The 451,436-nt window shown below is 35.2% G+C and overlaps 13 protein-coding genes and 1 pseudogene across 18 annotated transcripts; 4 read left to right on the forward strand and 10 right to left on the reverse strand.

Moving 5' to 3' along the window:
- Positions 1–20,330: 20,330 nt before the first annotated feature.
- LOC138318104 (forkhead box protein fkh-2-like) lies at positions 20,331–57,446 on the reverse strand. Of its 3 annotated transcripts, XM_069260212.1 has the most exons (9): positions 57,309–57,446; positions 55,531–55,590; positions 47,175–47,280; positions 45,961–46,012; positions 43,324–43,387; positions 37,253–37,323; positions 24,804–24,905; positions 23,141–23,307; positions 20,331–21,993 (listed from the first exon to the last, which is right to left on the reverse strand). In XM_069260212.1, exon 9 carries the CDS (start codon positions 21,931–21,933, stop codon positions 20,653–20,655), a length of 1,281 nt encoding a protein of 426 aa, XP_069116313.1. In that variant the 5' UTR covers positions 21,934–21,993; positions 23,141–23,307; positions 24,804–24,905; positions 37,253–37,323; positions 43,324–43,387; positions 45,961–46,012; positions 47,175–47,280; positions 55,531–55,590; positions 57,309–57,446; the 3' UTR covers positions 20,331–20,652. The 3 variants fall into 3 exon arrangements, 2 of the variants coding, with proteins under 2 accessions (XP_069116313.1, XP_069116312.1); XM_069260211.1 differs by lacking the exons at positions 37,253–37,323; positions 43,324–43,387; positions 45,961–46,012; ... (1 more) ...; positions 55,531–55,590; positions 57,309–57,446 and having other exon boundaries at positions 24,804–29,849; XR_011207838.1 differs by lacking the exons at positions 20,331–21,993; positions 23,141–23,307; positions 24,804–24,905; ... (2 more) ...; positions 45,961–46,012; positions 47,175–47,280 and adding an exon at positions 54,897–54,936.
- On the forward strand, positions 57,436–93,214 carry LOC138318101 (extended synaptotagmin-1-like). Its single transcript, XM_069260206.1, has 29 exons — positions 57,436–57,722; positions 58,951–59,036; positions 59,679–59,919; positions 62,453–62,581; positions 63,151–63,257; positions 63,668–63,757; positions 64,028–64,093; positions 64,636–64,763; positions 65,100–65,197; positions 65,404–65,528; positions 65,821–65,927; positions 66,269–66,352; positions 68,122–68,211; positions 68,542–68,677; positions 69,799–69,875; positions 71,513–71,566; positions 75,492–75,555; positions 76,254–76,316; positions 76,691–76,830; positions 77,208–77,294; positions 78,118–78,201; positions 78,347–78,454; positions 79,196–79,470; positions 79,746–79,792; positions 81,632–81,682; positions 84,658–84,772; positions 85,212–85,308; positions 85,710–85,821; positions 86,237–93,214. Exons 1-29 carry the CDS (start codon positions 57,436–57,438, stop codon positions 86,392–86,394), a joined length of 3,306 nt encoding a protein of 1,101 aa, XP_069116307.1. The 3' UTR covers positions 86,395–93,214.
- Positions 93,215–100,782: 7,568 nt separating this feature from the next.
- On the forward strand, positions 100,783–122,320 carry LOC138318110 (transcription factor IIIB 90 kDa subunit-like). The gene is made up of 19 exons (XM_069260220.1): positions 100,783–100,897; positions 102,924–103,115; positions 103,467–103,544; positions 104,003–104,176; positions 104,379–104,410; positions 104,727–104,799; positions 112,540–112,689; positions 113,040–113,133; positions 115,113–115,251; positions 115,899–116,013; positions 116,258–116,551; positions 117,338–117,399; positions 117,650–117,731; positions 118,054–118,115; positions 118,316–118,536; positions 118,977–119,019; positions 119,243–119,345; positions 119,831–119,923; positions 120,409–122,320. Exons 2-19 carry the CDS (start codon positions 102,929–102,931, stop codon positions 120,447–120,449), a joined length of 2,043 nt encoding a protein of 680 aa, XP_069116321.1. The 5' UTR covers positions 100,783–100,897; positions 102,924–102,928; the 3' UTR covers positions 120,450–122,320.
- On the reverse strand, positions 106,241–112,190 carry LOC138318109 (BTB/POZ domain-containing protein 6-B-like). The gene is made up of 3 exons (XM_069260219.1): positions 112,095–112,190; positions 110,079–110,536; positions 106,241–109,769 (listed from the first exon to the last, which is right to left on the reverse strand). The coding sequence occupies exons 1-3, from the start codon at positions 112,110–112,112 to the stop codon at positions 108,737–108,739; spliced, it is 1,509 nt and encodes a 502-aa protein (XP_069116320.1). The 5' UTR covers positions 112,113–112,190; the 3' UTR covers positions 106,241–108,736.
- Positions 122,321–134,207: 11,887 nt separating the features above from the next.
- Positions 134,208–155,243, reverse strand: LOC138318111 (integral membrane protein GPR180-like). The gene is made up of 5 exons (XM_069260221.1): positions 154,674–155,243; positions 152,892–153,426; positions 143,060–143,315; positions 140,141–140,266; positions 134,208–138,616 (listed from the first exon to the last, which is right to left on the reverse strand). Exons 1-5 carry the CDS (start codon positions 155,162–155,164, stop codon positions 138,351–138,353), a joined length of 1,674 nt encoding a protein of 557 aa, XP_069116322.1. The 5' UTR covers positions 155,165–155,243; the 3' UTR covers positions 134,208–138,350.
- A 2,965-nt stretch (positions 155,244–158,208) lies between these two features.
- LOC138318113 (trans-L-3-hydroxyproline dehydratase-like) lies at positions 158,209–169,454 on the forward strand. The gene is made up of 4 exons (XM_069260222.1): positions 158,209–158,810; positions 159,156–159,308; positions 167,521–167,669; positions 168,080–169,454. Exons 1-4 carry the CDS (start codon positions 158,342–158,344, stop codon positions 168,338–168,340), a joined length of 1,032 nt encoding a protein of 343 aa, XP_069116323.1. The 5' UTR covers positions 158,209–158,341; the 3' UTR covers positions 168,341–169,454.
- A 2,781-nt stretch (positions 169,455–172,235) lies between these two features.
- On the reverse strand, positions 172,236–175,675 carry LOC138319608 (trans-L-3-hydroxyproline dehydratase-like; annotated as a pseudogene).
- A 7,519-nt stretch (positions 175,676–183,194) lies between these two features.
- Positions 183,195–188,152, forward strand: LOC138318114 (trans-L-3-hydroxyproline dehydratase-like). The gene is made up of 4 exons (XM_069260223.1): positions 183,195–183,702; positions 185,925–186,077; positions 186,344–186,483; positions 186,656–188,152. The coding sequence occupies exons 1-4, from the start codon at positions 183,231–183,233 to the stop codon at positions 186,914–186,916; spliced, it is 1,026 nt and encodes a 341-aa protein (XP_069116324.1). The 5' UTR covers positions 183,195–183,230; the 3' UTR covers positions 186,917–188,152.
- Positions 188,153–193,084: 4,932 nt separating this feature from the next.
- LOC138318115 (sodium/calcium exchanger 2-like) lies at positions 193,085–262,973 on the reverse strand. 4 transcript variants are annotated; one of them, XM_069260226.1, is made up of 9 exons: positions 262,699–262,973; positions 254,362–256,177; positions 216,177–216,277; positions 211,231–211,242; positions 209,395–209,507; positions 201,634–201,733; positions 199,260–199,370; positions 198,471–198,629; positions 193,085–198,026 (listed from the first exon to the last, which is right to left on the reverse strand). In XM_069260226.1, exons 2-9 carry the CDS (start codon positions 256,125–256,127, stop codon positions 197,656–197,658), a joined length of 2,733 nt encoding a protein of 910 aa, XP_069116327.1. In that variant the 5' UTR covers positions 256,128–256,177; positions 262,699–262,973; the 3' UTR covers positions 193,085–197,655. The 4 variants fall into 4 exon arrangements, with proteins under 4 accessions (XP_069116327.1, XP_069116325.1, XP_069116326.1 ...); XM_069260224.1 differs by lacking the exon at positions 211,231–211,242 and adding an exon at positions 211,426–211,446 and having other exon boundaries at positions 209,395–209,510; positions 262,699–262,972; XM_069260225.1 differs by lacking the exons at positions 211,231–211,242; positions 262,699–262,973 and adding exons at positions 211,426–211,446; positions 262,369–262,661 and having other exon boundaries at positions 209,395–209,510.
- A 118,636-nt stretch (positions 262,974–381,609) lies between these two features.
- LOC138318116 (cdc42 homolog) lies at positions 381,610–388,418 on the reverse strand. The gene is made up of 3 exons (XM_069260228.1): positions 388,069–388,418; positions 387,021–387,079; positions 381,610–383,137 (listed from the first exon to the last, which is right to left on the reverse strand). Exons 1-3 carry the CDS (start codon positions 388,208–388,210, stop codon positions 382,742–382,744), a joined length of 597 nt encoding a protein of 198 aa, XP_069116329.1. The 5' UTR covers positions 388,211–388,418; the 3' UTR covers positions 381,610–382,741.
- Positions 388,419–412,546: 24,128 nt separating this feature from the next.
- On the reverse strand, positions 412,547–417,569 carry LOC138318117 (orexin receptor type 2-like). Its single transcript, XM_069260229.1, has one exon. It carries the CDS (start codon positions 414,916–414,918, stop codon positions 413,773–413,775), a length of 1,146 nt encoding a protein of 381 aa, XP_069116330.1. The 5' UTR covers positions 414,919–417,569; the 3' UTR covers positions 412,547–413,772.
- Positions 417,570–426,190: 8,621 nt separating this feature from the next.
- On the reverse strand, positions 426,191–428,342 carry LOC138318119 (QRFP-like peptide receptor). Its single transcript, XM_069260230.1, has one exon. It carries the CDS (start codon positions 427,780–427,782, stop codon positions 426,538–426,540), a length of 1,245 nt encoding a protein of 414 aa, XP_069116331.1. The 5' UTR covers positions 427,783–428,342; the 3' UTR covers positions 426,191–426,537.
- A 3,954-nt stretch (positions 428,343–432,296) lies between these two features.
- On the reverse strand, positions 432,297–434,964 carry LOC138318120 (putative neuropeptide Y receptor 11). The gene has a single exon (XM_069260231.1). It carries the CDS (start codon positions 434,715–434,717, stop codon positions 433,467–433,469), a length of 1,251 nt encoding a protein of 416 aa, XP_069116332.1. The 5' UTR covers positions 434,718–434,964; the 3' UTR covers positions 432,297–433,466.
- A 3,744-nt stretch (positions 434,965–438,708) lies between these two features.
- LOC138318121 (orexin/Hypocretin receptor type 1-like) lies at positions 438,709–440,279 on the reverse strand. The gene has a single exon (XM_069260232.1). The coding sequence runs from the start codon at positions 440,176–440,178 to the stop codon at positions 438,928–438,930; it is 1,251 nt and encodes a 416-aa protein (XP_069116333.1). The 5' UTR covers positions 440,179–440,279; the 3' UTR covers positions 438,709–438,927.
- Between the last annotated feature and the right edge of the window lie 11,157 nt (positions 440,280–451,436).

The following is a 451,436-nucleotide window of genomic DNA, read 5'->3' on the forward strand; positions in this document are numbered from 1 at the left end:
GATTGTAAAGTGGTTAAATAACAGTGAATTTCTATCAGCTTTATCGAGGAAAAGAACAAAGGAAATAATAAAACAGACCGAACCTCGAACAATTACCACGATTTCTAGATTACTATGTTCACAAAGAAGTTCTCTGTGTTCTTTTGGTAATTTTCTTGTAATTGTATATATCAGTGTTGCGGAAATATACCAGGCGCCATACACAGTAGGGTATAACATTGTTGAGTCGACAAATAAAATAATTATCATAACGAATAAACCATAATACTATTATATACTTTGGTTAAAAATGTGTGGTAATAGTCTAAATGTGTTTCAAATTTGTTAAAAAACAAATAAAAGAAAACAGATATAAACAAAAAACAAAACAAACAAAAAAGCAGCAAAAAAAGAGAGAAATGAGTGGAATTTCTAGTTTGTGTGACGGTTGATCATGAGATATATAACTGTTCAGTGAATAGTGTCTTTGCTATCGGCTAGGCTGGGGAAACACGAGTTTTAATTATACTAAGAATAAGATTTTGACATTTCCGTAGAAATGTGAGATGGGTAGCACCCGCACATAGTGATCAGGGACACGTAGGGTTAGCGTAGAGAGCTCATTTAGTTGTTATCAGATTCATGGCGAAGATTTCTATTAAAAAGACATGAAATCTATTGTAGGGCCATGAATCCAATACTGACTGCTATCAGGCATACGCAGCCTTCTACAAACACAGTTTAATGATTTCCAAACAACCAATCATTTGCAGTGAAGATCAACTTAAAGAAAACGCGTGGATGATATCTTCTGTTTGTTTTCTTTGGATTGCGTTGTTTTATTACAAAAGGGTAAAATGAAATAATTTGAAAATTGAAATCGTTGCAAATGTTGTTGTAAATATTTTGTTAGAAAACATAAAGTAGGGAGTCTGAGATGATAATGTTGAGGTGTCAGTGAGTGTCACACTCAGAGGATGGATGTACCACCCAAGTAAGCAGGCAAAGGTCCTTGTCACCAGGGCGGATATCAATAGCTGTATATTGTAGTGTATGTAAATCAAGGTTACCTCCCAAAATACCAATACTCTACGTACCTCTCTGGTATCAACATCACAATTTTAGGAATTTTAAAATTGAAAATGGAAATTGGATTAATTCAGAAGATGAACTAAATAGCATTAACTGTAAAGCATAGTTTTGATTGTTTCAAGACTCCCGAACGGAAGTTCATAGTAAAATATAATTTGTAATTACCAGTTGCTCTTTTATTAAATCAGTAAGTAACACATATACCGTATAACCGGCGTTATTTTCACGGGGATAATATTTTCACGATTTCGGGGCCATCACATTGGTCGCGAATTAAAAAAAAAAATATATGAAAAAAGTATTTAATTAATTAATTGAAAATATATACTTTAAGCCAAATTGTTAAAATTAAACTTCTAATTTTAAGTCCGAATCGCGAAAAATTTGGCCCGGAAAAACAGCCATCTTTACGGTACAAATGTAAATTCGTCTCTTCTCTTCACTATTTATTTAAAGAATTACCTTAATCATAAACACCCCTTAATTAACCTAAATTAATGTGTTTGGTTGTAAATTGCAATTAGGTGAATATTTTATGCAAGTAATTGTTTCATGGTCGGAGCTCTTCTCCCTTCAATTATGACCTCTGCTGTATTTGCTTTTATTCTGAAATATTTATACTCAAAACGAAACCTTCTACTTTTATTTTTCTCACATCCAATATATTATACTGTTTGCATTTAAGTAATCCCCTTTCTTGGCACCTATGTCGAGTACCAGGACAAACAATTGTAAGGTAAAAATATTTTTCAAATGCATCGTATTTTTATCACCCATCATCGAATAAAGAGTATCAATATGGAAGTTCTCAATCTTACTTGCGCCCTCATAACCATCTTAGCTACAATGATATATGCTTCAGGTGATACTTTACATGTGATATTATATCATATGCATTCTATAACAATTTAATTCTTCGATCTATTGTCTTTTGCTGTCCAGATAAGGATTTTGGGGATTTTAAAAACGAAATCAATTTTCAATCGTCGAAAAGCTTCCATTTGTATTTCAATCGATCAAAATGTGATAAAAATGCATTAGACATTGTTAGTTTCGGATGTATGGTTAGTTTTATAATTATAATTAGATACATACAATCAGCTGTGTTCTCAATTTGTCTATTTTACACCCGTTTGTATTTGTCATATTTGATCACTTAACCTGAATATATTTCTATACGCAGTGACATACATTATCATATCATAGTATATATATTCACTGTCAATGCAAATCAATTAACTGGATATAGTCATACTTCAATAATTAACTCAACCCTATATCGGGATTAAAGTGAATGAATAAGAGAAAAGTACCACGTTGAATTGTTGGCTTAAAACTAGAAGTTGTACATATAACACATTCTGCAATAGATAACTCAAATTGAAAACGACTTATATCAATGCATTCACTAATAAAGGTTGATAGCAATACTTGACGTTTGTACAGTATTCAGGGCTACTTTGATGCGCATTTCTTGCACCAGTTTAGCTTCGCAATTGAGCGGAACATCCATGTGAGCAATTGAAGTGAATGTTCTTGAGTTTAGCTTATTTCTATTTAGAGCCAAATCAAGAACATATACATGTAATACTGTACAGTTGTTTTTATTCGCGAGGGATTCAATTTCGTTGTATCTGGGGTAAGTTACTTTCCGTGAAATAATATCTGCGAAGAAAATGGAAAGAGCAATAAGTAATATAATGTCTTTTTTATTTCTGTTAAAATTGACAAATGTGCGAACATTTCTCCCACGAATTAACATCAAAAAGAAGATAGTAAATTTTTTCAGATAATGATAATTATCTAAAATGTTTTTATAGACGACAACCATGATTCCATTGCTATGTACTTTGTATTCAGTTCTATATTTATGTGATCCTCCAAAGGGTTATCTAGTACATTATTATATCATCGCGAATGTTGTCAGACTTTTCTGCTGGATCTCTAACCTGACATTTAGGTATGTAAATGGTTAATGGGAAACTATCAACCATACCAAAATATAGGACGGATTATTTCTGGACGATTTCTACATTACTGCAGCTGAAAGATAATTTTCGGATTATTCCGGACATGCGGAGAAAAGCTGATAGTTCTATTAGAATGCTCGCTATTTAAATATTTTACCAATTATAATTAATAAGCGAGGAAATTAGTTTTTATTGTTGTACAGTAGGAGTAGTCATTAGTGGGGTTTAGCCATATGTATGGAGACCAATTTATCCAACACTGCCAAATCTGGGAAACAAATGACACAAATATTAAGCCACGACCAATCACAAATAACTCTAATATAGCGGTTCCTCATCAGGACCACGTGAAATCGGATCCTGTTGTCTCTTAGAGTTCATTTCACTGTCTGTAGCCATGCTGGACAGCCGCTGTCATCTGATGCTCGGGACCGTTTGAATAACAAAATGTGCTGATTGCTAATGATACATTGTTAGAGCGACTGATAGGGTGCATTCGATGGCACCCATGTGTGGCAAATTATCTTTTCTAACAATAATGACGTGTAATTTTCTGTGTTTCTAATTTCTCAAAAGCATTGATGACATAGTATAATTGCAAATATGACTACGGAAATATCATATTGATAGAAAGTACGGTAAATACGTAATTACTTGTCATGTTGACAGCTATATCAAAGTGGACGGATATAATGCATGTCCGGATGTAGGATCTCGTGCTCCACGTGCTGAGTTCACGTGCCTACAGCACTATATTGTCTGATTTATTACTAAAATTATATCAAGAAGAGCTTATAAGATAACATCTTTTTTGACAACGTAATGTGTAGATCATATCTAAATACAATTGACTATTCTCTTCTTTTTCAGTTGCAACATTAAAGTTGTTGAACAATTTTCGTTGTCGTACACAAAGACGCACAAAATAGATTGAAAAAGTTTCAAATACTCCGTAGAATTGTTTAGAAATGCCCGTAGTCAAAGTGGAAAGCAACTGCAAAACAAGAACAAAAAATTACGGTATTTAACAAAATGATCTAATTAGTCACCAAATCAACACACGAGAAATGAACAAAGTATTGTAAAACAATCAGAAAAAACTTAACATGTTAAAACCTCATCCGAGATCAAATGAAATATAATAAAACCTCACCTAGACTAAACTACGTTAGAACGCTTATTTGCTTTAAGAAATGAAAAAAAAACCAACATGTTTGTAAAGACAATAATGTTTGCCTTTTCTCTTATCATTTATGAGGTTTTGAAATCGACCAATAATATATAAACAAAATTGATAAGATCTTTTTAGATTCCATACATATATCCTTTCTGGAATAATCTGGGTAAAGATACTGAGAGAGGCAGTACTTCTGGTGCCGAAAGTGTCGTGAATATATTATATACGGTTCGATTAGAATGTGCCTATCTGTGGTGAGGTGTTATGAATGGCGACATTTTGTTCCGACAGTTTCGTTGTAATTGTCTACACTGTCATTAAGTAATATAGCAGGCGCCAGACCTATGCATACATCAATATCATAGCCGTGATTTATATTCAGGCTTTCTTGCTACATCAACACACAACACCTATTATAATTAAAAGTTTTGCCATTCCAATCAAATGTTGAACACTTTCCGAAGACATTTTTTATTTCATGAATTGTGGGGATTTGACATGATGGCGTTATTAATAATGATAGAATGTTTGCTAAAGCAGTAGTCTGTCTATATCATTATGAAATTAAAACTTACACGTAAAAAGATTTGAGAAGTTTTTGTGTGTTGATATCATAGCTGTCATTAGTGATAAAGGGATTTAAGGCAAAGACTACACCTCGTTATGTCGGCGTTCATCAAACTAGATTGACTCTGTCAGTACAGCGACAATGAAGACCTCCCATGTATTCATACACTCGCATTACTTGTTATATTCTAAAATATTTATATCGATAAGTGTTGACAATTATTTATTTTACTTTATTTTTTATTAATTTTAAGTCGAGGTCATCATCTGACTCTGCGGTCCGGTATCTGAAGTGATTTAAATTGAATTAGCCTATGCGAGGAGTGAGCGATCGGTACCTGGGCGGGTGTTCAGGAAGATGACAGATAACAATATAAATAAATAGATGACACACGGGTACAATTTTGTGTTTTGACAATGATAATATATCATCATTTTCACGAGGCGACAGTCGCGAGCTTCAAAAGGCCACATTCGCTGCTGTCTAAATGGTTCATAACGTGATGTTGTCACCACACTCTTGTGTAGAAACAAAATATTGTATTTTTCAATCCATTCAAAATTCTAATGATGTTTTGATGATATCTATCCGCAGGGATAGTTATTATAGATAGTATAAAGAGACACGGGGACTCACACGTTGTGAAGAGGGCTCTCCTGTAACCCGAACTTCCATATAGACACGTAATTACCCAGTAAATGGAACCCTCAGTCTAAAATGTCGGCAAAATTTCACACCTGGATAGAGGTAGCAAGAAACAGTTTATTGTATGGATGTAAATATTGTGTTTATCTTTGCAGACTGACTCCCTCGCTGGACTCAACCGTTTATACCAACCGTCAAGTCAGCGGTGCGTTATGTACCCTGACGACTTGTGCTTAATTCGCTTTTTCAATTTGGTGTGAATCGTATTATACTGTGATAAGCTACACTATGACAGCATGTCATGGACCACCGACGTGCTATTGGAAAGTGTTGAATCACAAAATTAATTTCATGAAAAAGAAATTTGACTAACATGTAATTTGTTTGCTGGAAGTTTACCTTTGGTAGAAGTGTCTGTTTATGTTAGTCTAACAGACGTTGTCTCCTGTCACGTCACCGTGGGGACACGGATATCATTACATGTGAATCGTGATCAATGCCTCATTTAGATACTCGACTCGCCGAATGATGGTGTAATAGTCCTTCTAGATTGTAATTGTAAAGGAGAGTGGTTTTCAGTTGTCAAGAGTTTTATTTTCCATTCAGGTTCACAAAAAACCCATCTTGAATCTCGGAAAAGTAAATGATAAGATTTCCTTAAAGCTATGTTAGAAGTAATTATATTTTGTAATGTATCATTATATAGTATTAAAAAGGCAAGACATTGTCATGACTGAATATGTGTATAGATGTTTAAAGTTGCTATTTCAAAGGAAATAAATTCATTAACGAGGATATGATATCTCTCTCAACCTTACCATTTCAATGCTGAAACAATTGTCTTCGATTTCTTTATTTTCCGAGGTCATTTTTACACATATAAATTTTAAGTCAGCCTATAAACCTATCGCATGAATTCTGTTTTCTAATTTCATTATCATATCATTAAGAAAGAATATTCAAATATATGTGATAGTTTTAAAGACTCTTGTTTGCTTGAATGTGTAAATTATTACCTATGATAACAGCAAAGACATAAAGGGAAATAGGGTAAAAATGCGCATTAATATCCGACAACAATAACAAATTTGAGTTCTATTCAATACCATTATAATAATGTTTTGGATAATAAAGGCGAAGAAACAAAACATTAACATTGCCTCATTCATCGCTAATATATATATAAATGCTAAACAGTCACGTTTTTATAGAGAAATTACTAGCAATTAGAAATTTTCAGACCAACTTAAACTATCTATAGTAAGATGAAGGTGTTACATATATCGTCAGGAATCCCATTAATTCAAAAAAATGTAACATTAAGCTGGCATCGTGTACCAAATTGAATTTTATTATGTCCAATATGAATAAATATTAGAAGTAAAAAAAATAGATCATTTATGGAATTAAATTAAAATTTCAATTAATTTATCCATTAGGTTATTAATTTTTGAACTTAACCAACGAAAAAGTAATATTATGAGAGGATACTCAATTAGATATGCGGTCATTCTGCAAAAAAGTCTAACAATAGTCCCATTCGATCTTATCACCGCATTTAAGATCGAAATAATATATCAATAATTTTTAGCATATATAATCAGCAGCATGAGTCCGTAGGGAAACAGTTTGGGTACATTTAAGCAATGGTCATGTAGGCCTAGTTCATTTCATAGTATATATAATTTTACCAAATACCCAGATGTAAGGACATGAGCGAGGCGTTGATAAAAGGAAGTATAGCCTTCAGGTTGATGAAGATAGACGGAAACCGGTTGTAATAAAAATATCCGTTATAATCCAAATGTCACAAATAATATTTGTCGATTGTAGAAAACTGTGATAACATTAATGTTCGTCATGTGGCACATTTCGTTGTTGTCGTTATTGACCAACGAATATAGAACTAACGAGTTTGGTCTATATGTTATTAAAGTCACTTCCACAGGCCAACTATAAATATATGTATCAACAAAATACTTTGAAAGCTCCAATCTACAAAACTCTGTATCATTTTATTTTCTATAATTTTCAAATATAGTTAGCAGTTCAAGTCCGTAACCATTGCTTTTTCCTCTTGTACATTAAACTACATGTACAATGACAAAATATAGGACTTCAAATATTCCCCGACTCTAAACAAAATGAATCACATAGATTTCGTTATCTGCTTTTTATGAATCGTCAGAGATGAAAATTTTAAGAGTAAAGCGTGATCAGAAACATCGGAAACAACATTTGGAATTGATCATGCAAAATGCCAAACTCTTTACGAAAGACACAAAAGATAGAAAAAAAAGAATTGCAATGGATTCGATTTTAGCAATAATACAGAACAATTATCGATTAATAACATTCTTAAGTCCAGTTGTCTAATGACAGTTCAAAATGAAAAACAGAAAGTGAGAGAATAGTTTTTGTTCTCGTGCTGTAGACATTCCGATCAATTTATCTACTCTATAATTTTTTCTACGTATAATATACAGCCGAACAACACTACCAGTATTGAATCGTATGGAAAAAGAAGCACGTGCTAATTAAGAGAATTTACTATGAGTGAGGCTGGTATACATTAGAATTGACCTGTGGTCATTTATTTAATCCTATTCAATTGGCATGGTCAGTACATCCGTCAAATTGTCCAATTGCCTGCTGTGACAGAAATGTTCTCATGCTTTCCCCATTCATTAGATAGGATAAAACCCCTGTCTACCACGGTGAAATGTTGGTTTTGTCACCGGTACTGCTTATACGAATTCAATGTTCGCCAATCTTGAACTTTTCGTGACCACGATGTGTTTTTTCGGCCCCGTAGTCCTGGTGCTCCGATGAGAATCGCCCATTGAAGACCTGTCACATTGGGTAGGCTACCAACTTCACTGAGGCAGCACCTACCCCGGCAAACGTCAACAAAGGCCAACTCATGCCAACAATACATGCGGGTAGATAATACATTCCTGGTCCAAACATCAACAAATAGACAAGGACCGTGGCATTTCTGGCACTTGACCACACCGATAAGTACAATAGTTTTCGTATTTATAATTGGCCCGTTCTGTGTGTTTATATTGTACCTCGGGGCTTGTTATCCGCCCGTTGTCGAACATCGTGGACTAATGTTTTCCTACAATGTATAAACAACACACACCTGCCCGTACATTAGGTGCAGGGATCTGGAATAGGATACATGTATTTCCAAACAAATATACGTATGTAGGAAAACATCGGTGGCTATTGATACAAATGGTGTCAGATCGTATACTGAAGCAAATACATCTTTCGGCATTACTTTCCCTCTTATTTACATTAGTGTCTAGACGGCCATGACCTCCCATTTGTTTTTACATGATCCTTCATTAATTAACTATGTTACATTTAAATCTATTGTCTGCTTTCCAATACCAGGTCTGTCTTGACAAGTTATCTTCACCCGAGTGATTTCAATGGATATATCTTCTACTTAGGGTACTCTGTATACTTCTTAAAAGATTTTATGTCACCAGACGAATTCTTAATTGCCCTTTATCTTGTTCTGATGTAGGCTATAGCACATGGCTACTTTTGTATATTGAAATGATCAAAATGACCACAAATGTAACCAGCGTGCATCACGCTTGAATCATAGACGCCAATGGTATTCATACCAGCAAATTGTACATAGTTGGCACAGGGTCCTTCATAAGCATCTCATGGCCAGTTTGATTTTATAGAAAATCGGCAACATAATAATAGTGGAATAAACAAATAAATGTTATAGTTTTATTAGTTATGTTCCGAATTTCATTGAATAAGATTATCTAACAAAAACCTGATACATTCAAGGATAACGCCAGTGTATTAGAAATTGTCGATTCTATTGACAAGAAAATCTTGCTCGGGAGACCTTTACGGAGGAAATATATCTTTTGCATTATCGTATTCCTGGGAATTACCATCGGGAAAAGCTCGTGTCTACTCCTACCATAGGATTTGTTACAGTTCCAAAGATAATTATTTACCCACATTGATAACAAGAAGCCACCGTTATTTATTTTTGATCGGACCCGTGTTTATCCTAAGCCCAGGGTCAGTCTGATGGTTGTTGTAGGACATACAAACACCAGGTACGTATCATGAATTCGGACTGTTGACCACAAACCCACAACACTAATTATATAACAGGACATCCCTTCCCCTCCCCTTCTAGTACAACAGCGTATTATCCGCGAGGAGTTGTGGTTTCCTTTATTAGACACTCTTTCATTAAGGTGTGCTCAGATATGATAAATAAATGAAGTCGTTAAATACGTTTACTAAATAGTTATCAACAAACTCGCTCATGGCAGTGAGTTGTTATTTCAATAAACATTCGCTATTGGGCAGAAAGGTGAGATGAACAGCCTAGCGTATACAAACAAAGTCAGGAAAGGGATAGCCTTACTTCGGTGGCGAAAAGACCGCGTGATAATGGCTCCATCTGTTTGGGATGGCCTCGTCTTCGCCAACGTGAGGTATGAGTATCACACGCAATTACAAGTGGCCTGCGGGTATTTATAGTTAGGTTTGTATCAAGGTTCAAACCTCGTTCATTCTCTTTCATTTTTATAATCCGTAAATAATTTCAGAAAAGCAATTTGATTGGGACTACCTAAAAATTGACATGCGGATAATTAATTTGTTTTGGTAAGATTTATCAAGTTAAGAATCCGACTGTTTCCGAAGTGAGCATTTTGATGTGACTAAATATAATAAAATTTACGAAGTATATAAATTGATAAAAGTAAAATTTTTCAAGTAAAGTTCAACGATAAGTAAATAACTGTATAATCTGTTTGACAGGATAAGGTGTAATTTAGAATTTGCTACATGATCGAGAAACAACTGATTATAGAGATAGACATAAATGTGAGAATTCAAACAAGAAACAATAAGCAGAGAAGCAGACAATACAAACAAAATAACAAAGCATAAAGACTAATGAAATGGTGATAATATAAAGTTTCGTATAGCGATTCATAAAAATATATGAAATAGGACTATGTCTGTGTACTCTAGAAGAGTAAGAGTCTACGCTAAACAATTCAAATGACAGTCAGTATTGCGATGATTCGGAATCAGTATCTAGTTCAGGAAAGATGTTAAGTCACTGGAATATGACTTATATTGAAAAATACTAGAGTGACGAAAATTGACGAAGACTTTTTGGAAATTTTACGATCGATGTTAGATTTCATGAATGTTTTAAACATGGGTTCGTTTGTGCCGCAGAAGACTCTCATTTGAGGTTGTAATTTGATCTTGATTTTACATAGATTTATATAGGGTCGTTGTGATTGAAACAAAGAACTTTTTAGCTTCTGGAATATATGGTTATCTCTCTTGGAAATTTTCATTAGTCTTAATTCAATAAAAAATATATCTTTTACTGTAGACTTTAGTTTATACCGTAAATATAGCTGTTCGTTAAAATTCCACAGAGGCAAAACAGCCTGAAAAGGAACACTTTCAGGTTTGTAGCTGGTCTTTACGTCATAAATGTCATTAATATTGGAAGATTATTGCATTTATGTTGCCCTACCCACATTGCTTTGAATGCCTCCATGTGTGTGGTATGTTTGTAACAACCTGATGTCAGCTCGACTAATATCGTTGACACCTTATTGTTTACTCAATGCTACGGTGTGTCGTTCAATGTCACATCGGTTACACATCGACACCTATTTTGATTTCCTTGCACGTATCAATAACTAGGATCGATGATTTTAGAAGCATACCTAATCAGCATTTGATGACGGTAGTGCGGTGTATATCGATCGTAAACCCGTTACGTAATAAATCAAGGTGATCAGGCAGACACAGCACAGGTGTGGTATGTATGATTTTAAGTCTAAAGACATAATTTAAAAGACATAAAAATCATTACCAAAATTAAAATAGGAATATATGAAATACCCAAAATACCCACCAGCTTGTATTTGTTTGCTAACTGTGTAGTCTATATAATATATAAAAAAAATCTATAATAATCCACGGACATGTACACGTTATAGAACTTAATCACTGCTTGCATGGAATTACAATATGTGTTAATTTGGTAAAATAAAATGATCTTCTAAGGAGTCACTTGCATAAAAAAACAGCTTTTCGATAAAAGCGTCGAACATTTTACGAAAATCAATAAAGTCAAAACATGAATTCAAATATGAAAACTTTTCAACATTAATAGCAAAATTTAGGATTTAGGAGGTATACATCATGGCAATTTATGAACACCTGTATACTAATGCTATATTACATTACACCTGTGTGTTTTATTTGTTACCTGTATGGTACCCGCTACCTTAACTCACTATACGTACCGGTTGTGCACACAACGATTAAGTTGTCTCATTTATTTTGTCTTCAATGCACCGCCACTCGTCAGCGGGATTGTCTTCAAAAGGCTAGGAGATTACCACAATGGGAAACATGTGATAATGCAAATGTTAGAACAACTCAGACTCGGAGAAAGTCATGGCCTTGTATAGATTTTCATTTCAACTCGATTGGTTATTGAATATGCCTCTGTTTGGTGTGTAGACATTTCCCTCTGATGTTTCTCCTGTTTTAAAGCCACTGTCATAACGGAACGATAGCACCCGTCAAGTTTGGCCACATTTGGATTAACGACAAATTCCTGTTTGTCAACATCGGATTTGATCTTCCACAATCATAACCCGACGCACATCAGTGTTGTCTGAGGTGGAGTTACTGCTGTACAGGCCCTAAGGTTCCGTGGCCTTGAACAAAGTTACATTCCGACAATCGCTTTGAGAAAAATCATATCTGGAGGAGATATTATATTTTATTAACTATAATATTTAGATTTTATATTATGCAGTTTACTGTACTGGGTATTGTGTATATGTATGCATGCATTTATGCACCCATCTTTAATTTTAAATTGAATAAATCAAATACCGTAATATGTTTGTTGCGTTACAACAACAACTATAATACAGAAAAAAATAATTCTGTTAAATTACGATTATTCATATTTTATATACATGTGATGTACTGCAATGGTTTTGAATCGTTCTTTTAAATATCTAATATCAATTAACTTTATTTATCTTTGGTTAAACAACTCTTAATATTTTGGTGGAAATATTTAGTAAAACACTAAAATATACGACATGTACTCGGTAAAACACTAAAATATACGACATGTACTCGGAAAAAAACTTATAACAAGCTCCTCTCATAATTGATTTACAAATACGATGGACAGGCTTTTCATGACAGAAATAAATGATAAAACCTAGGAACTTATTAATACAATTAAAGTAATGATCAATTCAAGTAAAATAAGAATATAAAGAATTACAATATGTTGTTGTAAGGAACTATCTTAATATATCTATAATTATAATGCATAAAGGTTAAATGAAAAAATAGAACAAAATATTACACGAGTGAAAATAATTTTCAAAAATATGACACTAATATGAGAGTAGATGTACTGTGCAGAATATGTGTTGGTTCTTCCACAATAAATAAATAATAAGAGTTCATATTTTGTACCAAAATAAAAAGTAGAATGATTCATATCTCTGAGTGTATACATAAATACCATACTTATTTCTGACACATAGCGAAATTAATACAATAGTGTTTTAAAGGGTATCTCTATCAGAATTTGTAGTTCCCTAATCTTTATTTACAATGGAGGCGGTCGAATTAATGATAATCACACTAAAATGTATGTAAACACGGGTTATATCATCATCATTTATGTCAATATTTGCAGTAGATGGACATTACATAAATTATGGTGGTAAATATGAAGCTTTATGTTTGTATATGGTAAAACAATTATGATTAAAGCCAAATATTATTAACAGGATATTGTTCAATAGAAATTATTATACTTAAATATCAATTTTGTGAGAGAATGACATTATTCTAAACATGACAACTTTGTCTCTTATCCAGTCCTATAATATGAACTTCAAAACTATACGAAGAGCAAGATAATATATAAGACTAACAAATCTTAAAAAATGGACACAAAAAAAACCTGCGGTAAACCAAATTATTTTCGCGGCTACTAAAGTCCGCGTTTTTGGTACCAGTCACAAATTTGCAGCGATTTAAGTTCGCAAATTCTAACTACTTGTCTTTATTAATGTTCAGTTTATTTTAGCGATTTCACTTTGATAGGAAAATTCTTATTGGCTTACGGTAATACCAACATATAACAAAAATATACAACTTTGTTACTCAAGTTTGGATTTTGTTACTCAAGGTTGAATTTGTTTTTCCAGGACTGGCGTTCTTAATGTCTGTAAATCTTTTAGTAAGCCATATATCCGTATTATAGGTGGAATCCATGGCGCAGATATTGCTTACTCTTCAGAAACACATGGTTCTTTTCTTCTTGACATTTTTAGAATGAGGAAAATCGATTTGTTTGATCATTGTATTTAATTTTGGATTACGATTTTGTCACATATTGTTGATGTTTTACCTCCTGATAATTATTATATAACCCTATAGTATTACCATAAAATTTATATTATATATTATCGCATCTAGATTAATTAAGGTAAAACATGCAAAACGGTTCAATTGTCATCAAGCGGCTCTATTTGTATCACCGACTTTTAGCAGTCTAATTAGTGGTAATTAATAATCATATAGTGTTAAATAATCATAATAATCGTAACAACTAATTAGAGCGTTTATATTCTTCATAGTATATGATTTTCGTGTGTAATATGTAAGAAATTAAGACTAATACAGTCTACTAGTTCCTATTCTAACGGTTGAGGGTTTCGTCAGAGCGAGTCTAATATTTCCAACTCAAGCAAGTTCTACCTGTGGTCTCATGATAAGTTAGTTTCCCCCATTGCAAACGACATTAACGTTTTCACTTGATAACAACAATCAGTTTCTGCACGGAAGGCGTTTATCACGCGTAATTACCTCAATATGTTTATTAAATATTGGTGTGCTCTGTTACAACATACAACAATTGTTACTCTGCGTCTGGGGATCACTTTGTGACCGCGCGCCCCGTGCTGCCCCTACACATCATGACAAGCAAAGTAATATAATCCCATCCCCGAGGAATTAATATACTGCCCACTTGGTTCCCCTTTGCACTGTACTACCTGACTTAGATCAAATATATGCAGGTTCCCTGACAATGCAAATGCGTTGAGTCGTTTGTCCGTTTCTGCTCAGGCTTACACGTTGCATCTGCCACCATGATCCGTGTGTACAAGCTTTGCTTACAAATTGAAAAGATTCACCAACTTCCCCGCTTTACATTTAAATAAACTTGAAAATACTTTCATTCTCACACGATCGTCTAATTCAGTGGCCCATATGTTCTAAATCAATTAAACACACTATGAGATACAAACGGACATATAACCTGGAAATTCTGAGGGCGAAGAATTTCATATTATTGGATTTTGCGGAAAATGTGCGTTTGATGCATTCTGATTTGTTGTAGTTTTTATTGAACTGTTGAACAAATCTCATTGTTGAGCGTGTAATCCAAGTTTTATTGGTTTTCTTCTTTTTTAACAATAAACACAATCAACCAATAAGAAAGACTTATACAAAATTATGCAGCTATTGGATGGCCAGGCCGGTAGAGTAGATACATTGGTGATGAGTGGAAGGTATTGTGTATACTCAATCAGGCGCGCCCTTATTAACTATCAGACTAACACTCATTGTTATCGCACGCCATAATAGGAAATCCATCCAATGTAGTGTTTATTGTAGGGAAATCAAGCCTGAAATATCACGCTAAACACGTCCCCAAACTGAAGAGTTCTTTCATCAGGGGACTGAACACACACGAGGTATATGGGGAGGGGGAGCACGGGAGGTCTTTTATTACTGTGTACCCGAGGATAATATTCATGACGCAATAGGTGACAAATACCACTTTTACCTCAATATGGAATCATTGGTTTTAAGGTTCCTCTGATTAGATTATTGCGTTGATGTTTTAATATTTTGACATAAAGGTGTATATCTAGTAACAGGAATAAACATATGTTAACACATCGAATAATCCCCTTTACACTGAATCTGTTGAGGTAAAGTGATTTGTGATCTATTTATTGGAAAAGGTTATTGAATGGAATGTTATGACAGTTAGGGTAATGTGGCATTGAATGGAATCAACATCTGTGTAATATAGAAAAATAATTACACTTCAGGTATTGGCAATAAAAATTGGATATAAAAATATCAAAATGCTTTGAATTTCGCGAAGGTTAATTTTCCATAAGGTGTTTTCAAACAGAACAGACCACCATGTAAGCTTTAGTTGATACTTCAAGTTATATTGCATATCTGAAGAGTTATTTTCTAATCGAAATCCCCCAGATTGATTTACTACATATGTTCCATGTGTGAGATCATCACGACTACTTATAATGATACACTACATGACTACCCAATCACTGAAAAGATATTTGTAATTGTTACATGTGATTTTACTTTCCCTTAAGTCTAACGATATATTTGTGTAGAATTCTTTCAGTACAAACCAAAATCACAAACTATCATGCACCAAGCTTATATTTATACTGAAAACATTCAACAACCCCTTCACTTTTGCTCCAAAGCAGAATTTGTGTTAATTCATTAAAAAAAAAAGTTTTTCGCCCAATGAATTAACATTTTCCGAGTTAAAGTGGCAATCAGTAAATACAAGGATGTCGAAACGACTATATGGTATATTTATTATATCTCCTTTCCTATTTTTGATGCGGCAGATCAAAGATAGTATCGTTATAATAAAATTTTGAAATAATTTTATCAACGAGATGCACAACACTATAGAAAGATAAGCTGGAGAGATGGTTGTTGTGACAAGATAGCATGAAACAGAATTGAAATATAGCAGTACAAGGATAAATCAAGGAGAATAATAGACGTCAAGGAGAATAGAGCAGCCATCGAAAAACCTTTGGAAAAGATGGTCGTCACTTGTCGGACAGAAACGATGAATATAAAACCTTATATAACTAGACAATGAAAAAAATTACAACAGAATATTGCAAATAAAAAAAATAAAAAAAAAATCAGAAATTATCTCAGGTAATCCAAAGTTAACCTAAAATGCTAGCTAGTTTTCTTACAAAGACAAATTCTTCTAAATAACTGAAAAAAATACTTTGATATGCATAACAAAGATGGTTAAAACAGCAGTAAAGGAATACTTCTTTTTCTTGCAAGTATAAATGTCAAAGAGAAAAGAAATCACCTAAAATCTTACTTGTTGGACCGAAATGATGAACTTATAACTAGACAATGAAACGATCACAAAAGAATACTGTAACTGATGAAAAAAAATCACGTATTCAAAGTTAACCTAAAATCAATCTATGTCAATTCTCTTACAAACACAAATATCTTTTAAATATCTAGAAAAAAGGTTGAATGACGGAAAACAAACATGTCAATCATCGGGACGTCGATTCTATAGTAGAACTTGTGTTGTCTAAGTCATTTGAAAATATTATGATTATCTAACTTTTGTACGGAACTCATATATCGGAGTCCATCTCCATTGTTTGTCACTTTCAATTTCCATGATTCCTATTCAAGTGTTCTGTGCCATGTCTTTCCCATGGCTGATTTTCATTGATATTTGTTAAAAGTAAAGTTATATAAATTGATGTTCATCATTCGCTTCATGTGATTCATCCATTACTTTAATTATTTTTATTAAAAAGTGAAAATAATTCAAATGTTATTTAAACTTAATAGCCATTTTAATCTTGTATATACAACTGTGTTTATTAAAGCTAGGTCGATGCTGTTATCCTGTAGTATTTATCTTTCTATTTTTGTTATTTTGGTTAAAACTATCTTATATAAAACAACAGAATCGATGTTAGGTTTGAATCATGCTTTAAACTCTCGCAATACTACAAAAATATTTGAGAGTAATTTGCTGCGATAGATACCATGTAATTTGCTATAAGATCATCCCTAATAAAATACAGATTTCTATACCAGTAATTAGATATAGTCAATCTAGGACTGATTTGTCACAACCCGTTCTATGTCTGACTGCGTTCACTGGGTGACAGAAAACATCTCGATGACTGCCTCTTTGAACTTAATGATCACGTAAACTATCGGATCAATTCGATTGATTATACAGAAGTGTTGATGAAACCGCTATATCTCCATTGCATTTCATCTTGATTACACTAAAGTGTTTCTAACAGAAAGTATAACATAGTGACATATTTAAAGGGGATATTATATACTCGTACTTGAACATGTATTTTCCGGTTTCATATAGATAATTATAAATGAGTCGGATGGTTAAACAAATAAAGATTTTAAGGTCTGAACATTGTAGCAGCTGCAGTAAACACGTGAATGTCGCTGATTAAGTTGATAAACTAATTGCATTCCACGCCAAATGTATTTTATATTCGCAAAGCAATTCTTGTTTAGTAAATAAATGTTGGTGGTGTCGTTTTTTTATGAAATAATTAATAATAAATCTAGATGTATAATAAATGATCTATTATTGAAGTTTTTTTCTTTTTGAAAAAATTCGCAAAATATTTTGTAAAAGAAAGAGAACACCAAAATACATGATAACACCACATTATACGAATTAAGAAGATGGAATACGATATTTTAGCATTCTAAACGGATTTAATGGAAAGCAACGGCTTCAGGGTGTCAAGAATACCAATTTGATTTACTGTTGAAAACTAGAACGTTCGAAGGATTGAGGAATGTTCTCGTGACAACAGGCTAATCTAAATGTACAGCAATGTTTTCTTTAGATCTTACAAGTCGGTGATTGTCTAAAGGGTTGTTGTCTGTTAATGATACGTCACTTTAGGCACCTGGGTTATCTGATGTTGATACATCCCGGGGCACTCCGGTCTATAACCCGCTGTCAACTCCTCTATCTCTCGTGGTTGTCAAACCCCTATCATCAGGTTAGAGACTGGTATCGCTCCATTGTCTTAATTTACATAAAATGCACTTCAAATTGAAGTATTCGAATATCAATATTTGCAACAAACTTAATTCATTCTGTTTGTGATATTCCAGAAAAGACTGCTGAAAGTATCTGGTATAATGCTTTCAGCTTGTCAACATTCACATAACATTGATGTACTGATAAGAGAATTTAGTGTTGACACGTTCGGATGTTTTTATCAAACTGATCTGGACTAGTAGTAACGTATGTAATGCATCCCATCTTTGTCAGTAGCATGTAGATACAGTTTATTAGTGGAATAATTTTGAATGTAAGTATATATATTTAAAGCGAAAATGTTACTTTAGATAATACAGATACACAAACAGTCAAATTATTATCATTTCAGTTAAAATCTGCACGTTGCTTATTATAAAAATCAAAGAAAAACGAAAATACATTTTTGTGTCTTTAGGCTATCCAATTTGAACCTAAAGATTGGATTGAAGAAAATGCATTTTTAAATTTTGATACATTTTATACTTTGTCTTATAGAACAACAAATATTGAATATGTTATAAAATTTAGTTGTCACAATGACAATGAGAACATATTTAGAAACCAATCTTGTTTAACTTATTTAACCATTGTCAATTACATTATGTACTTGTTTCGTAGACATTGTTTTAAGACGTACATACACCGAGACAATTAAAATTTTCTTACTATGTACTTCATTAATGCATTTAGATATTTACGTCTTTCAAAGAATAAACTCTATATCTAGTAACCGTACGATTCGCATCATCGTCATCTGAAGTTTACATAATAATCATTATATTGTCTAAACCTTTTCTCTGTTATCCATATGTAATTATATTAAAGTAATGATGCATTTTGTTGATTAAAATAAATTTTGTATATTTAAAATTAAAGTTTTATTTTAGCCCCGTTTATCAGCATTTTAGTACATGTATATAAATTCAAACACTAGCGCAATAAGATACGAGTTTTGTTTCTTGAAGACTTAATAAAAACTTCCCATTAAAGAAAACATTCTGCCTCAATTAATGTATTAAGAATGTTATGTCAAAATGTTTTATTATTTTATCAATATTTAATCAACAGCATATTTGCATCATATGAGTAATCAATGCTATATGTAGAGTAATTCTAAAGAAAGCTTAATTGGAAACACGATACTGTTAATGTATATCATAGTTTGTAAATAAGAGAATATCAAATATTATCATATTTTAATAAAAGCTACATTAATTGTATTTGATAATAATAATATTCAAATATTTGACTTTATATATCGGTTTAGATGTTTACGGTAATGTACAAATATATACATTAATAGATTTATGAATGAAGAAATTATCATTAAATAGTCATGTTAAGAATGCACAACATTCAAACGTTAAATAAAATTATGCAGATTCAGATTTGCAAATATTTTTGACGGGTATAAATTTAAAATCGTTTTGTTTATAACTATATTAGCGTTTTTGTGTTTGATACACTTGAATGTTTATAGATAATAAGGAAAATCATCAATCAAATAAAAGTGTGATAGCTCGCACAGTATTTTAAGAGATGGCTTAAAAATAAACACATCAATATATAAATGTTGAATTCATCATCTTTTTAAAATGTTTGGCACTTGTGCTTTTTTCATCTTACTTTTAAAGACGTTTATCGATTTTAAAAAAGGATAGAATAATAAAATGTATTGTTATTTTTGTTTTTTAACAATAAAAAACAGTAGAATATTTGATTTACATTAAAATTTTCGACAGAAATTACAACCTACAAACTAACCAACAATATTGTATTTTCATTTCTAAAAAATCTTAAATTAAATCATTTAACTATCTCTTAAAAATGTACACGAACATTTTCTTTGAAGAAACTAATATTATGATAATACCACAAATTAACAAACGTAAGTGTATCAAATAAAAATGATTTATTTCGATTTCTTTACTCTCTTCCTCTCTCGCAAAAGATCATACATGATATAAAATATGACTAACTACCCAGACCTGTTGAAGGTATGAATGATAACCCTGGCCATACCTGTCAGGTGTCGGTTCGTCGCGAGCCACAACTCACAGCACTACACATACCAAATTATCAGGTAATATCAACAATTTGCCCGTGTCCATTGCCACCTCCCAAAAGGGGAGAGTCGTCTGATGATGATGGCACATGATTTGAATATTCTGTCAAATGATATTGCACATGTCAATAATGTAAATTTAAGCAAGCACTATGATGTCCTTCCGACGTCGTAAGGTGTTCTTTGAGAATGAACCGACGTATTTGAGAACATATTTCGTACAAGTCCGTTTGACGTTTGGTGCAGTGCTCCGGGTGGCGATGAAAATGCTGATCCCGGAGAAACAGGTAGTCCATGCACACCTTTGAACAGACTTAGGTCCAGTCCTCTTGTATTGGAGTGTTCCTGGTCTGTATGAGGGATAGATAACGGGGAGTGAGTAGGATACCACTGGAACCCATGACTTCCAGTCTTCAGGGGAGAAGAATTGGTGGATAAATTTGATGAAACACCCATGTCAAGTCCTAAGAGTCTATCTACGGAAAAGTTTGTTGTCCTTCCTGCTGCTGTTGCACCGGGAACAGACGACGAACTGGGCAACAGTCCTGTATAAGGGTAGAATTGGAAGCCACCATATCGTAAGGCTGGGGACCCAGCGGTGCTCCCTCCAAACGGATACAAAGAAGAGAAGGGCCACATGTAAGAACCGGGCTTACCTGCCGAACAGGCAAATGGATAAACATGCGGCTGGATTCCTGGGAAGCCGGCCCTCTTTAATGCTGCAAGCCGTGTCCGAGAAGCGGATGTTGATCGCCGACGGAGTTTTCCTGTGGTTCCTCCAATGAAAACGTCATCACAAGAAGGGTCCAGCATCCAGTAATTGCCCTTTCCGGGGTCGTCATAGTGACGTGGTACTTTGACAAAACACTTGTTCAGACTAAGATTGTGTCTGATAGAATTCTGCCACCCTTGCTTATTGTCTTTGTAATATGGAAAGTTCTTCATGATAAATTCATATATCCCATTCAGGGTAAGTCTTTTCTCTGGACTGCTTCGGATAGCCATCATAATTAAAGCGTTATAACTAAATGGCGGTTTTTCGGACTTCTTGGCATCGTTGTTGAGTGTCTTGTTGTTATTTCCGTCAGGTTTTGAGTCCGAGCTTTTTGTGTCAGGTACACGATTCTCTATATTGTCATCACCAGCATCTTGTTTGCTATCAATATTAGGTGTCAGTCTAGCACTTGGTTCTTTTTCACAAAAGTCAGAATTTTCTAAATCCGAATCGTACGCCTCTACATCGACATTTGTATGTTCTTCCTCTGTCGACAAACACGAAGTCACGGATTCCGGACTCTCAGCGCTGTCCGGATATCTACTGGTATATTCTGGAGAGGAGCTCGGAAAATCTTCTCCGAGTACCCTACTTATGCTGAATGACGGTCGACTTCTATGGAGTTGGAAGTCGGGAGATGTTCCCAGCTGAACCATAGTTGGTGACGGTATCGTTCCAATGCTTGCTGTGTACGTGTGTCTCCGATACCGGGTGAGCTGGTAATATGAACAAGTTGTCAAACTTTCGCCACTTTTATCAAATGACAACAAGCATCACCTTCGACCATAACACTATCCCTAATGATGTACAATCGAGTGCCAATACCGGCGTGTAAACACGCCCACTGTGATCGGACGAACCAATGATAATTCAACAACAATAAGAACGTCCCGCCCTCTACTGGTCACGCCCCCTGTAAATCGTAAGGATGTTTTGTCCTGCCCGCAGCTGTTTGCTCGCTGCCTTTGCTAGCCATTGTGATTTAGCATCAATTAATTTGTCCGTCACAAAGCTTAATAATGTTTCGGCTTTAAGCGTTAACCCAGCCTTTACTATTGCTAGTCCTGGGGTATCGGTAAAATAGAAGATGATATACCGCTTATCTGCTGAGGTATTTCATAGTATTAAAGTGAACGATACACCAAATTGGTCGCGTTTTTACCATTAAAAATTAAATAATGTTTTTTACCATTAAAAACAATATTACATGCATTAAAAAAAGTATTAATTCTGTTATTGACTTTCTCAAAAATTATTATTTAACATTTGTCCACTCCATTAATAGATGTCGGATATTTATCAATAAATTTGTTTATAAATGGAATTTTAATCTTTACGACAATTATTATCTGTATCTACACCGTTTATTTTAAAAACAAAACATTTAAACATATTGAAGTGACAAAATACTTATCTTTGTATGTACATGTGCTCATTTACAAATAAATACACTTGCGCTTGAGCCTAGATTTCGTATTATCTACCCTATCGAACTAAAAATAAAAATCCCCATTCATGAAATTGTTAATGGTGTCATTAACAGACAAATCCTCACCGCCCGATAAGTAATTTAGTTTATACTTTAAAATGTTGTTGAGATTTCGATCAACATCTTAGCAAACAATTTAGACATTTTGCATTTTTCTCAACAAGTATTACCGTGAACATGTGGTTACATTTTTACGTGCTTTTCACGTGAGAGCGCGCGATTTGTGGGAGGGAACGAAGCAAAATGGAAGAGTCACAGTCTGCGTTGTATCAAACAAACACACGATGAGAATATGTATCGAACTCCTTGATACACAAAATCCGGATATTCCAGAGTAAATATTTAGGTTTTTTATTTAGAAAGTATAAACTTACCACCCAAGCCGGGCGGTGGGTCCCTTCTGGTCAGGTGGCAGTGTGGGGACCATATGTGTATACTCAGCACTTGGGGTTCCGTACCTCCACAGGGGCAAACTCTACCTTTATAGAGATCCATGGCTCCCTGGGGGCCATTACCGAAGTACGGATGGCATGTATACGACCTTAAACGATATTTTAAATATTTCATGCGCTCATTAAAATAAGAGGTGTCCCAATCTGGTGGCTATATCTTGTATACTTTATAAATAAATATTATTCATGTGTTTTGAGACAAGGTAGAAGGCAACCAGCGATGAGAAGCATTTGTGAATATATACATAGCGGAAGGAGGATTAACTAAGTAAATAGAGTGTCGTTTTCGTACCCATTTGCTGGTAAATTATGAATATAATATTTACATAAATATATTGTTTGGTGGGCTCACGTGGCAACAATAAAGGCATACAAATAATGACTTAACTACTATAATTAACATTTCACAAGGTTACATATATCGTTTTAATTTAATAATATTATCTAATGTATTATTTTAAAAATCTATACACGTTATGATATTATTTGATGCTAACAGACGGACAAAGAAAAATTACCTCTGAAATTAACATCTTACATTATTATCATTATCTTATATAATACATAATATAATTATCATTATCTAATATAAACATGATATCTTTCTTTTATAAGCAAAAACAAGTTATACACATCAATTACTTGCGAAATCGCATGGATAACTCACCCAATTGTAGTTTCTTTATTTTTTATTGATGAAATATACATGTGAAAAAATATACAAAATATCAAAAATTACTATAACTTATTTAACAGTCAATGTAACGATATGCATTATTTTATTTAACTTAATTATGAAGCAACAATGCGATTTAGAAATGAAACAATACAAATTGTTATATACTTCATGAATATATTTTATAAGGCTTATCATATGATAATACGATAATAGAATATACGAATGGACAAGGTATACCTAATGTTACAAGTAGAAAGATGTAAACTTTTAAAAAATGCAACTTCCATTTTACATTACATCACGACAAAATAGCTCATCTCAAGGAGAGATAAAATATACTTCATTTGTTTTCAACTAGAACAATAATAATTTAATAAAAAAAAGACGAGTAATATCCACTTATTGAACGAAAAGACAAATATTACTCGTTATTCTTAAAAATGCATTTTTACAATTTTACATAAGATATCTATGGTAAAACTATTATTCATTCTGTTAATAATCAAGTCACTTTTCATTCAACGTAGAGACAAGGTTCATTTTTTTTCAAAATCTATGGAAAAGACAAGTTATACAATAGATCAAATTAGGAAAAATTCATCTTTACTGTCTGAATTATCTTTATGAAACAATTTTTATTTTGCGAAAAGATGCTATTACGTTATTGTATTTATATATGTATACTCTGTTTTGTTTATAAAACGGTACGTTTTGATAGGATATTTTCTTGATCTGCGTTGTCCGATATTCAAAAGCATAAGTGGGATTTTATAAGCTTAAAATATAACATTGTAAAGATATATTCTCAGTGACAATTTTATGAATTCAATTAAAATTTCCCAAGTGTTACATTTCTATCGCTTAATCATTGAAGCTGTGGTCAACAGTCTTACCTTGTATACGTACCATTCAAAAATGTTTATACATGCATGTAATGGAAATTAATGGCTTCAATAAACACTTTATCAGCAGCAAACATCCGAATAGCATTCAAAGCTCCCGATCAGCCTGTAAGTATATACAAACATGTAAACAGATAAGATTTTAACGACTTGCCAATCGGAAGCGTTAACCTCAGTGTGGTAACGCCGCACTGGGCTGACTCCCAGTGTTATCGGCAGTCGTAATTAAAAGTATTTGACCTAACGCGGATGTAGAAAGAGAGAAATGAGGATGGAAGTCTTGCTGAAATATATAGTCGAGTTTACCAAAACTTATGATGCATAGATTATAAACAAACCGCCACAAAAATTCGGCGACCTTTGAAGTAGGACTGAAATGACCAAAATGAAACGCCGTCCACGCTTATCGCGAGCCAATCGTTTAGGGATCAAGTTTGGCGTAACCTACAGATGAAGGGATATCAGTAGAAATTTTCAATAAACAAACTTTCACTACAAAAACACACTGGATGATATATGTAGGGTTAAGCTCGTGTGCTGGACTCTCTCACACAACAACTCTCAATCTCTCCCCATCAACATTATTTCTCGCTTCATCCTGGGAAAATAAAGACTGGTCCCCAAGAATTTGCATCACAGTTAAAACATTAAGTAATAGTAATGAACAAATACAAATCCTGTCCTTTTACAAAGTCCGTTAATGAACTTTATAAACGTGTATGAGAAAATTTTGTTCGTTTACCAATAAAAACGAAATATGAAGGACTGGTATTATTTTAATTTCATCATTATGCTCCCGAACGTTAATCGTAATAATACCACCTTCTTGTACAAATCTCTCGTCTAACAATGCATGCAGCAAAACAGCACATTCGATTTTTTCGTACAGTATATCTATATTCTTCTTCCACAAAAACATCATACCAACATGTGCATCATATATGACGGCTAACCGAGTGTATTTTGCTATTTTTATCAGCAGCAGTTTTCGATCTCGTGCAAACACTTTTCGAGCGATTTCTAATGAATGTTATTTTGATATTCTTCTTTCATACAAACCTATGTGTATTAGGCTAACTTGCTGTAATTTTCTTATTTATAAGCACCAGTTTTTGATCTGGTGGAAGCACTTTTTAAAAAGTTATATGTGACGTATTTTTCATATTCACGAATAAAGAAGAGCTTTTTGTATGTTAATCACCACCAAAAGTTACCAACATTTTGAAAATTAGATACGTTCAATGCATTGGTTTTAATTTTATGTGTACAAATAAGAGCTGAAAATGATTAAAATAAATCATGATACATACATCTACAGTTCAGTGAAATGAGTACATACAATCAGACCATGAACCCAAACTGGTGTATAATTTCCACATTTGTACAGTGTTAAATGATTGTTGCAGGTATATTTCCATCTAAACATGTATAAGGCATAAAAACCAAGAATTTTACAGTGCAAAATGTCAGTATTGTAACTAGCATTTACAAGGCTTCATATATCTTTGTCTGACCATTTTAATAATTTTCACAGCTTAATTCATTTTAATAGATTGCTGAAGAAAAATGACATGTCAAAATTTTCGCTCAGTTGTGGCACATATAACTTTAAAGCGATTTCTTACATAGGGTACTTTAACATTCTTCTTTCATAAAAATATATACTATGTGTGTCAGGCTAACCAACTGTAACTTGCTATCGGAAACAGTTTTTGATCTGGTGGAAACGCTCTTCATTGTAACAGGATTCCGTGAAGGTGATAGGATGGATGACCATGCAGGCGTGTAGTAATGCTTACCAGTATCATGTGTTTTCTATTGACCATGTTTAACACGTGCGTGTTTACCATGTATTGTTTGTATGTGTGTACTGCGATCAGGTCTTATTTACCGACTAACGACTGAAGACGGGTTCCCGTGGTTCTACACATGCAATGCATTCCCAAACGGCAGCAAAAGAAAACACTCGGAGGAGCTTAAGGAGAGCGTTAGCGTCACCCATCGCCAAAACAAATACAATTATGGAATGCTTTACTAAGCTCCATAGGGACAAGACATGATGATATGGACAGGAAAACCCCGTTAATGGCTGATTAGGATAATTAGACAGCTAAATGGTATTTGATTTCCTCGACTGACGTGCCTACACATTTGTGACAAAACATTCTTTTCCTCCGTACTTATTGCACAAGCAAACAACAGTTATATCTTCTAGAAGAAAAGCCCAAAGTGCTCAGGCACATTTTGCTCTCCACGTGCGCTCGTGCAGCATACCACGGTATTTCCTGCCTGGACTCCATTAGTCGAAGCGCCCCCTTTCGGAGACTCGAACTCGTGTGGCGAGGACGTGACCATGCACGAGAAAAGCGCATCAGGTACGCATGTCCAGGGACGCTGCATCATTCGCGTGCACAGTCAGTGTATCATACACATCAGTTTTAACGAGTTAGAAAAAGCAGTCAAGCATGCTTCAGGACCGAGTCACATAACAACCTACAATCATAGTCACCACCACATAATATTCTTAATGAAGAACATAGACACACACAACTGGCTGGATTAGACATGCCGCCGATAACATTTACTCGTATATAGATTAGAAATAGAAACGAAATCAATGTTGGATGCGTCGCACAACATTTCAGCCAGAACACGTTTCAAAATACTTTTCCCCACTGAATTGTGACTTGCTTGTGATATTACTTATGTCATTTGGAAATGAATGGCACACATTTCATTTTTAGACAAACCACCAGTTTTCAAAAAACTTTTGATTGTTTGTTTTAGTTTTACGTCTTATCGACAGTTAATGAAATTTAGAGCCGAACCATTATTTTCAAAATACAGGAACAAAACAAAAGAAGAAAAATAAGCAAAACATCTTTTGTCAAATAACCTACAAAATACTCATCACTTTTAATGATCCTCTAATAATAAATCTTCCGACTAAACTGTAACTCTCAATATTAAGGAAGTCAAATAGTAAATTTAGCTTTCATCGGATTTCATTGATGGAACACAATGCGCTTTCTCTTCCAACACGCCTGGTCAAGCGTGTATGTTTGCCTTCGTGTTGTGCCTTGTTATATTTCAATCATAGTTATATGCTTTTTATTGTTTCTGTATATGTATTGTAAAGTGAAAACTGTAGAAAACAACTTCACAAGCACCCAGTGACATGACGATTAACATGCGAGATTCTATCACCAAACACACAGAGTACCCTGTCGTGAAACATTGCCGTCAACGTTTAGTATTAGACAACAAGTGCGGAAGTTGGCAGAGATTCCCACAGCTCTGCTGCCCCAATCAAGCTATTATGGGAGTATAATTCGCCCAGGGTTACGTATTACAGTGAATCTATTTACATCATTGTATATAAATTGACCGATCGCGCGGAAGGATAAACAATTCACACAGAAACTCCACCGATTATCATGGTAGCTCGTCGCCTAGTACATCTGCTATTTCATGTAGCTTCATATAAAGATAAGATGAGAATTAAAGGTTTAGGAATACTATTCGATAGACATATAGACTAATTAGTTACACTGGCTTTATAATTCCGTATACAGGCACCAATAAGATTGCAATATATTCACATTATAAACGTATACTGCAGTATAAACGTGATGGCGATGGATATGGAAACCTTCGGTAAAATGTCGATGAAAATGCAATCCAAATTCAAAATAATATAAATATCATGATATACAAATTAACTTTTCGAGTCAATTAATATATAGTAAAAAAAACAATCCTTTAAAATAGCATACAAAGCATAATACATACAAATTATCCTCTAGTGTCAACAACATATGGTAAATTAGCAATTCAAATTAAAAATAATATAATTGAGTTTTGGGACACATAGAAAGCCAACGCAAAAAAAAAAAAAAAAAAATAGAATAAAATAAAAACATACAAAATGCTTTCACTTTATTGAGCTTTTATTTACGCTTTAAAGTAGTGATGATGTCCACCGTGACTATTTAGAGAATACAACATGGAAACTTAGCATTTATAGGCTGTTCACTTCACAAACAAAGGCCTATAACCGTCACAAATCTGAAAAATAACTCCAAAACGCGTGGACGCGATGTAGAAAGTGTTGGGGATCATCACCATACTGTCGTGTTACCGACACCTTGATCAGGCCAATAGCGAGTCTATCGGGTAGAGTAATATTACTCAGAATCGTGACCCAACACCACCTCTCTAACTGTAAAGTCATCATTTAATTGTGTTTATTGTTTGCCAGGTGATGTATGTACGCCATCTTGTGTCATCAATGTGGCCTTACGCCGAGAGTAAACCACGAACAACTAGAATGTTGTCTCTTTTGAAGTCTCTTATGAGAATAATAGCGTAAAGGCATTTCTGCGTTCAATTAAATCGAAAACACAAACATGAGATGTCAAAGATGAGAGCGGTAGAATGCCAACGGGTACTAATTAGCAGTCAATGCAAGACCGTTACCAGCTGCGCCTCAACAAATTACCACCAACTATCCCAAACAAGGTGGCGGCTTTCCATTCATGTCAGTGTATTTTCCAGAGAAAGTATTCTTTAACGTCAGCTATTTCCGGCGGTAAAGATACTAGTTCCTGTAGAGAGCTTGTATTCTCTCATTAGTTCACGAGAAAACATTGTGATTGGTTGTCAGCAGTATCGCCGAGGTGTTTCGGGGCAGTTTACAAACACTATTTGTCCTCTGAGAGCAATGTTTCATGTTCATTTATTCCCGTCTTTGCCCTATTCGTATCGATTCGATCCAATATCACGCCGAGAGTGCTTCATGACTCCTAAATACAGACGTGTAACCTTCAATCTCCCGCTGGGTTCATGTCTTCAGGTTTTAGTTTTTTAAAACAAAAATCTTTTCTTTTAATAAGATAACATTTCTGTCTATTTCCCTAACCTACAACCCCGGATGTAATCAGATATGCCCGGATGTGCTCAGACGCGTGCCATATTTGCCCCATCTTATCAAACCCGACATCAAAACATTATTCTCTTCAAAATAATGAGATATCAATGTCGGAACATACGAAAACCATTTTTTAAAAAAGAAACAAACAACATTTAAATGTAAAAAAAAACAAATTATTGAAATATAAGATATTGAAATGTTATTTTGTGAACCTATTGAATTTGAAAATAAAGTGCAACGAATGGTAAGGAATGAAATAAAAAAAAAATGATGGAATAACTTGCCAATGCATGTACCGTAAGAAAAAAACTTCTTTTGTGAAAGTAAAAGCTATCAACTAACTTTTCAAAGGAGATACCGGTACCTTTTTCACTCTCAGCAATTAAAAAACAACACTTTATTATCGGAAGTAGCAGCGACAAGGGAAATTCAAGATCAATTATACGAATTCTTTTTCTCTATATTAATATTAAAAAGGAATAAAACGTATCAGCTTTAGCATATACATTGAGAAATTAAAATGATTAACCTCTTATCAAATGTCACAAAAACTGTCGCTGGTGTGTTCGAAGAAATGCTTAGTTGCAATGTCACTGGAATCGACTCACGTACATTTGATAAAAATGTACACATCTTAGTGCACTATTTGCATTTCTTATTCTAAATGCGCTTAATCATCGTTGCGCTTAAAACAGATTTTGTGGTAAAATTTGATTTCAATGAGTTTTTCTTTCTCTTGTGGTACTAGATAATATCCAAATTTACATTTATTCTGACAAATTCCGCCGATTATTTACCAATCAGTTTTGAACTATAGGAATAAAGGCATTGCTAATATTGAATACGTTTATCTGCGTTAGCGTGTTATTCCACGTGGTCGTGAGAGACGACAAATTTGAGATTAATCCCCTCCATTGAGATGTATGTTTGTCCACTTAAGGACACAATAGTGAAAAAATGTTTTTCCTTAACCGAATCCATCATTACTTATTTTCTCTTAAACACAACTTCATTTTTCTCTTCGGGTGTCGAGTGCCTACAGCTAACCCCTTCATGATGCGTTGAACACATTTTCGAGGTTTGTATAATATTCTTCAAAGGCCCAAGTTTCAATAGACACTCTGACTTTATGTGTCAGTATTACAATAGCAATCTTATGAGTAAGACTTCTGCTTTAGACGTGAAGTAACTATAAGAACAGTTTTCTATTATGATGTTATTATTTCATAACTATAATTTCATAATTACAATGAGCTGGAAAAAATCCTTCAGCTCTTCTAAAAGTATTAATTGAAGTGTCAAATTACTTTGTACATTTTGTGCATCCCGGTAATGATATATGCGCTACCTATTTATATATTCGTGTAGAAACTGCGCAAAATCAAATTGATCTGGATAATGTAAGATATAGAGAAAAACCTTTCAATGCCCACGGATGAATAAGATATTGACTGGTCACTTGAGTTGTTTTAATTAACGCTTTTCTGTATGCTTATGCATGAACTAGCTAAATTATGGCCGCACGAGCGCGCGCGCTACCGGTGAAGACAAGTGTGGAGTGATGAAGTAATTGGTGTGATACCTCCGGTCAATATTTATCTAGAGTCTATAAATGTTTGGTTTTTACACGTCAAGAGATACAAACACAGCTAACGATGGCCTGCCATGAGAACTCAAAGTCACCGAACGGTCAGCTGATTGCCAAAGGCAACAAAAGACTTGATCCAATTGGCACGGTCCTTTGATTCAATGACGATGTACCCGAGAAAAAGCCACCGCTGCCCATTTAAATCTGGGAATGGATGCAGTGTGGCGCAACATTGGATGTTCGCTTACCTGAAGAAGTTGGCTCGGACGGCGAACAATTCAGTGTGTCATTGTAACGTTTGCTGGCCCAGAACCTGTAATTAGGTTGTAATTAACAGTACAGAATGTGTGAATGCCCATACATAACGTGTAATTTTGTCCCGCGTCTGAGACGGGCAATTTGTCCGTTCTCAGATTATGCTGTCTCGTCGGTAGTTACTAAGATTCCATAACACCGAATTTCAGGAGGACCATCATCTTCATATACACCGAATCTCAGGAGGACCATCATCTTCATATAAAATGGTAGACTAACCACGAGTCTGGAGAACAACGCCATTACATTAATATTGTTATTAACCTAGTATTTTCGTCATTTTGATGTATCTGAGTGGAGCCGATAGATTCTTTTATACGAAAGTATTAGGACTAGTAGCCATTCAACGAAAATTGCTCCACGATGTTTTTTCTCACTGAAATTGAGTTATATATGAAAATCGGTAAGCTTTGCTGCTGAAGTTACCGTGCAGACAATAAGAAAAATGAAATACTTAGTCTCAACTAATTACAATAAAATTTAGTAGGCTTTAATGCTTTGACGGGAGATTTAAAAATCAACGAGAGTAGAATACATTCTCTCTAGATAAGAATCTTACTTGTAAATGTGTAGCTCGCTTTTCCTTTCATTTCGGCATTTTCTGTATGCTTTTGAACTATGATATGGACAGCGAGGTTGGGAATATGTATAAGGGTTGCCAGTAATATGTTTAATTTATCTGAATTTCTTTCCAAAACAATTAGTTTTTGCTTCCTGAATTTCACAGATTTGCATTTTGACTAGATATTTTTCTTCTTTTATAACAATGAATATTTCGCTTGTTTCGGATTTGCGCACAATTCTTTGCCAAGCTACATGGAATATTTATATCTTTTAATATCACAGATACCATTAAAAATCTTCAACAAATCTGATTTAGATATGAATGTTCCATATCCTTAACGAGTCTGATTTGAGAATGAAACATTGATGTAATAGATGTAATTATACAAAAGGTGTGTCGTCGAAACAAATAGAAAATGACAAACAATCACATTGTCTTATTAAATGTAATAAACTTCAGTCATAGCAAATGAAGGTCAAACGTGAAAAATATGCACCTTTAGGTTATAAAAACCTGCCGCTTCCAATCTATAATTGCAATTTCAAATCCAGACATTCATTTAATTGGAGATATTGATGAAATTGTAGAGGTTAGGGATGTTATTGTATATGTCTATGTTTGTGATTTCCGTTGCAGATTTACTCATTATTCTCGTGTAACGACTGACGAGATATCTTTATACATTTATGCTTACGCAAACAATGTTGACCGATAGCATCAGTGCACTTATACCGTTACAGATTGAATAATGCAGAAAATGTTTGATATGTAACAAAACAATAACAGAGAGAATTATTTCGGTATTAATTTCAAAAGAACTGTTCAGTCTGTTGGACTCTTTTTTTCCTTAGCTTGCCAGTCGAAAATACTGAAATTCTTCATCGTCATTTGTTACTAAATGGTGGGAGAATTTGTGGTCTATGCTATTGAATTTCTATGCATTTTTTTAGTAACGAATTTAATATGCAGCTGATGGACTATGCTAGGAATGTGACGTTCCTTTATTTTTTGGCATTTGATTACCTTTGTTTTAATAGAACTTCCTCAACATTTGTGTTCTATTGTATACAAAACGATAAACAAATCAAATTCCATGGCTTACGTCACAATAATGAATGCCAGTAGTTCTCGGGGTGTGACCTTGCGCACCTGGGTATTCATGCTCTTGAGTTATCGTCCCAACAGGTGTCGCCACATGCTGTATATACTGGCCGATGACAGACACATTACACAACCCCTATTAGTAATTATCCACACTTATATCATACAACGGTACCGATTCGGAAACAGATTTTCGTGAATGTTCTGAGATGCATTAAAAAGTGTATTAAAGGGATTTCACAAAGTGATGATGAATCTGATACACATCGACTTCAACTAAACAGCTGTCCACCATATTGGTCCAAGTTCCAACAGAACACGAATCATCTGTTACACAAGATGGCATGCCTATTTCTGAGTCTATGCTGCATAATACTAGTTATACTGGTCTTACTTGATGAACCCTTTCATTCATGCATTTGGTTTATTTTATTTCATTTTCATTATATTTTTTACTTTTTATATTTTTATTTTTTTCTGTACGTTTCGTCATGGGTACTGATTTTTCTTATATCATTGCAGGTTTTCATTTGTACATAGCATCTATCGACTATTTAATGTCAACTGAACATCCAAGTAAAGAGCATATGTTGTCTTTTCACACCTGTCTAAAGCAGAAATCGTAACATTTTTCTTGACATATAATTTTTTTTCTTTTTCATTTCCATGAAAATCGTAATTGATATCGAGTTTATTGATGCAGTATTAAATTTTAGGAAAATAACATTAAATTGTTTCAATCACATTGAGCTTTCTGGAATAGTTGTAAAACTATAACATTTTGTTTTATTGCTATCCTTTTCTTTAATCTTAGTTTGGAGGATGGTTACCATGCATATAGGAATGCATCTTACGTATCACTGTTTCATTTACAATGTCTTCTTCCATCAATAATGTTGACATGACATATGTATCCGTCTCCCTCGAAAAAGTCACATAGTACATATAAAGTCTATTTGTTCAGCACCTTTATCCATCTTTGCTCGTTTTTGTCTCCAATTTCCCTTCTCCTTTTATTGTCCCATTTTCGCTGTCAAATGCTACTGAAATATATTGAAGTACATTAAATATCTGTGCTGGTATCTCGACCTTTGCATTTCAAGTTTAAAACAAAAACAATTCCGGACTCATCATTAGGTATCTTCCCACGATTGTCCTTTGCTCTAAACATGTAAACCTTGCCTTCCCCATATAACACCCTAGTCCCACGCTGTCTATCTATGCACTTTTTACCTTACCATCTCAGTTGTTTTGACTGCAAAACTGTAATGACAGGCAAGAACATCAAAATTAGTTGACATAGCTCCCTCGAAAGGGGAAAAGGGAAATATTATTTCCATGTAATTGTACTATTTAAGACTGATTCTAACATGTATAATCAAACAATTGTCGGTCTGGGGTCCAATCTCTCTGGTTTGTTTCTATTTAGCTGCAATTTGCAAGCAGTAGATGCCAAACTCTCCGGAACCTGTTGACAAATACATCATTTGACATTTCACATCAAACAGTTTTTGTATTCATCCGCGAACTGATTGTCCGCCATTTCCCACAGCTACCATGTGACCGAGTCCACCGAACGCCATTTTCCATACATATAAACGCTGGTAATTATTGAAATTTACAACCATATTGATTGTTTGGAAATGTCAAAGGAAATACCGGGGGCAAATGTATCATACCAAATTTCAACAAAATTATTTCAAACTTCGTCACGAAACTCCATCCCATTGTGTTGGTAATGGTCGAGACAAATTTCGTATGATTAAGAACAATAATTGCATGCTCCGACCGTGGGCAAAGGCGTATTACTAATGCCCCACCATTAGTTGTAGCGATATCAGAGAGCCTCTGGATCTCTGGGAATAGTAGTGTGTATACACAGGTTCACTAAAATAGTGGCCAACCCATGCTTCCGATGGACCCCTTTTACCATTGCGCCTATAATAAATAATGAGGTATCCGGAGGCGTCTTGTAGCGCCAATACGAGATTATTGGTGCCATTGATTAGGAAGCTTTCCTTTCTGTTGTAGGAGTATTGCATCTAGAGTTCAGTAGGGAATGTCCAGAAGGCAAAACCCAAGAAACGTTTAATTGATTGACAAGCTGAAAATGTTAAGACATATTTAACCTTAATTGACTTAATTGCAGACGTTGGAATGGACAAAGATTGGCATGGAGCCATTATTTGCTGAATCAAGAATACTTCAGAAAAACCATTGCGTTCATTAGGGTGTACAAAACGACACACGAAACATTACCATAAAATGTTATGTTATAAAAGGGCACAGATACAGCTATTTAATCGTACCCCTATGCATAATACATATCTTACAGAGCTATGCGATTTTTACTGAATATTTTTCTTACATGGTCAGTTTTGGACGGTGTACTTTTCTCTGATATAATCCATTAAAGTCATAAAATGTCGGAAAATTAACACAATTAAATTCACATGTCTTAATTATAATAAACAATAGATAAAATAACAATCAAAAATTAAAACCATTATGGCAAAAATTAGGTCAATCTGAAAGTCGTCTGAACAAGGGCAAACTAAAAACGAAATGACATTGTTGGCAGATTGTTTTAAAGGTAGACCATGTGATTCGGAAAAAACAAACTTTCGCTTCTTCATGATGACACCCGGCATGCAAATCTAGGTAATAAACGATTAAAGATAAGTTAGTTTCATGTCAAAAACCAGGTTTGGATAACAACATGAGGTATCTGAAAATCATTAAACAAGTCTGTTATTATGAACATAAAACTATCAATTGATGTAGCTAAATCAAGTTATGGTGTAAGACCATGTATAGCTTATTAATGTAAGCAAAACATCCCACAGTAACAGTAAACGTTTGAGAATATTGAACCATAATGTTCTTTACAGTGTGTCTGCAATAATCAATATTACATAACGATAGTTAATCCTTCTAGTCTTAGTATTACCTACTAGTATTCAAGTTAGAAGAAAATTTCAAACAAACCCGCATAAACGGGTAATCAAAAAATTGAAATAACAATAAAAAAAAGTAAATAAATGCACCTGAGAAGAAATATTGTAAAAACATCAAACTGTATTTTAGATATATCATGAAGTTATCTTATTAGTATCCGCTTAACATAACAGATTCTTAAAATGAAGGATGAATTTTAAAGTTTCGAGCAATACTAATACGTATTAGTCAATAGTAAGACCAGCCGATTTACAGTCTAAACGAATGGAAAATATATTCATATTCGAAATAACGTCTATGCGATTGACAAAGTCTTTAACAATGTAAAGAGAGAGGCATATTTAGAAAATCTATTAAAACTGTAGAAAACGTCTTTTCATGTTGGTCTAATTATTTGTTTTAATAGTGCCATTGTCACCACGCGTGTGTGACTGGTCCGGTCTTTCTCCGTATCGTATTTAATATTAGAATATCATTATAACCATCACACACGCGGGTCTTTTGCCTGTGCCGTGCAATAACAATCTTGTAATTGATGAAATATAATTGGGCAATATGGCTAAATATGAGTCGTATGAGGACGGACGATTAGCATATTGATAAAGACAAGCAAACTTTATTTCAAAGTCTTTAACGGTTCGCTATAAGCCTGTGTATTCCTTGATCCATTTTCTATTTAATAACCATCAATCCGGATTCGCAGTCCGCTCTCCGGTTTCATTGTTTATTTATGGTTAATAAAATCAATCTTCAATTATCCTTGGCAGATTTAGCGCCCGGTTATAAAACAGCGGAGGAAATGATACGTTGTTTTTATCATCTATAATTTCCTTACTGAAACAACCTGCGTATGAATATTGTCAGGAATTTATCGGTACAGAATAATGAGTCCGGATATGGCCCTAAATATTCCCAAGCACGAAAGCATTTTCCAGTCATTAAATGACACAGACGTTCACTAGCTATGGACCGTGTCTCTGTCTTCATACTCACAGATTTCCATTTTCCAATTAAGGACAGAAAACACATGGTTCAGTCTCATCCTACAGCTTGTGGTACCAGACCTGTCCGACAACAGAGAATGCTTACAGTTCTAACATATGGAGGTTGTCATTCATAGAAAAGTATTATCCCCTTTCTGTCTCTAGGCTTTGTACTTATGAAAATACCTTCGGACGTATATTTTGTTTCAATAAACAAATAAAACACTACTTATTTCAAGTTGGTGTTCAGCATATAACAATATTGCTTTTAGAATATAATAATCTGACTAGTCTTTACTTTTTTCATTTATTGGATATATTATAACGCAATATCAAAACAAGAGCACGTACATTTCATATTAAAGATATTGATATCTAAAACACTACTTTTTTGTATCAAAAATGTATGATTATACCCTGAATTTGACATTGGGTGTACATTGTTTATGTTGCCTTTAGAATAAGTCATTTTCGCTAGTCTTCCAGGATATAGAGCACGTAAATTTCATATCTAACACATCAAAAAAAAATAATAATAAATAAATAAATAAATAAAAAAAAAATAACGATGTCTTCTAAATTCAGGTAATATACATATTTCATATTAATATATTTATGAATATCAGCTTAAACATCTTAATCATCATTTGTGGATATAGAATCAATCCAATCCAGCGCATGTCTATGACATAATCATTAGGAAGTAATTAGGCGCTCATTTCCAGCCACCCGGATAAAGTTATCTATCGGCTATATCCGCGATTACCGATCTGTTTGTTTTGTTCTACTCTTGTGTTGGGCAGTTTTTGGATTTGATACGGAACGAAAACACTGATGTGTATAATTAATAGCGGCCATTAGGGACACCGGCAAGGCACAGCGCGCACCTGCTCTGCACACGAATCCATGGATCGACTAATGTTGTGCACGTGCGCTTACCTTGTAGTAAGCGGGTGCCATATTAAGGGAATTGAAGATAAATGTCAGGATGAATGTTCTCCACAAAGAACCTTGTCAGATAGACGAGAGAAGAAATTTTATTGGGGTTCATTGAGATACGGGTGACGGTCTCTAGTAATCTGTCCAACAGCGTACCTATACCACTAATGGCGGGTCGGGCATACCGCTTTGTCACCGGGTGTAAACTGGGGGGATGATGTATTGTCCATCGTCTTTAACGACCATTGACATGGTGATCACGTCACACTGTCCGCGTATGACCATTGCTTTCATTGTCAAAATACGTCATTACGACTCTATCCTTATCACTTAACACCTGTCCTCCCGCTGACCACAGAAACACCGCAAGACACAAGCTTCTTTGTGACTTCGATCGGCACCGCTCTGTAATCAGGAGGAAATTAACTGCTGAGTATATACGAGACCTGTGTTTGTTATATGTTTCCATCAACACTGTAACAGGTAATAAATACATCATTATCACGCGTCATTGTTACATCCTACCAAGTCAAAACTCAGACACACTCAATCAAAACTACCATGGCAACACACACTAGCGAAAGATTTCAATATATACAGGATGACGGATGGGTGTAAAAGAAAATATATTGATTTCGATGATAGTTATTGCGAACAGAGACACATACTTGGTATTACTGCTTGTTATTGACATTTGCATAATACTTACCATGAGTTTAATATTTTTCGTCAATATCCAATAATTTGAAACCAAAGATATATTTATCAATAATATAGTATAATGCGTTTATAAGTCCTAATAAAATTTGAACATCCCAATATCTTTCTGTACTATTGGATTATGAAGGTACTAAACAACCGACTTTACCAATACAATAAGGCAATTGTATTTAGCAATGATTTCAAGTTATGTGAAAAATACTGTATATCATGAAGAGATTTTATTCTATTTTTACTCTAGACAATATAGTTACTCTAAATCACCAACAAACAACTTTAATTCCAAAGATACTATCAATATATTTTTTTGATAAAATTGCAGACAAAATACAAGACACCATGACAATAATAAAACATGTACAATGATTAATTTCAAATAAGCATTGCTTCTACCAAATTTGTTGACTACCTGTGAAGTGTTTGTTTGGATGCAGCAATAAAACACACTATCCATATTGATCTTATAATAATGTTAATTTCAAATTATCCCCGTTATCTTTCTCTCGTAATCTATTTATTGTCGCGGAGGACAAAGGATGGCGACATTATATGACCAAGGCTGCCCCTATGGTTGTGACGCTCAAGTGGTAGCTGTCGTGAACCTTGTCCGGGCGATTGTGGCAGATTAATAGTTTATTGGAAGAATTTGAATACCATATTCAGACTAAAATAAAACTTATCGTGTGGTTTACGTGCCGCACGTGCACCGTACGGAGTGAATAAACTCGCCCGTATACACCTGTAAACTATCTCCGAAACAACCTTTTCATCTTATTGGTGCCTTAAAGCGTAAAATTCAAAAACTAATAATGACATTTATTTACAATTAAAATCTGGAAACTATTCATATTCAGATTTGAAATTATTTATTTTTCATTTATTAATTCATAATATCATATTGTCATTACATTATTTTCATTATTCAATGTTAATTCTAGTGTAAATAATAAATTATGGCTATTGGTATTTATAGTTACTAGTAATTCATCTGTAAAATTATGGATATTGGATTTATATTTTTACTAATATTTCCATTTTCCAGGCAGCCAATGAAGGATGTAAATAACCAATTTTCATAATATGATGTGGTAGGAAGGCTATTCACTTTATCTTGCTTTAAATACTATGACACATCGTGACATCATTATACTTTAAAATGATAACTATTCGTGAAAATTATATTCTTTAGCACGAAGAACAGCCGTTTTCAGACGAAAGATGTCCTGGTATTTTCGACGAAGAAGATTTTTAAATATTTATATAAGTGACTTACAAATAACATTATTATAATTAAATAGCATGATGTTCGCATAATGCGCATACAATCATCTTTTCATAACATTTCGATTGAAGTTTCAACGTCATTTTAAGGTTTTCTTTATGCTAACCTAGCTATGTGTGCCTTGTATAATCCTTAGAAGTATCAAACGTTTCTCTGAAAAAAATGAATGGACAACAAGTAATTGAATAGGGAAATAATAAACAGAAAGTGTGGTTTGAATATTTATATTTACGGGTTTGTTTTCTTCCTATACGGGTTTATTATCATATCATAACCTTTAGCTAATAATAAAGTACACAATTTCGTATCTATGGAGACACAGAACATGTAAAAAGTTTGTTTGGTAAACTAGAGGAAACTACATGTAATAGAATAGACGTAGCCATATAATTTTAAAACAGTCATTATCCTAATCTGAGGGAAAAGTACATATTCATTCCCCTAAAAAACACAAACAAATAAACAAAAAAACAGGCTTTCCAGTTAATTTCTTTTATTTTATTAATATAAATAGTCGTGTGCGTGTGTCTTTATAACTATTATCTAAAATGTAAAAATGATAATTCGGTAAAATTTTAATCCCAAAATAAGAACTTTAGTAATTTACAGTTCTCCAATCAAAAGTCGTATCAAATGACATAAAGTAAATACTCTATGTACAGTTCTCGTTGTAACCATTCATCGTTAAAATCGATACTGCATGCGCTTATAGATTGCATCAAAATATCAGTTGGATTATTACAGCTTCCTGTAAGGTTACACGTACATGTTGGTTATTTACTGCTCGAAAGCTTTCATTGAAGATGTTTTACAGATCTAACCTCTTCGTTAGTTTACACGCATACTGTTATGACTGTATAGATGGTGACATTAAAGGAAAAAGTAGGTGTACGTTGTACGCTTTGATGTGGTGACAGAGATTAAAAGCTGTCGATGAGAGATCATTTGAGGATAATCGTGAAAGTGAAAATTGTCATTAATAGTATACACACATCCCGTATTGTAAGGCCTAAGGAATACGGAATTATACATCAAAGTTATACTTGTTAGGTGACCGCTATAGGCAATCAAAACGGAATTAACTAGCCAAAAATGCAGTGTGTATAATGTAGTGTCGTAAGTTCGTCCCACCCTTCGTCTGACAAAGGAGTTATGGGCCTTTAAAGGAGTCATACAAAAGAGAGGCACGCCTACCAGATGGAGCGCCTGTGTCATATTTAGCATTAGCCTTATTGGGAATTCTTAACAAGTTTTATTTTGAAGTATATGTATAGTTATGAAGGTTTCATTCTCTCAGTATGTTGTGTTGCCGGTTTATACTTAAAAAAAACAATCATCGTACATTTCCAACATTCTGAACTAGCAGAGTTACTTCCCATTGTTTCACTCCGTCAGTACTGGCGGAGATAATAGAAAGGAAATAACTCTGGTTGATCTAAATGCTAATTTAGGAATCTTGTTATGCAATTAAAATAATGTTTTAAAAGCTACAAACTCGAAAATATTAATTATATACATGTAAGTTATTTCTGCTAGTAATAATACGGTTATATGTTCTTATAACAAATGTATTATTTCAAAGTGGGAAAAATGAGCGAAACACCGAAAAAAAAATAACAAAAGATAGAAATTAGTGCAAAGCATTCTAGTCTTCATTAGGAAATCATTAGGAAAAATAACATTTATCGTAGTAATAGAGAACCTGGTGTCCGTGTCAGGTTGATATAGCTAGGAGACGCTGCCCGGGTCATGGGTCAAACACACAACATATGGCATTAACTCCCCTCCTCATATAAAACATTTATCTACATGAGTGAGTTTATTTAATTTTAAATATTTCTTTAACAACGTTTTTGATGGCGTGCTGATTGAGAACAAATTCTGTTTATGACACGTTGGTATTAAGTCCCAGGTTACTGGACACGGTAACCCACACCAGTTGACCCTCGCTATTTTCTGTGCTGGATACCATGTTATTGATACAGATGTTCTTTAGCCAGTGAAATCCAGCAGAAGTTACAGCCCCCAATTTTTGTAAATTGATTCAAGTTAATTGATGTTAAGTATAGCCGCTAGATACGGACTGCACTTCCCTTGCCCTACCATATAACACGTCCCGGCGATGGGGGGCAAGCGACCCTACTCTAAACTGTCGACTAACCAGGGCTAGTTTAACCTGCGGCTAAGATTTGCACATTACAGGTTTCAAGCTGCATGCTAAGTGGTATTTCTGAGTACATGCTTTAGTGCACATTTCTTTTATTAATAAAGGCGTTTTTTCTTGATGAATAACATACAATATCGACGAAACGAAATAATAGCAATGTGAACAAGGAATTTCAGTAATCAGGTGTCTTTATTTTTCATCAATGCAATTGTATTTGTTTTTAGATATTTTATTTTTTCATTCACATCTGATAAAATTTTAGACTTGTTTTTAAATAGTTTTTTCATGGGCAGATTTCTATTAATCGCTTCTAAATAAAGCAGAATAGAAGCTCAAATTAAGACAAATCCACACGAAACAAAGTTAACCTAGATACAATATAAGATTCTGTACGTCGGGCGTTGTTACACCATAGGCATGTCTGTCTGACCATAATAAGCTTTATCCCTACTCGTTTTAAAGTCTACGCTGAAATCGCCTGTTTGTTGTTCACGCGAGATGTTGCGCTTGTTATCCGCATAACATTTTGTATTTATATATAATATGGCAAATGCTACTTGTTGGATTCTTTTGTCGATATATAAAGATCCCATTTACATTTTTCAGCAAATAAGCACCAGACAAGTGTCTCAAAACTGTTGCCATATTTAGAGAGAGAACTTGCAGCGAAACAGTACATTCAGTATGCCATACGGGTGCATTTTACTTAAATTTAATGTTTGTTGTACACTGTACTTAGCTGTCCGTTTATATATAATGGGAAATGCACCGAGTCGGAAAAAATATCAAAATGATAACAGTTCTAAAAGTCACGTGACATTTAATCAGTCCTCGTTTACATGCATAAGAGCGTTAGAGCGACATGTGGCGTGTTGACTAACAAATATCGGATTAGATATAAACTTACTCGTGACTTCCGCCTATTTTTTAACAATTGTATTGTTTCTCTGAAATATTTATGTTATAAACGTACCTTTAATAACAGCTGTCCACTTCTTTCGACATATGGCCTGTTGTCTTCAGGTATCACCTGAACCCTAGATTGATTATAAAAATGAAAGTTATATGTGGACAACAATACTATAAATATACAGAATTGTGTTCGGAATATTTAAACACGTTTGACACAAGTTCAATCCATTATACTTATAAAAATCCTGTTATCAATATTGTGGTATAGGGTGGCGATATAGAAAAATAAGATAAAGCATTATTTATATGCAAAATATATTGATGATATAAGAATGGAATAGAATACCGACAAACCAATTACGTATAAATAGTTGTTCTGAAATACTGTAAACCATTTAATTTTCGAGGGATACCAATTCTCGCGTTATTTCGCGAGAGCTCGAACGCCAATTTATTGTTTAAGTTGTCAGCCCTTGACTGCGAGCATTACTTAAATGATCAATTTGATTAGTAAAAAATAATAGCTGCTGTGTAATGCATTCTATTAAATAGTTCGTTTTTTTACTGCTACGATTAATGCAGTCCTATTCCTTGGACTGATAAACGTAAAGTGCTTATATGTGATATCAGATTGGAATCATAAAAATAAAGCATGATGACTGGGTACTTCATACCTCGCAAAAAAAAGACACTTAAAATGTCCATAAAATCGATAGGAATTTGCAGAAAAATGTAGAGGAATTGTTACTTTTTCGTAAATCTTTTTTTATCAATAGTATTGTCCTAGTTAAACATTTGGGTTTCTAATGCTTAAATTCTTCTTACATATTTCTATCCATATTATGTTTTTGTAGCGAAACAGAGATCACCTGATATTGTTTAATTTTGTTTTTCCTGTATAAAAATATGTACATGTACTGTATTTATTTATTTTTTATTTGATATTTTTAACAAAATCGTCCTTTTTACTTCATCGGATGTAATAGTACATTGTTTTGTTGAGTACCAGCACTTATATTGTTTTTCACTGTATGGTATTTACAATGCATTTTGGGGCTTTATTGGTTAATTTCAGCATCGCTACATGTAAAAACATTTGTTGAAGTCAATAGATGTATGAATGTACTGACTGACCGGTCTGTTGTGAGCATTTCTCATGAGCCCCGTAATGTGCGTGAAAATAGCATGTGACTAACTGGAAATATATCCTATAATGAAACCGTAAGGACACGAGTGGGGTGAAAGGTCAACTTTGTTGTACCAGTATTTTGACAGTGAATTGGTTTGTAAAGGATAAATAATTTACAAAATAACATAATAACAATTTATAAACATATACCAAAACACCGGCGCCATAACCATAAACACTCTAGCCAAGCATAATTCGGTAATTTTCGAGAACTCTCAACATTGAGGCCAATTTATGTAGTTAATTTTTTGTAAAGTTGCCAAAACCAAAATTGTGGCTCGCAAGCTACAGTATACACATGTAAATGGTCTAATATATATCGTTATTCAATAGAAATATGACTGGCTAACATTGTCAAACCTTATCGTCTAATAATGGCTCGATCTCGAGACAAACTTCAGTACGTTCGTTTCTGGAAACGTAAAACGGAAAAGCATGCTGTTAAAAATAAGAACTTGTAATAAACGGATATAGAAGGAGTTTTGTTGACACAATTGATATCCTAATATACAGCATAGTGGATACGAATTATGCAATTGTAAGTCTTAGGTAAAACCGTTTTTTTTCTAATTTGTTTAATAAGGTACGTTGAGTACAATCAATATCATTTTAGACCGAGATGTTATTATTTTCCGTGAATTTTGGATGTAATATGGTATAGTTGTTTCTGATATCACTTATATTCTTTTACATGGAGCGTTTGTTAAATTCCTTAAATACACAAATTAAAAAATAAAAACGGATTTAATTTTGGTTTAACACGAAAAAGAATATACAAGTAATACGAAAAGTGTTTGCTGCATATGTGTCATTCCTTCCACTCTGATAAATAAATTTCCAAAAGAAACGAAGATATGTTTACATGACAAATCAGTCTATGCGTTTTGTCTCAACATATATCATGTGTAGAATAACATAAGTTAATCTAATACTGTTTACATGTATACCTCGTTTTTATCTTTGAAGTTCCTACTTAAAATTTTCTTGAATTCCGTTTATTTTGTCATCTGAATTCTGTCCCACGAGGTCAGTCGTGAAATACAATATTGACTCGACCTGCGTTGAGTACAGTCATATTTACCCACGTCCTTCACTTTGGCAGCACCATGTCCTCCTCCCCCTCCTCTATAAACACGCCTATCAGATCCCCAGTGTAGATCTCGCGCTGATTACGTCACAATAACGGTTAAAAATGGACGCGTCCGTCGTATACTTGGTATATAAAAACAGATCCGGACGGCGATAAAACTCCGGTACCGAGTGATATATCCCAACCAATGCCAGAGATAAGATATTGTTGACAAAACACTCAACAAAAATTCTACAACTTTTGTTTTCTTTTCAACATCTCCGGATCTTTTACGAGGGAAGAATTCTCTTCGGAATAAATGTACAGATGATACAAAACTATTGAAAAAAATATACAATATACAATAACTACAATGCTATCAAACTTCAAACGTGAGTTCTATGACACGACAAGACGAATTACTTATGTCATCATCTTACCTCGCCAGAGATCCACAAAAATGAAGCATTGTATTATACACTTTACATCAACCTGAAATGAATGAAAAAATAAATACTCGATGAGATATGCATTTACATTGTATTCCGTTTAGTGAAAAGAGAAAATATATAGTTAAAACAGTCTCGGTTTTATGCGTTATGTAACGTAATAAAAAAACCAAAAGGTTCTTCCATCATAAAAATGATTCAACAATGGGAACGTCAAATAGTGAAAAAAGTATATCTAGGTCACAGTTTCATCAACGTTCCTTAATTTGTCCCTTGACATAATTTTTTCTATGCGAAAATATTATGTACAGAAGCAGAGGAAATCTTCAGTTGACTTCAGTTGCCCTTAACTGCTGTGAAGATATATTATGGAGAATTTTCATGTTATACGCTATCTAATGTGAATATAATATTGGTGAAACTGGGGCATGAAGAGATACGTTCTCGTAAAGACAATAGCAATTCAGCGTAGATCAACTACATGTACTATGTTACCGTAAAAAGATGGTTGGGTGTTACAAGAAACCATTAAGTAAGTCATTTAATGAATAGCACGTTTTATTGATTTTTTATTCAAAACTAGACTTTTTGTAACAATATGCAACGTGATTGAAAAGAAAAAGTTGAAGTACGACTGTGCATCACAACAATATTTGTGTATATTTAATCGACCTCCTCCTCCCGACATAATCTTTGTCCACATTACGCGTTTTAGAATTTCTGAGTTAATTTAATTTAACGTAATTTGATGTTTCATTTAGTAACATGTTCATGAATGTACTGGGGCGTTGTGTAATTGTTTCCTCCATCTTTTGGTGTTCTTATTAAACTTTAGGAATATACTAAATGGTATATATAATGCTGTGAAACAAAATTTCTTATTTAGTATTGACATTGAGTTAATAAATGTTCTTTTAAACAAAACAAATACAACGTTCTTGAGGTTTTTTTTATGTTAATTATGCCGACCAAAACAGAGCAGAGAGAAATTGTGTATGAAATGATGTTTTCAACTAGCTATGGTAAACTACGATCGAACTTTCCAAAGTGTAGGATGTAAGAAGTATTAATGCACACTATATTTTCATTGTTTCTTAAAATATTTTTTTCGAACTTTGACAGACATATCTTGATGTTTCCTTACTTAATGTGTGGAACAGAGGTATTAAAGAACATGTAATTGTAGTCTTTTGAACTTAACGTACGTGCATGCTTTATTTCAGACTTATTTTCATTGTTTCCTTTCAATCGATCGCCAACAAAATGTCTTCGCCATTTCCTCTGCCTCGCTTTTTTCTTTTCACTTTCTCTCTAAAATAAACCAAATAAAAGAAGCCAGAAAAGTAAATGTTGATGGAATAAAAGTTCGAAGCTAGGCCAACATGTTTACATTTAACGTATCCAGATTGCCCATCTATATCTACACACACGCTCGTTTACAGGGCCGAGTAACTGTCATGGCGGCCATGTTTACTGAGAATGGTTACTACCGTACCGCTACTGTGGCAATTACTTAGGACATAACGTGGTCATAAAACCGTTAAACAATCCTGTGCCACCATGGTCTTTACCTTTCTGTGGCACATTACGTCCACCGACACACACAGATTGGTATGACCTCGTTGTAAAAGACGCCGACCGAGTTTACTTTAGGCCTAAACATCGACAGCCACTGGTAGTGCTGTAGCCAAGTCTGGTCTTCTGTGCTTTGAAACAAACTTAGCAATATGGCACATGTCTCGCTGGAATGTTTACTTAGTTTGTTTTATACATATGTTTTATGAAATGCAATTGAAATGGTTTCGCTCTTGACAGCTTTTGTCATTCCTCGGTTATTTGCGCAGCATAAAAAAACTCCACCATCAAACTTTCTTGTTTCCTGGTGCGTTCCCACTCCAGTTCAAACAATGTTACAATTGTGTTTTCATTTTGTTTGAAATCGCAACTTTGGGAAAAAGTCGTTTTAAAAGTCAAAATTTGGAATTTTAGAAGTCAGAACTTAGAATTTAACTTTTGCGCATGTGATATTTAATTGCAAAGGTCCGTTCGATACTTGAATGATCTACAAATATCATTAAAAGTGACAAGTGGGCTACCGTTGTTCAGATGGTAATGCAAATTTTATTTGCCATTTACTGCAAAACCTGCGACTGCGACTTTTTTTAAAGTGGAAAATAAAGAAAACGGAAGAGCGGTTTAGAATTTGATAATATTTTTTTTTCAAGTTGGACAACAAAAAGGGTTTTAATCGCGATTTGAGACATGCCGTTAAACTGTGAATGGTAGCTTCGGATAGACGTATTCACCGTCTACAGGTATGGACTCTTGAATTTGGTTTAGTCGCTTTATAGGCCTAATATTGATATTATCCATAGTCTTTTATCGGGGATGGACACCATCCATGCATATGTCGTTAATTTGCATGGCGAAATAAGGAATAAAGGCAGACTTCATTATTAAATTCATCCGTTGATTAATTCAACCGCCCCCATACATTTACATTAACTCTAATTACTAAATTATATTCTGATTATAACACCGATGTGCTTTCATTAAGTTATTGTATTCAACTATCTCTCTTCGCTATTTCTTAGATATGAGAATTCGACGGTATATTGAACATGAAGATAGTCTAAAACACGTTTGTTCTTTTTATTGTTCTTATATGAAAGTATCGGCTGCGAAATGTTTCATACATGCATGCAACAATACCGTTTAATGGTTCTGTTTTTCTCTTATTTATGGCATAGATATGACATATCTTTTACAATTCATGGTGTAGAGCTGTTTGACCCGAATTTTTCCTTTCTACAAGCAATAATTCATAAGAAGGGACAAAATAAATCGCATAGGCTGAGCCAAACAAAAGAAATAATAACAAAGGAAAGAAATAATTAGCCTTTTGTAAGAATCGATCGAATTACAAAATGCAGCACTCTCACATTCAATATGGGTTACCAATAGCGCATGAAGTCTATGAAATATTCGGTCAAGGAACCAAGTGTGAGAAATAAGTTGAAATGTTGTTATAGCCAATCTCTTTCTAAAGTTAAAATGGCGCGTCTAACTAATCGAATCGTACTGTACCTACACCCCAGAGACTTGCTTTTCCTGTTATCGGGATAATAGACAAGACGACATTCACGCCGTATGGCGTCACAGTGGGGGTTCTGTTCCAGCGTGATCGGTGTCATCAAATTCCTCATACCAGGCAGGTGATACAGATTTCGCTCAATGTCGGGAAACAAACCAACTTTCTTTCATTATGTTTAGGACTTTTTATAGGTTTTAGATTATACACGTTGGCACTCATTTCGCTACATTACACGTTCTCGTCATGGGGTTGTTTACGTCATATATACATACCGATTTAAAAAGCACATGCGCAAGATGTTTTGAAAATCGGATGTTCGTTGACATTTTTATGGTCACCTCCAAACGAAAATTGCCGGAATGTGCCGATTACAAACGGACGCACACGACCTGGAAACGTCTTTGTTCCCCCTCATATTGTTTACGTTGTTCGGTGAGAAATGGCCGCCCTCCAAAGGTGTCATGTTACTGGTATTAAAGTGGTCTCAACAAAAGATGTTTAAACCGAAAATTCGTCAGATGGCCTTTGTTATACTCAAAATACAGTTCATTAGTGGGTAAATTACATTTCAGTTTAATTTCAAACTAACAATGTATGCAGAAAATATTCGAGTGTTTTGTAGGCATAAATACTTTGCGTGCACCGACACTAAGGATTACCCGCCATAATGTTGTTCGGGGTACAGTGAGAGTTGCTTTTGTTGTCGATTTGTAGCTGTCATCCATTTTTAACATGCACATTTGACCTTGAGACATGCTTGGTTGAATAAATGTCTTGTTGTTGCAGCCATTATTGTTTTAGTATTACTTAAGAAGCTAGCTCGCTATCAACCACCTGTTTCATGCTTTTAAGGAAATAATAAAACACGACGTTTTGGAGTACATTATGTATTTTACTTCGGTTTATTGTTCATTTGTTTCGAATATTTAAAATAAGATGTAAATTTCCGTATACAGTTGATAGCGTTATATGCAAATAGAAAAAAATCAGTATAAATACTAATTAATAGTTCATTAACTACTAGTAATTGATTTGATTTAGAGAGGTCACTCTCTGTAATTTTTTTTTATGATTTTACACCAACTCATGCGAATTTCATTGAAAGTAGAGCTAAACTATATAATTCTATGAGTGATTTGTTATTTTCCCTAGACATTGTTGAAGTTGAATGTTATGAATGTATTAGTTCGGTTTTTTCATTGTTTATGGTTCATGAACGTGATTTTCTTCAATATTTTGCGGAGACAAAAAATAATCATTTTGTAACGCAGAAAAAATATAAATAAATAACTATAGGTGACAATTTATTCGTCTAATACATGTGCTTCGTTGATCATTTTTTTTCTTTTTTTTTCCCCAGATGTATATGGTGAAGTGAGAAAAAATGACTGGCTATTGCAACACTGTCGTTATTGCTTGGTAATAAAGTATGTTGGTTGTTGACACCGGAAATAAACCGGGGATTGGAACCGTTCCTCTGACTCGGAAATTAGAACGAAAGAAAATACGACCCAAAAGGGTGTGACCTTTCGGGATGTCATTCCACGTCGTCAAGGTCGTAAAAAACTCGCGGTCTCCACGAACTTCGGTCGTACGTCATATAATGGCGATTACTTCCATGACCCCTCCCTCCGTCTTTACTTTCTGTGTCTACCCCAATATCCTGTGAAACGTGTCATGTACTGCTCTAGCCAAATAAACATTAGACGGTTTGGTCAGAACTGGATAAATTGAGTACCAAAAATGTTTCAAAATTGGTAGCATATACATGTAACTTTAAAATCACCCGTATGTAATCTGTTCCATCAAACTTATAGTTACCTTTACTGTAGTAATATAATCAATTTAAAGATACCCAGAAAACAAAATGTTCCTGTCTCAATCCTACATCACATATTATTGACAAAAAGTACACGTGATGACCAACGTTCTGTGCGATTTTTATCAAGGCACTCCGAATTTCTTCCACCTTCTAATAATGCCATTTAAAGACGCTCCACCACCGAAAGAGCATAAACGATACCCATTTTCTAAACAATAACTGATATTTAATCGTGTATGTATGTGTCTAATTAACACAAAAATACATATAAAATAATTTCTTCTACTTTTGTGAATGTGCAATCAGTACCGTATAGGGCAAAGTGTCATGATTGTTTTCGGGACGCAATTAATTATTTTTAATATTTTTACCTTGAAGTAAAATAAGATGTTCAAACTTTTTAATGGTGGTAATGGTGTAAAGCAAGTAACTTTTGTTACTGAAGAAAAATACTAATGTGTTTACACCGGTTTTTGATAGAGAAAAAATAACATTTATCAGTGGTGGAGCATTTAATTACTCTGACTGTTAATTAGACGCTTAGCATTATAAAATTATAAACGCTAATCCCCGGCAAAAATATTTATTTTCTGATATTTTTGTTTTATTGTTTCAACAATCTCTTATTTTTCCCTTTTTGATCTCTGTCTTCAATTCTTTGTCGTAGAAACAAATGAAATCACAATGTCGGTTGTAGGTTTATAGTATCCCCCACAAGTCTGATCCCTTGGGACCGACCCCGGAACAGTTAAATCCTCAACATCGGACCTGTTGACAGATCATAATTATAAATCTATATCTCCGGAAATATCAATAATTAGACGACCTTTGAAGGATATGTTAAATTAAATAGAATTAGTTTGCTTAATGAGTCCAGACAAACGCAAATGACCATTTGACGGACAGTGGCCGGAGACCGTTCGCGTGATGACCATATCAACTTTCTAATAAAAGTCACATTACAGAGCCATTTCTGTTGTCGGTACAGCAACGTAAACAGGCGTGGGGCCGTTGGTCATTTGAGCTGGACTGTCCAGACAGTGGTCAAACAATGACCATTCGCTTCCAGACTCGTGGCATACATTAACGGGTGTCTAGAAGAAGTGGTTATAAAAGGAAATCTGGCTTTATGGAAACAACACTCGACGCAATTTTCAATTATTTGTTATCGCTTTTGTGATGAAAACAACTCTTAAAATCAAAGAGTTTTGGGTTAGATACGCAGCTTTTTATTGTACAATTCAGAGTACAGTACAGAGATATATTGTAATTGTAATGAGTGTTTTACAACTGATATGAATCATGATAAAGTATATAATCATTATAGATGGAAATATAAACTCTGAGCTTACAATGCAAATCAAAGTCGCCAGAACTATAACCAAAATGCAAACAAATGATCCCTCAATTCCAAGTCTCACCCCTCAAGTTTTTATTATAACCAAATGCTATACAGCATTTAGGTAGCAATATACATAATTAGATATAAACAAAACCACATATAATATACAAGATTGCGGAGGACAATCCCATACACAAACATATATAAATAACCCATTAACGTGTAGGTTCGTTACAAACTTCTCAATAAAGAAAGAACAATACAAAAAAAATGAATATGTTTCTGACATCACAACATATGTGACGTCATGAAATAATAAGATCTTTAACTAATAAGTAAAAAGTCATGTAGGTAGCTAAATCGAAGGTACAGGTGTGGAATTCGTAGTGAGATGGGGGTCTTCGAACCATGGCATAAAAACTTGCAAGATGCTCGGCATTTGTCTGTCAGAATGTCGAAGCCTGGTGCCATTGCCATCTTGGATAATCATGTAAGGAAGCAACGTTGGTGACTAGAAAAACCTAAAAAGCTATACCATTTGTTTACTAAAGACAATGTTCAAGCTGCTGACGTTCCAGGGGTATAACATGAAAGCAATTCTATAAAAATATTGCATTATGAAAAATCCATATTGTCGGAGGTTAATTTGGTTTTCCCGTGACCCTGACGCCATGTGTTGACATTTTGACAAACACCTATCTTTCAAAGTGACAAGAATAAACTGATGCTAAGCGGAATCCTTGTTGATCTTATCCATGTAAAATGTACTTTGTTTCATGTCTCGTCGTCGTATTATCAATCTCTAATAAAATGTGAATTCACGAATGTTGAAAGACGAAGTGCCACCACGAGTCCATGACCCTATGATAGTTTCTGGTTATCGATTGAATATCATATCTTGAAATTAGACTGATTGTTCAAGAGTGTCTTTGAAGCAATGTCCGCCAAACCAAGAAAAAATGCAACACACATTCCAAAGCAAAGGGAATTTAAAAGCAGACTAATCTACGGAACAATTTACCTATACATGTATATGGTTATTGCGTAACGTTACCTTTCTGTTCAACACGATTACCTCCCGATATTGTTTTTGGAAGATGTTGTCACAATTGCTATGTGAGTTTCTATGACAGTGTTAGTGGATGGTGAAGCCGTACACAGATGATGCTGTAATTCTAATAAAATAAACTCTCCTCGTCCCCTCTCATAAGATAGTAATGTAGATAGAGATTTTTTAAAGATAGTGAAAAAGATTAAATTAGACCTCTATCGCTCCGTGTTATAGAAGGTCTAATTCTAATAAGATTAGAAAAGTATTGATTTTTTTAGTTGTGATTACACAACAAGTAAACATGATAATAATATTTTCACCTGTCTTGTAGTGTCCTTAGATCATTTTACATTCCTGTTTCCAAATCTGTATAAAGGGAAGTAACTCTTACAGCGAACTCTTTCCGTAATGTGCTTACACTATCTAGGAGGACTTGAATTTTCGAGGAAATAAAGAAATGTGCAAGCCTTCATTAACAGACACATAAACTTGTATTTGTGTTGTAACTAAGAATAGCCGTGTCTGAGACTGGTCTGTGGTGGGCCCGAGCAGCTGTGCCCCGTGTGGGGAAACACCACAAGTACCAGTGGGGGAGAAGTTTGGAAACCAACCCCCACGTCCCGACGTCTATAATAAACAATGAAATCACACGGACGGACAAACCATGATTAAAACAAAAAATGTTTACACCAAATTGTCGAATGTTTGTAACAAAAATTAAGGGGAGCTTTTGACACTTAATTACGTTGTCAAACTATCAATTTCGGATGAAGAAAGAAATTTGTCAGATGTGGAGGAAGCTTGTTCAGCCGTGTAAATATACTTAGACGGGAAACAGTGGGGAACCGTGGTAGATTGTGTACATAATACGACGGAAAGGCTTAGAATCTTCATCAGCATATAGGTGATTAATCGGTCCGGCCGACCCCTTAACGAGCCTTAATGACTTACGGCTTTTGTACGTACATGTATAGTGTTGTCCCACTCTGGTACCGTAAGGCGGGTTTCAGTATCACCATCAGACATGTATTTCCTGTCTTACTTACATATGTTGGTGTGAATTAAACAAAATCACGAGTAAATTGTTCATTTCCGTCGTCAATACTATAAAGAGCAAAAAAGGGTAACTTGAAAGAAAATGGAGAATGATACATGTATAATCTAGATTCGTTGTACATGAAGAACAAAAAGAGGATACCAAAAAGGTGGAGAATTGAATAAGCTAGATTCGTTGAGGGTTTTAATTTGAGAGAGTTTGCTGATAATTATTATTTTAGCTAAAAAGCATTTTACCATGCATGTCTTCTGGAATACTACATGGGCCACCGTTTTTTTTAAGCAACATGTTTTGCCACCATAGTATTTTATTCTATGACATTGGCAAGATGATTTAAATATAGCTTATAAGAATTCGATAGTGACAAATATTTCCATCAATTGAAGTACATTATCTTTAAAGAAATTAATATTTTAGATGTATCGAAGAAGGATTAATAGCTGTCCATGCCACGGTATATTACAAGAATAGTGAATATCAATCAGCAGGGACCGATACAAGATTGTTTTTAAAAAGCCGTTTAAACTTCAGAAACCTTCGAATTAAGTGAATATTACACTGAAAGTTTCACAGTCTCCGAGTCCTCCAATTATGGTCGATACTTTAAAGTAATTAGCAATAACAATTAGAACATACACAATCATAATTTCTTTTCCATTAGACAAAAATTTGTCTTATCTTTATTATAAATCTGCCTCCTCAACACTGAGTGAGGGGAAATAACTCTTTCATTGTATCAATTTCGAAATTCTTGTATCGTAATATCTTCAATAAGTAAAGCATTTTTTCCTTGCTTTATTCTTAACTTATCGGATTACTACGGTGGCTGATTTGTGCCATTTTGTCATTTCTCCCCGAAAAGACGAAATTAACCATTTCTGTGTCTCTTGTTTTCGAAAAGACGAAAAGTAAAGCACGAAAAGACGAAATTGATGTACGCTAATTTACGTCTTTAATTTTCGTCTTTTTGGTATCAAAAAATATCGTCTTTTCGGGGCAAAAAGACGATATTAAATATTTGTTAATTTTCGTATATTTCGGGACGAAAAACGAAAAGACGAGAATTTTAAAGATATTTAATTTGGCGTAAATCAGCCGACATCCCACTGACATTCGTACCTCTAGTTATTATTTCAGTCGAATTCTAATTAAGACCATTTATTTATGAAATGGGATAAAATTAAAAACAACGTACCACTAAATACATGTACTCTTTATCCCCAGGCCCCTTGTGGAATTCATTGAAAATCGCCACCTAGACAAAAATAAAGTGTAAAAAGTAGAGCGAATAGCATTTATATCAAACATGTCAGGGAGATATCGTACATATGTATTAACATATTTTTTGGATCTATGCGCGTCTTCTTTACATACACATTACATACTACATGGTTCAAAGCAACGGTTGTATTCCAGAGAACACCGGATCCTTATAAACGTGTAGTAAATAGGGGCAAAGAAGTAATTCTAACAGTGTGGACAAAATAGTGTCGATTTTTAGGCGATCTGCCTCTTTATCAAGACACACACACACACACACACAAATTACATGTAAATAAAGGTCACAAAATATTAACATGATGTAAACAAATACACAATGAACCACGAGCAATGCATGATATCTTATGTCGATACTGTATTGCAGTTTTTTTATGGTTATCTGGATCTTATGTGGATTCTGTGTATACTATACCTTTCTGAAACTGCTTTTAATTTTTACAATGGGAATGCAAAACGAGATCGATAATTTGTAGAGTCGCAAAAGTTACTAACTTACCGTTAATAATACAGGTATAATCACCCTATGAACAGTTTGTTTAAAATAAATAGAACGTAAATTTTCATAACGCGGGTCACCTTATGTTTCCCGCCGTCGTCCCAAATACCGCTAAGTATTTGACTATCACTGTGCCGGACGGCAAAACAGCGAAATGACTCTCCACGGTTGTCATATATTACGAAGGAATAAAGGGCATGGAGTTCATGGATTGAATATGATTTTCATGCGATAATCCTGTCGAGTAAATACAATTGTGTAAACAAGGTTGTGTGACTGAGCACGAACCTCTACTATACCGTTAATCCATGATCAAACATATAATGGTCATAAGTACTAGAGCTTATCGTGCTGTGTCAGACGTCTTGGTACACATTGCATAAAGGCCGAGGGCAGATATGACGGAATTATTAAAGATCGCCATCATTACATTCCTATGTGGCACGATTCTTGACGCTAAAAGATTTGCATAAGACATGTATGCATTCATACATGCTCGATAGTCCAGAGGTTACTATCATTGTCGTTATACCAACTTCTGGTATACGTACATGATGGTACACAACGCAAAATATTGGAAATTATTACATAGGTGTATACGCATCTGATCGACGGGTTCATTAAAAGTTTGTTTATATGGACAAAAAAGGGGCATTTTAAAAAAATGAGTTACTACGGACTAAAAATCGCAAACTTTGCATAATCATTGAAACTTTGAGCAAGGATTTATAAGTCATATAGATTCTACGTCCTTGCTTTGAGTGAGGCTCGGGTTGAATATTTGATCAACTGCCCCGATTTTTTCATTCATAAATTATATAAATCTCATCAGATCTGGGTTCTCTATTTCAGATTTCACAGACCCGGCTAGCTCAGAAACATATATAACACTAAAATATGTACGATCGATGTCTGTGCCCATTAAAGCAACGTAATTTAACCTTTTACTTGACCATACCAATAACCTACGTGGACTGGTCAAGTGAATATGACCACTGTGTCTATTCAATCAATTAGACCTCCTTACTGTTGATCAAAATGGGTTTTGTCCTGTTACTAGTAAAAACATGATACATGTACCTGCAAGTTTAAAAACCGCGGGAAAATTACAGTATGAACCGGAAATACATTCGGAGCTTTCAGGTATTTTTCTTTTAGCTAGGATAAGGTCAGAGAGAGTCGAATCATTTATTTACCTGAGCTGTCAGGGACGTTTGTGCTGTGGCATGCCATGTAGGTTTGTCAAGGAACTTGGTGATGCATTTCACTGGAATGGATTGACAGAATCTTCTCTGTTTTTCCAAATTTCCCTTTCAATAGAAAATGGCGTCGAAGAAAGTAGACGAACACGGTGAAAGGACTGTAAACCAGCTGCTATGGGTGTACCTGCTTGTGTCTGCTTCTCTGTCCCTCGCCTGGGGGCTTGGAGTTTGGGGATGCTCGTTCCTTTGGGTATTTATCGTCATAGCAGCCCTGTTTGTGGTGTGGAGAACGAAACTCACAAACATCGTGAGGAGACACTTAGCAAAGGAGGAACAACTGATTCACAGGAAAAAAGCCCTTAGACAGAGCGAATCGCTTGAGTGGTTAAACTTCGTTTTTAACCGATGGTAAATTTAAAAGAGTGAGAACAAAAGCACTCATGCGTGTTATGTAATATATGTGTCGCCTTTGATTCAGTTATATATATACTGCACTGTGCAATCTAAACCGGGTATCAAATTTATTTACACACTTGTATACATATATGTACACAAGTCTATTTTGAAATATATAGTACATATAGCCTAAGCCTATATATAAATATGTAGGACCTATACTTTCTATACTACCATTTTGTACATGATTACATATTGTACAAGCACAATATCATCAATCATCAATCTCATGTTTACATTCATATCAATATATATATTGAATTAACATGCATGTATGTGTTTATTTAATTTATGTGTCATGAAATCATGTGATAATACTACGATAATGCTGATTGATCTGACAATGGTATGATATAAGCAGAAACATACCATATTGATACATATTTATGTTTCTGATATGAGGTAAGATAATGCAGTACGTATATTTATAAGGTTTATATTTAAAAATAGAAGTATGATACAAACAGCTACCGTGCCCACTGACTGAAATTTAATAATATTCATGATAAAATACAACTACGATAAAAAAGGAAAACAAAGTGATGTAAATGAAAGCAAAGTGATGTAAATGAAAGCTAAAGCTATATACTATAGCTATATGATAATAAAAATTGATGATTACTATTGCTAATTAGTAAATATGTTTTTAAAAACCATATTTTATAAGAGGAATATAAAACACTGCACATGCAAACATTACTTTACATAGCCACTCTGCATGCATGGTACAAGCTAAATAAGTAACAGCATTGGCAGTTGAATACAGTACATGTATTACCAATGGTACTGGCCATGGTTTATACATACATTGTGTTTGAATCATATTGATTATATATATCAATGATGACTTTTTCCCCTGCTATTTCAAAGAGAAGTTGAAATAAAATTAGAAAAAAAATCAGGAAAATAGATCTGATCTTTTTATAGTATAAAAAGTAAGTAGATTAATTTGCAGGCATGCAATATGAAAAAGGGATGATTTTTTTAAGTGTATGATGTTGCTGTTGTATTGGCAGCTGTGTAAATGGAAGAACAAAGTACTACAGTAAATAGAAATTTACAAAGTACTACAGTAAATAGAAATTTATCAATGCAGTAAAATCAATATGTTAGCTAATGAAATCAGTGTAATGCACATGTGTAGTCAGAATCAATACTTACTAATGTTGTTTTCCTGTAGGTGGGTATTTAGCTCCAGTAATCTTGAGGAACTGATCAAGAAAAGGATTGACGAGAGATTACAGACAGTGAAACCAGGATGTCTAGGTAGACTATTATATTAAAAATTTCATAGTTAGCAATTATAGTGATTAAAACAGAGGGAAGTTATTAAGCAATACAAGTATCTATTTGAATATTTCATCACTTTAAGCTTATAGTCATCAGCTATAGTTTACCCCAGAATCCCTTACACATAGCTGCACTACCCCAGTAATTAAAGTCAAAGATTATACGTTAAAGTTATGCACTGACTAGTTGCTGGCCTAGCTAGCTTCCTTAGGGATGTATACACCATAAAATGTATATGCATATTGTCATTGCTAATTTGCTAATAAATGGTAAAAAGATATTGTATAGATTCATGACCATTTCCATGAAGATGATAATTACTCCAAGCATTCAATTAATTTTCAATTCTTGGGTTGGACAAAATTATATAGCAGACTGGTTAAAACAGACTTAGCATACTTTGCTTTTATAATAAGTTATGTGAGAAAATGTTTTATAGATACCTTGGTATGTTGTTTTGTGAAAGTATTGCATTGATATAATTTGTCAATACAATAATAATTATATAAGCTATGGGGTTAATTAAGTTTATGAAACCATGTCTTTTGGAAAGTTATGGCTTGGGTATTGCAACTCAGAAGGAAATAGCCTTACACAGATTTCTATATGTAATTGCAGATCAAATGAAATTAGTCTCATTCCAATTTGGTGACCAGACTCCAGCATTTAAGTATATAAGGGCGTTTGAGTACTCTGAAGGAGTGCCTGGGGGTCACAAACCCGTGGGATGGGTGAGTGTACACTCCCCGCCCTATGGTCTGGGGAAGATGTCCAATTATCAGGTGGTGCTGCAGGCTGAGGTGGACACGGCTTGTGAGGACTTCAAGATGGTGTTCAGGTCAACCATCGGCAAAGCAAGGTGGGCTATTATTAATTACCTTTTCATTTATAAGACGTTGACTATGGTGTCAAATTAATACTTTGACCTGTAAATGTCAGATAGGGTGAATAAACTATAAAAAAAATAAATCAAAACTAAATAAATTATCTCATTTTCAAGGTTGAATAGGGTAACTGGTAAACAAATTCAGGTTGTGTATCTAAACTGGAACCGATTGGCTTTTTTTGCCCAGTTTGCACGATGCATTTATTACTTTGCATGGCCATGCTATGAGCTGAACCCTGCATAAGAATGGCTTATGTCATGTGAACCAATTGATGTGTCAAGTTTTATAATGCCCGATATATTGGATGAACTTTATAGTGCATCATAATTGTTGATTTGACCAATGTCAAGGTCAACTTTTGGGTGCAATTAAATATGCAGTTAATGTCAAGCTTTTGGGGTTTGTAGAATTAACAAATCGGTGTAACTTTCAATGTCAAGGACAAATATTAATCAATTCCATCAAAATCATGGCCTAGATCACTCAGTGTTATTCTTTTTCTGTTTAAAAGTATGGTTTTGCTGTTTATTTCATAGCTGGTTTTAATATCTAGAATTGAGATTTCAATATGTCAAAATCGTTTTCTTTGAATGCTTATATGAGCATATTTTCAGTCCTACTGAAATTTGTGCTACGTGATGTTGAATGTTTTATAAGTTATTCATACATCATATACTTATAAAAAGTGCAATGGAATTGGATAGCTTCAGTCATGCATTCTTGATTATATATAAAAAGTGAGATAAATGGTATCTCATAACACATAACTTGAAGGTATATAAGGCATCAGTGATTAATTTCCTTACATGTGACTATGAAATAGGTCCCTGTAGTAGATAGTGAAAATGTGGGCGTAAGTGCCTCCTGCTGTCTTATCTTAGGATGTAAACATGTGAAATGGAATATAATCTTAAAATTCATGTGACCTCTATATTCTTTCCTGTTACATTTAATACGATATACATCAACATCACCCTGTTCCTGTTATTACATACGCTGTAGGAACTATAACCACAATAACTGATGCTCAGTCCAGCGTGTTAGCTTCACCTGTACATTACCTGTATTGTAATGTATCTCCCTTAAAGCATAGTCAACTTAACATGTATTCATGTACACTATGGAAACTAAAGACTCTGATGTTCAGTCCAGCATGTTAGCTTTAACTGAATCATCTTGTGTCACCCTCAAAGCTTAGTCAACTTAACTTGTGTACCATGTACACTGTACATTTGAGTAGTCAACTTACTTGTGTACCATATATGTACACTGTACATGTGAGAACTATGTATACAAGACTTGGTTTTCAGTCCAGCTTAAGCTTGTTAGCTTTTACCTCATGTCACCCTCAAAGTCTAGTGGACTTTATCCATTGTAAATGTATATAGTGTATAATTAATTTGCTATTTATAGACCAAAAGTGGATTTAAGATGTCAATAGTTATAAAGGGAGATTATTTATAGGAATGAATTTATCATCTGAAAGATGAAAATAATTATCTGAAGACATTGTATTTAATACTTGTTAAACGGTTCAGAAAACATTTTAGGGAAGCGTAACATTATGGCTTCACTTACTTGTGCATGTGATTATAATTATAAAGCATTCAGGTCAAATTGGAAGTATGATGTTGTGCATGAAGTGTCTTTTTATGACCGTACAGCACTCTCAGTATGATTAGGTGTCATGAAAGTCCTGGTATGTTAATGATAATACATAATCTTTTAAGCAGATGTTGGTCAAAAGTAAAATAGATATTGAGGCTTCTCACATTTCTGTTTAAAACTTATAAAACTTGTTATAATATACTGGTATAGAATTTCTATTCCAAAGAAAATGTCCTACCCACACCCACCTATCATTCAGTCACAAATATTTCTACTTACCCTCCTATTATAATAGTTTTGAGAAGGAGAGAATATATATGGCTACAGTGGTGAAGGTGTCCTGACACATTTACCTTTCATTTACCTTGTTACACTATTACCCTTCATTTCTGGGTATAGGGCTCAAAACTCATGTGATGTTTGGTTTGATTTTATTAGTTTAACCTCCTATTAAAAGCTAGGGTCATTTAAGGATATGCTAGATTTGTTGGTGGAGGAAAGCTGGAGTACCCGGGGGGAAAACCACCGACCAGTGGTCAGTATCTGGCAACTTCCCCACATGGGATTCAAACTCTGAACCCAGAGGTTAAGGGGTTGTGGTTATATGTCTGGACATCTTAACCACTTGACCACAGTGGCCCCCTCATGTGGTACAAATGTCAGGTACTGATGGCAGTTTTGAAGGTGCATAGACTTTTCTCTACCTCCTATACCTGGTAGATCTTCTAATTAAATGACCTTAGCTGTTAAAAGAATGTAAAAAAAAAACATACAAAAAGAGATGAGGTTTGATGTTACAAAAAACATACCGGTCAGACATAAAATTTTATATTCTCTACATGATGATTGATACTTTTTAAGTTTCAATTTTCAAATTGTTACTTATAATGTTTTCAGAATGGGCCTTAGTTTTGACATGTCTGTTGAGAACCTGTTTGTGAAGGGCAATCTCCAGATTATACTTCATATGTCAATGGATGTCCCATTCCCTCATGTTACCAAGGCAACCATCATGTTCACAGAATTGTAAGTTGTTATGAAAGTTTATGCGTTTACAAAATCAAAAAAATTACTGTACCCCTCCCTGATTTTTGTCTATTAAGCCTTTTGTTTCTATATATTGTCTCTATACAGACTGCTTAAATTTCTCATGATAGTAATTAACTTTTAAATTGAGTAATTAAAAGAGGCTACTTGTGAAGGTTAATTGTTACAAGGATTAAACTGGTTATAGTAAAAGTAGTTTCTGTATTATTAGGAGAGAAGGCATTCAATATTTTCTGAAATTTTTAATGATGATTGCTATGTGTTTTAGATACATAGTTTAAACTTTCTGATGATCATATACTAGGATAATTACTGTAGAATGTCAGATTAGCTATTCAATATCACTGTACATGTATTAGGTTATATAAAAATAAGAAATTGTAATCCAGTGATCTATATCTGGTGACCTCAAACTGATTGTGTATTCTTAGAGAGTTGCTTGGTCTAGGATAGATCACTTGCTCATCCCAGTCTCTGATGATGTGATTAGGAATAGTTTTATTATGTTGCCTGTAGCATTTAAAATTCAAGTTATGTTTGTTTTGCAGACCAGAGGTTTCATTTAGTGTAAATGTTTTAAAACAGTTAGATATCATGCAAGTTCCCCTCATCAAGTCCTGGTTACAGGCTAATGTGATGGAGGGTCTGACAAAAGGTTAGTAAAATTCTGTTTTAATTATTGTAATATCTGGAGATAAACTGTTTGGATAATGTAATTTGGGTGCTTGCAAATCATGTCTATCCATTATTGGATATCCTTGCTTTTGCTTCAATAGGTAGTATCCCCTCAGAATATGGGGTCATTCGATGAAAGTGTTTTACAAATGTAAAAATATAATGATATCATGATCAGAATGTTCATGACATTCACTTCGATAAAAAAGGACTGCTTCAAATTAAGATTTGCTTATCATCCACAAATTGAAATTGATATTGCTTTCTTAGGATGTGGTTTCATTTTGGGTAGTTGAAGTACTTGATTATCAGCAAACATGTAATGCATTGTATACTGTTTCCATGAACAATAGGCTATTAAATGAAACTAACGTCTATTGAAATTTGCAGCCCTTGTTGACCCTGGAGTAATAGACATTCCTATTGCAAAAGCTGGTCCCATACAGATCATGAAGCAATCTGACGCTCCAGATAAAATGGGTAAATAATATATAAGTTTTCTTTCTGATGATATTTTGTTATGTTGTCTTATGAAAGTCACTTTTGAGATGACTTAAAAGACACTGCACATGATATAAACCTTTTGAATTTCATTTCACATTTTCTGAAGCCTACCAAATTGAATATAAATTATCTTCAATAATAACTTGATATAGTTTTATTTTATGAAGAAAACAAACCATGACAATTTTCAGTTATAACAGATATTGGATAAGACAAGTTTTGTAGAGATTTTTTTTTTATTAACAGCCCAAGGAGTCATAACAGTTTTAATCAGAGGGATTCCTAAACCTACATCGAAAAAAGCTGTAGCAGGTAAGTTTGGACAGAGATATGGATTGGTTGGCAGCAAAAAAACCACCATAGTTATAGATATCGTAATTGCTCTCTTTCAGTGTCACTGATTTTATAACCAGTTTGATTGAAAAACTGAAATGCATGATTTATTAAAGATGCTTCACCGCTGACAAATGGTAATTTTCCACTATCAAAAACAGGAGTAGGCGATTTAGTATTTTTCTTCAGTTACAAAAGTTACTTACTTTACGCCATTACCACCATTGAAAAGTTTGAGCTTCTAATTTTACTTCAAGTTAAAAATATAAAAATAATTTATTGCATCCCGAAAAAATTCCGTGGCACTATATCTTATATGGAATGAAGTAATGATTGGGCATGCACTAAAGGCGAAATAAATTATTTTATGTTATTTTTTGTGTTAATTAGGCATATTTATACACGATCAAACACCAATTATTGTTCAATGATGAATATCATATGTGCTCTGTCGGCGGTGGAGCATCTTTAAAGAGGGAATTTTGCTACTCTAATAATACATCTATTTATAACTCAAACAGATACCGAAGAGGTGCGCTACACGATGGTTAAAGTCGGGGAAAAGAAACGTCAGACTTACGATGTCATGGCAACAGAGGAGTGGGAGGATATCTGTTCTATGTTGGTCTACTCTCTAACCAAAGACAAGGTATGAGAATGGCTAAGAAAGTATACTTTCAAATTGAAAATGAAGTATAAGAAGAATCTGGTAAAATGTATAATAGTACTCAAAGTTATGGTTCAGTTCATTCTTCCATCCCAGAGCCCGACTTAGATATTGAGGTTTACTCTCAAAGAAGCAAGAAGGTACTGTAAGCCAAATTACTTTCAAAAATATACCTTTACAGATCTAAATAGTGCATAGCAATAACTTTCAATGTTAGAATGATGTTGATATTTAAAAAAAAAATGCTGAGATAAACTTTCACAAATATCTCAAAGAACATTTCTGTCTTTTTATATTAATTTTCTTGATTGCTTTCAGATTGTCGTTAAGAACAAGTGCCGACGTCTACTGACCAATATTACACTGGACTACCATGAAATTTTCCTAAACTCATTGCCTTTAGAAATGGAGAAAAAGTAAGAATATTTCTCAAAAAATATACCAATATACTGTATCAGGTAGATTAGTCATAGATATGATGTCATTGCCAAATAAGGTGCCAATTTGACCTACTACCAAGAAGGGGAGATAAGTAACAGGCAAAAACAATTTAAGATTTAGGTCTTCAGAAAAATTCAAAGAAGAGTTATTGGTAGAGTTAATATTATTCTTTCTTATGTAGTGTTTCCACATCACTTACCAACAAGGATGGCAGCAGACATGAGTTGAAGTTACAGTATACGCCCCTCACCTACATAGATATGGCCGTCACCAACGCTGATCCTCCACCTCTGGGTTCTCCAGAAAGTAAGTATATTCCTTCTACCTCTCCCATATTATTGAAATGTATTTCAAAAATCATAGAGGAAAGAACAGACCTTTAAAATCACAATATGGTTGTAGTTGGGATATTTTAAGACTGTTTATTCATCAACTTGACCTTCACCTTTCACCAAGGTCAAAGTCACATTTATGAATACCTGATTTCTGTCTGTAAGTATCTTTAAGACAACTTTTCTGTTACTATAAATAATAGACCTAAATTATCTATTAGTACAGTTTAAATAGATTATTTTATTGATAAATGTTTTGTTACCAGTGGCTGGGGTGATGTTTGTGTGCGTCCATAGTGCATCTGGTGTGATCGCTGCTGACAAAAGTGGAACATCCGATCCATATTGTGTTGTGTTTTGTGACAGACGTCGGGTTTGTTAACATTAAGTTTATTTTGTGTGTTATTTTTTTGAATTTAATTATTAGGACCTAATTTTTTAATATATCTTATGTGAAAATTGAATTTATAAAAGTGATGGCTAATTATAAGGATATTCCGTTTTCATTTAACTATGAACATGTTAAGAATTTGATACACACACTGTGTAGCCAAACTGCTTTAAAGATGTTTCGATCAGGGTAAAACATTTCTGAGTAAGAAAGTTTTGTCAGTAGAGAAAAATACTTTTATCAGATTTTAAATAAACTCCAATTGACTATCAGTAGGTTAAACTATATATGTGATGTAATTTTTATATATTTACTTTCTTTAGGTCATGACAACACCTTACATTCCTCGTACGAGAAATCCTCACTGGGAGAAATCTGTAGAATTCTTCACAGGAGATTACACTAAGGTATGGTCACCATATTTCTTTATTTACCATAATCAGTCTTATTTTTTGTCATCAACTTTTTAAAAACATGTCTTCATGAGTATTTAAAAATTTCAGACTTGGGCTGTATTTCATGGCCAAAGAAATGTTAGTTTAGGCCTCTTTTGAAGGATAAAATGCCTGCTTTGTAGCCCTCCACATCTAGGTCATGAGTTTGATTGCAATGTGCTTGTGCATTATGAATTCATTGTCTCCAAAACCCTAGCATCTGTTAGTATATAGACCATCTCAAAGAAAACACAATTTATTAAAGGATGACAATTTATAGACTCGTGCCCTATCTGGGCCTCAAACTCACAATCTACGACAAACAATCACCTAGCCAAACATACCTGCACCTTCTACCACTGCGCCACATCCATGTCCCCGAAAAAAGGATGTTTCTATGATGAAGTCATAGTCGGTTCGATATGCTGACATGATCACTATGTAAATTGTCAAATTATACCTTTGTATCAACAACACAAAAGTGCATATGATATATTGTGTTTAATAATTGTGACATATCAAAGAAACACATTTCAACAAAGGATGACAATTTATTGACTCGTGCCCTATCCAGGCTTCAAACTCACGATATATAGACCATAGATTTCTTTAAAAGATACGCCTATTTTTCCATTGTGGGGGTATCTACACATTTACTTAACAAAGTTGTTGAGGTTAGACCATGAAAACAATTTATCAACGATGACTATATATGTGATGTAATTTTTATATATTTACCTTTCTTTAGGTCATGACAACACCTTACATTCCTCGTACGAGAAATCCTCACTGGGAGAAATCTGTAGAATTCTTCACAGGAGATTACACTAAGGTATGGTTACCATATTTCTTTATTTACCATCAATCAGTCTTATTTTTTGTCATCAACTTTTAAAAACATGTCTTCATGAGTATCTAAAAATTTCAGACTTGGGCTGTATTTCATGGCCAAAGAAATGTTAGTTTAGGCCTCTTTTAAAGGATAAAATGCCTGCTTTGTAGCCCTCCTCCTCTAGGTCATGAGTTTGATTGCAATGTGCTTGTGCATTATGAATTCATTGTCTCCAAAACCCTAGCATCTGTTAGTATATAGACCATCTCAAAGAAACACAATTTATTAAAGGATGACAATTTATAGACTCGTGCCCTATCTGGGCCTCAAACTCACAATCTACGACAAACAATCACCTAGCCAAACATACCTGCACCTTCTACCACTGCGCCACATCCATGTCCCCGAAAAAAGGATGTTTCTATGATGAAGTCATAGTCGGTTCGATATGATGACATGATCACTATGTAAATTGTCAAATTATACCTTTGTATCAACAACATAAAGTGCATATGATATATTGTGTTTAATAATTGTGACATATCAAAGAAACACATTTCAACAAAGGATGACAATTTATTGACTCGTGCCCTATCCAGGCTTCAAACTCACGATATATAGACCATAGATTTCTTTAAAAGATACGCCTATTTTTCCATTGTGGGGGTATCTACACATTTACTTAACAAAGTTGTTGAGGTTAGACCATGAAAACAATTTATCAACGATGATTTAATCCAGAAGATTGATCAGCCATTTTAACGTTGATCAATTGACATGTCCCTGTCAACATAAGTGATGTCATAATGGTCACATTTTGGATGTCAATCTTCATTTCTACTTGGTTAATTTATAATATAGTAAGTATGAAAAACAAATGTAAATATAATGCTATGTACATATCTTACAGATGAATCTATCCTTTTATGTGTTTGACTGGGATGGCACCAGCACAATCGATGACGACTTTTTAGGATCCGCCCACCTGTCACTCAAAGAGGTAAAATCCAATATTACGAATAGCAAAATTGTCTTCAAAATCAAATAGTCAGTGTTATCGACCACCTCTTTATAAAGACCATCTGCTTATAAAGACCACTTTGTCAGGATTAAAAATCATGAATTTTAATACAATTTGACCTGTGTATAATGACCACTTGACTGTAAAGATATTTTTATTATTGTCCCTTAGTTGGTCTTTATAGACAGGTTTGACTGTGCTACGAATAGCAAAATTTACAAAATCGTAAACTTTTCCCACATTTTTAAATGCGTAATCATTCTCTGTTAAAATATAATACAGCTGAAGCTGAAGTCGTATCCATTGTAGGGTGAGAGCGGATTCCTGAAAAAGGGCATCACCCTTGGTTACAACAAGCGATCAGAGGGCTATGTAACTGATAGTGCCTTTGGACAGATCACTGTGTCTGTGGTATTCCGACCGATATCCTCAGTCGCCAAATCTGGTAAGTAATGATACCTTTATCTAGATTGAAGCTAAAACTGCTAATGGTAATCCTGACTTTGCTATTATTTTAAAGAATACATGATGTCCGTTTGCTTCTCTTTAGTTTCATGCCTAAAATATTATTTACATGATGTGAAGTTATTAAAAAATTTTCAACCGGCTTCATCAAGTCTTTTAGAACTTATAATTTTAAAACTGTTATGCAATATTTGATAGCTGTATCCTGAAATTTTCAATATTAACTATTAATTAGAGTACTATTCATAAATGCTATGGCTTTTTGTTTCACAGTTGTGTAAGGTTGGTAATATATTCATTACAAAAAATATGTAAAAACTAAAAACTTAGAAAAAAATACAATGGTAATGATTTATAGATATTAATAAATGTGTACATTCATATTTAATGACAAATTAGTCCTTTTTAATAACAAGTTATTTTATACAAATGTATCTTAACTTGATTATAATTGTCGACTGAAATAAAATTGCATGACACAGAGTTTTGAAATCAGAAATATTGTAATTGATATGTTCCCTAGATCATTTTACATTGATTAATCTAAATGGAGTACGTTGTACATGTAATTGCATGAAGTGGTTGTAATTGTCATAGAGACCAGTCCTGTACCATTGGTATAGAGGTTGTTATATCACCTTGGTATAAAACTATAACAATTAAGACACACTGTAGTATGTCGTGTATTGGAGGTATCTTAATCTTAATGTTATTTCAACTAGTGTACAAAATTTCTACATGTGATATGTTAAGTACCAGGTACATGTATGCCTAGATCAGTAAGTGAAATTACTATAACTTGTATATATATTGAATAGATAACTTCAATATTCATATTCTAAATAGATATGTTAACTGAACTCCTTATTGCTTTACTGATCACCTATTTTGATTTGAATAATATTCATATTCCATGAATTTAAAAATCCTAAACTGATGCTAAAGTTAAACATCAAGTCAAAAAAAGTTCTGTATGGTCTTTTATAAGGGAAAATACTAATAAGGTATTTTGGAGTATACTCTGTTTAAGATAGACCAATGTAGTTGTTGCCTGCCTTGATTAGATGTTGTGTGTGAGGCTGTGTGGTGTTGTTGTTGTAGAGCGGTACCGCCTGGTCAGTAGCGGGGCTCCACAGGACTACCTGTACACAGAAGATCTAGTATCGCCCTCGTCAAGAGTAAGTACAACTATTGTTGTCACCCTTGTCCCCCGAACCTGTTCTGTTACTTAAGGCAGCACATAGCCCCAGTCTCTCGTTGGTTTAGCCTTTTTCTTTCTGAATTTTTTTTAGAACTAACAAATTTCATGTTTCAATTCTATTTTATGTACACTACATTACAAAAATAATTTTCTTTTCAAATCTCAAAATTGTATAAATAAAAAAAGAAAGCCTGGGTTAAGATTTTATGCAAAAAGGTGTTTTCAATAACATTATTTTGTGTAGTGTGTAATGAGTGAGTGACATATGTGTAGTGTGGTGAGTGATTGTATGTGTGCCTTGTATGTGTAACATTATGACCTTTTGTAAATTCCACTGACCTCACCAGCTGTATGAATGTTTTATATAGTAACACTTCCAGATAGAATAGTTTGATTTACAGATCTAAATAGGAAAAATAATCATAAGGAAAAAGATCATGAACCCTTTGATGCGTTTGTTAAACAGAAAGCAAAAGAAAAAGGAAATTAAGAAAATAAACCTTTTTCTTTTTTTTGTATGATCCAGTTGAAGATATCTAACCTTTGAACACTCTTGGTTTTATGATTTTTTTGGCCCTTTCACAATTTTTTTTTTTTTTTTTTTTTCCAATTCTAATTCCTACGGATTACTGTTATTCTGGGATTTCAAATGTTTCTTAAGTCTTCTATAAAAACTTGCACTCACTGGTAGAAGCAAATCATTTACTTTTAGTATCATCTGATGTGCACTGCTCTTAGTTCATACATCACTTCATTAGATCTTATCTCCAAATAATGATGTGTTTATTTTTTATTTAAATATGTGTTTACAGCTTTGTTGGAAGATAGGTGTACCGGTAAGACTTTGTATTTCGTTAGGATATTTTGATATCATAAAGTTTTACTATTTATTAATGTTTGAGAAAACTATTACCGGTACTGGTAGCTAGAATTATCATGCCATATTCATATTTGAGAAAGCTAGTCATACAATCTATACATTTATAAATGTACCATTAAAATCATTTCCCTTTAGCAGTATATTTCTGGAACTACAAGTGAATTTATTTCAATTTATTTTAAGAATCAATTGAAATTATCAGTTCAATTTAAACACAATAACTTGTGTATTATAATTTAATTTATCCTGTTATTGTGATGCTTATTGCTTCAGTAGAGAGTACATTACATAGCCAGACATCATTGCAATGTAAAGTGATCACCTAGAACTATTTTCAGTGGGGATTGTCAATGTCAGTAGTGTCTTTGATGGCATCTGCAGACATTTTCATGTGATAACTTTAATACCCTTCACCTGGTTAAGCTCAAATCACACACAACTTTCTTACTAAAAGTTCTTTTCCAGATTTAAAGTCAAATTGTGATTTATAAAACGTTTAAAAATTTTAAATTCTATTTTAGAAATTAATTTATGGGTCCACGTATATCATAATATATTAAGTATAATAATGGATTGTTACTGTGTGAGTTGTCTGTATCCTTTGTGTGAGAGCACACTCATCATTTCATCAGAATCCCCGTCAATGTACATGTATAAGAATAACATTGTTCCTTCTCTGTGTCTATAATTATGTATATGAGAGTGACATCTAACCGGTATTTTGTTGTGAACAGCCTGTTACCCTGAGACCTTCCCATCATTCCATCTCCACTGAGGACTCTGCTCGGGTAAATTCATCCTTCATCAATGCATCATCCGCTATAGTACTGTGGTAGTAGATCCAGCGCCTCAGAAAAGACCCCTCGTCTAATAGTTGATCTATGACCTCAGAGAAGACACCTCTTCTAATGATCCACTTAATTCCTGAAAGTATATTCAGAAAAGTCCCCCTCTACTAACTGTCTCAAAAGATTCCCAGTATATATTAGTCACTGAATTGTTAAATATCTAGCACAAAGGAGCGATATAGTTGTTTATGTTTCCCCAATATACCACTAACTGTTATAAGATTTCTGTCATAATATAAGCCTAGAGCCTGTAATATATAGCACAGCGTCTGTTGAAATGTATGTACCCCTACTTAACATAACAATCTGACAATCTCAGGCCGTCTTCACTTTTTGTTGTAAATTTAACTAAGAGAACTATTTGATCAGCTATATATGACCAACATGTATTGCCATCAGTCCATTCCTGTTATCCTGGTATTAGATATGAGTGTTATGTTTTAAATTTTCATCAAAATACTCTTATTCTAGCTGTCACAAAACCCTCTCATCCCTCACGAATGCTTAATTTCTTATATTTCATGAACAACAATCTATTCCTGACCTATATTACTTTCTGCTCCCACTTTGTGCCTGGATCTGCCGCCCAACAATATATTATGTAATTAGCATGTGGGAATTGGTGTACACATGTATCAATGTAAACCTATTGACTACCACTGTGTACTCTGACCATTATTTGTCAATAAAAGGCATGTATGAATTGGTTTTACAAATTTTTGTAATTGATCAGTTGTGTAAGTGCACGAAATAAAGAAAATGGTAATTCAGAAATAAACATTATCTACATACTGTAGCTGCAGATTACATTATGTGAATAACAAGATCTGCTTTCAGGTGGAGAGTTAAAAAAGGTCAGAGTACAGTATGTGATTATTATTACCGTATGTATATTAAACTTTCAAGTGTATATCCACATGAAAATGTAAACATGTAATGTAATGATCAATGCAAATATGACATATTGTCAACTGGTTTATTGTGTATAGAATGTTTGGATATTTTCAGTTTTTCATTCCATTTCATTTATTAAACAACAAATCAACACAAGCCTAATTGTTTTATATCTTGATTCTACATTTTTAGTAGACAGGCCACTAAACCCTAACTATGCTTTTGATTAGATATCTTAGATCTCTTCAGCTGAATTCTGATACATGTATTAAATGATATTCCCCCTAGTTTGAAACTTGGGAATCAGACATGACGCAGAAATACAAATTACTAAACCTAATTCTAGGGATTTTAATTTTCTAGTGAATGATGGCAATCTATATATATCTATATCTATATGATATTATATAGTTACACACTTGTATTTATCCTGGAAATAGACCCTAAATTTGGGGTAATGTATATGGTGCCCAATAATGAGATATTGAGTTTGAAAGAATATTCCTGACACTCATAACTGATTTACTTGATGTATTCACTTAATAATTCCCAAGGAGTTCACTGTTCTAGTTATCAGAACTCTTCAGCAGGTGGCTGCACTCTCAGTTGCATGTTTACCCTGCAACTTCATCAAATTATCATTAATTAATGTTTAATGATATTAATTTAGCATATCAGTGATTTTATATTTCTTTAAACAGAGACTTAAATCAGACAATGTCCTGCTATAATAAACATACAGATGGCTATTTGCTTTATATTATATATGTTTGATAAGAAAATAATACTTGGTATCATGATTTAGATTCCCTATACCTTAGCATATCACGTTATTATTATTCACTTATAGGAAACCTACCTGTTAGCTTTTTAGAAAGCATTTAAAAGAAAGTCTGTTCCAAGCAATGGTGTTTATAGTACCCTTTGCATACTATATATATATTTTGTAAAAAGTAGGTGGTCATTTTTATGGCGTTATATCTTACCTGGGTAATCATCATTTAGAACTTTCTTCCTTTTTTTTATTGCATGTCACTTCAGAAGATTGTGTTCTTCGCTTTTGAAAATTTTGTTAAGTGATATGAATTTTATGCATTTTTGCTGTCCCTTTAGATGATATTTTGCATGTCAGTCTTTCTGTTGTAACCTTAATCTCTGAACACTTTTGACCTACTTCTTAAACAGGAGGATGAGGAAATTACAGATCTTATGGTACCTGAGTTATATTTAATGACATGGTTAAAGTGGATCAAGGAGAGAGACAATTCAATTTTGCATGAAAAGTGAAAATAGCATTACCAAAATTATTAAAAAGTGTCCATGAACATTACGTCAAATTCCGAAAAATAATTCCACTGAAAAAATGATTTATTTTGAACCAAATCTCGATAAATAATTTCACTGGAAGTTAAATGACTCTTGTCCTATTGGTGTTATAAAATATTGAAAAGAAATTATCATAATTTATTTGTACTGGTGGCACTTTACATAGTTTTGGTGACTTTACCTTACCGGTAGTTTTGGTGTAAAGGGAGATCACTATGGTGCATTGTGAGGAGTATATGAAGCATTTAATGGGTGCATGATATATTCTCCTATCTGCATGTTACAATGATTGTCTTTAGTCATTTGTTTGTCCTCTTTCAATTTCTTTATATAGATAATAAATTTTTATTATTAGAATTTGGTCAGGCACATTATTTATTTTCAGGAAAATAATGATACATAGTAACGTACCTTAAGGTTAATTTCCTTTTATAGCACACAAGATTGGTTCATGGATTTATTTTTGGTCAGGCCAAGGACAAGTGAGCACTAGAGAGAAAACCTTATATATTTGAATCTCAAATCAAAGACGTTTGATTTAAAGTACCATTATTCTATTGGCCCTGACCAATCTATATGCTAAGTCTCTTTAATTACTAAGAATACTGTATTCAGATCACTTGATAATTCTTAATAATACCCTGCCAAGGAGATGATGTACTTTTTGAATTGTTTGTTATAAACAGGTCTCTTACGTACTGTATCTCATTGTATTTGCTAGCTGTGATACCTGCTATATAAATGGCTATACTAAGGGATGAGGGTACAGTAAAGCTGTACAACCTAGCAGTATTATACTGGGATATTGGATAAAGCAGAGCCAGGTTAATTGGTCTGTATTGATGTTACACAGGGCTAGTTATTATGTCTATCTGGTGGTTATATAGAGATGTAAGGTGAAGGTTTAGCAAACATAATTACCAGGGATGCCTGGAGGTCAATATGTAGAAAGTGGAACTGGAGTAGTCAGTGTGTATTCTCCCTGTGTCAGGTATTTACAATGATTAAAACCTAGACAGGCCACACTTTGACCACTGGCAATGTAACAACATTATAGTAATACATGTATATTGCAAGAGGATATCACTGCTTTGCACTTTAACATTAAGGACATATGAACTGTTCGGGACATTGAAGATTCAAATTAAAAACAGATGATTTTACTCAATCATGACATACAAAGGGAAAAGTAGATGAAAAAAAAAGAATCTAAAAAAAAGAATAGAATTTTGATTTGTAAATTAAAGGCTACAGAAGAAAGATCACTTTCAGATAAATTTTGGTATTTGTATTTGTATTCTTGATCATAGTGACATTTCATTTAAATTATGGTTGTGACTGATTAACTTACTGGTAACGTATTTGAAAATAAATGGAATAATGAATTTAAGATAATTATATATATAGATACAGTCAACTGGTCAATATATCTGATCATTTCAATATTTATAAAATATATTTAATTATCACATGTACATGATTATTTATTTCTATGCTAGGTTACATGCACTGTTACCTGGTTACTAATAGTATTACTGTATTGATGCAAAACTGATCTGGTGCCTATATCTACACAGTATATAAATGTGCTCTCCAAAATTCAATAACGAAGATGATATAATTGAAAGTGATGCTGATTTTGCAGGGAGGTGGCCCGGGGGATCCACTGAGGTCTAAGTCAGCAAGTGGTTTACAAGACTTTCCAGAAGGTTAGTTCAATTTATATTCTTATTTGGTGCTAACAAAAATGCAAATGATTTTAAAAAGATGTTTAGATTTGTAAGTCTTTGAGTATTAGAATAGACTTGGTTTTATATATAAGTTTGTTCAATTATTCTTTTTTGATATCGTCAAGCACTAGATTCTTCAGTAAAAATTTCTTAATTGGTTGATTTTATGTCAAATACTAACTAATCCTAATCAAAAATACAATATTTGAAGTTCAAGTAATTAAGAAAGATATAAGTCAACGATAATTCAAATATTTTATTTTAAAGATGCTCCACCGCCGACAAAGCATAAATGATACATGTATTCATCATTCGAACAATAATTTGTGTTTAATCATGTATATTTATGCCTAATTAACACAAAAAATAATATGCAATAATTTATTTCGCCTTTGGTGCATGCGCAATCAGGTATCATTTCATATAGAATATAGTGCCACGGAATTTTTTCGGGATGCAATTAATTATTTTTCATATTTTTAACTTGAAGTAAAATTAGAAGCTCAAACTTTTCAATGGTGATAATGGTGTAAAGTAAGTAACTTTTGTAACAGAAGAAAAATACTAAATCATCTAGTTCTGTTTTTGATAGTGAAAAAATACCATTTGTCAGCGGTGGAGCATCTTTAAATAGAGAAAAATTATATGGTGTTGACTGATATTTATTTGTTTATTAGATAAGATCCTGGTTGATATGACGATCCTACAGGCGGAGAATCTCATGGCTATGGACAGGAATGGTAAAAGGGGGCATTATCTTAAATGTTCTAAGATATTATAAAGATAATAGAAATGTTTTTTTATAATACCTGGTACCTGAGTTTGAAATATCATGTGTTCTGTTTGGTGTCTTTGTGGCATACTTCAGTGAAATAGCACTTTAAAAAGGGGAGGAATTTCTCTATTACAAGGTGATACAACCCAAATATACCACAGCCTCCCAAAATCTACAAATATTCTTACACATCATCCATTGCATACAAGGGAGGTTGTCCATAAATGATCAGAGATAGGATGTAAGGTATGACAATAACAAGCTAAAGGACAATTTATAAAAAAAATTCCCCATTCTGTAATGATGAATTACTGAAATAAAAACCCCTCCACCTTTCAGGCTCAAGTGATCCTTTCTGTGAAGTGTTGCTAGGCAACAAAAAGATCTTCAGGACCACAGTAAAAAAGAATATTTTGTTCCCCAAGTGGAATGAGAGCACCACCTTCGAAGTGGATGATGATACACAGAATGTGGAAATTGTAAGTATTGGAAAAGAACATCTATTACTACAGTGGAAAATGCCAGGAAGAATCCCTTAATTATTCACTAATTGGAAACCTACCTGTTAGCTTTTTAGAAAGCATTGAAAAGAAAATCTGTTCTAAGCAATGGTGTTATAAGTAATAGTACCGTTTGCATACTATATATATTTAGTAAAAAGTAGGTGGTCATTTTTTTCTGAACTCAATCTTCAAAATTTAACTTTCAATAGTAAAAAAAAATCTTAATAAATGAAATGAAATAAACATGAAAATACATGTATATTAATTATTGTGTTCTGGTTAATGTTGATTTACCTCCTTCATCTTAATGGTAGTGTTATGTTAATTGATTCATTCTGGTTTAACCATTGTAGAATGTGTATGACAAGGATGTGTTCACCAGAGATTTTCTGGGCAAAGTCATGTTGACAATGGATAAACTGAAGGAAATCTCCTATAAGGTACATAATATACACTCACTGTGTATCATGTAACATTCATACCGAAGATATGGAAAAGTTTGTTTTTACTTTCTACCTAATGGGAAGATATCATTAGTCTAATATGCTATGATGTACAACTTGTAAATATAGCTAATCTCCTTCAAATCTTTTCACTTGGATTTTGTACTTGAGTCACAGTTTTGTCAAGGCAAGGCTGTCTGTATTGGACTAAAATTAGAATTGACAAACATCACAGTAAAATCTAAGTTGATCTTTTTGACACTGAATCTTCTTATTATGGTATTACATAGTCACCTAGCTAGGGCTTTATTTATGTCCATTATTAAACAAATTCCACGAGAGTGAATATATGTGGATTGTTCTCTTGGTATAAAAACTACTCTGACAACTGTAAACAGCTGTTAGTTTTATTATACGTAAAATGAGACAGATAACCCTGATATAAAAAGAACAATACCTGACAATACATAGGGACACATAAATGTACCGGCTATAATGATATATTTATACTGTAAAGTAATAAATATAATATACAGGTATTTATTTATTATATATCTATAGTAAATTCTATTATAATTTCATGGTTATTACATTTAGTTTACAATCACTTTACCCAACACATTACCCGAACCTAACGGACCACATGCGGTCCTTTGTCATACATATACATATTATAAAGGTTTATGGACAAGTTATTTAAAGAAGTAACTACAAAGAGAGGATTTGATTCCCAGCTGTAATGTATATCTTATAATTACTTATTGGTTGTTTGAGTTTCCATTGAAATATTTGTACCAGTATCTATTATTTTATGTTTTAGCGTAAACCAGAATGGCTGACTTTAGGGAGAGCCAAGCATGGCCGAATTCAAATCAAGTGCACTGTTACTTGTAAGGAAACAATAGTAAGTTGTCGCATGTTGTATATCACTTAAAATACATCAAGTGTTGTGAATGATTTGAAAATTGTTTAATTAGAATTGATTTAAATATATTCAAATGAAAGTTTGAATTTTGAATGCTAAAAAATGCAAATTTCTGTGTTTTAAGGAAGCTCAGAAAAAGAGTGAGAAGGGAGAGAAGTCCAAGAAACCCAGTGTGCCTACAACGCCTCCAACTGATGATGAGGTCTTTAAAAAAGAAAAATTCCCAGCTATGGTTTGTGAAAATTTACTTAACAAGTGATATATTCGAGGCGATCTGCCCCTTTATCAAGACACAGAAAAGTAACAAGAGTATATAATATGATAAGAACAGTAATAATGGACAATGAAAGTAGACAAATATTAAGCAGCACAATGGAGCACAATTAACCCTACAGCAAGTGGCAGCCGAAGGCCAGATCTACCAACATGTAGCCATGATGTTTGGCAGAACACTACAATTTTTTTTGTCTACATGGTTGGAATTACTTTGTCCCATATTCACCATTTGAAGTAATTCGTATCCTACAGACTTATGTTGATAGGATCCTGTGTCATTTGGAAAATCCTGTTGTTATTACTTCGTTGACCCTTAATGAGTGTGAGAAACATTTACATAAAATCACTATTAGAATATACTGCTATAAACCTTGATGAGCTGAAGTTGTAGGGAACACATCTAAGTTTGACTCATTAGGACTTTGACTCGTAAATTGTAGACAATAAACAGTAGTTCATTTATTGAGTATTCCTCAAAAATGTAGTTCGAATGTCAAAATAAAATACAGTAAAAACTTTTGATTTTGAAATTTGGACTACATTTGTTGAGAATACAGTTGTTGACTTTTGGCAATTGTCACATTTTCAATTCTGCTCTAATTATTCTGTGTTATTTCAGTATTTTTGGACTGATTCATATGTAAATCCAAAGACAAGCTTTAGTAACAACACAATTGCTATTTCTTTGTCTATTTAGACTAGCCCTCCAGCTACTGTGACAGTATCTCCACCTAATGGCACCCCGGTAGAAACAAAAGCTATTTCTCCAGAAAAGGTACAGAAAACTCAGGCAACCAGACCATCTCAATCTAATCCAAACTCTGTTAGTGCTACGCTTCCCCGGCCAGTTCGGAAAGATCCAGAGATGTCTCGACAGAACTCCGGAAATGGTGGACTACACAGATCTGTATCTGATGTTAACATTGGTAAACGACGGTCATCCCACGGCCCGGGAATGAAGCATTCAGACTCGTATGTATTACATTATATTTGTCCCAATAATTCAATTACAGATACAAATCTCTGTGTTTATAATTATTTTACAGGGGTCTTAGACCATTCAGATTTGTAGATTTCAGAAATTCTGTGAAGACTTCTTGAATTTAGAAATGAAATGTTTGTTGAACCATTAGATTTCTAACATCAAGGTTATTGATTACACATAGATAAACTTGAATACATGTAGAACGATGTACTGTTTCTGGTTGACTTTATACATATCTAATCATTCTATATTTGTATTACAGGACAAACTCATTTACTGCCCTACATCATGGTGATGATATATCTATGGGTAAGTACAATATATGTCAACAGAGTACCAATTCAACAGTAGATGTATCACTGTACTGTGTTAACCTTGTGTGGCCTTTCTCTGTAGTGTGGTTTCACTTAAAAATTTTATCTCTGACTATCGGTGTTCATATACAATAGCTATCATGGTATTAGAGAAGTAGTCTTGATTCCTATAGGAATTCAGTGTATTGACTGATCAGTTTTCCAAGTAAAAGGATATTTCCATTTACATCATTACATTGGCTTTGCTTCATCTATATCTTCAAATCAGCGTTAAATTGAACTTATGACTAGGTCATTTTTAGGTCATCATGCTTTCTGAATACGAGGGTTAGGATGACTCTATTATCATCATGCTTCATTCGTTTACCATCGCCGTGCAACCATTGCAAACCTTTCATTCAAACAACTTCTTCTCAATAACCGAAAGGCCAACGGTACTGATATTTGGCCTGTGACATGCTGGGATGAAGGGCTAACAAATTTGTGCAAATGAATGATCTTGACCTTCATACAAGGTCACAGGGATCAAATAGGCTGTTAACGACTTCTTGTAAATAACTAAGAGGCCTCGAGAATGGATATTGGACTTATAGCATGGTAGGGATGAAGGGACCTTCATTCATGGTCTTATTCATGAAATATATCAGATCCTGAACTTCTTTTAATAAAAGAGCTCTTTTGTATTGCTTTAATTGTTGGCCACTACTATTTTCTTTGTGGTGTGTATTGCGCCAATAGTCAGATGACTTATGCCCATAGGCCTCTTGTTAACATTGAGATGTTCACATTATTTTCGGATAGTTGTCTCCCCTTTGACCATCTTAATACAATGTACCATGTTTGTTGCTTTTATCATTATTTATAAAATACCATAATCAGTGAGCTAGTAATAGGTACATAGCTTTTGATCAGTGCCTTATGGTAACTATTAATTTTGAAGAAAAATGAAGTATGAAACATTTTTTATGATGTTTTTGTATAATAAATAGACACAAATTGCTATTTAAATGTAATGTTGAAGGAACTGAAATAAGTACTTTATTTTAATACTAAATAAAATATGTATACTAAACACAGCTACTACAGAAGCTGAAACAGAGGAATCCTTGATTCTTGGCAAGTACCTTCACTACACACCCCCTGTCTATATATAAATATACAGCCCTAGATATTGTTATTGTGTACCATAAATGTATCACATTACTACAGCTTGCCTCATGATGGTGGTGGTGGAGATATCAACAATTTGTATCTCATCAAATAATATGTATAATAATGCAATGTATAATGTGATTATTTAATCATGTGCAGCTATCAAAGGTGTGATTTATATGATCACATGATTTTTACCTGCTTCTTTGAACTACCCTTTGATACTGTAATTCTAATTCTAAATGTAATTTCTAAAGAAAAAAAATTAGGGGAAAACAACATCTAAAATTATGCATCAGGCATATTTGATCAATTTTAGATCATAGTTTTACGCTAATCACCCTTAGTTTTAAGTAAACTTCATATATCATTGTTTTTGCCATACATGTACTGGGTCATATGTATTCATTCCTGCTCATCTGTACGTGTCCATCGAATCCATCCTGCTATGCTTGCTTTTTGTCATTACATGTATAATCTTAAAATTGGAAGCATCTTGTCATACTTCATTACAAAGATCTTTGATCATCAATCGTCATAAGCTATTGTTGTTCAGACTATAAAACAAATTATCGGGTAGTGTGAAAAAAAAAAAAAAAAAAGGTTTAATTTTTGTATCAAACTATGTTGCCAATTCATGTTAATTTGCATAATTTGACTACTATAAACAATTACTTGATAGGGAAGAGCAGCAATGCCACAAACCATGGCAAAAAGGAGAAATGTACTTCAGGTAAATCTCTCTAAAGCTCGGCATTAATTGTAGTTACATAAAGTGTCATAATCTTGGCTAGATTTCACGTGAAGCATGAAGTATCTTCTGTTGTTGCACAAATTCTGGTTGGAACAGGTCTTTATGGTGTATATCAAAACATCTGGCCCAGCTTTATCAATATTCATTAGCTTTAAAGAAATTCCTGTACTTTAAATTCTGCATAGCTAGCTTTAACAGAAATTCAGAAAAAAACTTTAAGCTAAGGAACTTGTCATTACAAAGTACATCTATTATGTTTTCTGTGGAAAATTTTAAGTTAATAAGGAGTTTCCTTAGGGCCTATTGATGGAACTGGGTCTGGATGAGCTCTTGGTATCATGTTAAATATATCATAATATTGTGATTTCTTTTATTTGTAGGTGCATGGAGAATTTTGTGTTTATAGGTCACTTGGTTACAAAATGTCTTTAATCACTTTAATATTAATTATACATCTTTCAAAAATACATATATTGTTTGGGAAATTATTAGGATATCTAGACATTTTGCCTGGAATTTAGAAAGTAAGCCAGGGTATGAATTATACAGATGTAGAACACGCCAATAGTAAATCAGATGTCAAGATCAATACACAACATATTGTAATTATGCTTTTTTTGACAACATTATACAATTCAATTATAATAAATATGTCAAAGGAATCTAATAGAATAGTTCCTTTCAGTATGCTGATTATTTACTCAGAGCGTTGTTGACATGTTTCGGTTCAAAGGGAGCCATCCTCAGAACACTCCGAGTCAACCTTGATGTATTTGCTTGGATCCCTAGTGAGGCCTCTGTATTCTTTTGGATACCATGGCTGGTACTATCAGGATTTGATTTTCATCAATATCCACATTCTAACTAGGACGCTGTGAGGCCACACCAGCCCCCATCCCCTCTACCTCCTCCCCCATAGTGTTTACATGTACATTTATATTACAATATGTTTAAAGCATGTTTATATGTATACCATAACATGTATCGGGTATATGTAATATGGTAGAATTTTCAACAACACCCTAAAAAAAATGTTTCAGAGGTAGCTAGCATATGTTGTCAATTTGTTAAGTTCGATCATGAATGCAATTATTTCAATTTTTCAGGATTTCACAAGAATTAGTAAAATCTGCAGCAAAAAATGGTAATAAATATGCTAGCATGGACATATTTGGTCATGTTGTTTTGTTTGGAAAATGGAAACTTTATAGAGTTATTCTTTGTTTGGAAAGTGATTCTGCCTCTTGTTTCATTTTAATGGAGCATTTATATATCCCATCTTCAGCCATATTATAATGTTTGGACAAGAATTAATATGATTTTTTTTCCTTAGCATCTTATCAAAAATCTTTTAATATCAATGAAACTTACATTTTAACTTGAAAATTATGTATATGTTTAGTAAAAATCCTAGGATATAATTGAGGTTTTGTAAAGCAAGCTATCACTAAAAGTTAATTTCACTTTATGGAATTGGTTAAACAATCACAATTTTATATTTCCTCTAGGTATAAGGGGAGAGCTAGCACATAATGTTACCCATAATCGTCACATCCAATCCTGTCCCTTTGTCCAGGTTTCAAATGGAGATTGGGGCATTTATCTCTTATAGTCATTTCTAGTTGTAGTAATCTGTTCTCACATGTATATCAAATGATTCAGTTTTATTGCATGCTAGTTGACAACATGTTGCAGTGTTCATGAATGTGATCTTGAGGCATGAATGTTTGGAAAATCAGAAACAGCCATAGATTTCACACATCACTCACAAACTCAACACATTTTCCAGTTACAAATCATTCTTTTTTTTTTGTATTAGAAAATCTGGTTATTTGATGATTTTTTTTTTTTTTTAAATCTTTGGGTAATTTGTAATATGTTAGTGGAAAGACAAAGGGATTGTACTGATGATCTGATTTTTTGTGACTTGTACATGACTATCTGAATACAGTATCACAATTCCTTGATCATTTTAGAAAGACAAATTAAGCAATGAAAGTTATAACATCCAACAATTTTTAATAAAAAACAGATAAAAACACCATCCTCACGGTAACTTACTTTAGTGACAGAACAAGTTGATGTTTTCATTTATGTGCTTACACGCATATGTTGTACAGAAATATAGAAGGGCATATATTGCATGTACTTTGTTCTGAGATTGAACCTCTCGCTCTCACTGAGTTAGCCCAAATACTTTAGACCATATCATGATCATGTATATATTTAATTGTGAAAAGATGTATGCAGCACATGAAGCAATCACTCATACCAAACTGAAAAGGAGTTATCTTTTAAAAAAAAAAGATGTCAAACGGTACAAACTATAACTAATATGTACATATTGTCACCCTTATGGTGTATTTTTGTGCCTGCCAAAGAGAAGTGAGAGAATGATGTAAGGATGATTTTAAACTACAGTTTTCTCTCATAAATTAAGAAACAAATAAGGCTGAAATTTCCTGGGTAGCTTTACATCTTGTCATTGACTGCACACATCAGGAAAGATTAAGTTTTCTTCATTGTGAAAAAGTTAATGTTTTTTTGATAAGTTGTAAGCTTTAGTTGACAAATAAAATTCAAATTACAGTTAATATTTCTCTGTTTCTAAATTCAAATCATTTTGTGTATATCACAGTACGTAATTACCAGTACCCTCATAAACAATTTACTTTTATGGAGTGACCTTGACAGAGCTGAACTGTTAATAAACATCATGTGTTAACTGTATAATATTTCAGAAACAAAATGTACATCATTGTGACGAGGAAGCGAGAAATCTGTTCCCATGATTTAATATGGATCTGCATATGTGTTGTTTAATTGTGCAGAATATATGAACAGATTTATTTTGTACTGCAGTCAACATTTGTCTCAGTATAGTCCTTGATATATGTCAATATATTGTACTTATTAACAGTGTACTTAATTAAGATTTTTCCTGTTTTTAACAGACAGCAGTGTAGCTGGAGTAGAGCGTATTTACAGCGTTTCAGGACGACTCCTCCGAGTCAGGGGACTCTCCCTCCCTGATACTGCCAGTATCTACTGTAAAGTGCGTGTCAACAAGTAAGTATATTGTACCAGTACCTACCATGTGTCGAGGGAGGGATTCCCCCCGATACTGCCTGTATCTACTGTAAAGCATTGGATCAGTACATCTACCATATGAGAAGAAGGGGGTGAGAGGGTTGTCTTTCCCCAAATACTGCCAGTATCTACTATACAGTGCATGTAAACAAGCATGTATATATTTGTATTGGTATCTAACTTGTAAGGGGACCTTCTCTGGGTGAGAGAAATTACTTAAAAGTGTGCAGTATTTACCCTAGATACTCCTCCCTGGGTACTTCGTCGGCTTTCCTCCACCTTCTAAACCTGGCAAGTCCTTCGATAATAAGACATTAAACCAAACCGAACCAAATCCAAAATACAATACAGATGATGCTATCATGTACTATTACTTTGGGGTCTCTTTACCTAATCCTTATATGTCTTTCTTTTTCAGTCCTAGTCAACGCCTTCGCCTGCTGTCCGGTAACAGGGTCATTGCTAAATCATCCATGGTCAAAGTTACTGATCCTCTGCTCAACACACCTTTTGAGGTATGTTTACATAACAATATCATGAAAGATAATTAATGACTAAATTTGTATTATTTTAATTGCTTCTGAAATAAGTTTTCAAAAAAATCATACTATATTCTTAAATTCAAATCCGGGTAAATAAGAATACTTCAGAAAGTGCTTTTGATAATTATATTCAACTATGAACAAAATTTCTGTTTATGTACTAACATGTGTTAAAGAATTTACTGAGTTAAAAATGGCCAAACAATGATATCCTGATGATCACAACTGGAGACTGAAAGATTTTTTCAAATATTTCATATAGTAGCTAGTTTTTAGCCAACTAATGGTAGTAAATATGCAGAAGTAAGCATTCATGTACATGTATATATATATCGTTTGAGTAAGTTGAATGTGTATTTGATGTTGTGTATCAGATTGATCGTGGCGCTGGTGTAAATGTGGACACTATTCTCACGTTGGATATCAAACTGGATCACAAGGAACATGTAGCACTGCAATCATTTACACTGGAGAATCTCTTCAGAGGTAATACAGACAGTTCATTCATTTTCTTTATAATTATCAGAATGAAAGAAACAGTGATTTAGTTTATAATCTGTCTACTGTATATATGATTTTAGTAGTTTTCCTTTAAAATGTGGTATACATGTATCCGTTTGATAATGCTTCATATAAACGCATCAAGGGGAGATAATTCATTCAACCCATGCATACACTTGAGGTTGCACATATACCAAATAATTGGTGTAACATTTACACATCAATTTGTGACCATAAAATGATTATTTAATATCATTATAAAAATCAATAATTCCTAGAAAATATTGTTTTGCAAATTGTAATGCTACAAAGTAGTCTGAAGGTAGGGGAGATAATTTTATTAATTACAAATTCATGTCATTAAAAATGTAACCATAATTAAAAATGATGACTGTTACAGATTACGAGGAGGGAGGGGTACAGAAATGGTTACCCATGTCCAAGGGAGTGTCCGTGGAAATCTTCCTGACAAAAGGCAAACCTAACCCTCGTCTAGTCAACAGGAAGTCTGGCCGCTTCAACAAATCATGGTCATTTAGGAAAGAGAAGATTCATTAATGTAGATTTCCATTTGTGAAATGTTTCATTTGAAAAACAAAATCCTTTCAAATCTGTGGTGAAACTGTCAAACCTGTCTAAAAAGGCCATCCAAGGAACTAGGGAAAAGTGGTCTCTATTGCCAAGTGCTCTTTATGTAAACACAGGTCAAATTGTGTTATAAATAATCATTTGAGCACAAATAAGCAGGTGGTCTTAATACAGATGTGATTGCTAAGTTAGGTTTCAATGTAGTTTGTGTTTGATTTGGAAGCCATGGTATGTTAGTAAACATGTTTTGTATTAGTGAAAAAGATATTAAAGTTTACATGACTGCCACTAAAAATATGCTGATTTAATAGTTCACTTGTAGACTGCTTAAATTTTAAAGAAACAGATTATTTTCAATATACAGTATGACTTGTCTTAACTGAATGCCCTCGAGCCCAGCATAATACCTGGTATAGACAGGTTTTCATATTATACAGGTTTTACAACTATGTCATCAAACAACAAAATATCATATGTACACATCTGTAATTAAGCCGGAATAGACAGGTATCTGGTTTAGACAAGGCCTGTTTTGACAAGTTATGTTGTTTATAACTGTTATATAATTAGGTGCTGGTTAAGTAAACCACGTCCATGTGATATATTCTCTGGCTTCTATATACCAATATACATTGTAGGTAATAGATAACTTATTATACTTTAATGCTTTTCTATGCATTTGTTATATTTTCAAGTTTGATATTTCATACTTCAAAAGTACTAGACTTCAAGGTACATATTTCGTACCATGTATTTATTGTTGAGTAGGCTAAGTAACACCTAAATGCAAATACATTTTAGATTCCAATAACAAAAACTATATAGCAGCTATATAAAATTGTTTTCTTTGGAAAGCTATATAGCAGCTTTGTAAAAATGTTTTCTTTGGAAAGCTATATAGCAGCTTTGTAAAAACGTTTTCTTTTGAAAGCTATATAGCAGCTGCGTAAAAGAGTGTTCTTTTGAAAGCTATAGCAGCTTTGTAAAAATGTTTTCTTTTGAAAGCTATATAGCAGCTAAGTAAAAGTGTTTTCTATATAGTAGCTTTGTAAAAGTATTTTCTGTGGAAAGCTATATAGCAGCTATGTAAAAGTGTTTTATATGGAAAGCTATATATAGCAGCTATGTAAAAGTGTTTTTTATGGAAAGCTATATATAGCAGCTATGTAAAAGTGTTTTTTATGGAAAGCTATATATAGCAGCTATGTAAAAGTGTTTTTTATGGAAAGCTATATATAGCAGCTATGTAAAAGTGTTTTCTATGGAAAGCTATATATAGCAGCTATGTAAAAGTGTTTTATATGGAAAGCTATATATAGCAGCTATGTAAAAGTGTTTTTTATGGAAAGCTATATATAGCAGCTATGTAAAAGTGTTTTTTATGGAAAGCTATATATAGCAGCTATGTAAAAGTGTTTTCTATGGAAAGCTATATATAGCAGCTATGTAAAAGTGTTTTATATGGAAAGCTATATATAGCAGCTATGTAAAAGTATTTTCTGTGGAAAGCTATATAGCAGTTATGTAAAAGTATTTTCTTTGGAAAGCTATATATAGCAGCTATTTAAAATTGTTTTCTTTGGGGTTAATTTTCTTTTCAAGAAATATCAGTTGTACAGTATTGGTGAATATTTCTTAATTGTTGAATTTTATTTTATTTCTACAAGTAAACTGTATGTATGTCTTTTTCTTATTTTTCCCCTTAATTTCTTCATATTTGATTTGTTCATGAATATGTTTCTTGTTTTACATCTTAATTTAGTCATTAGATTCAACATTCCATGTATTTTAACATTGTATACAACCTGTTCTTTTTATTTAGTTTCTCTAGTAAGCTTCAGAGAATTAGTTTATTTAAAGAGGTTGCCCGATGTTGTCGAGTCACTTCAGTTAAACATTATGTTTGTTGAGGAGGCTCCTATTACGACCATAAGTACAACATGTGATGTTAAAGTAACAGGTTAATTAGTTTATCTCTTGTCTAGGAACAAACCTTCAGTGGTGATGGCCCAATTGTTGTAAAAAATATTCATCTAGAGTTTTTAGTCTATTATACTTTAGGTAAACACGTTCAGGTATGTGTTCTTAAAATGTCTGGAAAAATTAAGTGGTCGGTGCAGCTGAGGGTTTGTTCCTAGGCAAGAGATACACTGTTTAACCTGTGACTTTAACATGATTTCACATGTTGTTATGGTCCCAAAACTTTGATCTGTAAATATTAAGAAATTAAGCCTAAATATATATATATATACTTGAATGTAAATCATGTAAAATATGAAAATAATTGGGTTTACAGTAATCTTTATGCTGGATAAGGTAGTAACTAGCTAGTAACCTAGCTGTTCTAAAGACTGCTAAAAATCTATACATTGTATATGAGATCTATAGTTCCGCAATTATATAATTTAAGGCTTTCTTTATTTCTGGGCCAGGGATTGAAAATTCCCTTCAATGACTAAGATATTTCTACTTTTAAATATTTAATTCTGTGATGGCATTAACATAGCTTGATCTACATTGTTTGATAGAGCCTGTATTGCTTAAGATGTGCAAGGGTGGTTTGAACAGAGTAAATATTTATGTACATGTGTAACAGGTATTTACAATTTAAAGAAAGACAGGCTTCATGGGACTCTTGATATTTGTTTCCATTTTTATTTCAATTTTTGTTTTTTTTGTTAAATATTATTTTGTTTTGTGTGTGATACTAGGTAGGCCATTTTGTTTACCAGCCCTACAATGTGATTATGATAATTTGCTTAGTTTTATAATTATGTTACTAATGATACTCAACAGGACTATATTATTTATTTACTCTGTGGGCAAATGTTCAGTATGAACATCACTATTGTTGTGATAAGATCATGGAGAAATTAAATTGATGTATGGTCATCACTGAAATAATCTTTGATATCAAAACTATATCGATTTTTTTCGTAAAATCAATCAAAGATGATATTTTCAATTTTAATTAACTTTTTCTAATTGAACCATTTTTTAAAAGCCATTTTGTACACTTTATCGTGCATATAAAAAAGTCTGTGTTTAACCATTTGTGTTTATTTTAATTAAAGAAAGCTTTTAGTTTTTATCAATACAAGAAATGGGGTAAAAATTGCCAGAAATCATTTTTCTTTGGAAACAACATCCATGTTATATTCCATACCATCTATCATTCATCCACTAGTGTCTTAATCTCAGGTAGTATCTTAAATGAACGATGATATTTGCTGGACCATAAACAATACTTTAAGTTTGATAAATTTGTTCTGACATGAGGATGAACTGTAATGTGTAACCTTTTAGATATTTTTGTCAACACTGGTACGCCCCATTGGCCCCAAATTACAATGTTAAAATGTACATTGTATTCTTACATTTTTTGTGTAGTTTTTTCAATGTAATGAGGAATAATTGGGCTTCGTTATGGAAATATCAGAAATTGATTTGAGGTATTTGTTTTAGATTAATGAAATTATTTATATACATTTACATCATATTCCTGTGTGTAACTTGTCTCTTATTGTATGTGTACTTTTGCTTTACTTACTAGTAGCAACTTCATGTACTGTATTCGACCAAATAAGCACCCCTCTGACATTTTTGGGGCCTTTTTTTTACTTGCCTCATATTAATTGCGGACTGAAAATATGGAAAAATGCCCTGGGGGCTTATTAGGTTGAATACGGTTTGTAGCTATAATTTATTATGCCATTTCTCTTTTCTTTATTAGGTAGTTTTCTTGTTAATAAAAAGTTCTTATTTAAAGAAAGATTAGTAATATCTTTAAATTGTCTTCATGCTATCAATAATGCTATAGCTTTTACCACATTGGGTTCTTTTAAATGGCAAACTTTTGTATTACATGTACTAGTGAGTAGTGACTGTAGTTATTTTAGCTTAACTACTTATTGTGCATGCTTTTCTAAATGTTTAGTAACAAAATATCTAGGTAATGCTTTGTTTTTATGAAATATTTTGATTATTTATCATATTGTCTAGCTGTTTATCTGAAGGGCTGTGTAATTTTATTAAATAATTATTTTAAATCATTTTCATACAATTACATATGTTGTATAGCTGTCAGTATTATTGGACATTTGCTTTAAGTGGTAATGAATTTATATCTATCAACATTTCTGAAAGACATTAGTTTTAAAAGAAGATATTTAAGTATAGAAATCTGTCATATAACATTTATAACCACAGGCTATTGACTCTATAGGTATTAATGTATATACATAAACCTCTCTTAGATATATTTGTGTTAAACTGGATACCCAGTATTTCATATACATATAGAGGTGTCTGTATATCAATAGAGTCAACAGCCTGTGGTGTAACCACAAAAGATGATTGTAGCCAGAAAAAAAATGTTATGGAATAAAACATTTGAAAAAGACATGTATAAAAAACAACTTCCAAACATTTATTTTACTTCTATATTTTGTTTAAAACCAATTTCTCATTGGTGTTGTTTAAGCATGCATGCATATCCAGATTGATAAATAATACTTAATTTTATGTCATACCGGTAATTAATTAATTAAAATCTTTTAAAAGTTTTGGAGACAAATAGCTTAGTATGTTTGTCCCTCTTTTGAATTAACCTGCCCTTATAATCATACATATTATAATATCTCAATAAGCAAATTATTTTGTACAAACTTAGATTCATATTAGATTTAAATCTGTCTAGATGGCATTCTTTTGATCTGTTGATTTTATTTTGATGTAGTTGTGATATCGAATCTCTAATTAAATTTCTTGAGATTACTTTTAGAAGTTTATTAGATTCATTTTAGCTTTCAAAATTTCATTTGACATAGAATCAAATGTCAAATTGTTTACTAATTTCATGCTCTGTAGAAAAAGTCTAAGATAAGGACAATACCAGGGTAAGATATTTGTTCAATAGTTCTACAATGTGTAGACATATGAGGAATACATATCAAAGCATACAGTTTCGGATATATATTTTGGTACTTTTATTTCTGTATGACCTATTGTACCCTAACTAATCTCTAATTAACCTTTCAATCCCTAACTTACCCTTCAACCACTAAATGACCTCTCAACCCTGTCTTGATCTCTCAATCCTTCTTGACCCCTCATCCCGTACTTGACATCACAAATCCTACTATCTGACCTCTCAACCCCTATAGCTACATGACTTCCCAAGTCCTGACATGACCTCTCAACCATTTCATTACCCTCAAAACCCCTTCTTGACCTACATGTATCAACTTCTACTTGACATCTCAATCCCTACTTGATCCCTTAACCCCCACTATACCTCTCAACCCTTACCTGACCCCTGCATGACCTTTAACTCTAACATGACCTATTAACACCTTCTGGACCTCTGGTTCACCTTAGAATTTATATACTTTTTATTGTTACAATTTTTACTCAACCACTAAATGCTGATTTATACCTGTGATATATTCCATGCCATTATTGCTCCAATATCATCAACATATTTTTATTGACATATATTTTATTTATTGTGTGTGTATATGATAGATGTATATTTATGCTTTTTCTCTTCATATGATGAAGTCTTTTAGATGGACTTGTTCAGTACTTGCACAAGTGAAGAAAATTATATATATCAGGTTAATGATGTAAGCATGATTAATTTGCTGAGAAATTGTTACAGATGCAGAACAATGCTGATACTGTGATTCCTGATATTTTGTGAAGGGTTTTAATTGGCATGCATCTACATATTTGAAGAAATTAATACAGGTTATATACTACTACAAAATTCAGATTTGTTGAGAGTTACATTTAATCAAGATTTGACAAGTATCTTTATAACCTATAAATAGTTTGATAATTCAGTACTGGGTTTTTTTCCCCAATATGGGGCTTTTGAGATCACAAAATTACGTGGGTAAAGTACAATTTACCATCGGTTAGTCCCACCTTCCGGTAATTGTGATGTCATCTTTTGACATGAATTTTGTGACGTCACAATCACCAGCAGGTTAAATACAAAGCTATCATTATTACTTAGGAAAACAGCTTCTAAAATGGCTAATGTTGAATGTAATCCAGATTTAAGGACATTAAATTTCTTCAAGATATGTAGTCATGAAATGTCAGGATTCACAGTACTGTATTTAAACCAGAGAGGGATTTCAATTTGGGTAAAGTGACGAATCATCCAGGCCCAACTCTTGTACAAATGTACCAGGTGAACTTCCGAACTTCCTGGTTTTAATTCTATCATATTGGACCTAGTGAGCACCCACTCTCTCTTAGTTAATGCTGGTTTCACTGAGTTTTGTAAAAGTTGAGTAAAAACAGTGGCATTTACATGTACAGCTTCCAGTACTGCAATCAATTGTAAAATTTGAATCAGTATGAATACCCTAATAAAAGCTTATGCATCATTCATTAACTTTAAGCACCCTAAATTTGTGCCTTTTGGGTTAAATATGGTAGATTTCTTGCGAAAAAATCAACTTTTGTCATTAAAAATATTGAAATTTTATGATCATTATAAAAAGTCTGTGCGTTTGAGTTTTCTTGGCAACTACAATGCATTATAATAGAACATTATGATATAATAGATAGATTTAGAACTTCTGTAAGGTATGAATGACCCTAGAAAATCTGTTTATAAAGGGTAGTTATTTCTATTCAACTGACGCTTGTATTATATGCTTGGTGAATTATAATTGTTAGCAATCTTGTTTCATATCAATCCCTATTTTTCCATTTACTCAGTTCTCATTCATCAAATCACTATTTTGTTATGGTAAATAAATGGTGAAAACAATGAAGACTTTGTGTTATACTTATACCAGTAGTCTACCCTTTAAATACCGGTATATTGCTCATTAGGCAAGGGTTGACTTAGAAATTTTGGTTGCTGTATGTCAAAGTTTCAAGGTCACATATTTGAAAGGTCATATTTTATTTTTTAAAGAAAAATACTTCCTACAAAGTTTATTTTTAGTAATTGAAGTGTGATGGAAATTAAGGCATGTGTGTAACTTGGTGTATTTGTTATTACACTGTACTACTGGTAGTGTTCTTGATACTCAAGTGGTTATTATCACAGGGACCTGGCACGAAAATTTTAGTATTCATATATATATGTTATAGTATCCTTGATACTATAATATGTATATGTATACTGTTAGTTTGAAAAAATCGTGCCAGGTCCCTGTGGTTATTATCACTGTCATTATATTCATCCATGGAATATGTCATAGTAAAACATGTGTGTAACTTGGTGTATTTGTTATTACACTGTACTACTGGTAGTGTTCTTGATACTCCAGTGGTTATTATCACTGTCATTATATTCATCCATGGACTATGTCATAGTAAAACTGAAAGCAATTAAAAGAGAAACAATAGGCCCATTGGGGCCTGTATCACTCACCTGTTTCAGGCTAAGAACACAAGCTACCAACTTGAAGGCTTTAGAATTGAACTTAATGTATATATTTGTACAGACAGATTTTAAAGAATTTGCTATATTTCCCCTATAGGGCCCTGCCGCTGTAGCCCCTGGGCGAACAGCTCCGTTTATACAAAACTGGTTCCTCTTCACCCAAGGAAGCGTCTGACTGAATTAGAACTAAATCCCTTCATTCCTACAGAATAAGGATTTTAAAGAATTTTGCTTTATTTCCGCTATTGGGCCCCGCCCTCCAGGCCCCTGGGAGACCAGACCCACAGTTTATACAAAATTGGTTTCCCTTCACCCAAGGAAGTTTCAGACGAAATTAGAACTAAATCCCTTTTTTCCTATAGAAGAAGGATTTTAAAGAATTTGCTATATAGGCCCTGCTCCTCAGGCCCCTGGGGAACCAGACCTACCGTTTATACAAAATTGGTTCTCCTGCACCAAAGGAAGCTTTAGACTAATTAAGAACTAAATTCCTTAATTCCTACTAAAGAAGAATTTTAAAGAATTTGCTATATTTCCTCTGTAGGGCTCGACCCCTCAGGCCCCTGGGGGGCCAGGGTCACCGTTCGGTATACAAGATTCACCTAAGGAAGCTTCAGACCAAATCAGAACTAAATCCTTTCATTCCTATAGAAGAAGGATTTTATAGAATTTGCTATATTTCCCATAGTGGGCCACGCCCTTCAGTCCCCTGGGGGACCAGACCCATCGTTTATACAAAATTGGTTCTCCTTCACCCAAGGAAGTTTCAGACGAAATTAGAACTAAATCCCTTTTTTCCTATAGAAGAAGGATTTTAAAGAATTTGCTATATAGGCCCTGCTCCTCAGGCCCCTGGGGAACCAGACCTACCGTTTATACAAAATTGGTTCTCCTGCACCAAAGGAAGCTTTAGACTAATTAAGAACTAAATCCCTACTCCTACACAAGAATAATTTTAAAGAATTTACTATATTTCCCCTGTAGGGCCAGGCCCCTGGGGGTGGGGTCAAGGTCACTGTTTGGTATACAAGATTCACCTAAGGAAGCTTCAGACCAAATTAGAACTAAATCCTTTCATTCCTACAGAAGAAGAGGGTTTTTTAAGAATTTGCTTTATTTCCCTATTGGGCACTACCCCGAAGCCCCTGGGAGGACCAGACCCACCGTTTATATAAGATTGCGTAAGTTAAGTGACTACAAAGTTTGTTCAAATATATGACTTTGACCATCATTCAAGGTCACAGGAGTCGGATATCATAGGCTATAGAGGTCTAAAGACTTGATATTAGGCCTGTAACATGCTGAGATGCAAGACTAACAAGTTTGACCTTCGTCTATAGAAAAAATTCAAATAATATCTTTGGCCCATGATATTCCTCCTAAACTTCTTCAATACCTTTCTTCTGCTGAAATTTTAGTTGACATTGTAAGCACTAAGCAGGTCTCTTTTGAAAAATGGCCAATAATTCTTTAGCTTTTGAATAAATTTTACTCAAACTTGGTCAACTGTAACTGTTGTAACATGGATACTGTATACCTCATATAATTTCACACCTCATATGTTTACATCATAATGGTTACAATGAAAACATATGACGGGGAAACATTTGGTTGTCATGGTTTCAAAAAAGGGGAGGTGTATTACTTAGCCATATAATTGGCTTGCAATTCTAATTAGTAAACATTTGACAAAAGGCACATTTTGCAATATTCATTTCTATAATAAAAGTGTATAAATGAAAATAAAACATACTCATTGATTTGTCTTATGTATTAATTTATCAATTCTGTTACAAGCATGTAAAGGTTTAAAGTAAAAACATATATGCATGTCCATCATAATTTATATACCGTTAAATAAGTTAATTGTTTGAACAAAGGCTGCAGATAAAAAAAAGGACACTTCAATCTATGACTGGTTTACTTTTAATGATTCAACCTCTTCATTGAATCTCGTCACAAATTCTGCATCAAGGCAGTGTAGTTTTAGCATAAAGTCATTGCGTTGTTTGTCCGTCCAGCTATCAAACCATTGCGAGAAGAGTTTCATCTGGCACTGAAATATACTCGGAGGCTTGTCGTTACTCACATTTAATGAATGCATAGCATCAAATAGGGAGTCCACATTAGTTGGCACAGCACGTTCCACAAGCTCGCACATGAAATCTCCTTTCTGCATCATACTCCAATTTGTGAACCAACTAAGGACACATTCTGTTTCTTTATCATAATTGGAAAGAGACATATTGTCATAAATATGCCTCAAATATTAATCATCAGTAGTTGATAGATTTTACTTTGTCACCTGTGAGATTCAATAACATTGTTCATATTTTGGTACAACAGCGTCTATAATGTAAATTTCTATCAACAATTGGAGATCTTTTTGTAATCACTGACTTAGTCCCTCGATTTCAGAAGCATTGAAGATGTTTCCTGTGTGTTTCTGTGGTTCAGTCCAAGCTTTCTGGAGTTGTCATTGCTGGAACTGAGAAAAAATTCAAATGATATCTTTGGTCCCATGATATTCCTCCTTTTGTCAGCTTCTTCAATAACTTTCTTCTGCTGAAATTTTAGTTGACATTGTAAGCACTAAGCAGGTCTCTATACACAAGCTTGGAAAAATGGCCAATAATTCTTTTAGCTTTTGAATTAATGGTCCCAGCCCTCAAACTTGGTCAAGGGGTGTGTAACATGGATACTGTATACCTCATATAATTTTCACACCTCATATGTTTAAATTCATCATAATGGTTACAATGAAAACATATGACGGGGAAACATTTGGTTGTCATGGTTTCAAAAAAGGGGAGGTGTATTACTTAGCCATATAATTGGCTTGCAATTCTAATTAGTAAACATTTTTGACAAAAGGCACATTTTGCAATATTCATTTCTATAATAAAAGTGTATAAATGAAAATAAAAAATCATTCTCAATGATTTGTCTTATGTATTAATTTATCAATTCTGTTAAGTCTAAAGGCCATAGTTGATGTAAAGGTTTAAAGTAAAAACATCATATACTCTGTCCATCATTAATTTATTCCGTTAAAATAAGTTAATTGTTTGAACAAAGGCTGGGGTCAGATCAAAGAATGGGAAAACACACATCAATCTATGACTGGTTTACTTTTAATGATTCAAATCTTCATTGAAAGGCCATTGTCCTATTAAATTCTGCATCAACCCCCAGGGGCCTGTAGGGGTGAGCAAAAAGGGGTCAAATTGACAAAATCTTCAAAAATCTTCTTCTGAATCAAACCATTGCGAGAATCAGTTTCATCTGGCACTGAAATATAAAAGGTATTGAGGTCGTTACTCAATTTGAATTAATTACCCTGCATAGCATCCTGGGGAGGGAGTCCACATTAGTTTACAGCACGTTCCACATAGCTCGCAATGAAATCTCATTTTTGAGCATCATACTCCAATTTGTGAACCAACTAAGGACACATTCTGTTTCTTTATCATAATTGGAAAGAGACATATTGTCATAAATATGCCTCAAATATTAATCATCAGTAGTTGATAGATTTTACTTTGTCACCTGTGAGATTCAATAACATTGTTCATATTTTGGTACAGCGTCTATAATGTTAATATTCTATCAACAATTGAAGATCTTTTTGTAATCACTGACTTAGTCCCTCGTTTCAGAATTGAAAATGTTTCTTCATGTTTCTGTGGTTCAGGTCCAAGCTTTCTGGAAATTGCTGGAAAAAGAAGAACCCTGAGGGTCAATTGTGATAATTTACACACAAATTACAATGGGATAGGGATCAGCAACTTTCTATTTTTATCAATCAGTGGCAAAAACAGTTTAACATTATTTGGTCTATCATTGTAATAGGAAATGGTTTGAAAATATCAAAGTGATGGTTGATATGAATTTATCAGTATGAAATCTATCTTAAAGGCTCAGCATTGATATGAGGTCTTTTTAGGTGATACAAAAGGTTATAATTTAAAATTTTTTCCTGAAAGTAATCTAGGGCATCATATCCATATTGTCGGCAACCTCCAGGGTGCGTCGTCCGTCGTAAAAGGCTAAAAATTTCAAAGACTTCTTCTCTGAACCAAATTTGATGGAAAGAAACATTTAGAAAAGGTGAAATTTGATGGCTCTAAAAAGTTATAAAAATTCCCAGACCCAGTAGGGGTGGGGCCTACTAATTATTATATATTAAAAGTGTCTTTGTTTCAGGTCCTTTACGAACTCAGGTGATTATAATTATATTGTCCTGTCTCACGTTTCCAAACTGGGCCAAAATAATTTACTTTTTAGAAATTTTTTATAGGGAAAAACATTTTTTGAACCAAATTTGTTGAAATTATGCAGAAACCTTCCATATCCAAAAGTCACCAAAATTGTGAATTATATGGTCCCAGCCCCCCAGGGGCCCTGAGGGGTGGGGGCCAAAGGGGTCAAATAGACACAAAATCTTCATAATCTTCTCTCTGAAATCTTCCAGAAATTGGCAGGAATCAAATACTCTTCATAGGGATTGAAAGGTCTTGAGGTCCTTCACAAAAATTGTGAATTATCTGACCCTGGGTGCTCATGTTTTTTATTTCCCCCTGGGTGGGGGGGTCATGTTTAATATAGTTTCATATAGGGAAAACACATTTTTGAGCATTATTTTGGTCATTGTGTAATAGGGAAATGAGTTCAATCCTTTGTTAGAATTATTAGCCTGAGATAGTATTTTAACATCATATCATATGGTCCTGGTCGACCCACAGGGGCCAGAGTGTGGGGCCAAAAGTTAAACCGACTTATCTCATTTCCATTAGAACTGGATTTTTCCCGATATATGTACAAATTTTAATGTTCTGTTAGACTGAATTGTCCCTTTAAATACTCTGGAGAGTAAATTGAAAACTGAGCCTTGGATTTGCTCGTTGAATGATTGCGTTTACATGAATCATGGAGAGTACTAGTGATTACTCTGTGAGTACTCGGTAATATGTAATGGTTGTGTGTGAATTATTGCTGGAGTGATTGCTCTGAGAGTACTCGGTAAACGCGAGTGCTCGGTAGCAGAGAGTACACAGCGATTTTGAGTACTCGGTAGCTCCGTAGTGTTAGGCCTTACCGAAAGGTTCTTATTGATAATATTACATTGATTTTATCGTAGTCTTGTTATATATGTGCGGGTAGGGATTATCGAATCACCCCAGGTAGGGGAGACTACTCGTATAGGCTTAATGGTCACTCAGTATTTGTTGCTATATATAATCATAATAATTATTAAAGTTGTATGGTCTATCACTTTCGCTCTTTTTGTCATAGTGAAAACTGTTTAAGTGTTATACATATTTTTCTCCGTATGTCTGAGTTTTAAACTTTCTAATTTTACCACCTTTTATAAAGTTGCAGTACTGGAAGTATGTTAAATTATAAAAATAAAAAATCTTTTTAACGTGTACACGTGAAAAAAAGGCTCGAAAGAGGCCGAATCATTCCGAACTCTTCCGAACATTGTCGCGACAATATCGAAGTAACGTGAGAGTTGTGAAACCAAGAGAAATGTCAACAATTTTTCGTAAACAAACCATGTGGTCGACCTCTGCAGCAGACTGGATCTACAAAGAAATTAACGCTCGCACATTACAATATTTGATACACACAATATTGAATTACGGCAATGTGTGAATTAGATGTTTCAAATGCTCGCTCTGTGGACAGTACACCAGCACGATTTGCTCATATTAGCCAGAAGGAAAACGTAAACAAACACATATATATATGTCCGCTTACGCTAGTTACCTGGATCACCACGTGCAGGACGTGTGGTAGTCAGTCATGTGATACGATTCGGAATCCGACAAAACCGGTGATTGAAGGCGTTTTCTACCACAATAGTCAGTGTTATTCAACTCTCAAGGTATCAAATAAACGATGCAGCTGTTGATTAACAATTTGTTTACACCACACGTGGTATAAACTCTGTACGCGTTCTGATTGGCTGACACGGTGAACTTTGACCGAACAACGTCTTTCTGAGTGTCGTGCCATCATTTGTCAACGTCATCAATAATCGAGTGACGTCATGCTATGCTGTGATCGCCGCTTGACGCCAAAACTGCTGTTGGATAGCGTACTTATCCTCGTCGTATTTCTATCGGCTAAAAGCGGATATAATTGTGGTAGAAACAGGTCACACGACTCGTGGTTGTTGGATATGGAATTTATTCCACACTCATAAGTTATTTTTTAAAAGTTACAAAAGACACTCGCTAAAGCTTGTGTCTTTTGTAACTTTTAAAAAATAACTCACTCGTGTGGAATAAATTCCATATCCAACAGCCACTCGTTGTGTAACCTCTATTTATTAAAAAACCAGGAATATATAAAATTTTCTAACATGTCCTTGAATCCAGATTTTCTTTTAATATTCCACTAATAGATGCCTTCAGTTTTAATTCCCTGATTTGTTTACTTATAAGCAGTGCAGATAAAATCAGTATAGGCCTATATGTTTCTGATAAAATCAACTTATTTTAATATTACTATTAGCTAGAAAAGTATTCACTGTTATTTCACCAGTATGAAAATATTATTGTAATAAGTCTAAAATATAAATTAAATATAATGTCTTATCATAGATTTATATGTAGGCCTTGACAATGTTATCGATTCGTATTTTCTACTTTATTTACAGGCCTACTAATAGAACGAGTGCATGTAACAGTTACAGGCCCTAAAGACCTCTTGTTCTATCGACCCGAGGTAAAATGATGAAATCAACTGGAAGTAAAGTGCAACTCACAATAACTTTTAACATCATTTGTGCTGTGTGTCTTCAATGTGGAATATTAAAATAGCTACTCGGTTATGGTCAACTTACGATAGCTGTAATTGTTTCGTCGCACGATAAGGTTTGGATAGGATTTCTAGTGAAAAAACAAGAATCACCGGAAGTCACATATTGTTGGAACTCTTCAACTCTTATGCCACCTGGTAGCGGAGCGAGGCTGTGCGTTTGTGGCAGTTGGTTGAATGTTTCTGTATAATTCTGTTCTAGCGTACTCATTGCACATTTTCAAGTAACAGGTAATAAGATAATGATGTTGTGGAATATATTGAATAACGTGAAAAATGTCCATATATATCGCTAACAAATCGCACAGTGGCACTTCCGTTGACGATGGTGTTGTAGGTTAAATGCTCGAATCGTAAATGTGGTATTAAATCAGGGAAGGAGTTCGAATCCTACTTTTCTATTGGGATTTTTCTTTCAAGAAAGCAATTTAGTCTTCAAATCAAAACTTTCTGTAAAAAAATCAACTCAAATTCTTAAAATGATTTCACTTATTGTTTTTCTGTCAATAACAGAGCCATATTATAGCATATGTGTATTTCAGGACAAAAGAGACCAAAGATTGTGTCCATTTCCTACAGAATTCTTATTTAATATGAAATTTGAAATATGCATGTTTGGTTTAGTTTCTTGAATATTCAAGCTAGCTGCCAACACATTTTTGAGATATCTAAACATTTGAAAGCGAAATATGTTATATGTTTTTTTTCCATTTGACTCTGAATGATATGTAAGACATTCAGTATAAAAATGGTTACTCAAGAACCCACTGATCTTGATATATATAATTGATTAAAATCTGGTATCATATACCCATATAAAAAAATCCTTATAGAATCTACCTGTATTAACTTATTTTCGAATTGGTCCATAAAAAAAGAAAAAGATGAAGGATGGCCTTACCTGTAAATGATTATTATCAGTTCATCAGGCCGAGAGAGCTTTAGAGGTTATGCTATGATTGGTGTCTGTCATCTGCCCATCAACATTCATTTTAATTGCTATACTAGGCATAGAGTTCTACATTTATTTTTGCAAAAGTATACAGTTAACCCAATTTGGCCAGAAACATTAGCGAACTGGGAAGGGGCATCTGGGAATTAGTTGCAGTTAATATAATTATGGACCCACCAAAGTGTCCATAGACTATTTTTAGATATTTTCGGGGTCTTAACAAAAATGGGTTGAAATCATACTCTATATTGTATTACCATATTCGACCCAATAAGCGCAGAGGGTGTTTCAAAAATTGAAAAAAATGAAAAGGTGTTACCTAATAAGACGAAATTACTGCTAATCTATAAAGTTTTGTGTAGTTTTCGTCTTTATTAAACCGAGGCATCAAAAAGGGGGAGGGGCGCTAATTTGGTCGAATACGGTATGTGTGTAGTATATATAAGGTAGGGACTATGAACACTCTGGGAGGTCCATAATTACATAAACTGTAACTAATTATCAGATCCCTGGCTGTGATTTAATCATATTTGCGGGGGATCAAATCATGAGGAGTAAATCTTGATTCTGACCTTTTGGGACCAGTGGGGTTTACCAACAGGTATCGGGTAAATTTCTAAGTCATTACTAGAGTTTGCATAAATTATAATAAAATCAAGCCAGAAATATTCTTTGGAGAAGGGTAACTGTGTTTATATATAAATCTTGGCTCTGACATCCTGGGGCAGGAGTTATGGGACTCCCATAGGGAAATTTGAGATATATTTCAGCATTGAACGTCTTTCATCAGTTGGCATTCATAGCCAATATGAATGCCAACTGAAAGACGTTCAATGCTTATATTTACATTTGGTTACAATTTTATGATGATGAAATCCCAAGGGATTTTGCATCTATAATGAATAATAATCATTTGTTATCGTCAAGGATGGGACAACCATTTGAACAGCCGTTTTCCATGATTGTTGGTATGACAATTGTGACATCACAATGATAATGATGTCATAATAAGCGGTTAAAGTTCATAGACTATATGAATGCCAACTGTGCTTGGTAAGGTTACATAGTGAAAATGTATATTAATCTTGACCTTGTATTCAGAACACTAGGTGAGCGATACAGGCCTTTTGTTGTAAAGTTTCACAATTTATAAATTGAACATACATTCATCTCTGAATGCAATATATTATTTGAAACAGTAAAGGACTTAAGACTGGCTTAAATAAAACAGGTTCGCCTTAATTCTGCTAACTAATATGTATTTTGGAGACAACCCATTGTAAAACGACTTTGTATTGCCTTCAGAGAGGATGTCAAGCACCGCTGTGTGCAGCCATTGTGGCTGTACAGACATAGACAAGGATCCGGCCCGAGGAGATGCTGTCTGTACCAACTGTGGGTCTGTATTGGAGGACCAGATCATCGTGTCAGAGGTCCAGTTTGAGGAACATGCTAGTGGAGGGTCATCTGTCATAGGACAGTTTGTGTCCAGTGATGGTAATATAAGGGCATATTTTCCTTGTTATATGAATAAAATTATGTGGCCTAAAAAGGAATACAGTTTCAATGAGTTAATTGTAGTCTCAATTTTGCTCAAATTATGAACATCAATTTATTAAATACAGTACATAATATTTCCAGAAACTGGCTAATAACTTTCAGGAATAATGACAAAAGCAAGTGTGTCAACTTTATTAACACATCTTAAATTATCTAGATGGCTTATATAATTATTTTACTTTTTGATAAAAAATAACAAATGAAATATCTATGATCTTTTTGTTTGTTAATAGGTTGTATGCATTCATCATATAGTGTAAAATCTATTCTATAGTGTTATCTTTACAGGGATGAAAGCTCCTTCATTAGGTATCAGCTTTCCAAGAGGAATGAAGAGAGAATCCCGCACAGTCACCTTTGAAAATGGTATGTCATCTAAGAAAACAGTTATACAGTATTTTGTCAAAAAAGTAGTGTTTAACTAATATCACATGTGTATGATAATTAACGATACATACCGAGTACCTCTATATCTCCCTTTGTTAATTCTGCCTAACCTGTGGTCTGAGTGAAGCTTTATTCTGTCTCTTAGCATTCCATGGCCAGCAGGTAATTCTATATAAGTTATTAAAGGGACACCTTCAGGGACATTAGTTAGTTTATATTAGGTCCCCATGGATTTACCAAAAGATCATGGTGTTCAATCAAGAAGTCTGGCTTTCCACTTGAATAGCAATGGCTGAAGTAGGTGGAAAATTAAAGAATCCTATCATATCAAAGAATCCTATCATATTAAAGTACAATTTAGGAAAATTGATTTCATTGTTTGTGACATCATCAAATTGTTAAAATCCATTAAAATTTATTTTCTAATGATCTTCCAGGAAGACGACGAATCCAGCAGCTTGGTGCTCAGTTAAAGCTGAACCAACATTGTATAGACACTGCTTTTAACTTCTATAAGATGGCTGTGGTGAAGCAGTTGACTCGTGGCCGAAAGACAGCCCACGTGACTGCGGCTTGTCTGTACCTGGTCTGTCGTACTGAAGGCACACCTCATATCCTTTCTTCATAAAACTGGGGTATTATATGAAAATTTGAATGCAACATGTATACCCATTTTCTGTAACATTTATATATAACACTAATTTGAATTAAACTCATCTGTTTAAAAACATAAAAGATAAAAGGGTTGATCTTTAGTATTTTACATTAAAGTTCATGGAGTTTCTCCCTAGACCTCCTTAACCATTTTTCCACATATGCTGCTTGACTTCAGTGACCAGCTACAGGTAATAAGATTTCATGTGTACCTTGTTTATTTGTCTCAGTCTTAAATCTGTTAACAAATATAAAACTACAAATGTTCTCAGCAATTTTATATGTCAACAAAGATATCTTTACAGATTAACTGGGGAATTATAATTACATCTTTTAATATTTATAAACAGATCTTAAAACTAGCTGTGATTACATGGATATCAAACTATGATATCTGAAAATCACCACGATAGTAAAATGCATATAGAGTAATAAAGTGAGTTATAAGTGACAAAATGAAACCAAGGGACGTTATTCTGATATAATTTGTAAATTTTCTCTTTGCAGATCAATGTTTACAGCCTTGGTAAAACCTATCTGCAGCTGTCACGTGAACTTTGCCTCAACATCCCAGCTATAGGTATGATCCCTGAAGTAGTCTATATTCGCTTATAATACAGTAATGCGTTAAATCACATTAAATTGCATGAACATTAGTTTTGGTGATCTGATCTCAGTTCAGACAATATATGGTGGTAGCAAAGTCTGGTATTTTTTTCATCAATATATTATTCCAGTAGTTCTCCTTTGGAGTGCCAGAATTTGGCATTTGTATCCACCTATGCTAATACATGGGTTTCGAGGTCCCAAAAAGACATGGGTAAAGTACACAATTTGACGCAAATTTTGTCATGTCATCACCGGAAGGTAGTACTAATCAATGGTAAATCTCGAAACCCTTGTTTTGGGATCTCGAAACCCCTGTATCGCAATGCACAATTCTTTTTCACAATATCAATTAATTTGTTCAACTTGACAAATGATGTAAATATGCACCAAGATTTGTACACAAACACACAGAATTTATAATTAGAATTCATCAACTCAAAACCAGTGCCTTTGTGTTGGGAATGTTTATACTGCAGATGCCATATTTCTGTGAGGTAACTCAAGAAGACTGTTAAACACAACATAATCCAAAAAATAACCACCAGCATGTTAATTAACCCAATCTATTTAGCAGTTAGTTATATATTGTCAGCATAATCACCTAGCAGTTAGCTATATATTGTCAGCATAATTACCTATCTTGAAAGACTAATCTATATGTGCACACATTACTAGTATTACAATGAAGGAAATAGTCATCAGCCTTTCAACACTAAGATTGATTTGTGGTATATACCGTACCTAGGTCCAAAGTCCTTAACCTAAAACTTTCATCAGGAAAGCATTACTGATTTTAATGACGGCTCCTTTTTAATTAAGATTTTTCTTGAACTTCTGTAATGCTTTTCCTATGAGGAATTTTAAGTTAAGGAATTCCTTAAAGTTAAGGAAGGTTCGTGAAACTGGGCCCTTAGTGTGTTCCGATGTGGTTAATGTTGAGCCAGAAAAACTTATTTGACAGTTACCGTATTAAAGTATTTACCCATTCCTATATACATACACATCGCAGCTGTATGTACATCTCTTATTATCAATCTGGTATATGTTAATATAATCTCCCTCTGTATATTTAAATTATTTTAAAAATTTAATCATATGTGCAATGTATACTATAGTGCCAACAAACCATAACATTGTCATGTGAATGACTGGTATTAACCTATGATATAGGATAAATCAGAGATTGATATCCTACCGTTATTTTACCTAAAAATTGTATTGGTAACTAATTATTGAGGTGCATAATTTAGCGGTTGGTTTTAGAATCCAATATACAAAATGTTTCGAGAGATCTATGTACATACTGTAGTATACAGTGTGAAAAGTAATTCTATATATAGGTTCTGGGTCTGTGCAATGTGCATCATTATTACACCACCATTGCTTCCCCATATAAAACCAAACAACAAAAATATTTCACTTTGTCAACAATTTTATTCGGTAATCAACATTAACTGTTAGATTCATATATCTTCATAATTTTATACTGATATATATGTGCATTATGTTATCAATTTTTTCAAATATTTTTGAGATCCGTCATCCAGGCTTATTACCGCCTTTAATTTTACATTTCTTTGTAAAAGAAAAACAGTACTAATACACCTGTGTTTACATAGTACCCCTATATGATTACCATTTCATTCAACTAGAAATATAAATGTTTGTTCATCAGAGGAGTTAGAATGAAGAATGGGTGTACATAATTATATTACATTCATAGGTCTTGATAAATTAAAGATGAGGAGTTTTGGATGGGCCATTTCTCCGTGTGGATTTAGGGTGGGGATCTGAGCTCAAGCGAGAGATAGCTAGCTTTAGTATTATAGGGGCACACAAATCATATTAAAATCTGTATACACATATTTGTTTTTGTATTAATATATTGAATACACTAGCCTCATGATCATAATAGTACCAATAATCATATACTGTCACACTTTCATTGTAAATATCATTTTTATCAGAAATGGTTCTTGCAAGCAATGCTTTTCTTACTCACAAACTTTGCTGTGATGCCAGGTAATTATAAACTGCAGGTCAAAATAAAATTTCAAACTAAAATCTGTTGAGAATTAAAATAATCTTTAAAGATGCTCCACCGCCGACAGAGCATAAATGATATTCATTATTTGAACAATAATTGGTGTTTAATAATAATTGGTGTTTAATCGTGTATATACAGTAAAACTCCGTTATATTGCCACCCGTTATATCGCCAAACCTGTCTACCGCCATCCGCCATCACATTTGCGGAACAAATGATTAAAATAACACTATTAATGACCTCGTTAATATCGCCAAATTCTGTTGATAGGGACACATGTTTTCGTATGGTGCTCAACTGCCGACTGACAGGTAATCAGCTACACACACTATGGCCGCGTGTATGACTGTGTGTACACAGTGAAATCAATTAACAATATGGGTACACCTTTGTTATTGTTTTACAGGTAGGTATATATCGCAAGTTGTGGTGAATAAAACTCACTTCTGTACATGTGTTTTACGTACTATCGTAACGTTAGTTATTTATTGACAAAAAGGAACCCACAAGTCTATTTCTCTATATCACAGTTCGTTTATAGACCATAAAATGCAACTAGCAATTTCAAGAGCGATAAAAATATAACGTACGTGCAGAAGAATCCGCCGTTTATTAGTAAGATCAAATCGTCGTCTGAGTGCCGTTTATGCAGATATACTAGACATGTGCGCGGAAGTGAGGTCACGACCGCACTGCGCTTGTTCAGAACTTGTATTCTTTGTTTCCGGGCGGGATTTCCCGTAATAAAAATATCATGTAACCGAGAAAATCCCAACTAGCAGGCAACTACGGCACGATACGTGGTAGCACAAACGTGTTCGGTTTTCGTATTTTACACACAAAGCTGACATATTTATTGAAAGACTACTATCGAAATTACTTTAATTTTGGAACTGTTCATATTACAAAATACGAAGTGGCCGTACACTACACAGACTGACTAGAATGTCTGTTTCAGTACGGTACAGGGGACTACCTATATTTAGGCCTAATTAAGATTTCAACGACAAATCCGATATACCGCCAAACTCGATATATCGCCAAAATCTAGGAAAACAGAAGGTGGCGATATAAAGGGGTTTTACTGTATATGCCTAATTAACACAAAAAATAACATAATATAATTTATTTCGCCTTTGGTGCATGCGCAATCATTACTTCATTCCATATAAGATATAGTGCCACAGAACTTTTTCGGGATGCAATTATTTATTTTTCATAGTTTTAACTTGAAGTAAAATTAGAAACTCAAACTTTTTAATGGTGGTAATGATGTAAAGTAAGTAACTTTCGTACCCAAAGAAAAATCAGTGGTGGAGCATCTTTAACAATAATAAATGAAAATATATATCAAATTGTTAATGTAAATGGTTTAGAAAACTTTGAATTTAAATGGCAGTGTTAATGCTAATTATTCTCAAAAGCTAAGACGCTCAGAAACATATCAACCAATTATCTAACCATAGAGATATTGAGAATGCCAATTGACTCATAATATAAATGTAAATATGCAAGATTGGGGGGGGGGGGGAAGAAGAAAAAAATCATAATATTAACTTCTAAATACCTGAATCAGGCTGAAATGTTTTGTATTGTTCAAATGTGATATTAGTAATAATTAGCATGTCTATGAAAATGAAGAATACATCAAATTAAATCCAATGCAACTTTAAATCCAATGCAACTTATTATTTTTAATGAGATATATATTTAATAAATTCAACAGAAGTATGGACTAGCATATTGGGATGATGTGGGTCCAGTCAATAAGTCATCCCTGATCTAGAACAATAATTAGTTTTAACACAGTTTGGCAGCAGTATAGTTTGGCAACAGATTTACAGTTACAGTTACAACACTATCAGCAGTAGAAGATGATCTCTGGTATTTGTCCGCCCTGTACTCCTGTACCATTAGTGCTGTCTGAGGAACACTGAAATTGGAAGGTCACTTTGTCACACTGTACCTCAGCAAGACCTTCTTGGCCGAAGTAGCTCAGCTCACCACCGTCTAACACTGCACTCGCATTATAGAACTGATCGGGCTCAATTTGAATAGGGTTATCAAACATCACTGAAAATGTGTTACTAGATCCGTCTGAAAAGAACTTTGTGAAACACTGTCCAAGAGTGTTGCCGTTTTTCTTCAGTTCCATTCTGACTGTGTACTCAGCTGCACCACTGCTGGAGCCGTAAAGACCAAACCCAGCGATGAAAATTCTTTGATCTACTGCAAATTGTATGCTGTCACATCTGCCTCTGTAACGCCACTGATTGCTTCGATAGGCAGAAGACTGAAATCTGTGACATCTGTATGGTTTCAACCCTTTACGAGGTTTCAGAGGATAATTCAGTTCAGGTCGCTTTCTTGCTGAATAGTAGATGAAAATATCGTTGCTTTCTTGTAATGTCAAAATTCCAGACTGGGCTGGACCATTTGCATATTCGTTTAGCTTCATTGTAGGGATACGGATTAAGAACAAGGCATCCCCTAATACTTTACGTTTGTTTTCTGATGTGGGCTCTATTTCACAACGTCTACATTCTGAATCTGCCCAGCGACAAGCAGCATTGAACACAGAAATTTCTTTGGCATTAAGAGTTTCTCTGCCAAGGACAGTTTTGAGAGTGTTGATGTCTATGTCACAAAATCCTTCAGACTTTAATGCTTCTTCTGCCTGTGCATCAATCACTTCCCAACACCTATGCATTAATTCTTGCTCCTCAAACAAACGTCCTTGACTTAGCAAAACACAAGCGTTATGTGCACTTAGGCTGGTTTCCAGGTATCTAACACAAGCCCTGGCTAAATGAGGCACTAGATATTTCTTAGCTACATACAATGTAGCAAGTACGTTGTCTGGTTCAACTTTTGTTTCATCGCAGTACAAGTACCTGCAAGTAAAAGGACAATTTATGATTTAGGCAATTATGCAAGATGTGTCATTATGCTACGGATGTCTATTTTAGATATATATCTGACAAAGCATATACAGTGTACAATACACAGCTTCTAAAACTTTTTAAGAGGCCAATATGTAAATAAATAATTTTAAACAGAAACTTGATTTGTACCTGATAAGTAACTGGTTAACTTAGTTATAAGACAAATTTATTTCCTTAGTTCATTCAGTTTCTTTAAAGATCACCAACCAGAACATAAAAATCAAGTTTAATAATATAACATCACTCATTATGAATTACCTTAGGAGATTAAGAAATGCTGCTGGTTCTACGTCCGGTATGTCAATTTCCAGCTGCTGGTTGGAAAGGCCACCATAGAACATTGCAAAGAACACTGAGCTTCCAATACCCAGAATATACTTGTGAGCAGGGATTTTTTGGCAACTGTGTGGTGGACTACCTACATTGAAAAATACATCTGCCATCAAAGGGTTATTGAACATGACTGCATTTCTCTCCCGGACATTTGTCATATTAGCCTGCCAATTGAACTCCTCGCTTGCCTTGGCATTGGGAAGGGATGGAGGGGGGCTGCGAGGAAGCTGCCATGGAGGTTCAATCTGTCTTATCTGGCGTTGAACTGGCAGCTTGCCGCCAAAGTTCTGTGGGACCTCTTGATTGACTTCTTCGTCCGAGTACTCCCTAGAAGGCTTGGCAAAGAGACAGCTCTTTGGCTCTGTTTTCATTGGCTTATCCATCTATTAATCAGAATAATATATTAGATTAGGAACTTTTGTTGTTTATACACTAAATGACTGATAGCAGCAAGCTGTACATGTATGTTACATTGATTCGGGTAGATTTGGGTATGCAGATTTGGTTAAATTTGTCACATTTAGCATGCTGGTAGCTGTATAGGTCAAAGACAATTCTTGATTTCCAGTGTTCCAGATCAGTAACTTTTCTTACGATCTCTATTCGCCTGAAATATGTCATAGCAAAACTGATGGCTGTGTTTGTGACATCAGATGAGGAGCTCCTCAAGGTTGTTTGGTATACATCAAAATAATCTTAGTTAATGACAGTACATGTAAACATGGTTTTGAAGTTAAGAGTCGCTGTAAATCTTCAAAAGGAAATCTCTGCGGGCAATCTTAATTTAGACTTGTATTTCTGCTGCACTACAAAAGCTCTACGATACGTATACACTCCAATACAAGATCCAAGTTATACAACACTCTGTTCGGGGTAACCTCAACAAAACCCTTATGGTGATTGGTGAGTGAATCAGCTTGTCACCTGTAAAATCTTTTGTGGGGTTGAATCTCTCAAATCATCAGATGTTCCGATTCAAGGCCAGGGGTCATGCTGAAGTGACCAAGAACGGGAAAATGATAGTTAGATCTTGTATTGGAGCGTATCCTAGAACACCATATAGTGGAGCAGAAACCGGTCTAATTTTGATCAGATTGATATGTAATTGGTCATATATTTTTTTACTGGATTGCCTTCAGTTTTGCTTTGACATGTTCCAGAGGTATATAAATATTGTAGCCTTAGGAAATATTGAGGATGGTCAAAGACCCACTTTGACCCACTGTACGCTAATAAATATAAAATAAAAAATACAAGCATAAAACACACACGAACCAGGGTTTGTTAAAAGCCGGTTGCCGTAAAAAAGCTGTGTATTTCCTTGTTACAACCGCTATTTTTGTCAGAAAAACATTGGCCCAATACTTGTGGCCCTCAACCACCTATTATCAATTTATCTATTTTGTGACCCTGCGAAATTTAATTTGTGACCTAATTATCATAGCAGAAGACAATTGATTGTTATAATTATGAGTAATTGACTTTAATTGATTTCATCAAAGTATTCGATAACACATGGGCACCAAAGAAATGGTCTCAACTCTGACTCGTCAGGCCTATTTTCATTTTTATTCATAAACCGCGTACCCCTATGGTTGGATCCGAGGATGGTCAACAGGTCAAACCATACATAAAGATATTTAGGTACGTTTATACGATATCGCTTGTTTGGATAAGCCATACTTAGTCCAAAAACACGCTTTTACTTTTCTTTATTTCACAAGTGAATTTTAATTTATGCTAATGTACACAGCAGTGCCCGTTAGCTTATGCCTAGCACCGAAAATGGAACTGAAACATTGCCAAATATGCGAATTGCAGCGACCGCGATGAAGCCCTACGTATACGCAGTCATTTTTTGCCAAGTTGCCGACTCTCTGTCCTACTTCGAGGTTTCAAAACATGGGATAGTTCTATAACAAGCACAAATATCAACCTTACCGTAATTTGCCTGTTCATTAAAAGATAGTTATGTGTCTAGACGGTAAACATCATTATTGTGTGTACAAAGTGACATATCCCAGAATGCACCAAATTCAAGGGCGATAACAAAGGGAAATTGTTGAGGTTAAAGAACACCAAAAATAGATTATGAGTTTTAAAAAAATACAAAAACTATGGAAAAGGCGATGAAAATAAATTTTAGTAATATTATATTTTGTATTTGATTGTTTATAATTTAAATAAATTTATTCTAACATGAGAATTTCATTTTTTGACAGAAATACAATATAGCCATTGATTATATATATATAGATAACAATATATCATTATTATGTTTTACTTTTTTTTCTACAACATTTTGCTGAATTTAGATAATATATATATATAAGCTGTTACTTCAGTCTATCATCTTTACTATTTCTTAATACTTATAAATTTTCAGACCCCTGTCTCTACATACAAAGGTTTGCCCATAAACTGGAATTTGAGGATAAAACCCATGATGTTTCCATGATAGCACTTCGACTTGTCCAAAGGATGAAGAGAGACTGGATGCATACTGGTCGCCGACCTTCAGGACTTTGCGGTGCAGGTAATTTCATTACCTGTAATCATTTAGCTAAACAAATGGCATCAATATCTTAAATTTTCTTGTAAAGTATTGATGCAGATAGCAGAATATCTTCTGTTTTGGAACAAGTAAAAGTTATCAACACATTTTCCCTGCCTCTATCTTTTTACTTTTAATACAACTACGCAGAGTTTTATGATTAAACATAAATCTAAAATATGGTTTTGACAATGCAGGGTCTATTTGAGACCAGATTTCAAAAATAAAAAATAGTTTGATGTGTTTAATTCCCTGTCATACATATAAATTCCTGTTAAAAATAAATTTCAGATCCTATTTGCTAATTATGTTGATTGGTAATTGATTCACAGCTTTGTTAGTTGCTGCAAGAATGTCAAACTTTAACAGAAGTGTTAAAGATATAATCAAAGTGGTGAAAGTCTGTGATACTACCATAAGGAAAAGGTAAGTTACCTCCCAATTACCATAGTGTACTAGGACTTGTTATTTTCATTAAACAATTATTGTCTCACATAAATTGTGGAGATATCTTATAGTTATTTTGATCATAGATATGTTTAAAAATTATCTTTTCCAGTATATATAAGTATCAATGAAAATATTGTTTATGTTGTTTATACCTAAAAAAGTCCAAATAGCAATGTATATGACATCTGATACATTCATGCATAAATTGTTTAAAAATCTTTATGGCTAATCTGCATTTACATAAAGTACATTTTTTTAACAAGGCTTGCCAGTTACAGGATACAAGTCTATTTAACTATTGAAGTATTTTATACGGAACATGATATCGCTTTTTTGAAGGCAAGAAAAGCTCTGCAGCTAACTAGTCATTATAATATGTAACACGCTTTTACTTTTCTTTATTTCACAAGTGAATTTTAATTTATGCTAATGTACACAGCAGTGCCCGTTAGCTTATGCCTAGCACCGAAAATGGAACTGAAACATTGCCAAATATGCGAATTGCAGCGACCGCGATGAAGCCCTACGTATACGCAGTCATTTTTTGCCAAGTTGCCGACTCTCTGTCCTACTTCGAGGTTTCAAAACATGGGATAGTTCTATAACAAGCACAAATATCAACCTTACCGTAATTTGCCTGTTCATTAAAAGATAGTTATGTGTCTAGACGGTAAACATCATTATTGTGTGTACAAAGTGACATATCCCAGAATGCACCAAATTCAAGGGCGATAACAAAGGGAAATTGTTGAGGTTAAAGAACACCAAAAATAGATTGTGAGTTTAAAAAAATATACAAAAACTATGGAAAAGGCGATGAAAATAAATTTTAGTAATATTATATTTTGTATTTGATTGTTTATAATTTAAATAAATTTATTCTAACATGAGAATTTCATTTTTTGACAGAAATACAATATAGCCATTGATTATATATATATAGATAACAATATATCATTATTATGTTTTACTTTTTTTTCTACAACATTTTGCTGAATTTAGATAATATATATATATAAGCTGTTACTTTAGTCTATCATCTTTACTATTTCTTAATACTTATAAATTTTCAGACCCCTGTCTCTACATACAAAGGTTTGCCCATAAACTGGAATTTGAGGATAAAACCCATGATGTTTCCATGATAGCACTTCGACTTGTCCAAAGGATGAAGAGAGACTGGATGCATACTGGTCGCCGACCTTCAGGACTTTGCGGTGCAGGTAATTTCATTACCTGTAATCATTTAGCTAAACAAATGGCATCAATATCTTAAATTTTCTTGTAAAGTATTGATGCAGATAGCAGAATATCTTCTGTTTTGGAACAAGTAAAAGTTATCAACACATTTTCCCTGCCTCTATCTTTTTACTTTTAATACAACTACGCAGAGTTTTATGATTAAACATAAATCTAAAATATGGTTTTGACTATGCAGGGTCTTTTAGACACCAGATTTCAAAAATAAAAAATAGTTTGATGTGTGTAATTCCCTGTCATACATATAAATTCCTGTTAAAAATAAATTTCAGATCCTATTTGCTAATTATGTTGATTGGTAATTGATTCACAGCTTTGTTAGTTGCTGCAAGAATGTCAAACTTTAACAGAAGTGTTAAAGATATAATCAAAGTGGTGAAAGTCTGTGATACTACCATAAGGAAAAGGTAAGTTACCGAGCCCAATTACCATAGTGTACTAGGACTTGTTATTTTCATTAAACAATTATTGTCTCACATAAATTGTGGAGATATCTTATAGTTATTTTGATCATAGATATGTTTAAAAATTATCTTTTCCAGTATATATAAGTATCAATGAAAATATTGTTTATGTTGTTTATACCTAAAAAAGTCCAAATAGCAATGTATATGACATCTGATACATTCATGCATAAATTGTTTAAAAATCTTTATGGCTAATCTGCATTTACATAAAGTACATTTTTTTAACAGGCTTGCCGAGTTCCAGGATACACCCTCTAGTCTGTTAACTATTGAAGAATTCCAGAACATTGACCTGGAAGCGGAACATGACCCTCCTTCTTTTACTGAAGGCAAGAAACGAGCTCTGCAAGCTAAGCTCAATGCGCAGGTACAAAATTATATTAATATATAACCTTATAAATTATATTAATCTATCAGTATACATATATCTGACATATGAAATAAATCTTTAAAGCAATGTTTTTCACACATAGATTATTTCAAGGAAAGGATAAATTTTCAAAATGTTATTCGGTAACACCAAGCTGGAGGGTAGGACTTTTTATTCAAATGAATAACCTTGCATGACCCCAGTCAAAATTCTAGGGGACAAACTGGTTCAAGTCATGAAGAACAACCAATGTGTCCCCTAGAACATTGACTCCTTTCTTCTTCGGTGATTCCTCTCTTAGAACTGACAGAAAAGGAAGACTTCTCAATAACCAGAGGTCATAATAATAAAACTGTAACATGCAAGTGTAAAGGACAACACAGTTAGTCCAAATGAATGATTAAATAATGATTTAAGATCAAGAAATTACCTTCGCCTTTATATACAAGGTCATTAGATCTTAAAAAGGATCTTTTCTCAGGAGGTTGAGATCCATCCCCATTGGACTAGTAGCGCGGATTACTAGACAGCAAGTGGAGATAATTATGCATCCATTACCTATAGATATTAAGATAGATCATACTTAAAAAAGGCAACTGTACATGGATAATATGCTTATGCATAACACATTATGTATTTTTAAGCTTGAAGAAAAGAACAAGTTGAATGAACTGACATGTGAAGTATCCGATATTCAAGAAGAGATTGAAAAGTCATTGCAGCCTCCAAAACCAAGAGGAATCTGGGCAGCATATGCAAGTTTGTATATTAAGATACATATATTTAGACAGCTCTCATTAATGTCTGGAACTTGCTGAATTAAGTGTCTGTTTGAGTGTTTGACTGGTTTATATACTTTGTTAGTGTATATATAATGTAATGTGTCTCAACACATCTAATTAAGGATATTTTAATATTCAAGATATGTTCGAATTTGTTTAATATAAAATTCTCATTAATTACCGAAATATAGTTTAAATTTAATATTATGATATCTCTTTAGAAACATCAACAGCAGCACCATCAACCTCATCACCATCATCATCAACAGCGTCACCAGCTGCAGTTGATGAAAGAACAAAAGTGGAGAAGTTTTTAGAGAAGGAGACATTAGCAGATTGTGTAGATGACCAGCCTATGTCCTTCTTTGGTGGACCTGGTTCCATGAAGTCTGAGTCCAAGGCCACTGCCATAGCTCCATCGGAGGTATCCTGCACCGCTGGTCCCACTGGCAATGATTTGGGTATAACTGATGCAGTGAAGGAATGTTTGACTGATGATGATGTGCCAATGAATGGTTAGTAAAACATACTGGTCAGGTTTAAGAGTTCATTGAATGGCTTGGACATATTAGATAACAGGGTTTTTTTTGCCAGTGTCTAATTTTCGCTATTTTCGCCATAACATTGCTTGGTGAAAATTAAATTGGCAAATATTAGTTGATTACGAATATGCCTATATAAGCTGATATCCAATAATATATGCAGGTTTACATAGTCAATACACCCGTGGACAGTCTGACAACAACAAAGACTTGTGTTAAAGTTTGCATTACTGTATAAACTAAGCATGCCGGTTCACTTGTGGCTAATCTGAACATTGGTCATATCAATAAAAGAAATATATAATTACCCATATTGTTACATTCTATGCTGTAATTATACTGTTGACACAGTAATCAGTGTCAATCAAATCACTAATACGATATATCAACACACATGCTACGAAACGAAATACATGTAACACCTACAGATACCAGAAAGAAAGAGAACCTAATATTTGACATAGTTCAGGGTTTTAATTTAAACCCTAGTTCTTCAATGGCGAAATTATGAAGTAGCCAAAATTTAACATCCTGTTTTCGGGCATAAATGGCGAATTTTGCGAGTGGCGAAAATAACCCTTTCTACAATATATGATGCATTGATATTGTTTTGCTGCAACATTTTTTGTTAACTACATGTACATAATTATAATCAAAACTTATTTATATGTCATCAAATAAGGAGAAGTGTATTGCTTTGAAAGGAAAGTTTTTTTTTATATTCAAAACAAGAATTTTTGATCGATTGTCTCATTGTAGATCCTGATCATGCAAGTGGAGAATTGGATCTGGCAGGAATAGACGATGAAGAATTAGATTTGGTAAGCGTAGCCAGAACATTAATATGGTATCATTTATCATGGGAATCATTTGATCATCAAATTCTCTTCTGTGTACTCTTGAAAAGATTTGTGAGTTTGTGTTATTTTAATCCTCAATTTAAAATATGTTTAAAAGAATTTAAATTAGTTGAATGAAAATTAAGAAAACTTCCATTTAATCAAGGGTATATACACCTTTTACTTATACTGTTATAAAATAAATGTTATGTTATTATTCTTTTATTCTTAGATGTTACTTAATGAAGATGAAGTGAAGATTAAAACTGACATTTGGATGAAAGAAAATGGTGAATTTCTTCAAGCTCAAAAAGGTACATATCTTGGTACATGTACGAATAGTTTGACACTCAGCATATCATTGAACATTGAAGAAAAATAGTATACTACATTTTTGTTATATCAATTAAATAGTGAATTGATATGGATACCAAATTAAACAGGTTATTTTTAGATAATATTTGATATCTGTAACATTTTGACTTTTGTGAATATACCTGGTAAAAGAAAATGTCTTCAAGCAAGATTAAAACTTATTCAACAATACCCTGTAAATTGGTATAACATCTTTCTCTATAATAGTGCAATACTATACATTATAAATAAAAAGGCAAAAACTTATCTTGTATTTTACAGAAAAACAAGAAAGACTTGCAAGAGAAAAAGAACTTGAGGAACAAAATCCTGATAAGAAAAAGGTATGGAATGATTCTATTAATTTAAAAGTTGTTTTAGTAAAAGAAATTATTTGATTGATGAAAAATGATAAAGAAATCATTTGTATCCTTTCGAAATCATCCAAAAGTTATTTTACCATTGAAGATGATTTTTGTAAAACTCTTTATCTGATGCCTACTTGGTGGCCATTAAACTTGCTTTATATTTTTTACTTTTACAGAGAAGGAAACATCAGAAAAGAAAACCAACTCACACAACACCAGCTGCCTCTGGGGAAGAGGCTATAGTCCGACTAATACAGGAGAAAAAAATCTCAACCAAAATAAATTACGATGTCTTAAATGATCTCAAAGTGCAAGGTTCTCGTGCTCCCAAGATGACCTCACTCCTGAAATTTAACAAATTAGAAAGCAACAACAGTGTACCGCCAGCCTTAAATAGGTCAGTATTGGACTTGTGTTATGTGTTCGTATTCTGTATTGCTATGATATAAATATTTAATACACTGTATAGGCTATAATTTTACAATGGGTTGGCGACTAGTTGAGGGTTTTCTCTAGGTACAATGTAATTTTATGTACCAAGTATACTATAGTCGAATCAGATACCAAGTGGCTATGGATGTCAATTGAATTTTATTGATTCAAATCTTTTTGATTTGACATATGTCTCTAAAAAAAAAAACTTAAATAAAACTTGAAATATTGTCTGAATAGATATAACAATGTAAAGTTAGATTTTCAAATTTTTTGGCAAAATATATATAATTGATAATATGCTTTATGATATAGGATAAGGATTTACCATGCACTTTTAACAGTACATGTATCTATTTTGTTAGATCACAGTGTTCTGAATGTTTAACTTTTGCTTCTTTTCAGATTAAGAAAACCAAGTATATCACCAGGCTTTATAGAAGGAAAGGTAATACCTGTTGCATTACATATAAATGAATTATGTGTATACACATTTGAAAGAATGAAAAAAAACCTACAAACAATTTGTATATTTTTTTTTCTTTTCAAAAACTTTCAAAATGTAGTATTAGAAGGTATTATGAGAATACGTAATCACTTCGAACAATAGCATAAAATGTGTAAGGGTAAACGTTTCCTTTGTAATGTACCTGTTGGTATGTTTTTATCAGGAACCTTCAGCTAAGAAGGTGAAGTTAGAGATTGAGCCAGCAACAGAGGCCTCAGATGTAGTAATTGAGAGTGGGCCTGTGCAGTATACAGACCTAAAAGAGGGTATGTAATAACTGAAATATAAGAAATATCATTTATATCCTTTAATTTGAGATTGCAGCATTAAGAAATCTAATGCAAAATTGAACACAATACTTGTACATAGTATAAGTACATGTTGTACAATGGTCTGGAACATTTCAATATTAATGAACCTTTTTGACCAGGAGTCATATTTATGTGTTAAAATGTGTAAAAAAATATTTATATGTTAAAATGTGTAACAAAATGCAATCAGTAATGATACAAATTTACATCCCCATTTTGAATACCTAAATGTTGTAATAATAAAAAACACTAACAATATCATGTAGTATATCTTACTTTGAAAAGGAAGTTGGACAAAAATTTGTTTTATGATACAAATTCATTAAAAAAAATCGACTGACCAGCTGCAGACTCTCATTTTATGGGAGTAAGCTATACTTTTAGTACAGAGTTTTGAGAAATTTCATATAAGTGTTTAAATTTGTCATCTTGTGTAACAGAGGAGCTTGGAGAAGATGAAGAGGATTATGAGGAAGAAGAAGATGATCATCTGGTTAGTGCTGGGCAGTTACTGGGCCGTGGGATAGATACAGGTCAGTAGATATAATGTCTGCAGGATATCCTTTATCTCATACTGTAACCTTGAGAATGAGGATTATAGGACTGGGTAAAGTCAGTTTAAAGGTCATGCTCTGACCTCATGTGATACCCTAGAGTATTTTTTCATTATTTCATAACAGTGTATGATTTTTGTGAAACAGAGAAACAAACCAATCTGTGTTGCTGGTTTAATCTGTTGGAGATACTTTATAGCCTGTTCATTTTCTGGGTCAAAATTTTTCTCATTTTTGATATAGAACATGGAAATGATATTTTACCAAATTAAAGTTTTGCTATAGCTTTTTACAAAGGTTTGTATAAATCTCTCATGAGAGCATAAAACCAAACAAATCAACAGTCATTATGATATCAAATATATTGTAGTTCAAAAGAGAACAAAAATTCAAATATGACAGGTGTGTTGTAGCATATTTGTTTTTTCCTTTTGGTAAATAGTATTTATTACTTATATTCACAGGTTACGACCACGATGATCATGACATGTACGATGCTGACTGATATAAGTCCACAGAAACACATCACCAAATTCATGGAGTGCAATATTATTTCATTTTAAATACACATTCTGAAAGCATTTTAATTGAACATATTGACTGCCTATATGTATAAACTTGTTACTTCCTTTGAGCTTCAATACCTGTACAGATACAATTACAGAAAATATTTTGCTTTAAATTGTTCCCTTTTAGGTCATTAGTCATCAAAAATATTGTTAGGTGTCCAAAGACCAGAGATTTCTTCTCGCTTCTGTCTTTTATCTATATGTAATGAAAGTAGATTTCCAGATTAGAGATCATCAACAGCAAATGTTGATTATTAAGGAAATTGTGTTACTGTAATATATCTGCATGGATGCAAAGACATAGGGTTTGAAATGTAAGAATCAGATTATTAGCTTTGATAACCACATTTTCTACATGTATGTCAATGTTATGCATGCAATGTCAGTACATGTATATGTACATGTATATTGAACACTATCAACTATGGACATTCATAGCAATGATAGATTATTTTGATATGTTGATCTCACTGACGAATATGTGTGTGTGTTGAAGGAATGTGTTATTTGAAATGTTCAAGAGATTGAAGTGTCTGCTATTTGATTTTGAGCCAATGTATAAAATCCTCTGTATATGTCAATTGAGTACAATCATAATTGCAGATGTTTCATTCATAGTTTTATCTGTGTCATTATTAAATTAAGAATGAAGAATCATAAAGAATAGACATTTTTCTCAGGGCATTACAATTTTTAGATGGGACCAGTAGTCTCAATGTTTACATGAAAGGAAAATCATGTACATATAATTAATTTTTCTTTGTTTTCATACCAAATCTGGCTTTCTGTTTGGCTAATATATTTTTTGCATTAACTATGAAAAAAATTCCGAGAATGGCGCGAAACCCTGATGTTATCGTGACGTCACAATAGAGACAATGAGGTTGCGTATTGATTCGGAAAAAAGAATCCCTTGAAAAACCACTATAATGTTACATTTAAACATACTTCATGTTATCAAATAGAGTATAAAATTAATTATAATTATTGATGTCACTATTTTTTAGCTCACCTGGCCCGAAGGGCCGGTGAGCTTATGCCATGGCGCGGCGTCCGTCGTCCGTCGTCCGTCCGTCCGTCCGTCCGTCTGTCTGTCCGTCAACATTTCCTTTAAATCGCTACTAGTCATAGAGTTCTGCATGGATTGTGACCAAATTTGGCCACAAACATCCTTGGGGGAAGGGGAACAGAACTTGTATAAATTTTGGCTCTGAGCCCCTGGGGGCAGGAGGGGCGGGGCCCAATAGGGGAAATAAAGGTAAATCCTATAAATCGCTACTTGTCATAGAGTTCTGCATGGATTGTAACCAAATTTGGCCACAAGCATCCTTGGGGGAAGGGGAACAGAACTTGTATAAATTTTGGCTCTGAGCCCCCGGGGGCAGGAGGGGCGGGGCCCAATAGGGGAAATAAAGGTAAATCCTATAAATCGCTACTTGTCCTAGAGTTCTGCATGGATTGTGACCAAATTTGGCCACAAACATCCTTAGGAGAAGGGGAACAGAACTTGTATAAATTTTGGCTCTGACCCCCTGGGGGCAGGAGGGGCGGGGCCCAATATAGGAAATAAAGGTAAATCCTATAAATCGCTACTAGTCATAGAGTTCTTCATGGATTGTAACCAAATTTGGCCACAAACATCCTTTGGGGAAGGGGAACAGAACTTGTATAAAATTTGGCTCTGACCCCCAGGGGGCAGGAGGGGCGGGGCCCAATAGGGGAAATAAAGGTAAATCCTTTAAATCGCTACTAGTCATAGAGTTCTGCATGGATTGTAACCAAATTTGGCCACAAGCATCCTTGGGGAAGAGGAACAGAACTTGTATATAAATTTTGGCTCTGACCCCCCGGGGGCAGGAGGGGCGGGGCCCAATAGGGGAAATAAAAGTAAATCCTATAAATCGCTACTAGTCATAGAGTTCTGCATGGATTGTAACCAAATTTGGCCACAAACATCCTTGGGGGAAGGGGAACAGAGCTTGTATAAATTTTGGCTCTGACCCCCAGGGGGCAGGAATGGTGGGGCCCAATAGGGAATTAGAGGTAAATATTCAAATTTCTTCAGAAAATAAACAATGAACCTGTATCCAGAATATTACTTGGCATTACAAACCAGGTGAGCGATACAGGCCCTCTGGGCCTCTTGTTTTAATTTTATCGGGGTATGAAGAAAAAATAGTTTGCAAACTTTTGTGAGAATCCGCTACGCGGATTCACACAGTTTGCAACCAATTATTTTTTTCATACCCGATAAAATTAAAAATTAGTGACATCAATAAACATATAGATATTAATATTGTTGCTAATTAACATTTGTGCATTTTGATATATAATAATGTATAATATATTTTGTTTTATTATATTTTGATATATAAAAAATTGTTTGCAAACTTTTATGAGAATCCACAGTTTGCAAACAAATTTTTTTTTCATACCCCGATAAAATTAAAAATTAGTGACATCAATAAACATATAGATATTATTGTTGCTAATTAACATATGTGCATTTTGATATATAATAATGTAAAAAATATGACATTGAGAATTGTTGTATGACACATTTGTCTGTAATACTCAACTATAGTTAAACAACTGTTACACATCAAATGTAGGATATCTCATCTGTACATATTGTCCGACCTAAATGATGTCAACTTTATCTTTATTCGAAGGGTAGGTAACTCTACCTGGAGAATATTCAAGTAAACTTTATTTATCTCATTTTGACCTGTGACTCAATTTGCTAACGTATGTTTTGGAATACCATTAAAACATTGAAGTATTAAACTATTATGTATTATGACATACAAAAACACCCATGATTAAAGAGGTTTTATTTTGACCTGAGGAAAGTTTTACGGGAAAAATTAAATCACACCATATATTTTCTTCCTAGAAGCAACATACTATAGAGCTGTTGTGTTTAACTATAAAACATATTTTACATGATTTTACTATCATGTTTTACTTGACATTTTAGCAACAACATGCTTTATTTAATATGTATGGCACCTTATACAAGATTTTATTTAATCAATTTTCCTATTAAGTTTGCTAGATCTGTCACAGTGCTAAGCCCCAAGGGCTATTTGGAGTTTACCTCACCTTACATATAGAACAAACCATACTGCTTGGGTGAGACAGGGAACATCTTGTATAACAATATCATCATTAACCTATTGAGTCGGCTTAGAGTATCTTATGCTGATATAATATTATCAGTATTTTTATGTCATAGATAAGTCTATCAAAGTACATTGTAAAATGAAAAAGATGATCCAGGTACTTCCTTTTTTGGCCTAGACGGAATAAGAGTCTCCGGTGTTATCAACTTAGCGTGGGAGGGTGTTATGAGTGATATGAATATGATATAAAATGAATCATTTGCATTATTAATAGATAATTTATTTTACATTTATTTATATTAAATTATAAAAAAAAGTATTCAATCATCATGTTCATCTGTAAATGATGTTGTTTTATATACTCAACAAATAGAGGTGATGAATACCAATTAATGCTTTAAATAAAAATTCCTGTATCTTTGTAAAATTAAGGATACATTTTATTGGCATAATAAAGCTAAATAAACTATGAATTTGTTCTTGTTATTTTTCTATACCTGGGTATAACTAATTGAAGGTTATACATATATGAACCTATTGTAACTGACCTGTCATAGTATGATCACAATTACGGTATGCACATGATTATGTAATTGTTTGTCATTGATGGGTAAGAACCATAGTGGAACCATAAAATAAAAAAAAAAAAAGATGAAAAAAAATAAAAAACTAAATTTGTCTGAACATTAGTGGAAGTTCCTTTTATCAATGCCTTAATTATTAGTTGAGCATTTTCAGTCTGTTACATTCTTTTGTATTGATCCACATCTTCACATGTCAAGGTAAGTGTTTTGGTGTTGATTAGTTTAACGTCCTATTAACATCCAGGGTCATTTAAGGACGTGCCCAGGTTTGTTGGTGGAGGGGAAAGCCGGAGTATTACCGGAGAAAAACCAATCGACACAGCGGCCAGTACCTGGCAACTGCTCCCACATGGGATTCGAACTCGCGACCCAGAGGTGGAGGGCATGTGGTAATATGTCGGTACATCTTAACCACTCAGCCACCGCTGTCAAGGTAAGATAATCCATAACACTCCTACCGGTATATGTCAGTATCGCTTGGTTAAGGCGACCTATATGTCAGTATCGCTTGGTAGGTGACCTATATGTCAGTATCGCTTGGTAGGCGACCTATATGTCGGTATCGCTTGGTAGGCGACCTATATGTCGGTATCGCTTGGTAGGCGACCTATATGTCAGTATCGCTTGGTAGGCGACCTATATGTCGGTATCGCTTAGTAGGCGACCTATATGTTGGTATCGCTTGGTAGGCGACCTTTATGTCAATATCGCTTGGTAGGCGACCTATATGTCGGTATCGCTTGGTAGGCGACCTTTATGTCAATATCGCTTGGTAGGCGACCTATATGTCGGTATCACTAGGTATGGGACCTATATGTCGGTATCGCTTGGTAGGGGACCTATATGTCAGTATCGCTTGGTAGGCGACCTTCATGTCAATATCGCTTGGTAGGAGACCTATATGTCCGTATCGCTTGGTAGGTGACCTATATGTCAGTATCGCTTGGTAGGCAGGCGACCTATATGTCCGTATCGCTTGGTAGGCGACCTATATGTCAGTATCGCTTGGTAGGCGACCTATATGTCGGTATCGCTTGGTAGGCGACCTATATGTCAGTATCGCTTGGTAGGCGACCTATATGTCGTATCGCTTGGTATGCAACCTATATGTCAGTATCGCTTGGTAGGCGACCTATATGTCGGTATCGCTTGGTAGGCGACCTATATGTAGTATCGCTTGGTAGGCGACCTATATGTCGGTATCGCTTGGTAGGCGACCTATATGTCGGTATCGTTTGGTAGGCGACCTATATGTCGGTATCGCTTGGTAGGCGACCTATATGTCGGTATCGCTTGGTAGGCGACCTATATGTCGGTATCGCTTGGTAGGCGACCTATATGTCGGTATCGCTTGGTAGGCGACCTATATGTCTTGGAGGCGACCTATATGTCGGTATTTGGTAGGCGACCTATATGTCGGTATCGCTTGGTAGGCGACCTATATGTCGGTATCGCTTGGTAGGCGACCTGTATGTCGGTATCGCTTGGTAGGCGACCTATATGTCGGTATCGCTTGGTAGGCGACCTATATGTCGGTATCACTTGGTAGGCGACCTATATGTCGGTATCGCTTGGTAGGCGACCTATATGTCAGTATCGTTTGGTAGGCGACCTATATGTCGGTATCACTTGGTAGGCGACCTATATGTCGGTATCGTTTGGTAGGCGACCTATATGTCGGTATCGCTTGGTAGGCGACCTATATGTCGGTATCACTTGGTAGGCGACCTATATGTCGGTATCGCTTGGTAGGCGACCTATATGTCGGTATCTCTTGGTAGGCGACCATATGTCGGTATCGCTTGGTAGGCGACCTATATGTCGGTATCGCTTGGTAGGCGACCTTTATGTCAGTATCGCTTGGTAGGCGACCTATATGTCGGTATCACTAGGTATGGCGACCTATATGTCGGTATCGTTTGGTAGGGACCTATATGTCAGTATCGCTTGGTAGGCGACCTTCATGTCAATATCGCTTGGTAGGCGACCTATATGTCCGTATCGCTTGGTAGGTGACCTATATGTCAGTATCGCTTGGTAGGCGACCTATATGTCCGTATCGTTTGGTAGGCGACCTATATGTCAGTATCGCTTGGTAGGGCGACCTATATGTCTGTATCGCTTGGTAGGGCGACCTTATGTCAATATCGCTTGGTAGGCGACCTATATGTCGGTATCGCTTGGTAGGGACCTATATGTCAGTATCGCTTGGTAGGCGACCTATATGTCAGTATCGCTTGGTAGGTGACCTATATGTCAGTATCGCTTGGTAGGCGACCTATATTGTTGGTACGCTTGGAGGCGACCTATATGTCAGTATCGTTTGGTAGGCGACCTATATGTCGGTTTCCACTGGTATCGCTTGGTAGGTGTAGGCGACCTATATGTCAGTATCGCTTGGTAGGCGACCTATATGTCGTATCGTTTGGTAGGCGACCTATATGTCGTTTGGTAGGCGACCTATATGTCGGTATCGCTTGGTAGGCGACCTATATGTCGGTATCGCTTGGTAGGCGACCTATATGTCGGTATCGCTTGGTAGGCGACCTATATGTCGGTATCGCTTGGTAGGCGACCTATATGTCGGTATCGCTTGGTAGGCGACCTATATGTCGGTATCGCTTGGTAGGCGACCTATATGTCGGTATCGCTTGGTAGGCGACCTATATGTCGGTATCCGCTTGGTAGGCGACCTATATGTCGGTATCGCTTGGTAGGCGACCTATATGTCGGTATCGCTTGGTAGGCGACCTATATGTCAGTATCGCTTGGTAGGCGACCTATATGTCGGTATCGCTTGGTAGGCGACCTATATGTCAGTATCGCTTTGGTAGGCGACCTATATATGTCGGTATCCGCTTGGTAGGCGACCTATATGTCGGTATCGCTTGGTAGGCGACCTATATGTCGCGTATGTGTATCGCTTGGTAGGCGACCTATATGTCGGTATCATCGCTTGGTAGGCGACCTATATGTCGGTATCGCTTGGTAGGCGACCTATATGTCAGTATCGCTTGGTAGGCGACCTATATGTCGGTATCGCTTGGTAGGCGACCTATATGTCGGTATCGCTTGGTAGGCGACCTATATGTCGGTATCGCTTGGTAGGCGACCTATATGTCGGTATCGCTTGGTAGGCGACCTATATGTCGGTATCGCTTGGTAGGCGACCTATATGTCGGTATCGCTTGGTAGGCGACCTATATGTCTTTATCGCTTGGTAGGCGACCTATATGTCGGTTTCGCTTGGTAGGCGACCTATATGTCGGTATCGCTTGGTAGGCGACCTATATGTCGGTATCGCTTGGTATGGTAGGCGACCTATATGTCGGTATCGCTTTGGTTAGGCGACCTATATGTCGTAATATGTCAGTATCGCTTGGTAGGCGACCTATATGTCGGGTATCGCTTGGTAGGCGACCTAATATGTCAGTATCGCTTGGTAGGCGACCTATATGTCAGTATCGCTTGGTAGGCGACCTATATGTCGGTATCGCTTGGTAGGCGACCTATATGTCGGTATCGCTTGGTAGGCGACCTATATGTCTGGTATCGCTTGGTAGGCGACCTATTATGTCAGGTATCGCTTGGTAGGCGACCTATATGTCGGTATCGCTTGGTGGCGAAGTATCGCGACCTATATGTCGGTATCGCTTGGTAGGCGACCTATATATGTCGGTATCGCTTGGTAGGCGACCTATATGTCGGTATCGCTTGGTAGGCGACCTATATGTCGGTATCTGCTTGGTAGGCGACCCTATATGTCGGTATCGCTGGTAGGGCGACCTATATGTCGGTATCGCTTGGTAGGCGACCTATATGTCGTATCACTTGGTAGGCGAACCTTATGGGTATCGTTTAGGCACCTATAGTTGGTATCGCTTTGTAGGCGACCTATATGTCGGTATCGCTTGGTAGGCGACCTATATGTCCGGTATCGCTTTGGTAGGCGACCTATATGTCGGTATCGCTTGGTAGGCGACCTATATGTGTCGGTATCGCTTGGTAGGCGAACCTATATGTCAGGTATCGCTTGGTAGGCGACCTATATGTCGGTATCATGCTTGGTAGGCGACCTATATGTCGGTATCGCTTGGTAGGCGCTACCTATATAGTCGGTATCGCTTGGTAGCGACCTATATGTCGCGTATCGCTTGGTAGGCGACCTATATGTCGGTATCGCTTGGTAGGCGACCTATATGTCGGTATCGCTTGGTAGGCGACCTATATGTCGGTATCGCTTGGTAGGCGACCTATATGTCGGTATCGCTTGGTAGGCGACCTTTCATGTCAATATCAGCTTGGTATCCTATATGTCGGTATCGCTTGGTAGGCGACCTATATGTCGGTATCGCTTGGTAGGCGACCTATATGTCTGGTATCACTAGTACTTGGAAGGCGACCTATATGTCGGTATCGCTTGGTAGGCGACCTATAATGTCGGTATCGCTTGGTAGGCGACCTATATGTCGGTATCGCTTGGTAGCGACCTATATGTCGGTATCGCTTGGTAGGCGACCTATATGTCGGTATCGCTTGGTAGGCGACCTAAATATGTCGGTATCACTTGGTAGGGTAAGTCCTATATGGTCGGTATCGCTTGGTAGGCGACCTATATGTCGGTATCGCTTGGTAGGCGACCTATATGTCGGTATCGCTTGGTAGGCGACCTATATGTCGGTATCGCTTGGTAGGCGACCTATATGTCAGTATCGCTTGGTAGGCGACCTATATGTCAGGTATCGCTTGGTAGGCGACCTATATGTCGGTATCGCTTGGTAGGCGACCTATATGTCGGTATCGCTTGGTAGGCGACCTATATGTCAGTATCGCTTTGGTAGGCGACCTATATGTATCGCTTGGTAGGGACCTATATGTCAGTATCGCTTGGTAGGCGACCTATATGTCGGTATCGCTTGGTAGGCGACCTATATGTCGGTATCGCTTGGTAGGCGACCTATATGTCGGTATCGCTTGGTAGGCGACCTATATGTCGGTATCGTTTGGTAGGCGACCTATATGTCGGTATCGCTTGGTAGGCGACCTATATGTCGGTATCGCTTGGTAGGCGACCTATATGTCGGTATCGGCTTGGTAGGCGACCTATATGTCGGTATCGCTTGGTAGGCGACCTATTTGTCGGTATCGCTTGGGACCTATATGTCGCGTATCGCTTGGTAGGCGACCTATATGTCGGTATCGCTTGGTAGGCGACCTATATGTCGGTATCAGCTTGGTTGGGGACTATATGTCGGTATCGCTTGGTAGGGACAATGGGTGGACCGGGGGTGGACCTATATGTCGGTATCGCTTGGTAGGCGACCTATATGTCGGTATCGTTTGGTAGGCGACCTATATATGTCGGTATCGCTTGGTAGGCGACCTATATGTCGGTATCACTTGGTAGGCGACCTATATGTGGGTATCGCTTGGTAGGCGACCTATATGTTGGTATCACTTGGTAGGCGACCTATATGTCGGTATCGCTTGGTAGGCGACCTATATGTCGGTATCGCTTGGTAGGCGACCTATATGTCGGTATCACTTGGTAGGCGACCTATATGTCGGTATCGCTTGGTAGGCGACCTATATGTCGGTATCGTTTGGTAGGCGACCTATATGTCGGTATCGTCTTGGTAGGCGACCTATATGTCGGTATCGTTTGGTAGGCGACCTATATGTCGGTATCGCTTGGTAGGCGACCTATATGTCGGTATCGCTTGGTAGGCGACCTATATGTCGGTATCGTTTGGTAGGCGACCTATATGTCGGTATCGCTTGGTAGGCGACCTATATGTCGGTATCGTTTGGTAGGCGACCTATATGTCGGTATCACGCTTGGTAGGCGACCTATATGTCGGTATCGCTTGGTAGGCGGACCTATATGTCGGTATCGCTTGGTAGGCGACCTATATGTTGGTATCGCTTGGTAGGCGACCTATATGTCGATATCACTTGGTAGGCGACCTATATGTCGATATCACTTGGTAGGCGACCTATATGTCGGTATCACTTGGTAGGCGACCTATATGTCGGTATCGCTTGGTAGGCGACCTATATGTCGGTATCGCTTGGTAGGCGACCTATATGTCGGTATCGCTTGGTAGGCGACCTATATGTCGGTATCGCTTGGTAGGCGACCTATATGTCGGTATCGCTTGGTAGGCGACCTATATGTCGGTATCGCTTGGTAGGCGACCTATATGTCGGTATCGCTTGGTAGGCGACCTATATGTCCGGTATCGCTTGGTAGGCGACCTATATGTCGTATCGCTTGGTAGGCGACCTATATGTCGGTATCACTTGGTAGGCGACCTATATGTCGGTATCGCTTGGTAGGCGACCTATATGTCCGTATCGCTTGGTAGGCGACCTATATGTCCGTATCGCTTGGTAGGCGACCTATATGTCCGTATCGCTTGGTAGGCGACCTATATGTCCGTATCGCTTGGTAGGCGACCTATATGTCCGTATCGCTTGGTAGGCGACCTATATGTCCGTATCGCTTGGTAGGCGACCTATATGTCCGTATCGCTTGGTAGGCGACCTATGTGTCCGTATCGCTTGGTAGGCAACCTATATGTCCGTATCGCTTGGTAGGCGACCTATATGTCCGTATCACTTGGTAGGCGACCTATATGTCCGTATCGCTTGGTAGGCGACCTATATGTCGGTATCGCTTGGTAGAACGACCTATATGTCGGTATCGCTTGGTAGGCGACCTATATGTTGGTATCGCTTTGGTAGGCGACCTATATGTGGTATCGCTTGGTAGGCGACCTATATGTCAGTATCGCTTGGTAGGCGACCTATATGTCAGTATCGTTTGGTAGGCGACCTATATGTCAGTATCGCTTGGTAGGCGACCTATATGTCAGTATCGCTTGGTGGCAGGCGACCTATATGTCGGTATTGCTTGGTAGGTGACCTATATGTCGGTATCGCTTGGTAGGCGACCTATATGTCGGCATCGCTTGGTAGGCGACCTATATGTCGGTATCGCTTGGTAGGCGACCTATATGACGTATGTAACGCTTGGTAGGCGACCTATATGTCGGTATCGCTTGGTAGGCGACCTATATGTCGGTATCGCTTGGTAGGCGACCTATATGTCGGTATCGCTTGGTAGGCGACCTATATGTCGGTATCGCTTGGTAGGCGACCTATATGTCGGTATCACTTGGTAGGCGACCTATATGTCAGTATCGTTTGGTAGGCGACCTATATGACAATTACGCTTGGTAGGCGAAGGCTTTTTGCTTTGATTCCTTTTACTGTTCTGTGCTTTGATTCCTTTTACTGTTCTGTGCTGTGTCAATAGTCAGGGGATCGTTCAGGCCCATGGATCTCTTGTTATCATGCACATGTACATAAACAAATAGACACGTTTATTTTTGTCACATTGCTGTAGGTTTATTCATTCTGTTTAAAACAGTAATTTGCAGTTCATGATATTGCAAAATATATCATTACATTTCAATTGAGGTTTAAGAAATATTAAGAATTATAGGCTACCATAAATTGGAAAAGGGATGACTAGCAAGATTTTTAATATAATATTCATAAGATCATTCAGTAAGATTAATAAATTACCCTAGTATATGTTCCATTCTTGAGTAAATGAGTGATACATATGTATTGGGACTTCAATATGAATTATCTCTTAAACTGTAAGTTTTTAACTCATTCACCCCTAAAGACACACATAAACTCTTCTGATTCAAAGACTGGAAGTGTTCATTGTGAATTTCAGGGGTGGAAGTTAATTCCATCAAGATTTGAACACAACATTTTCCATTAATGGGAAATCACAGTTAAAGTGTGAAGTGTTATGTACATGACAATTTAAGTGGAATTAGTGATGAAAACAAAAGTTTTCACTTTCAGTAACATTCACAACAATAAACCATAACCTTGAAATAGATAAGTGATTAGTGTAAACAGAGTTTCCTCTGACCCTAGCACCACACATAAACATTCTGACGGATGAACATAATTCTATGTCTTAGTGTGGTGTCAGGGTCAGAGGAAACTTTGATAATGGATAAGATAGTGAATCATTGATATCATTCAATATATAGAACAATAAATAAGACTTTGATGGAGGTCTGATCATTACAAATCACCACAACCTTAAAGTTCATCCTAATCAGACACCCTTCTTTAATTTGTATCATATGATCATGAGATTCAAATATTCATTTTCTGTTCATTTCTTTACAGCCTGTAATGATAAAGATATTATATACTGTATATGTACATGGCATATCCATTATAATGGACTTTATTGGACAAATGAATAATTGTTGAGAATTATTAACTTCATCAAAATGTGTAATTACTATTGGTAATCAATGTACCAGTTTAATACCAGATTATACCAGGTTAGCATTACAGATGTTATACCACTGACAAATTATATTTACCTAAAATATCTAATTCTATATATTTGTCAATACCTCTATGAGTTAGATAATATAGATAATAAATTTGGTTTAATCTGATTATGGTATTGTAAATAATAAATAACATACCAATAACTTACGATCTATCATATAAACAATTACATTAATCATCAATGGATATTATCAACTTCAATAATGAAGTTAAACCAATTATCAATATCAGCTTCATCAACTTGTAATCACCGAGATCCCACTATCTTTTATAATTAAGATCTTTACCATCTGTTTATATCAAAATTACAAAATAAGCTATATTTAAGAGAAAAATAGAAGAAATGTAAATATTGTAAAGAGATTACAGTGTATATTATAGTTTAACAATAAGTTATACTTCACTATATACTTGTCATACTCCATTGTGTTTATAAAACAATGCAGTAGTTATGTACATCTAGGTCTCCGATCAACACATACATGTATAAAACATCTTATTACAACTTATCAGTCATTGTAACTTGGGTACTTGAATATCAATAAATTATCTTATGTGTACATACAAATATAATGGAATGCTGAGCACACTTAACCAGGAGACTTGCTTACTGAAGGAATTAGTATTATTGATGCTCATGATATGTTCATTTCTTCAATTCTTATCAGCAATATTTAATAATGACAAATATCAGACATATCACACACAAATATCTTGGTAAGCAATTTCTAAATAATGGCATTTAGTATATTTATACACATTTGATAATCATCATGTACACAATTTCAAAGGGAACATTTCATTTTAAAATTTCATGCTTCAAACAAGTCTGGCTTTTAAAATAATAATTAAAATCTATGTCATCCTTATTACCATGCAGAACTAGACCCCATGACAAAACAGATAAATGAACTGTGTGGTTGAATCAATATAGATGTTCTGACATTGTTTTTGTGATAAACAAGTTTAAAGCATTGTTTCTGAAATGTAGTAGGCCTTTATACATTACTTTAGTTTTTTACTGTTCCTGAAGCACTAATTATACTCTTTTTTTCTCACCCTTTTGTCTCAGATTCTCCACAATGATAAAATTTAATTAGGGAATAGAAATGTATAATAACATTTGGGACTAGAATTTGAAGACAGCAAGTCCATTTCATATATTTAAATTGAGAAAATTAGTCGTAAGCATGATTAAAATAATGCAATTGGAGATTAACCTTTCCATAATACACCAAATCAAAATACAACCATACAACGAAACGTTTTAACAGACTTCAGATCAAAATGTTACATAAGTCTAGCTTTGGGTATATTCTTACAATTCCACATTGTTCCATATACGACTGCCAGTTCCGAGACATTCATTTTCAAATATAAAATTGAAATTATGTCCGGATCCCCTTATTTACTTACTGTATTTTTCTGTAAGAAATGATAGTTGTACATGTAAATCATCCTGAAGATAATTACATGCACTTGATGCATTCAATGATATAGTTTCCAACAAAACATTGAACTACATGAAGGTATCAAACAAAAAACAAACAAAAAAATTGAAAAGAAAAACTGAAAAAATGAGCAGAAAATACTAAAAGCAAGGAATCGATTCCAGACCCTGTCTTCAACCCATTTTCCTAATATGGTAAAAAAATTACCAGTAATTTGCCTCATATTGATGGGTATTTCATTGCACTTCATAGTCTCGCATTTGTGTAAAGAAATCAAATAAAATTTTAACATAGAAAACAGACAATGAGTTATAGAATATACGCCATTGAAAAAAATCAAACAAGGCCATGATAAAAACAAACAGTTTTATGGAGAGCTATTTATCACACTTTTTACATATACCAAGTAATGAATTTTCTCGGTAATGATTCAATTGGTCATGGGTTTTATCACATCACTTGTATTCATGAGAAAATTAGTGGAATTCATAATTCATTTTCTCTAAGATAACAAATAAAACATACAAATTTTGAAATGTGGAGTTTAAATGTAGCACCAGCCAACAGACCTTTTGGAAGTACTCAATAAACATCATGAGAGATCCACAGCTGATCTCTACACTTATCAAGTATCTGTAATAAATGTAGCCCCAGCCAACAGACCTTTGGAAGTACTCAATAAACATCATCAGAGATAATACACTTATCAATTATCTGTAATAAGTGTAGCAGTGCATATTGCAGTCAGCCGTGGGTCTCCAACGCTGTCAATAACAAAACCATGTGACATGTAACAAAATAATGGCATGTAATTGTTCTAGATTTTTAATTCTATGGCTTTACTTTATAAATTATGCATTGTTACACAAAAATCCAACAGAAGATGTGTTTGTTTTGTTTGATGAACAAATCAATGTGTAATAACCTGTATATCACTACTACCAGGGTAATAACACACAAGAACTAAATCTAGGCATACATGTATTTCATGACAGTGTGTAAAAAATTCCAGATAATGGTAGATTGCCTGCAGTATATACCTCAATGTTAAACCTGAAACTACAAGACTTGTACTTTTAAATATGTACCAGTATTATGAACAGAATGCATACCTAGCATCAATTTAAAGATAGATGCAAAGGTACAATTATTCTATATATAGATCTGTATTGTTTACATTAATTCTAAAATTACAAATAATATGTTTGCAATTATTGTTTAGGAAAAAGTTACCCAATTGTTACTTGGTACAATTTCTAGATAAAGATGGCACAACAATAGCTCAGAAAAAAGTTAATGTATTTTGCTGAAGTATCTCAATAATGGAATAGCAACTGATATTAAAGCAAACATTTAAAAGTGATAATTGTAAAGGAAGTTTACTAGTACATGTTTAATAAAATGACAGTATGGTGTAGATCTCTAATAGAGGAGTATTGTGAAATACAATCATATCAGGCAATGCAGTTATTCTAGGACGGATATTTTGTTCTTTGAGATGGATAATTTTGATCTCTATGGCATTTGATAAGTAAGTTTCTAATTTTAGAAATAATTACATACATTATTAAGCCTATTAAACTAAATCATTTGTTTATCACATGTTTATGAGTATATATCAACTTACTTTACTGTCTGGAAATAACACATAATATATATTGCCTTATCGTGAATGAATTTCAGTAACAAACATTGGTAAAAAAAAGAAAATTTAAAGAACTATGCTTGAGATGTCTCCAGCACGGACCAATCAATAACTGATAGATGATTTTTTTTTCAAAGATAATTCACATACTTCTTCACTTAAATTTCTATTTCAACTACATGTATAAATATCTATTTTAATATATTTATTTCCTATCAAATTATGTATCTTTTACCCTTAAAGCATACAGATCTGGAAATGTGAACATACCCAAAAGGGATGTTTTCAACTTTATATACAAAGCAGGTTTTTAATGCTATAATTTCTTGTTCAGACACTTGCTTTTATATAAAAAAATAGCAGCAATTTTGCTCTAGGTAATGTAAAAAATTAAAGTAACATTGAGCAAAGGGCTATAATTCTTTCAAATCAGGAGAAACCTGAAATCTAAGCCGTATATATTACAGACTACGTGGTACATAGCACAATTTCAAAAGAACGTCATTTTATTCATATATTATGAAGTAAGGGACGGGGACTCATTATGCCAGGTAAATACTAATTACCAATTACACACCAAAAACACAAGAATACGTTTAAAATTAAATGTACATTTCACTGAAATAAAATTTAAAGCAAAAATGCTGTAAAAAACACTTACTAAAGAGCTAAAATCGAAACTTTCAAACAAAACAAATATTCCAGAATACAGTTTTGTTCAATTCTTGTAGACACTGATATGTATCATATTCAACATACTTAATTAAAACTTGATCTAAAGCTATTTCAAAGCAACATGTAATGTAATACAAAAAGACCTTGTGGCTAAATCAAAATAACCAATCTGGCACCACATTTCTCAAAACAAACTCAATAAATGAAATTTTTGACATAGGTTATACACCCGGTAAGCGGAAAACTTAAAGGGTTTGTGACACAATAAGTGATAAGTTGTCTATAGATTGGGCCCCTTTTAAGTCCATCGAAATAGCCCACTCCATGGGGATGGCAAATACACACACTGAGATACCAGGCTATACATAGGGCCATCTGGGCAACTGACCGATATGCAAAAAATTATTGCGATAACGAGGCTGTCAGCCAGCACACGTTACTGGTTCACCAACTGGCTCACCCTGCTGATGAGACAGACACCAATAGAGCTAAACACCTACAGGCTGTCATTATGAATTTAGTGCTATAATAATCACACAAATAAAATAAGTTAAAATAAAGTAAGTTTTTTTAAAACAAGTTCTTTCGCTTTCTAAAGAAGATACATGGTTGCATTACATAAGTGCCAAGTTCGAGCTGACAGAAGAGCTGATCATTTGTTTGAATGGGGTTTTATATGGAGGCATTAAATTACTTCTTGGTCAATTTAATTCATGGTTGAAAAGATGACCTATTATCTATGACATGATAATGGTATTTATTGTACATTTGATTACCTTCTGGGTTTTCTTGATCAGCATCTGAAACATCTGGCGATGTTATCCCCTTTCTCTGTAGAAAGAGAATTATCAGTGTTCATCAAAGGGTCAAAGTGGTATGGGATAATGTCCGGAACAAATCCCAAAGCAGGGATATCACTGTCATTGTTTTACACTGCAGATATTTAAAAAAATACTAGAAGACTGTGTAGTTTTTCTCTGTAAATATATAGTATCTATAGCAGACAGCAGAGCATGGTGAAACAAATGACGCGTTGGTACCACGTGACTGGCTAGCTCATTAAAGTTTTCTCAGCGGCAGCAATTTACCCTTACTGCCCTTAAAGTAGATAAACAGATTTGCAGAGTGCTGTGAAACGTGTGTCAGCCAACATTGATTGGGTCAAACTATCAGAAAATTTATAAAAAGGTTTTTGTGTCACAAACCCTTTAAGTTTCCACCAAAGTCTGTGTGTGATTGTTTCGAGAAACCGGGCCCAGGTATTTTATATCCATATAATATTGTCTTTAATTTTTTACAAGTCTCAGATACTCTGGAATGTGATCTTCCCTTTGAACATTTTTTATCACAACTTCAAAGCAAGGGATTAATCAAATCCTACTGATTACCTGTACCTAATTTCAGACTAATAATTCTAAAATAGCATAAATCTTATGACTTATGCCATTGAAGTTACTTTTGCCAAAATGAACATTAATTTCAATCTGACACAATTATAAGATAAATATGCCATGTTCAACCTAAATTTATACCTACATCTGAAAAAAGTAGTGAGATTATGCCTCTTAATACTTTATTATAGTAAAAAGAATTGGTATTTCTATATCATGTTCTATACATATCTGGACAACCTTTTATATACACTTATTTTGATTCAGATGGAAAAAAATAGTTACAGATTTTATATATCAGCCTGAAGTCAGATTTTTGATTCAACAATAGTATTTCAATACTTAAACATAAACCATAATAGGGAATGATAAATAATAAAATATTGAAGGGAAAAGTAAAGCAAACAATTGTATGCTAAAAATATTATAAAGAAAACTTTGAAGAATCACAGGCTTCTGACAAATTGAAATAAGTGAGAGCATGAGAGTGGAAATAAATCCTAGGATTTGACTTGTTCTCATTGTGTTTACAACAGTAAACAATAACAGGTAGATCATTAGACAATAATCTATAATAACTCCGAGTCCTGAGTGTTGATATCTATAGTCTCCATCTCGATCAGGTCCTCGCTCTCCTCTATCACAGGGTGCATACCATTCGGAACATTCCGTGTTTCCTTGGGGTGGTGCTTGCCGTTGTGAGGATGGTACTTGCCGTTGTGAGGATGGTACTTGCCGTTGTGAATGGTGTTGTGGTTAGGCTCCATTGATTTACCAAACTGGGTCTCTCTGGTGAATATACTTGTCTCTTCCTGGTCATCAACATCTAGTAAACCTACAGGATAGATACAGTGTATACTGTTATAATAGTGTTAGACTATATATAGATAAGGTTAGTGTTCGTAGACATAAACATTAGGCCATCAACAAAGTTGTTATCTCATTTGTGGCATCTATGAAAATACATACATAGATATTCTAGAAATTATAATAAATAACATGTATATTGTATCAATTATGACACAAAGTGCTACAAACACTGAACTATAAATGTTTTTAACTTGGTGTTCAAAACATAGCTGTGATGTCATCAATTGTAGCAGTTGTTTCTGTACTAGAACTCACAGATTATGGGACCATTACCTTTAACTATACATGTCCTATATGTTTCCTTTTACTGTGTTATTATTTCACTCACATGTGTGATAATAAATTGCAAAATATATGACAGTAATTACAAAGAGTCCTACTGCTAGAAATATAAAATCATTATTAATAATAAACAATTTTTCTAACTTGATGTATATACTACAGAACCTTTACACCACAAATACAAGTAGTTTATCCATGAAGTTTGATATTTTATACCATATAAATCATATCTACAAAGGATAAAACAAACATTTTCCTGAAATTCTACAGATATATCATGTTATCAAATCCCCAAAACCTACACATGTATATGTGTACAGTCAATGTGTTAATTTATTTCATCTAAACGTACATTACACTATAAGCTTAAACCTACACCATGAGAATCTATCAAAAGGGTATGTCATGAAAACCATCAAAAATTATGTGTCTAGACTACAAAGTACATTTACCATATGATAAAAGAATGTCTCTATATTATATAGCCTAGCTACTTCATAAATGTAAGTTATATACTGTAAATAATTTCATAGTTAAAACAAACATTACCATATTAGTAAACAACAAACCTATACTAGCAAATATGGCAACCTTGTTACTACAGTATGTAGAATTTGATTTTGAATATTGTACTACTCTACATCACAAAAAAAATCTATCATAAATATTACAAATCTGCCAACTAAATCACATCACCTGTACCATACAGTATAGTAATTACCTCTAACAAACAACTACTTAATTGTACACCCAATTTTCTTACCAGAAATTCTTAATCTCCAGCATGTAAATGTATGATCTGTAAAATTTATCGACTTCTGCCCTGGCATATAAAATTAGAAACTGTCTCTGAATAAGAGTTGTTTATACTTTTGCTCCAAACAAAACTCTTACAGGTATTGGTAACAGGATCCTTCATAGCGTAAGAACTGGTCTTAATCAGATTGAATGTACATCTATACTGTTTCACTATCATCTATAAGTCTGCCAAAATCCAAGATGACTACCTGTCAACCATCTTGTTTTCCGAGAAGTCCCAAAATGCACAATGCATAATATGAGATAAAGAGGAACCTAAATTTGAGCAAGATCACTTTAGTACCTTCAGAAAAATTGTAATTTTCAAAATCCAAAATGGTAACTTGGCTATGAAGACTGTGTGTCTCCCATGTGTGGTCTTTGTAGACAGGTTTGACAGGTGACCTACCTGTGATCTCCAGATCATACGTAGATATAGTGCTCTCAGCTTTGATGAGATACAGGATGGATCTACTAGGCCATAGCAGATGGATCATCACCAGGACACACAGTAAATCTGACCCCAGGGTGATAGCTGGAGAGTAAAATCATAACATCATCAATTACAGTATACATTGTATATCAGGACACACAGTAAATCTGACCCCAGGGTGATAGCTGGAGAGTAAAATCATAACATCATCAATTACAGTATATACATTGTATATCAGGACACACAGTAAATCTGATCCCAGGGTGATAGCTGGAGTGTAAAATCATAACATCATCAATTACAGTATATACATTGTATATCAGGACACACAGTAAATCTGACCCCAGGGTGATAGCTGGAGAGTAAAATCATAACATCATCAATTACAGTATATACATTGTATATCAGGACACACAGTAAATCTGACCCCAGGGTGATAGCTGGAGAGTAAAATCATAACATCATCAATTACAGTATATACATTGTATATCAGGACACACAGTAAATCTGACCCCAGGGTGATAGCTGGAGAGTAAAATCATAACATCATCAATTACAGTATATACATTGTATATCAGGACACACAGTAAATCTGACCCCAGGGTGATAGCTGGAGAGTAAAATCATAACATCATCAATTACAGTATATACATTGTATATCAGGACACACAGTAAATCTGATCCCAGGGTGATAGCTGGAGAGTAAAATCATAACATCATCAATTACAGTATATACATTGTATATCAGGACACACAGTAAATCTGATCCCAGGGTGATAGCTGGAGAGTAAAATCATAACATCATCAATTACAGTATATACATTGTATATCAGGACACACAGTAAATCTGACCCCAGGGTGATAGCTGGAGAGTAAAATCATAACATCATCAATTACAGTATATACATTGTATATCAGGACACACAGTAAATCTGATCCCAGGGTGATAGCTGGAGAGTAAAATCATAACATCATCAATTACAGTATATACATTGTATATCAGGACACACAGTAAATCTGACCCCAGGGTGATAGCTGGAGAGTAAAATCATAACATCATCAATTACAGTATATACATTGTATATCAGGACACACAGTAAATCTGATGACCCCAGGGTGATAGCTGGAGAGTAAAATCATAACATCATCAATTACAGTATATACATTGTATATCAGGACACACAGTAAATCTGACCCCAGGGTGATAGCTGGAGAGTAAAATCATAACATCATCAATTACAGTATATACATTGTATATCAGGACACACAGTAAATCTGACCCCAGGGTGATAGCTGGAGAGTAAAATCATAACATCATCAATTACAGTATATACATTGTATATCAGGACACACAGTAAATCTGATCCCAGGGTGATAGCTGGAGAGTAAAATCATAACATCATCAATTACAGTATATACATTGTATATCAGGACACACAGTAAATCTGATCCCAGGGTGATAGCTGGAGAGTAAAATCATAACATCATCAATTACAGTATATACATTGTATATCAGGACACACAGTAAATCTGATCCCAGGGTGATAGCTGGAGAGTAAAATCATAACATCATCAATTACAGTATATACATTGTATATCAGGACACACAGTAAATCTGACCCCAGGGTGATAGCTGGAGAGTAAAATCATAACATCATCAATTACAGTATATACATTGTATATCAGGACACATAGTAAATCTGATCCCAGGGTGATAGCTGGAGAGTAAAATCATAACATCATCAATTACAGTATATACATTGTATATCAGGACACACAGTAAATCTGATCCCAGGGTGATAGCTGGAGAGTAAAATTGTAACATCATCAATTACAGTATATACATTGTATATCAGGACACACAGTAAATCTGACCCCAGGGTGATAGCTGGAGAGTAAAATCATAACATCATCAATTACAGTATATACATTGTATATCAGGACACACAGTAAATCTGACCCCAGGGTGATAGCTGGAGAGTAAAATCATAACATCATCAATTACAGTATACACATTGTATATCAGGACACACAGTAAATCTAACCACAGGGTGATAGCTGGAGAGTAAAATCGAAACATCATCAATTAAAGTTATAATTTTAAGAATGGTATTATATTTCACACCTAATAATACTTCCTAACAAGAGGACCATGGGCCTTCACGGTCATCTGACTAATCAGCACAATACAACATAGTCGTTTAAAGGTTTTAGCCTATTTGACACCTGTGACCTTGTTTGAAGATAAAGATTATTCATATGAACAAACTTAGTAGCTCTTCATTCCAGCATATCACAGGTCCAATATCAGGTCTCTAAGCCTCTTAGTTATTCACAAAAACTCATTTAAAGATTTCAGCCATTTTGACTCCTGTGATCTTGAATGAAGGTCAAGGTCATTCATTCGAACAAACTTGGTAGCCCTTCATCCCAGCATGTCACAGGCCCAATATCAGGTCCTAGGCCTCCTAGATATTCACAAGGCGTTGTTTAAAGGATTTTAGACTATTTGACCCCTGTGACCTTAAATGAAGGTCAAGATCATTCATTTGAACAAATTTGGTAGCCCTTCAACCCAGTATGCTACAGGCTCAATATCAGTATCCTGGGGCTTCTGGGTCTTTAGAAGAAATCGTTCAAAGATTTTAGCCTTTTTGACCCCTGTGACCTTGAATGAAGGTCAAGGTCATTCATTTTAACAAACTATGTAGCCCTTCATCCCAGCAACCTACAGGCCAAATATGAGTACCCTGGGCCATCTGGTTATGAGAAGAAGATGTTTGAATGAAAAGATTACGCACGGCACAAGGCTGACGGCACATGACGACGGACGGTCATCCTGACCCTTCAGGTCACCTAAAAATGGTACTATATTTCACACCTTGAAATACTTACTAAGAATGGTTTTATGTTTCCACAATGCTGAGATCTGTGTACCTATGATGGCTAAGACAGGCAGGTATATAAACCAAACGAGGAAGAAAGCCCCAAACTGCTGAAGGAAGTTGAGTCGGTCTGGATGTTTACTATGGAATACTGTACGTCTAAGCTCTATGACAAACCAAATCATAATCACTACACGTAAACCTAGCGTTATGTACCCTGGCCAGGTCTGCCACTCATCAATGTTAAAGATTTCATCCACTTCAGTCTGAAACAAGAGCAACAATTAATTTTTAGATTAGGACAAAAAAGATATGTCTGTTTAGGAATACATAGTTAGCAAAAGTTTTTTTTTTAGTGTCTTTCACTTTAAAGTAATGGCCGGAACCAGAGTCTGAGACCAAACTGTGGACTTTTTTTTTCTTTCTTAGAAAAGTGGGGAAAAAAATTTAGTGTCGGGGGTAAAACAATAAGGTCAGTCGTGTAACCTTAAACAGACATATTTCTTTGCAGACATAGAATGCCAACAGAACACGGGCTTTAGTAGACATAGAATGCCAACAGAACACGGGCTTTAGTAGACATAGAATGCCAACAGAACACTGGCTTTAGTAGACATAGAATGCCAACAGAACACTGGCTTTAGTAGACATAGAATGCCAACAGAACACTGGCTTTAGTAGACATAGAATGCCAACAGAACACTAGCTTTAGTAGACATAGAATGCCAACAGAACACTGGCTTTAGTAGACATAGAATGCCAACAGAACACTGGCTTTAGTAGACATAGAATGCCAACAGAACACTGGCTTTAGTAGACATAGAATGCCAACAGAACACTGGCTTTAGTAGACATAGAATGCCAACAGAACACTGGCTTTAGTAGACATAGAATGCCAACAGAACACTGGCTTTAGTAGACATAGAATGCCAACAGAACACTGGCTTTAGTAGACATAGAATGCCAACAGAACACTGGCTTTAGTAGACATAGAATGCCAACAGAACACTGGCTTTAGTAGACATAGAATGCCAACAGAACACTGGCTTTAGTAGACAGAATGCCAACAGAACACTGGCTTTTGTAGACATAGAATGCCAACAGAACACTGGCTTTAGTAGACATAGAATGCCAACAGAACACTGGCTTTTGTAGACATAGAATGCCAACAGAACACTGGCTTTAGTAGACATAGAATGCCAACAGAACACTGGCTTTAGTAGACAGAATGCCAACAGAACACTGGCTTTAGTAGACATAGAATGCCAACAGAACACTGGCTTTAGTAGACATAGAATGCCAACAGAACACTGGCTTTAGTAGACATAGAATGCCAACAGAACACTGGCTTTAGCAGACAGAATGCCAACAGAACACTTGCTTTGGCAGACAGAAGAATGCCAACAGAACACAGGCTTTAGCAGACATAGAATGCCAACAGAACACTGGCTTTTGTAGACATAGAACACTGGCTTTAGTATACATAGAAATGCCCAGAAAACAGCCAACAGAACACTGGCTTTAGTATACATAGAATGCCAACAGAACACTGGCTTTTAGTAGACATAGAATGCCAACAGAACACTGGCTTTAATAGACATAGAATGCCAACAGAAGTCTGGCTTTAGTATACATAGAATGCCAACAGAAGTCTGGCTTTAGTAGACATAGAATGCCAACAGAACACTGCTTTAGTAGACATAGAATGCCAACACAAGTCTGCGAACTGCGTTGTAGACATAGAATGCCAACAGAACACTGGCTTTAGTAAACACAGAATGCCAACAGAAGTCTGGCTTTAGTAGACATAGAATGCCAACAGAACACTGGCTTTAGTAGACATAGAATGCCAACAGAACACTGGCTTTAGTAGACATAGAATGCCAACAGAACTCTGGCTTTAGTAGACATAGAATGCAACAGAACACTATGCTGGCTTTAGTAGACATAGAATGCCAACAGAACACTGGCTTTTGTAGACATAGAATGCCAACAGAACACTGGCTTTTAGTAGACACAAAAATGCCAACAGAACACTGTCATTTAACAGACAGAATGCCACAGAACACTGGGCTTAATAGTTAGACATAGAATGCCAACAGAACACTGGCTTTAACAGACAGAATGCCCACAGAACACTGGCTTCAGTTGACATAGAATGCCAACAGAAACACTGGCTTTAGTAGACATAGAATGCCAACAGAACATTGGCTTTTATCAGGCTTTAGACACAAAATGCCAACAGAACACTGGCTTTTGTAGACATAGAATGCCAACAGAACACTAGCTGGCTTTAGTAGACACAGAATGCCAACAGAACACTGGCTTTAACAGACAGAATGCCCAACAGAACACTGGCTTTAGTTGACATAGAATGCCAACAGAACACTGTCTTTAACAGACAGAATGCCCACAGAACACTGGCTTTAGTAGACATAGAATGCCAACAGAACACTGTCTTTAACAGACAGAATGCGACAGAACACTGGCTTTAGTAGACATAGAAATGCCAACAAGAACACTAGGCTTGGCTTTTCTAGACATAGAATGCCAACAGAACACTGGCTTTAGCAGACATAAAATGCCAACAGAACACTGTCTTCAACAGAGAGAATGCCCACAGAACACTGGTTTAGTTCACATAGAATTGCCAACAGAACACTGGCTTTAGCAGACATGTAGAATACCAACAGAAGCACATGGCTTTTAGTATACATAGAATGCCAACAGAACACTGGCTTTAGCAAGACACTAGAAATGCCAACAGAACACTGGCTTAAGCAGACAGAATGCCAACAGAACACTGGCTTTTAGCAGACAGAATGCCAACAGAACACTGGCTTTAGTCAGACACGAAATGCCAACAGAACACTGGCTTTAACAGACAGAATGCCCACAGAACACTGGCTTTTAGTAGACATAGAATGCCAACAGAACACTGTCTTTAGTAGACAGAATGCCAACAGAACACTGGCTTTAGTAGACATAGAATGCCAACAGAACACTGGCTTTAGTAGACATAGAAAATGCCAACAGAACACTGGCTTTAGTAGACATAGAATGCCAACAGAACACTGGCTTTAGTAGACATAGAATGCCAACAGAACACTGGCATTTAGCAGACAGAATGCCCACAGAACACTGGCTTTTGTAGACATAGAATGTCAACAGAACACTGCTTTAACAGACATAGAATGCCAACAGAACACTGGCTTTTGTAGACATAGAATGCCAACAGAACACTGGCTTTATGTAGACACAGAATGCCAACAGAACACTGTCTTTAGCAGACAGAATGCACACAGAACACTGGCTTTAGTAGACATAGAATGCCAACAGAACACTGGCTTTAAGTAGACAGAATGCCCACAAGAACACTGCTTCAGTTGACATAGAATGCCAACAAACACAGGAATGGCTTAGTAAGACATAGAATGCCAACAGAACACAGGCTTTAGCAGACAGAATGCCAACAGAACACTGGCTTTAGTAGACATAGAATGCCAACAGAACACTGGCTTTAGCAGACAGAATGCCAACAGAACACTGGCTTTTGTAGATATAGAAATGCCAACAGAACACTGTCTTTAACAGACAGAATGCCACAGAACACTGGCTTTAGCAGACAGAATGCCAACAGAACACTGGCTTTAGTAGACATAGAATGCCAAAGAACACTGGCTTTAGTTGACATAGAATGCCACCAGAACATTGGCTTTAGTAGACATAGAATGCCAACAGAACACTGGCTTTAGCAGACACAGAATACCAACAGAACACTTGCTTTAGTAGACATAGAATGCCAACAGAACACTGGCTTTAGTAGACAGAATGCCAACAGAACACTGGCTTTAGTAGACATAGAATGCCAACAGAACACTGGCTTTAGTAGACATAGAATGCCAACAGAACACTGGCTTTAACAGACAGAATGCCCACAGAACACTGGCTTTAGCAGACAGAATGCCAACAGAACACTGGCTTTAGCAGACAGAATGCCCACAGAACACTGGCTTTAGCAGACAGAATGCCAACAGAACACTGGCTTTTGTAGACATAGAATGCCAACAGAACACTGGCTTTAGCAGATAGAATGCCAACAGAACACTGGCTTTTGTAGACACAGAATGCCAACAGAACACTGGCTTTAGCAGACAGAATGCCAACAGAACACTGGCTTTAGTAGACATAGAATGCCAACAGAACACTGGCTTTAGTAGACATAGAATGCCAACAGAACACTGGCTTTTGTAGACATAGAATGCCAACAGAACACTGGCTTTTAGCAGACACAAAAATGCCCAACAGAACACTGTCTTTAACAGACAGAATGCCCACAGAACACTGGCTTTAGTTGACATAGAATGCCAACAGAACACTGTCTTTAACAGACAGAATTGCCCACAGAAAACTGGCTTTATTTTGACATAGAAATGCCAACAGAACACTGTCCTTTAACAGACAGAATGCCGCACAGAACACTGGCTTTAACTAGACATAGAATGCCAACAGAACACTAGCGTTGCATTGTAGACATATGAATGCCAACAGAACACTGGCATTTAGCAGACATAAAATGCCAACAGAACACTGGTCTTCAACAGACCATAAATGCCACAAAACACTGGATTTAGTTGACATAAGAATGCCAACAGAACACTGGTTTTTAGCAGACATGTAGAATACCAACATAGCACTGGCTTTAGTATACATAGAATGCCAACAGAACACTGCTTTAGCAGACACCGAAAATCCAATATAGAACACTGGCTTAAATAGACATAGACTGCCACACAGAACACTGGCTTTAGCAGACAGAATGCCAACAGAACACTGGCTTTAGCAGACACGAAATGTCAACAGAACACTGGCTTAAGCAGACAGAATGCCAACAGAACACTGGCTTTAACAGACAGAATGCCACAGAACACTGGGCTTTAGTGCAGACACAAAATGCCAACAGAACACTGGCTTTAACAGACAGAATGCCCACAGAACACTGGCTTTTGTAGACATAGAATGCCAACAGAACAAGTCTTTTAGTAGACATAGAATGCCAACAGAACACTGGCTTTGAGTAGACGTAGAATGCCAACAGAACACTGGCTTTTGTAGACATAGAAATGCCAACAGAACACTGGCTTTAGTAGACATAGAATGCCAACAAACACTGGAATTAGTAAGACATATAATGCCAACATAACACTGGCTTTAAAGCAGACAGAATGCCAACAGAACATTGGGGGGCTGGCTTTTGTAGACATAGAATCAATGCCAAAACAGAACACGTGGCTTTAGTAGACATAGAATGCCAACAGGAACACTGGCTTTAGTAGACATAGAATGCCGAACAGAACACTGGCTTTTGTAGACATAGAATGCCAACAGAACACATGGCTATTAACAGACAGAAATGCCAACAGAACACATGGCTTTTGTAGACAGTAGAATGCCAAACAGAGCAACACAGGCTTTAGTAGACAGCATGCCAACAGAAACACATGGCTTTTGTAGACATAGAATGCCAACAGAATTCTGGCTGTTTGTAGACACAGAGATGCCCAACAGAACACTGGCTTTTGTAGACACAGACATACCCACAGAACACTGGCTTTAGCAGACAGTAATGCCCACAGAACACGTGGCTTTAGTATACAGAATGCCAACAGACACACTGGCTATTTGGTAGACATAGAATGCACAGAACACTTTGGCTAAAGAAGACAGAAAGCCCACAGTAACACTGGTGGCCTTTAGTAGACAATAGAATTGCCAACAGAACACGGGCTTCTAGTAGACAATAGAAATTCCAACAGAACACTGGCTTTATAGACATAGAATGCCAACAGAACACCGGGCTTTAGTTTTTAGACATAGAATGCCCACAGAACACGGGCTTTAGTAGCAACAGATATGCACAGAACACTTGCTTTAGTAGACATAGAAAGCCAAACAGAACACTGGCTTTAAGCAGACATAGAATGCCCACATAACACTTGTGCTTTAGTAGACAGAATTGCCACGAGAACACTGGCTTTACTAGACATTAGAATGCCAACAGAACACAATCTGGCTTTTGTAGACATATAATGCCAACAGAACACTGGCTTTAGCAGACATAATATGCCAAACAGAAAAACACTGGCTTTAGTAGACATAAGAATGCCCAAAAGAAACACAGGCTTTATTAGACATAGAATGCCAACAGAACATTGGCTTTAGTAGACATAGAATGCAACAGAACACTGGCTTTAGTAGACACAGAATACCAACAGAACACTTTTGCTTTTGTAGACCTAGAATGCCAACAGAACACTGGCTTTAGCATGACACAAATTATGCCAACAGAACACTGTCTTTAACAGACAGAATGCCCACAGAACACTGGCTTTAGTTGACATAGAATGCCAGACAGAACACTTGTCTTTAACAGACTAGAATGCCCACAGAACACTGGCTTTAGTTGACATTGAATTTCCAACAGAAACACTGTATCCTTTAACAGACAGAATGCCCACAGAACACTGGCTTTACTAGACATAGAATGCCAACAGAACACTAGCTTGCTTTTGTAGACATAGACTGCCAACAGAACACTGGCTTTAGCAGACATAAAATGCCAACAGAACACTGTTCTACAACAGACCAGAATGCCCACAAAACACTGGCTTTAGTTGACATAGAATGCACAGAACACACTGTCTTTAACTAGACAGAATGCCCACAGAACACTGGGCTTTAGTTGACATAGAATGCCAACAGAACAGCTGTACTTTAACAGACAGAATTGCCCACGGAGAACACTGGCTTTACTAGACCATAGAATGCCAACAGAACACTAGCTTGCTTTTGTAGACATAGAATGTCCAACAGAACACTGGCTTTAGCAGACATAAAATGCCCAACAGAACATTGTCTTACAACAGACAGAATGCCCACAAAACACGGGATTTAGTTAGACATAGAATGCCATACAGAAAACACTGGCTTTATGCAGACATGTAGAATACCAACAGAGCACTGGCTTTAGTATACATAGAATGCCAACAGAACACTCGGCTTTAGCAGACACTAAATGCCAATAGAAACACTGCTTAAATAGACATAGAATGCCAACAGAACACTGGCTTTAGCAGACAGAAATGCCAACAGAACACTTGGCTTTCAGCAGACACGAAATGTCAACAGAACACTGGCTTAAGCCAGACAGAATGCCCACAGAACACTGGCTTTAACAGACAGAATGCCCACAGAACACTGGCTTTAGCAACAGACACAAAATGCCAACAGAACACTGGCTTTTAGCAGACAGAATGCCCACAGAACACTGGCTTTAGCAGACAGAATGCCAACAGAACACTGGCTTTACTAGACATAGAATGCCAAACAGAACACTAGCTGGCTTTTGTAGACATAGAATGCCAACAGAACACTGGCTTTAGCAGACATAAAATGCCAACAGAACACTGGCTTTAGTAGACATAGAATGCCAAAAGAACACTGGCTTTAGTTTGACATAGAATGCCAACAGAACATTGGCTTTAGTAGACATAGAATGCCAACAGAACACTGGCTTTAGTAGACACAGAATACCAACAGAACACTGTCTTTAACAGACAGAATGCCCACAGAACACTGGCTTTAGTTTGACAAAGAATGCCCAACAGAACACATTGTCTTTAACAGACAGAAATGCCCACCTAGAACACTGGCTTTAGTTTGACATAGAATGCCAACAAGAACACTGTCCTTTACAGACAGAATGCCCACAGAACACTGGCTTTACTAGACATAGAATGCCAACAGAACACTAGCTTTTTGTAGACATAGAATGCCAACGAGAACACTGGCTTTAGCAAGAATAAAAAACAGACATAAAATGCCAACAGAACACTGTCTTCAACAGACAGAATGCCCACAAAACACTGGGATTTAGTTGACATAGAATGCCAACAGAAACACTGGCTTTAGCAGACATGTAGAATACCAACAGAGCACTGGCTTTAGTAACATAGAATGCCAACAGAACACTTGGCTTTAGCAGACACGAAATGCCAATAGAACACTGGCTTAAGTAGACATAGAATGCCAACAGAACACTGGCTTTAGCAGACATGAATGCCAACAGAACACTGGCTTTAGCAGACACGAAATGTCAACAGAACACTGGCTTAAGCAGACAGAATGCCAACAGAACATGGCTTTAGCAGACAGAATGCCCACAGAACACTGGCTTTAGTCAGACACAAAATGCCACAGAACACTGGCTTTAACAGACAGAATGCCCACAGAACACTGGCTTTTTGTAGACATAGAATGCCAACAGAACACTGTCTTTAGTAGACATAGAATGCCAACAGAACACTGGCTTTAGTAGACATAGAATGCCAACAGAACACTGGCTTTTGTAGACATAGAATGCCAACAGAACACTGGCTTTAGTAGACAGAATGCCAACAGAACACTGGCTTTAGTAGACATAGAATGCCAACAGAACACTGGCTTTTAGCAGACAGAATGCCAACAGAACACTGGCTTTAGTAGACATAGAATGCCAACAGAACACTGGCTTTTAGTAGACATAGAATGCCAACAGAACACTGGCTTTAGTAGACATAGAATGCCAACAGAACACTGGCTTTTAGACATAGAATGCCAACAGAACACAGGCTTTAACAGACATAGAATGCCAACAGAACACTGGCTTTAGTAGACATAGAATGCAAACAGAACACTGCTTTAGTAGACAGTAATGCCAACAGAACATAGACATAGAATGCCAACAGAACACTGGCTTTAGTAGACATAGAATGCCAACAGAACACTGGCTTTTGTAGACACAGAATGCCCACAGAACACTGGCTTTAGCAGACAGAATGCCAACAGAACACTGGCTTTAGTAGACAGAATGCCAACAGAACACTGGCTTTAGTAGACATAGAATGCCAACAGAACACTGGCTTTAGTAGACATAGAATGCCAACAGAACACTGGCTTTAGTAGACATAGAATGCCAACAGAACACTGGCTTTAGTAGACATAGAATGCCAACAGAACACTGGCTTTAGCAGACAGAATGCCAACAGAACACTGGCTTTAGCAGACAGAATGCCAACAGAACACTGGCTTTAGTAGACAGAATGCCAACAGAACACTGGCTTTAGCAGACAGAATGCCAACAGAACACTGGCTTTAGCAGACAGAATGCCAACAGAACACTGGCTTTAGTAGACATAGAATGCCAAACAGAACACTGGCTTTAGTAGACATAGAATGCCAACAGAACACTGGCTTTAGTAGACATAGAATTGCCAACAGAACACTGGCTTTAGTAGACATAGAATGCCAACAGAACAACTGGCTTTAGGAGAGATAAAGCTTTAAAATTAGTAAAAGGCAGAGTGATGTAGGTGGTAACCAGTAAGTAAGACAGGCAGAGCAATCATTTTGTGGCATTTAGTTAGAAAGACTTAAGTTCATCACTGTATCAATTTAGTTAAAAGTTTATATATAAATGATATAAAATGTATAATGTAAAAAGTGACTGAAGCCTGCGTGAAAAAGAAATAGCCTCTCTCAGGTCTCAAGGATAAAACAGTTGAACTATGCAATAATACTAATTTTAAATTGTCAGGATCATGGCAAACTTAGAATAAATTCATTATAGTGAAAACCAGGTATAAATCGAAATTTTTCTCAAGACCAGCAAAACAAAAATAATTGTATAAACAACATCAAACTGTCCCTGTATATACAAAATGTATTGTGTGAATTATAATGTTATTTTTCAGTATTGCATTGCAGTATGTTAGAGTTCAAAGTAATAATTTAAAACCTCTTACCAGATTCCAAAAATAAAGAACGAAATTTGAGAGTGTATACACTCCCCAGATGGAGAAGACAACAGCTCGCCCCTTTATCTCCATGTGTGATATTGTCCAGCCTCGGGCAACCAGCAGTAGGAATAACATGAACAGGCACTGTGATATTGTGTCTACTGCATTTCCAACTATTTCCAATGGGAAGAATCCAACTCCATTGAATGAAAATATTAACAAATGTAGAAAGTTCATGGCTATTCCTATCACTTCTAATGCTATCACAGATGTAAACAGTTGTGTGATGGGATGCTTCTGTTTCAGAAAAGCATAAATCCAAATTGGAGCTATTAAACCATAGAATATTAAGAAAACCAAATAAATTTCAAAAATATCATGGTCATCAAATGAAAACTGGTGCTCAAATGGATTCAAATGTTTAGAGGCTGGGTTTCCATTGACCAGCCATATGTCATAGTCCAGATCAAAAGGCTTGTCATCATTCCTCTCCCACATACAATGGTTACGCTGGCAGGCAACAAGACTTACATACCAGAACCTAAAACAAAATGGAATAATCAAGTTTAATACTTTAATTCAAAAGCTGCTACAATATACAAATTAAATTAATATTTCCAATTGTTTACATTTAATCTAAAGATGCTCCACGGAAGACAGAGCATAAATGATATTCATCATTTGAACTTCGCCTTTGGTGCATGCAAAATCATTACTTCATTATTCCATACAAGATGTAGTGGCACAAAATTTTTTTGGGATGCAATTAACTATTTTCATATTTTTAACTTGAAGTAAAATTAGAAGCTCAAACTTTCAATGGTGGTAATGCTGTAAAGTAAGTAACTTTTGCAACTGAAGAAAAATATTTAATTGTCTGCTCCTGTTTTTGATAGTGAAAAAATACCATTTGTCAGCCGTGGAGCATCTTTAAACAATTTTTTTTTAAAGTAAAAGGATTAGAAATTTGGCATCAGGTCAAGAATAATTATGTCACAGTAATTAGGCTAGAACTTACCAAAGCCCATTTTCACATGAAATAACTATATTGTTAAAATCAGATGTCAAAAGACCGACACATAGTAAGCATTATTTGCTTTCATAATATACATAGTTTATTTCTAATATTTTTCTAGACATTCCTCAAAAACTTCTTCATAAATTACGCATTTAAATTAAAGATTTTGAGTGTTCAACTTCTTAGGTTACTGATGATCATAACCTGTTGATGGGACTAGTTCTCCCACAATGCTTTCTTTGGCAAATATCTGATCTTTTTCTTTAGTATATGGGAGAAAAAGATTATTTCCCTACCTAGAGAGTGTGACAACGAAATCACAACCTTCAGGGAAATTCCTGAATCTTCAAACCTCGGCAAGCCTAGGGTTTGACGTTCATGAATTACCTGTCTACTGAACACTTGCCTCAGCCATAATCAATATCTTTCAGTGGTATTAAGCTTGCTTGATTGAATATCAATAACGGAATATAATATTTATACTCTGTATATAAGCTTATAATTATGTAATCCCTATTGAGATTCCTCCTCTAGACTCTTTTATCAGACGTCCGAATATAAAAGAGTCTAGAGGAAGAATCTCAATAGGGATTAATAATTATGTTACTCCAACAATGTTATAGGTATAGCACGACAAGACACTTTTGAAAAATTACATCGTATCTCAGCAAAATAACGTCCGATAAAAACCCGCTGACCAGTTGATTCTCAATAGTCATGTTATGAGAGTAAGCTTATGTATGTCATTATTCATTTGTTTATATCGTTACCTTGGAGACATAAAATCTTCGACTTTGTATGTGAACTGGTACCCCGGTAAGACGTTGGCTGGGTTGTCTTCGTCTGAGCAAAGTTTCCCTTTAACACAGGGTATTTTTCTAAGGAAATCCTCCAATCCATGTTTCTTACATTCAAAGTCAAATGCTATGGTATCAATCTTTCTAAACATACGCTCACAGGTGTTTTTGTGAAGTTTACGTGTACTGTTACCGTGAAACTCCGTGAAATACTCACTATCTACAACAACTAATGTTACAATGGAAGAAGAATTACTACTTGAAGTAATATTTCCATAGATAAATCCTTCTGTGTCCAATAAATCTTTCGTGTTTGTTTTTTGAATGGCAAATTTGGCAAGATATTTGTAGAAGTTCCCTGTGTTCCATGTCCCTTTAAGATGCAGTGCCGATATCTTGTTGTTGTGAATTAACAGTATCAAAATACAAACAAATGAGCGTATATGAAGTGGAATAAATTTCATAGTGATCGAGTTATGCGTTGATTTATATTGTAACTATCACTGCATTACTTCGATCTCCTCCATCTTGGATTATTATAACTTCCTGTTTCGAACAACTTCCGGTGAGATTATCTATACAGAGTTATTGTTCGTTGACTAAGGACGTTTTCGTTTATTCGGAACAACCGGTTCGACCGTTGGTTTAAGTAATTATTTCAATTATAAATCCTGACGGACCTGCAGTATTTAATACATGCCTGTGAGGGCTTTGCCAAGGCTCGTCTGATCACCAGGTCCGTCTTTAATTAATAAACGAACTACTAGGTCCAACCCAGGTCCTCGATACTCCAGGGGTTCCGATCACTTACGATCTCTACAACCCCTGGACTATCTCATAGTAAAACTGGAGGCAACAAACAGAACAGGTAATTTAGTCGTTTGATGTACATCAAAAGAGCCTTATAAAACGGTACATTGTGGTTGACTGTGTGGCTTTGAAGTTGGGCGTCGCTCTCTCTGTAGCTTCAAAGGAAATCTTTGCAGGTCTGTGATTGGTCAAATGTTTTCCGCTGAGCTGCCTTCAATATCACATATGAGATAGTCCAGGGGGTGTAGAGATCGTAAGTCATCGGAACCCCTGGAGTATCGAGGGATGGGTCCAACCATCAAACCGTAATAATCGAAAACGGCCTAGGCAAAGGACCTGTTACACCCACAGGGACCTGGCACGAAAGTTTTTAACCAACAGTATACATATATATATATATATTATATGGACCTGGCACGAAAATTTTTAACCAACAGTATACATATATATATAGTATAGTATATATATGTAAACTGTTAAAAATGTTCGTGACAGGTCCCTGTGGTTACACCTACCATTGAATTTTGCCCACGAATCAATTTAACAAAACACAGGTGCATTTTGTAGTACTAAGACAGTGAACCTGTAAGATTCCTTAAAACATTCAAAAGGTCACAGGGACCAGTGCTAGGGATAATTTAAAATTTTGCCATTCCGAGGTGTACACCAGGGTTCCCTTTTCGGTCCAAAACTATATCAAATTAAAGTTCAATTTCGAAAAACGAAATCATGTTCTCAAAAGTATATATTTCCGCAAATTTTGACTGACTCGAACATATGTTACTTGAAAATTTGAAATATTTTTTACAGGTTCTTGAAACAAACAAAAAATAGCCAAATTTGGAGGTCAGTTTTTAGCAATATCAAATTTTCACCAAAATGGAACACCCACTTCCAGTTCTTGTACATTAAAAACATTTAGTAACTTTGTAGCACATAATGTTATGAAACTATATTCAAAATTAAAAAAAAAATCCATGACCGGTTAAGTTGTCATCTGACAGACAAATCACTGTGGGGTAGTTTTTTTTCAAGAAAAATCAGATATCCTTATTATATGGCTCATATAGTGATAAATTAAAGGTCGCACACTGTTATATTTCTATTAAAATGATATATCTTCATTAATGGAATAATTTTATGATAATATTAGGCACTGAAATGTTATTATTTAGCGCATTAAGAAAAAAATGTTTAATCTTAAACCCCAAAAGATAGGGTACTGCTATAGAAAAATTTTGTTGCTGATGAACAGAGTTTAACGGAAGTAGTTCACGCTACTTCCGGTTCTTGTACAACAAGAATATTTAAGTAATCGTCAGTTAGAACATTATGTAATAAAACATATTCTCAAAAATTTCAAAAATATCTATGACGCATTCGGTAAAGTTGGCAACTGAATGGTTACATTAATTATCGTGGGATAGTTTTTTTTTTTTTTTTTTCAAGAAAAACCATATATCCTTATATTGCTTATACAATGGACAAATCAATAGCATGCATATCTAAAGGATATGTTTTTCATTAATAGTTAAATGAATTCATGAATAATTTTGGGAAGTGAAATGTTATTATTTAGTGCAATTTCAGAAAAATTGTCTCTAGTTCCCAAATGACATTCATCATATCTCTCAGGGACAGAATAAAGACAACAGTAAACTTAATAGGGCTGTCTCCTCATATTTTACAGGTAAAGCATTTTTTTCAATATTATTGTATCAATCCTAAAATTATAAAACTAAACTCCAATTTTTGGTATTAGGAATATTTTATAGAGCTTTAAAAATTTTTGTTAATTCAGATGTAAGCACATTCCAGGTTTAAAGTCATTTACTTCCAAATTAGAACAAGGCTTAATTGTCGTTTCGTATACAATCTATCCTGTTAATGGGTCAAAAAAACTAGACAATGAGTTTTGTGTAATTCAAGATAATTCAAGAAAAACCATTCTCATTTTGTTATTTGGCTGAAGACTGGGGCATTAACAATATACCTCTCACTGCAAGTGAACTCTACTTTGCCACATACTAATTTCCCCCATACTTTATATATTGATTATTCCCCGTCGTTCAAAAGGTAAAGCTTTGACATTTGAATTATTGTTTAAGTCTCAAATTAACAATACCTTAACTTACGTTGGATAAATTTCACTGTGCATACAGTTAATTCATTGATTTTAATTCTACAATCGTAAATGCGCAAGTAATTGTTACCATGTCCTTGTCCATTATTTGTAACTGACAATTAATCTTTATTAATAAAGTCAATTGTCCATGTCCATCTTAACCTATAACGATTGTATAATGACTTCTCTCTGGGACAGAATAAAGACAACAGTAAACTTAATCGGCCTTCTCATCATATTTTACAGAAATTACGTAATAGTCACCGAACACAACCCGGTTTAACAATGAGGGAGCTTCTATTCTCACGATCTTTTAATCATAGGTTTCTGTTACAATGACAATATAACAATGATTTTATTCTCGTAAACAAACAAACAGTAGTGTAGAGAATATATAAACATGACATATACCGGATCCATATATACATATTTCTGCATACATATTAATGGTGAACTAGTGCACCTACATAGGGTATACTGGTTATATTACCGCACTGAATTAAGTCTGTCTTGTATAATGATTAAAATTTTGTAAGTGAAATGAGTTCATCGTATACGTCCTTGATCGTTGACTTCATAATTGAAATGAGTATCAAATAATGACACGCATGTGGCAGATCAACTTCGCTCGCCAAGGTCATTCACTAGCCAAGGGGAAGTAGGTCCCATATTTTAAATAGCCACGATAATCCTGTAGACGATAAATATGTCTGAGGTACACCACGGTGTTGAAATTCGAACAAGAGAGATGCATACGGGCGGGGAACCATTGCGAGTGATAGAATCTGGTTTCCCCTCTCCTCGGGGCGACACAATACTCGACAAAATTCGGTACACAAGGGAAAAGCTGGACTCTTATAGAAAATTTCTGATGTATGAGCCACGAGGTCACTTTGACATGTATGGAGCACTGTTAGTGCCAGCGGACAATACGAAGGCCGATTTGGCCACAATATTCATGCACAATGAGGGTTATAGCACGATGTGTGGACATGCGGTTATCGCCCTTGGACGGTACGCCGTGGATTCGGGGCTAGTCCAGAGCCCTTCCAGTCCAGAGACACGCGTGGCGATCCAGTGTCCCTGCGGATTGGTGGAGGCGTTCGTGGAATATAAAGACGGGAAAACCGGAAACGTCCGATTTAACAGTGTTCCAGCTTTTGTCTTCGCTACAGGTATGTAATTGTCAAGAGAAATTTCACATTTTTCAACCGCAACACAGTTAAATAAACTATCTTATTTCCATTACTAGAATTGGTTTGTTTCTGATAAAGAATATAAGTGCAAATCTTAATGCACTAAGACTGAATTGTCCCTTTAACGTTCAGTATGGTGGCCGGTTAACATCGTGTCGCGATCTCGTTGTGTCGAGATTGAGACAATTCGACCCGTCGCAGTCGGCCACCTAAATCGATACAGCGATATTACGATATGGCAATAACAACTACATGTATACAGTAGAGCCTAGTCGTGATTTTAAAAATGTCATGACTTCTTATATCATCTTTATGCTTTCATAGATGTTGCTATAGATGTCCCAGGCTATGGTCATGTGACTGTAGACATTGTGTACGGGGGAGCGTTCTACGCCTTCGTGGACGACACGCAGTACAACTTCCGGTTGGGAGAGGTTTCTATACAGGAAGTGAGGAATGCGGCCGGGGCTACTACAGGTACAATCTCTCACAGAGTTTATCGCAGTTCCCACGTTCACAAAAGGAAACTTACAATTAAAAATTTAATATGCGTCCGAAATACGTTTTTAAAGAATCTTGAAATGTCCGTGGGCCGTTTACAGAGGAGAAATGTGGGGACCGTAATGTACTCTGGGAGAGATAGTTACAGGTATGGCGATTATAAGCTGTTGTAAAACTATTTCCAGTGATGGTCGAATAATCTTGATTCTGTGTGGAATGCACTTGGTGTGATGCTTTAAAGGGACATGAACTTAAATAAACTATGTAAATTTGAGTAAAGTACATATTTAAATATCATTCCTTATGAAACATATGACAAGAAATAGTGACACATTTTAAAACATTGTTAAGTATTTTGATTAATACCATTGAAATTCCAAATCGCTGATCAACACGATTTAAGCAGGTATAAACGTACGCTGTACCCTTCCCCCGAGTCAAAGTCGCGCACGTTAAACAAATGCAATGCATAACCACTGAGGAGTTGATGAAATTATTTTTAGACAAGAACATGTATGTAATAATATTAACACAACTGTAAGAGCGATTTGAGTAGTTCTTGACAAAAATTCTTTACTACACAGGCAAGGGTCAGGGTTCGGCATACAAGGCTATGTGTAATGGCGATTGAACATCTCGCATACATTTGACCACAGTGGGCTTTTCTGACATATCACAGTAAAACCAACTAATCTAATTCCCATTAGAACTGGTTAGCTTCCGAAATATGTGCAAGTTTTAATGTACTCTTAGACTGAATTGTCCCTTTAATATCAGCTTATATTGTGCAAATGAGTTCAAATATAAATAATTGATGATGGACAATTTTCATCTTTCTGTATTTTGAACCGGCCGCGGTCGGAATTTTGTTAACGATAGTACGTCGTGATGAACTTTAGTGTGACCTTCCCCAATGCACTGCACAATGAAAAACAAAATGGTGGATCAAAAACGTGGGTGAAGGTCGTACCCAAACGAATTCCGATAGAACAACAGTGCACGTCAAGATTCAGTAACGAGCTCCGCGATTTTGGAAAGTAGGTAATTATAAATGGTTCACTGAAAAGCACAAGACGGGAGCAACTCCCCACATTATACTTGTGTGATGTACATATATGTGCAATAGGTTCAGGAACCTCCCTTAGCGGTGCCCTGTCGAGTGAAAGTTCTCGTTTGACTTATTGCACTATATCATTCCTTACGCTATATACAAATTATTTTATAACGATATGGCTTAAACTTCAAGAGGCCCAAAGGGCCTTAACGGTCATCTGACTACCTTGGCAATAGTAAAATTAATTATATATGCTGTCACTTTGTCAGGACCATGTCAGGATCATTTTCAATTTCTTTCAACAAATTTTATTTCAAACAAGAGGCCCAAGGGCATTAACATATAGGAAATTAATTAGATATAATGTCATGGTAGCCATCTTCGATTTGGGATCAACCAGAGATGTAACAATACTTTGTTGGGACCATGTCAGGATCATTTCATGCAAGTTTCAGCCAAATCGCACCGGTAGAACTTGAGAAGAAGTTCAAAATGTGTTTTCAAGATGGCGGCTGTGGCGGCCATCTTGGATTTCGGATCGACCCGAAAAATAACACTTTGTCGGGACCATGTCAGGATCATTTCATGCAAGTTTCAGCCAAATCGCACCGGTAGAACTTGAGAAGAAGTTCAAAATGTGTTTTCAAGATGGCGGCTGTGGCGGCCATCTTGGATTTCGGATCGACCCGAAAAATAACAACACTTTGTCGGGACCATGTCAGGATCATTTCATGCAAGTTTCAGCCAAATCGCACCGGTAGAACTTGAGAAGAAGTTCAAAATGTGTTTTCAAGATGGCGGCTGTGGCGGCCATCTTGGATTTCGGATCGACCCGAAAAATAACAACACTTTGTCGGGACCATGTCAGGATCATTTCATGCAAGTTTCAGCCAAATCGCACCGGTAGAACTTGAGGAGAAGTTCAAAATGTGTTTTCAAGATGGCGGCTGTGGCGGCCATCTTGGATTTCGGATCGACCCGAAAAATAACAACACTTTGTCGGGACCATGTCAGGATCATTTCATGCAAGTTTCAGTCAAATCGCACTGGTAGAACTTGAGAAGAAGTTCAAAATGTGTTTTCAAGATGGCGGCTGTGGCGGCCATCTTGGATTTCGGATCAACCCGAAAAATAACAACACTTTGTCGGGACCATGTCAGGATCATTTCATGCAAGTTTCAGCCAAATCGCACTGGTAGAACTTGAGAAGAAGTTCAAAATGTGTTTTCAAGATGGCGGCTGTGGCGGCCATCTTGGATTTCGGATCGACCCGAAAAATAACAACACTTTGTCGGGACCATGTCAGGATCATTTCATGCAAGTTTCAGCCAAATCGCACCGGTAGAACTTGAGAAGAAGTTCAAAATGTGTTTTCAAGATGGCGGCTGTGGCGGCCATCTTTGATATCGGATCGACCCGAAAAATAACAACACTTTGTCGGGACCATGTCAGGATCATTTCATGCAAGTTTCAGTCAAATCGCACCGGTAGAACTTGAGAAGAAGTTCAAAATGTGTTTTCAAGATGGCGGCTGTGGCGGCCATCTTGGATTTCGGATCGACCCGAAAAATAACAACACTTTGTCGGGACCATGTCAGGATCATTCCATGCAATTTTTAGCCAAATCGCACAGGTAGAACTTGAGAAGAAGTTCAAAATGTGTTTTCAAGATGGCGGCTGTGGCGGCCATCTTGGATTTCGGATCGACCCGAAAAATAACAACACTTTGTCGGGACCATGTCAGGATCATTTCATGCAAGTTTCAGCCAAATCGCACTGGTAGAACTTGAGAAGAAGTTCAAAATGTGTTTTCAAGATGGCGGCTGTGGCGGCCATCTTGGATTTCGGAACGACCCGAAAAATAACAACACTTTGTCGGGACCATGTCAGGATCATTTCATGCAAGTTTCAGTCAAATCGCACCGGTAGAACTTGAGAAGAAGTTCAAAATGTGTTTTCAAGATGGCGGCTGTGGCGGCCATCTTGGATTTCGGATCGACCCGAAAAATAACAACACTTTGTCGGGACATGTCAGGATCCCATGAAAAAGAACTTAAGTTCACACGATTTGTGGCGGCCATCTTTGATTTCCATCGACCCAAAATAACAACATGTCGGGACCATGTCAATCATTTTGCAGTTTTCAGTCAAATCGCACCGGGTGAGAAGAAGTTCTTGAGAATGGTTGGCGGCTGTGGGAGGCCATCTTGGATTTTCGACCCGAAAAAATAACAAACACTTTGTCGGGGACCATACAAAAGTCAGGATCATTTCCATGACCAAGTTTTTAGCTCCAAATCGCACAGGTAGAAAACTTGAGAAGAAGTTCAAAAAATGTTTTCAAGATGGCGGCTGTGGCGGCCATCTTGGATTTCGGATCGACCCGAAAAAAAATAACAACACTTTGTCGGGACCCCAAAAAGACCATGTCAGGATCATTTCAAGCAAGTTTCAGCCAAATCGCACTGGTAGAACTTGAGAAGAAGTTCAAATGTGTTTTCAAGATGGCGGCTGTGGCGGCCATCTTGGATTTCGGAGACAACCCGACAAAATAACAACACTGGTTGTCGGGACCATTTCAGGATCATTTCATTTTGCAAGTTTCAGGTCCAAATCGCACTGGTAGAACTTGAGAAGAAGTTCAAAATGTGTTTTCAAGATGGCGGGCTGTGGCGGCCATCCTGGATTTTCGCGGATAATCGACTCTCCGAAAGGCATAACAACAACTTTTGTCGCGGACCCGAGGACTTTTTTCGGCGGTCTCTTTAGATTTCTGTTTTTTTATGTCAAGTGATTCATCTCATCGCAAGATTTCAGCCAAAACGCACCCGGTGATGAACTTGGGATAGCGAAGTTCAAGAATCGTCAAAGTTCTTCAAGTATCCGGCGGCTAGTGAGTCTGAGCAATTCATTTGATATTCTGGTCTCGAGACGAGCCCGAAAAAATATACCACACTTTGTTCAGTATATACCCGAGGGTGTGATGGAGCGGGTCAGAGCGGATTCGAGAGTTCAATGACGCCAGCGAGTTTACAAGTATGCGAAGTACGCAACCGAACCGGGTATAACTTGAGACACAAGTTTCAAAATACGTGTTTTCAAGATGGCGGCTGTGGCGCCATACTTGGCATTCACACGGATCAAGAACCCGGAGGCGAAAAGCGCGCGCGACACTATCTTGACACAGGGAACACTGACAGGATGTCAGCATCTTCCAATGCAAATATATTAAGTCCAAAAATCGGCTACAGGTTAAGAGATCCTTGAGAAGAATTCTAAGAATGGTGTTTTTCACAAAGATGGAACGACTGGGTGGCGGCTAGCCATCTTAGGATTTCCTGGGATCACGACCCGAAAATATAACAAACAACCTTGAGTCGGGAACGATCTAAATGGATGGCAGGATCATTGTCCAAGTGCAAGTCTTCAGCCAAATCGCAACTGGTAGAAACTTGAGATAGAAGTTTCAAAAATGAGTTTTCAAGATTGGCGGCTGTGGCGGCCATCTTGGATTATTCGAGGATCGACCCGAAAAATAATACAACTACTAACCTTGTCAGGACACCCACCAGCCGACTGTCAGGACATCACTTTCATGGCAAGTTTCAGTCAAATCGCTAGGAACCGTTGAAGAAACTTGAGACAGAAGTTTTGTGACAAAATCGTATTTTTTCAACTAGATGGCGCGACCTGGATGGCTGCCATCTTGCGATTTCGTAGTTAAAGTCGTTAACGCTATTTCTCAAAAAGTAACTGAGGGATCACTATTGGTCCCGGGCACCAACCACATTGTTACAGGAGCATTCATGCAAGTTACTCACAAGTGTTGTGCATATCGCATTTTGGGAGAACTTAGATGCAGTTCAAAAAAGTGAGTTTCACTATAGATCGCTAGTGGCGGCCCCAACTTTGATCATTCGGATCGTGCCAAAACATTCTAACAACAACACTGGATTTGTGTCACACGACATGTTAAATTCAAGTTCATATTCATGCAAAGTATCCACAGGTCTAAATTCTGCACGCCGGTAGTAACTGAGATGGGAACTCAAGAGACTTGGTGATCTTTTTTTCATCCAAATTGTCAAACACTTTGTCGTACCGGCATGCTCAGCAATGTGGAAAACTAATATTCCTTGTCATTTCAGCAAGTCAAGATGTTGTTCATTATATAACCTCGCTATCGGCCAGCTTTCGTTTTGTGTTCCAAAAATAGAATATGACGGTCTATTTTTATCATTTTTGAGGTAGGTATTCCCCACGTTTTCCTGCCGTTTTAGATAACCAATCATTGTAATAACATTAAATAAACATCTGAAAACCATATCTAAGCATACAGAACAACTTATTTAAGGTTCATGTCCCTTTAACCTACATGTATGTTACTTGTTTTTGTTCCATTTGCTGCAGCTGTCTAACGTGTAGCATGAGGTACTCTTTACTCTTTTACAATGAAAAAACAAGAGGCCCATGGGCCTTAACGGTCATCTGACTCATGGCACAAAATAACAAAGTCACAGTATAAAGTATTGGTTAACGATTAATATAAACAATACAAGGAACTCCTTAGTTGAATATGTAAGTTTCTGAAATAGGTAAATGTCATTTGTTGAACAAACTTGGTAGCCCTTCATCCATATATCGTTGTAACCCATTCAAGGATTAATATAAGGAGGAGTCAGATTTTAAAGTGGGTCTTAGCTCGGTCCTTTATAAACTATGATTGTCCTCACCTAAAGTTCCACCTTCTGAATCAATTAAAACCCCTATAGACCAATTTCCATTGAGACCGGAGACTGAACCCGAAAACAGGAAGTAGGCAAGCGGCCATCTTGGAATACCAAAATCTTTACGAAAATGTTTGTATGTTGTTCGGCATCAATTAAAACCCCTATAGACCAATTTTCATTGAGATCGGAGACTGAAACCTTAAAACAGGAAGTGGGCCAGCGGCCATCTTGGAATACCAAAATCTTTACGAAAATGTTTATATGTTTTTCGGCATCAATTAAAACCCCTATAGACCAATTTTCATTGATAGGAGACTGAAACCTTAAAACAGGAAGTGGGCCAGCGGCCATCTTGGAATACCAAAATCTTTAAGAAAATGTTTGCATGTTGTTCGGCATCAATTAAAACCCCGATAGACCAATTTTCATTGAGATCGGAGACTGAAACCTGAAAACAGGACGTGGGCCAGCTAAAATTAAGAAAATTAGCCCTTTTGGGGCCCCAGTCCTCAGCCCCTAGGGTTCGGACAGACTCATTTATATAAAAATATGATTGACCTTCCCCAATGATGTTTCACACCAATATGGATGAAATTCATCCAAGGATGAAGGAGGAGTATGATTTTAAAGCTAAATTTAAGAAAATTTCCCTATTTGGGGCCCCACCCCTCAGCCCCTAAGGGTCTGACCAGACTCATTTATAAAATATGATTGTCCTTCCCCAATGATGTTTAACACCAAATATAGATGAAATCCATCCAAGGATGAAGGAGGAGTAGGATTTTAAAGCTAAAATTAAGAAAATTTGCCCTTTTGGGGCCCAAACCCCTCAGCCCCTAGAGGTCGGACCAGGGTCATTTATATAAAAACATGATTGCCCTTCCGCAATGATGTTTCACACCAAATATGGATGAAATCCATCCAAGGATGAAGGAGGAGTAGGATTTTAAAGCTAAAATTAAGAAAAATTGTCCTTTTCGAGCCCCACCCGTCAGCCCCTAGGGGTCAGACCAGGCTCATTTATATAAAATATGATAGTCCTTCCCCAATGATACTTCACACCAAATATGGATGAAATCAACTCAAGGATGAAGGAGGAGTAGGATTTTAAAGCTTAAATTAAGAAAATTTGCCCTTTTGGGGCCCCACTCGTCAGCCCCTAGGGGTCAGACCAGGCTCATTTATATTAAAATATGATTGTCCTTCCCCAATGATGTTTCAAACCAAATATCGATGAAATCCATCCAAGGATGAAGGAGGAGTAGGCTTTTGTATAAATAGTCTTACGCACGACGCACGGCGGACGGCGGACGGCGCACGACGACGGACAAAACACGATGACAATAGGTCATCCTGACCTTCGGTCAATTGACCTAAAAAATCAGGAAAGGAGTAGATATGATAGGACCAGTATTTGGCCTTAATTTTTCAGGCCGGAAAAAATTAACTCTGATCCCCATCAATTTCATATCAATAAATACTCTCATACTTGCCATTCCTCAAAACATAATTTTTTATAACCATGTACACGATGTGTCCCACCTATGACGTCATCAAATTGATGATTTTCCTCTTCTCGCCAAATTTTGCTAGAAATTCATCATCTTTAGGTTAGAAAAGGCTTGAAATGGATTTGGTCGCCACCTTGGAGCAATTTTACATTTTGCATCGATATGCGTAAATACACGATACACAACGTGTGAAAATCTCTTTCTGCTCCACGAAGGCGGCCACATTCATTTTTAGAGAAAACCACTCAAAAAGTATGATTTTTCAAGGATTTTTGTGAAAAATGGCGGGAAACTGCATGTTGATGACGTCATAGTGAACATAATTGGCACATGCGGGATATTTTCGAGATGTAATGTGTTAGCAAATGTATTCAGCTGTTATATGGCAAAATATGTTGTTCTTTACTGGAGAATTAATTTTGAGGCCATATTCGAGTCTTAACGTACCTTCTCCTTTTCGAGCCCGTGGAACATTTTACGTTAGACGTCATCAACGGCCTTGGACTTGCATTATAGCTCTATGCATGCCTGTTATTGCTCTTTTCTCTCTCTCCTTTTGCTGTGACATTTCAGAGGTAAATATTAGTGACTCGGAGCAGACTCCAGTGGAACCCATCCGGTACTTAGCCCAATCGGTATAATTGCGCTGACGTAGCTTTGGACAACGGACGAAAGATTTTCTGACAGATGGTCGTCGTCAAAACGGAATGAAGGCAGGTTGTGAACCCTGCTGGAGTTCGGAGAGCCCAGACTCAAACCCAGGTCTGGCCAACACACTGTCTCCTCTCTAATACCAAATTTGGGCACCAATACAAACCCTCATAGGGCCTCATTATTGCATGCAGAGTATATATAGTTATTTAAATGTTGTTTGAATTATTTTTGTTATCTAGACGCCCTGAAGAAGAAGCTGAAGCTAAGCCACCCTGACAGCGACGATCTTGCTTTCCTGTATGGTACCATTGTTACTGACGGACAAGATGGAAAGGACGGGTCCAGGGATACACAGTCATCCAATGTGTGCGTCTTTGCAGAAAGACAGGCAAGTTTTAAAACATTTTTTTTATTGTTAGCATTTAACACATTTCATACTGAATGTTGCCTCCGCGCCTGTGTGATCATCTTCTAGTCTAGACCCTGTCGTTTTTGGCCCTGTTACAAAACTAAGAATACTCTCTAATGATAATGAACCAGGTTGCTATTAATATATGTCTAGTTATGTAAATCAGAAGGCCAACTTAATTTACTCTCTTCTCAGAAGGGAAGCCTTCCAAAAAGATCTGCTGGTTAATTAGTACATGGACGATCTTTATAGAAGCAGAAGTTCGGCCTACAAATTATGTGGTCGGGGGTTACATCATACAAGTAGTAGAGGGCAAACCAATTTGCTTTCTGGCCAGAGTAATTTTATAATAGCCATTTTCATGTCCGGTCTCTCCTTTTATAACACAGATTGACCGATCCCCATGCGGTTCCGGAGTAACGGCCAGAATCGCCAGACAGTATCATAAAGGTTATGTCAAACTGGGACAAGCCAAAACATTTCTGGGGCCATCTCAAGCTAAATTCACCGCCAAAGCTGTTAAGGAAATGACGTATGGCGGATTCAAGGCAGTCGTGGTGGAAGTTTCCGGTAAAGGTCACTACTGTGGGTCATCTACATTTTCTTTAGAGGAGGATGACGTCATAGGTCGAGGCTTTCTTCTGCAATGAAACATGATGGTCACTACTCTGGGAATTCAAAGTCGAGACCAAAATATGCAGAGATGAAACATTTTAGATCAGTATATAGATAGTAGGTGGTGAAATAATCAGTTGATTTAAGAGGCAAACACATTGTATATCTGATAGTTTTTATAAGTATAATGCATACAAGATGGTATTTCTCTAAAAGTGTCTAGCAAATCAGAAATAGTGTACTGACAAAGCTGCAGTTTTTGCAACAAATATGTTGATTTTTGTGCTGCCTGTACAAAACAAACGCTATGAATGTTATTAGGTATCACAAGTGATATATGTATGTGACCTTGGATCGTAGCAGTTCTTTTCGGATTGTTTTTCAGGTCTACAGGTAAATGGTCAAAGTCACTCGAACTGAAAATAAGAAATTAGTTTGAAATGTTATTCAATGGTCACCAATACTGAAAAATGCATCTACTCAGTTATAGTTGACGCATATATCATTACATTAAATTTCTAGCTTAATGGAGAAACTTGAATTGGAAAATATTTTAATTTTTAATTCAAAAAGTTTAACAATAAGAGTGTAGAACATCAAACTTTATATAATAAAATATGAATGCTTTGAGTATACTGTAAAAATACAGCTGGTCTGTTGAGGAATAACATTTTACTGAAACATGTGTTGACCATATACCATTTACTTCTGCTGAAACCCAAACAGGCGAATTATTTAAACCCACCTATTCATCCCATCGGGAACTAAAGCTATATAGCAAGTTTGAATGCTCCTCGTTAATTTTGTCGTTGTCCATTTGGCATCCATCTTCCCATAATTGCCATCTGTAAGCAGTTTCAAAATGTTTATAATTATCTTCCGCGAAACACGTTTGCGGGGATATCGTTTTTTGGGTCCGTAAGAGATGCTTTTCCGAACTATGACTCCAAAACCAACGTATATGTCCACGCAACTTTCTGTAGACTAGTGTCCTATGTGTTGATTCAGAAGTATCTAGATAGGTATAACCACCAAACACAAATAGGTTTTACATCTTAATATATATTACAGTGAAGCGCGGGGGATATTACCATGCATTGCGGCACCTTACTTACATTTCTTAACGACATTAAAGTTTTCACCAAACAACTTTTGTTGTTGCTGTAACTGTGGAGATTTTCGCGAGAGCTTATTTTCACGATTTGTAAGAGCAAACATTTCGCGTCGGTGCTTTTTTCGTGATATATATAACTTCGGCCTTTTGACATCATAGTTTATATATTCACAAAACTTTACGCGACATAACGACCCAGTGGCGTAGGAAGATGAAACGTAATGGGGGGGGGGGGGGGGGGGGGGGCAAAGGTCCTCAATATTTCGTAACACATCCCCCCTCGCGCGCCCCGCACCCACAGGAAATACTTGATATACTTTTTTTCATATATCATTACATATAATCCTTGTAAACATCTATAGGCAGTGGCGTCGCTAACAGGATATTAATGAATACGCAAATTAGCGTGCGAGTTTTGGGGTCCGGGGTATTCCCAGGAAAAATATTACGATTTAGAATGACCGCAATGAGTTTTACGATGCATTTTGTTGAATTTAGGAGCACCGAAGGCGTGAGATTTTGGTGTTTGGGGGGTCCGGGGATCTCCCCGGGGAAAAAATTATGATTTAGAATGGCTGAGATGAGTTTTACGTTGTATTTTGATGAATTTGCGAGCACCGAAGGCGTGAGATTTTCGTGTTTGGGAGTCCTGGGTTCTCCCTAGGGAAAAAAAAAAATTACGATGTTGAATGTAGGCGCGAGAATTTGGTTTTTGTGGGGTCCGAGGGTCTCCAACCCCCCCCCCCCCCCCCCCCGAAAAAAAATATTACGATTTTGTATCTTGATGATTTTTAAGTGTTTCTTAACACGGTAATGTTACCTGCATTTAGAAATGATAATTGTGAGTGTCGTCTTATCATTATGCAACCCAGCGCGATCTGAACATACCGGATTCACACCATCGGCACATCGTTGTGTAACTCAAAATAATAACGAATTGATTGTCTTGCTAAGACATATAAACAAATTAATCTTTTGAGAAACTTTTTTTGAAATAGTATAATCCCTTGATGGACATTTTTAGTCTAGTTCGTGTGTATTGCATTTTCATTATCAAAGGTTTGAACATTACATGCTTGAACGTTTTAGGAAACGCGCCGCGCAGCGGAAAATTTTCTAAAATGAAGTACAAAAATGTGCAGAAGGACCCTTTTTAGGTCATCTGACCGAAGGTCAGGATGACCTATTGTCATCGTGTTTCGTCCGTCGTCGTGCGCCGTCCGCCGTGCGCCGTGCGCTGTCCGCTGTGCGTCGTGCGTAAGACTATTTATACAAAAGGTTACTCCTCCTTAACCCTTGAGCGGATTACATCCATATTTGGTGTGAAACATCATTGGGGAAGGACAATCATATTTTATATAAATGAGCCTGGTCCGACCCCTTGGGGCTGAGGGATGGGGCCCAAAAAAGGGCAAATTTTCTTAACTTTAGTTTTAAAAATCCTACTCCTCTTTCATCCTTGGATGGATTTCATCCATAGTTGGTGTGAAACATCATTTGCGGAAGGGCAATCATGTTTTTATTAAATGACCCTGGTCCGACCTCTAGGGGCTGAGGGATGTTTGGGCCCCCCAAAGGGCAAATTTTCTTAATTTAAGCTTTAAAATCCTACTCCTCTTTCATCCTTGGATGGATTTCATCTATATTTGGTGTAAAATATCATTGGGGAAGGACAATCATATTTTATATAAATGAGCCTGGTCCGAACCCTAGGGCTGAGGGTGGGTCCCCGAAAGGGCAAATTTTCTTAATTTTTAGCTTTAAAAGCCTACTTCTCCTTCATCCTTGAATGGATTTCATCCATATTTGGTGTGAAACATCGTTGGGGAAGGACAATCATATTTTATGTAAAATGAGCCTGGTCCGACCCCTAGGGGCAGAGGGGCGGGGCTCCAAAAGGGGAAATTTTCTTAATTTAAGCTTTAAAATCCTACTCCTCCTTCATCCTTGAATGGATTTCATCCATATTTGGTGTGAAACATCATTGGGGAAGGACAATCATATTTTATATAAATGAAATAGATCCGACCACTATGGGCAGAGGGGCGGGGCTCCAAAAGGTCAAATTTTCTTAATTTAAGCTAGATCCTACTCCTCCTTCATCCTTGGATGGATTTCATCCATATTTGGTGTGAAACATCATTGGGGAAGGACAATCGTATTTTATATATATGAGTCTGGTCCGACCCCTAGGGGCTGAGGTGTGGGGCCCCAAAAGGGCAAATTTTCTTAATGTTAGCTGGCCCACTTCCTGTTTTCAGATTTCGGTCTCCAATCTCAATGAAAATTGGTCTATAGGGGTTTAAATTAATGCCGAACAACATGCAAACATTTTCATTAAGACTTTGGTTTTCCAAGATGGCCGCTGGCCCACTTCCTGTTTTCAGGTTTCAGTCTCCGATCTCAAGGAAAATTGGTCTATAGGGGTTTTAATTGATTCTGAAGGGGAACTTTAGGTGAGGACAATCATATTTTATAAAGGACCGAGCTAAGACCCATGGGGATAGTATGGCGGATGTCCAAAATGGAAGCTTTGCTGAAATTTGGCTTTAAAATCCGTAAATGGGTTACAACCATATATGGATGAAGGGCTACCAAGTTTGTTCAACGAATGACATTTACCTATTTCAGAAACTTACATATTCAACTAAGGAGTTCCTTGTATTGTTTATATTAATCGTTAACCAATACTTTATACTGTGACTTTGTTGTTTTGTGCAATGAGTCAGATGACCGTTAAGGCCCATGGGCCTCTTGTTTCTTTAAAATGTTCATTTTTAGAACATTTCCCCCCCCCCCCCCCCGCTTCCTACGCCCCTGCGACCTTCGCTTAATTAGAGGAAATATCCTCCTCGCGTAAACTCCCACTTTTACAGTACTTCCCTTCGTTTCAGACTGATAGATCCGAATGCTAATAGTGAAATACATAAAATAATGTACAACAAACACATAAGCTTATCACATAAAATGATCGATTATTAATTAAAGTCTTTACGAGATAGTGACGTGTAACAAATAACTAATATAACTGCATATCATTATCAGTATTACTTAACATTCTTAGTGCAGATATGTGATGATATAAGGGTTGATTTAAATATCAAATGTTATTCTCGCTTTTATCATCTTTCCAGTTTACATAATGTTGTATCATTAACATCGCCCGCCGTCTGACAGCTGTACATCCGAGAATTATAACAAAAATCCCCGTCCTATCGTGTCTTCCTCTTCCAAGGAAAACTCGGAAGAACCGCTGTAGTATCCTTTTCCAGAAACTTCTATCACCACCGCTTTGTGTGGCCCACACGTCAGTTCCTGTACAGCCTTGGCCCGGAATTCGGACTGGATGTGACTCCTGGAGGCCCTAGACTGACCAAGTTTGATGTGCCTTTCGTGATACAGAAGCGCCGCTCTGGCTGTCGTGCCAGAACCACAAGGGGATCTGTCAAACTGAAAAAAAATGTGCTCCTTTAATTTTATTACTCATAACGGTACTCAAAATTGATCAAACAAAACACCGGCAACCACATAAAACGCTTTCAAGGCTCTGTGAGTGAAAATGCCTTGATCGATTGATTGATATAATCTTTAAACATTTGCCTAACAAATAGCATCAAAAAGATAACCATTGTATAAAACTTTACCTGCCAGTTTCTCTGCAAATATACAGACGTGTGTGGACGGGATATTATCTCGTTCGTCCTGTCCGTCTGTTATTATGGTCCCGTACAGGAAGGCCAAATCGTCACTGTCGGGATGGCTCAATTTTAACTGCAGTTTAAGTGCGTCTAAAACAAACACAAAATAAAGGAGTGTAGTTACACAAGGATATCATTTGTCTTTTGTCATTTTATAGAGTGCTATCTCACTAAATCATGTCACCGACGACACAGAACAACACGCTGTGCTCGATCACATTATACTGACAAGGAGTAAACCAATCGTCCCAACCCTTTATGTTATTTAATGTAAGCGCGAGCAGTAGTGAAACTACCGCTTTTAAAGACTTAAAGATAGTGTGTTACAGTATTACATTCATTTACCTTTGGTGGCTGATGCAGCACTTCTGATGACGTCAGGGGCTGTTTCTCCTAACCGGAAGTTTTACTGACTGTCTTGTACAAAGGCGAAAAATGCGCCACCATATACAATGCCTGTTACGATTGGTCCATACCCAGGGACATCCACTGAAATACCTGAAATACAATACTCAGTACCATAATACAATGTCAAGTGACAGTTGGAACATCTCTTCACGATTGTCTTTTCAGTGAGGGCATACTACTTTGATCAATCAGAAGACAATTAATATACCCACTTGTGGGTCTTTGGATTATATACCTGTAGTGAAGACAAACGACGGAACACTGTTAAATCGGACGACAGACAATCATAATAACACAATGCGGAAATTACTCCGAGATATCAGGCGTGATTAGTTTACCTGCAAGAGCAGATAACTCTGTTATATGAAAAATAGAAACACGATAGATTTATAATGCTAATTCACGCGCAGGACATAATGGACTTAACGGATTAACGTTTGTGTATTACTAAAGCACAGGTGAAATTATCCGCTGTGAAATTGTCGATGTACATTTTGAACATTTACTCAATTAGAAATGTTATTTGACAGCTCTCGTTAGCAATTAGTAACGGCACTTAATTGCTTAATTACAGTGTACTACGTCTGTGACATACAATGTACATGGTCCCACCTTAGTGCACCATATGTAGTTACAGGATACTTAATATACATCAACATAACTCAACTAATTTTTTAAATTCTTACACTTATCTATTATTGTATTATACTCGTAGTACACTGTAATTAAGCAATCAAGTGCCGTTGCTAATTGTCAACGAGAGCTGTCACATAGAACAAATAACATTTCAATTTGAGTAAAGGTTCAAAATATACATCGACAATTTAACAGCGTCATAGCGTTTATTTACATCATTTCCTTACAGCGATCTCAGGGGCGTTAGGAAGCGGGGGGGGTGGGGGGGTGGCAGGGGAGGCAATTGCCCCCCCCCCCGTTCCCCAGGACGGGGGGCAAACTTGTCTTTTTGCCCCCCCCCCCCCATTTTCGCCCAGTGAAATGTTCTAAAAATGCACATTTGAATGTAAAAAGGGTCCTCCTGTTCATTTTTGTACTTCATTGTAGAAAATTTTCCGCTGCGCGGCGCGTTTCCTTAAACGTTTCAAGCACGTAATATTCATACTTTGATAATGAAAAATTAATACACACGAACTAGACTAAAAATGTCCATCCAGGGATTATACTATTTCAAAAAATGTTTCTTAAAAGATTAATTTGTTTATATGTCTTAGCAAGACAATCAATTCGTTATTATTTTGAGTTTACACAACGATGTGCCGATGGTGTGAATCCGGGTATGTTCAGTTGCATAATGGTATGAGAACACTCAAAATTATCATTTTCTAAAATGCAGGTAACTTTAAATCGAAAATTTACTGTGTTAAGAACGCTTTAAAATCATCAAAATACATTATAAAACTAATCTCGGCCATTCAAAATCGTAATATATTTTTCTCGGGGGAGATCCACGGACCACCATACAACAAAAAATTTGCGCCTTAAACGCTCGCAAATTCATCAAAATACATCGTCAAATTCTAAATCGTAATTTTTTTTCCAGGGGAGACCCCCGGACCCCCCACCCCCCCCCCCCCCCCAAACACCAAAATCACGTGCCTGCGGCCCTCGTTAAATACAACAAAATGCATTGTAAAACACATCTCTCCCATTCAAAAACCGTACATTTTATTCCCGGGGGTAGACCCCCGCAACCCCCCCCCCAACACCAAAATCTCGCGCCTTCGGCGCATTTAAAATCATCAAAATTCTAAATCGTAATATTTTTCCAGGGGATACCGCGGACCCCCCAAAATCCCAGGCTAATTTGCGTATTCATTAATTTCCTGTTAGCGATGCCACTTTCTATATATACAACTGATGTGTACAAGGATTATATGTAATGATATATGAAAAAATCAAGTATCTCCTGTGGCGCGCGAAGGGGGGGGGGATTACGAAATATTGGGGACCTTTGCCCCCCCTCCCCCCCCCCCCCCCCCCCCCCCCCCCCGTTACGTTTCATCTTCCTACGCCACTGGATCTTGTTAACATTAATCAATAGAGACATCATATCAGAACAGATTCCAGCAAGTACTCGGGACTAGTCCGGAACCCTTCCGGTCCGGAGATCCGCATGGCGATCCATTGTCCATGCGGATTGGTCGAGGCGTTCGTGGAATTTAAAGACGAAAAAAATAACCGGACACGTCCATTTTTTCCGCTACAGGTAAAAGTCACAATATTGCAGAAACGTTATATGGTGTAATATTACAACAAGATTTGTGCAGTCAAAAATGATAATTTCAGTTCATGCTGGACATGGCTTTATTAGCACGTGTCAGGGGCGTAGGAAGCGGGGGGGCAGGGGGGGGGCAACTGCCCCCCCGTTCCCCAGGACGGGGAGGCAAACATGTCTTTTTGCCCCCCCATTTTCGCCGACTGAAATTTTCTAAAAAATGCTTATTTGAAAGAAAAAAGGGTCCTCCTGCACATTTTTCGTACTTCATTCCAGAAAATTTTCCGCTGCGCGGCGCATTTCCTAAAACGTTCAAGCACATGATGCCAAACCTTAAAGATGTTCCACCGCCGACAGAGTATAAATGATATTCATAATTTGAATAATAACTGGTGTTTAATCGTGTATATATATGCCTAATTAACACACACAAAAAATAAAATGATTTGTTTCGCCATTGATGCATGCGCAATCAGTACTTCATTTCATATAGAATATAGTGACATGGAATTTTTTCGGGATGCAATTAATTATTTTTCATATTTTTAACTTGAAGTAAAATAAGAAGCTCAAACTTTTCAATTGTGATAAATGTGTAAAGTAAGTAACTTTTGTTACTGATGAAAAATACTAAATCGTCTACTCCTGTTTTTTGATAATGAAAAAATACCATTTGTCAGCGGTGGGGCATCTTTAAATAGTAAAAATTCAATGCACACAAACTAGACTAAAGATGTCCATCAAGGGATTCTATGTACTATTTTTAAAAAAAATGTCTCTTAAAGATCAATTTATTTATATGTCTTAGCGAGACAATAAATTCATTGTTTATGTTACACAACAATGTGCCCGATGGTGTGAAGCCGGTATATTCAGATCGAGTAGGGTTGCATAAATTTTTATAACGACAAAATTAATCATTTCTAAATGCAGTAGCTTTAAATCGAAAAATTACCATGTTAAGAACGCTTTATAATCATTAAAATTACATCGTAAAACTCATCTCAGCCATTCTAAATCGTAATCTTTTTTCCCGGGGGAGACCCCCGGACCCCTCTAACACCAAATTCTCGCGCCTTTGGGCGCTCACAAAAATTCATCAAAATGCATTGTAAATAAAACCTCATCTAAGCCATTCTCAATCGTAATCTTTTTCCGGGGGAGACCCCCGAACCCCCCCCCCCCCCAAAAAAAAAATAAATAAAAAAAATCCACCAAAATCTCGCGCTTTCGGGCGCTCGCAAAATCATCAAAATACATTGTAAAACTCATCTCAGCCATTCTAAATTACAATATTTTTCCCGGGGGTCACCCTCAGACCCCTAAAACACCAAAATCTTTGTTAATTATTCGTTAATTTACTTTTAGCGACCCCACTGTCTATAAATGTGTACAAGGATTAAATTTAATGATATATGAAAAATGTACATAAAGCATATATGGTTGGGAGTTAATCTCCTCCTGAAGGTGCGACGGGGCCCCCCCCCCCCCCCCCCCCCCCCCCCCCCCCCCCCCCCCCCCCCCCCCCCCCCCCCCCCCCCCCCAAAATACCCCCCCCCCCCCCCCCCCCCCCCCCCCCCCCCCCCCCCCCACCCCCCCCCCCCCCCCCCCCCCCCCCCCCCCCCCCCCCCCATTATCGTTTCATCTTCCTACGCCACTGCGTGTAGAAACCGCGCGGCCGCAATAACCTACAAGCCCCCGATATCGAGGTCAAATTTTCTGACCACCCGATTATGCATATTTTCTAGCTCTAAACCGTGTGACGTCGTAATAGTCCGTGGCTTATAGCTGTGCTATAACTGATGTGCAATCACTTACATCGACGGTCACAGGAAAAGCCGATCAACGATTTTTTATGATTACTTTTGAGTTGAGTTAATCGCACAATAACTTAAGCGCGAATGTAAATAACTAAAAGAGTGAAATTCGATGTTTCAAATACTCTAATTCATGCTCTGATAGCAGGTATCTTGGTGTAATTATGAAAGAAAATCCACACAGAAATAAAAGTGTCGGATTTTTTGTCGAGGAGGTCAGCAACGAATAAGCTTTAATTAAATAATATTTTCCAGTAGTCTGAATCTTTGATACATTGTGAATTGTAAAGTTTGTAAATGTAAAATGAAATTTTACGTAAAAATTTAAGAAATCCTTGATTAAAGCATCAAGGATATGATGCTTGAGTACGTACACACCGATGATTGATTATTACAAACATTGTGTTGTGTGTTGCTAACCGAATAAATCAAGATACATTTATTACAATACCGTAAAACGTTTCAATATGTGGTGGAAAGAATTTATTTTTGATATTATCAAAAGATAAAAATATAAAAGATCAAAATATTGAGATATTAAGCAAAACAAACTATTATTTCATGATTTCAAGATTTTCAGACCCGTTTCGTTTTCAATTTTTAATCGATATACGAGTAGATACACCGATATAGATATATAATTAGCCATGCCTTTGGTTTGATGGTTCTGTAATACCTGGACCAGGATGTTGTTTACCTGTACACAACGCCATTCATCGAACTCACCTGTAATTACCTGGCCGCGGGCAATTTGCTATTCGGTGGACTATATCGAGAATTTGCTATTGTCTTACTGTCAATCAGGTTAGGACATCCGTTAATTGGATTGTGATTTGAATTATGGAAACCCCGTACATCTATGCTCTAGGTTTTTTATTGTCACCTCCATTTTTAAAATGAAGATGTAAAAGCAAATGGAAATAAAATATACCTGATCATACTTAGGAATATATATTACATACACACATATATATGTCGTACACAGGTAAAACAAAAATGGAAGGCGACTTATTCAGAAACAAAAACGGTTCTTAGAACTATTTCAACTCAAGATTTAACCTTAAAAATTATTTCAGTCTAGTACTGTAATTACGGAATCGTGGCATATAGAAATCTTCCGTAATTTCTAAGGTATTAGTAAAAAAATTCTAAGCATGTATTTTCACTGTTTCGATTCTAAATGTACATGTATAGTCATACAAGAAGGGTTACAACATTATCACACTAAATATACTTATTTAAATATCACTTAGTATATTTTTGAAAAGGTACAAGATATTATATCTATTTATAATGCCTGTATACAAGTAATTTCAATTTTCATTTGAACACTTTATGTGGTTACTTTTTGGATTATACGATAAATGTTCATATATCATACTATTAATTATCGGTATGATATACAAAACGGTCGACAATGAATATACTATTTTAAAGGTAGGTTTCGCCCAATGAAATATAGAGACTACGAAATTGAAATTCATCCTGTACATAGATATAATCTTCAGATCATTTTCAATGCATACAGCGAACAATATGGGTGGTCAGTTGCCTAGCTTGACCAGGAAAATACTCCTCTAAAAATAGAGCGAAGTCAAGCTTTACATAGAACATGACGTATTTTTTCCAAAACGAGGCCGCAGCAACAAACGGAAGCGTGCAACAAAATGTCCGATAGAAGTGAGTCTTGCCACGGCATGTTTAGTTAAAAAACAACAACAAAAAATCGAAGTGCGAGGGACTGTTTATACATATCATATAATCTAAAACAACTCATGTTACTTACATACGCTCGCTAACTTTGTACACCAAATATACATGTAGTTAGTCTGCGGCTGTTTGTGCGCTGGCATATGTGTTGAAATTTAACTCACCACGTGCAATGCCGTTACACGAGTCCCAACAGATCCCGACAAGTTCCGCTTGAGATGTGGCTTCTGTTTCTTCTATTGCTACATGCCATCTCTGAATTTAATTCCCTATAGATATCCTAGGGTGCTACCGAATCCATTATAATTTCCTCCACTTTGTTGCCGATTCAGATATATTTTTTTCATCTCACTCACTTTCGTTCAGCCATTTTGTTTACTTTTAGTGCGTGACAATGCGCAAGCGCCAAACTTCGACAACACAATCCATCGCAACTTCATTTGCATATTATTTTGTCTGACGGACACCGTAATAAATCAAGGATTTCCTTCAATTTTGTATTCAAGACACGTTGGTTCAATCTCAAACACATAAAGAAATTAAATTGAGATATTTTAATATGTTTTTTCATCTTTTCTTCCGCTTATCGCATTTCACAAAAAAAATATTTATTTGGTTGGGCGAAACCTACCTTTAAAGGTAGGTTTCACCCAATGAAATATAGAGACTACGAAATTGAAATTCATCCTGTACATAGATGTAATCTTCAGATCATTTTCAATGCATACAGCGAACAATATGAGTGGTCAGTTGCCTAGCTTGACCTAGACTGGCCACCAGACCCTAAGTTGCTGATAAGACTTTCTCAGCAAAGTTCTTTACTAGATTATCTCCCCCTAGTTTAAAACTTAGGGTTAGGGTTAGTGTCTAGAATCAGGCATATAGTAGCGACAAAAATAATCAAGCCAAATTTTTGTGATTTGTTTAATATTCTAGAGACTGTAGGCCAGTCTAAGCTTGACCAGGAAAACACTCCTCTAAAAAAAAAAAAAGCGAAGTCAAGCTTTACATCGATGGTAGGTAATTACGCACTACCAAATGTTCGACGATTAAGGTAAAAAAAAAATGGATGCCCAGTTTACATCCTTAACATTATTTTAGGGGTATTAGCCATGAATTTCTAAAAAAAAAAGATATTTTATATAGTAGCTGACACGTTTACACGCATGTGCTCTATGTTAAACCGAGATCGTCATGGTCTGATAATTCTTAATAGCTATATGTTGTAAAGATATACTGAAAGACATTAGCGAAAAAAGGCAGTAACCAATTATTTACGTCAAAATGTACGAGTGATGTATGCATATATTGTGATTTTCCACAGACTTGGTAGGGAACTGACCCAAAAACATCAGTACAGGTAAAAACACTAATATGAGTGGCATCACAAACAGCAACGCCACACTATTTACTATAAAGTCTCTGAAACGCTATGGCCTAAAATATCATCTTGGTTTTATTAGTTTAACGTCCTATTAACAGCCAGGGTCATGTAAGGACGTGCCAGGTTTATTGGTGGAGGAAAGCCGGAGAACCCGGAAAAAAACCACCGACCGGCGGTCAGTACCTGGCAACTGCCCCACATGGGATTCGAACCCGCATCCCAGAGGTGGAGGGTTTGTGGTTATATGTCAGGACATCTTAACCACTCGGATCTGGTATATCAAGAAGTCTAGGTAACTTAATAAACAATGAAGTATATAAAGAGAAAAAATACATAGAAAGCTAGACGTCTGTGGTGTAACCTTGACTAAAAATAGGGAGAGAAGATTAATACGAATCAACAAGAGAAAAAATGGTAGAAACATAAATGAACAGACCTTTACAAAGCAAACATTGTAAATAACTGTTATTTAACCATACAATGATTTGCGATTGGTAGGCTATGTATTCGTAAACTGTGATACTCATTCCATCCAATCGCAGCATCGCGTAGAAATTTCCGACAATCTTCGGATATATCGTGTTAATTTCGGAAGATTGACGGAAATTTCTTCGACATGTTGCGTTTGGTTCGGATCTCTCTTCGTTCTCTGGTAGATGGAAGTGACCGACACTGTTGTAAGTAATGACACATACATATACGTATTCACTGTAGTTTATCAAGAGTTAGCATATAATACAAATCACAACAGAAATATCGAGAAAACAAGTACATCCATGTACAGTATACATTTTATCCTTTATGAAAGAAGACGTTATAACATACGAGAACACGAACTTTTATAATATAATAGAAATGAAAAGTATCAACTAAACCTCATAAGTACATGTATAATAACATACCAGTTTACAGAGTTTACACATATATATCATGTGTACTTTTTTAACACGCCATTTTTTACTCTGGAGACATTAATGAGCCAAATTCAGTAAATGAAGTGTCTTTAAGTAAAGACATTACTATTTCTTACGTATTTTACTTGTAAGACATTGTTCAAGACATTACTAAACAAGAATTGATGTTGATTAGATATATTGTGTACATATGTTTTGGAAATCGACATATTTATGAAGTAGAAAAAACCAAGTACCATTATTTATTCCATAACTATGAAATAATAAAATAATAAATCTTGTTTCGGATATCGAGCACTGACCATACCAGACACTGATACCAGACACTGACCACACCAGACACTGATACCAGACACTGACATTACATACTGACCACACTAGACAGTGACCATATCGGGCACTGACCATACCAGACACTGATACCAGACACTGACATTACATACTGACCACACTAGACAGTGACCATATCGGGCACTGACCATACCGTACACTCACCATACCGAACACCATTTAAGTATGCACCCGTGTATATAACTATATACAGACTAGACAGAATGGACTGTACATACTGTAGAACTACAGGAAACAAATCATGATATAATACTGGAAATACATATTACAGTTTTATGATAATCTTACTCAGAATGATATGCACAAGTGTAGGGACGGACGAACGGACGGACGGATAATACATCAAATAAATGCTGAAATGCCGTCACAGCATCCGTTATTTGTCGGTAATTATTATACATGTGGTAGTACACGTATATCGGCATATCAGAGTGATTGTATCTTACCTGATTTATGTTTATTAACAATGTATATAAAAGTTAATATATATTGATGATATCCGACTAGATACCGAGTGATAAGTATGGAAATATCTATTAAGAATCACATTTTAATTTAAACTGTATAAATTACCATGAACGTATCCCTCTTTGAATATTTTATTCTCGGGAAGTTGGAATATAATTTAATTCTTAAAAAAATCTAAATGTAATTTTGAAATGAACATTTGGTAGAACAGTAACTGTATCTATCTACATTCCAACTGGAAATACGGTAAGTGTAGAAGTACGGTAAGTGTAGAAGTACAAATCCCAAACTTGAACCGTCCTCCCTATGATATGTTATCTATGATGTTTGAATGTCAATGGACAACATATTCCACCTGGCATAGTGATATTTTAGTTTCTGGCTATAAACAAAATAGTTTTAGACACACGCATTTCATTATCGCTTTGTAAAGCAAGTGCCCGTGATTGTTGAATTCTAATGCGAATGGCATAATAATCATTCTTTATGAAATTGGTGATTTAAAAAATAGGTAATCTTGTGCACGAAGTACAATAAGTATTAGATACAACTCTCAATGGTAAATATCAAAGACATGTGGATTATTATGTACATATTATATAACTTAACTACAACACATATATATGTATTAACAATGTGTGCGAATTAAAAAAATGCGTGCAGTTGTTCATTTTATGTAGTGTATCCTTCGAATACATCTATTACGCAAGGAAATGTACTTTGGATTTTAAATAGATGATTCAGACGAACATTTTAAAGGAAACAGACCGTGGCGACTAGTGACATCATTTCATTAAAGCGAGCTTGCTAGCAAAGAACAGAGACATCATGTCGGAACAGATTCCAACAAGTACTGTAATAAAGACGACGGAGATGCATACGGCCGGAGAACCTTTACGGGTAGTGAAGTCTGGATTCCCCACCCCCCGAGGCGACACCATATTGGAAAAAGTTCGTTATTCCCGCGAGAATCTTGAACGTTACAGGAAATTGCTGATGAGCGAACCTCGTGGCCATCTTGATATGTTTGGCGCCGTTTTGGTAGAACCAGACGATAAGGACGCCGACATGGCTACCATGTTTATACACAATGCTGGTTACAGTACAATGTGTGGACATGCGGTTATCTCCCTTGGACGGTACGCTGTAGATTCGGGGCTAGTCCAGAGCCCTTCCAGTCCAGAGACCCGCGTGGCCATCCAGTGTCCATGCGGATTGGTGGAGGCATTCGTGGAATATAAAGACGGAAAAACCGGAAACGTCCGATTTAACAGTGTTCCGTCGTTTGTCTTCGCAACAGGTAAAATAGCAAAAACCCACAGGGATCTGATAATTAGTTATAGTTGTATATAATTATAGATTCACCATCTAGTGCTCATAGATCATTTAAGACGAATCGGTAAAAATCATCTAGTGCTCATAGATCATTTAAGACGAATCGGTAAAAATCATGCTCTTCATATTGTACTATACACGTGAAGGTTAAAACACCGATTTAACGGCTAAAATCACATTTCTAGCAAGTCTTCACAAAAACGATTACAACCGTCGAAGATTATCCTTCATATCTATACTTAGTGCCATCCCGTTTCAACAAAAATAACACGCAAGTGTTCTCGATCAGGCAGTTGAAATCATCATGCCATTTTCTCTTCGGATGGCCCTGCAGGTAGGGCGTTAGATTTGTACCTGCTGCCCCTATTGCATGATCATAAAAGGCGACTTAATTTGGGATCTTATCTTTTCTCTTCCTACTAACTGACTTTATGTTTGCTAATGCCTCCCTTGGCACCGCCTCATTTTTGGCCTTGAATTGAGCGTTCACCCCTGTGAGGAAGCTCTGGGTTCTGTCCCTTGGCCGAGACAAACAGGGAGTGGGACGACTGGTTCGCTCGTTGTCAGTATAATGTGACCGGGTAGGGTGTATTGCTTGGTGTCTTCGGCGGTATGCTTCAGTGATAAAGCACTATAAAAAGGACAACAGTTCCACTATAGAAAAAGTCACAACACGAACATACCACAGTCTCCCAAAACACGTACCTCGCACTCCCCACATGCTACACACTACATACATGGGAGGCCGTCCTTACATGACCCTCGCTGTTAATAGGACGTTAAAATAATAAAACAAACAAACAAAAATTCTCTTCGGAGGTCTCTGGTGTAAATATCATATTGAAAACTCTTCTTTCTTATTCATCAGTACATTGTATGACAATCATGATATACGGTGATAAATAAAGAGCAACGAGATTTTGACGTCAACACAGTATTTCACGTATGTGTATGCATATCATATTTCTTGAGTTTTACTAGTAAAAGTCGGAGTAAATGCATTGCTACTGCAGGAGAACCGGGTAGTAAGTCAACGTATCAACCCGATGGTAGGTTCGACATTAGTCGAGACATTAGTCGATTAAGGCAAAAATGCATGACCAGTTTATATTTTTAACAATATAATATAATTTTAGACATGCATAACGAAATAGATTTATTTAAACTTAAAGATGCTCCACCGCCGACAGAGCATAAATGATATTCATCATTTGAACAATAATTGGTGTTTAATCGTGTATATATACATGTATGCCTAATTAACACAAAAAATAACATAAGATTATTTATTTCGCCTTTGGTGCAGGCGCAATCATTACTTCATTCCATATAGGATATAGTGCCACGGAATTTTTTCGGGATGCAATTAATTATTTTTCATATTTTTAACTTGGAGTAAAATTAGAAGCTCAAACTTTTCAATGGTGGTAATGATGTAAAGTTAGTAACTTTTATAACTGAAGAAAAATACTAAATCGTCTGCTCCTGTTTTTGATAGTGAAATAATACCATTTGTCAGCGGTGGAGCATCTTTAAAATCTGAAGCGGAACGCATACCTACATTCTAAAAGCATCGCTGTATAGCCTAGTAGGGAAAAACATTCGTGAACAAATCTTCATAATAGCTGGCACGCCTGTAAATGATCTCAGGCTTATCTTTTCAGATAAGCAAAAACCGTCAAAATACGTGTTATTTATGCGTACTCTTGTAAATGACAAAATGTATTGTGACATTCCACAGCCTATGACACAGAAGTATTATTAGAACTAGTACATCAACACAAATTACTGTCGACGTGGGATTTTATGCGAGGTGGGATTTTTTACGTCGAAAGCAAAACCATGTATCTGGTTTAAGATGAACGCAAATATGTTTAGATATCTTGATCAACGATTAGGTCAAGATGTTTTCTCCAGAAAAAACCCGCACGTGTATGTCATAACGCTCAAAATATGATGTCGAGCGCTCGAGATGATTTTGATAGAAAATACACTGTAACATTTTACAATTGATCACCGTTATAAAAAAAATAAAATCAAAGATCGAATGTTTCACAATCTTATCGAATGTTTCACAATCTTTGGCATTCAATCGCGTCTTTCCGTCCATCTCATCCAAATAGGTCTGCCTAGAACATTGTACGCATTTTGTAATTCCTGATGTACGCCAATATATCTTTTTTCCAGGTGTTGATGTTGATGTTCCGGGGTACGGCCACCTGACAGTAGATATTGCCTACGGTGGAGCATTCTACGCCTTTGTCACTGATAGTCAGTACAACTTCCGGTTACAAGATGTTGCTCCGGAAGTCGTCAAATACGCTGCAGCTGCCACAACAGGTTTTGGTTTAACCATTTGTCTTTCATATCATAAGTAGATCTAACATAAACCTGAAAACATGACCAAAGGAACTTTTTAAACTAAAAGATTTTTTACGAGTCGTTTCACTCTGAATGGCCAAAACAATAACTAATTTTAAATCAACAAACACCGTAATGAAATACAGTTATATGTCACTGAAATATTAAAAGAAATTTTGTTGTTTGAATTCATATATGCATCGATCCCTGTTTACCATCTTATTCAGTAATTTATCTGTTTTTAGACGTCCTAAGGAAGCAGCTGAAATTAAGCCATCCCTATAGTAACGATCTTGCCTTTCTATTCGGAACCATTGTAACGGACGGACAGGACGAACAGACAGACGTTCCGTCAACACACATCTGTATATTTGCGGAAAAGCAGGTATGCTATGATCATGGTTTTCTACTTCTGTGGGGACACAAGGGCGCAATACTTTACTACAATCAAATTGTCTACCTATATTTTCAAATCACAGCATTGAATTTTGTTTCCAACAACCCATGTTTTCCTGAATTCCTAAGAACTCGCCATTGATCCTTGGTATGCTTTACAGTTGGACAGATCCCCTTGTGGGTCCGGTACGACAGCCAGGATGGCGCTTCTTTACCACAAAGGTCACGTCCAACTTGGTCAGTCTAGGACCTTCAGGAGTCACATCAAGTCCGAATTCCGGGCCAAGGCTGTACAGGAAGTGACGTGTGGGCGATACAAAGCAATTCAGGTAGAGATTTCCGGAAGAGGCCACTACTGTGGAAATTCAGAATTTTCGTTAGAGGAGGAGGATGTCATAGGACGCGGATTTCTAATTGAATAGCTTTGTTTTCTTAGTCGGCGACTTTTGACGTAAGGCAACAAGTTTATTGCGATCAAACGATGATAAAATGTAAATCATTAAAGGGACATTTCACTCACGCTAATTCTTTTACATAACCAAGAAGCAAAATATGGCATAAATGTATTGTTCTATATTTCTTATGAAACATATAACATTAGATATTGACAAATTCCACGTCATTGTTTAGTATTTTAATTGATACCGTTGTAATTACAAATCGTTGATCAATACGATAAGCAGGTACAATGTGTGCGCTGTACCAATATCCGAGCCAAAGTCACGCACGTTAAACAAATGAACTACATAACCGCTGTGGAGGTGATATAATAATTTTTTAGGCAAGACAATTCACCTAATAAGGTAAACACACTTCTATCGGAACGATTTGAGCTGTTCTAGACAAAAGTAGCATTACTCTACGAGCAAGGGACTGGGTTCAGCATACAAGATATTCGACCACAATGTGTAATGGCGGACAGCGAGTGAGTTTGAACATTTCACACGCATTTCACCACCATGGGATTTTCTGACATATCACAGTAAAACCGACTGATCTAATTTCCATTAGAACTGGGGGTTTTCCGATATATATACAAATTTTAATGTTCTCGTAGAATTAATTGTCCCTTTAAGGAAACAAGAATGTTGATCCAAGGGTGAAACCTTCCGAATCTACCTGCCGCAAAAATAAGCATGAAGATTTTGGATAATCATTATTTAGCCTACTAATTTAGATAAACTACTCTTGGAAAATATTAGTTAAATGTTAATAGACTCCTTGAAGGGGTTATGATATAAATGATAAAACAGCTAAAGACCTGTTTCAGGTGGACAGCGATAATTTGAAGTTTCGGATTCGGTTTATATCGCTTCCTGGGGTTGATAACTCATAGTCCATTAAAAATACGAAAAATAGAGGCCTAACCTCCAAATAATTGCAACACGATTTGTTTTCTGCTTTTTGGGTTGGAGGATCTTAGTATTTTACCATGAAAAATGTCGCCAAAAATCATATGTTCGGAAAGTCGTTTTAATATATAGAAATTACACTTTTGACCACTTTTAAACTACAATATCTGCTATTTTTGCAATACTTGAAATATGAAATCAGGTATATAGTAAGATAAACTTTAGGTTAATAAAAATAAGTTGAAATGATACAATAATTTCAGTCAATCCAAGAAATAAAGAAGGATGAAAACGGCTCAAAACCTTTTGAATTTCTTACCCTGAACTATATCAGTTAATGTTTTATGCCTAAAAGAATTACATTTTCTTTGATATTAATGCATGATCGTTAATACATTAGCTAAGAAAAAACCTAAATATTAACATGTCAAATTGACTGATCGCGCCAATTTGAAGTGTTTTTATACTTAGTTTTTTGGCAAAACACCCATTTTGGTAGTTAATATTTCGTCAAAATATGTTATATCCTTTTTGTATATTTTGTACTTGTTATTTTTATCATTTGTTGTAAAAACGGTATAAATATGCACGTTCTTATTTAGTAGTAAAAACTTCCTATCACGTTAATTTGGCTGAATACCAAAATATGTCTAAGTCCATAAATCTGCAATACAAAAATCTTAATTTTTCGAATATGCTGTATTCGTTTGTCATAAAATTTTGCCAGTAAATAAATCAGAACTGTGATGATTTTCAGCTATAAAATTGAACTTGAACTTTTATTTTATTCCTTAATCTCATTGAAAATTATATGACACCCATCCAGTTCCATAATGGAAAAATGAAAAACTGACCTATGAAAATATTTGATCAAAAAGAAACTTCAATCTCACTTTATAAAGAGCACTCCATTATGGTGGTAATATCTGCGAAAGGATTTTGCAATCTGATTAGTCACAAAATAGATATTCACATTTTTGACATTTCAACTTAAGGACTTAGCCAATTAGAGACGCTTAGTCAAATTGGCACTAAATGATAATTTAATCGACCTCACGTCTTTTATATTTGGAGATATCTTGATATAGTAGTCTCTTTAAGGTGAGTATAGCCTTCATAGAATCTTAATTAATAACTATCTAAACATTTGAGACGGTACTTATTGAATAATTCTTGAATGAAAAAGACATATTATTCAATTTGGACTTCAAAATGTCTTGGAAAAGGCCAAAAGACCAATTTTGAGCAACCATGTTATCTCAGGTAGTGAATGTAAAATGATTTACTTTTGAAGCCTTTAATCAACAAGTTTTATTTAAAAAAAAATCCCACCAAAATGAGTTTCAATGGTATTGTTGATAATAACAATTTTTTTATCTTAACAATCCAACAAAAGCATATTTGGCTGTTGCAAGGACATAATTATGCAATTTTCATGCTGTCATACTTTTTCCCTGTGTTGATTTCAACTTATGTTTTTGGCAATATGTGCTGTCCTTTATTCTTGCCATACATTAATTTTCTAGTATCTCATGATAACCACGTAAGTTTATATTTGGCTTCAAAGTTGGCAAATTATGCAAATATCCCTATTTTTCTAATTTTTTGGGGGGTAACCCTGCTGGTCCAATACATAGCCGCAATAAATATCGCTCACTAGAGAGAACCTTCTCTTAACATCGACTTTTAAAACTACAATATCTGCTATTTTTGCAATACTTGAAATATGAAATCAGGTATATAGTAAGATAAACTTTAGGTTAATAAAAATAAGTTGAAATGATACAATAATTTCAGTCAATCCAAGAAATAAAGAAGGATGAAAACGGCTCAAAACCTTTTGAATTTCTTACCCTGAACTATATCAGTTAATGTTTTATGCCTAAAAGAATTACATTTTCTTTGATATTAATGCATGATCGTTAATACATTAGCTAGAAAAAACCTAAATATTAACATGTCAAATTGACTGATCGCGCCAATTTGAAGTGTTTTTATACTTAGTTTTTTGGCAAAACACCCATTTTGGTAGTTAATATTTCGTCAAAATATGTTATATCCTTTTTGTATATTTTGTACTTGTTATTTTTATCATTTGTTGTAAAAACGGTATAAATATGCACGTTCTTATTTAGTAGTAAAAACTTCCTATCACGTTAATTTGGCTGAATACCAAAATATGTCTAAGTCCATAAATCTGCAATACAAAAATCTTAATTTTTCGAATATGCTGTATTCGTTTGTCATAAAATTTTGCCAGTAAATAAATCAGAACTGTGATGATTTTCAGCTATAAAATTGAACTTGAACTTTTATTTTATTCCTTAATCTCATTGAAAATTATATGACACCCATCAAGTTCCATAATGGAAAAATGAAAAACTGACCTATGAAAATATTTGATCAAAAAGAAACTTCAATCTCACTTTATAAAGAGCACTCCATTATGGTGGTAATATCTGCGAAAGGATTTTGCAATCTGATTAGTCACAAAATAGATATTCACATTTTTGACATTTCAACTTAAGGACTTAGCCAATTAGAGACGCTTAGTCAAATTGGCACTAAATGATAATTTAATCGACCTCACGTCTTTTATATTTGGAGATATCTTGATATAGTAGTCTCTTTAAGGTGAGTATAGCCTTCATAGAATCTTAATTAATAACTATCTAAACATTTGAGACGGTACTTATTGAATAATTCTTGAATGAAAAAGACATATTATTCAATTTGGACTTCAAAATGTTCTTGGAAAAGGCCAAAAGACCAATTTTGAGCAACCATGTTATCTCAGGTAGTGAATGTAAAATGATTTACTTTTGAAGCCTTTAATCAACAAGTTTTATTTAAAAAAAAATCCCACCAAAATGAGTTTCAATGGTATTGTTGATAATAACAATTTTTTTATCTTAACAATCCAACAAAAGCATATTTGGCTGTTGCAAGGACATAATTATGCAATTTTCATGCTGTCATACTTTTTCCCTGTGTTGATTTCAACTTATGTTTTTGGCAATATGTGCTGTCCTTATTCTTGCCATACATTAATTTTCTAGTATCTCATGATAACCACGTAAGTTTATATTTGGCTTCAAAGTTGGCAAATTATGCAAATATCCCTATTTTTCTAATTTTTTGGGGTCAAGAAAAACACTTTCCCAAATTCTTATTTGTTGCGACTTTTTTTCTTGTATAAAACAAAGTCAGATCTGTATGAAAGAAAAAAATTATATTGCAATTATTTTGGGGTAACACCCTGTCTTTACTGGACTATCACCGTATCCACCTGGATATAGGTCGATAATTGTACAATATTTACCAATTACATGTATATGCTCGTATTACCTTTCATCAAAGTCTATGCTGATGTGAAATATTACCACACTACACTTGTTGATTAGCTATCATCTTGAAATCTATTACAAAGCGCTGGCATTCTACAACCAGGTTCAAATGGCGCTAAGTCTGCCATTGACCAATGTTGCGGTTGTTGTTTGATGTCGGAGTTATCTCTCTTTGAACATTTCATGTATGGCTTTTCAAATATTTTGATTTGTATGCATGTTTGTTGTGTTATTGTTGCTATTTTACCTTTGAATAATTGCACGTTTTCATCAAATCCCATGAAAGAGTTTGATCTTTGTACACGTTTCAAAAAATATAGCAATAAGGCATAACAATGCTTAGTCCGCTAAACCTGCCTATATTATTAGGCTTTTAAAAAAATTGTTTGCCTAATATCATGATATACGGACTCGCTGGTTGGCCCGAAAGCCCCAACCTATCTATAAAGGCAACCTGTCTATAGTGACCGTTTTTCTGTCTCCCCTTCAGTGGTCGTTATAGACAGGTTTGACTGGTTTTAGCTCGGTTCCCGACCGGGCACCAGACATGGCCGGGGCTCCCAAGCAGCATACATTTTAGGGAAGCTTAGAGTTTTCACCTCCTGTGTCCCGTAGATTTCCATAACCGTCCACATATCCTTCACGCATCGTTTAAGTATAGTCCGATATCCGGTCGGGAATCGAGTGGCAATCACACCGCCCGAGATTCGGTCGGGCCTGGTACAACTATCGTTCATTATCCGTAAGATGTTCGTACGATGTCCGGTGAATAGGCCGGTTATCGCCTGGACATCTTATGATGATCGGCCGATTAGTATGAGATGCTCGGTCGGTATTCACTGCTTCGTTGCCTGTCCCCCCAACAAATATCTTTGGAAACAGGCGCCGTACGATTACCCGCACGGCCTCCTTTATCTGTAAATGATGTGCGACACATTTTACCGGTATTGTCCGGATGTAGGGAAAATGGCCAAAACCAGCGGTGTACTCAAGGTTACCTCCTATGCCCGGATATCGACCGATCACTGTGACCCAAGCATAATGCTTTGGTCACAACCCCTTCCGATGAGGCTTAGGATGTACTCCTGGCATGATTTTTATCTATTTTCATCTGGTCCCCGGCCGGACACCCGACATGACCACCGGTGGCCGGGGCTCTCAGGCAGCATCGGGGAGGTACCCGAAGAGTTTTTAACTCGAAGTTAAAATCTCTCCAGTGTCCCTTTGATTTAACCTCGCACATCGTTTGAGTATCGTCCGATATTCGGCCGGGAATCGATCTGTAATCACACCACCCGACATTTGACCGATTATCGCCCAGACATATGATAATCGGCCGGTTAGCATTTGATGTTCGGTCGGTATTCACTGCCTCGCCAGCCCCGAAAAAAATCTTTTTGGAAACAGACACGGCTTTTTATGTACCAAAGGCACTATAGATGTAAACATGTAGACAAACACGTTGTGTTAGTGTTATTTTGGACTGAAGAAGGCCCTATAGTGGCTAAATATATATTCCATAGAAATGATTTTGATTTTTTTTCTTTTATTTCCGATTATTAATTTTACTAGCTTTATACCGGTTTTTCCTCATTATTCTTTTTATGTAAATGATGTGTGACAAATATTTTGACCGGTGTCGGACAAATGTCCAAAACCAGCGGTGTACTCCTGATCACCCCCTATCCTAGAATATCGGCCGATCATCGCGATCAAAGTATTAATAAATGTCTTGGTTACAAAATTAGAGAGCTTTGAGAGGGCCTAGTCCAGCCCTGTTTTCAGTAGGTCGGAGACTATCCAGTCATAATAAAAATGACTAGAATGAAAGCATTTTCCCAATATACCAATACAACGTTCCCATTCCCAAATCAATAGAAAACAACGTGTATAAGTTTCTTCAACCCTTTATTGAAATGACAACCAAATTCAAATCAATTTCCACAATCAAGTCATAAGAAACACCACAATATCTAACGTGGAAAATAAACAGTTGTGGAATGGGAATACCAAAAGGTTTCATGTTACTCTCTAGAGTGTAGTCGTGTTCAAAATAGTCCAAACCATGCTAAACATAAAAGTGAGAAGAAAGCATCAATGAGGTAACATCTGGAACTTATGTATAAATATCATAGCAATGGCACCAGCGAAAGCCGAAAATTAGCAGTATAGAAAATATTCAGTAGCAGATTGATTTAGGTTTACATTGGCCATGTCTGTAAATCCCTAATACTTTAATTTGCTCATATACCATGAGTTATCTTTTGTATTCATCATAATGAGCTTTTATTTGCTCATGAAAAGATGGACTTACCAAGTTAAGGGTATGGTCCCATTTTGACACATTTACAAGTCAATATTTGTCTCTTGTATAACACCACTTTCATACCTAATTGAATGGGCAATATCATTTATATTTCATTTCTAAAATATTAGAAGTAATAAAATCCCATCATCAGTAAAAGATTCTTTCCATGAGCAAATAACTTTTTCATAAAAAAAAATGGTTAGAACACTGACCAACTAGTCATCATTGTAATTTCAGTTAATAGTTAAAATAACAAACAAACTGTGTAAAAGAAAACTGGCAAGACACACAATGAAATCTAAATGATACTGCCCAAAACAATTAGGTGATTGAACCTTGTTCAATAAAGTGATCAAAGTAATATTACATGGGATTGTCTGTTTTATTCTGGGTGCTGCCCTGACAAGTGGATTTCTGAGACGGTGCTATGTTACTATAGCACTAAAGTATATAATGTCAGGACATCAGGCACCCTGTATATAGATCATGTTCAGTATAGTTTTAATGTGGTCATGATTAACTTCTGGTCGAAGTTATGGACCTGAATACACTATAATATAGACTTGTTATTGAACATGAAAAAATCTGCAGAGAATATTGAACATTTACTGGTGAATCAGTACTAATAAATTTAGCACAATAAAATAGTACGTGGTAAAATAAAGTATGCTGAAAATATGTCAAATTATTATTATAAACCATTGTTTGAATTGTGTAAAATATAAAATTGAAGACTTCACCAATCCTTGCAAAGTATGATAATAGATTTGAATATTCACTGGATGTCAAATCATAAAACTGCTTGTATGTGAATAGAGCAGTAAAATTCAGCATACATTAGAATACCAGTTCTGGTAGAAGCCCCGACAGAAAGTCACCTTAAAAACAGAACGCTGGGAATGCAACTATGGGGCTTTGAAAAACGTGCCTAAACTTATCTAGAAACATGTCGTACCAACACAAATAGAATTCTAAATAGAGTATTTACAGTTATAAGTAATCTCTTTTAAACAAGTATTACAATCTGCATAGCTAAAGGACTGCTAAGAGGCCTACCTTAACCTTCAAACATTCTCAATATGTACTGTGTAAATGATTAAAATTATGGACAATTTGTTTAATTAAAATCATTAACGGGGGAATAGGGGGACAATAATCATAATTCATCACAATTGATACAAAGGAGAAAATCATATGGACTTTATATACACAGATGTTTGATGGATTAAGGAAGACTATATACAAAGATGTTTGATGGAAAAGGAATGTAACAACCATTGGTTAGTAAGGTTGGGTAATACACAGTCGCATGATTCAGGATAAAAAGTCAAGATAGGTCCCCTACTGACCAACATGTTTATGCCTAAAAGATCCTTCACTGTGACATATATATTCATAAGGTGACATATACTCAGAAAATGTCATTAACTTGCATGTTGTATTTGGTTTAGTTTTTACAGAGTCCATATAAAACAGACTTCAGTAAAATTCCAAACATAATATTGGACAAAAAATTTGATTCAATTTATCTCGAATACAATGCGTAATTGAAGTTTACCTAAATGTATATTACATTAAATGCTAAGCAATAGCTGTAATAAATAATCACATTATGAGTACATGATTAACATTTTAATTAGTTATCCTAGTTCAGAATTACACTACAAAAAGTTCTATAATTAAATAGTTTAGAGCAAGATGATCTATGCGTATATATAGAATTTGCTAATTATTAGAAAGCTTATTTCTTAATCTAGGTTTTAATAAAAAGTTTCACAAAGAAGAAGTTAAAATCGAAGAAATTTTGTAAATATTAGCTAAATTTTGTGCTCATTTTGTTGATGATAATATCAACAAAAATTAACAGCAGACCCCGAACATTCAACGGAGATTGCTCCAACAAATTACTGACAAATTTTTAACAAGATTATGATAATATATATACATTTTAAAGCTCTCAATAACAATTTCATGTTGCAATTTCTGCAAAGTAAACATTAAATGTTGTACAACAATACTTAAAATCACCCGCCTTGGATGAGATTGCTGTATTATTGAAGGTAACGTCCCGTCCTGATAACAAACTACAGTGTGCTATAACTGATAACTACGGTAATCACACACTCATTAATTAAATAAGACACTAACACAGATTTATCAACAAACAATGTATAAATAAATTTTTCACTTATTTGCAATTTTCATGTCGTGAACAATAACATATTTCTTCACCAGAATATATAAAAAAAGAAAAGAAAAAACATGTTAAAATACACTCTAGGTCGTTAAGAAGCACGGAACAGTATAGTTCTCAGTGCTGCTCTAACAAATTCTTTTGCAAAACATCACGGACATTCTTTGTATACATGGACAGTAAGTCATATTTTTAATGAGTTTTCCTGTTTTTACTACAAATAAATTATTTCATCACCAACTCTAAAAACATTCCTTGTACACTATAAGCTATGACAGGATTTAGGAGCAATGAGTTATCACAAATCACCGTGTGTAACAGTTTAATCTGTTCACACAAGTGCAAAATGGAGCAGGGAGATCAAACTATATACAAAAAACAGTTTGTTTATATACATTAACACTAGAGATTCTATTGGCTCCTGAGACACAAATAAACCTTTGTTGACTTTTGTTTCCTCAATAGAATCAACAATGACCTCTTATCACCTCAACAAAAACACACACTGAAAACCTAAGTCATGTAAAATGGCGAAACATAAAATGCTTGTGAAATATGGGGTAACCTATGACCTCAATGCTAGAGACAGATGTGTTAAGATGAGGACTTTGATTATACACTGATATATAAATGAATATTTGATTTCTTACTCCTTGAAATGCATTAATAGTAAATACATTGTTGTAATTCAGATTTTCATCTCAATCTTTTTGAAGTATCTAATATTATTCTGATGTTTTGTGTTGTAATCACCTACTTTCTCATTTTTATTTCTAGCAAATGCTTGCTGTACAGATGGTTAGAATCATTTTAATGAACTGATATGGAAAACGTCAGTAAAATTGCTAATGAATAATGTAAGTAATTTGGTAAGTGGGTCAAATCAATGGGATATGATACCCAATCATTATACCTTACATATAGAATTATCTTTACATCTGCCCCTTTTTATATTCCTATTTTATCCACAAAGATCTTTTCAATGATATCATGGATAATTTTTTTATCAACATATTTTAAATATCGGTATTTGTAAAGGTAACCTGGCCATATGAAGCTTTGCTTCAGTTGATATATAAAATACTTGATTTAAAATTAAATAAATAAACAAAATCTTGCATTCATCTCTCAACAAACACTGGATGGAAATATTGAATTAGGATTCTGAGCAATTTGATCAATATCAACATCAATTGAGATGAAGCAATCTTCAAGTTATTTTTGAGACAAATCACTCAGCGTCAATTTATTGACACACAAGATGGACATTTGTTCAAATTTCATATCAAATTCCAACACAGAACCTAAATCCCCTGATTAATTTTTCATATAAATTTGTTGCTTCTTAGACAAGCAAATTAAATATAAATTAACTAAATCAAGATCTTTTATTGCTAGATATTTGTACAGCCAATTCTATTAGCAGCTAATTATAATTGTCTCTCAAAAAAGCATATTGGAATTCCATTCTATTTTCAGTAATTTATCAATTTCCTATAAATTACCAATGAAGACAAAAATTTGGAATTACATGAATCCTAAAAATTGAACACCAGTTGAATGTATGATATTTAAAATGAGTTAATACTGTTACATACCACCATTCTAATTACATCAACATATAGACACACTTGTTCTAAACCACTCATTCAAAAAGACGCTACACCTGCGTCATATCACACAAGTCACCACTGGCATGCTGTAGTACTGCCATCATCACCGTCTGCGATTCTCGTGCTGTTGTCCTTTTAGTGGTGTCCATACCTCATCACCGACACTACTTTCCATGTCCCTGGCATGACGTTCGTTCTCTTCAGCAATCTGAACTGAAAATCTGCATAACTTTGATGCATCACAGGCCCCAGTCCTCCACCAAGCCTTGGCCCTGTGGACTGGCACCTACCCAAGCTTAAAGACATTCAGCTGGTTGGTGTGTATTGTCATGTTTAGAAATACGTATTTAAAATCCAGGAATATAACAATAACTGACTAAGGAAGAAATAACAATGTAAATTAGCCACAATCCAAACAAGAACAGGGAGGTTAAGTATTTCTCACGGACAGGTCCTCCGAGTTCTCCACCAAACTTACGGCGAATCAAGATGATAATAACAGTGATGACAGCCTCAATACAGAACACTGTGACTGACATAGCCAGTGTACCCGGCACTACGTTGAAGGTGTTGCCATTTGATGTGTGGTAGATGGCTGCCATGGACCAGGCAAGACCAATACCGAGGAACACATTGACAGCATTACTTCCTGTCACGTTACCGATGGATGAGTCGGCATATTCATCGTTAATAGCTGCGACCTTACTAGCAAAGGTATCTGGAATAGAGACAAAGCACTGGTCACTATCATCACTGAAGAATTACACAACTATATATTGTAAAGCTCACCAAAAAGTAAGTTTAGGCGGCTGCATGAACTTGGTAAAAAATGGTAAATCTTGTATATAGAAAACAGCTGACAATTTGTATCTACTACATTGTATACATGCTAATGTTCTCTTGATATAGTGATGCTCAACCATATTCAAACATTTATCTTGGGCCTTTTAACTTTGATGATCAGTACATATATTTAATCTGACATTATAATTGTATTTTGTGATGCAATTAGGCACGGCAGTTCCATTTAGGTTGGACAATTGATAAGAGTTACCTCCCCTTGACCATATGTCCGTCTCCCCAATGTGCTTTCCCACAAAATAAACTATATACATGTATTAACTAGGCTACTGAAAGTGGACATATGTCTCAGTAATATTACCTGGAATACTGGTTCCAAGAGCAACAAAGGAGATAGCGGTGACAGCATCTTTAAGTCCAATAGTACAGCCGAAGCTGGAAGCCAGATCTCCAATAAGTCCAGTCAGTAAACCAATCATGATAATAGACACAGTGAAACAGGCCCAGCCACCAAAGTAATCTAAAATTCACAAATAAACCAAAGTTAGTCCTAAAGAATCTCACCTCTTAACCACTTCTATAATTATTTATATTATCAGTGAAAACTGTAATTTCATAATGAACTGTTCCAGCCTCTGAATCAGAATTGTCAAGATGCATGGGTCTTTAGGGGTGATTGAGTTTATTTCAACAAATTTTATTATACATGTATAAAAACACATATAAATGAATGAAATTACAGGCTAGGCATGTATCGAACCTCTTCATGGTGAATAAGTTAAGTAAAAGCAACATGACCAAACTTCATTGTATATCAATTTCAACCACCAACCATAAAGCAATTACATTTTGTCTGATGAAGTACAATGTACATCATGTTACAAAAATATGTGTATAGCAGTTGATATCAATATGATCTAGACCTTGAAGCAGTCATTTTTTTCTGTAAGCTGATTCACTACCAGTACATATTTATGTATATATATGAAATATGAGTCTGATCCCTGTTATGTAATATTATATCTAATACATGGGTCTTCATCTAGCAGAATTGCAGGAACATAACTTTCAGGTCTGAATTTGAGCCATTGTTCCATTCAATATGAAATAAGACTTTGACAATAGAAGAACATCTCCCATTGTTTCTCACCTGTTGGTGGTACAAAAGCAAAGAGAAGTTTCCAGAACAGAGTGAGGAAGTGCATAACATAATCCATACATGACGGCAATTTCTCCTCGGCTTCTTCATCATCATCCTCACCTGTACACAGACAAAGTCAGAATATCATACACCTCACCTGTACACAGACAAAGTCAGAATATCATACAGACTTCTAAGTCTCCAAGGTTAAAGAATGTAGCAACCAATTTAGTGCCAACATCCTTGTTTGTTAAAATGTATAACCTTGACCTATAGTCAAATATAAATCCAGTGCCTTTTTTATAGTCAAATATAAATCCAGTGCCTTTTTATAGTCAAATATAAATCCAGTGCCTTTTTTTATAGTCAAATATAAATCCAGTGCCTTTTTTAAAGTCAAATATAAATCCAGTGCCTTTTTTATGGTAAAATATAAATCCAGTGCCTTTTTTATAGTCAAATATAAATCCAGTGCCTTTTTTATAGTCAAATATAAATCCAGTGCCTTTTTTTATAGTCAAATATAAATCCAGTGCCTTTTTTAAAGTCAACTATAAATCCAGTGCCTTTTTTATGGTAAAATATAAATCCAGTGCCTTTTTTATAGTCAAATATAAATCCAGTGCCTTTTTTATGGTAAAATATAAATCCAGTGCCTTTTTTATAGTCAAATATAAATCCAGTGCCTTTTTTATAGTCAAATATAAATCCAGTGCCTTTTTAAAGTAATTAATTGAGAGACTTAATCAAAGTGCCAATTAAGGCCACTCATAGATGCTGTGAATGAAAGACTTTAACAAAGCAATAAAAGAATTGGTTTATCATTTATATTAAATTTAGTTAACATGTTGTAGAGCATTGTATTTATATAATGTACAATGTTGAATTTTGGAGTTACACAAAAGATATTTATTATTTTATTATAATTAAACTTGATTCAACCACCATAAGCTAAATAGGGTTTTTTTTCCTGAAATGATTGAAATATATTTTATATATTAAAATTTCTTATTTCTGAAATAAGCAGATTTATTAAACCAATAAATCTGGTAAAAATCTGAGTGCCATTTTCGTTTAATACATGTAAGTAATTAATCAATTCTATATACACATATTAATTACTGAAATTATCAATTTCATCAATGTCTCTATAAAAGAAAAGAAAATAAGTTAATTAATATCCATTTAGTATCAACAGAAATATTGTGATTTCCAGATTATGTAGTGATTTCCTTGTTAGAAAGACTAACATGGGTGCTTGCATGTGACTTATAAATCATGGCTAGATTCTTTTGTCAAATAAACAGTCATCATTTGGTTACCTATTACAACAATCCTTTGATGTTATGAAACATTGTTGCAAATATGTTGTGTATGTTGGTATAAACACAGCTTGAACAATTCTAACACCAAGTGCTATACAATGCACTTTCACTACGGTAATATATATATATGTAGATATGAATGTTAGGCCTAAAAGTAGTGACGTTTAAAAGGAGGCACCTCGAGCTTTCACATCTCTAGATGGAAGAGAGAATAGTAATTTCATTCATCAGATATAGCAGTGTTACGGCCGTACATGTTTTCAGAAAAAAAGAAAGATGGAATTAATGTTGACTAGAGATTGACACCTCATATATAATTTCTATATGTATTTGTTTGATTTGATCTTAGATTATAATTAAAAGGTAGCTATAAATAATAAATTCCTGCAATGAAAGGCCTAATAGCAATATGACGTTTAAAGGGAGGCAACTCAAGCTTTCACATCTCTAGATGGAAGAGAGCATAGTAATTTCATCAGATATAGTTCGCAATGTCAACCAAATAAAAGACTTTTGCAAACACATCTAAATCTTTTTTTTTTGTATAAATAATTAAAACAAATATAATTAATCATCATTTATAGCATCAATTTTGTACCATTCAACTAGATAGATAAACTAAGAAAATCTACTGAAGAGGAATAAATTAAGAAGGCGTTGTATGTGATTTTCGGGAATACACAACATCTGAACCAAGATCAAAAGTAAACATTGGAAAACATCACTGATTGCATAATTGTAAACATTGATTATCGTTGTGACAATTATTGTACATATGTGTTTTATTATATTATACCTTCAATTAGGGTGTGAAAGTAACAAAACAGCATTTAATTTTCATCATGGATTGTAATTATTGTTTTTTTTTATGTGCTCAGGCTTGCTTAGCGTACCTATGATTGCTGTTTCACAGCATCAAAAAGCATCATTATAATTGGTCAAATAATTGAATAGGATGAAGAGTTTAATTTGGTTCTTTATCAAATCAGATATAGTGGGTATCTATTTGAGGCTATGTGTCACACATGACTCTTTTAACACTAGAGATATATACTTACCAGCACTGACTGTGATAGCCTCAACAAACTGCTCCCTCCAGGAGGAAGTTCCGACAACCAGGGAAACATTAGCCTTCTTCAACAGCTTATCGACCACATTCTGTAAAGGAAAACAACAAAAGTGAAAGGAATCCTGGTGTTGCAAGACAATAAATCCTTCTTTTTTTCATAAATAAAGAAACAAGAAAAATGTGTTTTGTTTGGTGTTTGTATTGGCTTTTGTTTTGCTTAATATGTATTAACATCATTCATGACCATAACAGTTTTTGACAATAAAAGATATACTCCCCTGTATGAACTGATGTTCGATGTGTGTTATGGAATACTGTATTATAAATATAATGTGTCTTCTTGTGATAGCTGTAACTCTCTCTCCTTGTTTTATAGTGTAATATCACTGGAACCTACTACTGAAGATACAAGTACATGTGGTACATTCAGTCTGATGCTATCACACTTATAATGGAACTATAACGTAGTTATATGCAATGTGTCTTCTTGTGATAGCTGTAACTCTCTCTCTCCTTGTTTTATAGTGTAATCTCTCTGAAGACACAGAATACCGACATTCTGCCTGATGATATCACACTAACAATGGAACAACATCCCATTCCTCAAAATAAAGAAAGCTTATCATAAACTATAAACAAAATGTCTTGGCCGGGGAAATAGATGCTAAAGCCTAGCTTCTTCAGAAGAGCAGTTAATTTTTGTACAACCCACACTAGTACAATTGTAAATTAGCTACAAAATAAGAAATCCATCTTGATCAAGGAACGATACTACTATAGATTGGGGAGCACAACGTCTTAACAAACTGACATCACATTAAGATGTCTCAAATTATTAATGTACAAAAGGCAATTTCCTTTGTCCATTTCCTTCTCTCCTTTCATTTTTTTTTTGTTATATGGGCATTGTAGATAAATCAATATCATGGAAAATTTTTGTATACTGAATGTATAGATTGAAGGTTTTTTAATTTCAACATTTTATATTTGCAATTTAATCAAGGGACTATTGATTTACTGCCACTCTCAATGTGTCAGATATATTCTTACAAGCTCAAATGTATGATGTGAAAAAATTTAATTGTTCTGTTGTGTTATTTTTCTGTAACAACATTTGTGTTGTCGTCAGTTTGTTCTAAAGCCATACAACTTCACCATAAACACAGATAAAGTTGCTCTAGGGTGTATTGGTTCTTTTACTTGCAGGAATTTATTCTGTAATGCATCAACTGGTATTTCATTAGGATTGGTGTAACTGACATTTAAGGGAAATTTTAGCAGAAGAGGTTGGCTGTGATGTGTCGTGTTTCCAACAGAAATCAGGGTTACTTCATGATATCTGCACATACTTGGTAGTCCTACCCGGCCACAGATTTTCCAAGGATTTCTAGGGTTTTCCAAGGTTTTACACCTTGGAAAACCATGAAAAAAAACCTTGGAATTAGAAGCTCGGAGTATTGAGACAATCTTTTCCGTGTTTTTCCCCACTGAAACCTTGGAAAAAGCTCAGAATTTTTGTTCAACAATATCCTTGTAGAAGCCCAGCAGACTGATCCGAGGATTTACAAGGTTAAAATTCTCGGAAATCCTCGGCAAAGCATGGATATCCTCGTAGAAATTTTGGTAGTTAAAACATTGTAGAAAGCACGGAGAACCGTGGAGAAGCCTGGAACACCTTAGAAAAGCACGGAAATACTTGGTAGTAATAAGATGCCTGATTCCATTGGAGCTATAGTAAAAAAGGTTCAGTTTAAGATCAATACAACCTTGCAAACTGCTCTTGTTTTGTAAACATATATAATCAATCCTCTATTTGATCAGTTATTGGCTGTCCATCTCAGTTTGTAATGGTAAAATTGATTACATTGGTGCTATGTATATGACAGGTTTTTCATTATGTATTTACTTCTGTCACTACTCCCTGTACTACTATACCCATGGTATTTTGATTATACAAAATGCTAGGGGGAAGGGGAGAAATAGAAGTCTAAAACCCAGTCTGCTGAAGCTTTTTAACACAGAAATCATCAGATGGCTGCAGTAAAACTCCTTACTCCTGAGTCAATATTTCACCAGGGTCTTAGGACAATAGACCATAACTATAATAGATTACTGTTGACATTAAAAACTCTACACAGATTTCATATTTGTAGAATTTAGATAAACATATTGACTCTTCATTTGTTGAGATAAATGTCCACCTGACATACATCTCTAAATACGTGTATGCAATCATCATACGGTAAACACTATGTATGCCTAACACAGGGAATTATTTACTAAATGTCAAGCTCCTCAAACAATGCCCAAACTATGTCACTCAATGGCGGATCTATCAGAGCCACTATGACCAATCCATACAGCTTCATTCTCATCTGTCTTTGATGTTTTATAGACATTAACACATACTCATGACCATAAACTCACCAAACAACAGAATATTGAACCAGGTATATTGTATTGGAGATTTCCATGGAAGCTTCATTCAATATTTTAGGCGCCTGCAATGTAGCTCAGCTGGGTTGGCCTACATATTTACACTGGACACAAGTCTCAAGGTCGATTTCTAAATTATCAATGGAATTGAGCTTTGTAATAGCTTCTTTGAGAAGTTTAAATCTATGGGGAGAGATAATCCATTATTAAAGTTAAGCTGATTCAGATGAGGTCTGTATGGTGGCCAGTCTACTCATAACCTTAGATGAAGATTTCATGTATCCATTTGTCATTTGAAATGTTTCTTTTTCTTTAAGAATTTTTTATCTTTAAAATTATGTGCCGATGCTTAATTAATTTCATGATAAAGCCCAATTTAATATTGCATGCATATCAAAGAGTCATTCACATCTGAATTGTCAGCTGAAGCTCAAGGCATCTAATTGCAGACGACAGGTACAAGGTATGGTGTTGGAATCAGAGTTAGTGTTTGAAATAGAATTATCTGTTGGTGACATTTACTGAGATACATTGGACCCAGTGTAACAGAGGTGACAAAGCATTTATAGGAATCAGGTGGTCTGTCCCCTTACCTTCACAGCCCATCATTGTCTGGCATTTGCTATTTTCTTAATTATGGTTTTTCTAAAGGTTCCACAAAGATAAAACACCAATAAAATGAAAATCATGAAAAAGTTTGACAAATTGTTTTTTAATATACAATAGTTGTTCTATACGTTTTGACCTCTTGCCCTTGGTTTTAAGGTGCATATGCCACTGGCTGCTGAGATTCCATCTATCACTCTACACTAAACAATATAGACTTGACTATAATTTTCTTTTCAACAAATTTTATTGCAAATAATATGCAAATGGATTTGGCAACAGGCAAAGCCTATATTAGCCATCTCCAAACAAATCCGGTATAGTACAATTATCAACAAAATATTAAAACATTTAACATTACATAATGAATAATATGATTATTACTGTATCTCCCCAACCTATCATAGTAGAAAAATCTAAAAAAAAAATCTTTTAGTTTCAGATACATAATTTTTCTTATATGCATTGCAATAAATATGTATTTTTTTCTTCATCACAATTGTCACATCCACTCAGTAAAGTTTTTGTGTTGAAATGCGAGTGGGGAATATTAGAATTATGTATTTTGGTTCTGAGTGATGATCTTTGTTCATTAAATAAAGGACATATGAAAAGATAGTGTTCGGCTGTTTCATCACCAAGGCCAAAAGAACAAATTGGAGAATCTCTCAAATGATCGCGAAATAGGTCAGAATTAAGATTGCTAGAGGAATTTCTGAGCTGGCACAGAGTAATATTCATAATTCGAGAACCTTATGTTATATCATGTTCCATTTTTTTACTATAATTCATGATCTTTGCATATTTTATTGGCAACACAAAAAAAAAATAATGAGACAAATGACCTATATCTTTGTATAAAACCCCTGAAGTAAGATGAATGGCTTGCAATCTTGTGCAGTTTAACAGTCATCAAAAGAAAAACGTACATGGTATTGTGCAAAATGTATATGGCCAGAGTAGAATTAATGTGTTTTCTTCAACACACATTAAAAAAAAAGAAAACTTATTAAAATTCATTAACTTCATCCATTTTTTTTAAATTTCTCTTTCTAATATTCAATAATATTTTACAACATATTACATTAGATGCAGTTTAAAACACATTTATACTGACCACACTTACAATAAATTTGTGGTTATTCAAAGTACTATTGATTCCCCAACAAGATTCAGATATGGTGTTTGTAAAATGAATAAAGAACTATGATTACAATCAAGTAATTTTGATGGTACCCAGAATTCAATATAACCCTGTTTTACTGTTTACTTTTTATTTTTACATAAACTTACTTACACAACTCGGAAACTTAATTGATTCACATTAACATTATCATCTATAGAAGAATGTGATTGACATGAATCATAGTCTTTCATTATATAGTAGGACAAAAATACAACAATTTTCTGTGTTTTGGTACACACTAATTATATTTCTAATTTTTCAACGCTTATGAACTTAATGCTATGCTATGAATACATAAACATGTAGTACAGGTATATGATTCACAGGCCTGTAGTAAGGCAGACTACCGGTGTTACCTTACACTAGAATTAGACTGTAATGAGCCATCAATCTACTCCTACACCGTCTATATATATATATCCACTGGTGAATATTTAATGTCAGACAAGGTTATAAGCCAGAGTTGACAGTAAAACTCCCCCAACTCACAGCACACATACCTTTCTCCTGCATATTTAAAAGAATTACCTGTTGTTGTCTAGGCCAGACTAGTTGAGCGATTGTTATTGTTAAAATCTACCGTAATCCTATGCCAGAAGATTTTACCATAGCTTCTACAGAACCATCTCTTGGGACTTCTGAGGTTAATTACATTGAAATGCTATGGACTAAAGTTTTTATTTGTTTTTGTCAATTAGGTCATGTTAACAGCCATGGTCATTTAGTGAAAAGCTAGCTTTAAAGAGGCGGAGGAAAACCAGAGTACCATGAGACAAACCATTGTCTACAATTACTACCTGGCAACTGCCTGCTCAAAATCAAAATCAAATCGAGGTTGATGGCTTGTGGTAATATGTCGGAACACTTTTAACTGACCTCTTGTTTACTGTTGACCCTGGACTTCAGTTGATATAACAGTTAATGCAGACTATTGGAATCATGCATCATATGACCACAGTGAACTGGAGTTGTCATTGACCAAATCAGGAGGATTACTTTATAGGAATATAGAATTAAGATTGGAGCAGATTCCAGCTGTAAGCCTTCTGAAGCTTAATCTGGTGCAGAAGAGAGCTAGATAGAAACATTTAACATGATGCAGCACCAGTTCAACATCGAGTCAGATATGGGATATATATTACCTATAAATATTACATCATCTCAAGTTCTGATGCGTTTTCCCCATCATATTCATTACCAGTCACTCCATGCATGTTGCTATACCACTCTCCATGTCTCTTGTATTGCATCATAAAAATAGCTTCCCTACAATCTGTGTACATCAAAATCCAAACAAATAAAACCCATTCCACACGGTCCTATACTGGAGCACATTACTGCTCTCAACTTGAGCTGAGATGGTATCAGAAAGATGTTTAAGCTCGGCAGGAGACAGTCCAAAATGTCACACTTTAACAGAGTACCTGTCTGGCACATTAGTAACTACCCTATGGCTTACTTGGCAGAGTGCTTCAGCCACTTTACCTCACTATCAGCATCAAGAAAATGATCTGTTTCTTCATTACAGAGATCAAAAGATGCGAAGTCTGTTAAAACACAGGTGATGATGATCTGAAAGTCATATTAATGTCTCGGGTGCAGGCTTCAATCCTTAAAAGCAATCTGACAGTGATATCATTTTTTAGGGTGCAGATAAAAAACAGCTATATCAGTATCACATGAAACAAAGGCATAATGAATACAAAACAGATGATTATTCTCTCTCCTAATTACAAGGTTGCTTTAAAAACCTGCATAATTATGTATACTTATTATCTTATCTTGTTGTAGTTTCAATTAACTCTGGGAATACAATAACCTTTGACCTCCAACATGATATCTATCATTATCATATCTAACAATACTAAAATAGAAAATGCCTGTGAACCTTTGATAAAATTTTCCATTTTGAAATGGAATCGTGATTCCCGTCTATTAAAAATTTTTACAGACCAAAATAACTTTTGATTATTTCCTGAACTTTTGTGTAGTCCTCCCTTTGCCAATACTTAACTGACATTGTTGGGGTCAGTCCAATAACTTCAACAAACCAAATCTCTGAGTGAACTTTTAAACAATCATAACTCCCTGATAGACAGGCAAGATAAATTGACCAATCATGAATCTCCTGACAGACAGACAGGATAAATTGACCAATCATGAATCCCCTGACAGACACTTTGTTTCTAGTTATACTGTATATAAAAAAAACAGAGACACCTTGGAATGTTCGACAGATCTGGCAAAGTTACGGTTTCCTCCAAGCAATAAAACTGCTGTGGGAAGTAGCCAAAATATCATCCTGTGCATTGGGTACACTCTCGTAGCCATATTACATTATCACTAGAACACAAGAAACAATTTCCTTCACCAGGTGTGGTGCTTCCACAACTTTTGTAAAATATTGATTTTTTTTACCATTTTTTATGCCAAAAAAATTATGTGAAATATTTATACAGAACTACTTTCTACAAGATATGCGGTGATTGTCATGTAGAGATTGGTGTAATGTTTGGAATACGATAACAAAGCAGTTTGATAAATTAATACTGTATACCCAATGTCGGACTTCAGGAACAGAATATTGAATAAGCCCCTAGAGTCTATAAACAAGGGTTAGAGTAAGAAATGATTATCCTAAAGCCAGACATTAGATAATGAAAGTGTCCCAACCCATACCCACAAGGACAGCCAAGGTCTGACGATGAAGGTCAACAGGTGGCGCAGTAATGAAACTTGGTGGAAAGCGATGGGCGAAAACAGGAATCTCTTAAGTAAAAGATGCCCAAGTGGTTGGATGGAAATGCTAAATACAGACAGATGGTATTAAGCGTTGTTTACTTTACTTCATGGTGGTTTTGTTTCTAATCAATCTTAACCATGGGCTTTTGTTTCCTGCATTGTCTAGTTGATTTATCAATCACAATTTCCAGGAATTAATCTTATCAGAATCGCAGTATTGTGTTAGTTTATCAAGGTCTCGTGAGACCTACAATGGCACATTTTAGTGTCATTTGATGTACACTGTACCTGGTATATGGAAGGTCACCAATCCTACCAGTGGTTCTAATGGAGTGAATAAGTATTTCAGGATAATTGACACATGACCAAGTACTCCTAGCTTCTATATTAAATGTACATAACTGAAGTAATAAGCAGAAACTGGTGTAAACACTTTCATTATTGCTATGTATTTTCTTTGTGATGTTAATTTTTTATAGTGCTAGCCCGCTGAAATTGACTGTTAACATCAAATGAATCCATAGAGTCAAAATCACTGAAATAAACAAGGATATGGCAGAGGAATTTATACTAAATGTGTGAATGTAAACATAGCAAAACAAACTGTGCTGTGTGTTATTTTTTTGTACTGAATGCTGTACATGTGTATAAGAAAACTGTCATTGATTGCAGAAATAAACCTTCATACATGTTGCTACAAAGAGAAACCAGGAAACTGTAGACTTCAGTTCAACATTATATAACATAAATATATAGTTTATTCATTTCTGTGATACTGACCTTGAACTCAACAGTTTCACGGATGTTGACACAGATACGTGTAGTTTCACCGAGTCTTGGTTTTCCTTCCTCTTCTACCTCAGTATCCTCCTCATCCATGTCTTCACATTTACCTAGTAAGATAGCACAGGCAAATAAATACTACATTCAAATCTCCAAAAAGGTATGTCATCATTTACTTCTGTGTTATAAAAGCTAGGGGTTGAGAGCTTGCAAATGCATGGGAATAAAGGTGCAAATGTATGCTTTACACCTGGTAGGCATTAAATGTTAAATAACTTCTCCATGAGGGTGATTTCGATTGGCAACATACAACTGATTTTTTACTTACCATAAGGAATCAGAAATGTATTGTTTCTTTTTTTTTCAATTCTCCCTTCAAATTATATACCATGTATAAACTTAATTTTTATCTTTATTTAACTTTCTAAAAAAAAATATTTACTTTGCAACAAAAATAAGTTTATTAAATTGATAAATATGTGTCTTACAGTCTTAACATTTCTTCTTTATTTGAATTCATGACATCCCATCAAAATGTAAGAATTCAAACTGATTCTAGTACGGTAATCACCTTACCCAATCATTCAATTACTTTGAAGGGAAAGTGACATGCTACAAAGGTTGTCAGCTACTACCTTACCAATCTATAAATCAGAGCTTCCAACAGTCTTGGCAGTCCATCTGAACTTCTTTTTTTGATTTTCATTATAACATTGCTCATGCATTTTCAGTTTCATAGAAAAAAAGAATCTAAATGGCCAACAGTTTACAATTTGTGATGTTGACCACAAGGAAACAATACAATTTCACTGTAATTTTGTTTTAATTACATCAAAGAACATCCACAGAATTTTTTCTGCGGAAGCTCTAATTCTGATTTCGGGGGACCTAACCATGCCATAAACATTATTGCAATGCTGGTCATTCAAGATAACATACAGTCTAACAACTACAAAGGTCTAGAATATCTTGTATGATTTGTTTACTCCTGCAAAAATAACACATCAAAAACCAATACAATTGGCTTATCTACCTAAAACAATTATTATTTTTCATTTTCATTCTAGATATGTATTATTGTATGAATAAATTTCCAGGATTTCTACAGTAAGACATACATAACTTATCAATGTAAAATTTCCCATCTACAGTACTGTTTTCAGTTATTTACGAGGAGCAGTGGAAATATTTAAACATAAATGATGCTATTGATGAACAACATATATAATGAACTTATATGATAGTGTGTAAAACTGTAGAAGAACCATGCTTTAAAATGAGAGAATTAGTGTATATGTTATATCTTGAATGTAACCAGATAGTCTACTAGGTTTTTAGTCTTCATGCGTTTATCTGAAAAAAGGAAGGGCCACATGACAAGTCATACTGTATACGAAAATGCTAACTTATACATAGATGGTTAGAAACATCACGGTTACCATAATACATATATCACATAAAGAGATGTAAGAGTACTCGAGACATTTCTGAGGATGTATATGCTACTATACCAAGACAAGGACACCAATAATAATGTTTTGTGGCCGTCAGATTTTGGGTAAACAAAGACATTACATTGGTTAACATTTATTGGCCAAAATAAGGATTTCTAGTTCATCATGGTCAACAAACACTTATCAATCACAATATTAGTTTGAAATAATAATGGAAAACATTCTTTTTTCAAAGACAAAAATAATTAACTGAAATAGAATATTATGATTATAAAAGTAATGATAATTATTTTGGAGGCTCATATCATAAGGAAAACATGCTGGCAAGGGCATTTGCGTAAAAAATTAAAGCTCATCTAAGCAGTGAAGAATATTTTACCTCCATTTTGAACTGTCAAAACACAAAATATACAAGGTCTAAAAACTGAGCTGCAGGAAAACTCAACCAACGCAGCCTGGGATAGTAGATATATATATTATGTGTGAATGCACCAACGCAGTCAACTCCCATCCGGGATAGTATTAAGACAATATAATATCAATCAAAATCCAAAACCATGGATTTGATACTTATCTTCAAGAACTAGATCCTCCACTACAAAAAGGAATATTTTGAACACCAAAATTAGTCAAGAGATTTGTTATTCTCAGTGTCATTCTAATTCACAAATCTTGTAAACTGCATAAAATAATTTGCATGCTAAGTAGATAAAGTGATCTCTGAACTTAATTTTGTGTAAAAACTGAAAATCGTGAATTCCTAAACAAGATCCATTATATTCATTGGAAAAATCTTTTCACAGCATATTTAAAAGAATTACACCTGTTTTAACCATTGATTATCTATTCTTTTCAAATAATTTTCAGGAATTATATTAAGCCTAACCTGTTTATATCATTGGCGTCAAAAACTTAAAAACTTCACAAATGCAAACATTTTCATGATGCAAATGTCTTAAAGTGAAGACACAAATTGGCCTTGGCAGTAATAAAATTTAATTAATTCTCTCATTCTACTTCAGTACTAAATTTTGTTATACGTTTCCTCAAAGTGTTGATATGTGTTGCATTAGTATTTATGATATTTCATTGCTCCCATAGGCTTTTCATTGATGGATGAATTTCAAAAAGTATCAAGTAGTTTATTGAATAATTTGAACTTGTGATATGACATCTGACACTAAGCAATCAGTTGTATTTCAGAAGCCTGTCATTATTAAGCAAACACAGGTTTTTATGTTATCGTGAAATTTATAGTTAATCAGTTTCATTTAATTCAATATTTCTAGAGGAGAAGTATATTTGTATTTTTATTCATGAGAATTCTGTATTCATTAACCTGCTGTTGAGTTTGTATTCTCAAAACAATTATGTGTAGTTATATTTCATCTAAAAAGTCAAATAAATCTTGCTCTCCATTAATTTCCCAGTGGGGAAACAACAGCTTCAACTCCATTTTATGACCAACTTGCCGTTTTTGGCAATAAATCAAATTGAACCGCCTAAACTAGTGGTTTATTGTTAAACATTTGGATTCACCATTGAATTTCTTAAAAGTTAATAATGATATTAAGCACTCAAGATTAGATAATTATCATATTTGTATAGAAATCTTAATGTCTTATATGAAATAATGAGAGGTAAAAAATACATAGCAACCTTATAGTTTCTATGTTAATCGTCAGTTGACAAAATGTTTAATTTTGTTTTATGAAGTACGATTGGATTCAATTTAGAATACAATTATATCTATTACATCAATACAGATAGAAATGAAGCATCTTATTTACAGCTGTGGTAATAGAGGATATATGAAAGTGGAAAATTCCATGACTGTAAAGAGTAAATGTATGGAACAAAGGGACATAACTCGCATTTTCGTATACAAAAAATTCTGTAGACAATTCTATCCAATTACGGTGTAAATGACAGTACAATGTATTTAATGTTTTATTGAAGTGCTGCCAACAATTGGGATGTTCCAATGGCACTATCAGACAGCGCCTACAAAGTTCTTGTCACAGTACTATTGGTGAATTGAACTTCCTGGATGTCCAACAATATTTTTGGAACGTTCAAGAAAAGGACATTTACAAATGACAAACAGCGAGTACAATTGACATTAACTGTTGGAAGGCACAACTCTCAAACTGTGGAATCTAGTTAATAGGTATTCTATTGTACTTATAAATGCCCGAGTTTTAGCGAAACAAAAATGAGGTGATCAAACGACCAGCACTATTGTTATGGCACTGTGTAAAAAAGTCAGAATGTTTGGAAATACAATATATCTTTGATTAAACTTGTTTAGACAGACATTAACAGCCGAGCTGTGTATCAGTGTGTTTAGCGAGACAATGAATAATTTAGGATTACCAGTTCACAGCAAAGTGTCTATTCTGAGAAGTATGAATGAACAATAATCAATTATTCATGGTTGGGGATTTGTTTTGTAAAACTATGAAAAATTAGAAAAATAGAAAATTCTGAACTAGGTGTCAGGCTGTGACAACTACAATTTGTAAGCAATTAATGATATTGCATTTCTGTAATAAAAAGTCATGTCGAAATAGCAATTAGTTCTTTGTAATAAAAAGCTTCTGCTTGATATGGGTTTGGTAACAAAAATATCCTCAATGATAGACTTCCTCCGAATTGCACAGAGTATGTAAATTTACACGAGGCCAGCCAAAGGAAAATCAATGGTATTCTGGGCTAGGGTGATCCAACACTATAAAACAATAACATGACACTATAAAATCTTGTTTCCAGATTCCTACACCATACAGGCTATCAATGTAGTGTTTTTGGTGTTTGCTTCTGAAGACAGTTGCCTTCCAGAGATACTGATACACAGAAATGGTCATATCTGCCAAAGCTATCAATTCTATCATTCAATACAATGAAATCACAGGAAAAAATTGATTTGATTTGAAAAATTGATTCAAGGTTTAAGTACCATTGAAAGTTTAAAATAATGGTCCGAAACTATAATCTCATTCAATGTTAGATAATTGGATGAGCTTATTTATACTTTTCAAAATATTCTTCAAACTTTTCTTGACTGGATGGGGGTATTAAGAACTTAAAAGTACCTCTAACTGATATGCAAATGCAAATATGGAATGTAACAGTTATGGATAGAGACTTGAATTATGCAAGTCATGCAGAGAATCTAATTATCCAATGATAACTTTAACTCTTTCAAAAGGTAAAATATTAATCTAGCACATGTCAGAATTTACAGATTACCTTGGTAAATGTTCAAGAATGTTAAGTTAATTAAATCCTCTGGGAGGTCTTGGCTGCACTTTGAAAAGCAAGCAAAGATCAAATTTATCTTTGGTCTGAAACTTTGATTATTTTCATTAATGCAATACATTTGTCAGTAAACTTGTCCCATTTTGCTTGGCCTCATTTCTGTAAGATTAATTTTTCTGTTAGTCAAGTAAACCAAGAATAGACAGGATGTTACACAAATTCCTGAAGAAAAGGGCCACTTGCTCAAGTCTAAGACTATCTAGTATTGATGGCATAATGCTCATTGGCTTATCTTAAAGGCTGCATACAGTTAAAAATTATTAGCCCATATAATACATCTGACCTAAAGTTACATTTTGTTGATAAAAATAAACATTTTATTGTTGTTTAAAAATGTATAAAAACACTTCAAAGATATGAGAATCATTGAAAAAAAATGCACAAAAACAAAATCTGTCGCAATTATATAAAAAAAAAATATATATATATATATTTAAAGTGAATAGTCGGGCAAAGAAAACCAGTCTAAATGCGTTCATTGGCCTTCCAAAAGTTCTCACATATTAATATGACGGTCAAGTTCTGCTTAGTTTCCTAGTTCTGACCATTAAAGTAAAGAAAAGTTGAAAGCATTGAAAGCAAGGCTGCGTGGAAGTGTAACCACGGACATAGTGAGCCGGGAGGACGTTTTAGAATTTCCATACTTTAAATTAATTTCTTCGTACGCAGACAGATTTTGACAAGAGATTTTATTTTTCCATTTCATACGAAATTATACTGGATACATTAACACCATTTTTGCCGACTTTAGCCAACCTTGCCCGACTGTTCACTTTAAAGACTTTATGATCAAAGGTGTGAAATAGAAAATATGTTAAGAACAATTGAAAAATGAAGTTGTGTTCCATGTCTTGATTCAAGTCAAGTGTACCTACTTTTGTATATGTCTTTATCAAAGATGCACCAATGCTATTCTGCCTTATACATGCTCAGGTAAACATGTCATCAATCAAATAAGGCAATTCAACAAATTCTGTAGGAATTGTAATTGGAATAACATACACATCTTACAAAACAGTGCCTGGTCATGTTAATATCATAATCTTTTTATAATATGAAGTTTTTACTTTTCAAACTATTTAACTTTAATGCACAAAGCCCATAACCTCAGTAACTTGTGTTTGATCACTTTTCATACATGAAGTTGTGCTATCAGAATTCTAGTTTAAATTGCCAATGTAAGCAATATACTGTAAGTTTTGGTGTGATTGTAAAGAATCGGTCGATGATAGAAACCTTGCAGAATTCTGCTGTTTTGATCATATGCTTTTTATAGACATACTCTGCAGTAGAATTTCTAGAAAGCAATGAAGTATGCATCATTTAATTAATTTAGACTTTGATGCCCTTTCCAACTTATGTGCTATTATAATTTGAATACTTTCCTAGTATCATTCCTTCATTATAACTATTTAGATTGAAATTTCATTGATATTAAGCATAATATCGCCATTAATTGTTACTAAATAAAGAACCAAGTGTATATAAGAGCAATGGTCATGAAGATATTGTTAATGTTTTGATGTGACAGAGAACTTTGATCTATTTGAGGTATACTGCTCATATACTCCAATGATGGTTGAAATAAATATAGTCCAATATGTTATAACAGTAATCCCTAATTGAAAGATTAATTCATTGACTTTAAGGATCCTGCAAAGTAAAGCTATCTAATTGTAAATAAAACAACTTTCAAGAAACAATAGCATAATCCACTATATTTGTAATGATTATAGAAAACAAAATAAAAATTGGGGGTAAGCTAGCGATTGTGTCGAAGCTAAATTCTGTGCAATAAAAGATGTTGCTGTTTCTGTATATACGTATTTGATAGGTGAAAAAATATGTAATCTATATATATATAATCATTATGCAATTTATAATATCTTGCATTAATTTTCTTTGGTGAACTTTAATGCAGGACATATGACTAAATGCTAACGATGCCATGATTCTAAATATATAGAATGTTGGAAGGGGAGTAACAAGGACGCATTCCATTACCTGATCCTCTCTTTAGCAACACAGGAGTTTCCAATTCAATGTAGAAAGTTTCGTTCTTCTCGTATTCTTCATGATCGTAAATCTTCACATTGATGAATTGTCTGAAATGACACAAAAGATGGGAATTATTGTAGTATTAAAAACAGATTTAATCCAAAAACTGAAGATCTTGTCAAAGAAGATAAAGAGCTGCAACACACCACAAACCAACAAAAAACCCAATGAAAACAAAGAAATAAAAACAAAGAAAGACCACAAATTAGACCAGGGTTCCCAAAACAGAAATTGAATGTTGAATTGTCTTGATGCATCAGCTGCCTAGATGACATATATAAAGTGTGATGAATGAAGCATAGCCAAGTTATATGAGTTTCCTGGATTTGTTGGGAAGCAAACAGAATCAATTGCATAATCCCCCTAGCTTCACATTAATGATGGCTCTGTCATAACGTAAAATGTGCCAGCTCATCACGAGATATTGACCACACAATGTACCTCAGAGGCCATCAGTAATTGTGGTTGATGCTATAGTGCATGATATTGTGTGCTAAAACTTCTCAATGAAGTTGTTGAGGAAATAAAGAGTCTGTGAATTGTACTATTGCGAAAAGGCAGAATTAAGAGTTCTGTTAAAATTAATAGGGCCTCATACTGAAATCAATTGACGCATTAATCTGTATATAGTACTTTTAGAACATCAAGACATTTTTGAAAACATTTTGCATTTTCAATCTGATGTCTTTAATTAGACAAAAGAATTATTAGAAAATTTTATAATTTGTTTTAATTCAGAAAGAAAACAGAACTAATTGTATAGCTCTTCCTAAAGTCATTTTAATGTGACATTCAGAATACGGTAGTCAGAATCAAAACAATCCATTTTCCTCCCGTTAATTCTATTACTGTAAAACACTACATACATAGACACTGACCAGTACTGATTAAACTTGGGCACTGGTAAACTCTAGATCATTTATAAATTATTGTAGGTATGTTTTCCTTCACAAATCTACAGAACCATGTTGTTGATAAAGGATTGCTTGAGATTTCATCAGTGGTTAACAAGTAAGAGCAATAGACTAACCTAGTGGAAGGAGAGAAAGCAATTTGAACTGGCCTGGTAATGGCTAGGTAGAGTAATGCTGAGGGAAGCGCTGTATCAATCACAGCTGTGACAGGTCTTATACCACTGATCCCAATTCAACTGGAACTTGTTTGGACCAGGCCTACAGCACAATTGTATATTTGCATAGCCAGAAAAAAAACCCAGTAACAAACCAGAACTTAAGCCAATCATGATTTCAGAAATCCATTTATGATTACATTCTACTCTTTGTTTACATTTTTTTCATTACAGAAATCATCAACGAGAAACATAACATGTGTAATGCATCTTTCAATGAAGATTTCATTCCACAAGTGTAGATTGTGGAAACACAACAGTTTAATGAATTGGTTAAAAAAATTGGTAGACTAAGATTTCAAAAGATTAGCTCTGAAAATGATTTGCACCAATGGAAATATCTCAATTATCATGTATAGCAATACATTGACCAGTCTATTAGATTGTTTCATTTTCAAGTCACAAGTAATGTCAAGGTCACCGTATCTGACCTTGTCACAAGTGTTATTGACTTATAGCTCCCAACAACAAACAAATGCTGACGCATACAGTAACAGGTCCTCTGATGCTGTCTTAGCAACACAAAGAGCAATGTAGTTTAAGGTCAATACATAACAATGATTTAGTAATTATATGTACATTTGTTAACTGGTCAATAAACCAAAGGAATATTGGAGTTCTTTGATTCCTACAATACTTTCACAGAAGAGATGTTTACAAATCATATCTTTTATCACCCATTGTTCCTTTTTAACAATGCTGCATAAAAAGAACATGGAATGTTGGGTTGCCATGTCAGAGAAATATTGGCTTTTTCAGGAGGTTGCTACACCATCACCATAATTGGTGTTTGGAGAATCTCTGACTTCCTGTCATCAGTTGGTCCTATTTTATGTCACATTTCTTAGCACAGTCAACTTGTCTTGCAAGCTGAAGACAAATTAAAGCTAAGACATGAATGCTCTGTGGTGATTTGATTTAATGTCCTAGTGAATGTTTATGGCAAGTTGAATGGTAATACTGGAGACTCCAAAGAATACACACGTATGACTAGCATCTAAAAAGTAGAAAATAAAATGAATTACATCAGAATCTGGTCACTGACATTTACCGGGTACTGTTGGTTTCATGTTAATCTGTTGCTTCTAAACCTCATATTTATTTCAGTTCTGCATCATTTTAGGGGTGAAAAGTCTGCAATAGTAACACACTTTTTCATGAATTCCTATTCATCCTGTGAAGGAAGGTCTTATACTTACATATTCCATACCACTTCAGTGAAAACAAAATCAAATTTCTGTTTTTGTGCTGTTGATGAAGCTGACACTTGGAGGAATCTAACTCACTTTGCTTTGACACATGCATGCATCAATTCTTTTTAATCAAGTTATGCATGTATTATTTCCTCTGAATTAAAGTTCTGGTTATTAACTTCTCATAACCTTTCTATACTTACAGATTGAACATCACGGCATGCACGTACTTGTGGATCAGAAAATATTGAAAACAATTCCAGTAATCGTTAGGAATAAAGACAACAAGTAAGGATTGAGAACCACTCCATGGAATACTCCTTAAATTCAATTTCATCTACTCTGGTACCCTTTATCATTTATTTAGAAACTTAATACTAGAAACTTTGATCTTTGTTCCTGAATCTAGGGTTCATTAAAAAACAAATTGCATTGTTATTGCAGGCTTAATTTACATACCAGAATCTGATAATCATCCCCATATTTATACAGCAATGTACGTAACTCAGCTGAACAGAAATAGGTATATCACTAAAGAAATCATTTCTAATGGATGCCTTCCAGTTTAAAATGGAATAGTTTTGAAGAATATTATTCCAGAGAAGTGAAATTGTCTTCAATTTAACTGTCAACATAAGAAAAGTTTCAATCAATGAAGAATGCATTCCATTGAATCATTGTGTTAGGCTTGTACTTTTCAAAATCTAATTATATTTCCACATTGTATGCCCTGAATACAATCAAGCCAATTTTATTTAACACAACCAAATGTTTATTTTGTTACGACTAGAGACAATTTGATTGATACATCCACATGAGAAATTTACCACTAAATTGTTTATTCAATTCCAACCCATTTAACTCAAGCAAATAAAACAAAAAAAAATATCTTTGCAAATCAAAACCAGTAACTAAAATAAATGACAATTACTGCATTGTATGAACAGAATAGCACTCAATTACTGATGAATTTAAACTCAATTTTTGATAGTAAGCAAACTTTTAAGACATCATATGCAAATCTTGTAGACTCCTTACAATACTTTGCATGACTCATAATACAGTTAAATTGATTTTTTCTGCCAGACCATATTCATACATGAACATATAAAATACTGACAAGATAAAGACTAAGTATACAGTTCAAGTACTCAATTTGGGTTAACAGTTCTCCGACATTCCTGTAAAGAACAAGAGGCCCAGAGGGCCTGTATCGCTCACCTGGTTTTTTGTTAGTAATTATCACAATACTCTGACAATTAGAAAAATAAGCAAAATTGACTCCCAAAGTTTAATTTTGAATCACAACCATACAATGATGCTATTGATACCATACAAATATGCTATCCAATACATAGGTTCAGAGACAAAGTAATTTATATGAAAATAGTAGCCTAGTTGACCTTTTTGACCTCGCATCTATTGCCGTTTAAGGCCCCTGGGGTCAGCCCTATCATTTGTACAATTTCAAATCCCAACCCTATTAGGATGCTACCATTGCATTATAAGTGCTCTTCCATTCTTAGTTGCAGAGAAGAAGTCGTTTATATGGAAATAGCCAAATTGACCCCTTTTGACCCCACCCTTCAGGCCCCCGGGGGGTCAGCCCCATCATTTGCAAAATTTTGAATCCAAACCCTATAAGGATGTAACCATTGCATTATGAGCGTAATCCCATGTTAAGTTGCAGAGAAAAAGTCATTTATATGGAAATTGACCACTTTTGACCCCGCCCCTCAGGCCCCCGGGGGTCAGCCCTATCATTTGCTCAATTTGGAATCCCGTGGCTACAAGGATGCTACCATTGCATTATGGGTGCTATACCATGCTTAGTTGCAGAGAAGAAGTCATTTATATGGAAATAGCCAAAATGACCCCTTTTGACTCCGCCCCTCAGGCCCCCGGGGGGTCAGCCCTATCATTTGCAAAATTTTGAATCCCCACCCTATAAGGATGCTACCATTGCATTATGGGTGCTATACCATTCTTAGTTTCAGAGAAGAAGTCGTTTATATGGAAATAGCCAAATTGGCCCCTTTTGACCCCGCCCCTCAGGCCCCCGGGGGGTCAGCCCCATTATTTGTACAATTTTGAATCCCCACCCTATAAGGATGCTACCATTGCATTATGGGTGCTATACCATGCTTAGTTTCAGAGAAGAAGTCGTTTATATGGAAATAGCCAAATTGACCCCTTTTGACCCCGCCCCTCAGGCCCCCCGGGGGTCAGCCCCATCATTTGTACAATTTTGAATCCCCACCCTATAACAATACTACAATTGCATTATGAGTGCTATCTCATGCTTAGTTTCAGAGAAGAAGTCGTTTATATGGAAATAGCCAAATTGACCCCATTTGACCCCGCCCCTCAGGCCCCCCGGGGGTCAGCCCCATCATTTGTACAATTTTGAATCCCCACCCTATAAGGATGCTACCATTGCATTATGGGTGCTATCCCATGCTTGGTTTCAGAGAAGAAGTCGTGTATATGGAAATAGCCAAATTGACCCCTTTTGGCCCCGCCCCTCAGGCCCCCGGGGGGTCAGCCCCATCATTTGTACAATTTCAGTTAGTAGCCCATAAGGATGCTACCAGTCAAATTTTGTTGAAATCCGACCAGCGGTTATGGAGAAGAAGTCGATTGTTGCCGGACGCCGGACGCCGGACGCCGGACGCCAGACGCCGGACGCTGCGGTATCCCATAAGCTCACCTCGGTCCTTTGGACCAGGTGAGCTAAAAATGGCATTCAATGATGCCATATTGAAATTGCTCGTTTGAAATTGTTTTCAAAGATATTGGAAAAGCAACTTGAATCAATCTTGATATTGTGCATAGTTGAATCAAACTTGTATGCACTGTTCAGTGAGAGGCCAGCCGCTTTTAAATCATGCTTCACTATTGATCTCTATACTCCAATTTCAATATTCTCATAGAGGCTTTCAATGGGATTTAACACATAGGTACATCAGACAAGCATTAATGTAATAAATCTTATTTCCAAAATGTACTTGGACTAAATATAATCCTTCAGACATATTAAGCTTGCAAGGAATTAGTGTCAATCATATTACTTTTCAAGGCAACAGATTGAAATATTATAGCGAAAAAAAAAAAAAAAAAATGTGCAACAGTAAACATTTTGTATTTATATAAATACATGTTACAGAAATCTAAGACAGTGAAGGGATATTGGTAGTAAGTACTTTTCCTGGGAGTAGCTAGGCTATAGAAGACATACCACAGATATTGAGGAACCATTACACTTTTCAGATTCTTTGTGTGCGGGTATACAATGATAGCACCTCTTGTTATTTGGCTGGTGCTGTATATCTGTATCTCGATGCCATTGTATATATGTGCATGCACCTTGGGCTGAGATTAGTACATACTGATGTGCTCGCTCACCATGGCAACTGTCCTATATATTGCATCTTATCTCCAATTGTGTATGCAGCAAAGGTATAAACAACATAGCTGGAAGTAACTTCTTCCCATGTAGATCCAATTTATTTTACCTTATCTGACCTAATACAAGCAATTTACAGCTTTGATAAAGATGCCTTAAGGAATTTAAAAAGCCTTTGTGGAAACCTACCAATTTCAACTTGCAAAATCCAAAATTCTTTCTATTTTTCCATTCCACTCTTCATATGCCTGAATAATCTACTCATTTCTCTCTTAAATTTACCTGCAATAGCTATAAGCTTTATTTGATATTTTCAATTACTAAAGATGAAAGAATAAAGGCTCTTTGTGAGTCTCAAAATGAAGAAAAATATTTAAACCCATTACCATCAGGGCAGTATATTACATCAGGAAAAAGGAGAATGTTTCCCTTCATGTTCCAAGATTTTTTTGATGATCTATAGTGTAGTTTGAGAAAATTCAAATATTTTGACATGGTGTGGTTAAATAGGACTGATGTTTTCTTGAACAAAACTCAATAAATATTACAAACACACAATTTATGTTGTCAGGCATAAAAAAAAATTACACAGAAATATCGATGTGATCATATGGAGATTATATGGTAAGTCTCTACATTGACAATAGCAACATGTCAGAGTATGAAAATCAAGAAACATCTTGAAACGATACAGGCTCTGTGAAGACAAGTTCGATTATATATCTCAACAGTCTTCAATCAGCTGCAGCAGTGGATGGGGAAGGACAGTGTTGTGCAGACCGACCCACCAGGTACCACCGCAGATTACATATAGGTACACAAGTTGTTGTGCCAAGGGCAATCACGGCCAGGCTATTTCTGTAGGTAAAATCAACCACAGCTGTTGTGGAGTACCTGTCAGCCTTTCCTTTCTCTCTCTCTCTGTAATGTCCTACACCCCCTCCCAACCAGACCTCTCCAGTGGGTCTCTCTAACAAACACTAATGCAATGGCCCTTTGTGAACTCAATCCACAATGACTTTTTATAGCCAATGTCAAGTTTACATCATATTACCATAGTCTTGATCAACTGAAGTGTCTCATCATTGTATGAACAATAAAGCCTTACTAGTCCATGGCTATATTTTACCATAGAGTTCTCTGATCAGATGTTACGGCTGGACTTTGATGCCAGATTCGGTGACTTTAAGGGCCAAGAATATCCCAGAATTGGCCCCCTGGATCCTCCCACAATGTAATTAACATCACAAAAACCTACTGCTTCACTAATGCATTATTGAGATGAATTTGTAGCAACAGACCTGTTAATGAATTACTATACAATTAATAATATTAAATTACCAAAAATAGAAAGTTGTCACTTTGTGCACGCAATTCTCACTTAAGACACAAATGGCTCCAGTTGATTCTCTATCTATCTACATTAGGAATGGTCAACACATGTCTATATTTACACAGGTAACTTTATTTCCCATCTTTTAACTTGATTTTGAAACCAATGAAAGCAAAATTTGTCTTTCACCTTTATATTGGAACATGGTTGTCTCTGGTAATATAATAAATTATTCAACAAGATTTATTAACATACTGTTTTGCTTCATTTACATAACTCTGTGCACAGATCGGGTCTAGAACATCTTTGTAGTAGCTGGTTGCAGGTACAGATGACATAGTTGTATGTGGTATCCATCTATCCTGATATATATATCATTAACCTATCTCATCAGTGTACAATCAAAGTATTCATCATCGGTACTATTTTCATTCCCTAACTGATTGGGCAGGTCGGATCTGCCAGTGTAATGACAGATCGGCACCTTTCCTCACTCAACTCTTACCGCCAATCTTATCTCAATCAATCTATCCCCCAAATAAAACCTCACTTCTGACACCAATCTACAGTGTGTGTTTTTAATTATTAAGAATTAAGGCCACATCATCAGCAATTAACTTTCTGATTAAGACTGCTGACGTAATGCTAATACATAAAACAGGGTTAGCTACCATTCAACCTAATATTATTCCCTTTCTAAAAGCACATCTGTGCTAAAAATAAACCTGATCCATATCACATGATACCTGCACACAACAAGGTCAGCCACTGGGAATGGCAGCCGGGTAAGCTATCACCTTCAATCCAGACTGTGATCCATCTGTCCTGAGCCCAGCAGGACCAGACCCATCATTATCTGTATGGTGACCACCAGCTAATGTTGATGGATATAAGAATGGAATGAAAGTAACAAAACAAAGGATTAAATCCTGGGAGAACTCTATTACTCCCCAAGCTTCAATAGTCATTAGGCCAACAAGTCCCAGAAACAGCTATCAATGAACAAAATTTACATGGTTTTCTCTTAGACCAACACTAATCTCTGAATAAACTGTATCAAACAATATTTGAAAGGAATTATCTTTTGTTGTTTTCAAAATGTTGTTAATGGAAGTCTGTTACACTTGACAGATATGAATTACAATCATAAAGTCTGTTGAAATAGAGATTCCAATAGAAGATGGAAGACCACCGAGTTTCAGTCTGTACATTTTCAACAACGTCTTATTTTTTTATTCTATCTCTCTAAAAGAAAACACATTCATCATAAGTTTCATATACACACTGATAGAAACATAAATTTTGCTAGTACAGGGGAATATAAATGTCAGAACTGTTATATTTCTTATTTCTATGCATGTTTTGGTAGTGGTTGTTTATGTAACATTACTGAATCATCCACAGCATGTGTACTGGACATTTCAATATCAACACAGGGAGATCTGGTATTTCTCAATACATCCAAAAACACAAATGTGTACAAAATACTGATTCTACCTTGGGAATTGTATACCATACATTTATTCACAAAATTGTTTTGAAACTGGATCCTTAATCCACAGTATATCACAGAAATAAATCAAATAATAGAAATCAATTTAGAGGTTTTGAACAGCCACTGCCACTATCAAGTGTTGCTTGTTGGAATGAAGATAAACACATAACATTTTTAAAGTTCCTTGGATCCCAACCTTTGTTCTTCAAATGAATTACGTCTGGGCCATTACTTTCAAAACCACTGAAATTGTCTAGGTGAAACTAGCAATACATTTACATCACCTAGGCTGATGTGGATATTACCATAAGGTAACTTTGGCTTGACCTCAAGGTCAAAGGTCAAATAAGAGCAAATTCTCCAATACTTCTTTTCAAGTAAACTATTTGATATTAAAGGGAGTTTATCATTATGAATCTTTGTGCATTTCTGAATGACTTGTTTATGATTCTGTTAAGTTGACAATCATCTGAAGAGCTGCATACTCCCACATACTATAGTGATCAGTACATGCTTACACATAGAGATAGGTCTTCTTTTGATAGCAAGGAAGCAAATATTTTTGTTACTGATTTGGTTATAACCATGTGGGCAAAAGGAAGAAAACAAACACCAAGTAATTGTAGCCAATCATGTAAGATATGTACTTGTTGGTCACTGTGTTTACCAGCTTAATTACTGTGATCTATATAAAGTTGAGCTGCTAGCTCGTGCCAGGCTAACATGCAGACAATGTACATCATTCACAGATGATCAGCTTCATGTTTAATAATCACACATTTCTCTTGTTACCTGTTATATTTATATAGATTGGAGATATGTCATCCAGTACAGCCAGGGCAATCTCAATTACTAGTATATTGTGTAATAGGGCAATATCCCTTGCCAACACCACAATACTCCTAAAATCCCACAACAGATAGCAATAATTCCTAGCCCAGATCACAATACACTTCCTAAAATCCTACAACCCAAGGCAATAATCCCTAGTCCACACCACAACACTCCTAAAATCCAACAACATTGAGCAATAATCCCTAGCCCAGACCACAATCCTACTCCTGAACTCCTACAGCCCATAGCAATAATCCCTAGTCCAGACCACAATCCTCCTCCTGAACTCCTACAACACATAGCAATAATCCCTAGCCCAGACCACAATGCTACTCCTGAACTTCTACAGCCCATAGCAATAATACCTATCCAAAACCACAATACTCCTAAACTCCTACAACACATAACAATAATCCCTAGCGAACACCACAATACTACTAAAATCCCACAACCCAAGACAATAATCCCTATCCCACACCTCAATACTCCTCCTAAACTCCCACAACACATAGCAATAATCCCTAGCCCAGATCACAATCCTCCTCCCACAATCTAAGACAATAGCACAATCCTCCTCCCACAATCTAAGACAATAGCTCTTGCCTTCACCAAATCATCCTCCATAACTCCCACAACCCAGGGCTAACTTTTCCCTCACCAAATCATCCTCCAAAACACTCACAACCCAGGGCTAACTTTTCTCTCAACAAATCATCCTCCAAAACTCTCACAACCCAGGGCTAACTTTTCCCTCACCAAATCATCTCACAAATATCCTCCAAAACTCCCACAACCCAGGGCTAACTCTTTCCCTCACCAAATACATCCTCCATAACTCCCACAACCCAGGGCTAACTTTTCCCTCACCAAATCATCCTCCATAACTCTCACAACCCAGGCTAACTTTTCCCTCACCAAATCATCCTCCATAACTCCCACAACCCAGGGCTAACTTTTCCCTCACCAAATCATCCTCCATAACTCCCACAACCCAGGGCTAACTTTTCCCTCACCAAATCATCCTCCTAAACTCTCACAACCCAGGGCTAACTTTTCCCTCACCAAATCATCCTCCATAACTCCCACAACCCAGGGCTAACTTTTCCCTCACCAAATGGCTAACTTTTCCCTCACCAAATCATCCTCCATAACTCCCACAACCCAGGGCTAACTTTTCCCTCACCAAATCATCCTCCATAACTCCCACAACCCAGGGCTAACTTTTCCCTCACCAAATCATCCTCCATAACTCCCACAACCCAGGGCTAACTTTTCCCTCACCAAATCATCCTCCATAACTCCCACAACCCAGGGCTAACTTTTCCCTCACCAAATCATCCTCCATAACTCCCACAACCCAGGGCTAACTTTTCCCTCACCAAATCATCCTCCAAAACTCTCACGACCCATAGCAATAATCCCTAACCCATCCTGCAATCCAAGGAAATATATCTAGCCCACACCACAAACCCCATCCTTAACTCCCAACTGTCCTTAAAACTCCCATCTGAAACTACATCCCAGCAACATCTTTTGCACATATTAAATCAACTAGAACAAGAGGCCCATGGGCCTTAACGGTCACCTGAGTTAGAATATATAATGAAACAAATAATGAAATAAATTAAAGACATACAAACACTATATACTGGGCCTTGAAGTTGGTCAGTGATTTATAAATTTGACTTGTTAGACTATGAAGAGTATTTGCTTCCATCAAGCTGTGAACTTAGAGGTATTTTTTGAAATTTTAATCATTTTGACCCTGTTTGGTCCTGCCCCTCTGGTCCCCCAAGGCGTCATTGAGGACGGATATGGATGTTAAAATGCTATATCTTAGGCTAATAATTCTAATCAAATTTGACTATTTTCCTACGAAAATTGGGCAAATAATGTTCACAAATATGTTAAATGTGTTTTCCCTATATAAACTATAGTAAACTTGACCCCTTCCCCAGGGGGAAACGCGAGACCCCAGGGTCATATAATTCACAATTTTTGTAAAGGACCTTAAGACCTTTCTATTTATGAAAAGTATTTGATTCTACCATTTCCAGAATTTCAGAAGAAGATTTGTGAAGTTTTAGCCTATTTGACCCTTTTTTAGCCCCGCCCCTCTGCCCCCAGGGGGTCGGCCAGGACCAATGTGGATATGATATTAAAATGCTATCTTAGGCTAATAATTCTAACCAAGTTTGACTCGTTTCCAATGAAAATTGAGCGAAACATGCCCATAAATGTGTTTTCCCTATATAAACTATAGTAAACTTGACCCCCTCCCCAGGGGGAAACGTGAGACCCCAGGGTCATATATTTCACAATTTTTGTAAAGGACCTTAAGACCTTTCTATTTATGAAAAGTATTTGATTCTACCATTTCCAGAATTTCAGAAGAAGATTTTTGAAGTTTTAGCCTATTTGACCCTTTTTTAGCCCCACCCCTCTGCCCCCAGGGGGTTCGGCCAGGACCAATGTGTATATGATATTAAAATGCTATCTCAGACTAATAATTCTAACCAAGTTTGACTTGTTTCCAATGAAAATTGAGCAATACATGCTCATAAATGTGTTTTCCCTATATTAACTATAGTAAACTTGACCCCCTCCCCAGGGGGGAAACATGAGACCCCAGGGTCATATGATTCACAATTTTTGTAAAGGACCTTAAGACCTTTCTATTTATGAAAAGTATTTGATTCTACCATTTCCAGAATTTCAGAAGAAGATTTTTGAAGTTTTAGCCTATTTGACCCCTTTTGACCCCGCCCCTAAGACCCCTGGGGGTCAGTCATAGAAAATTTGTTAATAGGATTAAATGGCCTTCTCATACTGATAATTCTGACAACATTTGACTCATTTCCTATTACAAATGACCAAATAATGCACAAAAATGTGTTTTCCCAATATAAACTATAGTAAACTTAACCCCCTCCCCAGGGGGAAACTAAAGACCCCAGGGTCATATAATTCACAATTTTTGTAAAGGACCTTAAGACCTTTCTATCTATGAAGAGTATTTGATTCTACCACATCTGTGAGTAGAGAAGAAGATTTTTGAAATTTTACTCAATTTTACCCCTTTTGGCACCTCCCATAGCCCCCTGGGGGGTGGGGACCATATAATTCACAATTTTGATTGGCCTTATGCCTTAGAAGGTTTGTGCAAAATTTCATTGAAATTGCTTCAGCAGTTTTGGAGAAGAAGTCGAAAATGTAAATTGTTTACGGACATACGACGGACGACGCACGACGCACGACGGACGACGGACGACGACGGACAAAAGGCGATTAGAATAGGTCACTTGAGACTTGTCTCAGGTGACCTAAAAACCTTGCCCAAAACAATCAGGTCCTAAACACTCCCACATTTGACTAAGGAATATCCCTGGTTCCAACAAAAATATCTTTAAAAACATCTCAAAAAGCAATAAGGCAATATTTTTTGCCTTGGTACTAAACCATAATACTTTCCCAAAACACCACACCCTGCCTAACCACAATAACTCCCCTAAATGTAAAACATGTAAAATTACAAGAAATTATTGCTTTTTTTGTTGGTCACCACTTTGCTTTCTCTGAGGTTAGAAAGACCTTTTTCCAGAAAAAAACCCTAATACAACTCTACACAAGACTGATGTTCTTTCAATGATTTTATCTTGGTTTTTGCTTTATGTGTCAACATTAAGTATATACCAAATACATGTATTTCATATATTTCATTTCAGAACTGAGATCTTCTTTGGAATCTATGGAGTTTATCATAATTGACATTAAAGATTGCTTTTGAAATTGATGATGTCAGTAAAAACAGCCTATAAATATCTTGATAATATGTTTCAGTAGAGAAACAAAGTAAAGATTATACCTTTGTTGTAAATTCAAAAAACAAAACCCAATTTTTTCCTGGATCTTAAAATGATTTTATTTTGCTTTTTTTGGCAGTTTGGAAACAGTTATGGATTGCATATGTATGTATAATGGGATGTTTTTCGTCTCTGTGGAACAGTTTGTGCCAGTACTAGGTAATAATTCCAGAGAATCAATCTAAACATAGACTGTACTATTGATTTGTTCCCTCTTTTATATACTCAGGGAAACATTGGTTGTAGCCAAACTCATAGAAATATGTACCATCCCATGCAAGTTTATTACATGTATGACACATAATAAAAATACTGCTTTCTGTGTAAAGCTAAGCAGTGTAGATTATTGAGTGTTCCACCAAAACAACAAACCACAGAATACATCTGGTGACAAAATGAATCTTGCTACCGCTACATCTCTCAAAGGATGAGGGTACCACTTTATCCATTGATAAATATACACACAAACAAGTCAAATCGATCAAACTGCCAATAATTCTTTATCAAACAGTACAAGATCTTATTGCATTTAATGTGAGCACATAAGAGAAAACCAATCACACAAACAAATTTCCTTGCTGTAATCTCACACGAAATTACCTATGTGCTCAACTGTATTTGATTAGGAGTGGGAAGTTCTATTCTGGCTTGAGTCCCTTTCTAGAGTTCATTGTTTACCGAGTGCTTAGAAATAACTAGTTTTATATGAATGAGCAAAATTGAGATTAATCAATACAACATTGATCAAACTCGGTGAAATACAATGGGCATGACTTGTATGTTAGGCTAGGCTGACAATACTTCTTTAATCTGTCAATGTCTAGTCAGCATACCAACATGTATTTATGCTAACTTATATGACCGCATTGTGAAATGTTTAGTTAGTTTTACTTAAAGCAATCTCAAATTATCATAATCTGTTAAAAGGCAATAGTAACCTGTCTTATTAAATTAGTTTTCTAAACTAAATGATGGTTAAAGGACATCATTGCTACAGCTTCTTATAGCTGTCACAGCCTACCAAAAAACCTACAAGTATGCTGACAATTCTACCACTACGTTTCTATAAACTGCAAGCCGGATGCAACAATTGAATGCTGCTTTCCACTTCCTCCATGTATTGTTAGCATATCTCAATATGTAAAGTTACAATTATGATTCAGTTTAACAACATTATTTTTAGCAAAACAATTAATCAATTAAATGCTTACAATATCATTTGACTTATGATACAAAAATTCATTATAATGATGGAATGAATTTTCAGATATGTCTTAAATATTGCAATTTCTAGCCTTCTAAGTTATGCCAAGTTCTAATACCATGCAATATATATATATATAAACCCAAAATAAATTTTATACATTTTAAACTGTAAGATTAATTGTAATCATAATTGCAGTAACATAATTCTGAAATTTCTGGGAAAAAAATCTGGAGAAGTGCTAGAGTTTAATTTTTCACCTGCTGAAGACTAATGGTTATATAAAGTTAACTGTTATACACGTAACCTTGACTGTTTCAATAACAATGGCCTGAATCAATAAGTTGACTGGTTTACAAAACACTGGTGTGCAGATAATCAATTCTATCACATGAAATCAAACAGCTCAAGTTAATTTGACATGAGGTACAGCAACACTGCAGCAATGGCATAACCAAGTCAGAATGCAACAATCTGCAACATGTCAACTAAAATTAACAGAATTGAGAATTTGGATATTTCCCATCGTAATGAAAATTGCCATAGTTTCCACTGGCACCGAATCCGACACATGGGATCTGGATGCAGGATCACATGAAACTGTTGACCATCAAATGGAAATCAATCAAGAATCAAGTGCTATCTTAATGAGCATTGGTTACTGAGCAAATCAATCGAGAGACTAAACAGCTGTTCTATTGACTTCACCAACAGAGTTCTGCATCAAGAAAACAAGCATGCTTGCCATGCAATCGTTTTCAGATCATTGGCGCATTTCCTATCGATACTCTAAACGCTTCACTACATAAACACATTTTCCAGACAATTTTCCCCATCAGGTATACATTTACTTGACTTTAGGATTTAAGTAAGTAATAAACAATGAAATTACCCTTCCATAATGATGATTAAGAAAAAAAATCTAAATGAAAACAATTGAAGTGTGATTCCATTTTATGTTTAGATGTTGGCATTAATCATGTCTTCAACAGTCCTACAGGGAATGGGTTGAAACAGAAAACCTTGAGTTTGGCTTGTTTACCTTCTGACACCTATCGGTATACCTCCCACATATATGCATAAATTTAAAACAGGTTTCACATTTTTTACCTTAAATCTTTTGTGTATTTTTTGGAATTATCCTTTAGGGATTAGATCGTGATAATTGAATCCTCCTCCTAATACAGTTAAACTGAATTTACTTTACAATTAATAACCTAATAAATACTGTCAAGTTAACAGTATTACGTCAAGTCAGATGATAGCACTGCAAGAATCTATTAAATTCAATACCTGAAAACAGTAGTCAAATCATAAGTTGGTGTCTATGAATCTAGAGTTTCCAATTGTTTGGGCAAGTGACCAGGAAAATAAAGACATATATATTTCACTGTAATAAATAATAAGGACTTAAACTACTATATGCTATATCAGCACTATTTATAACTTTTAAAATAGTACTTTAGTTAACATTTAAAATGTAAAATATATTAACATTTGTATCCCCATTTCAATAATTTGATTTTGCCTCCAACATTCTGTAAAAAGAAATACTGTAATATACAAATACATTCCATCAGGAACAACTGGCATTTACTGTACCTTCTACCCAAATCTCCCACAAGTCATAGAGGCCTCATACAGGAATATTATATCAAAGTAGAAACTTTTTTGTTTGTTTAGTTTTTGTATTTTTGTGTTGGCTTAACCTAAGCACCATGGTGTGCAATTAATTTAAGTGGTTTAAAAGATGTCTTGACATATTACCACAGGCCCTCCAACCTCTGGGTCGTGAGTTTGAATCCAATGTTGGGTAGTTGCCAGGTACTGATCATGAGTACCCATAGCTATATAGGTCAATGGTATTTCTCCAGGTACTCTGACTTTCCTTCACCTTGGTTCCTAAACCTGGCATGTCCTTACATGACCCCGGTGACATCCCAGTTGTTAATATGGTTGTAAACCAATAAAACCCAAACCTAGCTTGTTTTGGCTATAACAATTGACAGACTTAATTGTTATCTGTCAAACTGTTTTAGTCTGGAATCAAGCTTAGAAAAATAATAAGATCTTTTTCATTTCCAATATTTCAATATAATGTTGCATTGAGACTTGGAAGTCAATTAATGCCAACATGAAATGTAGTGATACTGAGGATGTGAGGATAAGCCTTGGTAAATCAACCATTAAATTATCATTTCCTTTTCATCCTTTTCTTTTACATTTGTTTTATTTTCTCGTTCTCACCGCAGAAACACTTGTCAAAAGCATCTGTGTGACCTCGTAATGTAAAATTCACAAAAGAACTATCTATAGTGATGAGCTTTTGAAGGTATACAATATGTAATCTTGAGCAAATCAGTCGGGGTCCAACAGATAAATCAATGATCCATCAGTTAAGCCTCCCCAAGAAGAAATAAAGCTTTTAACTAAATGCCAGAATACACATAAATTATAAATGTCTTATTTGTGCTTCAGTCATGCTATCTTTGTTTTTACATAAACCGGTGGCAATGCCCCATGTACTCATCAGTAATGTATTTTTATCTAGAGGTGGTATAGAGAGAGTGTGGGGCTCATACTACAGTATACTACAGTACATCTTGATGCACAGCTTTCCCAGCTCTGGCACGAAAGAAAGCGCTCTATGGCTGTCTTCTAGAACTGGCTGGAATGTGTAAACTGATCCTTTCTATATAATCCACTCCATCTGGCATTGAACACTACTGCCTTTTCTGTAAGACAGTGTAATAGTGCCACATGCACCATCTCTGATGCACAGATTGGGTCAAAGTAATATATCTATCCGTGGCTTCCAAGGCAGCATCCATTTACATAGTCGACATGGAAAAACCATTATGTGGCTATATTACCAGAACTTTGTTAACAGTAGGATTCGTGTTAAAACAGATACACCTATTTGTTCACTGACTAAAAAGCCATACACTTAGGTTGTATCACAGCTTTAACTCTCATTTGGAAACTGACATAATGTCTTAACATATGCTCTCTATGTATTATTCATCGTTACTTGTGTTTTACTACTAGTACTTAATAATGCTACATAACTACGAAGAAAAGCCATAATATCAATTCAATGACTCTACATTTGGTTCCAAAACTAATTCTGAACTAACTGTTCTAAAACTTGGCTCATCCAAACACACAAAAACTTAACATTGTTATACATCATCATAATTTGACTAGATATATTAACAACAATATCATAATATAAAATGATATCATTACAAATTTAACTTAACCATTTACAAAACATTGTTGATGAAAACTATGATATTGCAAGAATGTTTTGAAACAGAATATACGTAATGAATGTTGACGATTAAGTCAACTAAATCAATTTGGTAGCAGCAATTTCCTGCAACACTTTGCCTTCTATTTGGCACATCACTTTTCTTTTGTCACAACACAGTCTACCATTCCAGCCCGACAGAGAACAACATTTATTAAACATCAGAGCCATTGTTGGATTCCTTTATACAAACAAGGCACTCTGTGATCAAGGAAGACTGACATATTAATTTTGTGCTGTTGATTCCATGCGAGAAAAATCCCTTTAACAGCTCTTGCATGAGTTTCCAACTAAATGAGTTTGACTTCCAAAAAGATGCAGTAACAAACTTGGCAAATCAATTACTGAATAGCAATAAATCCTCAACATTAAACCACACTATAGAGAATTGAATTCATGCTGCAAAACTAATTCTTCAGAGTAACAAGCCTAGCACTCAACCAAAATAATACAGGTCTATTAGCCTAGCTTTCTGATCTCTTTCCTATTACTGCCCTCCTGAATTCCTTTGAACACTTCCAAACCAATAATTCCGAACAATAATCCAAACATTTATTCATATTCTGCACCAAAAATCAATACAATGACATCCAGTCGTCAGCAATTAATGAGAAGTGCGACCAACCAGGAGATCAATGATTCGATGAAGAAAAATGGTATATGGCTATTACAGACATCAGGCCAAATTCCATCACTGATAACACAGCACAATGCAGCGCCAACCTAAACCAGCCATGATAAGGCCCATCACACCAGTTGCAGCATGCTTTATTCCATTAATATAGCAATAATATTTACAATAACAGATTAAATTTTCATTAGGTTTGTAACACAAATGAAAGCATGCTTAAACAAGTACAGGATATATCTCTCCTGGTGACCTTGTTTATAAGCATTTTTCCAGGATTAAACTGTAGATCAGAGTATTAATTCCTCTGGCTTCAGTCAATTTCAAATATCTTGTGTACATCCATGATTGGTAATTGATAGTAAGATCCAATATATGTATTACATATAAATGTCCTCACTTCCATATACATCAGGAAAAAGGCACAGTACACTGGAGATTTCATTGGAGGGGCATAAAACCTGGGCTGCTACCATAGTAACTTAATTTCACAAATAGGATTTTTGTTTATCTAGAGATGTTTGCTTTCATTTCAATGCTTATCTAATAGGAATGTATATCATGAAGATCTTCATTGCAGGACAAAAGGTCACTCATGTTGCTCTTGTATTTTCATATCCATTTCCTTTAAGGCGGATGGTAAAATGTCTTGTAGAACAGTTTCCTTATACATAACAGTTCAACATGGCTTGGATTTAGCTAAATTTTGTCTGTATACACATAAATTCAGCAAGCTACTGCTGCCATGTAAGGTACTGTAAAAATTCAATTTATAACCAACATCAATTGAAATAGTCTGGATTAGAAGCGTTATACAGCAGACAGTGAAACCATTAATGGCAATTTTCTGAAAATTATAGGAAATAAAACAATACAAAGGCTTCTCTATAAAAGTTAAAGCAATAAAATCCAAGGAAACAATTGAACTTTATTTAAACTTTCTATTCTATTATTGAATATTCAATGTGTATAAATGGGCATTAAATCTAGAGTACATTGCATGTAGATGTTCTATAAGGACACCTGCATCCACATGTAGGAATGTAAAATAGAGTGATTATACTGAATACAATTATACATCATGTATATTAGTGAAGACATTATGTCAGCTTTATATCTATCATGGTGTAATCAAGTATATATATCAAAATCCATTAATTTCTTTCCTTTTTCATGTCTATCAGGCATTTTGATGGCAGCACTTTTTAGACATTCTGAAATGTAAGCCCAGCTACAGTGCTTGTGTCTATGAAGATATATATATAGAAGAAGAGCTGGAAAACCACACAGACAGGTAAATGTATTTATAGTTAACAGATGGCTGTCAGATCGCCACAGTGAAATGGAGCGTGATCTGATCATGATCAACATCCTCCACCCACTACTGTCCTTGTAAATAAGCCTATCAAGATATACCTACATAAAATCAATATCAATACATATCAATTCAATCTGATATCATTTAATCAATCATAATGAATTATTCACTGTTTTAAATTTACAACACAGAGTGAAAGAGTAGAGCAAATAGGGTAAGGATTCTCAGCATCACTTACCAGGTATTTGTTTAGAAATTAAAACCACTTTGTCGTAACTGTAATTTTAGATCAAATGTGCATTAGTCGTCAGTAATTTGTCAGTCATCCTATATCTAGAAGTACAAGTTGTATACATGGTATTTTGTTCATGTATTTATCCATCAGTTAATTATCTTTATGACAATAACCTGTAATTATGACAGGTCAAATTAACATATCTAAATGGATGTTAATAGACAAATGTTAATGAGGGGAACAAATTTTAGTATTGGCCTAGTGTTTGTAATAATTTATTACAGAACTGCTCATGCTCGCATTCAATAATAAGCCCTATACACATATGTGTAGAGATATATCTGGTTAGCATCCCTATAACACTATTGACAGCCCAGCTTACAAGTCATAATCCCTTACATATGTATAGCTCATATACCTATATATATTTTATACCAGGCTGTATTACAGGGTTTACCAAGTCTATCTATGTAATTTAGGGATAGCATTCAGGAGATTCTGTAGCCCTGGATAATACATTTCAGATGGAAACTTTGGAGGAACATGTATTTACCTAGATACTGATGACTTAATCAAAGCTGTGTGTTTAATTGACAACTTTTTGTCCAGAACAAACCACAAATCAGATGAAGATTTTGTAAGATAACTTAGCTACTATATAGTAAGGAAAGTCAAACTTTGAAGGTGAAAAAGTTAGAGAAACTGACCTGCAGTAGAGGAAATGATTAATTAATTCCGCATTCATATGTTGAGAAAAAGAATAAAATATACATATGAATATGCATCAGTAAAGAAAGAGTAATTAGCAGGGTGTAAACTAGATACCTGGGATGTTGCAACAACTTCATAACAACATAATAGTTATACAGGTCATATTTTTAGTATTTTAGCAACAATTTAACACATTAAATCCAATTTCCTGAGTATGTAGTTTTAACAGTTCTAACGGAATACGCACTTTAGTAAATATCTGAAGGTGAGATACTCCTGATACGGTGCAGCACCAATATCAGTTAAGCTATAGGGGATGACACCTTTTTTAGAAGAACTAAATTTGAGTAGCACATTACACTCATAGCCCTCTGTCCTTAGGCAAGCTAACACATAAAAGTGACACAAAATATGAATTAATTGTGGTTTCTTGCCCACATTTAATGAATATATAATAAGAACAGAGACAATGCTGGATTAAAACTGTGGCTGAGATGCTTATAGTCATATGTAACACATACATATTACATGATTATGAATTTGTATCATCGATCATATTCTAAATTGATATTGAATAGACAAGTATCATCTCATGTTTTATATCTAAATCTAATGGGCCATTCTAGATCGAAAGTCAATTGAAACCTAGCCATACAGTAATGTCACCCTAACTAAAATGATTTGTGATATATCAAAGAAAGCTATAAGTGGGACAATGAACATTTACATGAAAAATACCTTTTGTCAGCACTGGAGCATCTTTAAGTTTCAAGTATTTTTAAAATTGAACTGGGATATCATTGAATTTGATTGTGTAAAAATGGTCTAAGATATTATTTTGCTTGGAGATAACATTAGCGAATTTACCTTGTTTGCAGAATTCACGAATATAAATTGCACGGGAAAGAAAGTCGGTTTATAACATATTAAGAATAAACCAATCAACTATACAAATTATGAATATAAATATTTTTGAAGATTTCATTTCAATTTTAAACTTTTTTCTCCTTATTAAGATTCGGTCACTAGAAGTAAAAGGTTACCGGTAAGTGCTAAAAAATCAACAATGTGTGATTTAGTTAGTTACAGGTTTATTGCCTACATGACTCTGCCTATTGACTATGTTTTATCTCATCAACTTCAGTCAGTGTACTGTTGGTGTAACATTGTGAGATTGTTTATAGATAATCAAGTCAGCCATACTTTGTTACTGTACATATTGTACCACACCAGGAATACAAGCCAAACTGTTGATGAGAACCCTGCACACCTATGCTGATCTCATACGTGACCTTCATCGTCAAGGTTAGCTTTCTCATATATTAACCTCGACAGTTCTCCGTCATAACAATGAACGTAACTATAAAATTACCATTCATTAGAGTCTAGGTTAGGTTCATATGGCATTTCAGTTCCCCAGACCTTTAACATATAATGATTGCAAGCTGTGTATTGTTCCGATCCTAGCTACGGTATTCTATTAGATAAAGAACTGAATGAAGACTTCAAGTCCAGATTACCAAGTGGGAAAGTTATAAAGCAGAGGAAGCCATAACCTGTTCAGTTTCCGGTGAGGTTTCTCTTTGGGGTCTAGATTGATTTGGAACTTTTTTACTTCTCTTTATGATCCTGAAATAGATCAGTGTTCAGAGACAAAATACCATCCATTCTTACATCTGGGATCAAAATAAGTTGGCATAGAATCGTCAGTAATTTCAGAATTGTCTGATAATTGCTCCGAAATTCTTATAAAGATTCATTGCTGCATTTCATCATTCACAGATCATCAAAATTTCCCAAAAAGTTCAAACACATTTAAAGGTCAATGCCCTGTATTTCTAACAAAGAACAAAGGTGTTCGAAGGGCTTCATATTATATTTGTAAGAATTTCTTTATAGATAAAACATTTTCGATTGAATTATAGATGATACGTATACGTGTACCTATAAAACTTGCTATAATTTGATAATGTTGTAGTAGATATACATCTATTCTGAGAATAAACAGAACTACAGCCAATTAGAAACTAGTGGTATATTGTTCTGCTAATCCAGCAGATGCTGAAAAAAGTCAAGATACATACAAGTTCCTGCATGCTTCCTGTCAAAAACTAATAATCTTAATGAAGTGGTTCTACTCATTCAAAATTTACATCATATAATACCTATATTTTCTATAGCTAGCACTGTTTTAGGTTCGTATATATTGATATCCAATATTCCCTGTGTTGTTTCAAATTCGACATCAGTTACAGCACAACTACTTCCACACAAAGACAATGGCATCTTTATTTTATTTAACACTTCTCACTGATGAAATATTAAGGTCAAATTATGCTTAGTCTCTTGTGATTTCACTAGGATGATGAGTTTGTCAAATGTCACCAGAAAAATCAATAAAACTCTCCAGGAATTTACCAAGCATAATGAGCATAACCTAATGAAGCTAACAGGTACATATGAATACATTCATAATGAATGTTGTTAAAATGTGACAACTTTTGCCTCACATTGGTTATCAGTTAGTTAAAGTGTCAGACATTCTACCACTATCTCTCCACTTCTGAGTTTAAGTAATTCTGGATTTTGGTCAACGAGAAACTATATTTGCATTTCCTAAATAATCCTAGAAAGATGTTCAGTAGGAGATAAATACAGACCAACATGAAACAAAGTATCATTTCACATAACTGAAGTTCAAACGGTGCATATTCCGACCAACATGACGTTGTTACACATATATTAGGCAAAAACAATTAATTCACTAAGACCATTATAAATGCTCTCATGTGTAAAACCAGCTAATTAGTAAGAACACCTTAATGAAATAAGTACAACATTTAATTAGCTTAATGTATACACATGCATATATATATAAAATTACCAAACTTTCAAATTTCTCAGGTGACAAATCACATATGGTAAGCTCTTGATCCATGTTTTGAAAAAGGGACAGCTTAATTAATGCCACCATTTAGATTGGACAGTGCAATTAATTATCAGCATTTAAGCAAAAATAAAAATGTCAGAAACTTTGATTTAAGGATCACTAGAAATGTAGAGAAATATACAGACAAAACCAGGTATTTTATACCAGAGGTTAGTGAATGAAGATAGCAGGGACACACTTATCTTAAAATGGCAAAACAACCTCTAAAGAGCAACTGGAAGCGAGCATACATTATCATTTCGTAGCATATGGTACATTCAGGTTTATGACAAACTTAATATTTTGAGTATCTGTAATAAACAAGAAGCAGTGTCCCTTTTCTCTCTTCAAGTTTATTCACTAAATATTTACTAGTGTAGGTATCACGTTTTTTATTGCATTTGCTTCTCTGTTTAATTGCCAAGCTTTGCTCTTGCTAGGAAATGGTTTTGTTTGTCAATGCTAACCTCTATGGTTAGGGTTAGGGTTTTCATTTGTTCTCTCTGACTTGATGACTTGGAACTTTGGAAGGCTTTTAATTGACATTTTTGTTTTGTTTCCTATAATGCTTCTTATTTAATTTAATTGATCAGTCACTTTAATATTCCATTAAATTTAAAATGTAATCAGAAGTTCTTCCCTCAGTAATAAATGCATTGGCTATTAACCGTACCACTAGATGAAAATGGACCTCTGCAGCAATTTCCATGCAAGATGCAGAAAGAATAGTGGAAGCAATTCCTATATTTCCAAAACAGATTTAAGACAATCAAATGCAAATGATGCAGTGTTTGGTAGTGATACCTTATTGATGGCCTGAGACCTGTTGCCTGCACAATGTTTTGCCAAGAACTCTTTGATATCCGTATCAAATTTGGAGGTTGATGTCCTTCGTGTTTGCTGTTAATATTGATTTTGTCTAGTTCTGAAGATGTACAATTTTGTTAAAAACTAAATCAATTAAACCGATATCATAAACGAGAATTTAATTTGAGGTTTGTGCCTAAGTGACCCAAACTTTAATTAAACCTCATTGAAACACAGCATTTAAGTCTTCCAACCAGCAGTGTAATTTAACATGTTAATTTTACAAGAAATGTTTTTACCCATTTTTTTTCTTATTTAAGGTGTAAAAGCTTAATCGGTTTCATTAATGTCTGGTTTGTGTGATCTTAGGGATTGTACCCATCTCAATGTGCCCAGTGCTTGAGTACTTGCTTCCTGTGCAATAAAATACAATACTGGATGTCTTGCAAACATGCATAAAACAGTTTTAGATAGATCCAATTATTGAAACTATAGAACTTAGAGGTTTTTTTGCCCAGAATGGTTTTGGAAAGGCTATTTAATTATCCTTTCAGGCTTACAAACCACTTACCCCAAACACAAGATAAAATGTACCTTATTTTTATCCATAAATAGACAATTGGCTACAGATGAAAACAACTTCTATGAAATGACTTGAATCAGGAACAAAGAAGAAATGGACATATACAAAGGTGACAACTGACCTTCCTACAACCACACTGAAAGTCAAGATATTTGGTCTGAGATTTCAAAAGAGATAGCTCCAATATAATAAAAGCAAGCAAGATTAAAATTTGCAGATATTTCCTTTCACTTTGGCAAGTCTTCAACTTCAACAGAAAAACATGAAATAGCTCTCAACAATTTGCTTATTTCTTCCTTGTGCCAACAAAAGATAGCCCCTTCATTACCCATAATCAATTGTTTTGGAAGATATGTAGTGACAGAGTCAATGATATTGATCTTTATTTTTTGTGTTCAAATGAAAAACAGTGACAGTACATGGATTTCTAAGTTGGCTTAGGACATGCATACAGTACACAATATCTTATCCATAAAATCTGGTCTAGCTGTCAATCATTCTCTTTACCAATGATAAAATCTTAATCATTTCTTTCAAGATAACTGATACCAAAACCTTTGATACTTCAAGAAATAAACCATCACTACATATTTGATTTATTTGAAAACATGTATGTGCTGTATTTGCTTTTTGGTGCATATCATTCAATATCAAGCAAAGATTAATGATTTTTGTTGAAATAGGAAACATCTTTATTGTGATATATAATTGTCAGTAATATTCTTGACAATCATAAATCTTCAATTCCAATGGTCTTTTTCTGAGAAAGTTAATTGTGCCTGTTTGCCTTCAGCCATAAAAATCAACATTAACTTATTAAAGTTCTAATATTGGTGATTGATATATATTAATTATTCATACAGTATAGCAATATAATACTTTTCAACTGTCTATCAACTTGTAACTAAATCAGCAGTTGTTACCCTGATGTCATTCAAAATGTAAAACAGGAATGTACAAGTACATTCACTTAAGTGTTTTTCAGAGTCAGAGTAACAATTTAGTCTTGATGTGTATTTGAATATCCTATTTATGAAAATATCCTGAAAAGAATCCTTGACAAAACCAGAAATGGTTGGGACAAATTCATAACTGAATTCAAATTTTAGAACCATGACTAGCCATGGAGGCTAATTGGTAATTACAAAGTGAATTGTGAGTCGGGGACTTATGGAAACATTTTAGTTCTTCAGGGGTTCAAACATTTTAGTTCTGGGAAAAAAACATTATTCGGGGTAGATAGTTAGTTAATGTCAAACAGGGTTATTGACTTAGTTGTAGAAACACCAGTAATATAAGCACCTAGATCATGTCACTGAACCCTGCACAAAAGAAACAATACAGCAGAACAATTAAGAAACCTCAACGTAAAACAAAATCAACCACCAAAAGCAAATGCCAGAAGTATGTCCATGCAACGTGAGAAAGAAAGCTTTAAAAATATATCATTAATTTACAGAATAATTAAATCAGTTCCAGAAAGTTATCATTAGTAACAGTAATTAAAATTTTGATTATAACTGTGGTGCTTGTGATCTCAATAAAATTGTGCAAAAAATACACAGCATCCGACAATCCTAGAATTATATTGATTTCAGGCTTTGAAATAAAAGTTAATATGAAAACATTTTTGACAATATAATTAGATATTGAAGAGGATGTGAAATAATGATATTCCAAATGATATCTTTTTCAATAATCAAAGAGCAGATAACTCTTGATTGTAGTCAATGTATGTTTTTCATCAAGCCATTTCATTCCGAAATTAGAGCCAGATGTTTAAATGTCCAAACACAATAACCAGATGGCTATATGTACAGAAGTTCTATTTTCAGATCTACAACAACATGACATCTATAGAGCTGCTATAACCCTATACCTAATTGTTATGTAGGATCGGGTTACCATTGATGAAAAAACAGCCAGAACATCATATTTAGTGTGTGCAAATGTATGCTGGATGAGGCAGCATAAAGGGGTCTATAGTACTAATGATATCATTATACAACCAGCATCAATCACGAAAGACAATTAAGTGTGACAATGATCATTCAGACACCACATGGTACTCGGGTCAAAGTTGAAGGACACACAGTTCAGATCAGGGTTATATTGCTGCATGGTCCTGTTTTAGGGATGGCATTAACAGCTGCAATCAAATGGATCTAATTTATATACAACAAGATAAATATTTCACGGGGGATGAGCTTTATGTCAGCAATTATTTTCAGAATTATCACAACTTTCTACTGAGGTTTTAAAGTTGAAAGGTCATTTCAGATAACCAGTCATTGATATATTATCAAAGGTGTTTGAAAGTTGAATTTTCTGCCAAATTAGATTTACACATATATTTATACATTGTCTGTTGAAATTTAGACTTGAGGAGTATTCAATTGATATCTTTGCCTGATGGCTACAGTGTAAATGTATAAACTTTGAGCTTTCTGGTAGGATTAATTTTCAACATAGAGTCAGAGAGAGCTAAACTGAACCCAAATAATGCAACTTAATTACTTAATTATTGAAATTGTAATGAATGAAATAAGCAGTGGAAAGCTTTTTTAATGCTATCAAATAATCAGTATATTTATTTCATGGCAAAAATTATGAATGTCCTATTGCAAAATGACAAATAATTAAAGGCATTCTATATACAACTATTCAACTATATTCAACATAATTGCAAATGTAGACCATGGTGCACACTGCAGGGGAGATAATGCAGGCCCCAAAAGCAGAGGCCATCCTATAATCACAACCTTGTGTTTGCTGTCACCCCTGGGTAAAATTCCTGAGGGTGATGTAGGGAAATTATGCCATTATGTCATATATGTTACTACCTCAGCAGATATCTGGAAACATCATCCCCACTGTTGTCAAGGGAAACAATTATGCAACCCCCAGTGTGTGGGCACACATGATGGTGGAAGGAATCTGCAGCCATAACTGTTCTACCAAGAGCTTTCCCCATTTGTATGCAATGAGCATAGTGTACACAATAACGTCTCAGGGATCTGCTTCAAAATCAGCATCAGCAGCTTCACAATAGCACCGATGCCTGGGTAACTAACGCAAGCCTGTTATTAACACTCACTAAACCAATCAGACCAATGTGTAGGCATGGGACAAAAACATTAAAGTAAAAGATTATACACTACAAACAATTTCCATGCAGTTGATTGAAAACTTCCATTACATCACCTTTCAATAATTGGAAATAGCTCCCATAAAATTAAAAAAAAAATTTCTATTAATGAAACAAGTTGAGAAAAAAAAGTCATTTTTCAACCACAGTTAATTTTTTTACAATTCAGTTCTTTAACCCTAATCCACCTGTATAAAGTTTAATGTTAAGCAACTAAAATCAATATTTTTAAGGGAGGATAAATCAGTTTCATTATCTCCATTTTTCTGTTGAGAAATTTCAACTTTACATATCATTAAATCTGCTATCTATTATAGAAACCCTCTTGTGTGTTACATAGCCTTTAATGACACAGTTTTTAAGAGGGGGATAAAGATCCTATTAAAACCTTTAGAATTTCTATTACTTCAGATTAACTATACTGAATGGCACAATTTTTTGTCTTTTGAATGCAGCATAAATATATACACAAAAGCTTATAAGTACAAAGAAAGAAAAGAAAGTGACTATATAGCATACATGTGTATCCATAATAGATGAAGTCAACTTATTTACTTAGGCTATTTATAGATCAATATGAAAATATTGATATGTGCATACATGTGTGACCAACATAACATAACACAGTTTTACTACATAGTTTGTGAACACTACAGACTAGAAACCAGGATGTGACAATACCGAGTTAACATGATGGTACTGGAGATACATAAAACACTTATAACATGGTTAATGAACCATTAGCAAATCCAGATGAAATTCGATTTGTAGTAATATAAAAAGAAATAATTTATAATTGTACAGGAAAGATTGATGTCAGTAACTTAACACTTCATTTTATTCATCATTATATCTATGAACATATTATATCTCTTAATGTAATTTATCTGTTCTTCTGGCTTAAAGTGAGATTCTATCATTTACTATATATGCATCCAGTCAGGAAAACATCTTTTTTTTGCTCAATCAATTTTCAATGCAAAATTGATTTTGAACTTTACTATATTTGTTCTATCAAAGACATGTTGGAATGAAATTATGTATCTCAATTAAATTTCAGTGGTAAGTTTCATATGCAAAATTTGTATATAAACCAGCTTGCCAGGTCCTGATCATTTTGATGATCATTAAGGTTGTGTATACCGGCAGGTTTGGTTTGGTTAGTTGATAAATGATCTATTACCAGCCAAGCTCACTTCAGGGCGTGCCAAGTTTATGGGTGGAGGAAAGCCGGAGTACCCACAGAAAAACCACCAACAAGCACTCATTACCTGGTCCTGATCATTTTGATGATCATTAAGGTTGTGTATACCGGCAGGTTTGGTTTGGTTAGTTGATAAATGATCTATTACCAGCCAAGCTCACTTCAGGGTGTGCCAAGTTTATGGGTGGAGGAAAGCCGGAGTACCCACAGAAAAACCACCAACAAGCACTCATTACCTGGCAACTTCCCCACATGGGATTCAAACTCATGACCAAGAGATGGAGGGCTTGTGAAAAATATTGGGATATCTTAACATCTTGGTCACCGCTGGCCACACATGCAACTAATGTATATCAACTTAGACTTATCAAGGATAAAAAATGATAGTTTATTATATATTTAGTTTAAAAACATTTGTGAAAAGCACTAGCCATTTTACTATACAATCCAATATCTATTATTTACAAGTGATAATCTCCAAGGACATTTACCTGATCAGAAACTAGTTAAATAATTCATTGGTCTGTATAACACTAGGGACATTTTACTTATAAATCATGTAGTTGAATATTTTATTGGTTGAACACGTGACTAGGGATATTTGTATCTCATATCAGTGAATGTGTTTATATCATATTGATATTGCTACAAGTTTAACACCTGTGTTCTTTTCATGTTATATTTATAAAAATGTTTTAAATGAATATCTATTTCATGCAGTCAGGTTTAAAATGGTTAAAAGTCTGTAATCCAACAATGTTCACATGTGACTACATTTCTCCTATTTATAGACAATCAGAATTCTCTTACATTAATTGCTGTGGAAGATTGTACTAGTGTCATACAGAAGTTTTAGTGTCAACTGCAAAAGTTAACTGTTCCGGAAATTTTGTTAGACAATTAGAACGCTAACATAAGTCACCATGAAAATAAATGGGTTTACAGTTATTATGTAAGTGCCGTTTTCTGCCCACACAGTTATCAAACAAAATCATGGCCTAGCTATTATGCCACATTTAACAAATTAACTGTAGGTATCAAAATTGATAATCCTGATACAACTTGATGTCTTCTGAAGTTTTTATGATGATAACCTATTTAGTTTATGAGGACTATATTCCTTTATATATATAAAGTGTGATTTATAGAAGTAGTAATTGACAAGGCTGACCTAATTATCTACACTTAGTATAGTACGTCCTGTCAAAAGCCTTAAAATGTCTGTATTTTAAATAGGCTAGCCTTTAGCCAAAAGGCATGCAACCTAAATATAGAACATATATATATATGTAGGGGGTAAAGAAATCTTCAAAAATATTTGTATTTATATTATACACATAGCATTGTCTCAGTCATTAGGGTAGCTTTCATGTTACCTACTCATGTACTTTCTACATCCACAAAAGTAAAGTTGATTGGTCAACAGTATTGTCAACTTAATTTATTGTATAATAGTCACACATGTGTACTGTGTTTCTTCTATAGTTGAAATGTATCAGGATTCAGAAGCTTTTATTTAATTATCAGAGAGACCTGTGAATGATGGAGTCTAACTGACAATACTGAACGTATCCCCAGTAACACAGAAATAAGGGTACATGTTATAGAGAAGGACAGTCTCTGTAGTATGGCCATCTGGTTCATCAAGCCTAGAAATATATCATAGCCCAGCCCACATATCTATACTCTACTGCTACAGTTTACAGAGAAAATCAATCTCCTATCAATCATTATAAGCTCTATACATCCTGGCTTAGCACCAGTGTCCTACCGAGCAGTGACATCAACAAAAACAAGTCCTCCTATTCCATCTACACCCCACAAACATACCATTATATAGATTCTAATAGGAATCAACTTCAAACTCATCTATATACCCTCCAGTGTAAATTAGGAGCCCAGTAACAAGTCAGCTTTAATGGTTAGTCAGGCTTCTCTGGCTGCTAACAACAACAGGTCCAGGAATGGAAGATTTTAATCAATTTTCACTTTAATGCAAAATTGTAGACTGCTGTTACAAACATCAGTACAATTGTGATACGATTGTGACTTGATTTTCGTAAAACTTTATGATAATGTTTCAAAGGGTAGCTTGCCTAAGATGTTGCAATGTGACAATAATGATTTAAATGCATTTTATGATTTTATGTTAAATGATTTTAACATAGGTCTGTACACATGACTATAGTTACAGTACATGTAAGTATATTTAGGCTATTATTATAAGTATTGTTCTACAGAATTTGTTTTTCCCTGTTCGTTTATATGTTCAAACAATATGTTTGCTGCACAATGAGCTGAACTTTTAAAGTTTTCAAAAGACTGAATGATTAGCCTCAATACAATATAAAAATACCCACGAACATATCTAGTATCTACAATCTTAATGTACAAAGACTTATAGTATAGACACAGAAAGTTTATTTTCTGATGTGTGTGTTTGTATAGTATATTTGTACTACATAATAACATCTCTGTGATAGTGGGTGTGTAACTAGCCTTGACTAAATGTTCAACAAACTATGTATAGGGTAGCTTACCATTAAGTTTTAATTTAACCCAAACTGTGCTGTAAATTTGAGAAGGCAGTTCTTAAACTTAGCTTGAAATGCAAATGTTATTTCCTGGTAACACACTAAGATTTCATTACCAGTAGCTAATTGTAATGTTTTCATCATTTTTAAAGACTAAGTAATGGGTAATTGTCTGATATTAAAGTATCATCAAGCAATTAACTCCATGCATAGTTTTCAGATGAAGTAAAGCATACATAACATTTATTAACTCTGAAACCAATTGAAATTTTTACACACACAATTCAATTTACAGCATTGCTTTCACAAAGTTGATAAACACAAAGGGCAGTAACTCTGTATATATACTCTGACATATAACAAAGTAGGACAAATCTCACAAAATTCAATGATGGGATGGACAATATGAGAGATGGCTGCATGCTTACTGTATCAGTTAATTTCCAGTAGTTCTCAGGTTAGGATTAATAACATCCTGACAAAGTTGGGACACTATTAAACTATCATTCAATACACTTTACTTTATGCATACATAGTTTTCATCATAATCTTTTAATAATCTTTTAAAGGTTTAAGAGTTATTTTAGTACCTCTATCTTCCAATCAGCTATCTCAAAAGGCATAAATTCAACACTGAGCTAAGTGTATCTTCACGCATGATCACTTCCTTGTGAAACTAGAACATTTCAAAGTCATAAAGCTCATTAGAGTACCATCTTGGTACAGTGTTCAGCTCTCTGTTTGCATATAGATGGTTCACATGTATGGGTATCAATGAAATCTTTGAAGCTATTTGCATTGTTAAAAAGATAAGGAGGCTGGTAATAATCTTACATGGTGCTAACACATCCCCTGATTAACACAATAACTTACGTCAATACTTTCACCCTTTCAACCCCTATCTGATAAGAATCTTGATAACAGTCTCCCTATCTTTCTCAAGCATCACTCAGGGTTATTTGCAACCATATGCCCCCTATTTTCTTTGGGTTTTTTTATTTCTCATTCAGGATACCACACTCTAGATTTAGCGCAAGAAACACTCTCAATGAAAACAACCATACAAAGACTTTTCTAGCATGTCCCAATCTAAATTGATTTTACAAGAATAGAACAAGTGAATATTAGCAAAAATCACTCAAAAAGTATATAACCGCCTGTATTCAAAAGTACTGAAGATGAATATCGACTAAACTAAAGTAATCACCCTACATTTTGGTGAAGGAAAATGAGTTTAATTGAGTTAAATTAAGAACATAAAATTGTTTAAAAAAACTATTAAAAAACATATAACGAGAACAGATAATAGGACAATAACGCATAGCTAATCTGAGAATCTTTCAATACAATCATGAGGTAAAACTAAAGGTAAAGAACCTGAAAACAAAAAGAAAGACAGAGTAAAATCTAATATTGCAAACCAAAAGGAAGCCCCATCTGTAGGAGAAAATTGCAATAACCTGATTATAAGAGCTGTCTTACAGTACCCTGAAAACACAGATGATATCATGATTAAAACAAGAGTGAAAACTATATGTACTGGCACATCACAAGAAAGTTAATATACTGTAATCATCAATTTCCTCTAGGGAGTCCAAGAGCTAGACAGTGGGGTGAGACAACAACTGCAAGTCAACCTCTCAGAATCAATTAAAGAGGCCATTTATCATGTGCCATTATGTACTTTAACAAATTCTATAAGACAAAGCCTGCATTACTGTGCGTGTGTACCCTTCCAAGCAGAAAATGTTTGATTATATAAAATTACTACTTCTTTTGTTCAGATTCTTTTTGTAAAATGTTCATGGGGTCTGAAAAAGTTTTCAGCAGTTGTATTCATCAGCGTTACTGGCCAACTATTTCCTTTCTTCATTGATTTTTATTGATGAAAATGTCAAGTTGTGACAATCACCATTACAATTTAAAAATCTCAAAATATATTATATTTAAAACTATGAGCAAAGATGGACTTTTGTTAAACTTTTTTTTCCCAATGAACATATGGACCAATGTCTGTCAGAAACCTTACATTATTACGTTAAAAGTACATGAATAGGTATTTGAAAGAGATTTTTCCCAGCACCCTCCTTATTCCAGATACATTTTGCGGGGATTTTCCTACACCCTGAGTCCCTGACACTGCATTAATCTATTTAAATATAATTTTCTTACTCACTTTCCTGTAATTGATGGTGTACTGTACATAGAGGGCAGACTTTACAGACGATAAACAGACATGAGTAGTACACTATATAATAAAGTGAGTTCTTGGTTTCCAATACAACCCTAGGTATCTTATATTTATAGCTCGATCCCTATGTATCTCCTGTGAAAAGAGACCACCAGCTGTTGAACAATGTAGAAGGAATGAATCAGTATAGAGAGAGTTTGTTTGTTTGGTATTAAGGTTGTGTAACAGATGGAAATCTACGCCAGACTATACCAGATGTTGGCTGGATCCAACACTATTGATTAAAGACCATGTGATGATTACACAAATTTAAGTTATCCCTCGCGAAATGGATTAAACATATTTGAAATGAGTAACAGTTTACATCTAGGTCACCTATTCAGTTAATGCAAACCTTTAGAAAGTTGTTGATACCTGTAAACTTGATTTAGCTTTTTGTCATTATTTTTTTTCTTCCTATGATTGTTATAGATGTTCTGTATGGTAATTGAACTTATCAATAGGCTTCTGATTGGAGTTAGATCATAACTCATTGACACTGCAGTGTTATATTTATTCCATGAAATATGATTAAATATATACATATATATATTTCTCTATATATTTGATGTTACTGATACAAGTATCATTTAAAGTAAACCAATACAAATCAATACTAATCAGGTTTTTCATTTATTTTTAATTTCAGTGTGGGTGAAACGGAGGGCAGATCCTGTACAATAAAAGCTATTCTAAAGACTTTGTCAACCAATAGCTACATTGCCTGTTCCTTATAAACATTTTTTTTCATTTTCTACTAGAAATTATAGGGAAAATATCAACCACACAATCTCAATGGCACCACAGTGGAATATCATTTTGGCTCCACTATAGAAGTGTCAGGAATCAAACTTGTGTCTCCAGCGTTAAAATCGATACTCGTCAATTAGTCGATAGGCAAGTCGAAGCCCTATTCATCATCATTATAATTTCTACCAAATTGAGAAAAAAATAAGTTTATTGAAAGACATTATATTTACCTTAATAATTTTACAAGCTATATTGATCAACTTATTTATTTTAAAGTAAAATTAACTTTGAAGTTTAATCATAATTTCTATTTATACAATGTAGTTATAAATATCTGTCTTAAGTGTCTAGCTATAGTACATCTTTCAGTCTCATTTGTACAAAATAAACATATCTTTACAGCTATTTTAGTAGATTTTAACCTTGATTTACAGTAGAGGAATTTTCCAAGGCAATGAGTGTAATATTATACATAATAAATAATTATTCTTATGATTAAATCTGTAGTTGTTGACATCTACCAAAGGGATTATCATGCTGATAGTAATTAAATCCCCTGTCAAGAAATTACTCAACCAGCCAGTTAGCAGTTATCCAACTGTGAGGAAGTGGATCTCTTCTGTCTGAAAATAACATCATATTATGCCACAGGATATGGGCAACGAGTGCTGCTTCTTATACAGTCATATGTCCTATAGCTTCTTATACAGTCATATGTCCGTATACATCACCTTTCTAGCAAATATAAGGGAAGTAAATTAAAGTCACTGATGGCATTTAACCCTTACATCATTACTCATGGCAATGATTAAAAACATATATTGCTCAGGGTTTGTCTTCATATTCTTTAAAGCACAGAAAATGAAAAGAACAAATGATTCGAAGAAATATATCAGGTTATATGTTGTGAAGCTAGAGAAATTACCATGTACCAGGAATCAAATCTAATTAAATTTTAATCTAATCAACAATCCAAGATATGTAATTTTATTCATTTAGTATTTTACATTGTAGTTTTCATTATTTGTAAACTTGTGATTCCGGCAAGCACACCAAGATCTTGTGACAATATTTCAATTTTCATGAAGATCATAACTACATAACATGCATTCAATATATCTAAAATTTTCATAGTGAAATTGTGATTGAAAATATTGTTAAGTTATTCTTGATAACCATACATGTAGCAGCACCATGCAAACTGATCTTTGTTTAAATTAAAGTTAAAGACTTAAGCTTGAAATAAGAGATATTGATTGTGGTTATGGGCACTAAATATTACAGATATTAAAGATGCTCCACTACTGACAAATAGTACTTTTTCTCAATAAAACAGGAGCAGACAATTTATTATTTTTCTTCAGCTATTTCCTTTACACTTTTTTACCACAATTAAAAAGTTTCAGCTTCTAAGTTTTCTTCCAGATAAAAATACTAAAAACAATTAATTGCATCCAGAAAAAATCCTGTGGCACTATTTCCTATATATATATGGAATGAAGTACTGACTGAGCATGTACCAAAAACTGGCAAAAGCATAATAAATCAATTTATATTATTTTTTGTGTTAACTAGACATATATATGTAGATGATTAAACACTTATATAATGTTCAAATGATGAATACTGTTTATGCTCTATGGCAGGTGGAGCATCTTTAATGGTCGTGAAACAAATAAAGCACAAATTAAGTATGAAAATTCATATACACAATGAACATGTACTCTTAGGGGCTCATTAAAACTGACTGTATCATATGGAACAGTATAGCCCTAAAGCTAAGCTGATCATGCATGATTGTCAAGGTAGAACAAAGTGAATTTAAGCTTAAAATCAATGGCTCATATAAAGCCTTTCCCCACTAGTGGGCCGTCATTTGTCTTTTCAAACACCCAAATGTCACAAACCCTTGGCCCATCATTCAGCTGGGACTGCTGTAAATTGGATTGGTATGTCAGATAGCGTTTTTATTGTAACAAATGCTTCGGATAATCGGTTTTAGTGAAGCTTTATGACAGACACTTTGCAAATAAATTCTGCAAATCTTCACATCTTTTGTTATATCCTATATATGTATCTCAAAAGAATCTTTGAAATATTGAAAATCAAATATACTTCACATTTTTATTTCCATTTTGTATAAGAAACCTAAATAAAAATGTGTATCTTTAATGATCAAGAAGACAAATATGCATTTATTCTGATAAACCTTAGATAAATTGATGCAATAAAGAATGCTAAATCTTTGTATACTACAGTGCAATTACTGCTCTGAGTTTTGTTTTGAAGAAAGCATCTGGCAAGGAATCTTGGAACTTGTTTTCTGAATCAAGTTGCCAATTAGAACATTTTCTGTCATAGAGGCCTGAATATATTTAATATTTTGCCCTCAGTTCTAGAAAACAAACTGCCCACCATAAATTGCCTTTTTCAACAATTAAGCAATAAAGGTACCACCCAAAGACATACAGAAAGAATCAATTTTGTGAAACTTGATATATCTGCAAACATATGGGACTGGGAACATAGTGGAAAATCAATTTAATCTTAGTCAGAGTATAGAATGAATCAATTTCTTCCTGAAACCAGATCTTATACATCTACAACGTATATTCCATTGCACTGTAATGTCTATTATACCCAATACAATTGTATGCCTTCTGCAAATCATAAAAAAAAGTTGTTACATACTCCTTACATCATATTTAGCTGCAATGTATTTACAAATGTGTCTCAATTCATAATTTAGAAAATTAGTTCTAATCACACTGAAAAGGGAGATTTCCTCATGCACGCTCATTGAACTTTACTCTTCATTTCCAATTTTACAATTTGTAAAATCTGTATGCAGTAGTTTATATTTTGTTCTTGGTTTCTAAATGTATCTGCATGCATGTATTAAGCTTCACTTGAGATATTCCGTCTTTGCATATTACAGAGTTAGCTCCCTTGCGGGTAGGTATCGATTGTTACGTCATTATTTTGTGAGCGCAATTCACATTGTTTTCTCCGAAATGAATGACGTTACGCTCTCAAGCACATGACGTCACAATCAATACCTACCCGCAAGTTCAGATAACTCTGTAATATGCAAATTTGGAATAATCTTAGCTAATTTTGATTTTTTTTTTTTTATATATATTTTGTAGAGCCATGCAAATATCTTTCGAAAGATTTTTGAAAAGTCATTATATGACTCAATCCAACAAAGGAGAATTTTTTCTCAATTGTTAACAAAATGAGAGAAAGAAAAAAAGTAAATAAAACATGCATAATGTACTCACTCAGTCTGATCGTTGACAAAGATAATAAATCCGGTGACTGGTTCGTAATCCTTTCCTGCCTTAGCTGATCCATCAACAGTTTTGAAGGGAATCTTCACAGTACCTCTGGCACCAGATGAGCGAGTAACCTTGATGTCGGTCTGTCCAATGGCTTCAGGAACAACAACCATTTTCTCATCAAAGAGGAAAATTCCTGGGTGATCATCGTCCAAAATCATGACAGTAGCTACAAACGGTGTGCCAAGCTTGACCTTCATTTGGGATGCACTGCTGTCAAACATGCCCTGAGCATCACCAAGGCGAACATTGCTCAGGCGCACATAGAAGTGCTCATCTTCCTCAAAGATTTCGTCATCAATGATGCTTACTGGAATCTGTTTGTGGATTTCATGAGGATAAAAGACAAGGGTTCCTTCAGCATAATCATAATCTGCACCTCCACTGGCAGAGCCATCCTCAGTTTTGTAGTCCACGTACATGGTCTTGCTGAGGTCGCCACCCTCCCTGGTCACAGTCAAGAAGAAAGTGCCTATGTTCTCCATTACAGTGTAGTGACCTGGATCAAAGAAGACCTTTGTGGTGAACTGGTCACGGACTTCCACCTTCACTTCTTCTACACTAGCCCTCCTATCAATCTTGGCCTTCTTGATCACCTTTCCACCACCAGTCAGCTTCCTTGTAGCCTGAATTCGGTAAAACGCCCTGCTTTTTGGTCCTCTGTTAATTGCTTCAAGCTCGGCCATCTCTTCCAAGGTCTTCATGTCGGTGTTTGGATTCTTTTTACGGAGATTACGCATGATGTCCATGTACTCCTTCCTGTGCTGTTCATAAACCATGAGTTCCTTCACATCAGCAACGTTCCTGATATCCCTGAAGACTACATCATCCACATGATTCATTTCCGTGTCTCCCTCAGACTGAATCACAACTCCTTTTTGCCGACTTTCCCTGTACTTTTTGGACAAAAATTTGTGTGGCATAAATTTGATATCTGCAATGTATGCAGTAAGGACAGTTATGGGGAAGAAGATAAAGGTAATAACAGCTTCCCATACTTCTACTACTCCATATGATGAAACAGACAAAATGAAATACATCCATAAGTAAGCAAATATACTCCAACTTGCCGTAATGAAGAATACTCGTAAATGTTTGATGGTACGTTTGTCCCCTGCAGGAATAGAAGATACACAAATGGCTGTAATGACAAATAAGTTAAAAGCAGCACTACCTACAATGGTACTTGGACCTAAGTCTCCAGCTTCAAAATTTTTACCACAAATTTCTATAACAGAAAGAAGAATTTCAGGTGCTGATGAACCAAGAGCCATAAGGGTCAAGTTTGATACAGTTTCGTTCCAAACTCGGACATTGACCACATGAGTGCTCCCGTCTGGCCTTCGAATGACAACGTCCCTCTCCTTTGAAGTGATGACTTCAATAGCGGACATGAATCTGTCAGCAATAATGGAGACTCCTAAAAACATGTAAATCATAGCTACAAAATAAACAATGGCTCTTGCAGCCTTGTCACCAACACTGAGGTTCTTTGTTGGTGTCCACAATGGAAAAAACACACCAGGTTTACATGCTTCTGCTTCCATAGTACATCCTTGTGGTGCATCTGTAACATTGTCAGTAGCTGATGTTGTGACAGTCTGAGCCTCGGAAAGAGTTAACATGTCCAGTAAGGCCATGGACATAATGCCGAGGGCAAGGGGCTTCATTCCAACCGACATGGTGAACCGTTTGTACAAATTATCCATTTTGAATTTTTCTAAATTCTGCTATCACAATTTCAGTGTTTCCCTCAGACCTGCAACAGATAAACAGAAGCCATTAGATGATATACACAAAGAAATCTCGCATTTCCAAAATTCTGATATGTTTGAGATACACTTTGCTTTACTGTTTCATTACAATAAGTCAAACCTGGCGATATTGAAGTCTTTGATTCAAAATAGCTATTAATCCATCTCCTGGACCTACTAACTGAGCATCAATAGTTTCCTAAAGGTATTAGAACTATTAAGACAATATCAATATTGTCTAGGCCCAGTTTCACAAACATTCCTTATAGTCACTTTAATGAATTTCCCTAGAAAACCATTGCAGAAGTTAAGGAAAAATTCTAAAAAAGAACCTTCCTTAACTTCTGTTTTTACAGTGTTTTAATTCCTACACCGAGAAAGTTTAAGATACGAAATAATTGTAGAACTGGGCCTAGAATATATTGAAGGTCCTTCAGATTTCTTTTTTAACTCCATGTCAGGGCAGTGGTGGCTGAGTGGTTTAGATGTCTCAATATATGACCACAAGACCTCCACCTCTTGGCCGCGAGTTTGAATCCCAAGAGGGGCAATTGCCAAGTACTGACCACTGGTCGGTGGTTTATCTCCGGGTACTCTTGCTTTCCTCCACCAACAAATCTGACACGTCCTTACATGACCCTGGCTGTTAATAGGACGTTAAACTAACTTGCTTTAGTACATCACACAAAAATATCTATATTGAGTTATCTCCCCTTCAATTATCAATTACTACCCTTTGCAATCTAGTCTTTGGTATGACATTAAATAATTGATTATTAACTAATATGGAAAACAATATACGCAAAACATAATGTGTACAGTTGTCAAACATAAATATTGTTTGATACAACAATGATGACAAGCAGAATGAATTTAGTTCAGTCATCAATACTTGCACAAGCCAAAGCTAAAACCTATCAACATCACCAGTTCTCTCTGGGGACACCTGAATGGGTGTAATGTGTGAGATACAGTCCTAAATAGGATCTTAGGTTATGTGCTTCTAATTAAAAAAAAAACACTTTTATTTCTAAAAGTGAAATATGAAGTATAATGGGAGTGTATTGACATTCATAATTAATGAGAAAATAATTACTGCACAGATGATTCGCTTTATATGTTTTCAACACATAAATGATGGTTAATCTGGCAGAGTAATATGGACCGTATATACCATAGTCTAACGAAAATTACAAAATGGTTTCTCCACTAGAGACATGTATCTAAATAAATACACGGATAGCTAGGATGTGGCAAATCAAATGTTTTACATGTGAACAGCTGGTGGGCTATATAGCTATTACACATCTTGTCATCTGACATCCAAATAGTGATTAAAATCATACAGCATTGTATTTGTATACATATGTAGTGGATATTCATATTGCTGACACATGTACATCCCTAACTGTCATAATCTTTGTAATCCTCCTATGAATTTCTGTACATAAGTTGATAAAAATCCATTAGAAATAACGGTAGATCTAATACAATATATTTGAAAAATAAAATCTGGATTATACAATATAACTTGTCAATATTGTTCTCGTCTAATCTGGATCTGTGGATTTCTGTGTAAGTGTATGGTATTTTGCTTCTTGTAATTCAAACCTGTATAATCCGGAAACCTAGTTATATCAGACAAATAACCTAACCCTGTGACATCCAGCTACTCTGTAGTTGACCAGCTTTTTTTCAATGTTCCTGATGATGTAATAGCTAAAGCTCTTTCATTTTCTTGATCTTTGATTCTCTTAAAATTAAGAATTTCCTTGGAAAGTCCTTCTTCAACACTGCACTCTCTTAAGAAATCTTTGAAGTCTAAGAATTGGATCCTTGTTTCAATGAATTAAACTGCACAAGAAAGAGAATACCTCATATTTGGAAAATATGCTATAACACTAGTATGTAACTTAACCTTGACCTGGCAAAAACTAAAAACAAGTAAACAACATGAAAATAATACACTCCTGCTTATTAATGTCTATATCTACTGAATCAACTAAATCATTCATTTACAAGCAATGACTTTATACATGTATTTCAAATGTAGATTAATCAATACATCAGGATCAGTGTTCTTCCTTTGAAAATGTTGGTATTATAACAAGGTCATGTATAATGCAGGTCATGAATCAGCACAACCTGAATGTAGCACGCATTATATTGTAGCACACATAGATATATCAATATGTATCATCAATCAAATTAATATGGACTCAAAAGTTAGCATGAGTGACCTTGGTTGCAAAATTACAGAAAAAAAGCATTCTCCAAAATAATATTTAATTATCATCTCATATCAAAAGTGCAGTTTGGGTGATTTTAACTACTTTTAAATAAGATGGCGGCTGCAATGTAACTAAAAATAGTTTTAAACTCTCATTCATTAAAACTTTCATTCAACAAAGTATTTCTTCTCATTACCAAAACCCTCCTTTATTTTGCTTTCAGAATAGCAAAGGATATAGGTCTCTACTAACTGATCTAGATCACTGCAACTGATCGAGTGCAAGCTTAAAACTGGTGGTTTTTCTTTGGGTACTCAGGTGCTTCCAGCCTTCCCTTTTTCTCCAAACTTTAATCTGTCCTTAAATGACCCTGGCTGTTAAAAGGATGTAAAATGAAATCAAACCAAAAGCAATCAATACACTTGATATATTGATATGAGTTTCTGTAGAAGTAGCAGGCAAAAACAGCTAATTCAATATGCTTGCATTACAAGACAATACACGTAAAGCTATTTTATGTCTGTTTGTTCTAATCTTGTATTCATATTGATCTGCCAAAACCTGAAGTTCCCTTTGTAGAATCTTTGCAACTGACTTCTGGGAGAGCGTCTTTTCAAAAAGATTATGACCGATTATAACAAGATTTATTTGTTCGTAGAGTGTGTTTTTGTCCCAGAGGATAGCAAAAAGTCCAATATATGCGTTCTAGTAATCAATGCTGATAATACAAAGAGAATTCAAAGGAACAAAAAACCTTTTCTCTGACGTCGTAGCTGCTTTTCACTTTTAAAGACTTTCTCAAACATCTGCAAAACACTAGAACATCTTTGCTAAATGATAAATGGCAAGATGAGTAGAATCAACGTATTATGTTTAGCCTAAAAACTGGTTGTTCTATCAATTAATGTATTGTTCAATGTAGAATTAGTAATTTTGGAATATTTTAGCCAAATCAACCATTCCTAATAATATTAATTTCAATAAGCAATATGGTGATGCTAAATTAATCAGTATCAATAGGTGAATTTTAGGATTCACAAAGTTCAAATCAAAATTTTGGTTTGAAGCTATGGTCATCTATATAGATGTATACATACCAAAACAATGTACCAGGTTTCAGCATTGGAAAAAATTATATATATTATTTTGATCCTGAATTTAGAATCCTGGCTGAGGTTGATGGCTAGTGCTAGAATTTATATGCGAGACAATACATTTCCTGTATAACCACTTTGTAAGTTAAACAATAAAAATTCAATATTGATACAAAACATTAGGTATAATCATGAACAAAATGTCAAAACAATACATAGAATAAAGTTACTATTCATTCTTTCTCAATCCTTACATCATCTCTTTGCATTCGATCATCCCAATATCCATACGGTATCGTACATGTACATACACACAACTGAAACTTCTACATAACTGTATGTAAAATATAACAGTTTTTATGAGTTACAGTTGCACAGGAATAGTCTGGCCACTCAACATGTGCAAAATATTCATAGACATAACACATAGAGGAAAGTTAATTACAGTGGCTGCATGTATCAATAGCACCTAGTGACACCTTTGTTACCATGCCTGCTACCTTTGGTAATTCTTTTACCATGTATCATAACATAACCTTATCCATAATGAATCAATATACAGACATTAGTCACAACCTGCAGCAAGAGTTTACTAAAATACATTTTACAGAGGGTAAGTCATCATACAAAATTTATATTAAAAAAAAAAGAAGAAGAAAAACAACGGACTGCAGGAAATTAGATTGTAAAGACATCCTATGATGTCAATACAATGAAAATGCATGATTATGATATCATAAGCAATAAAAACAATGATGTTACCAGCTTTTACGGAACAAGTATGTATACCGGTATGTACTATAGGTGAAAACCTGATCCATTATTCACAGGGTCAAGAAAGACTTGTAATTATATCTTGTATATGAAATGTAGACAAGTGCCAATCTTTTACGACCAAATTATCCCATACCTTACAGTTATATATAGATCAGAACAGATCTGCTTTTTCCCCTGTCCTAATTACTAAATTAGCTATTACAGCAGATTGTGATGAAGATAAATATAATGGTAATTATATAGACACAAAATATAGAGAGATTCAACCTACCGGTATATCAAATTTCTAATATCATAGTATACCCTAGCCTTTGTTTTCTCTGGCCCTTGCACCAAATTTAGTCATTTAGACACTCTAAAAGATAAATGTCTTGTCATGATCAGCTAACACAGAAAATTTATCTTTAGAAATGTCCCAGTCTGCAGGGTTTCAGAACCAGAGGATACTAGAATCTGGTAATACTAAATATACCCATAATTCAACATGAAAACAAATGTTTCAATTTGTAATAAAAGAGTACAAAAATCTGACAGAAAAATGTATAATACTATCAAATATAAAACATACCATGATGCATGAAACCGAATCTGTACCTTCTGCTACTGGCATTGTAGCATAGCTAGCTATAGTCAGACAGTACTGTACAAGGTTTATCGACACAGCCTGTCATGTCCCTCCAGAGGGCTTTGCTGTATCCAAGTGGCATTATACATGGAGTTGAGCACTCGAGGTTTATGATGGACAGTATGTAATTTATATAGAATAGATTTAATCAAACTGAAGATTATGTTGTGTATTTGATACAAAAATACTACTAGAATAACAGTACAAAAGAGCTTTTTTTTTTTAATTGATTTGACCAAAGATAAAATTTTATCAATTTTTTTTCGGATACATATATACTGTATACTTTGTACACAATGTATTATAATTTACATGAACATATTAGTCCAGGGAATAATAACATGTATAGAATTATGAAATTAAATACTTTAAGAATTTGTTTTTCTTACGGTTACAATACAGAAATCAAACTTGTGTTGATATTTACCAGGCTTGGTTTTAATTCAATTTTCATTGAAAACTTATTGAAAACCTAGCGTTATCTAATAAAATGCAGAAGAGAAAACTTTTCCATAAAATTCTCTGCATAACATGCATATGCATTAACCTAATGAGAAAAGAGTATCCAGTATAATGCAAAAGCAAACAAGAGATATCCCTGAGAAATCTTGACATTTACTGTACCATTCAAAATATATATACAATTCTATATCCAGCCAAATGGCATTTTCTCTGCTTTTCTCTTCTTTTGTTTCTTTCTTCAGCATTAGATAACACAAAATCAAATCCTGTCAGTCATTTTGACATTGAATTTGATGCTATTTATGTCATAAAGGGACCATAATTGCAAGAAACAATGCTTATGGTATACTTTCAGTTCAGCACCCATTATAACATCAACCCTAAACAGGCAGGACATACAGTATGGATATCATTTAGACTAGCTGACATGGGTGTAATAGTCTAGTGCACTTTTTCATACTATGAAGTCTACGTTAGTTTTGAAAGGAAAGAAATAGCCTACACTATATGCATTAAATTGAAGGTCTATTTATGAAAAGACCAACAACATCACTAAGTATAAACATTTGTATATCCTTTGTAAATAATCTAGATATATTCTAACGTCACACTTACTTGAACAGTTCTATTGTGTGTGTATAAATAGCCAGACCTGGTGTTGATCAACGTCAATTATTAAAATATTTACTTGTAGAACATACTTGTACTGTAGCTCCTTTAGTATATAAAAGAAATTCACCTTTAAGCTTATAATACTACCACAATCAAGGTAGTATTGTATCTGACCATGTGTACAAGCTCTATAGGCCTACAGGCCTATCATTATAGTAAAATACAGCACTGCTTGACTTAAAGCCTTACTAAAAATGTACACAATATTGTAATTATGAATCATTATAAGATTTACATTTTACACTAAATTTGCAACCAAAACATCACATTGAGAACAAATTTTCTACACACATTGCTAAATAATAATTAACAATCGTTGATTACACATTCCTTACCTGAAAGACCCTAAAGGTCTTTACACAGAATCATCTAACAAGGTTAAAAATCCACAATAAACAGAACGATGGAGTACCAGAAATCGATGAGCATCATATTGATAACATAAAGATGGTTCCTATACTTCAATTATCACCCTGTGATATGTGTATATATACTTATACATATTCAGGAGAGATGTTGCCTGGTGAAATCCTATACTCCCTCACTTTCACTGGCAACCATAGCCATTTTTTAGCAGACGAATTTTACACACTGTCCATCGAAAACACACTTTATCGTGGACTAAAAACAGTCCATGTACATGCAGAAGAATTATAAATGCATACCCTTTGTAGAACTGTCATTATTTCACTCAATATCACGGCTCACTGTAACTGTTACGTATTCCATACATTATCCATGAACGGTAGCCCTCTGCCTACTACTGTGCCAGATCGTTTCACACCAAGTCGTCAATTACGCTAAATATGGCATTGTGGGTACATCAGCAGACAGCGCTTTTCACCAGAATCAGGGGGAGACAATCTGTTGCAGCAGCCGCAACCTGTCTATGGACTAGGCGAATGTGTACGGTACGATAGTATACGCGGGACTACTGAATGTAACTACTAGTGTGTGTCGCTGACGAGGTTAATCGCTCCTACACACGTATATTGAAATGAACGAATGACTTGACAGAGTTATTTTCACTTTTTCCGGAACAATACATGTATGTCATTGTACATGTACGTCAATGTAATATTGTTAAAATGAATGTGCGATGCACTAACAGGTAAACTTACACGTAGCTTAATCAGACGATTAACATGGGTTAAATTTCATTATCTTATAATGTAATCATGGTCATTCACAATGATTTTACTTGATAGTATTGAAATAACGATAATATATAATAATTAATGTTTATTTTTTTATTGAGAGGGGGTTGTTTTACACCTGCACACAATTTTCACAGAATGGTGAAAGTGACTGATGTTGCTTTTACTTTTAGATATCTTTATACAAATGTACTAAGCTAATTATGGCCAATGACGTCGACGTAAATTGTATTTTTAAAACTAAAAATAAAATGTTCTAAAGACTGAAAAAAAATCCTGACTCATGACCAAGATTACAGAGGGGTCATTGGCTAACTTGAATGTTTCTGCTTTGTGATTTAAATAATTCACTTCGTATGCTTAAACAATAAACTATAAAACTAACCCTAAAAGATAAGTATCTAGGATACCTGATTTGATGACGCATGAACATAAACTTGGCCGCGATGAGGCTATTGTTATTTCACGAGAATACCTAGTTTCATATTTCTGGATTTAAATAAAAGCGTTAATTTACGTCGACGAAATAAAATCACACTAAATTTGGCCATTTGACTTTGCATTTTATTGGATTTTCGACTTTGAAGGTCTACGATTAAAACGAAGGTAAAGCAAGTCTGTATTTTTATATACAATTTTACCATATATGTATAGAGGCGTTTTAGTAGTGAAATTTTATGGCCAGGAAGAAAGTCAAAACACAACAGTGTATTGAGTTACATAAAACTGCCGAGGGCCACATATTAATTAACCCAGTTGACTTCGTAGATACTTTATAAATTGGTCGTTTAAATAATTGATAATCGCAGTAGACAGAGTCGTTTCATGTATAAATCATAACTTTCTGGAATCTCAGACTCCTGACAACAAAGATAACTATATCCTATGGTTTAGGGTGTTAAAATAGCTTCTTGTTACTTATGACAGAGTTTGACGTCAGGAAACAAAATACGATAATCAGAGGGCAAAGGTCAAAGCAGACTCCAGGCTATGGCTAACGAAAAGTACATTTCAACCATATCAACATACAAAAAGTTAAGCTCAGCAGAATGACGTAATTTAGCATTATTTTTTTGTCAGAAGAAAAAAACATCGATAATTTGAATAAATTTGATTTGTGTTGATTTGGTATGGAGTGTCACATCTTAATATAATCTCCAGTTTGAAAAGGATCAGCCCATGACGGATGTGTTATAATTTCTTGGAAAGCCCGATTAATTAACTCAAAATGTCCTGTGAGTATACAAAGTTAATAGTCACTTAAAGGTAAATAATGACACCGAGAAAGAATTGCATCACAAATTCTTTGTGGAAATATTTATTGTCATGTTTATTTCAACAAAACACATGACAATTGAACGCCTCAACAAGTCTAGAGGTGTTTTTTTTTAACTCATTTATTGTTTATAGTGTCAACAGCACCCAAGGAAAAAAGTAGAGTCGCATTTCCATGTCAATCGTAACTACAAAATAGTGCAATAAAAACTAGCATAAAAAATCGAAAAGTTTAATGATGATGTTTTAGTAAATTATCCGATGTTTGGAAGTATCTTGACGTATGTGTTCTAATTTAAAAAGGGATTTTTTTTAATTAAAGATCACACGGTCAAATTGATATTAATTAGGAATTCAGCCAATTTTGCTACATGTGTATGTATATGTGTAACTAAGGCATGCAAAGGATACCTTGAAATGTACCCCCATTGATGATTGCAAGGTATAAGAAGATCTGTCTACTCATACCAAAGACATACGAGATCTATAAACCTCGACTGTGTAGGCAAAATGATCTGTCAATATAAAAGAGGCAAAAGGCAAAAGAGGACATGTCAACATGGAACCAAGGTAAAAAAGGCCCTATCGTCACGGAACCACGGCAAAAGAGAAAATGTCTACAAGGAACCAAGGCAAAAAAAGGTCCTGTCGTCACCGAACAACGACAAAAGAGAAAATGTCTACAAGGAACCAATGCAAAAGAGGCACTGTCGTCACGGAAACACGGCAAAAGAGGACATGTCAGCATCTACCCATGGCACACGAGGATCTACCAAAATGTATGTAAACACACCGTCTAATTTGTCAACATATATCGAAGACAGGCTTGGACCTGATAATATGTACCATTGAAGAACAGGATTTGTCAACAGCTGTACCTGAGAACTTGTCAACACCTACACGTGTTACTTGAGGATGTATCACCATGTATCATTAGTGTCTATGGATCTGTGAAACATGTTACCAAGGTTCGGACTAAAGGTCATATGACCAATACTCATTACGACAAAAAGGACCTGTAAGTTTGGTAATGTACTGATATCATAATCATATACGATATAGATTGACGGTTGTGTCTATTTTCAAGGTTAAAGTTACATTTTAACTTGATTCAAATGGATCCATGGTAGAAATATCTTACAAACGAGAGTAATCTAATTCTATGTTAGTGACGGTATGTAACGACGATTTTCGGGGGCATTCAAACACATTAACCTTCGGATCATCGGTTTTAATAATAAATGTGATTTACAAACGTTATGTCCATAAAAAGGTGGCAGACCGTGCTATCATAGATACATTCACAAATATATGGATATGCAGCAGCGGTTTTAAAGAGTTACCTGGTGTATATCTATCTAGTATATCTGATGCGAAGATGATGGATGGGTGAATGGAAGGGTGGATGGAAGGATGTTTCCACCAGAAGGATGGATGGGGTAATGGATGGGTGGGCAGCTGGTCATGGGTGGATGGATGATGCATGAATGCATGGATGGACGAATATAAATAAATATGAATGAATGGATAAACGGATGCAATCATTGAACGACTGGGTGGATAGGTGAATACGGAAGGTGGATGCAGGTGGATTGATAAATTGATACAGATGCAATTAGGGGGATAAGCGGATATGTTGAAATGAAATGGATGGAATAAATATGGATGGAAATTGGAAGGGTGTGGGCGGACGGATTAAATGTACTACACTATTTATTTCAATTGATTTTTCTATTGACTTTTGACTGTATATAATAAATAATCGTTTATATACGTATAAGACATATTAAGAGTTGAACCCAAAGATCAATACAGCATATCAGCGCCACTGAGAGCGAAACATGGAGTACTGAGATTTGACCTCGAACGGATGGAAAATCGATTAGACAGACAGATAAATAGGAAGCTGTATGTGTCCAAGAGCCTATCGTCTTCTATCATTAATCCAAAAATTAAGTGAGGCGAAGAAAAGCACCGTCTTGATTGTATCCGAGAAAGATGATCTGTATGATCCCGTACCGCCGCGATCTTGGGATCTTGGATGATCTTGAGATATATATCAATTGTCTTCTTCCACAGGAAAACATACATAAAAGCTTGAAGGAAGGAAGGTAAGCGGCATGTGTTCTCGTCAACATTTCGTAACGCAATAATGAACAAAATGTGCTTTTTTTTGTCCGAACTTATTATTTAAAGTCACAAACCGTATTAAGTGTGCAAATACAATGCATGGTTTCGACTTTGAATAATAAAACTGGGATCTTACGTGTCTTTGTTACTTATGGGATTTACATCTCATCATATAGTCCTGCATACGGACATCGTAGAGACTGGGTCTTCGTTGACAGTTTTTATAAATTCCATCATACTGCAAACAAAATCACGTCGTTAACCAACGACGTTGCATATTGTGCATATTGCTTAACTAACATTTATTTAACACTTACTGAATGAAAAAAGCTAACTTCATGCTTATAATACTGATATATATTCTTTAGTTTAAATATGATAGTTAAACAAGATGTTATTTTACACGAGTTCTTATATATCGTTTTAAGGCTATAACGTATGTATTGTGCCATTGAAGTGTAACTCGAGTCGATACTTAGCAAACAAATAGTACTCGGAAACTGGCACTCCACTACCGTCAAGTATTCATCAGAAAAATTACTTCCTAAAAACTTAACAAATCAGATTGTCTGGAGTCGCAACCTCGAAGTAAGAAATTGTCCCCACAAGAAACGGGTACTGTCAAATTTCGTGTTTTATTGTGTTTAACAAATGGTTCGGTGTTGACATCTCGTTTCCCGTACGTGATAAACTGGTATTTGTAAAGTTACTTAGATACGGGCTTTCACACCTAACGTATGATGGTGGAATTTAACGTGTCTGAAACTGTCACCATATCACTCCGGATATTATTGGTTTGCCAGAACTCTTTTGTCTATCTATGCTCTCGCTTATCATTGTGTTTGATGCATTCCGCTTTGTTTTATTTGTGTTGCTGTACATGAAAGACATTAATGACATGATTTTTATCAGCATTCTTCCAATGACAAACATTTGAGACTGTAATGAAATTTATCTCTATAACTGCATACAATGTATCGTTTAAATAAACATTAATAATCTAAGGATGTATCATTTCTACTTTCTGTCAGTGTAATTTCAAACAAAGCATAATACCATTTGCCTTACACGTGACTGTTTAAGGTCAGATAAATGTTTATTTTTTTTTATTTATTTTTTTATTCAATATGTATTCTCAAATACGATACATTGAACTGATACCAAAACACAATTATTAACTGAGAAGAATTCGACCGGTAGAAACAATTGACAACGAATATCGCCAAAACAAAGAAACAACAAAACAATCAGACAACACTATGAAAGTCGTTTGTTATAGGCGATGAGAGCATTTGTGGTTTCCTGGCTACGACATTTGGATTTACACTTTTGAAAATGCTCAAAGAGCAAATGTACTCGACTTATTTGGGGGAAATTTTAATTGTCGTATTCGTGGTATAATTTGAGCTGACACACAACATATGTTTATCACAATACTTTTGCAGTTCCAAATACAGCAAATAAATAAAAAGACAAATAAATATATATATAAATAAATACTGGTAACCGACACAAAGAAAATAGATAAATGATGTCGGAAACAGGTGTTTTTCTAGGTGACTAGTGCAGGTGGTTTCGTTCCACGTATATGTTAGCCACTTACACCTGGCTGAAGTCGTTTCACGTGCCAAATTATACGCGTGTAAGAATGCAATTCAAACAAATTGACATGAATGAGTTGGCATCTTAAGAGCAAAAGCTCGACCTCACACCCACAGAAGTATGACCTGTGACCTCATTTTAATTTGATCACTTTTCCAAAGCTGATGGCAAGGTAGCAATGAAATGATAAGTATTCTATGAAATAATATGAAAATGAAAATGATAATTTGTCCTTTCTACTAATACATGTACATGTGATATTGAAGTGTACTCTGAGTAGGAATATAATGCACTTCGGTTTTCGGCATACGCATTGATATACCAACAATCATGACATTTGCCCAATAATCCTTATTATATAATTTGAAACATAAACGTAGAGATTAGACAATACTTTTTTTCCATACTTGACATGGTTATCTCGCGGTTGCTAGGTAGAATAGTGCAGCCCTTTTAGGTGAAACATGTGAATATCAACCCGAATATGAACCCGAAGGTTAAATTCTTTCAAAGTTGTCGGAAAAGAGGATAGGAATCTTATTCCGAGGGTTGGGATCTCTTGTATCACCCTAAAGAGGATGATTGTAAGCAACGATGACGTGACCTAGTTGAATATTGTTGTTGTCGACGTCTTTGTTACGTCATGTTACTTTTATCATGACGTCATTATACTATTGCGATGGCGTGATACAATTTACATTAAAAAAGTAAAAAAAGTTCTCGTGTAGCTTGTCGTAACCTAAGGTGAGATAAAAATATCACACAAGTTAAAAATTGTGACCTCACTGTCAAGGTTAATAGAAAACGTTTTTTCTAGGTTGGAAATAGATAGCTCACACGCACTAGACGATGACGTAACCTCACCAATGATGACAGTGTTCTAAACATGTTTTTTTTAAACAAATGAAATATCACTTTTTTCGTTACTACATGAGAGAAAAATAATCAAACAATGGTCTGTCAGGCGGACAAGGATATCTCAACCCCCCACCCCCAGGGAAAGCCCCCCCATGGAAAGGCTTGCTGATTGCTGACAGTCAAACGAGGGTTGATATATCAAATATCTGTTTGTTATAGTATATCTTATAGCATGTATAAACGATCAATAGCTCAGTTTAGTTATTTGACTCTGCGACATGTAATGCCACATAATGAACTCTCGATTGTTTGATCTCTCTCAGAAACAGCAAGGGAGCAGCTCTGAGCCGAATCTGAGAAAGTAAAAATAATCTCTCATCAATAATTGATTAAAACAAAGACCAGACGATTCCCACCCTTTTACTTTGATGATCATTATTTACAAAGCCCCTACCGACATTGTGCACCGCTGTGTCGCTTTCTCTTTGTAATCTTAAGTCCTCTGTGCATGTATGCATCAAATTGATAAATCTATCCTAAATTATTCACTATAAACCATCCTATGATACCGTTGTAACACTATTAACCTTCCAACAGCGTGCTTTAGAATAAATGACGCTCCTTAAAAACTAATTTTAATGATTTATTAGCTTCCATGATATTTTCGTCACACATTGATCCTAGTTTTGGGTTGCCAGCTTCAGTCCCATGTGAATATCGGCTGCGAAGATTACGATCAGATTTAGGTATAATATGTACAACATACCAGTCAATAAACTTCATTCTACTATACTACAGTGTTCTGTACCCAATAATTACATTAAAATCAATAAACATTGTGTAAAATATCCCCTTTTCTGGCATAGATATATTATCTTTTTGAGTTTTTGACTTCTATTGCAGCCTTGCAAAAGATTATGAATAACAACAAATACATTTAAGTGGTAATGATGCAATACGAGAAATGAACACCATAAATATCACCAACCACAGGGTCTGTAACAGAAACGAAAAAAAACGACAATCAAGCTAATAAAAAAAAACCCAACTAAACCACAAGCATCGAGGCTAGAAAACAAGCCATGGAAACCACAAAGCGAACAGTAACAGTTAAATATTTGTTAAACGTCATCTGACAACGTCAGCAACAGTAACAACAGATAGGATAACAACGCTGCACACCTATACCGGCACACATTGGGAAGAACCAAATAAAATTCCAAAACGTTGGCCAACAATGGAAACAAGTTAAGAGTGGACAGAAAATGTCAACATTTACAATAGATACGATAACAACGCTGCACACCTATACCAGCACACATTGGGAAGAACCAGATAAAATTCCAAAACGTTGGCCAACAATGGAAACAAGTTAAGAGTGGACAGAAAATGTCAACAGTTACTGAATCGAGGATGTAAAGAATAACTAATTTAGATATATAAGAAACGAACCCAACACAGATGACACCAAACGAAAGGAACTGACAACCATGATTTTATAATAGAAAGAATCATTTAAAGTTTTTAATATACTTATTACAATGCATAATGTATCAAATATTGCAGTGAGCAGCACCCTGTTAACGTCAGTATAATGACATATAAATTACACAAACGTCTACTTTCGTTTCAGAATTGTCTACAATGGAAAATTAGTAATGAAACATTTGGGGGGAAACGCTTCGTGATGGTACAAAGAATCACGAGAAATAAATTTTAACGGATGTTTTTGGAACGAAGTATAAGAAAATAAAATAACGTTATCATAAAAAGCCAAAACTTTTTTAACTGTTATATACCAAAATTTCTACTAAGGTCAAGGCTATTTTGACAGTTGTATACTAAACTTTTGAGGTCAAGGCAATTTTGACGGCTATACATACTATACTTGTACCAAGATCAAGGCAATTTTGATGACCACATAATAAAAGTTGAACAAGGTCAAGGTTATTTTGGCAGTTGTATACTAAACTTTTAACGAGGTCAAGGCGATTTTGAAGGCTACATAATAAACTTGTACCAAGGCCAAGGCAATTTTGATGACCACATACTAAAAGTTTAACAAGGTCAAGGCTTTTTTGACGTTTATACTAGTATATAACAAACACCTTGATTACACAAAAGAGCAATTGTTTTTGACAGAGTACTAACAGTATACGATATGACATCCAATCGTAAAGCTGTTTTTGACGGGAATATACGGTAAATTGTCTGTTAACAAAGTGCATTCTGAGGTCAACAGATGTTTGCAATAAAACAGTTGATCGGTCAGTCAGACCATGTGGAGACAATGACCAGGTCAAAACTGACCATCTTCTCTCTGGGTGCTTGTTTATGTACCACGCATATTTTATAGCAATGTTTATAGAAAACTAAACGGCTCCATATACACATTGCAGGTGTAATACGCTTACATTGTTTTTGTCGGATGAAGCATTTGTCCATTAACGAAATTGTGAAATAAGAAAACTTCGCGCATCTTTTTTTGCTGATATTCGCAACTAGTGGTTATAATTTACGAGCAGAGTCGCCAATGTTAACTACAGACGGTATTTGATGTCTGTGTTTGTGAATCTTTTACACGAACCATCTTTTTATATGTTTTCTACAACATCCTATAATTTGTAGCAGGCTAATGTCGTTTTACATGTCAGTACATTTTTTACATAATTATAATGTAAAATGTTCCACAAGGGGTTGAATTTAGGGTCAAAAGGTCAATTATAAATTCATTGTACTAACCATAGATTCGTTGGCAAATGTTGGTTTTAAGACAATAACTGAGAACGGGTTGCTGGGTTTTGTTAACAATGATATTTCATGAAGTGACACAGTTTAGGTTTAAATTGGTGGTCAAAAGGTCAAAAGGTCAGTTACAATAGTCACTGTTACTAAAAGTAGTTGATTTCCAGACGGCTAATTTTAGAACGGACTGAGAGTATTTAGTTAAAACCCCATATATTGGTAAATATAGCTTGGGATTGACTTTTGGGTCAAAAGGTCAAATACAAATGTTACTGTTATTAGTAATAGGTTAAGGTCACTGTCATATACAATGTACATAGGTTACGTGGATCGGTAGAGTAAATGTATTGGTTTTCAGAAATGCTCAAAATGTTTGTTGTTTTAGTTAGAAAACATTGCTATTTTGTGTACGTGGAGTCAGAATAGGAGAGTGATGAGTCGGATGATCATTGCGAAACTTCGGCGGATTAACAGATAGCATGAGGTGGCATGTTGTTGTCGAGGACAATAAGCAGATTAACACTCGCCACGTGTTGTCATAGAGACGGCATCATTAGCGAACTCAAAATAACAGAAATAAATATGGCGGCTCATATCTTATCATTCTAAAACACCACCATCTGCTTTTATACATGGCACGTGGTGCTAATTATAGCAATAAAGTGGGATCTGAATCATTTTTTAAAAAAAACCTGAGAAACGTTTCAGAATGAGAATAACAACGATTTTTTAATATTCACTTCCGCATCACTTGAAAAATGACATTTACATATGAATGGAAAGTTCATTACATGCATTAAAAGTAATTTATTTCAAATAATATCATATATCTACATTTCATGAATAAGAAGGGGATTCGTTGTTTAGATTAAGGTCTTATTGTCAATTTAAAATGGCCTCTTGTGTATGCGGTGTGCTGCGTGTGTGAGATGCATACTTATTTTGGTAAGACTGCAGTAAGTTCGTGCTGTGCCTCTTTATAATGGTGAAATTCTGTGTCCTGTGCTATCTCACTAAATCATGCCACCAGAGAAACTAAAGAAGGCCACCCCACCCAGTCACATTTATACTGACAACGGGCAAACCAGTCGTCCCATTCACTTTATGCTGAGAACAGATAGGAAGAATAGAAAAGATAGTATCTAAAATTTAGTCGCCTTCTAAGATAATGCAATTGAGATAACACGTACATTTCTATCACACTACATGGCGGACAGAGATTTGTTTGGTTGTTTGATTAATTAACGTTCGATTAATAAGCAGGGTCATGTAAGGACGGCCTACCATGTATGCGGTGTGTAGTATGTATGAAGAGCGTAGTGTGTGTTTTGGGAGACTGCGGTATATTCATGCTAAGTCTTCTTGTATTGTAGAACTCTTGCTCTTTTTAAAGTGTTATATTACTGAAGCACGCCGCCGAAGACACCAAGCAACGCATCCCTTAATGCTGAGCGTTAGCAAGAGCAGAAACGCAGAAACTACCACTTTTATGGACATTGGCGTGTCTCATCAAGGGGACAGAAGCTAGAACCTACCTCACAGGTGCGAGCGCTCAACAGAAGGCCAAAAGTGAGGCGATGTAAAGGGAGACGTTAGGAGTTACTGTAAACCAACTTTCTTTCGCGGCTATTAAATTTCGCGATTTCCATTTCATAACAAGTTCGCGAAGATCATTATTCACTGATTAAAGATTGGAACGATAATTTCTATCAATATAGATGATGTAGATATTAATTTGCGGAGATAAACTTTCGCTAATTACCTTGGGTAGCGAGATTCGTGAAAGTAAATCGCACGCGAATGAAAGTTGGTTTATTTAAGCATTGATGTAACTATTTTTTAACTTCATAAGGTTATATTTACACTTGCTATGCTTGGTCACTATACGCTAATACTAGCCGATTTTGTTTACCATAACTGCATGGTAACATTGAACTTTGAACTTGCGTAAGAAAATGTTCTATGCAACGTAAAAGGACTACTTTTTTAAACAAACACATGGCTTTGTTTACATTTTGATGCAACATTACGTGTATATTGTTGTTTTTCATAGAATTTTGGAAAAATGTAAACAATAAATACATGTTTTATATTTATATATGATTCAAACAATTTTTAAATTAACAATTGTATAAAGAAACGGAAAAATATCCCGACCGGGGCGACGTGCTTTCATTTTTGTTAAAAATGATGGGTGTCAAATGTAAACATTACCTCTGTGTCTGTGTTCGTCATACCATATTACGATCTAGTCTTTTGGGTGGACGGGCGTGAGACCTCCTGATAGAGGTCAGTTATAAACATATCCTCTTGTCTTTGTTCTTTGAGAATTTAATCATGTGTATTATAAAACATGCACCGCTAGTAATCCACGTGTTGACAGTTACGCGTCACCACAAATACATTGTATCCATCGAACACAAGTGAAGTTGTTCCATCTATAGCCTAGATGGCGATGGATATAAGCGTAGATTATATAATCACATGGCTCCGAAGGATGTAATATCGTCAAGTCAGACGACAATCTCAAACAAATTTAGCTACTTGAACACTGGTGTTTTGACAACTTCGGAAAACTCCACTGTGTAAGCGTGCGTCAGCCTCGCCTCGCAGCACAATAACGGTCACCGAGTTCACACATGTGGCCGAGAACAAATACTTTATGTTATTACGCTATATATGAACTTTTTGCAAAATTTAATACCTACTTAAAGTTCTGATCTGATTAATTAAAATTATCTCTGAAATTTACTTTGTTTGTCATGTTTATTTCACACTAAAATATTGAACTTTTTTGTCGTCGCGGATGAATAATTCTACCTTACGTGCAGCGTCATCATTCGCTGTTCAATTGAGTAAGCTCCTCCCACTTTTTACCGACTTTTATTGAATAATTACGTCACTTTCAAATGACGATTTTATTGCATAAAATATAAAAAAAGTCGCGTGAGTGTAAATATAGGGATTGGATTTCGTTTTTATGTTAACCATGCTTGTATGGAGCAATTCCTCTAAGAATATATTCAATATGGGGCGCTAACGCGCATTACTAGGAATGAAGTTAAAAAATGGATACATCAATGCTTATAATTAATTTTTCAGACTACTTGGTACCATAAAGTACTTTTAAACGTACGATTCTTTTGATTTTTCAATGGATTATTTTTTCTAAATCAATCCGCAAAGTCGACGTCTCTATTGTGACGTCATGATTACGTCGAATTTTCGCGCCATTCTCGGATTTAAAGAATCTGCCAATCAGAGAATTGGATTTAGTATGAAAACAAATAAAAAATAATTATAGTAGTTTGAAAGAAAAGAAAAGATTAGATCCTAACTTTAGTCGCCTTTTACGATCATGGAAAAGGGGCAGCAGGTACAATTCTAACGCCCTACCTGTAGGATAGAGGAAATGGCTATTCCGTAAAGTCCTATGTTCATAGTTACATAGTACCAAACAGTGACTGTATACCATAGGGCTGTTACACGTGTGCGTTAATAGCTAAAAGGAATATAGTCAGTCTATTTCATTTGTTTATCAGCAGGTTTGGGTGTTATAGAAATGATTCTATTGTGTATTTGTCTGGGATCATTTGTTGTCTGCACTTCAACTGAATATATGCATGAATTGTAGGTAAAATACAATGACACAGAATGGCAAGTTTAAAAGAGACTAATTTGAAATGATTCCCGAACTTAATTCTTCACCAGAAATACCGGTAGAAAATTCAAATCAATACAAATAAGTTTGAAAGGAAACTACATTGTTTTACAGTTAGAAAATAATAATATTGAACTTCCGGAACGCTTGTATACATCACAACGGGACTTTAACAATACAATATGTATTCTGTTTGTCTAGAATATGCCATCGCTGTGATTGCAGTATGACATATTCTAGTCAAACTCAAACAGCCACTAAACGTACATACACCACGGCTAGTAATTTTATCCTTTGATATTAATATAGATTATCAGGTTTTACACATTGGTACATTTTAAAAGACAAAACAGTGTCTGAGAACGGAACTGAAGGTAATATACTGTTTGCCTTGCGTGAAAACGCAAAATGTTAATACGTAGGAATACTAGGGCTTTAGAATTATACCTACTGTCCCAGCGCATGATCGTAAAATGGGACTAAATTTAGGATCTTATATTTTCTCTTCTTCCAAACTAACTTTCTTCTTCTTAACGCATCCTTCGACACCGCCTGTCTTTTGACCTTCTGTTGACCCCCTGTGACGTAGGCTCTGGGTTCTTTTCCCTAGCCTAGACACACCAACGTTTATAAAAAATGGCAGTTTCCGCTCCTGCTTAGCGTTCAGCATACAGGGAGTGGGGCGACTGGTTCTCCCGTTTTCAGTATAAATGACCGTTTGTGATGTGATCCGCTTGTAGTGTGCAATATATAAAAGGGTGTTTGCTATGAAGACATAAGATGAATATCAGTCTCGTCATACACACTAAACACTGCAAATGGGAGGCAGGACCCAGGCTGTGTAATTATGACGTTAATTCAATGATCTTGTTTTGTCTTACTGTATTTCTGTCACCTAATGTTCTTTTTTCTCAATCATATTAACCTTTAAAAGATAAACTTTAAAATGTGTCTGATAACGGCTAGTTTAAATCATTACGAAACTGACTATTATTAAATTCTGCTTGAATGTTCTACCTAAGAACGCGTGTTCTGACCTCCATACATGTTATATTTTTATTGAATTGCATACACTACATTACAACTGTAGCTTTATCTGGACACCTGCATTCTTAGGCACAACAAACATGGTGTTCGTTTTCATTAAGCAGTGCTAATTACACGACAAGACGTGTCTGAATTGTTAATTCAGAGAAGATAAACTTCCTTGTTGAAGAGCAGCATCCTATTTCTAGGTACTGAAAATAAGATTTGATAACCCGTCTCCCTGTGTGGCTATATCCCCAATCGCCTCCCTAAACGTAGGTTATTTATCGGTAAGATATAGCTTGTAGATAAACTCTCAGTGATAAACGACCCCCTTGCCGAGTGTTATCCCTATTGGCACAGTACCCATTGCAGATCATATAGCTATCCGAACTACAATTAAATCCTGGGAGGCGAAAAACGGTCAATATATATACTTTTTACATCTAGCTTTTCCGAAACAGAGGCTTGATAGTGTTTCATATTAAGGGTTACCTTTTTGTAACCCGGTTATCCTTTGAAATTGCGACGTAACCCGATTTATCCACGATTTCAGTTCGTTAAAACCTTATTTGTTTGATTTGATGATGACGACGATGCTGCTGCTTTTGTTGCTGCTGATGTTATTGACATTGTTAAAGTGACGGAAGACAATGGAGAAGGTTGAGAAATTGGAGAAGAAGCAAAAAGAAGGATAAGGGTAATTGAGGATCATAAAAAGAGACTTCTGTGAAGAAAATTATTGAATATGATCACAGACGCGATTAGACAAACATTGTAATGCAATAAATGCGTTTTGCCCCAAGCTAATCTCGGTCGGTGGTACTAGACAGGCTCGGTCCTAATCAGTTGTGTCATTGGAGTTGTCACACTGACCAATGTGTCTTTAGAATGGTTTGACCCAGTTTGAACGTCTGTATTGTCGGTCCCCTTGTTAGACTGACGTTTAGATTGCCCTTGATGGCATTCGCAATACTAGTACTATTTAATCTGTCTAATATTTAATCCGTGTCTGATATACAATTTTCGTTTTCAAAATTTTATTAACGTACCATTTGCATATAATTAGTGAAACAATCGGACAATAACGGTTGAGTGCACTAAGCTACGATGCACTATCAAGTGTGTGCAATCGAACGCGACCTCCAACGATGTGTTAAGCATATTCTAGCTCTATTGTATTTTAGTAATTCAATTCAAGATAGAGTGTTCAGAATTGAAAAACATCATAACCGCTCAAAAATTCAGCAAATGTCACGACGCCGTTTTAAAAACCAACCTCCGTGAAGTTGATTCCTAGTTCCCAGTTCCTTATTCCATTACTTATTCGATCCCTGATTACTTATTCGATTCCCTGATTACTTATTCAATTTCTAGCTTACTAACTACCATCAGAAATGGTTCAAAATTGCATTATTATGCATCACAATGATCTAGTTGACCTTTAAATTGCTCGTTAAGGGCCCATTACTTATTCGATACCCTGATTTACTTATTCGATTCCCCTGATTACTTATTTTCAATTTCTAGCTTCTAATTACCATCAGAAATGGTTCAAAATGCATTATTATGCATCACAATAATCTAGTTGACCTTTTAATTGCTCATTAAGGGCCCATTACTTATTCGATTCCCTGATTACTTATTCGATTACCCTGATTACTTATTCGATTCCCTGATTACTTATTCAATTTCTAGCTACTAATTACCATCAGAAATGGTTCAAAATGCATTATTATGCATCACAGTAATCTAGTTGACCTTTTAATTGCTCGTTAAGGGCCCATTACTTATTCGATTCCCTGATTACTTATTCGATTCCCTGATTACTTATTCAATTTCTAGCTACTAATTACCATCAGAAATGGTTCAAAAATGCATTATTATGCATCACAATAATCTAGTTGACCTTTTAAATTGCTCATTAAGGGCCCATTACTTATTCGATTCCCTGATTACTTATTCGATTCCCTGATTACTTATTCAATTTCTAGCTACTTATTACCATCAGAAATGGTTCAAAATGCATTATTATGCATCACAATAATTTAGTTGACCTTTTAATTGCTCATTAAGGCCCATTACTTATTCGATTCCCTGAATTCTGATTTCTGATGGTAATTAGTAGCTAGAAATTGAATAAAGTAATCAGGGAATCGAATAAGTAATCAGGGAATCGAATAACTAATGGGCCCTTAATGAGCAATTAAAAGGTCAACTAGATTTATTATGCTGCATAATAATGCATTTTGAACCATTTCTGATGGTAATTAGAAGCTAGAAATTGAATAAGTAATCAGGGAATCGAATAAGTAATCAGGGAATCGAATAAGTAATGGACCCTTAATGAGCAATTAAATGGTCAACTAGATTATTGTGATGCATAATAATGCATTTTGAACCATTTCTGATGGTAATTAGTAGCTAGAAATTGAATAAGTAATCAGGGAATCGAATAAGTAATCAGGGAATCGAATAAGTAATGGACCCTTAATGAGCAATATTAAATGGTCAACTAGATTATTGTGATGCATAATAATGCATTTTGAACCATTTCTGATGGTAATTAGTAGCTCATATTAACCTTTAAAAGATAAACTTTAAAATGTGTCTGATAACGGCTAGTTTAAATCATTACGAAACTGACTATTATTAAATTCTGCTTGAATGTTCTACCTAAGAACGCGTGTTCTGACCTCCACTACATGTTATATTTTTATTGAATTGCATACACTACATTACAACTGTAGCTTTATCTGGACACCTGCATTCTTAGGCACAACAAACATGGTGTTCGTTTTCATTAAGCAGTGCTAATTACACGACAAGACGTGTCTGAATTGTTAATTCAGAGAAGATAAACTTCCTTGTTGAAGAGCAGCATCCTATTTCTAGGTACTGAAAATAAGATTTGATACCCCGTCTCCCTGTGTGGCTATATCCCCAATCGCCTCCCTAAACGTAGGTTATTTATCGGTAAGATATAGCTTGTAGATAAACTCTCAGTGATAAACGACCCCCTTGCCGAGTGTTATCCCTATTGGCACAGTACCCATTGCAGATCATATAGCTATCCGAACTACAATTAAATCCTGAGAGGCGAAAAACGGTCAATATATATACTTTTTACATCTAGCTTTTCCGAAACAGATGCTTGATAGGGTTTCTTACTCATATTAAGGCTTACCTTTTGGTAACCCGGTTGTCCTTTGAAATTGCGACGTAACCCGATTTATCCACGATTTCAGTTCGTTAAAACCTTATTTGTTTGATTTGATGATGACGACGATGCTGCTGCTTTTGTTGCTGCTGATGTTATTGGACATTGTTAAAGTGACGGAAGACAATGGAGAAGGTTGAGAAATTGGAGAAGAAGCAAAAAGAAGGATAAGGGTAATTGAGGATCATAAAAAGAGACTTCTGTGAAGAAAATTATTGAATATGATCACAGACGCGATTAGACAAACATTGTAATGCAATAAATGCGTTTTGCCCCAGGCTAATCTCGGTCGGTGGTACTAGACAGGCTCGGTCCTAATCAGTTGTGTCATTGGAGTTGTCACACTGACCAATGTGTCTTTAGAATGGTTTGACCCAGTTTGAACGTCTGTATTGTCGGTCCGCTTGTTAGACTGACGTTTAGATTGCCCTTGATGGCATTCGCAATACTAGTACTATTTAATCTGTCTAATATTTAAACCGTGTCTGATATACAATTTTCGTTTTCAAAATTTTATTAACGTACCATTTGCATATAATTAGTGAAACAATCGGACAATAACGGTTGAGTGCACTAAGCTACGATGCACTATCAAGTGTGTGAAATCGAACGCGACCTCCAACGATGTGTTAAGCATATTCTAGCTCTATTGTATTTTAGTAATTCAATTACAAGATAGAGTGTTCAGAATTGAAAAACATCATAACCGCTCAAAAATTCAGCAAATGTCACGACGCCGTTTTAAAAACCAGACGATTTTTTTGTGGCCTGGGATAGACGTGTTCATTTTTCTCTGTGTGACATTTGATACTGTCTCAAATCATATTTTTCGATCTTTCACTTCATATGAATTATTACCTATCCTTAATGTTTTGCGTAATCCTGACGTCATAATTTGCTTATCAACCATCTCAATGTAGCCCCTTTAAAAGAAACACACCTATTCTTCAATTTTGATTTGATATCTTTGCTCTGCTGAATTAATTGCACATGGAATCATTAGTTTTCAGATATTAAAGACATGACGTGCTTAAATTAAAATCTGAAGACATAAATCTCCGTACAAATCCTTACTAAATTAAATCAACGAACAGCTAGAATATTAATGAAGAAAGCAAAACCGTACTTAAAGGTCCAGGCAAAATCAATAAAAATATGAATTTTTAAGGACAATGGAACAATGCATGAACATTTTCTCTCTATAGTGGTTCAGTTCGGTGATATGTTCAGTGAAATTGGGTAATATTCAATTAATTCCAGTCCAAACTAGGTTAATAACTTTGTCATATATAACAGTTTGAACGATAATATAATACGAACAACGGTTTACATAAATAATACCCTCATATTGCAATTTTCCTGTTTTTTATGAAGCTGACCGTATTGTCTCGGTAAATCTTCCTGTTCAATACATGATATGCCTATCATCCTGTATATTCGTTCCTACCATTGCCGTTGATGATGATGATATGTTTCTTGTTTCTTTCTGTAACTGCAATGGCATTAGTTGTAAAAACACAGACGGTAGCTGGACGTAGAGAGGTCTAAATATGGTGGCACCATTGGGTACAGAAATAGGAAAACATCTTTGTGCTACTGATCTTCTGCATCTGTCAGACGACAGGTTGGTCGGAAGTTCGACCGACCAATACTAGGTAAAAGCCAGTTTCCTGTATCAAAATAACCTTTTTGCTATGCTAACTTTCGACCAGACAACGGTCGTTGAACTTGCATTAATCCTCAATGTCTACAGGCTAAAATAACCCAATATGTTTGGCCTGGTCAATTACATGTAAAAAGAGATGGCTAGACATTCCATATTCCATTCCAAAATCTTCATGTCTTCCTGCCCAAAAGCAGACTCGTTTTACTAAGGCACATTCCCATTTAAAAGTGTTGATAGACCTTTCAAATAGCCTCCATAAATCAATGTGCCCGCATCAAGCCATCTTGTAACTTTTTGGATATCGTTACTGCTAAAGATTTATAAAACTACAGCCAATTTTTAGTGTGCGCTTTATTTACTGGGAATGAGACGACTGGTTCATTGTTTGAAAGTATAATGTGATTATGTAGATGTTGGTTGATGAGTTGATTGAGTTTGTAGGTTAGTATGGTATATGAAACACAGAACAAGCACACCCCACCCGGTCACATTATACTGACAACGGGCAAACCAGTCGTACTAAGCAGGAGCTGAAACTACCGTTTTTATAGACCATGTGTGTCTCGGCCTTGGAAAAGAAGGAGTCTTCTTCACAGGAGTGAGCGCTCAACTCAATGCCAAAAGTTTAGGCGGTGTTAAGGGAGACGTTTGGAAGAAAATCAGCTAGGAAGAATAGAAAATATAATACCCCAAATTTAGTCGCCTATTACGATATCGTGCAATGGGACGGCAGGTATAATTCTAACGCCCTACCTTCAGGACAGTTGTTTAGATGTGCTGCTTGGTTTCGTCAGCAAATGAGGTAGGGGAGGTATCGCTTTCACAAGAGAATACCACCCCAACACACTACAGGATCATATAATTATGAAGCAGGCACGTATACATACACCTATAAAAGATGCTGTCCTTAATGACATTAGCGGTCAACGTAGCCTCTCTATTTTCAATCGTAAGAATATAGTATCAAATATAATACACATACGAAGACATAAAGCTCAATAATACTCCAAGGATGGACGTCCATTTAAACCTTTTGGTAAATGACGCAATTTGGTACGCAATGCCATCGCTGCATTTGTAATTGCTTCGAAATTCAAGACTTTCTATAAATAAGACTTTTTAATTCAAGAACTGTATATAAATAAATAATGACTTTGTTCTACATATCTACAATGTAAGTATTGGATAGGTATGAAGACGTAAATATCCCACCATTATCGCTGTGATAGTAGAAAACGTTAGGCTTTAAAAGGTCTCAAAGTGTCATTATTGTAGCACTGAGCATTCTGATACATTGTATGATAGCTATGACGTCAGTACTGTAGGTAATTGGCATCGCGTTGTGAAGCTTGGCGACTAAATACTGCAATTATCGAATACGTCATACGTGTCATGACTCAATGCAAGTTTAGATGACATTGACAAAACTATTGATTTACTTTCATATTATAAGTTTAGAAAATGGAATGTTTGAATTCTATTTAATTCCCTGTTTCCACGAGGTTGACAGTGAGTAGCTGTCCTGTTGTTCATTTGCAGTGCCTGACTGAATCCTTGTCTTCACGGTTCCCGTACCAGTTTAGAACTCTTCCGTTCATTGCTTATCTGGGCCCTTGTTGGCCTTTCTTTCACCATTTGCTTTGGCTTTTCGTTTGTCCTTTGCATTACTTGTCTTTCCAGCTTGGCACCCGTATCGTAACCTATGACATTTTCTCCAACTATCAGTCAAATGTCAAGGTCACTATGTCCTTATAACGTTGCCATTGACCTTTAACGTAGCCATACTATATTGCCTTTACGCCCCGCGTATATCCTAATGACTCCAAGCTCAATCTATCATTTGTTGTCATACTGAAAGTACCGCCAGACATGCACTATTCATAAATATGTCAGCACGCTGCAGTGATTCCATCATCTACTTAAAGCATCTAACCTTTATATACCATTTGACCAAAAAACCAAGCATGTCTCCTATGTAATGGTATTTTTGTACTGCGTCTTCCAGGAACAGTCGGTGAAGCCAGTGTAATCATGTCATTATGTTGCAAACTTATCAAGTGAGCAGCACTCGATCTAATCCTAGAGACCACTAATAGCCCTAGATAATACATTTATTACAATTCCCATTGTGGTACCATTCAAGGCCGATAGTATATCCATATACGGTTATGGGTCTAAGAGAATCAAAGCACCATACTGTCTGGGTATATCAGAAGAGTTTCAGTGCAGTGCTCCCTAGAGGGAAGAGAAAGGCTCCGTAGTGCAATACAAACGGTTGGAGAGCCGAAAGCCTACTGTCACTCAGCGTAACCGAACAAGTGTTTAGCAGTTCTAGAATGAAATTGTTCGCTATCCATAATGCACGAAGAAACCACGGAACCACCACATTGCTTTTACTGATTCAAGCTTCGTCACGACGTAGTATCGATCGGGATCAGCTAGGACCTTAATGACTTCCCTTTTCCGCAGCGTTGGTGCGTAACGTTTCATTGATCCAGAGTGAATGATCTGTCGATCTAGAGGACGTAGACGTTTCGCGACTGTCAGTCGATGCTGGACGAGGACAGTAATAGGTTAGTGATAAATAGACAGAAATTGACAGCTACCATCAAAGGGCAGGAGGAGGCAAACTAGTCATCAATATTATGACGGCATTACAAGCTGAAAATTAACATTTAAGAATAGCCGTGAAATGGTAATTGGTAAGACGAATTAATTCCATGGAAATGTCCGTAAGATGACATAATCCGACCGTATCTTTATTAATTTTAGATAACTTTGTATGCTGCTACTATACGATGGATAGGTTAGTCGAATAATATCAGCTTCAGGTTGGATCAATGCATGGAGAAGGTTTTCCTTATGTATGTTATTCTACACTACTCATTACAACAAGCAATAATTTGGCATTACATCGTAGAGAAATATTTTCAGCTGTTTATATTTTTATATATTGGTATCTAATGATTTAGAAATATATCGATACCACTGTTCTAGACTGTGACTCATTGCTAGTGTAAAAGTCAATATGTTTTTGCGGTAAGATATACATATTTGTATTTACTATATCCAGAACTTCCTTCACCAGGACGGATGTCGATCAACCTATTGTTGCAGTAAGGAATACAGAAACCCTATGAACCGTAATGACACTTTATTGGAGCAATTGTTTGATTCTACATTAAGCCTAGACCGATGGAATTGCTCACCGTAGCTTGCTTCCGGTGTCTGTTCCCGCTACAGGAGGCCAGACCTGTCAGCTTGTGTTAGATCTGTAATGGTGATTTTGGGACGAGTTGACCAGGTCGATAGCAAACGAAATGCCTTGTTTAGCAGCAGATCAGGAGTCATTCTGATAGTAGTGACGGAATGTAAAGCGTATTCCGGATATTCTCCGGAAAAGGCTGACTGTACTTACTGAAGAAGACACTGAGACAGTTCAATTGACTCAAAGGAGATTGGTATGGATTGTATAGATTTTCGTGTCAATGGATAAGAAAGATTTGTAAAATAACTGCTTTTGACTTGTATTTGTTTGAAAGGCGCGTGTACATTGTTAATAATTTGTGTTGATCTTGTTTTCTTTTTTTCGTTTAGATTTTATACCCCGTGTTTATCGAAATCATGTTTAAATGTTTACGAAATATTTCCCCCAACCAAAGAACTTGTACATCCGCATCGTATATGTTTTGTATGTTATAATGACATATATTGCCATACTGTAGTCGACGTTACCACCGAACAAGTTTATCAACTATTCAAAGTACTCTTAACACAGCTTTGCATACATGGGAGGTCTTAGATGACCCTGGCTGTTAATAGAACAATAGTACAATAAACCTAATGAAACCAAAATAAAAAAGTATTTGTTTCACTATCTTATTTTTTTGTTAAGAAAACGGTTGTTAACGGTATGACACAATGATGGCGTACATAACGCTGGCCCACCATGTTCTGGATTTGTTAGTTTAATGTATGCTACACATGTACATTTTCATTTGGCATTCTGGTTTGTTTAGGTCATAAGTGTTACGGCCGACACCACTGGGCAATACCTTTTTTTTCCATTTCCCGACATATGGCCGGACCTGGTCTGTGTAACTGGGTCTGTGTTTGTTGTTCCGTTTTGTAGTTCCATTGCCGTCATCTAAAATTGGGAATTGACCCAATTTGACCTTAATTTATTTGAAAACTATTGAGGATAATGCTAAGGATGATAATTCTTCAGAGATACCTGGTTCTAATTATCCTTGCGTTTTTCAGGAATCTGTTTGCTTCTTTATCTTTCTCGATTTGTACAGTGATTTCACTTTAATCGATCACGTGATCACCTAGGTCACGTTGCTTTCCCAATATGATGACGTACTTCCGTTTATTTTGTTTTCTTCTGTATTGTCTAAATCAATTTCTTTTAATGTTTGGGAAATATTCTTTGAAGTGAAGTGTGGACATGATTACTGTTGGTGTGATATCGTTTGTTAAAGGTACATACATTTTTTTTATTATGTACCACACTTTTCCTACCCACAATTTAAATTTTGATATGTTACTCCGTGTCAAAAGTTACCAATTTTTTGAGAATTACAATGATTGTAATTTAATAGGCTTTAATCATATAAAGACAAATATAAGTTGCAACCTCATTTCATATTGCAACGGATATATATTCATTAAAACATACGAAGAACATAAAAATAAGGACTTATACACTATGAAAAGTCCATATTGTAACCAATGTTTATAAGGAATTATACATGTTTATCTGATGTGTTTAATTATTTCTGCAGTTAATCTTATCAAGTCTTATGGATTTCAATTTTGCAAAGGAAAAACAACAGGCCAAAATTTTCTACCAAGTCATGACACATCATTATTTGAAAACATCACAAGTGATTTTTTTGTGAAAATCTGCACATGCTTTAACAAAAAATATAAAAAAATTTCAATACACTTAATCTGGTGTATTTGATACCATGGGATGAATCATGACTATAATGATACACAGACCTAAAACATATCACCATTAATACCAAGGTATGAACATGTGTTAAACTGGCTAGGCCTAGTAACAGGCTTTATGACTAAATCAAACTTTTTTTTCCAATAATAATCACCAGATCTTCTATAAGTGAATGAATCATAAAATCAGGATAACTGGCGATGATACAGTCCATACGAATTGATATATGTGACGATATATGTCAGGGACAGTCGTATCAGGAGGCATTTTCGTGATGACGTATATAACCTTGGCAAAGTCGGCGTCCCTTCATTAATGATTACAGATCATTCCTATCGTCACCAGCACCTGTCGGTCTAAACTATCATTACGATGGTCATAGACAATTTTCTACTTCGTCATCAGCAGTCAAGTCGTGATACAGGAGAGGCACGCTGATAATAGGTCCTCCTTGTATATATTAGAGATGCTTTGGGCCTACCGAACCCCTTTCATGAGCCTATACTAATTCGCTATCCTAACGCTCTACTGTGGTAGATTTTATGTGCCGTTAAGGTCTACAGCTTGCTGATAATGTACAGCTTCTAGAAAATCATATTTGACGTCGGTCACGCCAGTTGATTATACAATTATTTATCCTGTAACAAATAACCATTAAGCTAACAATACAGAGAATTGTTGATTGAGCTCAGTAAGATGTACCTCCTCATGCACGTGCCTTGGTTCTGTCGATGAGTAGGGCAGCTGTTCCGTATTTTCTCGAGGAGGAGGTACACACTCGATGCACGCGACAGAGGAGCTTATTACTGCAGTGTCAACCCACCGATACACCTGGTTCCCATTTACATGCTGATGGAAACTTATGTAATACTTATGTTACTTTTGTCATGGAAGTCTCAGGATTGTAAGTTGTGACGTCAATATAAGGATGAGATATGTTTATAATTTGTTGCTAATGTCGAGTGACCCGGTTCACAACTTGCACGCGTTACATTTATATTATATTTAGAGCACCATAGAGTATAGATTAGATCATTTTGTTGTTGAGGAAACATTAATTAACGTATAATTTGTTTTTTAACAGCACGCCAAGGTCCATTGATTTCCTATTAACAGCCAAGGCCATTTAAGGACCGCCTCCCTTGAAAGCGTGCAAATGTATTTTTTGAGAGGCTGCTGTATGTCCATGTTGTGTCTAATTGTGATAGTGAAAACGCGTGTCCTTTTTATAGTACTATATCAATAAAACATACCACCAGGGACACCGGGTAACACACAACATCCAATGACATTATATTGACAACGGGTAAACGAAGTCGTCCAAATCCATGTATGCTGACCACTAAATTGGACAAAAACTACGACTTTAAGATACGATGGTGTCTTGGTCAGTGGGTAGAACTCAATGTCTAACAAAGACGAACATTTTACCCAATGTCAAAGAGGAGACGTTAGGAAAGTCGGTTAAGAGGAGGAGAAAATAATATTCCTTTAACGAACATGCAATTCGAATTCGGGCAGCATGGTACAAAATTATAACGCCCTACCTGTTGGACTGACATTGAAATATGCATACTGTACCTACATGATGATATTTACCTGGCAGGTAATGTTGATATAGTTATAAGAAAAAATGAGAACATTAAATGATTAATATCCCATTTCTTAAAAGTAGTTGTATATTCTTTCTCTATTATTCTGTCTATGGCATTCACATGTCGTTGTTTTCTTGTAATATTTATCCATCATTATTTTGTTTGTTAATTGACCAATTTGCTGTTTAATTGACAAATTTATCTTTTTTTTTCTAAAGCACAATATGTAATTTGTACGCCACAGTTTATTCACCCTAGGTTTTCCTGTTTATAACTAGATTACGCACTACGTTGATGTTGTTTCGTTGGAACAAAAAAGTTAAAACATGACTCATTTTTTCTTGATTATTCAATGCACATAACGAGCAGTTCTCCAACTATTACGTAACATCAGTTATGACAGCTGTGTAATGTATACATATTTACCAAGACGAAATATTGATTGTTCACGATGCAACGAACATATAAATATACCTATTTTACATTTCAGTTGTTTCTATCGGAAATGTTGCGGCCGTTTGAAATTCCATGCAATTTTCAGAGTGTAACGTCAGCCAAAAGATAGGCAAATTCAAATACTAGAAATAGACTGAGAATTGGGCATTCAGAGTCGGCCAATAGAAATAGCACATCGCGTGGGAGTTGGCCAGTGAAGAACGCTTTGGAAGTAATGACTGCCAATTCAAATAAACAGAGCAGACGACATCAAAACAGTCTGTCTTACATTCTATCTATTTGCAGACCATCGGCTAATTATGTTCATGGAACCACACGTAGTAAGTAATTTCAATCTAACACTATGTAAGAAATGGGTCAACCAAAGATGTTACGGTATTTTGGCTGTAATACGAATTCTACGAAAATAATCAAATAAATTAACGGTGTTCATGTTAAAATATCTTATTTCAAAAATCTTAAAATATATAGGTCTTTCCATTTCAGTCTTAGACAACTTTATCAAAATCCTCCCGGTAGTTTGAAAGATGGACGAATGTCGCTTTTGTTGTATATAATGTTGTTGGTTTGAATGATGAATCTACGTTGCGTTCGTTAATGTCAGCAGTGAGTGTTTACATTGCGTGTCAATCTCGAATTTTTACGTTAAAATTGGCATAAGGCTTCAATGACGTATAGAATGATTTTATTAGGTATATAGTTCACATAAGCCATGTAAGGACATGAAACTGCTTACTTGATGTGGACGTTTTAACATGGCTTCTTCCAATACACTTCGACATGTTTTATGACGTATTTTGAAGAAAACCCCCGGTAATATACGACCATGCTTTGTAAACAGTCCCATTATAAGACAAGCAAATTTGTTTATAGTTTTCAGAGACGGTCGTCCTTATGTCGTTTATGCTTGTAAGCGTAAGGGTGTTCAGTTTGAGTGTGTCTGCCTCGCGATGGAAGAGGACTTACCTTCCTTGTGGGTAAGTATCAATATTGTGACGTCATTTTTTGCGACCGGAATTCCCATCTTTTTCTGAAAAGCATGACGATACGCTCGCAAACACATGACATCACAATCAACACAGAATTTAGTACATTCATAACTGTATTTATGTAAATCATGATATGTCAGGCAAAGACTTGTGCCTTTTCCTCGTTGTTAAATTTGAACAATTAAAGTGTTTAAACTACACAATGATCGGGATTACCTTATGGGTGCTTTTTTTAATTAGCAATGGACAAACTGATATGAACACATACACACGAGACTAGTATGGTATGTTTTGACAGTTTCATATGCCAATACACCAATATATAGCATCAGTGATGGAATCAACACAAAATGGTAACAATCAATGTAAATTATTTATTATATATGAAAAAAAGTGTTTTAGTTGTAAATCTCTATATCTTGTAGATATTTTTGCACGCGGTCATTCAGTACACAAATACTACACAGGTATCAAAACATGTGTCTCATTTAGGATCAAAGGAGAACGTTACTTATTTATTTTTTAGCTTTTCTCAAGCATGAAATTTCAAATTTTTAAATAGTTGTAGAAATACCTGCACAAAGGTCTTTATGTTAAAAAGACACATAAATTGAAACGTTGTATTTTTGACGTGTATTTTGAGAAACTATGCAAACTGGAATAAAATCGAGATTTTATTTCTTCTGAAATGACGAGTGCATTTTTACAATAAAACATGGATTTTTCAGTAGAATGATATCTAACCATGGACCTCGATTTCCATCTGACGTAGGAAGCTGTGTTCAGTCACAGAAAGGTAACCACATGTTTTTGCTGTGGACGAGTGCGACAACAAACTGTGCGTTAACTAACTTTGGCCTGGTGTATTTTCTCGTCTGTTTCTATTTATCTTTATCATCTTACATTGTGCGTTAGGGGTTCAGCACTATTCGAGGAATCTTGCTGTCATTTTCCCCAATTTTCACATAATATTACAGCAGGACTGGCTTTACTGATTACCTTGCCACCGCAGACATGTGTCACGCCCTGCGACACATCCACCTCATCAGATCGGAGTATAGTCCCGCACTTACTGGCGCATATGCGCACTCCTAACTTAATTGACATGACGAGAGCGAATCATATAAAGCAATTTCTGAAAATTTACAAAATTCATAAATGTCCTACATTTTTATTTGACCCCGTAATACACTTGGTATGAAAAAATGTTCCTATGCTAAATCAATCTGAAAAATTCCATTTCACATAAGTGGATATTAAATTTGATGATCATTTTGCGTTCATATACCTGATAAAAATCCTATCAATTTGTTGCCAAAACTGGTAAGATCCCCGGAATATCATGCCGGAAAATAAATAAATAAATTCGATTTGCCCTATTGGTATATGTGTATGATGAATCCAATTTTCATTAATCCGTTAGAGGTAATGCTAGTCTGTATCGTTATAACGAAGGATTTATGTCCCCCGATACCGATTTAAATGTACACCTGATTCATTTCAGTAAGAGTAGAATTGTTCTCTGCCTGTGTGATATAGAATCTACGTACGTTAAAAGTATCACTGATATCAAACTAACTGAACTACTTTTCCCGTGATTAACAGAATATTTCCTTGCCTTGGGGATGTGACCACTAAATCACAACCCGACGGGTAAATCTAGTCCCAGCCTCAGGTTGAACCTTTATGTTTTCCCATCATTTTTTGTGTGTGTGTGTGTGTGTGTGTGTGTGTGTGTTTGTGTGTATGAGAGTGACATCAACAACATAATATAATTGTTCATTGTTTGAACCAAAGAAAACAAACATTTTGTGTAGGACTCTTAGTATCCAAATATGAAGTGCCTCCTGGAGCTCAACGTCACACAATGACTCCCATGTTACCGTTTATGGTTCGGTACCACTATATTGTGTTATTGGAATGTGTGACAGGAGCGACTCTACATGTGACAAAAGGATGTTTGTTCTGACTTACTCTTACCATCACCACAAGGAAAACCGAAATAGAGAATGTTGTTTATAGTCAATCCCCACTCTAATTGATATATAACATAGATCTTAAAACAATCCTTATAATGGAGCATCGATTCTTTAAACAAAAGGAACGTCGATATCCTCGTCTTAATTTGATTAACAAAATCAATCTTGTCTATCTTTTGGAAAGTTTTTTTTCTTCTGTGGATCTTTTTGGTGATTAGATTGCTTCAAGCAGTGTCTACGCCGAATACCATCATAATTGGAAGTTCACGGACAAAAAGCCTCAGCTATAAATAGCTCCGGCGGAAGTTGACATGAGTAATGGAATTCCCGTTCTTTCCGGTTTGTCTGTACGCATTCTTTGGGAGAAATCACTGAATAGGGAGGTAGAGAAATGGCCGGAAATGCATTAGAATATATATGTATAATCACGTTTAGCTAGAATCAGAGTGTCTCTGTAGCTGATCACGTGATCTTGTAAGGTGAGACGAAAGAAAATGGTAACTAGGCTGGTCCAAATGAAATTATATCAAAACCGTGTCTGAAGCCGCGGGTGAACGCTCAATTTTCCAGACTTTAAAATGAATCCTCATTTTTTCTGTCAAAATAATTATACATATCTTAGATTCCCGGGGAAGACATTTATTTGATTATTGAAAAAAATGGACGATGAACATACCCCTAGAGCAAATAACCCACTGAGACTAATAGTATTTAAGACGCCATGTATGAGCCTTAAAAGCTTTCTTTATAATGGCAGTGCATGTTATATCTTATGATCGAATTTCTGGAATAATTTTGACCAGACTTGTGAATGGAACATATGGCAGAGGTTTAACGTTTCAAATACAACATAGAAAGACATACGCCGTAAAAGTGCTAGTTAAACAATGCTATTCAAATAAAGTTCATACTGCCAGAGCTTCTACTGATCTTTTATGAAGCTTCAAATTCAACAAACGCCCCATGCAACTGAATGATTATGGTACACAATATTCGCGTCCAGATCTTGTCTGGAAAAATGACAATAGCACCAAATAGGGAAGCAATGTGTTTTGGCATTTTTCCGGGACTGAGGAGTTGACTCATATTCAATTGTTTTCATCAAACATTAGCTAATATGGCTATTATTACAATAAAAGAAAAGTGTCAGATTAAAACTGCATCAAACATGCATTATAAAAGTACAAACATCTTTTAATACAAAATAAAATTGTTCCGATGTGAAGATCAAATGATATAAGTTCTATGTAGGATATTGACAATGCTGTGGAAATCACTTACTTTGTTTTTTATCCCGAAGTGTATAATTTATAATGTCTGAGAGGAAAATGACACCCTGCCATGTTAAGTCCGAATATCCACTGGGATCAATTGTGTCTGTCTGTGCTTCATAAACATTGTTATAGTTGAAGCTGAGTTACGTAAAGATCAAACCGGTCAAGCTGATGGCGGCCAATATCAAACAAAAGGTCGTTATTGTAAGCGTAACAATGGGGAGTAAATCGTCACTGTACAGAACTAAATGACATCTATAGGGACGAGGTCATTACATAAAACGTCTTCTCCCAAACTACTAAAGATTTGTTAGTTTTATTTACAGCAAGCGTACATAGTTTGGCCCAATACAACACTAACGTTAAAGCGATTATACACAGGATAGTGCAATGGTGAATTACTGCAATGACCATAATGGCTATACATTGTATATAAAACGATATACAGAAACTACCATTGGCTCAATCATGTTTTAGTTCAGTACAGCAACCGCGAAAAGCGCTAAAATAAGACGACCGTTACAATATATACTTTTACAGTACGTTCTTAGAAATGAAACTTCTTTTTATATTGGCCATGTTTTCAGAAAATCAGGAAAAAAAGAATAAAATAAACACAGACAAAATCTCACAAGATGGAAGATCACAGATTGTCGCTCTGATTTTGTCCTTACTCTAAGATATTTATGTTGATTTGATCGACTCATCAATAAAAAAGTAGGATAGAAATTATCGATTGTTTACAATTTTCAATGAATTGTAGCTGATTGTAAACATGTTCCAGTCTCTACGAAGCCAAAGGGGAGGGATAAAATTTATTTTCTGAGAATTAAAATGAAAACTTTTGACAAGTTTAATCTTTACAAAGTAAATAAATAATAAATGCACATTTCGATATTTAGTCAGTATGGTGTATTATTTTTCTCGTCGCTCCAGTTACTATTGTACCAACTGGTCTTTTAACATAAATTGTCTCGCTTTATAATACATATATATGAAATAGTATGTGTTTTCCTCCTTTAAAAGATGTAGATATATATCAAAAGTCATTAAGTCTTATATTGAACTTAAGTAATACAGTTACGAGCTACAGTAGTTTATAGAAAGACGTATAGGTCGAAAGTTGGGTCTTTGTAGCATTATGTTATTAAAAACGATTGCTGTATCGGGCAACGATAACGTAATAATGAGATAATGTGTTGGTTGACAAATGTTACGTGCCCGGGTGAATTCTTGACACCAAGGCAGACACCCTTCCCACGAGGCAATGGTGAAAGATCAACCGAAACACCGCTCCCACACACCAACAAATCGCGCCTCTCCCCAATCCAGCAACGTCTCGTGACCTCGTGACCTTTAGACGAGACGTTACGCCATCATAACTTGGCCCCCATGGTGCGATATATTCGGTGAATTTCGTAACTGAGCGAAGTGAGACGATAATCTGCCAGGATTCTGGTAGGCATTCGGAACAATTGAGACAGTTTCTTGTCACGGCCCAACGTTCGTACAATGGAAGGACGCACCACTGAGAACGGCAGAACAATGCTATACTTAAAGGCTGTCATCCAAGTGTCTGTGGCATAACACGCCAATCTCCATTACCTTGCATTTCTCAAGCATTCAAATAGAAATGACAACATCTTGGGTCACATCGTACGCGTCAACAAGGTCAAAAGGTCATTGATCTATGCAAGATGATTATATATAAGAATACTTGTCTGTGAATAGGTATTATCATCAGGACCGCAAAAGCTCATCTATTACGCATCATCAGGAAATTATGCTGAATATACAACACTCGTAATTTTGCTAATACGCCTTATTTCGTGCAGATTGATCACGTGACTACATGGCGTTAAGCCGTTAACATTAGCACTGTGCCATGCTCTAGCAATTGACAATGGTCTCCAAGGGATACCAATATCCTATGTGTTGAAATGATGACGTATTAAAGAATATGACTGACAAGAAAGGAAAAAGTAATTAAATGCTTGTTATGATGAAATGTACATAAATGAAATATGATTATATTGTTGTTTACCCTGCATTGCCTTTCTTTCAGCAATTTGAGTAAACTAACTACATTTGTAGTTTCATATTTTAAAGTTGTACGGTCTGTGACTTGTTGTATTTTTGGCATAGAAAAAGTATTTAAAGTGTTCTACATATTTTTCTCCGCCTCTCTAAGTTTTAAACTTTCGATATTTACCGATTTTTGTAAAGTTCGTATTCGCAAAGTTATTAAACAATTAAATTAAAATATTGATTTTTATGTGTACACGTTTAAAATATAGCTCGGAAGTATCCGAACTGGTCCGATCTATTCCGATCTGTACGGGTATTGCCGATATTGACCACGTGACACGGCTCGGGAAGTTCCGATCTATACGGGTATCGCCGATGTCGGTCACGTGATGCAACTCGGTTTTCCGATATTACCCGAAAGTTTGAAACATGGCGTTGACTGTGGCGGTTCTTTCAAAACGTGTGATATTTCATGCGTTCATAGAACAAAATAAGAGATAAAGCTTGTTAACATCATAAAAAATAAGAGATAAAGCTTGTTAACATTAAAGTGTGCTGGTTTTACTCATGAATTCACCAAAACGAATACATATTACATTGAGGAGACAGGTGAAGTTGTTGATAGGATTTGTCTTCAAGTTCTGAAAGAAATGTTATTGATTCTTCAAAATTTGGGGATACGTTAGTCCCATAACACAGGAGATGCATTCAACATACCACATATTCAGTACAAATTACTTCTAAGTCTTTTTAATGGATATTCATGTACAAAAGTGCTTCTCAACTACAGGAGTAATCCAGATCTTTGCTTCGTCTCACATGCTTTATCCTCCTGCAGGGGAGTTATTATGTGATAAAAATACAAAGGTACATTAATTCAGACATGTTGATCTTAGGTGTTAATAAGATATTGGATGTCTTTTAATGGCCTTAGTCGATAGAACATTGAGCATCATAACATCAAAATCATCTATTTATTTCAACATTGCGTTTATTCAATTGAACTATAGTCTCAAAGCATATCCCCATTGTCTAATGGTGTGACACGTGTTCACTATTAAACTGGAATGTGGGATGTAAAATTTGGATCAGTGTGAAGAGAGTATTTTATTGTGATGAGTTGATGTAATCATTTTGATGTGTCTATTTTGGGAATGCGTACGAAACGTTAGTTTTACAAGCCCGAGCACCGGCAGCCGACACGGAAACGCAAATCATCTGTAAATAAACAGTTCCCATCAAAACCAAGTTCCTTTTTATGTTTTTCTTGACCTACTCCTTCCTATATATTTGTTTATTTTCCTCTATTCTCTTTTCTGTTTATCTCTTCGCTAATCGTATTGACTATGTCGTACACTACCCTAGCTATTCCTTGCGTAAAACTCCAAAGCACGTTGTTCTGGATTATCTTTTGAATATAATGGCAAACTTTGGAGTTGTATAATGATTCATGACATCTTATTATTCCTCTACATCGGTGTGAATTATCTATGATTAAATTTGAAAGTAGCAATGTTTTACCTCTGTCTTGTTATCTCAGCCCAGATTTCTTAAGCTTCACTCAACATATTCTTTCATATCGTTCTAGTTGTTTGACCCAGTTCTATATAGCATCACTCAACACAATCTTTAGCACTAACACCCTTATTGTTATCTTACGGTAGACCTATGGAAAGTGCAAGTATTTTCGTAGTTTTCAGTAACGGCTTTTATTGCACATAACGCGCCAGGAAACCTACATAGAACATAGTAGGTGTGTTGGACTCTGACGAATAGTGTTCCAAATTCTTCACTGTGTTAAAACCATTTGTTCCTTCCACTCTGTGTGCGGTGTAAAGTCACCCGGACATCTGTTTAGATTTTTGGTGTGATAGGTATATGTTGCATGGGTGGGTGTATAGTGACATGGCATGTTTGTGGTGCAATGCCAGACCGAGATAAATGCAATTGCTTGTTGTTGAACACTCCAGTTGAATGCATGGCTCGATCTAGTAGTACGTTGGGCTCGCAAGATTGGGTTGTTTTCTTAGATATAAGTTGAAATTAAGCAACACATAACGGGTGTTTGGGATGATGTTTAGCTAGTAGGAACTTCTTTAAGCCCTAACCACTTCCCCTTTTACCAACAACTACCATAACTGTCTACGTGTGTGTTTATACAACCTTTAAAAATAAAATCAAGTTTCCTAAATACTAAATACTAGGACACAGTATCTTGTGTAAATCAATGATACTTATTAGACTGATTGTCATTGAATTAGTAACCCATTTACTTCACTTGACAAATAATTGATGTGTGGGAATTTGTTTTACAACAAAAGTATTCTATGACAAGAGCAGACATTTTGTTTAAGTGATAATAATTTGAGATCAGAATTATTGCTTACATGCGATGATTTTGATATGAACATGTATTGTGACATTTCGAATTGAAAGTTTTAACATAGTAAAAAAAAGTTTCGATGACGTTGCCATGATAAGGCGAGTGTCGGGGATAAATTCGTCTACAGCCCTTATCAGCTCCGGTTCCATAGTTCTATAGACACCAATGATAAACCACTGACTATTGGGTATAAATCCGGTTCTCTGTGATAGCGTAACCGATAAATAATAACTTGGTTTACGGAATCTTGTATATGTTTGATTAAAATGTCATGTCTAGTTTTGAATAAAACTCAGTCAGTAATTCCGATACCATCTGATTGGCTATGATTCGCCGCTATCTATCCTACTTATGATCGAGTTGCGGGGTGTTATTTTGGTTCGCCAGCCCGTCCCCCGAGGCCTCAGCCAGCGATATACTCCCATATCGACCACCTAGTCCCGATAATGGGAATACAATACCTAAGTAGGAATCGGAAAGTATTGCTGGCAACCACTGGTATATGGTACTTGATTTGACCAATTCAATTCTTCACAGCTCTAGTATAGCCGACAGACATTGATGGTACTATTAGGGTGTATGAAGTATAACGTTAAATTGTTTGTCCATGCTATCCTATCACGTCCTTATCATCGCTGCCACCCTCCACAAACAAAGAAGCTAACAAACGACCCCAACACAATAAATGGATAAATAAATAAATAAATATTTATTAAATATATATATATATACATATAGATCATATTTATTAAATAAATAAATATTAAATAACCAGGAGCAACCCAAACGCCGTGTCATGCAATTTACGTTTTGTCCCTTTCTGATGGAAATGGACTCTTTTTCCTTTTCAATGACCAGTTTTCTTCAACTTATAAGTTTGACTTTTCCTCCTGAGCAGTGTGTTAAACTTGCTCTCAAATTGTCGAACCATTTGCCTTATTTTGCATGCGTTTGGGACCATGGAGTTGATATTGAGATTAACGGTCGCTGAAACAAAAACATAACTAAAATCTTTCATTTACTACATGATTGGTGATGACATCAAAATGGTAATAGAGGTGCAATTAGCTTTAAAATGATATTTTTAAGTTTGTTAAATTGACACCTGTTCAAATTTACTCCTTCTGTGCCATCATTAAGTGACGACTTTGTCTTCTCGTCCTGCAAGTCGTGATGCTAGGTGCTGACAGTTGTTCACAGAACGACGAAGGCAATGGCAAGATGTTGTCACCGCTCCTAGACCAGACTTTCACTAAAGTACTTGTCATAGCCGTATAAACTAGACTTAAAGACATACAAGAAAGAAAGCACTGACAGCAATACTCCCATTCCGGTTTATTAATCACAAATTTAAGGAAGATTTTAAAGATTTACTTCATCCGCTCCACCTCAAAACACACCGAAACTACTTCGGCGATCGAAAAAGCTGTAGATGGGACATAATTTGTATTAAAGTGACACCCGGCAAAGTATATTATTTTTCAATTGATAATCTTTAAAAGGGCATTTAGACTTCGAAGTGGTTTGCCAAGACTTTATTAGACAAACCCTGTTCAAAGGTCATTAACCTGGCGCTATAATCACGAAACACTCTCGAACCTGAGTTTTAGTTCTAACTTTGTAACTGGTTTGCTAAATAAATAAATAAATAAAAAATAAAAAATAAAATCTTATATTGTTTTAATATCCTTGAACCTGAACTCAAAGACATTCCTATGCCCTATCCGGTTCCCTTGCCACTACTTCTCCGATTGGGAAGAGGAATTGATGCGGTTCAGCGGCCTACAATATTAACCGATTCTTGAACTGGTTATTTCCCAATAGTGCTGAGCACTTAGCAGGACAGACACTTAAATTGGACACGAGTTTCCTTTGAATGTCATAGGGGCTTAACACTAAGTCCCAAACCACGGTCCATTGGGGATTCGTGTCAAGGACCCGCGGCTGATAGCGTTATAAGGTCGCTGTTGATCTTAGCCAATATGTTAACATGTACAAATCAATAGGTTTTCCCTGGTTATACTACTTGCTCCAAGACATCTCCAATTAAGAATGGTTAATAACAATATTACCGACAGACCTGGAGCACTGACCATATGAAATGCTAGTAGCCTATTTAATATTGTATCATGAATGAATGAAGTCAAATAGCCATTAAACAATCCATAGTTATCAGTAATTTGGACTGATTAAACAAGTGCCTAGCGCACCGTGAACGTAAGCAATTTGTCACCATATCAGTATTCAGTGTAGTGGCAAGATTAATATCGCATTATGTAATACATAAAGTCAAGTTGTATATTGTACTCCTAATATCACGGTCGATACTCTTCGCGGAGATATTTTCGCGATCACAATAATATAAACAATGAAAACTAGATCTGCAAAATAAAAAACCGCTGCAATTTATTTTTCTCGATTTTTAAGGTGAAATTCACGAACATTTTGACCCTCATTGATAACTGGCTATGGGGTCATGACTGGGGCTATCTACTGAGTGATAAACATAGGAAACAATAATGTTTATTAACTGAAACAATTACTATATTTAAGATTAAAGTGTACATTCAAACGTGATATATTAAGACATATATCCTGAAAACATACCGTATAGCCGGGTATTCTCGCGGCGATGATATTTTTGCGATTTCGCGGAATATGGTCGCGACAAATTGATCCGTGAAATATTAAGAAAAGGTTGAATAATATGTAAAGCCATATCGCGAAAAGTTAACACCGCTAGATGTTAATGTTCCCGTTTTTAGATCAAATCGCCAAAATTTTGACACGCAGAAAGAACCGGCTAAACGTTAAATAGTAGATAAAAAAGACAGACGAGTTCGATTTGAAGTTCAAGGACGATGAGTCAATGAACGATAACTAAAAGAAGGTGTAATTAATGTTATTGAAAATAATCGTCAATATTGCAATATATTTCCACGGCATATGGATGAAGTGGCAGCCATCACAATATTGATAAAAGGAATATTGGCCAAGCCTTGATCACGAAGTGCTGATCAGCGATACACTATAACACGGGAGTTGTGAGATACGGTGAACCCGACCACCTCATGACATATATAAAATATAAATATACTGTCTCTTTGATAATCAACCGGATATTGGTTAGATTGAGAAGACAGGGGGATAGGTAATAAATTATTGTTTGCAGAGAACGATAGCGCGAGAGGACATAAAGGCGGAAAACAACCGATGTATAATATCATAGTGAGATGTCGTCGATGTATTAAGAGATAGAGTTCAATCATACACTTCTGGTAATAGGCGATATTCTATTATAAGTTGATGGCAGCTTTGTATAGGAAGCTCGGCCTTGTGTAAATGGAGATCGAAGTCATAGTGTTCATTTATGAATGTGTTCAGGTGAGTAGAAATAAAAAGGGGCATTTTTAATTAGCACAGTGCATTTGCAGCAAGATTACATAATTTGAAAAAAAATATCCTCATGTATAGACTGTTGATTGGATTTCTATAGTGCAACAGCTTTGCCAATTATACATATGTACATGTATGTTATAGTATTGATAAATGTGATGTCTTGTGGGTGTATAATTATATGTGATTACGCTTCTGACGTAGCAAAGAGCTGATTTTATTGTGGTGAAAATAAAGAAATAACTAGAATTCGTTCAGGGTAGACGACCATCTGTCTATACGGCTATTGTATGGATTATATAACTAGATCTACGCACTTCCAATATAATCTCATATATATTAATGATGGATTTGTAGTTGGGTTTTCGTACACCAATGTTAATTTCTTTCTTTTTTGTTTGTTTTGCTTTTAATTTAAGCGAAATCAACTCATTAACATGCTTATTTTGTCGACCTTTTGACAGGTTATAAATAAATGTGTAATGTTTACTTAGTAGTGTCCTTTTTATATATATGATGATTAGTCATTGGGTACACAATGGGTACTACAGATTTGTACACATATTATGTAATCAAAGGAATATTTTTATTAGTCAATGAAAAGAGAATAATAGCAACGAACTGGTTCTTATATTAGAAATGACAGGCATACCAAGGTAATCCAAACCCATGTAAACTTGTATAAATATTTTCTACCATTCCGTTCTTGAATAATGTGTCTGCCAGTACATGGGATAATAGTCGATATATGGTAAATATCTATAGAATGTAACATCACTTTTGCTATGTAATAAAAACAACATGATGGACCGAGCCATGTCTGGCGTTTCTACGTCATGAAACTTAAACACAGATGTTTCTCGGGATGTCATACGCAACCTTATACAGTAACACCGTAGGGAAATGTCGGAAGGATTTGTTACTATTAACTAAAAAGATATAATCTTTTAGGACAGGGACGGCCATTTACCAATAAATCATTTAAAGTTAGCACAAATGTTGAATTCTTTATACTCAACGTCTAGACAAAATATAGAAATTCTGGTTAGAGAAAATGGAACATACACAAGATAGTATGTCTATCGATAAAGACAATTCTTTAAAAATGTGTCATAGTTAGAAAGAGGAATTTAAAGAGGAATTTATATTTCATTTTATTTTATCTTTGTTAAAAGAGAATTAAAGTCAACAAATTCAATAACAACACGTTCTCTTGAGAAAGATTCATTTTAAGCTTCAAATCTACTTCTCTCTCCAAGTTATGTTCTGTTTCTGATAAATGTTTCATTAGTAATTTTGATGTAAATTATTGAAAACAATTCTTGTAATTGGTTGAACAAAATACAATTTTTTTTATTAAAAAATACATCAAACATTTGGTTTATAGTGGAGAGGGATTTGGATAGGTAATAATTTTATTGTTCTCTTTCGGATTTGGAATGACTTTATTGGTAAAATTTTCCCATATTGTACTAACATACCGGGAATATGTTGTTATTAACTGCCTTTTACAACAACTCGCACCAGTTACCTTTCCAAAGCAAACGGAGACTCGTAGGCAAAGAAAAATAGTTAATAGGTACAACGCCGGTCAAGGGCAGAGATATGCTGGCGGGAGAAAGAAATGGATTTCGAAGGAGCATAGCCCGTATGCAAGTTGAATATACCCGACAACGAAATGCAAGATACACTGTCGATATACTGCATTTGGTCAATGATAATCGCTTTAATAGTATAACATATTTGTATATTATATTTATAATGACTGAGTACAGTGTATATACCAAGCGTTTGACAGACACAGAACATTAAAACAAAATTATCAAGTACCAATAAAGAAGGCTGTAAAATTCAACTTCGTACCAGACTCGGATCATAAAGTATAGCATCAAACATTCTTATGGCTAGCTAAGATAAACGTTTATTTAACAATCCCGTAATAGACTGAATAAAAGAAAGTTTTCGAATATTGTTTATTGGTAGGGTATGGTTAAAGATGACACTGTCCTCCATTAAAACCATTGCCAATCGTTAGGTAATGAGAACATCCGTATATCACAAACGCTGAACAGACCCAGACATAAACTGACATCAAACACTGATGTTACTAGGTTAAGTGAACATTTGAGAAAACAACATGTTCCGGAATCGGATATAAAACAGTATCAGACGTTCGTGATGGAAATATTTGTTTAAGACACTACAATACATACATCAAAGAATCCAATCAGATTTTATATACGTTAAAGAATTGCCAATCTAATCCAATGGAAATGTCACGGCGATAAAAGATAATACTGAACCCATGGTAAGGTGAACAGACCTCAACTCAAATCCAATAAATTCCATGGAAACATAATAACAAAAATGGCAGTGAAAGAAACGACAACAGTAGGATTGAAATGATACAAAACGGAATTAAAACGAAAGCTTAGTTGATTGAAATGATGATCTGATTTTTTTTATTCGACAACAAATAAACATCCAGCATAGGTCTAGAACAGTGTGTTGACTAGCTATCCCTGTAGAGAAGAGATGATAACCAAGGTTTATGTGTGAGTAACGGGCCAGCACAGCTTCAGTGTAAACTCTAGTGCTATTTTCATCGGTTGACAATTGATTTTCCGCTATTTACTGGTGTCCTGACAACATGACAAGTCTTTCTGACCAGATTGGTAAACTGGTTCAATTACCATATATCCCAACAGTACTCCACCACAAAAAAAGCCACAGGCCTATCATAATGCGAGAATAGCTTTCTCCTTCAATTTGTTTACAACCAATACTTTGGCCCACAAGGTAAAACAATATTCCCCTCACACGTACGGCTCGACCTAAGCTAGTTTTCCTAGGGCAACATTTTTACTTTAGAGAGACAGTTTTGAACCAAAGTGGAATTTTATGGTCGAAACACTTAAAACCAGGAAGTTTCATAAAGTGCTTCATGTAGTGAATATTTTCCTACATTTAATCCTTTGTGAATGGTTTCACATTCTTGTCCTTTTTATTTTTGAAAATGCGTAGCTTAGAAAATCACATAGACTCAATCAAAAATTTCGTTTACATTTTGGGAATTGATACGTGTTAACATTTTGACGTCGTATGATAGCCTGCATTGTATGTTGATATCACATAATTGTGTTGCTGGTTTAATGTCGTGCACCTTTGTCTGCATGAATGAGTGTACCGCGTATTTGAACAAGCAAAACATAAGACACCGTCTAATTACTGTTAACAATAAGCTATGTTTTAATATGTCACGGGTGAATTTGTTTAATCGTTCATATTACTCAATATGATTTCACTAAATGTTACCAAAATTAAGTATTTAGCTGAAAAAGATATTACATTACAAGTGTTTTCATATGAACATTTGTGAATAGCAATAACACACAGTCCACGATTCTGATATTTCTGTCATGTCTGTAACCAAGGGAACCGCACAGACAGTTCCTGTAAGTTGCATAGGTTTTTTCCTATTCTAAAACAAAAATAAACGAAACCGTTTAATCAATATGCGAAAACGTGACAAATGATTTATAGTTTAACATGATTTGTGGGATTGAAAAAACAAAAAACGAAAATACACACATGCAGTTAAATAGTGACATTTGTTGGCCGCGTTAACATTTACCATTATATTTAGAACGAACCCATTCAATACTTTAATATTATGCTTATATCCACTGAGACATCATTGTAAAACTGGAGTAAATGATGTTTTGCTGGGCCAGGTATATATCATGTGTCAGTGTAGAAATCGCTATATATTACCGAGTGAGATTGCCGGTAATTGTCACACATAATGCCTCAACTCTCCTTATTTTCCTAACCCGACACGGTGTTTTATATACAGGGATTGGTAGTTAGACCCATTACATCTCCACCACGAGTTTCGATAACTGATTCTGTACTCCAAATAACACAGTAATTATCAATTTGTTGTATTCTGTAAGCGCACCATTCTAACACGTTATTGAATAGCCGAGAACACAATAGTTTATGATATCACATAACGAGAAACGCTTCCGCAGTAGTACGTATGCTTTGGTAATGATATTCCAACACAATGGCTAATTTACACAGAAATATTCAAATGACGCCAGAGTAAAAAATGGTTTGTGAATCAACACACTACTCGATTATTGATAAGAACACCACCAAAACACAATCCGATTAAATGACATTGCAAATTTATAATAATAGAAACGTCATATCGAAAACGATAACAACGAAAATATTATCCATTCGGAAAACATCTTTTTTTTTGTAAGTTGACGAGAGACTCCGAATGAAATAAGATTAAGATATTAATACGACCCAACTAAAGAGTAAAACCTGGACAAAAAAAAGGCGAAAAAGTAACAAATAAAAACAAGGTAAAACAGACCAAAATTTAAACTGGGATCCTAACTATGATATATTTTAGTCCTTTCAAAAAATCAAAAAGACGGAAATTGCTAGTTCTTCAAATGTCGTCTTTCAGTTATCTCCTTTATTCAATCAATGATGTGGGATGCGGGTCGTCCTGCTTTAACACTTAATACCATGGACAAAAGCCAGAAGAAAAAAAAATGAAACAACTCCAGCCCTGTATGTGAAGATGTGATGTGGCATCCTCTAACTCTTCGATGGGGTTGAACCACCCAGTTAACGTTAAACAAAGATAGCGAAAACAGTAGATTTATGAAGAAAGTAGAAATTATTATTCTAATAACATGTAATCTTTGGAAGTGAAAAAAGGAGGAAACAATTTCGACACAAAGGGGGAATGGAACCGTTGGTGTCCAATGATTTACTTTAAAAACACAATCATAGTAAATTGAAGAAATCAACCTTATGACACAAAAATCACCAAGAACGATGTCAAAACTTTCAGCAGATGAACTTATTGAAACCCTCGTATAGGGTTTCATAGAAAGAATCAGCGACTAAAGTGAGATCATCACTGGTAAAATCAGTAATATCTAGAATGAGAAATCCCCACGAGGGACAAAAGTGATGTCAAAATCGCGGGGAACAAGAATGATGGTGTGGTGGCCAAGTCAATAGCTCCTGTCAACTCGTATTCAAATTGTCCAGCATCTTCACAGACCCGGTAGTGATGAGGTGTCCTTGGTTACTGGTATGAATATTTCAGAAAACTGTTGATGTTCTTTGGCTACCAGCCTTGAGGGACCGTTTTGTTCGTCCACAGTAGTTCCAATGACAGTCACTTAGCACCCTGTGACGTTTGATGTTATATGTAGGCCCTATTTGCGTATTCTTTGAAATGGCAGTAGTATGAGGGCCTAGTGAAGTTGATATTACATAATTACATTAACAATAAACATTTATGTAACACATTATCTGACTTATCAATGATTTTTTTTATAAGTTACATCACTTTTAAAGTACTTGCGACTTTGTCTTCCGAACAAATCCGGGAGATTTTTTTTCTTCAAAATATAACCTATCTGTCAGATGGTATATCTCAAATGACTAAACAGTATTATGTAATAGTGTTTCATTTAACTCAGGATACTAAATCACACCGAACGTATCAAAAATAAAAAAAAAAAAATAAAAAAAAATTAAACTCAGCGTTTTTTTCCATATGTAGGTCGTCGCTAACTGACTAACTGCTGATGAACGAACACAACAGTCAGTATACATTACTGTGAGGCAGTTCAATGTCTCGTCAGGGGACATTGTTAGCTTAGGGTGTCTGCTTAATTGGTTTCACTTCAAAACCAACAAATTGAATTGTCAAACGTGCTCATAAGCATTGCGCACCACGTTGTATTGTAAGCTTGTAAGAACACTCGGTCAAAACGACAATCAGCAGTATATGCCCCGCGGATCAGTGATAGATCGTGAGGCAATGTAATTGAAGGAGAGTTAGACATTCCTTTGATGCACACTAGAGGTCTATGCAGTGTGTTCTGGATCATCTTTTATGTAGTTGACCAAGGGTTGTATCAGACATGTTCATTAATTTCCATTATTTCGTGAAATATAAGCTGAAAGTATGTATTCACGTGAGGCTACTATTACTCTCCATTTTCAATCCTCCTGCCTCTCTCGTGGCGAAGGCACTCACGTTTATAAAGAATTATTTGGGACCATAACATCCGAATTTTGAATATCAATACAATGTCGTTTGTTAGCTTCCAAATACTTCGCTTAGAGTAACAATATCCACAATGTTAATATAAAGAGCTGATCTTGAATAACACTGACAAAGTTTGCAATATGATGATCGGCTGCAGTTTTGGCATCTATATAAATCATCGATGCTATATCAAGGTAGTTTGATGTTTGAGTATGGAGACTAGTAAAAATCACAAGGAAAATCGGACCAAGGGCTTCGCAAGGGTGTGCGTCCTCTGCTTCATTGACCACACTCAATTAATACATTATAGTGTAGAAGTTGAGTCACCAACATTTGTCAAGATTATAAATAATCATAAGATAATAAAAAGCACGGACAAAAAATCGTCGACAAGATGGTGATTAGACACGGCTTTTCCTCGTCTCTGCCTGTACAGCATGGTCTACATTACATGACGACACCTTAACATTTAAATACATTTAAAAGATATTTACGGTAATTGAACTACTGTTAAGACTGGTGTAGTTATCTCCATGAGATGAAGGTGTATGGAAACCAAGTCGTGAACAATACTTTTTTATGTGCCTTGTTATTTTTGTAATTGTCCGATTCTCGTGTATGATGTTGACGCTTAACGTTCCGGAGCTTATTTTAGCATGTTTGTTTTAAGATATATTTACATACAAATGTATGTTTACTTTTCTAAAATTGAATTTGAGCTATGTTTGCGGCTATCATCTAGTATGTCTATAGCATATTGGCGCATTACTTAATATACTTTACTTAATGCTGAAAATGTGTAACCACATCCATACAATGCAAAATACCACAAACTATACTTTAAGGCACACGCGTTACAACAAACATGAACTTATCATACATCACCGGTCTAAAATTCTATATATATCTTCAAAACCTTTCACATCAAAAGCATCAATAATAAGTAACTTTAGAAACATAGAAACAACTCGGGGACACACTGTGTTATAAGCCATTACTACGGAAGTGTGGACAATGGTCCCATATTTTACTCTACGGTCAGTTGGCTATGTTAGACTATGGACAGGAGCACTTAGTTTTCGTATCCATTTCATTAAAAGCTCACGGATACTGTGTTACGGTTACATGTTGAAGGAACATTAATCAGTCAAGAATCTTTCTTAAACCAACCACCACCAACTATTCCCGAACCCAGCCCTCCCCCCTCCCCAAAAAATAAAATTAAATACAAATAAAATGAAGATAATAAACAAATAAATAAATTAAAAAAAAAAAACAAAAAAAACAACAACATACATACAACAAGAAACATTTAAATACAAATCAACCAGCCACCAAATAGATATGTAGATTTGAAATTGCTAAAATATTTCAATATTTTGTCATTCCGTTTTATTTAAAGTCCAGATAATCATGGTTTTTCTCAAATGAGATATATATGTACTTATTTATCAATTTTGGAATCAATTAGTTTATTGGATGACGATTCCATATTTATGTCGGGTAAATAGAAACCTAATTTATGATTATCTGACACTGAATGACGTCAAAGAACAAAGCGTAAATCACGTGTTGTTACACACAAGTTCTACTGGGCACCAAATAACCACGCAAACGATGAGTAATGGCGCTCAAATTACTTCAATGTTAATAATTATCTTCTCGGTCGACTACAGGTTTTATTTGATATGATAGCTAGAATTATAGGAAATTGAATGTATGCCTGGGTACTTGTGTACTTTCCTCTGCATACTGTTTGTGATTTGTCGAATTTCAACATGTGAAAAAACGTGGCTCACAGCAAGTAATTGTAATCGTATCATAACATGTATTCAATTCTTTTGTCCTTTTAAAATATTATGATTTGAAAAAAAACACCAACAACACCAAACATTCATACAGTTGAGAGTATATGTATTTACAACAAAAGTTTGGTTCTAATGTTTAACTGATTCATTCACATTCAATTTACTCGCTATATCTGCAATTATACACTAATGTTTGATGCATGTGTAGTGGGTGGCGATTTTACTCTTGATAATATACAATCACGCAATGTTAGTCCCGATACTTTTATAGGGCATCATCGAGTCAATGTATCGTAAAGCTGAGAGGATATACAGTCGATGGCTATAATACAGTACCAAGGGGAGTTTTATCATATATTCTTAGTAATTTGAAATTTAAAAAAATCATCTTTGGAAATAAATCGACAACATAAAAGCGTAATTTGAAATTTACTTCCGTTCAAATATGGCTGAGTTATGAGCGATCATATCATTTCCATCTTAGTAAAATGATGTTATAAAAGTTCATGTTTATAATCAATATCAATTTCTCAATAAATGCAAAGCGCAAATAATTAAGATAATTCAGGCAAAAATATAGGTTTTATGTAGTGTGTAATGTCTACGATTGGATGAAAATTGACGTCAGCTATAACTTGCATAAATATTTCTGGTTTAATATACTGATTTAGATATCAGCCTAGTATCCGATTCCATAATAAGTTTGCATATTGAGTCCACCAAGGAATATTTAAACTCATTATTTGATCTACTGAAAATTGTCACCAGTATTTCATGAAGGATGTGTTCTTCTTGACTAAATCTGTCTCCTTAATGGAAGTTGTACGATCCAGTTTTGGTTAACGTTTTACGTAAATTCATTAATATTATGGCATATGCATATTCCCTACAACGCTTTTGATCTTAATAAATAACTTCCATACATCAAATGACATTCTTGTTTTCAGAAACTAGTGCATATATCATTATAATAGTCTCTTAGCAGTCTTGGTTATACAAAAACGAGTGTCTTCATACACACAAGTGTCTTGGTGGCCACCAGCAATAGAACCAGAAGAGTCTGTATTCAGAGCTTCAGATAATTAACGTTAGTAAAGAAACAAGCATTAAATGAATAGAAATATATCCAAACACATTAAAATACATGATTACGCTACAGGATTTAGTGTATGTTACTCTGTAGCTAATGGAAAACTTAAAGGCTTTATTCTTTAATTTGAAAATGCCACTTGGCAGACGACAGTTTGGAAAGAATCACAGCCCTACTTCAGCTAGTTGTACGCCATTCAGTCGGATACAAGTACCTTCTCTGTCCGTGTGAGGGTTCTCTTGTGTGGAAACTTAGTAGCACTTATCTTATTGTGTAAGATTTATTTGAAACGTAATTCTTCGCAAATTGTCTGCAATGGGAATGTATGAGAATTATCTGTCTATGTTTTGGCGTTTTATGCCCGAACACAGACGCTACAGGATTTATTGTAAGTTAACAACTGAATCTATTTGATCAATCCAACGCCTAAACAATTTTGAAGGTCTATGGATATGTTTCAAAGACATGACCCTGTTTCTTTCTGTCTATGTACGTTCATTCAAAGGTACAAAGAAAATAAATCGAACACATTTTATTTATATTATCTCCAGAAGAAAATAAATTGTTTGTATTGATATATCTAAACGCATGTTAACCAAATTAAGTTTTCCAATTACGATCAATGGATGTTTTGCTTGCATCGTATAGTGTAGCTTCACTTGATCTAAAGACACTGCAACACAGATGTGAAATCAATGAACTTGAATCAATGAAGGGGTTAAGGAGAAGAGATCGCATGGAATAGGCAGGTGGGTAATGCTATGTTACTGAACAACTTACATCACTCTTGCATGAGCAATGGTGATTTAGGCTTTGAGGCCAACACACAGGTGGGTAGGAGGTACTTATATTTGCAGTAATTCCACGATTGTGCATCCATGAGAAACACATATATGATGGTTTTTTTAATCTCCGTAAAATACTCTGCATTTTTGTAATATTTAGGATATAAATACTGTATATATTGTCTTCAAAATAAACGGTAATGTTATCAAATGAAGACCTTAGATATCGTGCTCGAATTTGGATGAACAGTTTGAGTAGACAAGGCTTTTCCTCGTCTCTCCCGGTTAGAGCAAGTTCTACATTACGTGAAATCCACAGGGGCTATCTATCTAAAACAACGAAAAAATCAGTTCACTTAATACCAGACCATTTCCCCAATAATGCAGACACTAAATTAATTCCGAATCATTACAATGTTTAAAAAGATGCCCTGATTATTCTTCCCAACTCTCTTGTACATGTTGGCGTACTAACAGAAGTAGGCCGCATGTACAGATATGTAATTGACATGCATGCATTACCGACATGCCTTCTCGTGAACATGCCGTGTTCTATTAGCAATCCAGAGATATCGCGTGTTCCTGGAAAGGGAAAGCGACCCGAGCGTTTGTAAGGCCAATCGACTGTAAGGTGTCTTGTATGTATAAATCCCAATCATCTTATTTCAGTCAGAAGTAAAGTGTAAGGACCTGAGCATGCCTCGCGTACTGGCTTATTTATGTAATTATCAAAAAAGGTAGTTAGGATACTCCCTCAGGTGGAGTGCGTAGGTCCCTCAGGTGGAGTGCGTAGGAATATATTGAATATGTTACAATGTGCGTTAACATGAGAGTACACGTGCAGGAATGGTCGCCGGCCATATCAACTAAAGTTTAACGTCTCCGCTATATCAGGCACTTTTCATTTTCACACAGAAATAACCTGTATGTATTTATACACTGAAGGAATGTTATAACTATTTGATGATATGTAATGTGGCATTGTCTGTAGTCACATACACGTACGCGTGGGTTTATGGTAAGCTGGCATGAGAATGTGTAAATGTCATATACTTGTGTATATATAGAGTAGTGTATAATATATGATTTGTTCCAGATATGTGTGCGACGTGTAAATAGGCCCGAGTCTACAAGATCCAAGGCATGTGTACACACAGAAGACATAGGCATGTGTATAACATTCTGTCCAGAATATGCGGTAGTCTAACAAAGTATGGTCTGGTCAAATAATCTTGGAAATTTCATTAAGTCAGGACTCCAATTTTTCACAATACGATTCGTAGACATCGCACTTGTAGAGTTTACACCTGTTTAATAGAAGCATCTGTTAACAGTTATCACACGAAGTCCGTGATAGGATTGCGCTGGTTGTACGCATTTGAGGTCAGTTTAGGCTTTTAAGTGCATCGCATATAGTGGGGGAAGAGAAATAGGTTCCCATGTACCCCTCTGGCAGTTTTTTGAAACATGGTTTTTTAGGACGGTATAATGTCTAGTTTCATTTTATGCTTGTTGCCATTGACAACTAATGCCCCATGGGGGTCATATGGCGGCCATCTTGGATTTCAGTTATCAAAAATGGCCAAAATGACACATTCGTATATACGCGCATAGATAGAGAACAAGACAACATTCAGAGGCAAATAAACACATCTTTTAATATGATTGCTACATGCTGAATACGATAAAATCATAATAATGACGTGACGTCTTCTGAATTTTGCTAATTGGCGGGAAAACAATTAAATTTTCAACTTTTTTTCCCTAAAAAATCAATAAATGTCATAATTTTCATCACAATTTTAAAAAAATAATGGACAAAACACCTTGTAACAGTCATTTCGAATTGCACTAACCCTTGTGTAAACACGTGTATACAATAAAAAGATAGATCGCATCAATGAGGTCGGAAAAAGACAGGGCCCCCCCCCCCCCCCCCGAAAAAGTTATCAAAAATGTCCAAAATGACACTTTGGTATATACACGCATAGATAGCGAACCAAACAACACACAGAGGCAAATAAACACATTTCATGATATGATTGAAACACGCTGAATATGATAAAATCATATTAGTGACGTTAAGTCTTCTTGGTTTTGTAAAATGACGGGAAAATAATGAAATTTTCAGCTTTTTTCCCCTAAAAAATCGATAAATGTCCTAATTTTAATCATAAGAAAAAATGATGGACAAAACACCTTGTAACAATTATTTCGAATTGCACTAACCCTTGTGTAAACACATGTGTACTATAAAAAGATAGGTCGCATTAATGAGGCGGGAAAAAGAGAGTGAACCCCCCCCCCCCCTGAAAAGGAAAAAAAAACCTTAAAGTGAATAAATTAGAATTCCAAATCCAAATATTCTGGCAAAACACATTGTAACAGTTTTACAAAATTGATCTGACTCTTGTCTAAACATACGTGTATTTTAAAAGGATTTTATATTTTTTATCAGAAGAATCGTTGACACCGCCCTCCCAACACTACTCACAGAGAAAAAAATCTCATAATCATTATTAAATAAATTACATATTCCATGATCTATGATTCAGACAGTTCCCAATTACAATTACATTTTTAACAGCCAGGGTCATGTAAGGACCTGCCAGGATTATTGGTGCAGGAAAGGCTGAGTTCCCGGATAAAAAAACCCACCGCCAGCAGTCAGTACCTGGCAACTGCCTCACATGGGATTCGAACAAGCGATCCAGAGGTGGAGGGCTTGTGGTAATATGTCGAGACATCAATTACAACTAGAACGAGACATCAATTACAACTAGAACGTGGTTAGCATCTTTTAGTGAACAACTGGAAAACATAGAATTTTTCATAAATTATCGGCTTGTGCCAGAACGAAACGTACAACTGTGTTTTAAATATTAGCTTGAATTTTTTGTCCTGAAGACACGATGGTATAGCACAGCTCATTACCACAAAACTAAATCCTTTCGGTCTCACAACTGTTCCTTTGTTTTTTACCAAGCTGGTGCAGGTTGGCGTAGGATTTTAGCACTCTAGGAAAATAAATGTTCACATCTATTTCGACGATTCCCTCATGCTCCACCTAGTCAAGGAATCGTTGGGGCGGAACGCCTGTCTGGTCCTGAAACGTTTGCTCAAAGTCAATTTCATTCCTTCTAGAGAGAAGTCCAAGGTGTTTCTTCTCAGGAATTCCTGGGAAACCGTTTCAACACAGTTCGAGGTAATGTCCTTCCATCTTTGGAGCAATTACGAGAAGGCCAGAGATCTTGCTCTGACCTGCTCTCGTCTGGTCATTCGTCCAGCGTTGGTTTTTCAGTTTTCTGGGTGATATCAACTCCCTGGCAGATGTGGTCCCACTGGGGTAACTTCATATCAGACCTTTCTAGATGTTCAAGGAATCGTTAGAGCGGAACGCCTGTCTGGTCCTGAAACGTTTGCTCAAAGTCAATTTCATTCCTTCTAGAGAGAAGTCCAAGGTGTTTCTTCTCAGGAATTCCTGGGAAACCGTTTCAACACAGTTCGAGGTATGTCCTTCCATCTTTGGAGCAATTACGAGAAGGCCAGAGATCTTGCTCTGACCTGCTCTCGTCTGGTCATTCGTCCAGCGTTGGATTTTTTAGTTTTCTGGGTGATATCAACTCCCTGGCAGATGTGGTCTCCCTGGGGTAACTTCATATCAGTTCCTCCTCGCAAACTGGGTGCCTGCCAGGAATGGGAGGCGTGGCTTCCTCTCAACCAGACCACGAATGAGTGTGCTCGGTGATGGACTCTGAAAGATTATGTTCTTCAGGGGTTCCGTTGTCCAAGTTAGCTCCCACCATGACCATGTTCACAGTTGACAGGTTGAGTGGGGGGGGGGGGGGGGGGGCTATACCTCGACGGCCATTGTCAGTGGTCTGGGGATCAGCTCTCCGAGCACATCAACGTGCTGCAGTTAGGGCTGGTCGGTTGGCTCCCCCCCCCCCCCCCAAAGTACCACGTCCTTTGTGCCTTCGCCATTCGTGTTCTTCTCTTCTGTCAAGAAATGCAGTTGAATCTCTTAGTCAAGCATCTTCCAGACAGGTTGAATGTTCTGGCAGATACTCTTTCCAGGGGTCGAAAGCCAGTTGTGACAGAAAGGCAGCTCAATCCCCGGACCTTCGAGGGAATTTGCCAGGTGCGGAACAGACCACATATAGACCTTTTCGCCACTTCCCTCAACAACTGGTTGTCCACATTTATCTCTCCAGGTGCCAGACAAAATGACTTGGGCTGTGCACGCTCTATCTCTAGATTTTGAGGGGATACATGTGAGGGGATACATGTATCCCCTCAATTCAACCAAGTGGGCAGGGTTCTTATGGAAGTTTCGAGAGCATCATTTTTTCCTCCTTCTGATAGCGCCCCTGTGGCCGAGACAATCCTGGTTTCCAGAACTCTTGTCGTTTTTTGTAGGTGATTATTCCTCTGGTTTTCCCACTTAGAACCAATCTCCTGCGCCACTCTCGGTCCCGTAAGATCTCCTCACGAGCGTGAAGCTATCTCAGGAGGCCTCGCTCAGTCAGGCTTTTCTTAAGACGCGTCAGCTCGCATCGCTCGATCAATTAGGTCTTCCTCACCTGCCGTCTACAAGTCATGTAAGATCGTCTGTGATTGGTGTATCGACAGGAAGATTGATCAGGTTAAGGCCTCTGTCCAGCTGATTGAGAATTCCCTTCTCTATTTGTTTAGGGAACGCAAACTAGACTTGAGATAGGGTCTTCCACATCTTTGTCTGCTTTGATCAGGGGGTTCAGTCTTGACAGGCCTAGGGCACGGCAGTTAGCTCCACAGTGGAATCTATCACTTTAGTGTTACTGAAAGGGGCTCCTTATGAGCCTTTGGTATCGTGTCCATTAAGGTGTTTACTTTTGACTTCCTGTTTGCTATTTCCTCAGGCCGTAGGAGGAGTGGTATCCATTTATTCACTTTTTGTGCTTCGTTGGGCCAGATATAGATCTAGTACCCTATTCACTGATCCTGCCTTTTTGGTCAATTATCAATAGAGTCTCTATTGCGTCGAAGGAGAATGATCGGCTGCTTTGTCCCTGTCGGATACTTAGGTTTTACCTTGATGGAACAAGGAGGTAATGTACTATTCTTGCCCATTAAACAGGGTCAGCAGGATTTCTCCTCCCAGTACATCTCCAGATGGATATATCAGGTGATCAGGATTGCTTATGAGCAGTCTAATTATCAATCTGGGGCGAAATGCAAGGAGATGATCCATGAGGTTAAAGCCCTTTGCCTCTCCATAATGGGTCCTTGTTCCAGGGCATCATGTCTGCTGCTTTTAGGCGTGGTCAGGCTACTTTAACTGACTTTCGCCTCCGGTCCCTGTCTTCTCCTCCTCGGCAGATATTATATATAGCAGGCATCACACCTTTTTCATGAGGAGGTTTTTCCAAAATTGAAGGAGAATAATCTGAACCCAGTTGTTTTCACTAAAAAGAATTATTATTAAAGAAAAATTATTACGGTTATTGAGAACTGCCTGAATTATGGATAAAACATATAAACCAGCCTTTTGTTGTTTACTGGATCCGGAAATCAGTTTTTTTAAGTTATGGGGGAAGGGCTGGAGGTGGTGGTGGTGGGTCATCTCGCTTTTTTCTGCTAAAAACGATAAATCTATCCTTTTAAATGCACATATGTTGAGACAAGAGTCAGTTCAATTCAGAATAACTGTTACAATGTTTGTTGACAGAATACTTGGAGTTTGAATTAATTATTTTTTTTATTTCTTTTCTTCTGCATTTTCTTCGCGGTGGAGGGGGGCCTCTCTTTTTCCCACCTCCCTCATTCGATATATCTATTTATAATACACATGTGTTTACACAAGGGTTAGTGCAATTCGAAATGATTGTTACAAGGTGTTTTGTCCATCATTTTTTTCTTATGATTAAAATTATGACATTTATCGATTTTTTGTGGGAAAAAGCTGAAAATTTCATTATTTTCCCGTCATTTTACAAAACTGAGGAGACTTAACGTCACTAATATGATTTTATCGTATTCAGCATGTTTCAATCATATTATAAAATGTATTTATTTGCCTCTATGTGTTGTTTGGTTTGCTATTTTTGCGCGTATATGCGAATGTTTGATTTTGGCACTTTTTCGGGGGGTGGGGTGTTCCCTCCCTTTTGCCAAACTCATTGATGCGATCTGTATTTTTATTATACACATGTGTTTTCACAAGGGTTAGTGCAATTCGAGATGACTGTTACAAGGTGTTTTGTCCATTAATTCTTTTACTTGTGATGAAAATTATGACATTTATTGATTTTTAGGGAAAAAAGCTGAAAATTTCATTGTTTTCCCGCCAATTGGCAAAGATGAGAAGACGTAACTTCATTATTATGATTTTATCGTATTAAGCATGTTTCAATCATATTAAAAAATGTGTTTATTTGCCTCTGAATGTTGTCTGGTTCTCTATCTATGCGCGTATATGCGAATGTGTCATTTTGGCCATTTTTGATACCTGAAATCCAAAATGGCTGCCATATGACCCCCATGGGACATTAGTTGTCAATGGCAACAAGCATAAACTGAAACTAGACATCATACCGTTCCTAAAAAACCTTGTTTCAAAAAACTGCCAGAGGGGTACATGGGAACCTATTTCTCCTCCCCCACTAATAGTGTTGCTAATACAAGTGAACGTTTTACCTGAAGTTACAAAAAACGTGTTGACGTATAACTGTTGACATTAGATGTTAGCTAAATAGAATCTACAAAAGAGCATTGTGTTGGCGGCATTCGTGTTCTTGGTAGGAGATGCTAGATGAAGTTAGTTTATTTGAATTTCATATTGTTAGATAGGCTGATCTCACCATCTATACCGTTTTAAAGATGTTGTTAATTTAGATATTATGATAAAAAGACGCTGTCTTCTTGTCCTAGTTTTTGGACGCAGGTTTGTTATAAATTTCAATTATGTTCCATTTACATCTAAAACCCCAGTTGAGCTGCGATCGAAAGGTGTTTTTTTTTAATGGATTTATTGCCAGTGTTTCGTAGACATTATTTAAGATACTACAATCCACTTTATATTCACGAGATATAAATTTCGCATCATTTTGCGAGAGATATCGAACGCGCATTTACTCTTTACGTCTTTGCATATTATGCATATTACAGAGTTAGCTCCCTTGCGGGTAGGTATCGATTGTTACGTCATTATTCTGAGAGCGCAATTCGTGTTGTTTTCGCCGAAAAATATGACGTTGAGCTCGCAAACACATAACGTCACAATCAATACCTACCCGCTAGGGCAGATAATTCTGTAATATGCAAATACAGAATATGTTCCGTTTCGCGAATAATTGTGTAAAAGCTATGCATATAAAAACACGATTTTCAGTAATAACCCTTGACCTCGAGTATATGAGTTTACGAAAACGTTGAAAATAACGAAAATACGCGAAAATAAAGTGGTTACATTAGTTATTAGATATTATGTAGATATTATTTTAAAGTGAACAGTCGGGCAAGGATGGCTAAAGTCGGTAAAAATGGTGTGAATGTATCCAGTATAATTTCTTATGAAATGGAAAAATAAAATCTCTCGTCAAAATCCGTCTGCGTACGAAGAAATTAATTTAAAGTATGGAAATTCTAAAACGTCCTCCCGGCTCACTATGTCCGTGGTTACATTTCCACGCAGCCTCGCTTTCAATGCTTTCAACTTTTTTTTACTTTAATGGTCAGAACTGGGAAACTAAGCAGAACTTGACCGTCGTATTAATATGTGAGAACTTTTGGAAGGCCAATGAACGCATTTAGACTGCTTTTCTTTGCCCGACTATTCACTTTAAAGTATTAGTTTGTCCGTCTTGTTGCTATATGTCGCCAAATTAATTCATTCTTTATAGATGCTCCACAGCTGGCAAAGCATACACGTTACTCATCCTAACAATAATTAGTGCTTACTCATGAAAATGCATGCCTAATTAACAAGAAAAATAATAATACTAGATTTGATCGCGATCAAAACACGGGATTTCCACCTGTGTAATGATATAAGTAATGTTAGCGAACGGACGATTGCTTGAACGAACGGGCGATGTCACTCAATATTTATCAGAAAGCGTTTCTTACGAAAGTAGTCTGGTCCAACTGAAAAAACAGATTAAGGGGAATCCCCCTTTGGGCAGAAGATTTCATAGAGATGTAGCAGGGCTTGTAAATAGTTTGTGCTTTATGGGAGTATATATAGTGTCGTGGTCCTGTGCTAGCTGTAAGAGTGCGTGTGTATCTTGTACACGTAGAGCTGTCGTGCACAATATGTTATTGTATCGAGCGCCTGTGTTGTGTTCCGTCTTCGTATTGGTCGATCGTGCATGTATTGTTATAGTCGGGTATATAAATGGGTGTTGTATCCATTTCATTGCGGTGTACTGAAGGATTGAGTTCCTGAACCTAATAGGTTTTAAATAGAGGTGGGTAATAGGAAGCAGGAAGGGAGCATGTTTATAGGTATAGGGTGGTAGGGTTGTAAGTGGGGCATAGAGGGGTTGACGGGGGATATATTGTAAATATATGTGTTAGTCTCGTCGTTGTTGGGCCCTACGTCTTGTATAAAACATCGTGTAATATGTCATTATAAATAAATATTGTTACGTGTTAAAAGTATTTGTCTCGTTTTCCTTCACCGGCAAAAATCAAGCAAAACCCTACGAACCTGGGTTGAAACACACAGGTAGGGAGCCGGGTGTAGTTTGTAGTTATTAACAAACTGTGCCCGTCTCGCTCCTATTACAGAGAGGTGAATACTCGGGGTACATCAGTTAATGGTTAATGTGTGGTTCGGGCAATACATGTAGATGTAAAATTTGTAAAGAATTTCGATAACTTCATTTAACCTGAATAGTAGCAAACGTTAACACGGTCCTCTATAGGTTCTGTGATCTCAAAACGGCCGGGTAGTTTCTCAAATAGAACCGGTTGTGTTTGAACATCCGGTGTCACAGGTGACAGCTCTGCCACACACATAAAAGGTTTTTAAACCTGTCAGTTATTGGGTTTGTGCATTACTTTTGTTGTTTGTTTGTTCAAATGTACGTCCTATTAACAGCTAGGGTCACGTAAGGACGGCCTCCCATGTATGCGGTGTAGCTACACATGTACGTGCATTTACGCAAACATGTGTACATTGTTCATATATACGTGTACATGTAGAACTTAAAACATCCCGAAAAGTATTGAAAACTAAATGAAAAAAGACCTTCGAAACGGCCCGTGTGTATATATAAGATTGAGCCCAGGACAGAATTTTAACCCGGCCGCTGATTGGCTGGCTAATTCTGAATTTCAAAATTAAAAATGTTTTCTGACAGGTAATTATTCCTTGATAACCGTGATATAAATTTGGAAATTCAGATTGAGATTTAGGTTCAAAATATCAATTTTGATAATGAATAGGTAAACACATTAGAATTTCAGGTTTTTTTAAAGTGCAAAAATTCTCCATTTCTTATAAAGATCTTGGACCAATGCGGAATAACTCGTACGAGTTTTAGTATTAGAGGATTATCTCCCTTTGGTGACATCATGTAATCTCAACTACTGTACAAAATCGCTGAAAGGACAATTGATGTTCTATACCTCCGCCATTTTGAATCATATGACATTGAAATTGGTCAATATATGTGTCTGAGAGAGCGTGCCCTTTCACATTCGATTTAAAACCTTTCTCTTGAAATTTCTTAAATTACGGTAAAATTTACGTTAAAAAAGTGAACGAAACGCTATATTCGGAGGGCTGTATTTCCGCCATTTTCTAATTCGTGATTTTGAAATTATAACCCTGTACAGGCAATATGCCAATGTCTACATTCACATAAAATCAACACCCTAAATTAAATGAAAAAGGCTCTACGAGCTCACAAATTACGTAAAAAATAAGGAAATGGAACAAATTGACATATTTGAAGAGCTATATTTCCGCCATTTTTCTATAAACTCCTTTAAAATCCATAACTTTTGAAGACAAAAGTTAATACAACATAGGTATGAAAAATCAACATTGTACATACAGGTTTAAAGGCGCTGAAACGTTTCGCGCAGGGACAAATATTAACTAAAATTTCGATTTTTGATGTCCTATATCTCCGCCATTTTGAATCTGATGACCTTGAAATTGGTCATTTTATGTGTGTCTTAGAGCATGCTCTTTCACATCCTATTCAAAAACATTTCTCTTTGAAATTTCAAAAATTACGGTAAAATTTACGTTAAAAAGTGAACGAAATGCCATATTCAGAGGGCTATATTTCCGCCATTTTCAAATTCATGACTTTGCAATTAAAAGTCTGTACAGAGAATGTGCCAATGTCTATATTTACAAACAATCAACACCTTACAATAAATGATAAAGGTGCTACGAGCTCAGAAATTACGGGACAAAAATAAGGAAATGACACAAATTGCCATATTTGGAGAGCTATATTTCCGCCATTTTTCTATATAACCCCTTGCAACTCATTTGTTTTCAAAACAAAAGTTCATACAACACAGGTACGAAAAATCAAGACTGTACATACAGGTTTAAAGGCGCTGAAACGTCTCGCGCAGGGACGAATATAAACTAAAATTTCGATTTTTGATGTCCTATATCTCCGCCATTTTGAATCTTATGACCTTGAAATTGGTCATTTTATGTGTCTTAGAGCATGCTCTTTCACATCTAATTCAAAACAATTTTCTTTGAAAATTCATAAATAACGGTAAAATTTACTTTAAAAAAATGAACGAAACGCCATATTCGGAGGGCTACATTTCCGCCATTTTCAGTGCTTTGTCTTTGAAATTGAAACCCGATACAGATAATATGTTAAAGTCTACATTTACAAAAAATCAACAACCTACATTAAATTATGAAGGCGCTACGAGCACACAAATTACGTTGAAAAATAAGGAAATGGAACAAATTGCCATATTTGGAGAGCTATATTTCCGCCATTTTTCTATATAATCCCTTTAAAACCCATAACTTTTGAAGACAAAAGTTCATACAACAGCGGTATGAAAAATCAACACCGTACATACAGGTATTAAGGCGCTGAAACGTCTCGGGCAGGGGCAAATATAAACTAAAATTTCGATTTTTGATGTCCTATATCTCCGCCATTTTGGATCATATGACCTTGAATTTGGTCATTTTATGTGCCTGAGAACATGCTCTTTCATATGCGCCCTTCGAAACATTTCTATGGTAAAGTTCATTTTTGACCTTTGTTTGACCTCATTTGACCCCCTAGTGAAATCGTGACCTTGACATAATTTCTGATAACATGTAATGAGAAAAAAACGTGAATTATCGTGATCTACATGGAGAATGAAACGTACATGTTGTGTAGCGTACGGTTATGAAATTATGAGCGTTTAAAGTTCGTTCGAAAAAAGCAGTTTTTTACGTCTGCGACCTTGACCTTGAACGTTATCCTCCAAAATCGAGAATACATTTTAAGAACTCATGTACGTACATAACGTCTCCAAATTTCAGCGCTCTACACCTCTTATTTATTACGAAGATGTCGTTTAAAGATTTAAAGCTTTTTGAACCCTGTGACCTTGAATGAATGTCAAGGTCAATAAAACAGCATAAGTTCTGTAGACATTCGTCCATGCTATGTCTATACAAAAAATCAAGCATGTGTGTTAAGTATTAAAGGCGCTGAAACCTTAAAAAATTTTGGCGGGAAAACGCCAAAATAGCCTTTTTTCAAAGGCCTATATCTCCGCCATTTTGGATCACATGACCTTAAAACTTGTCATTTATATATTTCTGAGGGCACGCCCTTTCATATCCAACTTTCAAAACTTTTCTGTGGTGAATTTCGTTTTTGACCTTTGTTTGACCCCGTAGCGAACTCTTGACCTTGACATAATCTCTGATAACATGGCATGGGAAAAGCACGCGCAATGTCACGATCTATCTGAATAACAAAACGTGAACGATGTACACCGTACGGTAATGAAGCTATGAGCGTTTAAACTTCGTTCCAAAAAATTGTTTTTTACGTCTGTGACCTTGACCTTGAACATTTTTGTAAAAAATCGAACGTACATTTCAAGATCTTATGTACATTCATAACGTGTCCAAAGTTGAGCGTCGTACCTTATTTTGTTCTAGAGATATCCTGGGAACAAGATTTGTGGAAATAAGAAAAAGAAAGAAAAATAACTAGATTTGATCGCGATCAAAACACGGGATTTCCACCTATGTAATGATATAAGTAATGTTAGCGAACAGACGATTGGTTGAACGAACGGACGATCTCACTCAATATTAATCAGAGAGCGTTTCTTACGAAAGCAGTCTGGTTCAACCGAAAAACAGATTTAGGTGAATGCCCTGTTGGGGGCAAAAGATTTCATAGAGAGGTGAATATATAGGAGCCTGCTGATTGGATATATTCAGGGTACACCAGTTAATGGTTTATGTGTGGGTCGGACAATACATGTAGATGTAAAATTTGTAAAGAATTTTGATAACTTCATTTAACCTGAATAGTAGCAAACGTTAACACGGTCCTCTATGGGAATTTATTTGGTTCTGTGATCTCAAAACGGCCGGGTAGTTTCTCAAAATAGCACCGGTTGTGTTTGAACATCCGGTGTCACAGGTGACGGCTCTGCCACACACATAAAAGGTTTTTAAACCTGTCAGTTATTATGTTTGTGCATTACTTTTATTGTTTGTTTGTTCAAATGTACGTCCTATTAACAGCTAGGGTCACGTAAGGACGGCCTCCCATGTATGCGGTGTAGTTACACATGTACGTGTATTTACGCAAACACGTGTACATTGTTCATATATACGTGTATATGTAGTGTGATAGAACGGGTTTCTATCATTGTTGCATTTATTTCTACAGTATGTATATTTGTTATTGCACTCTTCTAAGTCTTCACTTCAGTGATCTGTTGATGTATATTTGACCCAAATTCAGGGGAACACCGTGAGAACAGGTCTTATCTAGGGTGTGTTTGCTGTTTAGCAGTCACATTCATCAACCTAGTTGTCCTCATGATCACCCCGATGATGACCGCTGGCCGGAGTACACGTGTGGTACACGTGGGAGGTGTTTTATCAGTCAGTTGAGTCTTGTCTGTTTTAAGCGGAAGTTATATTTAGTGTGTAGGTGGGTTGTTGTAGCAGCGGTTTCACCTAAATATGGTGCTCTGTCCGGACATCCGGACATTGACCAATCAGTGGTCACTTTGGGGTACTGGGTTGATGAGTTGTTATAAAAGGGGCTGCTTCTAAGGAAGCTTTGGTCTTGACTTAGGGAATAGGTAGGGAGCAGAGCTAGTTGGCTCCGTAGGGTGTTAGGCTTTGTTTAGGGAACGTGGTAATCACACAGGACTGAGCTAATTAGGCCTAAAGTTTGGCTATAGTTAATCTTGGATACATTGTAACTGCTTCGGCACTGATATCTCTTATTGTTATCTGTCTTAACGGGCACTATTGTGAATCTTCTATGTAATACTTAATCTACTTGTCTTTTATATAATAAATAGTTATTTGTACCTGTATTTACCTAGTTGAGTTATTGGATTAGTGTCAGTGCTTCCGCTACATCCTAGAGATCGAACCTGTTGAGATACAGGCCTGTAACCTGTGGAGGAAACAGGATCCGTAGAGGATTTGTGACGACTGTGGACTCTGTTGTATACTAAAAATACTATACGATCACGATTTGGGACTTATACATATAACGGGAGATACAGTCGGATCGCCCCTCCTGGTCTCTTGTGGAAAACCCTCCCTATTACAGTAGCACTTAAAACATCCCGAAAAGTATTGAAAACTAGATGTAAAAATACATTCGAAACGGCCCTTGTGTACCGAAGATTGAGCCCAGGACAGAATTTTAACCCAGCCGCTGATTGGCTGGCTAATTATGGAATTTCAAAATTAAAAATGTTTTTCTGACAGGTAATTATTCCTTGATAACCATGATATGAATTTGGAAATTCAGATTGAGATTTAGGTTCAAAATATCAATTTTGATAATGAATAGGTAAAAAACATTAGAATTTCAGGTTTTTTTAAAAGTGCAAAAATTCTCCTTATCTTATGAAGATCTTGGACCAATGCGGAATAACACGTACGATTAGAGTTTTAGTATTAGATACCGATTATCTCCCTTTGGCCACATGCCACATCATGTAATCACAACTCAAAATCGCTGAAAGTTCTATACCTCCGCCATTTTGAATCATATGACATTGAACTTGGTCATTTTCATATTCGGAGGGTACTTATAGGATTAAACTTTGAAATCAGACAATTGGATTTAACATGGGAAATTCATCTGTGTTCATTTATTCACGTGTTTACGATACAATAAACTACAAACAAATTGCCATATTTGTGAGAGCTTCACGCCATTAAATGATTCTTTGTGTATTCAAATGTTTTGAAGACAATTCATACAATAGTCATGACAAATAGGCGCTGAAACGTCTAGGGGCAAATATCTAAAAAGTTCTACTTTTTGGATCAATTACAGAAATCTTCACTGTTTATATGAAATAAACAAATTCCTGTGTTTTTTTGACCTTGTTTAGAGACCTAGTCGTTTCCTTAATTTTTCATCACTGTAAATTATGAGCGTTTACAGTACAAAAGCATGTTTTACGTTTGTATACCTCTACACTTAAAGTTCAAAATTCACTGTGTACAGCAAAACATCTTTTATACAAGTTCTTTTTTGAACTGTGTACTTGATTTAACATTCATTGAAATTTATCATTACTTTGATTTATACAAAAACATCATGTTTGTAAAGATTTAAAGCGCTTTTTGAATCCTTCACCTTAATGGGACACACGTAACGCCACCTTAAGTAGGCCATTTGCTAAATCATCATAAATAACATGTTCTTCATTTAAGGGCCTTAAAACAATCTTAAAACGTAAGTTTTCACAAAACATTGGATCAACAGGCCTAATGTTTACACGTTTGACACATGAATGTATATAGGAAAAACTTACAGTTCTTCACTGTGTAGACACACGTTTGTACCTAACAGTTACCTTACAAAAATACATTTACAGTTCTTTCAAAATTGAAGATCAAAATACCAATGGAGAATATTTTCGTAGACATTTTTATTACTTCTTACTAAAAACAACACAATGTATGAAGATATAGGATACCACATTATACCTTTTAGATCCTAAATCACACAATAATAAATTCTTTTTTGTAATAACACAAAAGTTCTACTTAATTAAATGATGAAGCCAAAGAATTAGTAATCTAATAACACTCACTTTCCTTTAGAAGGCGCTGAATAGTCTTGTTGCCTATTTTGAAATATACAAAATTTTTCACTGTGTACACATTTTTGATTGGGTTAAATATTTGATATAATTTGGTCATTTACAGAAAATGTACTTTTAATTCACTGTCTGTTATTAAATACACTTCATTGTGTAGACATAACGTACCTTAGTACCTATTTTTTAAGTGAATCTGTACCTTACAGTTTCTTCACTAACATGTAATGTAGAACGTTCACATTACGTGATCTACATGGATCTACTTAAAACGTACATGTTGTGAGTAGATACACACGGTATTCTTTACATTTGGGGTCTCTACATGAGCGTTTAAAGTTCGTTCGAAAAAAAGCAGGATTACTTACGTTGTGGTAAAACTGACCTTAGGAACGTTATCCTTACTAGTTTCTTGCGATTTTGTTCATTTACATTTCAATTTACGTTACCAAATTATTGTACAGTTCTTCAAGTATAAACTAAGTAGGTTTTATATCCTGTGTAGACACAAGTGTGTTACCATAATATTTCAGATATAGGGATTCTTCACTGTGTAGAACAAGTCGTTAACAGATTTCTTTTTTTGAACTGTGTTGACATGTTAATGTGTTTAATAGGATCTACTTATAGTTATCTTCACTGTGACAAATACAGTTTAAAGCGTAAATTTACTTTCTGTTTTTGTACTTGTAGGTTTTAAAGCAGGAAAACGCAAAATAGCCACAGTTTTTTACGGCCCTATATCTAGACACACGCCCTATTTATCTACTTACAGTTCTTGTACACACGTGTACTATAGATCTGCTACATTTCTGAGGGCATTTCACTGTGTAGACACACGTTACCTATAGGATCTACTTACAGTTCTTTGTGTAGACACACGTGTACCTATACTAGTTTCAACTGTTTGTTTGACAGTTCACTCACTGTGTAACACCTGTACTGTACCTTCATTATACCTATATAATCACATGGGACTGTCTAAAGTGTGTACCTGTAAGATCTACTTACAGTTCTTCACTGTGTGTGTAGACACACGTGTACCTATAGGATCTACTATGAGTTCTTCACTGTGTAAACACGTTACCTATAGGATCTACTTACAGTTCTTCACTGTGTAGACACTCTTCCTATAGTGATCTACTTACAGTTCTTCACAACACACGTTACCTTAGTAACTTACAGTTCTTCACTGTGTACACACGTGTTTCCTATAGGATCTACTTACAGTTCTTCACTGTGTAGACACACGTACCTATAGGATCTACTTACAGTTCTTCACTGTGTAGACACACGTATACCTATAGGATCTACTTACAGTTCTTCACTGTGTAACAAGTGTACCTATATAGGTTATATAGATCTACTTTACAGTTCTTCACTGTGTAGACACACGTGTACCTATAGGATCTACTACAGTTCTTCACTGTGTAGACACACGTGTACTAAGATCTACTACAGTTCTTCACTGTGTAGACACACGTGTACCTATAGGATCTATACAGTTCTTCACTGTGTACACACGTGTACCTATAGGATCTACTTACAGTTCTTCACTGTGTAGACACACGTGTACACTATACACTACAGTGCTTCATTTTATATACTGTGTAAAGTACCTATAGGATCTACTTACAGTTCTTCACTGTGTAGACACACGTAATACTATAGGATCTACTTACAGTTCTTCACTGTGTAGACACACGTATCTACTTACAGTTCTTCACTGTGTAGACACACGTATACCTATAGGATCTACTTACAGTTCTTCACTGTGTAGACACACGTGTACCTTTAGGATCTACTTACCTGTTCTTCATGTGTAGGATCTACTTACAGTTCTTCACCGCGTAGACACACACGTTACCTAGGTTCTACTTACAGTTCTTCACTGTGTTGGACACATGTGTTAGATCTATAGGATCTACTTACAGTTCTTCAATGTGTAGACAAACGTGTGTAGACTACACCCTATAGGATTACTTACAGTTATTCACTGTGTAGTCACAAGTGTATCTATAGGTCACTATTTACAGTTCTTCACTGTGTACACACATGTGTATCTATAGGATCTACTTACTGTTTTTCACTGTGTTGTCACAAGATGTACCTAGAGGATCTTATATTACTTAGTCATCACTGTGTAGGACAAACGGTACCTATAGGAGTCTACATACAGTTTCTTCACTATGTAGACACACGTGTTATAGTACTTATAGATTTTACACTATTAGACACACGTGTACACTACTTACAGTTCTTTCACTGTGTAGACCACACGTGTACCCTATAGATCTACTTACATTCCTGTGTAGACACTATAGGATCTATTACAGTACTACCTATAGAATTCTACTACATTCTTCACTGTGTAGACACATGTACACTACTGTGTACCTATAGGATCTACTTTACAGTTCTTCACTGTGTAGACACACGTGTACCTATAGGATTCTACTTACTGTTCTTTCACTGTAGTACCACACGTGTACCTATAGATCTGAGTTACAGTTCTTCACTGGTGTAGACACACGTTTACCTATAGGATCTACTTATCCAGTTCTTCACTTGCGTGTTAGACACACGTGTACCTATATGATCTACTTACAGTTCTTCTTCACTGTGTAGACACACGAAAACCCCTGTACTATAGGATCTACATTACAGTTCTTCACGGGTGTAGACACACGTAGTACCTATAGGATCTACTTTACAGTTTCTTCACCTGTGTAGACACACGTTGTACCTATTAGGATCTACTTACAGTTCTTCACTGTGTAGACACACGTGTACCTATAGGATCTACTTACAGATCTTTCACTGTGTAGACACACGTGTATACCTATAGGATCTATTACAGTTCTTCATTGTGTAGACACAACGTGTACCTATAGGATCTACCTTACAGTTCTTCACTGTGGTAAGAACACACGTGTACCTATAGGATCTGACTTACAGTTCTTCACTGTGTAGACACACGTTACCTATAGGACTACTTACAGTTCTTCACTGTGTAGACACACCGTATACTCTATAGGATCTACTTGTACAGTTTCTTCACTGTGTAGACACACACGTATACCTATAGGATCTACTTACAGTTCTTCACTGTGTAGTCACACGTGTACCTATAGGATCTACTTACAGTTCTTCACTGTGTATAACACACACGTGTATCTATAGGATCTACTTTCAGTTTCTTCACTGTGTAAACACACGATTTACCTATAGGATCTACTTACAGTTCTTCACTGTGTAGACACACGTTGTACCTATAGGATCTACTTACAGTTCTTCACTGTGTAGACACACGTATACCTATAGGATCTACTTACAGTTCTTCACTGTGTAGACACACACGTATACCTATAGGATCTACTTACAGTTCTTCACTGTGAGACAGTAGACACACGTGTACCTATAGGATCTACTTACAGTTTCTTCACTGTGTAAACACACTTACCTATAGGATCTACTTAACAGTTCTTCACTGTGTAGACACACACACTGTATACCTATATGGTCTATTTACGTTCATTCACTGTGTAGACACACGTTTACCTATAGGATCTACTTACAGTTCTTCACTGTGTAGACACACGTGTACCTATAGGATCTAACTTACAGTTCTTCACCTGTGTAGGGACACAGTTGTGTACCTATAGGATCTACTTACAGTTCTTCACTTGTGTAGACACACGTATTACCTATAGGATCTACTTACAGTTCTTCACTGTGTAGACACACGTGTACCTATAGGATCTACTTACAGTTCTTCACTGTGTAGACACAACGTGTACCTAATAGGATCTACTTACAGTTCTTCACTGTGTAGAGACACACGTTTACCTATAGGATCTACTTACAGTTCTTCACTGTGTAGACACACGTGATACCTATAGGATCTACTTACAGTTCTTCACTGTGTAGACACACGTGTACCTATAGGATCTACTTACAGTTTCTGTGTAGACACACGTGTACCTATAGATCTACTTACAGTTCTTCACTGTGTAGACACACGTATACCTATAGGATCTACTTACAGTTCTTCACTGTGTAGACACACGTGTACCTATAGGATCTACTTACAGTTCTTCACTGTGTAGACACACGTGTACCTATAGGATCTACTTACAGTTCTTCACTGTGTAGACACACGTTTACCTATAGGATCTACTTACAGTTCTTCACTGTGTAGACACACGTTTACCTATAGGATCTACTTACAGTTCTTCACTGTGTAGACACACGTGTACCTATAGGATCTACTTACAGTTCTTCACTGTGTAGACACACGTGTACCTATAGGATCTACTTACAGTTCTTCTACTGTGTAGACACACACGTGTACCTATAGGATCTACTTACAGTTCTTCACTGTGTAGACACACGTGTACCTATAGGATCTACTTACAGTTCTTCACTGTGTAGACACACGTGTACCTATAGGATCTACTTACAGTTCTTCACTGTGTAGACACACGTTATACCTATAGGATCTACTTACAGTTCTTCACTGTGTAGACACACGTTTACCTATAGGATCTACTTACAGTTCTTCACTGTGTAGACACACACGTATACCTATAGGATCTACTTACAGTTCTTCACTGTGTAGACACACGTTATACCTATAGGATCTACTTACAGTTCTTCACTGTGTAGACACACGTGTATACCTATATGATCTACTTACAGTTCTTCACTGTGTAGACACACGTTGTACCTATAGGATCTACTTACAGTTCTTCACTGTGTAGACAGTAGACACACGTGTACCTATAGGATCTACTTACAGTTCTTCACTGTGTAGACAGTAGACACACGTATACCTATAGGATCTACTTACAGTTCTTCACTGTGTAGACAGTAGACACACGTGTACCTATAGGATCTACTTACAGTTCTTCACTGTGTAGACACACGTGTACCTATAGGATCTACTTACAGTTCTTCACTGTGTAGACACACGTGTACCTATAGGATCTACTTACAGTTCTTCACTGTGTAGACACACGTGTACCTATAGGATCTACTTACAGTTCTTCACTGTGTAGACACACGTGTACCTATAGGATCTACTTACAGTTCTTCACTGTGTAGACACACGTGTACCTATAGGATCTACTTACAGTTCTTCACTGTGTAGACACACGTGTACCTATAGGATCTACTTACAGTTCTTCACTGTGTAGACACACGATACCTATAGGATCTACTTACAGTTCTTCACTGTGTAGACACACGTGTACCTATAGGATCTACTTACAGTTCTTCACTGTGTAGACACACGTGTACCTATAGGATCTACTTACAGTTCTTCACTGTGTAGACACACGTGTACCTATAGGATCTACTTACAGTTCTTCACTGTGTAGACACACGTGTACCTATAGGATCTACTTACAGTTCTTCACTGTGTAGACACACGTGTACCTATAGGATCTACTTACAGTTCTTCACTGTGTAGACACACGTTTACCTATAGGATCTACTTACAGTTCTTCACTGTGTAGACACACGTGTACCTATAGGATCTACTTTACAGTTCTTCACTGTGTAGACACATGTGTATCTATAGGATCTACTTACAGTTCTTCACTGTGTAGACACAGTTCTTCACTGTGTAGACACACGTGTACCTATAGGATCTACTTACAGTTCTTCACTGTGTAGACACACGTGTACCTATAGGATCTACTTACAGTTCTTCACTGTGTAGACACACGTTTACCTATAGGATCTACTTACAGTTCTTCACTGTGTAGACACACGTGTACCTATAGGATCTACTTACAGTTCTTCACTGTGTAGACACACGTGTACCTATAGGATCTACTTACAGTTCTTCACTGTGTAGACACACGTGTATACCTATAGGATCTACTTACAGTTCTTCACTGTGTAGACACACGTGTACCTATAGGATCTACTTACAGTTCTTCACTGTGTAGACACACGTGTACCTATAGGATCTACTTACAGTTCTTCACTGTGTAGACACACGTGTACCTATAGGATCTACTTACAGTTCTTCACTGTGTAGACACACGTGTACCTATAGGATCTACTTACAGTTCTTCACTGTGTAGACACACGTATACCTATAGGATCTACTTACAGTTCTTCACTGTGTAGACACACGTATACCTATAGGATCTACTTACAGTTCTTCACTGTGTAGACACACGTGTACCTATAGGATCTACTTACAGTTCTTCACTGTGTAGACACACGTGTACCTATAGGATCTACTTACAGTTCTTCACTGTGTAAACACACGTATACCTATAGGATCTACTTACAGTTCTTCACTGTGTAGACACACGTGTACCTATAGGATCTACTTACAGTTCTTCACTGTGTAAACACACGTATACCTATAGGATCTACTTACAGTTCTTCACTGTGTAGACACACGTGTACCTATAGGATCTACTTACAGTTCTTCACTGTGTAGACACACGTGTACCTATAGGATCTACTTACAGTTCTTCACTGTGTAGACACACGTATACCTATAGGATCTACTTACAGTTCTTCACTGTGTAGACACACGTGTACCTATAGGATCTACTTACAGTTCTTCACTGTGTAGACACACGTATACCTATAGGATCTACTTACAGTTCTTCACTGTGTAGACACACGTGTACCTATAGGATCTACTTACAGTTCTTCACTGTGTAGACACACGTGTACCTATAGGATCTACTTACAGTTCTTCACTGTGTAGACACACGTGTACCTATAGGATCTACTTACAGTTCTTCACTGTGTAGACACACGTGTACCTATAGGATCTACTTACAGTTCTTCACTGTGTAGACACACGTTACCTATAGGATCTACTTACAGTTCTTCACTGTGTAGACACACGTGTACCTATAGGATCTACTTACAGTTCTTCACTGTGTAGACACACGTGTACCTATAGGATCTACTTACAGTTCTTCACTGTGTAGACACACGTGTACCTATAGGATCTACTTACAGTTCTTCACTGTGTAGACACACGTGTACCTATAGGATCTACTTACAGTTCTTCACTGTGTAGACACACGTGTACCTATAGGATCTACTTACAGTTCTTCACTGTGTAGACACACGTGTACCTATAGGATCTACTTACAGTTCTTCACTGTGTAGACACACGTGTACCTATAGGATCTACTTACAGTTCTTCACTGTGTAGACACACGTGTACCTATAGGATCTACTTACAGTTCTTCACTGTGTAGACACACGTGTACCTATAGGATCTACTTACAGTTCTTCACTGTGTAGACACACGTGTACCTATAGGATCTACTTACAGTTCTTCACTGTGTAGACACACGTATACCTATAGGATCTACTTACAGTTCTTCACTGTGTAGACACACGTGTATCTATAGGATCTATTTACAGTTCTTCACTGTGTAGACACACGTGTACCTATAGGATCTACTTACAGTTCTTCACTGTGTAGACACACGTGTACCTATAGGATCTACTTACAGTTCTTCACTGTGTAGACACACGTTTACCTATAGGATCTACTTACAGTTCTTCACTGTGTAGACACACGTGTACCTATAGGATCTACTTACAGTTCTTCACTGTGTAGACACACGTTTACCTATAGGATCTACTTACAGTTCTTCACTGTGTAGACACACGTGTACCTATAGGATCTACTTACAGTTCTTCACTGTGTAGACACACGTGTACCTATAGGATCTACTTACAGTTCTTCACTGTGTAGACACACGTGTACCTATAGGATCTACTTACAGTTCTTCACTGTGTAGACACACGTATACCTATAGGATCTACTTACAGTTCTTCACTGTGTAGACACACGTATACCTATAGGATCTACTTACAGTTCTTCACTGTGTAGACACACGTGTACCTATAGGATCTACTTACAGTTCTTCACTGTGTAGACACACGTGTACCTATAGGATCTACTTACAGTTCTTCACTGTGTAGACACACGTGTACCTATAGGATCTACTTACAGTTCTTCACTGTGTAGACACACGTGTACCTATAGGATCTACTTACAGTTCTTCACTGTGTAGACACACGTGTACCTATAGGATCTACTTACAGTTCTTCACTGTGTAGACACAGTTCTTCACTGTGGATCTACTTACAGTTACGTTCTTCACTGTGTAGACACACGTGTACCTATAGGATCTACTTACAGTTCTTCACTGTGTAGACACCGTGTACCTATAGGATCTACACAGTTCTTCACTGTGTAGACACACGATACTATAGGATCTACTTACAGTTCTTCACTGTGTAGACACACGTGTACCTATAGGATCTACTTACAGTTCTTCACTGTGTAGACACACGTGTACCTATAGGATCTACTTACAGTTCTTCACTGTGTAGACACACGTTACCTATAGGATCTACTTACAGTTCTTCACTGTGTAGACACACGTGTACCTATAGGATCTACTTACAGTTCTTCACTGTGTAGACACACGTTACCTATAGGATCTACTTACAGTTCTTCACTGTGTAACACACGTATCTATAGGATCTACTTACAGTTCTTCACTGTGTGTAGACACACGTGTACCTATAGGATCTACTTACAGTTCTTCACTGTGTAGACACACGTGTACCTATAGGATCTACTTACAGTTCTTCACTGTGTAGACACACGTGTACCTATAGGATCTACTTACAGTTCTTCACTGTGTAGACACACGTGTACCTATAGGATCTACTTACAGTTCTTCACTGTGTAGACACACGTGTACCTATAGGATCTACTTACAGTTCTTCACTGTGTAGACACACGTGTACCTATAGGATCTACTTACAGTTCTTCACTGTGTAGACACACGTGTACCTATAGGATCTACTTACAGTTCTTCACTGTGTAGACACACGTGTACCTATAGGATCTACTTACAGTTCTTCACTGTGTAGACACACGTGTACCTATAGGATCTACTTACAGTTCTTCACTGTGTGTAGACACACGTGTACCTATAGGATCTACTTACAGTTCTTCACTGTGTAAACACACGTGTACCTATAGGATCTACTTACAGTTCTTCACTGTGTAGACACACGTGTACCTACAGTATAGATCTACTTACAGTTCTTCACTGTGTAGACACACGTGTACCTATAGGATCTACTTACAGTTCTTCACTGTGTAGACACACGTGTACCTATAGGATCTACTTACAGTTCTTCACTGTGTAGACACACGTGTACCTATAGGATCTACTTACAGTTCTTCACTGTGTAGACACACGTGTACCTATAGGATCTACTTACAGTTCTTCACTGTGTAGACACACGTATACCTATAGGATCTACTTACAGTTCTTCACTGTGTAGACACACGTGTACCTATAGGATCTACTTACAGTTCTTCACTGTGTAGACACACGTGTACCTATAGGATCTACTTACAGTTCTTCACTGTGTAGACACACGTGTACCTATAGGATCTACTTACAGTTCTTCACTGTGTAGACAGTAGACACACGTTTACCTATAGGATCTACTTACAGTTCTTCACTGTGTAGACACACGTGTACCTATAGGATCTACTTACAGTTCTTCACTGTGTAGACACACGTGTACCTATAGGATCTACTTACAGTTCTTCACTGTGTAGACACACGTGTACCTATAGGATCTACTTACAGTTCTTCACTGTGTAGACACATGTGTATCTATAGGATCTACTTACAGTTCTTCACTGTGTAGACACAGTTCTTCACTGTGTAGACACACGTGTACCTATAGGATCTACTTACAGTTCTTCACTGTGTAGACACACGTATACCTATAGGATCTACTTACAGTTCTTCACTGTGTAGACACACGTGTACCTATAGGATCTACTTACAGTTCTTCACTGTGTAGACACACGTGTACCTATAGGATCTACTTACAGTTCTTCACTGTGTAGACACACGTGTACCTATAGGATCTACTTACAGTTCTTCACTGTGTAGACACACGTGTACCTATAGGATCTACTTACAGTTCTTCACTGTGTAGACACACGTGTACCTATAGGATCTACTTACAGTTCTTCACTGTGTAGACAGTAGACACACGTGTACCTATAGGATCTACTTACAGTTCTTCACTGTGTAGACACACGTGTACTATAGGATCTACTTACAGTTCTTCACTGTGTAGACACACGTGTACCTATAGGATCTACTTACAGTTCTTCACTGTGTAGACACACGTGTACCTATAGGATCTACTTACAGTTCTTCACTGTGTAGACACACGTGTACCTATAGGATCTACTTACAGTTCTTCACTGTGTAGACACACGTGTACCTATAGGATCTACTTACAGTTCTTCACTGTGTAAACACACGTGTACCTATAGGATCTACTTACAGTTCTTCATTGTGTAGACAGTAGACACACGTGTACCTATAGGATCTACTTACAGTTCTTCACTGTGTAGACACACGTGTACCTATAGGATCTACTTACAGTTCTTCACTGTGTAGACACACGTTACCTATAGGATCTACTTACAGTTCTTCACTGTGTAGACACACGTGTACCTATAGGATCTACTTACAGTTCTTCACTGTGTAAACACACGTGTACCTATAGGATCTACTTACAGTTCTTCACTGTGTACAGTAGACACACGTGTACCTATAGGATCTACTTACAGTTCTTCACTGTGTAGACACACGTGTACCTATAGGATCTACTTACAGTTCTTCACTGTGTAGACAGTAGACACACGTGTACCTATAGGATCTACTTACAGTTCTTCACTGTGTAGACAGTAGACACACGTGTACCTATAGGATCTACTTACAGTTCTTCACTGTGTAGACACACGTGTACCTATAGGATCTACTTACAGTTCTTCACTGTGTAGACACACGTATACCTATAGGATCTACTTACAGTTCTTCACTGTGTAGACACACGTGTACCTATAGGATCTACTTACAGTTCTTCACTGTGTAGACACACGTGTACCTATAGGATCTACTTACAGTTCTTCACTGTGTAGACACACGTGTACCTATAGGATCTACTTACAGTTCTTCACTGTGTAGAATAGTCTACACACTGTGTAGACACACGTTACCTATAGGATCTACTTACAGTTCTTCACTGTGTAGACACACGTGTACCTATAGGATCTACTTACAGTTCTTCACTGTGTAGACACACGTGTACCTATAGGATCTACTTACAGTTCTTCACTGTGTAGACACACGTGTACCTATAGGATCTACTTACAGTTCTTCACTGTGTAGACACACGTGTACCTATAGGATCTACTTACAGTTCTTCACTGTGTAGACACACGTGTACCTATAGGATCTACTTACAGTTCTTCACTGTGTAGACACACGTGTACCTATAGGATCTACTTACAGTTCTTCACTGTGTAGACACACGTATACCTATAGGATCTACTTACAGTTCTTCACTGTGTAGACACACGTGTACCTATAGGATCTACTTACAGTTCTTCACTGTGTAAGACACACGTGTACCTATAGGATCTACTTACAGTTCTTCACTGTGTAGACACACGTGTACCTATAGGATCTACTTACAGTTCTTCACTGTGTAGACAGTAGACACACGTGTACCTATAGGATCTACTTACAGTTCTTCACTGTGTAGACACACGTGTACCTATAGGATCTACTTACAGTTCTTCACTGTGTAGACACACGTGTACCTATAGGATCTACTTACAGTTCTTCACTGTGTAGACACACGTGTACCTATAGGATCTACTTACAGTTCTTCACTGTGTAGACACACGTGTACCTATAGGATCTACTTACAGTTCTTCACTGTGTAGACACACGTGTACCTATAGGATCTACTTACAGTTCTTCACTGTGTAGACACACGTGTACCTATAGGATCTACTTACAGTTCTTCACTGTGTACACTGTGTAGACACACGTATACCTATAGGATCTACTTACAGTTCTTCACTGTGTAGACACACGTATACCTATAGGATCTACTTACAGTTCTTCACTGTGTAGACACACGTATACCTATAGGATCTACTTACAGTTCTTCACTGTGTAGACACACGTGTATCTATAGGATCTACTTACAGTTCTTCACTGTGTAGACACACGTGTACCTATAGGATCTACTTACAGTTCTTCACTGTGTAGACAGTAGACACACGTGTACCTATAGGATCTACTTACAGTTCTTCACTGTGTGTAGACACACGTGTACCTATAGGATCTACTTACAGTTCTTCACTGTGTAGACACACGTGTACCTATAGGATCTACTTACAGTTCTTCACTGTGTAGACACACGTATACCTATAGGATCTACTTACAGTTCTTCACTGTGTAGACACACGTGTACCTATAGGATCTACTTACAGTTCTTCACTGTGTAGACACACGTATACCTATAGGATCTACTTACAGTTCTTCACTGTGTAGACACACGTGTACTATAGGATCTACTTACAGTTCTTCACTGTGTAGACACACGTTTACCTATAGGATCTACTTACAGTTCTTCACTGTGTAGACACACGTTTACCTATAGGATCTACTTACAGTTCTTCACTGTGTAGACACACGTGTACCTATAGGATCTACTTACAGTTCTTCACTGTGTAGACACACGTGTACCTATAGGATCTACTTACAGTTCTTCACTGTGTAGACACACGTGTACCTATAGGATCTACTTACAGTTCTTCACTGTGTAGACACACGTGTACCTATAGGATCTACTTACAGTTCTTCACTGTGTAGACAGTAGACACACGTGTACCTATAGGATCTACTTACAGTTCTTCACTGTGTAGACACACGTGTACCTATAGGATCTACTTACAGTTCTTCACTGTGTAGACACACGTGTACCTATAGGATCTACTTACAGTTCTTCACTGTGTAGACACACGTGTACCTATAGGATCTACTTACAGTTCTTCACTGTGTAGACACACGTGTACCTATAGGATCTACTTACAGTTCTTCACTGTGTAGACACACGTGTACCTATAGGATCTACTTACAGTTCTTCACTGTGTAGACACACGTGTACCTATAGGATCTACTTACAGTTCTTCACTGTGTAGACACACGTGTACCTATAGGATCTACTTACAGTTCTTCACTGTGTAGACACACGTGTACCTATAGGATCTACTTACAGTTCTTCACTGTGTAGACACACGTGTACCTATAGGATCTACTTACAGTTCTTCACTGTGTAGACACACGTGTACCTATAGGATCTACTTACAGTTCTTCACTGTGTAGACACACGTGTACCTATAGGATCTACTTACAGTTCTTCACTGTGTAGACACACGTGTACCTATAGGATCTACTTACAGTTCTTCACTGTGTAGACACACGTGTACCTATAGGATCTACTTACAGTTCTTCACTGTGTAGACACACGTGTACCTATAGGATCTACTTACAGTTCTTCACTGTGTAGACACACGTGTACCTATAGGATCTACTTACAGTTCTTCACTGTGTAGACACACGTATACCTATAGGATCTACTTACAGTTCTTCACTGTGTAGACACACGTATACCTATAGGATCTACTTACAGTTCTTCACTGTGTAGACACACGTATACCTATAGGATCTACTTACAGTTCTTCACTGTGTGTAGACACACGTGTACCTATAGGATCTACTTACAGTTCTTCACTGTGTAGACACACGTGTACCTATAGGATCTACTTACAGTTCTTCACTGTGTAGACACACGTGTACCTATAGGATCTACTTACAGTTCTTCACTGTGTAGACACACGTGTACCTATAGGATCTACTTACAGTTCTTCACTGTGTAGACACACGTGTACCTATAGGATCTACTTACAGTTCTTCACTGTGTAGACAGTAGACACACGTGTACCTATAGGATCTACTTACAGTTCTTCACTGTGTAGACACACGTGTACCTATAGGATCTACTTACAGTTCTTCACTGTGTAGACACACGTGTACCTATAGGATCTACTTACAGTTCTTCACTGTGTAGACACACGTGTACCTATAGGATCTACTTACAGTTCTTCACTGTGTAGACACACGTGTACCTATAGGATCTACTTACAGTTCTTCACTGTGTAGACACACGTGTACCTATAGGATCTACTTACAGTTCTTCACTGTGTAGACACACGTGTACCTATAGGATCTACTTACAGTTCTTCACTGTGTAGACACACGTGTACCTATAGGATCTACTTACAGTTCTTCACTGTGTAGACACACGTGTACCTATAGGATCTACTTACAGTTCTTCACTGTGTAGACACACGTGTACCTATAGGATCTACTTACAGTTCTTCACTGTGTAGACAGTAGACACACGTATACCTATAGGATCTACTTACAGTTCTTCACTGTGTAGACAGTAGACACACGTGTACCTATAGGATCTACTTACAGTTCTTCACTGTGTAAACACACGTGTACCTATAGGATCTACTTACAGTTCTTCACTGTGTAGACACACGTGTACCTATAGGATCTACTTACAGTTCTTCACTGTGTAGACACACGTGTACCTATAGGATCTACTTACAGTTCTTCACTGTGTAGACACACGTGTACCTATAGGATCTACTTACAGTTCTTCACTGTGTAGACACACGTGTACCTATAGGATCTACTTACAGTTCTTCACTGTGTAGACACACGTGTACCTATAGGATCTACTTACAGTTCTTCACTGTGTAGACACACGTGTACCTATAGGATCTACTTACAGTTCTTCACTGTGTAGACACGTGTACCTATAGGATCTACTTACAGTTCTTCACTGTGTAGACACACGTGTACCTATAGGATCTACTTACAGTTCTTCACTGTGTAGACACACGTGTACCTATAGGATCTACTTACAGTTCTTCACTGTGTAGACACACGTGTACCTATAAGATCTACTTACAGTTCTTCACTCTGTTACTTGGCAATGGTGCTAAATCAACAGGGAAATAATAAACCTTGTAAAGAATGTAATAAGGACTCGTTTATCGCTGTCTATTTTCAAACCACTACCGTTTGGTTTCTATGTTCCTTCAATCGGCAAAGTTGTCCGAGTCTTAGCTGCGTCTTTGTTATATTGTTAAAAATCTATCCGAAATTATATGTGACATGTTGTAACAATAATCACGGCAGTGCCACACATGTAATATTTGTACCTACATAAATAACTTGGATATACATACACGTAAATAATTAACAAATAACAACGTGAATATGTGTGGGCAATGATGAAAGAATTCGGTGAACCTTAACTCGGTTGACCACTAATTGTCGGCTTATACATTGTATATGTACCTTCTTATACTGTGCTGACCACCGCAACAATTCGTTTAAGTCGTTGTAAGACACATCACTGACACCAGCAACACCGGCCTGTTGTGTTTACCCGCACTGCTTCGGTAGACAAACACTTAGGGTAACACATGGAGGAATAATATAAAGAAAAATCAACCTAAATCCACTCAAGAAAAATAGTCTTTTTAGGCAAGTGTTTTTTTTATATACTAAGTCAAATATGGAGAAATCATCCATCAGGGACCGTGAAAAAGCGGTCTTGATAAACAGGTGGCCTCAATACAGAGAGTTGATTTTCTGTCCTATTTAATATCATATTGTTTTGTGTACCACTTAAAGCATAAATTTACGCTTCTTTTTTTTATTCTCATTTATCGATAATTCTACAGATCATTGCATATATTGTCAATTATCATTTGTATATATCACTCTCGGGTAGAAAGATGCTACCATTCCGTACCAAGCACAACAATTATGACTACGTCAAAACGACAAAACCTTTAATTTAGCCATATTAATAAACCCCAGCTCAGATTCGATGTTTATGATATCTAGCAATTTGTGCTAACATGATAAATAACATCAACGGATTTGCCAGGAAATCTATGCATGTAGAAAACCGGTTATATATATCTATAAATGTGTTTCTATAACTAACATATTTGTAAGCTTATAAAAGCCTGTTACCGCTGACGCCAATGAAACAGAAAATATTTTCTCTTCTCTATCATATAACTATTTGTAATTTGTTTTTAATTAAATCTTTATTAAATTTTCAAACATGTCTAAAGGTTAACTGTTTTTTAATGGATGATGAATTTGGGTTACTATTTTGATATTTTATCATATTTTACTTCTCACTCGCATAGGAGGTATCTTCTCTGACATAGCAGAGTGGCTGTGATCTTCTCTGACATAGCAGAGTGGCCGTGATCTTCTCTGACATAGCAGAGTGGCTGTGATCTTCTCTAACATAGCAGAGTGGCTGTGATCTTCTCTGACATAGCAGAGTGGCCGTGATCTTCTCTAACATAGCAGAGTGGCTGTGATCTTCTCTAACATAGCAGAGTGGCTGTGATCTTCTCTAACATAGCAGAGTGGCTGTGATCTTCTCTAACATAGCAGAGTGGCCGTGATCTTCTCTAACATAGCAGAGTGGCTGTGATCTTCTCTAACATAGCAGAGTGGCTGTGATCTTCTCTAACATAGCAGAGTGGCTGTGATCTTCTCTAACATAGCAGAGTGGCTGTGATCTTCTCTAACATAGCAGAGTGGCTATGATCTTCTCTGACATAGCAGAGTGGCTGTGATCTTCTCTGACATAGCAGAGTGGTTGGATCTTCTCTGACATAGCAGAGTGGCTGTGATCTTCTCTAACATAGCAGAGTGGCTGTGATCCCAAAATCTGATACCTTTTTAGCAAGACAAATTCATTTTGAATCTCCATGGTTCTCTAGACTGAAAAGGTACTTCTTTGCAACACAAGTAACTGTAATAACTAGCTGACAATTCAACTATCAAGAGAGGTGTGACTATCGTAACACGCACTGTAATCTGGTGGAATCCTGTGATCGCCAGTGCTTATGTGACACTCTCTTTCATTATATGATTACACAGCGTGAGAATTCCAAATGTTCTGTAACTTGACATCATCTCCTGACGGAGAAGTGATTTCATAACCAGATTTACCACCAGAAATAAATCTATTAGAATGTGTGTTACATATTCAGTCATTTGTAATCGTTTCTAAGCACGGTGAGGCGAATCTATACCATTTTAAGTCCAAGAAAACAAAACTTTGCTAATGCTATGTTAAGAGAAAATCGGTATAAACATTTCATACAGGAGAAATCCATTGTTTTCAAGGCATGGTGTCGGCAAACCGGCAGTTTTGTTACTTCAAGTTTGATCAGATCCTTGGTTGGAGCTCGTAGTCTCCTTCCACGTTTCTTTTCTGATACGCTGATTGGTGGGTCGATCGTAGCCAAGGGGAGATTAACCAATCATGTCACTTTGATACGAAGACAAATAAATAGTGTTTAATTCGTCTAACGCCAGTGTTTAATAGACATTTAAAATTGCAAGCTCGTTTTTATGTGTGGGGCGGTTAAGCATGTATTGAAGTAGCCGGCATGAGATTGAGTGTTTTGGCCAGTAGTATAGTGTTAACATTGTCAGCGTGCAATTATGTGGCGTTGGGGGCTTGTCTGTAAAGTAACACTTCCAACCTCAGGCAATTACGGACGTCCCTAGCTTCAGACGCAAACACACCACTGAGACCCAGGCGTTTGCTGTAGTTCATGCATGTTTTGTTATAATAAAACAGTTTACCATATCTGTAATGCAAAGAAAACAAATTTCGTCAACACCTTGCGTCTTCATCAAAACGTTCCTATGGCCAACATGTCGTTTCAAAATTTCATTATCGAAATTGTTGCGAAAATGTTTGTTGTTTTGAATACATACATGGACAACACAGAAACAAACAATAGGGTTGTATTTTGTTTTACTAATCAACTACAATGCCTAACGTTTTCTTTGTCATCTACTACCCTCAACTTGGTGTATTGGACTCGTCTAACTATAGAATGCAGCTAATTTCAAAATGCAGAGTATATAACGACATGACGACTATGTATGGATGGCGTGACGCCAATGGTATCCTGCTTTTAATCAGGAGCGGCAGTGAGCGAGGTGATTCCTGTGTCGTCACGTTGTCAAAGGAACACGTTATGTGGTTGCGTCTCCCTGGAGTAGCAGTGTGAAATGCTAATGTATGAAGCGCCACATGTGCGATCTGACCAAGACTTGTTCTCATCGGGAGTCCTACGTCACAAACGTCATTCCACCTGCCAACATTCACACTGAACACACAGCGGTGAAATAGTCGATAGACCCGGAACTATAGTTTAAATATAAACATCTGAACTTTGCAAATCGCAAACAAGAAAGAAAGTACATAATTTATCTTAAAAAACTCATCGGTGACCGACATGCGATTTAATTAAAACGGAAACAAACCCCGAATGGTCAAATAGTCGACGAAAATACGAAACCAACGTTGAAAATTTTGTATAAACAAACATCCGCTCATATTATGGTAATAGAAAAAAACATAACTAAGGCTAAATGTCTCTTTTATTATCCGAATAGTCATCATATGACGACCGAAATAGTACTGCCTGCTGCTATCTTGTAAATCTAATCAACATACTTATGCCCATTCCTAACATTCTATATTGTGTGAAATAATCGTGGGTACTTTGTTTCGCAGTTTGGATTTTTTCAAAGTGTCTCGTGTGTGGAAATATTCCAGGTTGTCGTATGGGGTAGCGGATCCAGTTATTTATTAAAGAAGCTTTGTTGCTATAAGAATTGAAGTTTCATAACAAAAAAGAAAATGTCCACATAATAAACGTTTCATATTACATATACAGTAAACTGAAAACAAATGTCAATGAACATCATTGGTAATATAGCGTAATACTTTTTCTTCAAACACTTTTATAGCATTTCTAAGTTGTCATTCGTTCTTAAAAAGCCTCATGTTTATGATTTCTTTGGTATCTATATAATTTTTCCGTACTTTTTGTAGTTAATTTTATAAATATATTGATTATAATAAACATTGTCATACAGAATAAAATACTGAGATAAGACAAAACGAGAAATAAAAAAAAAGAGTCACAATTCTAAATCAGTGCCCAAAGTGCCTTCCATTGATTTTCCAGAAAATTGCTTAGATCAACGACAGATAAATTTGTTTGCAAATGGGTTTCTAACACAAGTTGAAATGGTATCTCCTAGCACAAGTTTCAAACTGTATCAACACATGAAAATTTGCTTTCTGTCATAAGTTTTGTGTCAGTTAAATGGTCGGGTACAATTTGCAGTTGCTTTAATTTCAACTTTATGGTCTACCAAGGAATGATACATAACCTATATTACTTGCAGCATATATATGTCAGAAAGCTAAATTCCACAAATGCGTTATCGAAAATTGATGAAGTACAGTGCTATTCGAAATAAAATTGAGTTACGTGATAAAACTAAAGCTGTACCAGACATATATCAATGGCTTTAAGATCCAGAATACTTACTGAAAACGCCAGTTGAGCTCTCTTTGAAGAGAGTTGACAGCGATATTGCTTCCAATGCAGACAGTAGGCCGTGAGGAGGTTATCGAACGCAAGAAAACATGTCACAGTCATAGATATTTTAAAATACACCGTAAACAATAACACATCTTATGACATGTCTACGGACAAAAATATTTTGGGCAATTGCAGCATTCAGATCAAGAAACATTCATTTTCATGAAATGTACTGCCCTGTATCTTAATACAAAGAAATATTCAAAAGGATTCCTGTTGATCGAAACGACCAGGAAACATTGCTAACATTAAATGTCTGAATCATCCATGAAATGATAAATTATCACAAAGCTGTTTGTTGTGAATTTTCAAAAGAATGTAATCTGCTGCCTTGACATATTTGGGGTAAAAGTAAAAGAGACAACCTGCATTAGAACTGAAAGAATCAGTACTTACACGTTTTATGTGTCTGTTTCTTTGAACAAAAGTGCCTTTGTCTTTAACATGGGTAAGTTCCTAATATACACTGCTTTAGATTAAGATTAAGTGGATACCATAAGTTTTTCTAAACGCCTTAAATTTTGGTGTCTGTCTTTTCGTTTTACTTAATTCCTTACAAACTACTTGCCGCATACCTAATTATTCATCTGTTACTAATTAGTTTTTCCAATGACAAAGCTCTATAAATGAAAATATATAGTGGAATGAAGCCTAGTACAATTTAAAGACAGACAATATCGGAAGCAAGCAATTGTTTGGTTGTAAGTGTTTTTCATCATCTTATATCCACGACAGGTAGACCGTTTTGCCTCCAGTAAAACGGAAAACATGCCAATATGAGACTGCTTGGGTCGTTGACATCGTGTCTGATACAGCCACCAAGGAGTATATTTTAGTAATCCATCAGTCGCGAATTATTAATATAAATAAATATAGGACGAACTGCTACTCCGTTACGATTAACCTTCCTAGCAATCTTCATTTATGTAGAATTGGTAACGGGATACACGACTTTATCAGTTTCCTTTGATCTCAATGTACTTGGCAACGCCGACATTTGAGAATTAATTTGCTGTTCGTTATGGAAATATAACACACTAGCTTAATTTTACACATAGTCCGTATTACATCGAATTATATTCGTGGACATATTAGTCGTTACGGTTACATCACTTTCACGTTGGCGTTTCTATAGCAATGTTTATTTTTGCTAATCCGTATTTCAGTACGCATGTTCCTACAATACCTTGCACGGTGACCCGGTAACAATTACATTTCAAAATTCAGCGTGGTTACCGACGCCATATACGATAGTTTAGTGTTTTGTTGCCAGATAAAGTTGTTGCCGTCAGCGACAAAAATCTTCAGATGCAAAATTATTGTAATCACGAACTGTTCAGCTGCCAAAATGAGAAATAACAAATAACTCAAAATATTACATGGGTATATATGCCTGTGTATTGTTGCAGGCTCGAGCATTGTTTCCCTGTGGGAGATGTACGCTTGATGTACAACTGTGCCAACAAAACACGTCAGCAATGCACCGGTTTCTTTTTCAATTCATCTGATTCAGATTCTTGAAATTTCTGTATACATACCATGTTTCGTTACAGGAACCTACCAAAATAAATTGATATCTATTTTTGTCGAATTCCTTTGTAGAGCCTTCTCGTGTATCTACCTGTGGTGTTTTTGTAATCTTGACATAGAATAAATTTGTTTTTGACTTCCAATACTAATATCGTAGTAATTCATAAATCAACCGCATTTTAAAGACGGTTTCGTCTCTTGCATAAATCTATGAAACCCATGAAAAACTGCTATCGTATCAGTTCCTTACCTACACAAGGATAAGTATTTTGGAACACATGTGAGAAAAACTACAAGCCCTGACGTACTGCAATAATACTAAGACTAGATTACCCCGCGACAAGCCAAGGGATTCTTCGATGGGGAATTAGACCACATCTTGCGCAACCCCTCGATCTGGTATGTCACCCAACATCAAAGAAATCTGCTTATTATTGTTAATTATATCCACTACTGGTGTGTATTATGGGATATTATGTAGGGGGCGTTAAATGTCTCTTCAGATTGTTCGCTATACACCATGAAGATCAAAACTACCTCAGGGTGGTTACACTCAGTATTATAGTCCAGGTTTGATGTTAATACGATATGAAATGCCTCTTTTCTTAACCATCCTTCAGCAATTATAATATGCCCAGTATCTACAATTATGTTTGCTATATGATATTTTGATTGATATTTTCAATATGGTTTAATCAATAATATAATCCATTCGTTTCCCTAACATGTGATGTGACTTTCCCCATTGTGATACGTAATGCCGCAAATATATATTTGGAATTGTTTTGTTTTGTTTTGTTTTTGTAAATAAATCTTATATCCAAAAAAAAAGAATTAATCCCTATATGATTTCAAGACAATAATGCATGATTTTCAAAATAACAATAGTAGAAGTACCTCTTCATAGAAACCGTCCCCGGTTTTTTTACTTGCAATACCATTCAATGTCAATTTTCAAACTGAATTGATTGAAGAAGAAAAATAAAAGTTCAAGAATCCCCGACAAAGCTTAACCTCGAACCGTTAGGGATATGAACACTAAGATATTTTTTCTTGCAATCATTTGAAAGTTAGGAGATATGTTAACGTTGATATGTATTTGTATATAAAAAAACACTGAGAAATCGCATTTAGACAGGAAAATGCACAATAATTGGTCGTGCATGAACGAATAAAAAAACTATAAAACAAACAGATTGACTATAGACTATAAAACCAATAGATATATGCATTAACATTACCGAGATATTTTAATACAATAGACATGGAATGTCCGAAAATGTGTCCGCAGAGAAACTTGTCGGTTTGAGCGTGGGCGTTACGAACACGAACCAAGGGAACCGACACTCTAACAATGTCTAAATCAAAAGCATTATGACATTTTAATGATTTGATTCTAGAAACAAAACCGTTAGAAGCAATACAAGTTATATTAAGTGTATGTAGTTATGTTACAGAGTTAGTGCTCTATCATTATCTCATGGGGAGGATAACTGAACCTAGCTATCTGTTGGGAGGGGATTGTTAGTCTGCTGTTGGCACTCTCCCGAACATTTGGCACTATTTACCACGACCACGCTTGCGTAACTCCCGTGCATTGTGTAGTTGAGTTTGGGTTGCGTCACCGTTATGTAGTTGTGGAGGTCTCTATACAGCCTCCGTGTCTCTTCGCATTATCAACTCACGTTATCATTTTACATGTGCTTTTACATATCCCCGTTGTCGCCCTCTCGTATCACCTTCGACGTCTCCATCGACCTTCACATTCGTTATCTGATGAGGTTGCGACATTCGTTAATCTTTTATATATCTGGGTTAACACTTGTTTCCGTCTAGCCTATGTCGTCATTCCAGTAAATCTATCCCAGCATTATATGATCCATATAATTCTCCGAAACCTCTTCTATACAATCTGACACACCTTTGTTACGTATTCATAATCGTCAATACCTATTCTCTATCTCGTACTTCACTGCATGGTTTCTATAGTTTATGCACAGTTTCATAGCGTTATCAAAATGTCCGTCATCTGATAGTTCTTCCGTCTTTTCATATTTCATATGAGGCTTGTTATTGCAAGGATTGAATAGCGTTTACTCACATATGATTCGCTCCTAAGCGCAAGGTCTTCGTGTGGCAATTGTTAGATTCTCTATCATCTAGTACCATTCTTTCCTCAACCGTTAAAACTTTCAAAAGTCACCTAACCTTTATTGCCGTTTCTTTTTTAATCCACTCATTGCAGCTTCACATTTCTCTCAAAACATTTTCGTCAATAATACCACCAATGCGTTTTTCCAACTATTTTTCCACCAATCAATAACGCCTTTTCCCCCTTACCTGTTCGGTTTAAGGTCAATTCTTTGGTTTAAACTATTCCCAGAGAATGTGCCATGTTTTAATGGTGTTTAAATGAAGCGACTATCGCCTTAATCGACAGATAAAAACATTACAAGTAGAATGTTACCTGTTTTACTATGGTTTCTGACATGTCGACTGTCTTATCTCTTCGTTCCTATTTATAGCCCGACTATAAAAGCAAGTATTCGTGTAAAGTCTGATATCATCTCTGTTAGCGTGAAATGTGGTTTGTCTGTGAACTTCGGCTGAAGACAAGATATGTATATTCTCGTGAAAAGGTCAAACTCATAAATTTACCAGATGTGTTCGTTTTCTGTTGTTTCTTGTCATCATAACTTTTCCAAAAATATTACAATTTGGTACTACATACCAGTTAAAATTATCTTGAAGTAGATGTAACACGGCCTTAACGAGTATGACTGCTGGGGTGTGCAAACGAACAGAATACTTATATTCAATGAGTAAGGGGTATGTTACATGTTGTAAAGTGTATGGCAATCTTTCAATAGTTATATTTGTTGTATGCCAACGGAACGAACGATCAATTATACTTTCACTCATTTATCGAAATGAACTCTTCTTTTCTAACATGAAATATATAGTTTGTACAATAATTTGAACGCTAAGGCTATTGCGGCTGTATCTCCGTCAGCGGGTACATCTATTTGAAATGTGGTTTCTTTCAGTATTACGACAGTTAAATAGTAATTTCATTCAAAAATTAGTTCAGCAGTAGTTTTCTCCGCATAAACAAGTAGCTTACAAATGGTATCATGTAAAGACACTTTACAACAGACAAATGTTTCTCGATAATGATCCTGAATACATAAAGACAATTACAGTATCGGGTGTGTGTGTTCCATGCGAAACATTTCGACAGCAGACATGCCATTCTGTTGGCACAAAACAAGTGGAACAATTTAACATACATAAACCCCCCAAAATAAGTCATCAGTGGAGAATTCATCGCAAATCTCATCAGCTTATCTTTTTTTGTAGACCTAGCCAGCAATATCACAACAAAATTACCAGAGCAATAAATACAGAAAAACGCGTGCTGCACTGGAAATACCGCAGGCAGCAGCACCAGGCAGTGGGTTTTACATAGCATGTTATATTATTATTACACACTTCGTCGTCGGAGACCCACGGCTTATCACACTACACTACGCTAGCGTAGCGGATATTATATATGTATTGTAAAAATGTTTATATAATCAAAAGGTATTGAGTGACCGATTTATTCTATTTTGGACGAAAATTGGCTTTTGTTTTTCAAAGGTTGATTTATCAATGGTTTGTTACTTCACGGCCATTAATTTCGCGACCCCTTCAAAAGTTTTTTCAATTTACAAGAAAAGCATTTCGAAATCTACCGGATGATAAATGCGCCAATCCTATCACTATATGATAGGTGATTAAGTCAAGTATCATCACATGTATCTGTTAAAGGTATCAGAGCTAATAAACACGTGTTGTAGTTCACATGGTTATCTCCCTCATATTACCACCTACTGTCTGCACAGTAGTACGGACGTATATATATATATCTAATTTCCGTGACGGGAATTAGTTTTGAACATATACTTAACAACTGGATTAACTAATCCTTAACTCACGTTTACACCGATCTTACAGTGTGATATGCGAACCAATGAATTAACTTATTACACCATACAATCCAAACGCCTGTGTGACCAAAAGCTTTTGGAGGTACCGTATTTGATCACATATTTATTTTTATTTTTTCACAATTTCTTCGTTACATCAAGCACATTTCGAAGCGGTTCCAATAAAATATAATACCGTAAAAGGGTACGGAATTTCTAAAAATCTGTAGACATCTGATATAATCCGATTTCCTGGTTCTATAGGGAAAAATCCTAGATATGTATCGAACTGCCGTATTATAAGCCGCAAGGTCACGTGAGCTAGCTAACGGACGACAGGATATAAATAATACCCATAAAAACCAATAAGGCAAGTAACTCCTACTAATTCCGTCTACCGTTCTTTCGTTTATAGTCAGCTTGAGAATAGTAAACCTTTGGTCCATTTGACTACCATTCTCGTAAAAATCGCTACGGTTATATAACAACTAAAGTACGCATGTGCAGCCCGACTAGACGTCTGCAGTCCATTGACCTTACGTGAGTTAACCGGAACATAACCGAAGAGAGGTGAACCTTGTGTGTTCATTGTCACCGCTATTAACCTAAATGATTCGATGATCTTTGTAACAGGGTCAAGGTCGATGTAGATTTACAGCCAGTTTTTACCGGAACAATGCCACAAGGAATAATAACTTTATAGCGACTGGGAAAAACTTGGATAAGATTGTTTGTGCGTAAAGCGCACACAGACAAAAGACGTCATCATATTTGTTCTGTACTTCTCAGTATGTTTGTGGTAGATTTAGTCATTACTTAGACTTTGTATCAGGAGCAGTATGTACTTACACTTCTTGGGCAACTGGATCGATTCGTCGGACGTTTGTCAAAAGAGCTATACCTGTTGCGACTGCCAATGGTTTCATTGTGTATCTAAATAAATTGTATAATATTGTTATTATTCAGTATATCTATGTTAGGGAGGAAAATTAGTGACACAAAACTGAAATTGAGCTAATCTTAGTTTTAGAGATAAGTTTTTTAAAGATGCTTTAACTTTACAGATAAGGACTATTATAAAATCGGTGACTATGACAACCACTATTACTATTATTGATTTACATTTGGGGACAAACTATTCAACTTTACTATGGATTTTGATGTTCAAAGTCAATGATTCAGGCCTGGTACTGTACACCAACCGGTTTTCTCAAGCGATTTTATTTCGGGTATTAACTAGTGGGAAAATAATTGAGAAAATAAACTGTCTCACAAATAGTTTCAAATACAGATTGAATAGAACGTTGAAAGTCTTGATGGGAAATAAGGCATGGAAACGCGAAATATTGGATGATCCATACTTAACATGAGAACAAAATATGACAAATCAATTAAAGAAAAAGACATTTTACAAAAGAATAAAAATGCAAAGTAAAATTACAAAACAGACAAGCATGGAGTAAAAAACGTAACTAATACCGTTGTCAAAATGTATAAGGATAATGAAACCATGTGTTATTGAAGAGTAAGCACTGTATCTTATATCATCGGAAAACGCAATGCAAGTGTCGTTTGTGTTAATTCATGTACCCCTTGATACCATATCCAATGATATAAATGTCTGAGTCATTTCCCTCGTCGAAAACCTTATCTCCGAAACGTCGCCTTTTAATTCTACATAAACATTTAACATAAATATGTAATGTATTAAAGGGAGGTGAATATGCAGCGTCAGGCATCCAAAACAAGAAAAAGTTTGTTGGAGGGAAGGTATTACCACCTCTTAGATGCCGTATCAGCAAATAATTCTACACTAATACCATCCTAAAAGAACTTCTAATGTTATTAGGAGAAAATTACTGAAATGATCACAGAGTCGATATCAATATCATGAAATGTTATTCCGGGTTATTTCATTTATCGGAGAGATGAAATCCACACATCCATGTATATATACATGGACTAGCTTATCTCATCAAACAAATTTACAGGGCTGTAAAATTGCCTGATTGCTGTGAGGAAATCGATATCACCCAACTCTCTAATCACATGTCGCTCACAAATATGTTAGTACAGTAACATTTTCGTTTGAATTAAAATTTTGCAACAGTGCATTATCTTCTATCTAGAGATAACGCCATGATCTTGTACAGATATTCAAACAGTTAACAGGCAGCATGTGTTGAGATATTATCAGGTGAAATTAGTGTTCACATTTTCTTTGTTACCTAGACGTGATGTCTACACCGTTTATCAAACATAAATCTTGTTGAGATATCTATTTACAAATCTTCAACACAAAAACACAAATCATACAATTAATAGGTCAGATCTTAAATATAAAATAAGAGAAAGATAAAAATACCAGACGTATTCAGAACAAGTAGATTTATAAATAATAGTTTCATGAAAAACCTTAACAGTAAGTAGTTTAATGTTAGAATATATTATTTGGATAAACATATGTTTTTGAATGCATTGCATATTGTATATAAAAACTGCACATAATACCAATTGTGCAAGCTATGAATATGATGTAAATTCGATTATATTGATGTTTTTGGACTAAACTGCCCAGCAAATCGTTTTCTAATTGATCCTTGATTTGTTTCAGGTACAACTTTATGTATTTTTTAATAGGCAATATTTCAAGAAAATAACCTTATTCGATAAAAGAACAGATATTTTTTCAAACAAAGGACCATGCTGCAATGATATTTAGTGTCTTATAGAATAGAGACAGTGTCAATTATATGCAACTGCGAATGCATTTTCGTCTTTACGAACAAAGTTGAAAAGGGCCACTATTTCATTGTTCCCAATATCAACTCCACGTGCGTTTGAGATATACGTTTGCCATGCTTTTCGAATATTAAAAATGAAAATCCGACACCCTGACACAATGATGGCAACTATTCATTATTATATTGTATGACGTTTCAGGACGTGTTAATGCATGGCATGAAATATGTGTGTGCGTATCTTTATATAATTTGAATCTTCAATACAATTCATCAATAATACATGTCCGTGATTAGCGATGATGTTAACTGAATGTAAGCAGAGTTTGAACTTATTTTTGTAGAACCTTGGAAAAATTTATAGTAATAAAGAAGATGACTATGAGAAACATAAATATAAGCGAATGGATATATCATGAATTCAAAGCGGTATTTTACTTCTACTGCTATCACTAAAGTACGTTGAAAACATAAAATAATTCAACTTTGTCATTATCAATTTGGTATTCTGACGAGGAGATGCCATTGTCACTTGATGTCCTCAGAATCTTGATGGTGCGGCAGTACTCGTTATTACGTACGGCCGTTATCGCAAACAAAAGCACATGTAGAGCGTGCATTTATGCAATATTATTATGAGAGCGACAATTAACTGGTCTTTATAGAACGTATTTAACGAGGGGAATCATGGGTTTATAAGACATGAAATCCAGCAAAATAGATATATATGTTCATAGGAAAATGATTTCATAATTTTAAAGAGGCGTGCACTATCAATCACCTAGTTTCCATAACTTTTGTAATTTATAATGTATGCGTATGTACTTTCATTAGATTGTTAACATAACGAGCGTAAGACAATATGCATTGTATTCTATAAAGGGTATTTCTAGTTCTAAGTGTATGTGTTTTGTCATTTAAAGTGCAATGCATTAAAAGTCAGAAGCTCAAGCTGGTGTGTTTGTCTGATGTTGTCGTATTTATTCTGTGTATATTTTCATGGAACAACCAGTCTTCTCATGAATAATACGAGGATTACACGGGAACAAATGCTGACATTGCCACAAAACTCTTTTAGGCTTTAAGCAAATACAATTTTGAATGATACTAGATTTGTATGGTAGGTGTAGACGTTTATGGCTATGTTCTTGAAGCCCTGCAGGTAGGGCGTTAGAATTGTACCTGCTGCCCCTATTGCATGATCGTTAAAGGCGACTGCATTTAGGATATTATCTTTTCTCTTTTTCCAAACTGACTTTGTCTTTCCTAATGCCTCCCTTGGCACCGCCTAACTTTTGGCCTTGTGTTGAGCGTTCGCCCCTGTGAGGAAGCTCTGGGTTCTGGCCGAGACACACCAAAGTCTATAAAAGTGGTAGTTTCTGCTCCTGCTTAGCGCTCAGCATACAGGGAGTGGGACGACTGGTTCGCCCGTTATCAGTATAATGTGACCGAGTGGGGACTGGGTTGCTTGGTGTCTTCGGTGGCATGCTTCAGTGATATATCACTATAAAAAGGTCAATAGTTCCACTATACAAGAAGACACAACATCAATATACCGCAATCTCTCAAAACACGCACCCAGCACAACATAAACGCAGCACATCACATATATGGGAGACCGTCCTTACATGACCAAAGCTGTTAATAGGACGTTAATCAAACAAACAAACAATCACCTTGAAGATTCCCCCAAAACCATAGTACAAATCTGTCTTGTGCTATAATGTGCCTCTTTGACATAAAACTTCGATTTTATTTGCTATTTTTAATGTCAAAGAACGTTGCACTGAAGTATGGTAAAGACGTTTAAAAATACCCTGTATAAACAAATAACACAATCAACCAACACAAACAATATCCTACCTTCTCTGATCAGTTATAAGAAAGATGAACGACCTGCCATCTAAAATACATTGAAATTCGACAAGCATGGTCTAAAAAGGTAGTGGATAAGTGTTATTATTGTCATTCAACTATATATATACTTCAAATTAACCTTCATCTTCTGTATTAGGTAATGAAGCAGTATATGTTGATCTGAACTACCTTAGACGCTTAAAAGCTCATAATGTTCTAATTATGTTCAAACCTGATCAGTGCCGACGCACTTGATGTTAAAATTAAAAGTGTAACTTTGATCTTTGGCCGCGAGTCTTTCGCCCTTGAAGTAGATATGTTAAAATAAATACTCACACAGGCGTCACTTTGTTAAGTAAGTGATTGCATTTTTCATATTTTAATTAATCATTCTGTTTGACGTCATTGCAAAGTGGCATACTTTTTCTTTGAAATGAGTTATTTTGTTCTAAGGTCAAATGTTGCGTAAATGGTAAAAGAGTAGCATACAATTAGATGTGGTTAGTCTCTGGTGCATTTTTGTTTTTATTACAATCTGGTGTGTCATGCATAGCACTTAACACGCAAGTCTTATGTGCAACGTTTATATTTCCTGCTTCATAAAAAACAAATAATCTAATAACACTTTTCCTAATATCAATTTACGTCACTTTGAAACGTAGCTATGTACTAAGTACTCAATAACTACATTATTGCTCTAGATTGCACGTCACATTGCTACAATGTATTACACATTTATTATATTGCGTCTTACTTACTACGTTCTTTTACACATTTGCTATATCACCTATCAAACTGCTGTATCGTATTACAAATTTGCTGTTTCTTTTTAATTTACTACATTGTATTACACATTTGCCATGATATCATTTCTCAAATTGCTTCATTTTATTGCCCATGTCATGTCACTATATATTACAGATTGTAAAATTTTACAGAAGTGTTACACAATGTATCTTAAAATGGTACATTGCTTCTCTAATTGGAAGACACCATTCGGCTCAACGACCATGGCAAACTATACAGATAGTTAAATACAGATATTATACGCATGGAGACCGTCACTTGACTAATTTTATAAGCACTTCAAATGACCGAGCAATTCACGGCTATATTTTGTCATTTGCAGAAGGAAGGTTTTTGTTATTTGAACTGTCTATAACGATGAGGAACGGTTGCCGCTGACGTTAGCGGCTGTTGTATGATACTCTTCCCATCATACTGCCAGACGTTTGTAAGGATATCAAAGACAGCTTGCCCCATCTCGTGTCATTATGAGAACCAGGTCTCGTTTCATCAACAAATGGGAAATGGAATACGATCCAATTCATGGATTGTTCTGATTTATTTGTAGCGCAATGGACTTGTTGAATCATTGTCAATTCCGTTATTACTTCCCTACTAAAATAAAGACCTGCTGTTGTGTCAAACGCAACCATCGTTGGAAAGTTACTTTACGCGAACGCGCCAGATGCTTGTTATAACCACAAACCGGATTGAGTTTGAGAAATTGTTGCGGGCATAAGTATCGGATTATAAAATAAGCATACCCAACGGCCTTCATATAATCGCCCGCAATCCAGGAAATATAGCCAAACTGACTATACGACGTACGTTCAATTGTTTTTGTTTTCGCTAGAAATCGACTAATTCCCCCAAACAACGTCCCGGATTGAATTTGGTGGCTTCCGGGATTTTGGCTGGTCTTCTTTTATTGATTGCGTGCCAGAGACTTCTTGTTGTGATGAAAAGCTTCCAGACTTGATTGAAGTCCATGGCTCCCTTTCCTTTACACAGATATCCTTCCGTTCATCGACGAAAAATAAACGGAAGTTGAAGGAAGTATAGTTTCTTTTCTAATCTGAATTTCTTATAGAAATGTAGGCGGGCTACAGACACGCAATGCCGTTCATTATTAACTCTACTGTGGTTAGATTAGTCCGTTGATAGATACGGTATAATTTAATTAAACATGCGATATATGTTTTGTAATTTTTGTCAAATAGACTATAAAAATGAAACGACTATTTTCATTCAACTGTTTTATTAGTAGTTTTGTAACCATCCTTCTGTTTATTTGTACTTAAAATCTATATACGTACCCGCGAGCAGGTGAGGCGATGGTGATGTACGCAGATTTCACGTGGAGTTCTGACGTCACGCGCATTCGATAGATCAACACACGTGCGTATTCGACAAGTGCATCTTCCAATATGTTTTCCGACCGCGGACATACAAGTACTCGACTTGGTGTTGTTTTGATAATCAGCTAATTTAATTTACAATAAGTACATGTTCCGTACTTCCACGAATAGGAGATATCAATATTGCCGTTGTATGCTATGGGCGATCGATTTAAAAATCTGGGTTTTTTTGTTAGAACTCTCCTAAGCAATTTATAGAAATGTTATAACGAAGCGCGTCCGCTGAGACTCGTGTGGGCGTAATTATTGTGTGATATCAATTACCTAAGGCAGATCTGTAAAAAATCTATTGAACATTCTCAATTCCATGAAGAATTTTATGATTCCTAAAAAATATTGTTTGTGATTAAACTTGAACTTTGAGTTTAAGTTTGTGGTCTCAAGTTTATCATATAGAAACAAGAGGCCCCATAGGCCTTAACGGTATTTGACCATTAATACAATATATAGTAGAAATGAAATACACAGTAAATTGCACGTGTAATGATTTTAGCCTTTTTGACCCCTGTGACTTTGATTGAAGGTCAAGGTAATTCATTTTAACTTGGTAGCACTTTATTCCACCATGCTATAGACTTAAATCAAGTATCTATGCTTCGTAGTTATCGATTGTAAAGATGTCATTTAAAGATTTTAACCTTTTCACCCGTGTGACCTTGCATGAAGGTTAAAGTCATAAAAAAAACTTGGTAGAACTTCATCCCAGCATGGTATAGGCTTACTATCTGTTATCTAGGTTTCTTAGTTATTGCCAAGAAGCGACCTTCTATTGCAGAAAATACAAACTTAAAGGCAAAAAACATTCATTTATTATTTGATTAAAATATATTTTTTTCTTTATATCAAATTTTGAAAACTCCAGATTTCGCTTTGTCGCATGGTGTCCATCTGCAGAGGATAATGCTAAGAAATACAACTATGCACATGCCGCTATTATTTAAGTATATCGACCGTTGATATCTTAACATTTATAAACAAAATAGTTCTCTCTTTGTTTACTTGTTCTGAACAAAAAAAAGGGAATGAAAAAGGGAAATAAAAGAAAGCCTCGCTTACTTGAGTTGAAGTATAGCTAGGTGTAATTCCCAACCTCTTACATTGTTTTTTTTTGTAATAGTGTATACTGCAATTTTTTACGCGAGGGAGGAATTAACGCTAATTACGCGAAGGCCGATTGATCGCGAAAAATCCCCCCCACGCACAGTTTGTACATGTATGGATTTTGTTGTTAAAAGTCTGAAAGTATATCTATAGCGAAAATAAAAACACCTCGAAAGTTTTATGCATGCAAATCGCGAAATTAAGCACTCGCAACAATATCCACGTTATACAGTATCTAAAGTTATGATCAGGCACCAACCTCGTCAAAATAATGGGCGACATATAGTGATTTGGAATGTCCTATGTGGTACGTATACAGTTATCATATAGATGGATGATACTTTGATTAATCTGTCGGAGGACTTTATCCGCACTTCAAACGATTATACACTGACATATAGAGTGGCCACTTGGTAGAATGTCCTTTTGATTGGCGATGCTTGGAGTAGCGATAAAACAAAGCACTTGCCATTTTGGAATCAATCTGAACTGGGGAGCTCTATGACAAATATCTTGTAAAATACTAGAAATTCTAAATTTTTGCAAAATATTAAATCTTTTTGTTAATACTTCAAGTTTACAAAGATATTTGATTAGATATACAGCTTATCAACAAAATTGTTCATGTATCTGGTTATGAGGGAATGTTTCTGCTTGGTTATCGAAGAAGATGTAGCACTTGAACAGTTGAACATCTTTAATTATCATCATGACGTCATATATCCCAAATCACATGTTAACGCTACATGAGTATATAGAGCAAAGAATAGCTTTTGTAAAACGCTATCACTAAACAATGAAGTATCCATTTTAAATCTGAAACCCATCATTTATTTACTTCATAGGTCAATCATGTATGGAAATTAATTGACAAAACAGTGTTAACTAATTCTTTAAAGAAAAAAAAAGACATATACAATACTGTCAAAAACATATACAGTACTGTCAACTACATTTACAGTACTGTCAACTACATATATAGTACTATCAACCACATATACAGTACTATCAACCACATATACAGTACTATCAAGTCTCATGGCAAACTGCGTTGCTTTTGACATATTGTTAAGATATTGCCCAGCACCTGCTATATCTATCCTTCTCATGCTACACTTAAGTATGGAACATGGAGTATGAGTATGCTATAATGGCTGATGTACAAACATTAAGTTATGCCCTCTTGGTACCGCCTTGGGAGATAAAAATAGAAAGTTAATGACGGCAATGTCCTACAAATACGTAGCATCTTTTCGCTTTTATATCTCTTTATCAAGGCTGTGACAAGATGACAAGAATCTGCCAATACGTTGAGGGGAATTAATTCGCGTTCCAAACACAACCATCACAAAGCCCTTACTCTATCTACACCATCTGGGATTCCTTTCCTCGTCCTTATCATTAATAGCTTTTCATTTTTGTCATCTTCTAAACGACATTTATCCACAAATACCTCGCCCTGATTACGTCCTCGATCATAATTTAACACCGTTTGATCATGCACATGCGTTGCATGTCTTCGATTTGTAGTGCACAGTGCCGTAATGGTTTTATAAGGTTGATACGGCGACAATACGCGACACAAGTCAGAAGTAGCTTATGACGGCTGAAGCCCTATGCATCTAAGTGCTTAAGAAATCCTATTGATCATGTTGGGATGAGTGTAGGCACATCAACAAGATGTACTCCAACGAAACACAAATCCTTTTATCAAAGCATCAACTTCCTTACGTACGTGTTCGTCTCATAAAAAGACGGCTGTTGGTGATGAAGTTGTGGTGCAAGGACCTACTTATCAGCAACACTCTATAGTATTTCACACCAACATTATGTATTTTTGCATCATCATTAAGTAATCATTACAGCCGAACAGAAAAAAAAATCCTTAAATATTTTATATTGACTTCTGAAAACTGTCGATTTGATATCGCGATGATACAAGAGAAGTTTTGTCACTATATCTACTAGTACAATGACTCTTTTAACGTTTATCCTACATCTGCAATTTTATTCAACTGGTTCTTGAATATGATACCAAATCAAATTTAAAGACAAAGGTATTCTTCTTCGTTTGTTATCTTTGAAAGCATTTCTTTCTGATTTGGGTCTATGTATTTCCATGTTCATTAACTCTTTCCATATGTATAATGTATTTGGTTCGACATTGTAATTCAGGCGTTGATCACCTTTGACACACCCACATATTGAGATAGATTACATTTTATTAGATACTAAGAAGGATTTGGCAGTAGGAAGAAGCAGAGTTATGTTGCTGTTATTTTAACGGCATGGTCTATACTAATGCTGTACTAATGATCCTAAGATAAGACATAGGAGATGTCCCGTCGATGGTACAAGACGCCTATACAGTACTTTTATCTCTCCGAAGGTTTGAACTGTTATACTGACGTATTTGTGGTACTGATATTACTCCTTTTAGATGAGTCTCATTTGGCATCGTGTTTGTTTAACAAAAGTTAAAGTGACGATCGACCAGGTTCTTTGAGTTTAAGATTACGTACGTCAGGAGAGACCCAAACGCCTTTTTAGATTACATGGAAAGACAATTTAAAGCTAAGGCCAATGTCACAACGGACAATGGGGGTCTCAAACAAAGGGAGGTAAATCTTAGCAACAGAAATATCCCTTTAGCTATATTTCCGCTGATTATATACTACTTCAGCATAATGACATAAAGCATTTTCCTTTGTTTCAGAAGCATATGTATCATTAGAAGAGAGTGTGTTTTACTGCGCGTGGATAACTTTCCATGGTTTGGAGCATTTTGGCATTGCGTGTACCGGTCTTGTTGGCTACACACGTCTTAAGCAATTGTATGTGAAATAGGCAATAATAATAATTAGCATATGTTTGGCATACTTCTGTCATTAGAAAAAGCACATGTGCGCTCGTCATTGCATGTTTGACATAAGTAATAGGCGCGCACGTTCCATGTGCATCACGTTAAACTCAAGAGAAATACATATAGATTGCCTCGAGTCCCCCCTTTTTTTTATCTGTAATGGGTGTGAGACCCGTGCGAAAGTTATCGTTTACATGTGTTGTTTGGTTACACCGGCCATATGGTCATTTACATGCTCGGACTGGTAATCAGCATCCGAACCGTTTTCTCTCGATAGGTCGATCGATAGGGCCCCTGGAGGTTATTTGTCCAGCTCTCGTGAGGACTGTTTGCTTGTCACATGTCCCAAATGTGCTAACAACAGCACCATACAGACCACAAGTACCTCAAGGCCAGTACATATACACCACATTCCGGATCAATGGTCAGGATTAACGGCCAACATGGATTTATCGAAAGTGGTAATCTAATACCAAATACGTCATGTTTGTTTTTATTGACGTTCGTCTTAATATAACTTTAAACGGTTGGGCATAGCTATTCAAACTATTTGAGTTCAGATATATGTTCTGGGTTTTTTTTCCAAGGACGGTATAGTTATGAGAAGTGACACACCCAACTTGCCATTGCATATAAGCGTAAATGTGATTTTCGTGCCTAATTCTATATGCTTAATGTCCACGGTTTGGCGAGAACGAGCATGCTATTGAGCGTGGCCAAACCATTACAGTCAATCATATATCATCAACTCCTGATTGGTGGTGGACACTTCCATAGAATCACCGACAGAAGACATTAGGAAAATGGGTTTTCTGGACAAGAAATTGAAAATGGATCCAAGACACACTATCTAGATGTTGAACTAGTTCAAGACTAATTGAGCACTTGTTGGATACCCCACTGAACTTTAAATAAACCTTTTTTAATGGAATACTTTTACTTGTCTGTTATACAGACACTTCCGCACGTTTGATAAAGCCATGTAATATTCAGTTAAGGGACTACGTAAAACAAACCTCCCACCCTTACCTTGAAAATTCTACTTCAGACTCGTGATTGGCGCTACAAAGGTGAATGACACTAAGGAATTGCCAAGACAACAGCACGAAACTAAAGCTTGTGTAGTAACATCTTACTCGGGATTATTCTATTCTAAATTTATCAATGCGTAAGCGAAATTTTAAGTGCATGTGACTTCATTGAATATAGTACGTTTTGAAAGATATTAAGGATACATTACAAGTAAATAATCATTCAACAGCACACATCAAATATGAAAGCTCCAAATACAAGGAATACATCTATTGATTTGATGCACATTAAACAAATGTTTAAATCAATTGCGTTACCTAGCTCAATTTCAAAAGAATTCAAAAGATATTTTGTAGGTATTATTTCTTTTTCTTTATGCTAATTAAAAAACGTGAGGCTTGTGTTATGCTTTGTACACAGATCCATCTCGCTTTGGCAGGGCAAGAAAACAGACTGAGAATTTAATGATGGTAATTTGGTTTAGACACGAGTATCACCTCGGCTACTAGACAGACACCGGTTGTTCCAGGACTAGAACAGACAATTCAATTTAGCCAATTACTAACAAATTTACTACTGTGAAGTGACATGGTCACTAACAAGTAATCCCCTAATTCAACAAAGACATCCTGTTATTCGAGTAGCGTCTAGCTAGAGGACATGACGAGGGACAACTAGCTGACCTCTGGTCACCACAGAACGCCATAACAGATGACCGTTATGCTTTAAAAGAGAACCCATGAGACCTTTACTTTGTCTATATAGTGGTCTTGTTATCTAAATTTCATAATCCAACAAGTCCTGTGTCTCTGTCGTTTGTAATTTTGAAAACCAATTTGTTGAATGTCTGTAATTTGTATGACAGCACTAGCGTTTCCCTTTGGCGATATCAAATGTGCCTTTTTAGTCTGGAACAATTAAGTCGTGCGCTCATTCTTATTGCATTTTGCCTACAAATAGGTCATTAGGTTACTTATATGTGTCAGCTTGTTGTCAAGTTGTCCATTTGAAATAAGATTACCGTGGTATTAGTACAATATGTAAATGTCTGTTAATCTTTTTCGATTTTTCTACTTTCCGAAATTGAATGATACGTTTGTCCGAAGAATTTTGTATTTTACAGGGTGATCTGCCCGGATGGGTAGGTATTGATGTTTTTTGTGAGCATAACATCGTACTTTGAGAGAAAAGGGACGTAAATTTAGCTCGCAAAATAATGACGTCACACTGCATGCCTATCCGCAAGGAAGGGAGTATGTAATATGCAAAGACAAAATATCCGATACCAAGTGCATGCGTTCTACTTCTGAAACCCACAGACAAAAGAAAGGTGAGTGAAACAATGCAAAGATCACTCCCACAGAAGCAGACCAACCACACGAACCGTACGCTAAGGCATGTATATATACTTAACACATATCTTCATCAATTTTCGTTTGTAAAAAAGGCTTCCCGTTGCCGTCAATCACGGTAAACGATGATTATTGTCTAATAGTAAACAGGGCTGTTATCTCCATATCAAATTTGCTTGTCTATAAAAAAACACAAATTGTATAATACTGGGAACGAAAGGATAAATACATAATCGCTTATACATGTTGTTTTGGAAAAGGAAAATGGTGCCTTTCCACCTTTGCTGCTTTCTTTGATCTGAAAGCCTTAGCAGTGCGAATAAACACCAGATGGCTTACAACATTATCGACTCTCAATGGCTTCCACGTGAATCCTTCACTTTCTATTTCCTCATTCAAAGACGATTTCCAGCTACTGGAATGGGGGCCGTTTGGATCTAAAGTAAGGCTTTATAGCCTTAGATGTTTCCCAGTACTGTTATATAGAAATGTCAAAGTTCGGGCAGTACACAGTGTGTGTCTAGCGTTCTACAAAAGACAAGTTATCTCAGCATTTAAAAAACGAGCAAACAAAATATACAGCTGTTTCAACTTTCTTAGGCTCGTCACTGGTAATAGGATACTAAAGTGTTAAATCGTAGGAGGCAGCTAAAAATATTTTCGACAAAAAATAATAAATCAAATTACAAAATATGTATGGGAGTGTGTAGGTAGGCTAAATATAAGACTAGGTACAACGTGTGTTGTCGGGCATTGCAAAGGTAGGTACAGCCGATCTAATTATGATAATCATAGAGAAGGGACGAAGGGAGGTAAGCGATGTAAAAATTAAAAGATGACGAAAGAATTAATCACGATTACATGTTAGGCTACCAACAAAGAAATAATAATTTAGATTATAGATATATGGAAAATAAAATGCTAGAAAGTGCATTACATCTGAAATAAAGGATAGGCGATCACATTAAACAAAGGCAAGGAATCCAATGACAAAATTGAAAATCCAAATGAAAAGTGAGAACATTTTCTTTTAAATAGTTAAATATCAATGTTACAAGTAGCAGCAAATGCATTTACAGCTTTATAAATAAATGCATGTATTAACTAGGATGAACTCAGAGTGAAATTTGATATTGGTCCTAATTGATGTCCGACAACTGGTACATTGGATTATCAGTTGTAGAAATATCTAGAACTTCGTGATAAGGGAGGTAAAGGTATTATAGCTATAGGAAATAATTAAAATATGTTTATAGACAAAATCGTGCCTTGATCTGTTTGTAGCGTTTTGATATGACTCTCATTACTGTTTTTCCTACTGCGTTGCCCGCGGTAGACCTGCCTTAACTCACAACAGCCCTATTATCCTTTGGTGTAATTAAATGTAGATTATGACAGTTCTGAAAATATTTCTAATGGAATTATGTTTGGATTTTTTTATTCTGTAAAACTCCTGTAAAGAGGTTTGTTAAAATGTTAATTGCCCGTGACTGTTAATGTCTGAAGGGCTAATTATATTTGAATCATCAGAACAACATAGAAAAACACAAAAAATACTCAACATATGATGCTTATGTCACACAAATTTCACGTAGTATATATTGTTATATAACATATACTTTGATACATATCCCTCCCATAAGAGACGCTCTAATTGTTACACGGATATAATGTCTTCATTAAAGATAGGTCAATTTCAGGTCAAATTTATCTAAGAAGAGCAAAAAAAGACAATTCAAGTCAATTTGACCTGAAATCATATGGAATCGAATAACCCTTCACATAAAGTTTTCTTCAAGTGATACTGACTCCAATTTCAGGTCAAGTTCAGGTCATTTTCAGATGAATTTTAGATGAATTGCAGGTCAAGGTTTATTTCATGTTAAATTAACGTGAAGATATATACTGCCTGTGTATAGGACCCTATACACATTAAAAGTACTATTTATTATTATTTCATGTTAAATTAACGTGAAGATATATACTGCCTGTGTATAGGACCCTTCGATAATGGTTGCATGCCATTTCAATGGTGAACTTGGTTTCCTTGCAACTCGGCTTTCTTTACCGGAAGACACAACGCTTATATACTGCAGCCTCCCAAAACATACATAACAATCACACACGCAATACACTACATACAGTGTAGGCCTTCTATGAATAATCATATATGTTAGTAGGATGTTAAACGTTATCAACTAACCAACCAACAAAATAATCCCCTCTCAAATAGGGACTGGAAAAATAAGTAAACTTTCATTAAGTTCGCCGTAGGTAGTTGCAAAATTAAAGCTAATAAGATGATGTACCAAATGTAGATTAAATAATTTTATCGTCCTATTAACAGCGTAATTGAAGGCTGCCGTCCTGTGTGTATAGTGCACTGCGTGTGTGAAGTGTGTTAGTACTTTGGGAGACTGCCGTATGTTTGTGTTGTATCTCTTTATAATGTTAGGAAACTCTTACCCGTTTTATAGTGCTATCTTGTTAAAACTTGTCCTCAGTCTTTTCATAAGCGAAGTTTTGTTCTCTTTCCTTTTTTCCCTATATGTAAATAACTTCGACAATAATTTTATTAATGATTATTGCTCTAGTATTGAGATACAAATGTTGAATCTTTTCAAATTGATGCACACTGTTTATGTGGATATGCTTGCAAACACCCCAGAAGAATTGCAAATAAACTTGATTCTCTACAGGAATTCTGTGTGGAATGGAGAGTTTAAAATGACGATAAACTTGCTATGATGAATGTGTGAGCCAAGCTAATGTGTGGATAAGAAAGATAAAAAGACCGCTTTGAAATAAATAAACGGATTTTGTTGCATGGTACAATATGTTAATATATTTTTGAATTTGTTATTTTTGTATACTAAATAAATATATCCATTGTAATACATGTACGGTAAATCACGTTTATGGCGAACAATGTACGAATTCATCGTTATAAGATTAATTTAGTAATTATCATTCTCCGTCAGGATTCGTTATAAGATTAATTTAGTAATTATCGTTCTCCATCAGGATTCCCTATAAAATGTATGTAATAAAGTGTATAACGAACTATGCTTATAACGAAGTGATTTCGTTGATCCCCAGAGGTTCGTAATAACGAAGTGATTTCGTTGATCCCCAGAGGTTCGTTATAACGAAACGATTTCGTTGATCCCCAGAGGTTCGTTATAACGAAGCGATTTCGTTGATCCCCAGAGGTACGTTATAACAAATTGATTCCGTTGGTCCCCAGAGGTTCGTTATAACGAATTGTTTTCGTTGACCCCCAAAGGTTCGTTATAACGAAGTGATTCTGTTGATCCCCAGAGGCTCGTTACAACGAAGTACTTTCTTTGGCCCCCAGAGGTTCGTTATAATGAAGTGATTTCGTTGATGCCCAGAGGTTCGTTATAACCATTTTTACTGTATGTGCATAGATCAAATAAATGAAAGTTTAATATAACTACTTTGATCCCCGAAATATTATTTTTATTATAGTATAAAAAGTCACACGAACTCATGGCTAATAGATATGGAAATTTGTTTCTTACTCATAAGTTTTTTTTAAATTTGAAAAATGAATTAGTGGTATGAAATAACTTCGGTGGTAACATTTACTGTAAGGCCTGGGGTACAAAATATTGTTTGATAAACACAAGTTGTAATGACTTCTGCAGAAATGTCTGTCATTATAAAGAAAAATGCTGAATTAAAAGATTCTTACATAATGCTATATCTATCACATATCTCAGCTGAATTATTTATGTTTCATATGTAGGAGATGCATCCACGAAAGGTTGTGATTTTAAACACTCTTCTCTTTTCATTTTCTACGGAATTGATATATATGTTAGAAATAGACATTTCTGGTGTATTGGAGCTTTTTATATAGACTCTGCTATCATATATCACAGTTAAAAGTGTTGTATTGTGAAGATGTATTTACCGGACTGTCATACCAGCCGTTCGTTTTAAACGCATAAGGAGATATATCTCACTGCCGTTCTCGACGGAAATCTATTTGCAACGTGTTAAGCGACAATCAATAACTTGGTGTTTACGTGTGTTTTGACAACTTGACATCTTCGTTTAGGAAAAAGTATATAACCCGAAATAAAGAGAAATAGCGTCTAGTCGTTTTCAAAATGATTTTTTTGATATACGCTTTTTTCGTATCTCGACAATCGAATTGGTTTTTGTGACAGCTTGAATGTCGTTTTCTTATCAGAAGTAGGACGAGGAGAATTTTCTCGCAAATGCTCAGCTTTTATATTTAGAAAACATTTGTTTCACCAGCGAGTGAAATGTTTATAGATATTGATATATGACAACTTAGAGCCGATAGGACTTTATTAAACAACACACAATATATTTTATATTTGTAACGCTGGGGAAATGATAGACGTGTGCTTCGGTTACAAGATGCTCTATGTCAACATACTGGAGACAGACATTAACACTTTCTGGTTTTTATTTAGATTTCCAGTCCATCTAATACTATTACGAATATCTTTAGAACAAAATCAGATGTTGCAAGACCGAAACGCATATATACATATTAAAAAAGGGTAAACAAGGTCAGTCGACTGATAATTTTTATTAATAATGACAATAAATCACTTCTCAAATGACTAGTTGAAAACGGTGTATAAGATAGCTGAAAAAGTCGGGACTATTTACTCTCTCATTTTATATCTTTGATCTTACAGGAACACATCAAAGAAGCAATTACAGGAGAAAACGAAATTTCTAACATGTAATCTCGTTTTAACTGATTTAAAAGAGCTATCTACAGATATGAAGGCACATTTTTCTCGATGTTTTGGAACGAATCCAATCTGAAGCGTTTGAATAACGATGACGTAATGCTGATGATCACGATCGGTACAACGTTTTTCTGCAGTCTGATCGTGTTACCGAACATTAACGATTGGACTAGGAGTTATGTCTTCGTAACGATGGTCTCAGTTCAATTATTTGGCAAATGTATATTTTTTCCTTGCTTTGGATTGAAACTTAAAACTTTTTAATGGTGCACATGCATTGTTAGTGCCGTGACTGAGAAAGTTCCTTGTCCGGTAACATAACCTCACTATTACAGTAGTGATTTGCTATCTTCAAAATGTAGTTATCGTCCCCATACAGTCGGTCAAGTTTACCTGGTGATCATACGGCGAAGAAACGTCACATCAAGGTTCTAGGATATTGTAGAATATTTGTAGACAAACACATTTACATATTCTATTTTTAGTATCTTGGATATGCAGTTTCGTCGAAACAAGAAATTAGAATAAAACTAATTGGTGAAGATAAATTGATTTAATTCATTAAGGATAGTGATGCTTTGTAAGTGGAACTTCCAGTTTTGCTGTCAAAACATAATTGGACTTATCATGGTCCTACCAGTAAAACTAAAACTATATATAGATACAAAATTAGTTCCATTAAAGTCAACTTACCTTTATAGAATTCAACATATCAGATTAAGAAGTATTTCAACCTATCGTTTATATGTGGGAAACTACATACAAGCTCATTCATCTAAAACATGCATGTTTACATTCGTTAACAGTGGTGTATATTTGAAAGCACGAGCCTTGAGCTTTGAGTTGGTTTCTGAAACGTTTCTACCATGTACATGTAGCTGTGAATTCATATTCACATTCAATATGATGTAAAATCTCGTGTCTTCCTATGAGTTATGTCGCGTCAAGAGAACAACCACTGGCACCATGTTTGAATATTCGATTTTACATTCTTCCAATCTTTTTACATGTTTGATTTTGCTGTTTCTGAAAAAAAAATCTAATCAAAGTTACCATTGCTAAAAAAAAAAAAAAAAAAAAAAAAAAAAAATCTTAATGTAAATATAATCTTAGTATGAACATGCATCGCATAATTCTTGATAAGGGTTGATTGTCACAATTTCGACATGCATTGCTTTGAAACAGACATATCTCTACCAATATATTTAATGGTTCACAATATCACACCATGTTAGACATGTAGGTAACCCAATGTAACACACCTATGCATGTTAAAAATAAGATTTATCATTTGCTTTTAAAGATTTATTAAATACAGATATGATTTACGTTTACACATGTTTAAATCCATCAATGAAGAAGTGCAATGTCTATTATTGCATTTATCATACCGTATACTGACGTTACAGCCCCCGGCTCTAATGTATGTTATTGTGAAATGAAACACATTCAGGTCTAATGTATGTTATTGTGAAAATGAAAACATCCAGCTCAGAAAATTCAAATCAACTATACGCGCTCTGAAAATGCATGTATGTGTATATAAATAACAAAATTTCTATAGTACATCATTTGTTCCTAATTTAAAAAAATAAAGTCTTGAATATAAATAACAACCTTTTGATTATCTATCACAAGATTCTAATTATATCTGCAACGAGATTCGGAAAATAAATCAAACGTTTTAAAATTAATCACACGGTTTTCAGATATAAATCATACGTCGAACGCATAGTCCAAAATTTGACGAGTACATTTTACAGAAATCAATGTAATGATAGGCTGGTAAACGAAGGTCTGTAACTCGGGATGTGTGATTGTAGAGCAGACGAGGGGAGAGACAGGTTTTAGAGACCTGTTTTTCTGGGTACACGCGAGATATGGGTCGATTTTTGGAGAACTTCCCTAACGATAGAGATCAATCTAGATATATTTGTGAGGTACCTCGTCGTTACGATAAGCTGAAAACACAGACGGCCAGGCCGACTAAGGGGAAACAGATCGCTAGACGCATGTGAATTAGTAATAAATAGATGTACAGTACACGTTAAAGAAAAAGGGAAGAAAGAAAACAATCTACGCTGATTGGGATGGGAACAAAATGGAGCAAAATCGATATTTTTCGCAGTTTTCTGTTATTTACGATCTTGAATGAACTGTAATAGAAAATTAAATCTTTACTTAAGCATCTACAGTATTGATCTGTTTTATACTACAGTTTCTTGCAGTTTCGCATTAAAAATGATGTAATCGGTATTCCTACAGGCAAAATAAGTTTGCTATCTTTAATCTTGAAACCATGAAACAAAACTGCGTGTTTTCATGTTTGAATAATTTACATATATATATATATGTGCAAGTCATTTCATTATTGTTCAAAGAAAATCGATATTTTGAATATCTTTTGTCAGAAAAACGATACTGGGGCAAAATTTACAACAAATTTACATTGCGAAATCTGATCCAACTGTCTAGTAAGTTTTGAATATGGTTCCATATCCGCCAAAAATCAATTCATTTGATACATTGAATCTACTTATGCCAAGGGAGAACAACAAACTGTATATATGTAAAGGTATCATTTTTTGTGTTGTAGTAGAATGTTTTCTATGTTTCAAGCTTCGGCATGCATCATGCAAAGATTGATTACCCTCCCCACAAAAAAACCCTAAAACAAACGCACCACTTTGTAGTGAACAACAATTGGAACCACCTTATTTATATATAGGTAATTGATATCTATAGATTTTTTTACATCCGATATTCTCTTTGTGGTTCTTTCTTTGATTAAACACAGACGTAACAATAGAATTGTTCTCTGTACATGTTGAGGGTGGATGAGTGTACTGAACAACCCTACGTCAAGGGGCAGCCATGTTCGGAAGGAGGATATTGACTCGACATTGTAGTCTGTACTGTATGATTCTTTAGTTTCTATTTCGTGACTATTTCTTATATAATTATGCACATGTATGAATTGTTAAAGTTATATGTGCCGTATTTTTCATAGTCACGAATCAAGAAGAGCTTTTAATATGTTATTCAACTCCAAAAGTTACGAACATTTTGAGAATTACAATACTTTCAATGTAAAGATTTAAATTTTACAAAAGTACAAAAGAGAGCTGAAAATGATTTTTGGCAGTACTGCCAAAAATCATTATATTAACATCTTTAGTGTAGTGAAATGAGTTAATACGGTCAGACCATGAAGCCATATTATTGTCCACAATTTCATTGCACATTTTAACAGTATTATTAATAATTGTAAAGTGTTTCTGAAGGTATGTTTCCATCAAAATGTGTATAAGGCATAAAAAACAAGAATTTCACAGTGCATAACCTATGTGTTCCAACTAACGTTTATAAGGCATTATACATGTTTGTCTGTCCGTTTGAATGATTTTCACAGCTTTATTCATTGAAACTTAGGCTTTTAAATAGATAATTGAAGAAAAAATAACATGTCCAAATTTTCGGCTAGTTAGGGCACTTATAAGTTTAATCATCACAATAATATACTATAAAGCTTATCACTCGTGCCATTATATTCGTGGGTATTTAACTTCGCGAGGAATTACATTGATGGTGAATACAGAGTTTAATCTCCCGCGGATAACAAACCAACTGAAAGATGTGCAATAAAAACATGTGCTACGACCTAACAATTATCATTACCATTACTAGGCATAAGGCAATAAAATACATAACATTGTTTATTGTTAATAAAGCTTACACAAGCGTTTTTCTTACAGTACAAATATTTTATTGATATGTATATCACATTTGTGGCATTGCAACAAATGTTAAGTGTATTAATGATCGGATTTATTCTTCTACCGCAATGACCAAATAAGACAAAAATATGTAAGTCAAAGCTTATGAGAGTTGGGCTTCGAATTATTGTATTGTCTTCTAGGAATGAAATGAGAAATGTATTTTGGAATATCTACAATCGGATAAAAACTAAATATTTGAACCCTTTAATGTTAATCTTAATATGTCTTAATGCCTGTACTTTATCTTATTTATTGCCATACAATGACGACTATGTGCCATATAGATACCCATTTTACGGGTATTTGTTTTCCCCTTGATAATCATTCTAGTTTGATACTAATTACTGGTGTCTCCTGAACATCAATGTCTGCATGACCTTTTAGGATAGTGACTCCTTCTCACCCGTCATTACATATTAGAACAATTGCTGTTCTTTTAATAGCGATACTATCTTCCGAGACCTCAAATTCCTGACCGTAGTAGTTGAACCCCTAAAAATGTTTTCACTGTGCCAGAAAGCTTCTGAGAACAGTACTGTCAGAATAAGAATGAAAAATATATAAAAAAGTTGGCGTCCATTGTTCTCTATCCTGCATTGTTACTGTATACTGGTCTGATGGATTAACAATAGGAAGATACATTTGTATCTCATGAAGAAGAAGTTGGCATTGTGAAACGACCACTGTACTTGGGAATTATCTGAAGGAAACAAATTGCAAAGCAATTTAACTTTCCGCAAGTTGTTGGAGGTCTTCCAGACTTTGAGCAATGTGTAACAGGTGCTTTATAACCACACAGACGATCTCCGCTGTAAATAATGTATGGTATACAATGCGCATTGTGGTAGGTTTTTTTATGTGATAGCTGGTTAAATGTTGTGATTATACGTGTAGGGGAACCTAGGGCATGATAAATCAAATAACCTCATGTGCTATCAATTATTTGAAGTGTTTTAGAAACACGTTAGCAATGTTTGGAAATCATAAAAAGGGTTCTATAAAACTAACCTATGAAATGGAAGACAATGGCAACGATAAAGTCTAAAGGAGAACTTCGTCTCTGAAATTACGTTAGGCCATTATACATAAGGAGATGCGTTTTAGGTCGAACTAATCTAACACTTAAAATCGGATGATTTTTGTCCCATTATTTGTTCCAAAACCTAGAAAGCAGTACAAAATTGTTCGCAATAACAGTCAGTTTTAAAACCATTTCATAAAATAATCAATATATGCTAAGCTATAAACAACAAACTTGTAAGATAATAGGCATGAGTACAGAGTAAAATTCAAGAAAAGATCGATTTTCAAATCCTCTGCTGTTCAATTTAAATCCAGATGCTAGCTCAAACGGAAACAAAAACATTTTACCGGACTTAAAACAAGCATAAAAACCACGACAGTTAAAATACAATGACATTCGAGTTATGAGCTAAATAGTGCTAGGTGTTTGCAGTTTTGTTAAAATAGATTTTGTTGTTAAGGAAAACCGCACAAATTTCGACATAATTTAAGCTTCATACACAAATATCCATATCATTATCAGTGATTTGGGCAATCGTTTATTTTAATTAATGAAATTAATGTCGCCAAAAGCAAATCATTCTAGTTAGCTTTGTTTTCAATGCCGTCAACATTAAAATAATATGATTTTGTTAAGACCTAAATAACTAATTTATTTATTATCTTTCTTTCTCCAGTGATTGTTATGAGTGGAGACAACCATGGAATCCAAGGCCAACGACAGAGATGCAATGATACACTGTGTGTTTCCAACGAGCCATTTTCATGAGACCTAAGACAAGAGAGGTAACTCTTAAAAATCTTGAATTATATAACTCTTAAAAATCTTGAATTATATCCCAAAATATCATTGATGTAATAAAATAATGAGGTTTATAGTACATTTTGAAGCCTAAATATAAGGATTAATAGGTATACAGTTTTACAATAAGCTAAAAGTGTTTGTTTTACTTTCGATGTTAATTTAATTTATAGTCTTGTAAATATTAAAGCTGGTGTGTCGAATGTGGGTAACATATATGAAGAATCTCTCAGTGAGCGTCTGTACTCTTAAGCCCGAAGGGACGTGTAAATGCTGTAAAAATGGTAGGCTGGTCGGACAACTTTATAGCTGATAGACACTTATACTCTTGTATACATACATAATTATTACTGTTTTCAACAGTTTACAAGATTCCCTTTGGACGCCCACACAGAAGATAAATCGATGTTCATCAATCTCTTCTAATGCTTGTGGGTACAATACCCACTGATGAGCATACCACAACAGATCTGTCAGTACAAATAGGTGAAGTAAAACAATCGGATGTGCTGTACAAAACAATACTTCAACATATCAATCCATAGCTATGGACGGTCTAAATTAATCCTATCATTTCCGGTCATACATGTATTGATCTAATTAATACTTGACAAAGTAGATGAATTCTTTTGAAATAGGAACAATGACCTGATACGAACATATAACCGGTCAGTTTGAGTGATATGATCACATACTTAGTCCGCTTTCTGCATCCTGCATCTATATGTTAAATCTACTCCAACTCAAAATTTCTTTCTGAAATTAACAACACAATAATAGTAGCAATGCTATGATGATACTATGATACTATAGTTTTGTAATATGGAGATATCTTATAGTCTGACAAATAATTTCACCACTGTAGACCAACTTACTGTAATATTGAAGTATCTTATAGCCTGAGTAATGATTCAGCCACTGTAGACCAACTTACTGTAATATTGAAGTATCTTAAAGTCTGAATAATAATAATTTCACATCTGTAGACCAACTTACTGTAATATTGAAGTATCTTATAGCCTGAGTAATGATTCGCCACTGTAGACCAACTTACTGTGAAGTAACCTTACTTACGTATATTGAAGTATCTTAAAGTCTGAGTAATAATTCCACCACTGTAGACCAACTTACTGTAATATTGAAGTATCTTATAGCTGAGTAATAATTCACCACTTAGACTGAGAATATCTTATAGCTGAGTAATAATTCCACCACTGTAGACCAACTTACTGTAAATATTGAAGTATCTTAAAGCCTGAGTAATAATTCCACCACTGTAGGCCAACTTACTGTAATATTGAAGTATCTTATAGTCTGAGTAATAATTCCACCACTGTAGACCAACTTACTGTAATATTGAAGTATCTTAAAGCCTGAGTAATAATTCTGCCACTGTAGATCAACTTACTGTAATATTGAAGTATCTTATAGCCTGAGTAATAATTCCACCACTGTAGACCAACTACTGTAATATTGAATATTGAAGTATCTTATAATCTGAGTAATAATTCCTTAACTGAGTAATAATTCCACCTCTGTAGACCAACTTACTGTAATATTGAAGTATCTTATAGCCTGAGTAATAATTCCACCACTGTAGACCAACTTACTGTAATATTGAAGTATCTTATAGCCTGAGTAATAATTCCACCTCTGTAGACCAACTTACTGTAATATTGAAGTATCTTATAGCCTGAGTAATAATTTCCACTACTGTATAGTTACTGTAATATTGAAGTATCTTATAGCCTGAGTAATAATTCCACCACTGTAGACCAACTTACTGTAATATTGAAGTATCTTATAGCCTGAGTAATAATTCCACCACTGTAGACCAACTTACTGTAATATTGAAGTATCTTATAGTCTGAGTAATAATTCCACCTCTGTAGACCAACTTACTGTAATATTGAAGTATCTTATAGCCTGAGTAATAATTCCACCACTGTAGACCAACTTACTGTAAATATGAAGTATCTATAGCCTGAGTAATAATTCACCCTGTAGACCAACTTACTGTATATAGCTGAGTTAAGTCCAATTCTGTATATGAAGTAGCCTGAGTAATAATTCCCACTGTAGACCAACTCTGTAAGATTGAAGTATCTTATAGTCTGAGTAATAATTCCACCACTGTAGACCAACTTACTGTAATATTGAAGTATCTTATAGTCTGAGTAATAATTCCACCACTGTAGACCAACTTACTGTAATATTGAAGTATCTTATAGCCTGAGTAATAATTCCACCACTGTAGACCAACTTACTGTAATATTGAAGTATCTTATAGCCTGAGTAATAATTCCACCACTGTAGACCAACTTACTGTAATATTGAAGTATCTTATAGCCTGAGTAATAATTCCACCTCTGTAGACCAACTTACAGTAATATTGAAGTATCTTATAGCCTGAGTAATAATTCCACCTCTGTAGACCAACTTACTGTAATATTGAAGTATCTTATAGCCTGAGTAATAATTCCACCTCTGTAGACCAACTTACTGTAATATTGAAGTATCTTATAGCCTGAGTAATAATTCCACCTCTGTAGACCAACTTACTGTAATATTGAAGTATCTTATAGCCTGAGTAATAATTCCACCACTGTAGACCAACTTACTGTAATATTGAAGTATCTTATAGTCTGAGTAATAATTCCACCACTGTAGACCAACTTACTGTAATATTGAAGTATCTTATAGCCTGAGTAATAATTCCACCACTGTAGACCAACTTACTGTAATATTGAAGTATCTTATAGCCTGAGTAATAATTCCACCACTGTAGACCAACTTACTGTAATATTGAAGTATCTTATAGCCTGAGTAATAATTCCACCACTGTAGACCAACTTACTGTAATATTGAAGTATCTTATAGCCTGAGTAATAATTCCACCACTGTAGACCAACTTACTGTAATATTGAAGTATCTTATAGTCTGAGTAATAATTCCACCACTGTAGACCAACTTACTGTAATATTGAAGTATCTTATAGTCTGAGTAATAATTCCACCACTGTAGACCAACTTACTGTAATATTGAAGTATCTTATAGCCTGAGTAATAATTCAGCCACTGTAGACCAACTTACTGTAATACTGAAGTATCTTAAAGTCTGAGTAATAATTCCACCTCTGTAGACCAACTTTCTGTAATATTGAAGTATCTTATAGTCTGAGTAATAATTCCACCACTGTAGACCAACTTACTGTAATATTGAAGTATCTTATAGGCTGGGTAATAATTCCACCTCTGTAGACCAACTTACTGTAATATTGAAGTATCTTATAGCCTGAGTAATAATTCCACCACTGTAGACCAACTTACTGTAATATTGAAGTATCTTATAGCCTGAGTAATAATTGGACCTATGTAGACCAACTTACTGTAATATTGAATTATCTTATAGGCTGGGTAATAATTCCACCTCTGTAGACCAACTTACTGTAATATTGAAGTATCTTATAGGCTGAGTAATAATTCACCACTGTAGACCAACTTACTGTAGACCAACTTACGTAATATTGAAGTATCTTATAGCTGAGTAATAATTCCCCTGTAGACCAACTTACTGTAATATTGAAGTATCTTATAGCTGAGTAATAATTCCACCTCTGTAGACCAACTTACTGTAATATTGAAGTATCTTATAGCCTGAGTAATAATTCCACCACTGTAGACCAAACGTAATATTGAAGTATCTATAGTTGAGTAATATTCACATATGTGACCAACTACTGTATCTTATAGTCTGAGTAATAATTCCACCCTGTAGACCAACTTACTGTAATATTGAAGTATCTTATAGTCTGAGTAATAATTCCACCTCTGTAGACCAACTTACTGTAATATTGAAGTATCTTATAGTCTGAGTAATAATTCCACCACTGTAGACCAACTTACTGTAATATTGAAGTATCTTATAGCTGAGTAATAATTCCACCTCTGTAGACCAACTTACTGTAATATTGAAGTATCTTATAGTCTGAGTAATAATTCCACCTCTGTAGACCAACTTACTGTAATATTGAAGTATCTTATAGTCTGAGTAATAATTCCACCTCTGTAGACCAACTTACTGTAATATTGAAGTATCTTATAGTCTGAGTAATAATTCCACCCTGTAGACCAACTTACTGTAATATTGAAGTATGTTATAGTCTGAGTAATAATTCCACCACTGTAGACCAACTTACTGTAATATTGAAGTATCTTATAGCCTGAGTAATAATTCCACCACTGTAGACCAACTTACTGTAATATTGAAGTATCTTATAGTCTGAGTAATAATTCCACCACTGTAGACCAACTTACTGTAATATTGAAGTATCTTATAGCCTGAGTAATAATTCCACCACTGTAGACCAACTTACTGTAATTAATATTGAAGTATCTTATAGTCTGAGTAATAATTCCACCACTGTAGACCAACTTACTGTAATATTGAAGTATCTTATAGCCTGAGTAATAATTCCACCACTGTAATCAAGTTTGCCTTAGATTTCACTGACAGTATAAAGTTAATGTGAAAATCGTTATAAAATCCTGGAATTGAACTCGCGTATTTGATGATCGATAAGAAATCACGAAATTGAATCAATCAAAAAGGAAAAATATATTTCAATCACATTATTCTAATTAAAACTGCGTAATTAAAAAGGCGTTTGACACGCAAGCGCAAAATGAACTCGGCGCGAGAATAAGTCGGTTTGCATTAAATAATGGAAATATATCCCATTTCTGAAAACCCAAGGAGAGATATAACTACAAGTCAGATTTTATATTTATCTATTCTATTGTGAGTTACTAACACGGAGAGTTAACTTTGGAACAGTAGATAAAGCTGTCAGAGTTTCCTCCCTTTATATAATACACAAAATGTATAAAAGTTTTCCACTTGTTGTATTACTAAACCTGTTACATAGTTACATTTGATTTGTGAAGAAGGATATTGAGTTTATCGTTGTGCTTGACATATCTTTATCCCTACATACTTCTTGGTTTTTATCATTGGGCATCTCGGTAATGTGTTTTGTGTCCCCTGAATTACAATTAATTGGGGCTGTACTCGAAAGTCAGACGTTATAAGTACCGTCACTTGACGGAAAACAATCACCCCTCGGTCAATGTTTACCATTTGTCTTAGTTTACATCTTTATTTCTATTGAAATCAGTAAGGAAATAACAAGGCTGCATCTGTATGACAAGTACGAAGATTTACAGTTTCTCAGCTACCATTCCAGTCAGCATGATTTATACTGTCTATAGCGAATGTAACTGTACAAGGCTTCGAGACATTGATGGATATCATAATAGTCGTCTGATATTTCTTATTGTTCCGTGTTGTATATGACATATATATCTTAAAATGTCTGATGGCTTTGAATCCGTAATCCATTTTCGTTTTTGAGACTGTAATCTGACTCAAATGGGATGTAGGTTGTTATGACAGGTCTCGCCGGAGAGGGACGCTTAATATTCAATAACACATGGATCTATCTTTTTGTACCTTTTTGGAGCTTGTTTACAAATGTTTGTTTAGTTTATGGTTCGATTTGATATAAAGATTTGTTCCTTGTTAATATATAGCGATACTTGTTGATTTAACAGGAGTTCATTCTTGTAGGCCAAAACTTGTTAAATGGGCATCGAACATTACAATCAACAGGTCAAAGCAGGTACGTTTCTGCGAAGCATTTCATCCCGACAAATGTGACGTTAAGAAGATATATTTAGCAGTACATGAAGATTATTGAATCATCCGTTATCTCCCTTAAAACAATTTCGTTTAGACTTGACCTTCACCCCACCTCAACACATGTCGGCCCCACATTACACCCACCCGTCATAAGCATAGATACAAGGTATTCACCTCCTGACCCTTGTAAATAAGATACCGTAAGATCTAGGATACACAATATGCTGTCATATGGGTCTTAACCTTTCTTACCCATAAAAGCCATCCAGATCTCCTGGATATCTCCTGGGCTAAACACGTATTCGTTACGTCATGTTCAGATTTACATTCAACATTTGTCCATGTGTTATCGCCATGTTGTTGACAATCACAGGCAAACGCCCTTCATCACGTTCCATACATAGAGGTAGGACTTGGCTTGAAGACGATAGAAGTTTTTCTGCATTATCCTTATAGGTTTTGTTTTTGCTAAGGTATATTGATATATTAAGCAGTATAGTAAAAAGTAAAACGTTCACAACTTACAGTAGTTGCTTAATGAAATAAATGTTATATTAGAACTGCTGACATCTGCATTAGGCAATGAAAAATGAATCTTATCCTCTGTGTAACGATTAACGACCAGCATGTTCCGTCTCTTAAATGGATATTCAAATGAGAGGCCAAATATAGTTATCTGTATAAGAAAAAAAAGTTAAAACGTTTATGATCAACGAACTGTAATATCCTTTTCGTTAAACTAGATGGATGACAAACTGAAGAAGTCCAAAGTCGTTATAAGATGAATGAAGAAATATTTATTGCAGTATCTGCCTGATACTTAGAAGAAGAATGACATTGAATGGATATCTTCATAAAACTAAGCTGCATTATATGCCGGGTACATGTATTACAATTAGACGTTGCTTATTGATGTTTTTTATCATGAATTCTGGTGCAGTTATATTTTTAATTTGAAATAGTTTTCGGTCGTATCATCTATTTAATGTATCATACTTTAAGATAAATCGCTGTGTTTTAAAACATTTAAATATGTATTTAGGTTGTGTCGATCATAAAGATATGCTCCAGTATCTATTGTTTAATTTACATGTTGATGGGTACTTGTTGACAGGAAGATTGAGGTCAGAAATATTTCCCCGTACTTTTCTGATTCATCACTCATGTCAGATGTTCATCAATCGCTTTAACTTAAATGACAGATGTGTATGTGTTGTGTTTTAATTCAAGTGACAAACAGTTGTATTTGCTTTATCATGTAAAAAGGATTATTCAATTTCATTGGTTTAAAAAGCTCAAGAATTTTTAGAGGTCAGTGGTTTAAAAAGCTCAAGAATTTTTAGAGGTCAGTCATGCAACCAAAAAGTTTGGTCGCCACATGAAATGGTTCAGAAGTAATTTGGCATTCTAAACGACTCCTTAAACTCTAGACTGTGAGTCGTGATGTAGAGGTCATAACGTTTATTAGTTTTCACTTTTATCACTAAACTGTTTTTAGTCAATTATCCTAGCTGTTTATAAAACGCAATCGCATATTTTTGTGATAGTCTCCGGTTTTCGGGGATTTGTATCCGGTTTGTCTCAATCCCGTTATCCTCCGGCTGATCTTAAAGAATCCCCTTATTTGTCAATAAAGTTGGATGAGGGAGTTTTCTATTTATGTTTATAGTACTGATGAATTTAAGATCTAAGGAACTATATACAGAGCTCATATAATCATATCGATATTTTAAGTATAAAATGCATTTCCATTGATTATGAATTGTCCTCATAATCAATATACACGGAAACTGAATTCCGAGAATAATGTTTCAAAGTGTGTTACTAATTGTACAACAGTGCATGACTAATACAGATAATTAATTAAAAAAAAAATCAGAAAATTAATTTTCAATGTAGTCTATATTTTCAACAATGAGTGTAAACAATGACATAAATAAAAACAAAAGCATTTTAACATCCGCCAATGCTCCGGAACTAACCGAACTATGACGACATTTACATCGATTGTGGTCAAGGCACTACATGTAACAAGTTCTTCAAATGACACTTGCAATTAACACCAAATATATTGACGTCATCAAATATCAGGGGAAACATATGAGCTTTAATAATGTCATTAGTACAGGATTGCTTTGTGTTATTTGATTATGATGAACAATAATATACATTAAAATTAATAAATAAAAATCCATCATTGTATTATGGAATTTGTATACCGCATCTTACTAACAAGAATCATCCCAAACGTTCTCTAAGAATCTCCCGATGTCAAATACAAATCTTATGATATTTGTAAACAATAATTTTCTCGCCATGATAATACCAGAATCGTCATATATATACATGGTTAATAGCACTCTCAATATTTACATAATTCTCAAGATCATGGATTCTAAAAATATCACACAAGTCTAACTTTCAAACTCGTTATGAAACATTGATTGAATGTAAATTGCTTTAGTAATTTTAAAAAGGAGTAAAATCACTAGAGTTGTTAAGTATCACAATTCTACAATTGCATGGTGCTACTAAAATAGTGGTAATAAGGTTTGAAGAGACAGTTTCTTCCAGTGATAGCAGGACTTATCGGACATAGAGGAAATCCGAAACTTCGTTTTTTTTCCATTTCGTAAATTATTTTTGTTGTTAGAGTTGAATAAAACGTTTGATATTCTCTCATTTTGTAACTTGATCCAAATTATTGAATACAGAACATTTTACGATGAATAATATACGTTTGGAGATGGACCTTGCATTTATACGCTCTCGTTTCTGCTCCAATCGTATCAAATCGGAAGTATTTAGACTTGGAATCACACTAAAACTATATATGGGTGGTTCAGATCCATTGTAATGAGCGCCAAAGACTATTATCACGTCTGTATTCTATCAGTTGTATACAAGAGTATTTGAACATGTTTTAAATCTATACATTCTAAACAGTGATAGGCTTACTGAGTTACTTGTGCAAATCTCGAAGACAAAAGAAGTCGCCTAAACCATGATGAGATTTTATAGAATAGTACACGCCTGTCCTTCTATCTTATAGCCGACAGGGCGTAGCACCGACACTATTGCATTATTTATCAACTGTTTCATCTTCTTTTGGTCGTCAGGCGAACACTCAATGTACGCTGACGCACCAAGTCGTCTCGCCATGGCAGCTCCGTCGGACTTGGATATGGGGCTGCGGCCACATCGTCTCAGCTCCTGAATCACAGTGGGTTCCCTACGTAAGTCTGTTTGTGTGTTGACCAATATAAATGGGGTGTCTCGCATTTGATTTTGGATGATTGGTATCCATTTCTTTTCGGCGTTGTTGAAAGACTCCGGTCTGACTGCAGAAAAACACACTACAAACACGTCGGTCCCCGGAAAAACGTTTTGTGTGACGTCAGAACAGGGGTCCTGAATAGGAAAAGAAAATGAAGAACGAAGATGGCTATTAGATTACACAAGATAGGAAGTACAGCATTAGGTTTTGTTCTAAGATAAGATGGTGTTTTGGAGAAATAAAGACACTGCAGGCATAGTTTGGTGTAGACATTATATTTTTATCTCTAGTGTGGTTATATGCGTTCGTTTGTTTACAGGGCATATGCTATCATTACTGACTAATATTATTTTTGAATATCAATGTGGTTTACCACTTGAAAACTATATGCACTGGTGCGTTGACAAATGCATGCTATCAGATGTAGACGTACATATGTACGTTTAATGGCTATGCAATGCCACAGGGAGGTGTTAAAGATTGGTCAAAGCAGTAGCAGCTTTTAACTTAGACTTGGAATTATATGCAACAATTAAAAGAAACACTTATGTTGCGTCGTAGGAATTGGAAATCGGTGCTATTCTGGGAGAATGAGATGATATCAATAAGCGATGAAGATCCGAATCGTTTGTATGAACGTAGATATCATTTCTGTCATTTCAACAGTTAATTTCAATTCTAGTTTGGCTTTCATGTTTTCACCAACTGTGCTATTTATCATTTGATTGTTACTGTCAGCCTGCATAGTGCTAATAAATTAAGCAAAATATTTGCTTTACCAGAGAAACATTTCTGAAAAAGTAACATACGCTAAAAACACGTAAAATAATACATGTAAGTAATTGGGAAAATCGCATGGAAATCAGCGACAATATTAGTTTGATCTCATTATTGCATTAAAACATGGACAACACACTTAACTCAACGTCCCATTAAGGAAGGTGTAAGAACAGTAACCCTAACAAGTAACGTGCTATTTTTTTTTACTTTTTATAAACTGGTGATTTAAGTGTCTAGGTAGTACACGAAGGCCAAGCACGTACATTTACCGACGTTGATCGATTGGGCATGGCACCTGACTGGAAACATAAGTCCTTATGGGATAGTGTTTAGTTGTGTATATCAATCTGGAAAGCCTTCACATAAACAGAAACATATCAATAAATGCGTCATTGGTATTGTTTAAACGACAAATACGCAGATATTGTTGTAATATATGAAAAGTACATGCATGGGATCATTCTGTATAATTACTTTCATAAGAAAATAAATCATGATTTGATACAGTATCAACTCATTATCTATGTACATGGTTGACCGGACTTCAAGACTGGACCTCAAGTTATGTTCGTGGTCAGAAAAACATGAGGATATACAGTATCTTGTTTCTTATACATTTTTATTGGTTTATATTAAATCGTATCCGTGTAAAATCTGTTACAAATGTGCTGGGAGCTGTTTTTGTAAGGAATCCCACCAGATAACATATTCATATTCAATGTGTATCCTGCTGTCCCCATGACCAGAATCTTGTCTCCTATATATACGGTGTCCGGTTATGATATCAAGGTATCTAAACTAGTTCTCGGGTAGCCCTCAGTAAAAGTAGATCTGACCTCATGATGAACTAGTCTGACGTTAAATAAACAAACAAATCCTCCAGGCTGCCGTGTTTACAGAAAATATCTTCTGGTCCTAACATAAATACAAACTAAGATGACATGTTTGTATACAAAAGTTTCGTTTTCTAGCTAAGTTCCATGTTTCATGTTGCCTTTTACTTTGGTATGTTGTTCGGTGCCATCTGTTTTTTGTGAGAATCAAAATCTGTAACATACTGTCACAATTGGATTGACTATTCAAAAGCTTTTTAAACGGCGCTTTTTGTTTTGAATTTTTATAAGAAACTTATTTATCACGTGGATGCATGGCATAGATTATGCATCAATGTGGCCATGCTTGTGACTATGCAAGATTGATAATCCTGTTGGACATCCGTATTGAATCGCAAAAACGAAAAAGCACGACATTATATATTTATCATATTTGTATACTTATATCCGTCTTTACACTTCCCATGAAATAAGGACAATGTAAATATATAATTTCTGAATATAACGCATATTCAAGAGGATTATTTGTACTTACCATTGATTTTGCCATTTAAAGGCTCTCGAAATAGCGCGATATGAGTATACAGTTCAGTTAAAACTGACCAAAAATATTAAATGTTTGGAAGTTTGCTTGAATTTTCTGGTATAAAGATGTCTTTGGTTTTACTTTTTGTGCGAAATATCATTTTTAAGGTTATAATATTGATTCATGATAAAATTTAGTGCATGTGTCCTATGGTTAATCAGTGTATTTATGACACTACCATCGCAATCGCAGAGTGACAGAAGTTCCTGTTATACCGAGTGTTTTACTGCAAATATATGTGTGTTACATTGATATATCACAACTATTGGATTAGTAATGTTGTAAAATAGACATATAAATTATTTCATTGCTTTTGATCAAACGTAATTTACATCGATGATGTTAAGTAAATGTATTACGGCTGTATAACGCTTAAGAATGTAAATATATGAAATCTAGAATTGCAAAAATTGATTAAAGAGAGTGCTTAAAGGCCCATAACCTTTCCGGAGCAAAATATAAAGGTTTCTTAAAGAACATTAATAACATCAGAAAATGCATACCGATGACCTAAAATAAGGTTACGACACCAAACATATGCAAGATTTCCTGCGTAATATATGAAAACAGTGGAGAGTCCATTCGCTGTTTTGCCGTCTGGCGCAGTGATAGTCAACTACCGCGCGGTATTTAGGACGACGGTGGGAAACATAATACGACCCGCGTTATGAAAATAAACATTTTATTTATTTTAATCAAATCGTTCAGAATGTGATGATAAATGTTGTATTAACGGTAAGTTAATAATTGTTAAGACTCTACAAAATTATCGATTTTGTTTTACATTCCCATTTTGAAAATTAAAAGCCGTTTCGGAAAGGTAGTGGGCCTTTAAGGTGCGGATGAATATTATAACTCATTCAACTTCTAACAGTACCAAAACAATCCCAGCGACAATATATTCTGAACAGGTCATCTTAAAGTACATTAGCAGATTATTTACGGCGCAACGAATAGGACTGTATTGCGGGTTGTGTGAAGCCCTACAGTAGAATAAACAAAATGTTTAGTAAACAGCAGAAACACGTGTTGTGGAAATGACTTCCGACAGCTATTGACAGATGGATGTATATACACAATAATTACCGGTATACTACATACCTGGAGGCTTACGTGTGTGTGGTGTACGATCAAGGTGCGTCATTGAAACACGACTAGGTTAGACAATTCATGAAAGTAAAGGCTTCGTGGGTGTATTTGTTTGGATATTTCTAGATATATCAAGGATGAAGAGAAAAGTGTAATGGAAGTATATTATTAAAAGAGAAAATTTTCAGCCTCAAGAATCGTTAGATAAATCGATCTGAGTAAACTTAAGACTGACATCTTTTGTTTCCAAAGTGTCGTTTACTGAAAGACCATGGTTTTATTTATTTTGCCGAAAAAGAAAAACCTTTCGGAGACATTGACAAATTGCTTAATAACACATAACCTGTTTCTACCTTTTTTCTAACCTGCTTGAAAATATTCCAAAAAATTACATCGCGTAAGTAATGGAAGCATTTTTAAATGTCTGTAGGAAAAGGAAAAAATAGAATTGGATGTTAAATTCCTTATTTTTTAAGTACAGATATTTTTGCTAAAATTCATCGATAATTACAAGTAACACTAGTTTGGTAATTTTTGATGCTTCATGGAGAAAGCATGTCATCGGATATACGTCCTAGGGACTCTGGGCGCTTGTCTAAATATTGAGACAATCTAGGTACTTATTTTATATAAAAATTGCTGAGTATCACAGTGAACACGTGGTGTACCTGACCACCGTCAGGTATTATTTCAAACCCACGTGGATCGTCACGCCGGCATATATCTTACCTGTTCTAAGGTGTCAATCAGTTGGAGGTGATATCTTTTCCCTGATATGCAAATGTTCCCTATATCAACAACAGAAAAAAACAAAAACCTGTCAGTCACTAATAAAAGAGTGATATTCGGCCAAAGGATAAAGTCCGAGAGATCACATGTAACCACCTGACCACTCACCGTAATATAACAAAGTTAGGTCCCACAAAGTCTGGCGCGTATCCAGGTCACTAGCTAATTTCGATGTTTTTTATCATTAAATCACATGATTTGAACTTTAGAGTTTTGGTTATTTTGAATGATTTTTAAAGTAAAAGAAAAGTTTGGGAAAACCCAACAACTGTTAGATTATCCAAATATTGTTTTAATGTCATATGAATCTTCTTATATTATATTGCTGTTACCTTGAAATCAACCTTTAATGGGGTGAAAACTGTACATGTACTTGCAAACAAAAACTTTTCGAGTCCTTTATTGCCAATGAATGTATTTCGCAGGATGAAAAAAGAAGCCTGAACCAAATATGTTACTGTATTATATCAAAGATTGATAAGAATACATATGATATATAATTACCTACCATATCATTATAATATAAAAATTAACACAGTAAAAGTAATCTACACACGTGTATGACACTCATATGTATGTATCACCGAATTAGAATTAGGTGTCATATAAGAATTTATATCACATTGAAATTAATTAGTTACTTTAAAATGGGCAAAATAATGAAGAAAATGGAATGCAAGTTATGTAATAGCCAAGGCCGTGTCCAAACGGCGTAAACATGTACATATATGGCACAAGTGGAAAGTTATGAAATAATATTACATTTGTATAAACTATTATTACGCATCTGCAAGAAGGATGTGACGAGAGACAGAATGAGCACATGACACGGAATCACTGACCCAAATCAACGACAACAAACCAAAAATAGCTCCCATCGTGTCTGCTAACATAAACATTACAATAATCACCGAAACAGTTAACTCATAGACAGATGCAGTTTAGAAATGGTTTGGTCTTAGAGAGAACTTTTTTCAATAATACATACCTGCATAGTTGTCGAAGACTGGTGGTAGATGCTGAGTCTCGGGGAATTTATTAGTGGCGTAACATACTAACATACTAGTTTTACCAACGGCATCATCCCCTATTACCACACACTTAATAAAGTTCGTTCTTAGAATCACCATGGTTAATCCGCTACGTCAATTAAGGATTAAGAATGTCACTCATTGTCACGTGAAAAAATATGATAAAAAATCTTTGCCGTTTCAGTCCAGAGCTACACGACGACCGAGAAAGGCATCCCTTTGTTTTCGTGTGAAGTTCTAACTAGGTGTCTATCCCGCCAACTTATAAATCAGAGTTTGTCACGTGCTCGCCCAGGTAAAATCTCACAGGTATTCCTGAGGAGTTTATCAGCAATCCTGTGTATACAGCCATATATGGGGGCCATCGAGTTATGCGATTTCCTATCAGATAGTCCACATAAATGTTTGTGTACTTTAAAGTGAAATCGACAGTTCACATAAATACTCCAATCGTATCTCTGGGTCATTCTGGCCCTAAATTGTGGTCAGTTGTTAATTTAAGTCCTGTCGCCTTTCCATTATGATTTTTGGGTTTAAAAGTCTGCTGTAAATGGGCATATTGATAGACTTTAAATTGGCAGTTTATGACTCTCCCACTCCTAGACCTTATGGACCCTCCCTAATCTGTCTGATGTAATAAATCAAACATCTATCCAATACACTTAATAATTCCAATTTTTTATCAAGAGAAAAACCAGTATTACGAGAGACTTAATGATGAAATGAAATGTCTAATTTCATGCTAAGCACATGATGTTATGATGAATAATTGTAAGCCAGATATTGCCAGAAGCCAGAATAATAAAGTTTGATGGAGTCGGTTTGAGAAAATTGGTCAAGAAAAAAATTGCTTGATTATGGTATAATACAGCCAAAGATTCGTTGTTGAGATAACGAAATTGATCTCAGCGATATCATTCAAGCCGGCGAGGTTACCTGTTTAGGAATATCTGATAGAGTTAGTGGGTCAATTTCCGAAAATGACAATCATGTGTCAGAGAGTTTTACATTTAAAATGGAAAGCTTGTCAAACAAAAGATGATCTAACACTCAAATACATGTAAAATTGACCGCGAAAGGCCACGTAGGCATAGAAATGATCAGAGAGCCAGATTTAGCATAAAAACAAAGAAAAATGTAATAATATAGTTTCATATACTATAATTCGTTGTTTTCATGCTTGCTGTTAAACCACGAATATATAACAACAAATTGAGTTTACATAGTAACTCCATCGGCTAATCACGGATATTGACAGTCACAAAATAATATCTAAGATCCAAACCAGGAATGGAAGTACACACGAAATATGTCATGTTATACAGTATAATACATTATGGTGTAGGAAAAATGTGATGTCATAGCTGATGCACATGTGTGGATAAATTATTAAATACAGGTATTCATTTCATAACAACGCTGTTATATGAAATGTATGTCATATAATATCTAATCGCTGCAAAATCACAGTTTTGATGCAGCAATATGTCTATATATAACAAGGGGTACATATTGAATGAATTAATTTGAATCCTTTTCGAATAACATCCACACTTCTAAGAATCTCTCAAAAAATTGTTTTTAATCATATAATGATCAGTGTTCTGCTAAATGGTTGATGTTCAAGTTAAAGCTAGAATGATATGCATTATGATATAGTATTTTTTTTAAACAATTGAAGCGAATTTCACAATTTTAACATCCTTGTTCATATTGAACCAAACAGATCGTTTACTTTATACATCTTTTACACCAAAATGTAGAAAGACAAATGTTCTTCTCTCTTTCTCTTTTCACTTACAAATTTCCTCTCACGTTCAAATACATATTCGCACGAATTTCAATGTTTGCAGCTAGATAACGTAAGATCCACATGTATTCGATGACTGAACATCACATAAACGCTTTATATACATAAAATATTGATTGTTGTATTGTATTGAGGGATATATTATAAGTAAATGCAACTTAACCTTGTAGATATAATAGGTAACTTTATGACGTGTTAGATTTAGCATTTCCTTTTCTTCTAGTTTTACACTTCGTATATTATTGCCTGAAAACTAGAAATACAGTTTGCATAAATGGTAATAAAATCATAAATTATAAAATTAAAAATAAAATTATAAACTTGGTATGAATGCATTAACCTTCATAAAAACGATTATTGGTGAAATATATTTTGTTGTCTCGGATTAACCATGCTCTGGTTAAGGGGAAATATAATGAATAACATAATGTGAAGCGTAATATAAGGAGCACAGTAAAATTCTGAATTAGCAGTAACTATATCCCATATCTGTGTAGCTATCTTGGTGATGTTTACTTTTAAACAATTTTCGTAACATAACTGTAATATTATCGCGTGTGGCCATGATCAAATGTAAAGGTAAACAACATAGGTCGATAAGTCTGACCGCACCCTAGATATATAGGAATCCCATGTACATATTTACCTGTCAATGCCCTGATTACCTGTATGATGTATCACCTACATATACCTATATACACTAAGCTGAGTCGGTCACCGCACATGTGCATACGTTCATATTATTAATATTTACAACAAACAACAAAATAATAATAATTCTACATTAATATACTCACATTGTCATGCTGTCATATTTACAAATTCACCTTTTCTATTTTTTTAAACCACTGTTATTGATATTATTTTTTGTGCATTTTGAGCAGTACGCGAATCTGATTTAATTTGTTTCAATATAAGCTATGGTCATCACAATACATGACTATTCCCGACAAGTAAAACTGAAAGGATACCTCAGCGTATAAAATGTAATTCCCTAATAACGTATTCTAACGATCACATTTGCATATTCTAGTCTGCTTGGGCGTTAGTCTAGGTGGAAAATGCTGTAAAAAGTTACAAACATCATGCAATGTCGATCGTATGGAAGTATATTACTTTTTTGATTTACTGGCCTTGGTTACGTCACATTTTAATCTGAAATAGTTTATCTTTTAAATTTCTGAAACAAAGATACTGTTATCCTGAGGTATATATGAACACCTTAAGATTGATGAATACCTTCAGAATTGTATATCAACACCTTCAGATTTATATATGAACAGAATTATATACGATCACCTGCAGAAACAAATATGAGCACCTTCATAACAAAACTTTTCCTAACACCGGTTTCATACTTCTGAAGGAGATTGCGCCATATACCTGTTTCCTATTAATAGACTAAGTTGTGGTATATCACTGAAATGTGATAAATATATAATCATGTGGAATTATTAATGATAAAATTATATACAGAGATGTAATTAATATGTTACGTCTTTCGTATTTTTGTGTAATATTGAAACCTTTCCATCAGTGTAACCATCAGTGTAATTATCCAAGGACTTCGTTATATGTTATGTTTTATATATATATCAAATGCGTTACTAATGAATAATCATTCAAACAGGATTATATATATATCAAATGCGTTACTAATGAATAATCATTCAAACAGGATGACATGATTATTGGAACATTTAGGTATAGTTTTGGCTAAGTGTTTATTTAATTCTACTTATTCCGCTTCGCCAGTTGCAGTACTTATGATCTACAGCAGTTACGTATTCAGATGTTACCCCGAAATTACTTTTGATTCATATAAAATATTATTCGATGATTAATGTTGGAGACAAATCCTTGACATGTCCTTGAGTTTTTATCATGTTATGTGTTATTTGAACATGTCTGTACACACTGATCATACGTTTTGTTATCATGGTAGTTTCCTGGTATCACTCTCGGAACACTGATAGGGAGATACATCCTTATTGTTATCTTCTATCTATATATAACAATGAACTTTGAAATAGTTAAGGAAGTAGTTGTAAATTTGAAAAATACCATAGAGATCTATTTTACGGTGATCATTATCTATAAATAAGCCATAGTTAGATATTTACATTACACTTTTCATTCCAATATAAAGCACCTTCCGACAAGATAGACACAACACAATACTTTCAGTTATATCATTTGTTGTCGTATAAACATTTGATTTTATAAAAAAAGGAACAAAATATAAAGAAAACAGAAAAAAACAATAGAGGTATATTTTTCAAGCCAATACACAAAAGACTTTAGTACCTATATTTTTGTTTTGTTTTGACCTTGTTACAAAATAATGATTTATAGATACTTATATTTTGCAAAGTGTATGTAAAGGGACATTTTACAATCCTTTACCGATAGCTATCACCTATTACATCCTATATTTGTTTCAAGGTCATTAGAACGTGATAAAAGGATGGATTTTGTATCCGTGTACGGCGATAGAACCTAAACTGTGTTGATAAAATATATCATCAAAGACACATATCATGCGGTGACTAAAAGTACTTCAGAGTTCAAAAATAAGTACATTTGTAATCAGCTGATGTAATTTGATGTAATCTCATAAAATACAGATTCCCATTATCATTGCGTTTGATAAACGTGATAAAAATGAACATTGATATGATAAACTTTGATTGGATGGTTTAGATATGGGTCAACACGTATTTACGCTCATTATTTATTCTACAACCATTAACTGTACAAGGAATGAGATTTGTGTTACCACAATAGCTCTAAAGCGACTTGCAGTTAGATTAATTGACTATCAATTAAGAATAAATAACAACACAAGAATAGTGAAATATGTTTGAAGAATAAATATCGAATGTAACTACTGTCTTTGATCAATTCAAACGAAAAATATAACCAGAATTAAGAAATATATTGAAAATGAAATTATTTAAAGGAAATGTAAGGTATAAATGAAACATCTATGATTCAGTCTTCATATGATACGAAAGATAATTGATTTGTTACATATATTATCTATTTCATAGATGACTTTAGTAGGCTGTTTATCCAGTGATCAGTCTTTTTGAAAAAAATGTATTTTAAGCTTTCTATAGTCCTTAATAATTATCATTTTTCCTAGATATTACACGTAATTATATGCATAAAACGAAACGGGAATGTTTTTGGCGATTGAGTTTGTAGGCCTGAGCACACTTGATGTTTTTTAAATAACATATTTGAATGAAAAAAACCCTACTGAATCTCGGATCTTAGATTGTCTTAGTCATGATATCATTTTTTTCTTGACAGACATTGTAAGGAGAGTTTATGAAGGTGGTTATTTGATATTGGACAAGATCTTCATATTGATGCATATGTTAGTCCTATTCTCATTGTTGTTACTCAGGGGATGGGCGGAAAATAATAACATTTATCTTGCTGGGAGTGAAATAGATTGGATACAATTTTTTCTTTACATGCTGTTATTTTAACCTGTTGACCTTGCTAGTGAGACTCATCTTTTAGTGAATGTGAATAGTCTTTCACAATATATTTAAGTTCACTGATTCGTGAAGATATTTTAAAGTACATAGCTATGAACGTTTTGCCAGCATCTTATAGCATTTAGCTTCTCCTTTCGGCATCAAGGATAAACCTTGTCATGTAACTTAGTAATTATTAGTTTATTGTATTTGGAAATAAATAATATGTTTTTTTTAAATGACACAAAACATTACAAGGAAAAGCAAGAATGAAATTTTAAATAAAGTACAGCATTATGTTAATGAAGCGTTTATAATGCAGCATATATCCGAATAGATATGTCTGATAGGTTATCGAGTTACATAGTAAATTATCTTTTGTGATGTTGCTGTAATTTGTTTTAATTGGTGACGTCAGATATATCTACATTGATTTAATTACGTCAAGTAAATATTCCAGTTTAAAATTCATAGAAATTCAATAAGGCAATCTTAACTATACCTACCACAAATGTTTGTCTAATTGATATAAAAATACTGACGCATTTTTACTATCGAGACAAATCTTTATTCTTTAATCAGTGTTATATGACAAATTGTGTTCATTAAGGGTGTAAGCACTAAACAGACTTTCATCAGGAAAAAAACTATTAAGTACGGAAATAAGGGTATACATAGGACAAACACTTTTGTTATCTTTATCCACACTGGCTGATTATAAATATAGTAGCTTTGAAAATTAAATATGCCCACAGAATACTTATCATAGCCAATGAATAAAACCTAGCCATAGGCTTAGTCGGTGAGGCGGTAAACCAGAAGATAACTAAGTAAAATCTTTTATCCGATAACCACTGCCGGATAAACGTTATCCGTCAATACGAAATGTTTTATCCGTCAATACGATCACGTGAACTTAAACTTTCTAGTGAATAAAACGTTATTCATTCTCCGCTTAAAAGTGACGTCACGTTCAAAATCTTACATGGCAGTGTCGTCTTTTTCATGGCTTATGGTAAAAGTATGTATTGTAAAGTAATTTTTTGATGGGTAATTATTGCTTTTTCAGTGTTTTCTTATTGTTTCAGTGATATTACCCACTGAATGGAATTACTGGTACTGTTTGCGAATTTGCTTTCGTTTTGAATGTCATAATGGTTGCAGGATAAACAGAAAACATGGTTAGTACCTGACACTACAATTTCGTCTCGTCATCTCGGCTTTCCTAAGTCTCGCACCAGAATAAACCTTGTATTGTAAGATACTAACCTTGTATTCTTTATATTATTATGTAATAAACAGTAGATCTTGGTAACTAAGTAAAATATTATTATTATGCAATAAACAATAGATCTTGGACACATTGTTTCAATGCTAACCACAAAATATAACACGTGTACTTCATTGCCTCTCGCAGACTCATATGTTGGCAGATCTGTTGTACCAAATGAACCTCTTCCATCACTTAATTAAACGGTATCAAATACCAGGCTAGTTTGTTTCCGTCTGTTACACGCCACAGTGTAACATGTAACTGTCGTTTGTAAGATGTTTTTGAGGCTGGTGTCTATATAGTGACATATCTGCAAAAGAAAGGGAAACGCTGAGGTATCTTTTCAGTTTTTCTTATCGAGAATAGTCATGTATTGTTGTTACTCATTATACCAAATAGTTGTACTGTAGTTAAACTGTGACCAATGGGTTGACCACCTTCTTTCTCTACGAGTATGGTTTAGCAAGATACATTGTAGCACAATCGGAAACAAGTATTTAGAATATCAAAGTATGTTTCTGTCAATGTATAACAATAACAAAAAGGAAAATTCATCCTTCCTATTTTTTAGAATTAATGATACAGCATGTCAACAATATATTTTTAGAATGGACTAAAATATATCGAGTTGAAACAATTTATTATAGTAATTTAGATGTAAATGAGACCAAAATATATGACCAATACAACCAGATTTCTGAACTGTAAAGTTTTTTAATACTATAAATCTATAAAAACATTACATCGGAACACAGTGGGATCCGGATCACACAAGGATCGGTTTCATCATCATACTGTAGATGGCAGATAAAGGTTTCAATTATTTAACTAAATAATCAGATAACGAAACATTTATTTTTTACTTTCAAATAGCATATCTTACTTACGAAATATATGATCATTTGTTACAATAGAAAAGGTTAGAAGTTTCAGGCATTATATAGACGAATTCTGAAGGAATTTATATAAGATGAAAAAGACAATGTGATGAGTAATACAGGTAAGCTCCTGGTCAGGTAAGGACACATCAGGTAATGACAGGTGAGAAAAAGCTAGCAGACGGAACACGTTACAATAAATCATCACCCCTCATCATTACGAAGGCTACACAGTGTCAGACACCTGATTTATAATGTCACAAGTATGTACCATGACGTCTACTTGAAACGATCCACGTCCAGGAAATAGCCTAATTGTTATATTATATCAGTTTTATTGATTTAGAGAATGACATTTCATTTTATCTCTATCTTCATACCTTTACTCTATATAAGTTGGGCATACTATGAAAGGTTATTCTAGCATTTTAACTCTGGTCTTTAGAAAGAATGAGGTACAAATAGTCTTTTTTCAGTTATGTGATCAAATATTTAATACATCTTTATATATCTAAAGTATGTAATATGTTTCGTCTTAAAATATAACATTTAAATGTCAATTAAGATGTTACACAAGTTTTCTGTATTCGTTATTCGTTTCTCAGTTTTAGTGAGCAGTTCATGCGGATATTAACTATGTTGCGAAAAAAGTCTTTTGGATAAATTAATTGCGGCAATGTATGCAAAGCAATTCTGAAACATTGTAGTCACAAAAAAATAAGGATATTTTTATAGTATATTTCTCTTTGAAGATTGGGAGGAATGTGAAACATACCAATTGGTATTTTGATATGATAACTTCGTCTATCGTTATCGTTAACCGACTGAAACGCATTTCAATTAACCACACTGTACAAATAACATGTATTTTAATTTCTAATAATTAAAATAATGCTGTACTAAATCTATATCATTATCTAGCCACAATATACTTAGTACTTTTTTCAGGCTAATTCGGGTGTTTCGAGAGAAATAAAATGAAATGAATTAGCCAGATCTATACGAAACGTACCAGTCATGTGATACTGTTAATTTCATTTCTGACATTTTATTTATATCAAACAACGATTAAAAGAATTACCAAAACCACAAATATGCAATATATGTTTGAGATAGAAATATTTCTGATGACATGTATCATATCATGACATCAGGTTGATAGTATCAATCGACTCTAATCCTGTCAAATTTACTACTGACTTGTCCAATTGATTTGTAAGGAAGGTAATTATTGTGTGAAATAGGTATATTTTGTCACACTCTAATGTGACTTTAATTATCTCTCTTGAGAAAGTAGTACGTAACGGAGTTAAAGTTGTGAAAACTGTATAAGTGTTATACATATTTTTCTCCGTCTGCCTGAGGTTTAAACTTTCTAATTTTACCACTTTTTATAAAAAGGCAGCACTGGAAGTATCTTTAATTATAAAAGTAAAAAATTTTTTTAACGTGTACACGTGAAAAATAGGCTCGAAAGATGCCGAATCATTCCGAACTCTTCCGAACATCGTCGCGACAATCTCGAAGTAAAACGAGAGTTGTGAAACCAAGAGAAAATATCAACAATTTTTCAAAAACAAAATATGTGGTCGACCTCATCAGACTCTATCTACAAAGAAAATAATGTTCGCACATTACAATATTTGATACACACAACATTTTACGGTAATGTGTAATTGGACGTTTCAAATACTCAATCTGTGGACATATACCAGCATGATTTGCTCATATAGGCCAGAAGGAAAACGTAAACAAACACATGTGTGCTTACGCTAGTTACCTGGCTCACCACGTGGTGAGCCAGGTAACTAGCGTGCACGTGCAGGTCGTGTCGAACGTCAGTCACGTGATACGATTAGGAATCCGACAAAACTCGAAGTCACTGAACATGACGGTGATTTATTCAAAACCAGGAATATATGATTCCTAGATTTCGGCTCTCTTATAGGCCGACATATGCTTTTGGGGAGCTAAATCATCAAGCTACATGTCAATGTTTAAACATCAAATGTTTAAGTTACATATCGGTACAGTGAAATTAGCAGCAATACAACTTTAAGAGAAAGAAGCTGATCCAAAATCATTATCCATATATCCTGTCTGTATCTACATTTCCGTTTCCTCTAAAGGCGGAATTTAAGACAAAAACAAAGGAATTTGTTTTTTTTATTATTAAAGAAAACTCTTAATGTATGTCATATATCAAATAACGGTAGTATATACATCATGGTGCGTATTTCTACGATTGCTGTTATTCAGGATATTAACTTCATTTAAAAGTTCTTAATGCAATTTATTTCATAAAATATCTGGCGAAAATGTTGAAATCTAATTGGTTTCAGCAATTTGAGGTTATCGTAAACGGAACTACAAAATTAGATGTGAATGACTTAAATGCTGAAATTCGAAATAATAACTTCTTAGAAGAAAAGAATTCCCAGCAAATTATTACAATAAATATACTGCTATTCATTAGGTATTACAACTTTAAAAGCCAGGAGTGGTGAGGTGGAGCGTTTTATTTGGCAACCAGATCAATTGAAGTTGACAGTGAAAGCTAAAATATCTACAATTTCTTTGGTAAGTTTTAGCAAATGATATACATCTCCAAACACTCAATTTAAAACTATCGCATAACAAAATTGCCGTAGCATATCAAATTATTGAACTCGTTGAATAGTTCATATTATATAGCCATTCACTTAGGATACTCTATAACGTGGATTGGTATTATAAGGACGAGATGTTGTTGGTGTACTATAGAGGTATCTGAATCACAATACAACATCCTCGATATTCCAGGGGTTAATATCACTGTGGTTATATCAACCCCTGGAATATTTCATAGCAAAACTGAAGGCTCGGCGGGCGACACCAGATAGGACAAGTAGTTTGGTCCTTTGATGTACATCAAAAGAATCGGAAAACTGCACACTGTGGTTGACTGTGTTGCTTTATAGTGGGGATTCGCTGTCTCTGTAATCTTCAAAGGAAGTCTCTACTGATCTGTCATCGATCTTTTATTATAACGACAGTAAAATAACCCCTGCAATATCGAAGATGTATCCCAGATTTTGGAGAAGTTGTTGATTGCCAGACCTTGAGTAAAATTACTTGAGTTGCTAACGGTCATTTTACTGTGGTCAGGTTGCGTTTAAATCATTGTTACCACTATGCTACTTTAGGGTGTAGATTAAGACCACACATGTGGAAATTGGCAGGGGAGACAAATAAAAGTCATAGACAACGTAACAGTGTATAAATCTTTTTATGATAAAAGTTTACCGGTTTAATGGTTGAGTAATTGTCCTTATGACTGATAGTAATGACATGAGAAATGTCTTTGTCCTGTTGACGGCTTTAATCAATAAACAACTTGTATATCATTCTAACAGAAGACTCCTGCATGTTATCTATTTGAACTTAAAATTGAAAATAATTTCTAATCCAATCTTCAAGAGATATTTTATTTTTACTTCTGGTGTAAATTTACGTTATATTCTTTTATGAAAGAAAATAATACTAGTGCAGAACTGGAAACTAAGCTAGATGTATAAAAGGGGAAATTTACTTAAATAGAATGGTAATCAAAATCATATAAAGGATTCTATATATTTCTTTCCCCTGTTTATTCTTTCTTGGTAACACCAAAGAAATATAAATGAAATATGTAATTATAAAAACAAATGTCTCCTAAGCTTTAATACTTTTAATGATAACGATTTTTATTTACTGTACCGATGCCATTTTTATTTCGCTTTGGTTTGTCGTGGATATCTCGATTTTCATTAGGAAAAAGGTCATATGAATGGAACAGATACAGATTGATTAGCAATAATGTCAATATTATTGGATTTATTCAGCATAATTGGTATTTGCTTTTGTGATGTGTCGTTTGACTTATTTGTACTTTATTCTGCCACTTCTTGTTAAGATTTACAGTCCGATTTCCATCTCTCGATTAGACATAGGTTTGTATGCAGATTGTCGCCACTGTAGCAGAGGACGGTTAGTCTGGCCGAATGCCTTGTTCTTCTATTCTATCTGTCTCATTGTATTCTATCTCTATTGTTCTTGTTTAATAACCCATGATTTTATTATGCTATTTTGTTTAAGATAACTTTGGGACAATAAATCTCTTTCCTGGATTTTATTCATTTCGAGTATTTTTTTCAAAACATGACTTTTCTGCGATTTAAAGGACGTACAACCAAATTGAAATTTTAGAAGATATTAGTTTATTGAGCTAATGCCTTCTCTGTAGAATTTCTGCCGACTATGCAATAATAGCTGTTGATCCGACAGTATGGTTCACTTGTTTATCGCATAGCATCACACAACAAAATGAATTACACCAACAAACCTGCACGCTTAATGATTGTTCTGCGAATATTTACCATTAATATCAATAACTTGTCAGAACACGTGCTAGTCTGTACGTGCAGATACTGTCTAGTGCACATAACCATTGTCAGCTCATTTTATTTGCTGTCTCCGGAGACATGCTGCACTACAGTGCATTCCACCGACGTAATCACCAGGAAATATCCCCAAATCGACAGAAAAAATCCTCTATTGCGCGGAAGCAAACACAAAACCTAAGAGCCAATAATATAAAGACACTTCTCCAATACGAAATCGTTTGCGCATACAGCATTTCGACCAAAACCTATAAAGTATAATACATGGAACGATTATTACTGCTAACATTCTACCGGACAGCCATTTCATGTCCATCTGTTTTTCTGTAAATAACAGTATACGACAGATCTTCAACTTGTTTAATCTACAATCGTCAATAATTCAACGTCTGAATTTGAGAGTGACACTTTTGATATAAATGCAATGTAACGTCAAAAAAAAGCAAAACAGACAAAATATAATTATTGAGAAAACATTTTGCCATAACAAATATAGACAAATTGTCAGTTTTGTTTGATACATCTACAATCTTCATCCCAAATATAAATCACACTTTGACACCTTCAAGTAAACGACATTATGATTTAATGAATGAAAAACCTTACTAAATTATAATCATCATACTTTACGCTTTCGAACACGTTTTTAGATGAAAAAACAGTCCTAGTAAAGTAAAATTACTTTACAACACAAGACATGAGGTAATCCGAGACCAATATGTTATTGAATTAGCACATATTGTCAATATGATTGTTTACATGCAAAAAATATACATTTGTTGTATTGCATCGCGTTTTTCATGTTTTGAATTACAATTTAAATATTTTTATAAGGTTAAACGACCATAGAATTAACAGAATATCAAGAAGTTACAATGCATTAACTTGTAGAGACTACAATGTGTTTTATCTCTTTATAAGAATCTAATCCCTGAATACTCACAATGTATGTTCCCGAGAATGTATTGCTAATGCAGTAGGAGTATATCCTATACAATGTATGTAGCCGAGAATGTATTGCTAATGGCAGTAGGAGTTATATCCCTTATACAATGTATGTAGCCGAGAATGTATTGCTAATGCATGGCAGTAGGAGTTATATCCCTTATACAATGTATGTAGTCCGAGAATGTATTGCTATATGGCAGTAGGAGTTATATCCCTTATACAATGTATGTAGCCCGAGAATGTATTGCTACATGGCAGTAGGAGTTATATCCCTTATACAATGTATGTAGTCCGAGAATGTATTGCTACATGGCAGTAGGAGTTATATCCCTTATACAATGTATGTAGTCCGAGAATGTATTGCTATATGGCAGTAGGAGTTATATCCCTTATACAATGTATGTAGTCCGAGAATGTATTGCTATATGGCAGTAGGAGTTATATCCCTTATACAATGTATGTAGTCCGAGAATGTATTGCTATATGGCAGTAGGAGTTATATCCCTTATACAATGTATGTAGTCCGAGAATGTATTGCTATATGACAGTAGGAGTTATATCCCTTATACAATGTATGTAGTCCGAGAATGTATTGCTATATGGCAGTAGGAGTTATATCCCTTATACAATGTATGTAGTCCGAGAATGTATTGCTATATGGCAGTAGGAGTTATATCCCTTATACAATGTATGTAGTCCGAGAATGTATTGCTATATGGCAGTAGGAGTTATATCCCTTATACAATGTATGCATTACATGTAGCTTTACAATTTACGTTCATCCTTTGTTTTGGCTTGAGGTATAGTTGTTGAGATAGAGTCGACTATTATTACTTTGTGAACTATAAAAACCTTTTCCTGTGGAATAGTTTGTGAACTATTCCATCGGAAAAGGTAAACTATTCCACAATTAAAGGTGAATTTAATGACTGGTGGCCATTACTAAGCACTTAGTCAACATTATATCTATATTCCTTTATGGAATTCACATACATTAGATCCAGGGAGAGATGGAACAATAGTAATATGAAAGCGACAATCAAATCTATTCCAAACTTTAACAACCGTTTTTTTATTAAAGATAAATCCTAGATACTTGTCGTGATTTATTTGCATACTTATTTTATATGTATGCAATTTCATCACTTCATTCCAAAATAAATTGCATCATTTCTTTCACAGCCACAATACCGATAACCCATAAAAGAATTCCCTTTAATAAATCCAGAAATGGGAGAATGTTTAGCACAGCTTACCATGAGCAAATGGAGTGAAGATTGATTAATAAAAATGCATCCGGACAAATGTAAACACATGCATATTGGAAAGTCTACAGATACAAACCATCATTACAACTTAATGAATAAACAACTGCTAACTACAACAAGTGGGAGCGACATTGGAGTAACTATAGTATCAGATTTAAGATTTGAAAACCATATCAGCAACAAATTAAAAAAAAGCCAATTCAATGTTTGGTATGTTACGTAGAACATTTCATTGTATGGACACAAAGTTATTTATACCATTACACAAATCATTGTCAGGTCCCAGCTAGATTACGCAAGTTCAATCTGATATCCGTACAAAAACAAGGAAATTGACCTGATAGAAAGTGTTCAACGACGTGCCACCAGATGCCCGCCCGGACTACAGTAATTGCCATACGAGGAAAGGCTGAAAAACTGATATTGCCCAGTTTATCATACCGGCGTATGCGTGGGGACATGATTGAGTTGTTCAAAATGATTATATAATAAAGACTGCTGTAACTGTATAAGCTTATGGTCAAACGTGGCCCCCAAACATAGTGCTAGATGAAACTCAAAAAATCTCTACCCCCAACATTTAACATCAACATTGAGGAAACACTATTTTACTGTACGAACTGTCAGAATTTGGAACTCTCTTCCAGAATCTGTTATATTATCACTTAATATAAACTGTTTTAAAAATAATTTAGACAAACTCTGGGAAAACCAAGACCTATTCTATAATTATAGAGCAGAGTTGTCATTATTAACTGTGTTAACAATATTTAGATGAACACCTTGAAATTATCAACATGGAAATCGAACATTTCTTAAAAAAATAACTTAACGAAAGTATTTAGATTATTTCCTGCAATGCTACATGTACATTATATATCATGTATTAGGCCATGGGCTAGGAGGGTTCCACATGCAACACCCCCCCCCCTTAACCTCCGAACCAATATTTTTCTGAACCCTTATGACCCACTGATCACAAATCCACAAATGTTTACATTGCATAAGTTGGGATGAACTTCCGGTTATGACGTCATCAAGATGGCCGCCATCTCGAATTTCGCTAAAAATTGAAAAATAGTCATAACATTAACATTTTTCAACCGAAGTAGACAAATGAGGTATCAAAATGACCACATTAGAACAACAAATACATATCAGGACCAAAAAATCCAATATATGTAGTAATTTCTACGCAGGAAATGAAAAAATCGGATTTAAAGCTCAAAAATGGTGATTTTTCAGCAAATTTTTCATATTTTGTTTGACGCAGCAAAAATGTTTCCCAACAACAATCTATTATTTCTAATAAGTTTTTTTATCACTTATCAATCAGTTTAAACAACAACAACAACAAAAACCAATGTTAACATTGTATAGGTTCCGGTTATGACGTCATGAAGATGGTCACCATCTCGAAATTCACTAAAAAATGAAGAATAGTCATTACACTGATATTTTCAACTAAAGTAGACAAATGTGGTATCAAAATGACCACAATAGAACGAAAAATACATATCAGGACCAAATAATCCAATATGTGTTGTGATTTGTACGGAAGAAATAAAAAAAAAAAGCTTTTAAGCGGTGATTTTCAGCAAATTTTTCATACTTGGCTTGACGCAGCAGAAATGTTTCCCAACAACAAATTATTACTCGTAATCAGTTATTTAAACTCCTATCAATCAGTAAAAACAAAAACAACAACAAAAATATAAAGAAATGCAAAAAAAGAATTATTGTTATACCCTCAATTTTATAGATTAGCAGCGTCCCAAAAATAACACAACACCTACTGATAGCGTAACAAATGTAACCTTAGCTAATCCTGTGTTTCCGTTAATATCCTTAACAGTTCCCAAAGCGTTTGTGTCTTTGAAAATGAGCACATTCATTGTTTATTTCATATGCATAGCATAAGCAAAATGTCAGATGGTTACTACAATGTCACTAATATATCTTTCACTGGTTCTCAATGATAACCATTATCATTGTGCGCGCTTTCTCGCCTTACTGACCTATCCACTGAAGAGATTCGGCATATCTGGTAGCTGGTACATGCAGTCCAAATCAGAGTACTCGAGATATCAGTATCCAATTCGTCGAAAGCCAGATCGACGTCTTCGAAGTCGATGAGCTCATGTGACACTGCATTACCAGTGTTGTTCTAGCCTTTTATGACCCATCCATGGCCAGAGTTCATATCAGGAACAACAGGTTCAGGGATGTGGGATCTCTTTCAGATTCTAACATATCGTCATATATGTTGTTTCAGACTTCTCCGGCAGAATGGAAATTACACCAGATGCACATTCATCCAATGGTGGAATTGGTTCGCCTTAGCACATAACTCCATAATTCGTATGAAGTACTATTCATCAATCTTGTGGACCCTCGTGCAACCATAAACGGCACAGGTGGTATCATCGAGGTCATTAATGAGGGCATAAATGTTAAATGTTTTTCATTGGTCTGACTTTTCCCACTCCCTTGAGTGGTGCTGGTTGTGTCACATCTGGTGTATGCGCAAAGAGACCATTGAAGACTCTCACGTAACAAGTTATCTAAAGTGTTTTCCAGACTTGGCAAAGAGTGAAACTTCACTGCAGACCTCATTTATGACCTCAAAGAATCCACCTGTGCCACCTATGGTCACTGAGGTTCACAAGGTTCATACGAATTAAGGAGAACCAACTCAACCCTCCGCAGAATGTTGATCTGGTGTCTTTTCCGTCATGCCGGGGAAGTCTGGAACATTATATACGATATGTGAATCTAGGTGAAACTAGGTTGGAAACAGGAAGAGCTCCCACATCCCTGAAGCCGATGTTTCTGATTTTAACTCTGACCATGGACAATTGACAATTTAGAACCACGATGGCAACCCGGTAATGTAATGTCACATCAGGTCACCGAGGTCGAAGACGACACTCTGGCGAGAAAGCACGCACAACGAAAATGATTAGCATTAAGAACTAGTGAAAGAAATATGTGACACTGTAGTAACCATCTTATATTTCTTTGCGTTATGCACAGGAAATAAACAATGGATGTGCTCATTCTAAAAGACACAATATGTTTCGAAAAGTGTCATGGTATTTACGGAACTTTCATTTGATACCCTATAGCTATTAGCTAGCGTTTTGCTGTAATAATTCAGTTTGAGAGGCTACTAGTCTACAAAATTTCGAACATGAAAATATATTTTTTTTGAAGTCCTACTTAGATATTCAGCCAACTTTAAATTCAAATTTGTTAAGATATAAATCGTCAATAGCCAATGTTATATTCAGGAAATTCCAAGACACCAGGAAACTGTAGTGTTAGCGCATCCGGTGATGTTTTGTAAACCAAATGATGGTATAACAATTCTCTTTTGCATTTCTATATATTTTTGTTGTTGTTGTTTTAACCGATCGATAAGAGGTCAAATAACTAATTGTGAATAATAATTTGTTGTTGGAAAATAATTTTGCTGCGTCAAGCCAAATATGAAAAAATGCTGAAAAATTACCATTTTTGAGCTTAAAATATTATTTTTTTCATTTCCTGCGTTCAAATCACTACATATATTGGATTCTTTGGTCCTGACTTGTATTTGTTGTTCTATTGTGGTCATTTTGATACCTCATTTGTCTACTTCAGTTGAAAAATGTCCATGTTATGACTATTTTTCATTTTTCAGTGAAATTCGAGATGGTAGCCATCTTGATGACGTCATAACCGGAACTTATACGATGTTAACATTAGTTTTGGTTGTTTTTGTTGCTTAAACTGATTGACAAGTGGTCAAAAAACTTATTAGAAATAATAGATTGCTGTTGGGAAACATTTTTTGCTGCGTCAAACAAAATATGAAAAATTTGCTGGAAAATCACCATTTTTGAGCTTTAAATCCGATTTTTTCATTTCCTGCATAGAAATCACTACATATATTGGATTTTTTGGTCGTGATATGTATTTGTTGTTCTTATGTGGTCATTTTGATACCTCATTTGTCTACTTCGGTTGAAAAATGTTAATGTTATGACTATTTTTCAATTTTAGTGAAATTCGAGATGGCGGCCATCTTGATGACGTCATAACCGGAAGTTCATCCCACTTTATGCAATGTAAACATTTTGATTTGTGATCAGTGGATAATAAGGGTTCAGAAAAATATTGGTTCGGATGTTTTGTAGGGGGGGGTGTATGTGGGACCCTCGTAGGCCATGGCCTATATGTATTTATTGTATGATTATGAGTCCAGTGTAGAGTACATCAATCCTGTACTGGAAAATAAACTTAACTTTACTTAATTTTCTGTCGAAAAGAAATTAAAGCTGTTTGACATATTTCTTCTTTTTTTATCAAAAACACTTCATATTCCGTAAAAATGGCATCTATTAACACCCCAGCACTTTTCATGAAGATTCTAATTCCCCTGGAATGCTTTCATAAAACACATATTCTTGTGTCTCCTGATTTCACTTTTCTGTGCTCATGTAGTATTATGATCCTCCGCATGGATCTTTCAAAACGTTCATGAAAATTATGATGTATGCTCTCTAAGTGAGGTAATGATATGCACCATATTTAAATTTCTTTTCTCAGACAGATTCGTGTGAGAAAAGTTAGAATAGCTAGATAGATATTCCCGTACTTGAGAATCGAATCAAACATTAGATATAAAACAAACCACTCAGATTCTGACCCAACGAGCCGTATGACAATGCTTAACGGTATGGGAAAAATTCTAGATAGAACAAAACAGAATATAAAACCAACCTGTTTTAGTGGTGGTATTGAAGAAAGCATTTATAATTTTAAAAAAAGTATTACATAAGAAAATAATTGCGGAACATGTATGGGAGATAACTCTTATTGTCTTTGCTACTGACACTTCCAAAATGCTTCAGGTGGAATCGTGTAGTTTAGAAATAGATCAAGCGACTTGAATAAAACTATTAAGTCTATGAAGTCTCTCTTTAGCTACATTTTTATATTTTTATTACTTCTATAAAAATGGTTTCTGTTTCAGGAATGTTTTAGCAGTTTTATGTGACATTAAAACATGACTGTGGTGTCATCTTTTGCTATAGCTTGAGGTATTGTTGACAACGTCTACTTTTATCACCTTCTACTGTGGAAAAGGGACCGCAAAATTAAACCAGAAATAGATTTCTGGAAATCCTCTTTTGGGCAGAAGATTCCATAGAGAGTTGAAAATTTCAGAGCCAGCTGATTGGGCATTAAGGTTGCATAAATTTCAAATGTTTAATGTATGGGTTGGGCAATATATGTAATTGTTACATATGTAAAGACATTTTGGAATTGTTTTGAGTCTGTTTCTGACAGGGCAGATAATCAATTATTGACGTAGCTTATGCAATGTAAAATGCAGTAAAATGAAAAGTCAGCAAAAATGACAATTTTTTTACCTGTTGTATTATTTAAATATGTAAATAATAACATGGTTTTTTTTTTGTTTTTTTTTTTCTAATAGTTTTTTAATGTGAATATCACTACTTGAACGGGTTTTTTTGCACGTTGTTTCTAACCTTTTATCAATACTACATAACAAGTGTTCATTTTTCTTCATTAACATTTTCTAACGTTTGTCTTTTCTAACAAACGTAACATATCAATTCCGGAATCCCGTTAACTCTTATCAAATAAACTTAGATTCGGAAGGTAGTGAAGTATACATTACAAGAAAGGCTGTTCTCTCCTTATCTCACTTGCTCTTTGGATCCAGTATTATTACATGAAAGTATACATATACACCACACAAGTCGGGTTTCACCAGTGTTGATTAACATGTATCATATGTGCCTGTAGATTTTTCCATCACGAAAACACAATAACAGGATATGTTTACTTAACTCAATGCTCCAGTTTACGAGTTGTCTTCGAAATGAAACTCGAAGGTCGATTTTACCACTACTTAGTATAGAACACTATGTAATAGTATTGTAAAGGGCCGAAGTGATTCGATCTCGCTACCTTTGCCTAATACCTCGAGCATCAATCGAGGACAACTCGTACATTTTTACAGCTATATTTGATGAAGGTGACAGTGTATAATATCATTATACAAATCATACTTTCCAAAATAAAGAAGCATCTTAAAATGAGTAAAAACTAATGAATATACACGGAGCTAGCACAATACCCAAAAGTTAACTAAGTTATGGAAAATATTTCCATATCAGAGAAAGTACATCCTCGAGCGTTTGAAAAAGTTATATGATTTGTCCTCCTTGTATGTTACATTTATTGAATGTTTTAAATATAATACTCAATACATTGTATTTTATAAAGATGCTAAATAAAGTTTGAATGACATGGGTAGTATCACTGTAGTAATATCCACCTCTAGACTATGTCATAGATAATTGAAGGCTGTGTGTGATACCTGACGAGTAAATTGTTTGATCCTCTGTTGTACATAAAAATAATTGATACACGGTACATTTGACTCTGTGGCTTTGAAGCTTGACGTCGCTCTCTGTGTGTAATATTTAAAGAAACGCTCCATAGGCCTGTGATTGGTCAGATTCTTTCCCCTGAACTGCCTGTAGTTTTACTATGGTGTAGTCTGGGAGTGGATATAACGATAGTGTATATAAGTAACCGCTGTGGTATCGAGGATGAGAAAAGTGATTTCAATGTGTTTATTTCATTTGATATATTCTTATATGTTAAATCTGAAATGAACCATGCACTATTGTAATTAACTTGTGTTGCTCATTTTGACTGATCGGTATACTCGTACTTGTAATGATAATTTATGCTCTTTACGTGAAATCGATGACATCTGCCTATACATATATAGATGTAGTTTATTTTGTCACATTATATATAAGACTTAGTACATGTATTAATATTTTATTTGAAATGCTGATCACAAGATCGATCGATCGATCGATGGATTGATAGACAGATTGATTGATTGATTCAACTTTCCTTTGGTGGCGCAATACCATTAATCTATGGCTGCTGTTGACGCTCCTTGTGTACTTGGTTGTACCGTTTGGTGATTCCACCCTCGGTATTCCAGGAGTTACTATCATTGACGTCACATTCACCCTGGATTATTTCATAGTAAAATTGGAGGCAATTCCGGAGGAAAAAGACTGAACAATCACAGGCCTGCAGATACTTCCTTTGAAGATTACAGAGACAAATTTCAAAGCAGCCTAGTCAACAACAGTATACCGATGTACAATTCCTTTGATGCAAGTTTAAAGGTCAAATAACCTGCGCCTTCTAGTGTCTTTAATTTTAAAATGAGATAATCCAAGGGTGATTATACCGTCAGTGATAGTAACTCCTGAAGTATCGAGGATCTGACGACTCCTGAGTTGTGGCATTACATGCTGAATTTGGAAGGGTGTTTTTTGCCAAACTGTGTTCAGTCTAGACTTGAAAGAACTGAGAGATTTGGCATTGATCATTGCTGATGGTAGGTTCAGCGACGCGGTTCAAAAAGGCCTTCCCGCGCAATTTGATTCTAAAACTATGCGTCTTTTGAAAGGCCTCGTTAGAGTGAGGGAGTGGATGATTTAGGTGAGTGCGGAAGTCTATTACATATATTGGAGAATTATACAGTTTCTACGATATACATACATATTTTGGCGCAAAATCAATTTTGAATAGGTTAGCATTTGTACAATCACGGTAAATGGCTAAACAAACGGTAAACTGAAATGCAATCATACTTTGAAGCAAAAATGCTTTCGCGTATAGTATTGAAATAAGATAAAGGCAAAAATAGATATGTTAACAGTAAATAATAGGGTTTTAAGGGAATACAAGTAAGTGATTGGTAGAGTTCAAAAGAACATTCGACGCTCATTTATATTTCAATAGTAAATTGTGATAACTGTGGCGATATCCACAGATTTACAAGAAAGCAGGGATGTGCCAATGATCTAGGGATATTATGTGACATCCTGTGATAAATAGGATCAACAGAGTACCAATCTAGAAAATTTTCCGCTGCGCGGCGCATTTCCTAAAACGTTCAAGCACATAATGTCAAACCTTAAATAGTAAAAATTCAATACACACAAACTAGACAAAAAATGTCCATCAAGGGATTCTATGTACTATTTAAAAAATGTCTCTTAAAAGATCAATTTGTTTATATTTCTTAGCGAGACAATTAATTCATTTATTTATGTTACACAACATGTGCCAATGGTGTGAAGCCGGTATATTCAGATTGAGTAGGGTTGCATAATGTTATGACAACACAATTATCATTTCTAAATGCAGGTAGCTTTAAATCGAAAAATTACCATGTTAAGAACACTTTACGTCACTTAACTTTATCGTAAAACTCATCACAGCCATTCTAAATCATAATTTTTATCCTGGGGGAGACCCCCGGACCCCCCTAACACCAAATTCTCGCGCCTTTGGGCGCTCGCAAATTCATCAAATGCATCGTAAAACTCATCTAAGCCATTCTAAATCGTAATTTTTTCCCGGGGGAGACCCCCGGACCCCCCAAACACCAAAATCTCGCGCTTTCGGGCGATCGCAAAATCATCTAAATACATAAAACTCATCCCGGGGGGCACCCTCAGACCCCTAATAAAACACTAAAATCTCGCGCCTTCGACGCTCACATGATAATTTGGCCAATTTGCGTATTCGTTAATTTCCTTTTGCGACCCCACTGTCTATAAATGTGTACAAGGATTAAATTTAGTGATATATGAAAAATGTACATAAAGCATATATTATATGGTTGGGAGTTGAATTAATCTCCTCCTGTAGGTGTGGCGGGGGGGGGGGGGGGGGGGGGGGGGGTTACAAAATATTGAGGACCTTTGCCCCCCCCCATGACGTTTCATCTTCCTACGCCACTGGTTTGTGTGAGTAACATTATACCAAAGTATGTCAAATTTAGAGTTTCATTTTATGTATCATTTTTATTTCATTTGCGTTAGTAATATGTTCTTAAATTCGTTTGATTCTGGCCATTTTGCTTTTGTTTTTCTTTTGTTTTGCTTGTTAAAAGAATGAGTTTTAAAACTATTACGATTTTTTTTATCTAAACACTAAATTTTTTGTCATACTTGAAGTTAGATGTGCCTAACTGTACGAAAATTTTGACATGTTATTTTTTCTTCAGTAATCTATTGAAACCCACAAGGTTTGATGAATTATGATGTGAAAATCATTCAAATGGACAGACAAACATGTATGATGCTTTATAAACATAGTTACAACACAGAATTTAAGTTCGGTAAAATCCTTGTTTTCATGCTTCATATATGTAGACGTAAACATACTTGCTGATATCACTTCTCATTTCTCATAACACTGCATTAATGTGAAATAAAGTTGTAGATCACATATTGGCTTCATGGTCTGGCCGCATGTACTCATTTTTTTGCACTGTAAATGTAAATACACATATAATGAGTTTTGGCAGTACTGCAAAAACTCATTTTTATTCAGCTCTTATTTGCACTTTTATATTTAAAAACTGTGATTCCAAGAGTTGTAATTCTCAAAATGTTGGTAGTTTTGGTGTGAATAAGATATAAAAAAATCTTCTTGGTTTGTGAGTATGAAAATAACGGCAGATATATAACTTAAGTTATTGGCATACGTCATATATATTGTCTACACTATCCATCCAGTACTAAGGGTATCTGTGAAATCGTGTATTACTGTATATATAAACAGGCGTATCCTTATCATAGTGCACTACGGGATTTCCGATTATATCATCCCTCAAGTAAAAGATTTTATGATATAAGTACTGAATTAATGTAAAACATGGATTATAAGAGAGAGACACTAAGTTGTAAGATTCTTGATAAATCATGAACGTACTGGGTTTATGTTTTTGTTGTGCCGATTGTAACATTTACTACAGACAGTGCTAAGCTTCGTGATGTGACACTCCCATGTGGATCTTATAAGAGAAGGGAGTAGCGCAATACATGAACACCTGTGTCTTCAATAACTCGATTTCGAGATAATAAAACGACGCGGTTGTAGTACGATTTACCGTCGATTACGCCCACTAGTTCCAGTCTTTTTGACTTCATGTTTCGACGTCACAACCACAGTAAGGTACGGGTAAACGACGGAAAATAATATTTTACCCATGGTATCTCGAAACACCTGTATTAAAATATTGGACGTTACTATTGATTACAGTGGAGAAATTAGTGCTAAAATGAATAATTAGAATTTAACGTAGTCAATTTTTAAATATGGGCGCGGTCGAAACAGCGTACTCCATTCAACTAAATCGACAAAGACTACTGCAAATAAATAAACCTTCTGTAAAAGCTGAACTATACCGATGATCCAACGGCACAAATGAACATTCACTGGTATCTTTATTTTCCGGTAAAATATTTTTTTTAAATGCTATTAATTCCCAGCTATGTTTACCGGCCAATCAATTCAAATAATACAATTTTTTAATATTTCAATTGATATTCTCTTAGATGAATGATTGTATAAAAAAAAGTCTAGAAAATATGTTAAAGAAATAATTAATAAAATATTACCGTTAGTGCATTAGTATCAAAATAGAACAAAAAAATCATTCATTCTAGGTGCATATTGCACAAAATGATACATCTACCCATTGCCAGTATGAAATCATATACATAATGTACAAATGTAATACACTTCAGTCAACATTTTTGATATGGTATAATGTGTATTATATAATTTACATTCGTAAATAATTGAACTAAGATATGTTTAAACCACCAGATATTACAAAAGTATGAATAAAAATTTAATAATGACACACATTCTTTACATACTTGTATAACATAACAATAAATTTATTGTTTTCCAACTTCTCATGATAACACCTGATATTTATATTAAAAATAGGTAAACATTCTTCCGCAAAACATGCCTACAAGAATATTCTCTGTTTTATATTGGTCTTACTCCCAACTCTCAATCTCTCATGGTTCATTGCAGTCCCCACATCCCACAATGCACCCTGGGAGAGATTGTCCTACTTTGTGTTATATGACATACGGCCCCCTTTTAGTTCCGGTTATAGTATCAGTTTGGTTTGAAACATTGTTATTTCCCTAGGTCTTATTTAGTCTTTTATTGTTTAATATAGAGGATTCGCTGTTATATTATGGTTTCAAAAATTGTATAACAAATGGTGTTGATGGCGACATATTGTTTCCTGCACTGGAATTTGGGTTTTCGGAAATAATGGGCTCTAATGAAGGTTGTTATCTATGTAGCCTACAAACAAATGACCTCATGTGGCCAGTTTGTGAATGATTACTGGAAATGGCAATTATCGACTCCCAGATGGATACCTATTACCCTTGAATACTTAACGTGGGGGATATACATCTACAAAGTAACTAGGTCTACTTAATCGTATCGTCATAAGATAAAGCATTCCTATGAATACCGTGAAATTTGTCAATATTTGTTTACTAAGAAAATCCTCGAATGTAAAACAGTTATGTTATAGAAATTTTACTTTTGACTATTTGTAGTTTTGTGTTAAAATTAGCTTCTCTGCATTGTCAATTTAATATAGCATTATTACTGAAAAAGTTCACCATCGTCATAATATACATGCTTTTCTAAGTTCCTTTTTAAAGTGGTCGTCAAGGAAACCGTAAATGAAAGGATTTATCACATTGTTCACAATAAATAATGTATATAGAAACCTGAAACCGACGAGTTCATCTGACGTCATTGTCGTCCAGAAGCGGTCGTTCATTGTTTCAACTGTCATTAATACAACTTTTGGTCCAAAAGTCAGAATATATATACCAGTAATGACCATGAACATGAAGGTCAGCCTCAGACCTTTCCTGTCCGTCTTATGACTGTGGACACTATCACGTCCATTCCGACTGGAATCGAAATCCGACGCGATTCTGTCAAGAATCCTAGTTGCACAGCAGTATTTTTCCCTGAAACTTGACTTACCTCCCTTGGTATTTTGTCCGATGCAGGTTTGACTTGTAGATGGTAACGTGTTTGAATCACATTGAGAACTTCGCGTACGTTTATGTCTCATGGCATGGCGTTTGAAATGTTTACATATCACTTTTCCTATCCTTACGTACATTATAGTTAGAGCGATGAAGCGAAGCATAACGTAGTCAAATAGCAATGCTTTGTATAATAATTCCCCAATAGGACGGCGGCCATTTTGTACCACATTTACACACCGCCATCCGGTAAGATTGTATACAGGATTGTATACAGGTACAGACCCATACACAAATAGAGCAGGTATGGCGATCAAAGTGCCGGCCACACATAACGCAACCAACGATACCCGCTTCCAGTAAAGGGTCATTTGTGTTCCAAATGGAAAGCAAATCTTCAGAAACCTGTCTACGGCTATAATTACGAGAAGATCTGCTGAAACTGTTGCGAATAAAACTCCAAAGAACGCCACAAGTTTACAACCGACATTGCTTTCGAATTTTAGAGGATGTAGATTAGCATACACACCTGACCCTGCGGACACCACACAAGAACTCATATCTACAAGTGCCAGGATTGGAATGAAAAATCTCTCCTTACTAGGGGTTCCGATTCGCCACCAGTATACGTATATCACCGAGAGGTTTCCGAAACATCCGACAACCAAGTATAATATTAACACTACCGTTAACGGAGTAAGGATTCCAGCAACAGCATCGTTCCACTGGTCCAATGTTAAAGCTGTCATATTAGACCCGTTCTGAAACATCTTGCTTGCTTCGAAGTATTAAACTGTCATAGATTTCCGTTATTGTATCAACACTGTTTTTATGACAGTGTGATAGATGGGGCTGCTGTACTCATATGCCTCTGATTTTACGGCGTATTGCTAGTCTTCGCAGCCAATCTATCATCATGTCTGTAATTGCCTCGAAGTTTATGAAATTATCCCAATTGCTCCCAGTACAAACACACTTCAAAGCCGATACACGACGCCTACGAGGATATTAGATTATAACATTCTGTATTTCATTGCCTCACATACCATCTTATTATATAAATCACTTTTCAGTAAAAATCATTGTAACATTTAATATTATTACCGGCGTTTGATGAAACTTCTAAGACGGTGAATGCCATCAATAGCTGGACAGATACTTCTCCATTATGCCCACAAGTGCAGAAACAGCTGTGAGAAAACTCCAACATGTGCTGCTAATTGATTATGAAAATATAAGCAATCCTTCAAAAGCAATCCTTCAGCTTGTTTACAAGTTACAAATGGATATTCCATTCACATGCGTCAATAACAAGAGAAAATATGCATACTATGGACGTTTTCAGAGCGTTTTTTGAAAAGTACCATTCATCACAATACCAATGTATATAGTTCCATATGAACACTTGTTGCTCAGTCACAACTCTGTGGTTGTGCTCATATATCGTTGATATAAACCAATCATTGAGTTGGGTCAATCCTCCGACAGCTATCAGCGATACAGGTCGATCAATTTAACATTGTTATCCAATACCACTTTAGGTAATTACGAAATCGCTCGTCCATATCACAATACAGCATGATATCAACAGGAGCTTCTCTTTTATCTGTTACACGGCCTTATCTACTGCTGGAACTAGAGACATGGAGTGCAACCATGACAGTGCCTTAATGCCTGGTCACGACAAGGCCAACCCCATGGCATTACAACGCGTGTAAATGATAGAAAATCACTTTTCTCCAAGGAATGTCCTATTTAGATTAATTTGGTATGTACATTATTTTCGTAATCTGGACGGTTCCCCGTAGTGTTCTTTCAACACCCGTTGCGATTTGTTTTCATTCCATGTTTTGAAAAATCCAATTAGAAAATGTAAATGTGTGTGGTCTTGGTATTCCATGGTTTTGTCACACAAGGTTATTAGCACAACAAAAGGATTAATAGGAATTACCATTTCCGAAGAATGGAATTGCTATCATTTCTATGCTGGCAGTTCTTAATTCCTTTCTTGCTACACTACAAAACTGAGTGGCTCTCAAACATTGAACATATACAATTTGGAGCAGAACTTTATGATTCTGGGTCACTGATATGTTATAATGTCTTAAACATCTGGTCATCGATTCATCAAACTAATAGAGCATCGTTTTCAGTATAAAAAGTAATTCAATTTCTTCATTTGCGCTGTATATCGGGGTCGCAAGTCGAGTGTTATAGTAAGTAAATTCCATAAGTTGTGACATAATCAAATATTGTCTTATACGCGATCACTGTGATAGCTGCCATGAGAATAGTAAATTGACCATAGAAGCACGCATGATGGTACCTATCACCACAGGTCATTGTGCATGCAAAATTTGAAAGCAGTAAGCATTACTCGTAGAGCATGCACGTGCAACAGGCGCATCCTTAAGTGTGAATTCTGTATCGTAATATATCCTTTTGTATAGTAGTTATTTCATGAAAATACCTGCTAACTTCACCAAATCACCAGATAGGATGGGCATCGCTTAACATCCGCAAGTTTGTATGATATACGAGAAGTCAAGCGGTGTTTGTGAAAAAAAGCTTTTGCATAGATTAAGTCCATTTACGCAATTAGTTCCTAGTGTCTAGAGGTATTTCACTCAAACAGCACAGCATGCTTGCACGCGATAGTCACGTGACCGTCATTTGTTATCACTGTTTACGTGAAAAGCACACTAACTTCATTAAATATGATGGAGAATTATAATTATGAGTCAGGCTTTCGAAACAACCAACAAACTGAAGGCCGATGGTCAATACGTGTGTAGATCAGATAGGTATATTCTGGATTCACGGTCAGCGTACTTACTGGTGATATTCCTGGTTTTAATTTTACCACAGCATTATTTTTCCGAAAACGCTACGTTTCCTTATACTTTTCAATGTTAATGGATTCCACTTTAATAGTTCTGGAAATACCCAAAAAGGTTAATCACAATACGGTATACTTGATCGGGTATTAATGTTAATTGCACACTACTGTTCCCGGAGTCCATCCTAACATAACCGTCCTCACTCCAATCAACTGAATGCCATGGTCATTATCGTCTGATAAAATTTCTTTGTTTAAACAGTTTTTTGCTATTATACATTTCCAGAATCAGATTCTGTATGGATAATGCTGTGATTCTTTTCAGACGTTTTGTTAACTGTACATGTAAAAGTAGACAGATGTATTCCATAAAGCTTATTGCACACAGCTGGACGCCGAGCGCTGGAATCATCGGTGGTCGTCCCGTCTTGTCGTTGGCCGTTAGACGAATATTCGCTACTTGACTAAACGAAGACACACACCTACTTAATGACGGTAGACTGTACTGATACACCGAAAGGATTACAGGATCTCGGCACTAATAACACACGGAGCGGTAAATACCCATCGGCACACTTCAAAATTGTATCTGAATCGAGGAAGCTTTCCTATCATGGGCAGCATGCCAACAAATGCTTCAGCAGTGGAATTATCCAAAACCTTCGGAGACTCATAAGGCCAATTTAATGACCATTAAGTCCTGTATCATAAATATGTGACCCTCCTGGAAACCATACACGTATCTGTTCGCTTTTACTAAGACCCAATTTGTTGGGGTTTAATGATAAGTTGACTTGATTCTCATCCTTCTCCGACAAATTACTTAGTAATACATAACAGTTTACGGGAACCACATAAATCACAATGTCCTCATCAAAGATGACAGAAACGCTGATGACATATTATACGAAATCAATTATGTAGGCACAATTAGCACTGTCGAGATCATTACATTATTTGGCCTTCCAAAGTTTACAACAGCGAAGTTGTTCAATAAAGCGCTACATTATAAATAGTTATGTCTAATGAGTTCGTCCATGGTATAATAAAAGTTGATACGGACTAAAATCTAAAAATCTAAAAGCCAAAATCATCTAAACCCACAAAGTCGTCAAATATGCTATCAAAGGAACAATGCTAATGGGACATTGACAACGCCTGTCTATGAGCCAATGTTGTAGTGTCAGCTTCCAACCCACAAGTAAATCACTGACAACTCTATTAAGGGGTGTCATTCCATTACCATAATCATTATTACCTATCAATTATCCAGAAGGTAAAGTGACACATCCTATTTCCGACTTCCCTTGATATTAATTTATCAATCTATAAGGGTTTCATTATCACGAGGCCACCAGAATGTAGCATTATCTATTGTTCTCAGCCAGTACGTGTTATGGAATGAGACATCGGATTAAGAGTACCAGACAATCAAATTATGATGGTGTTTTTTATGATAGTGATATTTTGATTCATAGGTAGGATATCGAATGTATGCTAGATAACAACTGTTTGCTTTAGCTGTAGATTATTCGATAACCTATCATGAATGATGCTTTTAATATAAATGCGTCTGTTCGTATTTAGTTGCAGCTATTCAAAAGTTTCATTCTCTAAATTGTCCGCATATATGCATTAATATACCAATAGTTAGATATTTGTTAAAGTTCGATATGTGGATAATATCCATGCATATGTTAAGCGCTGTGCTTACCAACGTATTGAGATATCCACTTAAAATACCGAACTTATCGTTGATGTAAATTAGTTAAAATATGAATATTAGTTGATGGAAACATTTTTGCTGATACATATACCAATAAAACCATTAATGTTGTTGTTTTCACCTTCCAGAAATATTGTTATTCATGAAGCAATACTGCAGGGTTTCCGGTACAGATCTTATGTATCATACGTCAAGTTATTAACATCAATTAAGAGATAATGAATAACTGTAATTATATCATTTTCTATGTACCGAATAGCTCTTTTCATCTCGTGCGATAATGTTAACAACAAAAAAGTGGGAATTTTGTAATAATGATAGAGATAGTTATAACATGTGAAACAGCGATAATGATCAATTTTCTGATTCTGTTTCACATCGCACACTACCATTATACTCGTATGTACCTGATGTACCTGTCAAGTCTTTCATAACTCTATGCGACTTACGACCGGGTCACTTCATTCCGGGGTTATTACAATGCATCGGTCTGGTGAGGTTGATGGCAAACTAACCATTTCTTGTATTTTCTATTTATCAAGAAGGAGTTCTTTATGTCTTAAATAAACATTAACATACCAATTGTTTAATATAATTACCGTATGGTCGTTTTGTCCTACAGACGTATAGTGATGCTAGGCCAATTAACCCAACACTAAAAACAATTTCAAATTCTATAATTTCTAGGAACACATTTGTATGCCATTACATGGATATCCCCATTAACAGTCAATGGTACACATCCATTTAAAGAAAGCCGTGGGTGTGATATACTACCCCTGATCCCGGAGTCTACTGTCGGCAGTAATTAAGCACCATCTAACAAGCGCTTAATCAGATCTAGGCACTTTCTACCGTATTTACCTCTCGAATGCCGCAGGGCCTTCAGTTATTATTGTCAGAAACATCTAACGAGTTAAAGCGTTATCATAGCACGTGGTGAGTGGGTATATACTTAACTCCAGGGAAATTACTTATAATGCATGTTTGTTTCACGAGAACACTATCGGTTTTATGTATACTTGTACCTGTGGATTCCTAATAGCCTACAGAGATCTAATCATTGGGGAAAGTGCAGTCCTCAGTTAGGGCAGTGTAAGCACAATTAGATAATTAAAAACAACCATCAATGTCTTCTTTTTTTTTCGCAAATTACTATTTTGTTTTTGACAGAATGGGTCATTTATGATGAAAACTTCATTACAATTTGAAAAAAATTCTTGGCAAAGTTACGAGTTCCGCCATTCTGTGTAGAGAATCGATCCTACTTTTTATATTTTATCCTAAACATATTTAACTCTGATTAACCCCAAAACGGAAAATCATGTAGCGCGTCCCCTTGTCCCTTGGTCAATGACGGTGAAAGTACTTTGACTTACTTTTTAAGCAACTGCTCTTCATATTGTTTGGAGTATGCTCTTCATATTGTTTGGAGTAGCTGCGCAAAAAAAACCAATCCGTTTCTACGTTTTCAGTTTGAAGTTTGCTGGTGCGAATTTATCAGTGCCGATATTATCAATCCTTAACTAATTATAAAATTAATTGAAAACTATATGATTACATAAATGTCAAATTATCAAACCTTGATATATTAAGTTTCCCATCATCTTCATCAAACGTAAAATGTTAAATAGTTTTTATACGCAGGTAAGAAATCTTCTGTAATAATGTTCATTTCACCATCAAGGTACTGGTCCACCTTATGACTGTGAAAGAAATCTTTTCCATAATACCTATGGACACTGTCTTATTCTGGCCCTTAAATGGTAGTTTTGAGTAGTCCTGCCCAACCGGAACTATCATACTGTAAGTTTTTTTATTCCTGTTAAGCCTTCATCATTGTAGGAGTAATTCGACTGGTCCACTCAGTGTCAGTATAAGCTAACCAGACGATATGTACTTCTGAGTGAATTAGGAAGGACATGTGCTGTATAGTTGATTGTATTCGCGGGATATTGAGTTTACTTTATCAAGTTATTTCCGTAAAATTAAATACCCGCGGATACAATCTAAGGACAGTAAGTATATCACCAGTTCAACATCAATAGAAAGCCTAGTGGCTCGTTAAGATGTATAGTACTATTTACATTTATGGTTAAAAATTACAACGTGTGATTACATATAGAGAGTTAATGGTTAAGTGACATGTGTAGCTTATTCCTGTTTGAGAAATGCGCGAATATTTTTCCCCGCAAATTGATATTAAATGGAAGATCGCGAAAATTTCTTTCACCAAAATAAAAAAAAAAGTTATGTACTATTCTTGTTTTTGAAAAATCAAAAATACGTAGTAAACAAGAGTTCCCATTACCAGAAGGAGATACAAAATGCTAACCCACTCAATCACGTCCATTCCGGTAATGTCGCCATTATATCAAATATGTTTAGCAAGATAAAAGCAGCAACTCATGAATGTCCATTACATTAGTGTTACCTTGATTGATGAGTGTGATAGAGAAAACATGCAGCATGCTTTTACCTCGAGGTGATTGGGGGAAAATCGAAACAATACCACGACCGTAGAAAAAATATTACACTGAATCTCACTGAATCCTGTAACAAACACTCGATAATGATCAATCTTAATTGGGTGTCGGCTCTTCTGTGACGAATTACTACTTTCCATTAAAATATTAAACATATTTCGTGTTTCTGTGCCATCTCTACACACAAATGTATATCTTGTTGACCCATTTGAAGTGTCCAAACAAATCGATAATGTTGATACCATATATAGTCCTTCCCTTTGTAGCCAATTACGCATAAAGTATGTCATTAAATGAAGTACTAAACTTCTGGTTACGGAAATTGGCTGCACGTTAAGTAGACAACTGCCATTTGTTATTTCCTAATATTACTATTAAGTTAATAAATAAAGTAACGGCAAATGAAACAAAAAAATGAAATAACTATATACATGTATTTCAAGAGTCCAGAAAATTCTACTGCAAAATCAAAAGGAGTAAGCGATTCTTCGATAACACACTACACACATACATACATATCATACGTATTATACAATATATGTTATAATGACAACACAAACCAATAATCACAGGATGTAATTGGGAAGGCAATAGAAAGAACAAGCGATAATGTTGTCGACCTTCAAACTTCATGCACGGTCTTCATTATTTCTACCAACCATCAAACAAAACGCTACGTTATTTCATTTTTTTCGCTATTGTCAAATGTGTCACAAATAGTTGATTATAGTAAGATGCACTTTATGTTTTGAATAACAGAAATTATGTTGTTTTCTTTGATTTAAACAGTGAACTTTTGATAAACTCTGGTTGAGTATTATCTAAACACAATATATCACCAATTTACCTCTATGACCATGCAAGGTCACGGCTGCTTGTTCTCATTTCAGTTTCGTCTGTAAAGTAAGTCAAGCAAACAAGAAAAAAAATGCACCATCACTCAATGAGCAGAATATGTTGTTGATAAAGAATCAGTCTCACTGTTCCATCTTGCCTGAGAAACCGGATTGTCTAGACGTAGAATTTGATATGGCGTGCTGGTAAAGCCATCTTTGTCGTTTTTTGTAGCAAATGGAAGAAAGTTAAAATGAGAAACAGTGCTATCTTTGTAAGTGGAAGTATGGCTACTGTTTTAACTGCACTAGCTTAACATATTCCCGCAGTTATAAAGTTTGTAACTATTGTACTCTCGTCTCAGTTCAAATTCATTTAAATTACGAATTTGTGTCCATGTATGACGTCTTGTGTCTGTCAGGTTTTGTCAGAATGTCATTAGTATCGATTTACTGTGTATGTACAATAATTACTATTGGCTGTGCAATATCAAGCACCACTTAATTGCTGCATTTCATCTGTTGTACTACGTCCATCCAGTGCCCGACTGACCCCTATATAATGCCTTATTAGGAAACATCGATATTAGTATGTCAATGACAAGTTCACAGAGTTTTGATGCTAATTAGTCGAGACTAGTCAAGTACATTTACTAGTGATGAAGTGATATTCCCAAACGAATAACAAGCCTTTATAATTCTTTAATTTAACGGTTTTATATGTACTGTATAAAGAAAGAAACAAATCAGTCATATAACGGTGAATGGATTAAATTATGTATGTGATTATTTACCTCTTTTAAAACATGAAATTTTTGTTCCGATTTATAACAAAATTAAATAGCCCTGTAATCCTTGATGTCACGGCATTGATATTCTATCATTTAGCGTACGGAAAAGTTTAAAATTCATTTTCGCCCACCAGTGATTGCCGTCATCATCTTACATAAAGATTGTCATGGCATTAGTTGATGAAAGTTCCTAACATATATTTTTACTAACGGATTAAAGATTAACAGCTTACAACTTTACAATTCTACCTAATAATATTCTATATTGCCTATTTATCGCGTTTACATATCATATATTATTCGCGCTAGCGCTAGTTCCATGGATCATTGTTTCCGTGACAGTGCTGTATCTGGGTCCGTGTATATTACCTAACTTAGAGGTACTATTGTTGTTAACCTATCATATCGGTTTCCTCATCAAAAACTCTTATTTTGAAAATTGTCGTTGTAGCTTAGTACATATTTCTCAATCTCACTGGCGTAGACTCTGAGTGTTTGACAGCTCTGACGTACATTGTTCCCTGTATCGACGCAATCCCCTCTAACTCTAAAGAAAGCTACCATTTCTTTGTTGAGTCCGTCTATTAAATCTATCGATACATGGGGCCTACATTACAATATAAGGTTACGAACAAAATTATTTTATTAGTCTTATACGTGAACATACTCTTTCATAGATAGCTAAAATAAATCCTGACAATCGCAAATCTGTTATACAAAGACTAATATAATAAATGCAATAGAAAAAGGATCCTGTAAGATATTTTACGTCGCGTCTGTCCAGTACTAGGTCGCCAAAAGATTGGATATCAGAGCTTCAGGGAGCGTTACAGATCAGTAAGGGCATTTACGTTACTTCACAAATCAATGGAATAAACGTTTCTAGAGCTGCAGTATTGATGAAGGAAAAATTGTCCTAGGGGGAAACACGCGATGTCACAAATCAACTTATGTCCCTATGCAATATACATAAATATATTGATATACATAGCATATTTATCAGTGCCTCGCCTATGAAAAGTTTTTGTTATCGTACATTTGTAGCTTTGTATTTCACATGGTAATTAAATCATATGGTGTCACGTGGGTTAACATGATCCCAGCTCAACAGCAGAGAGACAAACACGAGTCCACATGTTAAAACAAACAGCCGTATTTATTTTACAACTATTACTCAGCACACGTATATAAATCATACACTTAATAGTGCAAGATTGCACCCACAAATATGGAAATTATTAAGTGAACATAATCTTATAGATACTACGTTACAGTAGTGATATGGCAATAATGTAAATGCATCTATCCCTGAATTACGGTATAGCAAACTGAAGGTTATTTGTGCGACAACAAATTAGACAGATAGATTTGCTATTTGAAATACATTAAAATAATCCAATAACGGTACCCTGTATGGTTTGATCAAATTGGACATCGCTCTCTGTAAATCTTCATATGACGTCTATGTAAGCCGGAAATTCTTCCTCCTTAATTGCCTTCAGTGTTCTTGTGATATACTGTTCACGTACTAATTTTAGCGGTAGTATAATCCAACTATTTTTTTTTTGCTGTCTGTGAAGCGTAACTTGATGTGCATCGCTAAAGTTAGGACTAATTTATATTTGCGCTAATATATAATAATTCATGTTTTTCGCATTTGCGCTTAAATTTGACCGCGCTAAAGTAAGTGCATTTACACTAGTCCAGGGGTGGATATAACGACAGTGATATTAACCCCTGGAATATCGAGGAAAATTGATATTTCAGTAAATACGACTTATTTAATGCACAACAAATATGTATACATGTAACTGTAATACAAAATATCAGTTTCGCAGTAAGACCTAAATAGATTTACCATGAAAACATATGACAAGTGTTTATCAGCCATGTGTCTGACGATCCCGTGTAACAAACATGATAGGAAGTATCAATGACGACTTTCCGTTTCGTTAATTTGTTATGATATGGTGTACCTCTATACTAATGATGTAAACGGAAGAACGACTTATCCATGCCTATTTATGTATCACGATTTTCTGATCGGTATTGTATTTCAACAACACTGAATTTCATCAATACTGTCTGAAATGTGTAATGGTTGTATTGTTAACACCTCTTACATTTTACTGCCAACCTTGGTCTTTCGTGTATGTGCTGTAACTGGACGATAATTTTGATGTTATTTTTTTCTTTTATTCTTCAGTAAACTATTGAAAACCACCAGGCTTCATGAATTAAGCTATGGAAATCATTCAGATGGGCAAATAAATATTATGAAAAAAAATATGCATTGCAAAAAAAAAAAAAAAAAAAAAAAAAAAGAAGAATGCGTTATGTATGTTTAGATGGAAATACAAATGCAGAATTCACTTAACAATTACCAATAACACTATAAAAATGTGAAATAACATTGTATACCACAACTTGGCTTCGTAGTCTGACCGTATGTACTCATTTCACTGCAGTGTAAATGTGAATATACATTGTATTATTTATGGCACTACTGCCAAAATCATATTTCAGCTATTATTTGTAAATGTACAATTAAAACATATGCATTGTATGTATTGTAATTATGTTTGTAAGTTTTGACGTTGAATAAAATATTGAAAGATCTTGTTTCGTGAGTATGAAAATTACGGCACATAAAGAAGAAAAATCAGCATTTACATGAACCACACACACAGTATGAATTATTTTGTCTAAATAAATATGGATAATCTAATATAAGCTTTAGATGTTTTTCGCTTTTGTAAAATATCTACAACACACCAACAGACTATATTCCTTATCTGAACTTTTACTATACAAGAGATACATACACATGGAAAGTTAAATCAGTTACTGTTTGTAGATGTTATGAAAACGTAATATAACATTCTGATGACAAAATAATAGCGTGAAAAGAAAAGATTTGTTTAAATATATAAAACAATAAACACACAAACGAAATCGGTTTTTTTAAGCAGTATTATAAAAATCAAGTATTCAAAATAAAATAGGAAACCTATTAGATACACTTACATTATATTGACAACAGACGTCATCATGCTAATTATAAACTTAAATTCACGTCTTTTTATGGTATTTTAAGATTCAAATAAAGTTTTGATTGAATAATTTTCTTAAAGTGAATAGTTGGGCAAAGAAAACCAGTCTAAATGCGTTCATTGGCCTTCCAAAAGTTCTCACATATTAATACGACGGTCAAGTTCTGCTTAGTTTCCCAGTTCTGACCATTAAAGTAAAGAAAAGTTGAAAGCATTGAAAGCGAGGCGGCGTGGAAATGTAACCACGGACATAGTGAGCCGGGAGGACGTTTTAGAATTCCCAAACTTTAAATCAATTTCTTCGTACGCAGACAGATTTTGACGAGAGATTTTATTTTTCCATTTCATAAGAAATTATAATGGATACATTCACACCATTTTTACCGACTTTAGCCATCCTTGCCCGACTGTTCACTTTAAGATTTAGAAAAGCATATATATTTTGTGGTAAACTCGATCCACTTACAAATATGTATGGGGCTTCACCCCCAACGCATTGCTTAAAAAACTCAAATATATTACAATGTTAATTGTAAAGCCCATTCATAACATAGCGAATGTTATCACATAAGTTATACAGGTAGGATAATATTCAAATAAACAAATAAAAATAAAAGAAATGTAGAAAACATCTGGAGATATTTTGTTTCAGCAATTTACACTATTTACATTTTGTAAACCGTTTCTTACAGTCCATCCTGAACCTACTGTCTATCACAGCATACACGATAGGATTTACAATGTTATTGAATATGTAGAAGGAATGTAAGAACCGATAGAACACAAGCTGGTGTGATGGTACGGTGGACCAGAAATTGTGGTTCAGTGTCTGCATTATCATCAACCATGCTTTGAGGCCATAGGTGATAATGTAGATACTAGTGATGAGAATGAAGATGACAGTCAGACGCACTCCTTGTCGGTCGACTTTGAACCTTCGCCTTTGCGATCCTGAAGTCGTACTCCGTTTGGATCCCTGCAAATCATTCGGTGATTGTTCTCGGCCCTTATTACCCACAACAGGACTTTTTAACTTTGGTTGTGCTCTATCGGTCTTGTTGTTTTCGGACCGTTGATTGGTGTTGTTCGGATTAATCATTTCCAATGAATCCTCAACATCGTGACTGCTCGATGTAGTGGTGTGCATACTTGAAACTGATCCCATTCTGATTCTCATCCGCTTCTGTCGAAATATTACCCAGATAACGTTACCGTAACATAGCAACAGAACTAAAAATCTTAGCAAAGTTAACACCGAAAGTAAGACCTTGTACACCATTTGTCCTGCTTCGTGTTCTTTGTCAATGCACTTCCAAGTCTGGATTTCGAATCGGCCTTTAAGCAACGTTGGAACCTGCTCAGATCGGTAAACTCGCAACGATGGTGCAGCAAAAGCTAAACTAACTATTGCCATTAGGATGATACATAGCTTTTTCAGAAACTTTGTCATCTGTCGGCCAAATGGTCTGCAAATCTTGAGGTAACGTTCTATTGCAATAGCAATTAGGAAATTAGCCGAAAATCCTCCCAGAAGAATACCTAGAAACGCCGCCATTTTACATCCGACGTCATTATCGAACATGAGTGGGTAAGTCTGGGCGTAAATCCCCGTCGATGACGACACAACACACGACGCCATGTCGACCAACGCCAGCACCGGGATGAAGTATCTGTCCTCTCTTACAGGCTTCTTACGGGCCCAGTACACGAACATCACCAAACTGTTCCCCAATACTCCAACCACCAGGTAAATCCATAAGATCACTGTCAGTGGTAGAAGTTTATTGGCGAGAATATTATTGATATATATCAAAGGTGGTAGCCGTGATATAACTCCCGTAGTATTGATGGAGAGATTGATGTTTGGTTCCGTAGTTAGCGTCGAAGCTTCCATTGTTGAGTTCATTGTGGAACCTGAAGTTCTTCGGCCACGTTCTAGAAGTCTAACATATATGTTATCGTTTAGGAGGATAAACTTTCATAACCGTCTATGCACTATCTTCTGAACATATCTCCAGTGCATTACCGGAAGTAAGTAGTGTTTAATTACCGCAACCTTGTACATCACATCATCATGTTGTGTGTGTACAATATTTAATTTGACCTTTTGACCCATAATAAATCCATGCGAATAACTTCCTCAATTTTATTCGTCGATCATCCATGTTCTAACGTTTGATGACTAGCTATTGTTTCTATCAAAAAATTAACATCAATACTGAAGTATTACGTTTTTGCTTCAAATTGTCAAAAGTTTGCTTATTTTGATAAGTTGTATGGAAACCCACCATGGATGAGAAATATACATAGAGTATAACGCAACGAATTCATCAAGTTTTACAGACCTTACAACTCTCTTCTGATGCTCTTCTTATCCGCCTTTCTGCCACCACCCATACATAAGAATTTTAAAGTATTGACCGTTTACTTTCTTCTATCCCAAACTTGTTTATTTTAAAGTATAAAGTAACTTGTTTTCTTATTTTAAATTAAAATACTAACAAAGTTTTGAAACCAACAAAAAATGGTCGCAGGGCTATTTTCTGCAATATGAAGTTTTCACCTAAGTGGTACACACACTTCCGGTTCTTGTACAACAACAATATTTTGCAATTATTTGAACTATAATGTCATCAAAAGATAATGGAAATTTAACAAAAAATCTGAAACCGGTAAAGTTGTTATCCAAAGATAAAACTGTTGGAAGGTCCATGTTTAGAATCGTTAAGCAAATACTACATTTTTGGTCGCAATTTCTAAATAATTAAAAAAACAATATTATTTATTTTCAATCATATCAATTCTTACATCACTGATTTTTTATCTAATGTTCAAACCAATTTGTATTGATAGATATAGCGGTAAAGCAGCTTTTGGGTATGAGAAAATGTAAGGAAACTCTGAGGGAAATTGTTTACTTCTTCGATTTTTATTCCAATAGCTCCCCCACCTACGGTTTCTGTACACCTACACATTTTTGTATTTACACAATAATTAGTGACCATGCAGGTAATTTCAAAAATATAGGAAATCTTGTGCTTTGCTATTTCAAGCTCAAATCTTGCGTATTTGGTAAATTTCTTCAAATTATCAATATCGTATATGGCACTATGCTGTTCACTTTAAGTCACATTATGCCGACTGTCTGATTGGCAGATCCTTTTTCTTCATATACTATGAAGAGAAAATCCGAGAATGGCTCGAAAACTCGACGTTATCACGACGTCACAATAGAGACGACGACGTTGCGTATTGATATATAAAAAATAATCCATTGGAAAATCAATGGGATCGTACGTTTAAATGTACCTTATATTATCAAATAGTCTGAAAAAATTAATTATAAGCATTGATGTAACTATTTTTAACTTCATCGGTTTATGAAATAAATTGTGTTTACAAACTTTTGTGAGAATCCGCTACGCGGATTCACACAGTTTGCAAATAAATTTTGTTTTGCAATTTTTTTGTGAGAATCCGCTACGCGAATTCACACAGTTTGAAAACAAAATTTCTTTCATAATTCGATGAAGTTAAAAAATAGGGACATCAATGCTTAAACAAAATGAAGATATAACTGTGTGTATTTGAAAATCTATCTGAATTTCACCCTCAGAAACCCGGCGTCGAAACTCCACTACGTTCCAGGGCTAATTACTGTACATAGGTAACCGTCTGACATTGTGACAATTACTGTCATCATTAACAAAAGAGGTATAACCATTGTGCTAAGATTGATATGCTTATGACATTTTGATTATAATTTGATGACTTTATATATGTAATTAGAAACTAAATGGTGGTTTATATATGCAAATATTTCTGTCCATATCTTGCTTAATTCAGGCTTGTTTTTAAATTAGAATTTCATGTTTACTATTATGCTTACTTGCATTTTGCCTCATAACACTATATGTCACATAGTTTGGTTACCATTTATTTCATGATAAGAAATTAGATACCTTTATTACATATTAAAATTGTATGTCTATATACCCAATTGTTGCGTAAAAAGAACACAACCGTCGAAATGCGCCTAACGGTAGTATAGTGTTCCAAATGATTGCAAAATTTAAAATGGTGTACAAGAATGGGTGTACTACTTCAGTGAAAAATTGATTTTGCAGAAAATTATCCTCCAAATTTGGCCATTTTGTTTGCTTCAAAACTCATTTTAAATTTTAAAGCTATATTTATTCAGTAAAAATTTGCAGAAATGTACACTTTTGAGAATATAATGTCGTTTTACGAAATCGAACATCAGTGTGATAAAGTCATGGACAGAAAAGGGAACCCTGGTTTACATCTCAGGAGGGCAACATTAAATCATACCTAGCACAGTCCACTTGGGCCTTTTGAATTTTTTTTAAATACATCTTTCAGGTTTTCTGTCATAGTACTTCAAAATCGACCTGGGTTTTGTTAAATTGGTTTGCGGGTAAAATCAAGTAGCTGTAACAGTTTTTTTGTTAGAGTCTCAGTGTGTCCAATTTTGTCACGAGATCGAAGTCTATCTTTGCATTATTTGCCATTTCGCCATTGGTAGCACGTTTCATTTAGTAAATAATATAATGAATAATGCAGGGTGAGAGATGTAACTGATCACGACTCCAAGTTTTCACCTTTTTAATTATCTCCTTCATTTAGAGATCTGAGTGTATTCTTTACGTCCATCTAGTTTGGTTTGATAAGTTTAGCGTCTTATAAACTGCCAGGGTCATTTAATGACGTACTAGGATTGGATGGTGGAGGGAAGTGAGAAAAATCACCACCCAGTGGTAAGTACCTTGCAACTGCCCCACATGGGATTCGAAATCAAGACCCATTGATGGTGACTTTGTGATAATATGTCGAGAATTTTTAACTATTCAGACACCGTGATCCCTCTACGCCCAGAACAAACATGATTTTTTTTTGAAAACTCGGTCGACCGAACTTCCCTCAACATAGCACGGTTAATTATAGTGACAAAACCATTGACAGTCTTCGCTTTAATAACCAAACAATCCTAAAACATTGAAAACTGACCAATTTGTATCTGCCATGACGTGAAATAAGCGAAGTAAAACACGGTTATAACAAATCTCTGGGAAGGAAAAACAACAATAACAACAACAAAATCACCACTTTCAACGCTATGTTCGTTATAAACGTGTTTTACTGTATAATTGAACTGTAATAATAACATTCGACAAACTGAAACAAAATATCTTAGTCGATAAATTCTAACCTGTCTGTTCAGTAATATGTCCATGAAACAAATTTCAAAAATGATTTTTTTTAAATTAATATTTAGCTACTGTAAATCACTGATATTTTGCGACTATTAAATTTGGCAAAATACATGCCAATAAAAAATGGCGATTCATGATCTCCAAATGACCTTATATCCGCGGATGACATCGATACTGACTAAATGTTATCAACAAATAATTAAAAGCCGTGTTAGATAGCAATCATACATACGGAAATGGAAACTTATATAAATAGGTCATGTTTAATTCGGAGAACAACGGAACAAAACGTCAAACATCACTTAGTAACCGAGTAGTTATCTGTCTGAAACTCTACCGTCGACCACTTACTTACGGGTCACACTCATTAAGGGAAATAAACATTAATAAACCATAAGTCGCCTAAAGTCAAGGCAATTAGTTACTGTGTAGCCGTTTATTTACGTGGCTCAAAAGGTCGCAATTTTAACTTAAAGCGAGAATTAAATTTTCACAAGCTTTCATTAAGGATATTCCGTCTTTGCATATTATAGAATTAGCTACCTTGCGGGTAGGTAGTCATTATTTTGTGGGCGCAATTCATGCCGCTTTCTTCTAAAAGTATGACGTTACATTCGCAAAAACATGACGTCGAAAGCAATACCTACCGGTAAGAGCAGATATCGCTGTAGTATACAATACAGAATCCATGATTCAACCGTTTCTCAATATTTCGCGGATCAAATTTTTCGCGATCATACATGTAGCTATGTCCTGCGAAATCACAGAAATATAATCCCTGTGAAAATAAGTATTGTTGTATTAAAAACAGAAAAAAAAACGTAATTTAGTTTTACTTTATTTTTTTTTTATGATTTTATGCATATTTTACATCATACATACTGTTATACTAGACACATCAGAGGTTAACTAAGGTCTTGCTCTTACATACTAACATCTTTCCAAATCATTTTTCCATGCGAAAATTTTATTCATGGAAACTGGAGTTCATTTTTAATCAGAGAACCTTAAGTGTTGTCATATGATTAATTCATTTATTTTAAATTGCAAACATTAATATCAATTACTAGTAATTTCTTTAGAAACAAAAAGTAGAATTATAAGGCGTTTTATATCTGTTCTTTTGAGCAGTACTTCTGAATAGAAAAATTTGCTAACATAAAGATAAATACATTCACAAAGTTTGGCTTCTCCTTACATTTTTTATTTTTTCTTAGAATACTAATATTTGATGTGTCAAATGAAATAAGAGACATTGTAAAAGACGTGTCAAGATTGTGATTTTGCAGCTTTTCATAACAATTTCATGATGCTTTACAGTAAAATGGCGTAATTCGAAAATAAATTTGTAATTAAATGGATGATTTTAATATAAAGATGTGTTTTTATTGGTTTATGTTTTTTATCATTTTGCACCGCTCAAAACTATAACAAATTTTCTTGATGCTTCCTATCAATTAACTCTACGGATTTTAATGATTCACTTTAGCTGCAAATATTTTGCACAAAGACATAAAAATTTGAAAAATGAAAACATGTATATAATTCTATTACAAAGTGCGTACCTTGCATTCTCAGTTATCTTAAAAGTGTTTATGATTTAACCCATTTACTATCGTTTTGTATACTACATATGCTCAGTAGTTAGAGTAAGGCTTACATTATTAAATACTTTGACAAATTATAAAATGATGGCTGATTTGAAATGTGATGAAGGTGAACGAAATAATGGTTAAATGATTTATGCAATGATCAATGTTATATGAAATGATATTTTAGCTGAATGATGCCTTGCTGGCGCCCAGCTATGGGAATTCATTTAAAATTGAATTTATGTTCAAAGCACCAAATATCCAAACTAAAAGAATGAAATGCAAATGCTGAAGAATGTAGTTGTCTTTTCAATAATGTTGATTTGTAACAGAGAGTTGATATAAAAAGAATATATGTGTATATACACGGGTTCATCTAAGCGAGCTTGGGATGGTCTATATAGATAAAGGTATCTCAAAATTTCGATTAGCGTATTTATGTTCATGGGTGGGTTAACCAATCAGAACACACAATGCTTAATTAGTGAGTTTAAAAACATAAAATGACTTATATGCAATTCAAATACAATTCGACGATCATGAACCTCCTCAGAAAACAATAATGACTTGTATGGGAAAATCTGAAACTTCACATTAACGGACCACAATAGAAGCATATATCTGTATGAAATGATTTGGATAAGAGTAAATAAAGACACACCCTTACTTATACATTACGTTAAACGAAATACACGATAGAAAATATCAGTTGTATGTAAAGTACTCTCCGAAATATACGAAGAAGCTATGTACCGCAATTTACACTATTTACATTTTGTAAAACGTTTCATACAGTCCATTCTGAAACGTTTGTCCATCAGGCCATATACAATGGGGTTTACAATGTTATTGAAAATGTAAAATGAATGTAAAAACCGGTATAACACGATCTGCGTCGGCGGTATACTGGACCAGAAATTCCTCTTCAATGTCTGCATTATCATCATCCCTACTTTGGGGCCATAGGTTATAATGTATATAAGGGTGATGAGAATAAAAATGACTGTGAGACGGATACCTTGTCGGTCGACAATACTGGCCCTTCTCCCTTGGGATCCTGATGCAGAAACCACACTTTGTTTGCGTTTAGTCCCCTCACATAGAGATTGCTTGCGAGGCTTATTTGTCATCAGAGGGGTCTGAGATTTTCGTTGCAGTTCGCTTTCTTTGCCATTCTCAGACGTGATAGCTTTAGTGTTGATGTTCTTCATTTCTGAGCGTTCTTCAACGTCATGGCTATACGATATACTAGTGCTAATGCTTGAAACTGATCCCATTCTCATTCTCAGCTTTTTCTGTCGAAATATAATCCAGATAATTCGACCGTAACTCAGCAAGAGAACTAGGAAGCGAAGTATAGTTATAAGGAAAAGTAAAACCTTGTACACTATGTGACCTTCTTCATGTTCTTTGCTCTTCACATCAATGCACTTCCAAGTTTGTATTTCAAATCCGCCCTTCAGCAACATTGGAACCTGCTCAGATCGGTAAACTCCTATAGACGGAGCAGCAAATACTAAACTGAAAAGCACCATGAAGAGAATACAGAGTTTCTTCACGAATATTGTCATCTGTCGGCCAAACGGTCTGCAAAGCTTGAGGTATCGTTCCACTGCGATGGCAACGAGGAAGTTTGCCGATAATCCTGCCAAAAATATACCCCAAAACGCCGCCATTTTACATCCGATATTATTATCAAACATGAGTGGGTACGTCTGGGCGTAAATCCCCGTCGATGACGACACAACACACGACGCCATGTCGACCAACGCCAGGACCGGGATGAAGAATCTGTCCTCTCTTACAGGCTTCTTACGGGCCCAGTACACGAACATCACCAAACTGTTCCCCAGCACTCCAACCGCCAGGTAAATCCATAGGAGAAATGTAATCGGGTAAAGTTTCTTTGCCACCACATTGTTTATAAATTCTAGTGGTGGTAACGGAGGTAATTTCGGTGGTGCTGCCGTTGTTGTGTTAAATAGGTTGCTGAACGGTTCCAATGTAGTGTTCATGCTGACGGATGCTCAGCTGAATAGTGGAATGTCAACAGCGGTCGTGTGTAAAGTTAAAATACATATGTCCTGATACTGATAAGTGTTCACTTATAATACAACTGACAGGATATCCACTTGCACGCAACTGATTTTAAATTGCACGTGTATTAAATATACATATAAACTAATGTTTTGTTTTAGAAAACAATAATTTTCGAGCCAACACAAGCTTGGCCTACAGTGGTGTTGCTAAGTTGTAGATAATATATAGTGGTGATAACATCCTGTATTTAAAGGACAGGTTATATACAATTGCCGGACCATGCACTTTTAGGTACTTGATGTGTCATGCTAATTTAATGGTGGCCTACGACATCAACCACACTAGTTTGATAGGAAGATAGTATGTGTGCAGGCTAAAACTACTAAACAGATAAGGGTGAACTTGCAGTAACATAACTAGAGGGTATGGGAGACAAGAGAACACACCAAACCAACAATGATACTGAGTAGTCTAACTGTTAGTCTTATCTTTACATATTACTGTTAGTCTTATCTTTACATATTACTAAGTTTCCACCCTCTACGTTATAATAAAAGGCGTTTTCATTTTTGGATATGAAGGATAGGGATATTCCACCCGACGGTTTACAAAATGCTGTTAAACTCGATCATAGTACAAGTCATTTTTTAGAAATAAGTTCGAAGAAACTCGCAAATCAATTATCCATACATGAAAACTGCGTGATACTTTTGATACAAATTTCATTCTATGTAATAAAGGCAGCATATAATATGAAAATGACGTTAAAATTCAGACAAAATACAATTTCGTTTACGTAATGCTGTACCAGATTCAAGTAACACGAGTGTTTTGCATCAGATAAAGCAGTATTACACATGTACATATGGGAGAAATCATACATGTATATCACTTCAATTTACAACGAAAAATATATTGTAAGTTACTGCAATTATGTAGAAAAATGATATGTATATAGAAAAAAATCAATATTTGTAGAATTGTGATCGCGATACCAAAGTTAGTATCACATTTCGTTGTCTCATGTCCTGTTTGTTACGAAAATGATGTTCTTTAGCCACGTCATGTCAGTTAAGCTCTTTTAGCTTATCATTTGCATGTTTAAGTGAGATAAATGGTAAGTGGATTTTGAAAAAAAAAATAAAACAACAAAAAATCCAGGGATATGTCGAATCTTGACTAATCTCGAATATCCACGTCAACATGATGTTACCTAAATCAAAAATAGTAGTTTATTCCCATTCTTGGAACAATTTCCTATTCTAAACATAAGAAATGTCTCTGCCCCCTATTTCTTTTCTTTCAAGTTGTATTTCTTGTAATTTCCACCATCACAAACTGTCATAAAGTATACCATGTGTGAATATGGATGCATATATATATATATATGGTGGTTTAGATTCATAAATGCATCAATATACTATTGACATACTGTTATAAGGTAGAACCGCCACAGTCAACGCCATGTTTAAAACTTTCGGGTAATATCGGGAAACTGAGTTGCATCACGTTACCGACATCGGCGATACCCGTATAGATCGGAGTATCCCGAGTCGTATCACATGACCATCATTGGCCTGATAACCAGCCCTATGAATTCCTACTGTATTAAACTACTCGATATACCTATTCAATACAATAAGTGCTCTGGGCGCTTAAGTAATTGAAGGAAATAAGAAGGCACTTAATAGGACCAAATGGGGACTACACTTTCACGAATGTATTGGACAAATTGTGGGAGAAAAGCGCCTCTTGAACTTAAGTGACCTCCCACAATGCACTGCACAAATTAAAAAAATGTAAACAAAATGGTGGGTCAAAAACGTGGGTGAAGCGAACACAAATAAATTCCGATAGAAAAAAAAGAGTACGTCAAGAGTCAGTAACATGCGCGATTGCGAAAGCAGGTAAATATGAATGGATCGCTGAAATACAAGAGACGGGAGAAACTTCCCATTTTATACTTGCGTTATGTACATGTGAGTAATAAGTCAAGAACCTCCCTTCGCGGTGTCCCGTCGAATGAAAAGTCTCGTTTGACTTATAATTCTTAAGCTAAATACAAATTGTTTTATAACAAATATAAACAAATATGGCAAATATAAACTTCAATTGTCAACCATCGTAAATTAAAAAATAATCTTAAAATGTGGAAAACTAATATTCCTTGTCATGTCAGCAAGTTTGTTGGTCATTATAACCTCGCTTTCGGCCAGCTTTTGTTTTGGGTTATAAGATATGACGGTCTATTTTTATCATTTTTGGGGTAGATGTTCCCTACGTTTTCCTGTCCTTTTAGATAACCAATCATTGTAATAAAATATTCAATAAACATCTGAAAACCATAGCTAAGCATACAGAACAACTTATTTAAGGTTAATGTCCCTTTAAAAATGAGTATGACAATAAACGATTTTCCCCATTTTTTCTAAACCGGAACATTCAAAGCCGGAAGTGCTTTTATATTCTTATTTACGTGTCTTAAATTTCAAAAAAAAATTCGAATATTGTACCCACAACATTTGAAAATTACTATCCTCAAAGTTATCATGCTATGTGTAAGTATTATGGAGTATAATGGGGAAACCCTCGAGCTGATATGACACAATTTTATTTAGCTGAACAACTGGATACTCTTCTAATCCGTGATACGGACGGATACTACTGGGAGTCACATTATCTTTTCCGTCCTGTGTGAAACAATACAGTTTATTTTGTAATTAACTAACCAACTTTATCAAAAGTTATTACGACTTAAAAATTAGGGATTTTAAACTGAAGCTCTATATGGTGTCTAAGTTTGATGACTTATTGCAAACACATTTTCGGCTTATCTTTGGTTCCGCTCATAGGTTTCATACATTTTTGCGTAATGGTGTCTAAACGTAGATAACAATTCAAACTGGACGTGTACTGTAGTTTGAGCGAATGAATTATAAAATGGACCGTCATCCGATTTATTAACGATTTAGAAATATCTAGTACATGAAGCTGGCCTAGGAAAAAAGAAAACTAATTAAAAGCGACATTACAATGAAACCATTATTGGAATTCCACATTGGTAATTTGACCACACCTCATATGGATTCACTAGGATACTGTAAACGTACTGTCAATTTTAGCGCAAATTCGAAATATTAAGTTAGAATTTATTAGTGCGGATATCAACTAGTGCAAATCGGTGATTCAATATCGATATACCCTTTTACACAGGCTATGCTTGAATTGGTGTTTCAAAGATAGCGCAAAAAACGCTAAAATAAAAGTATGATATGCTCCGGAAGGGCAAGCGTTTGTGATTCAATTAATGAAACACGCCTCATGAAAGCCTAACTGAGACACATATCAATATTAATGTAAATATGATACAATGTGTCCCTATCTTCTTAAATCCTCCACTCTTCGAGTTATATAGTAAAATAGTGTTTGTCTGGTTTTCTCGTATACAGGGAATAAAAGGATAAGATATTACGTTCAATGCTTAAATGAAATACCATTTGCTTATGATGACAACATTATACGTGTGATGTCATAATTTGTCGTGCCAGCGTTAACGACACAGAATCACTTTTCGAATAGCTGTTTAGCTTGTCATGACATATGCTGAAAGTGAATCATTTATTCATTATAGATGCAACATCTCTTGGGACTTCATCATAAAGTTGTTATCAAATATAAATATAAGCATTGTCCGTTTTTCAGTTGGCCCATTCTGTTACGACATCTTCGAATCCTGACTTCACGTCATTGTTTACCGACGTCAAATCATGACGTCATAATGAATCTCCAAACATGAAAAACGTCCCAGGTTGAATTACAGTAGGGACTCGTTTCATAAAATCCCATTGGACATGAACACTCATCTAAAATCTTATATTGTATATGAAATGTAATTGGAAATACAAAAAAAATGTATATCCCTTTAAAAAACTTTTTTTTGATGAGAACAAAAAGATGACAATTAAGAAAATTTAATATTCTTTATTTACACCACAATTCTCGTTTTATACATTAATCTTATACCATATATTCAGACAGTTTCTATAATTCTGAATTTAAAATTCTTAACCACATATTTCAATATGCAATCAACATATTGTTTCTTAAAATATAGCGTATCAAATGTTATGTCAATTTAAGAAGAAACTTACAAGGAGACAACTGACTAAGAGAAGAATTGTTTTGTTATTTGCGCTTGAAAAAACGTTTCTTACAATCCTGTTTGAAGCGCTTGTCCAATACCCCATACACGATGGGGTTGACTACGTTGTTGAAAATGTAAAATGAGTGTAAAAACCTATATAACACAAAATGGCTTTCTGGAATCGTGAACCAGAAATTTCGGTTTATGGACTGTTCAATCATTAACCAAACTTTAGGGCCATAGGTAATTATGTAAATTACGGTAATGAGGAGGAAGATCACTGTGAGACGAACTCCTTGTCTATCGACGACACTTTCTTTTCGTCCAAGTTTCCCGAGAGGTGGCGTGCTTGATTTCCGTCTGGAGAACATCCGGTCAGCTGCTAACCCCTTATTTTGCTTTTTAATTGATTCTGTTTGTTTTCTCTCTTTGTCGCCGTCTTCAGACCTGTTCTCGGTACCGTTCATTTTCCTCATTTCCATAGGTCTTCTGACGTCGTCGCTTATGGAAGGCGTGGTACTCGTACAGGACATAAATGATCCCATTCTCTGTCTGAACAGTGTACTGTGTCTAGAAAGCGTGTAAACAATGCTACCGTAACTCACAAACAGGACCAAACACCTTGCTATGGCCACCACAAACAAAAACACCTTGTAAACCATGTGAGCAGTTTCATAGTCTGTGTTCCTCGTGTCCATACACAGGGATACTTTGATGAACCCACCACCCATTGGTCTATCAATTTGCTCAGTTCGGTAGACACCAAGTGAAGGGGTCGATATCGCTAATCCTAAAACACAAATTAAAACGATGGCGACTTTCCTTTTAAACATAGTCATTGGAGCTCCGAACGGCCGACACAGCTTCATGAAACGTTCGATAGCAATGATGAGAAGAAAATCAGCCGATAAGTTCGCAAACAGAATTCCCAAAAATGCTGCCAACTTGCAGCCAGTGTCATTTTCGAACATTAACGGGTACGTCTGGGCGTAAATCCCCGTCGATGACGACACAACACACGACGCCATGTCGACCAACGCCAGCACCGGGATGAAGTATCTGTCCTCTCTTACAGGCTTCTTACGGGCCCAGTACACAAACATCACCAAACTGTTCCCCAGCACTCCAACCACCAGGTAAATCCATAAGATCACTGTAAGTGGTAGAAGTTTATTGGTGAGAATATTATTTATAAATATCAGAGGTGGTTGCCGTGATATATCCCCCGTGGTATTGATGGAGAGGTTGGTGTTTGGTTCCACTGTTAGATTTGGTTCTGTGGTCATATTCATGGTGAGAAACCTAAGGAGTAATTGAATCCTCCGCTGATGTTCAGTGTTGGTGGTAGGATGAGTGTAGTTGTACTTGTGAGACTCAAAGCATTGCACATCATCATTATGTTTTAATATAGTTTCGATGTATTTCCAGGAAACAGTTTAAGCTTCATTTCCTTGCCTAATAGCGTATATCACTTATAACGTTGATAAACTGTATACCACAATGTATACATATATTGACTGTTATCTTTGAAAACTACTACACTATTTCATATTTAAAGTTCAATTGCAGATTATTCAAAAGTTGGAGTTTCACAATTGTTTCTATCTTAAGAGATACAAAACCTTTTATTACCGAAATATGAATATATGTTGAAAATTATTAATGGCGGTTTACTTTCAATTTAAAATGAGTACACATCAGTATAGGAATATCCAAAATTAAAATTACCGAACTTGGAGAAACTAGAAATAGGAAACACATAGAATACTAGTAACACTACCGTTATTAAAATCTTCTATTCATCACTCCCGCCCTCTAATAAGCGATATTATTTATTATTATCATCATTCTTTAGAATCTACTCTAATTGGGATATTCATATCTCGTCTAAGTAATTCTTACTGCTATAAATTTAAGCATTAAACTGCCTTCTTGGGGGATTCATAATCCTATAATTCTCTCATGATTGCAGACAAATTGAATAACGCTTTTTAGCGCACTATGATTAATATAACTTGGTATATTGTGTCAGTTCCAAGCAAATGGAAATATAAATGTATATCTTATTATGGAAATGAAATCGTGCAATTTCGTTTTGACGAATTATGTTGCAGAAACTTAAACAAATATCTTTCACGAAATGTATTCCTGATACTGCCATGTGCACATACATTGTTTTAGTAGTTCAATGAACTTATGATAATTGTGCTCTTTTTTTGCGCCATTTACCTATTATGTTGTAATTGTATCACTGTATTTCAGATATTGAGTACATTCCTGATGCAATAGGTATGGCAGATGTGCATCAGCTGGAACATTTTATCAATGTTGACCAGTTTTAAAATTTTCTCCTTACTGGCCAAATCAAACACACACACTTTTATGTAAATGGTGAGTTTGTTTAAAAATGTGATCTATCGGTTTTAACAAATCACAAAATTCTTCCAAAATCATGCCGAAAATGACAGAATTTTGCTTTAATCAATCATATTTTAGATAACTACCACAGAAAGTAGAGCTGACATAATAGAAAACTGTCCTTATGGTTGAAACAGGAGTGTACATTGTAGTACATTAATTTATTCGAAAATTTAAATGATTTAGGGGTTACAAAGGATTAAAATCATATTTGGTGTGCTTTTGTATTTTCTATATTTTAGCCTTTTCATATCCTACTTCAAGTAGATGGCTGGAGTGACGAAATTTTGCCTTTGGGAAAAGATTCTTAAAGGGACAATTCAGTATAAGAGAACATTAAAATTTGTACACATATCGGGAAAACCCCAGTTCTAATGGAAATTAGATGAGTCGGTTTTACTGTGATATGCCACAAAAGCCTATGGTGGTGAAATGCGTGTGAAATGTTCAAACTCGCTCGCTGTCCGCCATTACACATTGTGGTCGAACATCTTGTATGCCGAACCCTATCCCTTGCTTGTAGAGTAAAGCAACTTTTGTCTAGAACTGCTCAAATTGCTCTGACAGCAGCGTGTATACCTTTTTAGGTAAATTGTCTTACCTAAAAAGTCATTCTATCACCTCCTCAGTGGTTATGTAGTTCATTTGTTTAACGTGCGTGACTTTGGCTCGGGTATGGGTACAGCGTACATATTGTACCTGCTTAATCGTATTGATCAACGATTTGTAATCACCACGGTATCAATTAAAATACTAAGCAATGACATGGAATTTGCCAATATTTTGTGTTATATGTTTCATAAGAAATATTGAACAATACATATATGCCACATTTTGCTTCTTGGTTACGTAAAAGAATTAGCCTGAGCGAATTGTCCCTTTAAATTCGTATGTGAAAGGCAAAACGACAATTTTATCACCGTATACTGTCAAGTGGTTTATTACATTGCATTATTCAGTTTTATCATCATCCTACATCTATCACATAATCCGCCTGATATCAAGTGACTGCGCCCATGTACTATTTTTGCATATATGTAAGTATTATGCTTAAGTTTATTCTTAGAACTTAATCAAAGGTTTTCCACCGCCGACAGAGCATAAACGATATTCATCATTTAAACAATAACTAATGTTAAATCGTGTATATGTGTGTCTATTAAAAACAAAATCACATAAAAAATAATTTATTTTGTTCTTGGTGCATGTGAACTAGTACTTCATTCCATATACGATATAGTGCCATGGGATTTTTCGGGACGCAATTGGTTATTTCTAATATTTTTTTTATCTTGAGTAAATTTAGAAGCTCAAAGTTTTCAATGGTGATAATGGTGTAAAATATGTAACTTTTGTAATTGATTTGTCTGTTTCGTTTTTGAAAGATATTGATAAAATAATCCTCATAATTTAATTTGAATAACTCAGGTACTACATTAATCTTAGCCAACAATTTAGTTTTGCCATTGTTTGTGGCGCTTTTGAACATTCCGCGAAATGCTCTTGGTGTAAGGCGTCATAATACTCGACGTACAAGCCTTTAGAAGTAACCTCAAATGTCAAGGAATAAAATGAGGGTAACAGATGGGATTAAATTATTGCAACATAACCTGGGGCGTTACAATGTGAAGTCAAGTCCTGACATCAGTAACCAATGACGTGACGTCAGGATGTGAGGTCAAGTCCTGACATCAGTAAACAATGACGTGACGTCAGGATGTGAAGTCAAGTCCTGACATCAGTAAACAATGACGTGACATCAGGATGTGAGGTCAAGTCCTGACATCAGTAAACAATGACGTGACGTCAGGATGTGAAGTCAAGTCCTGACATCAGTAAACAATGACGTGACGTCATGATGTGAAGTCAAGTCATGACATCAGTAAAAAATAACGTGACGTCAGGATGTGAAGTCAAGTCCTGACATCAGTAAACAATGACGTGACGTCAGGATGTGATGTCAAGTCCTGACATCAGTAAACAATAACGTGACGTCAGGATGTGAAGTCAAGTCCTGACATAAGTAAACAATGACGTGACGTCAGGATGTGAGGTCAAGTCCTGACATCAGTAAACAATGACGTGACGTCAGCATGTGAAGTCAAGTCCTGACATCAGAAAACAATGACGTGACGTCAGCATGTGATCTCCGCAGGATTTCTACAACACATTTTGACGTTGAAATTCTTCGGAATATAGGTTGGTCTACATGTAGTTAATGATTGAAGTAAAAAGAACTACTAAATTTAAATCATTTTATTAGTTTATTATGTTTATTTTGTGTGTTGCTTAGGCGGTCCAAATATCTGCAGTACATTTTGTTAATATCTAGTGTTTAAATGTATTGCATACTTTCATCTTTAGTCATTCGTAAGAATTTCATCACGTAAGTATTTTCTACTTAGGGCACTCAAATAAAACATTTAACGTCCGTTTGTGTCGTTTGCGTAAAGTATAATCCTATTTTTAAACATGCATGCGTTTTTTTTTATCTTTATGGCAATCCACAGTGAGTTTAACAATCAGTGAAAATAAAATCGGTGTATCATATGTTCTATGTGTGATTTGTGACTGTTCTAATGGATAAAAGTTAGAACCAGGTGATTCGGAAGGGCAGTAGTCATTTGATTCTAAATCATGACACTGTCAATATAATCAGGATATGTCTAAATAAATCAAACCACTTTTTAAATAATTGGGTCATATTCAAATCAATTAGGTCATATTTAAATCAATTAAGATTACATTAAAACAAAATGATGTCGCATGGAAATTGTTGCCTTAGCCACGTATCACTAGTCCTAATTGAGTTTGATTTCATATCGTCGACAGAAAGATGCTATTTAAAAAAGAATAGTAAAAGTCGAAAAAACTCATCGTGGAGTTTCTCCTTTGGAAGGGATTCTGTATACAATGAGTTTTGATGTTAATACAGATAGTATTCTAAAAGCTGGCTATTCCTATGTCAATATACAGACACACGTATTGTAATTATGGTGGTAGTAATGTGTAACCAAAGAAATTCCTAACGTCTATATTATGTAATTTTGTTTGGTGTAATTGTATTTGATTCTCAGTTATACATGTAAGTAGCTTTCGTCATTGTTTGTCTTTGTTGTAATGACAGAGAAAAGTAGGAGAAATCTCGGGAAAAATAGGTTACCTACTCAATACCAGCAGTTAGCGATCGGCCATTGTGGTTTTACATATTAAATAGACGAAGAGAGAGACATTGATAATATGTCAAAAATGTAAATTATACACTATAACACACAGTGTGATATAGTTATGTATTAATGTTACTGTCAGGGAATTGACAATTTTTGATATTAAATAGTTTTTTTTCTATTATTCCTTAAAGCGTACTTAAAAAAGGGTCAGTAAGCAAAAAAATATTAGCTGATATATATTCTAACCAGTATAAAAGCGGAATGAATTCATCCATTTTACATTATAATTAAATTTAGTGTCGCTCTAAAATTATGAAGTGTATACAAATATAGTAATAACTAAACCTAGTCGGTTTAAGCACTTGAATGCTATATTGTAAGAGAATACATTTATTGTTCAATTTACAGCAAAACTTCCCTATACACTTAAAACGGAAGGGTGGCGGGCGATAATTATAGAACCACTGTAAACAAAGAGTTCTAGCAACACATCTGCCAATCTATACTAGATATATTTAAAACGGAAATAACTCATATTTCCTGGTAGAACAAGGAGAACATAGCGCAATATTCACACGAAATTATTCTTCTGGAAAAACACATCACATTAATTTATCATGAAAAACACGCCGCATTTCAAGAATTGATAAATATTATGATCACGAAAATGTTTTGTTTTATTTTTTAAAAGAAAAATGACATACATTTGCAAGAGTTTTAAATTACGACCCATATAATAGAACTAAGAATATTGATATGTCTTACTAGATATTAAATCTGTGATCCATATGACTTTTGTTGTCCTTATACTCATTTCTTCAGTAATTCGTAGATAATGGCAAATTCCATACTTAAAACGCATATATTTTGGATCGATTGAAACGTTAGGTCTCACCCCTAATCGGAAATTTTTAGGCGTCAAACGTCAGATTGAGGTGTATAATGTATTACAGTGGCGAAGGAAGATGAAACGTAATGAGGAGGGCAAAGGTCCTCAATGTATCGTAACACCCCCCCCCTACCCCCCCCCCCAAATATTACGATTTAGAATGACTGAGATGAATTTTACGATGTATTTTGATGATTTTGCTAGCGACGAAGGCGCAAGATTTTGGTGTATGGGGGATCCGGGGTCCTCCCCGAGAAAAAAATTGTACTATTTAGAATGGCTGAGATGAGTTTTTACGATGCATTTTGTTGAATTTGCGAGCGACGAAGGCGCGAGATTTTCTTGTTTGGGGGGTCCGGGGGTCTCCTCCGAGAAAAAATATTACGATTTGGAATGGCTGAGTTTTACAATTTATTTAATGATTTTAAAGCGTTCTTAACATGGTAATTTTCTATTTAAAGTTACCTGCATTTAGAAATGATAATTGTGAGACTCGTCATACCATTATGCAACCCAGCTCGATCTGAACATACCGGATTCACACCATCCGCACATTGTTGTGTAACTCAAAATAATGATGATTTGATTGTCTTGCTAAGACATATAAACAAATTAATCTTTTAAGAAGCATTTTTTGAAATAGTATAATCCCTTGATGGACATTTTAGTCTAGTTCGTGTGTATTGAATTACCATTATTAAAGGTTTGAACATTACGTGCTTACACGTTTTAGGAAACGCGCCGCGCAGTGGAAAATTTTCTAAATTGAAACACAAAAATTTGCAAGAGGACCCTTTTTCAAATGGTGTATTTATAAAACATTTCATTCTGCGAAAATGGGGGGGGGCAAAAAGACAACGGGGAGGGGGATATATTCCCTTGATGGACATTTTAGTCTAGTTCGTGTGTATTGAATTTTCATTATTAAAGGTTTGAACATTACGTTCTTACACGTTTTAGGAAACGCGCCGCGCAGTGGAAAATTTTCTAAATTGAAGCACAAAAAATGTGCAGGAGGACCCTTTTTCAAATGGTGTATTAAGTACTACTTATAGAGAAGACGAAGGGCGATAACTCTTTCTATTTTACAGATATTTCTTTCTACGTTATTAGACCTCTTGATAAAATAAATCGTCATCATTTATTAATAATAAAGTGACAAGTGATTCAATTTACTCAAACAAATCATTTAGATTGTCACTATCATTTGAAAAAAATGTGTTTTATAATTTAATCTTTTAAGCTTAGTCGTTAAGTTACTGTATGGGGTGGCTGAAATTAAGATTTTCTTTGATTTGGTATGTAATTAAACATATTTTTGCGTAAAACGCAATTTGATACGGACATATTTATGCTACACGTAGAATATGTATGTATCCAACATTGAACACATGCGATTATTAACGCAATAAAACAAAACCGTTGATCAGTTCATATATTCAATAATTTGTATACTTCACCGTCGATTTTAAAACGAACTTGAGTGCTCAATTTTGTAACTACGGTAGTCAGTGTAAATGCTGCCGTTTGATGAGAAAATATAACAATGATAACTCTGGTGATTTAAATATGTAAATCATTTATTTATCTGGATGTAACGACACAGGTTCAATCAATACAATTTTCATTTCAAAATATTTTTATTAAATCTTTATCCGGATCGGGCAGCAGGCAAAGCCTATATATACCCTCTCCACATGATCGCATGCATGTATTACAAAATGCATATATACAATTTAGAAACATATAACATCTTTTAAAGAATATTTGCACAGGACTAGATCTTTAAAATAATATTAAATCATTTTTAGGATTAACACAAATCATACGTTTTACTGAAAATACTAATAAATAGTTATTTACATATATAATTAGAAGATATTACCTATAGCGATGAATAACATGCATATCTTCCTGTTATATTAAACTTTAATTAATAGCGGTATTAATTGATTAGTATTTGCTTAATAAAAAAATCTGATTTTAACTTAACTGGATTTTGATTATGATTACTTAAAACTCAAAACTTAATCCTTCAATGTCACCCTCACTCCGGACATTCATTAAGTGCCTACCCAGTCACAAATATACGGAGTATGAGCAACACTGAGGGAGTAAACAATTATATATATATATATATATGTGCATGTGTATTCATTTTACATTCAATTCATAAAGAAAAGTGATTAATCAGTTCTTCACATTCACGTTTTCATCTGACTTAGAGCCAAGTCACATCAAAATATATAATACAGTAAAGGGTAATGATACAGTAAAGGGTAATGATACAGTAAAGGGTAATGATACAGTAAATAGTAATGATACAGTAAAGGGTAATGCTACAGTAAAGGGTAATGATACAGTAAAGGGTAATGATACAGTAAAGAGTAATGATACAGTAAAGGGTAATGATACAGTAAAGGGTAATGATACAGTAAAGAGTAATGATACAGTAAAGAGTAATGATACAGTAAAGGGTAATGATACAGTAAAGGGTAATAATACAGTAAAGAGTAATGATACAGTAAAGGGTAATGATACAGTAAAGGGTAATGATACAGTAAAGGGTAATGATACAGTAAAGAGTAATGATACAGTAAAGGGTAATGATACAGTAAAGGGTAATGATACAGTAAAGGGTAATGATACAGTAAAGGGTAATGATACAGTAAAGGGTAATGATACAGTAAAGAATGATACAGTAAAGGGTAATGATACAGTAAAGGGTAATGATACAGTAAAGGGTAATGATACAGTAAAGTAATGATACAGTAAAGGGTAATGATACAGTAAAGGTAATGATACAGTAAAGGGTAATGATACAGTAAAGGGTAATGATACAGTAAAGAGTAATGATACAGTAAAGGGTAATGATACAGTAAAGGGTAATGATACAGTAAAGAGTAATGATACAGTAAAGGGTAATGATACAGTAAAGGGTAATGATACAGTAAAGGTAATGATACAGTAAAGGGTAATGATACAGTAAAGGTAATGATACAGTAAAGGGTAATGATACAGTAAAGGGTAATGATACAGTAAAGGGTAATGATACAGTAAAGGGTAATGATACAGTAAAGGGTAATGATACAGTAAAGGGTAATGATACAGTAAAGGGTAATGATACAGTAAAGGGTAATGATACAGTAAAGGGTAATGATACAGTAAAGGGTAATGATACAGTAAAGGGTAATGATACAGTAAAGGGTAATGATACAGTAAAGGGTAATGATACAGTAAAGGGTAATGATACAGTAAAGGGTAATGATACAGTAAAGAGTAATGATACAGTAAAAGTAATGATACAGTAAAGGTAATGATACAGTAAAGGTAATGATACAGTAAAGAGTAATGATACAGTAAAGGGTAATGATACAGTAAAGGGTAATGATACAGTAAAGAGTAATGATACAGTAAAGGGTAATGATACAGTAAAGGGTAATGATACAGTAAAGGGTAATGATACAGTAAAGGGTAATGATACAGTAAAGGTAATGATACAGGGTAATGATACAGTAAAGGGTAATGATACAGTAAAGGGTAATGATACAGTAAAGGGTAATGATACAGTAAAGGGTAATGATACAGTAAAGGGTAATGATACAGTAAAGGGTAATGATACAGTAAAGGTAGTACAGTAAATGATACAGTAAAGGGTAATGATACAGTAAAGGGTAATGATACAGTAAAGGGTAATGATACAGTAAAGGGTAATGATACAGTAAAGGGTAATGATACAGTAAAGGGTAATGATACAGTAAAGAGGTAATGATACAGTAAAGGGTAATGATACAGTAAAGGGTAATGATACAGTAAAGGGTAATGATACAGTAAAGGGTAATGATACAGTAAAGGGTAATGATACAGTAAAGGGTAATGATACAGTAAAGGGTAATGATACAGTAAAGGGTAATGATACAGTAAAGGGTAATGATACAGTAAAGAGTAATGATACAGTAAAGGGTAATGATACAGTAAAGGGTAATGATACAGTAAAGGGTAATGATACAGTAAAGGGTAATGATACAGTAAAGGGTAATGATACAGTAAAGGGTAATGATACAGTAAAGGGTAATGATACAGTAAAGGGTAATGATACAGTAAAGGGTAATGATACAGTAAAGGGTAATGATACAGTAAAGGGTAATGATACAGTAAAGGGTAATGATACAGTAAAGGGTAATGAACAGTAGATAACAGTAAAGGGTAATGATACAGTAAAGGTAATGATACAGTAAAGGGTAATGATACAGTAAAGGGTAATGATACAGTAAAGGGTAATGATACAGTAAAGGGTAATGATACAGTAAAGAGTAATGATACAGTAAAGGGTAATGATACAGTAAAGGGTAATGATACAGTAAAGGGTAATGATACAGTAAAGGGTAATGATACAGTAAAGGGTAATGATACAGTAAAGGGTAATGATACAGTAAAGGGTAATGATACAGTAAAGGGTAATGATACAGTAAAGGGTAATGATACAGTAAAGGGTAATGATACAGTAAAGGGTAATGATACAGTAAAGGGTAATGATACAGTAAAGGGTAATGATACAGTAAAGGTAATGATACAGTAAAGGGTAATGATACAGTAAAGGGTAATGATACAGTAAAGGGTAATGATACAGTAAAGGTAATGATACAGTAAAGGGTAATGATACAGTAAAGGGTAATGATACAGTAAAGGGTAATGATACAGTAAAGGGTAATGATACAGTAAAGGTAATGATACAGTAAAGGGTAATGATACAGTAAAGGGTAATGATACAGTAAAGGGTAATGATACAGTAAAGGGTAATGATACAGTAAAGGGTAATGATACAGTAAAGGTAATGATACAGTAAAGGTAATGATACAGTAAAGGGTAATGATACAGTAAAGGGTAATGATACAGTAAAGGGTAATGATACAGTAAAGGGTAATGATACAGTAAAGGGTAATGATACAGTAAAGGGTAATTGATACAGTAAAGGGTAATGATACAGTAAAGAGTAAGTACAAAGGGTAATGATACAGTAAAGGGTAATGATACAGTAAAGGGTAATGATACAGTAAAGGGTAATGATACAGTAAAGGGTAATGATACAGTAAAGGGTAATGATACAGTAAAGGGTAATGATACAGTAAAGGGTAATGATACAGTAAAGGGTAATGATACAGTAAAGGGTAATGATACAGTAAAGGGTAATGATACAGTAAAGGGAAATGATACAGTAAAGGGTAATGATACAGTAAAGGGTAATGATACAGTAAAGGGTAATGATACAGTAAAGGGTAATGATACAGTAAAGGGTAATGATACAGTAAAGGGTAATGATACAGTAAAGGGTAATGATACAGTAAAGGGTAATGATACAGTAAAGAGTAATGATACAGTAAAGGGTAATGATACAGTAAAGGGTAATGATACAGTAAAGGGTAATGATACAGTAAAGGGTAATGATACAGTAAAGAGTAATGATACAGTAAAGGGTAATGATACAGTAAAGGGTAATGATACAGTAAAGAGTAATGATACAGTAAAGAGTAATGATACAGTAAAGGGTAATGATACAGTAAAGGGTAATGATACAGTAAAGGGTAATGATACAGTAAAGGGTAATGATACAGTAAAGGGTAATGATACAGTAAAGGGTAATGATACAGTAAAGGGTAATGATACAGTAAAGGGTAATGATACAGTAAAGGGTAATGATACAGTAAAGGGTAATGATACAGTAAAGGGTAATGATACAGTAAAGGGTAATGATACAGTAAAGGGTAATGATACAGTAAAGGGTAATGATACAGTAAAGGGTAATGATACAGTAAAGGGTAATGATACAGTAAAGGGTAATGATACAGTAAAGAGTAATGATACAGTAAAGGGTAATGATACAGTAAAGGGTAATGATACAGTAAAGGGTAATGATACAGTAAAGGGTAATGATACAGTAAAGGGTAATGATACAGTAAAGGGTAATGATACAGTAAAGGGTAATGATACAGTAAAGGGTAATGATACAGTAAAGGGTAATGATACAGTAAAGGGTAATGATACAGTAAAGGGTAATGATACAGTAAAGGGTAAT

Source organism: Argopecten irradians, chromosome 3 (genome assembly GCF_041381155.1).
Source record: "Argopecten irradians isolate NY chromosome 3, Ai_NY, whole genome shotgun sequence".
Lineage (NCBI taxonomy): Eukaryota > Metazoa > Mollusca > Bivalvia > Pectinida > Pectinidae > Argopecten > Argopecten irradians.

Bases quoted from the DNA above. Each gene is read 5' to 3' on its own strand.
- LOC138318104 (XM_069260212.1), bottom strand. From the start codon at position 21,933: ATGGTTCAGCTGGGAACATCTCCCGACTTCCAACTCCATAGAAGTCGA.
- LOC138318101 (XM_069260206.1), top strand. From the start codon at position 57,436: ATGGCGTCGAAGAAAGTAGACGAACACGGTGAAAGGACTGTAAACCAG. The intron at 68,678-69,798 runs GTAAGTAATGAT...TTGTTGTTGTAG, and splicing joins ATCCTCAGTCGCCAAATCTG to AGCGGTACCGCCTGGTCAGT. The intron at 78,455-79,195 runs GTTTGTGAAAAT...TTGTCTATTTAG, and splicing joins AAGAAAAATTCCCAGCTATG to ACTAGCCCTCCAGCTACTGT.
- LOC138318110 (XM_069260220.1), top strand. From the start codon at position 102,929: ATGTCAAGCACCGCTGTGTGCAGCCATTGTGGCTGTACAGACATAGAC. The intron at 116,552-117,337 runs GTTAGTAAAACA...GTCTCATTGTAG, and splicing joins TGATGATGTGCCAATGAATG to ATCCTGATCATGCAAGTGGA. The intron at 118,537-118,976 runs GTCAGTATTGGA...GCTTCTTTTCAG, and splicing joins GTACCGCCAGCCTTAAATAG to ATTAAGAAAACCAAGTATAT.
- LOC138318109 (XM_069260219.1), bottom strand. The intron at 109,770-110,078 runs GTAATTCATAAT...TTTTACTTGCAG, and splicing joins GCATTTCTTAATCTCCTAAG to GTACTTGTACTGCGATGAAA.
- LOC138318111 (XM_069260221.1), bottom strand. From the start codon at position 155,164: ATGAAATTTATTCCACTTCATATACGCTCATTTGTTTGTATTTTGATA. The intron at 143,316-152,891 runs GTAAGAGGTTTT...CTCTTGTTTCAG, and splicing joins TTCTTTATTTTTGGAATCTG to ACTGAAGTGGATGAAATCTT. The intron at 140,267-143,059 runs GTAAGTATTTCA...TTTACTCTCCAG, and splicing joins GAAACATAAAACCATTCTTA to CTATCACCCTGGGGTCAGAT.
- LOC138318113 (XM_069260222.1), top strand. From the start codon at position 158,342: ATGTCTGAGGTACACCACGGTGTTGAAATTCGAACAAGAGAGATGCAT. The intron at 158,811-159,155 runs GTATGTAATTGT...ATGCTTTCATAG, and splicing joins AGCTTTTGTCTTCGCTACAG to ATGTTGCTATAGATGTCCCA. The intron at 167,670-168,079 runs GCAAGTTTTAAA...TTTATAACACAG, and splicing joins GCGTCTTTGCAGAAAGACAG to ATTGACCGATCCCCATGCGG.
- LOC138318114 (XM_069260223.1), top strand. From the start codon at position 183,231: ATGTCGGAACAGATTCCAACAAGTACTGTAATAAAGACGACGGAGATG. The intron at 183,703-185,924 runs GTAAAATAGCAA...TCTTTTTTCCAG, and splicing joins GTCGTTTGTCTTCGCAACAG to GTGTTGATGTTGATGTTCCG. The intron at 186,484-186,655 runs GTATGCTATGAT...TATGCTTTACAG, and splicing joins GTATATTTGCGGAAAAGCAG to TTGGACAGATCCCCTTGTGG.
- LOC138318115 (XM_069260224.1), bottom strand. From the start codon at position 256,127: ATGGATAATTTGTACAAACGGTTCACCATGTCGGTTGGAATGAAGCCC. The intron at 216,278-254,361 runs GTGAGTACATTA...GTGTCATTTCAG, and splicing joins TTTGTCAACGATCAGACTGA to ACAATTCATCAATGTGAAGA. The intron at 199,371-201,633 runs GTAAGTATATAT...GTCTGTGTACAG, and splicing joins GGCTATCACAGTCAGTGCTG to GTGAGGATGATGATGAAGAA.
- LOC138318116 (XM_069260228.1), bottom strand. From the start codon at position 388,210: ATGGTGATTCTAAGAACGAACTTTATTAAGTGTGTGGTAATAGGGGAT. The intron at 387,080-388,068 runs GTATGTATTATT...TTGTTGATATAG, and splicing joins AGTCTTCGACAACTATGCAG to GGAACATTTGCATATCAGGG. The intron at 383,138-387,020 runs GTAAGATATATG...TTTCCTATTCAG, and splicing joins TGATTGACACCTTAGAACAG to GACCCCTGTTCTGACGTCAC.
- LOC138318117 (XM_069260229.1), bottom strand. From the start codon at position 414,918: ATGTTTCAGAACGGGTCTAATATGACAGCTTTAACATTGGACCAGTGG.
- LOC138318119 (XM_069260230.1), bottom strand. From the start codon at position 427,782: ATGAACTCAACAATGGAAGCTTCGACGCTAACTACGGAACCAAACATC.
- LOC138318120 (XM_069260231.1), bottom strand. From the start codon at position 434,717: ATGAACACTACATTGGAACCGTTCAGCAACCTATTTAACACAACAACG.
- LOC138318121 (XM_069260232.1), bottom strand. From the start codon at position 440,178: ATGAATATGACCACAGAACCAAATCTAACAGTGGAACCAAACACCAAC.